Source organism: Ochlerotatus camptorhynchus, unplaced genomic scaffold, assembly GCF_037179485.1.
Source record: "Ochlerotatus camptorhynchus isolate MF236.1 unplaced genomic scaffold, CSIRO-AGI_Acam_v1.1 ptg000284l, whole genome shotgun sequence".
NCBI lineage: Eukaryota > Metazoa > Arthropoda > Insecta > Diptera > Culicidae > Ochlerotatus > Ochlerotatus camptorhynchus.
Window position 1 is genome coordinate 3,542,130 of NW_027040773.1, and position 487,069 is coordinate 4,029,198.

At 39.2% G+C, this 487,069-nt stretch overlaps 15 protein-coding genes and 1 long non-coding RNA gene across 24 annotated transcripts; 8 read left to right on the top strand and 8 right to left on the bottom strand.

The window, feature by feature from the left end:
• Window positions 1-21,909: 21,909 nt before the first annotated feature.
• LOC135706548 (ATP-dependent RNA helicase vasa) lies at window positions 21,910-28,809 on the bottom strand. Of its 2 annotated transcripts, none has more exons than XM_065228189.1 (5): window positions 28,662-28,809; window positions 24,252-24,284; window positions 24,059-24,158; window positions 23,242-23,993; window positions 21,910-23,176 (listed from the first exon to the last, which is right to left on the bottom strand). In XM_065228189.1, the coding sequence occupies exons 2-5, from the start codon at window positions 24,267-24,269 to the stop codon at window positions 22,169-22,171; spliced, it is 1,878 nt and encodes a 625-aa protein (XP_065084261.1). In that variant the 5' UTR covers window positions 24,270-24,284; window positions 28,662-28,809; the 3' UTR covers window positions 21,910-22,168. The 2 variants fall into 2 exon arrangements, with proteins under 2 accessions (XP_065084261.1, XP_065084262.1); XM_065228190.1 differs by lacking the exon at window positions 28,662-28,809 and adding an exon at window positions 24,656-24,814.
• A 9,772-nt stretch (window positions 28,810-38,581) lies between these two features.
• LOC135706651 (probable ribosome production factor 1) lies at window positions 38,582-39,852 on the top strand. Its single transcript, XM_065228297.1, has one exon. It carries the CDS (start codon window positions 38,690-38,692, stop codon window positions 39,788-39,790), a length of 1,101 nt encoding a protein of 366 aa, XP_065084369.1. The 5' UTR covers window positions 38,582-38,689; the 3' UTR covers window positions 39,791-39,852.
• A 2,881-nt stretch (window positions 39,853-42,733) lies between these two features.
• On the bottom strand, window positions 42,734-44,190 carry Pex19 (peroxin 19). The gene is made up of 3 exons (XM_065228220.1): window positions 43,970-44,190; window positions 43,767-43,881; window positions 42,734-43,711 (listed from the first exon to the last, which is right to left on the bottom strand). Exons 1-3 carry the CDS (start codon window positions 44,043-44,045, stop codon window positions 43,027-43,029), a joined length of 876 nt encoding a protein of 291 aa, XP_065084292.1. The 5' UTR covers window positions 44,046-44,190; the 3' UTR covers window positions 42,734-43,026.
• Window positions 44,191-47,330: 3,140 nt separating this feature from the next.
• Sec24CD (Secretory 24CD) lies at window positions 47,331-63,268 on the top strand. Of its 2 annotated transcripts, XR_010518178.1 has the most exons (11): window positions 47,331-47,534; window positions 47,762-47,881; window positions 48,063-48,842; window positions 59,508-60,395; window positions 60,463-60,751; window positions 60,814-60,974; window positions 61,037-61,205; window positions 61,270-61,866; window positions 61,933-62,126; window positions 62,208-62,770; window positions 62,842-63,268. XR_010518178.1 is itself a non-coding variant. In XM_065228174.1 (10 exons), exons 2-10 carry the CDS (start codon window positions 47,780-47,782, stop codon window positions 62,349-62,351), a joined length of 3,324 nt encoding a protein of 1,107 aa, XP_065084246.1. In that variant the 5' UTR covers window positions 47,331-47,534; window positions 47,762-47,779; the 3' UTR covers window positions 62,352-63,268. The 2 variants fall into 2 exon arrangements, 1 of the variants encoding a protein (XP_065084246.1); XM_065228174.1 differs by having other exon boundaries at window positions 62,208-63,268.
• A 5,441-nt stretch (window positions 63,269-68,709) lies between these two features.
• Pgk (phosphoglycerate kinase) lies at window positions 68,710-70,408 on the top strand. The gene is made up of 3 exons (XM_065228138.1): window positions 68,710-68,825; window positions 68,924-69,272; window positions 69,475-70,408. Exons 1-3 carry the CDS (start codon window positions 68,764-68,766, stop codon window positions 70,309-70,311), a joined length of 1,248 nt encoding a protein of 415 aa, XP_065084210.1. The 5' UTR covers window positions 68,710-68,763; the 3' UTR covers window positions 70,312-70,408.
• A 7,542-nt stretch (window positions 70,409-77,950) lies between these two features.
• On the bottom strand, window positions 77,951-95,152 carry LOC135706525 (RNA-binding protein 5-A-like). The gene is made up of 12 exons (XM_065228139.1): window positions 94,958-95,152; window positions 94,644-94,734; window positions 94,340-94,489; window positions 94,036-94,101; window positions 93,811-93,973; window positions 93,679-93,748; window positions 93,201-93,274; window positions 80,773-80,880; window positions 79,649-80,263; window positions 79,393-79,582; window positions 78,283-79,325; window positions 77,951-78,224 (listed from the first exon to the last, which is right to left on the bottom strand). The coding sequence occupies exons 1-12, from the start codon at window positions 94,962-94,964 to the stop codon at window positions 78,093-78,095; spliced, it is 2,709 nt and encodes a 902-aa protein (XP_065084211.1). The 5' UTR covers window positions 94,965-95,152; the 3' UTR covers window positions 77,951-78,092.
• Window positions 95,153-101,081: 5,929 nt separating this feature from the next.
• Window positions 101,082-115,298, top strand: sau (Golgi phosphoprotein 3 homolog sauron). The gene is made up of 4 exons (XM_065228222.1): window positions 101,082-101,565; window positions 113,311-113,557; window positions 113,623-113,798; window positions 113,866-115,298. The coding sequence occupies exons 1-4, from the start codon at window positions 101,365-101,367 to the stop codon at window positions 114,112-114,114; spliced, it is 873 nt and encodes a 290-aa protein (XP_065084294.1). The 5' UTR covers window positions 101,082-101,364; the 3' UTR covers window positions 114,115-115,298.
• Window positions 115,299-121,436: 6,138 nt separating this feature from the next.
• On the bottom strand, window positions 121,437-131,827 carry LOC135706589 (uncharacterized). The gene is made up of 3 exons (XM_065228242.1): window positions 131,738-131,827; window positions 131,131-131,663; window positions 121,437-121,501 (listed from the first exon to the last, which is right to left on the bottom strand). The coding sequence occupies exon 2, from the start codon at window positions 131,648-131,650 to the stop codon at window positions 131,132-131,134; it is 519 nt and encodes a 172-aa protein (XP_065084314.1). The 5' UTR covers window positions 131,651-131,663; window positions 131,738-131,827; the 3' UTR covers window positions 121,437-121,501; window position 131,131.
• Window positions 131,828-143,782: 11,955 nt separating this feature from the next.
• Window positions 143,783-155,760, top strand: Cand1 (Cullin-associated and neddylation-dissociated 1). The gene is made up of 9 exons (XM_065228140.1): window positions 143,783-144,067; window positions 151,209-151,378; window positions 151,441-151,944; window positions 152,000-152,162; window positions 152,224-152,482; window positions 152,542-153,937; window positions 153,996-154,885; window positions 154,948-155,094; window positions 155,152-155,760. The coding sequence occupies exons 1-9, from the start codon at window positions 144,032-144,034 to the stop codon at window positions 155,289-155,291; spliced, it is 3,705 nt and encodes a 1,234-aa protein (XP_065084212.1). The 5' UTR covers window positions 143,783-144,031; the 3' UTR covers window positions 155,292-155,760.
• A 1,682-nt stretch (window positions 155,761-157,442) lies between these two features.
• Window positions 157,443-161,810, top strand: LOC135706624 (uncharacterized). The gene has a single exon (XM_065228270.1). It carries the CDS (start codon window positions 157,443-157,445, stop codon window positions 161,808-161,810), a length of 4,368 nt encoding a protein of 1,455 aa, XP_065084342.1.
• An 8,666-nt stretch (window positions 161,811-170,476) lies between these two features.
• On the bottom strand, window positions 170,477-267,342 carry LOC135706530 (uncharacterized). 6 transcript variants are annotated; one of them, XM_065228149.1, is made up of 13 exons: window positions 266,732-267,342; window positions 197,600-197,843; window positions 191,978-192,425; window positions 190,994-191,913; window positions 190,787-190,940; window positions 190,351-190,723; window positions 189,368-189,624; window positions 189,142-189,270; window positions 184,011-184,070; window positions 183,805-183,936; window positions 179,387-183,238; window positions 178,029-178,170; window positions 170,477-171,231 (listed from the first exon to the last, which is right to left on the bottom strand). In XM_065228149.1, exons 1-11 carry the CDS (start codon window positions 266,746-266,748, stop codon window positions 179,607-179,609), a joined length of 6,366 nt encoding a protein of 2,121 aa, XP_065084221.1. In that variant the 5' UTR covers window positions 266,749-267,342; the 3' UTR covers window positions 170,477-171,231; window positions 178,029-178,170; window positions 179,387-179,606. The 6 variants fall into 6 exon arrangements, with proteins under 6 accessions (XP_065084221.1, XP_065084219.1, XP_065084217.1 ...); XM_065228147.1 differs by lacking the exon at window positions 266,732-267,342 and adding an exon at window positions 240,349-241,056 and having other exon boundaries at window positions 190,787-190,937; XM_065228145.1 differs by lacking the exon at window positions 266,732-267,342 and adding an exon at window positions 240,349-241,055.
• Window positions 267,343-289,068: 21,726 nt separating this feature from the next.
• On the top strand, window positions 289,069-337,178 carry Frmd5 (FERM domain containing). 2 transcript variants are annotated; one of them, XM_065228194.1, is made up of 8 exons: window positions 289,069-289,401; window positions 290,112-290,216; window positions 290,396-290,438; window positions 299,582-299,755; window positions 333,291-333,670; window positions 333,734-333,822; window positions 336,149-336,375; window positions 336,444-337,178. In XM_065228194.1, exons 1-8 carry the CDS (start codon window positions 289,312-289,314, stop codon window positions 337,010-337,012), a joined length of 1,677 nt encoding a protein of 558 aa, XP_065084266.1. In that variant the 5' UTR covers window positions 289,069-289,311; the 3' UTR covers window positions 337,013-337,178. The 2 variants fall into 2 exon arrangements, with proteins under 2 accessions (XP_065084266.1, XP_065084267.1); XM_065228195.1 differs by having other exon boundaries at window positions 336,149-336,366.
• Window positions 299,657-300,519, bottom strand: LOC135706599 (uncharacterized). The gene is made up of 5 exons (XR_010518179.1): window positions 300,461-300,519; window positions 300,243-300,398; window positions 300,021-300,179; window positions 299,781-299,952; window positions 299,657-299,688 (listed from the first exon to the last, which is right to left on the bottom strand). It is a non-coding gene; the product is annotated as an uncharacterized LOC135706599 (long non-coding RNA).
• A 21,000-nt stretch (window positions 337,179-358,178) lies between the features above and the next one.
• On the bottom strand, window positions 358,179-399,366 carry Apoltp (Apolipoprotein lipid transfer particle). The gene is made up of 26 exons (XM_065228144.1): window positions 399,218-399,366; window positions 397,995-398,173; window positions 390,194-390,238; window positions 389,528-390,138; window positions 389,422-389,466; window positions 388,957-389,360; window positions 388,761-388,895; window positions 386,331-388,704; window positions 385,947-386,278; window positions 374,921-375,131; window positions 374,503-374,858; window positions 372,450-374,439; window positions 372,229-372,387; window positions 371,785-372,168; window positions 371,142-371,722; window positions 370,254-371,081; window positions 370,069-370,180; window positions 369,513-370,016; window positions 369,119-369,454; window positions 368,886-369,054; window positions 361,147-361,862; window positions 360,949-361,090; window positions 360,069-360,886; window positions 359,929-360,012; window positions 359,286-359,863; window positions 358,179-359,229 (listed from the first exon to the last, which is right to left on the bottom strand). Exons 2-26 carry the CDS (start codon window positions 398,071-398,073, stop codon window positions 358,254-358,256), a joined length of 12,969 nt encoding a protein of 4,322 aa, XP_065084216.1. The 5' UTR covers window positions 398,074-398,173; window positions 399,218-399,366; the 3' UTR covers window positions 358,179-358,253.
• A 19,959-nt stretch (window positions 399,367-419,325) lies between these two features.
• Window positions 419,326-460,758, bottom strand: GlcAT-S (Glucuronyltransferase S). Its single transcript, XM_065228214.1, has 5 exons — window positions 459,842-460,758; window positions 431,344-431,643; window positions 431,001-431,263; window positions 430,582-430,936; window positions 419,326-421,341 (listed from the first exon to the last, which is right to left on the bottom strand). The coding sequence occupies exons 1-5, from the start codon at window positions 459,969-459,971 to the stop codon at window positions 421,280-421,282; spliced, it is 1,110 nt and encodes a 369-aa protein (XP_065084286.1). The 5' UTR covers window positions 459,972-460,758; the 3' UTR covers window positions 419,326-421,279.
• A 6,720-nt stretch (window positions 460,759-467,478) lies between these two features.
• LOC135706550 (ubiquitin carboxyl-terminal hydrolase 3-like) lies at window positions 467,479-485,758 on the top strand. Its single transcript, XM_065228193.1, has 7 exons — window positions 467,479-468,117; window positions 475,029-475,170; window positions 475,306-475,852; window positions 475,921-476,418; window positions 476,488-476,630; window positions 484,197-484,343; window positions 484,418-485,758. The coding sequence occupies exons 1-7, from the start codon at window positions 467,961-467,963 to the stop codon at window positions 484,617-484,619; spliced, it is 1,836 nt and encodes a 611-aa protein (XP_065084265.1). The 5' UTR covers window positions 467,479-467,960; the 3' UTR covers window positions 484,620-485,758.
• Window positions 485,759-487,069: the final 1,311 nt, after the last annotated feature.

Consider the following 487,069-nt stretch of genomic DNA (forward strand, 5'->3'; position numbering starts at 1 on the left):
TGTTTTTGAACAGCGATTAATAATATTGGAACACAAACAACGATTTTTTTTAAGTCCTTTAATTTGACTATTTTTGTTATGATCTGGACTAGAAGAAACTATTTTGATCAATAAGATTATATCGATATTTAATCGATAAGACGTCTTTAGGCTCTACAAATTGGCCATGAGCCCAGAGAATTTTCTTCAACTTATGTGAATTTCGTAAACCTGACCGTCCTATCACCAACACCTCTATGCTATCCAGTGCTGAGATTTGTCATTGTAATTGACAGACTTTCGCGCGATATTGACAAAATTGTTCGTCACATAGTCACTGACAGACTTGATCCTCAAAAAAACCTTCGTCAACATCTCATTCATTTTTTCGTCAATGACAAAGATTCACCTGGTAATAAAAAGTGTAATTTAGTATATTCTGTGTCACATTATTGTTATCCAAGTAGCTCAGGACGTAGATACTTGTTCACTAAAATGGATCCATGTAATTGTTTTGCTCAAGTCATTTAATTTCGTAACATATTTAGCTAATAAACAAATCTGCACATGTTCGTCACTGACACCATTGTCATTGACAATTGACATGGTTTGCCTTGACTATGACTGTTAGCTCAAATGAGTGACCAAAGCAGAATTGTCAATATCACCGTGTACTGTCGAGATTTTGCAACACTGATGCTATCACATCGAACATAATCAAGGACGGACAAGAACAAAGTCGCGCCAACGAAAAGTAAATTCGGATTGTAAAGGAGCTGAAAAGTAAAGCAGTATACTATGTGAAAGCAGACAAGGGTAACGCGGTCGTTATTATGGACAAGGACGATTACGACAATCAAACAACAACGAAGATTAACAACGGACCATATAGACAGCTTCGAGTAGACCCCTTACAGAACATAATGAAACGTATGGAGAAAGCATTGAAGGAGTGCAAATCAATATTAGGAGATGGAGCAGGTCGTTTACGGGAATCCAATCCCATTCTACCCAGGATCTAAGGTCTCCCCAAAGTCCACAAACCGGGGAATGAAATGCGAGAGATCGTGTCTGCAGTTGCTCCCCCACCCACAAACTAGCGAAGTGGCTAGTCACAGAGTTCCAGAGTATGCCGAATCAGTTCCAGAGTAAAGCAGGAGTTCACCCAGCAACTACAATCTTCAGGAGACATCAACGAGGACGAGATTTCGACGTCACAGCTCTTTTTCCCAGCGAACCGGTCAAGGAAGCGATCAACCATTTGGAGGACTGACTATTAACACAACGAGAGGATGCAGCATGGAGAAACAAGATTCGGATGTACCTTAAGCTAATCCGCCTTTGTATGGAAGAGTACTACTTTTCTTTTTTTTTCATGGCCAACTTGGAGACAATTCTGAACGAGAAAGGACTATTACCAAACCATTGGTGGAGATTTGTTGACGATATCTTCAGCGTAATTAAAAGGGAAGCCCTTCCACAAATTTTAGATTAGATCAACAGATTTCACAAGGATATAAATTCACTCACGAGTTAGAAAAAGACGGGAAACTCGCATTTCTCGATATTCTAGTCATCAGGAAATCGTCATCATCATATTCGCTTGAATACGAAATTTACAGGAAACCAACAAGCACCAAAATAACATCTCTGATCACGCCTTCCTTCGGATGGGAAGTAAAGCCGTTGGTCCCCGGTTCATGAGTTGATGGGTCGATAGGTAGGGTCCAGGTGTGGGAGCTGCCTTCCTGGCACGTCGGTAGCATTGGTGCTCAGCACGGAAAACAAGATCGACGGAAAAAAACAAACCAAAGGAAAAAAAAAAAAAAAAAAAACAAGCACCAAAAGAGCTATCTCCTATACTTCCAACCATTCGTTCCAGCAGAAAATGGCCGCCTCCACCACATGATTCATCGGATGCAGACTCTTCCACTCAACGATACAGGAAAGGTTAAGGAATTACAGTACAATCTTCGAAACAGCGAGACTCAACGGATACAAGGAGACCACAATCCAAGCAATCATTGATGAAAAAACGAGAATTCTACAAAGGAGATTATTTACCACCCTCACCGCAGCACCTGAACCCTTGAAACGAGTGTCCGTTCATTTTTAACAAGATATTACTTGTAAGCTAAGACCACAGTTAAAACAATTCGGATTAGATTTTGTTTTCACCAGTAGACATAACCAGTTGAAATCATTATTAGGATCCAGTAAAGAGCCAGTTAATATTTTAGGTAAAGCAGGTGTATATAAAATAATTTTTAATCATTGTAACAAAGTATACGGAGGACAAACCAAGAGAACTTTAGCAACTAGATTTAAAGAACATATAGCGGAGGTTAATGAGGCCAAAAAGCAAGAGGAAAAAAGCCTAACATATGATTTTAAATCAAAGGTTGCACAGGTTCACAGAGGACCACCAACTATCGACGGAGGTCATCACGATTTTACTAACCGTATCTACACCATGGAAACTTGATGTTACAGAGACCCTCGAGATCAACAAACAACGGAATTCAACTTCATTCAACAGGGATCAAGGAAACGGACACACATGGCTTTTCAAGTTACTAACTAGGACACATCAACGAGTAAGCAGCGCCGTACCTGCTCATACAGGAAATTAAATTTAAGCTTACCTAGCTTCTTAGTGAAAATGTACCTGGGTTAGTTTATATTCGGTAAAATGCGATGTTTTTCTTCAGTCGAGTATTAGTACAAGACACTGAAGAAGTCTGCACATTGTAGACGAAATAAGGTAGTGGAATTAAATGGAAATTACTAATCCTTCTCTCTCTCTCTCTCTCTCTCCCTCTCTCTTTATACTGTTCCATTAAGACGAAATTACGTACAAATTCAAGAAATTTCATTCGTAGAACTTCGTGGAAAATCAACGAGAAACGTAGAAGTTCAGCAAACATTGTAGAACTTTTGCGAATTTGGTAGCATTTTGAGGAACTGCGTAAAACTTCATATAATGTTAGGATTTTTTAGAGTTCAGAGAATTTTGTAGAAGATCTAAAAATATTTCAATAATTTTCTAAGAACTTCAGGGATCCTCGCTTCAGTTTAAGGAATTTCGTTGCAATTTGCCAGAGATCTTACTTCAAAAAAGCTCCATGAGCTTCTTGGAGGTTTTGGAAACTTCCTTAAATTTAAAGGAACTTTCCAGATGTTCAAGAATATTTGTAGGTCATAGGTGTCTTTCCAGAAGTGCAAAGATTCGGAGGTTCAGAGATCTTCGTAGAATTACGAACGATGGAAAAAATATGGAATGTGGAATAAATTCAGGGAACTTCATAGAATTTGGGGTAAAACTTAATGGAGTTTTGTAGATGTTCAGGAAACGTAGCATAAATTACAGTATCTTCTTCCAGACATCATTCCTAGACAACAGGAAATATTCAAAAAATCTCCATATAGACAAAGCTATTAGTGAAGACTTCATACTTTGACTATATGTTTTGTATTACTTCTACGTGAAGTCAACGATTTACATAGTTGAAGATGCTAATTTCAAATAACAAACTAAAGTGGTAATTTTTTATACGATAGATGAGGAGATGAAAGTATAGAATTCATAGTTCCGTTAGATTACGGCAGTGTGAAAATTGCATATAAAGAGTAGAAACCGAGCAAGGACAACTTTAGGAAGGTATTAATCGGTTTGATCATCTCTCTTTACCAAACTCCCCCGTTGGAGAGGGATGGTGAGGGGTATTCCATATTCTGATTTATTTCGCGGAAAACGGAATAAGGAAATATTATGCAAACCACTCCTTGATTCATTGTTGCCTAGATTTGTTTTGAAATTCATTTTGAACTTTTGCGCACAAATCAAAACAAAATTGCACAACGAAGAGCTCTATGATGGCATGAACATTTTTAATGAATGCCAGTAAGAGCGATTTATTTTTCATTGTTGCCGAAAACACTTTTTGCGCCTCCGCTTATCTATGGAAACTATGGTATTTATATGGTATACCAGCGACTTGGTTGTGGAATGCATGTAACACTAGAGGTTTTCTAACAAGTGGTAATGACCTCAATTGTACCTCGCATAACTGGAACTCACATATTAACATAACTGAAAGTGGAACCTAACTGGGCCAGGTTCTCTAGTGAAACAGTGGAATTTATTTTGAAGATTCATTAAAGGTTCTACTACAGGACATTCGCATACTGGTAGTTATAGTTGAAGAGTTCATAACTTAACGTCCAGGATGTCCAATGGCTAAAAACCGATTTCAGTAACAAGGATTCTTCATTCACTGGGTTTCATTACCTGTGACTATTTGGCCAGCAAAAATTTCAATTTCAGTTCCGGTTATGTTAGGTGCTATTGAGTCCATTACTGCCGGTGGAAGCATAACTGTCCCATGTGACATTTCGACTTTTTTGGGATTATGATGCTCAACGGGATAAATCAATACATATTTTTGAAATATTATATTCAAACATGCTGCTTATTCTAGAAAAATAAAAAAATAAATGTGAAGTCGTTTTGTCCCATTGCAAAAATGGCCGCATATCTGTCCCACTGCTCCAATTTTTAATACGTATAAGAAATTATTCAAAAATTATAGTCTGTTTTCCAAATAATACATCGTATACATATTACAAGCTCCAAACGATTGCCCATGGTAAAATTAATCTTTTAATTAATTGGATGATACCTCGATAACGTCGTAAGCACATTAACACTTTTTTAAAGAAAATTTGAGCAATCATTCTCAGTTCTGTTACTATTTAAAAACAAATAATTTAAAAATGTACTAATCAACTTGCAACACCTTACGCTATTTGTACCTTTTCGTTACACATATGATTATTTGGTATTGAAAAACTATGGAGTAAAATGATGATATTTATTTTAAAAATAAATGAAATGCATACAACGGTTAACCTTAAATAACTATCATTCCGATGCATGTAAGCAACATGCATCGGAATGATAGTTATTTAAGACTAACCGTTGTATGCATCAGGAGATTCTCAACAAATCTCACACTAGCGAATCAAGCTTCGAAAAATCTTCATTCATTTCTCACATCTACTTGGATCGTGCATAATCTCTTTGCAGGCAATCTTCAGAATCGTCATTAATCTTCTTTCTATCTACTCAGCGTGTGCGCCTAACCACAGCAAAACACATATTTTTCTGCATCGTAGATAGAGTCGCCCCCCTCGTAAAAATTTCTTTTATTTTCGTCGTTAAAAATGATGTTTTGTCTTCTCCAATAACAGGTACGACAACTGCCAACAGAGAGGCTTTCCTATCTACTTCAATTCCACAAGGAGACCTTTGCCAGAGTACGTTAGCTTCAGTAGAGAACGTATTCTTTTCGATCAGCTGGAGTGGTTTCTTGGAAAACAGTTTGTAGTATTTAAGGTCCTCACTGTTGATGTTGCTTGCGTAACTTCCTTTTTGAAAAACCAATTTTCTCATGATGTCCACGATGGCTTGAATAAGTTCAACGTGTACTGTGAGACATTAAACTTGGCTTGGAACGACACGTTCGAGACGCATTTTTTGCCCCTAAGAATGTCATTGGCCATATACCACTCGGGCCTAATACATGCAGACACTGGAAATGATCGTGCGTATGCGCCAACAGGAGCAAATGTCTCGTTAAAGACTAATAGCTATCACTATCACTGGAACCACCGTACTGCTTTAAATATTCTATGGCAGACGTTTCCGGCCCACATTTAAATCAGTGTCAACATTTCAAAGGGGCGTAATTGCTTTTGTAAAAAAAATTGCTTTAGCCGTCGATATCTCTCAAATAAATGCTCACCCCTCCAAATTAACAATGCTAGCTGGTAGATGAAACATTCCTTAGCCTGTGTTTCTGTGAAGTCATTAATCTTAATGAGTGAGCTTTTTTCCGCGAGAAATCGACGGCTAAATCCATTGTATACAAACGCAATTACGCCCTTTGAAATGTGGGCACTGAAATCAACAATTCTGGATCAACAATAGAAAAGGGCCCATCAGCATTTGTAAACAAACCGTTCCAAAGCCCTTTACTCACAAAGCGAAGGCCACCCACGCAAACCAACACCTTCATCGGATAGGGGAAACTTCTACCTACACGATGATGGTGTTGGTTTGTGTGGGAGGCATTCGATTTGTGAGGAATGGGCTTTGGAACGGTTTGTTTACAAATGCTGATGGGCCCTTTTCTATTGTTGATCCAGAATTTAAAGAAAAAACTCCAACCGTCACCCACGAAGTGTCAAACACAAGGGGGGGAGGTGGCTGCCAAATGCGAACAATCGTCGCCTACCTCGCATAACTGGTTCCAAACGTAAACAAGCCATAAGAAACCTACAGCGTTTGTTTACGTTTGGAATCAGTTTCATACAAGAATGATCAGTAGGCAGATTTGACAGCACGTCCCCCCCAGGTCGAACATAATAACAGCACAAACGAAGTGACAGACGGAGCGGCTCGAAAACTTTGGTGACTAACCTGCTATTTCAATTTTTCAGTGTACCACATGGCAACACCACTACTACTAGATTGTACCACATGGCAACACTACTACTGGATTGTACTAGCATTTTCACCAAATGTATTAGAATGTTTGGGTTCTATCTCTTTCACTCTACTCAAAACTGAAATGCATAAAAAAATGACAAAATGATACGCACTCTTTGCACACTGTCAAAGAATCATTGTACACAAAATCAACTTTGTTCAAATCAAAACAAAAAAACTAACCCATCTGGTGGATGATGGCACAAGCTTCCAAGAAAATTCTATTACAGTGAACCACATTATTTTAATGGATTTCTTCGCCAGTTAGTCGTCTGTCACTTCGTTTGTGATAACAGTGCTGAGAAGTTGTTCACAGTGGGACAGATATGCGTACATTTTTCAACTCGTCAGAGAAATTCGTGCACGGCATAAGTGTCACAGAAGATTTTTTAATGGAAAAAAATATTTTTTGGCAAAATTTTGACAAACTTTCTATGGAATAGTTATATTACGTCAGTTTTTCGAAGTAGAACCAAATTTTTCCGTGAAATTTTACGATAGCAGCAAAACGTCTGTTCAAACTTTAACCAACAATCAATACGAAACTAACGATTTTAAATTGGCTCACCACTTTAGTAGCCTATTGGTCCCAAGCAAACGATTAACGTACCCTATTCTAGTTGAAATTCTATTACTACACTATGTTTGTTTTGATTCGCTATGAAAGTTTGACAGATAACATCAGGGGTGTGTGGATTCATGCAGAACATGCAGGGGTGAGTGAAATAGCTTGGGACTGCTTGGGACCGTTGTTCTGGTACTGAGTGAGCCAAAAATAATAATGATTTTAATAATTTTCTTCGGGACCCAGTGGTCTTAGAGTTACCTCTATGCTTTAACTGCAGTTTTCTCATTTTTGTGTTTTGTAACATGGGACAGTTATGCTTCCACCGGCAGATTACCACTTGATAGAAAATAGAGATGAACTAGCCTAAGGCTAAAAATCTCTTTAATAAAGAATTAAAAAAAAAAAAAAACTTGATTGAAAACCTCTAGTACTCTATGCATTCCACAACCAAGTCGCTGGTATAAAATGTTGTTAAACATTAAATTTATACAATTCTGTAAATGTAATATGATTTATTAATTGCGCATTTCGCTCCAAAGTAGACTTGCTCCTACGCTAAAAAAATACCACATAATTTATTTTGCTCATGGTAGAAAAAATAAAATTAATAATTATCAAAGTTCTATTGCGAGTAGTATATTCTATATACTACTTGTAAAAGGTAGCACTTTCTTACATTGAAATGGAAAGTATTAATATTTATTGGACAGAGCAAAAAAAAACTCCGAGTCTACTTTGGTGCAAAATGCGTAACATTATCGATTGTTGCATAAAATTGTATCAAGTCTTGACGATTTTCGGTTCCAGCAGCTGATTTTAATGATCTTTATTGGCGGTAATCTCCCAATACAACTTTTTTATTTTGTTCCTTTAATATGATGAGTTTTTGTTGGAAAAAGGGAAAGTGAAGTCATATAATATATAACTAAAATTTGCATCAGCTTAATCACAGAGAAATTACTTGGAGAGTTGAGAGGAAATTGGATTATAATTCCAATGGAATCTAATTATTCATATTACTCAAAAATTTTAAACTAGTTTGAAGGTAGTTGAAAAATTATTTCTAAAAGAATCCATAAGAATTTTGAAGAATTATCAAAAAGTCGATTTTTATGGAGAACATTTCTAAGGAATACCGGACAGAATTATAAGATTATTTAGGGGCAACCTGAAATAAAAAAAATCTGGAAGCATTTTGAAATGATCCTAAGGACATCCTTGAGAAAACATTCAACAGATAATAGAAAGCAGATATTCTGAGATAACTTTCTACTAAATTAATAGTTAAATGTTCATTTCATTTTCATATTATGATGTACAAGGGGGTCAGGGGCCATGTCACCGATGTGAATATTCACACCATCCATAATACACCAGGGAAGGGGAGAGGAGTGAGCAACACAGCATCTTTACCCATGGGGGTTAAAAAAGTTCTGCGAAAAGGAAGAGGGTTGGGTAGGTTTAAAATGCAGAATTAGATGCCGTCACGATTGAATGCGCATGTTTAAAAAAAACGTTGATCCAGGTACCTATCGTATAAATTTGCATATCATCTAGTTATGGTTATTGTCAATAATACTTACATTTCGATAAAGATGATGCTACATATTTTACCTTATATGTGATACTTATAATCACAGAATCCAACTTTGAATCGTAGACCAGGTCCATTAACAATACACTCGTTCCGAGAAGGGGGTCATGTACCACTCATGATGTATAGTCATCTTCTTCTTCTTCAGGTTCGCTCACCACCCGGAATGAAGGCTCGGTGCGGTTAGTAATATCAAACAGTGTTACATGCAAACGAAAAAGAGATACAACCAGGATTAGTTTTTTCAAGTAATAGTTTCATTTGAATACCCAACTAACCATATCTCAGTGACATTGTCTCACTCTGAACCTACATTTAAAGTTATTTTGCGATTATATGGTTACTTTGGTACTCACATGAAATGTTGTGCAAGTACCACAAGTTCAACAACGCCCAACTATGGACAGCTCAATGTTAATAGGGTTAACTACCCCATTTTCGGCCTATTAAGCACAACCCGCCCTTAGTCCTTCTTAATCTAGCGCAGTTTAGCACCAAACGGAATATTATTATCACTGATGGCTTCCAAATTTATTTACCTTTCCGTACGTACCGTAAGATTTGATAAAGAGAAATCAATCGTTGAGATATTGTCGAAAATCTAACACTGCTTCTTGACGCCAAACTCGGCCTACGGATTCTGAACTCGGCCTAACGCATTTAATCGCCACTTATGATGATAATGATGATAAAACTTGATTCGGTCGGAGCGCTTCTTTTGTTTTTGGGAATAATAGGTGCAAACCTTTATACCACGCTTTCTCATTGACTTCGTTCGGTAGCTTATTAGCTAAAGTATCGTACCAAACGCATAATTGACTTGTTAACTCTGAAATCATGGATTTATTTGATGTTTTCTGCTTGATAGGCCCAAAATGGGCGATTAGGCCGAAGTAGTTCTCTACCCTACCATTTACTCTTTGAATCAGCGTACACCAACATGATAATCTACTCAGAAACACCTAAGAATGTATAGAGATAAAGCTCAAAATACAGTTTTGACTGATGGTACTTTATAAACATCAACCTGTCCAATATTGGACCCTGCCAACACGGTAATGTGAGCCGTCAGAATGGTTAATCGGTTGCGAAGTGAAGTGCTTCTCAAACTGAAGCGATACATTTCTCAATTTTTCAACATTATCCTAACTTAAACTTAATATTATCGCCCATATGCCCGTCCATGCCCGAAACCCATCCACCACACAAAATCAAATAAAAATGTTTTTGTATGGCAAACACGTCCAGACATAAACGAGAATATGGGTGTATATCTTCACTGTAACAACTGCGGGTAATCAGCGGCGCCGGTGGTGTAGTGGTAAGCGTGATTACCTCTCACCCCAGCAGGCCTGGTCCCAGTCGGCGCCGCCGGGATGTTCTGAGGCATAACATCTCTGATCACGCCTTCCTTCGGAAGGGAAGTAAAGCCGTTGGTCCCCGGTTCATTAGTTGATGGGTCGATAGGTAGGGTCCAGGTGTGGGAGCTGCCTTCCTGGCGTCGGTAGCATTGGTGCTCAGCACGGAAAACTAGATCGACGGAATACAAACCAAAGCAAAAAAAAAAAGAACTACGGGTAATCATCGAAAATACTTACATTTTACTCAGGCACTTTTGAGCAAACTGCAATCACTCTCTCATACTCGAAATGTGCCACGACCAAATTGGCACAACTACGCCCTATACGCTCTCTGACCAAAGCGCAGGGACTAAATTAATAGTTAAATGTTAGTACACAATCTAGATCCAGGATTAGTTAGTTATTGGTTGGTTATCTTTATTAATGAGATATCCAGGATTAAAACAAATTTCCCAGTTCTCTCAGTTTTCCCTATTCAGTGGCCTCCTTCTCTCACTTCTGCTTGTGTGAGTCGGTTTGTATAAAACAAATTCGTATTTTCTAATCAACTATAAAAAAGTTGTTAACAAATAATCCGCGGAGTATTACAAAAATTACGTTTAATTTCGCAGAAAATATCATTTTGTGCTTTCCGCGGAATAGTTTTGCTAAAAAAAAATCCGTTTCGTTTCGTATCGACCTTAAAAAATATGATACCGCATACCCGTAGTTGCAATCACCACTATTCTGGGTATTCTGTATATTAGCGCTAAACGCAATCATCACATTTCATTGGACAGTTCGTATACGCCACGATCAGTCAAGTTGCTTTTTACACCGTTGCTTTTTCGCGAGATTGCGAGTTATTAACAGATTGTTTATTCCTTCAGTGAGTGCGAATAGTTTGATAAATTGACAGGAAGTCGTGTCACAGTGGGGGTTTACCCCGATAAAACCATACCGGCGAGTAAAATTGAAATAAATAGTGAACCATTATTATCGGACAAGCGTATAGAGTCGCAAAAGTGGCGACAGCCATTGCTGTCAATTGACCCATATCAGGTGATGTAGAGATCTTGCATGCAAGTTCTTATATAATCACAAGAAGATTGTGTCGTGACATGCCCGCAGACCATTACTTCATCTTCTCGGATAGTCTCAGTTCCATTGAGGCTATTCGGTCGATGAAACCAAGTAGGCACTCATCTTATTTCCTTTCAAAGGTAAGGGAGCAGATGAGTGTACTGGTCGAAAGATCATATATGATTACCTTTGTATGGGTCCCCTCACATTGCTCAATCCCAGGCAATGAGAAGGCGGACTCTCTCGCAAAGGTGGGCGCGCAGGAAGGCGAATTGTATGACAGGCAAATTTCACACGATGAATTTTACCATTTAGTGCGTCAGAGTACCTTTTCGAGTTGGCAAACCGATTGGGACACTGGAAATCTTGGACAGTGGTTACATTCAATTATTCCTAATGTTTCTTCGAGAGCGTGGTTTAAAGGCTTGGGCTTAAGTCGTGACTTCATTCGCGTGATGAGTAGACTTATGTCCAACCACTACTCGCTAGATGCTCATCTCAATAGAATAAACCTCGTGGACAGCAACATCTGTCGGTGTGGAAACGGTTACGATGACATCGAACACGCAGTTTGGCAATGTACGGATAATGACGCCGCCAGAGAGCGACTTTTGAATACCCTCGAGGCCCAAGGAAGACAACCCTATGTTCCTATCAGAGACGTGTTGGCAACCCGTGATCTCTGCTATATGCAGTCCGTTTATGTCTTTCTTCAAATGTCTAGTATAAGAATTTAATTCCTTTTGTCTTTTGTCTCTCTTTATTAGTTTTTGTTTGTCTTGTCCCCCGTCTCGATGAGTCTCATCGTCGCCCACTGGTCACCCACCATAGCCGGTCGAACTCCGGACGAAGCTAGAACAGCACTACCGTTCATACTGGCGACAACGCTCTGATGAGACAACGAAACCCTACCCCAAGCTCCTCCCCTGATCCTATCCTTCGAAAATGTACCCTTCTAACCTCGAGTAAGCCGCGAGTAATCGGCCCAACTCCTACTAGACATAGAATTAAGTGAATCTTGTTACACACAGTGAACAATGAATTATCGGCTCCGTAAAGCTAACGCGATTGAGCCTTCCAAATAAACGAACTAGATAAAAAAAAAAAGATTGTGTCGTGATTTGAAGTGACGGTTGATTACATTTAATTAATTGGTTGCGAGTTATATTCTCTGTGTGGCGCGAGTGGAAGACAAAAAATTTTCGAGCAAGTGTTTCTCTCGATTTTAGCTTAATTTTCTCTAGAGTTTCATCGAAAAAGCGGTTCTGACAAACAACTTCCGTCACCGATTCCCCCCAGCCATGTCGCTGGCGTGGGACTTTCCCAGGGGGCCCAGACTCCGGAGAAGGGGCAAGTAACACAATCTATGGATCATATACGGGTGCGACACTGCCGGCCTACATGGACCCACAAGGTTTGCACGGTGAAATTGTGGTATTAAGGATGAAATCCGATACCGAATCCGGAAAACTACCGGAGCATCCTTTCTTGATTCGCTCGTCTATCGAGAAGTGGATAAAAGGAAAAATTGATGGTGCTTTCCCTGAATCTAGAGGTAAAACATACGCACTCAAAGTCCGTTCGCAGAACCAAATGAAACGCCTCCTCGCCATGGATCAGCTCTCCGATGGAACCAAGATCAGGATCACCAAGCATGCCAGTCTCAATACCACCCGTTGCGTAATCAATTGCCCAAGCATAGCAAAGGTAACCGATACCGACATTCTGTCGTATCTCAAGGATCAGAAAGTCACACAAATTCGCCGGATTACTAGGAAAGCAAGAACCGGGACCGAAAGAGAGAATACAGCTACTGTTATTCTGACAATCGATGGAACCCGCATTCCAGAACACGTTGACGTTGGGTATCTAAGGTGCAGAACCCGGCCCTATTACCAACAATCAATACGAAACTAACGATTTTAAATTGGCTCACCACTTTAGTAGCCTATTGGTCCCAAGCAAACGATTAACGTACCCTATTCTAGTTGAAATTCTATTACTACACTATGTTTGTTTTGATTCGCTATGAAAGTTTGACAGATAACATCAGGGGTGTGTGGATTCATGCAGAACATGCAGGGGTGAGTGAAATAGCTTGGGACTGCTTGGGACCGTTGTTCTGGTACTGAGTGAGCCAAAAATAATAATGATTTTCTTCGGGACCCAGTGGTCTTAGAGTTACCTCTATGCTATTACCCAGGACCGATGCTCTGTTTCCAATGCTTCGCTTTCGGGCACACAAGCAAACGATGTCAGCAAGCAGATAAGACATGTGGCCAATGCGCAAAAAACACATTACTGTTCAGGGAGAAAGCTGTTCTGCCATCTCTTTCTGTCCCAGGTGTAACACGAATGATCATTCCATAGCTAGTCGGAACTGCCCGGTGTATAAGACGGAAGACGCAATACAACGTATCCGTGTTGACAAGGGAATCCCATACCCAGCGGCCAAAAGGATTTTCGAGGTGGCCACCGGAGAGAAATCCTTTGCTGGAGTCACCAACAAGAGTAAAGATTCCGATTTCGCTGACCTCTCAGCTAAATTTGACCTTCTCCTCAGCCAAATGGAGGAAAAGGATCGCAAGATTGCAGAATTGGAGGCAAAGAACCAAAGTTCTTCAACCACTAGCAAAACGGATATTGATGAACTCCGACAGATGATCGTGAACTTGCAAACCGAAGTACGACGTAAAGACGAACGTATTCAAGCCCTAGAATCAGCCCTGAAACCGGAAAGTCGGTTGAACATCATACAGAAACACGGGACCATCGAAGACTTAGTAGCCAGAGTCAAGTCTCTCGAGACCACCGTATCCCAAAAAGATAAGGAGGTTGCCAATCTTCGCCTTGTTAATCAGCAGTATAAAAAGCTCATCACAAATACCAGCTCAAAACTCCCGACACCATCTGTCCCAAAAGAGAACACCAAACAGGAGCAACAACAACAAAAATCCCAACATACACCACACGAAAAACCCTCTGGATCGAAGAAGAAGCAAAATAAACAGACAAGCGACGAAGTAGACTCAAAACGGTCAAAAACACTGGCATACATCTCTGATACTGAAATTGAACTCGACCCTTCGCCATCTGTAGAAAAGGTTGTCGACAACGAGCTTATCTCCTCGGAAGACGAGGTGATGTCCACCGAGGACAACTCAACTCCAATGGAAGACTAGACCTCCACAACCCAGTCCGTCTTACCTGATCAACCGGAAAAGAATTCCCATAACAATCAACATGCACTTTACATCTACACCACCCTCTACTGAGGCTAGAAACAATCAGGAAACAAAGCGGACTGCATCTATCTCAATCACCACAAACATTACAACGACATTGAAAACACCGGATAAGGCCTCGGGTAGTCGGGGCCCTGTCAGTGCGGACGCTATGGACCAACCGGAACTGGCAGACACCCCCCGACACTCGTTGGCAAACTCCGACGAGCACCGGAATTTCATCATCTCGGCCGTGTCACGAAGCAGTCGAGGCCCCCTCGATGCGGAAGTCATTATCCCACCGGAATCGACGGACAACCCGAGGGGGACGACTCTATCTACGATGCAAAAAAGATTGTGTTTTGCTGTGGCTAGCTGCGCGCACGCTAAGTAGATAGAAAGAAGATTAATGACGATTCTGAAGATTTCCTGCAAAAAATTGATGAGCGATGCAAGTAGATGCGACAAATGAAAGAAGATTGTTCGAAGATTGATTCGCTAGTGTGAGATTTGTTCATCATCTAAACATGAGATTTAGATGTGTCGCCCCCCTCGGGACAACCCTCGTCACCCTGTGACCGCCGGAAGAGGGACGGAAAAAGGAGGACACTCCTATCCCCCTTGGGACAGCGTGGGACCAAAGGCAACCGTAATGAATAAGGACGACGAGGGATTCAAGAAGGACAAGCTGCACAACGTCAAAAATTGTGGAAATAATGGGTCGAGTGATAACATCACATTCCCCCAACGAAGCATAAACGATGATCCCAAGGAAGATGAGAATAGCATGGAAGGAGAAAGGACCAGTGGGTCGCGTGATAACTTCACTCTCCCCCACGTGGAATCCGAAAAGGCTCAAGTCGGCAGGCTGAGTGACATAAATACACCCCGAACATTTGAAACACCGCTGCATGAATTAAGTAACATGAGAGATATTCCCAAACAAGCACTATCAAATGCCCGCGAGTACGATAAATGGCGAACCCGGATTGGAGGGAGTCCCCTTCCGATCGCTGGTTCCTCATCTAGTCCGTCCTTCGTATCGATGGCTCAGACGACTTTGCCAGCAGCGGGGCCAGTTCTGGCTGCTTCTGTTGGTGGAGCTCTGCTGGGGTCCACCATTCTCCCCTCAACACTGATAAACATCCACACATCTGAACCCAATCGATTCCATGCCAAGTCAGTCATTGGACCCGGACAAACGTCGCGGGTCACTACTGGTGAAGAACAACCTATGACCGTCGGTCCGTTATCCAGATATCCATTCCTTTCGGTGACCCAGACAACTCTACCGGAAGCGGAAACAATCCTGACAACGTCTACCGTTGATGAATTGCTGGAGTCCATCTCTAGCTCTCCAACCTCGACATGCTCCAATGCTGCCAGCTCCAAACGGCTCCACACCAGACAAGCGCAACTGCCCTCACTGTCCACTAGTCCTATCGGCCCTGGTAGACCCCGCAGCACTACTTTAGCGATCCAATGGAACATGAACGGATTTTTTAACAATCTTGGGGACTTAGAAGTTCTGGTTCATAATATCTCACCCAGGATTCTGGCTCTCCAGGAGACCCACAGAGTCAACATAATGCAGCTAGACCGCACACTTGCAGGCAAATACCGGTGGATCAACAATTGCAGTCAAAGCAATATTTATCACTCGGTTGCCCTCGGAATTGCTGATGGCATTCCGTTCATCCCTATCGACCTTAATACCGACCTCCCAATCGTAGGAGCCAAATTGGAATCCCCATTCCCGGTCTCAGTCATCAACCTATACCTACCAAACGGGAAAATCCCGGACCTTCTACACAAACTTCAACGAGTTTTGGCCCCAATTGATGGCCCTCTTATACTCCTCGGCGATATCAATGGGCACCACCCATCTTGGGGGAGCTCTAAAGCAAACCTCCGTGGTGCTACCATAGCGGAACTTATCGAGTCCCTCGACTTAGTGACCCTCAACGACGGATCGAACACCTTCGTCCGTGGCCAGTGCGAAACAGCGATCGACATCTCTGCAGCCAGCTCAGCCATTACCGGGCGCCTCCTCTGGAAAACTCTGGATGATCCAGCAGGGAGTGACCACTATCCTATCATCATCTTGTTAGGGGGAGAACCTCCAGAGACCTCAAGGCGTCCCAGGTGGCTCTACGATCAAGCTAACTGGGAACTCTTCAACGATACCGTGACTCAGGCACACATCGACCATCCAGTGGCAAGCATTGAAGAACTCATGGAGATCATTTCTGAGGCCGCAAAAGTTTCCATTCCAAAGACCAGTTCAAACCCCGGCCGGAAACCCTTACACTGGTGGTGTCCAGAAGCAAAGTCTGCCATTAAAGCGAGAAGAAAAGCTCTTCGTGCAGCCAAACGCCTACCCATGAATCACCCAGACAAGGAACGAGCTACCGAGCTCTACCGCTCCAAGCGAAATGAATGCCGGCAAATCATCAGGGATGCTAAGAAAAGTAGTTGGGAAGAATTTTTGGAGGGGATCAACCCCAACCAAGCGGTGTCAGAGCTGTGGAGTCGAGTCAACGCCCTCAAAGGAAAGAGAAAGGCCAGAGGGATGGCCCTTCGTCTCCCAATTGGGCTCACACGAGACCCACAAACCATCGCCAACGAATTAGCAGAATACTTCGCTTCACTTTCGGCCATTAATCGTTACGACACGGCGTTCATACAAAAAAACCATGCGTCCACACAGAGTATTCGTGACATTGCCATCCCGGAGGACCCAATGCCAACAAATATAAACGCTCCCTTTCGGTTCGAAGAACTTAATCTAGCATTATCCCGTAGCAAAAGTAAATCTGCTGGTCCAGACGACATCGGATATCCCATGCTGCAACACCTCCCACCCAACACCAAAATCGAACTGCTAAATATAATAAACAAAATTTGGTCGGACAACACCCTGCCTAAAGAATGGACTCACAGCCTAGTAGTCCCCATACCAAAGCAGGGACAAGCTGCTTCAACACCGGAAAATTTCCGTCCGATTTCACTGACGTGCTGTACCAGCAAAGTCATGGAACGGATGGTCAATCGCCGACCATCTCGATCACCGACAGCATGCGTTCAGACCCGGCCACGGGACCGGAACGTACTTTACCGGCCTGGGAGACGTACTTCAGGAAGCGATGGAGGAGGAACTCCACATCGACATAGCGGCCTTGGATCTAGCCAACGCATATAACCGCGCATGGACCCCTCAGGTCATAAAACAATTGGTTGACTGGGGTCTAAGTGGCCATATCCTTCACTTCGTTAAAAACTTCCTTTGTTGTAGAACTTTTCAGGTTCTGATTGGAAACCACCGCTCCTCACCCCGAGCGGAAGAGACTGGAGTCCCACAGGGCTCCGTCATTGCGGTCACCATCTTCTTGGTTGCAATGAATGGTGTCTTTAGTGACCTGCCAAAAGGAATATTCATCTTTGTATATGCAGACGACATCGTTCTGCTAGCTATCGGACGCACCCTCAAAGCATTGCGAAGAAAATTGCAAGCTGCTGTATCAGCCATCTCAAGATGGACCTCCAAGGCCGGCTTCGTACTGTCCCCAAAAAAGAGCATGGTTTCCCATCTATGCCGCTCCCGCCATCGGCCGATACCAACGAACATCTTAGCGAACAACATTCCGATACCCAACAAAAAGACCATTCAGGTTCTCGGAGTGCGCCTGGACCGAGAGCTGAGGTTCAACGCACACTTTACTGACACTAAAGCCAATTGCCGTACGCGACTAAACCTCCTGCGAACACTCTCAAAACCACACCACAGCAGCAACAGAGAGATCCTACTAAAGGTAGCCAAGGCCACCGTAAACAGTAGACTATTTTATGGGATTGAACTAACCTGCCTCTCCAAAGACTCTCTAACCACGCATCTAGCCCCAACCTACAACAAGGCCATCCGGATCGTCGCAGGTCTTCTGCCCTCTACACCCGCTGAATCGGCATGCGTTGAACTTGGTGTACTGCCGTTCCAATATCAAATCGCCGAAACGCTGAGCTGCAGAACATCCAGTTACCTAGAAAAGACCACTGGGAACCACGAGGTCTTTCTCCTCAGAGAGGGGAATAGAGCCCTAGGAAGCCTGGTCCATCAGGAACTCCCATCCGTGTCCAGGTTACACTGGATCGGAGCCAGAGGATGGACAGAACCAACCCTACATGTTGACCTTTCGATTGCCAAGCACTTTAAGACAGGGAACAACTCTCACGCTATGCACAGCCACCTAGCGGAGTTACTCTGAACTAAGTATGCCAAGTTTCAACACCGCTTCACGGACGGCTCCAAGGCTGCGGGAAAAGTAGGATACGGAGTAGCAGATACGTTCAACAGTTTATTCTTTCGACTTCCCGATCAATGCTCCGTCTTCTCGGCGGAGGCCGCGGCCATCTATTTAGCCATCACTACGCCCTCCGATAAACCCATTTGCGTTCTAACAGATTCTGCCAGCGTTTTATGTGCCTTGAATTCAGCAACATCAAAACATCCCTGGATCCAAGGCATACAAAAGACCGCACCACCGAACACCTCATTTGTCTGGGTACCTGGCCATTGTGGTATAGGCGGTAACTGCGAAGCAGACCATCTCGCCGCCACTGGGCGCACCGGCCGGATGACTACCACATCTGTTCCCAGTTCAGATATAAAAACATGGGTGAAAACGACCCTTCGAGACGCCTGGTACCAAGAGTGGGTTACAAAAAGGGGACCTTTCTTAAGAAAAATAAAGGACGACATATTCAAATGGAAGGACACTACGAGTCGACGGGAACAACAGATCCTATCTCGGCTCCGATCTGGACACACCCGAGTAACCCATAATATGGGCAGCGCTACATCTTTTCAGAAGTATTGCGACACCTGCAACACTATAATGACTGTCGAACACCTGATCGTTAACTGTCCCTGCTTCCAGAACATCCGGGTCCACAACGGAATCCCGGACAACATACGCAATGCCCTGTCTAACGACCCATCCACGGAAGCTGCTCTAATAACCTTTCTTAAAGATGCTGGATTGTTCGATAAAATTTAATCACCGACCCCCTATACAAAATAACAACGCACCGAACACGGACCCGATTGACTCTAGACTGGATACCACACAACGATTATCTGATTACCCTTCACAACGACCATCCCTTTTATGAACCGCCAATCACGCTGAACAACCACAAAACACAAACGTTAACAAACTCTGTAAAAACCACTATGTACCAAGGGAACACCCTAAGCACATCTATACCCAGGAGAACCCCCTCAGGGTTCACCGAAAAAATCTAAACCACGTTACTCGGGGAGTCCACTTCAGGGTCTCTCGGAGATGAACCAGCCTACGGCTGAAAATCTCCTAAATAAAGAAAGAAAAAAAAAAAAAAAAAATCATCACATTATAATAACCAATAGCTAGAACAAAGATGAAGAGTCAAAGGCTAATCAATTGAAATGTTAAATCAAATGTTGAAACTTAAAAAACAGTAAATTAACGTAAAATTTACTACTACTACTACCACTATTCTCTTTTTTTTGTATGGGAAATCCGTTTCGAACGACGATAGTCACACTCTAAAAAACCATCTACATAGTTTAGGAAGAACCCCTCTTAAGGTGCCATCCCCTGAGGGGTGTCTAAAACATTACAAAAACTCACCCCTACAAAGTAGATACTGTGGTCGAAACGGATTTCCGTTAGCGTTAGCGTTAGCGTTGTTATGATATACTTCGTAGATTGGATACTAGCGACACTCACGTCTCTTCTGAAATTCTCAGTTAGACTACTTTCAGGAATAATGCTGAGGAGTAAACATTGGTTCCAATCTAAACAAGAGTAACAGAAGCATGACTGTCGCTATTCCCGGCCACGCCCATCTTTACCATAACTAGGGATAGGGAAGGAAATGTTGATGTAGTACTTACTTAACGAGAGGCCACCGACTTAGCGACACCCTCATAAGTGCTACGGAGTTGGAGGGTTGGGTAGGGTATTCGGTTAGGATTCACCTCAAGTTGGTGATGCAACCAAAAGTATGTATTGTTTATTCGTTGTTTATTTAATCTATCGATAGCCGGCTATCGAAAGAACATATTCATTTTGTTTAGTGATCATAAATTTTAAGAGTCATGACGGAGAGCTTGGGATTAAACCCATGATTTTCTGCTCAGTAAGCAAAAACGATTCCTCCAGGGTCATCGAGCATCTCAGAACCATAACGCTTTGCGACAATACAGGACTACGTTTTCGCTTGATATGCAAATAGTTTCCGAGGTTAATGTTCAATATCAAATACAAATGGTGGACGATTTATTGTGCTGTGGAAGAGCTTGGGGTTAAATCCATGATTTTCTGCTCAGTAAGCAAAATCGATCCCTCGAGGGTCATCGAGCATCTTATAATCCACAGCGCTTCGCGTCAAAGTACGAATATATGGATGAACTATCTATTATTGAATAACTAATATTTACGATAATTAAATGAAATAAATAAAATATAAACTACAAACAAAACGTGACTGCTAAAATCTCAAAAAGATATTCTTATTGTTATTGTTATTGCTCAGACTGTGGTCGAAACGGATTTCCGATACAAAAACTTTCCTTTTGTATGGGGAACCCGTTTTGTACGGAATGGTATGACGATATCCACTATAATAACGCACTAACGTACCTCCACTTCGTTTACCCTAGTTTATGGACAGGCGTAGGGTAAACGCTCCTATAGTTGCGGTACGTCAGAAGCCTTAGGCTCCGTTAGTTGTGTATGGAAACTCCATACTGAACTATAGGAACCTAATAGGCCTATTCTGCGCGGCGTGTGAGGTGAGGTGACAGTGAAGTGATGGTGAAGTGACAATTGTCACCTCGGGTGAGGTGACTCTCCATTTGATTTGCACGGAGAGTCGCCTCACCCGAGATGACAATTGTCACTTCACAAGTGACAGCGTGTCAGCTCACCTCACACGCCGCGCAGAATAGGCCAATAAAGCTGGGTTTAGACAGGGCAAGTCTATTGATCAAGACAGTTGAATTCAACTGACATGAACGTGTAAACCATGCCATTCAACTGACTTGATCAACTCACTTGAATTGAAAAAAGTTCAACCAGGCTCAACTTTTCAAGCCAATTAAATTCAACTGACTTGCCTAGTCTAAACCCAGCTTAACGCTTCTAACGTACTAAAACTATACGAGCGTTTACTCTACAAGAACTCAGTTGAAGGCACGCGTTAAGCTCCAGTAGAAATATAATAGCGAAGGGAAATATTGGAGGTAGGTCCGTTACACCAAGGAAGAGCAGAAACGAAATCAGCAAGCAACAGCGGGATTGGAATTCAACATTAAATCGTAGCGAGGCAACCACTATGGCAAAGGAGTGTGTTATCGACACTTGGTTCCAGGTCAAATCGAAAGCAAACAATCACCCAGGATAGAGACCGTCTAAAGATGCTAAGAAAATTTTAGAGGTGTTGACATGCTATACGTGTTTTTTTTATATTCAACTGCCATCAGAGTAGATTCGGACAAATAGAACGAAAGGGACTGAACTACAGGATACAGGTTTTTATTTTGCTGTCAGATGCTTCCGAAAATTGTTCAGGACAATTTTCTTATATTTCAACAGTTCTCGATTATGAAGATGGTCATTACGTCCTTCACAAGAACGTACTTAAAAAACAGAAATTGTAATTACTCAAGCTTACTCAAGTTGCCTATCCATCTGCACTTAAGTTAGGTGAAAATCGTTTATAAAAAAAATGAATAAAAAAAATCCAGTCTATTTCTTATTCAACCATATACCATAGTTGTCTGACTTAACCCCACTCTTCTTCCGGTTCCATCTGCGCGGGTTGAGCGTCAGCACGGGAACCGCCAGCATCACGGGAACGGATATCCAGTCCACCGAACTGGTTGCCACCGCCGAAGGAACCTCCTCCTGTAGACATTCCTTCCAGGAATTCAGGCACATTCTGTCCGGCTTGGGTTAAAATCTTAACGAGATCCGCTGCAATGCCAGCATCAGCTTCCATGTCGTAGAAGCTTGTGGCCCTGCCCTTATTGCCAACACGGCCAGTTCTTCCGATGCGATGAACGTAATCATCAATACTCTTGGGCAGATCGTAGTTGATCACGTGGGATACGTTCTTGATGTCCAGTCCTCGAGCGGCTACCGAAGTAGCAATTAGTATGTACATTTTCCCGGATTTGAAATCACGCAAGGCTTCTTCACGTTCCCGCTGCAAGCGATCACCGTGAATCGACGTGGTGGGAAACTTCGTTTCCGACAGCAACGACGCCAGGTAGTCAGCATTACGTTTTGTTTCAACGAAAACCAGCGTGCCCTTGGGTTCGGAACTCTCCAGCAATTCTTCGAGCTTCTTACGTTTCTGGAACCTGGTCACCTGATGAACAGTCTGCTCCACGTCAGTGCTAGCGCCGCCTACGATTCCAACCGCTACGAAAACGTAGTTGTTAAGGAATTGCCCCGCGAGCTCCTGAATTTCACCAGGGAACGTAGCGGAGAACATCAACGTCTGCCTTGACTCCTTCGGACGCATCGTTTCGTGGTTCATCATTTTCTCGACCGACGGCATGAAACCCATGTCGAGCATACGATCCGCTTCGTCCAGTACAACAAACTTGATCCGCTCAAACGTCACCACTTGTTTGTCGACGAAATCCAACAATCGACCGGGCGTGGCAACCAGGATGTGGCAACCGTTGTTGATGTTGTCCATCTGGTGTCGGGTAGCAGTGCCACCGTAAGCAACACAAACCTTCAAAACGGTTCCCAAGGCGAATTTGCGAGCTTCATTGAAAATCTGTGGGTGAAAAAGGAGAAAGCTTGGTAAGTAAGCGAATGGAACTTGATAAGAACTTAATTTACCTGCAATGCCAACTCGCGGGTTGGTGCAATGATTACCACGAACGGATTTCCGGGAACCATGTCGTCATTATCGTTCAGCAGTGTGTTGATCATTGGCAACAGAAATGCGGCCGTTTTTCCAGAGCCAGTCTGGGCACAGGCCATCAAATCCCTCTTGTCCATAATAGTCGGAATGGCGTACTTCTGGATAGGAGTCGGTTTCGTGTAGTTCGATTTCCGCACATTGTTCAGCAGATAATCACGCAGTCCCGACTCACTGAACGATTTGATCGGGTTCGGCGGATTTTCTCCTGTTACATTGACCTTGATGTCATCGAACTTGTCAAAGTTGATTCCGGAACTGATTCCGGATCCGAACATTTCGGTTTCATCTTCGGTGGGGGCCGGAGGAATGTACAATTCTCTTGGCTTTTCCGTCTTAACCTGATCGTCTCCTGCCTCATTGTTGTTGTCATCATTATCATCTCTGTTGCGGGATCTGAATCCGCCACCTCCACGGCCTCCGAAGCCATTTTCTTCATTGTTGTCACCTCCACCGAAATCGCTACGACCTCCGCCTCTTCCTCCACGACCGCCGCGGCCTCCGCGACCGCGTCCACGGAACCCTCCTCTATCGCCGCCCCCAAAACCGTTTTCATAGCCGTTCGAATCGTCCGCGAAACCATCACCATTTTCATCTCCGTTTTCGCGGCTACCTCCATAACCACCACCGCGACCTCCACGGCCTCCACGACCGCCACGCCCTCCTCTGCCTGGGTAGAGTAAGAAGTCCTTAGTTAGCATATGCTATACAAAACGTGGTTTTACATGAATATACCTCTGAAGCCACCTCCGCCACGACGGTTATCAGAATAACCAGAGTCCTGGTTGTCCTCTGCGCCCCGGTAATTCGACTGACTGAACGAAGTGCCGGTGTCCTGTAGAGCAAAATTTTAAAAGAAGAACCATTTCTATCTTGCATGCAAAGTAGGTAGGAATTTTAATAATAAAGTAGAAACCACAATACTTACGTCGTCCCACTCGCTCATGATGGTACAGACTTACTGAAAAGAAGAAACATATAATATTTAGCTGTCGCAACTATCGCAGCGCAGGCAAAGAAAATAGTATATCACTAAGAAGCTATCCAACGGTTAAGAAATAATAATAATAATAACTACAAACGAAAAGAAAGCAAAAGATATTAATTACTTGGAAACGGTTGAAAAAAGAAAAGAAACAAGAAAGAAGCTGCAGAGATCTCCTTATGCCACCACACAGTGCATTAATTGTTTGCGGATGAGTGACAACAAGCTCGAAGGCACGCGCCCCCGCACACGGACGGATGAGCAACTTATTTAGTTTTAGCCGAGTTTTCACATTTTCCGCCTTTATATCTCCTATATCAACGCGCATGCAACCCATGTGCACTTACCAAATCAGTACGCGCGAAGTTTTCAAGTTTAAATGACTCGATCTTATAACTTGTGAACCATCATCGTGTGCTTTCCGGGAATCTGATAGCTGATCTTGCACAAAACACTGCAATGCGGGGTATGCTACTGGCGGGAACAAATAATGTGCTGACGTTTGTAGTAGTAAATAGAACGAAAGCAAGCGAACAATACACAGATTTCGATAATCAAATCTTTTGTTTATAATATTAAACTATGTATTGGGCCACGGGGAGCGGAACGAAAAATAGACCACTTTATTTTAAGGCAAATCCAGAATTCTCGCGTAGCATTTGAAAAGGGCCTATCCTCGTTGATCTTCATCGACTTCCTCTTTGGTTTACTACCACGGCAACATAGACGAATTTCTCGCTAAGCTCGCAGTTCGACAGAAGATGATGTTAGCTTGCGCTTGAAACAACACACTGGATGGGAAATTCATTTGCAGTCGGATTATTCGCGAAAGAGAAAATCGACGAAGAGAATCGATCAATAATGATAGGCCCTTTTCTCGTGTTGCACCCGAATGGGAAACTTAACCACATAAGCATATACCAGTTTCCAAATGCCGGTTGTTTACTGAAGCGGGTTGACGTTTGCAGAGCTATACTAAATTTCAGTAAGAACTGCTACTGCTTATACCGTTTATACCTTGCTAGCATTGCTATCACATGTTGGATTGCAGTTTAATCACCGACAATGCGACATGAAACTTTAACTTATACTAACTTAACTTTTGCTCGAAAATCTATCACGTCCGATTCAAATCTAGACTAACATTTGAAAAGGGCGGAATACCAAAATCTCCATATCAAGTAAATCGCTTCCGAATTTTTATGACCTAAAAATTAATACCATTTCATGACTTTCCATTTTCTGGATGATTTATTAGCTTGACATATAGTCAATAAGGTCTGTTCATAAACTACGTAGGCAGTTTTTTTTTTTGGGATTTTGGACCCCCCCTCCCCCCGCGTAGACAATTGTCCATACAAAAAAATTAAAATTTGTACGGGCCGTGGATAATTCTCAATCCCTTTACCTGTTGTATTTAACGTTGAGGACACTAGATGAGAACCTATTTTATCAAACTATGTGGTAAACATAGCGTAAAATCTATTTGCATAGCAGTGGTTATCCAAAAAGAAAGTCGATGAAGGAATCGATCAAAGCAGATAGGATCTTTTGAAATGTTCATCGAGATATCGGATCGGATGCAAATGATATCAAATGAATCGGGCGTTACTAGAAACTATAGACACTGTAGATTCCATAGATAAGTGGAGGCAAAGTAGAATGTAGCCAAACGAACTGTCAATTAGGTAGCCAAACGAGCATGACGTCATCAAGGTGTGTTTTGCGGGGGAAGTACGGGAAGTATTGCAATATTATGAGCACAAAACACTTTCCACACTCCATATTCTGATTTATTTCGCGGAAAACGGAATAAGGCTCTATGATGGCATGAACATTATTCATGAATGCCAGTAAAAGCATTTATTTTTCATGTTTGCCGAAAACACTTTTTGCGCCTCCGCTTATCTATGGAATCTATAGTATCTATCTATACTAGGAACTATCAGTACGTTTGAATGCCGGTTTGAATATTAAAACAAGATAATTCGTAGTTTTCGTGCACAACCAGATGTATCATACAATGAAACATTGGAAATACGCTATGTAAAAGGAACCGTTTTTGATAATTTTAAATGATGTTTTCTTCTACCTGTGTTTATTAAGTAGTTTGTGAAATGTTAGCTCTATACAGTGGAGGCCTTTAAATTAGCACAATAGGCGGATTTTCATACAAACTAGCCAACTTTGGCATGTTTCAACTATGTTTTGTTATGATCAATTGAGCTGAAATTTTGACACAACTACAAATATACTGAATTTTGCGTGTACGTAATATCAATTTATTAGAAGCGTTTGCCGGAAATTGACGGGTTGGTTGAAAGCACATTAGCATTAGCACATTTATAATTCGAAATTTCCGAAGTGTTGTAGTTTTAAAATTTTCAACCATATTGCCAATAAACGATGGCGTGCTTACGAAAGTTATTTACGATATGGACATAAATTTCCTTATGGTCCGTAAATTGGTTAGAATGGTTCATAAATGGTCCGACTAATAGATTTCGGAAATTTCGAATTTTTTTCTTTGTTAAGGAGATTTTTAGTCGTAGGCTAGTTCAAATTTCGAATTATAAATATGCTAACTAGTTGGCCGTTTTCAACCAGCCCGTCAATTTCTGGCAAGCGTTTCAAATAAATTGATAACGCAACGTATCCATGGTTGGTGACTCTTTTAAATAATTTGGCTGTACGGCGGTTCTGGTGTAGCTTTACATAAAAAAATCTCTATAGTATGCCCATAGAGGTAACTCTAAGACCAGAAGGTCCCGAAGAAACGAGCTCAACTTTTTGGCTCAGCTCTGGTATTATCTTCGGTCCCAAGCTAATCAATTCGCCCCTCGAAACATAGGAAAATCCACTAACCGCTCATTTTATCTGTCAAACTTTCATAGCGAATCAAAACAAACATTGTGTAGTAGTAGAATTTCGACTAGAATGGGGTACGTTAATCGTTTACTTGGGACCAATAGGCTAGTCAAGTAGTGAGCCAATTTGAAATCGTTAGTTTCGTATTGATTGTTGGTACACACTAAGATTATTTTACAGATTTCTGTAAAATTTTACCGAAATCTCAACAGCTGAACGTTTGGTAAACAATTTTACAGTTTTCCTATAATTATTTACAGATATCTGTGAAAAATTTACAGATATTTGTGAAAAATTACAGGAAATCTGTGAAACTGTTTACCGAGCGTTCAGCTGTTGAGATTTCTGTAAAATTTTACAGATTTCTGGTTTCTGGTTATGCCTTTGAAATTTACCTCAAATACTGCTAACATTATTTCTCGAAAATCTTCATAGTTTTCATTAAATTATTTTCAGAATTCTCATCGGATTCTCCTTCTTTTCTTGGAATTTCACTTTCAAGTACCTTGGAGTTCTCCATAGAATTCACTTTCAGTTCTCCTAACAAATCCCTTCAAAATTTTACATAAAAATTACTTTACATTTTTAGTAAGAACTCTCTTTGGAATGCTCCACAGCCCGGCAGAACTAATTTGAAGCGAATCCCTAAATTTAACTTTTCTAAAAATTCATCCTCTGAATTCCTATCAAATGAATACATTAAAGTCCATAAGCTTTGAAAATTTTGAAATTATTTATGATAGGTTGTGTCGGCGATTTCAATTGTTGGTCTAAGTATAAAAAACAGGCCAGTGATGAAAGTATAAAAATAAACCAGCTGAGTTTTCGATTGCAGGAAAACAAATACTTAAGCGAAACATATATTGCTGCTTGCATCAAAAATTGGACTGCTCCAAAAATGAAAAAGTGTGATAAAAGTGCACATGTAGGTCAAATTGTCTGGAGGTCTTCAGCGCACATAAGAAAGAAGTGCGCCTAAGACACTAAAACGATTACACGTAAACGTGCACTTTTAAAACACTTTTTCCCTTGGCTTGCAAAATAAAATCGAATAAGATCGTCTCCAAAGTACCCCTGCTGATGCTACCATGGGAAGAAGAGGGTAAAGAGAAACTTAGTTGATTGGCAACACTGGTTACAACAAAGCAAGGGCGTAGCGCCGTACAATGTATCCCGAACTAACGGATCATTCAGTACCGTTATTGGTATTACCTCTTCCAATGCAAGGGATTTTAAAATAATGATTATTACACGACAAATCTTAAATGAAACATAGAATCATTCTATTCTTCATATATAATTTCTCTATTTGTTCTTCATTAACAAGCTAAAGCATTCTACGACACAAGATACACATTTCTACTTTTGATCAAAATTTCAAGATGGCTACACAAATCGACCAAGTTTTCCCAGAATTGAAACAAGGTATTCTTTCCCGAACCATTTCAAACTTAAAGCAGAATATGAATCTAAAACTGTACTCACCGTGAATAACACTCGGAAACTTTAACTTAACGAATACGCTTAACAATCGCGTAAACTCCGAATTATTCAATACACGAGGGAATCAGGCACACACCAGCTGAAACTTTGTTCTTGGCGAAAAGGAAACGCAGGAAAACACTTGCTCACAAGGAGATGAACTAACTGGGAATGAACGAGACTTCTTGTTGTTGGTTTGAAAAGATCGAACGAGCGAGGAAAAAACCGGCAGTGATGCCGCATATACAGATATATAAAAAAGGCACATATTTTAAAATTATTTTCATTTTACTGAACAGTTCTGGTTATTAGGGTAAGTGTGCCAGTTGTTGGCATTAGTGGTCCTTTAATTGGGCCTTTTCTTAATTTTTATTATTTTCCAAATTTATTTCAATACAGGGATTTTCTCATCATTATATATACGAAAACAAAAACCATAAATACGATACGAAGCATTTTCCGCATGAAAGCTTGTATGAAAAAGACGATTCGTCTTGGTAGCCTAGTTTTTTCTTCAATTCTAAAGAAAATTTACAATTAATAATATGTTTTCTATGTCATCCCTAATAAATGGGTCGCATACATTCATGATATTATAGGTGATACGACCGTATCACATAAAGTAGGGATGATATCCCGAATGGTTGTTTAGGCGCTTCTTTAGGTTATTGTTTATGCGGGATCATCGCAAAAAGTTGGGCTTAAAAAAACATACTTTTCGTCCAAATTTGATTCAGGATGAGATAGAACACATGTTTTATCATGTAAATTTTCTCAACAATCTTAGGTTAAAAAAACCACATTATGAAACCAAGTCGAAACGACTGTTTTCATACAAGCGTTCATAAGCAAACCCTAATAAAAATGCTATGGTTAATTTGCTTAACGACGTGTTCGGGGTATCATCCAAACCATTTGTGGAATTGTTCAATGATTTGGGTTATCGTTCTTTCACAGACAAACATACATAACACATTGAATATTTCTCACTGTAAAACATCGTCGTTAAAACATTACCGCCATCTGTTGAGTACACTGTGGTGGGTAGTACGCTGAACAGATGGCGGTAGTGTGGAAACGTCAAACGCAAGGGAATTGACTATGCGCGCCACAGGTGGCGGTACTACCAACTAAGATACTTTTAAATTGACCGATAAATGCTTGTTCGATGAACATCTTGCGAGTGTTATGTCTGTTTGTCTGTGGTTCTTTTGTGGTAATTTTTTATTAGGGAATCACTTCGTTTCGACCTGTGGTTAAAATTCACCAAATGGAATGCAGCCTAAATGTACATTATATTACAAATAGAATCAAAATTGATCTTAAAATAAAAATTTATAAAAAAAATATTAAGGAAAAAAATGTGGCAGCACTGTCAACGAATCCTTAATCTGATGAAAATCATCGGACTTTCAAGACGAATCGCTTTTGTTCGTGTTCGTGTCTGGCGTTGGCGGCTGGGCTCAATGTATATAAACAGGAAGGTCCAGAGAATTTGTCGCCTCTATCGTTCTCCCGCTGTTTAAATAGTTAATGGAGTGTGACGTCAAAATCCATTATCCATTTTAACAGCGAAGGAACAAAAGAGACGACAAATTATTTGGGCCTCACCTATTACAATTCATGGGCTGGGCTGTGGCCCGCACACAAACAAAAAGGAAGAACAAAAAAGTGCTGCCTGATCGATGCAATCGCTCTTCACTTGGTCTTTAACTTTTGCACCCAACACGGTAACCAGCGTAAACACATTTATGTGTAAACCTACACCGAAAATAGTTTTCATGTAGCTTCCATTAGAAACGCAAATGATTTTCATCCATAAACAAAATTAATATAATTCATCTGAATTTCACATAACAATTATGGGATTACGTTAATTTTATATGATTTTTCATATGAATTTCATCGGCCTCATAATATTCATGTGATTTTGTGGTGCACGAAACGAAAATCAATTATTTTATTCATGTGTTTCACTTATACATTTTTGCCAAAGCATCAGCCTTATATATTCCATAAGACAAACCACATAGGTCCTACAAGAATGCATAAAAGGTATGTGTGACCACTTATACATTTCATTTGACACATGAGCTTCATTAACTTTTTGCAAGACGTCTGCTTATTAGTTGACTTATACATTTTATGAATAATCAGCAATAGAAATTTGCCAAAAGGTATAAGGAGATTTCTATCCGTGTGGGATTTTTAGCTATGTGATCACATGAAAGCTATGTGAAATTCACATGGTTTTTATCCATTAGATATGTGATAAATTTTTTGAGTGTACACGGTTTGAAAAAAGTACCCAAAATTAGGTTCTTTTCACGCAGAAAAATTTATCGTTGAAACAAAAATATTTGAGGTAAATTTAAACGTAAACTCAGTTTGTTCTGGCCACAAAAATAAACAAGGTTCATTTCAAACGTATTCCATGTTTGAAGTCATGTGATATTAATGTTTAAAATAAAAATAATGTTACGTTTATTTTAAAAATATTCGTGTTGAAAATAAACGTGAATATTTTTGTTTGGTTTGACAACTATGCAAACATGCTTCTTATGTTTGAAAGAAACATACACGGAGAACAAATTATAGCAGACGCAATTATTTTTCCGGTCAAAATAACTATATTGTTCAATTGTTTTAGAGATAACCCGAAACTATAGTTGATTTGACTATATATAGAGGACAACAACTATAGTCCATAGTTGGCTCCTCGGTTGGCTCAACTATATTTTTCAGTAGATGAACAAACGTCAATCTTCAAAATACAACTATGCTTTAGTTGATTCAAGAAAACTATTGTTAGAAAAGCAAAATTTTACAATGTTTACTAAACGAACTGCTCTTCATTATCGACATATTAAGGAAGTTTGTTCTGCTTCTTTACCCGCATAAACGCGAACCATAAATTGACCTTACCTAAAATGGTTAAAAATTGTTTATAATCCCTGCTAAACTTTAACTGAAATGGTTATGGAACTTTACATGAACGTTTAATGATAAAGTTTCAACCTTATGTATTATGGTTTTTTGGAACTGGACCTTACAAATAATGGGTTGTTAAGAACCATTACCATTCCAAATTCTTGTTTTCTCCATACATTTTCAGAAAGAGAACTATATAAGAACGTTTTTACTTATGGTTTGAGAACATTAATGGTAATGGTTATGGTAGTCAGTAAGGTCCATTAATGGTTTTGTATTATCGCTCAACTTTACGTGGAATATATCGTGAATTGGTAATCAGTAAATTACAGGCAACCAATTCGCGATATATTCCACATAAAGTTGATCGATGTTACAAAACCATTCGTGGACCTTACTGACTACCATAACCATTACCATTAATGTTCTCAAACCATAAGTTAAAAGGTTCTAATATAGTTCTCTTTCCGAAAATGTATGGAGAAAACAAGAATTTGGAACGGTAATGGTTCTTAACAACCCATTATTTGTAAGGTCCAGTTCCAAAAAACCATAATACATAAGGTTGAAACTTTATCATTAAACGTTCATGTAAAGTTCCATAACCATTTCAGTTAAAGTTTAGCAGGGATTATAAACAATTTTTAACCATTTTAGGTAAGGTCAATTTATGGTTCGCGTTTATGCGGGTATCGATCTCAAAAACACAACTGCAAAATCATAAAAAAGTGAACAAGAACATTCAACTTAGATTTGAACCGTGTTCATCTGCGTGAGAACCAGCTATCTTATCGCCTGCTCTACGCATCACAAGTTAAAAGTATGTGGATTTATGATGATCATTTGAAACCAAATTATATGAATAAATTACATTTGACGGTTGTTATAATTGATCAAAGTTATAGTTGAATTGAGTATAAGATGAACAGTTGAATCTACTAGGTAGATATGATTGAGTTGACGGTCAAATTAATGTTGGAATAACTATAGGTTTCTTTCAAACAACAATATTTTTCCATGTGAAAGTAACTATTAGGATTGTTATCTTAACTTAACGAATTTGTTCTCCGTGTACTTAATTTTAAATTATATTAGCATTTGAATGTAGGATAAAGCAAAAAATGGATTGCAAAGAGATGAAAAAAAAACGATCTGCAGACAAGGCATCTAAACTCCTGCTCTTTTTCGGGTGCGATTAAGGTTGGGCTGTGGTTTTTGGGGCCCTGGTCAGGGATGCGGGACCCGCCGGGGTGAGTGTCCGGAAGTTCCAGTTCAGTAAAACCAGTGAAACTTTGTGATATTAGCGTCGTTTTGTCGTTTCTAACGCTGGTCCACATACCGGCCTATTTCTACGTTCGATGTTCCATTTATAATTTTCGTTTTTCTTCCGACGTCAGTTGTGGAGGAGGATGATACAAGGATCGGCATCAGAAACGACAGAGTGACGTCGATACTGTGAGGTTCCTCCGGTTTTATCGAGCTGGAACTTTGTTAAGACACTTACCTAGGTGGGTTTCCGGATCCATGACTTCGGTTTTGTTGCGGGCCGTTTTCAGCGAGGTTTTCAGTTGATCGGCAAAGCTGCGGCAATATTTTATCCGAATGTAAACAAGAAGGAAAAATGCAGGTCACGCTAAAAATCGTTTACCCAAATTCTATATTGTTGAAATAAACATGCTTATGACTTTAATTCAAACATATATATTTTTGTTGCAAACATGGTTTTAATTTATTTTGAATTATTCATATGTTTATAGAATGAACATTTATATTTTTGATTTAAATGAAAAAATTCGGTTCCGTGTTCACTTATCTCGGCATCGGCACTATAGAGCTTTTTGACGTTCAATCGGCGCACACTACTGCACCATTTAAATCGAGCGAGTGCGAGCAAGAGGTAAACAGATTAGTGGGAAAACAAACCGTCCATTCATCCATGTGTGCTAGATAGAGAAAGACGACTAAAAGTCAAAACGGTCTATAGTGCAGGAAACCAAAAGTAGGTAAAGCGGGTCAAAGTAATTTTCATTTACCTGTGTGCAGTTCGTATGGAATTTTCCACTAGCTTTTTAAACAATTAAAGTAAGTTAGTTGTACCCAACAGTAGGTAAATATGATTATACCCAACGTTGGGTGGTTTTGCTCCTTCTTTTTTGACAACATTAGAAGGAGAAAATGAGACAAACTAGTCAAAAGTAGGTAAAAGTGAACTGGCCGTTGGGTACTTTATTCTTGCCGTGCAGAGTCCGTGTATGCCACGCCAAGAGAAAAACAGTTGAACTCGCATCATGGTTTTAAAAAGATTCCCTTTCTACCAACTTGGCAACAGAGGACTTCTACATCAACTTCAAATGACTTCTAGCGAGCAAAAAAAATAGCGGCTGTTGTAAATCATTATATCAGTGATTTTGTCTAATCATCTTAACAAAAAATAGTAGAAATTCTCATTACTGATCGTTACCAAACGTATCCCATGACAATTTAATGCTCACTGCGTGTTTATGATCATTTCTTCGATTATATTTTATATTTTATTGCAATACCTTTCGTGGACCTTTCATAGCATCGTAATGTTTGTTTACTTTGCACGATAGGTATACAAGGGGGGAAGGTGGCTGTCAAATACGAACAATCGTCGCCTACCTTGCATAACTGGTTCCAAACGTAAACAAGCCTACAGCGTTTGTTTACGTTTTGAACCAGTTTCATACAAGAATGATCAGTAGGCTGATTTGACAGCACGCCCCCCCCCCCCAGTAGGTATACCCAAGGTGAATACGTATAGGTGTTCTCATGTGTCAAATTCATGATTCAGCCATGTTGGATTTTTGTATGGGACAGCGACTGAGTTTATTTACAATTTGCTCTAAAACCGCATGTGAAATTCCACATGATTTTCATGTGACCACACATAAACAGAATCCACCGAGAAGCACACATGAAATTTATGAGTCGAATGAATAGTATGTGTGGTTACACATATGGCTTTTATGTGTACACATATTAGTATGTGTCCGGCACATATATATCATTAAATGATTATTGATCACATTGTTGCAAAAATTCATGTGTGGGACACATAAAAACAATCTTTGAAATTTTATCAGTGTACGCAGTCAAACCAACAATCAATACGAAACTAACGATTTTAAATTGGCTCACTACTTGACTAGCCTATTGGTCCCAAGCAAATCGATTAACGTATCCTATTCTACTATAAATTCCAGTACTACACTATGTTTGTTTTGATTCGCTATGAAAGTTTGACAGATAAAATGAGGGGTGATTTGATTTTCCTATGTTTCGAGGGGTGAATCGATTAGCTTGGGACCGAAGATAGTACCAGAGCTGAGCCAAAAAGTTGAGCACGTTTCTTCTGGACCTACTAGTCTTAGAGTTACCTCTATGGTCAAACCATAGAGGTAACTCTAAGACTAGAAGGTCCCGAAATAACGTGCTCAACTTTTTGGCTCAGCTCTGGTACTCTCTTCGGTCCCAAACTAATCGATTTACCCCTCGAAACATAGAAAAATCCACTAGCCCCTCATTTTATCTGTCAAACTTTCATAGCAAATCAAAACAAACATTGTGTAGTACTAGAATTTCGACTAGAATGGGGTACGTTAATCGTTTGCTTGGGACCAATAGGCTAGTCAAGTAGTGAGCCAATTTAAAATCGTTAGTTTCGTATTGATTGCTGGTCAAACCACGTACCACTGAACAATTCGTTTGAGGTTAACTCCGACGGTGCAAAACCTTATAGCAACAATCAATACGAAACTAACGATTTTAAATCGTAAAATGACAAAATGATACACTCTTTGCACACTGTCAATGATCATATTGCACACAAAATCAACTATGTTCAAATCAAAACAAAAATACTAGCCCATCTGGTGGCTGATGGCACAAGCTTCTAAGAAAATTCTATTGATTTGAATTGATTTCTTCGCCAGTTAGTCGTCTGTCACTTCGTTTGTGGTAATATTGTTAGCAAAATCGATGTACATCGTACAATGTGATATTACACAACCGATGGATTTACTTGGATGCAGCAGTTTCGATGTAATATTCAACTCCTTTTTTTTGCTGTGTAGCGGAGAGCACACGGAAAAAAAAGTTGTTGAATATTACATCCAAACAGCTGCACAGAAGTCATTCCGCTGGTGGTGTAATATTACGTTGTACCGATTACCGATTTTGCGAACTAAATTACATCCATTGATGTAATATTGTATCTGATTTTTGCTATTACATCATTATTTCATACATCTGCTTGAATTACGTTGATCGATATCACATTTTTTTTTGCTGTGCATGCAAACGGGAAACAACGTTCAGAAGCAGCAGCAGCGATCACGATTCGGATTTAATGAAAATGAGCAGTGTTGGCAAAATCAGAAATCAATTGATATTTTTCCGCTCTTATGCGCTCGCAATATCACGCGTGATATTGGAACAAAATATCATGCTTGATATTGATTTTACAAGCTCCTTTGATATTGCGAGACTATTCACAATGTGCAAACATCAAGCTGAGAGTTGACTCGACACAAAAATGATTCCATTGCACATCGTTTTCTTAGAAAGAGAAAGCATAGTTCGCTATCTCTTTTTAATCTACACCGATGGCAGACGCGAAGAGACTGCTGCAAGCCGTTATGGAAGTTTCGGTTGCATTCGGGTGTAAAGCAAAAATCATTAAACTCAATCTCACCACAGTTTGGTGAGATTCGAGGTGAGATTTGCAGTTGGTGAGTTTTGTTAGCTTGATATTCCGAGCTGCGATATCACAGCTTGCAAAATCAACCACAGTTGTTTGCTTGTTGATTTTTGTCTACGAAAATCATGCGTGATCTTGGGCGTTGGTGAGATTTGATTTTTTGATATTTTCCCAACACTGAAAATGAGGAACAAATTCGGGAAAGAAAGAAGTTGCGTGCACGGGAGAAGATCGCTTTGTCACCACTTCGATCGCCACCCAGGAAAATCCTATAATAATATGCATTTTTTTATCTTTTTTTTGTACCAAAATTGGTATTCCATGTTACTCGGCTCCGCTGAGTTATTTTTTTTTAACATTTGAGCCTGCCAAATAAACGAAATGAAAAAAAAATAAATTGCAAGTAACACTGACAGATTCTCTTCGTCATTGTTCTTTCTCTTTGCATCCCCACGGCCATGTAAGGACATTCCCAGGTATTTTCAGCACACAGATTGATAAAAGAAGCTTTTATCTACACGGATAGAAATCTCCTTATACTTTTTGGCAAATTTCCATTGCTGATTATTTATAAATTGTTTAAGTCAACTAATAAGCAGACGCCATGCAAAAAGTTAATAAAGATCATGTGTCAAATGAAATGTATAAGCGGTCACACATACCTTTTATGCATTCTAATATGACCTATGTGGTTTGTCTTATGGAATGTATAAGGCTGATGCTTTGGCAAAAATGTATAAGTGAAACACATGAATTAAATAATTGATTTTCGTTTCGTGTAGCATCTAATACGACAAACACATCAAGAAACGGTTCTATGCTCAAGTTATTAATGAAAGAGAAAGTCGACGAAGAAAATCGATCAATGTCATTCAGGACCTAATTCAATGTCCAGCTTGAAATACTATAAATGTTTACAACTTAAAATTAAGTCTTTTGTGCTCATCTTGACACCTAAGTGAAACCAGTCAAAATTGAGTTCTTTGCGAAAAATCCAAATTTGAGTATTTTGCAAAGACTTCGTTTTGAGTAGAATTTAACTGTTTCAGGAAGAGTGAATGTTGGATAAAAACTACACAAAACCGGGTTTTCATTATAGAAATTTAGTTGAAAAGGGGATTTATCAGTTGTTTTCTATATTTGTGATGAGTACTAAAAATCAATGTTACACACTTAATCTAGCTCGGTAAAATCTCCAACAGCCGATTACTTCGGCATTTACTTTTGCTGATATCTCTGCAAAATATCTGTTTGTTAGCTGATATCTCAGCAAAATTTTATTTGTTAGCTGAGTCTCGGCAATTGTTTGACTGAATCTCAGCTAAATAAATTGCAGAATTACTCAGCTGTTGGAATCTCGGCGAAAACTTTTAAGTGTGTATGTTCGGCCTTATTTATCTCAATTACAATAAAATCTATCCACATATTGTCCCTGAATAAGCAATAAATCACATCCTACTAAATCCATCGTATTGAGTTGGTTGACCGGGTAAAATTCCAAACTTCTCCATTTTCGTTGGATGCACTGTCGGCTCCCGATTCCGGTTGGTACACTCGAGGAAACGTAGCAGACCCATAAATTCAGCCTGATTGATCAGTATTTGTGGAAAAAATAAAAAAAAAGAAGCAAAAATTAATCGTCCTGAAAACAGGATCGAAAAAAAAAATATCATTACCTTCATTTATCCGCTGCCTTTGGATCCTGGTTATATTCCTAAAGGCCCAAGCGCAATGACGGCGGAAGCGGAACGGCAACGGCAGTGGAAAAGCCCGATCTGAGTAAGCCTCTGCTTGTCGGATTGAAAACTAGTTAGATCCAAATCGACTTCGGTTAGGCATCTTGATGTCATTAGTGACAACTGTCAAACTTTCCGTTTCCGTTCCGCTTGCGCCCACATTGCGTTTGGGCCTTAACAGTGGAGTCATCGGTGGCTGGTGGTGGCAACTTTGCCCACAAGATACGTTTTGGCCCGCACCTAAAAAGGAATTATGTTAATTCGAGGATAATCACGGCCACTAAGTAACTTTTTTGGTTATACTGCAAGATTAAGTTAAAAGTGCTCATCAATGAGAACAGATATGTATCCAAAACAGTAGTGTTAGAGAAATACTAATTTTTAAGTACTTTCAATCTCGATTTTGAGTTGTTTCGTTTGTCCGTGTAACCATAATTCGCCTGATGCCATCAAAAGCGAAAACCGTGCGGCGAAAACCCCGCGAATTTACACACTGACAGATCGTGTTTCGCATCGCACGCACGGATCGGATCGCTGTTCTAAACAAATCAACGTGGTTCGGTTCGCAGTAGCTTCTACATTTTTGTTAAAGGTTTTTCAATATAGGTAGTTAAGTTCGTGCAAACATCGCCAATTAAAATATGGCTAGTGAAAGCAGTAGTGACTCCGATGTAGAGAAATCTTCGCCAAAACAGGAACAACCGAAAAAACGCAAACGTCTGCAAGACTATTTGGATGAGAAAGCAGCTCGTGAGACGGCTGAACGCGCTGAACAGGAACTGAGAAAGCGAAGGAAACAAGGACTGGATGACGATGAAGAGGCTGAGGAGGTCAGCTATCCGGTAATCAATCCGTTGAATTTTATTAAAAACAAGGAAATCAAGCATAAGCAATTTAGAAGGCAACAAGGGACCAAGAAAAAGCAAGAAAAGGCCTCCAGGAAGGCAAGAAAGTTAGAAGGTGGTCCCAAGACAGCTGGACATACGATCGAAAGCTTGCGGGAAAAAGATCAAACTTCATTGGCCAATGCTACCGAAGATGATACTGAAGAGATCGCGAACGATTTGGAGAATGATGAATTCAACGAATATTACAAAAAAACCTACGAACCAAAAGTGCTGATTACATACAACGCAACACCTCATTCGCGAACCCGAAAGTTTGGAGCAGAACTGGAGAGGATACTTCCTAACTCGATGGTCCATTCGAGAAATAAGGCAGCACTGAAAAATGTATGCAAGAGTGCTATTCGTGAGGAGTTTACGGACTTGGTCGTTATCAATGAAAACAACAAGCAACCGGAAGGATTGTTGGTAATCCATTTGCCGGACGGGCCTACAGCTCACTTCAAAGTGAGTAACTTCAAATCGCTGAAAGACATGAAGAAGAAACCATCGAACATTACCAGTCACCGTCCGGAAGTAATATTGACCAACTTTTCCACTCGTCTGGGACTGACGATTGGCAGGATGCTGGGTGCACTGTTCCATTACGAGCCGGAATTCATAGGACGGCGGGTTGCAACGTTCCACAACCAGCGAGACTACATCTTTTTCCGCCATCATATGTACGAGTTCGACAAGAACGGAAAACGGGTCAAGCTGCGTGAGTTGGGACCGCGCTTCACGCTGAAGCTCCGTTCACTGCAGCAGGGATTATTCGACAGCAAATGTGGTGATTACGAGTGGATGATCACCAACAAGCGACACCAGATGGAAAGCAGAAGACGTTTCTTTCTGTGAGCAGCGGCAGTTCGTTATCCTTTTCTTTATTTGCTGATAAATATATTGTAAGTATGATAATCGTTGTCATGTTTGTTTTTAGAATATCACATTTCACTTTCTATGCGCTCTATATTATATATAGGTAAAATTCATGGGAAAGCAACCATAAATTTCCAGCATTTTGAAAGTAATTCTCTACTGATAGATTTTTCCTATTTATAGGTATAAGGTGTGCATAAACACTCAAAGTTACTAGAGTTATGGACATGACATTCTTTCAAAGACTCGCTCGCATAATTGTCGCATGACCTTGTCCTTGAACACTACTAATAAGGTGTCGTTCTAGAGTTCACTAGTATATGATGGTCCCTATATCAGCAGTTCTCAAACTTGTGTCGATTGTGACCCACTTTGAGAAATTTCATAAGCTTGCGACTCTCCAATATTGAAAATGTGCGGCCAAAATTACATTAAAATTTCACAAATAGCTCCATAACGCCATAAAAAATCCTAAAAACTGCATGATTGCATGAAACTCAATAACATAACTCAATAAATGCATTGATATGGCTTTAGAACCTCAAATTAGCAACAACAAAATGTCAAACATAAATAACTAAAACACCAAATCAGGTTAGGTCGTTAAGATGTTTCTGAGGCGAAAAAAAATCTCTGATCACGTGAAGGGAAGTGAAGCTGTTGATCCCGGCCCATGTATTGATGGGTGCGATAGCTACCCAGGTGTGTAAGCCACCTCCCTGACATTTGATTGCAGTCAAATGAGTATTAATTAAAATATTAAAGAGTAGAGTATGAAGGATGAAATCTTAAAAACTGTTTAAAGTTGAAAAGTTTTAAAAGAACAAAATCTTGAATCTAGGATTGAAGATCATCAATGAGCAATCAGCAATTGACAGCAGGAATAGGACTGACCCGCAAATGGTAGATGGACTCAAGATCTGTCCAAAAATAGGTCATGCGAATTGCACAGTTAGTGGGCAAAAGCAGCGCGGGGAGGAGGAAGGTAGAAAAACTCGATTGTGCTTGGTGTTATATTTGAATACATTGGAAACGAAACTCAAAGCAAGATACAGTGAACTCTCTACAACTCGATATTCAAGGGACCATCGAGTTATATAATATTTTGTTTTTTTTTCCTTTGGTTTGTTTTTTCCGTCGATCTTGTTTTCCGTGCTGAACACCAATGCTACCGACGTGCCAGGAAGGCAGCTCCCACAGCTGGACCCTACCTATCGACCCATCAACTCATGAACCGGGGACCAACGGCTTTACTTCCCATCCGAAGGAAGGCGTGATCAGAGATGTTATGCCTCAGAACATCCCGGCGGCGCCGACTGGGATTGAACCCAGGCCTGCTGGGGTGAGAGGTAATCACGCTTACCACTACACCACCGGCGCCGTTATGAGTTATATAATAATAATCCCATACAAAATAGCTATCACAGTAGCCATGAAATTAATGTTTACTATGGTTCTATAAATCGATATCGAGTTAGTGGACACCGAGTTGTGGAGCGTTGAGAGAGTAGTTCTTATTAGTGGGATTTTTTTTTTTTTATATCTTTATTAAGGAGACTTTCAGCCGTTGGCTGGCTCGTCTCCGACAATATTAGTGGGATTCGTAGTTTTGTGTATTTGTAGACAATGCTGGTAGAGGAAACATTCCGTTACCTGTTGTCATTAATTTTCATGAGTGAGCCTCGGAGTGAGCTTTTATTCGCGAGAAATCAATTACTAAAGCATGTTAAAATGGCCCTTGACCAAAAAAAATGGACCCAGAGATGATGGCTAGTACCCTCTCGGCCTGGGAGAACTTTCACCTAACGCAATTCTTATCTGGTACGATTACTTCAGGAAGTACCTACATTATTTTGAACACTGGCCGGAGTGTGGTAACTTGGAGGAAACACCGGAACACGTGGTCTTTGAGATTTCCCCCTTTGAATCCTAACTTTTTCTGCTGTTGCTGTGGCGAGTAGCTACCTGTAATGTAATGATTTTATACAGCCATTTATATGTTGGGGTCATATATGACTTCAACGGGATTCAAAGGTTTAAGTCAGTTCGAAGCGAGATGGTTGCCCTTAACGAAGTAATCATCCACAAGGAGAATGTTCTCTTGGGCCTCCCTTAGCTCAGTCGGTAAAGGCGAAGCTACAAAGCAAGACCATGCTGGAGGTGACTGGGTTCGATTCCCGGTCCGGTCTAGGAATTTTTCGGGTTGGAAAATTTTTCGACTCCCTGGGCATAGAATATGATCGTACTTGCCACACAATTATACTAATGCAAAAATGGTAGCAGGCATCGAAAGCTTTCAATTAATAACTGTGGAAGTGCATCTAGAACACTAAGTTTAGAGCACGCAATAAGCTAATATGCCATAAGCAATAAGCTTGAAATGCGAAGAGGAAGGAAGAAGGAGAATGTTCTACAAGAAATGAGTGGATACGAGGGCACTTGGGATGTCAACAGAACTGTAACGCAAATATTGTCAGAGCTGTAGTAACTGTCGTTACACGCATTCATGTTTTAGGCAATCCTTATGGACCGCAGGATATTTATGCGTATAACGGCAGTATAATGAAGGTGGATGTGGCGTTGACGGCGACTCTGTAGCTCTTTACTCCTATGAAAAAATCCAAAAGCAAACGTCAGACTGTGCGTGAAACATGGCGGACTTCGTACTATCCTTTCACTCCATCGAATATTCCCATAAAGTGTCAATCTGTGCTAAAAGAGACAATTTTTCGACGGTGCCGTTAACGCCAATTGGCGATTGGCGAATCCCGCTTTCTATTTTATATGTTTGCAAACCTAATTACAGAAAAGAAAACCTTGCAGAAGGCAGCCTTTAAAATGTGTAAGCACGTCACGTAATTTGTAGGCTTAATCTGAGCGTTATTAAAGACAAGTTACCTTTTTACTGTTTATTATTTTCCATAAAAGTATAAATATTCTCATCTGCAAAACAATCACTTTTGGTAATCGCAGGACCATTCCGATAATAGTGGTGATAAAACAAGAAAATAGCTAGGTCAATTTTGGGAAGCAACAGACAAAAAATAGCACACTTAACTCTGTAGGATACCCCGTACCGTTCATACCCTACCAGGGATGACAGGAAATTTGATCGCTATTTGCGTAACATAATGCGTAATGCGGTTCAGAAATCTAACACGAATCGCTAAATGAAACTAAAACCCACCGGTAATTTGAAAATTCGAGCGAAACAATTAGCTTGTAGCGCACTGGTTAGGATCGCTAAAAGCAGTTGGATCAATGGTGGGCAAATTCATATTTCCAGGTGCTATATCACCGACGAGGTCGGCTGGCGGTTGTCCTAGATCCTGCATACTCTGCATCATATCCAGCACAGTTTGGAACCGTACCCGCTTCTCATCGGCCGAATCTTCTGGTTTTTCCTTCTCCAATTCACGACACACATCTTCCATCAATTTGAGTTGCTTTTCGTAACGTTCTTTGTCTTCTTTTGGAATCTTTTCACCATTCTCCTGCAACCAGCCGGGATATTTCTCGGTTAGATCCTTCAAGCTCGGCAGTAGTACCTCGGCTGATAGCAAACTCTGCATCATCGTTTGCATGAATGGCAAAAATGCATTGTTTTCGCCACCTTCATTCAGATCGATGTTGCCGAACATTCCGGCGATATCCTCTGGACTGAATGGGGTCTGCAGGTTCTCACTGCCTTCGCTCAATCCACGCAAGGCATCGGTAATACTTTGACTGACCGTCGGATCTACCGTTTCCGTTGATGGATTAGTTGCTTCCCCTCGAACGGCCATAGCCGCTGCTTCTGCGATTCGCTGGAACCCTAAGGTGATCTGTTCTGCATCCACTTCTCCACTACCGCCTCCGAACAAAGCTGCCATCTTTTCCTCGAACATTTTAGCCTGGGAACTGTTCAATATCATTAGTTCCTACTTCAGTTCATATCTAAAAAAAATAGACCTACGTAATAAATTCTTCATTCCACAGTTGCTCCGTAGGCGGGTCATCATGCTGCGCATCTGTATTGCCGGATGCTTTTCCGTCTCCTTCTTTGTGTTTGCTGAAATCTTCCAGTGCACCTACGCAGCAAATAAGCAGCAATTTGATGTATCATTAGTTATGTGATATTAGGATAAAAAGAACCATTATATAATAATTTGTACTTACTGTCTAGCAGGTCGTCAAGTTCTTTGTCGCCGGAACTGCTTCCAGCCGCATCTGGCTTTTTGTTGCTCTCTGACATCTTTTCCTGTTTGAACTTTGAACCGATTGAACTGTTAGTCGAGCTTTACCTAATAGTGCCTTTTCGGTATTAGACTTGTCACTCTCAAGTGCTGTGTGTGCGGTGCCTCTTGCGTTGCAAGAGAAGAGAAATAAATTGTAAGTGAAATTATCGCACACACGTCGTTAGTAACCACCACTAGCAGAAGCAGAAGAAACTAACCGAGCGATAGATTTTATTTAGTAAAATTGACAGATCAGGTGACATTTTGACGTAAACATATTGAACGAGTATGGGTTTGGAACAAGTGACAAAGCATTATGCCCAAACAGAAGTTTTCGTCAAAAATAGACAGTACCCCCCGCTAATCCGACAACACCATTCTTTCAACCGCTGGAAACTAACGATTTTAAATTGGTTCCCTACTTGACTACACAGCAAAAAAATGTAACATCGATCAATGTAATTCAAGCTGATGTATGAAATAATGATGTAATAGCAAGAAGCAGATACGATATTACATCAATGGATGTAATTTTGTTCGCAAACTCGATGTACATCGCACAACGTTATATTACACAACCGATGGATTGACCTGGTTGCAGCAGTTTGGATGTAATATTCAACAACTTTTTTTTCTGTGTAGCCTATTGGCGTTGACGGCACCGCCGTAAAATCGTCCCTTCTAGCAAATATTGACAGTTTCTTATGGGAATTTTCAGTGGAGTGAAAGGATAGTATCAACAATCAATACGAAACTAACGATTTTAAATTGGCTCACCACTTTAGTAGCCTATTGGTCCCAAGCAAACGATTAACGTACCCTATTCTAGTTGAAATTCTATTACTACACTATGTTTGTTTTGATTCGCTATGAAAGTTTGACAGATAACATCAGGGGTGTGTGGATTCATGCAGAACATGCAGGGGTGAGTGAAATAGCTTGGGACTGCTTGGGACCGTTGTTCTGGTACTGAGTGAGCCAAAAATAATAATGATTTTCTTCGGGCCCCAGTGGTCTTAGAGTTACCTCTATGATAGTATGAAGTCCGCGCACAGTCTGACGTTTGCTTATGGATTTTACCTGAGTACTGCGAACTCAGCCGATTTTATTTTTCAAGTGAGCTATAAAACATCTTGAACATCTTCCGAAGTTTCAAATTGTTTGGCTGAAACAGCTCACGATTTTGTATATACATGCTGTCAAATGAACTTTTGGCTTTTCCTCCTCTGCTCCAGAAATAACGTATACATGGTGATGGGAGTGCACCTGGCCCACAAAGCTCAAATGACTCTTATAAAGTTTGATTACATTCTTGTTTCAGCCCAGTTTTGGCATTATTAATATCAAATAAAAACACGTTTTCGAGCTTCACGCTCGATGATTTACATTATCCGCCTACTAAGGTTGATGTTTCGACAGTTTCATAATTATAATTCTTAATTTTTTTTTCAGTAGGTGGCCAACACCTTTTTACTTGTGGTTCAAACAGTAATACCCTTCGTGACTTCTCGCGTATCATTTGAAAAGGGCCTATGTCCAAAATGTAAACAATCCAGAAAATGAATTGTAAATTTTTCCGCCAGTATTTAATTCCTATATAAATAAATTGAAGTATTTTAGGCATTTATATTGTTCACAATAACAATAGTAACTATATCTCAGTACACAACATCCAAAACATGTGAAACGTTTTCAAAAATACATGAAAATGATAAAAATTTAATATCACAGTAATAAGCCTTTTTGTGAATCTTTAAATGGTTAAGCCCTTTTTGTTAAGCCGTTGTGCTTGTCATCATAAATTGTAGGCCCTTTGCTAAGCCTTTTCTTAACGTCAAATAAATCATCGGCCCTGCCTCAAGCAGTAGGGCCTAGCTTTGATTTGAAATTTTTCAATCATTGGCCCTTCTACGTCGCTAGGCTTATGAATGGAACCTCATCGAACGAAAAAAAATATATGTTAGACCCAAGGTTAGGCCGTTTTAGCATGAATGATTGGAAAAATTTCGTGGATCGGCCATTTTTAAAATCAAGTTATTTTTAATGATTTTTATCGATAATGCGGAACATTCCTATACGACTGGTAGCTAATTACCAGTGCTACAGAATGGTATCAAAAATCGGTTTGTTTACATTTTGATCATAGGCCCTATTCAAACGTTACGCGAGACTTCTGAGCTCTTTTGAATGTTTGGCTCCCGTTTGACAGTTTGACTCAGCTCCCAGATGACAAGCATTTTGAGTTAGTTCGCAGTACTCAGGATTTTACCATTGGAGTAAAGAGCTAAAGAGTCGCCGTCAACGCCAATGGATCATTGAAGATGCTGAGGTTTTGACAGCACCGTACTGTGGCTACCACAGTATTTTACATTGGTTCGTCCGTATACAGTAGCGCCAAATGAAAGCTGTGGTGGGTTCAAAACTCAGCCATCTAAAATGATCCATTGGTCCGAAACACATCTATAACCGAGTCTATAACAGAGATGCCAGATTTACAGACATGTCTGTGAATTTACAGACTTTTATTTTTCACAGACATTTTTTTCGTTACAGACATTTACACACTTTTTAGTTTTCTCACAGATATTTACATACTTTTATAATCAAGGGGAACTTGTAAAATTTATTTGGTTACACTGTTTTACATCTTTAATCAAATTACACGTGCAATGCATTTTGAAACACGCATTAGAAACTCGCGCGTTTTCAAATCCACCACACGAACGAGCTTTCACAGGCTTTCACTGTTATAGAGATTGTTAAAGTGTGATTGTGTCAGTGATTTGTTTTCATCAGGAAAATTTTACGCTATGAAGTTTTTTTTCCGATGAAAACATTTTGCGTTTACGTGACGTAGTGTGCGTACGATAAACGTCAGCAATCTCAAAAACTTATAGAGCTTTTTGACGATTAATCGGCACACACCACTGCATAATCAAAATCGAACGAGTGCGAGCACAAGAGAAACAGATTAGTGGGAAAACAATGAATCAATTCATCCCCGTGTGCTAGATGGAGGAAGACGATTAATCGTCTACACTAGAGAGTGTCTATATTCTAGACCCTCTCTAGTCTATACCCACCATGGATTTTCCTACGTTTCGAGGGGTGCTTCAATTAGCTATAGGGAACGAAGGATGGTACTTCCTGAGCTAAAAGATTGAATCATTTCGGCGGAAAATATTGATTCTACCCTATTAAACTTTCGATAAATGTTTCGTCAAGTTACGTGGCATCGTCAGAAGGCAACTGACAGCTGTGACAACCAAAATATTACCGCTTTCATCTCCCCTCGCCCACAAACGGATTCAGTCGTGCTTGCAAAAGATCGAGGAGGGCCATCAAATTTGACACTGTTCTGTTTTCTTGTGCATGTCTGACGTGGAAATTGCAGAAAAATTGCCGTGAATTAAGTGCTTTTCTGCGTTAACTGCTTCCGAATTATGCTGTAAAAATTACTACGCTGTTCAGAGAGGATTAAGTGACATCGTTTAGCATAGCAGAAGGTAAGTTTCGCATCTAGCCAGGCATTTAAAAGACGATGAAAAGAATTTCTCTTTTCGTCCGTCCCAATCGTCGTCGTCTGGCGATCAATCTACGTCTGCAGCACAGTGATTGAGGGGTCCGAGAGGTTCCAAGTCATCGATGCGAACGAAGGCACGAAAATATAACGCGGAAAATAATTATATAGCTAAACATTTTTGTGTGTTTTTGTTTGATTACGCTGTTGCAGTTGTAATAGTTGCTGATAATGAATCCACAGATGACTTCGTACGGTCAGCCGCCCCAAGGGTGGCAACAACCGGGAATGGGTCAGATGCCTCCACCACCCGTCAATGGAGCTCCGCAAAGTGTAAGTATCTTGCTGACTCGTTTGATGGAAAAGGTTTTGCATACTTGTTGTAGTGTTGGCATATCAACTTTGGATGATGAGCATTTAGTTATGTGTCACAAGATATTCAAAATATGCAAACTTACATTATTTCAGTGACATACATGTAAACGAATATTGTATTTACAAATTCTACTTTTAGCTACCCAATCAATTTCAAAACATGTCAGTTGGCGGTCCTCCAAAACCCAATATGAACGGGCCACCGTTCCCTAATCAACAAATGGTTGGACGTCCCCCATCGGGTGCAGTACCCATGCCGGGAGCATTCCCACCAGGACCTCAGTCTCAACCGCCATTGCAAAATGGTCCTCCGTCTGCGGGAGTAAATAGACCACCGATGCAAAATTTTGGCCTACCCAATGGACATCAACAGCCATCGCCCAGTCAACCAGGAATGCCTCCTATGCCCCCGATGACATCTGGTCCGCTAGGAGCCATGCCTCCTCAGCTTCCACCTACTGCAGCAGGTCCTCCAAGACCGGGACAACCGATGCCTCCCATGGGGCAGCAAACATCATCGATACCGGGATTACCGCCTGCAGCATATCCTGTACAGCAACCTCAGCACTATCATCAACAACAACAACCACCCCAGTCGCTCCAACAACCACTCCAGCAAACACCAGCATCTCAATATCCACCACAACCTGGACATCCGCAGCAATTTCCCGGCCAACCCGGATATCCTCCGACGGCAGGTGGAATGCCACCAATGCAGCCAACCAGTGGTGGTGTAGTGGGTGTACCTCCTAACCAGTATCCTCCAGGTCCAGGAATGCCTCCAACAATGAATACGGGAATGCCTCCAATGCCGAACGCAGCAGCCCCCAACGTACAGGGCTATCCCCCTCAGCCGGGACAAATGGGGCAAATGCCGGGGGGACCGCATATGCCGCCACCGCATCCGCGTGGATACAATGTGAGTATAAAAGTGGCTGTAACTTGATTAATTTAATGGGCCATTAGTATGCCAATTCCCGTTCACTGTTTCCAAAAAGCTGCGATTTTTCAGATCTTAATTACGGAGTACGTATGTTTGATACGCGAAAATTGAAATGGGGGTAGCCCAAGGTAAAAATCTAGGAGCAATCAATTGCAATCCTGATATTAAACTCGGATTAGATGGTTTACCAGTAACGGTGGTAGATCACCTTTTCGTGGTGCGTTGCTGGGTATAAGATCTGCCATATCGAACTCTGGCCCTAAGCACTTCTTATTGACGGTAAGGTTCGAGCAGGGTTCTGTTGCATGGTCAAATATCAGTATCATCGCTTGTGTTTGTCGCTAAGAAGATCTATTTTGATTTGTGGGAAGGCGCGTATTTGGAGAGGTTACAGAATTTTTTAAATTATACAGCACATAATTAAATGAGGAGTCATAGGTAAGACCTATTTTGATTGACGAGAGGGCGTTTCTTTGGAAAGGTCACTGAACACTTCGATTAATGCGAAACAACACAACAGAATGAGCCTTTTGTGAGAAGAGCAAGTATTTATGATTTAACTGTACGAAAACGAATACCTCATTACCTTTCCATAGTACAAAAAGCACTAAATAAAGGAGACGGACGTATCACAAAATATCAATGTATTGGTTGCAGTTTGTCGTGTCCAGTTGTGATTAATGATTAGGCTCAGCCGTTTTACAAAAACTCTACAGAGTCAAATAACAAAGCTTATTCCACAATTTATCAGTATCTTCCAGAAGACGATATGCCCGTCCTGAGTCCGTAATATGTACTTCATATTGAGCCACTCGTTTTTCGGTTTCTTAAGAATCGATCGTTCCTTTTAATGGTTTCTGTCCCGTATGTCTACACTGTGTCTTCCGCTTCCAGCGACGTGGTGTCATCCAGAGTCAATGTTATAATTGGCAGATCAAAGTTGGCACTCGTGAAGAATAGAAGAACTATGAAATTTATAATGGTTTCACAATTTTCCATGGGGAGGTATACGAGTGCAATCTTAAAAAGCTTTTATTTTGCAAATGGAGCATTTTATTTAAATCAGTAAAAGCAGACCCCCTTCACTCTTTGGAATTTAAAGAGACGGATAACAGCGCCAAACGGTTTGCGACGAGACAACGTTGAACTGCAGCGTTGGAAGAAAATACACAAACTAACATCTATGCCTGTACAAACCCACACCACTGAGTGAACGGTACAACGCAATTCAAAACACGAAGCGGTGTCATCACTCATCGTCATCATTCACTTTCACAAATACCTTCCTATGTTATAAAAGAGGAAAGTTATCATTATTCCAACGTTATTTTTTAATAGAATGCGTGCTGTGTTCGAAAGGAAGACGGTATATTTTATTACTTTTTTAGCAATGATTTCGATACTGTTGCAGACGACCTCAGCAGTATGAAAGCTTTGGTCGAACCGGCCAACGCACAATGATCATCTCAACAATACCCTAGATTTCATCGTACAATCTTTATTCTCTTGCCATTTTCTTTCCTTAACTCCTGAACCCTTACTTGACGCATCCGCGTCTCCTAAATCTCACTAAGTTCTTCTTTCCTCTATCTTTCCACCCTTTTCTCTCATTTACTCACGATCTTCTCGTACATTTGTCTTGCTGCTTAGCCTCTGCACCCGAGCCTTCGTTCGGTCCGCATATCGTGGATGCTTTCACCGATGCGGACGCCTTACCCTGGCCTGGCGATAGACTGATCCACGCCGTCTGTGATCCACCGGTTAATTTGAGGCTGTAAAAACAAAAGCCCATAAGCGGTGCTTCATTACACTCGCTGTGGCACTGATGAATGCAGCGCGTAACTTACTCCTGTGTCGAAGGCTCTTGCTTGGCTCTTATGGCTCTCTCAATTCGCGGCGTGTGGGAGTTGATGCGCCTTATTTGGCCTCCGTCTCATCCGGATCGTGCTCGTTCTCGTTCGTCCGACTAATGGATTTGATGTTTTGTGGGTTCCATACATAACAATACGTTGCATATCCAGAGGGTGTTGGAATAATTCTTAAGAGAGAGGGCTTGTTTTTTCCATGATTACATATATGCTTATAAAGATTATTTTGAGCAACAGCTTCGCAAATCATCAAATACTATTAGAGATTTGTATCTTCCTGATACCGGTGACGGTATTGGACACTATTTCACTTGAAAGCAAAACATATTATAAGACCATCATGATGTGAGCGTGAATGTGTGATTGTTTTCTGTTGCGTAATGATTGAATAACGGAGCAATCACAAAAAAAAATAGAATCTAGTTATCACAATATAATGATGATGACATCTAAAATGATATTGTCGTCTTTCCTCAGCTGATCATCAACGGCCGCGCTGGCATTGTGGCATCTGTCATGCTGACACCTCTTAGGCTCTGAACCATTTGGTGGATTATTTTAGGCTCTGAACCATTTGGTAGATTATTTTAACTTTTGGTTAAAATTTGACAGATGGAAAGTTATCGATTAACCCTGCTATCCGAGCATGGTTATTTCTGACAGACAAGAAGTTAAATTTTGACAACCGTGGCTGAGTTCTTCTCGGAAACCGGTCGATGCACAGCACAGGGATTTTCGAACATCAAGAATAACTTTCGAAATGTCACTTTTAACCACGAGTTAAATTTAACTCGGCAAATGGTTCACAGCCTTACACTCTGAACCCTCGTCTGAACCATTTGGCGATTTTTTTAACTTTTGGTTAAAATTTGACAGATGGAAAGTTATCGATTAACCCTCCTATCCGGGCATAGTTATTTCTGACAGACAAAAAGTTTAATTTTTGACAACCGTGGCTCGAAAACCGGTCTATCGACAGCACGGGGATTTTCGAACATAGAAAATAATTTTCGAAATGTCACTTTTAACCACGGGTTAAATTTAACTCGGCAAATGGTTCACAGCCTTAATTAATTAGTCCTGGTGGTGAAGTTGGCGGGGGACTCCCAACATTTTCAATGTACACTCACCAAATGGCTCTGCGATCACACAAAGGTGATATATCCATTGCCTTATTTGAGGACTTGATCAGTGGGATATCTTGTTAATTAGATATCTTTGGTAATCTCCCTTAGTGAAATGTGCAAATCTCGATGAGCATTTCAAATGGCCCTATCTGCTTTGATTGATTCTTTTCGTCGACTTTCTCTTGTGATAATAACTGCTATGCAAACAGATTTCGCGCTAATTTTACCACATAGTTTAATTAAGGAGGTTCTTATCTAGCGACCATTATCCACGGTCCATACAAATTTTAAAAATTTTGTATGGACAATTGTCTACGCAGGGGGAGGGGGTCAAGAATACCAAAAAACTGTCTACGTAGTTTATAAACAGCCCCTAAGATGATTTCGGTGGTCCTAAAATGATGAATGGGCTGCACGTAAGGAGACGACACTTTGTCTTAAGTAACATTAGGGGGTCACCAAACGACGTATAATAACTATTGACTCAAAAACCAGTATTTTTTAGCATGAAAGCTAGCGATCTGCTTTGTATGATTAAAAGCCTGCTTAATATGTTAAACATTGCTATCACTATGAGATTATATCAAGAGCAAATTTTCATTATGTCGAAAGTAACATTAGCACCGATCCGAGAAAAATGAAGTTTTGTTTTGATGACCGAAAAGTTATTCCTATTTCCAATTAAACACTACCTATTGTTGGGCTGGGTTGTTACCATTTTTTGTAAGGTCCACTTCCAAAAAACCATTAAACCAAGGTTAAAACTTTATCACCCAATCGTTCATGTAAAGTTCCATAACCATTTCAGATAAAGTTTACCAGGGATTATAAACAATTCTTAACCATGTTTGGTAAGGTCAAGTAATTGTTCGTATTTATGTGGGTATGCTGTCCAATTTCGGATGATTTCCTTATGGTTGAATTCGTCATCAACTGATGAGCATCCATATGACTGTCCTCCAAATAAAAGGATGATATTTATTTGGAAATTGGCTGTAAAACAAACAGGGCTCAGAGGACAACAATTTAAGGATAGGATGACTTGCAAATGTTAAAGATTAGATTATTAATTCGATCGTTTACATTTCCATATTGAATAGCCATGAACAGTCAAACATCATGGATACAAAAAGGAAGTGTTGGTAGAGGAAACTTCCTCCACCATGAAATAGACAATTTACGGTTTCCATGATTTATCCGGATTTACCAATGTTCGTACTAGAGTTGGTGTATAATGAGTCACGCCAAGAGAAAAACAGTTTAACTCGCATCACGGTTTTCGAAAGATTCCCTTTCTTTTCACTTGGCAACAGAGGACTTCTACATCAACTTTAAATTACTTCTAGCCATAGAGATTGCTGACGTTTATCGTTCGCACACTACGTCACGTATACGTATACGCAAAATGTTTTCATCGGGAAAAAAAACTTCATAGCGGAAAATTTTCCCGATGAAAACAAATCACTGACACAATCATACTTTAGCAATCTCTATAAATAAAAATAGCGGCTGTAGTAGGGGAAATGACGGCTTCGGCATGACAGACTATTTTCGGCAACCCAAATTGAAACACTATTTTCACTGGATTTTCTTACGAAAACACTTCGCTGAATGCATGCAAACGATTCTTTATGCTTTCAGCTTCAATTTGACTATACTTTTACCACTGAGAAAAAGCAATCTAGCAGGGTTTTCTTGAAATGAAACACACGCACTATAAATTGTAGCTGATTTCGAGTTGCCGATAATAGAACAGCAGATTTACATGCAGTTCAAATGGAACGGTTACCGAAGAAAAACTGGTTGCCGACAATACTCGCTCTCACTAGAGAAGATTGGAGCTTTGTAAAAGCGTTTCAAAACAGATTTTGACAATTCTTTCGACTGAAATTGTTTGAGCAGCTGGCAGCAAAAGATTGTAAACAAACCAATACTGCATATGTGTGCGTTCCATAGAGAAAAAGGCTATAGAAATAAGGTCGCTGCTTAGGTTGCCGAGAATACGTAAATTCCCCTAAATCATTATATCAGTTATTTTGTCAAATTATCTTTTTTTTTATTTTTTTTTTTAAATTAACAAAAAATAGTAGAAATTCTCATTACTGGTCATTACTAAACGTATTCCATGACAAGTTAATGCTCACTGCGTATTTATGATCATTTCGATTATATTTTACATTTTATTGCAATACCTTTCGTACACCTTTCATAGCATCGTAATGTTTGTTTACTTTGCTCAATAGGTAGCCAGTTTGACAGTTCAATAGGTAGACTTGGCTTCACTCTTGGCGTGACTCATTATACACCGATTCTAGTTCGTACCACCTCTGAAAGCGATGACTATTGCTTCTATAGTCGCTATATTCATAGTCTGGCGGATAGAATCTTGGGAACCAATTAAGCTAATTTCAAATAACAGACTAAAGTGGTAATTTTGATACGATAGAATGAGGAGATGAAAGTATAGAATTGATAGTTCTGTTTAGAGTACACTGAACCAAAACATCCGCAATACTTCGAATGATTATTGCATTGCTCGAGCCCTTTAACAATATGCATTCGAATTTCGGATGATTTTCTTATGGTTGAATTCGTCGTCAGATGATGAACATCCATATGACTGTCATCCAAATACAGGATGATTTTCGTTTGAAAATTAGCTATAAAACATACGGCACTCAGAGGACAAACATTTAAGAATGGTGTGACCGAGGGTGTGACATGCAAGTGCTTTTAATAAGATTTATAATTTGATTATGTACAATTCCATACTGAATAGCCATAATAAGCCAAATCCATCATAGATACAAAAAAAAATTGGTGGTGGAGAAAACCTCCTCTACCACGAATTAGCCAAACATTGGTTTTCATCCTTTACCTTTGTTCGTAAAAGCTCTGATAGCGATGCATATGCTTCCATCTCGTTTGTCAGCTCAGATCAGCAAATGACGTTCGATAGAATTATTTACATCATCGTTTTGAATGATTTGCGTTATGGGGCTGAACCAATACCATATGCATTTCCATTTGGTATGACAGTCATTCTACAGAGAGCATTACGCATTTCAACTGAAGGCCCTATCCCTTCTCATAACAAGTTTCATCCAGTATTCGAGAGGAAAATCATTTGATTTCAAAGCAACCGTCATCCGGTTGCAGCTATCATTCGAAAAAGCGATTTCGGTCTTTTGTTTTGAATGGTCTGAGGTTTCATTCGATCAGAGGATGATGTTTGTGTACAGTGTACGGCAGTGTGGAAATTGCATATAGAGAGTAGATAGCGAGCTAGGACAATTTTAGGAAGGTACAAATGGGTTAATTAAGCTGTCAAATAGCGGAACCAATCGAGCAAATCACAACCAACAACAGAAAAGAGCACATCAGCTATTGCGATCAAAACTTCGGAAACCCTTTTCTCGTAACTCAAGGCTCGCCTACGCAAACCAACACCATCTTTGGGTTGATGAAAGTTTCCCCTATCCTATGATGCCGGTAATTTGCGTTCGATTGGCGAGGAAAGATTAATCAACGTTTTGTTTATAAAAGTTGTTAGTGCCTTTTCAATTGCTGGTCTACAATATATTGAATTGGTTCCGCTTTTTGATAGATCGAAATTCTATGCGCCAGACTATATAATATGCTTCCACCTCGTTTGTTTGCTCAGAGAAGCAAATGACGTTCGATAGAATTATTTACACCATCGTTTTGAATGATTTGCGTTAAGGGGACCAATACCAAATGCATTTCAATTTAAGATGACTATCATTCTGCAGAGAGCATTACGCATTCTAACTGAAGGTCCTGTCATTTTTCATAACAATGTTCATCTTGTATTCGAGAGGAAAATCATCTGATTTCAAAACAACCGTCATCCGGTTGCAGCTATCATTCGAAAAGACGATTTCGATGTTTCCATTTGAATGGTATGAGGTTTCATTCGAACAGAGGACGGCGGTTTTGTACAGTGGCACAAGATGTCTTGTTGTACTGCTGTCTACTCGGATCACCGCGTTGTGCGGTTGATAGTAGTGCTCGGAACCATTTTTTTCCAATTGATTGTCCGGAACTGGTTTCATGTGGCCATGCTTCAAATACTCGCGCATGAAACTGATATATTCCTTCTGGAATTCCGGGTTTGAAGCAAGTCGCTTTTCCGTAGCAAAGAGCCTCTTCATCGCAGCTTATAGGGACTCTCCGAGAGCGAAACGTCAAAAGGCAATTTTACGACGAAGCGTCCAGAACTATTGCATTGGTTTGTCGAATTGAAATGCTCAATGACCTTCTCAGAGGGCATGAATTGAGATGGCATCTCTATATGCAGACTCACAATGACATGATTCCCTTGCATGGTCTCTGCTTCGTCGTATCGTCCCGCTAAGATAGATCCGAAAACGTTTGGCCACTCTTGTCCTTGACCTGGCCTCCCTCCAAGAGAGCAATCCAGACATCCGATCCCAGAATCACATCAATTTGTCCAGGTTTGTTGAAGGTAGGATCTGCCATTTCGCTAACGTTTTTCCAAAAGCTTCAGGTTTTCGATGTTGAATCTTTGCCAAGGACGTAGGGACGCTATGGAGATCACAATGAATCGAGATGCAAAAAGCGAGTCGCAGCTGCAGTTTGCTGTCCGATACCAGTCATCACTACCCAAGTAACCAACAAGCCCGATAAGGGCCCTTTTTGCAATATAAAGTTGATATAAAGCTTGAAAGCCCTATATTAACCTTATCCGGCTATTAGCGGGCTACGCGGTTACTTGGGTAGCTTCCAATTACGCCTGACGAGCCTAGGTTCCGTACGATATCCTCCGTGACCATTGATGTCTGTCCACCAGAACCAATAGGCACCCACGAGCAAACGTACCATCTTCCTTTCGCATATGCACTACAGTTGTAGGAAATACCGGAATCGATGGTTGCTTCTCAACTGCTGCCATGAATGATTAAATCGCCTGTTCCTCACCGTCGGTTGGTGGATCCTTGGTTGGGTTGCTTGCTGTCGTCTTCACCTTGCTCGCATTTCGGCACAGCAACGTATGGTGCCGCTGATTACAGTCCGGTATATGGCACACTGATTTTGAGGGACACGATTTCGCTGGATGTGAAGCCCGTTGAAACACAGCTTCACCTGTTGCATCAAATCTACTTTCCTGCAGATCCATCTTCTTGAATTCTTCACAAACGAGCGTAGCATGTTCTCTGCAACACTTCTCGCTTTTGGTTGATTGTAGTTGTCACTAATGTCCTCACTCACTTCCACTTTCGCTTGTTCTTTTTTGTTTACTTCCACTTTTTTTCGAGAAAGCTGAGCAGGTTTCCAACATCTCACACCGCTTCTTCACGAACGTCATCAGCTCCTCAATCGTTGGATTTTTGTTGTCGACAGCTTTCTTCGACCAGGCATCGTGGCCAAAATGTCAAATGAAATTTTAGTGATTTATCATATAGAACTCATTTGATCACATGAATGTTATGTGAAATTCATAGATATCATTAGTGTTGTTAATAGAAAAATAGTATATGCATTCCCAATGGAAACTACATGAAAACTTTTTTTCCGCGTAGTAATACTCAGAGGGATGAGATATGGACGGAGAGAATATCTTGAGTAAAATGAACTTTCAAAATGTGAGCTAATCGAACATTCCCATTACATTTTTTCCGACGATTTTTTATTCTTACAACATTAAATTTGAGAGTATTGCAATCGAACATAAATTCAACCACCTTTCTGTTTCGATGCTTCTCAAATTCAACTAGTTTTTTGAATCAAAAACAATATTCTAACTCAATTGATTAATTGATGTTAGTTGGTTAATTAATGGCACCAAGAAATGGGCACTGAGGCAAATGGACGTAAGCAGTGATGGAAAAGTTCGCGAAAACTCACTATGACTCGCGAACTTTTCCATTGGTGAACTTCGTAAAATATCGCGAACTTTTCCAACACTGGACGTAAGAATTCCATAAGATCCACTTTTGAATTTCAGTCACAATAAATCAGTATGAATTTCACTAATTTGCCTAATAAAAAATATTGTTTATAAAAAAAAAATAATAAAGTAGAGCAGACTGGAACCGAACCATGGACGTTGAGATTACGAGTCCTGTGTGTTGACCACTCGTCTTTCAACGCTTGGGGGAATTAAAGCGTTATAGGCGTATAAGAGCTACTTCATGTTAGACGAAAATCATTCATAATTCACCGTTATAACATTCATATGAGTCGTTCAGTAGTCGAGCCTGATGAAATTCTTAAGTTTGCAAAATATTGCGATGCACTCAATTATTATTTTACACGTAAATCGAATCAAAAGTAAAAGTAATGTGAAATGCTAGCTTCTAGCAAGGGTTGCAAGATAACTTAGGTACAAACCCGCATAAACGCGAACCATAACTTAACCTTACCGAAAATGGTTAAAAATTGTTTATAATCCCTGCTAAACTTTAACTGAAATGGTTATGGAACTTTACATGAACGTTTGTGTGATAAAGTTCTAACCTTATGTGTTATGGTTTTTTTGAAGTGAACCTTGCAAATAATGGGTTGTTAAGAACCATTACCATTACAAATTCTTGTTTTCTCCATACATTTTCAGAAAGAAAACTATTAGAATCTTTTTACTAATGGTTTGAGAATTTTAATGGTAATTGTTATGGTAGTCAGTAAGGTCCATGGATGGTTTTGTATTGTCGTTCAACATTGGTAATCATTAATTTACAGGCAACTTATCCGCGATATATTCCACATAAAATTGATCGATGTTACAAAACCATCCATTGACCTTACTGACTACCATCAATATTACCGTTAAAGTTCTCAAATCATAAATAAAAAGGTTTATATGATAATTCCTTTTCCGAAAATGTATAGACAACACAAGAATTTGTAATGGTAACGGTTCTTAACAACCCATTATTTATACGGTTCACTTCCAAAAAACCATCATACATAAGGTTAAAACTTTATCACACAAACGTTCATGTAAAGTTCCATAACCATTTGTGGTAAGGTCAAGCAATGGTTCGCATTTATGCGAGAATCCCTGCTGCCGAATTGTATTTTGTTTTCTGTGTTCAATTGTTTTACCGAATCTCAGCTAAATAAATTGCAGAACTACTCGGCTGTTGGAATCTCGGCGAAAAAATTTAAGTGTGTATAATTATTTCGATTGTTTGAAAACATTTCATCGGGTTCAGAGGATGAGTATTTTATTATGTTCAATATTCATAATAAAAGAGAAAAACATTGAATCGGATGGAAGGATTTCTGGATTATTTTATTATTTTAAAGTGATTCTTAGGATTCTTTTTTACTGGACTAGGAATTTTAAATCACACTTCAGTTGCAATCCGATTATCCATCAACGGGTGTATAACTGTTCATCTTTCGTAGTACTTGCTTACATATTAAGCACTTGTTTTTTTTTATTATAGTTACTTAAACGCTCTTGGGTCATTCGTGACTTGTCCGGGGATGAGATTTGAACTCGTGACTTTGGCGTGAGAGGTATGGATGCTAACCACTACGCCAGGGTCGCCCCCAACATTAAGCACTTATTTTAAAGCTATCGTAAGCCCAATATACCATTCCATTGAAGATATTTCAATCGATTATTTGAAACTCTATTGCTTCTGATTTCGCAGCAACCACCGGCAGCACCACAAGGATATAACCAGATGCCGGGCCAACAGTATCAGCAGGGTCCAGCGGGTGCCCCACAGTACCCGCCGGGAGGGATGGCTCCTCCGCCACAGCAGAAACGTCTCGATCCGGACAGCATGCCCAATCCTATTCAGGTTATGAGCGAGAACCAACGCTCCAATGGTGGTGTGTTTGCGACCAACCAAGCCGGTCTGGTACCACCATTAGTGACCACCAAGTACACTACACAAGATCAGGGCAACTCCGGGCCACGCTTCATTCGGTCATCGATGTACAACGTCCCGGCCAACACGGACATGATGAAGCAAAGCGCTGTTCCATTTTCGCTAATAGTATCACCCTTTGCGCGACCCGCTGAGAAAGAACTTGCTCCACCGATCGTAAACTTCGGTGAACTTGGTCCTATACGGTGCATTCGCTGCAAGGCTTACATGTGTCCATTCATGCAGTTCATCGATGGTGGACGTCGTTTCCAATGTCTGCTCTGTAAGGCGACCACTGACGTTCCGGCGGAGTATTTCCAGCATCTGGACCACACTGGCCAACGCATGGACAAATACGAACGCCCGGAATTGGTTCTGGGAACATATGAATTTGTTGCTACCAAGGATTACTGTAGGAACAATACTCCACCCAAACCACCGGCAATGGTGTTTGTAATCGATGTTTCTTATAATAACGTTAAGTCCGGGCTGGTACATCTACTTTGCTCCGAAATGAAAAACATCATTCGCAACTTACCCATCGATGAGGGTCAGCAGAAGACCGCTATGAAGGTCGGTTTCATCACTTACAACAACTCGGTTCACTTCTACAACGTCAAAGACAGTCTGGCTCAACCACAAATGATGGTGGTCGGAGATGTCCAGGTTGGTATCCTGCTTAACTATTTTCGACGGTCGATTGTCCCACATTGCTGATGTTTGTTTCATACAGGAAATGTTCATGCCACTCCTGGATGGTTTTCTGGTCGATCCGGAAGAATCCAGTGCTGTCATCGATTCCCTGATGGAACAGATTCCCAAGATGTTCGGAGAGACACGTGAAACCGAGACCATTCTCCTGCCGGCACTTCAAGCTGGTCTCGAAGCGCTGAAGGCTTCCGAATGCGCTGGTAAATTGTACGTGTTCCATTCATCGCTCCCGACGGCCGAAGCTCCTGGTAAGCTGAAGTCACGCGACGATCGCAAGCTGCTTGGAACGGACAAGGAGAAGACGGTTTTGAGTAAGTTCATTCTTTTAATTATTGTGCCTAGGTATGGCCTATAGCCTTTATTTTTTCTACAGCTCCACAGTCAACGGTTTACAACATGCTTGGTCAGGAATGCGTTGGTGCTGGTGTGTCGGTAGACCTGTTCGTTTTCAACAACTCATATATCGACCTGGCGACGATTGGCCAGGTTGCCCGTTTAACGGGAGGAGAGGTCTACAAGTACACCTACTTCCAGGTATTTGTAATATGGTCGTGACCTCCGTGGATTGGGAATTAAACTCGATTTTTATTTTGCAGGCCGATATAGATGGATACCGTTTGGTTAATGATTTGATTAAAAATATTTCGAGGCCGATTGCATTCGACACCGTCATGCGCGTTCGTACATCTACTGGTATTAGGCCAACTGACTTTTTCGGACACTTCTTCATGTCCAACACCACGGATATGGAAATCGCCAGTATTGGTATGTGACTGTCTACTTTCTGTCGTAGGTATTGATGCTAATCGGTGATGCTTTTCATTAACAGACTGCGACAAGGCGGTAGCAATTGAGATCAAACATGATGATAAGCTAACGGATGAGAATGTATTCATCCAGGTGGCGCTGCTCTACACATCTTGCTCCGGGCAACGCCGTTTACGTATTCTGAATCTTAGCCTCAAAACGTGCACCCAATTGGCGGATTTGTTCCGCAGCTGCGACCTGGATACAACCATCCTGTTCTTCGCCAAACAAGGTCTCTTCAAGCTACTTGAGAACAATCCGAAAGCGATCAAAGATTCGCTAATCAATCGAGCAGCGCAAATACTGGCATGTTACCGCAAGAATTGTGCTTCTCCTACTTCTGCCGGGCAGTTGATCCTACCGGAATGCATGAAATTACTGCCATTGTACACCTCGTGTCTGCTGAAGAACGATGCCTTCTCAGGGGGTTCAGATCTGACCTTGGATGACCGGTCTTATGCGATCTACTTTGTAATGAGCATGGATTTGCCGACTTCAGTGCAATTCTTCTATCCGCGATTAATACCGATTCACGATGTTCAGCTTGAAGACACTGACGTCCCAGCCGCCATCCGATGCACGGCGGATAAAATGATGGAAGATGGTGCTTACATTTTGGGTATGTTCAACGACAAATCCTTCCTGGTAAAAATAGTTTTCAAACATGCCTATTATTCACTTGCAGAAAACGGTATTCATATGTTCTTGTGGCTGGGCTTGGGTCTTACACCGGAGTTTACACAATCGGTCTTCGGAGCACAGTGCACACAGCAGATCGATACAGACCGTACGGGTTTACCAGTATTCGACAATCCACTTTCAAAACGTGTTCGGGGAATTGTCGACAGTATACAGAACGAGCAGCATCGGTGCATGAGGGTAAGTGGAAGAATACGGCGTATCCTAACCTATCTGATTTGTACGAAGAAAATTGATTATTTTGTTTCATCCGATTCGTAGCTCACTTTGGTACGGCAGCGTGACAAGTTGGAAAACGTACTACGTCACTTCCTGGTCGAGGATCGCGGTATTAGTGACGGTTCCGCCAGCTACGTGGATTTCCTCTGTCACATGCACAAAGAGATTCGAACACTACTGAGCTAGCTGGATTGCAATGGAAACAGTTTGAGTAGTCGCTTTAGATTTACCTACAACAACAACAACAACAACAGTAACCATACTACAACGGCATCGATCAACAACAACAACAACATTATAAATAATTGTGCGCACCGTCAACGCCAAGTGCAGCAGGGTAGTGAGATTAACGGAAACCTTCAACCCATGCCCTGTGGTCAGTATCCGCGACGTCCGCCGAGTGACGATGGCGACGATGATGAGAACGATACCATCGAAGAGGAAGATGAAGAAGAGGAAGGAGAGGACAGCAATTCGGCTCCGGCGGGACATCATCAACATCAACAATACTACCAGCACCAGTACACATCGGCCTCGCCCGGCAGAAGCATCTCTCAGAATCGTACCAGAGCATTGCGATACCGTAAAGCATTCATGGGAAAGTGGTAATAGTTTTAGATGGTTTTCTTATACATTTATTATTTTTTAACATATTACGATTATTTTTTCACTCTAGACCTACCTATATATTGAATGATGACATGTGCGACAAACGATAAAAAAAAACCATAAGAAACCTGTAAAACTAGCCGGGTGTGTTTTGCTTAGATGTTTACATTGAACGTGAAGTGAATCAATTAACTTAACATTTACACATACCTACCTACTTGTTGACTATTACAGGTAATGTCTATGATCAAGAAGAAGTACTAATACTATAAATAATTGCAACCGACTATTGAATGTGAACAGAGAAATTGTGAATTTCACGTGTACTAGTGTAATGGGTTTAGGAACTAATTGATTGGCATAAGAAGAACGCGAAGCATGAGAAGAGTTACTTTATTAATATATTTGAGTAAAGTGAGTAAACAATATACCCTCAATCGGATTACACACACAAAATAGCAAAAATATACGGAAATATTATTATCATTGCAAAACTTAGCGCGATCCATTTGAAAGAAAGCCTTATTGCGAGTTTCTTATGAATACTCTTCACGTCAATGCTATGTACGTGAAAACATAGGGTAAATGTTGGCTTCGGCACCCATTGACTGTTTTCGGCAACCAAAATTTAAACGTTAATTTCACTATGTTTTCCCATCAACGCACTTCCCTGAATGTGTCCAAACGATTGTTTAGCCTTCCAGCTTCAATCTGATTATATTTGAACGATCGAGCAATCCAGTAATGCTACATTTTTCTTCAAATAAAGCATACGCACTACAAAATGGGGTTGATTTCGAGTTGCCGATAATAGAACAGCTGGTTAACACGCAGTTCTAATGGGAAGGTTGCCGAAGAAAAAGAGGCTGCCGACAATAGTCACACTCACCTGAGAAGTTTGGAGCGTTGTAAAAACGCTTTCAAAACGTTTTGAAAAATTCTGTCGATTGGAATGGATAGAGAAGCAAGCAGCAGATGAATGTAAACAAACAGACACATCATATATGTGCGTGACGCTGAGAAAATGCTAGTAGAAGTGCAGACGCTGCTTAGATTGACGAGAATACGTAAATTCCCCTACGTAGATTTTTTTCCATCGCACTTTTTTCACGTATACGAATATATTAATTTTCAACTAGCAATAATTGCGCCTCGGATTACGATATCGCCTCTGCGCAAAGCTACGTATACGAATATATGGAAGAACTTGGTTCATTGCACTCCAAGAAATTGATTTTTTAAAGAGGCTATGCCAAAAAGAAGCGTTTTGCATAAAATTCTCAAACTTCTTAAAGATTCAATCAATTACGCTCAAAATTCTACCGATACATATCGACTACTAGCAGCCAAGATTACAGAATATTTTACGTGTATCTATATATACATAAATTAATTTCTATCTGACCCTTATAGACTCGGAAACTACTGAACCGATCGGCGTGAAAATTTGTATGCATGGGTTTTTGGGGCAGGGAAAGGTTTTTATGATGGTTCGAGACCGCTCCCCCTCTTTAAAGGGAGGCTCCCATACAAATGAAACGAAAATTTCTGCAACCAAATTTGGCATGTGGAGGTCACCAGAGGTAGCCCCTTAGATAAGAGGGGGGGGGGGCTACGTACAATATAGCATGCTTTTATTTAATTGGTGCATAAACTCAACCTAATATTGAATCCCGAGCAAGGCCGGGCACACTCAGCTAGTACATTATAAACTAAAGAATCTTCACTGTCATGTGCTATAGGTTATATAGTTAAAAAGTTACAGCTGTTTTTGTGTACACAATAAGAAGTAGCATTAGTTTCATTTTCAAGCACAGAAGGGGGTCATAGGGACAGGTATCCAGTGAAACATCACAGTCCATGCTGCACAAGGGTAAAGATTTGGCACCACAGAATAATAATCACAGGGATCAAGTGAATCCTGCTTAAGAGGTCGGATAGGTAGGAATAGTGTTTCATGTAGGGGATAGTCGGAGTAACAGTATAGTAATAGTAAAAGTTGGAAAGTAAACGTTCAGAAGAGCTTGTTTTGCAATACCGTAAATCTTGTTTATGATTTCATTTACTTGTGTTATTGATTTGAATTTTTTTCTTGATTTTGTTTTCCGTGCTGGGCACCAATGCTACCGACGCCAGGGAGGCAGCTCCCACACCTGGATCCTACCTATCGACCCATTAGCTCATAAACCGGGGACCAATGGCTTTACTTCTCTTCCGAAGAAAGGCGTGATCAGAGATGTTATGCCTCAGAACATCCCAGCGGCGCCGACTGGGATTGAACCGAGGCCTACTGAGGTGTGAGATTTTGGTTTGAAATGAGTTATTTAATTATATATGAATTCATTATTAAGAGTTCTGCTCTGCTTTGGATCAAATTTGAGAATTATTTGATGCTTTTCATTACATTAGCGTTGTTACGGTATACTTCGTAGATTAGATTTAGTGTTTCTGCGTTAAAGTATATAGTTTATTGAGAGGTAAGGAATTCCAATGCGATAATGATTTAAACATTTCAACTTTTAGTTATTACGACGCTTTATGCTCTCGAAACCCGACGATGACAGTTTATTCTGTTGTGGGAGAGCTTGGGATTAATCCCATGATTTTCTGCTCAGTAAGCAAAAACGAACCCTTCAGGGTGGGTTATCGATCATCTCAAAACCACTACACTCCATGACAAACTATGATTAAGTTTTCGCTTGGTATGTAATGAACAACAGAGATACGTGATAATTCATATAGTTTCTGCGGTTGATGGTTAATAAGCTAATGCCAGTGAGAAGCTACAATATCCCCCTACCAGATACAGACAATTGCATAGCAATCCGAACCCCCATAAACACCTTGCCGAAGGTGGGAGAGCTTAATCTCATGCTGTAGACCTGCATGGAAGACCAAGACATTGGCCCGAAACCCGAAATAATGGTTTCACATATTATTTTGACTCATTTTTTAGCTACGTCATAGTACGTTTATATTTATAAATGCACTGACATCAGGTGACGATACTAGTTAGATTTAAATAATGTACATTCTATATTTAATCGATACATTTTAGGGAAAACGACTAGAAAGCAGGGTTGCTTCCACTCACTAGCTATAGAGACATGTTTTTTGGAGTTTTGAAATTATTGGATGGTGTCAGGTGGTCGTGATGGAAGTACTGACCCTAAACGAAATATACTTTAGATAGAAAACTAATCTCGGAATGAAGCATTTTATCACAGAAAAGTGTTACTTGAGATTGAGATGGACAAAGACAAGATAAATTTTGCGGATCGAAGTAGAAAGGTAGGATAATAAGAAGAAGATAGAGAGAAATATTACTTTTAGGCTGATCTCGTGGGAAGAATAGGATGCGAGGGGTCCGCATAGGATGGCAACTACTGTGTTACCTGACTACTTATAACGAATATACGTTGTATACGAGTATTTGCATAGCATTTGTAATGTAAAATTAGACAAACTATACGTTGTATTCGGGGTACTCGTATACAACGTATATTCATTATAAGTCGGGTAACACAGTAGGCCTTAAATATGTACACACTAATAGCGAATTCGTTTATTATTCAGTTCCAACCTGGATCGGGTATCAGAATTGGGTCTGCTTGTTTTCTGACAAACGTCAGTTTACTCGTTTGTTTTTAAACCCTAGCTCAGGTTGAGGTTCGCACTGCCGGCGCCGGTGGTGTAGTGGTAAGCGTGACTGCTTTCTAACACCCCAATGGGTCTGGGTTCAATCCCAGCCGAGGTCGGTGGGGTTTTTCTGAGGCATAAAAATCTCTGGTCACGTCTTCCTTCGGAAAGGAAGTAAAGCCGTTGGTCCCGGCCCATGTGTGTTGAATGGGTGCGATATCCTACGCAGGTGTGGAAGCTGCCTTCCTGCACATTCGATTGCCGTCAATGGATGGCAATCGATGTCCGTCGGTGATTGGCACTAGATTGCGGAACAGAGACCGACGTTAAATAAAGGAAAGAAGAAGAAGAAGAAGAGGTTCGCACTGACAAAAAGTTCGGTTTCGCACTGGGTTGGAACTGGTTCCAACCCCGATAATAAACGAATTCGCCTATAAGTTTTTTTTTATTACCGAGCTCAGCTGTGCAAATCTCGGCAAAAAAAATGTTACTGGGATTTCAGCAAACATTTCATTTGTTTGCTGAGATTCAGCTAAGCATTATCTCAGACTCAGCAATCAAATGTCACTTTTACTGAGATCACATAAATCACATTTCCAATGGATAATACCCCGTTCACATTACAGCGTATATCACGTGATATCCCTAATAAAAATTGTATGGTTAATTTGCTTAACGACGTGTTCTGGGTATCATCCAAACCATTTGTGGAATAGTTCAATGATTTGGGTTATCGTTCGTTTATGGTTATTTTTTATTAGGGATACGCTGTCTTGCAATGAGCACTCATACATCTAGTTTTCACTGGAAATCCTATGTATGAGTGTTCATTGCAAGACAGCCTATATTACGTGATATAGGCTGTAATGTGAACGGGGTATAAGACTTTCACATAACTTTCATGTGATTTCATAATTAGGAATCGTACCAGCAAATAACACGAGCCATATGTGTCCAATGGAGTTTATGTGATTTATCACATAGAATTCATGTGATCATATGAATATTATGTGAATTTCAGATAAAAATCAATAATCATGTGTATTCCCAATAGAAACTATATGAATACTTTTTTCAGTGCAGAGAATTTAAAACATTTCACTTCACATTTCGGTTTGTCTAGCAACACTCCACAGCTTTTTTCTCAACTGCCGGAGTGATCCGAGATTTGAGCGTAATTGCTTTTGTAAACAATGTAAACAATCGCTAATTTCTAGCGGATAAATGCTCAATCTCTAAAACTAATGACACAATCAGATGATTCCTCTATGATTTGGTATAGTTTGTCTACAAGATTCAGATTTTATTCGCGAGAAATCGTAGATTGACGTGTTTGTTTACAAAAGCAATTACGCCCAAATCTCGAATCAGTTTGGAACTATCTCCGCACAGCTCCCACAGCTCAGAAACTAAAGCCCTACGGTAAAAGTATGGATGACTGCAACCAGAAAACTGAAAAAAAAAAATTCAGGCATAACATTTGATAACGGCACAAAAGCCGCGAACCAAAGTACGCCCATGCAAACCAACAACATCATCGGATAGGGACAACTATCACCTTTCCGAAAGTGGTATTGGTTTGCGTGGGCGTACTTTGGTTCGCGTGTAAAGGGCCTTAGAAAGTTTGTTTACAAATGCTTTTGTGCCGTTATCAAATGTTATGCCTGAATTGTTCCAATCGAGTAAAGAAGTGCATTTTGACCAGGGGCCTGGCTAGCGGCCATGTTTTTGATGCTATCATCTACTCTTGTCTTTCTGCTTATAACACGATTTTTCGTCCCTTTCCACCATGCATACGTCAGGCGGGCCGTATTTAAATAAGGCCCGAGATGTTGCCTACTGTCAAACGTATAGGATTGATATAGGGTTGCCAGCCCCCTGATTTTGACAGTGTTCGAATGGAACAATTTTTGGCAGACGTCCATACTTCTAGATAGAGCTGGAATTAGGGCGTAACAGCCTTTGTAAACAATGACTTCTATCGATGATTTCTAGAAACTGAAGACACGCCCACGCAAACCAACATAACCGTCGAGAAGGGGAAGTCTTCTTCTACCCGATGGTGTTGTTGATTTGCATTGGCAAGCCTTAACTATCTAGAATCATCAAAAGAAATCATTGTTTACAAAAGCTGTTACGCCCTAATTCCAGCTCTATCTAGACTTTTACTGTATAGGGCTTTAACAGAAACCGCTTGTCTTTTTGCCCTTGATGTGACATTCAATTATTTTTTTTCCTGCTGCCGAAAATCATTTTCAAAGAAGCACTCGTCGGTGTATAATCTACTGATCTTCACTCCGCAAAAAACTCTATTATTCTCAGGCCGTTTGTTCAGGTTTCCAAATTCAGGATGGCTCTTAACAAACTCAGCATTGAAAATGTTGATCTGAAGGGAAAACGCGTTTTTATGCGGTAAGTATATCTATTACATGATGGCGATTAGGTTGATTGCGCTAGCCATAGTAGTATCAATCGTAGACAATTGCTTATCACTTTCATTTTCTTTCTAGTGTGGATTTCAATGTCCCAATCAAGGAGGGCAAAATTACCAGCAACCAGCGTATCGTAGCTGCCCTGGACAGTATTAAATATGCACTGGAAAAGGGTGCCAAATCTGTTGTCCTTGCTTCGCACTTGGGTCGTCCGGATGGCAACAAAAATGCCAAGTACACCCTTGCCCCGGTGGCCGATGAGATGAAGAAGCTGCTGGGTCGAGATGTGACCTTCCTCAATGACTGCGTTGGTGCTGAAGTTGAAGCTGCATGCAAGGATCCGGCTGTAGGATCGGTGATCCTGCTGGAAAACGTCCGATTCTACGTCGAGGAGGAAGGCAAGGGCGTCGACGCTTCCGGTAATAAGGTATGTGTGACGATGCGACTGTGATTGGTCGAAGCACTTTCGCTTTTTCGATCGTTCTATAAATATAGGACTTATTGTTTGGGTTTCATTGTTATCGTGCCAAGTAATTAATTGCATAATATTACGTCATTATTCACTAATGATCGATATAACACTTGTCATGAGAATATTAGAATAAGATTTTTCTTTTCTTGTTTTGTAGGTCAAGGCTGACAAGGACAAGGTTAAGACCTTCCGTGAAAGTCTTGCCAAGCTGGGTGATGTGTACGTGAATGATGCTTTCGGAACGGCTCATCGTGCACACAGCTCCATGATGGGTGAAGGATATGCCCAACGTGCTGCCGGTTTATTGTTGAACAAGGAACTGCGTTACTTCTCACAGGCTCTGGATAACCCACCACAACCATTCCTTGCCATTTTGGGTGGCGCCAAGGTTGCCGATAAAATCCAACTGATTGAAAATCTGTTGGACAAGGTCAATGAAATGATCATTGGTGGTGGTATGGCATTTACCTTCTTGAAGGTCCTGAACAATATGGAAATTGGAGGATCATTGTTCGACGAGGAAGGATCAAAGATCGTACAAAAGTTGGTTGACAAGGCAAAGAAGAATAATGTTCAGCTGCATTTGCCAGTGGACTTTGTTACTGGCGATAAATTTGCCGAAGATGCTACCGTTGGCGCTGCTACTGTTGAAAGTGGAATTCCCGCTGGACACATGGGTCTGGATGTTGGACCAAAGTCGCGTGAAGCGTTTGCTGCACCGATTGCACGTTCTAAGATCATCGTCTGGAACGGTCCTCCTGGCGTTTTCGAGTTCCCCAACTTTGCTAATGGAACGAAAGCTCTGATGGATGGTGTAGTTTCAGCAACGAAGGGTGGAACCGTATCTATTATTGGAGGTGGCGATACTGCCTCGTGCTGCGCCAAGTGGGGTACGGAATCTCAGGTTTCGCACGTTTCGACAGGTGGCGGTGCCTCCTTGGAGCTGCTGGAGGGCAAGGTCCTGCCAGGTGTCGATGCTTTGAGCAGCGCATAAATGGTCTACGGAGAAATGCTCAGCACGGAATTGAAAGGTCATGACCGTTAGCTGTTATCTCGTGCTGACCTATTCTAATCATTACAAGTTTATGTTTTAGTAAAGGAAAAAGAAAGTCAAAACTCGTCGTCATAAAATAATCAATGTGCACCTAACGCTAAGATGTACGTTTAAACTGCATAGTATGCTGTTATCAGGAGAGAAAATAAAAATCATGTGTTACGTATTAGAGAACAAAACCAAAACATAAGCATTTTATTTAGAGCAATGATCGCGTTCAGAATCATAAGGGCCTAACTGCGATGATCGATTCTCTTAATCGATTTTCTCTATTGTTAATAACTCGGTAGCGAGAAAATCGATGAAGGTTGAATCGATCATCGCAGTTAGGCCCTTATGATTCTGAACGCTAGAATTTTTTTTTAACAACCAGGAAAATCCACGTTTGTTGAAGATGGTTTACACTTTAAAAACCTTCAAATTTACTTTTTCGTCCATTTTGATTTAAAAGTTAAGCGCATTATAAAAAGCCATCTATTTTCATGTGATAAAATAAAGCACTTTGTTCTTGGAAAATCACTTGCGTCAGGTATGCGGTTCTATCATTGTAGGAGATAGAAGCAGCTATCCGAAGCATTGAATCCAACAAGGCTCCAGGCCAGGGTTCGTCGCATGTTATCAGAGATGCGCAAAGCTGACCCCAGGCTATCCGCACAAATGTTGCATAAATTCAGTGTGAAACCGAACTTTTTGTCAGTGCGAACCTGAACCTGAGGTAGGTTTTAAAACAAACGATCAAACTGACGTTTGTCAGAAAACAAGCAGAGCCGATCTTGATACCCGATCCAGGTTGGAACTGAATAATAAACAAATTCGCTATTAAGGACTGTAGAGATCGAAGCGAAGCGAAAATCTCATACAAAATACTAAATTTTTCACCAGCGTGAAAAACGCAATTGGCAAATTTTTCACTTCGCTTTGAACTGTAAACAGATACGATCCAGCGAAATCTAATGTTGTGGATCGCATCTTTTTCGCTTACGTTTATTTTTTTTTTCGCGCATGCAGCGCTCGCGAAAAGAGCAGCAGCTAAGCGAAAAGTTGACGTTTCGGAAGAGCGTATCTGTCAGATTTTCACTTCACCGGAGGTGTAAACTGATCGATTTCGTTTCACTGTTTCACATGAACTGTAAACTGCGAAGGTTGGAGGCGAACCAGCCCAAGGCTGAAAGCCTCCTTAATAAAGTTAAATAATAATAATAATAATAAACTGCGAAAAAAGGAAACTGGAAAATGTTTTAGAAAATGAGTTTAGCAGCGTACCGTTACGGTTGCTCTTATGGTGGTAAGCTCCAACTCGGATTAACTTTTAATACCGTCCCTGTTTGGATGATCTGCAAAATATTTGCTTAAAGTCGCGTTGATTCACTCTGATGTCGACATCAAAGCAGCCGGACATTCTTGATCGGGATTTAATCCGAGGATAATATCAGTTGGAGCTTACCACCATTAGTGAAAGTTGCAAATCTAGAGCAACATGTGAAAAGGGCCTATGTTCCAAATGTGGCTTTAAACTAAGAAAACCAACAGCAGCATCTGGTACCCGCATAAACGCGAACCATAAATTGACCTTACCTAAAATGGTTAAAAATTGTTTATAATCCCTGCTAAACTTTAACTGAAATGGTTATGGAACTTTACATGAACGTTTAATGATAAAGTTTCAACCTTATGTATTATGGTTTTTTGGAACTGGACCTTACATATAATGGGTTGTTAAGAACCATTACCGTTCCAAATTCTTGTTTCCTCCATACATTTTCGGAAAGAGAACTATATTAGAACCTTTTAACTTATGGTTTGAGAACTTTAATGGCAATGGTTATGGTAGTCAGTAAGGTGCACGAATGGTTTTGTAACATCGATCAACTTTATGTGGAATATATCGCGAATTGGTTGCCTGTAATTTACTGATTACCAATTCACGATATATTCCACGTAAAGTTGAGCGATAATACAAAACCATTAATGGACCTTACTAACTACCATAACCATTACCATTAATGTTCTCAAATCATAATTAAAAACGTTCTTATATAGTTCTCTTTCTGAAAATGTATGGAGAAAACAAGAATTTGGAATGGTAATGGTTCTTAACAACCCATTATTTGTAAGGTCCAGTTCCAAAAAACCATAATACATAAGGTTGAAACTTTATCATTAAACGTTCATGTAAAGTTCCATAACCATTTCAGTTAAAGTTTAGCAGGGATTATAAACAATTTTTAACCATTTTAGGTAAGGTCAATTTATGGTTCGCGTTTATGCGGGTAGAGTAAGTTTGTTCTATCAAATAGTATAGTTAGTTTGCGTGGACGTGTTGTGATTCATGAGCAATCGACGTTTAAAGTCATTGTTTACATTCGGCACATAGGACATTCACATATTGCTCTAGAAATAATGGGGATCTGACTGTGTGCGACATAATGTTAATGTGTTTAGCTCTCAAAGTTCTGTGCAAATTTATCTTGAACCGGGTACATAATAAGATCAACGAGACTTTTCGACGGCAGCAGACAGAATTCCGTGTCGGAAGATCTTATGTGGACCATATTGTGACGAGCAGGGTAATGAATTCCTAGAGTCCCTATATTTGGTGTTTATTGACTACGAAAAAGCTTTCAACCGACTCAATCTCAAGAATACGTGGGACGTAAGGGAATCCCGGATAAAATCGTCAACCTCATCAAAGCACTATACGAGGTTGTCACGTGCAGAGTCCTGCATAATATAGCCTTGTTCGACTCAATCCGGGTCGTCACTGGTGCCAGGCAAGGATGTGTCTGGTGGTCTCACAACTAGATCTAGAATCTACTAGATCTACTAGGTCACAACTAGAATGCCGAGCTCCATCGTCGATGGACATACTTATTACGATGCCAAAGGTCGAAGAGACAAAAGGCTGGTAATGCCAGCGCCGTAGGTCACACACTTAAACAGAGACCCTGAGTTCGGTTAAAAAAAAATACCGTCTTAGATCGGTAATGCTAAAAATTACAGATGTTTCGGTATTTTCCCGGTTTATTGCTGAAAACTGTAAATGAAATGACCGAATTTCGGTAATTTTATTTTAATTTACCGAAAACGTTAAACATTTCTACCGGCAGGTCTGTAAATCAGCTTCATCACTGACTTCGGTGAAATATTTTACTGAAGTTTCGGTAAACAAAGTGTTCCATTACTGAGTTCGGTAACGGTCTAGGTAAACGTCAAATCCACCATATTGTTATTTTCGATCGACATTAAAAGCGTTCGTGCTTGTGAAAAATAGAAAAAGGTGACATTATGGAGGCTGTTATGCAACACCAAGATGAGCGAATCGTAGATATTTTCCGTAAATAATTAATTTTCGTTATCTTAATAAATACCGATTACAGATGGCCGATGTTTGCTTGTTTTTTTCTGTCGGTCCAAGTTCCATCCCCGTTGGCGACGATCTGAAAACAGCATTTGGAATCTTCTTCCTTGGTTTCAGTGTAGCACCGAATCTTTCCGACAAAAACTTAGCTTTTCAGATCGTCGCCAACGGTTTTGTTCATTGGTGGTGCAATATGCAACACTAACTGATTGATCACGGCTGCAGCCAAATTTTTGCATGGGTGGCAGTGACCGCCACCTTGAAACAATATTAAAGCAAATTACAGTTGAGTCGGTGACCTTTTAAAAAAATTACTGATCTCTCGGTAATTTTCGATTTGCATATCGTCCTCAAAATTACAGTTCTCCGGTAAAGTCGATTACAAAACAAGCAATGCACATCGGTAAACGTTACCGATCGTTCGGTAAATTTGACAGCTAATTTTGCTGATCCAGTTTACAGATTTTTCGGTAATGTTCTCGATTACCGAAAACATTACCGACCGTTCAGCTGTTGAGAATTCGGTAAATGAATTACCGAAGTCGGTGATTTTTTCTAAGTGTGTATGTATCTATATATTGCAGTTATGCTAATTCTGAAATTAAAAAAAATCATTCCGCTGTCATTGATTATCAACATTTTAATTATTGGAATCCGATAACTAGAAAACGGAATCCCTCCTACAGCTGCCCTGGATGATCTAAAATGCTTTACCATGAATTGAATATAAAAAGCTAATATCATATAATTTGAAAACTAATGCCATGATGCAATAAATCATAAACGAATGAAATACAAATTAATATTATATATGTAACATAATTTCATATAAGAGGAAGGAATAAGAATTAATAGTAAAGTAAATAAGCATGTAGTTAAATGTAATATAACATGAAGTCTGTAATAACATTTACACCCAGTACAGTATTATTTAACAATATATAATGGGATGAAAGAACATAAATTGTAATTAAAAAAAATGTAGCATAATATAATGAGATGAAATAATAATAATAATAATAATATGCAGGCTGATCGAACATAAAATACCATTAAATAAAAGATGACATTGTAGCAACGATTGAAAAAGAAGAATGAAATAATCAAAAACATTCTCTATTTACCCACATTTCAATATGGGATCAAGATCGGCACTTACTTCTGAAGTCTTGTAATCAATCCCATCTAAAGCCACTAGGGGTCCAATGTGCTACTACCATAGACGTAACTCTAAGACCACTGGGTCCCGAAGAAAATCATTATTATTTTTGGCTCACTCAGTACCAGAACAACGGTCCCAAGCAGTCCCAAGCTATTTCACTCACCCCTGCATGTTCTGCATGAATCCACACACCCCTGATGTTATCTGTCAAACTTTCATAGCGAATCAAAACAAACATAGTGTAGTAATAGAATTTCAACTAGAATAGGGTACGTTAATCGTTTGCTTGGGACCAATAGGCTACTAAAGTGGTGAGCCAATTTAAAATCGTTAGTTTCGTATTGATTGTTGGTAGTAGTGTTGCCATGTGGTACAATCCAGTAGTAGTGGTGTTGCCATGTGGTACACTGAAAAATTGCAATAGCAGGTTAGTCAGTTAGTCACCAAAGTTTTCGAGCCGCTCCGTCTGTCACTTCGTTTGTGCAACTATTGGATTGAACTAGCATTTTCACCAAATGTACTAGAATATTTTGGTTCTATCTCTTTCACCAAATATTATAAATTAACAATATGGTTCACTTCCAGAATTCCCATATATTTCTGAAAAGACGCATAAGTAATACCATAGAGGTAACTCTAAGACCACTGGGTCCCGAAGAAAATCATTATTATTTTTGGCTCACTCAGTACCAGAACAACGGTCCCAAGCAGTCCCAAGCTATTTCACTCACCCCTGCATGTTCTGCATGAATCCACACACCCCTGATGTTATCTGTCAAACTTTCATAGCGAATCAAAACAAACATAGTGTAGTAATAGAATTTCAACTAGAATAGGGTACGTTAATCGTTTGCTTGGGACCAATAGGCTACTAAAGTGGTGAGCCAATTTAAAATCGTTAGTTTCGTATTGATTGTTGGTACAATGTCCTGACGTCAGCCCGAAAAAAAAATTACAGTGAAATTTTCAGTGGAAACAATGCTCTAACATTAATATTTATTGTCGACAATAAAAATTATTGTTATAATGTTGTACCCTTCCGAAAACGGCAAAACTGCTACCTAGCTGTACAATGAATGTACATAATAAAATGTTGTTACAATGATTTTTATCGTATTTTTCATTTATTTTATTGTTAACATGATTCGATCATGAACAATAATGAACAATTCTATTACAATAAAAATTGTTGTTACATTAAATATTGGTGTGTTTTCATTGTGGGTTACTTCACGAAAAATAAAAATAAATCTGATTGAAGCATGCAGACTATGAGAGGGTCAGCAACACTGCCAATGTAATCAAGATCAAGGTGACTACATATAGGTGTTCTAATGTGTCAAATTCATGATTCAGCCATGTTGGATTTTTGTATGGGACAGCAACCGAGTTTGTTTACAATTTGCACTAAAACCGCACTTTTCCCCCCCCGCGACCTCCTCGCCTATATAGTGACAAAGCTGTATCACCATTTATATACCCACCATGATCAAGATAGGCGCTGCTCGTATGGCTCTTGCTTTGACAGTTCGTTTGGCTCAAAACCAGCCAGTCCGCGTTAAAGCCCTACAGTAAAAGTATGGACGTCTGTCAAAAGTTGTTCCAATCGAACCGTCAAAATGCACCGCTTTGCTCGATTGGAACAGCTTTTTTCAGTTTTGTGGTGACAGTCGTCCATACTTTTACTGTAGGGCTTTAGTCCGCGTCCGCTCATCTCTTATCCAAAATCCCGCTTAATGCAGACCTTTTCCGTGCAGTCAATAATAATAAAAAATTCCACCACTTGAAGATATCAGGAGGGAACTCTCAGGTGGAAGCATATTTCATGAGCGATTCTCTCCAGTCGAATTCATTACTTTATCAACGACGCTCAACCACCAAGGAGACGTGACCTAGGGATATCGAGTGCAGGGGAGTTGGCCTCCATTTCTCACAAGTTCCGGATCGAATCTCAATCCATAACCAGTAAAAAAAGGACTCACCCGTAACAGACATATACCCCCTTCCCGGGGCGATGTTTTATTTTTTCGATTTATTTTTAAAGTCGATAAAGTAGATCTGTCAAGCCAACACATACACTCTAAAGTACACTGTTATTTTTTTAAATCAATAAATTCGTCAACCAACAGTAAAATAACAATATTATATAATGTTATTGAAAAAAAAATATATGGGGAAATCACGAAAATTTCATTGTTAAGATACTTAACAACCCCCCTTTTTTATTGTAAATTTTTCATTTACCATGAAATTTGCTGTTTTGTACAACATAAATCATGGTAAATTTATTGTAGCCGTAACAATATAAATCATTGTTAAGACAATAATTTTCGTCTTATTGTTACATTGTTTTTAATTGTATTTTTGTTGTTATTTTTTTTTCGGGAGGGTAGGCGTGTAACATGCATGAGAAAGCTAATACTGTTTGCCACACCTTTTATTTGACTAACCGTATGAATTGAATACACGCTTAAAAAATAAGGCCACAAATGTTTTTAGTCACCTTTCTCACCGGGAGAGGGTATTACTTATGCGTCTTTTCAGAAATATATGGGAATTCTGGAAGTGAACCATATTGTTAATTTATAATATTTGATGAAAGCTTGTCACGCAAATAGAAGGAGCACCGTTGGGCACTTTCTGAAATATTTCAATAGTATAATTCCCTTGCAAAACCCAAATAAATCTATCTGCGTACAAATAAATTAAATAAGAGTGATTTGCGAAAAACCCGCCAGTATCGCACCCAACGTCAGTGCCTATACGTAAGCGTACTACAACGCGGTTTTCAAATAAAGGAGTAACAAGTGTGATACTATCACTTCAGGCTAGAATTTTGGTTCTCTTATGCAATGGTTCATCAGAGAGGGGAAGCTCAGTAATCCTCATCGCATGCTCATGACGCCATGAGCCAACGATGCCGGACCTAAACCAACCGTCTCCAACGCTCCACTATAAAGCATAAGATTAGGCCCGCCCACCAACGTCCAGGTTAAAAACTAGCCAAGGGGAGGGAGTTTAAACTTAGGGATATTTCGGATAAATACAAACGAGATACCTATGATTGATTGCACTATCGATCTAGTGTTAATAACTTTAAATTTTTACAACCTTTTATTCCTCAAAGAAGAATAAAATGCTACCATGTTGCATGATATAAGTCTAAATCTAGCCAATCTAGGGAGGAAAAAAGTGCTAAATTTAATCTTTTACGTCCACCTGTTCGTACCGCGACTTCATCATTTTCTTGATATACGTTTTGTAGTCATCTCCCGTGGCTCCGTAATTTGCTGCCTTGATGCCCAGCCCAACATTTGCCACCCGTGATTCAGTCTAGACCAAAAATTACACGTTTTGATAAGGAATTGTGATAAAACCAAATTTAACTTACCTCAATTATGTTTGTTCGGCCTTGGTTGCTTCTGCCCAAACCTTGCCCTTCGGACCAACCCATCTTTTGAAGTAGCTTGTTTCCTACGTTGTTCTGACTAATAGGAACGGCGGCCAGATTTGGAGCTGAGTAAGATGCTTGTGTCTGTTTCTCAATCTCACGCTGAAACCGTTCCTTGCTCTTGTTAACCGGTGGAGGATCGACTTCACCATACTTCAAACGACGCTCTTTCGCACGATCTCGATAGGCACCACCTTTGTTAGCCAAACCGCTCTGATTGGCAAATCCTATCTTCAGCTTTTGCAAGTTTTCCTTGTGTAACGAAGACATTTTCAAGTGCTTGTTCAGTATCTCCTGGGATTGGAATGCACGCTTGCATAGTAAGCAGGTCAGCTTTTCAAAGTCAACGTACTCCCGCTCTCCGATGGCATCATCGCATTCGTTATCTGAATCGGAGTTATACGATGAAACCAAATTGCTGCTTCCCTTGGTAACCGCTGCCTTAGCTTGTCCCATGAGGAAATTGGAAACCGCTTGGGTGCTTTGCTTCTTCTCTAGCAATGAGAAACCCACATCTGCGTAACCGCCCGAAGATTCTCCGGATCGAGAGGAGATCTGGCCGAGCGAGGAATATAGCGTTGCCTCTTCGACCCTCGCCGGCGGCTGTATCACGTTGTAGTCTTTCTTTTGATTGAGTTGCTTTGCCCACCTTTCCATATCTTTGACGATCTTTTTCGCCACCTTCACTTTGTCATGTGGCTGCTGGTCTTTCGATTTGGTTTTCTCAGTCTTCTCACCATTTGTGTTTGCAGAAGCAGCTTCTGCTGCTGGTGCTTCCGTGGAAGTTTCTGTCGTAGCTGCAGCCGTCGACGTCGAAGTAGGTGCTACAATGTACGTGCTTGTCTCATTATCCCAGTAGAGGTAGGAGCAGGTTTCATTGTTGTAATAGTATTGTGAATTGGAATCGTAATATAAACCGGTTGAAGGATCGTAGTAAAACCCGGAAGTCTCATCGTACTGATACTGCGAAACATCCGGTGTAGCTGGAGATGGAACATCATATTAATATTGTAGGAGCCAAGTCATTGTAGGTGCGGCTTTGATACTTACGGTAGGTCTTTCCGTCGGTGCCGTTGGGAATTTGCAACGGTTGGGGAGCCACCGTCGCTGCAGGAGCCGCCGTTGATTCTGATTTGTTTTTGGATCCTTGTTTACGAGCTAATGCCGATTGAGCTACAGCTGCGCCAGAGTTGGCCGTTTCTCCCATCTGAGCTTCTGTTGGAAAGTTGTTCACTTGGCCCTGTGAAAGAGGAACATGTTTTAAGTTATTTATATTAACTTTTCACTCATGTAATTATGTTCTTACTTGGTTGATTTGCGTTACATAATAATTTGTATAGAACTGTAAATAATGTTCATGCTCGGTCGGATTCGATGCATAAACCGATGCGCTATACTCCGCCAGTCTGGGAACATCCGCCATTGTGTACTGATACGAGTTTGGATAATTTCCGCCGGACGTGTTACCTCCAGCCGCTGAATCTTGGTAGTTGTTTCCGTTATTTGAAGGTTTAGCTCCGCTTTTAACCAGGTTTCGATTTTCTGTATCCATGCAGTACGAAATAAGCACTTCTCTGCTATCAATTTTCAGTATAGGTTCAATTGACTTCAGTGCATTGTGCGTGTTCATCGAATCGAGCAAGTTATCAAAATGCAGATAGCAAATTCCTCGCGAAGTTTGCGTTAGAGGGTCCCGACAAATCATTATTTTCGATATTTTAGAAACTAAATCCGGGATCTTCTCCTGCATCGCACAGAGCACACTTTCCTCGTTGGTCAACACGTCCAGATTACGGAGCATGATTTTCTTGGTGAGGATGTTACTGATCTCATCGCTTCCTTCACCACCCTTTTCGCTCTCTTCACGAGAAGCGAAACATTTGAAACAGTTCTCACGGCGTTTGAAGTTAAACACTCCACACTGCAGAAATATACCATATTATTAGAATACACCAATCTTTTCACGCAGAGAAATGGACTTTGAACACCGACGAACCGACGTGATAGCTCATACAAGCTACATTCAAATTCTTGAACAAGACGCCATATTTAAAATACGTTAAACACTACCGCAATCTACTCATCCGATCGCGTCATATCATGAGCAAGGACAAGAACACACGTAGAATTTATATTGCCTTGGTTTGCGTCTCACCTCGTTTGAAAGATCTGATCTGATCGCCCTTGACAGATCGAATCGCCCGTTTGACAAATCTAATTGTGGACAAACGAAATTCTCCTGTGGTATGTCGGTTCGTCGGTGCTTTGAATTCGACAAAAATATTGTTCATCCACCGCTGACAATATTTGGTTGATGAATCAACAATATTTAACAACAAGGTTGCTCAATAATAAAATATTGTTAGCCATCTGTGAGTCAACAATATTATTGTAGATTTTTTCTGCGTGGTGCTTTTACTGTGATCTTACCTTAGCACAGTACCAATCGGTCTGCGGTTTGTCCTTGGCACGCATTTCAGCCGGCAGTGAATAGGTGTACTGCATGATGGCTCGGTGATCGTTGAAAACCAACATCCCCTGAAACGGCACGTAAGAGAAAACAGAAAGACCAAGCGTTAGAATTCCGCACAACTAGTGAGCCTAGCGCTAACTCTTGGGTTCAAGCCGTTGGCTTTGGCTGCCATTTCACGCGAAGTGCTGCTTGGTCGAATCGAATATGCTGATTGCGGTCAAATGCGTGGGTAGAAATTACCGTCGAATGTCACACAGTAGAAGACCCGGTGGGCATTACGTTTTCTATCTCCTGATGTAGTCTCTCGAACTGATAAAATGTTAGTTGACAATGAATATCTTCTACAGACGGGCATTGCTGTTTCACATACCGACCATCTTACGGATGCCTGAATCATTCGATTGTCAGAATGTCGGCGAAATACGCGTTATACCCCGTACAGACTATGGCTTATTTAATGTAATATAGGCTTGCTTTGCAATAAACAGTCATACATCTAGTTTTCACTGGAAATCCTATGTATGAGTGCTCATTGCAAGACAGCCTATATTACATGATATAAGCCATAGTCTGTCCGGGGTATTAGGATAAGCAGCTAACGTAGACAAGAAAGGTTCAACTGACAACTTTATGGAAGTTGGAGCTAGAAAATTTCCGATGCACGGAAACTTAGAATATAATAGGGGAAATGCATCAGTATTGCAGGGCTGGTAGCAATCACTGCTGTTAAAAATACTGATGGTCACTAAACATTTTGATGAAATAAGTGACCAAATAGTGATTTACAGGTGTAAAAATAGTGACTAAAAAGTGACCTAAAAGTAAATTTTAATGAAAACTCTTAGGAATTTCTGAGGAGCTTCAGAGGAAAATTCCAAGGGCATTCTGAGCATAATTTCATAAAGTTTGTGGGAGAAAACTAATCCGGAGCATAAGTCATTGGATTTTTTTTTTGAAAATACTAAAGGAGGATTACAATTAAATCTGAGAATAACTCCAGGAAATCTTCACAGGAATTCGGAAAATGAATTCAGGAGAGTTTGCCAAACAAATTATGAGAAGAAATAGAAGTCATTTGTGAGGAGAAATGCCAATTAATTCTTAGGAGATTTTCAATGTGAGTAGAATTCCAAGGGAAGGAGTGAGAATGAAAAGGAAATCTGAAATGAACTCAATGAATATTAGGAGAATCTTTCGAAAGGGTTTCTTATTGTGGAGAATTCCAAGGAAAACTAAACGAAAATTAAATTCGCAGGATAGCTTCACCAAAATTTTGAGGAATATTTCAATGGCAATCTCCGTAGAATATGGAATGGACTATTTTGAGGTTTTCAAAACTACTTGAAAGTTCCCAATTTTTTTCCTGAAGATAATGAAACTGCCTTGAAGTTCTTTTGTAGTTTGAGAAACTAGCCTGAGACTCACAATACTTCTCATCAAATTCTTAAACTTCTCTGAACTTTTTAGGACTTCCTAAAGTTTTTCAATGATCGTGGATGTCCTCTAAACTATTAACAATTTGCTGAAGTTCTCTAAACTGTTTTAAAATTTATGTGACTTCTCTAATGTTAACGGAAGTGCTCTGAGGTTCTTTGTTCTTTTCTGAAATTCTCAAAACTTCTCTAAAGTTTTAGCAGTTCTCATGAATCTTGTTGTATTGTGCTGAATTTAATTGAACTGCCCTAAAAATGTTTAAGCTTCAGTGAGCTTCTGAACGTAAGTGAAGACCTCAATTAACTTTTTAACGTCTCTGAAGTTATCTGAAAATCTGGGAACTGCTTTAACTTCCTACTAATTTTCTGAAACTGGCCTCCCCAATGTTCATAAAAAATCCTGAAGTTCGCGGATCTCTCCTTAAGATCCAAAGATTTCTATAAAGTTCTCGAAATGTTTGTGAAGACCACAGTCTCTCTGTGAAGTTTTCGAAGTTTTTCTAAATTTCTGGAACTTTTGTGCTACTGAAATTTTCATGGAATTAGAACGAAATAATTAATATAGTTCTAAGATTTTCATTGAAGTTCTCAAGATTTTTTTGAAGTTCACTTCCCTTAAATACACTTATTTAAAACTTTTTCAATAGTCTAGACTTTACTGGTGGTATTTAAACTGCCTAAACGATTATTGAATTTCCTTAAAGTTCTCTAGACTGCCCTGAATTTTCAGTATTTTTTTAAGGACCCGCAACTTTACTGAAATTCAATTATTTGCCTTGAAGTTTCGACAATTTCCTTTAAGTATTATAAACATTATAAACGGTCCCTAATTTTCCCTGAACTTATCAGTGGTTACCTGAAGTTCTCTTAATTTGTTTGATAATCCAGCAATTTGTTTGATATATATTCATAATTCCCTGAGTTTCTCGCAACTTCTTTAAGGTTTTTACAATTTCCTTGAAATTGTTTGAACTGCCTTTTGATCCTATAATCTGTCTTGATGTTCTCGAAGCTTCCCTAAAACTTTCAATTCTATTGAAGATCTCGGTTCTGCTGCTCGGAAATAAATGGAATTCCCGTAAAAACCTTTAAATTTCCCTGAAATTCTCTGAACTTCGGTGAAGTTTCTGAAATATTTCTGAAGCTTTCATGAATTCTCTGAACGACTCTGTACTTCCCTGAAATTCTCGGAACATCTTAAAGGTTCTCGATTTTTTTTCAGTATATCATGGAACTGTCCTGAATTTTTCTAAATTTACGAATATAGATATTCAAACTGCTCCAAAAGTCTGGACTAAAACTACGAAAACTGCTCTTAAGGTCTGAAATTCCCCAAAAAAAATCTCTAGATCTAGCTTTTCTGAGGTACTTAGAACTTCTTAAAAAATTGCACAATACCCCTCATGTTTTCTATATTTCTCAAGTTCGCTTGACACCTGTGAAGTTCTCTGAAATTCTAGGAACTTCATAAAAGTTCCCGAAAATTTTCGGATGCTAAAAGAACCGCTTTGAGGTTCTTAAAGCTTCCAGTAAGTTCCCCATATTTTCAGCGTATTAACTTCCCTTATGTTCCCGCAGTTTGTTTATGGAGCTTCACTGAAATTCTCATCATTTATTTTCATTACTCATTAATTCGCCAAAGTTCTGTGACACCCTGTAGATAGAGAAAGACGATTAAACGCCCAAGGCAAAGAATGATCAATCTGGAAATAAATTCACGCTAAAAAAGTTGAAAATAGTGACTGATTACAAGAAATAGTGACTTTAGTGACTTGGCCTTAAAAAAAGAGATTTTTTAGTGACTGGCTTGAAAAAGTGACTAAGTCACTAAAAAGTGACTCACTACCAACCCTGGTGTTGGCAATAGGTTCCTCAGAAAATCGATTAAATTACAATATTCGTGCATTTTGTGGTCGAAATGTTTATGTACACCGATGAATATGATTTGTACCAACAAACTGAACGCATCTGAACATATCAAAGTTGTAAGCAACGTGAAATATCGTCAAAAGGGGACCAAAATAGGAACTAGTGCGTTTCCCCTACTGTTTTTTTTCGATTCTTGATTTACATGTAAGAACACTAGTAAAAGCAATCGAAAAGTCGATTTTCACGGTTTTTATACCCATCAGCAAACCATCGAAAAATGACAACAATTTAACGGTTTTATAACACTAACCCGAATGTAACACTTTCTCAAATTCAATTAGCCCGAACACGTATAATAAATATGTCTTTCAATAATGAGAAGTTCTTTATCCGAGACTTCGGAAAACTTCTAAAAATCAGAATTCGAATGTTAATCATGTTACCATGCTTCTGCGTTCATTTCCCTGCAGATACAGGGTGGCGACTCAATAATGAGCTAAACCAAATTCCGTGATATTCCAGTAATGTTTGAAAAAATCCAGGTACAGTGCCTACCCGGTTTTGGCAATACGACCTCATCAGCTATAACTTTCGTCAGATATGTAATGTACTACACTCAAAATAATCTACACGTTGAAGCTACGTGTAAAATCACGTAAGCTCTCACTTTTTCCTCTCCTCTCAGTTTTACGTGGCTCACGTGGAATATACACACTTAGATTTTTTGTCGAGATTGGCACCACCGAGCAAGCTCGGCACTTATTTTTACTGAGATCTCAGCAAAATTTATGTTTGTTAGCCGAGATCTCGGCAAAATTCCGGTTTGTTAACTGAATATCGGTAAATTTTTCACTGAGATCCAGCAAAATAGATTGCCGAGCTGCTCGATGGTGCCCATCTCGGCAAAAAAAAATCTAAGTATGTATGTGATGTTCATTGAATTTCACAGAATGTTCCTTTTTAACACACCTACATAATCAATGAAATGTACGTGATTTTCACATAACACTGAGTCCATTTCCGCGTCTAAAAAAGAGTGGTAGGTAGGTACACTCAGAGCGTTGCAAATCATGGCGGTATCACGATATCCTTTGTTCGGTATTTTTGAAAGATAGTGGCAAGATGTAAGTATAAAATTATGGATTTTTTTTCTCAACAAAAACAAACTGACTGTTTCATCGTGCTCAACAGAATGATATCAAGCTGTCCAGCAGTTTTTTTCCTCTAAGGAAAAAAGCACCTCGGCCCATCCCAATGATCGTCCAGATTGTTTGTGCTGCGTATCGAATATTAAAAAAAAAACTGATGTTGGGAGGTTCATTAATTATGTCACGCAAATTTGGACCATTTTAAACCCCCCTCCCCCCTTTGTCACATTTTTTGTATGACTCTTCACAGTTTCCAATACCCCCTCCCCCTAAAAGTGTGACATAATTAATGGACGATCCCTGTGGTGTATTTAGAATATATGAATATATTAAAGGAATATTATTATATTTTACTACTATGAATACAGTAAAAATTTTATCAACATATTAAGGTAATATTTGTATAAACAGTGTCAAAATATTGCTACACACAAAGCACAAAAATTGTTGCTATAAAAATAATGTATAATCAAATTAAAAGTTTCCCAAAATTCGTAGTTTCAATTATGAAAGTTTTCAAAATTAAACTTATATTTTTGATTTAGAAATGTTTCTTTCACTTTCGACTTGTAATTTTAAAAGTGACTTTTTTAAATAAAAGTTGTAAAACTGTCAAAATACCTTTTCATTGCGTAGTTTTTGACAGTACTGGACCTCCGTTTCCCGCTAAATTTGACATGGGAAATAAAAAACAAAACAAAAACAGCTATGAGAACTTGCAGAAGTAGCAGCAGTGTAATCTATTTTCCGACATATTTCATCCGCCGACACGCTAGTTTCCCTTCTTTACGATACGAATAAAAATATGGGGGCACCCGCGGTGACACTATCGAGTGGAAGGATACTCCAGTTGCCTGATTTGGAGGTAAGTTGATGAAATTTTTGAGGACTTTCGATCTTGCTTCCGATTTGACTAATTGATGTGTTTTGACCTTCAGTAGCCTCGTCAGACTTGCCGGAAAGTAAGGCTGCTCCCACCAACCATCACCATTAAGCAGAAACTTTTCTTCAAGCTCGTCCCCACATCCTCGCGTACACCGAGCCCATCAGAAAGAAATTATCCCGATATCAACTGTACCATTTGTGTAAAATGCTTCCAATGGAAGGTTCCATAACGCAGTGGCCTTTCAGTGATGATTGAAAATTTTAATAAACTAAAATAAATTAAATTAAATATGTATGTGGTTCATTTTTCTAGAGCAACTAAATAAAAAATAAATCATAGGGGAAATATCTCTAACGTTGGCCTATGCATCTAAGATTGGGCCCATCGCTAGAAATCTGCTATTTATCAATTGTATCTAAATTAACGCGTTATTGGGACGTTACTAATGGATATTTTTGGTTGCTATTGAAAATTTAGTCAATTGCTGAATTTATGTATGGGCCCAAATTAGGGACACTTGGGCCGACATTACCTGCATTTCCCCTATTTGAGATAAAAAGTACATCATTGTGATAAAAATGCCCATCTTTTAAATTAAAACCTTTAATAAGTATATTTAAAAATCATAGGCTATTAGATTGACAGCTCTACAATTCAATTTGAAAGTTTCAACTTTTAAAATTAAAAAATGAGCTACTTTAGAATTGACAGTTGGCTAACCTTTGCTTTGAATGCAAAAGACTTTCTACCAAAAAGAACCAACGCAAACTTTTAATTCTATCAATGTTTTTTTTTTATTATATTAACGATAATTTTGTGTGTACTAGAATCCTCCAATGATGTTACCGACCAAATCACGTAACTTCTATGTGATAATCCTGTGACGGTTAAGCTTCATGAAATGAGTACGATGGAAAAAATCTACGTATGTTTTCACGCAGCTTTGACGTGAAAATTATTCTGAGTGCATTTACTCTAAAAAAATCTCGTCCGATTGCGAAATGTTACGTGACGTTAGTAACTTTGACCTGCATTACACGACATGTTCAGTAAAGTTTTTGCTAAAATCGACTATTTATTCACGTAAACAGATTTAGTGTATTTGAGAATTCGATATTTTCGCGAAACGAGATTTACTTGATTTTCAGGTTTCCACATTGCGTTTGAAATTTGTACGGAAATTAGTATGAAAAAACCTACTTTTTTGCATCTTTATTACTTACTAGGGACCACAATTTTGCACAATCTACGCATCTAAATACGTTAAAGTATAGCCCAGGAAGTGCCTAACAACTTTGCTCAAGGATGTATTGTTCTAGAATGCTTTACTGACTGAGCTAAGGAGGCCCCAACTATTCAACTGCATGCTTAATAATACTTGTACAATTTTTAATAATAACTGCTGTTCAGGCTTTGTTCACACAAATCTGGAGAATTTATTCAACCACAACATGGTGTTGGTTAAGGTATGTCGAGAAGCTTTTATTCGACTTCCATGAGTTGTAACAGAGCTTATTCGATCATTTTTTTTATTATTCAGCGTTTATTGGACATTTTTGCTTCCTTAAACAGCGATGATGTATACGTTTGATTATCATGTGAAGTAAAGTTATATTGAACACTATTATACATTTATCAAACGATTATTCAACTGCAGGAAAATTAACCCGAAAATAAAAATAAAAAAACGGTAGAGACCGACGAACCATGTACCCTTCCGATCATCAGCCGCTTGCCTTCCCATCTGAGCTATCCTAGAATACATCTTATGGGCAGCTCAATATCTAATAAAAACTTGCTTGAAACTGAATACCTATCAGCACTCCCGATCCTCCTCGTCCCGATCGTCCCAAGGTCCAGTGGCAATCATTAATTCATTCGTCGTTGTTTTACATGAGACCAATTCTACCTCTTCACCTCTCCAATTTCCAAGGAAAGGATGCTGGGTTATTTATCAAACTAAATCAATGAATTTGTTGTCGTGAGTGATATGATCGATGATTACGATTTAGAACACAAATAAAAAAGGGTTGAGCTTGGGATTGAACTCTCGACCTTCTACTTGGGAAGCGGAAACGGTAACCACTACTCTACTGATTTCGTCTTGTTGTTAGATTGAACCAGTGTTGTGGAATATTGAATCTAATACGTCGTTTATAAAGCATGCAATTAAGACATGGACGCATAGTGGTATAAGAGCTATTTTGCTGACTGTATTCACCTTTATACAGCAATATTGTAAAGCAATGCAATGACATCTATTAATGGAGCTAGAAAACATTTATAAGACGTCTAAAAAAGCATTTTATTAAATAAATTGAAAACAGTCGAATTCTGAATCAGGAAGACAGTCAACGTTTATAAAGCTTTTAATAAGTAAATTAATCATATCAGAGCAAGCCGCGGAATAAAGACGCATATATCGATCTCAATGAGCTTTTTTTTTTTAGCACATAGTTCGACATCCTGTTTTATTCAGCATTGTACCATTGTACACTGTTATACAGCAATTATTCAATATGTATGCTTATTTGTGACTTTGAATTGTTTGTTGGGATGTGCTACATTTAATAGGCGTAGTTAGATATGGGGAGGGGCTTACTGTATCCTTTCCGCCCCTCACTTATATCAATGAAAGTAAACATAAAGACTAAAATAACTTCGGAGTTTCCCATCTCTCGATTTGTTTTGATGGGATATTCAAAAACGCTCAATCTCATAAGAGCAATTTTGAAAGCGAGTACCCTCATACCCTTCCCTACTCTTTTGATGCAATATACAATGTCAGATATATTCACACAAATGTCATTGGATTGTAATGATTATATTTCATTTTAATACATTCTACGATTTCTCAAGGTACTCTTTTTGATGCTGTTCTATTCCCTGTATTGCTGTTGAACTAGGTCTCGGGTGAATTTCTTGATAAGTCAGAAATTAGTTTCACACCTCATTCAGCGCATTGAAATAATCTGTATCATTACTCCACTCGTTTGCCGGTTTTTGCATGAAGCCGGTCGCAATTTCGAAAAGGAATCAGCAATGATAGAAATGACGTTTGACTTGGGAGCCCAACCGAAACGCAGCTCAACAAGCGAAATCCGAGTGTACCTGTGTCTGAGACGAAACTGGTGAAGACAGTTTCCGTTTTCTACTGTTTTTGGTTTTTGACGTACGACTACTTCTGTGTTTTCTATATACGGGTGGCCCGAATGGCAGTTAATAAAAGCTTTATATAGAAATAATATAGCAGTTGGACTAATAATTCAAACAACATCTCCTCATAAACAAATGAACGGACAAGTGGATAATATATATTTACACTACAACAATTTTCGTTTCAAAACTACTTATAGAGTAAACCAACTCCCCCCTCCCCGCTTTCTAACTACGCTTATGAGATTGAGCGAATGTTTTTGAGACTTTACTTCTATTGATATGAGTGAGGGGGGGGGGTATATTATTACCCCTCCCCCTCTTCAACTACACATATGCGATAGAGCAATTGTTTTTGAATAATTCATCTGAACATATCAGATCGGTTGATTCAGTATCGGTTGAAGTCCTTTCAGACAAACTCCACGCTTGTGGCCTTTCCCCATTAATTAATAACTTTTTGTACAATTTGCTGTCAGAGAAACATATGAGCTTTTCTCATGGAAACTCTACAGCTTCTCGATTTAGTTACATGGGTCTCCCCCAGGGCTCATGTTTAAGCCCCCTTTTGTAGAGAAATTGACAATTGTCTAAGTGACAACTGCACGTTGAGACAACTTGCAGATGATGGCGTAGTGTCTATGACAGGGCCCAAAGGGGTCAACCTGCAAGGACCCTTACAGGATACCTTAGACAATTTGTCTACTTGGGCTATCCAGCTAGGTATCGAATTCTCCACGGAGAAAACTGAGTTGGTCGTTTTTTCTAGGAAGCATAGCCCAGCACAACCGAAGCTTCAACTTTTGGGTAAGCCGATCACTCATTCTATGTCTTTCAAATATCTTGGGGTCTGGTTCGATTCAAAATGCACCTGGAGATCCCACATTGAGTATCTGAAGCGGAAATGCCAACAAAGGATTAATTTTATCCGAACAATTACCGGAACGTGGTGGGGAGCTCATCCGCAAGATCTTCTAACGTTGTACCGGACAACGATTTTATCGGTTTTAGAGTACGGTAGTTTCTGCTTCCAGTCGGCGGCTAAAACTCACATCATCAAACTGGAACGTATCCAGTATCGTTGTCTTCGTATCGCGTTAGGATGCATGCACTCGACTCATACGATGAGTCTCGAAGTGTTGGCGGGCATGTTGCCACTATCGGATCGGTTTTCGGAATTGTCCCTCAGGCTCCTCACCCGTTGTGAAGTTATGAACCCACTGGTAATCGAAAACTTTGAGAAGCTTCTTGAGCTAAACCCTCAAACTCGTTTTATGTCATTGTACTACGTGTACATAACTCAGGATGTCAGTCCTTCACAGCATAATCCCCATCGTGTATGCTTCTCCGACTTCGGCAATTCAGTTAGTTTTGATTTATCTATGACGCGGGAGATTCGTGGAATCCCAGAACATCATCGTTCCATGATTGTTCCGTCAATTTACACTGCAAAGTTTGGCCAAGTTGATTCCGCAAGATCGTTCTTCACAGATGGATCACTAATAGAGGCGTCCGCTGGTTTTGGTATTTTTAACGAATTTCATAGCGCCTCTCGAATGCTTCAAGCTCCTTGTTCCGTATATGTTGCTGAACTGGCGGCAATACACTATACGCTAGAAACGATCGCCTCACTTGCACCAGATCACTATTTTATTTTTACGGATAGTCTCAGTTCTGTCGAGGCTATTCGATCCATGAGGCCGGTAAAGCGCTCCTCGTATTTTCTCATGAAAATACGAGAGCTTCTGAGTGCTTTATCTTTAAGATCTTTTGTCATCACCTTTGCATGGGTCCCATCTCATTGCTCGATTCCGGGCAATGAGAAGGCGGACTCACTTGCTAAGGTGGGCGCTATGCAAGGCGATATTTACGATCGACAAATCGCCTACAATGATTTTTTCTTCATTTATCGTCAACAGTCGCTCGCCAGCTGGCAAAATAAATGGAGTGAAGGAAGTTTGGGACGATGGCTATTCTCGATCATCCCTAAGGTGTCGAAGAGTCCTTGGTTCAAGGGGTTGGATGTGGGTCGAGACTTCATTCGTCTGATGTCTCGCCTCATGTCCAATCACTATTCGTTAAACGCTCACTTGTTTCGTGTTGGGCTGGGAGACAGCAATCTCTGTGAATGTGGACAAGGTTACCAAGACGCCGATCACATCCTTTGGTCTTGTGCTGAGCATCGTGGAGTCAGATCTGAGCTGTGCGATTCCCTTCGGGCTCGAGGTAGACAACCTAATGTTCCAGTTCGGGATATTTTGGCTAGACGTGATCTGGAGTTTATGAAACTCATATATGTTTACTTTAAGAATACTAACCTTAGATTGTAAGTTTGATTAACCTTGTGTTTAGTTTGTGTATTGTGCGTGTAGTTTTTTTAATGTTTGTTTTCAAGATGAATAGAAATAAGTTCATGTTTTAGGATTAATTAAATATTTGTATAATAAATCATATTTCAAACCTCCTTCTCCCTTTCCCCATCCAAAAAATTGTAAATCTCCACTAACCTCGAGACGACCGCGAGTAATCGGTTCAATTCCTTTAACTCTAGATGTAAGACATTAATCATGTATAATGCAAATGATAACTCGGCTCTGTAAAGTTTATTCGATTGAGCCTGTACAAATAAATTAATATAAAAAAAAAATATATCAGATCGGCAAGATAACAAACTTCGAAAATATTTCAGTTTGGAATCTGACTCCCATTGGTACCATTGGTACACCGGCAGTGTTGGCAGAAAAAGGGATTTTTGGTGTTTAATTCAAACCATAAATATTTTAATAGTTATATCTTTTTTTAGATACATTATAGCTTCGTACTTCCTTTGGCAAAGTTGTAAGGCACTTTCTGGAATATATTTGTACATACTTGGTGGCATGGTTCATGCAAAATTGTGGTCTCTAGGGATAAAAATGCAAAAAAGTTGGTTTTCCCATACAAATTTTAAACGCAACGGAAAGCCGAGTTACAACCAATCGCCCCCAAATTTTGCACAGTTATTTGGGACTCCAAATGGAACCAAAAAAAAAAGGGGTTGTTCTCGATTGGTGAGGTAAAGTTTGCATTTTTCTATATAACGATGATCCACTGTAATATGGAGTCACCGTGCGTGGTGGAAGAACTCCTAAAAAATTGAAAAATTGCCAGCAACTTGCTATAATTTTTCTATTTTTACAATTTTAGAAGGTGGCATCGGTATTTTGGGTCTACTGACAATTGTTAATGTTTTGCCAGAAATAAAATACTCATAAGCATTTCTACCTGATAAAAATCAAGCAGTCAATAATTTGCAATTTTATGAGGTGATATAAGTATCAATTAAAATAAAACAAATGGAATTTATATCTGCCCGATAAAATTGCATAATATTGACAGCTTCTATAAATTTATACGTTCCATAATTCTCATTCAAAATTTACGTACAAATTAGCATTTTAAACAGAAGTGAATATCACGTAAAAGTTACCAGTTTTCCAGTAGTTTGCACCCCAATTTCATATAAACGTGGAAATCAGGTCCTATCTACTTGACTAATCACGATGGATGAACACATAAATCGTACGTGAACATTTTTCAGTGTTCGATAGTTGGAACGTTTTTGAACTTGTCATATTGCATGTTTTTGCTCACTGATGAGACCATCAGGAGACATCAATTCCGTCCCAAACAATGAGGAAATCAAGCAAAGATAGGACAGCCGATTATGGGCAGTTAGTTAGAAAAATATTTTACTTGCATGTTATAAAAATCCCAACGACGCTCTTAGTTATTCAATACCGGAGAGACTACACCAACCAGATAGAATTTACCTCACCGCAAAGCGGGTCACTCTGTTCCATCTAAAACGCAAAACACTGTCCCTGAACATCTTCTGTTGAGCGGGTCGATACCTGTTTGTAGCAAATCCAGCGAGTTGCTTCCTCTTCAGTGCGGAACTCGACAAATGCGAAACCTCTAGATGCACCTAAATCGCGATCGGTCGGGTGGAGAGAAGAAAGAGCAAAACACAAACGATATCAATGTTACGCCTTTCAGTGATACTCGGGCACTGGGATTCATTGCGGTCATTAGCTACAGATATTTTGACACGATATAGCTGTCGCACCTTAGTATCGGACCATCGACTTCGTACACAAAGGAAAACACGCGGGTTTGCTTGGTATATTTTGCATTGCGTGCGGATTTCTGCCATTTTTCTGCCGGCCAAATACGCGATTACTCCTTTTTTTCGTTTACTTGGTGTACCATTTTCTACAGTGTCGCTCTTAGAAAATGTTAAACCATTTCCGTTGTCACATGTCCTCTACTTACCATGGGTAATAATAGATCTAAACAAAATAATAGAACAGTATGGTGCTTTATTATTACCTGTTTTCTTTCTCCGGATCAACCGAACGTGGAGCGCTTGAAGCCCGCATTGTATAAGATCACTGTTAATCTGTTTGGATAAAAATAAGCTAAAAATTCTGTCAAAAAATCAATCAAATTTCCGGTACTTACATCCGCTTCGGTTATATGTGCGGCCAATCCCCGAACGATGATTTTGTTATTGGGTTTTTGATGGTAAAAGAATTCCTGGTTGTTGTCGCTATCATAGTTATCATCGAATTCATTTGAATTTTGCACAGGAGAATAGTTCCGTTTGTTTGGTTTATCGCGATCCCTATTCGTTATTTGAATGTTACGGTCAAGAACTACATTTTCGGAAAGCCATTTGAACCCTACCTGCGATCTCTATCTCTTGATCTGCGCTCGCGATCACGACTTCGGTGACGGTACCGGTCTCGGTCACTGCAAAACGAAAACAAAACATGTTAAAACAATCATATAAAGCAAAACTATTCAAATTAACGTATCTGGTTTTGTAAACAATCGACGATTTGTCTTAACTCACCCACGCAAACAAACACCATCATCAGGTAGGGGAATCTTTCTGCCACAAATCGTTGATTGAAGTGATTGTTTACAAAATAAGATACGTCGATTTGAATAGTTATGCTTGATACAAACAAATGTCATGAAAACGTACCGGTTGTCGTACGAATTATCGCCATAATCCTGATCTATCAAATCCCTGTACAGATCTCTTTCAGGGCTCCGCCGGTTATTATTGCTGATGTATCGCTCTCTGCTGTACGATCGCGATCGGCTACGGCTGTAGCGTCGGTAGTGGCGTTCCCTAAAAATCAAAATACATCCGGTTAGCATTTGAATTCGTAAATTATCCTGCTGCTTTGGAGATCGTCCAAACAAAGAACTCCTCTTTGTTTCTCATGATGGGCATTACGCGTGCAGTTTCTTCAAGTTACACTTGTGCACAGCCGGATAATTACTTTGAACGTCCACGGTTGCCTCGGTCCCGGTCGTCCCGGCGGTTGCGATTCCTATAGTAGCCAGAATTGTCACTGTCTGGACTCGGTGAGACTATAAACAATCACATTGCAAATCAGCATTAAGTTTCATTCCAAACAAAAGGCGACATATTCTTTGAAAATTCAACTATGAGCATATTTTTGACGCTCCTCCATCAAATCCCGTCCCATCCCATCAAAATTACAAACAAAATAGAACCAGTGCGATTTCCCAACGAAGGAAAACCTTCCCCAAATTAAAACCGAAAAAATCGCAACAAAGATGGCAGACTTACACTCCATGCTAGCGGATTGAGTCGTAAACTTATTTCCGCAGTATTTTCTTCAATCGATGTATTTCCCTCAATACACTACTTCTGCTAGTTGGTAGAACACTTTTTGTTAAGTTTGTTCACTTTTTAAAACCTGCTTCTGTTTTGCATCTATTGGATAAGATCAAATTTTTGCACTAATGTTCTTCTTCTCACAATCAGAATTAGTGAAAAAATAAATGGAGTCTCTTCTTCGTTACTCCGCGTTTTCCGAATGATCGTGGCGCGGCCGTCGGTTTTTGGGTTTTTTGACGTCAGATTGTCACCCCGGTGCTAAAACGATGCAAGCAATCAAACACCAAACTGGATACACTCAAAAACTAATATTTATAAGAATGATTAAAATTTATACATTTCAGTGCCAACATTTCAAAGGGGCGTAATTGCTTTTGTAAACAATGGCTTTAGCTGTCGATTTCTCGCACCTTAAAGCTCACTCCTTCAAAATAACAATGCTAGATGGTAGAGGAAACATTCCTCTACCTATTGGTGTCATTATTTTTCATGAGTGAGCTTTTATTCGCGAGAAATTGACGGCTAAAGACATTGTTTACAAATGCAATTACGCCCCTTTGAAATGTTGGCACTGATTTTATGATTAATCATAATTATAGATACTATAGATTCCATAGATAAGCGGAGGCACAAAAAGTTGTTTTGGCAACCATGAAAAATAAATGATATTACTGGCATCCGTGAAAGCAGTTCATGCCATCATAGAGCTCTTCGTTGTGCAGTTTTGTTTTGTTTCGTGCGTACAAGTTCAAAATGAAGTGCAAAGCAAATCTTTGCAATAATGTATCGAGGAATGGTTTGCTTTATCTTTCCTTCTTCCGTTGTCCGCGAAATAAATCGGAATGTGAAGTGTGGAAAGCGTTTTGTGCTCATAATATTACAATACTTCTCCCTCAAACAACACCATGATGATGTCATGCTCGTTTGGCTACACTAACTGACAGTTCGTTTTGCTACATTATACTTTTCCTCCGCTTATCTATGGAATCTATAGTATCTATAATCATAATTAATCATAATACCACCGACGAACCGACATGAAACTTAAACTTAACTCTTGATCGAGAATCCATAACGGCCGATTCAAATGTGCAGGGATCTATCTGTCAAAACCAAAGAAATGTTTTATCTAGATAAAAATAATTTTACCGAATTAGGTTAGACACGAACCAACTTATAAATTTTGTACGCGTGTTCGTGGCTAGGATAAATATTTTCCGCGAACACGGCAGCAATTACATCTTGTAATACATTGATTCAAATATTTTTTTTTTTTCAAAATTATGCTAACTCTGCATACTGGCGAAAAAAGCGCACCGCTCATAAGCGCGCTGCAACCCCGCCCATAAGGATTCTACACAGGTGTGTAACTTAGATAGTATTTTATGGCAGCGGCTTCAAGAGCGAATCTTGGATAAAGAGCCGCCGTGTGTTAAATGAATGGGCGCAGTCGTACGGCCATAAACAAAGAACAGATGGTATAATCCCATTTTGAGAATTTATCCTGCCACACACAATATATACCACTGACAGCAAAGCAGTGGAAAATAATTCAAAGTGATGTAGGAAGAAAACTACGCTGAGGAGATTCTATCGGTTCCATCGGACGGATGTGTCCATCAATCCCCTGGACGGATGTGTCCATCAATCCCACTGTGGATTTCTTCCGATGGCTAGAATGTTGCGTGCTTCAGGATCATCGAAGAGGTTCGTGTCAGGTTGTTCGCGAAGACTTGATGAGAGGTCGTCTACTGATCTCGACGATAGACCATACATTGTACTGCATCTGAACTAACTGATTCTTCTGTATCTTATTCTAATCTTACAGACCCTTCCGTTGAAAGGTATTTATTTTTATCTAACCCGAGATCTAACCCTACCTAAAAAGAACCAAGGCCACTTTATATTTCTTCTAAATCTTTACAGGCAAATTTACAAATTTGTACACTAATAAAAATTCAATGATTATTTTTATGTGCCCCACACATTAACTTTTGCAATGTGATAAACAGATAATATATATGTGTCGGACACATAGTTTTAATGTGTACACATACAATTCATGTGTAACCACACATGCTATTCATTTGACTCATAAATTTCATGTGTGAATGGATTCTGTTTATGTCGGTTTATGTGTGGACAGAAGAAAATCTTGTGGAATTTTACATGGAAATTCGCCAATAAAAATGCGTCAAATTTTATCAGTGTATATTTTAAAAATCCACTTCAAACCGAGCTTCAAACGTAATGTTTTTTTTTGCTTCTTAACACTTCCGGAAAACGGAACGTTCAACAAGGGCAAATAGCTTAGCGGCGCCGGTGGTGTAGTGGTAAGTGTGAATACATCTCACCCCAGCAGGCCTGGGTTCAATCCCAGTCGGCGCTGCCGGGATGTTCTGAGGCATAACATCTCTGATCACGCCTTCCTTCGGAAGGGAAGTAAAGCCATTGGTCCCCGGTTCATGAGCTTTTGGAGATGAACTAGCCAAAAGGCTAAAAATCTCCTTAATAAAGGAAAAAAATTAAAGGGTTGTGTCCTAGACACGACCGCAGTATGACGTAGAACCACACAAAATTGATGTTTTTCATGCATTTTTGACTATTATACTTTATCTTAAAATTTTCAAGTATTTCAATGTTTCGGTTATGGTGTGTGTGTGTGTGTGTGTGTACTTCAATGTTTCGGTTATGGTTCACTCAAAACAATTTAAACATTTTTCTTGACAAATATATTAATGTGAAATTTCACATGATTTTCATTTGACCACACATAAACAGAATCCACTCAGAAGTACACATGAAATTTATACGCAAATGAATAGTATGTGTGGTCACGCATGGTTTTTATATGTACATATATTAAATATGTGGCCGACACATAGATATTGATTTGTTGATCACGTTGCAACAATTCATGTGTGGAACACATACAAACTCCAGAACAAGATCCTTAGGATAAACAGTCCAGGACCCGAAATTCTGAGGTTCACCGCCTGGCTGGTCTTCAGCCTCTCGAAGAGCGACGAACGGTCTCCTTGGAAAGGTTCAGAGACACCCGTCTGAGATCAGATCTTCAGATCATAGGTGATCTGGCACGTTAGTTAAGTTAGACTTGTAGTTAGGTAGGTTATCAAATTTTTCAATTAAAACAAAACACACCCCCAAGGGGTTTTCTGTTAACTAGATGAAATACGCAACTACTAAATTAGAATACACAATGAACACAGATGAAGAGCCAGATATATCCTATACACAGCAAAAAAAGTTGTTGAATATTACATCGAAACTGCTGCAACCAGGTCGATCCATCGGTTGTGTAATATCACATTGCATGATGTACATCGATTTTGCGAACAAAATTACATCCATTGATGTAATATTGTATCTGCTTTTTGCTATTACATCATTATTTCATACATCAGCTTGAATTGCGTTGATCGATATTACATTTTTTTTTGCTGTGTAGGCAAATCAATTGAAATGTAAAATCAATGTATACACTATAATCAACAGAAATAAACGAAATTTTACTACTACTACTTTTACAGTCAGTGGTGTGTAATTCATCAGCATCAAATCATCGAATATGTCTTTCAAGCAATTTTTTTCTCAAATTTGAAAGTTATGATGCGGGAAGAAATTAAGGGAAAAACTCCTGTTTTTACTATTAATAATTGTGGTTTGTTTAAAATTTATTTCGCGGAAAAAAGTGATAGTCAAAGTCCATGTCTTTTTCGGATTATTGTTGAGGGAGGGGGAGGTTGTTGTGAAGGGGGACAGGGGGTTTACAAACATTTATTTTCCTCATTGTGTCGCATTCCTCATTGCGGTCACGCCGTGATCCACCTTTAGCCACTGACTTGGTCCTGCTTGCTGCAACCAAACCTGATAGGATTTCCCACCGTTTTTTATGAATGGGGCGGAGCAAAAAGTTTCTTTTGTGCAGAATATGTAAAAAAGGATGGACTTTGGATGTCAATATAATTGCATATATAGAGGTACCAGATATGTTTAACAGTCAGTTATTGGTAATCCATCGAGTGTATGTCCCTGTTAAGCAAATGTTTTTTTGAAAATGTTGGCTCTGCATGTAAAAAATAAATTGTTTATACATAATTGTGGTTTGCTTAAAATTTATTTCCCGTAAAACACGATCGTCCAAGTCCATGTCTTTTTCGGGTTATTGTTAAGGGGGGAGGGGGAGAGATTGTTAAGGGGGAGGGGGTTTTACATGCACGTTTTTTCAAGTCTCATTCCTCATTGTGGTGGACACTCCGTGACTTAGTCCTAGGACCTAGTGTCTTAGCTGACTTAGTCCTAGGACCTAGTGTCACGCCGTCCGAAGCGGTAATGAGCAGAGGCAGGAGAGCAGCGCTGATTTATATCTTTTCATGTTCAAGCAGAATGATGTGCAACCAAGTGGTATTCGTTTATGATGACTGGGTTTGGGAAAAAGGCTTATTTCATGAAAACAGTGATAAAATTATCATTTGTACATTTTCAATAGTTTAATTACAGAAAAATTGGAAAAATGTATATTTCAGCAGGTTCGTATTGTAATATCCTATCGATTGCCGTATTTGGATTTTAATTTCATCTATAAATGACAAAGTTACAAGCGTTCAAAACCTAACACTCCTTCACCACACATATTTTTTGATTTGCACCCCAGTATAGTCGACAAAGACGTAGTTCTACGTCAAAACAACCCCAGATCATGAGTTGATGGGTCGATAGGTGTAGGGTCCAGGTGTGGGAGCTGCCTCCCTGGTGTTGATAGCATTGGTGCTCAGCACGGAAAACAAGATCGACGTTAAAAAATCAAGGAAAAAAAGGGCAAATAGCTTATAACCATAATCAATCACCGGATACTCGATAACGACATCATCAATCGACAGATACCGGATTGTGTGCAGCAGTTTCTACTGATCAGGATACAAGCGCTGATCATGTTTTTAAAACGTGTTATTCCCGTACGATTTTGATAACTCTGTACCACCTGCTTGTAACTAAATATTCTGAATAACAGGTGTTCGACCTTCTTTAATCAGATCTAAAATCGCGCTTCATCACAGCTCTGCAATAGATTTGACATCGCATTATGCATCATCATCGCGTTCGCTGTCAACAAACATTTTGTAGGGAGTTCCGATGTTCTTTTGCTTGAGAAAAATTTATTAAATTCTTTTGTTTGTTTTTATTTGTAAACTATCGTTTCGTCCAAGTTTTCTTCCAAGGGGCGATCAACTTCATAAATCAGCTGAATTGTAAATACACACATCGGAAAATACACAAAAAATACGTAAATGCGTACACGCTGAAACTAAAATACCCTAATAAAAATACTAGAAAATACTTTGTACACGAAAAATACATTCAATAATGAATTTAATACACCTTAATACAAAAATACACAAAACTTAACAATACATAAATACGAAAAAAAAAACCTTTGCTTGGGACCAATAGGCTATTCAAGTAGTGAGCCAATTTAAAATCGTTAGTTTCGTATTGATTGTTGCTATTGTTTGTGGCAGGATAAATTCTCAAAATGGGATTATACCATTCTGTTCTTTGTTTATGGCCGTACGACTGCGCCCATTCATTTAACACACGGCGGCTCTTTATCCAAGATTCGCTCCTGAAGCCGCTGCCATAAAATACTATCTAAGTTACACACCTGTGTAGAATCCTTATGGGCGGGGTTGCAGCGCGCTTATGAGCGGCGCGCTTCGGACGTCACTAAATGAGAATTAAACATAAGCGCGACAATAGGTCGTATGAATAAAAGCGTTAACTTTACTTTTCCCGTAAGAAAAGCACGGGAAAGTAAAGTAAACTCTTTTTATTCATACGACCCAATATTACTGGTTACTTGGGTGCAACGGCGGGGTTTCGGTGCCTTTTGTTTCCAAAAGAAACAAACAAGCTTCCATAATGTAGATTGGGACCTTTTGTAATGTTCGTTTAGTTCTAAGGTGACCGTAAAATTTTCATGAGGTCTTTTGTGTGTTGACGGCAGTCAAACGTCACGGTGGTTTTACTTTTCTTCTTCTTGGCATTTCAAAGGCACTTCGATTCTTGTCGTCGTCCGCCATGTTTTTTCTTTGATTCGTGTTTCGTGTCAAGTAGTCGGGTGTTTTCTCCGCAGAAATCTAATCGCCTTGGCCAGGAACAGTGTCCTATTCGGGAGGAACGGCTTTCGGAGCACCACAGGAAGTCTGCGGAGTGTCAGGAAGTGCGAAAAAATTCGGTGCAAATCGGAGAGCAAACGTAAAGCCAATTTTGGGAATCCCAGTAGAATAAACAACACGGTTGCTGCGGTCAGTGTAGTGAAGAAAAGAAAGGTGATTATGATGAATCGGAGTGAGGGCCTTGTCCGACGTGTAAAAGCTCGCGACACAGAATCAAACAGTGGCGGTGGGTCGGCCTCCAGCAATTATGATGAAGAGAACAAAAATGAAAAAGAGGACGAGATGGACGATTGCGATTCGAAGGAAACGCGGCTCACCCTAATGGAGGAAGTACTGCTGCTTGGGCTTAAAGATAAGGAGGTACGTTTTATGGCGAACCACTAGCTATGAGGCATTTTGATTGTGTGTTTATCTTTGGATACTGAAGTGCCGTAGATGAGCGACGGCTGGTAATTGCTAGTGGGAAGAGGATCATTTATTGGTGCCTTCCAATGAAACCTATATCTACTGAAGGAAGGTGGCGGGGGTGAAGTGCATTTTTTTTATACTTGGATGCTCCAAGTTGCTCCATCGCATCTGAAATGTGAAAGGGTGAGAATTTAGTGGCAGAATACAACGAAGGATGACACGTCTCACTGTATGACATAATTTAACCAGCGCTCACTCTCGGAAGCTAGAGTATGTAGTTTTTTTTTTAATGATTTCAGACTCATGTTGGTTCAAACTACTGTAGTAGTTAGAGCCTTTGTAAGGTGTAATTCAGATTATAAGTTTACTGGTTTCTGAAATCTAATGTATCAATGTCTTTCTTGACATGAAAAAAGGTGTGTGAAACAAAAGATTGTTTGACTAATGAAATGGATTTTTGTGTTAGAAACTTATTAGGTACAGGTCTACACTGCCGTTATACCTGTCCCATGTTCTATGCAATCCTATGGACCGTGGATCATTTATGCTTATAATGGTAGTACATAGAACAGGGCTTTTTGCTATATTTTTTTTATTATGATTGATCGAAGGGCAAGATTTATCATCTTCCTGTTGATGTTTATAGTAGGGGTATGTGGGTCGAACGACCAGTTTAACATTTTACAATTTTGCAGAAGCTTCTTGGGTTTTTTTCTTAAATGCTACGCTTAAGGTGGAATTATAGAAATCCAACCTACGCAATGTATTTTTTAATGGCTATGATTTTTTTTTCAAATAACTTCTGAATCATGTTTTTCACAGTTGGTTTCATACAACATTTGTTATTAATGTTTTTTTTTGTAGCACTCCTAATTCCCTGGAGTTTATTTTAAGTCCTGAGAAAATGTTTACGTTTGGGACTTGAAAAGTTATACAAGTCCAAGGCATTGCTTTCTTTTCATCAAATTTTAGGACATTATTTTGGAAGACATTTTTAAATGCAGTTTCTCGAAAGAAATTTAGACTTTGCATTTTCGGTGGAGGTCTAATGAAAAAAACAGAAGCAAGCTAGAGTAAACAAAAGTCAACAATAGTGCTGAAGATTACTGACGAAATAATAACTTACCTAACATACATTAGTTGGTATAGCGGCGCCACAATCAGTGATTTTACTACTCGTGAACGATCACGAATCATAAAATCGCTGATTGCAACGCTCTGAAAGCGAAATTGATGTATGTCTCAAACACATACTTTACAACCTTTCAGTGTAACTTACAAGTACAACATATTACTATAACATCTAATGATTTCATAATTCCTAAAAACATTTTTTTATAGCAAGTAACCCCTTAAGAATTAGATTCCCTTAGAATTATTATCCATATTTCCTTGCGTGTGTTGATTTATTTTGCTGCTCTCCTCAGAATTTCTCTTTGAGTACAATCGATCAACATTTATGAAATGTTTAGCCGTAAGGCTGTCCACGAGACAGTTGCGATCAACTGACTTTTTTGTTTACCAAGAACTTTTGACAGATCACAGTAGAACTGGCAGTTTATTCTCATATGAATTTCTGCTTTGTTTATTTTTACATTCAGCACCATTAACACCAGATCACTCACACACTCTAGATTTCTAGCTATCAGTTCCACTGAGAAACGTCTCTTGGATCACTTTATTAGGAAGCTTCAGGGTTGTAGTCATATCATCATTAACAGTTATAATACCTGCAAAATGCGTGGCGATGATGTGAACAAACTTGCTTTTCGACAACGGGACAAGTTCGGTATTATGACAGTTAACTTTGCATTACCATTAATTCACTTTGAATACTCTTCCGAATTACTTTTGAATGCTCCTTGAAATTCATTCCGATTTGCTTTACAGTTCCCTGGAATTCTACTCATAATCCCTACATTAGTCTCTTCAGAAACCACCTGTAGTTCTTCTTACAATTTTCTTTAAATACTTCTAAAAATTGCCTGATACATCTAGTCCCTAGAATTCCTCTACATTTCTCCTCAACTAATTCGGCATTCTCATATTACATATCTAGCCACTGCTTTGCAGTGTCAGAATCCTCAAATTTAGTACTAGTCCAAGAGCCATAATATATTTTTTCAATTTGAACTCTTTAAAATAGGTTATATTTGAATATACAAATCTCGCAAAGTTCAAGAATGAAAAATACTGGCCTTACTGGCCTGGTTTGGAAAAAAAAATCCACGGCCCATACAAATTTAAAATGTTTTGTATGGACAATTGTTGTCTTAATGAATAAACTATTCGTCTTAAATAAGGTTCAGTCTTCTTACTCTATTCACAAATTGAGGTGTGGACATACCAAAAGCAAACGCGGACTCGACGGATACAAACATACGAACCATTGCACAAATAGGCTGATTGTAGCCGTAGGGAGTACGATGAAAGCTCGGTTGCATCAGGGATTGCTGACGTAACATCCTACCTGGAGCACGGAAATCAAGCAGTGAGAGAAGATGAGAGCAATTGACGTCACCGTTGAGTAATTTAGTTATAAACGTAACCTGTTGTAGCTTACGTCTTCGATCAAGCATTTCAAGGTCAAGCAGACGGCATCTATCGGGATATGCTGGAAGGTTCAAAGAATCACGCCATGGTAGGTTTCTGAGCGCAAGTCGTATGAATCTTTTTTGCACACGCTCGATTCTTAGATTCCATGATACGTCGTTTGGAGCCCATACAACTGAAGCAGTTTTCTAGGATCGGCCTTACGAGTGAACAATACAATGCTTTCAGACAGTGTGAGTCCGTGAAATCCTTGGCAATCTTAGAGATGAAGCCAAGTTGATGATTAGCCTTGGAAATAATCGATGCATAATGGGAATGAAAGGAAAGCTTCGAGTCCAGTACGACACCAAGATCCGTCACTTGATCCACTATGCTAAGAACAGTATCATCGATGTGGTATTCATAAATTAACGGGTCTTTGGACCGATAGAAGTTCATCATATGACATTTCGCGACGCTGATGACAAGCTTGTTCGAGCGGCACCAATGAACGAACATGTTGAGCAACATTTTCAGATCATCAGCATATACGAGCTTGCACTTGTGGCCAAGGGTAGATGCAGCGTCATTGAAGAATAACACAAATAATAACGGTTCCAAATTACTTCCTTGCGGGACACCGGACGTGCTAGCAAATGGCGATGAAACATAAGATCCGTGTTTAACGTACAGCGTTCTGCCAGTCAAGTACGACGACAACCACGACACCAATCGATTTGAGGCTCCCAATCGCGATAGCTTGCAGAGCAACACTTTATGATCAATTTTGTCAAAAGCCGCCTTTAGGTCCGTATAGATTACGTCAACCTGCGCTTTATCTTCGATAGCCGAAAAACAGGTAGTAGTTAGATTCAGCAAGTTAGTAGCAACAGACCTACCGGGAATAAATCCATGTTGATCTGACGAAATGTGGTTTTTTGTAGCGCGTAGAATTTGATCACTGACGATAATCTCGAGAAGCTTCGATGCGGCAGAAGGGCTGGTTATCCCACGGTAATTTTTAACATCTCGTCGGTCACCACTTTTGTGCACAGGAAACATGTACGATAGTTTCCATCTCATGGGAAATTCCCCTAGATCAAACGAACGGTTGAAAATGAAGGCTAGCGGCTCAGCTACTGCGCATTCGCAGCGACGGAAAACAGCAGGAGGGATACCATCCGGGCCAGGAGCAAATGAATTCTTCAACTTTTTTGAAGCACCGATAATCATTGCAGATGAAATTTCGAACGTGTCTAAATCAACTGCATCCAGCGCGACATTTGACGCAGCCAGTTCGGCCTCGACGTCGGACGATGACACTGGTTCGAAGATGGATGCGAAATGCATCGCGAAGAAATTGAATGCTTCTTCTTCATTATTGAACTCTTTGCCTCATGTCCGGTGGAATGTAGATATTGCACATCAGGAATCGACGACCACGAATATTGGCAGAAACACACACTTGCTCCAGTCTCCTGCCATTGTTCGTATCAATGCGCGAGCTGCCATGTCGTTCGGCAACGGCTATGAGCGCACCACCAAAGCAGCGCTTGTCGCTATTCAAAGGGGAACGATCACAACGGAAACCGTTGAATGAATTTCCAAAAACCTGCAGGGAATTGATTTTGTCTAATCCTGTCTCCGTTAGCATAATGACATCGTAGGTACTGTCGAGAGATGCCAAAAAAATGCCGTCCAGTTTAGTCCTCAAACCTCTCACGTTTTGATAATAAATCCAGGCATCGATGGTACTGGAACTTCTAGGGAACGAGAGTTCTTCAGAGCGAAAATTGCTGTTACTGCAAGGATACCATGATAGGCAACTTGGAAGACCCCATCGCCAGCACTAGACTCAGGGCCGGGACGACTTGGGTGGCAGGAACGAGAAAGCTGCGAGATATTTTCCATGACGGCTACGGGCTCGACTGAGTAAGGCGGGTCAGGGGCTTCCGTACTGCTATGTGTAGGGCGTCCCGGGAATCACAAAAAACTGTCTACGTAGTTAACGAACAGCCTCTTAGAGGTGGATCACAGCGTGGTCACCTTGACAACCAGCGATGGGGTCGAAGGAGATGGTTCAATTAGTACGAAACGCGGAAATTGACGATCACTTTTTTTCCGATAAATAACAATTAACAGACTACAATCATAGAGGTAACTCTAAGACTAGTAGGTCCCAAAGAAACGTGTTCTACTTTTTGGCTCAGCTCTGGTACTATCTTTGGTCCCAAGCTAATCGAAAATCTACGAACCCCTCCTTTTATCTGTCCAACTTTCATAGCGAATCAAAACATAATGTATTCCTAGAATTTCTACTAGAATGGGGTACTTTAATCGATTTGCTTGGGACCAATAGGCTTGTCAAGTAGTGAGCCAATTTAAAATCGTTAGATTCCACCGGTTGCTACAATTAAGGAAAAATAATTCCATTCATGTTTTACCCGCTAGAGAGCCAAAACATTCAAATTTGAGAAAAAATTTACTCACGAGGCATGACTGTATTTTGATGATATTCTGTTTGTGATTTATCAACAAGCAACAACTGATTGTAAAACATATTTGGTACCTCTAGATATGCAATTAGATTAACATCCTAGTTAACATCCGAAGTTCATCTTTTTTAAATATTCTGCACTAAAGATACTTACTGCCATTCATAAAAAACGGCGGGAAATACTGTCAGGGGTTGAGTATAGAAAGTTTTTTTTTGCAGAATGTCTAAAAAAGGACGGATGTTAATCGAATTGCATATAGGGTAAATTTTGGCTTCGGCACCTATTGGCTGTTTTCGGCAACCAAAATTTAAACGTTAATTTCACTATGTTTTCCATCTACACACTTCCCTGAATGTATCCAAACGATTATTTAGTCTTTCAGCTTCAATCTGATTATATTTGTACGACCAAGCAATCCTGTAACGCCAGATTTTTCTTCAAATGAAGCATACGCACTAAAAAATGGGGTTGATTTCGAGTTACCGATAATAGAACAGCTGTTTAACACGCAGTTCTAATGGGAAGGTTGCCGAAGAAAAAGAGGCTGCCGACAACAGTCACACTCACCTGAGAAGTTTGGAGCGTTATAAAAACGCTTTCAAACCGTTTTGAAAAATTCTGTCGATTGGAATGGATAGAGAAGCAAGCAGCAGATGAATGTAAACAAACAGACACGTCATATATGTGCGTGACACTGAGAAAATGCTAATAGAAGTGCGGACGCTGCTTAGATTGACGAGAATACGTAAATTCCCCTATAGAGGTGAATTGTCTGTCACTTTGTTGCTTGTGGCAATGCAACCTATATGTGTGATACCAAATGGTGTAAAGGCTCTTCTATATTCGGACGACATCACGCGGTAGTAAAATGGGCTAAAAGCATTGGAGCATTGGATTTTGTATATCGTCGAACAAATCAAACATATCGTCCTTTTTCTCTCCTGCGCACAGCTCTGTCAACGGCGACAAATTCTAGGGTGGTATGCATCTAATCACTTGCATCCCGCAAACTTTATGCCAAACGACTTTCGGCCAAATGACCTACAACCGCGTAACTTCGTCCGGTCGACTCTGGATTGAAGGCAAAAGTTCTCGAAAACGATCCATGGAACTCCCTACCCTTGGCTAGTTTTTAACCTGGACGTTGGTGGGTGGGCCTAATCTTATGCTTCATAGTGGAGCGTTGGAGACGGTTGGTTTAGGTCCGGCATCGTTGGCTCATGGCGTCATGAGCATGCGATGAGGATTACTGAGCTTCCCCTTTCTGATGAACCATTGCATAAAGAGAACCAAAGTTCTAGTCTGAAGTGATAGTATCACACTTGTTACTCCTTTATTTGAAAACCGCGTTGTAGTACGCTTACGTATAGGCACTGACGTTGGGTGCGATACTGGCGGGTTTTGCCGCAAATCACTCTTGTTTTATTTATTTTTACGCAGATAGATTTATTTGGGTTTGCAAGGGAATTATACTATTGAAATATTTCAGAAAGTGCCCAACGGTGCTCCTTCTATTTGCGTGACAAGCTTTCATTGATGTTTTCATTGAAGTTTTACTCAGGGAACAATGTTAAAACCATTTTTGTACATGGTATTGTAACTAATCTTATACGTGCTTCATTTTGATTTGGGATAAATGTTTGAACTATGGCTCGGGATTATCACTGTGGCGTGCTTCTATTGTGACATACCCATACGGGACGACATAGTGGAAACGTGTGAGCGTAGTTGGAGCATATACCCTATATAATTTAAAAATTAGTTAGGATGCGGGGGGTCCGCTTAGGTAGGCAACTAGCCTTTTCATATATTGTCTGTTTATTTTGATGATTGCTTTAAAATATCAATTTGGTATGTATGTGAAAGGATGAATCAGTGGGAGATGGATTTTCGGTTTCTTTACATTTTACAACACATTCTAGTACTATGTGTCATTTCCTCAAACCCCCCCAATAACCGACCTCTTCGATCCCTTCCTTTTCCCATGGCGTTCAAGTGGTCCGCATAGACTATTCAGCCATTACCCTTCCTTTATCCTCGGCTTTGGATTGACTTGCGCTCCCATTGCCCCACCAAACGCTGCAAAATGAAAATGAAAATGAAAATCAAGAACCTTAAAATTCGAAACAACTGTGCATGTTTAAAAGAATGAAAATTTTGTCTATGTTTTTCATTTAAAATTTTATGGATTATGCCAAACAACTTGTGGTGATTAGAACCGATTAATAAACGATCGAATACGTTTATTACGGAAAATATTAAACATTTTTATTCTTGGCTAATTACACGTGGTTGTACGAATGACAAAAGAAGTTTTAAGAATGATCTCTCTTTTCTTTCTCCTCCTTCACACCGTCCTTTTTCTCTCCTGCGCACAGCTCTGTCAACGGCGACAAATTCCAGGCTGTTATGCATATCATCACTTGCATCCCGCAAACTTTATGCCAAACGACTTTCGGCCAAATGACCTACATTCGTAACTTCGTCCGGTCGACTCTGGATTGAAGGCAAAAGTTCTCGAAAACGATCCATAGAGATTTTCACGTCCGGTTGTATTGGTGCGATATGTAAGAGCGTGTTAGTGAATATCCGAGGAAAATACATAACAAATCGATGTCAAACTCATTTTGACAGATCTACTGTCATACATTTTTTAGGTTAGCCAGAGGAAAATAATAAACAACTTTACACGGCGTTGCCCCGCTAGTGTGCGTCCGTTAAACGTCACTAATCTCTATGGAACTTTGTGGAACAAGTTTGGATTGCCATTAAGCTCGCTGACCGCACTTTGTTTTTGTGTGTAGTTTACTTTCCTCCGGATCGAACTCGCGACTCTACGCTAATTGAATCCCACAATCAGTCTATTCGAGCTATAATGGAGATCACTACAGCTGCTGACGAGATGATAATCATTGGTGACTTCAATCTACTGGCAATTTCTTGGCGATCATTTTACGGTGGACTCCTGTATCCGGACCACGACCGTTCTACATTTCACACTGGAGCTGTAAGCCTTTTGGATCAGTATCGCCACTCTGAAGCAAATCAACCACGTGGTTAATGAGAACAATCGTAGCTTAGACCTTTGCTTCGTCACCGCTCAGGATACTGCTCCGCATTTGTCTATGGCTGTTTCTCCGTTGATAAAGACTGTTCCACACAATCCTCCTTTAGCTATTGCACTTGAAGGCAACCAAATTCCTGAGGTCATTCCATCCCCCCTAGAGGTCTACTACGATTTCAGAAATGCTGACCACGACAGTATCGGGGAACTTCTTTCGAATTTGGACTGGCACAGGATACTCGTCCCTGCCGATGTCAATGCAGCTGCCCAAACGCTCTCGCATATTTTGGCTTACGTCATTGAGCGTCACGTTCCGAAAAAAAGTTCCTAAACATGGTTATCATAGTCCTTGGCAAACAAGTGAACTCCGTATGTTAAAGTCTTCCAAAAGAGCCGCGCTAAGAAAATACACCAAGTACCACACCCTACAACTCAAGGACCATTATGCGAGGATCAATCATGCGTTTCAACGAACCAGTCGCCAATGTTATCGGCGTTATCAATGAGATGTTCAACGGAAGCTTCGATCACACCCGAAAACTTTTTGGAATTATGTTAATGAGCAACGAAATGAGTCTGGCCTTCCATCGACTATGGTACTGAACGGCGAAGAAGCTTCATCCCCTCAGGACATTTGCCGTCTGTTCTCAACCAAGTTAGCGAGTGTATTCTCGGATGAGAACCTACCTGACGAGCACGTTTCTCTAGCAGCCAGTAATGTTCCAATGTCTGGTAAATTTTTGGCAGCTATCAACATCTACCTCACTATGATAACTAGGGCGGTTTCGCAACTGAAGTCTTCATTTAAGCCTGGACCTGACGGAGTTCCTTCCGTCTTTTTCAAGCAACACATCGATAGCCTGGTGGCTCCTCGCTGCCTTCTGTTCGAAATGTCCCTCTCCAGTGGGGTATTTCCTTCCTGCTGGAAATCAGCTGAGATGTTTCCAGTGCATAAGAAGGTATGCAAAAGAAACATCGACAACTATCGCGGCATCACATCGTTGTGTGCCATATCAAAACTATTCGAGTTGGTCGTTATAGAACCATTAGTCTCTCACTTCAAGCAGCACTTGAGCGAAGACCGACCAGCATGGTTTCATGGCAGGGCGGTCGACTACTTCCAACCTTCTGTGTCTCACCTCGTACATTACGGAGAGTATGACAGACCATATGCAAACAGGTGTCATCTACACTGACCTATCAGCCGCCTATAGCGATCGCCAAACTTGATAGGCTCAGTATAAACGGCAGTCTCCTACGATGGTTCGCATCCTATCTATCTGATCGTCAGTTGTCAACTCACATACAGCCAGCATATCTCGTCCTTGTCGTGATCGACAAGGCATCCAGAACGCTCGGCTTCATTTTCAGGATAGCTAAATATTTCACGGACATCTACTGTTTGAAGTCGCTTTACTGCTCCCTCGTCCGGTCGGTGTTAGAATACTGCTGCCCTGCATGGAATCCCAATTACTAAAACAGTGTACAAAGAGAGTCTATTGAACGACGATTCATCTGGTTTGCCCTTCGACGTTTGTCTTGGAGGGATCCTCATCGTCTTCCAAGCTACGAAAGTCGGTGCCAGTTAATTCACCTGGATCCTTTGTGGAGTCGAAGAAATACGACAAAGGCCCTGTTTGTGGCAGACATTCTACAGGGCAGAACCCATTGTCCTTCTATTCTACAACCAATCGACGTTAACGTTCAACCACGAGCACTCCGTAACAACGCAATGCTGAGGCTACCTTTTCGTCGTACAAACTATAGTTCGTATGGTGCTATCAATGGGCTACAAAGGGTTTTCAATCGTGTTGCTTCCTTATTTGATTTTCACTTGGCACGCGAGACGCTGCGTCAGATATTCCGTGATATATTTTTAAGAATTAGGAATTAAAATGGACTTCACGGCCTTTGCAGCTTGTTACTTCTTAACTATATTGTATTTCCTAGTATTTCTTACTCCATCATTAGAACTAAACCCAGTCTGTTGATGTAGAACCAAATAAACAAACTACAGTACTTGTTCGCTAACTGGGCGATCTTTAACTGGGCTGTAGCCCAGTTAAAACGCAGTTATACGTCAAAAATAGACGTCACATTTAGTTGTAATAATTGCATTAAGGCATTCGAGGCATTCGAATGGAATATTAAGTGATAACGTAATTAAATTTGAAATCACTTTCATTTCACACTGAAGCGTTATGAGCAAAAGCATTGAAGCTTTCTAAACTAGTGAGATTGAATGCTGTGAAAATAACGATAACAAACTTTACACTGTATCAATTCAATGCACAAGAGTGTTTTTAACGTTGATCAAACAATCCATTGAAGCTCCCCTCAGTGTTTTTTGACATGTGGAATTCGCTAACTGGGCTACGCTTTTAGCCCAGTTAGCGAACAAGTACTGTACTAATGAATAACGGCCAATAGGGTCTCGCAAGTTTTTGAGATGTTTGAGCCATCTGGAAACAAGGCAGACAGTTGCACGTCATAGGGGAAACCAAAACTAAGGGGAAGGGAGGAGACTATTGGCTTTTTGATCGATATGGCCTACACAGAGCAGTAGTTCCATGAATTACCGGAAATTCGTTCTCCGTACTAGATTGGGTACGCCCTCCTACAGGAATTGATTCATAGCGAATTTGTTTATTATCCAGGTTGGAACCAGTTCCAACCCGTGCGGACCCGATCTTATTGTCAGTGCGTACTTCAAACCGAGTCAGGTTAAAAAAACAAACGCTAACACTGACGTTTGAAAGGCAATAAGCAAACCTAATCTTGATACCCGATCCAGGTTGGAACTGAATCAAAAACAAATTCACCATCAGACACCTGATAGTTCCAGTGAAGGATGATTAAGTCACCTTGAAATGCGTCTTCAGATTCAAGACTTCAAGAAGGTTGTTGTTGATGTGCTTGAGCTTCCATGTACTGTATATATTGTTTCACCATCTTGACTATAGGCGTTCCAGGCTTGATCCCGCTTCGTTGCTTACTCGGACGATCTTTGGAAGAGTTCCTGTTAACGAACGGTAATAATATCAAATTCAGATTTCCTTGGGAATATCCAACAGATTAAATTGCACCATCTGAACTTTCTTTGCCGTCTCAACGATCGACATGCTTCCCGTGGTGCGGGGTTCTGATTCCATTCCGATACTCTTATCCAAACTCAATGGCACTTGTGCAGGTTGTACCATTCCGGCAGCAGAGTTGACGGTACGGTCAGGTAAAGGTGTAACAGATCTAGTAGCGTAATCATTGGCGGCAATTATTGGTTTTCCATCAGCATCGTTCAAGAAGATTTCCGACGACTACTTTTCGACACCGGTCTTTTCGGTGACAGTAATGACGTCATTTATGTAGTTCTGCAATTTTCTTTCGTTGTCCTGACGGCTTTGTTGACTACGGTGATAACCCTAATTTATTTCCTGTTCACCTTGACTGCAGATGCAGTGTGCAGACATTGTTTTCACTTTCAAGCCAAAAATATGAATTCACAATCAATTCGCAAGCTTTAACTTAACTTTAATGTAAAATTAGGAAGCTTCTCCTTAACTATAACTAATATCTAAATATCTACTGTTTTTGTTGTTGTTGCAGGGCTACACATCCTTCTGGAATGACTGCATATCGAGTGGGTTACGCGGATGCATCCTGATAGAACTCGGCCTGCGAGGTCGCGTCGAACTGGAAAGGGCGGGCATGCGACGGAAGGGGCTGTGCACTAGGAAAATCATCCTCAAGTCGGACACACCCACCGGTGACGTTCTGCTGGATGAGGCATTGAAGCACATAAAAGAAACCGATCCACCGGAAACCATACAAAATTGGATCGAATATCTGAGTGGTGAGGGCGTCTAAATTGTTTGCCTTTTGTGTAAATGTGTATTTTGAAATCTATTCCTTCCGAAGGTGAAACCTGGAACCCTCTGAAGCTGCGGTACCAATTGAAGAATGTACGCGAAAGGCTTGCCAAGAATTTAGTGGAGAAGGGTGTGCTCACGACGGAAAAACAGAACTTCCTCTTATTCGACATGACGACGCATCCGCTGAATGATAACGTTATCAAGTGTCGGCTAGTGAAAAAAGTAAGTCACGCTTCCTAACCAATAATGAATGTCCTAAGAACCTGATGCGTTATACTTCAATTTGCAGATTCAAGACGCCGTGTTAACGAAGTGGGTCAACGATCCGCAGCGTATCGACAAGCGAATGCTAGCACTCATCCTACTGGCGCACGCTAGCGACGTACTGGAGAATGCCTTTGCCCCGCTAAACGACGATGACTACGAGCTTGCAATGCGACGCGTGCGGGAACTGCTGGACCTGGACTTTGAAACAGAGGCAGCCAAAGCGAATGCCAACGAGGTCATCTGGGCGGTGTTTGCCGCATTCACTAAATAAGCAAGACTTGTGCACCGTAATCGTGGTAGTGTTCTAGCGGAATCATACCTTTCTAGCCTAGCATAGGATGACGATTTGAGAGGGACGATAGTTTCGGTTAGCATCGAAGTCCAAACACAAAGAAACTCCCCCTTTTGGCGCTGAGCTTGCTTTTCTAGATTCCGTTTATATTCCTGTTCCCTTCTACATCCTACGATACTTTTTACAGCAGATTAATGCTATAATAGTAAGACATTCACGAAGGAAACAAAAGAATAGTAATAGTAATAATACACTAATGGAGTATATTTTTTATTTTATTTTACCTATTTATAGCTGATAAATCCAATAATCAAAAAAATCACAATTCAGTAAGAAAGAAGCCCTTTTATAATGATAGCAGATTGGATGATTGAAAGCAGCGTTTAAAAAAAAATACTAGGAATATAACCAAAAGTTACTAAAGCAGGTCTAGAAAGTGACGAAGCATCGTATGTTGACACGACACTAGCCCCAGAATCGAAGAACAGTAGGAGCAGATTGTAACATATTGTGATTTTACGTTTTGTTTACGGTCCATCGCCTCCCATTCACTGTCGTTATTAGCTGTTATGTTATTCCCCTGCCACTGGGAATCGTTCTTGAATGTTTTGCGTTTGTGGCATTGACAATTTTTTTCCGACACAAAAATAAACTGCTAGTATCTCACGCACCTGTATCACCGCTGCAGCAGAATGTTTGTGAAAAGCAAGGCAAGTTTTCGTTGTTTTTGGGTTCTGCACGTAGGTTTATTTTTCTCTTCCAGCGGCGATAAGCACGCGCGTGTGAAATTGGAAAAATGCAATTGATGAAGCATTTTACATCTATTTCTAATATTAACGTATGATATTTGCATCAAAGGGATTTTTTTTTCCTATCGGACCGTACCAAAATGTGACGGAATAAAAGCAGACAGAATCGAAAGGATCGAGCAGGAACACTGGAATGTTGATTGTAATGCGGAGAATGATGTCGCTACGGATAGAGATGATACATAACAATTAAGATTACAAGCAAGTAAGATTATTAGGCGAAGCATATAGGGTCACATCGGCGTTTAAAGCATGTGGGCGAATGCTGATGGAAGAGCATGGATTGTATATAGATTTAAATAAAATTATTGTTATAATGTACTACGATATGTAAAATAAACAATTCAAAACCAATTTAAACATTTGGATTTTTTTTTGTTGTTGGATGAACCTCGTATAGGATAGGCGAATCAATGATATCTTTAATACCACCAGTAAATAGTTTAATGAGTTCTAGTGGAAGTCCATACAGGATTAATTGGGGGGCTACTAAAAACGATCCATGGGACTCCGTAGAACGGATTTGGACGGCCGTTGAGTGATGTGATGTGAATAGAACCCACCATCAGTGCAAGGATTACCTATGACTGCAGATACTTCACTGGTTGTAAAGTTCTGCCTGATGGTTTGTTGCAGCAGGGTGAATCAACTTCATTGAAGACCTTTGGAAGACAAACGACAAGATGTACGTCTATCAACACGTGACAAGGGACTGGCAAATCCACGAACCCTCGTCCAGTCTACAAATCCTTTGAAACCCTTAGGCTGCAACCCCCCCCCCCCCCCAAACCCAGCATATAATAATGTTTGATAAATTAAATGTATTCAAAAAGGGATATTTAGAGAGAACAATCTTCAACTGGAACGTACTCACCAAATCAATATATCCGCGAGCGCATTCTCGGTGCTTAATTTTCTCTAGTCATTTTTAAACAATTCCTCCTCCAGCGAATCCAACCACACAATAAATAAATATCACTTTTCTTCTTCATGTCACTCTGTGCACAAAAGCAATGCACACCGCAAAAACCTAATAATAGATCAGCGCGGTCGAGTCACACCGTCAACAAAGGGAGCAAGAGCATTCCAGGCACCAAAGCAACAGGGGGGAAACATCAGCACAAATCATTCTAAATCGAGTTATCGCGTCCGGGACACAAAACTATTCAAATGCGAGCACCGAAAAACTACACGGCAGCACAAAGATAGCCCGAGCTCTAAAAAAAAGCACGCAGCGGAGCAAAAACACACAACTGTTCTCGGACGCTTCTCAAAGCGGACTGGATTTGGATGGCCGTTAAGTAAAGGGTGATACGGTCAAAATTTGGTCAAGGGAAAACGCGTGTAAATCGGTGAAATCGTTTATTTAAAAAATCAAATTAAATTTCTTTTTCAAGTTCAATTAGTATAAAATTCAGGAAAAATATTCAGTTAGGCTTCCGCTTTTCCAAATCCGAATTGCCAGGCCTTACGCTTGACCCCTGCCATCAGATTTTGTACAGCCACCTTGTCCACCTTCTTCGCCGCAGAAAGCCAGTTTGCCTTGAACTGCTGCTCGCCCTTAGCAGTTTTTTTGGTCTTCTTTAGGTTCCGCTTGACAATAGCCCAGTATTTCTCAATTGGGCGGAGCTCTGGCGTGTTGAGAGGGTTCTTGTCCTTGGGAACCACCTGCACGTTGTTGGCGGCGTACCACTCCATGACCTTTTTACCGTAATGGCAAGATGCCAAATCCGGCCAAAACAGTACGGAACAACCGTGTTTCTTCAGGAAAGGCAGCAGACGTTTATTCAAACACTCTTTCACGTAAATTTCTTGGTTGACAGTCCCGGAAGCTATGAAAATGCTGCTTTTCAAGCCACAGGTACAGATGGCTTGCCAAACCAGATATTTCTTTGCGAACTTTGACAGTTTCATGTGCTTGAAAACATCTGCATCCTTTCCCCTTCCTTTTGCCGTATAAGCTCCCGGAAGCTGCTTGTAGTCGGCTTTGACGTAGGTTTCGTCGTCCATTACCACGCAGTCAAACTTCGTCAGCATCGTCGTGTACAGCCTCCGGGATCGCGCTTTGGCCGTCGTATTTTGTTTATCATCGCGATTTGGAGTCACTACCTTCTTGTAAGTCGATAGTCCGGCTCGTTTTTTGGCTCGATGCACGGTTGTAGACGATACACCCAGCTTATTTGCGGCATCTTGGAGAGAGAGGTTAGGGTTTCGCTTGAAACTACCGGCAACTCTCTTTGTCGTCTCAGCGGCTTCCGGTTTTCGATTTCCCCCCGATCCAGACTTCCTGGCTGTCGACAAACGTTTCCCAAACACTTTAATTACATTTGTAACGGTTGATTTGGCAACTTTTAGCGATTTTGCCAACTTTGCGTGCGAGTAGCTCGGATTTTCGCGATGCGCGAGCAAAATTTTGATACGCTGCTCTTCTTGCTTGGACAGCATTTTGACAACTGAAGAGTGAATTCCAAAATCAAAATAGGAGCAACATTCTACACACACACACCTTCAAAATGAGGGGTGTTCAGGTTTTTTAAATGCAAAATTGAAAGAAATACGTCAAGTTGATATTGACCAAATTTTGACCGTATCACCCTTTATTCACATATTCCCCCTATTCTGCGAGTCACGTGACTCTCTCTCACCGGTGAGGTGGCAATAGTCACCTCGTGTGAGGTGACTCTCCATTTGATTTGCATGGAGAGTCACCTCACACGAGGTGACAATTGTCACCTCACCGGTGAGAGAGAGTCACGTGACTCGCAGAATAAGGGGGATTGTAATCAATCTAAATCTATTTTTAATGTCCCTGACCTGGTCGGTTTTCGAGACCAATTGGCGATCGGTCTATTTTTGCCGAGAATTTATTGTAGTCCCCCTTAACTTGGATTTTTTCAAAAAAATTGATTTTTTTGCATAAAATGAAAGCTACAAGTGTGTAGAATATGTGGCCAAAAGGATTTTACGATCCGAAACATATTTAGCGAGTTATGGCGCTTTGAGTGAACCTTTGTCATGCGCGCTGAGGGACGCTACAAAAACTTTAAACGCGTTTTTCTCGAAAATATATTTTTTATAACAACTTAGAGCATAGGGCTTGAACAAATGATCCGATTTACAATCGGAAAATTGCGCTTTGAAGGATACTATTTTTTGTATGGCTTATACCTAAAATAAAAAAAAATGTTAGTTACTATTTTTTAAGCAAGGTCAAAGTGAGAAAAAAAGGGGTAAAAAAGCACTAAATTTTCAAATGTCCATAATTTGGTCAATTTTTGTCGGATTTCGTTCTAGTTAGGTATAAGCCATAGGGAATATAGGGAATATAAAAAATACCACAATAAAAAAAATTTCATTTCAGTTCACCACCAGAGGGTGTGCACTCGAAGTTCTGCAGCAAAACCTGACTGACACTCCTCCACGCGAGCCGCCATTTTGTTTTTTTACCTTCAAAAAATTTCCAAGTATTCAGGAATAGTGGACAAATATAATTATCGAAACCGGAAATTCGTATGTCTTTTCATTCTCCTGAAAAAAAATTCCAAAGTTCAACTGTTTTTCAGCCAAATCCAAGTAAACCTCCCCTTAATAGACTGCTATCTCGCTTGGGCTCTCAATACCAGCGTTGCGCGGAATATATATTAAGGACTTTATTTGCTCTGAACAATTTTAACATTACCCTGAGGTTGATCAGACTTATAATTTAATTCTTGACATAATACAACACACAACACCCAGTTGACCAGTAGGCAATTTTATTTTAAAGCAAAATTCACCTGGCTGAAGTGGGAATCAAAGCCTCACATCGTGGTACTCACCAATAGTTTAGCTAAAATACGGGTAACTCTACTATACGCATGACTATTACGAATAATTTTATGCCAAAGAAAAAATTGATTAAATAACTAAAATTTAAGTCTAAAAGCGTCATATTTGAAGTCTCCTGGTTTTGAAATTATTCTAAATTCTGGAATTTAGGTTTCTACTGGGTCCCATATCAATCTGAATTTAGTTGGAACTCTTCACTGGATATCTTCGTCCTTTTTTTCAGAGTTCCATTTGAATCATCCTAGAATTCCATCATATTTCTTTTCTGGATTCTCCTAAAATAATCTTGATAATATTCAAACTGTTTCAGTAACATTCTAAGAGATCTTAGAATTATCCCTGGTATCTCTTAAAAATCACTCTCCGATTCCACAATTCCCTCAAGCTATTAATAATAATTACCAAAAATTGGCATAATTTAGTCTCCCAGAAATTTCGAGAGATTTTCTTTTCTCATAATTCCAATTAAATTTCTTAACATTTGATAAAATGAGTCTCCATAGAAACATTGGGTGGAATTCCATTGAAATTATTCATAAAAAATTTTTAAAATCAATTGAACATTTTTTGATAAAAACGAGAAAAGTAGCTATTCGCTATCAAAGGGACCTCCTTCGAATGGGTGATATCAGTTGCTTAGTCATTTGGATGAATCATTCTCATTTGAGAATCGCTTGATATCATTCAATTGAGTGTAACCTACACATAAACGGAGCTCTGGTCGACATTCCGGCGAACAAGCTAAGCCAACCCGACACCAACCTGACTTCTACTAAACCCCAACCCAATGTTGACTCGACATAAACCCAAAATTAACCCGACAACACGACATTGGGTCAACATCGAACTTAAATTTGCCTTACATTAATTCGACATCGAGTCGACTTGTCTGTTCGGGACCATTATGCTGGGTTTCTTCCATACTCCACTGTCGTATATCAAATGATAGTGAGTGACTCAATTGACAGTGGCGATGAGCTTGGAATGAGAAAGGGGATCTTCAAATTATGGTCATGTGAAAATTCAGAATTGATTGAATGGTTGTATTGGTTCATCTTCAATCGAATGATATGAAAATTAACAGCACTGGTTCGGACCTGAGGGTTCGGCTTCGGTGGTCTTCCAGGCGTTAATGGGCTTACTGTAACATACAAGATAAATACAAAATATTATTATAAGATCTAATGATTTCATAATTTCGAGAAACATTATTTTATAGGAAGTGAGTATAGACCAACCTGGTCTATACAAGGTGTAAAGATCTAGCCCTGACGTATGTGTTGGTAGAGGGAAAAATGTAAACTTTGTGGGAGACGATGGTGACGACGTCATAACACTCGAAAGCTATTTTGCAAAATAAGAAGGAAAACAAATCCTAGCTATTTTTGCATGATGATTTTGCTTGCTTGTATTCTTTTGTAAAGTCGCTGGAAAATATCAGCTGGCGATTTGGTTTTTTTTAGATAACTCCTTACTTGAAAACAGGCAAAAACTCACAAACAGGCTGCTTTTTCATGGTGTGATAATTCAGTAATCAATACATTATCTTAACATTTAGTAGCAGACCATTCATAAATTTTGGTAGCATACATACATTATAAAATCCATGTTAAATTTCCTATGCAAGCGCCGATCGAATCAAACGTTATGACGTCACTACAAGGGTGATTGAGTGAACGAAGGAAACGAATCGTGCGAAGCGGAATGAAAGCCGAATAAAAAACGAAGTGCACCAATACATTCAGGCCTACAATTCCACACCTTGTATAGACCAGGTTGAGTATAGACAACCCTGCCTATAGTCCATTCTATGCGCACGAGTATTGATGGTCCACAAGGATAACAATAACAAACCAACATTTTTGGCTGAAGCGAAAGTGAAGATGACAAACTTCGAACTTGAAAATAGTATTACGCAAGTATGCGTGTTATAAACGTCAGAAAGGTCAATAAGCAAGCAACAGTATAAAAAATCATCAGTTATGAATTATTCTTCTTCTAGCTCCCTGGATGTGCGCAACGGTACCAGACCCCCCGTCAACAGCAAACGCTGACGATACCCTGTAGAACTAACGGTTAAATGATAACGTCACCGGACAACGTCAAGTGAGAAGTCGTTAGCTTGAGTTGTCAGTTATCACTTTCTTTATCATTGTTAAGTTACTACCAAGATCAACACAGAACATACAACACCTTAAAAATTAGTAATTGTTAAAAGTTGGACTATACATTTGTTAATTATAAATATAATTGTAAGTACACTTTGCTTTAAAATAAACACATAATATTAATTGAAACATATCATTTACAAGAACTCAACGAATAAGCATAAACTATTGTTACGACAGACGAATAATTGTTTACGAAGTGGATTAAAATTGTAAGTAACCTAAAATGTGCTAAAAACATGCGTTGAAACTAAAAACTAATAAATTTACAGCTACAAGCTAACTCTAAACAAACAAACATACGAGTTTGCCTTTAAGAGGTCCGAACGACTTCATCGTCTCCGTAACACTGGATATTTACCTTTCTAACACAACCAGACAATTCCTGTGCTTCATTTGAATAATGACGCTTCCTTTCATTTTTATTTGGACATTACGAAAACAAAATCAATGGATTTTTATTTATAATGTTTATTCAGTCAAGTGTTATATATGGTTTATAGGGCACAAAATTAGTCTTTTCTGCATGAGTGGACTCAGAGTGATGTTTGTAGGAAGGAACTGAAAATAGAAAAACAAATCTTAAGCTTCACTTTAGGGTTACAATAAGAAATGCGAAAGATACAAATTTCAAATCTAATCAACATAGTAACCATTACCATTCAAAATAGTTGTTTTCGCCATACATTTTCGGAAAGAGGACTATATTAGAACCACAGACAAACAGACATAACACATTGAATATTTCTCACTGTAAAACATCGTCGCTAAAACATTACCGCCATCTGTTGAATACACTGTGGTGGGCACTACGCTGAACAGATGGCGGTAGTGTGTAAACTTCAAACGCAAGAGAATTGCCATAGGTGGCGGTACTACCAACCACGATACTTTTAAATTGTCCGTTAAATGCTTGTTCGATGAACAACTTGCAAGTGTTATGTCTGTTTGTCTGTGTTAGAACCTATTTACTTATGGTTTGAGAATTTTAATGGTAATGGTTATGGTAGTCAGTAAGGTTCATAGATGGTTTTGTAGATTCTATAACATTCCCCAGAAAACCATTCCCTAGAATTCCATTCCCCAGAATGCATCATTCCCCAGAATGCATCATTCCCCAGAAAAGATGATGAAATCAGTAATTTATCACTTTTTTTGGTTATTTGATATTATATTTCACTTTTATATTACAGAATAGCTTTATATAGGGGAAATGACGGCTTCGGCATGCCAGACTATTTTCGGCAACCCAAAATGAAACACTATTTTCACTAGATTTTCTTACGAAAACGCTTCGCTGAATGCATGCAAACGATTCTTTATGCTTTCAGCTTCAATTTGACTATATTTTTACCACTGAGAAAAAGCAATCTAGCAAGCTTTTCTTGAAATGAAACGCACGCACTACAAATTGTAGCTGATTTCGAGTTGCCGATAATAGAACAGCAGATTTACATGCAGTTCAAATGGAACGGTTGCCGAAGAAAAACTGGTTGCCGACAATACTCGCTCTCACTAGAGAAGATTGGAGCTTTGTAAAAGCGTTTCAAAACAGTTTTTGACAATTCTTTCGACTGAAATTGTTAGAGCAGCTGGCAGCAAGAGATTGTAAACAAACCAATACCACAAACGAAGTGACAGACGGAGCGGCTCGAAAACTTTGGTGACTAACCTGCTATTTCAGTTTTTCAGTGTACCTCATGGCAACACCACTACTACTGGATTGTACCACATGGCAACACTGCTACTGGATTGTACTAGCATTTTCACCAAATGTATTAGAATGTTTTGTTTCTATCTCTTTCACTCTACTCAAAACTGAAATGCATAAAAAAATGACAAAATGATACCAACAATCAATACGAAACTAACGATTTTAAATTGGCTCACCACTTTAGTAGCCTATTGGTCCCAAGCAAACGATTAACGTACCCTATTCTAGTTGAAATTCTATTACTACACTATGTTTGTTTTGATTCGCTATGAAAGTTTGACAGATAACATCAGGGGTGTGTGGATTCATGCAGAACATGCAGGGGTGAGTGAAAAAGCGTGGGACTGCTTGGGACCGTTGTTCTGGTACTGAGTGAGCCAAAAATAATAATGATTTTCTTCGGGACCCAGTTGTCTTAGAGTTACCTCTATTACACGGTAATCACAACAAACTCTCTTATGACTATAAAGTACGCTCTTTCTTTGGAAAATGGGACTACCCAATAAAGGAGTATACTGTTTTTACTCTCTTTTGCGTAAATTGAATGTACGTCAGAATCTGCATACTTTTTACACCACATAGTAAACTTAAAAATGCGTAGTTTTGACACCCCGAACAAAGTATAAATGCGTAATTTATACTCCCACATGCATAGATAAATGCATAGTTTTTACATTGAAAAAAAAATATACCTACGATAAAACAAATTTTGTATTTCAAGTTCGTTTCAAATATTGAATGAAAATGCATAAGAATTTGAACAGTAATATTTATTTATTTATTTATTTAATTAAATGGAATAAATCCTTTCTAGATTTTATTCGCATCAATCGTCAAAACACTTACACCAATCCATCGAATCAGCGGTGCTGCCAACTCCTCCTCGACTCCCAATGGCATCACATTTGGCGGTTTTTTAACGCCTTTTCTGGACAGTTGTCCCATGATTCGGAGGCATCCGCAGACATGATCTACATTTAGATGAAAATTAAATTTAACACGTAATGAATACTCGATGTCCTTTTTTATTCGATTATAAATTTGTATTTGGTTAACAATAAAAGTAAATGCTTTAATTACCTGCCAGTGTCGTGAATACGTCCTGTTCCAAAGTGGACAATTCCTCCCTTTTTCCGCTGACCCACCGCAGAAATAATCCGGGACCGGGAACTGAATTCAAACGCTGCTTTTCCAATGAAAGCTGTTTTGAAAATGGCGGCACGTCGCGGCATAAATTTTCTTTTCTCAGCGGGGACTACTTTTTACACATTTTTGTTCGTCGTTGACATACTCGGAAATGCATAAAAAGTACTCTTCATTTATAACTAAAATCTAAACATTTTTTGACGTATAAACCGTATTCTCGAAAATGTGTAAAACATAGTCATAAAAGGAGTATTCTAGAATTACCGTGTATGATGATACTCTCTTTGCACACTGTCAAAGAATCATTATACACAAAATCAACTTTGTTCAAATCAAAACAAAAAAAACTAACCCATCTGGTGGATGATGGCACAAGCTTCCAAGAAAATTCTATTACAGTGAACCACATTATTTTAATGGATTTCTTCGCCAGTTAGTCGTCTGTCACTTCGTTTGTGCCAATACTGCATATGTGTGCGTTCCTTAGATAAAAAGGCTATAGAAAGAAGGTCGCTGCTTAGGTTGCCGAGAATACGTGAATTCCCCTACATATTTTATTTATTACTTTTATGGAACTATGTATTTATCAATTCCAAACCATTTTATAGCTCTTTAGAAAATGACAACCTTCAAGTTTTCGAGCACTTCGTTCATCATTTAAAAAGTCAAAGGGTCTTATGCAATCCAATTCAACCAGTCGGAAACTGTTAAACCTTATCGAAGAATTATTGTTCGACCTGAGTTGAAGAATTTCCCGTGATGGATTAAAAAATCAGTGCATGAAACGTTGAACTACCGATAACAAATTTATAACATTATTCCACACGTTATTATCCCGAATGGGCATTACCCCGAATCCCTTGCGAAAAACTATTGATTATATGAAGAGCTTTGAGTGGGTTGGTTTATTTCCTTTAAATTCCGTTATAATTGCTTATCTTTTGACAGATACGCGTATTTCGTCTACTACTTGCAGTGTTGCAGACTTCATCAGTGCCAAGTACTCAACACCACTTAGTACTTGGCACTGATGAGGTTTGCAAGTAGTAGAAGAAATACGCGTATCTGTCAAAAGATAAGCAACGGAATTTAAAGGAAATAAACCAACCCACTCAAAGCTCTTCATAAAGGGATTCCGTTAAGAGTTTCGACAAATTTAAAGGATTTATTGATTATATATTTTCCTTATAAATTAAAAGAAGGGAATATTCCCTTCTTTATCGTATATCCAAAGAATTAATTATTTCCTTTTGTTATATTTTCAAAGAAGGGAATATTCCCTTCTTTATCATATATATTTAACGAATTAATTATGTTCTCTTGTATATATTAAAAGAAGGGAATATTCCCTTCTTAATCGTTTATCTAAAGAATTAATTATTTCATTTTGTTATATTTTCAAAGAAGGGAATATTCCCTTCTTTATCATATATTTAACGAATTAATTATGTTCTCTTTCGTATATTAAAAGAAGGGAATATTCCCTTCTTTATCGTATATCCAAAGAATTAATTATTTCCTTTTCTTATATTTTCGAATAAAGGAAAACCCCTTGATCCATTAAGAAGTTTTTCTATTCTTTTTATGTGTGTCTCATCTTCTATCCCTCACCCAGCCGGGGGCGTTGGACAAGTAGAACTGCGAATAACTTGATCAAATCTCATGCTCCGTAATGGTGCCCTTTATGTTGTGAAAACTAGTACTTCAAAAAGGATAACTTTTGAGGCAAGACAGGGTGTCCTCAACAAGTTAAGGGAACAGGATGCACTAGATGTCCACAACAGGTACAGCAAAACATCACATAGACGCCCTTATTCGCACTAACTACTCAGGGGATAGAAGGTCAAGAAGAGCCACCGCCGCCAACTAAAGCTTGAACCGGGTACCTGGGACTCCCACGATATACCCGCGGCAATGGTCAGCAGACGATGCCCTGTGCGTATTTATTATGTAATATGTTTTATTTGAATACACAAAATGTTTGAAGCCATGCGTCATCTAAACCATAATTTGCATCACCACAAATACACTTGTCAACAATCTTCAACTGGAACGTACTCACCAAATCACTTCACCCGGGAGCGTATTCCCGATGCTTCCACGCATATTTTTCTCTAGTCATCTCTAAACAATTCCTTCTCCAGCGACTCCAACCACACAACAACCTATCACTTTTCTTCGCTTTTTTTTCAAGTCACTCCGTGCACAAAAGCAATGAACATTGCAAAACCCTAACAATAGATCAGCGCCGTTGTCATCACCGCGTAAATAAACTGAAATTTAAAGTTTTCACTCGCGATGCCACAAATTTCTGGTCCGGGAGAAAAAATCGAACCACGCAGATAGCGCAAAATCTTCTGATGCTTGCCTTCAGTCCTCAAAAAAAAAACTCTGATCATTCAATAATGTGTGCATTTGCGACATCGACGCTCACACACATTACCACACATTATCCCTATGCGATAAAGGCACTGCGCAACCAAACGAAAAAAAAAACATGGCGGATCGTAAATCGAACTGAAGAAAAGTACACGAATTATGATCGGAAAGCACTGATTTTCTCAAAAACTTCAGCGTCCTATGCATTCCTAGGTGGAAAACTATCACTTATCGCCTATTTAACTATTTAATTCCGACATTAACACTCAAAATGAGATCAACAACATCGGATTCACGTAAAACAACAACCGACCGCGAAACCACAAACGAAGTGACAGCCCGCATAAACGCGAACCATAAATTGACCTTACCTAAAATGGTTAAAAATTGTTTATAATCCCTGCTAAACTTTAACTGAAATGGTTATGGAACTTTACATGAACGTTTAATGATAAAGTTTCAACCTTATGTATTATCGTTTTTTGGAACTGGACCTTACAAATAATGGGTTGTTAAGAACCATTACCATTCCAAATTCTTGTTTTCTCCATACGTTTTCAGAAAGAGAACTTTATAAGAACGTTTTTGCTTATGATTTGAGAACATTAATGGTAATGGTTATGGTAGTCAGTAAGGTCCATTAATGGTTTTGTATTATCGCTCAACTTTACGTGGAATATATCGTGAATTGGTAATCAGTAAATTACAGGCAACCAATTCGCGATATATTCCACATAAAGTTGATCGATGTTTCAAAACCATTCGTGGACCTTACTGACTATCATAACCATTACCATTAAAGTTCTCAAACCATAAGTTAAAAGGTTCTAATATAGTTCTCTTTCCGAAAATGTATGGAGAAAACAAGAATTTGGAACGGTAATGGTTCTTAACAACCCGTTATTTGTAAGGTCCAGTTCCAAAAAACCATAATACATAAGGTTGAAACTTTATCATTAAACGTTCATGTAAAGTTCCATAACCATTTCAGTTAAAGTTTAGCAGGGATTATAAACAATTTTTAACCATTTTAGGTAAGGTCAATTTATGGTTCGCGTTTATGCGGGAGACGGAGCGGCTCGAAAACTTTGGTGACTAACCTGCTATTGTAATTTTTCAGTGTACCACATGGCAACACCACCACTACTGGATTGAACCACATGGCAACACTACTACTGGATTGAACTAGCATTTTCACCGAATGTACTAGAATGTTTTGGTTCTATCTCTTTCACTCAGCTAGGTGGCATCCCTATCTTGTTTGCCTTGCCTTGAAAAGAGCTAACATCGCTGCGGGCCCGCGAATTCTCGCGTCACTTTTCAAATAGACCAATGTAACATATCCACCATTTTGAGAAAATCGAAGTTAAAGTTCGACAGATTATTATTTTTACTGTTTAAAAACTATACATTTTGCAATACTATTTTTAATGTAGTCAGTGTCTTATAACTTTGAAAAATCAAAAGAAACGGTAAAATCACAATTTTACTTTGAATTTCATGCTACAACATAGAAAAAACCACATAGGACGTTTTGACAAGTCGAGTTGTACATCGGACATGTTACATTGGACGATTTTTCTCAATGACATAATCAATGAGTGTTACATTGGACGTTTTGTCTACATGATACTAGATTCTCTTTCACAGATTTCAGAGTATAGTACCTAACTTTAGATTGGCCCCGCCTTTGGAAAATGAGCACCAATCATGTAAGGCAGTCCGAATGACCGAAGTAACAGTCATATACCCATCATTTCAAACTGTACATTGGACAATTTTTGATCAATGATTATCTTAAATAAATGAAAGTAAATTTGGATGGATGTTTTTGTATCACATACAATGATAGAAGAGCAATAGTTTGTATCGCTTAGCTCGATTTGTTTACATTTGTTACATTGGTCTATTTGAAAAGTGACGCGAGAATTGTGGGCCCCACTGACAGCTCATAATTTGTAAACAAATAGAAGATTCAATCCAGAATTTCAAAAAAGGCGTGACTGATATTATGGATATTCTTAATATTTTTGCTTACATTTTGCGAAAAATAAACTTAGGACTCATAAAATATTATTTTCTGATTTTCTACCACGAAGTCAACCATTTATATGGCATAAAAGGGAAAATAATTTCATTTGATAAAAATAAGACAATTCAGTCACGCCATTTTTGCAGTTCACACTGGAATTGTGACGTTTCAGATGTTGGTTTCAATAACATGGCGGCATGCCACCCAGCTGCTTTCACGCTAACTTGAAAGTACCCATTAATGAAAGTAGCCCATTTTGAAGAAAAGTGGCTTAACTCATTAAATGAGTAAATTTTTTACCCATTAATGAGTATCTGTTACCCATTAATGAGTAATTGTTAATCATTAATGGGTAACAGATACTCATTAATGGGTAAAATTGTTTAATCATTAATGAGTTAAGCCACTTTTCTTCAAAATGGGTCTTTTTTTACTCATTAATGAGTACTTTCAAGTTAGCGTGTTCACTCTACTCAAAACTGAAATGCATAAAAAATACAAATGCACAAAATAGAGATTACTAAAGTATGATTGTGTAAGTGATTTGTATTCATCGGGAAAATTTTCCGCTATGAAGTTTTTTTTTCCCGATGAAAACATTTTGCGTATACGTATACGTGACGCACACTACGTACGACAAACGTCAGCAATCTCTATGATACGCACTCTTTGCACACTGTTAAAGAATCATTGTACACAAAATCAACTTTGTTCAAATCAAAACAAAAAAACTAACCCATCTGGTGGATGATGGCACAAGCTTCCAAGAAAATTCTATTACAGTGAACCACATTATTTTAATGGGTTTCTTCGCCAGTTAGTCGTCTGTAACTTCGTTTGTGGCGAAACCGTCACCCATTCCTGCCAAGTTTTTCTGTTCTTTTTATGTGCGCGAAAGAAGATTCCATGATGAAAAACAACCCAAAATTAAGTACTTTTCCCTCAATTCCGGGGTTCAGCCCAATAACCCAAATTTGAGTAAATCGCATATAGTAGTTTCCATTTAAGAGGCAACTAACCATCACTCGATTTTCTTTTGCTTCTTCTTCTTCTTGTAATCCTAAATCATCACTTTCTAAAAGTATTGGTAAAATTCGTTGGTAGCGTGCGTCGCCGTGCCAAAACAGTCAATGAATCGTATATATCAACTGGTATGGTGAGCAAAATCTGCCGTCTCTTTTATTCTTTTACTTATCAATACAACAGCAAATGTGACGTCACACATGCACGTGTATAAGAATGTCGTAGACAAAACATTCACACTGCCAGACTACGGTGTATGACATTTCGTTTACACCCCTGAGCGGGAAAGCAAATAACATGCTACATGCAATGCTGCCATCTCCCCTGTTTGTGTTTAATTCAATCTTTGTTTACCTTTGTAATTGGAACGTTTAAGTTCCAAAAAAGGACCTTTTATTTTTATTCATTCAGTTTTTGATATTTATTCGCCATTAAAAACATCCACTCATCTAAGTTATTGGGTTAAACTTCGTATTGGCATGTTTAAAAAAAATTATATTCAATGCTAGAGGTAATACATCTGGCAACGCTTGATCTAATGATTCTTCTACGTTCGCTAGCAAAGAAGTGGAAACGAAGTGATTTTCTTAGTGTTTTGTTTTGTTCACCAAGAGATTTGACTTCCAGTTTTAATAAATTTAGTGTATACGATTACGTGAAATTGTGGAATGCTATGAAGAACACAAGTAAGTAAATGCAGTGATAGTGTTTTACCCAGAAAATATACGATGTAAAATCATGAAATACTTGCTTTAAATTTTCGGATGGCTTGTGTGTGAATGTATGTGTATATTAATGATGATGATTGAAGAAGATTTCAAAAACAAGAAGAATCCCAATTGATTGACTGTGTCTTGAACCTTAACACCAGCAAAAAAAATTACCTACTCTTAAGTATATTCTACCCAAAATTAAGTTTAATTCACGCAAATTTGAGAATATGCAATTTACTCAAAAGTAGCTTATTGGGCTGAACTATATCGTTGGGTCGAATCTCTTGTTCCTTTTTTGACAACAATAACGAGTGCAAGTGAGAGGCTGAAGTCAATATTAAGTAAGAAGAACTCAAATTTTGGGTAGTATTTTTTCTCCGTGTAGGTTCTGCAGCGTGACGTCACAAATGAACTCAGTGTTAAACGGCTGAACCTTTTTGACAGTTCAGTGGTACTGTTTACAAGGACTTAGTCGTTTTTTCGAAAAAATATATTTTAAAATTTCCGAATTTTAACTTGAAAATTGTTGAGGAAATGCGTGGTGAAAGGATGTTGCTCGTGGACATTGCAAAAGTGTGGTTTACAGCTCACTGCAATCTGAAAAATGATCCAGAAAATCTACCCAAGAAAAAATCGACTAAGTCCACGTAAACAGTACCACTAAACTGTCATCAGATTGAGGTTAACCCCGACGGTGCAAAACCTAATTAGGTTTTGCACCGTCGGGGTTAACCTCAATCTGATGACAGTTTAGTGGTACTGTTTACGTGGACTTAGCCGATTTTTTCTTGGGTGGATTTTCTCGATAATTTTTCAGACTGCAGTGAGATGTAAACCACATTTCTGCAATGTTCACGAGCAAAATCCTTGCAACGCGCTGTTCCTCGACAATTTTCAAGTTAAAATTCGGAAATCTTAGAATTTTTTTTTTCGAAAAAACGACTAAGTGCTTGTAAACAGTACCACTGAACTGTCAAAAAGGTTCAGCCGTTTAACACTGAGTTCATTCGTGACGTCACGCTGCAGTACCTAATAAACAAAGCAGAAATTCATATGAGAATAAACTGCCAGTTAGGTTCTGCAGCGTGACGTCACGAATGAACTCAGTGTTACTCGACAGTTAACCAAAAAACTGAAGATAATAACCCACCTTTTGACTACCTACTGTAAGACTAAAACTTACCTCAGCACATCTTCTTCATGAGGCTCATCAGAATCTTCTCTCGATTCGCACGTTTCTTCCGACTGACCTCCATTACATCCTGGAGCTTTTCCTTGATCTGTCCCCTTCTGACAAGCACCTTGGCCTTTAGGTGCTGGTGCTTTTCCACCGTTTTGGCACATTCCCCCACATTCTCATCAATTTTTTGCAGACGCTCCATAAACTGATCAGCCTTATAGTGGCACTTGGCAGCGAATTGATACTTATCGTCACCGATTGCTTCCTGTAGGTTTCCCAGGCTTGAATCCATCACGGCCATACTGGTTGTGAGAAAGTCCTTCCGATTGCCACCAACCCTACTTGGGACCAAACTTGGATCGTTCGTTCCATCATCACCTTCCACGAACGTCGTGTACCGCGTCGAACGAGTCACCTCTATCATTTTCCGGATGCGCCGTTTGTTATCCTCCGAAGTGCAAGAAAGTTCGTCTGAACCGGAAGAGTGCTGAACATTGAACGTGCGATGGTTTACCTCGGCCATTGCGGATAGGGATCTGTAATAATAGGTTACAGAATCCATAATTTGAATAAGAACTGTACTTTGATGATTGTAATTATTAAATTTTACATTTTTTTCAAATCAGATTTCAATCAGATGGCACGAAATGATAATCAGAAAAAAAAATCTATGTCACCATAGAAACCAGCTCAGAAAGTGAGTCACTGTTACTCAGTTGTCAGCAGTGTTGCCAAGAGTGTTTCAAAGGTTTCAAATGCTAACCAAAAAAAACTGGAATAAAACCTACACTGTACCAAACCATCGTCCTCTGTTCGAATGAAACCTCAGACAATTGGGTTCTTTAATTTTGAAAAATGTATAGTTTTTTATACATCATCTGAAAAAGCTTCGTTTTTGGAGCACAGCGATATTTTTTTCGAATCCACACACTTTCATCTCGATTTTTAAATCAAGATTTAAAGCAAAATAATAACTTCACTGTTTGACACTAAACTAACAAACTGACAGCTCGCTCCCATACAAAGTGACACCGAGGGGCGCTAATAAGGTGATTTTTGCAAACGTAATCGTACTTATTTAAAATAGTTCCAGTGTACCAAAATTGATGAAATTTTGGGTTTGGGTTCCATTTTTAATGCAGATTACGTATATGCATTTACCTCAATACCCTTAAAGAACCCAATTCAAATCGAAACATAAAAATCGCCTTTTTGAATGATAGCTGCAACCAGATGAGCGAACGGCGTACTTCGGTTCGCATCGAGGTTCGCGTGTAAAGGGCCTTACAACTTTTGTTTACAATAGTTTACAACCCAGTAATAGTAAAATAATTGCTGACTGTCAGTAATTTATTTGTTTACCTTAATTTTTTCTGAGTTTTTCAGTATTTTTATTTCAGCATTTTGATGAATAAGTCAGTAAATTCACCAAAAATGTTTATTTACAGGTAATTAAAGATTTGTTTTGGTTCCATACGATGGGTAGGATTAAATTGATATTTTTTTTACTATTTTTATTTAGAGACGAGGTTAACACAGGGTTAACATGTTTATCGCATCCTGGTGGTTCGGCCGGATGGTGGTTTTCTTGGTGTGCAGATTGCGTGTCTATGTTTGGAGCTATAACAGGCAATGTTAGTGAATGTTTTTGCTTCAAAATCAGTGAAATATCCGAGGAAATATCTGGAAGTTGATTCAGGAGTGCATAAACTGTCCAACTTCGTGGCAGTTTCAGCACTCCTGCATTGGCTTCCAGATGTTTCATTTATTTTCACCTTGATTTTCACAAAGGTTTTCTCGAGGGCTTTCTGGGAGGGGTGATCAACTTCATAAATCAGCTTAATTGTAAATACACACATCGGAAAATACACAAAAAATACGTAAATGCGTACACACTGAAACTAATATACCCTAATAAAAATACACAAAAATACATCGAAAATACTTTGTACACGAAAAATACATTTCATAATGAATTTAATACACCTTAAGGCCTGTATAGAGATCGAAGCGAAACGAAAATCTCATACAAAATACTACATTTTTCACCTGCGTGAAAAACGCAATTGGTAAATATTTCGCTTCGCTTTGAACTGTAAAGGCCTGTATAGAGATCGAAGCGAAGCGAAAATCTCATACAAAATACTGCATTTTTCACCTGCGTGAAAAACGCAATTGGCAAATATTTCGCTTCGCTTTGAACTGTAAACAGATACGATCCAGCGAAATCTAATGTTGTGGATCGCATCTTTTTCGCTTACGTTTATTTTTTTTTCGCGCATGCAGCGCTCGCGAAAAGAACAGCAGCTAAGCGAAAAGTTGACGTTTCGAGAGAGCGTATTTGTCAGATTTTCACTTCACCGGAGGTGTAAACTGATCGATTTCGTTTCGCATGAACTGTAAACTGCGAAAAAAGGAAACTGGAAAATGTTCCACAAACATTTTTTCACAACCTTTTTCGCTAGCGAAATTTCATGATTTTTCGCGTGCTTCAAATTTCGTTTCGCTTCGATCTGTATACTAGGCTTAAACAGATACGATCCAGCGAAATCTAATTTTGTGGATCGCATCTTTTTCGCTTACGTTTATTTTTTTTTCGCGCATGCAGCGCTCGCGAAAAAAACAGCAGCTAAGCGAAAAGTTGACGTTTCGGGAGAGTGTATCTGTCAGATTTTCACTTCACCGGAGGTGTAAACTGATCGATTTCGTTTCACATGAACTGTAAACTGTGAAAAAAGGAAACTGGAAAATGTTCCACAAACATTTTTTCACAACCTTTTTCGCTAGCGAAATTTCATGATTTTTCGCGTGCTTCAAATTTCGTTTCGCTTCGATCTGTATACTAGGCTTTAATACAAAAATACACAAAACTTAAAAATACATAAATACGAAAAAAAAAAATAAAAAAAATACACATTTTCAAGTCGGGTAGATGCCCCTCGGTTTTCTGTTATCACACAGAGATTTCCGAGATAAAGTACGCGAGGTGAAACAGAGGAGGATGACACAAGCAAGTTGACTTACTGGTGAGATTAGCAATTTTGGAATTTCGTTTGATGGACTGTTCAGTAAAACCAACAATCAATACGAAACTAACGATTTTAAATTGGTTCACTACTTGACTAGCCTACACTGATAAAATTTCAAAGATTGTTTTTATGTGTCCCACACATTAATTTTTGCAATGTGATCAACAAATGATATTTATGTGTCGGGCACATACTTAATATGTGTACACATAAAAGCCATGTGTAACCACACATACTATTCATTTGGCTCATAAATTTCATGTGTGCTTCTGGGTGGATTCTGTTTATGTGTGGTCACATGAAAATCATGTGGAATTTCACATGGAAATTCGTCAATAAAAATGTGTGGAATTTTATTAGTGTATTGGTCCCAAGCAAACGATTAACGTACCCCATTCTAGTATAAATTCCAATAGGCTAGTCAAGTAGTGAGCCAATTAAAAATCGTTAGTTTCGTATTGTTGTTGCTATTACTACCGTATTCAGTAGTTTGTCGCGAAAGCTACTCAGCATAAGTACACAGCAAAAAAAGTCGTTGAATATTACATCGAAACTGCTGCAACCAGGTCAATCCATCGGTTGTGTAATTTCACATTGTACGATGTACATCGATTTTGCGAACAAAATTACATCCATTGATGTAATATTGTATCTGCTATTTGCTATTACATCATTATTTCATACATCAGCTTTTTTTTAACTAGTTCGTTTATTTACTAGGCTCAGTCGTGTGTGACACTTTGCGGAGCCAAAATCAGTAATGTTTGATTTACATTTTAAATAGCAGTATTACTAGGTTAGTATTGGGTACCAATTACTCGTGGCGGGCTCGAGGTAAATGGATAACAATTTCAATTGGAAGGATCTAGGTAGGAGACTGGTTTCTGAAGCCTCCTTCAGATACTACTCTCGGACGGTTGACCAAATCCTGACTGGGCAGGGGCAAGTAGCACAGGAACAGGAGGATAATAAGACTGGGACACAATGGCGGGAAATTGTTTGGAAAGGAGGGGATAGCCACATCAAACTCTAACATCAGACAAACAAAGGAATTCGTAGATCGCTTGCATGTAGGGAAGATCACGTGTTCCCAATACATCTCTTACTTCACGGAAGGGTTGTCTACCTCGGGCCACTAGGGTATCCAATAGTCGTGCTCTGGAGGCGTCATTACCCGGGCAATACCAAACTGCGTGATCGATGTCATCATAACCGGTTCTGCACCTACATATATTGCTGTCAACGAGGTTTATTCTATAGAGATGTGCGTCTAGCGAGTAGTGGTTGGACATAAGTCTTGACATCACTCGAATGAATCCCCGACTTACATCCAGACCTTTGAACCACGCTCTCGAAGAAACATTTGGAATAATGGAATGTAACCACCGTCCAAGAGAATTACTTGTCCAATCGTTTTGCCAACTTAAAAGAGAACTCTGACGTACTAGTGGGAAAAATTCAACATGTGAAATTCTTCTATCATAAATCTCGCCTTGTTGTGCGCCCACCTTTGCGAGAGAGTCTGCCCTCTCATTGCCTGGGATTGAGCAACGTGAGGGGACCCATACAAAGGTAATCATATATGATCTTTCGACCAGCAAACTCATCTGCTCCCTTACCTTTGAAAGGAAATAAGATGAGTGCCTACCTTGTTTCATCGACCGAATAGCCTCAATCGAACTGAGACTATCCGAGAAGATGAAGTAATGGTCTATGGGCATATCGGAAATCATCCCCAATGCGAAGTTAATTGCTGCTAGCTCAGCAACATAAACGGAACAAGATTCCTGAAGTTTCCGAAAGGCGGTTGAGTATTCATTGAAGACGCCGAAGCCAGTGGATCCATCAATGCATGATCCATCAGTGAAAAATCTTCTATTGCAATTGACTTGTTGGTACTTTTCAGCAAAAATGTGGGGAATTGAGATAGGTCGAAGTTGATCTGGAACTCTTTGAATAGCCTGTTTCATGGAGAGATCGTAGTCAATGGGGGAACTGTAGTTAGTAAAGCATACACGAGAGGGGTTATAGCAAGGAAGGCTAATATCCGATGACATATAATTAAGATAGATTCGCACGAATCTAGACTGGATGCTCAATTCGAGCATTTCTTCGAAGTTTTCAATCACAAGGTTGTTACTGACACTACATTTAATCAATATTCTTAATGAGAGCTCCCAGAAACGGTTCTGCAGGGGTTTTACGCCCGCTAGGACCTCTAGGCTCATATTGTGTGTTGAATGCATACAGCCAAGGGCAATACGTAAACAATGATATTGAATACGTTCCAATTTGATTAGGTGGCTTTTTCTTGCCGAGTGGAAGCAAAAAGAGCCATACTCAAGAACTGAAAGAATAGTCGTTTTATATAGTTTAATGAGGTCTTCCGGATGAGCACCCCACCATGTCCCGGAAATTGATCGTAGATAGTTAATCCTTTGTTGACACTTTTGTTTCAAATACGTAATGTGGGTACCCCAAGTGCATTTTGAATCAAACCAGACTCCAAGGTATTTGAAGGTTAAAGATTGGGTAATGTCTCTGCCCAAAATATTTAGACGCAGTTGGGCTGGAAACCGCTTCCTTGTAAACACTACCAATTCAGTTTTTTGCGGTGAAAACTCGATCCCTAAATTTCTTGCCCAGAGAGACAGATTATTTAGGGAATTTTGCAATGGTCTTTGCAAGATTTCTGCACGTGGACCTCTCATGGAAACCACGGCATCATCTGCAAGCTGTCTAAGCGTGCATTGATTATCTAAGCAGTTATCAATATCTTTGACATAGGAATTATAAAGTAAGGGACTTAAGCATGAACCTTGGGGTAAGCCCATGTAGCTAATTCTAGAAGTTGTCATTTGACCTAGATTGAAGGTCATTTGTTTTTCTGACAGCAAATTATACAAAAAAATATTCAAAATACCGGGTAATCCACTACTGTGCAAATTGTCTGACAGTATGTCTATGGAAACCGAATCAAATGCGCCCTTAATATCCAAAAAGACTGAAGCCAATTGCTCCTTGTGCGCAACCCAACAAACAATTGAGAGCTCTTATAAAACACCTGAGTTGATCAAACGTTGAATAATAGCTTCCAGAGTTGAATAAGAATGTAGTTGTATTGCCATTTGATTAAAAGTTTTAAAAGCTGTTGGAGCACTCTTAAATGATTGTTTACGTTCGGTTTAACTATATGCTTTATAAGACCTACGATAACTTTTATAGCACCTTAGTTAAACTGATTCACAAGAGCTATACAGAACGTGGAATAAACGCATCAAAACAAACAATTGGGAGCTCTTATAAAACACCTGAGTTGATCAAACGTTAGCTTCCAGAGTTGAACAAGAATGTAGTTGTATTGCCATTTAGTTAAAAGCTTCAAAAGCTGCTTGGAGCACTCTTAAATGATTGTTTACGTTCGACCAACCACCAACCACAATTTTGTTGCTAAAAATAGCACCAGTGATAGGCACGTTTATATGACCATAAGGCAATGATTATTCGACTGCAAGAGAAGTCACTCAAGATGAGCTTCATATACTTCTCTCATATGACCAAATATGTATTCAAGAATAGAGCAGATGGAAACAGAAGCGGCTGGCAATCCGGGGATCATGAGTTCGAATCTTGCTTCGAGAAACCCTCGGTGGAGTAGAGGTAAATTATATATAGGTGTTATTAATAAATGCAAACATTAATTTAAGACATATATCATATAATCAACGATAACATTTCTAGATAAATTCGCTTAATTAATGATTAGAGAGATTAATTAAAAGAATATCAATCAAAGATTAAACAGATTGTACAGTTATTATTCAGCATGCAGTTGAATAAAATCACAATGGAAGCGTTTCCCTAATAAAAATTGTATGGTTAATTTGCTTAACGACGTGTTCTGGGTATCATCCAAACCATTTGTGGAATAGTTCAATGATTTGGGTTATCGTTCGTTTATGGTTATTTTTTATTAGGGTTCTTCAACAAGAAATTGATTTTGGGTAAACGTTTTACTGAAAACGTTAGACAACACCTTTGTGTTACAGTTGTATAGGTTCTCCAAACCAGTGTAAACAAAAGTTTTATAAAAGTTGTGGTGAACACATTGTGCAATTATTATTCAACATGCAGCTGAACAAAATCAAAACGAAAGCGTTTCTTCAACTGGAAATTGTTACTTGGGAAAGGCCAGTTGAATATCAGATGAAAGCATCGCTAGACAATCGTTTGTTCCTTTACTCTTCCGGAAACCAAATTGCGTATTTGAAAGTAGATTGTTTGATTCAACCCAATGGTCAAGTCTTAATAGGATCATTTTTTCTAATAATTTCCTCAGGCATGATAACATAGATATCGGACGGTAAGAATTGTGATCAGACGCTGGTTTCCCAGGCTTTTGAATAGCTATTACTTTAACCTGTCTCCATGCTGGTGGAACTATATTGAATTCCATAAATGAATTATATAGGTTAAGTAATCGTCTTTTAGCGATATCGGGGAGGTTTTTTAGAAGGTCAAATTTGATCATATCGCTTCCCGGAGCAGAGTTATTTGATGAAAGAAGTGCCATTGAAAATTCCAGCATTGTGAATGGTTCATCCAGAGAACCGTTACTTCGGGCTGTATCCCGTAAAGTTGGTTGTGCTGGAACAGAATCTGGACAAACCTTTTTAGCGAAGTTGAATATCCATTGGGAGGAGTATTCTTCACTCTCATTGGAAGATGAGCGGTTTCGCATATAGCGAGCCTTTTTCCAAAGCGTTGTCATCGAGGTTTCTCTAGAAAGTCCCTCGATAAAAGTACGCCAGTAATTTCGTTTCTTTGCTTTTAGTAAGTTTTTTAGCTTTTTTTCAAGCTTTAGATACTTTTCAAAAAGCTCAGATCTTTCATGTCTACGATAATCTTTAAAGGCATCGGATTTCTCAAGATACAACTTTGTGCATTTGTCATCCCATCCAGAGGTGGCGGGTCTTCTTTTTGATGGACAGAATCAGGTGTCAGTGGTACGGGAGGGTCACCGGGAATTCGGAAGCACAGTGGAAATAACTTTACACACGCGGAATACTTTGTAAAAAGGTATTTAATCGGGAGAAAGAATACAACACGTTCTATGCGCGATGAGCGATCAGTTTACACTGAAAGTAAAATGCTAACAACATTACCTTGATGTCACCGGCTCTTGGTTCCCAGGGGTGGGCGATGTGGAGTAGGTTTAGGAAAGGGCGTAACCATTGGATCTCCACACTTTTGAGGGATGCACTTGGAACACGTCGTTTCTGAGCTTCTAATGCGCTTTTGTAGATTAGCTCGGTAAAGAAACGATACTCTTCCAGTAGTGGTAGAGGATCGGTAGAATTAATACCAAGAGTTACCGCCGATACAAATTTTTGCCAATCAATGTTCCTCGTGAGGTCAAAAGGAACTTGAATTGACTGATCTGTTTTTAGACGACCACTTTTGATTGAAATAATAATTGGCAAGTGATCACTACCATGGGGATCATTGATAACCTTCCACAGACAATCTAATGATAGTGAGTTAGAGCACAAAGAAATGTCAAGACGGCTCTCTCGAGCAGGAGGGTTTGCTATACGTGTTGCTTCACCAGTGTTCAAGATAGTCAAGTTGAAATCGTCGCACAAATCATAGAAAATACCCGCTCTATTGTCATCGTATGATTCGCCCCAACCAGTACCGTGTGAGTTCATATCGCCCAGTATTAGAACTGGAGATGGAAGGATATTAACTGAACTCCAAAGCTGACGGCGGTTAATGGAAGTCCTTGGAGGGACATATACAGAAGCTATGCAAAGATCTTTGTTCTTCACATTTATTTGGCAAGCGACAATTTCAATGCCTGAAATTATTGGGATTGAGATTTTATAGAAGGGGTAGCACTTTTTGATCCCCAAAAGTACGCCACCATATGAATCATCTCGGTCCAGGCGGATAATGTTAAAATCGTGGAAGTTTAGTTCATCTTCAGAAGAAAGCCAAGTTTCACAGAGTGCAAATATATCACAATCAGAATTGTGAATCAAATACTTGAACGAGTCTAATTTAGGTATTAAACTACGACAGTTCCATTGTAATAAAGTGATCATATCTTGATCCTCACTCGACGAATTATCCATCGAAAGATATAAATTCACCAATGAGGGGCCATGATACAGTCAATTGCTTGAAGTAGTTTCCGACTATAGGAACAAGCAGGTCAATAAGCCCTCGAAGTGGCGATTCGTCGGGAAAGCCGAGGGCATTCAAAATATTATCCACAATGTCCTTAAATTTAATCTTTCCTCGCTTGGACGGGAGAGTTTTCTTTGAATTGCGAGTAGACGTGGTGTTTATTTTTGGTAACCTCTTACGATTACCTTTATTAGGTAGCGGCGGGGTGGAAAAGCTGCAGCAAGGATCAGATGGAGCAGCAATTACCGATTTGTTCGGGTTTTTCAATGAATCCCCGCTACCTTCAGATTTTTGCATGCTTTTGAGAGTGGTTTAATTTTTTTTTCCGGCGCACTCCCGGGGAGCTAGTCGGCTTCCTTTTACCGGGGGCGTGTACCTCCGGAGACTCACTCTCATCTGCTATGTCAGAGTCCAGTTCATCGGAAGACAAAATCTCAAAAGTGTTTTCATTTTGAGCGGCTGATGCCAACGAAGCAGAGGATCCATTTTGCAACTTAACCATTTCTGCAAACGTCAGCTTGGAGCGTTCTTTTATTAAACGCTTCACATTGTTGGTACGCTTCTTGTACGCGGGGCAGTCCTGCAAAGCATGAAGAGGTTCTTTGCCACAGTAAGCACATTTAGTTGCTTCCTGTTGGCAAGCACCCTCCATGTGGTCTTGGCTACATTTGCCACAACGGGGCTTGTTGTCACAAAAAGCAGCTGTGTGTCCCAGCTTTTTGCAGTTGGTACAATTATATACCCTTGGTACAAAAAGTCGCACCGGGAAAAAACATTTTCAATTTCTAAGAACTTTGGGAGAACCGATCCAGCGAAAGACACCGGTAGTGAGCCTGAAGGGGAATAAGTCTTTTGACCATCTACCGTGGTCGCTGAATACAATATCCTGCAACCCAGAACGTCCACGGTAGATGTAGCAGCATTTTGAAGGCGCCCCATACCTTCCATGACGTCATCACACGTCAGGCTCACTGCAGAGACCACGCCGTCTTTCTCCACATCTCGAGATGGGATGTAGACGTAATACTCTTTGTTATAAACCTCGTCGTCAGCAATATCATTTGCGATATTATATGTAGGCGCAGTTATACCAACAATCAATACGAAACTAACGATTTTAAATTGGCTCACCACTTTAGTAGCCTATTGGTCCCAAGCAAACGATTAACGTACCCTATTCTAGTTGAAATTCTATTACTACACTATGTTTGTTTTGATTCGCTATGAAAGTTTGACAGATAACATCAGGGGTGTGTGGATTCATGCAGAACATGCAGGGGTGAGTGAAATAGCTTGGGACCGTTGTTCTGGTACTGAGTGAGCCAAAAGTAATAATGATTTTCTTCGGGACCCAGTGGTCTTAGAGTTACCTCTATGGTTATACGCAGTTTGTTCCGATTGACCTGATGAAATTCGGTCCCCGGGAAACGAGGCGTCAATATTCTTTTAATCCCTAAGAAGTTAAGGGCTTTCTCTTTCTGCCGAAAATAGACAACCCAAGGCGAGGCAGAGGACGCCTGATAATGGCGCTTTCTAAGTTTATCATTGGGAGGCTTACTGCCCCCCTTTGAACCATCCATTAGAAATTAAAAATTGTCGTCAAAAAGTAATTATTATTTTACTTTTTTTTATTAACGAACCACCCTATGTGGAACGATTCTACTGGGGGAGAGACAGACGATCCACAAGCAAACAGTCAGAGGAATGGGAATACAAAAACAGATACGTGCTACTATTTGCCCTTACCGTTTCTACTGCTATACTGTTGCTGCTCTGCCACAATAGATGCCGGTCGTACACACCGTCCGTGCGGCGGCTCACTGCAGTCACATGTTTTCTGCTGGTTATTGTTTCCAGTCGTACACACCGTCCGTGTGGTTGTCGTTTGCCGATGTGTATTACGCGGCTCTTGCTGCTGACTATGGCTCCGATAAAATCAATTTGATATCTTCGAGCGGGTTTAAGATGGACAGTCCGATCGTAGGCTTCGCCAGGATCGGCTGCTTCCTTATGTAATGCGCGAGTCACCTGAGGCACAAAAACTGCTTTCAGAAAAAAAAAACTTTTCGCGGTGAAAACACTTTTAAAGCTATGCCATGTGACGAGACAACAGGCCTTGATGTTGCTCATTCGCAAGCAGAACGAGGAATGATATACATCAGCTTGAATTACGTTGATTGATATTACATTTTTTTTTGCTGTGTAGTTGAAAATAGCTGAATATTTTGCTTGGGTAGTCAAGTATTTCGAAAACTGTAAAAAATTACCGAACCGCGAAGTCGTGCTTAAGTGTGTATGTATCATTTGTTTATCACATTGCAAAAATTCATGTGTGGGACACATACAAATTAACATTGAATTTTTATTAGTGTAAATTTCCATAATCATTTCAGTTAAAGTTTAGCACAGGTTATAAACAATTTTTAACCATTTTCGGTAAGGTCAAGTTGTGGTTCGCGTTTATGCGGGAAGTGCATGAAAAATAAAGGGGGTTGAATTTTTATTTGATTACAGCGAGGATTACATCAGTACTATCAAATATGATCTAGTAAGAATAAGAAACACTCGGAAAAAAAATCTGGTGGAAATATTCGATAGGCTTAGATTTTGACAGTTCATTTGGATCTAAACATTCTCTCCGCTCAGCTCTTTCACAGAGAACAGACGTTGAGGCTCAAACAAAATGACTTTTAAATTCCTATTCGACCCAAGTGCCACCAACGCCGACTTCCCCACTTAAAAACCCTCTTTGACAACATGATGGCGCTGGCGTTGCACAACTTACACTAGACACTAATAGCCGGTAGTGCCGAGTGGTAATTTTCATTAAAAAAATTATCGATACTAGCGCCAAAATGGGTTGTTTAGGGGTATTGAGGTAAATACATACACACTTAGAAATTTTTGCAGAAATCTGTAAAATTTTACCGAAATAATCTCAACAACTGAACGTTCGGTAAACAGTTTCACAGATTTCCTGTACTTTTTCAAAAATATTTGTGATTTTTTCACAGAAAAATTTAAATCTTGATTTAAAAATCGAGATGAATGTCTACGGGATCGATAAAAAATATCGTTGTGCTCAGTAAACGAAGCTCTATCAGATGATGTGTAAAAATCAATATATATTTTCGAAGTTATGCAACCCAGTTGGTCAGGAGATGCTAGCGCCACGTAATGGCAACGTTCCCACTTATCTGGTGGAAGTTGGACGTCTGTTCTCTGTGCGTCTTCCTCTAAGGATTTCTATTACGAATGAGTAAGAAAGTAACTCATTCTCTGAGATAGATTTGTTTTCAGTGTTCGGCTTTTTTCTCGATCGATAAAGAAGATTATTGCACTCATCATCCACGTCGTTTTTGCACCGGACCTTGAGTTATTTTGACAGTTTGCCAACCCTAACTCCTTCAAAACTTCTCGCCCCGTTTGCTGGTGTGTGTTTGGTGCTGCAGACTGACTGACCGGTGCGCGACACTTCGCAGCAAGCAAAATTTTTATCATCTCATCGCGTTTTCGTCGATCGCATCAATCAAGTGCAGTAGTGAAAATTGTGCAAAAATCAGGCTAACTTTGAGAAAAACCGTTCCAAAATAAGTGTAAAAGTTAGCGGTTGTACTGGTGCCCGTGTAAGAGGTTTTATTTTCGTTGGAAACTATCGGAAAAGAGGATTACAGGCCGTCAGAATGGCGTCCTACCAAATCGCAAATTTGCTCGAAAAGGTACGTCAGACAGAATCCGAAAAGTAGTAATCTCTTTCTCTTTGATGGTGGTTCTCCGGATCAGGACGGAAAATAACAGGAATGGGTGGGCATACAGAATAATGCATTTTGGGACGTTTCTTTGTGGGAGCAATGGATCAACAAAATGGAAAATTGTTGTTGCCTTGTGGTTTTCTGCGTTGTTTTCGAAATATGATGGGGCCTGAACTGCTGTGAAAATGGCTGTTTTTGTTTTCAGCTGACTAGTCTGGATGATGGTTACCTTGTTGATTATTTTTGTAATTTGTTGTTTTATTGGTTTCGGTAGCCTGTTGGTATAAACTGTGTATCAGGTAAAGGATGACCAGGGAGAATACAATAAGATCCTGAAGAAGATTAAGATAATGATCTAGAAAAATGTTTATTTTAATTCAATTTTATCAAATCCCTTAAAATTTACTGGTCAGCGGTTTTCCTAAGTGCACAATTTCCCTACAGTGGTATCAGTGCATTTAGATTTATATAACTAAAGTTTGCTTTTAAAATAATTATCTAGAATTCTAAAGGATCTTGTGTCACTTAAGTATGCCCTTTTATGGTCTATATGGACATAAACTCAAATAATGTATGTTTCTACCTTGCCTTTGTAGGTTTCCGGTGACCAACAACTAAATAAAAAATTAAAACAAATTACTTTGTGCTAGTCTTTAAACTCCCTTCCATCGTGGTTACCAGTACCTTTACCTGCCCTAATTCCCCGCAGCACCTAATACCGTGGGTTTGGCAATAAATTAGAATATTTTGCGATGTATATAGGGGAAATGGTTCTAATGTTGGCCTATGGATCTAAGATTGGGCCCATCGCTAAAAATCTGCTATTTATCAAATTTATCTACATAAACGCGTCATTGGGACGGTACTAATCAGCCCAGTGGCAGGCGCGTAGGCAACATGTTATACAGTGACAGCGGGCCCAGCACAGCAAATTAAGTGATTTGAGCCCGGGACATGCTGCCTACTGTCAAACGCTGCTGTTGGTATAGGCCTTGTCACTGGCCTGGTACTAATGGACATTTTTGGTCGCTTTTGAAAATTTAGTCGATTGCTGAATTTATGTATGAGCCCAAATTAGGAGCATTTAGGCCGACTTTACATCCATTTCCCCTATGCATTGATTTTTTTCTCCATTCTCCATTCTCCATTCTCCATTCTCCATTTGATTTGCACGGAGAGTCACCTCACACGAGGTGACAATTGTCACCTCACCGGTGACAGAGAGTCACGTGACTCGCAGAATAAGGGGGAATAATTATTGCAAACGTTAGCATATCGAGTTATCTTTCCAAATAAATCACACATTTTACAACTGGTTAATTGATAGATTAGCGGATTTAGGGCCAATTTTTTCACCTCCGCTTACAGCTAACCAGGGTTATCCATATAGTTTAGGCTTGTTCAAAGCTTAAGCGAAGTTTAAGAGTTCGGGCCTTAGTAGCCGTACTTTTTTACTTTTTAGTTCCTAATACCGTAGTTTGATTGCAACAGCAAAACGGCTTAATAAAACGTACATTCTGAATAACGTTAAAAACAGAGGTTCTATACATGAGGGGTGCATCATGTTTGTTTAATATAGGAGTGATTCTAAGTGCGCGGTATTAGACACAATGATACGTTTAATAATAACTATTTATAGTATTTTTAAGATTGTAAAAAAATAATAGGTAATTCTAGAGGAACATTTCTTATGGTCCTATCAGCATTTATCGATTCTCTTTATCTACTTTCTCTTTTGTTAATAATCCAAAATATTTTTTTTATAGAGATACAATGCAACTTATGCAATAAAACCAATTGTTATCACGATAAAAATTAATGGTCAACATAAATAAAAATACGATCAAATGTATTGTTTTGTACCATAGCATTTAATTTATGGTATACAGTCAAATTTCGGTCGTTGGGTTTATAGTCGCTATATTCATAGTCTGGCGAATAGAATTTCGATTTATCAAAAAGCGGAACAAATTCAATATATTGTAGACCAATAATTGAAAAGGTACTATGAACTTTTATAAACAAAACGTTGATTATTCTTTCCTCGCTAATCGAACGTAAATTACCAGCGTCGTCGGATAGGGGAAACTTTCCTCAACCCAAAGATGGTGTTAGTTTGCGTAGGCGAGCCTTGAGTCACGAGAAAAGGGTTTTCGAAGTTTTGTTGGCAATAGCTGATGTGCACTTTTCTGTTATTGGTCATGATTTGCTCGATTGGTTCCGCTATTTGACAGCTCAATTGGTTCCCGAGATTCTATCCGCCAGACTATGAATATAGCGACTATAGTTGGGTTATGTTTAGGTGGGCTCCCGTTAGTTGGGCTGTAGCCCACCTAAATCGAAGTCAAACGTCATTTTTGACTGTACACGGCGAATGAGAACGACCCAAATTTGAGTTTACTTCACTCATAATCGCCAAAACTGCAGGAACTCAGCGATGAGTAAATTTGCCTCATGTTTTTCCAGGTTTTTCCAGGGAAAAATTCCTGAATTTGAGAAAAGTAAAGATTGGATTCACTCAGTCTATTGGTACTACTCCGAGACTGAATAAAATTTTCGTCAATTTCCTCATTTTCCGGCAGATTTTTTAGGTTTTCCACAGGAAACCATGAGACAAATTTAACTCATCGCTGCGTTCCTGCACTTTTGGCGATTATGAGTGAACTAAACTCAAATTTGGGTCGTTCTCATTCGCCGTGTGCTATTTATTTTTTGAGGGACTCATGTATGAACAATTTGGATAGTTGCTAAAGGATTGTGATGATAATAAACAATCGGTGTATCCCTCAACCAATTTTCAGCTTGACGCTCAGCCCAACTAACGAAAGTATTTCACTAAGTGAGCTACAGGTTTAGCCCAACGAGCGAAAGTTGACTGTATAAGGATTTTTCAATAAATGTGAATGATTAGGTATCTTTACATTAATATTTTTCTTACGAACAATTTTATTATTGATACCATTTACTTTATTGTTATTGTATTGTAACATTTTGGTAATCTTTAGTTTTAGGATGAACTGCTGTTGTTGTTGGCTGGTATACGATAAATTTACCGTAAAATATGTTTTTTAAATCACTTACAATTTTGTAGAACATTAAAAAATTGGAAAATTCAAACAAAAAAGTAATGGTAAAAACGAGGGGGGCGACACATCTGAATCTCAAGTTTAGATGCTCAACAAATCTCACACTAGCGAATCTATCTTCGAAAAATCTTCTTTCATTTGCTGCATCTACTTGCATCGCTCATCATCTTTTTGCAGGAAATCTTCAGAATCGTCATCAATCTTCTTTCTATCTACTCAGCGTGCGCGCAGCTAGCCACAGCAAAACACAATCTTTTTTGCATGGTAGATAGAGTCGTCCCCCTCGGGTAAAAACGGATTTTAAGGGGGTACTACCGTTTGTAACTTTTGAAATATTGCACGTAGGAGTGAAAAATTTCGCTGAGGTATACTGCCGATACTCGCATAATTTGTTCCATCTTTGCTTGATTTCCTATTCATATGGGACAGTTATGCTTTTATGGGCAGTATAGCAGCGTATAAACAGGTATACATCGATAAAAAAGACTACACACTACACAGCGACTCACACCACTTGCCTTCGGTTACACAGCATGTCATTGAGGCATTTTTCCATAGAACATGTACGCTCAGTCATTCAAAACAAAGATTGTGTACCATCACGGAAGAATAACGTGCTTAAACGCTATTTCAAATCTACCCAAATTTGGGTAGAATCCACCCAGATCGGTCAAAACTGAACCACCTAAAAATGGGTGAACTGTGTTGGGAGTGACAAGTTGACAAATGAACAACATCGACATTAATCCAATCGACGTTGTTCATTTGTCAACTTGTCACTCCCAACACAGCTTACCCATTTTTTGGGTAGGTTCAGTTTTGACCGATCTGGTTGGATTCTACCCAAGTTTGAGTAGTCTTGAAATAGCATGACTGACTGAGTGTTCGGCTGTCAGTGACTCGACTACTCTCACGAGGCAGTGAATGATGAGGCAGATGGCAGTTCATATTCATATGAAAATGACTCATTGAGCCTGACTGTTTTGCGCACTGGTGTTTACATTCCATGTTTAGTGTTCAAGATGGCGACGAATGAAAAACACGTGCGCGAGAGGATTTTGTACGGACGTAATGCAACTCCTGACTTGTCAATACGGGAACCTGCAAAAAAAATTGGATTTACCTAAATCCACTGTTCACAATGTGTTCAAATCATTCTGATCCTGTCATGGACCAAAAGGTGAAAAGGATATTGAAAAAAAAGCCGAATCTCTCTGTTCAAACGTTGGCTCGTAAAACAGGAATGTCACCTGGTTTTGTCCAAAAATCAAAACAGCGTTTGGGGCTGAAGTCGTATAAAGAAAAAAACAGTTCCAAATCGCAACGACAAACATAATTTGACAGCAAAATCACTGGCTCGACGTTTGTACTGCAAATATTTGAAGAAGTTTTCATGTTATGGAAGATGAAACTTATATCCTGGAGGATTTCAAGCAGCTTCCAGGGCTGGCTTTCTATTCTGCTATGGTCAAAAGTGCTACAGCTGAGTATTTCAGGACGAAGAAGACATCGAAATTTCCCATAAAATATATTTTTTGGCAAGCAATTTGCACGTGTGGCTGAAGGAATAAATTTTTCAGCACTACAGGCACAATCAACAAGGAGATTTACCAGAAAGAGTGTCTGCAGAAGCGATTGCTACCCTTCATCAAAAGCCACAAAGAAAACTCTTTGTTCTGGCCCGATTTGGCATCATGCCATTATGCTAAAATTTTGATGGAGTGATATGAAGCAAATCAAGTGAATATTGTACCAAAAACCGCAAATCCGCCAAATTGTCCAGAGTTACGTACAATCGAGAGATATTGAGAGAAAGAAACAAGGAATCAAAGATATCAAACTTATTTATTTATTTATTTGTTTCGTCAACCAACGTCAACAATTAGAACAAATTTGGCCACCACGGTATCCGAGGAGTCTGTACAAACCCTAATGGATGGAGTTACGCGCACAGCTCGATAATTTTATGCAAATACCGAATAACAATGTTTTGACTTTGTGAATTTTTAAATCATATCCCATGAATCTGAAATAAACAACTACAATTGACATATAATGCGAAATTTGTGTTTTACTTAAGTTTTGATGTGTCCGGATTATTGTGGATCCAGACCTTACAGGCATTGATAGCTCCAAATCAATAACTGTGGAAGTGCATCTCAACATCAATTTTTTGCTATGCAAACACCTGTTGAGATGCCAGGGTAATCGATATTGGCGCTTCACATCGTTGCTCTCGTACTGAAATGACGTCACCATGCCTTCCGAGGAATTATGCGATTTTTTGGTCCTCGACTGCTCCATCCTCCAGCGTGATCTTTAGTGGATATTTTTCCTGTCGACTGAAATCTCGTGCTGGTGTTGTGTTCCCTCGCAAATCCGTTGCGCCAATGCTACACGCAAAAACAAATAGCATGAACATCAGCTAGGAGAGAACTAGAAAATCACCGGAAAATCAACAGGAAAGCCCATGAATTTCGATGTCAAATCGGCAAAAATATACTTCATCTTCTCTTCAGCAAAAAATTAAATCTAGACCTTGAAATTGAAGACACTTGTTCTGAGATAGTCAGGATAAATCATGATGAAAATTGCAAAGGAATTTTGAGAAAATTTCAGAATAAATTTAATGGATAGTACCAAGGTAGTTCAGAGTAAATTTCCAACGGAGTTTTGAAGAGAACTCTACACGCTATTTCAAAACTACCCAAATTTGGGTAGAATCCACCCAGATCTGTCAAAACTGAACCTACCCAAAAATGGGTAAACTGTGTTGGGAGTGACAAGTTGACAAATGAACAACATTGATATGAATCCGATCGACGTTGTTCATTTGTCAAGTTGTCACTCCCAACACAGTTTACCCATTTTTGGGTAGGTTCAGTTTTGACATCTGGGTGGATTCTACCCAAATTTGGGTAGTTTTGAAATAGCGTGTAAGAGAGTTTTGTCTAGAACTCAAAGTAAATTGTGTGAATTCAGAGTGGAATCAGCAAGAAGTTCTGTGGAAAATTCAATGATGGTTGTGAAGAGGATTCCAGGATCTGCGAAAAATATCAAGGGAATCAAATTTTGAGCATACAATTGCAAAGGAGTTTTGAGAAGAGTTTTAACCGAATTTCAAAGGCAGCACGAGAAGAATTTATAGATAATTCTATTGGGGTTTCCAAGTGGATTTTCTGAAGAATTTATAGAAGAATTCCAAGAGTAAAATTTCAAGACAATTACAATTCTGAATTACTTGAACTTTAATGAATTCTTGGAACAATATTTAAACATTTGAAGAGAATCTTAGGATGAACTCCATGAATGCAGAGAATTGCAGAGAATTTCCGACCTGTTATAAAGTAATTAAGGGTCTCCCAGAGATAATCTTCAAATTATTTTAGAGAAATCTTGAAATAACTGTGATAGGGAATGTTTCCAAAGGTAATTCTTGAAAAAATTCTAATCAATTTCTGTTAAGAGTTCTGAGCGAATGTTCAAGGTAGTTAAAACACATTTTTAAGGTCAAACGCAGAAACAAATTATAAGTTCTGGAAAAATTCTGCTGTCTTTGTAATGATTAATTTAATCTAATGATCCCTTCGACTAAATCGCATTTGGTATTTTGGCTTAATTTAAATGTAAATTGCACAACCAGGCAAATTTCCAAAATTCCGGAAAAAACGGAAAAAAGCCAGTAAATTTCTAATCTGACTGCAAGTTTTTTTCAGAATGAATATTTTCGTATAAAACCTTCATGAGATGATTTCCTAGCAGCAGCGCATTTGGGGAAACAAACTTTATTCGAAAACTTAGCTAACATAAAAACAAAATTAAAAATCTTCCAAATCAAATATATCAAAAAGAGGCGTTCTAGTCAAATTGCCAAACTTCATACAAATTCTGTCAATCAAGCTAAACATTATACCGTTAAGCCTTAGATACTTGACCAATCAGCAGCCAAGATTTCAGATAATTTCATATTAATCCGAAAATGTTACGGCTCTTTGAACTTTTTTGTTCAATTAAATTTGCAGATGACGTCCAACGATAAGGACTTCCGTTTTATGGCTACGAATGATCTGATGACGGAACTCCAGAAGGACAGCATCAAGCTAGACGACGAATCAGAAAAGAAAGTTGTCCGCATGGTACTCCGTTTGCTGGAGGACAAGAACGGCGAAGTACAGAATCTTGCCGTCAAATGGTAAATGCTTTTATGATTCATTGAACACGTTGTATTTATTTAATGTTGGGGCATTACTGCAGTCTTGGACCGTTGGTGAACAAAGTCAAGGAAAATCAAGTGGAAACCATTGTCGATTCGCTGTGCGCCAACATGGTTTCGAACAACGAACAACTGCGAGACATTTCGAGTATTGGTCTGAAGACGGTCATTTCGGAGTTGCCACAGTCGTCGAACTCGTTGGTCCCGAACGTGTGCCAACGCATCACTGGCAAGTTGAGCAACGCCATTGAGAAAGAGGACGTATCGGTTCAGCTAGAGGCGCTGGATATTCTGTCGGATTTGCTGTCGCGATTCGGTGACCTGTTGGTGCCTTTCCACGACTTGATCCTGAAGGCACTGGTACCACAACTGGCATCCGCTCGACAGGCCGTGCGTAAACGTACCATCGTTGCTTTATCACACCTGTTGACTACTTGCAATAATAATGCATACAATAAGGTCATCGAACACCTTTTGGATGGACTGGAGAAGCCTCAGGATCAGAGTATGATCCGAACTTACATTCAGTGTTTGGCTGCTATCTGGTATGAAAAAAGAACACTATTTTTTAGAGGTAGGAAGTCAATTTTTTCATTTCAGCCGTCAAGCTGGACACCGTTTGTGCAATCATATCGAGCGGGTGATGTTCTTGCTCAATCAGTATAGCCACCGGGATGACGACGAGCTTCGCGAATTCTGCTTGCAAGCTTGTGAGGCGTTCGTTCAACGTTGTCCGGAAGCTATTATGCCACATATTCCTTCGGTATGTGTTCGGTTCTTGCAGATTGCGTTGACTGTTGTTAAATGTCGTTTCTTAATTTTAGATTGTTGATCTGTGTCTGAAATACATAACATACGATCCGAATTACAACTATGAGGCTGATGATGGAGATGGTGGCGTTGCGATGGATATGGAAGACGACGAGGACATCGACAGCGAAGAATACAGCGACGATGACGATATGAGCTGGAAAGTGCGCCGATCAGCGGCCAAGTGCTTGGAGTCCGTTATTTCTACCAGGCATGAACTGTTGGAAGATTTTTATAAGACTTTGTCGCCTGCGTTGATCGCTCGATTCAAAGGTAAGTGATGATGCTGTTTTCTGAATTTCGTAAGATTCTAATACCACTGCTATTTACAGAACGTGAAGAAAACGTCAAATCGGATATCTTCCACGCGTACATTGCCCTACTTAAATCTACCCGCCCGATTGGGGATGATATGGCCCATGACCCGGACTCGATGGAACAAGTCCCGAGCTCCATCAGTATGCTTCAGGATCAGGTACCGATGATTGTGAAAGCCGTACAACCGTTGATGCGGGAGAAATCCGTCAAAACTCGACAGGACTGTTTTCTGTTGCTTCGTGAACTGTTGAATGCATTGCCGGGAGCATTGTCGAATCACATTGATCACCTGATGAGTGGTATCCATTATTCCCTGAATGACAAAAACTCTACGTCGAATATGAAAATTGACGCACTCGGATTCGTGTACTGTATGCTGGGAGGGCATAATCCACAAGTGTTCCATCCGCACATCAAGACGTTGGTGCCGCTTGTCGAAGCTGCTGTTTTCGATCCATTCTACAAAATTGCCACCGAAGCTTTACTTGTTCTGCAGCAGCTGGTGAAGGTTATTCGTCCACTGAACATTCAAACTAACTTTGATTTCACCCCTTATGTTCATCCACTGTATTCGAGCACATTGCAGAAGCTTCGTTCGCCTGAAGTAGATCAGGAAGTGAAAGAACGAGCTATCGCCTGTATGGGTCAGATCATTGCCAACATGGGCGATGTGCTGCAACAGGAGCTGAACACCTGTTTGCCGTTGTTTATGGAAAGATTACGCAACGAAGTAACCCGACTGAGCTCCGTTAAAGCTTTGACGATGATCGCTGCTTCCCCTTTGCGTGTAAATCTCAGTCCGATTATTGCAGAGGTTGTTCCGGTTCTCGGATCGTTCCTTCGCAAGAACCAACGAGCACTCAAGCTCAATTCACTTACCTTGCTGGACACGTTAGTCACTCACTATCACCAGCTGATCGACGATATGCTGCTGCGAAATGCAGTTTCCGAAGTTCCACCATTGCTCTCCGAATCGGATCTTCATGTCGCGCAGCTTTCGCTTGTCCTGTTGACTTCCGTGGCACGCCATCAACCTCAAGCTCTGATTGGAGTGCACGAGCAAATCCTACCGGAAGTGATGACCTTAGTCCGTTCCCCATTGCTGCAAGGCACAGCTCTCAACTGTACCTTGAACCTTTTCCAAGCTCTGGTACATGCCAATCTACCAGGGCTTAGCTACCGCCATTTGTTAAACATGCTCATGTATCCATTGAATAATCAACAGCAAGGGCAGCAACTGCACAAGCAAGCATATCATTCGCTGGCCAAGTGCATTGCAGCACTAACTCTGCAGGTGCCGAACGAAGCAGTGGCTGTCGCTAGAGAATTTCTGCGGGAGATCCAAAACAGACGCAGCGATGCTCATTTGGTGTTCTACCTACTCACAATCGGCGAGATTGGAAGGCACTTGTAAGTATTTGACGGCTTCAGAATTAAGAATTATCAATTCAAATTATTATCATTCCAGCAACCTAAACGCTATTGACTCACTGGCTCAAATCGTTCTCAACTGCTTCTCGGCATCGTCCGAAGATGTGAAGGGAGCAGCGTCGCATGCGCTTGGGGCAATCGCCGTTGGTAATCTTACTCATTATCTGCCGTTCATTTTGAATGAAATTGAAGCACAACCGAAGAGACAGTACCTGTTGTTGCACTCCCTGAAGGAAGTTATCTCGTCGCTTTCAACAACCAAACATGGCCTGGAACAGTTGCTTCCATCAGTACCGTCCATCTGGGCCGAACTGTTCAAGCACTGTGAATGTTCCGAGGAAGGATCTCGCAACGTAGTTGCCGAGTGTTTGGGAAAATTGGTGCTAGTAAATCCAGAAGAATTGCTACCACAGCTGCAGTTGGCACTACGTAGCGAAAGCCATCTGATGCGTACGGCTGTTGTTTCGGCAATCAAGTTTACCATATCCGATCAGCCGCAATCGATTGATCCGCTACTGAGGCAGTGCATTGGGCAGTTCCTTTTTGCACTGCAAGATCCGGAACCAGCTGTCCGTCGAGTCGCGCTTGTTGCATTTAACTCGGCAGTGCATAATAAGCCCAGTCTTGTGCGAGAACTACTACCCGAATTGCTGCCACAACTTTACTCTGAGACAAAGGTTAAGAAAGATCTGATCCGAGAGGTTGAGATGGGTCCATTCAAGCACACAGTTGATGATGGCTTAGACATCCGGAAAGCTGCATTCGAATGCATGTACACTTTGCTGGAGCAGGGGCTAGATCGGGTAGATATCATGCAGTTCCTTGAACATGTACAGGCTGGACTGAAGGATCATTATGATATCAAAATGTTGACCTACTTGATGACCGCTCGGTTGGCTGTCCTTTGTCCCTCTGCAGTTCTGCAAAGTAAGTACACGTCTAATACGGCTTTCTACGTCAGTTACTGTTCAGTGATCCTTTTCTTCCAGAACTCGATCAATTCGTTGATCCCCTGCGCGCCACCTGCACATTGAAAGTGAAAGCCAACTCAGTAAAACAGGAATACGAGAAGCAAGATGAACTGAAACGATCTGCATTGCGAGCTGTTGCAGCTCTCCTTCAAATTCCGAAAGCAGGTACGGTCATCATCTTGATATGTCCGAGCGAAATCCAACTGCAAAATTTCCTTTCAGATAAAAACCAGCATCTGGCCGAATTTCTGTCACTGATTCGCAGCTCCTCGGAATTGCAACCGTTGTTTGAGTCTGTGCAGAAAGATTCGTCCGTGTTGACCAACAACAACGCTGACAGCCTTTCGATGGATCAAAGCTAGGTGGAACGATGCGGCAGTGCCATTCTTTCTAGCTATTGGTTCAAAAAACGTAAGGTATGGTAAGTTACACGACGCTGCTCATATTTTGTTTCTCTCTCTCTTCGATGTACAAGAGCTTTTATTTTCACTTATGCCTTCCCATCGGGGCATCAATGCAAGAAAAATCATAAACTATGGAACGAAGAGTGTGGTCAAAAGTCGCCAGGAAAAAACGATACAGTGTGCGTTTAAACGAACAATTGATGCATTTAGTTTTTTTATTCTCACAAATGAAAGGATAGCGGTAGGTTCTCCATCTGGTTAATTATTCGATGCGTTCGTACCTAAGGAATACAAACATGAAACGGCAATTAACTTTCCGATGGGATTATTCTTATACATATTTTATCTTCGTTTTCTGAAATCTTTGAAAATCACATAACTGAATCAAATCGGATGTAGTTACAAATAAACCCACTGATACAATTTATTTGATTATTGTTTGTTTTTACATCTAAAACAATTCGAAAGGACGTATTCCTGGGTTGGACATTTTTTTCAAGCAATAATACTTTGGATAATTCATTATTACATACGAATAAATCAGAATGCATGATTATGTTCAAGACACAATGCATTGTGCTGACTTAAACATAGTTTGTTCCGTCCGTTCCCAGAAGGACTGAAGTGAGGTAGCGCCCAATCCTATTTCTACGGCAACACTACGAACAGCGACGCTGAATACTATGGTAGAGATTCGTACGAGGGAGAACAGCACAAACCAATCAGTATTAATACAACCTTCAAAGTGTGTACACTAGAGCAAAGAGCAATAAATGTATTTAAGTTAGTGTAGCAAAAGTGTTCTTTCCATCGAACCGATCATCCGAAATACAGTCCACCACCAAAGATCCGTCCATCCAAGGGAATCGTCAAGGGCACTTCCAGTGTCATCCCAAGATCGTTTTCCACGGCGATTCCCTCCCGCATGTGTTATGGTTCATTGCATCGGAACATAATTTGGTCCTTCGAACCGGATCGGAATGCAGCCAAGGTTTAGCTGCCCACGAAGAGGATCGGTACCCAGTCCACGAGAGGTTTCCTGCCAGGAGAAAAGCCTAATCATCCCGAGCGAACACATCGTTGCTACACGAAACGAAACGAAAACGAGTTTCTTGCTGCTGGTGCTGTGTACACACATTCGTATGCGTCGCGTAGTGAGCGGTCCGCAATCGTCCGCCGTCGCAAAAGACAAAAAGTGAACGCCATTTTGCTAATTCCGAACGAGTCGAAAACAAGTGTGTGCGTGTACAAGGTCATGTACAGTTGCGTCGTGTGTGCAACGTTGCCGAACTCATACCGAAACATTTAGTCCCGTCACGTGTGCTACGTTGCCAGATCCGTATCGAAACGATCAGTGCGTCGCGTGTGTAAGAAAAAGGCAACTAAAAAACTGAAGTGGAAAAGTGACCTTGAAGACAAACCAAAAAATGCCGGTAGAACATTCACCGTTGAAACAAGTGCAGCAAGAGGAGCAAGTACAACAATTGGATCAAGCGGAACAATCAGAAGACTTTCCAATTGTGCAACATATGGAGTTGCCGGGTCCGCCTACCGGGCACCTTTCAAGATCCAATTCATCAGGTTCATTTCACGGATTCAATTGGGAGGAGGCTATGGATTCTGAAACGATGCGGAGATTGAAGGGTCTGTTCCGGCAGAGAGGACAAATCGAGCAGAAGCTAGTGCGAATCCAGTTAACCTTGAGGGACTAGAAAAGTATGAGGTTGGCCCAGCTGCAGTGCACCAAGGAAAAACTCGTAGCCATCTACACCGAGTTTAGCCACTTCCATAGCGAGATCATGGCCTTGATTCCTGACGAAGCATCGGATGAGCAGGATGACATTTACTGCTCCTTCGAGAATCGTCACAGTGAGTTGTCAAATCGCGCTCAGGAATTGATCAACTTCGCTACACCACGGCAACCTGCAACTTTTTCTGTTCCCGCACCACAAGTCATCATCCAGCAACAACCACTGAAAGCGCCAATCCCTACGTTTGACGATTTCATTCATCAAGACCAGCTGTCAAGTCCTAGAGCAGTGTGAGTCATCGCGAGTGCTACCGCAACCAACTATCTCCAAACCCAAAGCCATATCGACTACAAGCAAGATGCCGTTGCTGAAGAGCAACACAGCCACCACGAGTTCCAGCACATCCCAAGGTCATTGCCAATTCTGTGGCAGTGGACATTTCAACTTCCAGTGCACGGAGTTCAAACAGCTAACAGCAACTCAAAGGGCAGAGAAAGTTCGAACGACAGGTTTGTGCTTTAACTGCCTCCGCAAGGGACACCAGTCCAAACAGTGTACGTCCAGCAAAACGTGTCGAAAATGCAACAGAAGGCATCATACTCTTCTACACGATGACAACGAAAGGGACAGCAGCCAGGATGTCAAAGCGAACGTCGCTTCGCCAAAGAATCGTGAAATCAACAAACCACCAGCTAGTGTTCAACCTCCTGCTTCGGTGGTGGATGAACCCGTGTCCACTGCATGCTCAAGCAATCACGTCCAAACATCGAAGACCGTTTTGCTGCTTACTGCAGTCGTCCAAGCCATCGATAAGCATAACCAACCGCATCCATGTCGAGTCCTGCTCGACAGTGGGTCACAAGTCAATTTCGTTACCGAGGATATGGCAAACCGCCTCGGTTCTCCTAAGATGAAAGCCAACGTCCCGATTACTGGAATCAACGCCTTGAGAAGCCTAGCTCGTGACAAAGTGTTCGTAAAATTCCGATCGAGCTACGGAGACTTTCAAGCCAACATCGAGTGTCTGGTTACACCCAAGGTAACTGGAACTATTCCAAACAGCAGAATCGATTTCAGCACCTGGAAATTCCCTGACGGCATCCAACTCGCCGATCCACGTTTCTTCTGCCCCGAGAAGGTCGACATGCTGATCGGGGGAGAGCTTTTCTTCGACATTTTGAAGCCCGATCACCTGAGCCTAGGTGCAAATCTACCGCAACTTCGGGACACTCATCTTGGATGGGTGGTAGCCGGAGTGATAAACGAGCCGTACGTTTCGAACGCGGCTATCCAACACGCCAACTCTGCTTCGATCGATTACATCGAGGAATTGATGCACCAATTCTGGAAGATGGAGGAAGTACCAGACGCTTCTCCATTTTCACCCGAACAGCTGTCCTGTGAAGCCCATTTCTTATCGACGTACGAGCGTGATTTGACCGGTAGGTTTGTTGTGAAGCTGCCATTCAAGGATAACGTGGACCAGTTGGATAACTGCCGCTTTCTGGCGCTCAAGCGATTCTTCATGCTCGAAAAACGTTTGGAACGCAATCCCGAACTCAAGCAACAATACGTCGGTTTTATCAAGGAGTACGAGGATCTCGGCCACTGCCGGGAAATCAAGGAAGCTGATGACCCACCGGATCTGAGTAGGTACTACCTGCCCCATCATGCGGTGCTGCGTCCTTCGAGCTCAACCACCAAGTGTCGAGTGGTATTCGACGCTAGCGCCAAGTCCGAACCATCCAAGCTGTCGCTCAACGAGGTGCTCCAAGTCGGCCCAGTAGTGCAGAATGGAATATTCTCAATTACGCTGCGATTCCGTAAGGACCCATATGCTTTTTCAGCCGATGTAGCCAAGATGTACCGTCAAGTGCTCACGGCGCTACTGGACAGGCGGTTCCTGCGATGCTTCTGGCGATCCGATCCATCGCATCCGTTGAGGGTACTTGAATTGAATACCGTTACGTACGGTACAGCTTGTGCACCATACCAAGCAACGAGGTGTTTGGTGCAGCTTGCCCAGGAAGAAGGTTCTGAGTTTCCCATCGGTGCTCGGATCCTGATAGAAGACTTCTACGTCGACGATGCTCTATCTGGAGCCAACACCCTCGAAGATGCCATCGAATGCCAACGTCAGCTGAAAGCCCTGCTTGCCAGAGGTGGATTTCATATCCACAAATGGTGCTCCAACTCGGATGAGTTTCTCGAGCACATACCACCTGCAGATCGAGAAAGGAAAGTTCCGTTACACGAGTATGGACCCAACGAAGTAATCAAGGTATTCGGATTGCTCTGGGATCCGAACATCGACATTTTCATGATTGCCAATCCACCAAGCGTTTCGCAACCTGCCGATAAACCAGCCACAAAACGCATCATTTACTCCGAGGTGGCAAAGTTGTTTGATCCACTCGGATTGTTCGCTCCAGTGATCGTCACCGCGAAGTTATTGGTTCAGCAGCTTTGGAGGACATCAGCAGGATGGGACGATCCAATCAACGAGGACACTCATGAACAATGGTCCACTCTTCAAGCATCACTACCGGAGCTTGGTCGTATTCACATTCCAAGGTGTGTCACGTTCCCGGATACTATCGCTCACGAATTGCATGGTTTCGCTGATGCATCGAATGTGGCGTACGGTGCGTGCGTCTATTTGAGGAGTATTTTTGCCAATGGATCCGCAAGCTTACGTCTTCTGTGCAGCAAGTCAAAGGTCGCTCCATTGCACGATCTTTCCATTCCACGAAAGGAACTTTGTGCTGCGCTTCTGTTGACGCAATTGGTCGGTCAAGTGATTCCAGCGCTTCAGATGTCTTTCCGAGAAGTTGTTCTTTGGTCGGACAGTACAATCGTTCTAGCATGGCTCAAAAAACCCTTGGATCAGCTTCAAACTTTTGTGAGGAATCGGATTGCTGTAATACAAACGGAAACCAGTGAGTGTCGATGGAATTATGTTCGTTCGGCTAGCAATCCCGCCGATATCGTCTCTCGAGGCCAGCTGCCGGAAGCTTTGAGACAGAACAGTCTCTGGTGGAATGGTCCGAAGTTCCTGTCCGCATCCGAATACGACGGTGAAGACACCGAAGAGATTCCCGACAACAACCTTCCCGAACTGAAGGTCCAAGTTGCAACTCCTGCGGTAAGTTGTGAGCCTTTTCTGTTCTTCTTCAAACACAGCTCTTTTCGAAAAATTCAACGCATCATGGGCTACGTGTTGAGGTTCGTCAGCAACTGCCGAAGGCCACGGTCACCCGATCGTGTGAAGCAAGCCCATCTCACTGTCGTAGAGCTACGTCAAGCATCGGAAGCAATCGTCAAGGTGATTCAACAAGTACACCTTGGTGATGAAATTCAACGACTGGTCTCCAATCAACCATGCAAACGTCTGGGCAACCTGCGCCCGGTGTATGAAAACGGCTTGCTGCGAGTCGGAGGGCGATTGGATCGCTCGAAACTGCCGTTTGCAGCGAAGCATCAACTCATTCTTCCCGACAAGGATCCTGTAACGAGAAAGTTGATTAGTGCATTGCATTTAGAGCATCTTCACATCGGTCAAGCCAGTTTGATCAACATCATTCGGCAGAGGTACTGGCTTCTGAACGCAAAGTCTACTGTGCGACAAGTAACACGGTCATGTGTGAAATGTTTTCGCACGAATCCTGATGAAACCAAACAGCTAATGGGAAATCTACCGACATCGAGAATCGTACCATCGCCTCCGTTCGCAGTGACTGGTGTGGATTATGCCGGTCCGTTTCTGGTGAAACAAGGTTCACATCGTCCGAAGCTCGTGAAAGCGTATGTAGCAGTCTACGTATGCATGACGACGAAGGCTGTGCATTTGGAGGTCGTATCCGATCTGTCGTCGGATGCCTTCCTAGCGTCGTTGAAGAGATTCATCAGTCGAAGAGGAATGGTCCAACAAATTCATTCGGACAATGCAACTAATTTCCACGGAGCAAACCACGAACTACACGAGTTGTATCGGCAATTCCAAGATCAACGAACTGCGAAGAAGATCCAACAGTTCTGCCAAGCACGTGAGATACAGTGGCATTTCATCCCGCCGGACGCACCAGAGTTCGGTGGTCTCTGGGAAGCGGCGGTTAAGGCGACGAAAACCCACCTGAAGAGAGTCGTACGCAACGTGAAGCTGACATTCGAAGAAATGGCGACCATCCTGACGGAGATAGAGGCCATCCTAAACTCGCGTCCGTTGTACAGCGTGTCCAGCGATCCTGCAGATCCACAGGTAATTACGCCAGCTCACTATCTTATAGGTCGTCCGCTGATCGCTCCAGCCGAGCCGTCCCTGGAAGATATCAACGTTAACCGACTCGATCGATGGCAACATCTTCAACTGATGCGTGAGCATTTTTGGCGAGCGTGGTCCAGGGATTACCTCAATTCTCTCCAACCACGCAAGAAGAATCTACGAACGACACCAAACCTTCGACCTGGAATGGTGGTCGTACTCCACGACAAGACTCAACCCCCGCTCAGTTGGAAGCTGGGTCGAATCACATCAGTGTATCCAGGTGATGATGGTTTAGTACGGGCCATCGATGTGTTCACCAACGGATCAACGTACCGTCGTCCTATCAACAAGGTTTCCGTACTTCCAATCGAGGACAATGTTTGCCCCTCATCGGTACCTGAAGCTGTTGATACGATGTCTCAACCGGGGGGAGAATGTTCCGTCCGTTCCCAGAAGGACTGAAGTGAGGTAGCGCCCAATCCTATTTCTACGGCAACACTACGAACAGCGACGCTGAATACTATGGTAGAGATTCGTACGAGGGAGAACAGCACAAACCAATCAGTATTAATACAACCTTCAAAGTGTGTACACTAGAGCAAAGAGCAATAAATGTAGTTAAGTTAGTGTAGCAAAAGTGTTCTTTCCATCGAACCGATCATCCGAAATACAGTCCACCACCAATGATCCGTCCATCCAAGGGAATCGTCAAGGGCACTTCCAGTGTCATCCCAAGATCGTTTTCCACGGCGATTCCCTCCCGCATGTGTTATGGTTCATTGCATCGGAACATAGTTATACATTCTGATTAATCGCATTCATGAAACATACATAATAGGTAGCACTAACTCGAACTAAAGAGCCTGAATTTATAAAGAGACGACTTGTCAAAATTTGAATAATCGATTATCTGTCAAAGTCATAGGAAAAGTTATTCCAAACGAGCAGAAGACTTGTCAAATGGATAAGATGTCGTCTCTTTATAAATTCAGGCTCTTTAACTCGAACTTGTCCGGTTTCTTTTTTCTATCAAAAGTAACTGTCAAACTGTGGGGTTCGCTTTGAAAATCGTTCGAGAACGGTTGTGTTTTTGCTCCGCTGCGGGCTTTTATTATTATTTTTTTTAGTTCGGGCTGTCTTTGTGCTGGCGTGGAGTATTTTAGTGCTCGTATTTGATTGTGTGTCCCGGGCGCGATAATTTGATTTGGAAAGTTTTGTGCTGATGTTTACCCTCCCTTTGTTGCCGGTGTGACTCGACCACGCTGATCTATTGTTAGGTTTTTGCGATGTGCATTGCTATTGTGCACAGAGTGATTCGAAAAAAAAGTGATCTAGTTATTGTGTCGCTGGAGGAGGGATTTTTTTAAATGAGTTGAGAAAAAAGCATCGGGATTGTGCTCCCGATATATTGATTTGGTTCCAGTTGAAGATTGTTCTTATACATTTCTCGATTGCATTTTCGAGGGGTCGTGTCTGCTATTGTGGGCAGAGCGTTTGATGGTCGGTTTGGTGTGACTGGTGGCAAGCTTGGCACTTGGAATGTTTCGTCTAACGGACGTACACCAATTAGTTGATGAGCCAAACTGGCAAAGAGGCAATTTCCATCGCCGGGAATTTTCTGGATCCACAGGTTGAAATCTGGTGAAAATGATTGTAGATATAATTGTAGGTAACTTTTATCACAAACCATGGTGCAAGTTAGGAAATACGTGAATAGTAACAATAATAAGCGTTTTCTGAGTTTTGTTATTGATGTTCACGAGTCAGAATTGCAATTTCCGACGTTAAAATTCTCACTGCAGATATAGAACATGGAAGTTAGAGTCGGTGTATAATGAGTCACGCCAAGAGAAAAACAGTTGAACTCGCATCACGGTTTTCGAAAGATTCCCTTTCTTTTAACTTGGAAACAGAGGACTTCTGCATCAACTTCAAATGACTTCTAGCGAGGAAAAAAATTAACGGCTGTAGTAAATCATAATATCAGTGGTTTTGTCGAATTATCTTAAGGAAAAATAGTAGAAATTGTCATTACTGATCATTACAAAACGTATCGCATGACAAATGTAATGCTCACTGCGTGTATATGATAATTTCTTCGGTTATATTTAATATTTAATTGCAATACCTTTCGTGGACCTTTCATAGCATCGTAATGCTTGTTTACTTTGCACGATAGGTAGCCTGTTTGACAGTTCAATAGGTAGACTTGGCTTCACTCTTGGCGTGACTCATTATACACCGACTCTAACAAAACCCTGCTGCTTGACGGTAACTAGAGGTAACCCAAGCTAATCGATGCACCCCTCGAAACATATGAAAATCCACGAACCCCTCATTTTATCTGTCAAACTTTCATAGCGAATCAAAACAAACATAGTGTAGTACTGGAATTTATACTAGAATGGGGAACGTTAATCGATTTGCTAGGGACCAATAGGCTAGTCAAGTAGTGAGCCAATTTCAAACCGATAGTTTAGCACTTCACAAATTAGTTATTGAAAACGATCATGATGGTTGTGGTTGAAGCCTGACTGTAGTCACGGCTATAGTCGCTATATTCATAGTCTGGCGGATAGAATCGCGGGAACTAATTGAGCTGTCAAATAGTGGAACCAATCGAGCAAATCACGACCAAGAACAGAAAAGAACACATCAGCTATTGCGAACAAAACTTCGGGAACCCTTTTCTCGTGACTCAAGGCTCGCAAACTAACACCGTCTTTGGATTGGAGAAAGTTTCCCCTATCCGATGATGACGGTAATTTGCGTTAGATTGGTGAGGAAAGAATAATCAACGTTTTGTTCAATTGTTGGTCTAAAATATATTGAATTGGGTTCTTTAATTTTGAAAAATATATCGGTTTTTATTATATATCATCTGAAAGAGCTTCGTTTTCTGAGCAAAGCGATATTTTTTCCGAACCCACACACTTTCATTTCGATTTTTAAATCAAGATTTAAATCAAAATAATAATTTCACTGTTTGACACTAAACTGACAAACTGACAGCTCGCTCCCATACACAGTGGCACCGAGGGGCGCTAATAAGGTGATTTTTGCAAATGTAATCGGTATTATTTAAAATAGTTCTAGTGTACCAAAATTGATGAAACGTTGGGTTTGACTTCCATTTTTAATGCAGATTACGAATATGCATTTACCTCAATACCCTTAAAGAACCCGCTTTTTGATAGATTGAAATTCTATCCGCCAGACTATGAATATAGCGACTACAGTTACCGCTCAACTTCCGAGCCAAGCAGACGCTTTTACGCTGCAGCTAATTCTGGAAGTCGATCCCAAGCTTAAATTCTTTTCGTTTCGCTGCGTTATCTCATCGCCGAGCCGTTGTGTGTTTCTGCGTACTACGACTCTGCGATGGTGCGCCGCGAGAACACATTCCGCATAGATTATGCGGCTTTGCCAAAAAAACCGGACTATGCGAAGGTGCCAAATTTCGTTGGAACTGTTCTGGGCTTAAAGCCAGGTGAAGTGATACGAATTCAGTGTAGCCGAAGTCTCGGATGTGCTTTCGTGAAGGTCGTCGACCTGGCGTTGGCACAAAAAGTGTGCGAAGAACACGACGGAAAACACGAAGTGATAGTGGAGGGAGGGAAGAAGATCCCCCTGCGAATAACGATGGAGGACGGAGCAGTGGAGGTGAAGATATTCGATCTGTCTGAGGACGTGTCGGACGATGCGATCACAAAATTCCTATCCGCTTACGGTGACGTCATCTCAGTGCGTGAACAGATGTGCGGTAGCGATCAACAATATCAATTTCCGAATATCTCCACTGGTGTTCGGATTGCGAAAATGATTGTAAAGCACAACATCGAGTCGTGGGTCTTCGTAGATGGTGAATCGACGTTCCTATCTTATTTTGGCCAACGTCAAACCTGCCGACACTGTCGGGAATTCATCCACATCGGCGCGTCCTGCGTACATAATAAAAAGCTGCTTGTTCAAAAATCGTATGCCGATGCCACGAAACAGCCAGCAGCAATGTCAACAAAAACAATTGCGAAGCCGCCAGCCTCAAAACCAGCGTTGCCGAGTCAATCTACGTCGGGACTGAGATACCCGCCACCGAAGAAGCAGAAGCAACAAAACCGATCGACACACAATCGGAACTACATTTTCCACCGCTTACTACCCCGATCATACCCATATCGGGTTCGAAGCAACCATCGGATAGCAGGTCGTTGTCTAATATTTCTGGTCTGGACTACGGTAGCCTGGGCTGCACGACGACCCAGTGAAAAAGGTTCTCGAAAGCGCCCCAACAGGAACAAGAAGAAGAAGCGCGCAGTGGGCAAGGTGGATCGACCAAGTAGAAGGCGACCTGCGGACCCTTCGCAGACTACGAGGCTGGCGAAGTGTGGCCATGGATCGAGTAGAGTGGAGAGGACTTCTTCGGAGAGAAGAGGACAACAAGGCCTAGGCCGAAATTACAAGCAAGGAAGCCATAAAAATGATCCAAGAACGAAAAAACCGTGGAACTGTGATATTAGAATGAATTTGGGGTCTTAACATAAACATGGACCCGAATGACCATGGGACAGTCCTCCGGAAGATCCGTAAAAGTGGTCCATCCTTGATACTGTTTTTAGAGCTCCGTAGTTTTGTCGAAAACACTTCGAACTGTGATATATGAAAGATTTTAGGGTCGAGACATCAACATGAACCTGGATGGCCATTGGACCGTCCTCCAGAAGATCCGGATCATCCTTAAAAGTGGATCATCCATGAAACTGCAAAAAAAAACCGTGGTTTTTTTTCGAAAACTCTAGGAACTGCGATTTAAGATAGAATTTAGGGTCGTGACATAAACATGAATCCGGATGGCCATGGGGCTGTCCTCCGAAAGATTCGCAACATCCGTAAATTTGTCATACTATGAAACTGATTCTAGAGCTCTGCAGTTATTTTTTAAACAATGTGAAATAAGAAACCACTGGATCACTTTTACGGATTTTCCGTATCATCCGGAGGACGGTCCTATGGCCATCCAGATCCATGTTTTTGTCACGACCACAAATTCTATCTTATATCACAATTCCTAATGTTTTTTGGAAAAAAAAACTGCGGAACTCTAGGATCAGTTTCATTGATTGACCACTTTTACGGATGTTCCGGATCTTCCTGAGGACGGTCCTATGGACATTCAGGTTCATGTTTACATCACAACCCCAAATTATTTCTTTCATCACAGTTCGTAATGTGTGGATTTACTACTTTTACGGTTGTTCCGGATCTTCCGATGGTCATCTGGGTCCATGACCCAAATTCATTCTTATATCACAGATCCTAATGTTAAAAAAAATACGGAGCTCTACGACCAGTTTCATGGATTGTCCACTTTTAAGGATGTTCCGGATCTTCCAGAGGACGGTCCCATGGCCATCCATGTACATGTTTGTGTCACGACCCAAAATATTTTTTATATCACAGTTCCTAATGTTTTCAAAAAAACCGCAGAGCTCTAGGATCAGGTTCATGGATTGACCACTTTACGGATGTTCCGGATTTTTCGAGGACCGTTCCGTTGTCTCCAGGATCCATATATAGAAACCATGACTGTATTTTGGCTAATTGTGAACGTTTGTGCCCATTAATCTAAATTACAGATCTTGCGCCACTTGCAAAACCCTACAAACACACCTTTCAAAAAAACGTGTAACAACTCTTTTCGCTTTTTAAAAAAAGTAGACGACTCTATTTGCAATATTTTTACAATGAAAATAATCTGCAGACCCTAGGAATTCTAAAGATACCACAATTTTTGAAATTCATTAAGAAATGGCTATGTTATGCCATTGCAAACTTGCCGTTACACGTTTTTCGGAGGCTTCGTAGTCGGCGTAAAGTTTTTTACCCACCGTATTCGGAGTGTTAAATGAGGCTCTGACAAATGAGCTACCCCCTGAGTTCGCCAACGGAGTAATTGTGTTAATGCGAAAGAGAGGAACGGCAAACACCGCTCGAGGATACCGCCCGATCAGCCTTCTGAATGCGGACTTTAAAATTCTCAGTAGGATTCTGAAAGCACGTCTCGAGCTCGTGATGAGGACTCACCGCGTGCTGAGTGGTGCACAAAAATTGTTCCAACGATGGACATTCAATTTTCGAAGCCACTCTTTCTCTGAAAGATCGAATTGCTCAGCTGATAGCGAGGAAGCAAAAAGGGAAGCTGATTAGCTACGATCTCGATCATGCTTTCGATCGGGTATCCCTTTCTTTCCTTCACGAAACAATGCGGCAGCTGGGAATAAACACAACCTTCGTCAGTTTACTTGCACGAATTGCCGATCAATCCTTTTCTCGTTTGCTAGTTAATGGACATCTTTCGCAGCGTTTCCCCATCGAACGGTCGGTCCGACAGGGAGACCCGTTGTCGATGTTACTTTTTGTCATTTATCTTCATCCGTTCCTGCAACAGCTAGAGCGACAACTCGGTACTGACCTAGTGGCGGCGTATGCAGATGATGTATCTGTGATAGTCACCAATATAAATGTGATTGAACGCATCAATGGACTCTGACGATTTTGAACGAGCCGCCGGTGCAAAACTAAACAGACTGAAAACGGTTGCAATCGACGTCTGGCTCATTGATGGAGATCCACCGTGGAGATGCCGTGGTTACAAACTGCAGAAAAGGTAAAGATCCTGGGCGTGTTTTTTACCAATTCAATTCGCGCAATGATTAAAATTAATTGGGATGTGCTTGTATCCAAATTCGCACAGCAGTTGTGGTTGCACTCGCTGAGGAATCTCAATCTTCAACAAAAAGTGACACTATTGAACACCTTCATAACGGCAAAGATCTGGTATGTGGCATCCATCGTCCTGCCGTATTGTGTCCACACGGCGAAAATAACGGCAACTATGGGCTCATTTTTGTGGCGCGGACTACCAGCGCGGGTTCCAATGGAACAAATGGCGCGTGACAGAGCATCTGGCGGAATGAAGCTGCAGCTACCGGCATTGAAGTGCAGAGCGCTGCTAGTGAATCGTCACATACAGGCTCGGGATTCCCTCTCGTTCTAACAATCCCTTCTCAACCAAGGAATTTCTCCCCCCGCAGACCTTCCCTGTCTCAAGTTAATTTCCCAGCAAATTCCCCTTCTTCCACCATTTGTTCGATAGCACCCCTCTAGTGAACAAATACATCGCTTGGAGCGGACGGAAACACCACGGGTCGAAAGGAAAAAACCTGGCACGAACTGGAAGCGTATATGGTTAAACATCGCAACGAAACAGCTGTCATCGAGCCATCTTCGAGCTTATACTTGCTCATAAATGAGAAGACGGAGCACCGAAAATTAATGAGAACCATGCAACGTGCGGACGGTGAGAATTGTTTGCATTGCAATGCTGTTGTTGAAATGCTGCAACACAAATTCAGTGTTTGCCCTCGAGTAGCACACGCATGGGCATTTGTACAACAGAAGATGACGATGATATTTGGAGGCTGGCAACGACTGTCTTTCGAAGAACTGCTGCGCCCAGCACTTTTAAACATAGGACCAACAAAACGAAGTCAAATATTGAAGATGCTTATATTATACATGTTAATAAAGTTAACGTTAGAATCGATGTTAGTGCACTTGAATTCTACTTAATATGTGAAAGCTAAATTATTTTGTAAATAATCTTTTAAGAACATTGAAATAAACGATACAATTTAACAAAAAAAAAAAAGACTATTGTCACGGCGGGTCGTGTTTGATTGTGTGAGGTGGTTTTGATGCGGTAGTTTGACGCATAATCGGGGCGGTCCGGTGAAATATGAAGGGTAAAACAGTCGTTTTAAAACGCAATAGTAATAGAGTTCGGTCGAGATAGCTTAAAAGATGCGCAATATTTTTACGCAGGTTAAATCGTCGCGTCAGTCGTAGTTAACTTAGTGAAGTAAGGGGCACGGTAGTCCAAAAAAGTAAAAGTTTTATGGATTTTCGTCTTACTTAAGGAACAAATCGAAACAACTAACGTCGCGTAAATTCTATGAAGGCATAAGCACTTTTTCGTAGCTTTTTTGTCTCCAGGTTTAAAAGATCATCGGTCATCGAGGCTTATTCTTGTGTAAAGGGTACCACCAACAATCAAGGCGAAACTAACGATTTTAAATTGGCTCACTACTTGACTAGCCTATTGGTCCCAAGCAAACGATTAACGTACCATATTCTAGTCGAAATTTTACTACTACACAATGTTTGTTTCGATTCGCTATGAAAGTTTGACAGATAAAATCAGTGCTAACATCGAAGTACACCCACGCGACACAACAGCAACATCGGGTAGGGGAAATTTTCCCCTTCCTGACGATGCTGTTGGTTTGCGTGGGCGTTCTTCGGGTAGCGAGTAAAGGGCCCACAAACCATTTGTTTACAAATGGCTTTTGCGCCGTTTTCAAATGTTAGCACTGAAATGAGGGGTTAGTAGATTTTCCTATGTTTCTAGGGGTGAAACGATTAGCTTGGGACCGAAGAGAGTACCAGAGCTGAGCCAAAAAGTTGAGCACGTTTCATCGGGACCTTCTAGTCTTAGAGTTACCTCTATGGTACCAGATCTGAGCCAAAAAGTTGAGCACGTTATTTTTAGACCTTCTAGTCTTAGAGTTATCTCTATGCTTATACTGCCGCTCATGGCAAGTTCGTCAAATGGCACAACTCAGCAAGCTGAGAAAAACGCATTTTAAGTTTGCTTCGAACTGTTGCTTCTCATGCAATGGGACAACCCATTTGACTGTTTTTCCAAACTTTATAGATTCATTTACCGCTTTATTTGTTTATGTGAATACATTGTAATAACAACAAATCGATCATTGGTGTGTTGCAATAAAAGGAGCTCGTTTGCGTTCAATCATTCTCATGCTCATAACGACCACTGTAACATCGTATAAGGGAGTATTTATGTAGGAATATGTACGCGATGGGGAAACAAATTGAATTGTTCGACGTTGTCGCAACCATCCTGAACAGTCTTGAATTTTACGCTACGTTCGTCGATTGCACAGTGTGACAAAATTCCTGAAGTTAATTGCAAATGAAGAGAGAAAAAGAAGCTGCACCTAAAAAGCGAATAAAGGGGAAATTTCGGACAACCTATTCTGGGCATCAGCTGAATTCGATAACATTTTATTTTCAGCTCAATTATGTTACAAATCAGTTCAGGCTATTGCTTCGCTTGTTAATGTATTGCGCAATGTTACTCTATTGTTTATTACAGTGAATCTGTTCGTCAAAAATTAAGTACTGCCTTGTATATTTGAGTTTTACTTTTTCGGTATTCCAGTATTTTTATTCAACGTAAATAAATAGTATATTTGATAAAACAAACAAAAATAAGCACAATATTCTTTTTTTTTCTTCTTACATTTAAATACAATGACACATTTCGCTTTATCATTTGATACTTTCTGTTGCACCGTTTTTTAGACTACATGAAGATGCATTTTAACAAAAGTCAAGCAAAATATTATCAAGATTTCAGAAACAAGGCCAGAACCAACTTCACAACTGTTCAATTTATGTATAAAATTTGAGATCTCACACTCACACAAAATTTATTTTATTAAAAAATTGATTCAAACTATACAGTAGAATGAAGACAAAATTGTTAAGGTAGAAACTCAAAACTCGAATAGGAAGATCTTTTTTTTTTACATTTTTTTCGTTTTGTTTTAACAATAAGCTTACCGAAAGTTTAATGCTAATTTTCTTTCCATAAAGCTAGTAAAATGCTACAACAATTCCTATGATGGTGTGTGCTTATGGTGAGGGATCCTTAGGCCATCGGTGCCGGTTTTTGCATTGGCAAATGGTTCATTCCTTGTTTTTTTTCTCTCTCTCTCTCAGAAGTCAGTTTCGCCAGGACCTGTGAATGATAGGGAATTGGTTAGTTTAATCTGCATTTGTAACGCATCACATTTCGAAGTTAAACACGAGAGTGAACAACATAACGCAAAATACACACACACATCACTCGGTTGGTTACTTCAGACTAGGCAAAATCCGATGGATTTGAGCAGCGAACTGCGCGGTTTTAATTCTGAAAGCAATATTATTCAAAATATGTTTTTGTTGTTGTTGTTGTTATTGTAGGTTTTTTGTAACGATTTTAGTGAGTAAATATTGTGTCTGATATAAACATTTACCGTGGCATTACATACGATGACGAAACTTCGCCTCGTATAAGACATTCATTCTTTTGATAGAATTTAACGACCTTGAATTGTGGACGTTGAAAAAGGCTGACCGGAGAGCTATTTTAATATGCTAGCGTTAAGTACTGCGAGCAATACTCAGCGGGTAGCTAGAAAATTGCATCTGACCGCGTCGCTTAAACTATGAGTTGCAACGTAACAGTTTGGATATTGAGTTCCCGGAAATAACAAATGAAATAAAATACAATCACAACAAAATCTATTGCGAACAATTGGTCTTATAGTATATGTATCATACAAGTAAATTCAAAATATAATTATTACAATAGATCTACTATTCTACTAATATAAATTATCAACATTAGAAAACCAATACAATTAATGGTAAATGGCTCAAGTTTGTTCGGAAAAAAAATGATTTTTTGTACGATTAATATACATAACAACCCCCTTGATTGTTCTATTGTAGATTTCCCTATTCACCGTAGATTCTATTGTGGAAACAACAAATTCTAAGGTTATTTTTATCATTGTGGACAATACGATTTAAATTCTATTGTATGGTTACAATATATTTCATTGTACCTCTATAGTTCCTTTTTTACGGGTAGGTTAAAGAACACTGCAGACTATGATGGGCTGGGCATGTAGAAAGGTTGCCGGAAGAGCGAAAAGGGAAGGTAATATTCCGCAGAGAATTCGGACGAACATGGTGACTGGAAGTGATTGGCTTAGGATCGAATCCAGTTGCAAGGAATTCTCCATTCGGCATACATTCAGTCAAAAGTCGGAGTCAAAAGTTATCGTGTTGATGTTGACATCAAAGCAGCCGGACATTCCTTATCGGCATTTAATACGAGTATAATACCGGTTGGAGCTTACCCCCATAAAAGGATTGTTTTAATGATCTTTAACTAATAACATTGTTGTCCCAAAAGGCCTGGGTTCAATCCCAGCGGCCCAGGATTTTCTGAGTTGATGAGTCGATATGAGTCGATCTATGAGTTGATGAGTCGATATGTAGGGTCCAGGTGTGGGAGCTGCCTGCCTGGCGTCGGTAGCATTGGTGCAGGGAAAACAAGATCGACGGAAAACAAACAAGGAAGAAAAGCCTATTTTCTAATGATGTTTCCGGTAACATCAATAGATTCATCAGATTAATTAATGCACTAAATGGAATTTATATTTTTGATCAATAAGTAGTGACAATCGATTCTCTCCCTGGGGCGTAATATGTTCCTCCAATTTTCGATGAAGTTCCCGGAAATGGGAAGGAAACACTATCTCTGAATCACCTTGCACGGCAGATCTAACTAACTCGTAGAATTTTACTCAAAATTTGATTTTTATCAAAAGTTGGTTACTCAAAACTGAGTAAAAATATTACTCATTTAAAGTTGAGCTATGCTTAGTTACATAGTCAGTTAGGACGTGTTGAATTCCTTTTGGTGATCCTACATTCCATTGCCCTGGTAGTTGATCAACTCATCGTTACACAACTTTTCTTTGATTTGTTGATGCCAGGACAGTTCAGCCAGATTTAAGAAAACTTACCAATCCTCCAGGAAACTCGCCTTAGAGTGGTCGTCGCTGGCGATTTAATAGACTAATCTACCCCATATGTAGCAACATTGTTATCAGTAGGTGTGCAGTCTTTTCAAGCTCGTTTGAAATCCTTCTAAGAAAGAATCATACAACCAATTAACAATTATTTACCGTAGTTTGTCTGAATGATCGGTTGCATAAGTGCTGAAATCTGTTCGTTCCCATCGAAAGATATCACTTGAACAAAAGTAATTTTGAAATTATCATTAAATTAATTGACAATCACGTAAATCGTCGTCAAAATCTCAATCAGTTGTTCATCAATGGTATAGATTCATATTGTTGAAAAAAGTAATATCGCAATAATTACATAAACACTTTTTTTTTTGATTTTCGAAAGTCGTCCCCTCTCATTTTAAGACATAGTAATATTAAACAAAAAACCCTCCCCCCTTTTAAGATCTTTCATGGATTTTTTGAATGTTCTGTAAATGGCTTGATCAATAAGATGTTTCCGCTCCCTTCCATATAAGAAAATGTAAGAAAATTTCCAACACCCCGTTCGCTCCTAAATGCTTACGTAACTATTGAAAGGACTCTTAGTCAAATATAGTAATCCATTAGTATTCCATTAGAAACAATGCTACTAACAAATCATTCCAACAAACAATTGGATTTTTTAGCTGAAGAAGTTATTGTTCAGCATTCAAGGTTTGTTGGGATGCTCGTGAGCGTCACTGACAATTATCATGGCATCCCTTGATGATCATATTCATCTCGTGATAGTGACAAACACTGTTTTGTACATTTTCTGTCACATCGATCGATAAATGATTAAATTTTGTCTTCCCTTCTTTAGGACCATTCGTAAATTACATAACGCCAAAAATATAATTTTTTGCAAGGGGGGCGTCACATCTAAATCTCAATTATAGATGCTCGAAAAATCTCACACTAGCAAACCAATCTACTTAAAATCTACTTTCATTTCTCGCATCTACTTGCATCGCGCATCATCTTTTTGCTGGAGTTCTTCAGAATCGTCATAAATCTTCTTTCTATCTACTCAGCGTGCGCGCAGCTTAGCACACTAAAACAAAATCGTTTCCGCATCGTAGATAGATTCGTCCCCTCGATTTTTTGCGCCCACCCACCCCTTCGTGACATTTTTGAAACAAGCTTAATATAACCTCCAACTCCTTTTCGTAAGGCGTAATATTTGTAATATGATTAAATTATAGCATCTTAGTCCCAATTCTTAAACAATAATAGTTAATTAATGAATAAATAAATGTAGTATTTTAATACCAGAGTTTTCAAAACATGCAGTTGCGATGTGTTAACGGTAGCAGTATCGAGCGAACCCCTCCACCCCCTATTTTGACAGTTCCTGTTCTTGCAATGCATTGACATATACTGACTATAGGGTGCCAATAAAATGTATACACACAAAGGACAAAAAATGTTGCAATAAAAATAATGCACGGTCAAATTAAAAGTTTCCCAAATTTCGTAGTTTCAACTATGAAAATTTTCAAAATAAAACATATTTTTTTGGTTTAAAAGTGTTTCTTTCACTTTTGGCCTGTAATTTTAAAAGTGTATTTTTAAGAATAAAAGTCGTAAAACTGTCAAAAATCTTTTCATTGCGAAGTTTTTGACAGTACAGCCGTTTCCCGCCAAATTGGACATGCGAAAAAAAAAAACAAAACGAAAGCAGCTGTGAGAACTAGCATGAGCAGCAGCAGTTTCTTCAAGTTTTCCACATTTTCATCCGCCGGTGCGCTTGTTTCTCTTCTGACGCTATCGAGTGGAATGATCGGAAGGATATTCCAGTTCCGGGATTTGGAGGTTGGTTGATAAAATTTTCGAAGACTTTCGATTTTGCTTCCGATTTTATTATTATGTGTTTTGAGCAGCCTCGTCAGTCTTGCCGGAAAGGAACCCGCATAAACGCGAACCATCACATGACCTTACCGATAATGGTTATAAATTGTTTATAATCCCTGCTAAACTTCAACTGAAATGGTTATGGAACTTTACATGAACGTTTGTGTGATAAAGTTTTAACCTTATGTATTATGGTTTTTTGGAAGCGGACCTTACAAATAATGGGTTGTTAAGAACCGTTACCATTCCAAATTCTTGTTTTCTTCATACATTATCGGAAAGAGAACTATATTAGAACGTTTTTACTTATGGTTTGAGAACATTAATGGTTATGGTTATGGTAGTCAGTAAGGTCCATTAATGGTTTTGTATTATCGCTCAACTTTACGTGAAATATATCGTGAATTGGTAATCAGTAATTTACAGGCAACCAATTCGCGATATATTCCACATAAAGTTGATCGATGTTACAAAACCATTCATGGACCTTACTGGTTACCATAACCATTACCATTAATGTTCTCAAACCATAAGTTAAAAGGTTTTAGTATAGTTTTGTTTCCGAAAATGTATGGAGAAAACAAGAATTTTGAATGGTAATGGTTCTTAACAACCCATTATTTGTAAGGTCCACTTCCAAAAAACTATAATACTTAAGATTAAAACTTTATCATCAAACGTTCATGTAAAGTTCCATAACGATTTCAGTTGAAGTTTAGCAGGGATTATAAACAATTTATAACCATTTTAGGTAAGGTCAATTTATGGTTCGCGCTTATGCGGGAAGGCTACTCCCACCATCACCATCAGCTGTATCATTTGTGTAAAATGCTTCCCATAGAAGATTCCACAATGCCGTGCCCTTTCAGTTATCATCAAAAATATAAATAAACGAAAATATACCAAATTAAATATTAAATATTTATTTTTTTTATATATTTTTTTAATATATAAAAATAAATATAATTAAATATTAAATAATAATATTTTGTGTGTGTAGGAATAAAGAAACCATCGAAACGGCCCATATGCAAAATGTTCATTGCCTCGAAAAAGACCCTGTGCAAAATTTGAGTTCAATCGGACATGATTTAGGGGTGCAAAGCGGTTTAAAGTTTGAACTTATTAAATCTGAAAAAATATCCCAAGGTAGGAAGTTGTACATGAAATTTAGGAAATGGAAAACTTTTTTTATATGCCAAATGTCTTTAAAATGCATGAAACATCGAGATCTAGCGTTAAGGGGAAGTTCACCGCTCCGGAAAAAATAGTTGCGTTTTGATTTTTCTAAAATATTGGAAAAAAAAAGTATCAAAAATCTAAACAAATTACATTTTTTTTTTCTAATTTTTCAAAGAAAATTCACGTGCAAAAACATTTTTTATAAGTCATTATGGGGTAAAGTTGGACTTAAAAAACCAAAAAAAAATCGACTTTTCGGTTTTGCTGAGGGTCCAATTTTTTCATGAGATAGAAAAAAAATATTTTTGCTTGTAATTTTTACAAAAATTTAAGAAACTGATTTTCTTGGATTTTTGATATTTTTTCTCAATATTTTTAGGAAAATAAAAAAAAAACCGAAAATATTTTTTTTTATTTTCGGGCCGGTAAACTTCTTCTTAATATGATATTTTTTGTAGAAAGAAATTTCCCGAAAATTTTAATTCCAAACGAATTAAAATGCATGAAACGTCAAGATTAGTTAACAGTTAACTCGACTTTTTTCCCCATGATCAACTTTCTGGGATTTGCGGAAATCGTTTTTTTGATGATGCCAAATTACTTAAAAATGCATGAAACGTCGAGATCTAGCGTTCTCTGTAAAAATAACTCTTTTGCCTAAAATTTACTTTCCGAGACGTAGAGATTTTCGTGAAATTCCGAAAAAAGTCCCAGAAAGTTAAATTTTGCAAAATTAAAAAAAAAACAATCGAATCAAGACAAAAATTTAATTTTTTTAGGAAGTTGATTTTTGTTAAATTATTTTGGCATGAACAAAAATCGATTTCCGAAATTTCAGGTACCGTAGACCCCCGTTAATCAGAATGACACTTCGTGCATATTAACGGGCTTAATTTTTAACTTGATCATCTATCAACCCTATAAGCTTCAGAAAAGCGTGTTTCTGGTAATCTTATTTGCTGTTTTGTTTTGATTCTGCGTTCCGTTTCCCATCGTTCCATTTCGCTTCACTCCATTCCATGTGCTAAATGACGTTTGAGCAATTTTTAGTTTGCACAACGTGCAGATTAGCGGGGTTCAAACTAAAAAGCGTTCAGATTAAACACGATCAGATTACCTGGGGTCCACGGTATCCCTCCTACCTTGGGATATTTTTCAGAAGCAAAAAGTTCAAACTTTGACCCCTAAATCAAGTATGGTTGAGCCCAAATTTTTCATTGGGGGTTTTTTCGAGCCAATGAACATTTTGTACATGGTCTGTTTGAATAATATCTTTGGCACCCACCCCCTTTGGCGTTCTTTAACTTATGAATAGGCCCTTTCCGTAAGATGCTAACACAAAAACATCATTTGTTTCAATACCATCTGTTTTGTGAAGTAGCAGGCTGGGTTTAAGTTGTAGATCTTCAATTGACTACCTTGTCGGAGTTTGAATTTTATTGTAATCCTATTAATATCACCGACGAACCGACATGCCACAGGAAGGAGCATTTCGTTTATCCACAATTCGGATTGTCAAACGAGCGATTCGAAGTTTCAAACGGGCCTTCAGATCTTTCAAACGAGGTGAGACGCAAACCGAGGCAATATAAATTATACGTCGGTTCGTGTTCTGACTCATGGTATGACGCCTTTCGGATGAGTAGATGTCGGTAGTGTTTAACGTATTTTAAATATGGCGTCTTGGGCACGAATTCGAAAGTAGCTTGTATGAGCTGTCACGTCGGTTCGTCGATGTTAATATTCAAATAATGGCAAATTTATCAACACTAATAAGAAACAAGCAAATAAATATTATTAAACGTTACAAAACTAGCATTTAGCCAATTTACTGATTAATTCTTTCTCTTTTGTTTTCTGCGCTTAACACTAGATTTCACAGTTTACTCACTATAAGATGTGTGTGACGTAAGTGTGTCTGTAGTAATAAAATATGATTGTGATTATAGTCTGTTCTATTCAACTATTGTACAGCTCAGCACAAGAACAAGGCAAATGTAGCTAATCTTTCCTTTCATTGGTATTGTTTTTTTCTGAAACAGAAAGAACAATGAGAACGGTTGATGCATTCCTTGGTTGTTGTTTTATTTGACATGTTCTCGGTCATCAGGGTTTGATTTGTGCTGGTCGACATCAGAATGTAAACGATGATCGAATGTTAGTTCGGTTAGGCAGGAATACGATCTTTTTACACTCACGTTTTGTGTCTACGTGTAAGTGCGTGTGAGTGTGTGGATTTTTAGTGTGAAAATTAGAGGAAAACTTCACCTTTAACTTGTTTTAGTATTTTTAGATTGAGAATAAGAAATACTGTCAGCATGAGGCTTTTCTGGATATTCTCGATTATATTCGATTGAAATAACATAAAACTGAATCTTGGATTTACTCAAAGTTTTGTTTGAAAATTGACCGAAAAAGTGATTCAAATTTAGCTAATGATTAAATCAATTTAACATATGTCTCTCTTGTGTTGAATATGCAAGGTAGAAAGAAATTCAATTACAAGAAGTGAATGAACGCTGCGCCTTACTTTATCGGGAAAAGTTTCTTGTTTCAAGTGCAAACTTTTGTTGAAAGTATGTTCTTCTTCTTTTTTTGCAGAACTTTACGCCAAAGGTGGAGTTTACTCTTTTCGTGTTTTTTTTTAACGGATTTCTATTGCATTTTGTTGTTTTATTTTTATTATTAATTTTGGTTATCAATTTTAAGCACTACTGAGTGTTGTTGTGTTTAATAACATACATTTACAGCTAGTGTAGTCAACGGTTTGTTCAATGCTATTCAAAAAAAAAATCACAAAATACAAAATAAAGCTTTAAAAACTAGTCTCGTGGTGCTTTTCAAACAGAAGAACAAGTCATACAACAAAGATGAATTTAGTTGTAGGTTTTTGGGTTTGAAACAATCTAAATTTACCTTTGTTGCAGAGAAAGTAGTATTTAATGTAATATTTTTTTTTCTACCGTTAATCAATTTAATTTTACATGATGGCTGTAAAAGTGCTTATTTTATCTATTAACGTGCTCGAAAAAGAAGAAGATACATTCATTTTCCAATTTGTATGCTACTCTTAGCGCAGAACTAATCTGTCCGAGTATATCAATAAAAGTTCGTTGAAACGTTGGTTGTTCCATGACTTCTCTCCAAAATATTACTTTAAATACTACCTGATGGATGTCGATTAAAACATAGATGTGAGATGAGATTACAGCCAATCAATAAAACAAAACAAAGTAATTTTGAAGATACCTGTTTCTCTGAAATCTTGATGATATGCTTTTGTTATGAATGCTTTCTGCTACCATTTGGTCTGAACTTTTCTCATAAATATACAGTTCGCTAAACGCTCAATACAATGCTTCAACGCAATTTTACTAACAACACGAGAACATTCGTTGCGGTGATGAGTTCCAAGTCACCGAACTTATATGACTTATATGTCGATCTCTTAACTAGTGCTTCTACCAGTTCATAAATTACTGAATTTGGATTGCTTGAATGAACTCCTCGAACTGGACGGGTTTTCCTCTATAAGCCCGGAAAAATTGGGAAAGGGAGACTGATTGGATGCTCGTGATAAAGGACGTGATCGGGGGTAAGCACTGGATTCGGAGGCATCGGATTCTCGCACTTCGGCGAGTCGGGATATACTTTTGTTACTCAGCACTCGGGGGCATCGCGCTGACCAACTGCTTGACCTCCGGGCTACTGGACTTGCAGCATCGTGCAGGCTACGGAAGGCTTTCGATGACAAAGCCTCTGGATGGCTGCAATCTAAAGGCGAGCTCTTACCATTCGTTTCATTCCACGTGTCGTAGTAATCGGCATAGGAGTTTTGATATTCCGATTTAAATTCCTGTGGAGTTAAGGCCGGTGTAGAATCTACGGTTAGAATGTTATCCTCGGTAGAGCTCAGAGTGCCATTAGATTCCAAGTCCTCTTGTAAAATTTTCATCGCTGCCGCATGGAGCTTGTCTAGTGGCAAGTTGCGGAACAGTCTGCCCTTTTTCTTCATTAGCAAACTTTGTACTAGTTCTTCGGCGAGTTTTTCATTCGTAACTCCTGATACAGGAGATGCCGATGAGGTCGAAGAAGACATACTTTCAATACCCGACGATGATTGATGTCTTATTGGCAGTGACAGACGATCTCTACGATTGTTGGCAGTGTTTGATGTGCTGGAGCTATCGTCAAAAGACGATCCCTTATATTTGCTTAGACTTGAGTGGCATGAATGAGCGATTTGCTCTTCGTTGGCAGCTTGTTCTTCAACATAATCAATCGATGCCATTCTTTCGGCTTCCTCTTCGTCGCTATCGCCGTTATTACTTTCGTCCTGCAAAAGCTTGAACAATCTGGAATGTGTTGCTGCTCGTTGGTAACGGGTCATTTTGCGCATCTCCGGGAAACATTCTGAATCGGTGTCCACTTCTGAAATTTGTTTACTGATATCAGACGTCACACCGGAGTCATCTTCCGCCTCGGATTCATCGCAAGACATTTTATGTATTGAAGTATTTCTCAACTGATTATTTGAGTCGCTTGACTTCTGTCGCATCGGTACTTCTAGCAGAGGACTAGACGATTGATTCTCGAATATTGATATTCTATCGCGAACGGAGAGCTTCTTGTCGTCCTCCTTGGCAATCGTTTTGATCGCATCCAAGATTCCATTGCATTTGTGGTCGGTTTTCTCCGCCACAGGAGCTTTTTTCAACACAATTTCTGGTGTTTTCTGTTCTCCAATCGCTGCGGGTGTGCTCACCTTATCCTCCTTCTTTTCGTCCTCTTCTGCATCCGATTCCTCCTTTGAGGTGTTGGTAGTTTCATACTCTTCACTATCGTCCTCACTTTCCTCTTCTGAGCTCTCTGTTTCAGTCTCTTCTTCCGATTCATGTGATGGAACTCCCTTCTCAGCTTCGCATTCGTCTGCTGTCGTTTTGTCTGTGGCTTTGCGTTCTGTATCCGCCATTTGGCCTATTTTATCCCAGGTACTCGTATTATTATTCTCATCCATAAGTCCACTATCTTTTCCGGTATCGTTGTCAGGATTTCTTCGCTTGCTATTGTATAAACTGTGAAACATTCTTTCGTTTTCGCTTTGCCAAAAGTGTATCGAATCATTTGTGTTTTCGTTCTTCTGTCGATCCAAGAAGGTTTCTACTACGGGATCTTTCCTCCATAGGTCGATCGCTTCGGTAGGACCATTCTCACTACTCCAAAAGTCAGTATCTCCTTCGTCATTATTTTCTTCATCGTGTTCATGGTTCCATTCGCCGTCCCGATCGACGCTAACCTCTCGGCTGCTCCATAGGTTCCTTGAAATGCTGGGTCGACTCACATCGTCATCTTCGCCGATCTGGCTCCAAAAGTCTATTTCTTCATCATCATCTTCTTCTTTCTGCGGCTCTTCGTTTTGTTTTCCAGTATCATCGATTTTCTTGATGTTTTCCGTTTGCTCAAAGTTTGTCTCTGATTTCACCTTCAATGGTAATGAAACCGAAACCGACACGTTTGAATCTTCCTCATAGTCTACAGTGAATCTGGGTGTTGGTTCTTCAATTTTCTTAGACATAGAGCTATTTTCTTTGGAGCAGTCATTCGATTTACTGCTCATGGAAGGTATAGTAATTGTGACAGTTACATCCGTGTGTACTGCGTCGTCCGCAGTTCCAATTTCATCTTCCGATTCCGTCTCGGTTTCCTCAGCTTCGCTATCATCTTCTTCACTTTCCGCTACTACTACTACTACTTCAGTATGCTTTGCCATTGATTCCACAACTGTTCCACCTGTTTTAGGCGTAGATTTGTCTGCTCCATTATCTTTTGAGTCTTCATTCTGTTCTTCGTCTCCGTCGATCTCCTCTTCTTCCTCTTCGTCTTCGGTAGATTCGTCGTCCGATTCCGATCCGCTGTCAGACTCGTGCTGTTTGGCATCAACAGTCACTGCTGAAGTAACCTTAACCGATACTTCAGACTGATCATTCGAGCTACATTCGTCTTCGTCCAAGCGATCAATGTCATCGTCCGTATGATTACCACAATCGGGTTTCTTTTCATCCCCTTCTTGAGCTTGATCGTCATAGTCGTCCAAGTCGTTGGCCAATGTAGAAGAACAATCGCTCAATGTGGAACTATTGCTACAAATGCTAGCCCTTCGGCTGGGATTGGCTGAACCAGAATAATTGCTTTCTTCTTCGAAGATAACACTCAGTTGATGGGGCAAATGTTCCGGTGGATTGTTATCGTAACCTACTGTAGCTTCATCTTCGCTTTCTTCGCTACTTTCCTCATCTTCGTGTTCCATGTGTTCTTCACAATTACCGGCACCATTTTGTGTTGGCTCTGTTTGTGCGGTTTCAGAAGTCAGTGCCTTCTTTGTGTGGCCTTCCTCTTCCGAGTCTGAACATTCAGACTGAGAGGAAGGTGCCGAAGAGGTACTTTCCTCAAAGGTACGGTACCTTTCATTCAATGGACTGCTGGGTGAACAGCGTACCATGGGTTCCGGATCGGTGGGGAAAATCTTCTCCGGAGAAGAATTAAAGTTGGCAAGGCGTTCCGATAGACGTTGCAAACTGCTTTGGGAGCGGGTTAATGGAATTGCTTGATTGTTGAAGTCACTCATAATAGACTCAACATCCGAGTCGGACTCGTGCGTGGGGGTGACGATGAGTTGTGGAGGCGGCGTTGTGATGACGTAGGTGTGCGATGGTGATTCAGGAACGGCATTCTCGCAGTATGCGACCTGCGGTTGACCTATCTGATAGTACGGTGGGGGTGTGCAAGGTGAGCATGGTTCTTGTGGATAGTAGAAATGATGTGGTGACATGTAGCCGGCATAATACGCAGCCCGATCGTAATGACCGTGTGGCGGTGGTGGTGGTGGTTGTGGTGGAGGATAGTAGTAACCGGGTGCATGATGAGGTGGAGGAGGAGGAGGCGACGGATGAGGATAGTACTGAGGATTGTTAGGATCGTAATAGTGCCAATTGGGATTGCAACAATAGTAGGGCTGAGGCGGGTAAGGATAGGATGAATATCGAATCTCGCCGTTGCATGGTAAATTTTGATTACCTTCAATGTCAGAGGAATTTGTATCGGCTGTTGAAAGAAACGATAAATGAGAAAGAAAAAAAAATCATCGTGATTATGGAACTATGCACCAATTGATTGAGATGAGTGAACGAATAATGAAATGTATTAGGAACAAAACTGTAGATGGTGATTGGAGACTGACTTCAAAACAGCAATAAATCTCTATAACATTCTTGGGAATCTTTCAACACAAGCCTAATGCTAAATTGATCAATCATTACCTGTTGAGATTCTTCCTAACCATAGCATTCTAAATTTATTTATTTTATGCCTGTTCGAGTAAAACTGATTAAAGAAAAAAAAATCAACCGAATTCTCAAATCTTAATTTACAAAAAAATACATTTCGTTTTTGATAGGGTAAAGTTTGCTAGTATCGTTAAGTGTGTGTAAAGATGATTCATAACTAAGTGCACATCAGTTGCTGATGTAAGTTTGGAATGTATTTTTGGGGTTGACTAAAGGATGGAATTTATGAAACAAGTTATCCTATGTAAACGAACAAGTTGTGAGATTTTATTCTCGATTGCTGGAATAAAATGTGGGAAAACCATGTACTCTGTCCGCACTTACCAGGAGCGTCCGATTGGGTCATGGCCTGTAGCATCTTGAATGATCGGCTCGGAATAGCACTTCCGGTGTATTTCTTCGGTTCTTCCACCCTCTGCTCGCTGGGGGGAACATATTGCTGTGCCGTGTCATCCTCTGTAGAGAAGAACGCTTCGGTCAAATATTTTTCCATAATACCTCCATAGTATGAAACATGTTTAGAAATTTACCTGACTCACTGACGTTGCCGCGATTTTGCACAAACATTTGGTTGGTGCGGTTCGATGAGCCTAAAAAGAAAAATTGGAGCGCCTTCAATAGAGCATTTCTTCGTGGGATTTTGATTTTGATGGGTACTGTTAAATAACTCTGTAATAAGCGTAGCAATATGTACATCTAAGCCAATGTGAGCCAAAATCATTGGTATTTCGCATTGTGCAACTGCACAACATACATAATTGTGCAAATAATCGACTTTAAATAAGAAACTGAATAGTGCGGGCAAACAACGAAAACTTCAATCAGGAATACATACATACAGATAAATACATAAACAAATGCTTAAATATAACAAAATAAAATTATAAATGGATTATCGGTACCTGTACGATACAGACTTAGCCAACACAATCGAATATTAAATGGAAGATACTAAGCTATAGAATTACAACATCCATGCATCTAAACTAGCTTACACTAACAATTTGTGGTGTTCCCAGATTCATGTGAATCGAATTACCGTGTCAATAACTGACCCAATTGACTAAATCCAATTTAATATGTTCTATTGAGATTTAAAAAAATATCTTATAAATTGTTCCATATCCTCGACAAACCACAAATAACAACGAATTCCTTTGTTTGTCTGATGTTAGAGTTTTATGTGACCATCCCCTCCTATCCAAACAGTTTCCAACCATTGTGTCTCAGGCTTATTATCCTCCAGTTTCTGTGCTACTTGCCCCTGCCCAGCCAGGATTTGGTCAACCGTCCGAGAGTAGTATATGAAGGAGGCTTCAGAAACCAGTTTCCTACCTAGCTCCTTCCAATCGAAATTGTTACCCATTAACCTAGAGCCCGCCACGAGTAATTGGAACCCAATACTAACCTAGAACTACTGCTGTTTAAAATGTAAATTCAAACATTACTGATTTTTGGCTCCGCAAAGTGTCACACACGACTGAGCCTAGTAAATAAACGAACTAGTTAAAATATAAACAATAAAATCTATAGCTCAAATATTGAACATTTGAGAAAATACTTATGCATGCAAATTATACAAAGAAATCCTGAATCTCTCTACCTATGGTGAGATTTAACCCTTCTTACACACTTAAATTCCTCAGATAGCCTAGTCAGTAATGGCACGGTATTACAATCATTTTATTGAAACAAATACAGCAAAATTATTCTGTTGCTGTCTTCGGCAGCTTTTCATAAAACTTTACGTTCTACAACTTTGCTCAACAGCAAACCTCTATCCTGTGAAATAAAAAAAAGTTTGTATCCGTGCGCCATCTTTGCGGTCAAAACTTGAATTATTTTCATCCACCTAATTGTAGTTCTAATTAAGCCATGAAACTTCACTCAAGGCGTCAACTCAATTGAATGCAATTCCAGAGCGTTGTTATTTTTGTCCTGCTAGATTTAATTCCAGCGGCGCCCGTGGTGTAGTGGTAAGCGTGATTGCCTCTCACCCTAGCAGGCCTGGGTTCAATCCCAGTCGACGCCGCCGGGATGTTCTGAGGCATAACATCTCTGATCACGCCTTTCTTCGGATGGGAAGTAAAGCCGTTGGTCCCCGGTTCATGAGTTGATGGGTCGATAGGTAGGGTCCAGGTGTGGGAGCTGCCTTCCTGGCGTCGGTAGCATTGGTGCTCAGCGCGGAAAACAAGATCGACGGAAAACAAATCCAAGGAAAAAAAAAAGATTTAATTTCTGGCCTACTGTGCACTGTACTAGCATATCGGTTTAAAGTACATCGATGAACGTACCTCATTCTAGTCGAAATTCTAGTACTACCAGAGCTGAGTCAAAAAGTTGAGCACGTCTCTTCGGGACCTTCTGGTCTTAGAGTTACCTCTATGCTGGTACCCTCTTCGGTCCCAAGCTAATCGATGCACCTCTAGAAACATATGAAAATCCACGAACATAGGAAAATCCACGAACCCCACCAAGATATGTATAGCATATTCAGGAAGTTCACTTGCACATTAGCGTCGCGTAGTGAGAACTTTCTGAACTTATTTCCACCAACTGAAAATAAATTGACCTACTAAACAACTTTGCCGATGACAGTAACCTTCCATATGATCAAGATCCCAAGATATAGCATTTTCATGAAATTCACTTGCACGCTAGTGCCGCGTAGTGAGAAAAATCTGAATTTCTTTCCAACAACCAAAAGGCCCTGACCCACTGAACAACTTTGCCGAAGACAGTAACCGTAACGATCACGAGATATTCTGAGAAGGAACGGAAACCCACATGTGTTGTACAAAGCTCGGCGCAAAGTACATCGCGCGAGTGCTCGTGTTAAAAAAGTTGTTGCGAGTACTGAAAGGTTAACATTTTTGCGGTCTTAAAATTCGTGAACAAAAGCTAATTTTCCCAGACCTGATAATTTATGGAATTTTGCAATAAAAAAAAACTTGAATCTTGAAGTTTCCTTTCAATTTTTCTTCTTTCCTTTATAAAACGTCGGTCTCTGTTCCGCAATCTAGTGCCAATCACCGGCGGTCATCGATTGCCATCTACTGACGGCAATCGAATGAATAGCGAGGCGGCTTCCATACCTGGGTAGATATCGCACCCATCAACGCATGGGCCGAGACCAACGGCTTTACTTTCCTACGGAAGGAAGACGTGACCAGAGTTCACTTGTAGCGATAAGCGTCCCTGATTAAAGTTAAATACTATGGCTTTGCTCCTCTACTTTACTGGAAAATTAGTACATTGCAGATTCATTATCTTGTGTTTACCCTTCTTACAAAAAAGGGTATACATACCGATTGGAAAACCGGCTTTCGGTCCGAAGCCCTGAGGGCTAAGTCTCTTATACGAATCGGCTCAGCTCGCCGAGATCGGAAAATGTTAGTGTGCGTTTCTCGGCAGCAACTGAAACAAATTGGACGTAACAACCGCCAAATGAAATGTTTAGTGGTCTCATAGAACACTTTTGAATATTTTTGGAATCGGTCAACTGGTTCGAGAAATATTACCGGAAAATGTTCCGGTTTGTTTAGGCCATGCAGTGATGCAAAATATCATGAAACTCATGTGACACTCGTCTTCGCATCAACCGATTATCGCTGACAGAACGTTTTGTCACGCAGTGAGAGGTAGAGCCATGGCAAACAACAATCACCAGTAATGTTCGCTGCTCAGAAACAAAACGAAAACAGTGAAGACTTTACGATCATGAGAAAAAGCGAAACGACAGAAGAAAATGAAAACAATGCCTACGCATTCCAAGTTCGTATCGGCAGGCGCGACTGTGTGAGTTACAAACAAAACAGGCAACATTAAAAGGAAGCTGTTGGGCTCACTCACCAACAAACTCACATAAACAAGCAAAGCGGCAACTGCTTCAAAACGAGCACAGATGAGTGTCGTGATTGTCGGGAATGACAAGATCGGTGATGGATCACAACCGAAGACGACATTCACCAGTTGCTTTTTACTTCTTTCGTCAACTTGATGGATGGTCATGGAGAGAGCTTCGACGAGCACATTGATAGGAATATACAAAGGGTTACTACCATCAGCTGTTTGACGATCGTCATCGAGCCAAAAATAATAATGATTTTCTTCGGGACCCAGTGGTCTTAGAGTTACCTCTATGGTAAAAGCATAGAGGTAACTCTAAGACCACTGGGTCCCGAAGAAAATCATTATTATTTTTGGCTCACTCAGTACCAGAACAACGGTCCCAAGCAGTCCCAAGCTATTTCACTCACCCCTGCATGTTCTGCATGAATCCACACACCCCTGATGTTATCTGTCAAACTTTCATAGCGAATCAAAACAAACATAGTGTAGTAATAGAATTTCAACTAGAATAGGGTACGTTAATCGTTTGCTTGGGACCAATAGGCTACTAAAGTGGTGAGCCAATTTAAAATCGTTAGTTTCGTATTGATTGTTGGTAAAAGTTTTAAGGAACATTGATTGTTTTTCGTCATTTTGTGTGCTAATTTGAAAGTTTAAATATGTGAAATTATTCAAAATAAATACATGTTTATTGTTATAACCATTATTCGGACCAAAACCCCAATTTAGTAACTCCTGTAACTCCACTATTACTGGGACACCTATCCTATACAGTTTAGGAAGCAATTATCTACGTAATCAATACTGTCTACGTGGTTTATGAAAAGTTCATGAATTTCTAGGTAATTGGAGGTGCTATCCAATTGCAATGTGTTGTTTATTTTATTTCGACTAAGGGTTATGATTTGCTAATGTCGCTTTCGTTTATTCCAAGTTCGAACTTGGTTTCGCCCTAGATCCGCCCTAAGAGCTGTCAAAACGATTTTTTATTCGTTGGGGCCGAATCCAGATCCGTCCTGGGTCTGACGCAAACTCGACGAATTTTTTTAGATCCAACCTGGGTTCACCAATACACACAAATCAAATGTTTACATTGTGCGCTAATGATATCAAAAGGTTTGGGGGGAAGTGTATACATTTAAGTAAACTGCGGAAACATTTCTAGATAGAGCTGGAATTAGGGCCTAACAGTTTTTGTAAACAATGACTTCTATTGAGGCTCGCCCACGCAAACCAACATCCTCATCAGGTAGGGAAAGACTTCCCCTATCCGATGGTTATGTTAGTCTGCGCGGGCGTGCCTTGAGTTCCTAGAAATCATCGATAGAAGTCATTGTTTACAAAAGCTGTTACGCCCTAATTCCAGCTCTATCTAGATTTGTCAGTCATAGATTATGATTTTCCCGATTTTAACTCTAACTTTGAGCTGATAGTTCGAACGAATGCACTAACACCATCATACTGATCGTTCGTTTATTGAGAGCCAGGGTCGACCCTGACCCAGGTTTAAAACCAAAAACGGTATAAGTGTGATTTATTTAACAGAACGAATCAAGCGCACTAGATAAGAATATCACCAAAGAGAATTGCCAAAATCGGTCACACCATTTGATGCAACACTACAAAGAATGGGATCGCTGCCCGAACCATGCAGAAGCGCTCGAAAGGACTTCGTTAGGCCGATCTTCATGTATAGCAAAAAACGTATATACAACGAAGCTTGTGTAAGGAAAGCAAAAAGTATAACAAAAGCAATAACCACTGTACAAACACCCAGCGCAACCAGAGGGTAGATAAGTGTATTCGTACCGGCACTGTTCGAGTTCGCGGCCTGACCGCCATCGGTCATGTTCTGCAAATACCTGAAAGCCTTCGAAGGTATTGCTGCACCACGATAGCGGGGATCTTCTTCGTTATGGAGGTATACTTCTCCATCGACTACAGGCGATACAGTAACGTGTAAAAACAATGGTGAATGAACAGGTTATCTACACAACACGCGGTCAGAACTACGGGGGAACTGTGTGCTAGTTACCTTGATTCTTGACTCGATTCATAAGTGCCTTGTCATCTTGGGTCAACTGCATCCTGCGTAGTTGACTTTCCGCTCCTTCGACGTTGCCGGATTGTTGTTGCTGTTGTTCGACTGCCGGCTTTGGAGTCGACGGTTTCGATCTAGATTCCGCATCTTCCAAAGTGTCGGTGATTTGCTGTAGCACTCTGAACGAACGGGACTGGTTAGGCGCATTGCTTCCATTCCAGGCCTGTGCATTGTTACTGCTTCGCGGGTCACTGCAAAAGAAATACGAAGAAAGGTTGATCGTTTGAAAGCTGGCTTGCAAAACGGTCGTGGTGAATTTCATAGGTTATCGACTGTTGAAACCGAATGACATGCTTTTGTCGATCAACGTTAATTTGCACAAGATGCAAGAGATTAATGATTGGTCATGTGCGTGATTGACACATGTCATATGAACAGACGCAGGCAAGACTAGCCCATGTCTCCGAAGTTCGATGAACAAAATGCAGTGGTTAGCATGAAGAATGAAAGGCGTACGTTGGAGAGCGTGGGCGAGTGGCGTTACAATATATAGAAAGAATAGATAATTTCGGTCGCGCAGTTGCACGAATGGTGATTATTGAAAACTCGAAAATCGGTCAAAAAAATGCGACGAGCAGAATGTAAACAGCTAGAAAAATGAACGCGGAAACAAAACAACGAACAAGAAACGAAAAGTACAGCGAAAACAACAAGAATCGTTTGCATGTTTCTCGTTGGTTGTCGGTATACCTGAGTCTATTTTTAAGAAAACGAAGCTTTGCTTCTAGTGGGATGTCGTGTATGATATATCTATGATCACCGCTGTATACCGGTAATTGGGCAATATTTGCAAATAAGAAGAGAAGAAAAAGAAAGTGCAGAATTAGAAGATCCTGGTTAATTGTTGGTGCTGGTTGGGATAGAAGCAATTAGCTGCGGAACTGAGCGCATGGTGTTAGGACAATCGATGGACGTACCTTTGAATGATCGCTGGCGTATGTGATAAGGGTCCACGGACGGTCGTGGCCATAGTCCCGTTGTCATTGTTTTCGACCTTGATCGGTATGATTCGCACCCCACCGGATTGCTGCGTCGAAGTCTGTTGTTGCATGCGCTGTTGGTGCATCATTTGTTGCTGTTGTTGTTGTTGTTGTTGCTGCTGTTGTTGTTGTTGTAGCAGTTGCTGTTGTTGTTGTTGTTGCAATGCAGCTGGTGGTGGTTGTGGATAGTGTTGATGATGCTGTTGGTACATAGGGTGCTGCGGGGACGTCGGAGGGTAGGTTATGTTGTTGTAACCCTGGTTCACAAAGTGGTTCGGATTGCTAAACATCGCGGTCGGTGTTGTGAAACCTGAAAAAGAGATTTAGAAGTGTGTTTGGTCGAAAGTGGAGCGATGTAAGATAAAAGCATTACCACTATGTGGACCTGGATAGCCGACTGTAAGCGGCGATTGAACGTTGTTGTATTGTGGTCCTGGACTGTAGTACGGGGGTGGTGCAAAACTTGGTGCTGAAGCCGGCGTTTTGATCGGAGATTGCTCGATTTGTATGGGTATAATACGTTCCTGCTGAGGTTGAAGGGTTATTACAAGAAATGTGACATTTTATGCGTTCTACTGACCTTCTGGGACGTCGCCGGCTGTGGAGAGTATACCTGATTCTGCACGTATACCGGTGTCTGTTGATAGCTCCGAGCTGTCGGCATTGTGAGCGGTGGTGCTTGCTGTACGATGGGTGGTGGCGTGACCTTCGCCACCGGGTTTTGTAACTGTATGTAGTGTGTTTGTGAAATTGCTGGTAGATTGGGAGAGGACAATTCGATTGTCTGTGGTCTGCTTGCTGATGGGGTGGATTGTGGGATTTGTTGCTGTGGTATTGGAGCAGGCTTCGGTGGGCTTGGTGGAGCTGTAGCGATAGGTTCCGGAGGTTTAGTAGCTGTTTCGTTACTGTTAGACTTGGACACCGATTGTTTGGGTCCTAAGTAAGCAGGGTCATCTTTATGAACCCATTCGGGCTGTTCTTTAGCACTGTTTTGTCGTGATGACATCCATGGTGGGCTTGTTTGATGGAGTAGACTCTGCTTGCTATTAGCAAATGCTTCATGAGGTGGTGGTATGTAAAGGGAACCTAATGCTTGTGGGGCTGGCTTTTGTGGTGTAGGGGGTTTTACCGTTGAGGCGTTTGTGTTGGTAGGAGTGTTGCTTGAGCTGACAGGGGTTTCGTTGGTAGCGGACGATGATGGAGTAGATGATGATGGTGACGATTGTCGTAACTTGGGAGACTGTTCCTTGTCTTGCTGTGGTGTCACTGAGGAGTTGATGGACAGATTTGATGATGGTTGTGACACTTTAGTCGGTGTAATTGGTGGTGGGAGATTGGGTGGAACTGGACTATGACTATAGACTGGAGGTGTCTTGATAGATGACACCCGTGAACCGTTTTCGAGCGGTTTAGTTAGATTGGATGGGCTTGGTGAACGATTTTTAGGTGATTCGTTCCTAACGGTAAGTTGATCTGTGCGATTCTGAGTATTCTTAGCGACTGGAAGTATGCAAAATGAGGATTAGTGACACTGTACACATAGATGTGGATGCGCTTGTTTTACCTTCTTCGTCTGCTTCTTTGGCGTAGTAGACGGGCATCTGATGGACAGGATTATCCATATCATTGCGCTTCTCGTTTCGATACTCCTCGATCCAGAAGTCATTCTTCGGTTGAGGTCGTGGAGCTTTGCGAAGATTTGACATCGGGTTCGGTGGGATTTTGATCTCTGGCCTACATCCCATTGGGGGAGGCTCGAAGCTTTGTGGCTTCGGAGGCATTTTCTCAACCGAAGGCGCCGGTGGTGGCGGTGGTGGAGGAGGAGTAGGTGCACTGTTACCGTTGGTTTGTATTTGTGTTGGCTTCTTGGCTGCACTTGGCGGAGGTGGAGGGGGAGGAGCTGGTGGACCTGTGGGGAACACCTGGAAGGGCATACCCATGGCGGCAGCTCCTAACGTTGCTGCAGGTGACACTGCAGATGGACTGTTACTACTACTGCTAGTGTTATTATTCTATACATAAGAACAGCATGTTATCAAAATATATAATTAATTTGTATTAGAATATGTGACCCAAAAACGGTCTGTCTCGAGTTTAGCGAGTCAAAGTATGGACTATAATAATCAAGGAATAATGTTGTTGAAGAAGATGAGTTCTGTTATTATAATTGTTTGTAAATTACAATTAGTCAACACTGGGATGCTGAGGTGTGATACCGGTGGTTAGCTCAGTGGGTTCTTATGCGCCCATACACGCTGCGGTCTGGTTGTGCGGTCGTTGTGGTTTTGCCATACGGTGTAGCGTTTGCGCAGCCGAATGCCGTATGCAGTATGCAGTATGCCTTTGACGCATTAGAAATCACGATTAATTCAACTGCCGAGGTCCTGTCATAATCTTTAGTATTAATGGCTAATCAGCATTCGTAGGGAAAAGTGAGAATTGTAAGGGAATTTGAAAGAAAACTAGTGTAGGACACAACTGTCCGCCTGTCTGATTGCTAATCGAGCCAATGTTATATGGAAAGTATTATTTGTATGGCCAATTCAGTGCAGGTTGACATATATAAAATATTCTAACCATGTGACAATACTGGGCTTTGTCCACCGAGGAAGAATTTGGAACAAGGAAAAAATGAGTTAGTAAGTCTTCATCTATGTGATTCCTAATCTTCAATTCGTTGTTCCCTAGTTTGAAGTGGTTAAGACTAGGGTTTTGATGCATGGTCATTATTGGTGGCATTGCTTATTTTTGTTACTAAAGAATCAAATTTTGACTGACAAAGGGGTGCGCCTTTGGAGAGTGCTCTCGCTCTTTGAAGGGTATAAATAAATCGATTCCTCGCGATGAAGACAAGAATGACAACTGTATCAAAACCGAATACTGATGGAGTGATGGAGTAATACGACATGCATCAATCTAAGAACCTTTTCCTAGTCCTGACTACATCAAACTATGGGGACAGGATTTTTCATTAATCCATGGAACACATCTTAGTCCTTGTTACATTTTATGCCTTGTTGATAGTGAAATGACTCGGCTTTGTCCACCGAGGATGATCTTGAAAAAAGGGAAAAATGAGTAAGTCAGTCTTCATCTATGTGATTCCTAATCTTCTATTCGTTGTTCCCTAGGTTTGAAGTGGTTAAGACTAGGGTTCTGATGCATGGTCATTATCGATTTCATTCCTTAATTTTGTTGCTGAGAAATCCAATTTTGACTGACAAAGGGGCGTGCCTTTGGAGGGTGTTTCGACACTCCGAAGGGTATAAATAGCGGAACCTTTCAATTAGAGTCGGATCCTTGTGATAAATGCAAGAATGACAACTGTGAAAAAATCGAATACTTCATCATTTCTCAATAGTGATGGAGTAATACGACATGCACTAAACTAAGGACACGGGATATACTATAATATAATAGATCAAATTACTGGTCGCAGGGGTGTTAGGCCCTGAACAGAGTAAAAAAAAAGGACACGGGATGTGCTACAATAGATCAAATTATAGGTCATAGTGGTTTTATGTCCCGAACAGAAAAAGAAACGCTAGAATTGGCGTAATTTTACGCGATATTTCATGTAAATTTAAGTGCAATATCGCATATATCCGCAATATTGTATACAACCTTGTAAACAATTTCGATTTTTTTTCAGTTCTTTATTAAGGAGATTTTTAGCCTATGGCTAGTTCATCTCCGTGACACAATTTCGATGTTTATGTAAACTATAGCTGAAAATTAAACGAGAAGAGATTTGACATGACAGTTAAAATTCAGAACTTTTTTCTGTGTGGTCCTCTTAGAAGTTCTCAGAGAAGTTCAGAGAAGTTTATTGAACTCCTGAGAACTTGCAAACTTAAAAAAATTAAAACCTGAATTTCAAAGAATGTCAGTGAATTTCAGAGATATTCAGTGAAATTCAGAGAAACATAGGGAACATTATTGTAGTTTGGGAAATATCAAAAAGATTCAGTGATCACTTCCGAGATTTTTAGAAGAATTTGAGAGATGTTTGTGATCGTCAGGAAGACTCCTTCGATACGTTTAAGGAAACCTCAAGAAAGCTAAGGGTAAGTTAGTAAAGCTCAAATGAGTCACAGTTTAAGTTTCTTCAGAAGATTTGTGAGATCTTAAAAATGTTTAAGGAATTTTGATCCCTTGGAAACTTTTATTAAAATTGGGAAACCTAAGAAATAGTCGTAGAAATTTCAGGAAATTTAGGGAACCCCAGAAGAGTTCAGGCTACTTAACAGTTGTTCAGAGAATGTAAAGAAAATTCAAGAAAAGTTTGGAAAACCTCGAGGAATTTCACGAAATTCTGAAGAAGTCAAAGAAAGACTCATCTTCAAATTTTACAGTTTGGATTTGTTATCAAGCAGAGAACATGAAGTCTTGAATAATCGGGTAAAGTAGTGTTAAGTGTTAATGCCACATTTAATCAATATTTTTTAGTAATTAACCTGGGGATTTCAACCTATGTACATAACATGGATTTACACAACTGTTTGACGGTCATTATTGGCCTACGGATGTCTTGTGTGGTGGCAGGAAAGAGAGGTAAAGGTCCGTTTAGACTATCTGATTTCTTGGTCTGATTTTGACCGCCGCCATAATGAAAAATCTACTCGAATTTACTTTCGACACACTTTGTCGAACCCCCCTGTTTGCTGGTGTTCACACTGCTTGCACATGTCGAAAGAACTGTCAATATAGAATTCAAAACAAAACTGTATCAGGAATCAAAAGTAAATACTTCCATCATGAATTACCGAAAAATTGCTCTAGTTTCGGCAGACGTATTTGCTTTTATTATTTTAAATAAAATGAGAAGGAGAAGGTGAACTTTGCGGAGTAGGAAATGGTTACTCAGGAGGAACACCGGCAGGGATCTGGCTCATCTTGTCCTTCAAGAGCTGCGATATGAAGATGAAAATGGATTTCAAAACTTCGCCAGGATGTCGATACCAACTTTAGACAAGCTAGTGGGAAAAGTTCTCACTACATCTACGTGATTCCTTCTGAAAATTTCTGTTAACAATTCAATTCTGCATAATTCTTTGAAGACATTCGGACGTCCCTGTAATTTTGTTTCTGTTCTCCAGTAAAATTTCTTTAAAGATCAACAATCTTTCCTGACGATCTGCAAATTTCTCGGTAGTTCTACAGATTTCTTTGAAGTTCTGTGTGTTCTTAAGAAGTTCTGCAAATTTTCCTGAAAATGTACAAAGTTCCTGAATCCCTGAAGATTTAAGATCCTTGAAGATCAACAATTATCTCTGATGTTCACAAAATTTCTAATAATTTACGAACTTCTCGAAAGTTCTGTAATTTTCTCTGTAGATTTTCATGATTCAATGAATATCTGCAAATATCTCTGAACATCTACACAATTTACTTAAGAATTAAAAGTGAATCTAGAAATGTTTGAGCTTTCCGGAAGTTTTAGGAAGTTTTCTGAAGTTTTACTAATTTTTCTGAAGCTGTGCAAATATCTCTAAAGATCAACGGATTTACTTGAAGTTCTGTAAATGTCTCTCAAAATCCAAGAACCGCAGTAAAATTCTGAAAATTTATTTAAACATCTGCTAATTTTTGAGTAGATTTACGATCTACCCTCTGAACTGTTCTGAAGTTCCAAAAATTTATTTCAAATTCTGTAAAGTTTCCTGAAGTACTGTATTTCTGCTCTAAAGATCTACGAACTGCCCTCAAGTTCAATAAATTTCACAGTAGATCGCCGAACCTCTCTGAAGCTCTAAGAAAATTATATGTAGGCTCTCAGACCTGCTGTCTGGCATGCTTATTCTTATACAATACATGCTTCGTATTATATAAACACTGTTTTGTTGACCATGCCATGATCCAAGCCATTGCGGCATCTTTCGGTCAATCACACTGGAAAATAAAAATCAGTCAAACCATACACATGACATTATTGAATAGTGAAATCGTTTTACCTTCACTAATAAAAAATACCATACCCTAACGATAACCCAAATGATTGAACTATTCCACAAATGGTTTGGATGATACCCTGGTCACGTCGTTAAGCAAAATAACCATACACATTTTATGAGGGTTGCTGCTAGATGCCATCAAAACACAAATCAAGGGTTCTTTAATTGAACCGTTAAAGAACGCTTGATTTGTGTTTTGATCCGTGAAATTTTAGAAAAAAAAAATCCATATTTTCACCTTAATTGCGGCTATTTTGCTGGATGAGTCGAATCAAAATTAAACACAAGTCTATTACGTTCGACAAATCAAACGTCAAATCTAATCATCCTGTCGAAAAAGTGTGAACGCATCTGACAAAATTATCGAGCAGTCCGCTCGAATCAGACCAACAAATCAGATAGTCTAAACGTACCTTAAGAAGGGTTCAGATGAAATTAACCACTTCATTCGAGCAGTTAAAATGACGTTTACTACCACTCGAACTTTGAAATAAAACATTATTTTGAGATTTTTTCTTCTAGAACTTCGAGAAAAGTAGCCAACATTTCTGGATCAACAATAGAAAAGGGCCCATCAGCATTTGTAAACAAACCGTTCCAAAGCCCTTTACTCACAAAGCGAAGGCCACCCACGCAAACCAACACTATCATCGGATAGGCGAAACTTCTACCTACACGATGATGGTGCTGGTTTGTGTGGGTAGCCTCCGATTTGTGAGGAATGGGCTTCCGAACGGTTTGTTTACAAATGCTGATGTGCCCTTTTCTATTGTTGATCCAGATTTGTGCGTTTCATAAAAAATTGAAACCAACTACCAGTTTTGTGAAATCGCTGGTAGAAAGTCACGCCAAAACTGCTTGACAAAGTAGTCAATTGAACCATCTTCAACGGATGCGTTCCCTACAACTCCAACTGCCTCACTTGATGCACTATTTTGATGTAGGTATATAAAATTTATAAATTATTTTGTGTGTAATCTCAACACATCAACACGTTCGACAGCATTATTCCTTTGCCTCATAGTCTATCATCCTAGCGTTGATCCCGTACAATCTGAGACAGGACGTTATGTTAGCGTCATCTTAGCAACGGTAACTGCTCTAGTTTTTAGCATAGTTAGCAAGTGGCGAATCGCATGTGATTCCACCGTTTGCCTAACTACCTGCTAGTACACAACTTGTGCAGTTGCCTTTTGCACTATCAACAAAATGGAATCGCTCAAATTACCAACCTGTGCTAGTGGGGAGACCTTCGGTTGATTACTCACACCCTCCGACTGCGCGTTCCGTGATATCCGTTTGGCCATACGTGGAGACTTGATCTGCGATAGGTCAATACCACCGGGAGTGTATGTGAACGGTTGCTTATCACGACGCATCATGGCGTTTTGAACGCAGGCCGGTGGTTCAGCCGGCAGCTGTGCCTGTATTCGCCGTGCCGAGCTGCCAATTGTGGATTGTGGTGGACCGCCATAGCTGTAGAGGAGAAGAAGGAGAGTCAATATTAATACGGGGTGTAAACATCACTTCGGTTTATTTTTAGCGCTTGCGAAAATAAATCAAAAACTAACGGTGCCGACTAGTGCGGGGAGACAGTGCGGCTCGACAGCTGCACATCTTTGGTGTCGTTCGCAATCGATCATTAGATAGGATATTTTTTTTGAAGGTACAACCGACATTTTCAATGACCCACATCGGAAATGAGTGAACCGGTCAAAATATTATTCCGCAACTTTTGGCTCAATGGAGGTTTAAAAAAAATCAGTTTAAAATCCTGGTTCTTGGAACCTATTTCAAAAATAACAGACAGACTGAACTTGTATTTTTATTCTACGGAAATGCGTATTCGTCTGAAAATACATATTGAAAATGATCGCAGTAGACTATATATCCAGCTTCGGGTGGTACATATAGAGTTGTTGCGGTGCCAATCTCTTAATAAAATTCTAAAAATATCGATGATGCAAGCCGGATCATACCCACCAATGGCAAAACCATCAGGCTGAAGAAAAATTGACTTGATTTTTTTTTTTCACTTCTACCACACACCGAAAGAGACAATTCGCATCTCGTAATTTAAACTCGATCGCACGGGATGGCGGGGAGCACTCTAAGCTTCACACGAGAGTTTCCTTCGTCTTTTCCTGCTTGATTTTTAATACTACTGGTGGGTGTTTTGATTCCTTCCTCTAATCGCAACGTCAAAACCGCCATGGCATGGTGTCAATGTCCTATCGTGTGTAAAGAAATTTCTGTTTGAGTTTGGGTAAACTTTCGACTGTAATACATCCTTGCCTCATATAATTCGAATGCGTTCTTTCGAATCGGTCATCCTCGTGACAGCTGCGCGCGCGTGACTTGCTAATTCATTTCACTTGAAACCATCCTGTAACCTTGGTACCAACCAGTGCCCCCATACAGGCCTCAGGCGTCCATAATCCCACCCACGTATGTGCGTTTAACACCTTGTAATAATGTAGGTTAAGTATCTTAAATTGCTCAAACCATCACTGAAACTTGATAGGCTATTGCCCAGCACTAACATTTTGCCTTCATTCTTAAAAAAAAAAATGTCGAAGATTTCGAGCGCAGTCCGCAAAACTGTTCCCGCTCAGCACAAATAAATTAGCGAAACAACACACCGAGTGGTAACTCGATCGTTGTTTGCTCTTGCTAGCATTGCAACGAAGATCGATGCATCACCACCGGTTGTTTCTGGTTGCATCCTATAGCAAGAGCCGTTTGAAGCGCATTTGTCGAATACTGAACCGTTGTTGCAGAATGACTTTTACAACATCGGTGTGTCTTAGGGTATTTTTATATAAACATAATAAACAAAATTATCGCATGCTATTGTGTTGACAGATTCTCTTCCGACAGTGACCATGGATTTAAAGGACGGCTTAACGCGAAGCTTACCGCCGCGAAAATAAAACAAACAATTTGGCACGGTTTGATTTTTCTAAAAAATATTGGAAAAAACACCCAAAATAAAAAAAAAATCAGATTTTTTTCTGTGCTTCTTATAAAAAATTACGTGTAAAAAACAAGGTCATAAGGTCTGGTTTTGTGGTTCTTTTATATCTACCATTTTACCATCACTATGGAGAAAAAAATGTTCTTGTACGTAAATTTTCTGTGATTCTATGAAAAAACTGATTTTCTTGGATTTTTTATATAATTTTCCAATATTTTTAGAAACATTAAAATGTACATTTTCACCGCTGGTGGTAAGCTTCGCGTTAAAATGGTTTATAGTATCAGAAAAAAAAACAACAACAAGGATATACGTTTGCATCCCTCATCCATTAACATACTCGCGAAAGTAAAAATAGTAACAACCCTCCACGGGTGCATTCAATCACTGAGTGGTGTTCGTTTTTTGACTTTTATTTACACTGCCTATATTCGCACATCAGTCCCATATGCGTTTTCGTCAATTTTAAAATAACAATTGGCATCTACTTTGACACATTCTGTGATAAAATCGAAGACTTTGATGAAAATTGTATAAAGTTAGTTTGTCCCATGATGAAAAGTAATCGCATATGTGTTCCATTCAGTAATTTATTCCTTTGCAGTTCCGCTTCGCTGCAACAAACGTTAATAGTGAAACATCGATTTTTAAAATACTTGCAGCTGTCACGAGGATGACCGATTCGAAACAACGCATAGCTTAAACTGTGATTGCCACTTTTGCAAATAAGACAAACATGCGAGTAGGGTAACCAACTTGAATTGGACCCCTACATATTTTGGACCCTTTTCATATATTTTCCTCGCTTACTGTCTAGTTTCTTCAAATTCATCTGGGTTGATGTTGTAATTACATTCTTTCAATTACTTGCTATGTCTCAAGATCATTAGTTCACCTCAAATTGCTTACAATTGCTCAATTTATGCAGTTTTAGAAAATGTTATCGAAAAAGTTTCATGTTTCGACGTTTGTCAAGAGGAATCGGCGTTAGTGTACTTGTTTTAAATTTGGTCTAAAATATACAATTCAATGATTTTTTTTTATCAAATCAGTTTATCTGACTTTGGAAGATGTATTTCACGTGTTTATAAAGATTTCACCTTAAAATTTTACTTAAAAAATATTAAATAAAAAGTGTCCAAAAAAGATCGTAAAAAAATGTAACCAACTTATTTTGGACACTTATCAAATGAGAATCATCAAAAGAGCGACAAAAAAAAATTCCGGTTGGTCGATCGTGCTATTATCTCAGATTTCTGATTAAATTGGTAAGTAAATCAATCAAAATTATATGAATTCATTGTTTTTAAATATATTTCTTGTTTATCAGGCGATTCAAAATGGGAAAAACGGCAAAACACGTAGAGTGGTCCACTCTGAGTTTTCCTAGTTTTCCTAGTTCCTAGTTTTCCACAAAAGTTTTCCTATCTCCCAAACGCATTTAACTAAGGGGCTGTTCATAAACTACGTAGACGCTTTAGGGGGGTGGGAGCGCTTGGCAGATGTCTACGGTCCATACAATTTTTTAAATTTTGTGTTTGAGACTGTCTTCTACGGAAGGGGGGGGGGGGGTTGAAATCTCTCAAAAACCGTCTACGTAGTTTATGAACAGCCCATACAAAAAATAATATGGACTGCAAGCATAGAGTCAGGTCTCCGTATTAAGATTTACTTCTGAATGATTTTTTTTTTATGGTATGATCAGTTGTTTCCTTATGTTATATTATATTTCCTCCGTTACTCGCGCCAACTTTTGTAACATGAGTACTCACGCGTTGTACTTTGTACAACAGTGTGAGTTTTCCATTTCCATTTTGCAGCCAAGCTACCAATCGATCTGAAATCAACGAGTATTCCTCAAAAAACTTGCTCTTAACTAAACAAGCTAAATATTTATTACAGTTAACCCCCAAAATATGCGGATAATAGAGAAAATGTAAATGGAAACCGCGTAAATGGTGTCCATACTACGAGGGTTCTGACTTAATTGGTTACAACATGGAATATCTCGAGATCCTGACCAGATAGAAAGTTACTGTCTTTGCCAAAGTAGTTCTAGAGATCATAACCTTTTTGCTGGTGGACAGTAGTTCAAAAATTTACTCACTACATAGCGCTAGTATACATGTGAAGTTCTCGCATGTGATATATCTCGAAATCCTGACCAGATAGAAAGTTACTGTCTTCTAAAAAGTTGTTCAGGAGTTCAAAGACTATAGTTCAGAATTTTTTCACTATATGGTGCTAGTATATACGTGAAATTCTCATATAAAATATCTCGAAATCCTGATCATATAAAAAGTTACTGTCTTCGGCAAAGTTGTTCAGGAAGTCAAGGCCTTTTTGCTGGTGGACTTAAGTTCAGAGTTTTCTCACTTTGCAACGCTAGTATACATGAGGAATTCTCGCATATAAAATATCTCTAGATCCTGACCAGACAGAAAGTTACTGTCTTCGGCAAAGTTGTTCAGGATGTTAGTATCTTTTCGTTGGTGTACAGTAATTCAGAATTTTCCCTTTACGTGGCACTAGTATGCGGGTCATTCAGAGATATTTTATATGCAAGGATTTCACGTGTCTTTCAACGTCACCTAGTGAGAAAATAATGTATTTTCCACCAACGATAGGGTTTGATCTCCTGGACAACTTTTCCGATTACAGTACATTTTTAGCAGGTCTTGAGATATATCATATGCGAGAATTGCACGTATATACTAGTACCATGAAGTGAAATATTCTGAACTACTGTCCACTAGCCAAAAGGCCTTGATCCCCTGAACAACTTTGCTCAAGACACTAACATTCTATCTTGTCATGTCTCTAGATATTTTATATGAAAGAATTTAACATGTATACTAGAACTACATAGTGAGAAAATTCTGAACTATTCTACACCAAGCAATAGGCTTTGACCTCCTGAACAACTTTTTCAAAGACAGTAACTTTCTATTTGGTCAGGATCTCGAGATATATCATATGCGAGAAGTGTATATGTATACAAACGCCACGTGGTGAGAAAATTCTGAACTACTGTCTACCAGTCGAAAAGTCTTGACCCCCTGAACAAGTTTGCCCAATACAGTAACTTTCTAGCTGGTCAATAATTCGAGCTATTGTATATGCGAGAATTACACGTATATACTAGCGCCTCGTAGTGTGAAATTTCTGAACTACTCCACCAACGAAAAGAGCTTGACTTCCTGAACAACTTTGCTGAAGGCATTTACTTTCTATCTGTTCAGGATCTCGAGATATTCCATGTTGTAACCATTTAAGTCAATCCCACGTAGTATGGACACCGTTTACGCGGTTTCCATTTACATTTTCTCTATTATCCGCATTTTGGGGGTTAATTGTAATCAAAGTTTAGCTTTTTTAGTTCAAAACAAGTTTTTTGAGGAATACAAGTTGGTTTTAGATCGATTGGCAGCAACAAAATGGCAATGGAAAACTCAAAGTACAACAGCGCGAGTAACGGGGGGTTAACTTTTATGCATACCGTAAAACGGGGTGTAATTGATCAGCGGGGCAAAATTGATCGCTGAAACTTCTCGTGATATTTTTTTCATGTGTAACATGTTTTTCGTTACTAAGCGTACGAATGTATCTTTGTATACATTGTAAAAATATTATGCATAAGTACAATATTGGGTATACTCAGCGATCAAATTCACCCCGTTTTACGGCACCTTCTTTGAAAATTTTCCCACCTAGACGGACCTAACAAATGCAAGATAGGAAGAAGTGACCGTCGTAATTAATTTGAGGCTCATAGGTTGAAAGAACTTCAGCATGTCCAAAATATATTCGTTCCCATTCAGTGTGTCCAAAATATATTATGGACACTGTCCAAAATCAAGTGGAAGGGTCCAAAATATGTGAATATCATGATGTGAAAAGAATTATTTTTCGAGTATATATCAATAAATAAAACATCTAGTGACATTTTACATCCAAGATGAGTAGCTTTCGAAAGCAACCGCATGTAAATTGCATAATAATAATAAACAAATAATATTATTTTGACATAAACGTGATCTCACTTTCTCTAGGGGTCCAAAATCAGTTGGTTACCCTATAGGCTGTTCAGCAGCTGGGAAGTGGTTTTTCATTGGAATGACTGCAGACTGTGTCATCTAAAGGAATTATTTTTTTGTATTTAAACAGAGCTTTGATCGCTGCATCTCGAGATAAGCATCTGCGATATGCATTCCATTGCGATAGTTTATGAAGGCGTGAAATAAATACAATTTAATGCTCACTACTACCATGGTGCAAATAGTAAAACTATTAGAAATTAGCCTATCAGTGTGAGAGTGTGCACACTTCGCGTATCCAATATGTAAATATGTATAAGCCTTATTGGGTGCTGGTAATTTTTACAGTTTCCTTGATACTTAAAAGGTTACGTCCCTTAGAGAAGATGCACAATTGGCTTAGCATTTAAGGGTGACCAGCCATGTAGAACAATTCGCTACAAGAGAGAAAGCGGTAACCACTCTAACCTCGAGTAAGCCGCGAGTATTCGGCCCAACTCCTACTAGACATAGAATTAAGTGAATTTTGTTACAAACAAAGAACAATGAACTATCGGCTCCGTAAAGCTAACGCGATTGAGCCTACCAAATAAACGAACTAGTTAAAAAAAGAGAGAGAGAGCGATCAAAGTTGGAGCAGTCGACTTTCCCTCTACATGCTCTGTGTATTATTCGCTGGGCCGAATATTCAGCCGAATACTTGAAAAGCTTAGTGGAAGTGAAAAATCTTTTTAAATACTAGTTGGTTATGGTACATTGTAGCTTGTTGAAAGTGCTAAGAAAAAGAGGACACACTTGATCCTCTGTTTTGAAATTCGATACATCTCAGCGAAAAAATCGAAACTTGATGTGGTTCCTCACAGAATCGCAGGGAAATATATTTTGTAAGTTTAGTTTTTATTAGTTGCTTAAAAACTAAATAACTAAATAAGTTTTATTAAAAACTAAACAACCGCTGTGCATATAATTTTTATTTAACTTCTATTTAGCTAGAAAAACATAACATTGTATACATTTTTTGAAACTCGTCCTCCATGAATAGGAACATTGTTCCAGTAGTTCTGGTACTTGCTAACAGAATAATTGTCACCGATTTCACAAATATGCAATTGTCAATGGGTAAAATGGGTATATGTTCAAGTATTTTTGTTTTAAAGTGTGTACAAATATCAGCTTGCATTGATAGCAGGATATTATAAATCTCTTCGAAAGAATGAAACATTTGTTGTTTGCATCATTATAGAGGTAAAAGACGCATCGCCAGGACTCCAAAAGTGCTGGAACTAAAACGTGCGTGTCAGCTGTCGTTCATTTTCGTGCCAAATGTGGCTGGTAATTAAAGGTAAAGGGCAGAGCGATTTGAATTAAAGTAAAGGTCACATACAGTATGCCAAAACATTTTATCGACCCCCTACCAATTTACAATTTTATTGTTTTTCTGGTGAAAATCAGTTTAATTTTATGAGCGTTTCTCCATGATTTATCAATTTATGTTTATTTATCACATTGCCATTGAAAGTACGGCGTTTATATCTTTTCTTGAGATTTCATGCGATAAATTACGAAAAAATTACACAAAAAAAATTTATCCACTCCCTACCAATTTACAATTTTTTTGTTTTTCTGGTGAAAATCAGTTTAATTTTATGAGTGTTCCTCCATGATTTATCAATTTATGTTTATTTATCACATTGCCATTGAAAATACGGCGTTTATATCTTTTATTGAGATTTCATGCGATAAATTATGAAAAAATTACACAAAAAAGTTTATCCACCCCCAAACGGATACTACGATTTAAGTGTGTTTACAGAGTTTTAGTGTGTATTCTGCTACTTTCTCGAATGTAAACATTGTGTCTAGCTGTCATTTAGTGCTCTTGAAGTTTTCGTGCTCAAAATTTCATATTCGTGTTCAAAATTGGATGTTATTTGTTGCAAAATGCCCAAAAAAGCACAAATTTCGATCAGTAACCGAAATTTGATTATTGAACATTGCCGATATTGTCCAGCTTCACAAAGAAACGGTCGCTAGAATTGTGCAGATGTACAAAAAGCGTGGTTCTATCTCAACAGCTAAGCAAAGAGCTATCGTGAAGAAGCTGGAGCTGGACTGGAGACTATCAGCTCTGAAAATTGCGAAACAAATTGAAAGCGAGTTTCCAATCAACTGACATCACAATCCGTACGAAATCGTCTTCATAAGAAAGGTCTTAAGGGCAGAGTAGTTCTTAAGAAGCCACGGTTGCCCGCAAAAAATATCAAAAAAAGATTGAATTGGGCCCAGGACCACATTTCATGAACCAGTGATCCTTATTTGAAAATGCTTGACCAGATAACTTTCTTTTAAGCTCGTTCCATAAATGTTCAATGGGGTTGATGTCAGGAGATTGGCTAGGTCATTAAATAACTGACATTTTGTTTGAACGAAACCATTCATTTACATACTTATAGCGAATTCGTTTATTATTCAGTTCCAACCTGGATCGGGTATCAAGATTGGGTCTGCTTGTTTTCTGACAAACGTCAGTTTGCTCGTTTGTTTTTAAAACCTAGCTCAGGTTGAGGTTCACACTGACAAAAAGTTCGGTTTCGCACTGGGTTGGAACTGGTGTTAACCACGATAATAAACGAATTCGCTATTAGAAGTGTGTTCGTTGTCTTACTGAAAATGCCATATAAGAGGCATGTTATTTTCTGTATAAGGGAGCATAAGGTATTAAATGTCCTCCGTGATTTCTTTGTATTCAAATCTGGTCATGATGGAATTAATATAGAAAATGGGACCTATTCCATACCAAGAAAAACAGCCCCAGATTAGGATATGCGATCTCCTCAAAACCTGACGTGGAAGAGACCATCGTTGACATGGAGACTGCAATCACTCACACACTTCCTATTCAATTACACGAGACTGCCAGGAATATTATTTCAGAGACAATACAAAACGGAAAGGGACATTCACTTAGTAAAACCGATAAAGAGGAAATTCGAATTCTCAAAGAACTAAAAACAAAGCCGGTATTCTATACAAAAGCGGACAAAGGTAATGCAGTAGTGATTTTGGACAAAGAGGACTATGACAATCGGATGACGGAAAAAATTACTAATTGCCCATACAGACAGTTGAGGATTGACCCCCTCCCATCTATAGTTAAACATGTGGATAAAACGATGAAAGAGTGCAAGGCGTTTATTGGCAACAGTACGAATCAATTGAAAGTTTCAAACCCTATTCTACCTAGGATCAAAGGTTTACCAAAGATTCACAAACCAGGAAACGAAATGAGGAAGATTATCTCGGCTGAAGGATCCCCCACTCATAAGCTTGCCAAATGGCTAGTAAAGGAATTTCAAAATATGCCTAAACCCTTTTCCACTCGCTCAGTTAACAGCACACAGGAATTCGCAAGTCAGCTTCAGGCATCAGGAGAGATTCGGGAAGATGAAGTCATGGTTTCATTTGATGTCACAGCACTTTTTCCGAGTGTACCAGTAAAGGAAGCAATCAGCCTTTTAGAGGACTGGCTTCTGAAGCAACGTGAGGATTCTACTTGGAAAAACAAAGTTCGGTCATATCTCAAGCTTACTCGTCTTTGTATGGAGGAAAATTATTTCATTTTCAGAGGAAATTTCTATAAACAAACTAAAGGCGCTCCTATGGGCAATCAGCTTTCTCCATTTTTATGTGAATTGTTCATGGCTAACCTAGAAAATACTCTGGAGGATAGGAATTTGTTGCCCAAATGTTGGTATAGGTACGTGGATGACATCTAGCATTGTCAAAAGGGAAGATTTATCAAAAACTTTGGAGGCCATAAGCAACGTTCACAAGGACATCAAATTTACTCACGAAGAAGAGAGAGACGGCAAACTCCCCTTCTTAGATCTTCTCATCATCAGAGAAACGTCTTCGTTCAATTTCGAAATCTATAGGAAACCAACAAACACAAAGAGAGTAATACCAAGCACTTCAAACCATTCCCATCAACAAAAAATGGCCGCTTTTCACCACATGGTTCACAGGATGCAAACTCTTCCTCTTAGCGATACAGGCAAATCAAAGGAAATAGCTCACATTTTTGAAATCGCTAGACTTAATGGGTATCAAGAAAAAACAATTCAAGCAGTAATCGATAAAAGAACAAGGGATCATTTTAGGCGTATTTCGACAACTCTTACACCAGTAACTGAGGGTTTAAAACGGGTAGCGGTGAATTTCGACAAAAACATTACCAATCCATTGATTTCAAAGTTTAGAAGTTTTGGCCTAGATTTAGTATTCAGCAGTAGGATAAATCAGCTGAAGTCACTGTTAGGATCAACTAAAGATTCAATAAATGTCTTAGGGAAAGCCGGAGTCTACAAAATCTCTTGTCCAGATTGCAATAAAATCTACATTGGTCAGACGAAAAGGATTTTGGAAACAAGGTTTAAGGAACACATCGCAGAGGTAAAAAAGGCTAACAAAGAGATTGATAGGGTAGAGAACTACTTCGGCCTAATCGCCCATTTTGGGCCTATCGAGCAAAAAACTTCAAATAAAATTATGATTTCAGAGTTAACAAGTCAATTATGCGTTTGGTACGATACTTTCGTTCTAAAGCTACGGAACGAAGTCAATGAGAACGCGTGATATGAAGGTTTGCACCCATTATTCCCAAAAACAAAAGAAGCGCTCCGACCGAATCAATGTTTATCTTCAACCGATAGGCCGAAGTGAATTCATTGGCGTTTCAAAGCGTTAGGCCGAGTTTAGAATCCGTAGGCCGAGTTTGGCGTCAAGAAGCAGTGTTAAGTTTTTGACAATATCTCAACGATTGGTTTCTCTTTATCAAATTTTACGGTGCATACGGAAAGGTAAATAAACTTGGAAGCCATCAGTAATAATAACATTCCGGTTGATCCTAAACTGCGCTAGATTAAGAAAGACTAAGTGCGGGTTGTGCTTAACAGGCCGGAAATGGGGTAGTTAACCCTAAAGGACTTAATTATGAATTTAAATCCAAGGTTGCAGAACATATCGTTAAAAAGGGGCACAATTTGACTAAGGAAAACATTAATATCCTGCGGACTGTATCTTCACCTTAGAAACTAGACGTAGCCGAAAGTCTAGAAATATTTAAACATAATCCATCAACATTGCTTAATAGAGATCAAGGAAACGGATACTCGAGACTCTTTAGCATGCTACCTAAAACAATACATCATAGCATGCCTCTACCTGTTGGAGACTGAATTTAGGTACCTGTTTAGGTAAATTTTGACATGGCAGTGGATACCTGCTGATTTTTAGTACCTATTGATTAGTATATAACTCGTAGATAAAAAATGGATTCTTCAGTGGTGTTGAGTACTTGGCACTGATGAAGTTTGCAAGTAGTAGACGAAATACGCGTATCTGTCAAAAGATAAGCAATTATAACGGAATTTAAAGGAAATAAACCAACCCACTAAAAGGTTTTAATATTCGTTTTATTGGTATTAAATAAACGATTTAAAAAACAAAAGATTAGCATAAAACAAAACGATTAGATGGTCGGAGTGTAAAAGCAGGTAAGTACGGAAGTACTTAATTCAGATATCCCAAAACTCATCCGAGAGGAATCCCAAGAAAGCTAATTGAGCCATGCGTTTTTCATTGAGCCGATATCGATTCTGTGTGGTTTCACCAGTTTTGACGGAACACTTGTTACCATTCTTGATAAATAGTCTCGAGCAATGGGGTTTACACTACGGATTTTCTCCCATCATCGAAAAAGATCAACAGAACGTAGGAAAACAGGCTGATGCAAGAAATTTTGTAATTCTGCCGATATGCTCCCATGGCGATCCAGTTCTGATATACCTGAAGTATGTCATAAGAAGTGAATGTTATGTAGACAGTTTCTTATGGGAATTTTTGGTGGAGTGAAAGGATAGTACAAAGTCCGCCATGTTTCACGCACAGTCTGACGTTTGCTTATGGATTTTCTCAAAAAGATTTTCTCATACCGCAGAGTCGCCGTCAACGCCAATAACTTTCTTTGCCATTTCGTCATGAATATACCACAGGCCTCCTGTTGGTTTTGGTGGGGGGACAGATGTGTGCAATCATCGTATACTCTTTCGGTACTATAGATCTGCTCAGACACAATTTAAACTGCCCGAGCGTGAGCTGAAGACTCCAGGTACAGGTAAATATTAAATTGCAAATGCAAATGCACTGACATTTTTTGTTGTTGGATCGAAACAAAACTCGAATGAAAAGGATCGATTCAGTTGATTTTTGTCGGGTTTGAGATCGATCTTTTGAGTTTCGATCCAAGATCGCGCTAATACTGATATCAAAAAATCATGCAAGCGTTCAATCGTTATGACCATTAATAAAAGTGACAGTTATTCCGAATCACACTGTAATAGTGGAACGCTTTGGTTTTTTTTATGGGTTCTACTACTATAGGAACACTAACTAAGGGAGTCATAATCTTAAAAAAATTAATAGTTTTCCGTTATTTTTGGGCTAATTTTAAGCAAATCTGCTTTATATAAGGGAAGCTATCGATGAAAAATAACCTTACCCGGATTTTCCCTGTTAATTCCGCCACAACTCCCATACCACAACTATAGGTACGCCATAATTTGTTGGGGAGGGGAGTAAAACCACTGAGTCCATTATTTGAATTCCATAATTACTGGAGCACCGAATCTATACATTCCTTAACGTACGTTTTTCTAAAGTTCTAATTAGGGGAGACTTAATCCCTTTTTTATAATATTCATTATAATATTAATTTTTAAACACATCTCGTGATCGAATGAGTTAACATTATGGAGGATCAGGTTATATTTTTTCACATTCATATATCAGATTTAAGTGTGTGTAATCCTTGGGGGTTAAGTCTCCCCTAACTGAATTTTCAATACCAAATCAAACTGAACAAAAAATCAAAATAACCAGCTCCAGGCTTTGAGCTGTAAAATTTGATACATTTTGGTTGAATATACAAAGAGTTATTAAGAATTTTCATGCTGTCCGTAATCTACGTAAAATAAATCATAACATTCAACTTTCAAGTTCTTATAACGACTTAAAAATGAGGCTGCTTAGAATTCTATAGACCACCTTCAATCAAGCTGCTTAAGCCACAAATAGCCTTTTATCAAAACTTTTGGTTACTTGGGGAGTTGTAACAGGTTGTATTGGCTATCAAAAGCAGCAGCAAACGCGCCGAGAAACGTTAAGTATAGCGAGTTATTGACAAAAGAGAAAATCGACGAAAAGAATCGATCACCGCGTTTACGCCCTTATGCATGCTCACTGTCGAAATGCATTACAACACACCATTTACTAGAATGTATTATTGGGACCTGCAATGGAATATAGTGGTTTGAAACGATACATAGTTAAATCAACTATAATTTTGATATAACTTTGGCGTAGAACATCCATACCTCTCACGCCAAAGCCACGAGTTCAAATATCATCTCCGGACAAGTCACGAGTTCAAATATCATCTCCGGACAAGTCACGACTGACCCAGGAGTGTTTTTTTCCAATAGTTTATTTGTTAGGCTCAAATGTCCAAAAGGACCCCACGGAGCCGAGAACCATTAAATAATGTAATAATGACATTCAAATATTAAGAGGGACATAGCTTATGAATTCTTCTTACTCTTCCTTGACCCAAAAGTGTTAAAGTGACTATAATAAAATAAAGGAAAAGGAAAAACAGTTCAAATGATTAAGAAACTCTATTGAATTCACAACAAAATATTAAACTTGTTACATCAATCGGTTAATAATTTTACAAATTATTGGATTTTGCAATATTTTACAATGTCCAACATTATTGAAACATCATTAACGGGAAGCTTACCGCACAAAACATATTTTTTCTGGAACGTTTTGATTTTTCTAAACATATAAATAATCCATCAGTGCTTTCATACGATTTTCCATTTTACATGTGAACATATGTTTTGTATCTCATTACGAAAAAATGTTGGACCGAAAGGTCGATTTTTGAGGTTTTTGAGTCCATATTTTTGCCATGATGACTTAGAAAGAAAATTTCGAATGACATAACAGCCTACTCTTCCTACTAACAGATCAGTGCCAAAAAATGCTACTTTTCGGCATTCTGAACCGAAAAATTCTACTCATCTACACTTTTTTGAGTTTGCAAAAGATGTTGCATGCAACTCGTGGCAAACATCGATTTTTTCAGCATTCGTATGACCCGTGCTAAAAAAAATGTTTTGCCACTTTTTGCATAAATAACATATTTACACGAACATTTTCCTTAGGATTGGAGAAGAAAATGATTTATTTAGATTTTTGATATCTTTTTCCAATATGTTTAGAAAAATCAACCGGTCTACAACATTTTGAGAAATAAAACAGTTATTCAATTTTTTAACATTTTGGTTGAAACTAAATATGTATGACGAGGTGGCAGGATGGAGGAAAGTTTGATTTGATCTTGAAACAATCAACAAGATGAAATCTTTTTTTACCAATTCATTTATTTAGAAGTAGCGGCGCCGGTGGTGTAGTGGTAAGCGTGATTACCTCTCACCCCAGCAGGCCTGGGTTCAATCCCAGTTGGCACCGCCGGGTTGTTTCTTCGGAAGGGAAGTAGAGCCGTTGGTCCCCGGTAGGTAGGGTCCAGGTGTGGGAGCTGCCACCCTGGCGTCGGTAGCATTGGTGCTCAGCACGGAAAACAAGATCGACGGAAAACAAATTATGGAGAAAAAAATACTTAGAAGTCTCAATAGCGTGAGCTTTACGGAGCTGTTGTAATTTTGTTAATTTTTTTAAACTACGTCTAGTAGGGGTGCAATATTCTGAGATTGATTTGTTTTGTTTAATGCTCACGCCAGCAGAGATGATCCTCACTCAATTGATTTTTTATTGTTCCCAAGGGCTCTCAATATGACGCATGATATTGGAAAAAATATCAAGCATGATATTAATTTTAAAGGGTCCTTTGTCTCGCAATACTATTCACAACATGTAAAATTGTAGCTACGAGTTGTCTTAACACAACAATTATTCCGTTGCGCATCGTTTTCTTAGAAAGAGACAGCATAGATTGCTATCCCTCTGTACTCTTCACAGAAGACAGACGCGATGTTACATATTTAGTCACACTTTGCTAAGTGTGCGCAGAGAATGAAAACAAAATGAAAACTACATTTGATATTTTGATCACGAATGCTTACGTGATAACATACGTGTTGTCGAGTGTTAACAGTACTCATTACAAAATTGAGATCTAAATGGTATATGAAGGATATTAAAATGATAACAAATCATGTTTTCTTGATAACAAATCCATGTATGCGTTTTGATAATAGTAATTTAGTTAATAATAAACAAAATAAGTAATCAACATGCTATTATAACTATGATAGGAAAAAAAATAGTTATTATTTTGATATCATGATATCAAATTTAGTAATCTGAATGTTTTGAAATCTATTGGTTGATATCAAGATTCATAATCAAAAAATGTTATCAATAAGTTTTCATCTATTCAAAAGAAAACAAACCAGGTTTTCAGCAATATCAAAATGAAATCAAAACATGAATTCTATCGCGTAAAAAAAAAGAAAATAATGTAAAAAAATGATATCAACATGTTAAAAAAAACATAATTTTATGTAATTTTTATCATATTTTGATGTTAGAGTTTGCTGGCGTATGAATTGAATCCAGGCTGCTTCGGTTTTGTCTTAACTATGGCATTTTTCATTCCATAGTCTTATGGACTACACAAGCTTTAAGCTTGAAATACAAGTCTGATCAGATAAATATTATGCATCTAGTTTCTGAGCTGAGTTAATATTCATAGTATAATCGCAGTAGCGTAAAGGTGTCTATCGGCGAAACTGTGCGTGAGCATGTTTTTCGAATGTAGGCTGCTTCCCCCCGACGAGGGGACGAATTTAGCATCCCGCAACAACGTCAGTGCGTACAAGAAAAATGAGTGACCTGCATGTGTCAGCTTCAAATCATCATTCAATGTCAACTTCAGCAGAGTTGCAACGCTGAATTCACATTTGCGCAACGGGTAAGATTGTAATAAGAATATAAAACCAAATATTGGCGGTATTTATTATTTTTGGTATGTTGAATTTTGAAATGAACCAACCACAGAATCTCACGCCAACAAGGGACGTGCTACCAATAAGCAATCTTCCCACAAACGATATTTCAAACCCTAATGAACCAAAGTGTATTTTTTTTAAATTATTTTTACTGTTTTTTTAAACGGAAAATACATTTTAACCAAAGTGCCATCGATATATGTGATGACAAAAATTGAAAACATTCACTTTTTAGATATTGTTGATTTCTTTTAAAGCTATGTTTATTTTTAAGCCAAGATAAACAGTGATTGTACACCGAAGCCGAATGGAATTTTCAATGATCAATAGAAAACCATAATTAAAATCTGATATTTTCGTAGCTGAAAAAACAAAATCAACGGAAAATTCACCAAACTGCATGCATATGCCGTCATTTATGTATCTCGATCCGCTCGAAGGATTCTTACGTGCGCGAACCAAATATTCCACCATACAAAAGCTATAACATTTTTTTTGAGTCAATGAGTCATGCTAAAGGTATGGAACCTGTTTACAATTAATACTCCCTTTCATTCCAACCACTCTGGGAGCTGCACAGCACACTTTTTTTTTCGACCAATAAATTATTGGTTGTTGTGTAGAGCGTAGATAAACGTTCTCCATGCAGTGCATGACCGATCATCGTGGTCTAGACTGCTGGACCGTTAAATGCTTTCAATACGAGCAACCGCTCTTGATTGACAGATGTGCTGCGAAAATTTGAAGTCTAATGGACACGACAGTGAAAGTAAAGGCATTATGATGATGATGATGATGATGGGAAGAAGTATCGAACTGGATAGTGGGATAATATGATTAGCAATGAAGGGTGATGCATACATTATGTCACGCTGTAAGGGGGTAGGAGACGGGGGGATTGAGATTTCGTGACAAGCAATGCAATAGGTATATAATTTTTCCTCAATTTAGCGTGACATAATTAATGCATGGCCCCTGAGGAGATGTTGTAAATCGTTAAGATTACGTAACCCATTTAAATGCGGATCTAGTTCGGACGAAATTTTAAGAGTGCTGATGCGTCAGCGCTTTCCTTGTGGAAGGGGTCATTGAGTTCATGCATGAATCACGTTGCACTTTTATGAAATCGCGAAATGCTGATCAGTTTGCTGCTTAAGATTAGCTTGACGAAACCAAATTGTTCATCCTACAGCTATGAACATTTGTTTGTTTCATTGAATTCTTCATGATCTTGTACCGATATTCTAGTGAAACAATTTCACTTCTGAATCAGACGATGTTCTATTTAACATCCCACTTGTTTTCGATCGCGGGTAGTTCTGGGCTTGATAGTAGTAGTAGACAGTAGTAGTAGCAATAATAGTGAGAGAGAGATTCAACATCCGATCTGACTGACCAAGTGACCGAACCACCGACACATTTAAATCAGTTGCGAACCAGAGTCAGTCAGTGGCCGCCCGTCCGGTTCGGGGTAGCTTACCAAGTGCGGGTTGAGCGCCAAGATGCACCATCTTTTAAATTTAGCACTGCTTAGTCATGGGAAAAGTATTTATAGTGCAAACGGACAGGGTACTTTATGGGCAGCCGGTGCGGGGGCAGGATCACTGTGTGGATGCTGATGTTCTGTGTATTAAATGGTGTGGAAATTTAATCGTAGCGGATAGTGCGGATAAGTTAATTGAGATTGAACTTGAACCTTCCGCATATGGTAGAGGCGTATGAATCAACCTGAATCTGTGCTCGCTCTTACAGTTGAATCCGTAAACTTAAACAGCTGATATCACACAATATAGGCTATTTTGAAATCAAATGTTATACATATGATTTGCATTGAAAAATTGTCGTTTAAGTGCTCATTGCAAAGCAGCTTATTTCATGTAACAATTTTGGTTTTATGAGGGTTCTGTAGACCATGATTAGACTTCTGGTATGCTTTAAATCCTCGATAAAACTTGCAACGTTGTTTGTCTGAACGTGGTATTAGTTTTTATTAAAATACAAGTATAAATGAAAATTTACATGTGGTACATTGATGTATTTTCTGGTCTTAGTTGAAATATACAGCAATTAAACATTAATTTTACATGAAATTATTTAAAAATACATTAATTTGCATTAAAATTTACATGCTTGTGTGTTTTTACGTGGAAGTGAAAAGTTCAATTGAAATTGGTTTAATTTTCAATGAACAACCATATCATTTTCCATTAACGTGTAAATTTCAGCTTTAATTAATTGAATTTCAGATCGTTAAACGTGCAATTTAACATTGAAAAACGGGCTTCAGTTAGTAGTAGAAAATTACAAAAAAATAATATCGGCACTGCTTAGGTAGGGACGAATGGCCTACATTTGGTTAAACCCCGGAAGAGTGAAAAACAGAGGTGTACTGAAAGGATTTGATATTGCTCTGTGGAGATTGTATGATACATTAAATTTGATTAATATGATTCCTCGAAGAGTCCAAAAATGACCATCATAAAAGCTGATATGCCCTATTACTTCAAGTTGTATACAGCACAAAAATCTCAGATACAATTACGACATCGCCCATAAAATTTTAACTCCCTGTTTGCTGCACTGCATCAATCGTGCAGTTCCAGTTTCATTGATGTATTTTTTGTGGGAGCTTAGTCAGTATAGGCACAGTATTACCGGAGGTAGCATTAAATTTAATGCATGGGTTTTCATATAAAGCTCTCATTTACCCGCCGGAAAAACGCCCGCTACAGATCCGTTCGAGGTGATAGTATACCGTTCGAAAAATTCATGTAAATGTGTGTGAGATATAGCGCACATAAAATTAACGCTAGATTTGGCATAAATTTACGAGATATTTCGTGTAAATTTTAGCGCAATATTGCATAAATTAGCAATATTGTACGCAAGCTTGTAAACGATTTCGCTGTTTATGCCAAGTATAGCTCAATATTAAACGAAGGGAGATTTTACGCGATATTTAGAATTCAGATTTTTTTTCTGTGATAAGATCTGTTAGAAATAACAACAGTGATTCACCTCAAGTAAAATGAACATTTTCGTCAATGTTATCAAAATTGTAGTATCGTCAAATTTACTTAAATATTTTTTAACTAAAGTTTGAATTTGCTATCGCTATTTAAACCCCTAAAATTAGATAGGTATCTGGGAAACCAATATTAGGTATTGTTAAAAATGGCGTTTCTTTGCGATAAGCTCTATTAGGTTTTAGATTAAAAGCTGCCTTGGAGGCCATTTTAAAATTGAAGCTGTAGGAAATGTCTATAATAGTGACCATCAGCGTCTGTTTTTATAATTTACCATCACACTAGCGCTTCAACCCAGTGTAGATGAAATATTCATCACCGCTTGAGTTTCAAAAGCTAGCTCATAAGCAAAAAAAAACGTATTTATTAGGCAGCAAAATTATTATTTGTAATATTATTGATCCTAGTGCCTTAAACTTCGATATTTTCATCAATTCGGCATAATGTAATAATCTTCCATCGATCAGAGTGTGAAAAACAACAGTTCCATAACGTTATATTTGTGTAAAATGATCATTTTGCATTTGAACCTCAAAATCATCCTCACCAAGAACCCATGGTCGAGTGCACTGATGAATTTGAGTTCATGCACTGACGAAAATTTAAAAATAACTAAAAGATATAATATCCGACTATGTTCGTTTGAAAAATATTCCTCTTCAAACAATCTAAAAAAAACATTTAACACATTTTTTATTTTTTTTTTCTAAGTCCATGTAAACAAATCACTGCCAGATGTAAAAAAAAGTGAGGTTAACTCGACGGTGCAGCTCCCTATTATGAATATTGATATGACAAAAACACCGCCGATAATGAACATGCATCCACAAATGAACAAATACAAATGATAACTTCAAAACTCAGCGGTTACCTTGATCAAGGGAATGTTGTTATCTCAAAATTCAAATTCATGCAGTTTTTTTTTCTGGTTTAATATCTTTCAAGGTTGCCTCAATTTTCAGATAATTTGAGTGTAGAAGAAATGATTTTTATCAGAACTGGTGATTATAAGCCTGTTATTCCGGTTTAACATGATCCAATATACTTGAAAATTTGGTTCACACTTAGTTTTTTTTCTACCGAGCTCGGCTGTGCAAATCTCGGCAAAAAAAATTTCACTGAGATCCCAACAAAAGTGACATTTGATTGCTGAGTATCGGATAATGCTTAGCTGAATCTCAGCAAACAAATGAAATGTTTACTGAGATCTCAGTGAACCTTTTTTTGCCGAGATTTTCACAGCCGAGCTCGGTAGAAAAAACTAAGTGTGTTCAAAGTGGAAAATATTCACTAAAATCCATGAACTCACGAATCCAGTAGCATTTTCCAATCCAATAGATCAGTGCACGGAACTTAACCGAAAGTTCTCCACATCAATTCCTCGTCTACGAATTTTGACAGCTATAGGGGAGGACGGTACATAATGCACCCCCGGGGTAGAATGCACTTTTTCGTTTTATTTTGAGTTTTTCTTGGAATTGTTAATACAATTTCAAGATTTATCATGCAGCATTTCGAGTTCAGATGCTATGCTAGAAGTGCTGCTTGATAAGACAACTAAACAGTTACAAAAAAGCCACGAAAAACGCAAATGAAAGTCGGCAGGTGCGTTCCGCCCAGGGGGTGCGCTATACACCATTGTCCCCTACCTCTTTTACTCTCACCAAGAAGGAACAACAAACGGAAGGAGAAATTTGAGGTTGGCTTTAACTTGTGTGTGTCCTTATCCATGACGAAAAATGATACAGCATCTTTCCGTTTTTGGCAACTCCCTCTTGTAAAAGCGTAAAATATCTGGAAAGTTTATAGAAGAGCAGCAAATTTTATAGGGGTGCAGCTAACTGTACAAATGTTCAGCGAACTTTGTAGAAGCGCAACGAACGCTGTATAACTTCAATGAACTTGGTAGAAGTGCAGACAATTTTGCAGAATTTCAGTAAATTTTGTAAAAATTCAGTGGACTTTGTATAATATTAGCAAGCGCTAAAGAAATTTAGCGAATTTGTATAAATTCGGGGAGTTTTGATGAAGTTCAGGGATTTTTCTTTAACTTCATTGAACTTCGTAGATGCTCAGGGGACATTGATGAACATCAGAAAAAGTAATAGAAATTCGAGGAACTTCGTACAGCATCAGAGAACTTCGTCGACAGTTATGGAGCTTTGTAAAATTTAGGAAAAACGTCGTAGAAGTAGCAAGTTTGAATCAGTTTGGGGAGCTTTGTTGAATTTCAGGAACCTTCTTGTGCGGAACGGGGTACCCAGCATCCATTTGAATCACATGGTGTAGAAAAAAGCAACCTGAAAAATACTCACGCCCATACCGGTAATCGTCAGGGTACTTCGTTAAAGTTTAATGGACTTGGAATAGTTCAGAAAATTCTGTAGAAGCTCAGAAAACGTTGTTATCGTAGCAATTCAGAGAACTTAGTATAACGTCAGAAGTGCAAGAAAGTTTGTAAAAGTTCAGAGAATTTCGTAGAAGCTCAGGTAATATCGCAAAAGTTCAGTAAATTTCTAAGAACATCAATGATCTTAGTGCTCATATTAGTGAGCTTCGTAGTATTAGTTTAGGGTGCTTCGTAGCAGTTTATCAGAAAAATTATAACATGTAAACTTATTGAAGCTCAATGAACTTCCTGGAAGTTTTGGGAATATCGTTTCGCCTAGATGTTCAGGAACATTCATAGACAATGTTCAGGGTCCCGAAAATTTCGAAAAGTTCATGGATGCTAGGATGTTACGAGATCTTGGTTGAATTAAAAGAGCTTGAAAAAAATTGAGCTTGGAAGAAGTTCAGGGAAGTTTAAAGAAGCTTACGGAACTTCCAACAAGTTCAGAGAACTTGATAGGGTATCATTGAACTTTGAATAAGGGACCATGCACTTATTGCGTAGGATTTAACCAATAATTTTCTAATGTTTTCTTACAAGAGAGGCAGGGAATCTCAGAAATACCTTACGAAGTCATGAAGAACAGAACATATTAATGTATGATGTTAGATCTTCCTATGGGGGTCATTCCAGCTCAAGTGGCGACACCAGCTGTGGTCGATGTCACCGATTTGAGCCAAACTTGGCCAAAACGCCTATTTTGGCATTCTGAATAAACGCTTGAAGTACCTAGATCCCTCTAGGCTACAACCCTGGATTTTCAAGATTTAAACAAATTTAATCTTTCAGAAAAGATTACTCTACAACCAAATAAGCTATTCGTGATCTTATAACGTCAATTTGAATGTTTTTTAATGTAGATTCTTAAAGATGTACCCACATTTTATAACTATAGTAAACATGAAGAGCTTTGAGTGTGTGGGTTTATTTCCTTTAAATTCCGTTATAATTGCTTATCTTTCGACAGATACGCGTATTTCGTCAACTACTTGCAGACTTCATCTTTTATCTACGAGTTATATACTAAGCAATAGGTACTAAAAATCAGCAGGTATCCACTGACATTGTGACATGGAGACCTAACCAGGTACTTAAATTTAGTCTCCAACACGTAGATGCATTTTACAATGTGTGGTTTTAGGTAGCATGCTAAAGAGTCTCGAGCATCCGTTTCCTTGATCTCTATTAAGCAATGTTGATGGATTATGTTTAAATATTTTGATTTACGGTTTAGCGACTTTGCAGTCAGTTTAATTGTTTATAAGATAGTTTGAAAATACTGAGAGATTAGCACATATCATCGGTAAGAGACGTGTGTGTTAGAAAATTTTGCGAAAAACAACCTAAGGGTACCGGTGGGATTCGAACCCACAATTCCCATTCAGTACACGGGTGCATTTCCAATTATACAACGGTGGACCTATATGGTCTATGGATGTATTTGGCTAATGACATTTGAGTTTCGAATCCGTTTCCCACCCTAGTCTTTTTACGCAAGCGTTCTACACAACAATCGTCTATTATCGACGATATGTGCTTGACAGCTCAAATGTTATATTCATAATAAACTGGACATATTTCAGCATGCAAGATGCACAACAAAAATGAGCTGTGTTTGTTCACATCGACTGATACTGAGTGGTTGCGGTACAATACGTCGATAATAGACGATTGTGTAGAACGCTTGCGCAAAAAGACTAATGTGGGAAACGGATTTGAAACTCAAATGTCATTAGCCAAATACATCCATAGACCATATATGTCCACCGTTGTATAAATGGCAATGCACCCGTGTACTGAATGGGAATTGTGGGTTCGAATCCCACCGGTGCCCTTAGATTTTTTCGCAAAATTTTCTCACATACACGTCTCTTGCCGATGATATGTGCTAATCTCTCAGTATGTGCAAACTATCTTATAAACTATGTTTAAATATTTCTAAACTTTCTGCTACGTCTAGTTTCCAAGGCGAAGATACACTCCGCAGGATATTAATGTTATCCTTTGTCAATTTGTGTCCCTTTGTAAAGATATGTTCTGCAACCTTGGATTTAAATTCATAATGAAGTCCTTTATCCATCTCTTTGTTTGCATTTTTTACCTCTGCGATGTGTTCATTAAACCTTGTTTCCAAAGTCCTTTTCGTCTGACCAAAGTAGATTTTATTGCAATCTGGACAAGATATTTTGTAGACTCCGGCTTTCCCTAAGACATTTATTGAATCGTTTGTTGATCCTAACAGTGACTTCAGCTGATTTGTCCTGCTGCTGATTTATTATGCTATATTTTTTTAGGGAACCACCTTTTTAACCCTTCGTCTGTGCCAAAAAAAACTTACGTTGTCTGTACCTTGGGGTCAATTTGACCCCAAATTCAAATTGTCATATCCCAGCGAAGGTTCAAAGGATTTTTGAAATTTCTAATATTTTGTAAAGTAAATGTACTTTCAGTTTACATTATCAAAGTTTATTTTAGGAGGGGTTATTGTAAAAATATACTCATGGTGTGGCATATTTTGGTGATAAAAATGTTTATATCACGGGATCCCAAGCAAATCGGATGTTGCTTCCTTCTGCAAAGATATTCAAGAATACAAGGACTTCAAAACTATGGTTAATGTATGACAGAATTGACTCACTAGATGACGCTAAATTGCAAATGATCAAGTTGCGCCATCTTATAAACACATTATAAATATAACGTTATGTATATCTCCTGCTCATATGGATGGTTCCCGTCTTCAGTAAATTTGTTCAGATGGACAAGACCTATCCTAAAGAAAATAGTTAAGTTAGGAATTCACTCAGCAGGCAGCGCTAGTGTGACAATCATTTTGAATTGTTTGCCCTAACTTAACATCTTGACTAGATAGAAGATTCCCGGCTTCGGTAAAGTTGTTCAGATGGACAACACCTATTTTATGATAAAGAGTTCAGCTCAGAATTCTCTCACCAGTTGGCGCTAGGCTAGTGTGACATTAATTTTTCAATGTTTATGCTAACTTAACATATGGACTATGGACTATCTTGGGTAAAGTTGTTCAGATGGACAAGACTTATCCTAAGGTTAAGGATTTAGTTCAGAATTAACTCACCAGGTTGCACTACCCGAGCAAAGGATTATACCAAATTGAAAATAGTTTCTGATACCTGGTTATCAAGATTTCATAACTAAACATATTATCATTGTGGTTGAATAAACAGCCAACATAACACAAATTATAACAAATTAATGCAAGGAGCATATCACAAAATAACTGATTTAGTTATAATTGAAAACATTTTGATAACAATCGTGTGGTCCATGCAATTTGTTTCAAAAAATTTCAAATTATTTTATCGATTTGGTAGTAAAGCCTTACTCTGATATCAGAAATATGATTGACAGTATTTTTTGTTTCTTCCCATGCGGATAATATTTGAAGTTTTGAACTAACCTTGCATCATTTCATTATATTTCATGATAATAACTGATAACATGTTGATGTTGATAACTAAATCAGCTATAACTGAAAAAAAATGATATCTGACTGAAATAACAAGACTTGTTTTTAAGATGATATCAGGTTGTTATTATACTTTGCTCGGCTAGCGTGACAATAATTTTTCTTTGTTTGTCATTACTTAACATATGCACTAACATATGGAAGATTTCTGTCTTAGGTAAAGTTGTTCAAATGGACAAGACCTATCCTAAGGTAAAACAATTAGTTCAGAATTCACTCACCAGGAAACGCTAGTGTGATATTCATTTTGAATTGTTTGACCTAACTAAACATCTTGCCTAGATAGAAGGTTTCCGTTTTCAGCAAAGTTGTTCAGATGAACAAGACCTATATTATGATAATGATAATGTAGGTCTGAACTAACTCACCAGATGACGCTAGTGTGACATTAATTTTCAATGTTTTTGGAAAAAAATCAAGTTTGTTGTACAGTGCAGTAGGTAAAAAGGGTAAACCGAGGTATTGCCGAGGACGTCAATCATCCTACTGAGTAAAGCAAGTTAATCAAACTTAGACTTTGAGTAGTTCTGCTGAAAATTGTTGAAACATGTTTCTCACTCTTGGAGTTGACTCCTTTTTAAAACATTGACATATTCCGGAGAACTTTGAGATTAGGGCGTAATTGTTTTTGTAAACAAACACGTCATTTGACGATTTCTCGCGAATTAGAGCTCAATCTAAAAAAAACTAACAGCACAACCTGGTAGAGGAATGGCTCCTCTATTATTTTGTATAGTTTGTTTGCGAGATTGTTCTTTTGTTCGTGAGAAATCGGCGATTGACATATTTGTTTACAAAAGCAATTACGAACAAATCTCAAAGTTCTCCGGAAACAGTCAACATAATTTATGTCAACATAATTAACAGTCTGAATACCAAGGATGCAAACTGCGTGTCGATGCTGTTACACAGTACGCCTGGCTTAAAATTTTTTCAATTAACTACAATGGAGTCAAAATGACCGAAGAAGTAGAGTGGTACAGATCACCAATACAAATAACTTTTTCATGAATTCCAGAATTCTGCCTTTTAAATATTCAATAGAACTTGAAACTACATAAATCAGTGAAGAAAATATCCACGCTCTAGAGATCTGGATTGTACATCGACGTACAGAGTATGTTCACTACGGTGGGTCTGCTCTTTCAAACTGTATTGAGGTTCCTAGCAATTTTGCCAAATTTGGTCTGGATTTACGGGAGAAATTAAAAGTTTCTAGGGGTAAATGTATGGGAAACGGAAAGAAACTATTAATTTGCTTGTCAAAAATTTACACATTGCTCAACATTGCCCAAACCTCATTCTAAGTTTGAACAAAAAAAGCGACTTTTCTGCAAAACGTTATTAACTTTTACTTTAGGCCAAGTGCTCCAAGGCTTCAATACACATCGAAAGAGCATAGGGGAGCATGAAGTTGTGATCCACCATACAAACTTTACCCGCCCTAATGGTCACTGCTCACATTGGGTCTTCCAACCACGGCTAGCCACTCCTGTTGTAAACTACACCATGTAAGGAGGCGGGTTCGATTCTCGGTCTTGTCGATGAACTATCCGAGTTGGATTTTTTTTTACTCTCCTGGACGTATTGTATCATTGTGCTTGGCTTTATAATAATAATATAATAATCCACAGGAATGTTTTAATCCACACGGCGAATGAGAACGACAAAAATTTGAGTTTAGTTCGCCAAAAGTGCTGGAACTCAGCGATGAGAAAATTAGCCTCATGGTCTCCTGTGGAAAACCTCAAAAATCTACCGGAAAATTGACGACAATTTACCTCAGTGTATGATTAGTATCAATACACTGAGTGAATCCAATCTTTACTTTTCTCATGTTCGCGAAGTTTTTCCTGGACGAACCTGGAATAAACATAAGGCAAATTTATTCATCGCTGAGCTCCTGCACTTTATGTGATTTATGAGTTAACTAAATTCAAATTTGGGTTGTTCTCATTCGCCGTGCACTAGGTGGAAGTAGAAAATTCACCAAAAGAGGACTGATTACAAATCCGATGCAGTCTGAAACCTGCTTAATTCCACTCCACCTCACCCCACGAAGGCTCTCAACCCTATGGAGGGAGCAGTCGCATCAATTTTGCACCAACAGCAGTTTACTTCCGTTGAACTTTCCAAGGGCATTGGTTATCCACGGTGAACGGCAGCGAATTCACGCACGATCTCACCACATACTATCACTTCTGTACCGCAGATCGCTTCTGATTGACTGACTGACTGACTGACTGGTTGGTAGGAGTGTGCGTGGATGAAAAATTATATTTATTACAACAGATGCTGCTGATTGCCGGGTCCTACGGTTAAGATTCCTACAATGCGGTTAGTTGGTAGAGCGAAGAATAAAGCTAGTCGATTTGGCGCACTCTTCACCATTTTATATTGTGGGTGAATGGGACCGACATTGCGAGGCGCGGTAACCTTCACTTGATATGCTTAACAGAAGCATCAATCCATGTGGAACTTACCCGCGCTGATGGAATCTTAACTGTTCTTGTTATTTTTGTGTTTATTCGCTATGCAACGAAAAAATAAAATTGATACTCGGTCCTCGATCAATAGCTGTAAAAAAATAAAATGTCAATTTTATTTCACGTCACTTGAATTCACCACAATCAACCGGTAGAAATTGAGCTGACCAGTCAGTAGCAATCATTATGCAATTTTCACAACGCTTTCGTAAAATTTGTGGAGCACCTCGGCCGAAGTAAACATTTTGCGCTTCTACTCTGAAGTAGTCATAATAATATGGGATGGCTTTCTTTATTTTTATTTCCTCCTACACAAAATTTGTTATTTTTTCGTCGACAATGTCCTTCACCAACCTCGTGCTTGTTGTGGAAAAGGCGCTGTAATTTTTGTTTTGCTTACACCAATTTAGCTACACGTGCGTTACCGCTAATGTGTGGCACATGTTTCAACAGTGTCGAAATTGCAGCTTGGATTTGTTTGGTAAGAAAAATGTATTGCATCAACTCATGCTGTAGCTTTGCAGTTTGTTTGTAAATGTCTGAATTAAAATTTACATTGTTTGAAACATTGCTCTTGACCTGAAGTGTCTGGAACTAATTGAAGATTTTCAGGTGTTGTACACCTTAAATCCGTTGGTTCACACCATTCTGGCAGATGAAAGTTCCGGAAACTTTTGTCAAATGTCAATCAAAACAGTGGCCTATTCTGAATTGAAATAACACAAAACATGCCAGCCGCCCCAAACAACAGAACTATTAGCATTCAAATACCTACATTCCGCACACAACGAGTTGCCAATAGGGTTTCATAATAAAAAGTAATCACAACCATCACAAAAGCTGCCATCAGATCTCTGTCTTTGCCCGTAGAATCACACAGTGCATGTCGTCGTCGTCGTCGAGTTGCCGTTATTGACCGTTCCATAAAAGGTGCTCATCACATCATCAACTAAGCGCCACATGTCGCCACTTGCGGAAATTGTCTGTTTTACGATCTATACGAGCTGTGTTCTATTCTATTTCAAGTGACGTCGTTTTACCGCGAGATGATAGGCAAGTTGCGGCTGCTACGAAAACAAACCTGGCAATTCCTCGTGGAAGGAAAGAAGGTCGCTCTCATCTTTGTTTTGTTTGCTGCTCTGTATCAGATAGGGTAGAGAACTACTTTAGGATAAGCGCCCATTTCCGTTATACCGAGCCGAAATATAAAATACTATCAATAATTTCTACGTGAACGAATCACGAATACGATAGTTTAGTTCAAAATCTACATAATAAAATTTATAAGAACGCATAATATTAATATTTACATCCATTCTTCTCAGAAACAAAAGAAGTGCTCTTAGCGAATACATTTTTAATGCAGAAGTGATTCCAAAGACGTTTCAATCTGTTTGGACGGAACTGAAACTCGTATGATGGAACTGGAATCAAGATTGTCAGATTTTTAACAAAATCTCAATAATTTGTAATTCTTTATCAAATTCAAATTATATTATGGAAAGGAAGATAAATTTAGAAGTCATCTCTGATAGAAAGATTCCATTTTATGTTCAAACCCGTTCGAAAAAGAGCGGTAAAGTGTGAGTTGTGCATAGTCTGACGGAAATTAGATTTTAACCCTATATGGGGTGCTACCGACAATGTTGCACCTTCCCGAGCGGGTGAAGTGAAGTGGCAGCAGAAAGTGAAGTTATCGCGTTTTGTGGTTTCAAGAAATTCGCTTCAATTCTCGTTGGTTGCACCTTGCACTGGTACGATCAACAAGTAGGGACCGCGGTTTGCCTGTGCATGTGCATCTTCTCTTCGTGGGTACGTCGCTTTCGTTTGCCTTTCATTCGACTTGTCCGAAGGAACGCGTCTTTTGAAGATATAAGACGTGAGATAATTTTATGACCGGCATTAAAGGCTTACGCCAAACAGCGTTGAGCCTCCATACGCGTCGGTGCGTATAGGATTTGAGTGGCTTTGATGTGAAGGATAAGGCGAAAAGTGTTTTTGCACTCTCTCTCTCTGTCATAAAAGCGAAAGACTTACAATGTTGGTTGTTGTCTAGCACAAGCTGGTTAAACCGACTATTTTTATTCTTTGGAAAGTTGAAGTCAAACATCTTAGGGAGCAATGGATTGTTTGTATTTATTTACTATGAAGAGCATGTGATTTCCTGAACACATCTTTAAACAACATTTTTTAGACTTTGAATACCGTCGACACTTGCAATGGATGGGCATAGACTACTCGATATCATAGTGGGCAGATCAGGAATCTAGCTGGACAAATTTATTTACTCCTCGCGGTGACGTATTAGCGAATTGATATCTTTGACATAAAACTATTCCAGCCAAGCAATGGCTACTTTGTGGATGAAAATTTTCAGTTCAGTGAATTTATTTTGAAGCAGTTCTGTTTTGTAATTTTCGAACGAAACTTTCAAGAGAATATTTTTAGTTTTCGATAAATTTGTCAGTGTTCACTCGGCTGTCGACAGAAGCAGGCCACTATCGATGTGTGTCACACGATCGTCTGTTTACTTGGCAGCAATCGTTGTGTGGTGCTTCTCATTGTTCTTCATCAGCAGTTCTTTCGGTCGATGCGTCGTCGACTTTGGAAAGCAACCATTTCGTGATGAATGTGTGAGTGCTGACCACATTTTGCGTCCATTGCTGCAATGTAAGCACTCTGCCACACCGTTGGCGATACTGCCATACAATGAAACCACTGGAAGCGGCTCCCGTTCTGATGGAGGAGGCTTATTGGATAGCGGAAGATAAAGTGTTTGTTGTGTTGCACCTTTTGAATATAGTTATAAGATGTATTGTATAGTGAACAAGAATCCTCGGCTCTGTAAAGTTAATTCGATTGAGCTTTATCAAATAAATTAGTAAACAACAATAGTGACATTTTTGTTCACTTCATCCTACATAGATAAATATATTTTGTAAATTTCAATTACAAACTGGAGAACGTTTTCAAATATATCACGTTTAACAACCTATTGTTGAATGAATATATGCCGAAACTTACACGAGCATGTAAACTTATGACTTTGTTAGTTGAAGAAAAGATAAATTTTAATTGAATTTAAACACTGCCATGTAAAAATATAGATGAATGTAAAATTCAAAGCAAATGAATAGATTTTTAAATGTTTTCATGTAAAATTAAAATAGTATCGCTGTATGCTTCAACAAAGGCTAGGAAATACATCAATAATGGCCCACATGTAAATTTACAGATTTTGCTGTGTAGCCTTTCATCACCATGTTCTACGGGTAAGTTTGCAATCTGTTCACAACAACAAAAGTGTTGTCAATTTCAATATTTTACATCTAAACTTTTTGCGAATGTAAATTCATGTAAATCATGTAAATTAACAGGAGAAAACGTGTAATTCTACATAATTTAACATGGAAGTTTACATGCTGCACAATTTAAATGTATCCACAAGTTACTTACCAAAAGCTGTAAAATTACATGCACAATTTCATTACATGCTCCATTTTTTATGCTTTTCGTGCCTTGTTCGGGGCTGAGATATGAACTCGTGGCTTTAACGTTTGTAACAGATTATTTCGCATGTAATTTTCATATTTTTTTCTATTTATTTATTATAAATTTTATCAGCTACAACTTTGCTGAAGACCATATGTTAATTGAACGTCAGGATACACACATAGAAATAACTAATTTTACAGGTGACTGAATCCACATTTTTCATGAAGGATGAGACGTAAACAAACATGTCATTTAAAATAAGTGCACCGAGACTGAAAGTTTGCTACTGGACGATAAGTCATTTGATTGAGCTGAATTTTGCGCATGTTGACTAAATTTTATGTCAAAATTGACGCTCGTATATGTCAGTCAAGGAGCGCATAAATTTACAAGAAAAATGTTCTAAGTGTGTAATTGTTATTAAGCAATGTGGAGCAACATTTATATTTTGGATCACCCTTGTATATACTCATTCGAAGCTTTTTGACCCTCTACGAAGTATTATATACGGCTCTGAACTTTGCAGATCCTCTCAACCCTTCTGTGTGCAACGAGGTACCCGCGTACTCATTTTGTTGTTTAAATTGAAATAAAATCATGTAGGTGATGTTTATCGTTATAAAGCTTTCTGACATCTAAAAATGATAAGATAAACAATCTGGTGAAATTTCAAAAGATTTGGGAAAAGGAGGGGCTAATCAGGGGTCAAATACTATTTGAACCCATTAAAAGGGCGACGAAGTACCCGGGTACCCATACTTTTTACGAAACTTAAACATTGATATACAACTAAAAAATGTTCTAAAAAATCGATGGTTGCGATAAGGTTTGGATTATGGTGTAAATAAACTTCTAGATGGAACAGATGGAAAAGTGGACAATTTCTGATTTCACCATAAACTAGTCATGCGACATATCAAAATTTTCAGAATTTTTCAAGCATGTCATTCGATTTCATGCCAATTCAACAAATTGACCAAATCACTCTGGAACAGGCACCGGGGCGGAAGTGGCCAATCTATGATTTCTACAAAAGCTGACCATACGGCATATCAAAATTTTTCAAAAATCTGTAGAAAATTTATTAGACACCCTACCAATCAAGCAGAGTGACAATGACCACCCTATGTTCCTGGAATAGCTGCCCGAAGCTCCGGCATCGGTGTCCAATCTCTGAGACTTCAACAAAACTAGTTATGGGGCATATCAACATTTTCAGAAATTTGTAGTTAATTGATTACACACCTTAACAATTTATCAGTGAGACAATGGCCACCCAATGTCCCTGGAATAGGTTTTGGATGCTCTGGAGGAAGTGGTCAATCTCTGATTTTAACAAAAAACTAGTCATTAGTGACCATGCCAATTGCTTAGAGTGACAATGGCCCTCTAATGGCTCTGGAACAGGTTCCGGAATATCAAATTAATCATAATTTTATGGGCATGTCATGAGAGGTCATGCCAATTGAGCAGAGTTACAATGGCCACCTTATATTCCTGGAAGTTCCGGAGGAGCTGGCCAATCTCTGACTTTGGTGGAAATTGTCGCTCTGCTAAAATGATGGGGTGCCTGATGAATTGTTTACAAATTTCTGAAAATTTTGAAATACCATGACTAGCTTTTGTAGAAATCAGATATTGGCCTCTTTCTGCTTGGCTGCCGAAACCTATATCAGAGACAAAGGGTGACCATTATCACTCTGTTAAATTGGTATGGCCTCTACTGACATGTCCATGAACTTCTGAAAATTTGGATATACCGCATGACCAGTTTTTGCAAAAATCGAAGATTGGCTACATCCTCCGGGACTTCCGGAACCTGTTACAGGGACATTGAGTGGCCATTGTCACTCTACTCAATTGGAATGGTCACTAAAGACATATTCGTACAATTCTGAAAATTTTGATCAACCGCATGTTTAGTTTTTGTTTAATTCAGGCTTGATGGAGCCTCGCTCGTGAGTTTGTTATGAGCCGAGCATAGCATTTTTCTGAAGAGTAGAATGCCTTCTGCCAAATCATTCCACTGAGCTTTAGAGCTTGTGAGCGAAGGGGGATAAAATGAGAGTGAGGTTTGCTGCCATTCATGTTCATGTTTTCTATACACGCCCTACTCTCACTCTGGGTGAACTCTGAGCTTCTTGCGTTGAACAAAAAAGTCATCCGGAGTCTCGAAAAGCGCACCTCACGTCAAATCTTCCTCTCGCTGAAGTTCACTCTCCCTCTCTCTCGAAGAGTTTTTGTTTATTTCTTCCATATTCCTGCCGCCACTCACTCGAGGTGAGAGCTGGCTAAACTCGCAGGACAAGAGTATTTTAAAACCTCCAGTGAGTTTGAGGAGTTTCAGCAAGCCTGGTTTAATTTTGGTGGAATAGATTCCGGAGGCACCGGAGGAAGTGATCAACTCCGGAGCCTCCGGAATCTGTTCCACCGATATTGGGTGGCCACTGTCACTATTTTCATTTGGCAGGGTGTCAAATGAATTGTCTGAACCTTTTTATATGCCGCATGATTAGCTTTAGTCGAATTTAATGATTGGGACTTTGAAAGCTTGAACATAGAAATTCTTTTAGAAAACAATGAATCAACAGAATAACATTCGAATTCTCAGATTACGACATTTTTTGGAGATTACATGTGAAAATTTTCATATTTTGATGCTTTGATGCTTACATTCTTGAACTTTGCGAGATATGAAGTATTTTAAAGATCTCAGATTTTATAAGGATTTTATAGGATTTTGACACATTGCATTGAATTATTATCATAACACCAATTAAATTGACGAGAATCGTAGAGGAATTCTTGGGATTATTTTAAACGAATTCTGTGAAGAATTCCAATATATTTTGACTAGAAATCTCAGGTAAATTTGAGAAGTATTTCTAAAAAATTGTAAGGAGAATTAAAGGTCGTTTTGAAGAGACAGCTAATTTTTTTCCCAATGTTTGACTTTCTTATGGTTTCCTGAGTTAAAGACCTAAACATAGTTTTGCACTAGTACGTCACGTTTTTAAGGTATCGCTCTCTTTTTGAGGCTGTTCCACCCTACAGGCGTGTATGAGATCAGCGAGCTTGCAACACGGAGGTGCTCGGCGTTCTGAAAGATACAGCCTAAGTATTAGAAATATCACCAAAATGAGGGTAGGTATATTTCAATATTCTGTTTTCGATAGCAGCTCATTGTTGCGGTGCCTGCTCATTGTTTGAAGTTCGTTCGTTTTTGCCGTTGTCCCGTTGGAAGTAAACAACAAGTGGAGATGTCGATGGAAATAAAGCTGACGATTAGATTCAGGTTCACACATACCAATGCGAAACTGGCGAAAGTATCAATAGAGGACATTGCGAATTTTGTGAAATCGCTGGACGCGGATCCCACTTAGATGATCGCTACATAGTGTATAACGGAGGAAAAATCTACGTTTTTCAACTTCTAATCTGAAAATTCGATGCTTCATTGTTTGCTACACAACCGTGAAAAATTGAAGAGCCACATGTGAAAAGGGCATACAAGCTTTTTGTAAACAAACCTTTGTAGGCCCTTTTCTCGCCAACCGAGGGTCACCCACGCAAACCAACAACATCATCGGGAAAAAGAAAGCTTCCCCTTACCGGTGATGTTGATGGTTTGCGTTGGTGATACATGGGTGGCGATAAAAGGGCATAAGAAGGTTTGTTTACAAAAAGCTTGTATGCCCTTTTCACATGTTGTTTATTATGCCGATAGGAAGTCAGTCGAGGCACGCATGTCGCCTGCGAGGGGCACTGTTCAATATATGAGAGTGTACGACCTCTCTCCAGAAGCCCTGGATACCGGTCTAGCATTGGTACTAGGGAAATACGGTGACGTAAAGCGTGTAGTTTGCGAGAAATTTCCAGCTGCCTTGGGCCTCAATATGCACACAGGTGTGCGGGGTTATATGGTTTTGTAAGGAGATTCCCAACTCACTGGATTAAAATGGATAAAAATGATAAGATAAACAATCTAGTGAAATTTCAAAAGATTTGGGAAAAGGAGGGGCTAATCAGGGGTCAAATACTTTTTAACCCATTAAAAGGGCGACGGAACGGCTTTTCCAACAAATTAATAGTGACGGTACTTCCATTGCGCACGGGAGCTAGCCGTACGGTTTGCTGACTAGTACTGTGCAGGTAGATATTTATATTCATCAAGGAAGATAAAAGTGTCAGGAAGCTTCTCCCAACGGTATGGCGTCCAGTTTTTAGGCGGAACAGATAGGTGTCAAAGTCAGCCCCTGACTCAGAAATTCCCAATGAGGTCAACACGGAAGCGGGCAGTACTTGAATCTCGTCCGCAACCAAACATCTCATCAAAGCAACAGTATTCTCATTGATTTCCGCTCCAGTCAGCTGATGGCCAACGGAAGTTATCAGAGAATCATTTTCGGAAAGCATCGTCGTACACTCCACCTCAAAGTCGCGATCAGCTAAATGTATGGTTTCAGTTCGGTTGTTTGATGTTGGGTTCGATAGTGTATAATTATATGGACGTATGCAAACAATGCTGTCGTAATGCGTTCTCGTACCGTCTGCCCCGCGATAAAATATTTCGAAGCTCCGAAGATCCGTATCTCCGCCAGCTTCTGGGCTGAATTTTATACAGGCGTTATCCTGATAAACTTTTATACTCACCGCGAAATAGTTCGACAAGGAAGAAATACACTCAGCGCCGCCCCAATATCCAGGAGTCTTCAACATTCGTAAATACTCCTCGATTTTTTCCGCAAGTGGCAAAGGATCACGAATCAATTCGTCAGCGTAGGTAGCTAGATGATCATAATAGCTCTCTCTCCGATTTCTCATCTCACGAACGGCGATTTCCCTTAACTGTTTGCTGTATGGCTTGAATAGCATGTTTTTTGGTGTAATGCCGTAGATCTGGTGAACCAGCGATCCGAACAAGCAATCTCCATCTTTGGGAATGCTCAAAACCCAATAACGATTTTGCTGCAGATCAAGTATTTGCTCCATGATTTCTAAAAGTTAGTCAATAATGTTGTATTTAGGCATAGGATAATAATATTTCAAAACTTACGTGATTTGAGAACGTAGGAATAAAATGTAACGGAGCAAAAGTTTCTCGAGGGATTGGAACGATAATGCAGATTGAGCTTGGTCAATGGCGAAGTGATAGTGCGTACAGTTTGGTTGAATGAATATCCACGCAAAGTGTTGGTTGTGTGAAAAGATCATGAAATGGGGAGAAAGACGTGTGGGTGTAGGTGTTCATTGAAGATATAAGTGATAATGATTGTATGAGAAAGACACAAGTGTGTATAGGTGTGTTGGAAGTGAATTGAACGTAGGGTGGATGTGCCGGCCTTTGTTATGTTTATGGTGTGGTATGTGTTCTGGATGCGACCTCGAGAATTCCATGGATCTTGGGTGAAGCGCAACGTGATGGGGGAGTATGACCGTTCAAACCAAGATGACATCATATTATAAACAGCTTTCGGGGACGCCGTTTTATTTGCATAGCTTTGTTGCGTATGCAACCACTCGACGAACACTTGAAGAAATATTATTATTTAAAAAATATTTTCAGCTCTTCAATGATGAAACATCTTTTGAATTCGTTGATGACGGCACATCTTTGGATTTATAACGTAATGATAAGTTTTTTTCCAGCCTTCACTCAAGTTAGATCCGGTTTTTTTTTTTTAAATAACATAAGTTTATTTTCAGCTCGTTGAATATTTGAATAGGGGAAATGACGGCTTCGGCATGCCAGACTATTATCGGCAACCCAAATTGAAACACTGTTTTCACTGGATTTTCTTGCGAAAACACTTCGCTGAGTGCATGCAAACGATTCTTTATGCTTTCAGCTTCAATTTGACTATGTTTTTGCCACTGAGAGGGAGCAGTCTAGCGGGATTTTCTTGAGGTGAAACGCACGCACTACAGGTTGTGGCTGATTTCGAGTTGCCGATAATAGAGCGGCAGATTTGCATGCGGTTCGGGTGGAGCGGTTGCCGAGGAGGGACTGGTTGCCGACAGTACTCGCTCTCACTAGAGAGGTTTGGAGCTTTGTAAAGGCGTTTCGGAACAGTTTTTGACAGTTCTTTCGACTGAGGTTGTTGGAGCGGCTGGCAGCAAAAGATTGTAAACAAACCAATACTGTATATGTGTGCGTTCCTTACAGAAAAAGGCTATAGGAAGAAGGTCGCTGCTTAGGTTGCCGAGAATACGTAAATTCCCCTATGTGACATCATTAGATTTACATAATAATAAAACATTTTTTTCAGTTTTCATTCATGCGGGATGTATGGATTTTAATTATCTATGCTTGCTTTCAGCTCTTCGATGATGAAACACCTCTAGGATTATATTATAATAATCCATTTATATTATTGAACTTTGCATTTATTTTATATTATAAATATTCACTTTTTCAGCTTAGAGATGAACTAGCCTACAGAAGTTAAAGTAAAGTTAATGTAAAGTTAAACTAAAATTAAACTAAAATTAAAGTTAAGTTGAAGTTAAGTTAAAGTTAAGTTAAAGTTAAGTTAAAGTTAAGTTAAAGTTAAGTTAAAGTTAAGTTAAAGTTAAGTTAAAGTTAAGTTAAAGTTAAGTTAAAGTTAAGTTAAAGTTAAGTTAAAGTTAAGTTAAAGTTAAGTTAAAGTTAAGTTAAAGTTAAGTTAAAGTTAAGTTAAAGTTAAGTTAAAGTTAAGTTAAAGTTAAGTTAAAGTTAAGTTAAAGTTAAGTTAAAGTTAAGTTAAAGTTAAGTTAAAGTTAAGTTAAAGTTAAGTTAAAGTTAAGTTAAAGTTAAGTTAAAGTTAAGTTAAAGTTAAGTTAAAGTTAAGTTAAAGTTAAGTTAAAGTTAAGTTAAAGTTAAGTTAAAGTTAAGTTAAAGTTAAGTTAAAGTTAAGTTAAAGTTAAGTTAAAGTTAAGTTAAAGTTAAGTTAAAGTTAAGTTAAAGATAAGTTAAAGTTAAGTTAAAGTTAAGTTAAAGTTAAGTTAAAGTTAAGTTAAAGTTAAGTTAAAGTTAAGTTAAAGTTAAGTTAAAGTTAAGTTAAAGTTAAGTTAAAGTTAAGTTAAAGTTAAGTTAAAGTTAAGTTAAAGTTAAGTTAAAGTTAAGTTAAAGTTAAGTTAAAGTTAAGTTAAAGTTAAGTTAAAGTTAAGTTAAAGTTAAGTTAAAGTTAAGTTAAAGTTAAGTTAAAGTTAAGTTAAAGTTAAGTTAAAGTTAAGTTAAAGTTAAGTTAAAGTTAAGTTAAAGTTAAGTTAAAGTTAAGTTAAAGTTAAGTTAAAGTTAAGTTAAAGATAAGTTAAAGTTAAGTTAAAGATAAGTTAAAGTTAAGTTAAAGTTAAGTTAAAGTTAAGTTAAAGTTAAGTTAAAGTTAAGTTAAAGTTAAGTAAAAGTTAAGTAAACAGTTAAGTAAACAGTTAAGTTAAAGTCAAGTTAAAGTTAAGTTAAAGTTAAGTTAAAGTTAAGTTAAAGTTAAGTTAAAGTTGAGTTAAAGTTGAGTTAAAGTTAAGTTAAAGTTAAGTTAAAGTTAAGTTAAATCATTTTATATTCTGATTATACTCACGAGTGCGTGTGTGTGCGTGTGTGTGTTTTTGTGTTTGTGTACCTATCATAAATCACTACAATCAGCATTAGTTTACCAAAAACGATCCCTGCTGCTGCAAACCTTTCCCCACATCCAACATCCCAGTGATTTCTCGTGGAAGCGCAGAGGATTTCTCGGTTTCCTTCACAGCGAGTATCACGTCAACACATTCCTTCCCATTCCTTATTGGACCTGCATTCGGACACGGCCGGCGCTGGTATTGCTAAACATTAGATCTTCAGTTTTTACACATTGAGGATGAATGTTAGTCCCAAACATCATCTGTTGGTTCTCTGTGTAATTGCAGCTGATCTGGCAATAACAGAGTAGCAACCGTGGGCGGTCAATAATGCTAATGCTAATGCTAATGCATTAAAAGGGCGACGGAACGGCGTCGGTGGTGTAGTGGTAAGCGTGATTACCTCTCATCCCAGCAGGCCTGGGTGACGTAAAGCGTGTAGTTTGCGAGAAATTTCCAGCTGCCTTGGGCCTCAATATGCACACAGGTGTGCGGGGTTATATGGTTTTGTAAGGAGATTCCCAACTCACTGGATTTCCACAATAGATACGGGAACATATTCTATAAAAGGAACAAAAATGTATGTTTCCTTTGTAAGGCGGAGGGGCATCGCGTGATTTCCTGCCCTAAACGGAAAGATTGGAAGCAGCGAGGAGAAAAACGAATGGAAAAAGTAGAAGGGTCTGTGCCTAGGGGCACGAACGGAAGCTTGACGTAAGACCGCTAGTGGACGGAATAAATGTGAAGGTGTGAAGGAGTGGACTATCCACCACCTTCCTACTGCTGCTATGACTGTTCACCATGCCGTCCGAAGCGAAAATGAGCTAATGCCATACAGCAGCGCTCTTTTATATCTTTTCAGGTTAAAGCAGAATGATGTGCAACCAAGTGGTATAAAAGCTACAAAGACTCCTCCCATTATGAGTAGTTTGCTATCAAGTAGCGACACTGACTCTTTTCCTTTTGCGTACACGGCGAATGAGAACGACCCAAATTTGAGTTTAGTTCACTCATAATCGCCAAAAGTGCAGGAACTCAGCGATGAGTAAATTTGTCTCATGGTTTCCTGTGGAAAACCTAAAAAATCTGCCAGAAAATGAGGAAATTGACAAATATTTATTCAGTCTCGGTGTAGTACCAATGGACTGAGTGAATCCGGTCTTTACTTTTTTCAAATTCGGGAATTTTTCCCTGGAAAATCCTGGAAAAACCTGGGAAAAAATGAGGCAAATTTACTCATCGCTGAGTTCCTGCACTTTATTTCTTATTTCTGAAATAACTAAACTCAAATTTGGGTCGTTCTCATTCGCTTGAAAGATATCTCCGCCGGTGGTTAGCGTGATTACCTCTCACCCCAGCAGGCCTGGGTCCAATTTCAGTCGGCGCCACCGGCATTGTTCTAAGGCATAACATCTCTGATCACGCCTTCCTTCAGGAAGTACAGCCGTTGGTCCCCGGTTGAGTTGATGGGTCGATTGGTAGGGTCCAGGTGTGGGAGCTGCCTCTCTGGCATCGGTAGCATTGGAGCTCAGTACGGAAAACAAATCTCGCGTCACTTTTCAATAGGTCCTATCTACATTGATCGATTGTCTTCATCGACACTCTCTTTCGTAAATAACTCGGCTTCACAAATTATTCCTGCCGTCTTCGTCGAATTAGATGCTAGATTGTTGCTTCTTCCATCGAAAATATCCAGCCGTGGCGATTGAAAGTTGATCAAGGTTGATCAAAATAATTTGTACCCCTGCTTCCAGTTTGATTACATAAGCATTTTGTGTGATCGTTGGTTCTGAATATGGACAAACAGGCAGATGAATTCTATTCCTACTCTTTACTGTAATAAGCTTGGTGGCCCTAAAAAGAGCCGTTTTGTTGCCAAAGTTGGTGATGATTTAACCTCCGAAACCAAACAGAGTGCGTCTCTGTCACTTCAAAACGTAGATGACATCCATGGCCGCTTACGCTTGGCGTGTTTAGTGTAGGTGACAGCATCACGGATCTCATTTTTCAGGAACACCTTCAGGACACCTCGTAAATCAGACCGGAGATACGTCAGACACCGCCACGGCGAGCCAGACGACGGATGGTAGTTATCTCGAAGAATTTGCGTTTGGTTCTGAATATGACGATGAGTGTGCAAAATATTACGCAATTCCATCCTCCCTATTCGCACGCGCCCGAGGATTGGAGGCGAATGCCACTTCGAATTGTTTCGTCTACTTACTACTCTCTGACGACTGTGCTGGGGAAGCAGCATATGCATGTAGGTAATTGGTGGATTTGTTAGTTGATTCGACGTTTTTAGACAATGCTGGACATTTAACAGTTTTTCAATAGTTTCTTGTTGAAAATCAACATTCGGAAGCATTGTTATCGATGCGTAGCCATATTTCTGATCGATTGGTGATAAAATTATTGAAATTGGACCAGGGGCATCTGAGTTATTAACGTTCAAAATCTTTCTTAATTTGTTACATGTTCCATTTTCGGTTTTCACAAAGTGTACCCCCATATAGAAATCAAAGACGTAGTCCTACGTCAAAAGAAAACAAACAACGGAATGAGGAAGAGACATACACTGATGTAAAAAAATCCACTTGCTTATTAAAAGTTGAGAAAGGAGGAATTTAATAAAAATCGCTATTTTTAGGGGCCACCCTGAGTACTTAACAACCAGTATAAGTCGTGAACCATCAGAGATAGTTAAGTATTAGTACAAGACACTGAAGATAGATTTAAATTGAAATTACATCAGAGATAGTAAAAAGCTTTCTTCAGAAAAGTTGCTTCAAATAAATTGTTTTTTTTTTTTAAACTTTGACAAACATTGTGTCGGTATATCTTACATAAGTGAAAAAATGCTATTTAGAACTCACTAATCTTAAGGGTCAACCTAATCTCTTGCACATTAAAAGAATGGCTGAAGTAAAAAGAAATACTTTCATGAAGATACTCTTTTTTCTCCCCAAAAATAGGGTTCTGAACCACTGTGAATTTCAAATATTTGTATTTTACGGAGAATTTACGGAGATGTAGTGATTATCATGAATGCTGTCAAAAACTGTTGGAGCACATTTTTACTAAGGGGTTGATCAAACTTATAGAGGTTTTCCTAGTATCATAATAAAATTTTTCAAAAGATTTCAAATAGATTGGGTTCTCGTAAACGCAGAGGCCCGATTAAGGCAAGGCTTGCGCTTCTATAGCTTCTGAGCAGCCCGAAACTGCTGGAACCGATGAACTTCGAGGTTTTGGGTGTTCCAGTAGATTGGAAAGTTTTTGCACTGTAGAATATTCCTGATTGCATATGGAATGGTTTCTGGAGTTACAGGGTGTCGAAAAAAATAATTCTGATTTATCCGAATGTCACAAATTCCTGGAGTTCTGGATATTCCGAGAATTTCTGGAAATCATAGTTAAGGAGAAATGAGAGTGACTGAAGCACCGAGAGTCTCAGGATGCCGTGAAAAATTTTTTCCTAAATTTCACAGTTTCCAAGAGATCCTGATTGTGAAAACTGAAGATTCCGGAGAAATAAGAGTGGCTGAAGTCCCGAGAGCTCCAGGACTTCGAAAATAGTTGGTATTTCTCAGAGTGTCACAGATTTCTTGATAGCTAGAGTTACGAGAATATCTGGGAATTGCACCACCTAGGATAGCGTCTCAGGAATTTCAAAAGTATTTTAGACTAGTTTTTAAATTGAAAAGGGTAGTTAAAATTTTACTCAAATTGCGTTTAAAGTTTGGTAATTTGTAATGAATTAAATTTTAAATGTTGTTGAAATTTTATTAAAAATGGATTTAATTTATTTCTAATTAAGATTCTGATTCTGATGAATTCAATGTGTTTTATTAATATGTATGTACAATTATTGTAATGTTTTAGTTTTAGTATGTTACAAATTAAATATATTTTCTAAATTTTGATAGAATTTGTTCGGCAATGTTTGCAAGGATTACTTAATATTTATAATTCAGTCTAAAAAATTAAGAAATTTGTTAGGTAACAACAAACGCCCCTATGAGAGCGTAAGGGGCTAAATAAAGTCCATGAGTATCGATAATAGAGCTGACGACGTAGAACACCCTACATGGACTCATTTTTCACAGCCAATCGAATTGACCGAATTTGGATTCCATATAATAAAGTTGCATCAGTCAGTAAACAGATACGGAATTAGCATCACAACAGACCGCGGAATAGTCTACTGCAAACACAAATTTAGCTTTTAAATGATGAGTGAACGAAAACCCACACCGTGTGCTTTATGACTCACTGCGCGATCGCAAGTTTTCCCACAATTATCGATGAACCACGCGCTTGGTGGCCGCGCTGAGTGCCCAGCCAAGCCATGACCGAACTCCATTACTCACTTGTCTACGAAGTCGAATCCTTTGTCTTCTTTCACCATGTACGCCGGATACGATTGCAGTATCTCATTCGCTTTCCCATTATAGGAGCCCAGCAGCTCGCGGTACTTGGAATAGACCAGGCTTTTGAGCTGTGGATTCGCTGATGCACTTCTACCCGACTGCGGACCCGGTATGGTTTGCGTAGCCATTTGTTTAATTGTTTTCAATTTTCTCGCGACGGTTGTTATTTTTAAACGAGGACTTTAGTAATAACTGTATCTTATGTCACGCTGTACGGTTACCAGCTCCGATCACATATGCATCATTTTTGCACTAAATAAACAATGTCACCAACCGTAGTTTATGGTAATATGACATCAGCTCACTCCTCCTCCGCTAAAACTAACTTCTCACTGAAGCTTTAAACATATGAATCAAATCACTTAACAACGAAAACAACACACTCGGTCTCTGCACTAATGTATCAATACATTTCAAGACCAAAAACCACGTCACAGAAGGGGAAGCCGAATCCAGGCATTCCTTAAACGATAAGTACGTTTGCGTTCAAGAATCCGCAGAGAAAAAAAAACGACCCCGGAGAACGACACCTCGAAAAGGAAGTCCACAAATTCCGCAGTAATTACAGCCAACCGTTCGACTAGACGTTACTTTCCGAACTGAAAATCTTACGCCGTTGGCTTCAAGTCACAAGCCAAGCGATATGAGAAATGTACTAAATGCAGACTTGAAAAGGCAGCAGCAGCAGGGCATGCTGCTGGAGAAGAGATCGAGAGTGAATCAAGTTTCAAAGGCACCATCAGGCCGAGAGCCTTAAGTTGTTCCTACATACACGGAGGGAAGTTTTCCGCTGTGGCTGGTGTTGCCCAAGGGAAGACTACGAGCCATGTGATGCCATCCGTGCAAGTTGTGTTTACTTACGTGCGGAATATCTTTCCTTCCGATTTGCCATTTCCAGCATGGGTGAAGAAACCTTCTCGCGTGAATATCAAACCGATCGGAAGAAGTGGCGGGTTTAAGAGAGAAACGGAAAAAAGATGCAATTTATGGCGTTTAATTACAGAATGTTCCTCGTTTAGTTGATATGGTTGGCGCTTTTCGAGTGCAGTTGGAGGAATTTTAAATTGTGCAGTTACAAGCTGTGTGTGATCTTGATGTACGTATACAGTTCTGGTTCAATTTTCTCCAACTCTAGCTGTTTGGTTGACTGCGACTTTTTTTTTATCTCGCATATTGTTTTGATAGGGATTCAGATTTTAATTCATTAGTTTCTACATGGAGTGATTTATGATTTCAATGTTCATAATTTAATCCACAGGAAATCCTTAATTAAATTAATTAAGGCAATTGTTAAGTTATAATACAAGTGCCATGCTGAACAATTTAATTATATGTTAGAATTTAGAGAAATAAAATGCAGCAGACTGGTTCAATTGCATAGACAATCAAGATTATTCATATTTAATAGTGTCACTATGACGATGAAGATTTGTTGAGCCATTGTACCCTACAGGTGAACTTTTAACTGTCTTCCCCTAGCTCTTGAGAATTCTAGAATTGCTATAGATTGTAGATCCCCCTCATCTGAACCGTCTATGTAAAGCTCATGGTGGCCACTGAACCGGGCAAACCGGGAACTAACCGGGAATCGAAAACAACCTGGAAATAACCGGTAATTTGATTGGATCCTTAAAATATCTCTTCTTTGTTGTACCTTAATCGAATTATGTGATCAATTATTCTGACTCCGGTACCTCGAATATTTCCCTCAGAATCTTGACTATTTCTTCAAACCCAGATTTGTTTACTTATCCATACACACTTAATTTTTCTGCCGAGATTCCATCGGGCGAGTAGTTCTGCGATTTATTTTGCTGAAACTCAGAGAGAGCAGTGGAGAAAGCACAAGTCTGATAATTGCAACGCTCGTGGTTCGAATCCGCCTTGCAACCCTTTTACTGTTTTTTTTAGACATGATTCATTTCACTCACTAACACACCCCGCATTTCTCTTTCTCCATTTCCTTGCATTGGACCGCAGCTCGGTATATCTCATCCTCCGTTCATGCGGTCTCCACATCCTGCGATGATGAATTCCTCATTGTTGTAAGTAAATCTTACATCCCCTGGTTGGGTGTAACAATCGAGATTTTTTTTAAATTTGCACTGGGAAAACCAGGAAAAACCAGGAATTCCACAATCAACCTGATCAAAACATATCCTGAAACTTTTCCTAAAATTTGAGCTCATTTAGTTGCGATCTCTTATTGCACTGGCACTTTATATAGAAATTTCTATGGGATAAGTGAACTTTGTGTTCACCTCTTCCTAGCCTTGCGCCATAATGATTTAGGGCTAAATTTGGTATCGGTAAATATGGGAAATTTTCTCCGCAGCAACTCATTAGTCAAATAGGAATTTGATGTATTTTTGACATGCTCCACAAACTGATCAGCAGACCACATTGGTGTATTTGGCTCGATTAATTATTATCAAAATGTTTTCAGTTTCTAGGTCAATTAACAACTCATTTTCTTGACGTTCGCCCCCACATGCCTAATTTGGTTCAATTGGCTTGATTAGTTCTCGAGTTATGCAGAAATTTCTGTTTCATTTGTATGGGAGCCCCCCCCCCCCCTTACAGAAGGGAGGGGTCTCGAACCATCATAAGAACCTTCCACGGCCCCAAAAACCCCTGTATACAAATTTTCACGCCAATCGGTTCTGTAGTTTCTATAAGGGTCAGACAGACAGACAGACAGACAGAAATTCATTTTTATGTATATAGATAGATAGATAGATAGATAGATAGATAGATAGATTATAATACTATCATTAGTAAAGCAAACAAAATGCTAGGCTTCATCAAAAGGTTCAGTCATAATTTCGAAGACCCATAAACTATTAAGCTATTATATACCACATATGTAAGGCCAATTAATAATTTAATGCATAATAAATAATTTTTATGCTTTATTGATTGTGATAAGACTCGGCTTTGTCCACCGAGGATGATCTTGAAACAAGGAAAAAATGTGTTGGTAAGTCTTCATCTATGTGATTCCTAATCTTCTATTCGTTGTTCCATAGTTTGAAGTGGTTAAGACTAGGGTTTTGATACATGGTCCTTATCGGTGTCATTGCTTATTTTTATTGCTAAGGAATCCAATTTTGACTGACAAAGGGGCGTGCCTTTGGAGGGTGTTCCAACACTCCGAAGGTTATAAATAGCGGGACCTTTCATTAAGAATCGATTCCTTGCGATGAAGGCAAGAATGACAACTGTGAAAAAATCGAATAATCATCATTTCTCAATAGCGATGGAGTAATACACTAAACTAAGGATACGGGATATACTGCAATAGATCAAATTACTGGTCGCAGTGGGTTTATGTCCCGAACAGAGGAAAAAAAAAAGATATCAACGAATCAATGTATGCTGAAAACGGTAAGCAGAATTATTTTGCTCGATATTTAATCGGGTGAGTCATTGTTCTCCACACAACGAAATTGGCAAATCAAACATAGCATTATTCATGTGCCCACGTCGGTTGAAACCTATGGGATGGGATGATTCATTCAGCTTTGGGTTACAGTTGTTGCAGATTTTTATTGTATTGATATAGCTAAAGAGTGACTTCTTAAATCAGCCGAAAATCGCAACATTTACTGAAGCAGCCGTTAATCTTTATTGATTTAACTGAAACATTTCAGCTATTGATTTAACTGAGTCTAGCAGGGCAGGTCGAATGCCGATCATTTTAAAATCATGGACGTCAAATAGCTGTCTAAATACTAACAATGGGTCTCTTATAATTGAAAATTACGAAGATAGGGAAAATGACTCTAGTGTTGGCCTACACACTATGATTTTTTTACAGGAATCAGTATTTTTTTACTGGGTTTTTGAATTGCTGAAAAAGTCGGTAAAAATTCAAATGACCGTTATCCGTAAGGAATCAATGATATCGACCAATTTTATTTTCTATCATTAAATGGGGTTAACAGAACTAAGTATGTACAAGTTCGGAACAAATTTACTGATTAATAAAGTTTCCAAAGATTTTTAAACTTTTACCGAACAGTTCCGTAATTCAAAAACTCAGTAAAACCGTACTGACTCGATTAGTGTGTATGGATCTAAGATTGGGCCCATCGCTAAAAATCTGCTATCCTGTTATCCATGGTTATCCATGGAATACGATCTACCCTGAGTGCTTTACCTAATTTCTCTTACACTATCACCTTGGCTTGGGTCCCTTCGCATTGCTCTATACCGGGTAACGAGAAAGCTGACTCGCTGGCTAAGGTGGGCGCTATGGAAGGCGACATCTTCGAACGACCAACTGGCAACAAAAGTGGAATGATGGTGATTTGGGAAGATGGCTACACTCTATTCTCCCACAGGTGTCGAACAAACCATGGTTTAAAGGGTTGGATAAGGACCGAGACTTTATCCGAGTCATGTCTAGGCTCATGTCCAATCACTTTTCATTAGACTCACATCTTTATCGGATTGGGCTGTCAGGCAGCAATCTATGCACCTGTGGTAACGGTTACCACGACATCGAGCATGTTGTTTGGTCTTGTACTTTATACTACACGAAACGAAAATCAATTATTTTATTCATGAGTTCCACTTATACATTTTTGCCAAAACATCAGCCTTATACATTCCATAAGACAAACCACATAGGTCCTATAAGAATGCATAAAAGGTATTTGTGACCGCTTATACATTTCATTTGACACATGATCCTTATTAACTTTTTGCAAGGCGTCTGCTTAGTTGACTTATACATTTTATGAATAATCAGCAATAGAAATTTTCCAAAAGGTATAAGGAGCTATCTATCCGTGTATGTTGCCAGATATGAGTTGTGTGAATCCCTTATCCCACCCGTCAGAGAAGTTCTGGCTAGCCGCGATCTCGAATATATGTTGATTTACAATTTTCAAAAACGGGCCGATTTGAGAATTTAGGAGCCTTTAGTAGTTTTTTTTATTGATGTGTCAGTCCTCTCATCGTTCTCCCAACATAGCCCCTTTTTATTTTTCGTTTCAGTTGTCTCATCAATTGTCCATTCACCTTTCGAGATTCAGAACACTTGTCCTCACTGCAGTGCTTCTCCCACGTACATTCACCAATGCAACGGCGACGGAGGTTAAATCGACAATTCACCCCCATGTACCTTATCCCAAGTCCACGTCCAACCTGTTTAAACATGGTTATCCTTAACCTTGAGTAAGCCGAGTCATAAGACATATTGTGAATATACATTGAATACCGGCTCCACAAAGTTAACACAATTGAGCCTTGACAAATAAATGATATTAAATTTTTTTTAGATCGGATAACATGTTCACAGATTCAGCCAATCGAATCCTTCATATTATAGGTAGGTTAACTGCAATCAACTGGTTCACGAAATTTCAGACTAGTTCAAAATCAAACTAATCAAGCGTTGTCATAAAAATAACGAAACGGTCACATACACAACATAGAGCAAATTTCGACTGAAAGATAATTTCCTGAGGCAACGCTGCGGACGAACCGTACCCCACAACAACGAGTGGAAAGTTGACAAATACTAGCTGTGCTCATCATCGGGGACCTATGGATGTAAATCTGTTACGTAATTTCATCTCGCCGCTCGAATAAAAATAAGCAAGTGGGCAGAAGCTGGGTGCTAGTCAAAAATTTACGACTCTAGAACAGACCAATGTTAACCGAATGTTTTTACGCGTTTATCACGAAGTTCACTAGCTATAAAATTGCTGTAATTCTCGTAATAGCAAAACACCACCGAGATATTAATTTTAGATCCATTGACTAGGATTGAAAACGCTTCTGGTAAGGAATAAATAAGATGACCACTGAAAAGCAAAATTTTCTGCATCAAGCAGGTTTATCTACTGCTACAGCTACAGCTAAAACAATACAATAATTCATAGTCAAGCACTATCTTCTGCCTACACTGTAGAAATATACGAACGATATCACAAGATCTCTATCTAAACAAGTTGCCACCGTAACAGCAAAACTTCAACGCAGCTCGAGAAACGGCATCGTGAAAATTGCGAAATTCACCATTCACGTGTCAGAGGCATCTTTCGAAGCAGGAAGAAGATTTAGCCAGAGGTTTCACACCGCCTGGTGTGTATCTGATGCCGAACCGCTCGGCGCTGCTTAGGAAAGTGTCAAGTTTCCTCATGGACCTATTGGAAAAATCCTGTTTTTGGCCACTCCGTCTACCATTACCGACAACGTGTTTTCGAGACCCGGTTGAATCGATTATGTGCGAGATTTCATTGCATCTTAGGTGGTACCTAGGTATTGCAATGCTTGATGGGTGCGAATAGGAAAACTAGTTTTGCATTTGTTGTAGGACTATGCGCGTACACACCACACCGGGTTCGACATGACGTGATTGAAAAATAATCAAGGAAGCAATACGGCTGCAAATTACTATGCGTTTCCAACTCACTAATGAATTTGATAAATCTGTGCCCCGGGTTCGGTCGCAGAAGTGTGCTATTGCGTGATGTTGGTTCCGTCAGTCGTTTTCCCTTTTTTAGGCAATAATGCCAAGAGGAGGTAATAAACGGCTCATATACGACGGAAACTAGGGAAATCCATCTCGTGATTGCGCACGGTGTGACTTACGTGGATTGTAACATATGGCGTAAAGTGTAGTTCATTTATAAATTAAATAAGCAGGTTCTCTTATTACAGCAATTCAGTGGATGGATTTAAAGCCTTTGACATCTACGTGGTTATAATAACAATAACAGTTGGTTAGGTTTTTCGTCAAGCCAATCTAACGAGTTCGTAAAATAAATAATATAAAAGAAGAGAAACCATCTGGAAAACCAAACATGGTTCGCAATCAAGCTTGCAAATCCAGAGTGATTTGAGATTTGGACTTAATTGCTTTTGTAAACAAACACGTCAATCGCCGATTTCTCGTGAATAAAAGCTCAATCTTGTAAGCAAGCTATGCCAAAATGATAGATGAATAATTCCTCTACTTCATAGTTTAGGCATAAATTAGGCTTTCATTCGTGAGAAATCGGCGATTGACGTGTTTGTTTACATATGCAATTACGCCCAAATCTCAAATCACTCCGGAAATGTGTTGAGTTTCCCTAGAAATATCATTTATTTTAGGTATTGAAAAAGTTCAAAGAAACAATGACGGCTCGATAACCTAAAAAGCAAAAAATATAGAAGGTAAAACATTGCAAGTAATTTTGGGTAAATGTTGTTTTTTTTTTTTCATTTGAACAACCAAAATGACCTTCTTCAATATTTCTATATTTTGAATTATAAAGCTTATGTAAAATGTAATATTCTGTTAAATTTTGAAGTTGGACACTCACAAATAAACAAAACCCGTCAAACAACAACTTTTGGTAAAATTTTTGAGGTTTTTGTTTAAAAACAATTTTGTGACATTTTGCACACAAAGCATTTGTTTGGACTTTCAAATTCGTTTTCTATGCATATATTTATGCATTTTGTATTAAACATAAAGAAAAAAACGGAAGCTAATGCTCTATGGTCTTTGTTAATTTTTAAGTGCCCAGCTTGAAATTTTCACAGAGGCTAGCATTTTTTTTACCTTCTTCATGGAAAATATCCAAAAGTATTGATGAGAGTATTTTTATTTTATTTAAGTTTTTAACACCCTTTTTTCTATTTTTATCTCAAAATTACTTGACATGTTTTCCGCGCATATTTTATCTGAAAATAAATTATTTTTTTCCCACAACTTTGCAGACGTCATTTCGATTGAAAGTGACGTTTTCGAGTTATGATTTGTTTAAAAATATCAAATACGCCGTTTGAAGTTTTTTTTTAGGTAATTCAAAATCGCCGAATTTTAGCTCAAATGTGAAGGATTGACCACATCAAACAACTGGACATAGTTTCATGCAAATCGGAGAAGGTCGAGTCTGATTTTTTTTATTTGGCCTGGAAATGCTAGCTGAATGCAATTGAAGACTAAGTTTGTGAATGTTATGAAAATTTTCTTCATTGAAATAAAAAGCTCAAAATCTGGAGGCGCGCACCTTATGCACTAAATAGTCTAACGACACATGTTGGATCAAGGCGATAAATAAGTATACTAGAACCACAGACAAACAGACATAACACTGGCAACTTGTTCATCGAACACGCATTTAACGGTCATATTAAAATGTTTTTAGTTGGTAGTACCGCCACCTGTGGCGCGCATAGTCAATAACCCTTGCGTTTGACGTTTGCACACTACCGCCATCTGTTCAGCGTACTACCCATCGAAGTATACTCAACAGATGGCGGTAGTGTTTTAATGACGATGTTTTATATTGAAACATATTCAATGTGCTATGTCTGTTTGTCTGTGCTAGAACGATTTCAAATTAAATGAGTTTTGGACGCTTGCTACGGGATTTATAATTCAACTGGTATGAATATCATACATCTTATTTTCAAAGTGTATATATTCCCATTAATATACATGAACGAGTTTGTATAACAAATTTTACGAAATGTCTTGGAAAATTGGACAACAGGTATTTTTTGTGAATTTGAATCTTTTTGTTTAGTCTGATTGTCATTGAAAGTATCCTAGGATTTCTCCAGAATTCTTTTCAAAATTTCTTCGACCAATCCTGAAATTGTCCTGAAATTGTCTCCACAACATTCTAGGATTTCTCTGCAGCACACGCTAAAAATTAACGTTAATTTTACAATTCTCTTCAATTTTTTTTTCAAATCTCTAAAATCAATTTCCAATGCTATTTTTTCCAACGTCTTGAATAATTTAACCCAATTTTCTTCAAAGAATTCCCTTGGAGTTCTTTTTTGAATAAGATGCACAACATGCTTGTGTTGCAGAAGACTGAACGTTGTTGGACTGCTTTGGCATGATTTTTTTTTTTACTTTATTAGAGAGATTTTTAGCCGTTGGCTAGTTTATCTCTAAGCTTTGGCATGATACCCAAACATTGTATAATGATGATTGAACTAAGATCCTGGATGGATCCAGGAATTTTTTTTATGATAATTAATAAGAAAATCAACATTATTGCAAACTAAATTCTATGAGTTTCCTTTTGCAGGGATTTTTTTTAAATATGGGGCAAAGAGAATCCCATTTTTCTCTAGGGAAATGGTTTACAGACTGTGCTTAGCCGAGCATTTTAATAATTCTTCGTGGTGTTGCTCTTACACTTGATATATGGTAAAGCAAAATTAAAATTACATCCAACAGCCAATTCAATATTCCATATCACACCATTGATATTTTAGTAGAAGCCATTGAATCGTAAAAACTGTTCTTTTTCTGGAGCTGGTGTTCACTGAATTTATGTTATTTTTTTCAAATCCTAGATTGTATAAAAATCTTAAGCTACATTATGTCATTACTTTGGATCTTCATACAAATTTTAAGTCTCTTAGTCTGCAAAATTCGGGGCCTAGGAATTTTTTCGAAATTTCAAAAACATCATCAAATTCCCAAATTTTGAAAATAGGTTTTCTAGGTATTGCAAATATTCGTAAGTGTAATAGGTTTATTTTTTTTCGTGATCTAGATCATTAAATCCGATTTCCAAAATCTTGAAAAAAGTTCGAACACTGAGATTTTAGAATTTCTGCTTATTTTAATCTTTATTTATATTTTGTTTTTTTCTATGTGGGCTCAAAATTTCCCAATATTATACAATTTGTTTATCATTTTTATTTTTAATGTTTGGAATCTCAACACTGTAATCCCCCATTCGTGAGCAGCAGGGATGAATCGCTTTTTTTATTTTTCAGTTAACCCCTCTTAAAAAAGATAGTTTAGTGCTATTAAACTCCCTATCAAAATTCAAAATTTCCACACCGCAGAGCCACACTCTGTGTTTTCAATGAGAGCGCTCTCGAGTGCACCTTCAGTGAAAACACAGAGTGTGTCTCTATGGTGCGGATTGCATTTTAATAGGGAGGTTAATTGCACTAAACTATCTTTTTTAAGAGGGGTCAACTGAAAATCCAACTGGATTTTACGTAAGCATTCTATAATAAAAAAATAATGAAAAACCCCCAAAAGAGCTATCCATCACTGGTGAGCAGGCCTGAAAAATCATTCATTTTAATTTCGTGCATTCATTTACATTTATTTGCCTATAACTTTATTCATCAACAGAATTCCGTAATTTGCTATCACTGTAAAACAATAACTAGTTCTTCCTGCTAAAGTTCGTCATGCATATGTGATACAGATTTGAGTTATTGATAAAAGTATTAGCTAATATTAAAACTTACAAAAGCTTCGGTTGCTGAACAAAGTTAGAGGCAAATTTATGTAAATTAATGCACGAAATTAATGTAAATGATTTTCCATGCCTGGTCGTGAGATCTTCTGGATTCTACAATCATGATATTTTTGTTAGCGCTGACATCAATAATGAAGTTTTCTCGGAATCTTCAATATTTTCCTGCGTAGAAAATTTAAGTTCCATAATAAGGAATATTTCCAAATTCTAGAATAAAAAAAAACCTAACTTATATATTGAAATATTCCTTAGTTATGTTTTTATAAGCCTGAGAACTTAAAAACACCGAAATCCGAAATCTGATATGAAACTTTGCAAATTATATGCGCTCCACAATTTTTGAATGTTTGAAGTCTGGAACATAGAAAAAAATAAAAGCCCAGAATTCAAACCTAGGGCCATTATTTCAAAAATCCTAGTTCAGTCTGAATCCTCAATAATTATCAAAATGCCACTACATGTTGAAAATTCTATTAATTTCGGGATCTTAAAATAGATTAGTAAACTAAGGATCATATCATTATTTTTCTTTGCCCAAAGCCAATGTTCCAAAATATTGAAAACTTGTTTAGGTTTGACTTTTCATGTCCAGAACTCAAATATCAAATATTGCAACATTCTGACCCTTTTATAGAAGTCTGCAGTGATTCACCAATAATTTGTGACACAATCTACGTTGGTTTTGCATGTTCTTTTGACAGTTTGTGTACTGTAACTGAAAAAAAGAATAAAGTGTTCCCTAAATATTATTGCAGATTTGAAAAGGGTAGCTACAATAAAATGATGAAATGCTCTTTAACCGTGGAAAATGCTCTTTTGCTGCGTAGCTACTCAGATTTACTGTCCTGCCCGTGTATATTTAGTCGAGGAGTGGAGTGACGAAACAGCGTCTAGAATGAGCATCCATAAAGCTTCTTTAACAATTTTCTTAGAAGCTTCACCTGAAAGCTTCTTTTAGAATTTTCTCAAGTAGCTTCTTAAGAAACATCTTTTAGAATCTTCTTTATAAGTTTCTTTTTAAAACATTTTCTTTAGAATCTTCTTTTAGAAGCTTTTTCTAGACGCTTTCCCGTCACTCCGCTCCTCGGTAGAAGAACATTTTTTTCAAGGTTGAGGAAGCATTTTCATTGTTTAAATATTGCAAAATCTACTTTCTCATTTAGAAAGTGCGTTAAATTTCCCATAACAATTGATCAAAAGTTTCCGATTCAGCGCATAACGTTTTGATCAGTAGTTGTTGAGTAGCGTAGTTGAGAAGTGCAAAACTGATCATTGATTGAGAATGTTTTAAAATCCCTATTCTCGGGCACTTTAAAAAAAAAAACTTTGCGGATGATTCTTAGGAGATGATTAAGAAAATTCAAAAGAAATCCTGAACAGTTCCACGGGAAATAATACGGAAAATCAGGAACAGAAAATACTTCAAGCTCTGTAGTTTTTTGAGCTTCTCTAAATTTCACCTAGTTATGATTATTGTAAATAATCCATATCCTATATAATCATTTGCTACGCCCGAACTCTCTACAATTCTCACAACAAGTAGTCACTTAAATTCATCTCTATGATTCTGTATAAAACACCCTATGGAAACCTGCTAGCCCCTAAGAGTTAACACGGTATTCGATTCCGAATGGCTCTGAAATCTCACTCATCTTGTGAATCCCCTGAAATTTTCCTATAAGCTTCGAATATATGCCAAAAACATCCATGAAATTCTGTTCAAGATTTTCTTGAAATACTCTTCGGAACTGTTCTCAAAATTCTCAAAATTGAGTAGTGTAGTTCAGAAGCGCAAAACGTTGTAACGTCGTGCAACATAGTTGCTCACTAAATCATTTTGAGCTACTCAAATTGTAAACTTTTGGTCCATTTTTATAGATAACTAGCTGAGTGTGCTCGGGATTCAATATTAGCTTGAGTTTATGCGTCGGTTCAAAAAAGCATGCTATATTTTTCTGTTTCATTTGCATACAAATTTTCACGCCGACCGGTTCTGTAGTTTCCGAGTCTATAAGGGTCAGACAGACAGACAGAAATTAATTTTTATGTAGGTATATAGATTTAGAAAGATGCAATAATATTTGATGGAATCTTTTCATTTGTTTCTAATACAGTACAAAAACTGTCAATAAATCAGGCAAAAACGTGGATACATCCTGGTAGAATGTGTCCTTTGTAACTCTCCTAAGAAATGTCTAGGAATTTACTTTGAACTAACCTTAGAATTCCCTTATTCCTTAGAATTATCTTCTGAAATTCCTTGAATCTCTCCAAATAATTATTTCCTCTCCAGGCTCCGTAGCTTAATGGATACCGTTTCCGCTTACTAAGTAGGAGGTCGGGAGTTTAATCCCAGGCCCGTCTTTTTCCTGGCATTTGTCACTTTGCCTTATTATGCCCCACTAGATTAAAAAAAACAGGCTACTGCTTTACTGATCGCATCGCTTACCAATTTGAATCCTGATCTACAGGGTGCGTGACGAATTTTTGCAGTAAATGGCATATTTGAGAAAAAATACACCAGTTAGTTATTCTAGCAATGAATTTTGTGCGATTTATTTTCTTTCGCAACATATGGAAGTTGTAAGTAAATTTATTCAAAAAAATTGCCTTCCCTTTCGACGACTGTAGTTAGACGCTTCCGGAAACTGCAGTATGCACGTTTTAAAATGTTTCGATCCATAGATGTCATCACTGCCTTAATTTTAGCTTTTAGCGACTTAAGTGTGGTGTGAGGGGTTCTATTGGTATCCCGTTGGACGAAGCCCTATACAAAATAATCCAACGGATTGATATCGGGACTGCTTGGGGGCCAAATTTCTTCCTCCCAAATATACGAAATATTTTCCGTAAGCCATTTCTGTGCTTTATTAGCAGTATGAGCAGGTGCTCCGTCTTATCACTTTCCCAAGCCTTTTTTAATATTACACACTGTTCTTTCAGACACATTTACCGGCCGAATTATTTCTTTCATGCATACTCCGGCGCGCAACAAAGCGACAACTGCTGACAGATTGCTCTCTTGTTTCGACATCTTAACGTTTACTCTACATTGTTTGTTTAAATCTTACACTTAACAGTATAAGCTATCCAGTGCTGCCAAATATATTTAAATCATGATGCACAAGCATGAGAAATTACTATTTGAAATTTACTGCAAAAATTCGTCACGCACCCTGTACAGTGAAACCCTGAATCAACCCGACCCACTACACAGCAAAAAAAAAATATTTTAATATTACATCCAAGAGGATGTACTTCAATCATGTCGAAAATCTCATGTAATTTTTATGGCCACACAAATAAAAAAATGCAGCGAAAGTAGCGTAATGTCAGTTCATGCACTGTATTAATGATAATTTTGTCCTTTTTGTCATGTAATATTACACCATATTTTTGACACGATTGAAGTGCATCCACTTTGATGTGATATCAATATTACACTCAGGTCTTTTTTTACACGGGGATACGTAAAAAAACCTACGAGATTTTAATTTTTCACATGCTTAAAGGTTTTTAAAAAATCAGATTTTGATGCCGTTTGTAATTATAGCATGCTATGGTCCATATAGACATATTTTAAAAATTTCTGTATTTACACCAAAAATTGTGATTTTTTGTCTAAGTATGCCATTCGATTACCTATAGCTTGAAACGGATAATGTGATTGGAATCAAGTCGATTTGTTGTATCGTTGTCGAGAAATCGTTAAAAACGTACCGTATAAATCGCGAAAAACCGTGTAAAAATAACCGTGTGAAAAAAACCGCGTAAAAAAAACAGTGTAAAAAAAGACTTCAGTGTATTTTTTTGCTGTGTAGGACAACTTTCCTTCCCGTGGCAAATGTGGAGATGCAAAAGTAAACTCGGGCTCTAGCAACAACGATTGTCGAACTAATCATCCTTTCTCTCCCTAAAGACCGTGAGAACGTGACTGGCGTTGGTACTGATCTATGGATGTGATGGAAATCTAATCAAATGCTCCATCTGTGTGGTTCTCTTTACAATTTCACTAGTTCTGATCAGTAACGGAGTAGCAGCAACAAAGAAAAAAGTCTGAATTCTACTGGTGATGTATACATCCATGTATGCAAACATTTATTCATGTAAACTTCCTTTTCGCGTAAACTAGCAATTTGTAAGAAATATTGCTTACAAAGATGGACGATTGCAAATATTCAATGAAATGTCTCATTAATTTACACCATCTATAATGTAAACTTGTATGATATATGACGCTCCATTTATGTGCATCATAGTGACATAAATTTACACATTTTTTTCGAGCTGTGTACGACGTGCACAAAAAAAAATGTTTCAAGCATTTCAGAACAGGTTTGTAATAGCAGTTCTTAGCATAGACTGCAGTGTACAAGTAAGTTTTTCCAGAATGCATATTTTTGTATAAAACCTTTACTAGACGCAATGCATTTTGGGAAACAAACTTAACATAAAAGTTACATAACTATTTAAAAAAAAACTTCCAGCAACCACATTACAGAATCTGTTCTTGTCACGATACATTCATGCAAATTTGTAATAGAATCTTACATTACCTAATCACGAAAGAATTAGACAAATTCATTGCCAAATAAAAAAGTTATAGTCTTTCAAAGTATCCTGATAAGATTATTAATTTTTCCTTAAAGTTCGCCTGGAATTCTAATCACAATCAAAAATATTATATCATTTATTCAGAACATTAAACTGTCCTTCAGTATCCATACAAACCTAAGTATTTTTAGAATGGATAATACGAAATTATTCTTTCTGGGAAAAGTTGTTTGTACAGTCCATTGTAGAGAGGATGTAGGAAATCCATTCTTACATTTGATGATTAATAAATACAAATATTTGAATGATTTTCCAAGTCGGAACAGAAGAAGTTTATGGCCAGCCCTTCAGAATATTTTAAAATCCTGAGATTTAGATAACATTAGAGATATTGAAATGGAAATAATTTTCTGAATTAAGAGATTTATCATATCTGTTTGGTCTTGGCCAAGTTTTCCAAATTCTAAAATTACCAACATATTTGAAAGCTCGTTTAGTTAATATGCTACTGATTTTTTGAATCTGAATACCGCGGTTGATAATCATGCAACTGAATCTCTTGCTAAAAAATAATGCCAGCGTTGAAATAAACTTTTTCGTTTTGGTTCAGCTGCTTGTTTCAAGTTTTAATATCTTTTGAATTTATTTGTTATTGTCTCATCTCTCGCTAGATTTGAATGTGGTGTGAAAAAACTATAAATATTCATTTGTTCCGGTCTTATGCATTATAGACCTTAGTGTAAATAATGCATTTCGATGTCAGCTTATTGTAACTGTGAATAAGAGTTCCCCATCGCAAGCAAAGCGAATATTCCCTTACCTATTTGTGTTGATAGTTTGCATGCGTGAATTTTTATTCGCCCGAAATCGGTGGTGAATGATATTGTTTACAAAAGCAGTTTCATCCTTTTGAAATGTCTCCGAGAATTTTCCATCTTATTATACATTTAATTGAACATCGACGGAAGTATTATCGAGATGTGAGAGACTAATTTTGAATTGCTGCATTTTGAAAACGTACTAGAAATATTATTTGTTTGAAAATAAGCACCGATCTAAATTTTCAACAAATTTAATTTGAAATATTTTATTGTGACTTTTCCCGTTATTCGCTGGTGAAAATAAAATCCATACTTTTTCTCGGGTTTCTAGATGTTGTTGGTTAGCTCAGTCGGTGCAGGCGCAGCTATCAATGAAGACCATGCTGCATGCTGATCCAAGGTCTGGTTTAGGAATTTTTCGGGTTAAACAATTTGTCGACTTCCGTGGAAATAGAGTATGATTGCACTTGTCACACAAAAACACTAATGCAAAAACGGTACAGGCTAAGAGAGCGCTCAATTATGAACTGAGGAAAAAATATCAATCAGTACCAAGTTGAGAGCCGGCGTAATGTCCCAGTGGGGACGCAATAAAGTCAAGGAAGAAAAATAAAAACAAACGGGGGGGTGTTTGACAGATAGCGTAAATGAAGACAGTATCTGATTCCAGCAACCAAAATTTAAACGTAAAGATCGCTGGATATAACTATACAACAAACATCACTGAATGCATTATATTAATCGATTCCTTATTCTTTTAGCATCAATGTGATTCAACACACATTTTTGCAGATTTTTCTTGAAATTAATCATATTCAATTTTGACAGATATTCAAAATTATCTAGAACTTTTCATCTTATAATTGTATCTGTGACTTCATTCAGTTAAGTGACTAAATAAATTGCATTTTTAATTAACTGTCCCAACATTCAGGTTATCGCACATATATGGTATTTATTCAATTGGATACCCTTTAGGGAAGCATCTGCTATATCGATTTACATTGTTACATTACCATTTAAATCGCAAACCGCAATTCAGCTGTTCACCGGGCGAGACCGTGAAACGTAACAATTACAATTTATTAATCAAAACAATCCGCAGCGCCCACGCACCCAATTGACCCAGCTAGACGTAAAAGAGACCGACCACACATTTTCATTCGAATATTCAAAATTCCGCCAAACAAGCGGTGTAATATTTTTCCTCCCACGCACTCGTGCAACCGTGCGATATCGGTTCGACGCAGGCGCATCTCTCTGGCATGTGCAAAGTATTCCTTACCTACAAATATCATCGATGTAGGACTGACGTGCACAGCTCGACACGAAACCTAACTGCAAAAGCTCAGAGTGGCCAACGTGGGTTGACGATGCATACCTACTTATTGTTGTATCGCGCAAAGTGGCTTAACTGACACATTTGATCTTTATACGAGAAATAAATTGCGAAATCGCAAAAAGCAAACGAACAAATAAATTTGAGATATTAAAACAGGAAAAAGTTCTACGCTACATTTGTGTGCACTCACAAATCTCGTCGCCGGTTGCAAGCGATTAACGTCCGAAAAAGAACAAAAAATCAGAAAAGAAACCAAATATTCGGCAAAGTGATATTTTTAAGCGTGCGCGTATGGCAGCTGGTTTGAGAGCAGCACGAACAGAAACTAAAGCCAAACCATACGCAGCTATAGCTAGGTCCTACGTCTACACGAAAATTGTTCGTAATTCCTTTGGAACCGGTACTCATTGACAGCTTCATTGACAACCGTGTCATCAATGTCGAATTTCGCCAAGCGCCAAACAAAATGCCATCCATGTCGTCTTGTTGTTTTTTTCGGGATGCCTTTTCGTCACTTACGCAACGTCACGCAAATTATTTTACAAGGTAGCAATTTTCCAACAAATAAAATAAAAATCTACCGCTAAATGCATGAACAATGGACAGAATAGTGAGGGTCATGTTTGTTTATCTGTGGCATAAGCGTCATTAAGGTGGCCATTATACATTTTACGATGATAATAGAATCGAATACACTAGCTTCTCTATACGTTTCGAACTACTTTCCCTTTAATATTCAGTATTTCAATAACTTGAATAATATTTCTTCGACGTTCATTATCCAGGTATCACTCTGAATCTTTCAGGACAATAAAAAATTAATGTGCCTAATATAATATATGCCTAAATTACGACATAAATAATGTTTGATCAGGTTTTCATAAGAACGAATAACCGTTTATATTGCCCAGAAGACGTATTATTAAAAAAAAAAAAAATAGATATTTACCGCTGGGCTCAATAAGTGTTTTTTTTAGATCGAAGTGTGCCTTGCTTCTACGGTCGTGAAAAGTTTCCGGTTGTCAAATTGTTCGTCTATTTTGATAACATTTTTCTACACGGATAGAAATTTCCTTATACCTTTTGGCAAATTTCTATTGTTGATTATAAATAAAATGTATAAGTCAACTAATAAGTCGATGCCTTGCAAAAAGTTAATGAGCTCATGTGTCAAATGAAATGTATAAGCAGTCAAACATACCTTTTATGCATTCTTATAGGACCTATGTGGTTTGTCTTATGTAATGTATAAGGTTGATGTTTTGGCAAAAATGTATAAGTGAAAATCATGAATAAACTAATTGATTTTCGTTTCGTGTAGAGAAGTTTGCGAGTGCAGAATTTTATGGCCGAGCTAAGGATAATTCCAGGTGCATTTTCTACGGAATTCTGGTCGTTGGAGCTGTGGCTCGGGTTCCGTCGGAAGTGAAGTATTTTCATCTGTGTGAGCGGAACAGTTTTTCAACAGGTTTATGTTGGTGCTTTAGATGGTCAGATGATGTTCTGTATATCTTTGAAGTAGGAGCGGAATCGCGTTCATTCTGTTACTCGTGTTTTGGAGTATCAATGCCAGCATGCAATCGATATGATGTGACATTCAAAATGGTTGAATGTCAGCAAAAATAGCCATAACAAACAATTATACAAATTTTGATGCAAATCGGATTCAGCGTTTAGTGGGGAAATGACACATTCTATCTATTTATTCATCAATCCCACTTACTTTAGAAGCGAACCAGAGCAGGTGTCACATTGCGAATCTCGAAACGAAAGACTTTTTGTACGAACGCGTGTATGAAAAAGTTTTTCGTTTCGAGATGCGCAATGTGGCCCCAGTTCCACGCCAAATGACGAATCGGAAAAAGTCAACCTTCTCCGATTTGTATGAAGCTTTGCATAACTGTTTGTTATGGGCAATGATTAACATTTTGGCTAAAATTTGGCCAATTTGAAATTCGTAAAATTTTCAAATTGATGTTCTTTAAATTTTTCAAAAAATATTAGCACGGAAACGGCACTTTTGCTGGAATTGATGGACAAGGAATGTGCTTCGTTGATTGCAGAATCGACTGAAAATTAACAGCTTAGTGGAGTGAATCAATTATTTACTTCGTAAGCAGCTTTAAGGGGAAATTCACCGCTCTGAAAATAATAATAACGTTTTGATTTTTCTAAAAATTTTGGAAAAAGATATCAACCACTAAAAGAAACACATTTTGCCTAATTTTCTAAAGAAAATTCATATATATTTTAAGTCATCATGGCACAAAGTTGGACTCAAAAAAACATTAAACATCGACCTTTTGGTTTTGCTGAAAGTTCATTTTTTATCATGAGATAGAAAAAACATTATTACATGTAAATTTTCTTAAGAATCTTAGAAAAAACTGATTTTCTTGGACTTTTGATAATTTTTCAGAATTATTATAAAAAATAAAAACGTCCAAATAAAAATCGGGCGGTAAACTTTCCTCTAAACACAATTGTAATATGGAGATCAGTACTATATTTTAGGGGATACGGCTAATCCAATCTCTGGAATCTGAACCAAAGACGATTCACTCGTTGATTTTATATCTATGCTTATCGTTCAGTCTTCAATCTATCATTTTCGAGAATGCTCTCGATGAGAACGTTTTTCATATTCTTTTAGTTTCTCGTCTGTTTTGTTCTACTGCTGTCATCTACGAGTTTATAAGCATTCATTTGCTTGGTAGAATTTTGCTGCCTGTGCCACTGAATGAATTTGCCCATAATTGCATTCAATTTTATTCACTCCAAACCGATTAAAATGCTTCTTCTGCCAAAACACAAAGTTTGCAATGGTTTGCACAACTTTCATAGAAACGGGTAAAATAATAATTTATAGTAAGAGTGGAATTTATAATAACTTCTGATTCTATTTAAAACATTTTGGACACCTCATTATGTCGAAAATTTATATGAATTTTAAAACTTCAAAATTGGTTTTCAGGGACAACAGTAGTCTGGTTTGAGCCTTGCGCGCGTATTACGGATATAGATTACTGAATTTAACATTTGATAAAAAAAAAATGCAATTTTGAAGTTTATTTGGAAGATACCTTGAGTTAGTAGTAAGTTTTCTGGCAAATGTTGGGGGTTCGTGAGCATTCCTGACATTGCTGAAAATTATGATACCATCAGATTGCGGGGTTGCTAGTGTAATAGGATGCTTTGTTGATTGTTCATTAACTCTTGATTGCTTGTAATACTTATGAATATTTTAGGTGGACAAAAATGCGAACTACACACTTAGAAATAACTACTTTTACATGAGACGTAATCCATATTGAACGTAAATCATGGAACGTAAACCATCATTTTATGTAAAATTAAGTGTTCTCAAACCGAAACATACGCAAGCCAACAAACAGAACGTTTGGTTGAATTGATTTTCTCGTTTCTTTCAACTGATTCTTATGTCAAAAAGGCCGCTTACATGTGTCGGTCTCAGGGAGCCAAAATTTACATGACATTTTCGTAGTGTGTAAGAGGTGGACGCCTGAGCTTTTCCACATTTATATCACTGTGAAGCAACTGTAAACTCTAGAGGAAATTTATATCTGTAACTGTAACCAGTTTGATTTTGTTTGCTTACCTGGTGAAAATGTCATATTTTATTATCTTGAAGATAAATCGTCCAGCTCAAACCTTTGTAGGGGTAAGAGGTGGGGACCATCATCATCAGCATCATCAACAATATTTTGGGGAGCATTTAATAAGTTATACAAAAATCTGTATGAATACATTTATACAGAATTATCATAATTAAATGGGGCTCAGTAGGTTGCAGGGATGTTTCAAAAAGTTTATTAGATCGTTGGGCTCAGGATTTTATTAATAATTTATCTGATTTCAAAATGTTGGGTTACAATTTCTGATTGTTTTATTTTTGGTCAGGGAAAACAGTTTAAATTTCTAATAAGTCACTAAGTCACTCAGCACATTGTGCCGAAATTAGATTCGACACAGCTTGGGTACATCCATCGGCACACCTTCAACACAATCTCGTAGGCATTGGATTACTGTAAATAAAATGGGAGCACTACTGGACAACTGTCATTGAAGTTGTTCACATCATTACGTGCTGTTTGACTGTATATTCAGGAATAATCTCTAATTTAATGTACCAGCAGTTCACTTATAAAAATATCTAAGTACGAAATGTAGGTTCTAGAGTGGGCTCAAGAGAAAGAGGCAGTTAATCAGACCCCATTAGTATCCCTAATTCAAATAATGCTGCGAATCACACAAATCAAACAAAAGAAGTCCATTCATCATCCTCTATAGTTAGTCTCCAACAATGCTTCCCATCGGTTCCAACTCTTTCCGGCCGCTGATAGGCAGATGCTTTTCACATCACGAAAGACTAGGTTTCTGGTCTGCCTTTGGGGCATTATAGAAGACTAAAACACATCATCCTATGAACATAAAACATCAACACCAGCCACTTTCCGCGTCATCCTCAATCCGATTTATCCTTGCGATTTCAAACCAAAACATTCAAGGTGTCAGAAATACCGGGTTGCCGGGATGGGTATTTTACAAACAATCGCAGCTTGTTCTGTGACCGGCACAATCAGCACACCTGCGGCACACTGACAAAAAAGATGACCCAAGATTGGTGTGTGGAGTGACCTACTCCTTGGGAAATTTAATCATCAAGGCAATTAAATATTCTTTTAGAAAATTTCCTATTGTTGGCTTAAAAGATGGCTTATGAAACCCGAAAATTTTCCAATTATTCACCAGGAAAACCGGGAAAAAACTTGGAATTTTAAAATAAAATTCAATTGTCATCCTGATATTAAATATAAATATACAATGTATATACAATGTGTTTACGTCACTTTTTAACTTTCAAGCTCTATTTTGCTAGGAAATTATTACATTGCAATAAAATTGCATACATTTTTAGAAAACTTGTCCTCCATTAATAGGAACACTGTTCCAGTAGTTGTGATAGTTGATAACTTTGGTTCCTATATTAGTGGAATGCATTGGTTTCTTATGAATTCCACTTTTATAGGAACACTACCGCAACTATAGGCGCGAAGGAGTAAAAATATTAAGGATATTAATTATTTTCCGTCCGATTTTCGGCTAATTTAAGATTGGAATATGCAAATATGCTTTATTTTAGGCGAGCTACCGCTGAAAAATAATCTTATCCGGGGTTTTCTAACTATTCCAATCATAACCCCTATACAGCAAATACAAGCACACAGCTATTACTGGAACACCTATCCAATTGTGTGGCAAGCAAAATGATACTCTATGCCCAAGGGTGTCGAAAAAATTTGCTATTCGAGAGATTTCCGCGATCCAGGGAATCGAAGCCGGGTAATGGCCATACTGTTTATGCGATTATTGCGGTATTCTAAGATGATTGGGGGTTTGTGGCATTTTAATGCTATATTATTATTTTCATAGTGATTTTGGTCTGAAATAGCCTTAAATGTGTTGATCTTGATGAGACATAAGACAAGATTGATAAGACATCATCGTGGATTTTTTTTATGGCTTTTACAGGCCATTTTACAGCTATTTTAACCTGCTTAAGACTTTTGTGTTGAGATTTTCGGGCTATTATTAACATTTCAGTTTTTAAGTACGTTTTGTAGAGTTGAGAGGAAATGGTATACTAGTATTAACATGAAGCTTTAGTGCGATATTGTTTTAGCTAGAGAAAGTTCGGAAGAGGATAGACTGATAGTTCCGTTAATCTATTCTTTTCAGAACATTCTCAAGCTAATACATTATCGCACTAAAGCTTCACGTTGATATTAGTATAGCATTTCCTCCCAACTCTGAACATCGTAAACTTCCCGTATGAAGCAACAAAACACTTTGATTCAACATTTTTGTGCAGATTTTAAGAGTTTAACGAGAAATTTACTGTATTGCCTTTTCCAAAAAATTCAAACGCGGGGTTTTTGCAATCTGAAATAAAGCGTCGAAATAAAAACTGGATTTTAATTTTTTGAAAATGCAACAAAGTCAGTTGAGCCTTAAGGCCATTTAACTTAAGAGTCGTTAAGGCCATTTTGCTGTTTTTAAATAGTTATAAAGTTTTATAAAGTTTTAGGCAGTTTGAGGCCATTTTTCTTGTTTAAAAAGGTGATTCAATTATATGAGTTGTGAAACCGGGATTTTTTTTAAATATTGTCCAGGTCATTCTTGACATTGCCTCAAATTGTTTTAACTTCCAAACGCATGCTGCAGATAATGAATAAAAATCATGAAATCGTGTAACTTATTACTTATTATTATTAGTAACGTCTGCGTAACGGTGCGTCGTGTAACTTGAACATCGACAATAAAAAAAGTTGATTCTTTTAAAGTCGGATTCCGGTTTTATCACGGTTCGTTTTTCTAACCCTCCGTCAGTGTTGGGAAAATATCAAAAAAATTAAATCTCACCAACGCCCAAGATCACGTTTGATTTTCGTAGACAAAAATCAACAAGCAAACAACTGCGGTTGATTTTGCAAGCTTTGATATCGCAGCTCGGAATATCAAGCTAACAAAACTCACCAGCTGCAAATCTCAACAAACTGTGGTGAGATTGAGTTTTATGATTTTTGCTTTACACTCGAACGCTCGAACGCAACCGAAACTTCCATAACGGCTGGCAGCAGTCAATTCGTGTCTGCCATCGGTGAAGAGTATACCGGTGCCGGTGGTGTAGTGGTAAGCGTGACTGCATTCTCACCCCAATGGGTCTTGGTTCAATCCCAGCCGAGGTCGGTGGGATTTTTCAAAGGCATAACAATCTATGATCACGTCTTCCTTCGGAAGGGAAGTAAAGCCGTTGGTCCCGGCCCATATGTGTTTGAATGGGTGCGATATCCTACATCCTACGCAGGTGTGGAAGCTGCCTTGCTTGGCGCATTCGATTGCCGTCAATGGATTGCAATCGATGTCCGTCGGTGATTGGCACTAGATTGTGGAACAGAGACCGACGTTAAATAAAGGAAAACAAAAAAAAATAAATCGGTGAAGAGTAAAAAGAGATAGCAAACTATACTTTCTCTTTCTAAGAAAATGATGTGTAACGGAATCATTTTCGTGTCGAGTCAATTCTCAGCTTGATTTTTCAACGTTTTGAAGACTATTCTATGCAATATCAAAGGAGCTTTCAAAATCAATATCAAGCATAATAGGTATATTGTTCCAATATCACGCGTTATATTGAGAGCGTATGAGAGCGGAAAAATATCAATTGATTGATGATTTTGCCAACACTGCCCTCCGTTTATATAAATCTCGGTTTTATCATGAAAAATGTTTTCCATGTATCACGTTTTTCAGAATTGAATGAATAAGTTGAAAACCTGATCCAGATATGTAACTAAAAAAAATATATCTTCAATATACTGCAAAAAATCGTTAGCAAATGATTACGATGGTTAATTGTTAGTATGCACAATAAACTACTTTGAAATTTCTGGTTCTACATAGAAATCGTGTATCTGAACTCAAAGGAATGTCTGATCCGGTTCTTGCTCTTCTGTAAGATTCCGTACAGGAAATAGTAAAAGTATTATTTTCTTAAGACAACTTACAGAAAACTGCGACAAATTTCAGCAAAAGCAAAATAGCAATTACGGGAACAAACATAATCATTTTGTTTCTAGTCCCATGAGGAATAATCTTGGAGCAGCTCATGAAAGTGTATTAGTGCTTCGTTTATTGATTATGTACATCAATGATATGCGAAACATTTTACCTTTTTTGCGATGATACCGGTATAATGGATAGCTAAAAACATGGCTCATGTGATTTAGTCTATTCTACCGTGTGACAACATTGTGACATACACGCTGATATCAAAATTGTTCAGGAAATGCTTTTTTTTCTGTGGAGGCATTTGAAAATAAATGCAACCCTATTTGAAATCTTCATGCAAGATATTGTTAGAAAAATCAAATTAATTTTTTTTTTGCTGCAAAGTATTCTCAGGTTACCTGAGAGTATGCAATAAATAATTTTATTTGGAAAGAAACAAGGCCAAAATTAATTGCAAGAAGCGTGTGTGTGTGAATCAAGCAAAAATTTTTTGACCGTGATAAAATCGAAACTTCACTGTATAACATACGAAAAGTAGTTTACATTTACGCCATTCATAAAGTAATTTTAGTAGACATTAGCATTAGCATCGAACAAGTTGCACAATATCGTAGGTGGTACGAATCCGAAACTATTAAGAGCAAGACGGATATCTATTACTGGACAGATAGTAAATCTCCCCTCTCCAACAGTTAATTATTGCCCTGACTACGTCCTTGCAACTGGTAGGGATAGGAAAGGTATGTTAGTCCAACATTTACTTAAGAGAGATGCGGTTAGAGATGAACCAGCATAAGGCTGAAAGTCTCGTTAATAAAGGAAAAAAAAAAAAATAAGAGAGATGCAGAAAACTCTACGACCCTTCATAAATGTAATTTTAGTTGACATAATGACATAATGTTTTAAATAGCTAATGATGAATTTTACACTCAAACCGGTAAATATTATGGTCAGGTACCATGGCTTAAGTTTAGTTACATATAATACAACTGATTTAAAATGCATTTTTCAGCATGTTGAGAGGTTCACCTTAAAACGTTCTCAGTTTTTAAAAAAACCTCAACAAGAATAGTCCTCCCCATGTGAAGAGTGATAGAGTCCTCGAAACGAAAACCGAAAATAGGAGCTAGTTTGGGTCAATCTTAAATATTCGGACTGTGTATCACTTCCGGAGTATGTTTCTATGGTACGCATATGGTCGCTCTTCACTAAACAGCCAACATTTCATCAACCACTGGCGATCTATCAATGGCAGTTACAAGCATTTGGCAGCCATCGAACGAATGAAAGTAAAGGTACAATCAACCTTGGCATTATGCGATAACTATTTTAAGCACCAGTGAGTAGTCGGAAAAGCACTTGCCTTGTGTCCCGCATCTCAATGGCCTGGCCATAGCGTTGTTGATTTAGTGACATTAAAGTGTTCCCCATTTTCGACCAACAAGGAAGAATGCTTAGCGATCGCGCTTAGTCATTGATGGTCGTTATGTGACCGACTACATTGTATGCTCTCGGGTCATTCGTACCGGCCATAAAATGTGGTATCGAGAATTTCATCTCACGAAATGCGAAGAAGATTGTGTTTTATAAACAATTATATTATTAAATCTAAACAAATGTCTGTGTGTGTGTGACCCTGATGTCACTTTCTAAACTAGGAACGACGTTTAAATAAAATCCCAATAATTAGAATAGTAACCCGTAAAAGTCTCCAAATGTCGACTCAACAAAAGCTTGACAGTAATTAATACAATCATTGTTACCTTGAAGATTTGTCCATTTTTCGGCGTGATTTAAAATCCTACGTCCACCACTTCCTGAATATCTGCTTTTACAGCTGCTCAACTTCTAAATCTGCCAATACATACACAGGATTGCGATATTCCGTTCGTTCAAGCACCATCCAATGTAACCGAACTTTGAGTTGGTCTACGATTTTTCATAGATCTTTCTTCACATCGAAAACATTCACAACTTTCATAAATCAGTCGTATTCATGGGAAGAAAAATATCACTGTGCCCTTTTATCACGCACCTTACATTCACACAATTCGAAGGCGTAATTTTCACTTTTCCCGGCTGTGGCAAATGCTTTTCTGCTTATTCTGCTCGAAATTGGTTTCGCACGTTATTTTGGTCACTTTTCTTTCCTTTTTTTCACACTTTGCCTCTGCTCGCTAAGAGCAGTACATCCAAAAAAGGATGAAAACCGAACTAGGAAAAATGAAACCGACAACACTCTAGGTTCTATAGTCACAGGCTCAAAGTTACGCGTTCCATCGTCCAACTCACACTGAGTAGTCGGGAGGAAAATTTTCACGCGAGAAAATCCGTTCCAACGATTTCCCTCGGCAGGGACGCCCACCCTGCTTGCTGACCGCTGTCGTATACAATCCGCCGACAGTTGTCCGTGCATACATTGACGACCGCAAGTCTACACACATAGAGTGGCCGAAGAAGTCGCGATCGTCGCTGGTTGTCATCGTAGTCGTAGTCACTGCAAGTTGACCTGAGTGGTCGTGAGTTGAGTAAGATCTAGGTGGGTATCTGAGAATCTTTCCGGTATTATAGGGTGCGGGTCAGCGGCGTAGGCAGTGTGTTGATGTTTTGTAAGTTCTACCGATTGGGTTCGATGTTGGTTTGAACGAGCATTTATCATTTAAGGATTATCCATGTTATTGTTAATCTAGGGGGTATACTGAACTTTTGGGTTTTGGATATGAAAATAGCAACAATATGGCTTAGCATGCGGAAAATGGGGTTTTGGTTCGGATCTCTCATCCTGATATAATATTTGTTCTGACAGACACATATTTCCTGATCTAGACATGTTTAGTTCAAAATACTCGTCCATGAAGCAGTGGTACGCATCCTTGGTTGCAGGATCACGTTCTACCCGCCGCTTGATGCTTTTCAGACGACGATCTGCGATTTCTGGAGAACTTCCCAGGACAACCTCGGGATTGTCGGTTCAAGGAAGGTTGGCAATGTACCTTCCAGATGGACCATCGACGGTGGGCAATCGAAGATGGTTTCGATTTCCCAGAACTTCAGGAGTGCGGATTCAATAGAATCTTCCTTCATGGAAAGATTGCAGATCCGAGGAATGCATTTTTACTGATTGGATGCAGTCGCAACGATAGCCCATCCGAATGGCGTTTCAATCAATCTAGAAGATCGTTTTCTAATGAAATATTCCGACCAGTGTGTAGTTTCCAGAAGGTATATCCTACCTAAGACAAGGAATCGTGGATCTGCAAATATAAGTGAAAATTCCATGATCAACTTATTGTCGGTAGCTCTGCCAACGGTTTTTTGAGGATGGGAAGCTTCGTGGAGAATTCTCGGTTTCTGACTGCTAGTTATTGCTGCCGGCCGTAGCCGACGGAGTTTAACACTTGACAGGAATTAAATTATGTAAGAAGGCTCAAACCTCACCAAAGGTGAATAAATTCAGGCTTTTTTTTTATGGATTTGAATCACACTTTCACATCAGCTCAGGAGATTCAACCACTGTGCCTAGCTACGTCTTTGGTACCCGTACCATATTCACCCAAGAACTAAGAGAATTTCGCACACCACATCCACGGTGTGTGCAGGTTTACTCGCATGGTATCTCAGTCAGTGCTCGGAACAGTTGGCATTGATCCTATTTTAAAACCTAAACACACCGAAAACACGTCCGCCGGCCGTACAGAGGAGACGACGATCGTCCAAGGAATTATTTTTGGGAAAATTCAAATCTCCGACTGCCCAAACATCACAAGCAGCACATGTGGGAAAGAGCGCCACGAAAATGAAAGCGAAATCGGCTGGCGGGCGACGATGGACCATTGGGTTGGTACCCGCGCCTTGGACATAGCGAGTGCGTCTGTGTAGTCGCACCAGAAGCTTGACGGCGATGTGCGGTAGCTAAACGGAGCGAGGTCATGCGCAAAGGCGTCGTCGTCGGAGTAATTCTCTTCCTGTTTGCTGAACCGAACAAGGTGGATACGATTCTCGGACGGATGGGAGACGATTTTCTGACGAACACGAGAAAAACCATGGGTGACGATGGTACCGGGAAAACAGGCGCGCGCGTGCCCGAGAGTGATCGCATTACGTTGCGATCGATGATCTTGCGCATATACCCTGACCACGAATCGGTACACAGTGGGTCGAATAAGATTAAACAACAAGAGTCTTAAACGTTACTAGTGTACTTACTGCAGGTACCTACGCATTGTCAATCCTCTGTTGTGCGAAAATGGGAGGGTTCGAGGGTAAAAGTGTTTTCTATCACTTTCTATCGACGCCTTCAGTTATGAGCCATGAGATGGAGTTGCATGATCTTTATCGAAAGTTAGAAGCACGGTTTAAAAATCTAGCATTTTTCTCATCTTAAAATTAAGCAGGTGGTAGCACCCAAGCAACACATGAAACATCTTTAAAAAATATATACGTTTTTTAATGTTGCAATAAAGTCTCTAAACAAGTGAACCACACAAACCATACCATCAGAGTATATTTTATGTAACATGAGGTAGGTACTCTAAATTGCATTCACGTTGCCAAATAATAGATTTTGGCACTTGCACAAACATTGTAACATGAGCTGAACGATGGTGGAGTCTACTTGTTGCTAAAATATTCCATTTATGTCAAGTCTTATTGTTGCCAGGAACTATTTACTGCATTGTACAGTGGTCCAAGAATGCAATCGAGCGGAACACAATTAATAATTCCAAAGCAATTCATTTTAGTGATTTTGTGTCCTTGGCAATGTTCTTTTTTTAATTTTTAATTTGTAATAGAAGGTGCCATCTTGTGTAACAAAAAACAAATGTGCTAAACTTGTACTAAACTACTATTCAAAATGTAACTTTTAAATAGTTTTCAACTAATAAACAATTTTTGTCCGCTAGTGTCTTGCACAAAGTTGTTTATTAGTCAAACATATAAAACTCTTACGAAGACGTCAAAATCGAAGCAATTTTGGATTCGAAGATATTGGTATTTTAGTTTAAAAGGTAAACATCTCAGTTATTTACATTAAAAATGTGTTTCATCATGAAAAAAAATAGTTTTTGATATTTTTTAAATCGTTATTTAACAAATCTAGGATACTATCCTATTTCCATGCTTTGTTTTAAAGATATTGAACCAAACCCATTAAATTTGACGTGTCTTTCAAAAATAATATCTACATATCCAATCGCACAAAATCGCACCCTAGATTGCCTTCCATTCATTTTGATTAAAAAAATGTTTTAAGAAATTATGGAATAATAAGATATTATGAACATATTTTGATTATGTAAACAACAAGAAAAGATTGTTAAGTTTATGTTTGACACATAATACCTGCCAATTTTGCTACATGAGAGTCGCCATAAGCGATTTTGTAATTTATCTCATCCACTCTTCGCTCTTCACTCTTCGCGAAGAGGCGATCAGAAAAACGCTCATTATGACTCTGCCAAAGCTAAATTTGCAGGTTTGATGTGTGAAACACAAACTTTACAATCTTTTCTTATTACTAACACATTCAAAATATCATCATAATATCTTATTATTCCATAATTTCATAAAATATTTTTTTTAGTCAAAATGAATGGAAGGCACCCTACCTAGAATATTCAGGGCTAATAACATTTTATATTGGATGTATGTAGAAGAAATTGTAGGCTGGAGCCACAGAACAGATAGCTGTGCTGGAGCTCCTTGGAATTTTTGATGCGTGAACATTTTAGTGAAGTACAAGTTCTTTTAGAACTTATGAAAATTGTGTATACAGTCAACTCTCCCTTACCCGATCTCTCTCTGAATCTTTGGATATCCAGACTATTGACGCTTCCCATACAAATTTATAAAAAAAATCTCAGAAATGAGATGTTCTCCCTTACTTGATGATCCCTTCACACAAAAAAAAATGTTACGATATTCGTGAACAAAAAATCACGATCAGCTGAACTACTAGTTCTTTCTAATTCATGACTTAGTTCCCATAAACGTGATTGAGTAAATCGAATGTTCATGATCTTAGTCTCAAATCCTTGAACATAGTTCAGCGTGACTAGCGATTTCGTAATGCTAAGCAAAATACAAAATAAAATCATGATTTCGTGATTTCGTTCCTGCAATCGTGAACTTGGAGCACATTCAAAGCTGCAGCTGACATTTTCAGATTGTTGTCAAACTTATCCCTACTGAGTGCTCGGATTCGTCGAGAATGGAGTGTTGATTATTTGTGTATGCAGCTGAGTCAATTCGTCAGAATGGTGGTGCAGTTCATCAAGCTGGCCGTAATTCTCGAAGGAAAGGGTGAACCAGTGAACGCGCTGTTCCAAAGCGACTAAGCGACGCGAAAGCGGCACTAGAAGTGGAGAAAACTTTGAAGATTGCCCCAGAGGCGGTGGATATGTTTTTTGCTAGTTTGGACCCTAGAAATAACATGGGAGGATCAGTGAGGATTTGATAAGTGCATGTTGCTTGTTATCAGTGTTGAAATAACATGGGAGCATCAGTGAGGATTTGATAAGTGCATGTTGCTTGTTATCAGTGTTGGGAAAATATCAAAAAAAAAAAAAAAAATTAAATCTCACCAACGCCCAAGATCATGTTTGATTTTCGTAGGCAAAAATCAACAAGCAAACAACTGCGGTTGATTTGCAAGCTGTGATATCGCAGCTCGGAATATCAAGCTAACAAAACTCACCAGCTGCAAATCTCAACAAACTGTCGTGAGATCGAGTTTCATGATTTTTGCATTACACCCGAACCAAATATATTATATTAACAATATGATTCACTCTTTCGCTTAGCTGGCGAACCGAATTTTTAGCAATGAAAGCACCTCTGTGGCCAAAAAGGCTACCAATGTATTTGTTTATCGTCACGAGGGGTAAACCAAATGAAAATTTGTTTAATATTTCAAATGAATGTATTTCAGCATTTTATTTTATTTGATGACAACAGTCAGTGACATGTCAGACAAATTTTAAAGTAATATACACAATGTAATTAATGAAAATTTAATTAATTTGACTAATGTAATTAATGAAAATTTAATTAATTTGTTAATATGATATATTAGTCCGAACGCAACCGAAACTTCCATAACAGCTGGCAGCAGTCAATTCGTGTCTACCATCGGTTAAGAGTAAAAAGAGATAGCAAACTATACTTTCTCTTTCTAAGAAAATGATGTGCTACGGAATCATTTTTGTGTCGAGTCCAGGGCGTCACAATATCAGTTTCAATCGACCAAATCGATGCGACGAAGAGACTGCTGGCTTTCTTTTTCTGTTAAAGTCGAACAGCTTCGCAGCATTCTAGAACCTCAGTCGGCGTGCACAAACAAATCTTCAATCGCTTGTCTCTCTTTCTCCCGTCGCTCCATTGGTCTTCCTTTCAAGCTTCGGGGAAACGGATGAGCGAAAGAGCGCTCGACTTTGATAGTTTTTTCTTTCATGAAACACATCAACATTTTCTTTCATGAAACACATCTTAACAATGATTTTAACTGGTTATGTCTACTAGTAAAAACTAAATCTAATCTGGATTTTTTTTACTGGGTCTTGTCGTGACCGGACCAAGGTTTCCAGCCTTGGCCACGGCTGCATGAGTTAGCGATGCGGCCTCCCACGGGTGCGGCTGCTTCTGCTGAATGACTTCAACGAGCTTAGGTACTTCATATTTATACCTGCTAACCTATCAAAATTCTCTAACCAATGAGATTCCATTTACATACGGACTATCACACTTCACGCTCACTCGATTCTACTCATTATTTATTCAACACTAACTCTATCTACTACATTCTTCCCCTCTTCTACTCTCCTTAATTGAGGAAGGGGGGCATTATATTCACCCATTCGGGGGAATTTCATCTACCCTCTCAGTGGACTTTCATCTACCCTCTCAGAGAAATTTCATCCATCAGGTCATAATTATCTTCAAACTTGCCACATTGACATTTATTTCAAATTTATCATTATCTGATATCATTATTCATCAAAATGACTACCTATTTCAATATGATTCTATTCAAGTTTGCGATGAGCTAAAGTAACCATCCATTAGGTCATGGTAAATTTCTCAGTTTACATTTCCATCCATCATGTCGTATCAATTCTTATTTACCATCTATCAGGTCATGGTAATTCTTATTTATCATCAATCAGGTCATGGTAATACTTATTTACCATCCACTATACTATCTATTTTGCCTTGAAGTTTTCTCGCTTCGTAAAATAATATATATTTTGCCTCAAAGACCTTACACTCCGGAAATTTTCAAGAATTCTTATTATTTTTTAGCATAGTTTACCATCCTCCATGTCATGGTAAATTTCTTCAGTTTACATTTCCATCCATCATGTCGTATCAATTCTTATTTACCATCTATCAGGTGATGATAATTCTTATTTACCATCCATCAGGTCATGGTAATTCTTATTTACCACCAGACCGAGGTTTCCAGCCTCGGCTACGGCTACACGAATTAGCAATGCAGCCTCCCACGGGTGTGGCTGCTTCTATTGCTGCTGCTGTTTCTGCTGCTGCAGGTGGTCCGTCACCTCCAAAATTCGTTACAAGCAGGCATGGAAAATCATTTGCATTCATTTCGTGCATTCATTTACATTCATTTGCCTCTAACTTTCTTTTGTCAACAGCATTCCGCAAAACAATGTATAGAGCTTTTGTAGGTTTAGTTATTAGCTACTACTTTTGCAAAGAAGTCAAATCCGTATTTCTTATGCATGACGAAGCAGAATGAACAGAAGCCACTACTGTTTTTCAGTGAATGTATTTTACATTCACTGAAAAACAGTAACAAGTTCTGCCCGCTCTAGTTCGTGATGCATAAGAGATACAGATTTGAGTTTTGAGCAAAACTTGTAGTTTATAACAAAACCTACAAAAGCTCCATACATCATTTTGCGGAATGCTGTTGAACAAAAAAGTTAGAGGCAAATGAATGTAAATGAATGCACAAAATGAATGCAAATGATTTTCCATGCCTGGTTACAAGAAATGACTTCAACGAGCTTGAATATGAAGTACTATTTATACCTGCTAACCTATCAAAATTCTCTACCCAATGAGATTCCGTTTACATACGGACTATCACGATTCACGCTCAGACTAAATGGCACTGCACTTTAAAATACCGGTCTTTTGCACACGGACGCGTGTTTGTTTCTGCTCAATCTTCCACTGGAAGATGGCCTCTCCAATCTTTGTCAATCATTATCATCGTTTTTTCCCTTCAGTAACGTTCTTGTTCTTTGCAGCGGCACAAACCCTCTCGCTCTTGTGTGTGTGTCTACTGTTTTAGGTTTAGTCCTTTCTCCTTCAATTTCAATTTCAACTTCTGTTCAATTCTGACACTGCCATATTCTAGCGGAACTATCGATTGATAGTTCCGCTAGAGTACGGCAGTGTGAAAATTGAACAGTAGATGAAATTGAGCGAAGGACCATTACAAACGCACACTCCTTTACCTAGCTCATACATTGATGCATGAGGGAATATCCACGCAAAAGAGTGCGCGTTGATTTGCTGCGGCTGTGGAATAGTTCTACCGACGTTTATCCCTACCTAAAGCCCCACGTTGCCGAAAGCATTTCCAGGCGATGGTGAGTTATAATGCAATTTTAGCGTTCAGAATCATAAGGGCCTAACTGCGATGATCGATTCCCTTAATCAATTTGCCCTTCGCATTACCATAGTTCAGTGAACCAATTTTCCAAGGAGATCTTCAATAGTGATATTGTTCATATTGATGGATTACAATACTTGTATACTAGACTGATGCAAAATTTGAAATTTTCGCTCCACAGTGCTTAAACGGTTCCAAATCGGGTCCTGGTTAGCCTCCCAAAATTTGAACTACTTTAGTAAGAAACTGACTGGGCACAAACCATTTCAAGTTTATATGGGAATTACTATGGGAAAACTTATGTTTTTGTTCATATCTATCTATCAATTCACCACATCACTATGCTTTTAAAAATCATAGCTGTGATTGTAGCAAATTTCCTCAGCTACAACTTTGGTGGAAATCACTTTTCAATCAAAAGTAAGGAACAAAAGTTATTAATGATTCAAGTCACTGATGTCTTATGATTATGCTCATTCAACTGTTCAGTAGGCAACATTGGTGTTTCTGGTGCGAAGAATAGAGCACAAATATCATGGCTACTATGTCACACTGCAGAATACAGTGTTGCCCACAAAACAGCTGCTTGATCATGCTATAAGATTATCAATCTCTTAAACAATTAATAACAATTTAATTTGACATTTGACTGAAAAACAATATTCCGCAAAGTTGTAGCTTAGAAAATTTTCCGTACGAATAGTTATTGGAATTTTCGAAAAAGCAATATGGAAAATGAGTAGAAGATAACGAACAAAAAAATTGGTTTTCCCATAGTAATTTCCACATAAACTTCGAATAGTTTGTGCCAAGTCAGTTTCTTTCCAAATGAGTTTAAATTTTGGGAGGCAAATCAGGACCTGATTTGAAACCGTGTGAGCACTGTGGAGCGAAAATTTCAAATTTTGCATCAGTCTATTGTATACGTTTGTTCATTACGGGAGAGTAAACACTTGGTTCGATTTAACAGCTCGAAGTTTTTTTTTTCGATTTTGGGGTCCATCTCCACATCACCCAGCTTAAGGCCGAATGGAATATTGTAAATTTAATTACATATTATGAGTTGGTATTTGTATTTTGAGTGAGAAAAAAGAATCTTATCCGAAATTTCATAGAGCGCGTTTATTTATTTTCGAAGTACAAAAGCATACTTAATCGTATATCTGAGAGCGGCTGATTTGTTTTTGTTATTAAAATATATTTTCAACAGTGCACAGTTCGAAAAAGTAGTGTAAATTTCTGTTCAGTATGATGCACATAAATGGAGCGTCACATATCATATAAGTTTACATTATATGTCATGTAAAGTTCTGAGACATTTCATGCACTGTAGCAAATATTGTATACAAAAGCCCATTGTTGTAAACAACATTGTTTGCAAGTTGCTCGGATGCGTGAAATGAAATACAAGTTTACGTGAATGAATGTTTACATCACTACTAAAATTCAGAATTTTTATCTGTGTATTATACCTGCTCTCAACATAGTGTTCTAGATACACTTCCACAGTTATTAATTGAGAGCTCCGAGTTCCATTTTTGCATTAGTATAATTGTATGGCAAGTACAATCATACTCTATGCTCAGGGAAGTCGAAACATTTTCCAACCCGAATAATTCCTAGACCGGACCAGAAATCGAATCCAGCCACCTCCAGCATGGTCTTGCTTTGTAGCTTCGCCTGTACCGACTGAGCTAAGGGACGAAATTGCGACCTTTGTAAAATCGATGGACGCGGATCCCATTGAGATGATCGTTATATACCGTATAGCGGAAGAAAAATCTATGTTCATCAAGTTCAAATAAGAGGAATCGATGCTTATTACACAACCATGAACAATACATGTTCCATTATATCGATGGAAAATCAGTTGAGCTACGCATGTCGCCTGCAGGGGGCACCGTTCAGTGCCTACCACCAGAGGTCTCAGATAGCGATCTAGCATTGCTGCTAGGGAAATACGGTGATATAAAGTTTGTAGTTCGGGAGAAATTTCCAGCTGCCTTGGGCCTTGATATGCTGACAGGTGTAGGGGGAATTTACATGGACGTAAAAAAGGTGATTCCCAACTAACTGTATTTCCTCAATCCGAAGGGGAACATATTCTACCAAAGGGAACAAAACTTGTGTTTCCTTTGTAAGATGGAGGAACATCGGAACAACTGCTGCCCAAGTGGAAAATACGCGTGCCAGCTGCGATTCATTTTCGTGACAAATGTGGGTTGGAATAAAGGTAAAGGGAGAGAGATTTTAATTTAAATATGCTAAGTTGAAGGTTATACATAATATACATGTAGTACCGTATGCGTGATAATGTTTGCACCATCGTACAAATAAGGTTCCCGTTTCACCTGTGCATACAATACCTTAGCATGCACGTAACCCATAGCTCATACCGTAGTAGGCGGTGTTTTAAAGAAAGTGATTTACTTAGTTTGACAGTTGCACCATGACGAAGTGGCAGCGTATTCGTGATTTGTCCCACGCGCAAATGTCGCAAAAAGACATTTCAATCGCCGTGGGAGTGTCCCGGTGGATCGTCAAAAGGGTTTTAGACCGAGAAAAGAAAGGACAACTATCAGCTTGGGTTCCGAGGGTTATCGCTGACAGGAAGATTCGGGTGAATCCAGTACGTTCAATAAGGAAAATGGCAAAGGAACACGGGATCAGTGACTTTACGGCACGGAAGATCGTAAAGGAAGATTGCGCGGCGAAATCGAGGGCACGCAAAAAAACTCACATGATAACCAACCGCATCCGGGAGCTACGAGTCGAACGATGCAAGAAAATTTTGAACTTCCTTAACCGAAAAAAAAAACCGTTAATCCTGTTCACCGATGAGAGCATGTTTACCGTCGATCCCGTATCAAATTCCAGAACCGACTGGTATATTAGTTCTCTTTTAGTAAAAGACGTGGCCGACGAGCACAATAACGTGTATCTGACCAAGCATCCTGCTAGCGTTATGGTGTTTGGATTGGTGGCTTCCGGTGGTAAAAAAATCGACCCGGTGTTCATTCCAGAAGGTGACAAGATCAACACGGAGGTCGGGATTTAAAGTAAGTATGTTCTTCCGTAGATCAAAGAACAGTACAGTCCGAAGCCAAATGTTGTATTTCAACAAGATAGGGCTCCGTGCCACACCTTGAACCGCACTCAGAAGTGGTTGCAGGAACATGTTCCGTTTTGGGCGAAGGAAATGTGGCCGCCATCCAGCCCCGATCTTAATCCGCTGGATTACTCAATATGGCGCATCATGAAGGTCAAGGCCTGTTCTAAACGTCACCCGAGTACAGCAAGCCTCAGACAAACATTGACCCGTACCTGGAGAGAAATGGATCTAGACTACATTATTCCCAACAAACAATTGCCTATTGAAGAAACGACTTCTTGACGATTTTATTCCACTTCATGCTTAATAATAATTGTACTATTTTTAATAATAACTTCTGTTCAGGCTTTGTTCACACAAATCTGGAGAATTTATTCAACCACAACATCGAAATATTTGGTGTTGAATAAGGTATGTCGAGAAGCTTTTATTCGACTAAAAAGAGTTGTAACAGAGCTTATTTGATCAAATTTTTGATTATTCAGCGTTTATTAGACATCATTTACTTCCTTAAACAGCGATGGTATAAAGGTGTATATAGACGCTTGATTCTCATGTGAAATAATGTTTAATAAGACACTATTATACATTTAATATTAAACGATTATTCAACTACGGAATAATTAATCCGAAAATAAGAACGACACAGAAGAGCAGGGTTGTGTTCTCTCGTCAGTGATTGTTGTGTCATTTATTTCGGTCGAAGCACGCGCACCCACCATACAAGATCTAGAAAATCTATTACATACATACATACACACACATGTCGTTATATGGGATTCGAACCATGACCTTCCGATCACCAGCCGCTTGCCTTGCCATCTGAGCTATCCTAGATTACATCATATGGGCAGCTAAATAAGCAATAAAAGCTTGCATCTGAAAACCTATCAGCACTTCCAGCCGTAACTCTAGCTAATTCAAGGAGATGTGAGAATGATTAATTCATTCATAGTTGTTTAACATTAGACCAACGTTATCTCTCCATCTCTCTAATTTCGATGCAAAGGATGCTATTATTTTAGATAGATCTATGAATTGGTTGTCCTGAGTGATACGATTTATGATTACGATTTAAATTAATTAGGCGTAGAAAATAAATAAAAAAAGGGTTGAGGCTGGGATTGAACTCGCGACCTTCTACTTGGAAAGCGGAAACGGTAACCACTATGCTAATAATTTCGTTTTGTTGTTAGCCTGGAGCAGTGTTGTGGAATAATGAATGAATACGCCGTTTGTAAAGCATTTACAAAGCATGCAATTAAAACATGGACGCATAGTGGTATAAGAGCTATTATGCTGACTGTTTTCACCTTTATTCAGCAATATTGTTAAGCAATGCAATGGAATCTAGTAATGGAGCTAGAAAACAATTATTGGACGTTTAATAAAGCATGTAATTAAATCAATTGAAACAGTCGGATTAAAGCGTCATTGTATGTGCAAATTACACTTATTCAGTATGGTATTAGATCAAACTTCTGGTGTTGAATCAGGAAGACAGTCATCGTTTGTAAAGATTTTAATAAGTATATTAATCAAATCAGAGCAATGAGCGGAATAAAGGCGCATCATCGATCTCAATGAGGTTTTCTGAGCACATAATTTGACAACTTGTTTTATTCAGCATTGTACACTGTTATAAAGCATTTATTCAATCTATATGCTTATTTGTTACTCTGAATTGTTTTTGGGCAGTGTTGTGGAATAATGAATCCAATACGTCGTTTATAAAGCATTTACAAAGCATTCAACTAAAACATGGACGCATAGTGGTATAAGAGCTATTTTGCTGACTGTATTCACCTTTAGACAGCAATATTGTAAAGCAACGCAATGAAATCTAATAATGGAGCTAGAAAACATTTATAAGACGTCTAATAAAGCATTTTATTAAAGCAATTGAAAACAGTCAAATTAAAGCGACAATGTATGTGCAAATTACACTTATTCAGTTTGTTATTAGATCAAACTTCTGGTTCTGAATCAAGAAGACAGTCAACGTTTATAAAGCTTTTAATAAGTAAATTAATCATATCAGAGCAAACGGCGGAATAAAGGCGCTTCTATCGATCTCAATGAACTTTTTTCAGCACATAATTCGACATCCTGTTTTATTCAGCATTGTACACTGTTATACAGCATTTATTCAATGTGTATGCTTATTTGTGACTGTGAATTGTTTGTTGGGTTAGAAACTGCCGTGCATTCCGGAAGCGTGTCGAGGCCGTCATTGAAGCAAGTGGAAACTCGATCGATGATTAACATAGTTTAAGACTCTGAGAAAACATCCCCGTTTGAATAAATAAAAAAAAACTCGAAATCGAAATTTTTAAGAATTTTTTAAATTTTGACATTGCTCAATGGTGCAAACATTATCACGCATACGGTATATCTTAAATATACTGGTATAAAAAAAATCATGCATGCGTTCAATCGTTGACATTTTTTTAAAGTGACAGTTACTCCGAATCACCCTATAAGTTGTGTGAAATTTTATTGTGACGTTTTTGAAACTAAGATATGATGCAAGCAGGCTGCATCTCTTGCGCTTTTTTCGTTGCAACCAGTGTTGGAAAAGTTCGCGATATTTCACGAAGTTCACCAAGGGAAAAGTTCGCGAGTCATAGTGAATTTTCGATAACTTTTCCATCTCTGGTTGCAACTAAGTATAAGTTTACGTAGGGGAAATGGCTCTAATGTTGGCCTATGGATCTAAGATTGGGCCCATCGCTAAAAACCTACTATTTATAAATTGTATCTAGATAAACGCGTCATTGGGACGGTATTAATGGATATTTTTGGTCGCTATTGAAAATTTAGTCGATTGCTGAATTTATGTATGGGCCCAAATTAGGGGCATTTAGGCCAACATTACATCCATTTCCCCTATTTGCAAAATAATTCAAGCCACATTTTGTTCCAAAGGAGCTAATGTTGCTTTATTGCTACGAGATGTGTTGCTTGGGCATCGAAGTGATCATTTTTCCTAAAGACAAAATACAACCAGATCTTGGTGCAGTTGAACCCACCGCGTAAGACATTGCCCAAATCCTTCATCACTTGCGTTCACCGTTAACGATTATTTACTCGAGAACGCGTAATGTAAATCCGGATAATGGATTGATTTTTCAACAACACATCACTTAAGCTATGACACAAATTCAAAAGTATGTCATTACTTGCGTCGCCCAGCCCCAGGCCGGGTGGGTTCGATCGGTTACAGGTCAGCTGGTCAAAAACTGACCTTCAAAGATTGAAAATTTTCCCGGTAGTAGTACCAAATACACGAGAAATGAAAAACGCCCTCTGAAACTTTTCCTGCTGCGAGAAGGAACACGAGAAGTGCTGATACGGGCCGTGTGTGAGTGGGAGTTTGGCACAGCCGCATGAAAAGTGTGATTTATTTGTGTTTCTTTCGTGTTGCTTCCTTTATTTTGGTGTTATTTTTCTTCATTTGTGCGCCAATTTGCAAAACTTTAAGGCACGGGATTTGTCGGGACCGGTGTTTTACAGCTTGCGTGTTTCAATATTGTTAGCAAAGAACAGCGCAACGTGTTTTTCGTTCTCCAACACCACTCAATAGCAAATCGACGGTTCGTCCTCGGATTGGTGTGATCGTTAGTATGGGTCAACGGCCTGTTCGCAATAATTTTCTCGAACTGTTGTTAGAATTGGTCGAGTGGGGACGATTAGCGGTAATTGAAATTTACAGGTTTTCGCGATAGAGATTGGCGGTAGAATTTGGCATATGTATGTCACTGGTGCAATGCTAACGCTTTTACCGACCGGCGGCTTTGAAGAAGGCTTGCAATCGTAAATTTATCTGTCCTGTTGACACTTGGAATTTCATGACTTGGACTCATTTTTTGAAATAAAAATATTTCATTCAAAACAGTTGGTGTGGATTGCTATCCAATTATTGTTTGAATTGGGATAAAATCGGTTCCAATGTGGTAGAAAACTTATGCCACGAACTAATTCGTCTAACATGATCGTAATTGTCTTTTTTCTAAATAAAATCGGCATCAGTCAGAAAAAAAAACATAATAAAACGCTCATGATTACTATTTTATTTGACGATGTGTGTGTACATCACGCTAGGTAAAATCATTATTTAGTGTTAGAACTGACGCTCTTTTCAATTGCGTCATTGACATGTTTCCATGTGTTGTTTGACATCATTTGGATTTATAATTAAAAATTGGGCGAGAACGGTGGGCTGGGCACGTCATAAGAATGTCAGACGATGACCAAATGAAAATGGTTATCGAAAGCGACCCAACTGGATCAAGAAGAAGAGGCGTGCATCGGGCAATTAGGCGACCTGCGGACCCTTCGCTGACTACGAGGCTGGCGACGTGTAGCCATGGATCAAATAGAGTGGAGACGACTTCTTCGAACAGCATGGGGACATAAAGGCTAAAGCTTCAATACGCGTACCTGTCAAAAGATAAGCAATTATAAAAAAGCATTTAAAAGGAAATAAATCAACACACTCAAAAAGCTCTTCACACAATATATATTTAATTTTCGATGCATTGCTCATCCCTGTGCATGCAATATATTGTTTTCTACATAGTTTATGTATAAATAAAGTATTAATGATCGCAATTACCTCACGATAGGGATTATTAAAAAATACGTAATCATTTTTTGGTTGTGACAATTCATGGCATTAACTTCACTTATGTGCAGCCTATGGGAAAATTATGAATCCAGTTCTTCTCTAACTTTATGTTGAATATAATTATTGAACAGCCCCTTATCTCAGAGTGGTTGCACTGAACATTTTTAGAATTTAGAATATTGACGTCTTCGGAAGAATTGTCAAAAAAGTTGAAACAAACAACCTTGCCGTTTTTTTTTGCTCCGATGCTTCTGTCATTCTGTCAAATTGTAGTCCTCGCGCCATATTTACGGCGCTATCTGGAACCTAACTAATTCTGTCAAAAGATAGTTTTTGTCCACCTGATCAACTTTTGCCGAAGATATCAGGATGCATAGGTGGAGCGCTACGATTTTGTCCAACAAAAGTACCATTCTGCCCCAGTGTGCGCAGGTGTAGTAGTCGAAGTGGAAGCAATTAAGGTGCTCGATGATGAAGTATTGACAATCGATGAGATAACCCTCGGGAGAGAACAGGAAAGGAGAACAAGTGAGTGGAAGCCAGGAATAGCGGCGACCGTTTTTCGATTGCCGGAAAGACGCGACGTACTTACCAAAAGAGATGTTGTTGTTGTAGGACAAAAGGTCAACGGACATAAAGTCGAAGGAATAAAGGTTGAAGAACAAAAGGTTAGATGGACAAAAAGTCGGATGGAAAAAAGGCTGAAAGGAACAAAAGGTTGAATGGACAAAAGGTCGAAATGAAAAAAAGGTCAAAATGTAAAAAAGGTCGCAATGAACTACCCGAGTAGCACATTTGTCGCAAATCGGTTGAGGAAACTTCTATGTGAATTATTTCAGTTGCAATCAAGTTGCTGGAACTCTTTTAGACTGAAGTGTGCTACTTGGGTAAAGGCCAAATGGAAAAAGGTCAACGTGGATAAACTGGTCAAATTGTTAAGTGATAACCCAGACAACCAGAAATCGTATAGCAATGTACAGACAGTATCGTAAATTGTTACAGTTTAAGTCAAAATCGCATATAAGAATGGCATACTTCGCATTATGTTTAAGTTAAATCGTATAGAATGCATATTTCCGACTTATATGCGATGACTCATTTTTCCGTCGTACTGAATCACAAATTAAATCAGATTACATCGTAAGACTTTTCAAAATGAATTTGTTATTACAGATTAAATCGTATATGATGTTAAATCAACTCGTTTAAAATTAAATTAAAGTATGCACGTATATGGCCTCCACTTTTGTACGTATAAGCCATTTATTTGCATTCTATACGAATTGTTTGTTTGTATATATGTTTGTATATCACGAAAACAACTTTGAATATACGTGCATTCTGGTTGTCTGGGAAGATGGGTGGCTAACTTTCAAATATGTTTCCATCTTTTATCATGTGCACTTCTCTGGAGAATTAGGATAATAAATAGTTGCGAAAATATAAGAGACAAATAACTGCTTTTCTCTAGAATTTATTTCTTATTTAAATCTTGAGCAGTTGTTTGGGAGTATTTGCATAGTATTTTTTAGTTTTTTTTTTAAACTCTGAGCGAACATTTTATAAACAATATTTTTTTTCAATTTTGATGTTTGTTGAATTTTATCCACTTCGACTGTTTAACCATTTTGATCTTTTGTCCATTCGATTTTTTTTCCATCGATCTTTTGTCCATTCGTTTTGTTTCTCTAGTTCGATTCGACCTTTTGTACATCTGACATGTTGTCCCTTTGACCTTTTGTCCATTCGACCTTTTGTCCGACCGATACTAAAGGCTAAGAATACGTGCTTAAAGGGAAGAGTTTTTACGAAATTCGTGATAAAAATCCACTGCCCACCGGTGGGAATCGAATCCACACCTCAGAATACGCAAGACGGGTGTTCTACCACTATGCTGTGGCAGTCTTCCTTCACTCTATCAATCTAATTCCAAAGTGGCAATGTAATAGATACAATACGACTCTCCTTGTACGCGTGTTTTATTCACCACGTTCGTAGCCATTCGCACTTAACAACATGTTCTCTTTGTTACTTAGGGTATCGAAATACGTTTGTTTTAACGACTGATTGCCATAATTACTCAAATTGATAGTGTATTGCTATTCGGCCTGTGTATAGTGGCGCTTAGTGTTGTCCTGGGAGGGAGAAGCAGATAGCACACACGGAATTCTTGTCATGAAAATTTGTGCCATTGAAATCAAATCAAAACAGGCGTAGCAAAATAGTGTGTTTTGTTTTGAGCGTGTAGTGATTGTTTGAGATTGTTCAGCGTGCAGTGAGAAACTGTACTTTTCTGTTTGGTATTTTATTATGCCACTAGATATTTTGACAAAACCTTGATTAATGGTATCTTTCAATATTAATTTGAGTGTATTTTGAATGAATTAAAAAGAAACGGTGTCCCATTGATTAAAATAGCTGGAAATGACAGTTTATCATAAACTACTATATGCACCTTGTGTATTCTTGTTCAACTGTAAGAAAAGCATCATCTTCGAGAGTGTGGTTTACAAGCCTTTAAGTCGTGGTTTACAAGACTTAAGTCGTGACTTCATTCGCGTGAAGAGCAGACTTATATCCAACCACTACTCGCTAGATGCGCATCTCCATAGAATAAACCTCGTGGACAGCAACATCTGTCGGTGTGGAAACGGTTACGATGACATCGAACAGGCAGTTTGTACGGATAATGACGCCGCCAAAAAGCGACTTTTGAATACCCTTAAGGCCCAAGGAAGATAACCCTTTATCCCTATCAGAGACGTGTTGGGTACCCGCGATCTCTGCTATATGCAGTCGATTTATGTGTTTCTGCATTTGTCTAGTATAAGAATTTAATTCCTTTGCCTTTTGTCTCTCTTTATTAGTTTTTGTTTGTCTTGTCCTCCCGTCTCGATGAGTCTCATCGTCGCCCACTGGTCAACATAGTCGGTCGAACTCCAGATGAAGCTAGCACCGCACTACCGTTAATACTGGCGACAACGCTCTGATGAGACAACGAAACCTCACCCCAAAGCTCCTCTCCTGATCCTATCCTTCGAAAATGTACCCCTCTAACCTTGGGTAAGCCGTGAGTATTCGGCCCAACTCCTACTAGACATAGAAGTGAATTTTGTTACAAATAATGAACAATGAATTATCGGCTCCGTAAAGTTTATGCGATTGAGTCTTCCAAATAAACGAACTAAAAAAAAGAAAAAAATCATCAAACTGCGTGGCTTCCAATGACAGCTTGATTGTGGCTCCTTTTGACATTCATATTTTTCGAATCTGCTTCTCCCTCACAGGTGTTGTCCCACACACTCATAGATAGGGGAATACAGTCCTAAATGCACATCGGGGTAAAACGTATGAAATACCACGTCGGGCGTTTTGCCCCGGGGTGATTTTTTTCTGTTCTACGCTTCATGACGGAATTCCGCTATGTATCTATATGTAAATATATAAAACGAAGCTAATTGTGCTTCAGCTTATCAATATAAGTAGTGTAATTTAAATGATTTTATGGAAAATCCTAATATTATTGATGAAATGGTTTTTTAGGGACTGCTGGCATAAATTCTGGACTTTTAATATATGTTTGATGCGGATATTTATTTGGCCATACTCCAGTTCCTACTGTTTCCAAAAGTTCGCCTAAATGTTGAGTCTGTATATTATATTTAATATTTTCCAATTGAGTAGCACTTTTGACGATACTTACCTCATCCCATGCCTCTTCTATTTTTTAAAACGGCACCAAACCTGGTACATCTCTATCAACTTTTTAAATTCTAAGATTAATTACTGTTTCACCGTTTACGACGATACGACGAATATTTTCATTTTGAGTGAACAAACCTTAGCAACGGGTAAATCAATTAGAAAAACTTCAGCGCTCAACAGTGTTGCCGTTTTATATAATACTATTCGTGTCATACGTATCAACGTGTGCCTTAACGTGCCGAACAGTGTGTGATACCATAGAGGTAACACTAAGACTAGAAGGTCTCGAAAAAACGTGCTCAACTTTTTGGCTCAGCTCTGGTACTATCTTCGGTCCCAATCTAATCGATTAACCCCTCGAAACATAGGAAAATCCACTAACCCCTCATTTTATCTGTCAAACTTTCATTGCTAATCAAAAAAAAATGTGTTGTGCTAGAATTTTGACTAGAATGGGGTACGTTAATCGATTTGCTTCGGACCAATAGGCTAGTCAAGTAGTGAGCCAATTTAAAATCGTTAGTTTTGTATTGATTGTTGGTAATACTGTGTTTCGGCCAAGGGGTAGGTCACTCCACACACCAATCTTGGGTCATTTTTTTGTCAGTATGCCGCAAGTGTGCCTTAGGTGTGTCGCAGGTATGTCGATTGTGCCGGGCATAGTGCAAGCTGCGATTGTTTGTTAAATACCCATCCCGGCAACCCGATATTTCTGACACCTTGAATGTTTTGGTTTGAAATCGCAAGGATAAATCGGATTGAGGATGACGTGGGAAGTAGTGGGTGTGCGAAATTTTGGTGTTTTGTGTTCATAGGATAATAAAAGTCATGTGTTTTAGGGTGTTATAATGCCCTCAAAGGTAGACCAGAAACCTAGCATTTAGTGATGTGAATGCAACGGTCTATCAGTGGCCGGAAAGAGTTGGAACCAGAGTGAAACATTGTTGGAGATCGACAATACTATAGGGGATGATTAATAGACTTCTGTAGTTTGTTTTGTGTGATATGCAGCATTATTTGAATTAATGGTACTAATGGGGTCGCTTGAGCCCTCTCTAGAACCTACATTTCGTATTTAGATCTATAAGTGAACTGCTGGTCTGAGTTCTTCTGGTATATTCAATAAGAGGATGTTCCTGAATATACAGTCAAACAGGACTTAATGTTGCGAACAACTACAATGACAGTTGTCCAGCAGTGCTCCTATTTTATTTATAACAATCCAATGCTTATGAGATTGTGCTGAAGGTGTACCAACGGATGTGCCCAAGTTGTGCCGAATCTAATTTCGGCACAATGTGCTGAGTGACTTACCCCTTGGTTTCGACACAGTGTGCAGAGTTGATTCCTCCTTGAGGCGTTCCTGAGTTACACGGATTTTTTTAATTATGTTTGGGTATTCAAAAGCTTATATACTCCATTTAAAAAAAATTAGCGTAGTTTTAACATTAAGGGTAAGTTCACCGCTTCGAAAAAAATAATTACGTTTTGATTTTTCTAAAAATATTGAAAAAAAGTATCAAAAATCTAAAAAAATCACATTTTTTCTAATTTTTAAAAAAAAATTCACGTGCAAAAACATGTTTTATAAGTCATTATGGCATAAAGTTGGACTCAAAAAACCACAAAACATCAACTTTTCGGTTTTTCTGAGAGTCCAATTTTTTTTCATGATGGGATAGAAAATTTTTTTTTGCATGTAATTTTTGACAAAAATTTAAGGAAGAAACTGATTTTCTTAGATTTTTGATAATTTTTCCCAAAATTAAAAAAAAAAATAAAAACGTACCGAAAATATTTTTTTATTTTTGGGCCGGTGAGCTTCCCCTTAAATGTTATGTTATGCATGGCATTTCAGATGCTGTATAAAAAATAACATTATCTATCCAACTACTTGAGATATTATCATTTGAAGACCGCATAGTTTTGGGTTAACATTACCCATAACTTTTGAATGTTAAGTTATATCCAAACACTTTGTTAAGCACACTATGCACTCTAATTTTCCTTCCATCTCTTCTCAGGACCACTTTATCGAAATATTTGAAACAAAAAAATCAGAATGACTGATTGTAATTATTTAAATTAAATTTAATTAAAAGCAGTACACGATTTTAGCATGGTCAAATAAAGAGCTAGATAAATGGTGTTTTCAGCAAAGTTTCTTAATTTGTTTTTTATTCAACAAACTTGCTGATAAATTAACAACTTGTAACTTTTTAAAAAAAGTCGGATTCCTGATTAAAATTGAAATGAGGACCACCCAAATCATATATTTTATAAAAAGGTGGCCCATTTATTTATAAACAACTTTTACTGCTACTGCTGGTTCTACCATCTAAATTACCGCTTCAAACCACAGTGAATTGTGCAATTTCATCGTAAATTACCTAATGTTTTTAATGTTGGGGTATCAACACTTTGCTGACTTCCTTTTTTTTTTTAAACGATAAACTTCTTCAACTATAGTTAAAATGACGTTCGTTTATCGATATAGCTATTTTTTATAAATGTATATCAATGTTTATGACATAAATTGATGAGCTAGCCCCGAATTACGGAATTTGTATTAAGTTGACACCTAAGACATTTACATTCTTATTTCACCGTAAAGCAATTCAAAACTGTAGCTTATAGCGTAGAATATTTTTCTGAGGGCATGTGTAGATTTCAGTTGGAAAGAATTAATCATGGATTTAAAGAAGTAGTTTTACAACAGATCTGATGATAATAACTGGTTCATTCGCAAATACCCTACCTTACATATTATATATAACTCATTTTCATTTCAATTTACAACCCCATTAATGTCCACAGCACACAAGAATCAGCGCCCTCGCATACTGTACGAATCATCCACATTTATAGCATCAAAGTGTCCTACACATCCTTTGCCATAATATTGTCCTGTCATTCTATAGATCCTGTTGCACTCACACGCAGACGGGGCTTCTCTGCTACAGGGTTGGAAGTGTTAGAAGCATCCAGGACGACAGAAAATGTCAGTGTCGTAAAAGTTTTGCAAGAAAAGTGAAAATTTTTGGTGCATTTTTAATACTCTCCGCACGTTCAGTTTCCTTGGCATTTTCCCAATATATTTGAAGTTTCGGTGAAACTGGAAAATCTGTGAAACGGTGAGCTATCCAAGCCATAGCTGGAAACTTCAATTCTGGCTGAGATTACAGTGCCGAAAACTTGGTTTTCGGAAGAAGTCATCATAGGTGGAATAGAAAAGGAGCAGTCACAAACTATGTTCAAAAGTCGTAGCGAAGGAAATGTTGTTTATAAGTGCACGGTGCGACTTCTGGAGGATTTGGATGTTTTGGAATGTGAATTTCAGGTAATGGACGGAGGGGAACTTGATTGAAAGTATTTTCGCAAAAGTAATCTGTCTCGGCTGAAGGATGTTGGAACTCAGCGTGTCAAGTAGGTTCTGATGGTTACTCGTTTCTGTGGTGTACCTACTATGCATTGGGACGGGATGTCCCTTGAGTGGAACGTTACATGTATAGTGAAGAGTGGCTGTCGCTTTTGCTTTCGAGGGCTATTAATTGCTTTTGATGCCTGATTTATCAATGTTTCCAATCACTGCAATATAACTCGACGCCTGTTTTTCAAACCTCGTCCTTCTCGCCTTGTCGTGGGCTCGATTGTCGTTGCTAAGGTTCACCCATACAGCTCTGCGCTAGCACATGGCAGTAGGGAGCATTCCATGTCACTCCCGCACCCAGTCAATGGTATCCCGCGATTTACGTAAGACATTCAAAATAAACGTTGGGTGCTGGCTAAAAATAGCTCCACTGTGTACGTATTTTTAAATTAATTAACCATTAGTTATATTAATATGGTATAGGATCATATGTGCCATTGGAGTCAAATTGAATGCAGTGTGTCTCTGCTTCTGTTTCCGCTGCTTCATTGTTATTTGGCACCGAACTTGCAAATCGAAATCTGAGCCAAGGTTTTAATTTTGTTATCTGTTAATAATGTTCTGATATGTGCTGGACCTTCGGGTGAATTCATATGTCGCGTATTTATCTCTAATTTTAGCCACATCACAAGGGCAGCTTTCTGCTGGACTATATCTGCGAGACGTTGGAGATCACCGAGAAGGACTATTTTGGGCTTCGATTTGTGGACTCTGCCAAACAGAGGGTAAGTACGCAGCAGAAGGTACTGGGTGTCATTATTATGTAGTTGGCATATATTAGCATATGCATCGAGTGACGAAATGCAGTGCGGGTTTAACGTTAGCTGTCTCGTCTTTTCTTGTGCCTGCCTTGCCTTCCTCCCGAATGGCGATATGATGTACCATCATCGTGCGGCTATTGCAGCACTGGCTGGATCTGGCGAAAACGATTATCAAGCAAGTAAAAGGTACATATTATTCTGGACGATGACGACGATCTAAAATAGACCATGCAGTAACGTTTATGTTGTTTTGCAATCATTGCGTGTTTTGGCGCGATTTATATCTGCTCGTATATGGTTTGCTAGGTGCATGATAGTGGATATGAATATGAATTTTATTTTTAAAGTATCACGCACCATCAACAGTATTTTATAGTTTGAATTCGTGATTTTATAGTTGCAAGGTTTTAAAATTTGCTGCATCAATGTATCTCATTTCATTTATTATTTCATAAATAAGGTCCCTTTCTGTATTTAAGACATCAACCGTCATTTTTATGGACTGCTATAATGTGCTCCCTTAGCTCAGTCGATAAAGGCGCAGCTACAAAGCAAGATCATGCTGGAGGTGGCTGGGTTCGATTCCCGGTTCGGTCTAGGAATTTTTCGGGTTGGAAAATTTTTCGACTTCCCTGGGCATAGAAGTATCACAGACAAACAGACGTAACTCTTTGAAAAAGTTTTTCTTGAAAACATAGCATCTCAAAACATAGGACCTCAGTAACGACATCTCTCGGGCTTCTCGCGGAAAACAAGCTTGTTCGCTAACTCGCAAACAATATTGCATAAAACTTCTATAGAATGTATAGAAACGTCAAAGTGATCCGATTCCAGCGCTGCGACGAGTAGTTCGCGGAACTGATAATATTCAAATCAACCGTTAAATGCGTGAACGAAGATACACAATGAAGAGTTACGTCTGTTTGTCTGTGGAAGTATGATTGGACTTGCCACATAATCATATCAATGCAAAAATGGTACAGGCATCGAAAGCTCTCAATTAATAACTGTGGAAGTGCATCTAGAACACTAAGTTGAGAGCACGCAATAAGCTAATATGCGATATGCAATAAGCTTGAAATGCGAAGAAGAAGAAGAAGATAATGTGAATCGCTTCTTACGATCTTATTCATGTTGTAATAGACATTCACTCTATTTTTCTATGACCTTATTGAATATACACTCTTATTGGAAAGTTTGAATTTATTTGAAATATTGTATTGCATAGAAACTTATAAACTAAGCAATTCTCTGTTTGAGTGATTTTTCAGCATGAATTTTATATTAATTAATTTGACTTATTTGGATTTCAACAGTGTTGTCCAAACCCACACACTTAGAAAAAAATCACGTAAATTTAGGTGCTCTGTGACCGGCATATATGAGTGACAATTTTGACATAACATTTAATCGTAACAGACGCGAAATTCAGCTCAATCAAACGTACTTTTCGTCGAATAATGAACTTTTCAGTCTCGCAGCACTTAAAATCACATTACATGCTTGTTTACGTCTCATCCTTTATGTGAAAGATGGATTCCGTCATCTGTAAAATTAGTTATTTCTAAGTGTGCAGGTTACATTGATCTTTGGAGCTTTGAGACTAAATTCAGTGCCCAAAAAGTATTACATGGGACCGGGAATCAAACTCGTTACCTCCTTTAATTGAAACTGTATTCCTCTAATCTTGCACTAGGGATCCTGGCCCACAACATTTCTCTGCATTTGACTTGGAAGTCATTTTGTTCAGGATAGACTTTACCAGAACCTAAATTCAGTGCCGTTTCTTTAACCTCAATCTACCTGTGCACCAACTCTCAAAACATAAACATTTATCAAAATATTGCTTGCAATGGATGGATATCGAGTAAACTAGCAGATTATGTGTATTTTTCAACCGACCGGAGTATGAATATGGCATTAAATCTGGTTTTGAAAGTTGCTGCACACACAGATAAAAATTCTGAATTTTAATTGTGATGTAAACATTCATTCACGTAGACTTGTATTTAATTTCACGCAACCAAGCAACTTGCAAACAATGTTGTTTACAAAGATGGGCTTTTTTATACAATATTTGCCACATTGCATGAAATGTGTCAGAACTTTACATGATATATAATGTAAACGTATATGATATGTGACGCTCCATTTATGTGCATCATATTAAACAGAAATTTACACTACTTTTTCGAACTGTGCAGGTAAAAAGTGAGGCTACGGGACGCCACTGCCTAAACTCAGTCAGATTTAAGTCATAAGAACATACAGGACCAAAGCAACATACCGGACACAGATCACATGACATGGTCATAACTTTCTGACATGTTTATTAAAATTCATTTAAATTCAATTAAAAGTCAGACATGTTTATTAAAAAAACGCGGAGCTCTATGATCAGGATCGTGGATTTACTACTTTTACGGGTGTTCCGGATCTTCCGAAGGACGGCCCCATGGCCATCTGGGTCCATGACCCAAATTCATTCTTATATCACAGATCCTAATGTTAAAAAAAAAACACGGAGCTCTAGGATCAGTTTCATGGATTGTCCACTTTTACGGATGTTGCGGATCTTCCGGAGGACGGTCCCATGGCCATCCAGGTACATGTTTATGTCACGACCCCAAATATTTGTTTATATCACAGTGTTCGCGCAAGCGACATTTACCGCCTTTACCCTGAACTGTGGAATAGTTAATACTCTTACCAACAGATGTCATCTTTCAATTATGTATGTTACTGTCATTTTGTCCAGATTGCAATATAATTGATATCATGTCATCTATACAATAAACACACACACAGTATTGTCTGCCTCCGCCATGGCAGGACGGCCCAAATCATCATCGTATTTTAATCTTTATAACACAACGTAGAAAATCGGGTCCTACCGTGCGCGATCATATGGTGCCGTGACCAGGATAGCGCGAACCGTGCTGAAAGTGATGTGATAGTCGAATTGAAACGATCCCAATGTATCACACATTTCTTGCGATCAACTCCAGTGCTACGAAAAATTCCACTACGCTCCCGGCTACGATGGTGTGGCTGTTCAAGTAGCCATCTAGCAGAGCATTCCGCTCCGGTCTAGCTCATCTTTTGATACTGCTGCAAACGACTCAGTATTTGGCTAGGAGAGGATGCTCATTCTCAACGGACAAGCGTGGACGTCGAATCGAATATTCATTAGACTGTGGGTTTACAACATCGTGCCTTTTCTACTCCGATCAACAATATGGAAACCGTGTCATCATTGTTCGTTCTACTCAGCTTTGGGATACATGCAATGCCGACAGTCTACAGCAGTTTCAGCAACAGTAGTTTAAGCAACAGAAAATTAAAACCGTTGGTTTTGGCGGGCCGGTATGTTCGCGCAAGTGACATTTACCGCCTTTACCCTGAACTGTGGAATAGTTAATACTCTTACCAACAGATGTCATATTTCAATTATGTATGTTACTGTCATTTTGTCCAGATTGCAATTTAATTGATATCATGTCCTCTATACAATAAACACACACAGTATTGTCTGCCTCCGCCATGGCAGGACGGCCCAAATCATCATCGTATTTTAATCTTTATAACACAACGTAGAAAATCGGGTCCTACCGTGCGCGGTCACATAGTTCCTAATGTTTTCAAAAAAACCGCAGAGCTCTAGGATCAGGATCATTGATTGACCATTTTTACGAATGTTCCGGATTTTTCGAGGACCGTTCCGTTGTCTCCAGGATCCATGTATAGGAACCATGACTATATTTTGGCTAATTGTGAACATTTGTGCCCATAAATCTAAATTACAGATCTTGCGCCACTTGCAAAACCCTACAAACACACCTTTCAAAAAAAGTGTAACAACTCTTTTCGCTTTTTAAAAAAGTAGGCGACTCTATTTTCAAGTTTTTTGCAAACAAAATCATCTAGAAACCCTAGGAATTTTAAGGGTACCACAATTTTAGAAATTCATTGAGAAAGCTAAGTTGTGCCATTGCAAATTTGCTGTTACACGTTTTTCGGAGGCTTCGTAGTCGGCGTAAAGTTTTTTACCCACCGTATTCGGAGTGATATTTAGCAACACCAGTACTGGCCGTGTCCGAATGGGAATGGGAATGGGAAGAAATGTGTTGATGTGATACTCGCTGTGAAGGAATCCGAAACGTCCTCTGCGCTTCTACGAGAAATCACTGGGATGTACTGGGATGCTGATAATGACGTACTTTAAACACTAATGGATATGAAGTATAAATAGATAAAAAGGAAAGATCTTACTGAAGGAATCAACAACAAGCTGCCTCGTAGTGTTCATATACTGTCCTCAAATAATCCGTCTCCTTGACGTAAAAGTACCACCCGTAGACGGTCCACAGGGACCAACATGAACTGGTCCAGAATCTTTTAGAATTTATTTGAATTACCCCTACTTCACTTCTGATAAAGTTTCAACATCCGTTGATTGATCATTCTTGAAATTCGATCTGGAAGGACACACCTAACTTATCCATTAAATCATAAAATTTCAGTTAAAATTAGTTTTTTTTTATTACGTCAGTTTACAAAACCACCTCAGACCGAAACTCTCGTTGCGTCACTGTTGTTTGTTTGATAGGAACGGTGGAATTTCTTTTTATTTGAATTATTCCTTAAAACGGGAACAAATCTCTTGAAGAGCAATATTTGAATTTCGATGAGATTTGATGGGATTTTAGTTTACTTTAGATTGTGGCTTCTTTCCCTGGTGTCCTGGATGCTTGTGTAGTCATTGATTTTTGTTGGTTTTTGATACGAGCAAGATAACTTTTTGCTCATTTCAAATTCTGGTAACTTTCTGAGGTGCTTCCGAGACATTCCCGGTTATGATGAACTATGGCCAAGTCAGGCAAAGGAGCATTTCGTCGTAACATGTTCAGTTAAGACAATGTTGTTCTGGGCACTTGGGCATATATCTTCCATTAAACTAGATTATGTATTATCTTGTGTTTTGAGGTGTCACATGACCAATGTAATCCTATGCATATAATATTGCTACCTTTGAGCTTGATATTAAAATGTTATCATTAATATCTTTTTAAATGTTTAGGACTTAGTTCAAGCAAACGTATCTGTAGGATTCCATGTTATCTGTTGGTATCAGTGGGACCCTATCCCTGTCAACCACATATAGAAGCACCTTAGCTCACATGATTTTGACATTTTTGGACAATCTGACACTTTTGGACATACTGACAGCGGTAAATCTGACGGAGGTACGACAGAACAAAACAGCTTACTCTTTCACACTGGCATCGCAGTGCTGAATGCTAGAAAGAGTAGTCTGTTGCAGTCATCCTCACCCACTATATTCATCACATTGATGTGAGCTCCGGCGAAATTCGTGATTGTTGCCCCCGTGGTTGGTACAGAAATGATGAAGTTTTGCGCCCACTAGTGTGGGCTTTTCCCTCCAAATAATTAAATAAATAAAAAGATACCATGCCGGGGTAGGCCTACGAGGTCTTGGGCACTCAATTTGGTCACCGTTGATCTTGTTTTAGTACTCTCGTGTTTGGCGCGATGCATCGTGATGCAGGCAGTGTTCGGAAAATCATTCTCAAATTCACGCTTGAGATTATCATGCATATTCACGCACTCACACTCACAATCCCGAAAAGTCATTCCAGCTTTAAACCAGGCTTGCTGAAACTCCTCAAACTCACCGGAGGGCTCGCCGGAGGGTTTAAAACACTCTTGTCCTGCGAGTTTAGCCAGCCCTCACCTCGAGTGAGTGGCGGCAGGAATATGGAAGAAGAAAACAAAAACTCCTCGAGAGAAAGGGAGAGTGACCTTCAGCGAGAGGATGATTTGGCGTGAGAGAGGCGCTTTTCGAGACTCAGGATGACTTTTTTGTTCGACGCAAGAAGATCAAAGTTCACCCAGAGCGAGAGTAAGAGCGTGTGATAGAAAACATGAACATGAATGGCAGAAAACCTCACTCTAATGTTATCTCCCTTCGCTCACAAGCTCTGAAGCTCAGTGAAATGATTTGGCAGCAGGCATTCTACTCCTCAGAAAAATGCTACGCTCGGCTCATTTTAAACTTGCGAGCGAGGCTCCATCAAACCTGCTTTAAACTCATAAAAACCACTCAATCGTCAACTCATACACAGCAAAAAAATAATTTTGATATCACATCAAAGTGGATGCACTACAATCATGTCGAAAATTTCATGTAATTTTTATGACCACATAAATAAACAAATACAGTAAAAGCAGCGTAATGTCAGTTCATGCATTGTATTAATGATAATTTTGTCCTTTTTAGCAAGTAATATTACACCATATTTTCGACATGATTGTAGTGCATCCACTTTGACGTGATATCAAAATTATTTTTTTGCTGTGTAGCATGCCATTAGACTGATGCAAAATTTGAAATTTTCGCTCCACAGTGCTCAAACGATTCCAAATTGGGCCCTGATTAGCCTCCCAATACTTGAACTCATTTAGTGAGAAACTTCATCTTCTTTCCTTTATTTAACGTCGGTCTCTGTTCCGCAATCTAGTGCCAATCACCGACGGACATCGATTGCCATCCATTGACGGCAATCGAATGTGCAGGAAGGCAGCTTCCACACCTGCGTAGGATATCGCACCCATTCAACACACATGGGCCGGGACCAACGGCTTTACTTCCCTTCCGAAGGAAGACGTGACCAGAGATTTTTATGCCTCAGAAAAATCCCACCGACCTCGGCTGGGATTGAACCCAGACCCATCGGGGTGTTAGAAAGCAGTCACGCTTACCACTACACCACCGGCGCCGGCCAATTAGTGAGAAATTAACATGGCACAAACCATTTGAAATTTATATGGAAATTACTATGGGAAAACAAAACTTTTTGTTCATTGTCTTCTAGCCTTTTTACATATTGTACTGTTAAGGTTCTACAAAGGGTAAGTAATTTTGTGTTCTTCTTCTTTTTTAAATATCATAAAATCATCATCAGTAGTTTACACATACATTCATATATTATGAATACTAAAATTTAAAACATGTATTTCGTGATCATAGATCGAAAATTTCCTGGGTAAAACACATTCACTGTATTTACTTACTTGTGTTCTTCGAAGTATATCACATTTAACCGCAATCGAATACACGAAACTCAAAACAACTGCTTCATAAAACTCTTGGTGAACAAAATTCATCACAAAGAAAACCATTTCTACTTTACTGCTTTGCTAGCAATCGTGAAAGTATCATTGAAACAGCGGTGCCAGATGTATTACCTCTAGCAATGAATTTAAGTTTATTAAAACAATTAATTACGAAGTCTGCCTTATTAACATAGATGAGTGGATGTATTTAATGGTGGATAAATATCAAAAACTGATTAAATAAAATATAAATGACCATTTTAAACATTTTACCGGTCCAATTAAAAAAGTCACAGAAGATTGAATTCAACACTAACAGGGTTGATGGCAGCAGTGCACGTAGCCTGTTATACACTTTCCCGCTCTGGGGTGTAGACAAACTTGCATACAGCGCAGTCTGGCAGTGTTTATGTTTTGTCTGCTACATTCTTATCCACTAGATAGTGTGACATCACATTTGCTGTTGTATTGAAATGAAGGAAGAAAAGAGATGGTTAAGTTTTCCTCACCAGACCAGTTGATATTTATGAAAAATGGGCAGTTTTGGCGTGGGGACATGCACTTCCAATGAATTTTACCAATACATTTAGAAAATGATGATCGAAGAATATTTCAAAAAGAAGAAGTAAACAAAATAATGACCCTTTGTAGAACCTTAATAAATTCTATTGATATTCTCATGGGGATTTTTATCAGCTACTACTTTGCAGTTTTTCAACCAAACGTCAAATGAAATAGTTATTGATTGTTTAAGAGATTGATAATCTCATGGCAAGATAAAGCAACTGTATTGTGGGCAACACTGTAAAGTGTAACACTGCAGTGTGACATAGTAGCCATGATTTTTGTCCTCTATACTACGCACCATAAACACCAATGTTGCCTGCTGAACAGTTGATTGAGCATAATCATAAGACATCAGTGACTTGAATCATTAATAATTTTTGTTCCTTACATTTGATCGAAAAGTGGTCTTCAACAAAGTTGGAGCTGAGAAAATTTTCAAAAAGCTCAGCTATCATTTTCTAAAGTAGAGTGAACTGGTGAATTCTGAGAGATATATGAACGGAAATTATGGTTTCGCCATAGTAATTCCCATACAAACTTCAAATGGTTTGTGCAAAATCAGTTTATCACTAAATGAGTTCAAATTTTGGGAGGCTAATCAGGGCCAAATTTGGAACCGTTCGAGCACGGTGGAGCGAAAATTTCAAATTTTGCATCAGTCTAATGCCTATGCCTGTTGTGTTAGTTTTCCAACCCCTGATGCACGAACAATGGTAATAACAATTAATAGCGACGACATATAAAGACATGAATGTTTGAACCTAAAGACTCATCTGTTATTTTTGTGACGTTGAATTTTGGATGGCAAAACTCATAGGTGCATAAATTCATGCATGAAATTTGAGCTTTAGAGTTTTTCCGAACACTGAATGCAGGTCACATCTAGTTTTAAGGCTGGTACTCAGCGGATCAAGTTTCGGTCATAACTCTGGAACTAGTTGACCGATTAAAAAAATATTCAATAGCGTTCTAGGGGACCACGATTCGTTTCGTTTGGCGGTTCTTGTGTACATTTTGGTCCAGTAATTGCCGAGAAATACGCCGCTCAAATTTTGTAACGCTTGAGCTGAGTCGAATGGGTCTCGGATCGAAAGTCGGTTTTCCAAACGATATAGGGTTAATGTCTCTAATGTCGGCCTAAGTATACCTTATATGGGGCCCATACATAAATTTCGAAGGAAAGCAGCAATTAAAAATATCTATTTTTGTCCAGATGACGCATTTAAAAAAAATATATGGGCAGGAGATTTTTATGGATGAGCAGAATCTTTAGATCCATAGCCCAACATTAGACCCATTTCTCTATAAATAAAAGAAAAACACCAAACATAAAATGTTCAACGCATCGTTATAAAAACAATCTGAGTGGACCAAGTACTTCCCCAAATCAAGTATCCCCACCCTCCCCAATATAGACATATCTGACAAACATAAAATTCAGTGCATTTGCATTAGGTCTCATTATACTGTCTTCTATTGAATGAATGACCTTTGTTAAAATGCTTTTTAGGATACCATTTTGTTTCTGTTTTAGTTACAGCTTTTTATTCTGTGTGCTTTGCATTACTGTATGATTTTTTGCTAAATATTTTTGGACTAAGTTTTCACTGTATAATTTTCCACAGATGTCGAACCTTTGGTGCTGTCGTTTCGTGTTAAATTTTACCCTGCTGATCCCTGTCGGCTGACAGGCTACGGCAAAGTGATGCTATTTCAACAGCTGAAACGAGATCTACGACACGGGAGATTGTACTGCTCAATTGGGGAAGCTGCTGCGTTAGGGGCACTGATTGTACAAGGTAAGTGGTTTGTGTAATGTTTTACCTATATTGCATTACATATCATTCTCTGTAATGGTAACTTCTGTCCTGATGCAAATTTCCGTCTTGTTGGTGCCATCGATGATTCTCATTTCCGTTTGCCAGTGCGCATTTCCGATTGGAAATCCTTCAAAGACTCTCATATCGAGGATGCCATTTTTGGCGGTGTATTTTCCCTGAAAAAAACCAAATTATAGATCATTCCGAATGAATGGAACCCAAGTGGATTAGAGAGTTTCATTACAATCTGCATCGGGCAAGTAACGGGTGGTGAGAAGAAACCCATGTAAGCTTTCACGATATGGTTATCATTGAATATTGGGCACACGTCGTCAAAAGTAATCGTATCAAAGGGCACGCAGTTGGTTTTATCCAACTCACAGCGGTTTACCGACAGTCGGAACTGAAATTTATAGTGTGTAAAATGGATTACATTGTGTAACATTTGTTTTCATTCAACAGTTACCTGCACGGGAGATTTTATATCTCTGATTTCTTGCACTACAGCAGAAATACTTATAGCTTGCTTCTTACCAACGATGTGTACGTCACTAAACTTTGCTGCACTATTTGAAACATCGTCGCACAAGGCATACTTGTCAACTTGATAGAACTTTGCTGCCTTTTTTATTTGGTAAATGTTGGAAAATAACTATGCATTTTAAATAAATCTGATGTACCTACCTCTGCAGCAAATGCTGTGCAGTATATCAAAACAATAGTATTCGCAAAGCTTAGTCGCACCATCGTGTTACAACGTTATGTATACATTATGAAGAGCTCGGAGCATTTTATAGTGGAAGCGGTCGGGACTTCGCACTTCGTTGGTTTCGTAAAGTGTAATTTAACGTAATGTCCAAAACAATTAAATAAAGTTTGGGATATATGTTAAATGATGCCGGTCACAATTAAACTATTTAGAATAATCATTTGGTGCGCCTTCTAATTGAAACTCATCCATGGCAGCCGATACTGATTAATATTAATTATTTATTTGTCCTCTCTTCAACACATTAGAACAGAATGTGCAATAATGTCGCATAGTATAATTAGAGTATTTAGATCAAGATAAATCCGTCATGTAGTCCCACATTGTACGAAGTATATACAGAGGGTAGGAGGAAATTTTACTTCTTTAATTCAATAGCGTGCAATATGTCCAAAATAGCATCCAGCCACGGTTCAATCACTCATGTATGCAAAGGGTGCAAAGGGTCAATGTGAAAGGCTTCCATCTTGCGCGGGTGCTTGCTTTTGCTTTAACCTGGGAACACCAGATCAAATCCTGTCGTGTAGCTTGATTAAACTTGCTGTGTATGCCTCTGCTGCGATGTCTTACCGGGGTCCAATCCAACAGCAGATTTAGTTCCCGCCTCTTCGTATTGGGTGGCTGACCTCTCCTCCACTTACGTTCTAAAATTTCTGTTGATATCGACTATGGAGATCATCATTCTAGATCGAGTTGTGAGGCCAACCGGTCACAAATTATATACCGCAGGAAACGGTACATGAAGGCCTGCAGCTTCTGAATGTTCTCGCACCATGTCTCGCTCGCGTATAACAGTACGTTTGAATTGAAATTTTGGATGCGATGAATGATCTAGTTGAATCTCCAAATACTTCTTAAACTCGTAAATGCAGCCCTGGCTTTCTTGATTCGATACAAAGTTTTTTTTATTTGGTTCTACATCAACAGACTGGGCTTAGTCCTAATGATGGATTAAGCAATACTAGAAAATACAATATAGTCAAGAAGTAACAAGCTGCAAAGGCCGTGAAGTCCAACTTAATTCCTAATTCTTAAAAATATATCACGGAATCGCTGACGCAGCGTCTCGCGTGCCAAATGAAAATCAAATAAGGAAGCAACACGATTGAAAACCCTTTGTAGCCCATTGATAGCATCATACGAACTATTTTTTTTTTTTTTTTTTTTTTTTTTTTTTAACTCTTTATTTGTTCCAAATTCAAAATAAATTACATTTCATTTTAACCTAGGTGCTCCAGTTACTGCAGTAACGTACCAGCCTTAATTGTTATGATATATATCTAAGTGTTTTTACATTGTTCATGTCTTGGCAATTCAGTATTTTAAACAGGTTTTTTAACCTGCATGTCAGTATAACAATTGATATCTTAAAACTAAAAACTAAAACTAAATCTTATCTAAGTATAAAGGGAATTAATCGTTGCAATTGAGGATTGCAACGATTTTTGCCTGAAATTATTCATTATTTTGTTGGACATTTGTGCTAAAGTCTCAACATTCGAAATTCTATGTACTTCGGTTGTACTGTACCAGGGAGGCAACTTCAAAATCATTTTCAGAATTTTGTTCTGAATCCTTTGAAGTGCTTTTTTCCTGGTAGTGCAGCAACTAGACCATATTGGTACAGCGTAAAGCATGGCCGGTCTAAAAACTTGTTTAAATATTAGAAGTTTATTCGTCAGGCAAAGTTTGGATTTCCTGTTTATAAGAGGATACAAACATTTAATATATTTGTTACATTTGGCTTGAATGCCCTCAATGTGATCTTTAAAAGTTAATTTTTGGTCAAGTATTAATCCAAGATATTTCACTTGGTTTGACCAGGAAATTGGAACTCCGTTCATAGTGACTATGTGACTACTACTAGGTTTCAAAAACGAAGCTCTAGGCTTATGTGGAAATATTATAAGTTGAGTTTTGGAAGCGTTGGGAGAAATCTTCCATTTTTGTAAATAAGAAGAGAAAATATCTAAACTTTTCTGAAGTCTGCTGCAAATAACACGAAGACTTCTTCCTTTAGCGGAAATGCCTGTGTCATCAGCGAACAAAGATTTGTGGCAACCCTGAGGCAAATCAGGGAGGTCCGAAGTGAAAATGTTATACAATATAGGCCCAAGAATGCTACCCTGAGGAACTCCTGCCCTAACAGGTAGTCGATTAGATTTGGAATTTTGATAATTTACTTGAAGAGTTCTGTCAGTTAAATAATTTTGAACTAATTTCATAATATAAAGTGGAAAATTAAACTTTTTCAATTTAGCAATCAAACCTTCATGCCAAACACTGTCGAATGCTTTTTCTATGTCTAGAAGAGCAACTCCAGTTGAGTGGCCTTCAGATTTGTTTGAACGAATTAAATTGTTAACTCTTAAGAGTTGATGAGTAGTTGAATGCCCATGGCGAAATCCAAACTGCTCATCTGCAAAAATTGAGTTCGCATTGATGTGAAGCATCATTCTATTCAAAATTATCTTTTCAAAAAGTTTACTTATTGAAGAAAGCAAACTTATTGGACGGTAGCTAGAAGCTTCAGCTGGATTTTTATCCGGCTTCAAAATTGGAACAACTTTTGCATTTTTCCATTTATCAGGAAAGTATGCCAAATGGAAACATCTGTTAAATAATTTTACCAAGAAAGACAAGGTACTCTCTGGGAGTTTTTTGATGAGGATATAGAAAATTCCATCATCACCTGGAGCTTTCATATTTGGAAAATTTTTAGTTATAGACCTTACTTCGTCCAAATCAGTCCCCCAGGAATCATCAAAAATATTTTCCCGAGAGAAAATATTCAGAAAATCCCGAGCAACCTGATTCTCAATAGGACTAGTAAGACCCAAACTGAAATTATGGGAACTCTCGAATTGCTTAGCAAGTTTCTGAGCTTTTTCCAAATTTGTGATCAAAATTTTACCACCTTCTTTAAGCGCTGGAATAGGCTTTTGAGGTTTTTTCAAAATTTTTGTGAGTTTCCAAAAGGGTTTGGAACTCGGGTCTAATTTAGAAATATTATTTTCAAAAGTTTTGTTCCTCAGGGCAGAGAATCGCTTTTTAATTTGTTTTTGCAAATCCCGCCAGATAACTTTCATGGCAGGATCGCGTGTTCTTTGATATTGTCTCCTACGGACATTTTTTAAGACGGATCAAGAGCTGAAGATCATCGTCTATTATAATTGAATCGAATTTAACCTCGCATTTTGGTACTGAGGCAGCTCTTGCTTCAACTATAGAAGTAGTCAGAGATTCAAGAGCATAATTAATTTCATCTTTGGTTTGCAAAGGAATGTTTGGATCGAAGTTATATTCCATAAATGTTCGATACTGCTCCCAATCAGCTCTATGGTAATTGAAAGTAGAGCTGTTGGGATTACAAATTATTTCTTGGGATATTTCAAAAGTTACTGGAAGGTGATCAGAACCGAAGTCAGCATGGGTAACCAATTGGCTACAAAGTTGACATGAATCAGTTAAGACCAAATCAATAGTGGAGGGATTTCTTGCAGAAGAAAAGCATGTTGGGCTGTTTGGATATTGAATAGTGTAATAACCTGCAGAACAATCATCAAACAGAATATTACCATTGGAATTGCTTTGAGCATTATTCCATGAGCGGTGTTTTGCATTAAAATCACCAATAATGAAGAATTTAGACCTATGACGGGTAAGTTTCTGGAGGTCACCCTTGAGAAAATTCTTTTGCTGGCCTACGCATTGGAATGGCAAATAGGCAGCTATAAACGTAAGTTGTCCAAATTTTGTTTCAACAGAAACCCCCAAAGTTTCAAAAACTTTGGTTTCAAATGAAGAAAGAATTTTATGTTTGATTTGTCTATGAATAATGATGGCAACGCCACCACAGGGTCCATCAAGACGATCATTTCTATAAATCAAGTAGTTTGCGTCCTTCTTAACCTTATGGGCAGGTTTAAGGAACGTTTCAGTTATAACGGCAATATGCACGTTATGAACTCTTAAAAAGTTAAATAGCTCGTCTTCATTATCTTTAAGAGATCGAGCATTCCAATTTACAATATTTAATGCTTTAAAATCCATTACTGAATTTTAAAGTCATGACAATATTATTTGCAAATTTTACTCCAGTTTGAATAGCATCAAACATGGAGTTAGATTTAAGCATATCAGAAATCATGTCAATTAATGAATTCTGTAAAAATTCCATTTTGGGGGCAGTAATGCTTCCTAAGTCAAAATTTTCAAAATTTCCATTAGAACGTTGGTTAGTATTTTGATTTCTACCCGCTGCAATAGCAGCATAGGTAGCTCCATTAACTCGCTGAACATTGTTAGCAGCGAGGGGAGTAGGTACAGATGAAACATTTGAAGCAGGGGAGATATTTGTACCTACGGGTACGAATGTAGAATTTGTTCCTCGCTGACCGTTGTTAACAGCAGAGGAATTTGTACCTGGTCGGAAACGTGGAGCGTTTCCTACCTGACGGTTAGAACGAGATTGTAGGATCGCTTTGCGAGTCTTACATTCCCAAAAATTGGATTTGTGGTTTTCACCACAATTTGAACATTTAAATTTCTTAGGATCTTCCTTCACAGGACAGTCGTCCTTTGCGTGAGAGGAATCACCACAATTCATGCATTTAGCTGGCATGTAGCAATTTTTAGTTCCGTGACCCCATCCCTGGCACTTACGGCACTGGGTGAGGTTTTGGAAATTTCCTCCAGTCTTCCTGAAGTGTTCCCACTTCACTCGGACATGGAGCATAAGGCTAGCTTTTTCTAAGGCCTTAAGGTTGTTTAGTTCACTAGACTTGAAGTGAACTAAATAAAAATCATTAGAAATCCCGTTGCGCGAATCGCCAGGACGGGATTTCATTTTCATTTTGATTACTTGGAGTGGCACAACTCCAAGTAATTTTGCCAGTTCATCTTTGATCTGATCCAGGGATTCACCACTGGGCAGTCCTTTCATGACAACCTTGAACACACGTTCAGTTTTGGTGTCGTAAGTAAAAAATTTGTGCTTCTTCTCAGTAAGATACTTGAGAAGACATTTAAATCCATCCAAGGTTTCAGCCAATACACGGCATTCACCCCGACGTCCAATTTGTAGTGAAAACTTAACTTTCACGAAATTCAAAAGTTCCATGCGAAGAGCATGGAAATCGGTAGTGGTTATCACAATAGGGGGAATCTTTTCCTTCTTGGCATTAAGCCGGGAAAGTTTACTAGAATTTTTCTTGGATGATGGATCATTCTCATCATCCGTGAGCAAATCAAATTGATTACTCAAATTAATTTCATCAGAAGGGGGGTCAAGAGTTTGCCCCTTTCTTTTGCGTTTAGGCGCCATGGCGGCAGTAAATTTTTATCCAAATCGACTTCCAAGCAGATTACTATAAGAATCTGAAGGATCGAAGAGGAATTTTCCAAATCGATATCCAAGAAGGATTACCTCGGGTAGGGTCCAAACAAGGATCGAAGAGGAATAAGAGTTGAACAAGGTAGAAAATTTTTACAGGTTGAGCACTGAAAAGTGCTGTTAAAATTTGTTGTAGCTTTAGGTAGTAGTAACACTTCCTTCAGCAAAAAGCAAATAGATCCGCACGGCAAGAGAGCACGATGCGGACTTCATACGAACTATAGTTTGTACGACGAAACGGTATCCTCAGCATTGCGTTGCTACGGTAACGTCGCATTGTTGTAGAATAGAAGAACAATCGATTCTGCCCTGTAGAATGTCTGCCACAAACAGGGCCCTTGTCGTATCTCTTCGACTCCACAAAGGATCCAGGTGAATTAACTGGCACCGACTTTCGTAGCTTGGAAAGCGATGAGGCAATCGTCGAAGGGCAAACCAGATGAATCGTCGTTGAATAGACTCTACTCTTTGTACACTGTTTTGGTAATTGGGATTCCATACAGGGCAGCAGTATTCTAACATCGACCGGACGAGGGAGCAGTAAAGCGACTTCAAACAGTAGATGTCCGTGAAACTTTTAGCTATCCTGAAAATTGAAGCCGAGCGTTCTGGATGTGATTCACACGATGTACGTCAACGCTTTCCAGGATATAACTGAATGTAATTGGATGTTTCTTCCGTGAGAACGTGATTACTAAACATTTTGTTGGATTTACAACCATGCGGTTCAGTTGGCACCAATTAGCAAAAGCGTTGAGTTGGAGTTGGAGAAGGTGGCAGTCAGCGATGGCTCTGATTCTTAGATAGATTTTCATGTCGTATGCGAACGACAGTCGTGGACCGTCGAGGACGAAATTGACGTCGTTGAAATACACATAAAATATCAACGGGCCGAGGTGGCTACCTTGCGGAATACCCGAAGTGGCAGGGAACGAAGGAGATCGGCAGTCGTCGATTGCAACTTCCAACTGACGATCAGATAGATAGGATGCGAACCATCGTAGGAGACTGCCTTTTATACCGAGCCTATCCAGTTTGGCGATCGCTATAGGATGGTTCAACTTGTCGAAGGCAGCTGATAGGTCAGTGTAGATGACATCTGTTTGCATATGGTCTGTCATACTCTCCGTAGTGCTCAAGTGCTGGTTGAAGTGAGAGACTAATGGTTCCATAACGACCAACTCGAACAGTTTAGATATGGCACACTACGATGTAATGCCGCGATAGTTGTCGATGTTTCTTTTCCATCCCTTCTTATGCACTGGAAACATCTCAGCTGATTTCCAGCAGGAAGGAAACACCCCACTGGAGAGGAACATTTTGAACAGAAGGCAGAGAGGATCCACCAAGCTATCGATGTGTTGCTTGAGAAAGACGGAAGGAACTCCGTCAAGTCCAGGCTTAAATGAAGACTTCAGTTGCGAAGCCGCCCTAGTTATCATAGCGAGGTCGATGTTGATAGCTGCCAAAGATTGACCATACATTGGAACATTACTGGCTGCTAGAGAAACGTGCTCGTCAGGTAGGTTCTCATCCGAGAATACACTCGAAAACTTGGTTGAGAACAGACGGCAAATGTCCTAAGGGGATGAAGCTTCTTCGCCGTTCAGTACCATAGTCGATGGAAGGCCAGACTCCTTTCGTTGCTCATTCACATAATTCCAAAAAGTTTTCGGGTGAGATCGAAGCTTCCGTTGAACATTCGTGCACCTATCTTGCTTTTGGTCCCACCGTCTGATGTTATCTGGCTGATATTGAAAACTTTCAACTTTTTCCACTGCTCGCCTAGTTACCGTAAAGTTCGAAGGGTTGACCGTGTTGACATCCAACGATTTGTTCTTGCTGACGTCGATGGTGATACCCACCGCAGAGTCTGTTCCACTTAGGATACGGAAAATCTATTTATTCTATAGCAGCGCCTTTAGTGGTCGGATTTGGAATGTTTTGACAGCGATTTGTTTTAAAAGTACACGTGTTTCAGTGGTGATACGTGCAGTACTAAACAAGTTGTACTAGATGAAAGACTCCCCGGATATGGATTTCGAGTTCTAAGAGATCTAAAGAGCGCATGACAATTCAGTTGACAGAGTATTGCTGCAGATTCTATGCGTTGAGAAAAATTGTCATTTATAAGGAAAAGCATTGCAAATTCACGCCGTTCCTATAGTGTTTGTAGATTGATGATCATGTTTGGCATATACAGTTTTGGTCACGAACTGCTCATTTGCTATTAACTTTGCACACAGTTGACGAAACATAGTTATTTTTGAAGCGGTCGATAGAATAGAGTTTAAGCTTGTTATAGATACGTAAAAAAAGTAGATTTTAATTCTAGTAATAAACTTTATTTGTTTTGCGTTGTTGCACAAGTAGACGCGACGCGATGCGACTCACGCAAGAAATAATAATAAATAATAAGATTCTTTTGAATTGGTCGCGTCTACTCTGGCCACGGCCGTAGACCGAGTTCGTGAAGCGATGGCTCAGCTGTTCCAAATTATTGACAAACAAAAGTTCCACGAGAAGTTGAACAGCTTGTAAAAATGTCACGTGGCACAAGCCAATATGTGCAGAGACTTGGACGAAAATCTTCTGACGAACGAGTGCGCACTCAAAAAGTTCCACACGTCATCATCATGTGTCTCACACTTAATTTTGAACTTATTGCGAAACACATTCATTTTATGTGTGAACCTTATGCTTTGCACCAGTGTTGGGAAAATATAAAAAATCAAATTTCACCAATGCCCAAAATCACGCTTCATTTTCGTATACAAATTATCAACAAGCATACAACTGCGGTTGATTTTGTAAGCTGTGACATCGCAGCTCGGAATATCAAGCTAACAAAACTCAACAGCTGCAAATTTCAACAAACTGTGGTGAGATTGAGTTTCATGCTTTTTGCTTTACATCCGAACGCAACGGAAACTTCCATAACGGCTGGCAGTAGTTACTTCGTGTCTGCCATCGGTGAACAGTAAAATATACATATAGCAAACTATACTTTCTATTTCTAAGAAAACGATGTGCAACGGAATCATTTTTGTGTCTAGTCAACTCTCCGCTTGATGTTTGCACGTTGTGAATAGTCTCTCAATATCAAAGGAGCTTGTAAAATCAATATCAAGCATGATATTTTGTTCGAATATCGCGCGTGATATTGGAGGCGTATGAGAGTGGACAAATATAATTTGATTGATGATTGTGCCAACACTGCTTTGAACCATGCCTCAATACTATTGGTTTGAATTATGGCACACTTGGAGTCTAAGCGCGTCACATGGTGATATCAATAGCTTTGCACATCATAACTCAATGTTCTCCAATATTCTACTTTATCGACTTCTACTTTACCGACTTCAAAATTGAATCTTCAAATATACAAACAAAGCTGCCAGAGGGCAGTGCATACACATGTCTTTTTTAATGGGTCTTATTTGGGAATTGATCCTGTACTATTGGGGTGTGCTGCTGCCATTATTGCACAGTGGTGCCAAGGGTATCAAAACACGCGCTTTTTTATTTACGCTGAAATGGTTGATTAAAGGTACTAGATGTCTTCTTAAAAGTTTCTCGGGTTACAACACTCCTTCTTATGGTAAAAGAAAATTAAAGATTAATCCACCTAAAAGTGAGATGCAAAATTTTTTTTTTTAATATGATGAGATACAAAATAATTGTGTTCAGCAAAGCTGTAGAAAACATTACTGTGAACAACTTTGTTGAAGATTATATCTTTCTATCTCTTATAACTGCTGAGATATAAAGGTTTTATGTGGAGACATCGTTAAAATCAGTTTTGTATCTGTAACTTTTTCTAAAATATTTCTACATGTCTGGCATGTTCTACAAAGATGTTAGAAATATTAAATTACATATCTTTTCAGAAGACTGCAAATTGCTATCATTAATATTTGGAAAGTTATTTACATTTTTTGGTTGAAAATTACCCAACTTCCAATACCAATAACTTCTAAACGGGCAAAAATGAGCAGGCCATTCTTTGAGCAATTGAAAGTACAAGAAAATGCAATAAAATGGTGAAGAAACCAGACCGCCCCCACGTGACCCATCAACCGAAATATTTGCATTGAAACTTGTCACTTTTCAGAATTTGAAATGGAGATTTTGTGAAACCACGGGACTGCTATCGAGTGAAAAGAGGCATACAAATGAATAACCAAGCAACCTGGGTTATTTATAGTGACTAATAAAATGACTCGGGATCAAAACGTCAAACGAAATTAACTGCGAGTGGTTTGAAAGCTACGGAATAGAAACGGGGCGAAAGTGATTTCTTCGTTTCAATACCCATTGGGCAACTGTCTGAAGAGGTCCAGGAAAGCAGAAACAAAGATACCAAGCAATACAGAACCCACCACACAAGAAAGTTTTCCAGAGAAACCACGAATATAGATCTTCTACACCGTCTTCTGGAATCCTCCGATCCGTTAATTTCCAACATGAAGGAACTACCGAAAAACAAAAGTGACGTGTGCTCCGGGGATGCTCAGCAACTTTTGGCCATCACAGATGACAACGACGAGAACAGTGATGCAAGCACTCTTTGAGATTCGTACAATTTGAATCGGAACGTAATAAACATTAAACATGAATGGTTTTGGTATTGTTTATTGACAAATCGAAAATATTTAAAGTACATAAGCGATTCAGTCAAGGGTCGTTTGGGGTGGTCTGGTTTTGATCCCGAGTCATTTTTTTAGTCATTAGAAATAACCCAGGTTGCTTGGTTATTCATTTGTATGCCTCTTTTCACACCTACTCGATAGTAGTCCCGTGGTTTCACAAAATCTCCATTTCAAATTCTGAAAATTGACAAGTTTCAATGCAAGTATTTCGGTTAAGGGTCACGTGGGGGCGGTCTGGTTTCTTCACCATTTTATTGCATTTTCTTGTACTTTCAATTGCTCAAAGAATGGCCTGCTCATTTTTGCCCGTTTAGAAGTTATTGGTATTGGAAGTTGGGTAATTTTCAACCAAAAAATGTAAATAACTTTTCAAATATTAATGATAGCAATTTGCATTCTTCTGAAAAGATATGTAATTTATTATTTCTGACATCTTTGTACAATATGCCAGACATGTAGAAATATTTTAGAAAAAGTTACAGATACAAAACTGATTTTAACGATGTCTCCACATAAAACCTTTATATCTCAGCAGTTATAAGAGATAGAAAGTTATAATCTTCAGCAAAGTTGTTCACAGTAATGTTTTCTACAGCTTTGCCCGACACAATTATTTTGTATCTCAACATATTAAAAAAATAAATTTTGCATCTCATTTTTAGGTGGATTAATCTTTAATTTTCTTTTACCATAAGAAGGAGTGTTGTTACCCGAGAAACTTTTAAGAAGACATCTAGTACCTTTAATCAACCATTTCAGCGTAAATAAAAAAGCGCGTATTTTGATACCCTTGGCACCACTGTCCGTTGTCTTCGTTCGATCTCACTGGGCCACGGTTGTTATCATATATGAGGCTGGTTGAAAAGGATGAAGTCACAACTCATGTTTTCGATTTTTACCTTGTAGAACAAGCAATTCACATCGCATTGAAATGCTAAACACTTCAAATCCGTCTGTTTTGAACAGTAGTGTGATTCAATGTGCAATACACTTGAATTGCTAGAGAAAGATTATCAACATTTCAAAGTTTGAAACGTGTAGAACACATTGACCCATGGTGAAATACACTTAAAATAAATGTGATTGTGCATATGAAAAATCAAGTGTTTAAACACTTCGATCAGACGTGTGAACGTTTTGAGTGTAGTGTTGAGTGTGATTGTTTTGTCAGTGCCATATTTTTTCCCGTACACTTCCGTTTCTCCAAACATTGAATTTTATGCTTGCTGAATGACTCATGCTCAAAACCGTCAAGGAAGAAGTCTAGCACTTCCCACCAGTCTTGCTACAATGGAAACCACACTGAACCAAAACATCATCCTGGCATCGAATGATTATTGCCTCACTCAAGCCCTATAACTATTATCAGATGATTTTGAGAGGATCGTCATTCGATTTCTCATCTGTTAGATTACGAACAAATCAAATGAAAATCATCTATATAATGAATGATTTTAGATCGATTTGTGAAAACCAAAGTAGACCCAAATCATAGAATAATTGTATTATTTTCAACTAATTATTAAATTGAAATTATATGATCGATTTTCGGATGAGAATCAGGATGTTGTGCAAGTCATATTTTACAATTTATTTACGATTATATTATTTACAAGTTGTAATTTAAACTGAGCTGGGTCCTTCAGAGACGATGATGCTGGCGAGGTAGAGCCAACTGAAGGGCAAAGATGTTGTTATACGGCAGATTGATGTTGGCTTCGTAGACCTCCCAGGACTTGTCAACGATGTCATTACAGGAGCGATTGCTCTGGTTCTTGGGAAACATTTCCGTAGGTTGCTATGGGGCCTGGAAAATAAGGCCTGGAAAATAATGGAAACACATCAATAGTCTCATCGTGCATGTGCATCTGGAAGAAAACTTATCTTCTGGACTCGTTAGTAAAATTGGTCGACCACGACGTTCTGGATGATCCAGTAGCGCTGACCGTTCCGAATGCTGACATTCTTGAACATTAAATGCATGTGGGCTAACAAAATGATACGTATACTTACATCTGAGCATTTCAATTCTCTTAAAAGGGGTTACGCCTACCTGTAAACTTTCAAAAAATCGATTTTTTTTTATTGTTCTAATAGAAAGTATATAAAGTCAAGAATATTTCCTCAAAAGATCAAGTTGATCCGATGAAAATTGTGAAAGTTATGCGACGTACAAAAATATTCACTTATAGTGGACTAAACCCAACTTGAAACTTTAAACGCGATTATCTCGGAATCATATTTTCAAAACCGGTGCCAAAAATTTCTCGAAATGTATACATTCGATTCGTCCGATTCGTTTTGATATCTATTCAGTACTATTTTGTGCAGTCTACGATCGTTCGGATTTCGTCTATCATTTAATTTCGATTTTTTACAGCCGATCAAAGACAAATTTTAAGGATCAAAAATCGGCACTTCAACTTTGCAAGGCCGCCATTTTGTCAAAAAGATTTAAAAAAAACCGAACGATCAAGGACTAGTTTAACACATGCTTAACGATTTGGCATGGTTTTTTTTTTATTTCAGATGATTACATCACAAATCGCAGTTGGCACCGCAAAAAGCGTTTTTTAGAACATCGTCCACGGGGAGCAGCCGTGTGGGGCACCAGAACCTCGTTTTTAAAGCATCGACTGATAAATGTACCATTTAATGTGTGTTCAATAAACGGCAGAAAACCGATTTTCAATATGTTGCGTCGTTTTCGAGAAAAAAATCCAAACTTTCGCTTTTTTTCGGTCTTGCAGGTAGGCGTAACCCCTTAAGACATTTGAAAATATATAGTGTTGCCATTTTTATTCGTTTATAAAAGATTTTATAGTTGAAATCAAATGATTTTAGTTATGGGACTATTTCAAATGATATTTCATTCGTTTCCATACTGAATGTTTTCCATTATATCTAACATATTTATTGCTATCGAAATACATAAACAAACATGACATTATTCATTCACCAATCAAAAGAGCATCACATGTTTCCGAATAGAAAATCATCCAACTGATTTTGTCATACGGTTTTCAGAAATATTGAAATTGGATTCAACTGAATGATGTTTCATTCTATAAATGGAGGGTGATTTGGTTCAGTTGTAAACAGAATCAAAAAATGTAATACTGGAATCCACCAGTGAATACCATCAACAATTTTCACATAACTTCTACGTGATAATCAAGCAATGTTTGGGCTTAATAAAATGAGTGCACCTGCTTGACAATCACGTAGCTCTTACGTGAAAAATATGATGGATGAAATCTACCTATGTTTCACGTAGCATTGACGTGAAAATTATTTTGAGTGTAAGGCATTCAGTTCTAATTTTTAGCTTATTTCTACCATTCCTACCATCCAAAAACTTTCACTCAAAAGTCATGCCATGTGCCCTGCATCTTCAGGATTTTTACTACATCATTGATCAACCTTATCAACCTTCGGCAATATCATTATTGTACCTTTATAAAATTATGAGATAAATTTAATTCAATATCCACGTTGCAATGGAAGAATTCCCCATTCAAAAAATAACTACGGTTAAAAACTGTAACATCCCTATGATCAATAAAGTAACAACTTATGCCAAAACTGGCAGCAAAAGGTTTAAAATCAAATATTATGATTTTTGTGATGCAGAATTAACAGATTTAGCATCGTTTTAGTACTGAGAATGCGTTAAACTTCAATATAAAGGTATCAGTTGCGTCACAACATGAAAATTTATATTTTAATAAATTGTGAAAACAACAACTCCTTACTAACTAGTGCCAAAACTGGCTCACCTACCCTAGTTAAAAATAAATAAATAAAAAAACATTTGCGCGACCTCTAAATCTGCATCAATATTTACCATTTTTTGCACAGGCTTTTATTTATTAATTATTACAAATACTTTTTTTTTCAAAATGGAGCTCCCTAGTCCACACCCCATTCATTGGGCGACTACGGTGGGCTTGACACGTCGTAGGAATGTTGGACGACAACCCGGTGAAAATGGTTCTCGAAAACGATCAGATTTAATCCAGACCTGCTCCAACCTTTATAAATGCAATTAGACAAGAAGTTCTTGATTTGACTTTGTTTAGTCCAATAATCTCGGACAAAATTCAAAATTAGCATGTATTAGACGAAATATCTTTGTCTGATCACAAGCAAATACAATTTGAATATGAGGCTGGTCAACAGCTCACACAAACTTTTAGTGATCCTAGGGAAACAGACTGGGAGTTATATAATTCAGAGCTAGTGGCAGAAAGAGACACGATAGTAATAAGCTCACACACTTATGAAGAATTTGAGAATAGTTCTAAACAACTTTCAAGATTGATCCAACATGCCTTTTATGATAGTTGCATCGAAAAGGAAAACTCTACATTGAAAATACTCCAGCAACTGCTAGGTTGCAGAAAATACTCGCTAGAGATCATTCCTATGGGCTGGGCACTTAAAAAAAAGGTGCTTTTACTACTTCTACAAATGAAACGTTAGAGTTGATGATGAGAACGCATTTTCCATGTTCTAATGGTGTCCACGATGAAATTGCCACACTATGAAATTGCTCTAACTTTTTAACCGTTGGGTAGAATTTAATGAAAATTTGGGTGGATTTAGTTCATAGTGCATTATTTACATCCTGCAAGTTTTAAAGTCCTGTGATCAAAACTCGTGGAAATGGAGTCGAAAGAACAGCTCGTGCGTGATAAAATCTTGCGCATTCATCACGAGAACAAGGATCTCTCGCATCGTTCCATCGCTAAAACGTTGGGAATCGCGAATTCCACGGTGTCGCGAGTGATTAAGCGGTTCGAGGAACGGTTGACCACCGATCGGAAGCCCAGAAGTGAAGGAAAAAGTATTCCGTAAAACACAAAAAATCACAACCGCGTAGTTGGGGCCTTCAACCGAAATCCGAACGCCTCCGTTAGGGATGTGGCTAAGAAGCTGCACCTAAGCCGAAGTTTTGTCCAGAAGGCCAAAACTAAGGCTGGGCTTCGAACGTTCAAGGTACAAAAGGCCCCTAATCGCGACGAGAAGCAGAACAAGTCCGCCACAACCCGTGCCAGGAAGTTGTACCTCAACATGCTGACGAAAGTTGAATGCTGCATCATGGACGACGAAACATATGTGAAGGCCGACTTCAAACAGATCCCCGGCAACCTGTTTTTCACGGCCAAGGATAAGTTCAGCGTTCCGGAGCATGTCCGCACTCAGAAGATGTCCAAATTTGCGAAGAAATTCCTGGTTTGGCAAGCCATCTGCACGTGCGGGAAGCGGAGTGCACCTTTCGTGACCCAGGACACGATGAACGGACAGGTGTACATAAAAGAGTGCGTCCAGAAGCGGCTGCTTCTTCTCCTGAAGGCCCACAACGTCCCAACAATCTTCTGGCCGGATTTGGCCTCATGCCACTACTCCAAGGACGTGCTGAAGTGGTATGCGGACAATAAGGTCAATTTCGTGCCGAAAGTGTTCAACTCTCCCAACACTCCGGAGCTCCGCCTCATCGAGAAGTACTGGGCGATTATGAAGCAGCACCTTCTTAAACGACCTAAGGTAGTGAAGACAGTCGAAGAACTGAAGAAAGTATGGGTTTACATGCATAAAACGGTTGATTCACAGGTTGTGCAGAATCTTATGGCCGGGGTTAAGGCCAAGGTGCGGGCATTTGCGTATGGACTGTAAATAAAATACGAGTAAAATGGTAAAATGAAGTTTAATAGTTATTTCTCAATCCCTGAAAATTTGATGGCAATCGGATGAAAACTCGAATTTTGCGAATAAATTTTGTGTGTGGCAATTTCATCGTGGACACCCTTTTATTAGCAATTCAAACGAAGACCAAAACACAACGACAGCAATTGGTATCGATGAAACCAGGACGAATATTCATGAAATATTGAATGAAACGACTGAGTTAGACAGAACAAGAGCTGATGCACTTTGGCCAACAAAATCTTTACTGAAAGAAAAGTTGAATGGGCGATTGACTCCTTTGAACCTTTCAAGTCACTAGGTAGGGATGGAATTTTTCCTGTACTACTACAGAAGGGAAAAGCGGTTTTAACGCCTATTCTAACAAAGTTATTTCAAGCAAGCTTAATATTAAGCTATAAACTGGCAGTGTGGCAACAAGTGCGGGTTATTTTTATCCCCAAGGCTAATAAAAAGGATAAAACTTCACCAAGATCCTTCAGGCCAATAAGCTTAGTCTGTTTTGCTAAAAATAATGGACAAAAAACAATAGATGAACACATAATGTCATCATATCTAGTTACAAATCCTCAGTTTACATACCAGGAAGGTAAGTCATCAGTAACAGCACTCCATACACGGATATGGATATGGAAAATAAATATCCATATGGATATGCAAAGGAACATTCGGTAAACAGGTGTAAACCGAAAATGATTCATTGGATTTACTCGACAATTGTGAAACCCAGGGTTACTTATTATTGGTCTGGTGGCCAAAAACAAAAGAGAGTGTTGCTCAGAGAAAGTTAGAAAAACTCCAAAGGTTAGCAACTCTCTCAATAACTGCTGCTCTAAATGCTATAAAATCGGCGACATGTACATCAAAACTTGTCTGGAAGTGTGTTCAATCACTTCAAAAATAGTCTTGTCATAATCAAGTCAACTTATATTGGGTTCGTGGTCATTGCGGAATTGAGGGAAATGAAAGAGCTGATGCACTAGCAAGACTCTTCTCATAAGTTCATCGGGCCAGAGCCCTTTTGTGGCTTATCGACGGCATCCCTTAGAATGGAGCTAAAAGCGTGGGAACCTTCAAAAGAGGAGGAAAACTGGAAGAACACTTCCATTGCTAGGCAGTCAAAGTGATTCATTAATCCACACATTTCTGTGACCCACAAAGTCCTGGAACTTTCTAAAAAAGATCTTAGTATATATACAGGTCTTATAACAGGTCATTGTCGGAGCCGTTATCACTTGAAAATGATTGGAAAACTTCAAGATGATGTATGTCGCTTCTGTGGCATAGAAAAGGAAGACTCGGAACATTTCCTTTGCCACTGCCCGGAAATTTTCAATAAAAGGCGTAAGTTCTTCGACAAGGGACTGATAGAACCCTTTGACATTTGGAGAACAACTCCCAGTACGGCAGTGCACTTTATTCGAAGTGTAATGCCTTGCTGGGATAATGCTATTAGTCAAACAATGGCGATCACTCTTAATAATAGTGATACGGCATCTTGATATAGCTAAAAAAGTGGGGAATATATCACAATAGATCAGAAAAATGGCCACAGTGATGAAAACACCCGACAAGGATTAAAAAAGCCCCCCAGACTAGGTTGAATGCGTTCTGCGACACGCTGAACACTGTGAAATGGATACGACTTCTACCTACATAACAGGACAACCAGGCCTTAGCTTGAATGGTAAGCCAGGCCTCAGCTTGAAAGCGAAGAATTAAGGGATTCTTTGAGAGCCAATACAAATGAGAGGATCTTGCAGTCCAAAGGAATCACTGCCATGTCAATGCCATGGAACAGCTTAACGAATACTAGACAACTGTTTCGTAAAAGTCGGGAAGGTGTGATATACGTGCAAAAAAAGTCATAAATATTAGCTTTTTTTATGGCAGTTTTTTACTGACCCCTAAGGGGATCTCATCTTCCAGCTATTCAAAAGTTTGATTTCACGTTCTTTTTTGTGATTTATACTAGACCTTCTCATATGGGATCATTCATAGGCTTAATGATGATAGATCATAAATTGACCGTTTTCCTGCTTCTGAATTTAACTACCCGGGACCAAGATTCTAAGCAATAAACAGTGCGCTGTTTCTTGACTTGCACAATAGTTGTTCTACTATGCCAGCGATATCCCTCACTCGGTAGCGCGACGAACAAGCTTATGTTCCTTCTTCTGTTCGTAAATCGATAGGATCCCTGATAGGATTGATAAGCACAGTCATCACACAGTTAATCATAATTTAAACTTAAATGTTTTACCGTTTTAATCGGACATTCAATTTTATTATCCAAACTCGAAACAAACTGCTGCATGAAACTTGGTTCATCAAACATAGATGAGCATAGGTCTTCCTGTACTATTTCGTCGAAATATTCACATGACGAGCGATCCATTTCACATCGTTTCAACAATATTTTATGCTGTTAAAGGTAAAATATATATGTTTCTTTAATCATACATGCACAACAGTATTTTCGATATGTATACCTTCAGAGGTCCATCAAGATCCTCGGTTACTTCAACAGTACTGTTAGTCTCAAAAAAATCTCCGACTGTTCGAAATTCATACTCGTTGGAATACATTGGATAGTTTGCACCATCACGACATGCAGCGATGTAATCGAGGTAGAACATCTTGGATAGCTGTGAAAAGATCCACCGTAAAGTTTAATTTAGAAGAATGTTAATTAGGGTGGGTCAAGTTTGAATAGCGGATCACAACGTTCTGCTTGCAATCTGTATTGAGGTCCGCAACATTTCAACGAATTTGGTTGTAACCTGGGTTTGCGGGAGAACTATTAAGTTTGAATGGATAAATAGGAATTGGAAATGGAACGAAACTTTTACTTGCCAAAAATTAAAAAATACCTGGAACTTATATTGAAAATACTGCACAAAACAAATTTGTAGAAATCGCATATTTCAGATCTCTAATTGATTCGACTTCTGTTTACATTAGGCCTAGGAATCCTTGCATACCTTCAAGCTTACATACACGCCTGTAGGTATGCACGAAGCACTTGGGCTAAAGCAATAGGTTAGTAACATTTTTCCAAGATTTCGAATCAATTTGCAATCTTCTACAAAGTTCTTTTGTATAGTTTTCCCAGGTTTTAAAAATATTTATTTCTTTTCTCATACAAAATTTAAAGTTCTCCCGCAAATCCAGATCAGAACCAAATTCGCTCAAATGTGGCACAGTTCTTGGGGATCTCAATACAGATCGAAAGAGCAGTGGGGACCCATCCTAGTGTTTATACTGTACATACCTGGATTGCTTTGCTAAGGATGGTAAAGTAAACCAAAGTTAACGAAACTAGACAAATCTTTTTGGCGTAGGTGACCATTCTGAAACTAGTGGAACATTAACTCAACAAGCAGGAAGTTATCTGCAGAGTAGCACTAGAATTTCATCATTATGAGAGTTTATGAGCCGTGTGATGTTGAAATTAAATAAGCAAATGGTTCTGTTTTATTTTATGTTCATCAGATGCGTTTGGACTGAACGGTTGGAGTGTACATTACAAAATATCTTGTGTATCTGTATATAAATCTCCAAAGTCCTTGATGTAAAGTAATATCATATATTATATTATATTTTTTTGTTAATTACTTTATTTGCACAGGCGAATAAACAGATCAAGTTATCATTTTCTTTATACATTATTGATGTCTTAAATCTAAAATTAAAGGTTACTCGCGGTCTTCTCGAGATTAGTGGATGACAATTGTTTGGATCGGGAGAGGGAAAAGGAGGTTTTCAATATGATTTATGATTAAATCAATTCACTATTTCTAAAATATGAACTTAATTCTATCGACGTTATATCAACACTGTAATTATACAATTATTACAGAAACAAATATACAAAATAAAAACAAACACACACACAAAATACAAACTAAACACAAGGTTAATCAAACTTCCAATCTAAGGTTAATATTCATAAAGAAAACTTATATGAATTGCATAAACTACAGATCGCGTCTAGCCAAAATATCTCAAACTGGGACATTAGGTTGTCTACCTCGAGCCCGAAGGGAATCGTACAACTCGGATCTGACTCCACGGTGCTCAGCACATGACCAAATAATGTGATCTGCGTCCTGGTAACCTTGTCCACATTCACAGAGATTACTGTCCCCCAGCCCAACACGGAACAAGTGAGCGCTTAGTGAATAGTGATTGGACATGAGGCGAGACATCACACGAATGAAGTCTCGACCCACCTCCAACCCTTTAAACCAAGGATACTTCGACACCTTAGGGATGATCGAATATAGCCATCGTCCCAAACTCCCTTCACTCCATTTATTTTGCCAGCTTGCGAGTGGCTGTTGACGATAAATGAAGAAAAATTTGTCGTAGGCGATTTGTCGATCGTAAATATCGCCTTTCATAGCGCCCACCTTAGCAAGTGAGTCCGCCACCTCATTGCCCGCAATCGAGCAATGAGATGGGACCCATGCAAAGGTGATGACAAAAGATCTTAAAGATAAAGCACTTAAAAGCTCTCGTATTTTCATGAGAAAACACGAGGAGGACTTTACCGGCCTCATGGAGCGAATAGCCTCGACAGAATGCAGCGTGAAAGTGAGGCGATAGTTTCTAGCGTATAATGTATTGCCGCCAGTTCAGCAACATATACGGAACAAGGAGCTTGAAGCATTCGAGAGGCGCTATGAAATTCGTTATAAATACCAAAACCAGCGGACGCCTCTATTAGTGATCCATCTGTGAAGAACGATTTTGCGGAATCAACTTGGCCAAACTTTGCAGCGAAAATTGACGGAGCAACGATGATGCTCTGGGATTCCGCGAATCTCTTGCGTCATGGATAAATCAAAATGAATAGAATTGCCGAAGCCGGAGAAGCAAACACGATAGGAATTATGCTGGGAAGGGCTGACATCCTGTGTTATGTACACGTAGTACAATGACATAAAACGAGTTTGAGGGTTTAGCTCAAGAAGCTCCTCAAAGTTTGCAATCACCAGTGGGTTCATAATTTCACAACGGGTGAGGAGCCTGAGGGATAATTCCGAAAACCGATCAGAGAGTGGCAACATGCCCGCCAACACTTCAAGACTCGTCGTATGAGTCGAGTGCATGCATCCTAACGCGATACGAAGACAACGATACTGGATCCGTTCCAGTTTGATGATGTGCGTTTTAGCCGCCGACTGGAAGCAGAAACTACCGTACTCTAAAACCGATAAAATAGTTGTCCGGTTCAACGTTAGAAGATCTAGCGGATGGGCTCTCCACCACCTTCTGGTAATTGTACGGAGAAAATTGATCCTTTGTTGGCATTTACGCTTCAGATACTCAATGTGGGATCTCCAGGTGCATTTTGAATCGACAAACAGACCCCAAGATATTTGAAGGACATAGAATAAGTGATCGGTTTACCCAAAAGTTGAAGCTTTGGTTGTTCTGGGCTATGCTTCCTAGAAAAAACGACCAACTCAGTTTTCTCCGTGGAGAATTCGATACCTAGCTGAATAACCCAAGTCGACAAATTGTCTAAGGTATCCTGTAAGGGTCCTTGCAGGTCGACCCCTTTGGGTCCTGTCATAGACACTACGCCGTCATCTGCAAGTTGTCTCAACGTGCAGTTGTCACTTAGACAATTGTCAATTTCTCTGACGTATAAATTATACAAAAAGGGGCTTAAACATGAGCCCTGGGGGGACCTATGTAGCTAAATCGTGAAGCTGTAAAGCTCATATTTTTCTCTGACAGAAAATTGTATAAACAGTTATTAATTAATGGAGAAAGGCCACAAGCGTGGAGTTTGTCTGAAATGACTTCAACCGATACTGAATCAAAAGCCCTAATATCCAAGAAGACACAAGCCATTTGCTCTTTTTTAGCAAAAGCCAACTGAATTTCAGTGGAAAGCAACGTCCCCCCCCCCCTTCCCTTCGTTCCCTTGAACCTACGGAAAAAAAATTGAGTATCTGAGAGTTGATGGTTTAACTCAACCCATTTGTCTAGGCGAAAAAGGATCGTTTTCTCCAACAATTTTCGAATGCACGATAACATCACAATGGGACGATACGAGTTGTGATCTGACACGGGTTTTCCAGGCCTTTTAATGGCTATAACTCTCACCCACCTCCAATCATCCGGAACAATATTAAGCTCCAGGAACTGACAAAACAAGTTCAACATGCACCTCTTAGCGACGTCTGGGAGGTTCTTCAACAAATTGAACTTGATTCTATCAGCTCCCGGAGCCGAATTGCCACACGAAAGGAGCGCGAGTGAGAGCTCCAGCATTGAAAAATGCTGACTGATCTCGTATCCCGAATTCGTCTCCCGAATTCGTCCTTTCGGAATCATCTGTGCCGGCACAGAATCAGGACATACTTTTCGCGCGAACTTGAGAATCCAACTATCCGAGTACTCCTCGCTCTCGTTGTTTGAAGACCAGTTACGCATCCTTCGCGCCGCATTCCAAAGCGTATTCATCAACGTTTCGCGCGATAATCCGTTCACGAATTGCCGCCAGTATTCGCGTTTCTTGGCTTTGATGGGGCTCTTGAGTTCGCGTTCAAGAGTCGAGTACGCTTCGAAATGTACGGGTGTTCCACGTTTCCGGAAAAGCTTAAACGCGTCGGTCTTTTTACGATAAACCTCAGTGCATTGCTGGTCCCACCAAGGAGAAGGAGGTTTCCTACGGAAAGACGTTCCAGGAACTGGCCGAGTTTGAGCTTGAACCTCGCTGTCCAAGATCAGATTGGAGAGGAAGTTATATTCCTCCAACGGTGAAGCCCTTCCACTGATGTTTAGGGCATCTTCTATCACATTCTTGAACTTTGTCCAATCGATATTACGGGTAAGATCGTACGCGACGTTAACGGGTTCCTACGGATTGAACCCACTGGCAACTGTAACTTTGATCGGCAAGTGATCACTACCGTGTGGATCTTGGATCACATTCCACGTGCAATCCAACGATAATGAGTTTGAGCAAAGTGTGAGGTCTAATCTACGTTCATTCGAGGATAGGCCAGCCAAACGTGTTACTTCTCCATTGTTAAGAATTGACATATTGAAGTTGCCACAGAGGTCATATATCAAAGTAGAACGGTTGTCATCATACAGTTCCCCCCAGCCTGTACCGTGGGAATTCAAATCTTCCATAATTAACCGTGGACCAGGAAGTACCGAACAGATATCTGAAAGTTGTTTTCGATTAACAACGGCTCTAGGAGGAATATAAACAGAAGCAATACAAAGGCTCTTACCTTTAAAAATAGCCTGATATGCGACAACTTCAATACCTGGAAATTGTGGAATATTCAATCTATAGAAGGAATCCCCTCCTCCACGCGAATCCACACGATCCAGTCGAATAATGTTAAAATAATAAAAAGGAAGCTCGATATCTGAAGAGAGCCAAGTATATTATGTTATATTATACTATACTTTACTTTACTCTTCAAAAACTTTGAATCCAAGTTCTAGAAAATGCTAATAAGTGAGATAAAAAAAAAACAATGATCTTGGAAATATAGAGATCTAGAATTGCTTGGAGGTAGGTAGTAGTAATTTTTTTAGTAATAACTCATAGGGTGTGGCACTACTTCATCACTTCGTTTTGGCACCCCCGCCCTTAAAACGGTAATTCGATATCCCCGTATAATTTATTTTACATAAGTCTTAATTTAGCTCGTGAGCAAAACATTTGCTGTACACACGTTGGATGTAGCTGATTGTCTTCATTGTTGTTGTGGCATATGAACGGAAATGGGTCCCATACCGTATAACGAAGTAGTGCTCTACCCTAGTTGAATGTGTATCATTTATTGTATTTTTAAACGTGCATATATTTGGAGCATAAAATAACAAAATATGTCAAGCTACAGTGTATCGCAAAATTGAGCGTACACCCAGGTGGAACATTTTTTGGAAAATTCTGAATAGATAGATTTTAATCTTGGCTGGTGGTTAAACAGATGTTTATTAATTTATCGTTTTTGTTTTGGACTTTATTGGAATAGTATGTATGAAGTTAGATTTATTTTAGTAAAACGCACGATTTTCAATTTTTTATCTAGTGGACGAATTTTAGTAAAATTAGTGGAATATGAATGATCTTTTACGTTTAGTTTAGTTCATTATGTTTCAAAATATTTAAAAAAAGTTTAGTTCAATATACTCCAAGATATTACGGTTTTCTCAATAGCTCTTACTTTTAATTACGGCAACCAAATAAGCCCAACCCTGTTCCAATAATTGATAAATTTATGATGATTCAGCTGCCAGAAATTCAGAAACGTATCTCTTTAAATTGGGCTTTAAAGCTGTTTTTTCTAAAATTTAACGACATCTGTACGCTCAATTTTGAGATACACTGTATGTATAATATCTTCGAGTCACGCCAACCCGTCGAATACGTGATCATGTCCAAGCTTTATGATGGTAGATGATGTATTGACATTTCTCCTACTTTTTAATTTAACAACCCTGGACCAAGACTCTAGGCAATAAATCGTCCGTTGTTGCTTCACTTGAACAATAGTCGTTCTAGTATGCCACCGATATCCCTCACTCGGTAGCGTAATGATCATGCTAATGTTCCATCTCCAGTTCGTGAGTCGGTAAGATCCCTAAAAAAATAATTGTTGAGCTTATTCAATCATAATATCAAATAAAAAGTTTTACCGTTTTTATAGGGCATTCTATTTCATTATCCCCTCCTAAAAGCAATTTCTGTATGAAACATGGATCACCGAAAATTGGACATAGATCTTCTTGTACTATTTCGGAGAAAAACTCACATGATGAAAGATCCCTTTGGCATCGCTGCATTACTACTATATGCTGTTGAATGATACACTTGTATTGCTCTTCGATCTATAATGTACTGCACATATTTTCGAGCGGACTTACCTTAAGAGGTCCATTAAAATCCTCGGTAACTTCAACAGTACTGTTAGTCTGAATAACATCTCCGATAATCCGAAATTTGAAACCGGAGGAAGACATAGGATAGTTTGCACCATCACGACAGGTATCGATGTAATCTAGATAGTAAACCTTCGATAGCTGTGAATGGGTAACACGTAAAGTTAAGTTTATCGACAGGTCCTTACACTTTACATACCTGGATTGCTTTGCCAAGGATTGTATAATAAATCAAAACTAATGATACTGGACAAATCATGTTGACGTGGGTGACTATTCTGTTACTAACTAGTAGAAGTCTGATTTGACATGCAGTAAATTATATTTATGCAGTATGGTATCATCATTATGTGTGTTAATGGACCTTGTTCTGCTGAAATTGAGTGATCAACTGATATCCCACCCCGATGTAAATGATAATGCGTTTTTTCGAGGTAATGCAAGGAGTTGGGATTAATCTAAGAATAGTGCAGAAAGGATAATGTGGCCAACGGCTGTCAGCAAGTTTACGGACCAAAATCTTTGGCGTTTTTCTTGCTGCTTCTGAGTCGCATTTTAATGTCGTCGTATTTACTGAAACGTGACAAAATCTAGACTATAATTTGAAAAGGGCATAATTCCAAAATGACCATATCGAGAAAATCGCTTCCGAGTTTTGATGACCTAAAAATTAATCCTTTTTCACAACTTTCCACTTTCTGGATGATTTTATAAGCTTGACATATAGTAAATAGGGGAAATGACGGCTTCGGCATGCCAGACTATTTTCGGCAACCCAAATTGAAACACTATATTCACTGGATTTTCTTACGAAAACACTTCGCTGAATGCATGCAAACGATTCTTTATGCTTTCAGCTTCAATTTGACTATAATTTTACCACTGAGAAAAAGCAATCTAGCAAGGTTTTCTTGAAATGAAACACACGCACTACAAATTGTAGCTGATTTCGTGTTGCCGATAATAGAACAGCAGATTTACATGCAGTTCAAATGGAACGGTTGCCAAAGAAAAACTGGTTTCCGACAATACTCGCTCTCACTAGAGAAGATTGGAGCTTTGTAAAAGTGTTTCAAAACAGTTTTTGACAATTCTTTCGACTGAAATTGTTAGAGCAGCTGGCAGCAAAAGATTGTAAACAAACCAATACTGCATATGTGTGCGTTCCTTAGAGAAAAAAGGCTATAGAAAGAAGGTCGCTGCTTAGGTTGCCGAGAATACGTAAATTCCCCTAGTGTAATCTCAAAAAAAGTTTTCTTTGTCGTGAAATTGAGAAGAAAACATCATACGCCCTAATAATTTCTAACATGTTTTTACCCCAGATCTTTTACCCTTTGAACTACCAACACTGGTGATACGCCGTGGAAGTACACCCTTCGAGATTTTTTGTTTGTTGATCCGCCTTGGTTCTTCGTTTGCAAATTTGTGAGAGTGGAATTACGCCCGGAGATTTTTTTGGTCTTCTTTTTGTTCGTTGTTTACACGTGAAATATCAATCTGATGTATTTCAAATGAATCGGGCGAGACCAGATACTACAGAATCAGTATGTTTGACACATTAAAACAATGTAATTCGTAGTTCTGGTGCAAGGCGTAACAACCAGATGCATCATAGTGTTGAAAGTTGGAAATACGGCATGTAAGAAGAAACGTTTTTGATGATTTGAGCTGTAATTTTCTTCTACTTTTTCGTGTTTATCGAGTAGTTTGTGAACTGTTCTTTCTATGTGTGGCAAAATATGGTTTGTTTACATTTTGGCTCTTCCGCCCCTTTCAAATGTTAGTCTAGAAATGAGCTAATATTTACACTCGCAACTGTTAGGTAATTCCTACCGCATCTTCAAAACCGATCGCAACCATTGCTGTATCATCTCCTATTCCTGCCGTTGCATCGCTTGAACAGCTTTGGATGAAGCTGAAATTACCTAGGATAAGCGACCTAATGAGCATGAGCATGACTGCACTGTGTAGCGGGTGTTTTGTTTTGAAAAAAGGTGACGAATTTCTGATAGGCCACCCTCCAGCTCGATTCAAAACCCCAAAATATGAGCCTGTGCAAAAAATGCTAAAGATTGATGAAGGTTTGATTCGTAGTTGCTACTGCGCGATTGATTTGATGCAGTGAATTTTGCACAAAGAACCTAATGAATGGGTCTAGGGATTGACAATCCATTCTCAGTGTACAAATTGTGGTGAATAAGTATTTTCAAGTTCAACAGCGGTACCGGCCACGTCCTTGCAGTTATCGGGGAAGGGAAGGATTGTTATTAGTATGACAGACGTTGCTACCGGAGACCGAGAGCTCCACAATTATCTTGACAAGGAAATTTATGTCAGTGGAAAAGTAGCAGGTCAGGATTCACCATAGTAGGCGATATTTATTTTATATATGTATATCTTATTTCGTTTCTTACTTTTGGCCATTCCTTTTGAAATCGTATTTTTCACTAAAAGTGTGCTAAGTATGCACAAACGGTCACCACTAGGCCTCCGAGCTCATTATTATAAATACATAAACAAAACAATTCTGGACCTACAATCGAAATAGGCAGAACAACCAAACGTAAAAAATGGATTTAAACGCAGCTATCTAACACCAGCATCTGAAAGAGCAAACTACCTTTATCGAATGGCATTGTTAGTTTGCGGGATATGTTGACCAGCTTGAATGGTCAAAAGGAAGAAACGAAATAAGATATATATATACGCCTTGGAAACTAGACGTATCAGAAAGTTCAGAAATATATAAAAATAACACTAGTTTACAAAACAACATAAAAAGTGTGAACTTTAGTGGTTGACCAACGTTTCTAATGCAAAATCCTACGCTGAATTCAATTCCGTGGTCAGAAAAAATTAAAGTAGAGCCATTTTTGAGATATACAAAAATTTTGATTTTTTGAATTTTGGACAAAAGTACGATTACTAAAATGTCAATATCTTTGGAACTAGTGCACCAATTTTAATTTTTTTTATGAAAGTGAAGCTATATAAATTTGTTATCGTTCACTAGAATATTATGTCTTTATTAAAAATTTAATTTTGAAGTCATTTAAAAATTTACAGCATTTTTTTTTTATTTTTCCTGCGAATTTTCCATAAAAATCTTGTTTTAATCAACATTTTTAATGGAATAAAAAGATTCAAAAAATCATTCCATAATTTATTCTTAAAGTCCATTAAAAACTGAAGAAAATGAGCCTTTAATGGATGAAATCGGTTGGAAACTGTCGAAGTTATGAATTTTTTTGTAAAATCATGGAAATTGAATGTTCCAAGATTGGCCGTTGTCCCGCTCCTAGGTTCATGCACCACTTCCAGTAGGCCTTTCTGCGGACGTGTACGCATACGGTGCATTTCACTAACACTACCAGCTGTCACGCAAAATTAAATGGGATATTTTCAACAATATAATTTACGCTAGTGTTTGTGAGACCGCTCGGCGAGAACCTAACGCAACCAACTCAATTTGACAGCTTTCTTTCTTTAACATTGCTTAACGATGTATACGACAAAACGTGAATTCAAGGGTAAAAATGATCCTCAAAAGTTTTGTTACGCGTGTGGCAACTATATATTCACAAAATCGGTCAATTTCACTGCTTCGTTGCAAACTGCATACAGGCTTTATTTTAAAATTGATCCTGGAGACTTTGACGAACCGTGGATTCCAAAAGTATTATGTAGTTCGTGCAAAACGTGCTTGGCTAGGTGGATGTTAGGCGCAAGGTAAATTGATTTTTTGAATAACTTTCATATAAACAATTTATGTACAGCATGGTAGTGCTTTGTTCTTTCTTGATCGACATTATCGTACTTCATCTATTTTTGATAAGTGTTAATGTCTTACTTACTAACTCACTTATTTGTTATCTGTCAGTCGCTATTTGTCCTTTGACATGCCCACCATATGGCGTCGACCGTTTTGTCATACAACGGATTGTTATTTCTGCTTGACAAAAGTTAAGCAACAAGGACGTCACAAAACAGTTGAGTATCCACAAGTGGCTTCTATGACAAAACCTGTTCCACATTCAAGTTCGGTCCCGTATCCTGTTTATCCAAAGCGGAAACGAGCGCCCTCTGTTGAATCGACCGTTACAAAAAGTGAGGAGGAATTCAAGGAGGAATGCGAGGAAGACTTCGAGTTGGAATTGGAAAGAAACCCAAAACTGTTTACACAGTCCGAATTTAATGATTTGGTGCGAGATCTCGACTTATCGAAGGAGAAATCCGAATTGCTGGCATCACGCTTGAAAGAACACAACATGCTGAGCAAGGAGGTCAAAATTTCTTGTCACAGGAATCGTCACAAGAAATTTGACAAATATTATTCTACAAAGGACAAGGCATGTTTTTGCCATGACGTAAACGGCTTGTTTGAAGAGTTTGGTGAGCCATATGATCCAGCTGAATGGCGTTTATTCATCGATAGCAGCAAGTTGAGCTTGAAAGCCGTTTTACTGCATCAAGGGAACGAGAAACCTTCTATTCCATTAGCTCATGCCGTTAATATGAAGGAAACGTATGAATCAATGGCTCTATTGCTCAATTTGATAAACTACAATCAACACAATTGGAAAATTTGTTCCGATCTTAAAGTGGTTGCCATGTTGACTGGATTGCAACAGGGATACACAAAATATATGTGTTTTTTGTGTAAATGGGACAGTCGAGCTCGTAAGGAACACTACGTCCGAAAAGATTGGCCAAAACGGGATAATTTCACAATTGGTAAAGACAACGTTAAAAATGATCCTCTTGTGGTAAAAGAACGCATAATACTTCCACCACTACATATAAAACTTGGGCTATTCAAAAATTTCGTCAAAGCGTTGCAAAAAGAAGGGTCGGCATTCCAGTACTTGAAATCAAGGCGAACCAGCCCAAGGCTGAAAGCCTCCCTAATAAAGATAATTACTTGAAATCAGTATTTCCAAATTTATCTGACGCAAAGATAAAGGAAGGTGTATTTGTTGGCCCACAGATCAAAAAACTGCTCAATGATTCCGCATTCAATACAGTTTTGACACCAGATGAGGAAGAAGCGTGGAAATCGTTCCAGCGTGTTGTCACAACCTTTTTAGGAAATTTCAGAAGCCCAGATTATGAGGAAGCCGTCGATGAATTGCTCAAAAATTATGAGAAAATAGGTATAAATCAAAAATATTGTGTTTGTTACATATAATTAATTCCAAATCCTTTTATTTCACTGAACACAGGTGTGAATATGTCTTTGAAGATACATTTCCTACATTCTCACATGGATTTTTTCCCGGAAAATCTTGGTGACGAGAGTGATGAGCACGGCGAACGTTTTCACCAACAAATGAAGATGATGGAACGTCGTTACCAAGAGTTTTGGGATGAAGCAATGATGGGTGACTATTGTTGGTTTCTGATTCGAGAAACAAGTTCAAAACATCGAAGACAAAGTCATTCGATTCTCAATCATTTTTAATAAAACCTAAATAAATTTCTTTTGTATCAACTCGGTTTTAAATCCTGATATGCCTTAATCAAATTGATATGTAGAGAAAAGAATCTCCCATGAAAACTTTACATGCGATTTGGATGCTTACAACGACACCTAGAAAAGGAACTCTAAAGCTGTTGTATTTCAGCAACATTTTTAAGTGTTTTACAAAAATGCTCATAACTTCGACAATTTCCAACCGATTTCATCCATTAAAGGCTCATTTTCTCCGGTTTTGAATGGACTTTAAGAATAAATTATGTAATGATTTTTTGAATCTTTTTATTCCATTAAAAATGTTGATTAAAACAAGATTTTTATGGAAAATTCGCTGGAAAAATAAAAAAAAATGCTGTAAATTTTTAAATGACTTCAAAATTAAATTTTTAATTAAGACATAATATTCTAGTGACCGATAGCAAATTTATTTAGCTTCATTTTCATAAAAAAAAGATTTAAAATTGGTGCACTAGTTCCAAAGATATTGACATTTTAGTAATCGTACTTTTGTCCAAAATTCAAAAAATCATTTTTTTTGTATATCTCAATAATGGCTCTACTTTAATTTTTTCTGACCACGGCATTGAAATCAGCGTAGGATTTTCATTGGAAATGATCATCACCTTACCGAGTTCAAAAATGCTGTAAACTAGTGTAATCCACCAATATGGATCAAAGAAACGGATAACTCTTTACCATGCTACCTAAGGTACCTGGTTAGGTAAATTGTAACATGATAGTGGATACCTGCTGATGTTTAGTACCTATTGATTAGTATATACTGCCCATAAAAGCATTACTGTCCCATATAAATAGGAAATCAAGCAAAGATGGGACAATTATGCGAGTATCGGCAGTATAACTCGTAGATAAAACATGGATTCTTCAGTGGTGTTGAGTACTTGGCACTGATGAAGCTTTCCATGCTCAGTAATGGCGGCCTGTTTATATGACTAGATGTATCCTTCACAGTGCTTTTTGACACTAACTGGGGGCGTATGTTGTTCCATTTTCTTCTGTTCCTGGGAGAGGGAAAGGGAGGGGTCAAAATCTGAACCTCGAGATAGTGTCAAAAAGCACAGTGAAGGATACATTTATTCATACAAACAGGCTGCCATTACCGAGCATGGAAAATTGGATAGCTCACTACCTTAAATCTTTGATCCTCATGCTCTCCAGTAAATGTCTGACCAGCTCGTGCGAATCATGCTACCTGGCACCGGCAAACTAAGGCCATGCAAAGGGCTCCGTCAAACTGTCCCATGCTGACTGCATGATCGTTGATCGGTCACAATTCCGTTTCGGATTCAGCCATCAGGCATTTGGATTTATCCTCTTTCGTAGGTAGGCAGTGTCAGGTACTCTGTTTTGTAGTCTGTGTGAGGGAAATCACAAATCGAGTGTCATCAAAATACATGGCATGTTGAGAGATTGAGCTCGTGAGAGCGGAATTTCTCTCTCAAATTTGAATTTTTTGGCTCTCTGCGGACTGTAAAAACGTATGGGGAAAAATATGTTTTATTTAATTGTTTGCATGGCAGATTCATGACTGAGCTCCTGCAGGGTTCATGTTTTTCATTTATTCAGAAGTATAGCTTACACAGGCTCAAAATATCAATGTTTTGTTTTGAGTAATTTTAACCCTTCGTATACCTGAGCATTCCCAGGCTTCATGATGATGGATGATATATTTAAATTTTTCCTACTTTTGAATTTAACAATCCTAGACCATGCATCTAGACAAAAAACCATTCGCTGCTTCTTCACTTGCTCAATGGTTTTTCTACTATGCCAGCGATATCCCTCACTCGGTAGCGTGATAATCAAGCTAATGTTCCATCTTCTGTTCGTGAATCGATAAGTCCCCTGTGTGAAATTGCTGGTTAGCACAATTACGCATGACATTACAACCTAAATATATTTAAAAAATACCGTTTTGATTGGTCATTCCATTCTACCATCCAGTCCCGAAAAAAAGTTCTTTATGAAACCTGGATCAACTAACAAGGGACATAGATCATCCTGTACTATTTCGTCGAAATTTTCACATGACGAGAGATCCATTTCGCATCGCTTCAATGATATTATATGCTGTAACATAAAAAAATCCCATGATCCCTTTCAATTCACATATTTTCGATAGGATATACCTTTAGGGGTCCATCAAGATCCTCGGTAATTTCAACAGTACTGTTAGCCTCTATAATATCTCCCAAAATCCGAAAGTCAAATCCGTTCAAATACATAGGATAGTCCGTATCATCACGACATCTATCGATGTAATCTAGGTAGTACACCTTCGATAACTGTGGAAGAGTTGGACATAACATTTAATTCAATCAGGTCCTTACACTTTACATACCTGGATTGTATTGCTGGAGATGATATAGTTAAACCAAACCAATAAAACCGGCCAACTCATGCTGACTTGGGTGACCATTCTGTAGCCGGTAGAAGATTGATTTAATATGCAGGAAATTGGATTTGAGGCAGCGTGGCACCAGCATATCATCATTATGTGTGTTAATGAGCCGTGTTCTGCAGAAATTAAATCCCTAAATGATTATGTTCTAATTTCTCTTCATTAGATGAGTTCGGCGATTTCGACGCTGAAACGCACACGGGAGAGTACGTGTCATCACTGAAAATAGCACTTCGGCAGTCCGAGCAGTTGGAGAAGAAAGCGATGGAGTTGCACAGGAAACGTGAGCCAGGCCTGGAAACGGTGGCGGTCTTCGACGAGTTTGTAGGAATCGCACGGAGTCTGGAAACCTATGGGATCGATCCGCATCCGGTGAAGGATCACCGGGGTACGCAACTGTATTTAGGGATTAACTTTTCCGGTATCAGTACGTTTGCCGCGGGACGAAGGGCGCAGCATTTCCGGTGGCCGGAAGTGCACAAGATTAATTTTGAAGGCAAAATGTTTATCATCCATCTTGCGTATACGGACGATCGGCGCGAAGTGGTAAGTGTTATGCGATGCGAAGTTGATTAGGATGGTATTATGATTTTTTTTGCTCTTTTATAGAAAAAGCATACGGTTGGCTTTAAATGTCCGTCTGGATCTGCTTGTCGATACGTTTGGCGATGTGCCATAGAACAAATGTTATTCTTTACGTAAGTATTGGAGACTCCAGAATACCTGGTAGATTGAATTCCATAATTGGTCCTATGATTTCTACTTTATTTTTACTAAGCATTCTAATGTGTTGGTTGTACTAAGCTGTAGTACAAATGCTGTAGAAAATGCTTGGATAATCAAACATTGCGGATTTTGTTTTTTTTTTGGTTTATTTATTTGAGACCGTATCACAACCTAGGGGCGTCTCACCTTTAAGGCCCAAGCGCAATGACAGCGGAAGCGGAACGGCAGCGGCAGCGGAAAAGTCCGATCTGAGTAAGCCTACCTGTTGGATTGAAAACTAGTTAGAATCAAATCGACTTCGGTTAGGCATCTTGATGTCATTTGTGATAACTGTCAAACTTTCCGTTTCCGTTCCGCTTCCGCCCACATTACGCTTGGGCCTTTAGAATGGCCATTGAATATGCTTTTAACTTAAAACAAATGCATGGTCAATGAGAATAGCTCAGAGGGAGAGCAACTTCTACTAAGAGATATGTTGAAATTTCTAAAAACTGCAGGATCTCAGCGTTAAAAAAATCATACAACTGAGTAGAAGTGACTCCGTCGAAATTCCGTGGCAGCATCGGAAATCTCCATAGAAATCTTGCGGAAGTTTGTCCACCGAAAACACGAAAAAATGCCGTACACAGAAAAAAGTTCTGAATTTTAACTGCGATATTGTGCTGAAGTTTACATTAAATGTAGTGCAAAATTGCGTTAAATCCAGCGTTAATAACGTGTGCGGTATATATCTCAGAAATTTACATGGATTTTTCATACGGTGTAGAAATGTCCTGGAACTTCCGTTGGCAGCACCGAAATCGTGCAGAACCTCCTCTGCTGAGAACGGGAGAAAACTTCATCGAAATTCCTTGAAACCTCCGCTGGAAACATCAGAAATCGCCACCGAAACCGTGGCCAGTGAAGAGTTTGGATGCTGCAAATGGAAGTTCTAGTACGCTCTCTTGTTTCCGGCGAAGGAGGTAGGAAATTAGATGCTGTCAACGGAAGTTCCGGAGAGTTTCGACAGAGTTTTCTCGCTTTATCAGCGGATGTGCCACACGATTTCGGTGATGATTACCGATGCAGCTGATGGAAGTTCCAGGGAATATCGACGGCGTTTTCTCGCGTTCTCGGCGGAGAAGGTTCTGCATGATTCGTCAAATCTAGATGATGCATACGAAGGTTCTTGAACTTTTTTCCTCGTCCTGATAAAGGGATCATCAGCCAGGATTACGTTTGACTAAATAAATTACATTGGGGCTACATTCCCCCCTATTCTGCGAGTCACGTGACTCGCAGAATAAGGGAGATAGAGTATACAGTATAATAGAATGAGAAAATGCGAAATTTCGATGGTGTTTTCTCGTGTTTTTGGCGGGGAGCGAAGAGCTCATGATTTCGGTGGAGATTTCCGATGCTGTTCTCGGTCTGCTGGAAAATTTTTCTCGGAGCTTTTGGAATATTTTTCTCGAGTCAGTAGTGTGAATTTGAGCAAACAGAGGCGAACATGTATGGCTTAAAATGCATTTATTTTTTTTGTTATCATAAACATATAACAACAACTGATCACGATTCAAAATTAAGCGAAAATCAGCTAATAAGTGATCCAAAATTGATTGGTCGTAGCTTTGAACACACAAGAAATTAGAGAATGATTTGAAATAATCCATCTAAAGAAAATTAATCGAAAATCTACACACTTTGAAATAACTAATTTACACAAGACGGATTTCATCTTAGAAGGAGATGAACCAGCCCAGGACTGAAAGTCTCCTTATTAAGGATACAAAAAAAAAATATCTTAGACATAAAAGATGAGATGTAAACAAACATTTCCTGTAAAATTAAGTGCTCCAAAACTGAAAAGTTCATTACTCGACGAAAAGTACGTTTGATTGAGCTGAATATCGCGTCTGTTATGATTCAATTTTATGTCAAAATTGACACTTGTCAGTCTCAGAGCACCTAAATTTACATTAATGTAAATAGCTATATAAAATATGCTCAATGATGTGAAGCATCATGAAGCTACAAAAAATGAGCATTGAAAGTTATTGTAAACCCCATGCTTGTGATAGGGTCTCGGGGGGCTGAAGCCGCTCTCTACCATACATTGCAGAACATTAGGTTCATTATTATTAAAACTAGAGTCAAGTAATTTTAGTCATTTTGTCCTTCATCTCCACTACAAAATTATAAGAATTAGATTCCACTCATATAGATAATATCTAATGATAACCAATCACCAATGATATTATAATGATAAAGACGACAATGTTCTGAAGTCATTCTCTTCATGCTTTTTCCTACCTTCAGTCTTCCAACAAGCCAACATGCATCGGTGATGTCCGGTGGTGGATTCTTCTCCTGGGGTACCAAATTCAAATATTCGGGTCGAACCGAGCGCGAAATCCTATCCGAGTCCCTCAACGCCCTCCGCCAACAGAAACTCAACAACACCAGCCCGAGCAAGAGGAAAGCACAAAGCGTTCCTGCGACTCCTTCAAGCCCTCAAGGTGATTTAGCGGAAATCCGTAAGTCCCGTAAGTAGCGCCTGGTTTGGCCAAACGAGCACTGATAGGTTCTCCTTTTTCCTTCAATTTCCCCCCAGGATACAGCAGCCTTCCACGATCGACTATGTCTGAACCGTTGGGCGGTTGTCACGACCACATGGCTTCGTCTGTCTACTGCACCGATAACCCACTGCCAACGTTGGAAACCGTATCGGAGGAAGCGCGCAAAACGAACGGTGATAGTAACGATCACCTTTCGGATTACTACTTCCGGGACTCGTTCGATCATTCCTCGTCCGAATCCGGGTTTACCAGCAATGTGATTGAAAATAGACTCGGTTCTCATCTGCACCACCGCCAAACATATACTTCCGATAATATTTCTTCACTGGCGATGCACAGCATGGCGAACAATTCCGCTCTCATTCAGCAGCAAAATGCTAGCAATAGTGCGAAAAATGCGAAAAAGTTTTCCCTCATCCAAGCCTTTGTGCCATCGTTTTTCTTTGTGGTCGCTGTGCTGGCCGTATCGGCCGTATATATCCTGGAGTCTGATTCGGAGGTATTCAGCTCGATGAAGAATTTGCCGGAGATGATTTGTTTGCGTTACCAGTATTACCAGCCGCTCAAGGAGTTCTTGGCGAAAAAGTTCGGTGCCATATTCTGATTCGTTTTGGTAAAGCCAAGCGCGGAAGGTGGAGCGGACAGGCACGGCGACGACGGATATTATCCGAGGGCAAGTAGCTACGCCGAGGGTCGGGAAATGGGTGGAAATGATAGTCATATGACCCTAACGTTGACGTTACCAATTACGAGGCAAATGTAGAAATCGTTTAAAACAAGACGAACGTTTGATTATTCACATCGAATTAATATCCTTTTGTGTATATATATATATCAGTATTGTTGAGTATGCGTATTCGCGATTGTTTCCAGTATTTTACTATGCTTTTAATTAATGGAACGGAAATGAGTTTTTCGAACCAGTGTTCATTGATGTCAGTATTTGTTATCATTTAGCTGTTTTTAGCTGTTTACACCAAAGAGCTTAGATATCCCAGCACCTTGGATTACTTCAGAGCTGCATGCAGAATGGTTCACTTAAATGTTTCAGAATTAGAAAGATATATTTTATTTCCTATGTTGCTCGTAAATGAAGACATGACTAATATGCCAGTAACAACATTCTGAATTAATAGGGGTTTGAATGTATGCAGCGATAGATAAATTAAATCACGAACATATTGTATATAAAGCAATAATGAACGATATTAAGTGCTGTTGGAAGTTGGTTTAAAATGTGGATATTAGACAATTCTTCATTTATATGGCATATTTGCCATTTCGATTTTTCAATCCGCAGCCCTAATAATTCAGTATTTCCGCAATATTTTCCACATTGTCATGGATAGAGATCTTACCTACCAAGTGATGCTGTTTTAGGCGATTTGACCTGGGTGGCAAAATAGCCGTTTCCTCGTTTATGGCCAGTATGGCAGTGATGAAACCAACATCGCGTTTATATATTACTGGTCTTCGAATTCTTCACACAGGCAGTTCTTACTATTCACTTATTCTATTTTTAAATATTGTATTACACACATTAATTAATGACTTTGCGGCGCACAGTGGGGCAGCGGAGCCATTCGTGTGGCCAAAACCTCTAGCGCCGTTGGTTTGCTTTCTACAGTAATACAATGTTCTACAAAGTTGCTCAATACTAAAAGCGCCATCTTTTGAAAGTTTCATATTAGTTCATTTTTACGCCACATAGGTGGCGCTCGAGTCTATCTTTTGAACGGAGCATCCTAGCCGAATGGTTTTTTCGGCAAAGTTGTATAATTTGAAGTGTTGAGAAATGTTGTCCAAGACATCGAAACTCTATGACTCATATAAAGTGAGTTATCGGGCAATTTGGAAAACTAACCTCAAAATTGCGTTTTTTCCTTTTTTTCACCTATATACGTCAAATGTATAAGTTTTATACTCTGATAGTTATCAAAATGGTTCGACTCATCCAATAAATACCCATTACTTTATATATCATGCCTTGTTATAAAGTTATTAACATAAATGTCTCAAAAAAGTTATGTATAAAAATGTCAATTACTCAAAATATAGCAAAAAGTAGCAGCCAGTTTTTTTTACAGTGATTAGTGTAGACCTTGCTGGATAAAATAACGACCACAGTTCAACAGGCAACTGCAGGCATTTTCATATAACATTATTTGAATATTGCATATGGTAAATTATTTAAAATTTGTTGAAATTTTGCTTTGTGTGTAAAACATGATAAGATGTTATTGATGAATGCAATAGATGCATTATTAGATTACTAGGAGACTTAAAACTGCTGGTTTAAAATGTCCATCCACCAACGTCCTCCATAGTGTCCTTTCGACTTGTTTTGCAACTGTATCGTTCCCGAAATTTTCTGAAATCTTTATTTCTGGCTTCCTGTGCCTCCTTGCTTAACATACCAATTGGAAGCAATGCAATTTGGATTGCTTGCAATCCGTGGATTAAAACCTTATGGACAGAGGCTGACATTGGATACCATTTATAAAGACTAACATAAAGACGAGCAGTTTCTTCAGCAAAATTTCGAAATGCTGTTATTTTGATCGAAAATCCGGAAGACAACGTACGAAGAATTGTATCGCATCGGTCAATTAATTTTTTATTAATACTAGTTATTGCACTTGTTTGGATTGCGTTAGTGAAGAATCTGCGTGCTTTTGTGCTTGTGTTTCTAATTGTTTGTAATCTACTCAGATCAATAACATCTTATCATGTTTTACACACAAAGCAAAATTTCCACAAATTAGAAAGAATTTACCATACACACTTAGAAATAACTAATTTTACACGAGACGGAATCAATCTTTGACATAAAGTATGAAAAGTAAACACAAATTTCATGTAAAAATAAGGTCTCCGATAATGAAAAGTTCGATACTCGACGAAAACTACGTTTGATTGACTTGAATTTCGCGTCTGTTATGACTCAAATTTATGTCAAACTTGACGCTCGTATATGTCAGTCTCCGAGCATCTAAAATTACATCAATTTTTCTAAGTGTGTATGCAATATTCAAATGATGTTATATGAAAATGCCTGCAGTTGCCCGTTGAACTGTGGTCGTTACTTTACCCAACAAGGTCTACACTAATCACTGTAAAAAAATTGGCTGCTACTTTTTGCTATATTTTGAGTAATTGACATTTTTATGCATCCCTTTTTTGAGACATTTATGTAATTAACTATATAATAAAGCATGGTATATAAAATAATGAGTATTTATTGGATGAGTCAAACCATTTAGTTAATTATCAGAGTATAAAACTTATACATTGACGTATATAGGTGAAAAAAAGGAAAAAATGCAATTTTAGAGGTTAGTTTTCCTAATTGCCCAATATCTCGCTAAATGTGAGTCATAGAGTTTTGATGTCTTGGACAACATTTCTCAACACTTCAAATTACACAACTTTGCCCAAAAAACCATTCGGCTAGGATGCTCCGTTCAAAAGATGACTCGAGCGCCACCTATGTGGCGTAAAAATGAACTAATATGAAACTTTCAAAAGATGGCGCTTTTAGTATTGAGCAACTTTGTAGAACATTGTATCGCTGTAGAAAGCAAACCAACGGCGCTAGAGGTTTTGGCCACGCGAATGGCTTCGCTGCCCCACTGTGCGGCGGCAACATACATCGAATGGATTGTTTTGTTCGATGAGGGTTGCGATGCAAAGGTTGCCGAAAGAAATCAGTGTGCCGGGTTGGTCTTGGAGGGGCGTTGGTTTGAAGTTTGCTCTGCAGAACCGGATAGACTACGTTATTGTTCAAGATGTCAACAACAAAAAGACGATGCAGTAATACCATAGAGCTAACTCTAAGACTAGAAGGTCCCGAAGAAACGTGCTCAACTTTTCGACTCAGCTCTGGTACGCTCTTTGGTCCCAAGCTAATCGATGCACTCCTCGAAACATAGGAAAATCCCCGAACCCCTCATTTTATCTGTAAACTTTCATAGCGAATCAAAACAAATATTGTGTAGTACTAGAATTTTGACGAGAATGGGGTACGTTAATCGATTTGCTTGGGTAAATAGGCTAGTCAAGTAGTGAGCCAATTTAAAATCGTTAGTTTCCACCGGTTGGTAATATTCTCTTATTTGCCAAAGAGGACATGTATACTAGAGCGCATCGTTCATAAGGTGGTAGACGTACAGGTCCATTCGCAGCATATATTGAATTCCTTCGATCCGGTTACTCTGAATAGAATGGTAGGTTGCCCACTAGACTGATATGAAATTTGAACTTTTCGCCCCACAGTACTTAGGCGGTTTCAAAACGGATCCAGATTAGCCTCCCAAAATTTGAACTCATTTAGCCAGAAACTGACTTAGCACATACCATTTGTTGTTTATATGGAAGTTACTACGGGATAGCCAATTTTTTGTTCATATCTATCTAACAAATCACCACAGCGTGCTTGTAGGTAATTTTCTCAGCTACAACTTTGCTCAATAAAACACTTTTCGATAAAATGTCAGGAACATCACCTACTACTGATTCAAGACGCGGGTGTCGCGGGATTTACGTGAAATATCACGTAACCGATCTGTATTAAGAAAATCTCAAATGTTACGTGACGTTAGTAACTTTGACCTGCATTGCACGTCATATCCACTAAAAATTTTGGTGAAATCGACCGTATATTCACACAAATTTAGTGTATTTGTGTGTTTGGGACTTCGATATTTCCACGAAACGAGATTTATGTGATTTTCAGTTACGCAGAAAAAGTCAATTCTCTATGAAGTTCTCCGTTTTTTGTTTGTGAAGCTCTTCGAAACATCTTTTAACACATTCAAAGAAATTTGAAACAGAGTTCCATTGGTGTTTCAAAATCGCTCAGAAATAAAACAGAATAGTCGCACAGTTGCAAATCTGGTGCAAAATAGTGCTCGAATAATGAAATTGCAACTCAGCATTGCGAGAGGTGCGTTTCTGTTCTAGTTTCAAATTGAAGCAGTCCTTATAAAATACAACAGCATTGCAAACGGCCTTATAAGGACTGTTTCAATTGACCACTTTGTCAAGCAGTTTTGGTGTGACTTTCTACCAGCGATTTCACAAAACTGGACCAACTAATTTCTATTTTTTTATGAAACGCACACATTTTGGCTACTTTTCTTGTGGTTCTAGTAGAAAAATTCTCAAAATAATGTTTCATTTCAAAGTTCGAGTGGTAGTAAACGTCATTTGAAGTGGTTAATTTGAAACTAGAACAGAAACGCACCTCTCGCAATGCTGAGTTTCAGTTTCATTATTCGAGCACTATTTTGCACCAGATTTGCAACTGCTCGACTATTCTGTTTTATTTCTGAGCGAGTTTGAAACACGAATGGAACTCTGTTTCATATTTCTTTTCTTTGGATGTGTTTAAAGATGTTTCGAAGAGCTTCACAAACAAAACACGGAGAACTTCATAGAGAACAGTAAAGTTTATGGAACTTGATGATAACAAACATCTTTTAGAACTGTGGGTTGCGCTGATTGTGTTGCAGTTTTATTTTTGACAGTTTCAAATTATAGAATTGTCGAGTAGTTTAAAACAATTTTGAAACTCAGCATTGCGAACGGCCTAAGATTATCAATCTTTTAAACATTTAACCACTTCATTCGAGCAGTTGAAATGACGTTTACTACTACTCGAACTTTGAAATAAAACATTATTTTGAGACTTTTTCTTCTAGAACCACGAGAAAAGTAGCCAAAATTTGTGCGTTTCATAAACAAATAGAAAATAGTTGGTCCAGTTTTGTGAAATCTCTGGTAGAAGGTCACGCCAAAACTGCTTGACAAAGTGGTCAATTAATATCTATTCAATTTGACGTTTGACTGAAAAAAAGGTTTTCGGCAAGTTAATAGCGGAGAAAATTTCCCAAAAGAATAGTATCAGTTTTTAATAGTGTAATATTATAATAGGCTAGAGAGACAATGAACAAAAAGTTTGGTTTTTTTCATAGTAATTGCTATATGTATAACATTCAAATGGTTTGTGCCAAGTCAGTTTCCCACCAAATGAATTCAAATTTTGGGAGGCTAATCAAGACCCAGTTTTGAAACCGTTTGAACACTGTGGAGTTAAAATTTTAAAATTTTGCATCAGACTATTGCCCACACAAGCACACAATATCCAATGATACTGCGTACAAGTGAACAGCAGAGTGTTTATTTTAATGCAATATACGTCTTCAAACTGCTGCGTGTTTCGTTTGGAGAAGCCAAGCACCGTATAGGCCTTAGCGGCAGATACGCGTTGAGTGAAATTTAGCTTAACTGCTGAAATTTTGAAATTGTCATTATACTTATGTATTCCGTCACTATTGGACCTAATTTATCTCCCGATAAAAGGATAAGACGTGCCGAAGCCGACATTTCCCCTAGACGATTTTCTAATTTATTTATCTCTCCATACGTATCCGTAAGATTTGATAAGAGTCACAAATTGTTGAGATATGGTTAAAAATCTAACACTGCTGCTTGATTCCAAACTTGGCCTAGGAATTCTAATTTCGGCCTAACGGATTGAAACACCATTGAACAGTGGTCCAGAAGGGGGACTTTTTGGAAATAATAAATAAAAAGTGCATGAAGATAAAGTTTAATCAATTTGGGGTTTTCAGAGAAGATTTTAGTTGAAGGTGGCCGCTGTTAGACGCGTTTGTTTTCGGTTGCTGGAGTTGTCGGTTCTGATTTCGGCGTTGGTCGCGACCGGTGATGGACTGGCGCTGCGTATTCCAGACTGTGTACTCGTGAACTGAAGCCATTGTGTTGCGAGTGATTGTCTTTTTTTCTGCTGAGATCCCTCTAGTCGGAGCAGTTAGAGTGTTTAGAGAGCTGTTTTTAACACCGGTTGAAGAAGTAGCGGCAGCATATCTATGGGAGCTTTTCTTTATTTTTCTCTTATCTTTCATTCCATTATTATATGAAATATTATATGCCGGGAACGGGACGGTCCACCACGGCACTAAATTGAAGCGAAATGGATGTGGAGAGTAGAAATGCCAACTTCCTGTCTTTAACATTTCATGGATAGAGGGTGGGCTCTTATCCCCATGCATTGGGACATCCTCGTGTTGGATGGCCTGATTGTTGACCGGTTGTATGACCTTGTTGTTGCAAGGAGATTCTAATTTTTCCCCTTCACGTGGGTGAAGTTGCACAAGGATTCACCCAATATGTTTTTGGCCCGTCATACAATGGCAGGTTGAGTACAATTAGAGGTTATTAAACTTGATCAAGTCGAACAGCGAGGATAGTCCACGGTCAAACGACAGTTGTCTTGCAACAGTGATTGCTAGTTCCATATCATCATCATATCATTCAGAGAAGTTTTTAGACACTTAAAAATTCTTTCTTTTTCGACTGATGATGTTCGATATTAAAACGATCTACAAAATTGTAGAATATAGGCATAGGCAAAATCGCCTTTACGCATCTAAAGGGGACATTACGGGACAATAAAGAATCTCCTTCCAAAAAGACGAGCCCCCAAACAGGAAGATGTACCAATGAGTGGGGAGAAGAGCCCGCCCTTTATCCACGAAATGTTATCAAAAGGGAGTTGGCATTTCCACTCTCCCCGTCCAAATTACTTCAATCGGGTGCCCTGTTGGACCCTCCCTTCCCTTTTGTATATGTATTTAATTTTTTATGTTATATAAATGTTATATATAATAAATCATCACTTATGCGAGTCGATTTGTTATGATCATTGTCAATAATACTTACATTTCGATGAAGATGATGCTACCTATTTTACCTTTTATGTGATACTTATCATCACAGAATCCAACTTTGAATCGTAGACCAGGTTCAATAACAATACACTCGTTCCGATAAGGGACTCATGGTACCACTCATGGTATAGTCTTCTTCTTCTTCTTCTTCTTCTTCATGTTCGCTCACCATCCGGAATGCACGCTCGGTGCGATTAGTAATAGCAAATAGTGTAACACACTTAGTTTTTCTACCGAGCTTGGCTGTGCAAATCTCGGCAAAAATAAGTTTCACGGAGATCTCAGCAAAAGTGACATTTAATTGCTAAGTGTCGGATAAAGCTGAATGAAATGTTTGCTGAGATTTCAATAAAACTTTTTTTGCAGAGATTTGCACAGCCGAGGTCTGTAGGAAAAACTAAGTGTGTATACATGCAAACGAAAAAGAGATGCAACCAGGATCAGTTTTTCAAAGTAATAGTTTCATCTGAATACCCAACTAATCATATCGGATCTCAGTGACATTTACTCACTCTGAACCTACATTTAAAGTTATGTTGTGATTATATGGTTACTTTGGTACTCACATGTTGTGCAAGTACCACAAGTTCAACAACGCCAACTATGGACAGCTCAATGCTTATCCCATTTACTCTTTGAATCAGCGAATACCAACATGATTATCTGCTAGGAAACTCCAAAGAATATATAGAGATAAAGCTCAAAATACAGTTTTAACTAATAGTACTTTATAAACATCAAGCTGTCCCATATTGGACCCTGCCAACCCACAGCCATCAGAATGATTCATCGGTTGCTAAGTGAAGTACTTCTTAGCGATACATTTCTCAATGTTTCAACTTTGATCTAACGTAAACTTAAAATTATAACCCATATGCCCGTACACACCCGAAACCCATCCTCACACAAAATCAAATAAAAATGTTTATGCATGGTAAACACGTCCGGATATTAACGAGAATATGGGTATACATCTTCACTATCGCAACTACGGGTAATCATCGAAAGTACTTGCATTTTACTCAGGCACTTTTGAGCAAACTGCAATCACCCTCTCATACTCGAAATGTGTCACGACCAACCTGGCACAACGATGCCTTATACGCTCTCTGATCAAAGCACAGGGCGCAGTAATTTACCCTTTTTGCACCAAAATATTCATCAAAATGTGTAAAATCTCATCATGATAATAGCAACCGGTGGAAACTAACGATTTTTATTTGGCTCACAGTGGACTAGCCTATCGGTCCCAAGTACATCGTAAACGTACCCCATTCTAGTCGACAGTCTAGTACCACACTATGTTTGTTTTGATTCGCTATGAAAGTTTGACAGATAAAATGAGGGGTTCGTGAGTAGCAGAGCTGGTCCAAAAAATTGAGCACGTTTCTTCGGTACCTGTATGGTAATAGTTTTTTGAAAATATTTGCCCCATTTTGAGATTTTACTTCTGTAAAACATCATGTTTTGAAGAAATTAACATGTATATTTTGTGGATTACTAGATAGTGTATTGCTGTCTTGTAGAAAGTTGTGTGTTTCTGTAAAATAAAAAACTTTCCGCAACATAGTATGCCTTGGAAAATTCAAACAATAAAGTTAATGCCGAAAAATCGATGCTTAAAGTTAATGCAGGAAAATGCCATGCTATTAAGCGAATTTGTATCTTGAGCAAAGTTTGTGGAAATGTTGAGTTTTGTAGAGTTGTGACCATACTAAAGTATTGAAAATCGTCAGTCAAATAAGTTAGAATTTTCCGGTGGAATCTCAATGAGTATAATTTATGGACGACCCCTTCATCAGGTGCGCCTTTTCTCAACTAAAATCTTTTCTGAAGTCACACAATTGATTAAACTTCATCTGCATGCACTTTTTATTTAATTTTTTGAAATTAGATCTACTGGACCACTGCATTGGATTCACTTTGGTATGTGGATGAAGATAAACATGGAATGGAAAGTTTCGGTAGAAGTGCTTCTTTTGTTTTTGAGAGAAAAGTGTGTAAATAATCATGCTTTGCACTTTTAAAAACTTTGCGTTGCAGCTTAAATAATCATACCAAACATATAATTGACTCGTTAACGCCAAAATCAAAGATATATGTTATGCTTGATAGGCCCTACGTCGGTTACTTTTTAACAAACATTGAAATAATACATTTTAAATTAATTGTCGAGGAGGTCAGTACCAAGCCACTATCATTGGTGTTAAGGTCAACATAATAATTGTTACCAGAATTCCACACATTGTTGAAACATTTGGTCAGTTTTGAGATTTCATTCAATATAGTTAGAATTTCCCAAAAAGTTGTATAACTCGTTTGATTTAACATTTCTAGGTGCGTTTGCTGTAGCGTTTGATAACCAATACAACCTGTTACAACACTGTATTGAACAAACTTCTGAAAATTGCTTCCCTTAGCTGTAGCAATTTAGAAAGAAAATCGATAAAGGGAATCGATTATCGCAGTTAGGTCCTTAGGCATGCTCACTGTCGAGTTGACTGTAATATTAAATGGGTGTGTGTGTGTGTATTTACAATCTAACTCCCACTGACCGGCAGTGGCATTATAGATAGATTCCTCCTGACCAATTCCACGCCAAATCGGTCAGTCACCAAACTTGACTATCTTCGATCTGAATGATACTTGGCACATATTTTCAGTATCATAGACCAAGTATTTTCCGCAGGAGAGGAGACCCTTTTGACTCAAGGGTAATTTTTGAAAAGGGCCTATGTGTTTTTGCACACATACTTTAAAAAAAATGTAGTTCGAAAACAGTTGGTTGTAGAAAAAAATTTACTAAGAAGGAGTTGTAGGAAACTAATAAGGCTTTATAAAAAAAAATATACACGGAATTTTTTTTTCGTTTTTTTACAAAAAAAAAAATTAAAAATAAACCTCAAAATTCAAATAACAAAAAAAAACGTATTTTTGATTTTTTTTTATATTTTTTTAATAAAAACTTGAATAGAAAGCAGAAGTTTTGAAAACAACTCCAGGATGGACAAACTTTTAATAAAAAAGTTTTTCTAAGAGCAACTTTTAAGGCATTTTTGAAACTTTCATTATTTACGGCAAAATGTTCAGTTTGATGTCAGTATATGAATATAAAAATCATTTCAAACGATAGTGCTCATATCGATAAACTTCCTAAATGTAACCGTTTTCAAGATATTTCAAATTTACTTTCATCATAATCATTTTTTTGTAGAAAATATGCCCTTTTCGTAAGTTATACGTGATTGTCCATCAAATATGATAAGTTTTGCAAGATATGCATGTACTTACCTTCAACTTACCCTTGCACCAATAGACTATTGGAAGATTGGTTTTAAACTTATAAGATAAATAAGATAAATAAATGAAATACCCATGCGTTTTTATTTGCATCTTACATTTATTACTTTCGATCGTCTTTAATAATAATAATTTGTACATAAACCTTTTCGTTGAATATATTTTTATTTGATGAACTTTTGATTGGTATGTTTTTATATGTTATGAATTTTTTATTCTACCTGATTCTGAATAATAAATGTAAAAAGGAAGAATAGCAGCTTGTTGATTATTCCAGTAACTACTTTGGGCAGCATCTTGAAGAACAAATGAATAATTTTCGGAAAAATCACAAATTATGATAACTTCTCCATTTTTAAGAGTATTTTTTGTATTTCTCAAGAAACTAGACTGCTGAGTTTTAATATAATCATGGGATACCAGTTTTTCCAACTTTTCGCAAAAATAAGGAACAAATCCATCTACTGGTTTTACAAGTTTCTCTAAACTACATCGATCAGTTGAAACCCATTGTTCAAAACATATTTCAGACATACCCTGTTCCTCGAATTTTTCTGAAAAACTTCTTTCAAAATCTGAGAGACCTGGGCAACGTTCGCATTCGCGGAGGTAACAATGATGAGCTGCATCATATTTCTTCAAAATAATGGTTGAAATCTTTTTCGAATGAATATTTTCTAAGACAATGAAGCATTAAATTAATATTTCCATGGATGGTACAAACACACATATTGTGAGAACCTGAACTACCAAGTAATTTGCAATGCTTTGGTTTAAGTGCTGCAAATGAACTAAATCCAATGCTATTTTTACTAACTTCTTGAAATTTAATAAAAGCTTCTAGCAATGTACAAACTAAAAGTCGCATTTGAATATGAATCTTCTTACCTTCCTTCTTCACTGAAACGTAATCGTTTAGACCTGGCGTGGCTCTGCTTATCTGGTCGCTTTCGAAGAACTGCAATACCTCGTTTTTAATTTCGGGATCCAAACCGTGTCCTAACCTTTCGTTGGGGGTGGCCAATACTCCTTTCCCGTTTGCCAAGCATCGAGCTTGCAATACAATGTATTTATTTGTTTCAAACTCGTCCATTACCGTTTGCGATGACCAAGATTTCGGCAAAATCGTCAGAATCCTTATTTGATCGTCTCTCGATGAACCTGGATCAGCAAATATCTCCTTCAGTTGTCCGATCATCTCATTGTGTTCCGCAGCTTTCAATTTTAGTTGCTCCAGGTTATCTTCTTCCGCTTGAAAACCGCAGATGCGTTTCTTAATGCCATTGGTAATGTCCATATACTTTCTCCGGGGATAGTTAACATTCTGGAATTTTTTTGTCGATATTGGCGATACATTGATACCAGCTATGCCAGCTCAATATTATGCATCCTGGAAAATTGTTGCTCTCCACTATCTTGAGATGATGCTGTTGTTATTGACGTAGTTGATGGCATTTCTTCGAGGCTATGTTGAGATGTAGATGGCTGCGGTCCATGACTGACGGTTGCACTTCTAGTTCCAGATTTTCAGCACATGGTTCGATTCTATTCAAATTCAAGCGACACGTATCACAGATTGATAGAGATGTATCCAAATTAAATTTCCACTCTAGGAACTTATGTTTTTCAATCAAATTTTCGGATAATTTACGAAGCATTGACGAACACCGTTTATAAGGAAACGGCTTGCAACACTTGATCTTCTTGAATTCCATATTCAAATTATACTTGTTCACTCAAAAAGATATTTTTAGTGATGTCTGTTTTCAAAAGGATGGTCATGCTTAAATACAAACGTAGGTACCATTTGGATATTAAGGTATAAATATTGTTTTGGTATTGAAGCTACTCTAACAGAGAAGCTCTTTTTTTCATGAAAAATACCATGAAAGACATTATAATGTCCCTAAAATAATGAGATGGATAGGTGCATCAATATTAACAACTTGAATAGGATGAAACTACGCCTGATAATGAAAATAAGTGCAACTTAACTTGTGTTGGTTTCTATATTTAAAATAATAGTGTTTTCATTTCCCCTGTAAATTCTAAACGGGTTGTCTGATTGTTCAATCGTCAAAAGACAAATTGAAGGTAAATATATGTGTATCTTGCTAAACTTATCAAGGCTGATGGAGAATCACGATTAACTTATGAAAATGGCATATTTTCTACAAAAAAAATGATTTTTATGAAAGTAAATTTGAAATATCTCGAAAACGGTTATATTCAGGAAGTTTATTGATATGAGCACTATCGTTTGAAATGATTTTTATATTTATATACTGACATCAAACTGAACATTTTGCCGTAAATAATGAAAGTTTCAAAAATGCCTTAAAAGTTGCTCTTAGAAAAACTTTTTTATTAAAAGTTTGTCCATCCTGGAGTTGTTTTCAAAACTTTTGCTTTCTATTCAAGTTTTTATTAAAAAAATATAAAAAAAAAACCAAAAATACTTTTTTTTTGTTATTTGTATTTTGAGGTTTGTTTTTATTTTTTTTTGTAAAAATACGAAAAAAAAATTCCGTGTATATTTTTTTTATAAAGCCTTATTAGTTTCCTACAACTCCTTCTTAGTAAATTTTTTTCTACAACCAACTGTTTTCGAACTACATTTTTTTTTAAAGTATGTGTGCAAAAACACATAGGCCCTTTTCAAAAATTACCCTTGAGTCAAAAGGGTCTCCTCTCCTGCGGAAAATACTTGGTATATCATACTGAAAATATGTGCCAAGTATCATCCAGATCGAAGATGGTCGAGCACGATTTCAGGTTTTTTCAGCTCATTCTGGATGGAATCCCTCTCCTGCAACAATTTTTTAATTAGGGGAAATGGCTCTAATGTTGGGCCCATCGCCAAAAATCTGCTATTTGTCAATTTTATCTAGATGAACGCGTCATTGGAACAGCACTAATGGATATTTTTGGTCGCTATTGAAAATTTAGTCCATTGCTGAATTTATGTATGGGCCCAAATTAGATGCATTTAGGCCGACATTACATCCATTTCCCCTACATAATTGCAAGAAGCTTAAATCCGGGAGTTAGAAGGTGACAGCTCTATCGCAACTCCAAAAGCCCATTTCAAAAACGCAAGCATTCCGAAGCTATTTTCGTATACGATAAGCCCCGCTCCAATACATTTCAATGTGGGAATCATTAATAATGTACTGGAACATTCAATCAAGCTGATTGACGCGTATTTAATGAGTTGGAAATGTTGTTTGTACCGATACATTATCGATACTGATAATGTACTGAAACTTTCTATCAAACAGTTATTAAAAATTTAAATTAACGCGAATTTAATGATTTTAAAAATTATTTATGATAGAATTACAATAAGAATTCAGGAACGAGCTCACCAAATTAGTATCCAGAAAAGCACGGCACGCCTTAACCAATATTGACTGTAATATTAAATGGGTATAGTAAAATTATGCATAACTGGGTCATTGAATTTAATCCTCTTAAGAATTAGATGCCAAGATTACATTTATCTTAAACTTATTGTTTTGCAGATCATGGGTAATGTACCCGTTCTTATCGTACCCTTTGATAAGTAGTTAAGTAGTTTTTTTAAAGATAGAATTAAACAAACTTTTTGTTGTTCACATCTCTGATGTTACAAATTAATAAATGATTGAAGAAAACGGATGGTCAAAACAAGTCCAAATCTTTTTATTCTGTTTAACAGTAAAATATGTGATGCAATTTCAATTTGTAACTTGAGATACATCAGAAGTTAATGTTCAATTATTGTAAACCAAGACAAACTAAGAATTCTGAAAAAAAACCTGCACAAACTATGAAAAGTCTGATCTAGACAAGATGAGTTTGTTATTCCAATGCGTAGGTATCAGGGTAAGTGTGGTAGTTATGCAATTAGAGCTCAAGTTTTTGGCCCTTGGGTCTAAATCATATTAGAAATATATGTTATGGTCTTATTTCCGTTGATATATGACAAAACATATATTCTAACTTTGTATCGAAATAAGTTTTTTAAAGAATGAAAAAATGTCCACTAGGAACTGACTCATTTACTCTACAGAAATCAAATTCAAAGAAAAACACCTTTTAGTGCTGTTCAATCCGTGCCATCTTTTCCAGTATGATGAACTTCCAGTAATTTACAGCTGAGTATTAATCTATGTTAATCCCATATTATTCTAATCGATGAAGCTCATTTCCGTTCTTTTGTGTAACATCCTACCATCAATCAAGCATACATTTTCAAATACTTTAACCAAGTTCATTCCAATTATCAAATCTCCATTTAGAAAAGACATGAAAACATTACTTTAAATGAGATTTATGAGCAGGTAGTCCCATTTTAAGGGAGATCGCAGTAAGCAAGTCATCTTTATTGAAAGAAAAAAAAAATCCAACGGCTAAGTCTGGTAAAGCGCCAAAATTGATAAGAAATACCAAACTACTAAAATTATGCATGCCCATCTGGCATGGCAGTGTAAGATTTTTTATTATACCAGTGTAAAAGCAAACCTGTGCGGAATCAAGTTGAACAATTAACCATGTTTTTCTAGTAACAGGCAGACGTTTATGATTCGCTTGTGTATTCTAGAGAAGAAATGAAGTAACAAACAAAACAACAAATAGATATGCACAAATGTACAATTGCACTTGAACCCACTAGACTAAGATTGCGACTAACAAGTATTGAAAGGAAATTAAAATAAATAAAAAGAAACAGAAACAGCAAGCTAACAAGAAAACTAACTGAACCTGTCGCTGAACCAAAAACCGTTTCATTTTAGATAGGTAGCTTGTCCTGAAGCGCCAGGCGGTTAGTTTATATAGCGTAGAGCTTCGTTTAGTTCGAAGAGAAATAAACAATGTACATTGTGCAATTTTAACATTTGGGTAGCCGAATAGTGATAAAAACGTTCAGTTTAGTTGAGATCATTGAGTAATATCTGGTAGCCGGAGGTGTGAACAGAAAGCATTTAATTAGGACACGCTTAAGTACTGAGAAAGTTTTCTATTTTTTGTGGAAGGCTTGTACGAAACGAATTACTCCAGCCAATATCAATAGCAACCAATTTAGAAGATTTCATAATCATAGCGCGACAGATTATTTCAATACGAGATATGTGTAACTTGAATGGAGAAAAGAATAAAAAATACAATAAAGTTGCTTGCCTTATTTGTTGCTGTACCTTATGTGAGAGAAGCAAAGTAAAAAGAAAACCAAGTCATTAGGAGAGCTACACGTGTTAGCTAGCAAAGAATTATATCGAACAGCTGCTGATGTAGAGTTGCGGTGAAACGTCCAATTCCTATAAGATGAAGAAGAAGAAAAAATGTTTAAAATTTTGAACCTACTAGAAAGCATTTGAGATTTCCTCCTTACGAAACTCGACCACCCATGTATAGCTGATTAGCGACAATCAAATGTAATTACAGAAATGTTTATCTATCCAGGAGCGTCCGTTCCCCTCAAACTGGACATTCAATGCGACTATTTGACAAATACCAAACACGAGCCACCGGATCTCTCAAAGTAGTACATATCACGTGCGTAGATCATCTTGAATGCCATCAAGTATTATTTGCTGCCTTATAAAAAGAATGACGCAATGCAACTCGATGCCATCAGTTTGTAATCAGTTCCTATTCAGCAGCATGTTAACATATATACATAGAAAGAACTTGAAAAGATGAAACCATTTTTAATTATAAAATGCAAATAGAGCGGCCACTGAATGTTCCAGCTTGAGGGGGCGACTTCGTGCGGATGTCACCTGTTTCGGGTTTAATTTGCGTTTATGTCCTGGATTCCTAGAGAGCGCTGCCCTGAGAATCGTTTCGATAAGATTAAAAGATGCGGTCGCATTTGTAAATAAACTCATAATTTCTCCCTTTTGTAGGCAAATTCAGATGGAAAGAGAGGGAATGAGAAGAGCAGAAAGAAAACAAACGCAATTAAAGAAACTACTATGATAGAAGAGAATGTATGATATGGAGGCATTTCTAACTAGGAACGCTAATTTAAAATTAAAGAAAACAGAGTATGACAAATACCAGTGATCAAACGATAAATTACGACAAAGCGAAAATAGATATGTATCTGAAATTAAGATAGGAGTGAGATAACATCCGAAAACGTTGAGAATTCTTTGAATGTAATATTGAAGAGGAATGATTTAATTGTTTAAAGTGGTAAGACATTGTAGGATACATTCTGATGGAAATCTCCACTTAGAAATAAATATCTTCTTTCCTAAGATATGGTTGTTTTAATGTTTATCTTTAGGCTGTTTAGATACCCGTCAATCAAAGTCGAGAGCAAAAAAATCTTCTTGTGACATCAAATAGAATACTTATCCTGCTGTCAGTGAAAGCAAACTGTAAATTTAGTTAGATGTACATTTTTCATGCTGATAACAAAACGAGTATTCAATTTGATGTTCTACAAAGGCAATACAAACAAAACTGTAACAACATATTTGACATAGCGGCGCCGGTGGTGTAGTGGTAAGCGTGATTACCTCTCACCCCAGCAAGCCTGGGTTCAATCCCAGTCGGCGCCGCCGGGTTGTTCTGAGGCATAACATTTCTGATCACGCCTTCCTTCGAAAGGGAAGTAAACCCGTTGGTCCCCGGTTCATGAGTTGATGGGTCGATAGGTAGGGTCCAGGTGAGGGAGAGCTGCCTCCCTGGCGTCGGTAGCATTAGTGCTTACACGCTATTTTAAAACTACCCAAATTTGGGTAGAATCCACCCAGATCGGTCAAAACTGAACCTACCCAAAAATGGGTAAACTGTGTTGGGAGTTACAAGTTGGAAGGAGTACTTCACTTTCCTCACTTCCAAACCGATTACCTTCGTTGTCAGTATTCGTGCGTAGGTCATCATTGTAATCCAAACGTTGTTGTGAGACGGGGTTATCAAAAGCGCGTGTATTGGCTGGCGAACTTTCAATTGTTGTGGGTAAAAAACGAGGTGGTATTATGGTAGGGTAGGTGGTATATTGTTCTATCGCTTCATAATCGACCGCAGAGGGGGATTCTGCATCAACGGGTTGGGGTAAGACGTCCCGGACGGGTCCTCCGGCCTGCTGCGCTCTCTCCAGTGAGAGTGAAGGGGGTACTACACTTTCCCTCCCTTCAAGTCGATCGTTGTTGCTGTCCGGTTCGCTTGTCAGGTATGAATTGCTGGTCGGTGTTAAACGTACCGAGGAGTTATCCTTATCGAAGATGCTGGTTAGAGGGCGTTTCTTCGATCTCATACACCTCATCGATTTCTATGGAGTCCTGATCGGCTGTACCTTCTTCTTCTGCGGGTTTCTTCAACGGTGGGCTTTGACGTCCAGGCGAGCTGTTGTTACTTCTGTTGTGCCTTTTCTTCTTCTTGCTGTCACGGGGGTCCGTTGACGCTGGCGATTTGGTCCTGAGCTGCATTGATGTTCCGGCTACCTGGGACTCGGCAGGCTTCCTTCCGGCGGATTGGCTTCGTTGAATCGGGGCAGGCGGTGGCGGCGTTGATGTGTTCTGCTGCGATTGCGACTGTTGAGTTTGACGTGTGGTCATCATCCTGATGTGAGCCAACAGCTTATCGATCTTCTCGTCCTTTTTCTTCATCGCGTCAAGCAGCTTCTCCTGCATCCTACTTTCGAGTTCCTCCAGCTTCTTGCGGTCGGCAGTCTTCTGGGCTGCAGCTGCGGCGTAATTCTCTAATCCTGATTCAATTCGCTTGCCGCCTTCGGGGTACGTCAGGTTCTTATCCACCTTCATCCGGATAACATCCACCTCCTTCTTGTAGACCGGACATTGTCGATTATTCGGACGATGGGGTCCACCGCAGTTGATGCAGTGAGCAGCAGCTTCACATTCTACACCCTCCGAGAGCTCATGCTCGGCAGAGCAATTCAGGCATCGTTTCGGGCCAGGACAACGTGCACGAGGATGACCATAGCGAACGCAACCGTAAGAAAGAAGAGGATTCGGATAATATGGACGGGTAGAGACTCGAAGTACACCAATTTTGACTTGCGACGGGTAGTTGCACCTGTTGAATGTTAGGATCAAGGCGGACGTATTCACCGGCTTACCGTTCTCCCTTCGAGTAATCCGTTGGACTTGGATGACCCCTTGGCTGATGAGACCACGCAGGATATCCTTCTCCTCCATACGGATCGCCTCGAAACAGGATACGACACAACGGCTCACGTTCAGATTCGGATGCAACTGAACAACCACCTCCGTTTCATCCATTAGGGTAGTCAACTTCAGCAACTTGTCAACTTGGGCCGGGTTTCTGACCTTAAGCGTGTACCGGGTTCCTTGCGCTTCAGTCGAAGCTCCTTCAATAGGTCCATTAGCAGCACTCTCAACCGACTTCCCCACAATGAAGGGATCCGGCAGAGGGGTATTCTCGTCCTTACTTGTCAACTGCAGGTACGTCAACGCTCCAAATTCACTCGACGATGTGGCTCCTACACCTGGCCATTGGTGTCTTGACCCTCCCGGGTCGCCGCTACTAGCGGCCGTCATAGTCACTCTACCCTACCCTACCACTTTCTCGCTAGTTAGGCACCGCAAACGTTGGAAATGTTCGAAAAAGTAACAACGGTCACCCGTTGTTTACCCCAGAGGCGGTAAAATAGAAAAAGAAAACAAAGAACTTTCCTACCTTACGCTCCTTCAACGTGCATGAACAACCTCACTTCGCCCTTCAACAAAAAACTTTTCACCGAAAACTGAAAAAAAAAAATCAGTTTGTTCGGTCTTTCACACCTCCTGCTACTCGGGTCACCACACTACTATCTTCGACCGGCCAGCAGAAAGTGCTTCAATGGGCCCACCACACAGCAGCCAGTAGGTAGGTAAAATACACCGATAGCACTGCAAAAACGCGTAGCACAACACAGTAAAGGCGACCGGCACGGCAAGAATCTTTTCACTGACCACTGAACACAGCAGCAGTACAATAGCACGGGTACACTATAGGGTCGCCACGCGGTATAACACCGTATGATGGCAGGCTGTTCTTTACCGTTGCCACGGAGTAGAGACACTTTATTCGCACTTTATTCCCGCTATTTTCCACCGATCAAGGTCGGGTTTTCACGTAGATTATAAGTTTTCACTAGCCACAAAGCGACGGATGGCTTTTAAGAGAGAAAACACCGCGAAAAACCACCAAATAACGTCAATATCCCGAGCGCGTAAACTATTGCTACTGCAGGCAACAATGATGGCGAAATTGACGTTTTTTCAATATCACCTTTTCAATAATATTGTCAGTATGTCAATTTATTGTCAATATATTGCCAATATATTGTCAATATATTGTCAATATATTGTCAATATATTGTCAATATATTGATATGTGTAATGGGCGCTTTAAACACAAGGTGGCATAGTGAGTTACCCATTGGCTTGTGCTCATTTCACTTCGTTTTCATCGTGAAGTGACACCCGTAATAAGGGCCATAATATTTGAAAAAATATGGCTGTTTTGGTGATATTTAAGCGTTTTGTTAGCTATAAGCTTCCTTATAAGCGAGGCATGTATGAAAACGTAAGAAAATCTCAGAAAAACCTTACGAAATCGTGAATAATAACATGATGGTAGATCTTACAAAGCGTAAGCTGGGACGGCAGAGGTGGCAAATGTACATTTTTTGCAAAACCATCGTCCATGGTGGAACAAAACAGCCAGCACACGGCTGTCGTATATCTACGTTACAAGCAAACAGCGGAGATAGAGAATATGACTAAATGTGGCAGCCAATTTTTTTTTCTTGAAACAGTCTATTGTAAATAGATTTTAGCTGCAAATTTGCGTGTGACAGTAAATTATCAGCTCCCTTATAATTTTAACATCCATGCGTATGAGTGGTTAGTATTCATTCTTATTCTTTTTAATTCCATGCAATAAATATCAAATAAATGCAATAATGGGCCAGAAATCAGCAACATTCTAAATGACATAAGCGGCGCTTGTCTGCTTCTTTGTGCGAAAATGTTCTGTCGCTGGCAGAAAACAGTTGAGAAATGTCACATTTTTTTCCGTTTGCCAGTTTGGTTTTGTGGGCCTTCGCTATGGTCATTGCGAAAAGTTTCAAATGTTAAGGAAAAAAATGTTAAAAACCAGCACTTGTGCCACCACTGGCTTACACTAAGATTACTTCACAGATTTTTGTAAAATTTTACCGAAATTTCAACAGCTGAACGTTCGGTAATTTTTCACTGTTTTCCTATAATTTTTCACTGATACTCTGTGAAAAATTCAAGGAAAACTGTGAAAAATCACCGAACTGTTAACCGAACGTTCAGCTGTTGAGATATTGTAAAATTTTACAGAAATCTGTGAAATAATCTTAGTGTGCTGGGTTAGAAAAATCCTTAGTGAAATCTTACGTACTAAGTGCATGGTCCCTAGGTTGAATTATTGTAGCTTTACCCTAGAATCAAATAAAACTCAAATATTTCGAACGCTTACAAAATTTATCATTCATTTAAATTAAATCCGCAATATTTAAACCTGTCAGTTCCTAACTCACGGACTCCAAGAAAATGACGACCACTACAGTAATTACAGGTAGATTTCTTAAATAATTCAATCATCGGACAGTGGAGTTGCATTGAAATACGAAATTGGCCTTCTTCTTATTTCAAAGAAAACGAAGTTTGACTCATTTTGTAAAAAATAGTTTATTAATTGTTACATTTTGCTGAAAAATAAAAAAATTGTCATGATTGATTACAGCATTCTTAATTACTCAACATTAAAACAATTATGTTTTACCATACTATTCCACCCTCCTTACAACAGTTCATCATCCTCTTCCCAATCCCAGTCGTGGTCCGGTTGCAGGACCGACAATAATTCATCTTCGCTCATCCGTTCGTGATCTAAGCTGAACGCCGATGGATAAGTACACGGCAAGCAGAGCATATACGAAACACCCGTATTGTGGCCGGTACACTCGCACGTCTGGCACGAAGTCGGTACGGCCGTGCTGGCAACACGCTTCGTAAACACCGTTATGAACTTCTTCGTCGGATTGCGTGTGAGTGGACGCAACTTGCGACCACTGAATACAGATCCGCCCGTTTCCAGCGCCAAAGCACCACAATTGCCCAGCGTAGCCTTTGGCAGTCGAATCTGTTTGCGAAGATCGGTGTCTCCGATGAGGTCCTTGAGGTCCTTCTTGGTGTACGCTTTGGTGTTATCCATTCCAAAGAACATTCTCGCGACGCGAGACTTGTCGAATTCGATATCTTGATCAGCGAGGATGTGGAGTTTGATACCGTTTTCGAGCAAGAGCTGAAGTACGGAGGAGTAGTCAAGTTTCATACTGGAGCTGGAACACTTGGAACATGGCATAAGGATAAATGTTTTTGATGCTCCGGGCCTGAAAACCAGTTTTGAGGCCACGATAATTGCATCGAAGATGTCGTCGTTTGTTCCGCTGGCCATAGTGATATGATTGAAGAATGGTTCAATGTATTCGTGCGTTACAAACACGTTGTCATTAACGATCACACTCCTAGCTTTATCGAAGGGTGACATTCCTCCGAAGGCAACCACCGAGTAGCGATTATCGGTGATGTTGAGTTCTTGCAGTTCTTTGTGAAGAGTTTGTACCAACGTTACGACGCTCTTTGATGTGGTTATGTTTTGGTTGCAGGGTTTAGCCTCAACGATGAATACAACATCAGTTGTCTGTGGAATATCGTTGTCCTTCATGGGAACAAATGCTCCCTCTGGTACGTAGGACCCGTTGATCAGTTTGCAACTGTAAAGGATAGAAATAAGTACTTGGAAACATGATTGTGTCTAAATTGTAATTACTTGATACATGAATCTGGAACTCGAAGAGGCATATCTTCCAAGCTACAAGCCTCCATGTATGCAAGAGCAGAAGTGCAAGCACCGTTGTCAGATGGATCATCCGACTTGGTATCTAGATGGTATCCCAGATCGAGACACATTTCATAGAATGGCGTAGCGTCAACAATCGGGAAACACAAGGCAAAGTAGGAATGTTTCTGTCGGAAGAATGAATCGCAAAGCTGACTGAGTTCGTTTGACACCGAAAAGAAATTGCTTGTATGGTTCGTGGCTTGCACGTCAGCTTCGCATTCCGGTAGCGTCCAGCTGTTGATGAATTGCTCCTTAGAAACGGCAAACTTGCGATCGGATGTAAGGTAATCGTCAAACACTTCGTTGTTCATCGTTCCCAGGATTCCGGCCGTTTTTCCAAAGTACCAGCCGCTCAGATCAAACGAACACATGTGGTACTGTAAACTACAGGTAAGCTTGAATCCTTTGAAGGACTGAATTATTAGTAGATCAGCTTCTCGGTACACTACGGTTTCGGCAATCTGTGCCGGTAGAGCGGTTGTGACGTTACGATCTATTTTGACTGACTATAATGAACAAAAAAATAAGGTTAAGTTTTTGAGTGTACTAATTCTGATTGCATAGAACTTACAGCATCCATGATATCGATTTCCAGAACGTGCCCTTCGGTGATCAAGGTTATTTTCCTTGAAGCCTTGCCAGTTTCACGTAACATCTGTAAAAGGAACTATGAATATTTTTTTGAACATTTGGCGCATCACAAATATTTACCGAAGGTTCCAACAGCAATGTGAAAGTTTTGTCGTAAAAGTCGTGGGCCAAAACATATGAGCATTGGTTTGTTTCGCCATTCTTGAGCAGATCTCGCAAATCCATCGAAATGAACCGCTTATCGAAAGACATGTAATGTCTCGATCCTACCAGTAGCGAATTGGCTTTGAAAGGAGGTAGCCACATCTTGGTATCCATGTAAGGTTTCAACTCGCTGTACACTGTCCAAATTGTGGTATTACTACCGGCAAAGAAATCCTGAATGTCGGTCATGAATTTGTACTCTGGAATTTCATCAAACTTTGGAGTTTCGTTGAAGGCATGCCACGACATAGGTAGCTTCTGCTCCAATTCCAAAATCCCATGATCAGGATCGAAGATGAACTTTGTCTTAGCTTCTCGGTAACGATTCTCTGCCTGCAGTGCAGTCTGTGCGTATCGTCTCAACTTGTTCCTAACAATGCTCCACAGCTGATGCAGTCGTTTCTCCAATTGGAACTCCTCCGCAAGCCATTCGGCCTTGGCACGAACCTCGTTGACTCGCTGCAAGATGAACTGGACGTACTCTAGTTTCTGTAGCTGTTTGATTTCTTCCCACAGCTCCGTCAGGACCTGATTGAGCTCACGACCGAACGGTAGCAGACGGAAGAATTTTTCCTTTACAAAGCGGATCACGATTGAACCATATTTCTTCGTGTTGGTGATGATGTCGTTTTGGACGAAGTCCTTATACAGTGTGTCCAAATCTTGTGTAAAGTTGGTCACTTTGGTGAAGTAAGGTGATTCTGCTATCTCTTGAGTTTTGTTGTACAGGAACGCTGTAGAAGACATTGTGAGCAAGGTTTCTAAAAGTGTAAGCTATCGCACAAGTTATACTTACAGAATACCTCGTGGCCTACATGCCAGGTCATGGATTCTGCGTAGTGAGCTAATTTGATCACCGAAGGTTCGATATTCTGAAGCATGCGTTGCCAGTACGAAGTGATTACGTCAGTTAGCTTTCTCCACATCTCTTGAACGTGCTGTGAATTGATGATAATTAGTTGATCATTCAGTCACACATTTATAAGTTACTTACTTTTATAAACTGCAAGTGTAGATCTTTGATGAACTTATCGTATCGTTGAACAGAAGATTCCAACACTTCGGAGAAGTACTTCATCGAGTCTCCTTGCAGAATTCTACCGATCACGTCAATTATCTTCTGGTAGGAAACCTTAATTGTTTCCAGCAACCATTGAATGGACTTTTTCAAAGCTTGCCCTGATTCACCGAGAACCTGCCAGAATTCGGTCAGAATCTTTGGCAACGAAGTAATTTTATTCTTGATGGCTAACTCATCCAGCACGGTTACGGTAAAGTTGATCACCGATCGGATATAGAAGTCATCCGCCACATACGAAGCATTCAGGAACTGACGTAAATCTTCCAGATCATCCTGAATGACATTCAATCCGGAGACGTCCTCCAAGAAACCTTCCATGTAGGGATGTGCCGCATCCCACATACCATTAACCGAGTCCTTCGATTCACTGTAGATTTGCTTGACCCAGAATTCCAGCGATTCGGTGAAGGATGTGTGCAGTGCGGTGAAATAATTTCGGACCAGATTGCGCAGGTCAGAACGAATCTCTGGACGCCACAGTAGTTTACTGGTGACCAATCGGGAATGGTTCATCTTCAAATAGTAGGCTACGTCGACTTCACGTGCCGTATCGTAGTCTCGCCAAAAATCAAAGTAGGCACTCCTGGAGTCCGGGATGATACCGTACATGTAGACGTTCTCCGAGGCATCTGGAATGATATGGTCGTGTCATTGGTAGTTTAAACGTTGAGCTGTATTTGTATATTTTCTCTGTACCGTAGCTGTACTGGTAAATGCGATTCTAGTGTATGTGGAAAGACTAAAGGCAAATACGAAGCACTCATAGTACGAAAACTCGATGTCGTCTGCTCTCACATGCCATCAGAATAGAGCTAGCATGTAGACCGGTACGTTTTCAGGTGTATGGAAGAAGCAAGGGGTAAGGCAGCTTTACTCTGAGTTGCATTTTTGCAGCGAGTAACTCGTGAGTAACTCAATGTATCTCAAAATTAAATAGACGTGCATCGATTTTTTGCCTCTTTACCTCTTGGCTTACTCCGTTTACCCCCTTCACATATTAGGCGTCAGTCTTGCTTGTAGACAAAATAAAATTGTTCAGATCGGCTATTGAAACGATGTGAATTCCAGAATTTGTTTAGAAAACGGCTCCACCGAGGAGAACGAGACATCGTTGCGGGCAATCACCGAAGAACAAAACATGCTCCAAACATAATAAATAATAGTTAAAAGAAAAACAAATAAAACAATTTTTATCCTTCTGGATGAAATATCTTCTTTAAATGGTTATGTTAATCTTCAACAAACACTTCCGTTGACGGCTGCAGAAGAATCCAGGTGGTGTATCGCAGAAAGCGGACCACATCACGATCATTCAGAAAGCACAGTAGTAGCACCAGAAGTGGGAGGATGTCCGCTCGCAGCAAAACGGCGCCATGGAAATCCAGTGCTTAGTTCGTAGTTTCATCTAGCGGCAGGTTGTTAAGCGATGAGAATGGGATCACTTCAACGAGTATCAGAGGACGTGCAGGGTACGCAGTCGGATCGAGTTCTTCTACCAAATCGAGCCGGATGTTTCCTTTTTGTTGTTGTTTTGCTTGACAGCAACTTTTCGGCTTCGCAACTCCATATGTTGCTGTGATACGAAAAGTGAGAAAGCAAATGACAGTGATCTTGCTCACTGAGCAACGTGAGTTACTCCAGGTGCCTCAAAAGCAACTCTGAAATTGCTCATGATTAGGAGCTGTCTTACCCCTTGGGAAGAAGTGAAAAATCATTATCGAAAAAGAAACGATTTATCGGCTACTCATGCTCTCAGAAAAATAGAAATCGCTGTTGTTTTTCTCACGAAAACTACTATGATCGCATAGTATTCTCTTGCCACTGATATTCTCTTCTATTTTTTCTAGCGGTCGAAAAATTATGATTCTCTTCCAAAATAGGTGAAAATTACGTATGCTAATAATTAACTTGTTCCGATGGCACCAAAATATGTAGTCCCACCAATTTGATGAAATCGGAGAGGGTCGCTGCATCTTTTCGATCACTTGAGATGAAATTACTCAAACCTAAAACATCAAATGGATCAGTTAATGTCAACAATACCTTAATACCACCTAAATCACCTTAATGCATGATACATAGTGGTCTACCATTCATTTCAGCACGGAATCTAAGTCCGACAGCTCAATGAATAATAATAATAGACAGAAAAGATGAAAGTAAATTTGCGAAACATCTTCAGAAAAGACGTGGACGAGTACCGTAAAAGCGAACGGAGTTGATCATTGACTTCTTTTCATTAACTTCTGGAGAGGGTTAATAAATCAGTAAGTTAGTTTTTGGAAACAAATCAATTGGTAAACATTCAATAGTGCTTGCTAGTGCTTCATGAAAAGATTCTTCTTACTGCAATTTGAAGTTCTTGTACCACCAGAGTCTTCTTTTGAATTTCATATGATTTCATCAATCATCTTCTGGACCTCGTCTGAAAAAAAGCATCATTTAAAAATTCTTTATACATTCAGCGTCCAATTCTTCTGAAAATCGTATGACCTTTTCTTTGAAATTTGTTTTGCGCTAGCTGAGTGTGCCCGGCCTTGCTCGAGATTCAATATCAGCTTGAGTTTATGCGCCGATTAAAAAAAAACATGCTTTGTTTTTCTGTTCCATTTGTATGGGAGCCCCCTGTCACAGAGAGGAGAGGGGTCTCGAACCATCATAAGAACCTTTCTCGGCCCCAAAAACCCCTGCATACAAATTTTACACCATCGGTTCAGTAGTTTCCGAGCCTTTCAGACAGAGAGACAATTTTTTTTATATAAGGGGAAATGGATGTACACACTTAGAAATTATCGCCGACTTCGGTAATTTTTACCGAAATCTGAACAGCTGAACTGTTCGGTAAAATTTATGCAATTCAATTCAGTTGCTTTTCAGCTACTTTGAAACTAAATCGCCACTAAAATGACAAGACTTGATCATTTAAACAAGGTTGAACATGTTTTGAAATTATTTTCAAATTCAATAGCCTTTAAAATGAAGGTCAAAGTTTTACCGAACGTTCAGCTGTTCTGATTTCGGTAAAATTTACCGAACACGGAAACAAAATCTTAGTGTGTAATGTAGGCCTAAATGCCCCTAATTTGGGCCCATACATAAATTCAGCAATCGACTAATTTTTCAATAGCAACCAAAAACACCCATTTGTAAGGTTCCAATGACGCTAAAATTGATATCTAGATAAAATTTATAAATAGCAGATGTTTAGCGATGGGCCAAACCTTAGATCCATAGGCCAACATCAGAGCCATTTCCCCTAGATTTTCTAAGGGTTTCCTCACAAGATGTATAAAAATCTCGCAGACGATCTATGATGTTTAACAGAATTTCTCAGAAATTTCCAGAGGTCTGAGCTGAACTTTGTATAGTACTGTGAACTTCACTCAGAACTTTTCAAACCCTCTCTTGAAAATTTTCTGATATTCCCTAGAAAGTCCTTCCAAAGATCCCTGACTGAAAATTGCGTTCAATTTTTCATATTACTTTCCTCTGGAAGTTTTCCTACATTTCACCCAAAGTATCAGTGTAGCCCAAAATTTCAAATCTGATCACAGGCTATTGATGGGGTCTGTGAAGAAAATGTTCTACCCAAAGCAAATCAATCGCAAAGCAGGTCGTGTGAAAGAAACTCGCCAGAGCATCAAACAGAGATGGGACGTACAACTCCTGCGAAACCCAGATTTACGGAAAAAGTTTGCGGAGGAAATAATATTGAGGATGAACAACAACAGCTTCGAGTTGGACACAGATCAACGGTGGAACAAATTTAAGAAGGTGATATCAGAAGCAGCTAACGACGTACTTCCAAAGGGAAAAAAGGAACCTCAATCATCAAACACCAAACGCGCTTATCGAGCACTACAAAGGAAGCTGCACAGACAGCGGAAATTTTCGGATGTGGATAGATGCCATCGAGAAGTAGTAGGGGCCAGGAGTGAACTAGAAAGTGTAAAACGGGAACACGTTTGGAAAAGTTGGAGGCAATTCTTCGAGGAGATTGATTAAGGTTGAACCTTTTCAACGTTTGAGATGCACGTATACATTTCTCAAACAACATAAAGAGTATGAAATGCGGAAATCTACTACGAATACTGTCAATCAATTTAAATGGCTAAAGTCAGTGTATGAGTCTGTTGTTACAGATCATAACATACCCCTTCTTCCTGAAGCTGGTGAGCACATCCCTGCACCATCAAAGATGGACATTGAAGCAATCATCCAAGGCTTCAGAAGTGGTACTTGTCCAGGACCAGACGGTTTAAATGTGGAATTGTTGAAAAATGTACCCAAGGAGTATATGAACGAACTTCATACAGTGATTGAAAATATTTGGATCAAAAACAGGGCTCCTGAAGATATTTCGGAAACTATTCAGATACCGATTCCAAAGAAGCCGTATCCTAAGGAGACAAGTGATTTCCGTAAAATAACTCTTTGTAACGTGGTTTACAAAATTGTAGCCAGCTACCTACTCATGAAATTGAATGAAACCACCGAAGAAATCCCATCATACCAAGCTGCAATCGGTCCGTGGAGGACCACATTTTCTCATCTAAAAGGATCATGGAGGAATGGTAGAACAAAGGAGATGAACTTTTTGTATTCTCTTTGGATATCCGGCAAGCTTTCGATTCGGTGGATCAAAATTCATTAGTTGATGCATTAAAGTTCATGAAGGTCCCAAACTTTTTAATCAATAGAATTATTAAATTGGGGCTGCATGAGAAAAAGTCTTTGAGGTGCTAAGGTAGTAAAGTAAGGGTGTCCCCTTTCCGCCAGACTCTTTACCATAACACTACATCATGTACTGAGTCGCTTGAAAGAACATTTTCCTTACATCTGGGTCAGAATGAAGGAATGTCACCACCAGTAATTTTCGCTTACGCAGACGCAGTGTCTGTTTTTATCATTTACCATCACATGCAAGGAGTATCGCTTCAACCCAGTGTCGATGAATTGCGTTTGTTTTGAACATCTTCGTAGTAACGAAACGAGAGAAATGAACAAATGAGATTATTATACATCAACGAATACGCGTTTGTTGATATTCACCAGTGCTCGATTTTCAAACCCAAAATTGTCAAAATCAGAAGTGATCCTCAGAAGCAAAATAATCAACGACATTTTGGGCAAAATGATTATTTTGAATATTGTCGACCACACTGCCTAAATCATCGATATTATCATCAGTTCAGCTTGAGGCAATAATTTGCCGTCGACTTATGTCTGAAAACCACGTTCTTCAGCTCTATATTTGTTTAAAATGAAAATAATCATTTAGCATTTGATCCTCAATATCATCCCGACCAAGATGAAGACGAATATCAATATTTACAACAACAGAGGCGATAATGAGAATCCAGCCACGAATGAAGAAAAACAAATGTTATTTTTTAGAGATGAACTAGCCTAAGGCTAAAAATCTCTTAAATAAAGAATTAAAAAAAAAAAAAAAAATGTTATTTTAGATACTTAGAGGTTGCCTAGATCAAGGGAATTTGTTTAAATCAAAATTCAAATTCATGCAGGTAGTTGGTCTATCTGTTAAGGTTTTCTTCATTTTCAGCTAAATTGAGTGTAGAAGAAAGGATTTTTATCAGCACTGCGCAGACGACATTCTGATCGTATGCAGCAGTATGGATCAACTGGATGAAATCGTACGGGTTCTGAAAGAGCTCTTAGCAGAATCAGGATTAATTGTGCATTCCGGAAAATCAGAGCTCATTGTAAGGGACCCAAAGTCAACCAAGGTAGCAGTTGAAGATATGTTCAGAATTGCTGAAATGGAGATAAAAGCTCAGCCAATCATGAAGTACCTGGGAATATATCTCACCGCTACGCTAAACAGACCGGAAAATGTAAAGAAAATGTGCTTGAAAGGAACGAGGGCAAGTAAAATGATTCTTCCGTTCTTGCTAAAGAACAAACCTCCTTGGTATATAGTTCGGAGAATTTATGCAACGGTAATTGTTCCCACCATTGTTTTTGGACTAAATGCCATGGCTCTGACTTGTAACCCTTCGAAGGTATGAGCGTAAAATTGTGCGAGAATGGTATAAAGCTTGTGGAGGCAATGAGGAGCAGGCAACGAGGAAGCTGCTGATGGGTCGTACTATTGGGAAAAAAGTTAAAATTTACCGAATTCTCTATTGGGGTCATAAAGCGCGAAGGGACGAAAATCATTTGCTACAAGCAGCATTTAACCTTCGATTACTAAGTCCAAAAAGATTCTGCAGGCCATGTGATACATGGTTCGTTTCATTGGACAAAGAATTACAGTCATTCGGTAAGACAAAAGCCAACTTCGAAGGAATACTACATGACAGAGATACGTTGAAGAAAGAGGCTGCAAAGTTATACTTATTAAATGAAGCATCAGATAGCGATATGTCGAGAAACTCACTAGGTACAGATGAATCATCAAACGAAAGCGATGATGGTTGGATGAACATTATCAATGGTTGAGGCAATAAATCCGATGGAAACATTAATGAAAATCATTAATTTATATTGAGACGGCTGAGGTGTTAAAGTAAGGCTCATTTCCGTATTTCCTTTTCCCAAGTCCTTTTCCCAAGTCCTTTTCCTCTCCTTCCCTTCGCTTCTTCTCTTTTCAGAAAGCGAGTAATGGCGCTATAACCATATGCCATATAGGGCTAGGACAAGAGTTAGTGCTCAGGTCCTAACCGCAATACAACGGAACGTAAATCATCTTGCCCCTTAAATGCTGCACAGTAGGCCTGGCCGTTTTGATATATTTTGCGCATTTATTATGTGCAACATATACCAAATAGAAAAAAAAAGTGATGGAGGTATATCTATCATTTTCCAGGATGCTTTAATGAACTGGCTGTGTTGGTGTTAGATTAGATTAGATTTCACCAAATGGATCAGTGTGGATGTGTGCATTAGAGTGATGCAAATTTTGAAATTTTCGCTCCACAATACTTAAACGATTCCAAATCGGATCCTGACTAACCTCTCAAAATTTGAACCCATTTGGTGAGAAACTGAGATGGCACAAACCATTTGAAGTTTGTATGGGAATTACTATGGTAAAACCAAGATTTTTGTTCATGTCTATCTAACAATTCACCATATCGGTCTGCTTCAAAAACTTTCAACTTTCACATTTTGATTAAATGCAAGGATCGAAAGTTATCAATGGTTCAATGCGCTGATGTCTTATGATCATGCTCAATCAACTGCTCAGCAGGCAACATTGGTGTTTCTGGGGCGTTGAATAGGACACAAAAATCATGGCTACTATGTCACACTGCAAAATACAGTGTTGCCTACAGAGCAGCTGCTTGATCATGTCATAAGTTTACCAATCTCTTAAATAATTAATAACTTTTTCCTGTCTCGTTTTACATAGAAACGATCTTAAGCAAAGTTATAGCTGAGAAAATTTTCTATAAGAATGGCTATAGAACTGTTTCGCAGCTTAATATGGAAAAAGACTAGAAGGCAATGAACAAAAAGTTGAGATTTCCCATAGTAATTTACAAGTAAACTTCAAATGGCTTGTGCGAAGTCTGTTTCTAACCAAATGAGTTGTAACTTTGGGAGGCTAATAAGGACCCGATTTAAAACCATTTAAGCACTGTGGAGCGAAAAAGTCAAATTTTGCGTCAGTCTAGTGTGCATACCTTGTGTCATGTTGATCTTCATTTGAACCAGTTTGTCGTCAATATCTATGAAGAAAAACCCTGCTGCGTCCTGATCCGGGCCATCCAGTAGACTTCCGTTGACCATATAGATTGGATAGCCACCCGATGCTTTGCCCCACAAACGGTAGTTGCTTTGGGATGTCATTTTCTGGAAAGGAGTTATTATCGGTTGAAAATACTTCATATTTTATAAATGCCACAAAACAACCAACCTCAAGAATGACTTCTTTCTGCTTGACATCCATCTTTCCGATGACGTATCCTTCCATTCTCGAGAGGTACCCCCGTTTGTAGTGGGAGTTGGTATTGAGTTCGTACAAACCTAGTCGTAGACCCACGGAACCAATCGAGTCAAGATCCAAATCGGATGCATCATGTAAACCGAACATGTGGTAGGTGTAGTTTCTATAGCCGACGGTAGGCGTAAGATCCTTGGCATTCATACCAACCGATATTTGATGGCCTTCGGACTGGGTGTAGCGGATATCCAGGTTCGTCTTTAGCAGATCTGTATCGTCCGAATAGTAAACTCCTTTCAACGTGATGTCCTGTAATGAGAGTCAAATGTCAGGCATGTTGCTGTATTAGCATTGACAGTTACGATACCTGTTCAAAAGTTGGATGTCCCAGAAGAACCAGCAAACTCTGCTGCGTTGCATCACCGGATGATTCGTCAGCCCATCGAACAGCAGCTTTCACTGTTCGCAACGAATTATCATCGTTATCACTCGTCTTGTTCGGAGTGTATTGCAATGAGACATCCGAGTCGAAGGCGTTTTCCGTCACCGAGTACCAACCATCGGCTGAGAGATTCCTACGTGGATAGGAGATCTCCAGCCTGAATTTCTGTGAATCGTTGTCCACTTTCGACAGGTTGGTTAAGTGGAAGTCGTACGCAATCCACCGGGTTGGCGATAGTTGTAATTTGGATTTCTGTTTAGTGGTTTCACCTTCAGCATCAAAATCGGCTGTTAGCACTACGGTACGATTCGGATGAATAGCTGTGATGACGTATTCCCTTCCTGTGTCTCTGGTGGAGATTTGAAGCTCACCGGTTATATTGAATTTCTTCTGGTTGCGCAGTTCGAAGACTTCGGCACGTTTGGTGTCCTGAAAAAGGGTTTCAATTATTCTGATCCTAATAATTGCTAGAATTAAATACCGTTTCTTTGAAGTTGTTCTTAAGAAGCTTGGTAGTGTGTACGTAGTGAACACCTAATGGTTTGAAATCATTCTCCAATGTCACATCGACAGTCTCCTTATCGAATCCTACCCTGTAAATGGATTGCACGTGATCAAAGAAAAAAAATTCGGGGGCATTATCCCTTTAGCACAATAAAGGCTCACCTGGACTCCTGTTTGGACGTGTACTGTCCGCTCAATACCTTCCTATCGTTGTAGTCAATTTCTGCGTGTCCATTTGTGATCGCCGGCCTTTCAGCTAAACCATACTTAATCTCAGCGTAGTGTCTAGTCTGCAGTGGTATCTCTACCTTTATGGTTCCTTGTTGATCTCGATCCAAGTTATTCACTTTATAGGTAGATTTGGCGTCAAATATGGCACTTGATTCTGGCCAGGTGGCTTTAAGGTACCTTATCGATTCAAGTGGACTCTCTATAAACTCCAGTTGACCGTGAAGCCAGGTTATATTCAAGAATGGAGTCGTACAGTTTAAATCACCCTTCATGTTGGAGAGGTTGGCAAATGCTACATTGGCTTCAGCTACTTTCTGCGAGGCAGGGATCGAAATGTTTCCGTTCACAAGGTAGAGGTCATCTTCAAAGTTGTACACGGCAAATGCTCGGAAGGCATCCTCCAGATACCACGGACCTCGCAGCTTGGCGGAAATTTCTCGCTTCTCACCCATTCGAAACACATCTAAGTTGGACTGGATGCGCTGGGATTGTACATTTGGACCCCATTCGAAGCGAAGAAGGGTACGCAAATCGGTCACAAAGCTGTACTCCGAATGCCACGCGTATCGCTTATGTGATTCCTCTGCATCGTAAGATGCCTCGAAGTTATGTCTGCGGACTGGTTCCAGGAAAGGAATGTTACCATTCATGCTAGCAGCTAAGGTATGGACGTCTCCAACGGGTTTCGGTAGTCGAACTTTCAGAACACCGGAGACATCCGAAAGGGATATGAAGGTCACGGAAGCATTGGAGCTGAAACTGAATGAAAAAAAAATGTTTTAAATTTGTGGTTACACTTCTTTACGCAGTAATACTAACACCCAGATGTCGTTCAAGTTCAAATCCCCGCCAAACGTCATATTCTGATTCCGTTCTAGATCAGGACTCAGGTAGCGCACACCAATTTGGAAGAAACGTCCGTCAGCGTTCACTTTTTGCACGCGATTATGCAATGCAAACTGCATATTTTTCAGCAACTGCCAATTCCACAAGCAACTGGCATCCCCAGAAACGGACGGTATACTGTAGTTAGCCGTAACCGCACCGGAAATCGGCTGAACATCAAACAACATGTAGATGTCAGCTTGTTCTAATCTGTCGCTCTTCCAAGGTGACTTCAGGTGGAATGAGCCTAATGCTTTATCATCGTCGGTAGGAGCTATTCCTACTTTGAAATCGATACCGGCTAGATCTGGTTCAGATGACTGAATGTCCAATCCAAAGTTCCAGTCACTCAACGATAGCAGTTTCATGCTACCATCGATACTGGCATGCTTGGCTCCTCGATTGATCTTGGCCTTGAAACTAGTTACCGCATCATCCACTGTGTACTCATAGCTGATGGAGCCTTCTTCTTTATCTTCATTTGTATCTTCAACAGGTTTTATTATCATTTTAACCTATAATTTTAAAGATTGAAGGTAGATTTTACACATCTTTTGTTCTGATCACATGTACTTACATTCTTCGGGATATCATCAACGATAGTGGCGTCTCCTTCAACGATGAACATTTCGTCGTTCCGGTACAGTTGGCCAGCAACTGAATACTCATCGTCGTGTATCTTCAGTAAGCGACCATAGATCGATAGATTGCGATATTCCTGTATGGGAATGCTCAGCTCAACGGCTACCATTTCTCGGTTTCGAGACGCCTTGGCTCTAATGTAATCGTACACACCCTCGCTATCGTTGAAGCGCACTTCAAGTTGAGCTTTCGGGTATGGTTCACGAGTGATCGACACCTCGGTATCAATCATCTGCACCGGTAGGAAGTTGGATTGGTACTTGCCCTTGCCTACAATGAAGTGTGGCTCGGCCATGGTCCAAACACCGTCTAGCCGGAACTGTTAGGAAGACATATTCGTTTTAAATGATTTATACCACCTGAAACATCGAAATCTTACGTTGTTGTACAGATCCCCGTCATGCACTACAAAGCCCATATCCATGGAATTACTGGATCCACCGAGATCTTGTTTGTAGAAAATCCGACATGCATAGTACGGTACCAGTGGAGATCGCACCCAAATGGTCAACGCAGAATCTATGAACTGATCTTCACTCTGTGGAATAAATGCCATTCAGTTACGGAACCTTTCCAAATCTAACTTCAAATAACTCATACCTCAAACGACACAGCTATGGACGCATCGGTTTTGGTTGTCTTGGCTGTTATGTTCGCTTTGTAGCCATGTTCTTCGATGTCGAGGACTCCGTGGAGACGAACCTTCTTCAGATTTTGCATCGGCGTCATCAGGTTGACAATGGCATGATGGGTCTTGACTTCCGATTCGTCTTCCGATACGTTGTAGTAAATATGAAAACCAGTGTTCACCCATTCCGTATCGTTCAACACAAGTACATTGAATCCCACTACAAACTTGTTGGTAGGATAAGGTACCTGCAGTTCGAAACCAGATTGAATTTCTTTCATGAATGCGAATGGAGTTTTCACTTTCATCGAATTTTTCATGTTCATCAGATCCTCCAACCAGAAACTATCGCGAATATCTACATCTCCTTGCGGCAGTTTTACTTTTCCTGTTACGTAATACTTGGACCTGTATTCTTCAAGATCCAGAGTACCGGTTATGGTTGGCCAGATGATCGTGTCTATTGCTACATTTCCAATCAAGTTCAATAGCTCCTCCTCCTCATCATCTTCTTCTTCATCATCCTCCTCTTCGCCTCCATTGACCGGAACTACAGAATCATCTAGAAACACATCTAGGATTTCGGATGCTTTTTGAACTCCAAGTTGCCGTAATAGTTGAGGTTTCGGTTCTGTAATAGCCCGGATTCCCAATTTGTATGTCTTGAACCTTCCACTGAACTCCATATCGATGTATTCACTTTTTTCTCTGTTCATCACCAGCTTCAGAATCAGTCCGTTTTCTTCAAATTTGGGCAAAGGAGTAAACACCTTATACGAATATTCAAAGTCCTTCAGGTCATTCTTTCTCCAAACACCCACGAATCCGATGATCAAACTATTCAAACCAGCTCGAAAATCAACGTTATCCGGTTTCAGCTTTCCTCTCAGGATAACTCTCTCCAAATCCTTCAACGGCGTTGCCAGGTAGAACTTGATGTCAAAGTCATACGCCGATACTACGGCAAAGAGAACTTCAATGCCGAGGGCACTCTTTGGAGTTATAACCTCTGCTACGGCATGACGCTCTTTCTCGCTTATTCCGAACCGTCCGTTGATGTTCCGGAACTTTTCATTGGATGACGTTACGTTAACTGTCAACATGTTATCTACCAGATTACGCACGTGGCCCTTCAACACCAATTCGTACTTATCGTCATCCAGCTGAAGATCAGCAGCTCCCCGAAGGTCTTTGCTTTCAGTTAGAGAGAATTTTGTCGCTAATGCGCCTTTCTTGTAACCTTCGAAGGGACTCACCAATACAAGCGAACCTGTGACATTGCGGTAGAGCTCGTCCTGATCGTACTGCCAGTTGGACCATACAGAAAACACCTGCGAAGGTTCATCGGTTACGGTGTGGTTGATAGTCACTAACGTATCTACTCGCTTGAAATCGTACTTATGCTTGAGATGAACCTTCACCGTCGGCACGTGTTGAATTGAACTGTGCAGTTTGGTTTTCAATTCGCAGTTGAAATCTGTGTCATTTGACAAATACAAGCCCATCACTTCCAAGCCAAGAGTTTGATCTTCAGCCCAGTTAGCGGAAAGATTCGTTTTGAGCAGATTATCTTTGAAATAGAAACCACCGTTCAGAGCATTGTAGCGCCAACCCTCAAACGGTGTAATCAGTTTGAATAACAACCACATATTCCTAAGGATTTCCTCGTCGGAACCTGCATCAAGTTTTAGTTCGATCGCTTCCGTAGTGTTCCACGATATCCGTGCATTGGCCAGGTAGTTTGGATCGATTGCCTTTAGGTCGAATACACCGTTGATCGTTCGGTTTGGATAGGATATAAGGAATCTGCCGTTGTATAGTCGATATTCGGGAGTGTTGAGCTCTCCAGATATGGCTAATTTTTGCGTAGGATCACGATTGGCATCCCATTTAACTTCTACTCCGAGTTCTCGTTTCAATCCTGTAGAGTATCCCTTCAATATCAAAGTGATGTCACGAAGTCTACATCAGAAAAATGTTGTTTTATTTATATGAGTTACTAATGATGAAACAACATGCACTTACTTATCGATATGAAGTTCCAGTAACAATTCCTTGATCGGAGCCGATTTCATCAAAGCCGAAAACGAGTACAAACTGTCTCGCCACTGGAACCCGGCATACGTGTTGGTACCGTTCTCCGGATCTATGATGTGTTTAACGGTTAATCCGTAAGGCTGCTTACCGTATTCCGCGTGTAAGTCCAACTTGAACTCGATCTCATCGCGAACGTACTTAGCGTCTGCGGTAATGTCTCCAAACGATGGGCTCTGAGCTTGCAACTTGGCATGATGATAGCTTTTGATAAAGGAACTGCGATCCTGGTACCAACCGTTGACGACGATCGAGTGTCCGGAGAACCACATTCCGTTGAAGTCAAACTGAAATTAGTCATGGTAATTATAGCTACTATATTCTGGCAAAATGCCTTGCTGTTACTCACGTAGTACTCTTTGCGAGCCTTCTCCTTGACCTTCAAATTGATCGTACATGAGTCGAATCCGGGTACGGTTATGTTGGCAGCCGTGTCAATCACGAACAGTATTCCCCGGGGCATGTAAACCGAAAATACACCGGTAATATCTTTGTCCGTGGCATATCGCAACAGCAGCAGTATGTTATGCTCCGTACCTTTCTTATTGTTGTTTTCATGCCTGGAAAAAGGATTTTATAGCGAATGTGAATATGATTGTGTGTGTACCTTACAATAAGCTGCTCGGGCAGTTAAGTAATCACTATGGAGCATCCAAACGACTTCGATTTGGCTGATGATGTTGCTCTATAGCATATATATACAACCATTCCATAGCAAAACGGTATAGTAGTTCTCAGAATTTCGTAAAAATTTGTAGTTTTGTTCCTTGTCGCAAAATATTAAACCCGTATTTTTTTATTTTGTCATTAGGGTGACCATTTCCATATTAGGGGTAGATAAAATATGTTTTAAATGGCTTTTTTCAATACATCAAATGAAAGGTAATTTAAAATACTTTTTTGGAAAAAATATAGTGATATCATCGACAAACCGACATGAATGATCATACAAATTACAAAGAAATTTCTGATCAAAGCACAAAACTGACATCTGCCGCCGTGTTCGCGGAGAATATTCATCCTAGCCACGAACACGCGTACAAAATTTATGAGTTGGTTCGTGTCTAATCTATTTCGGACAAATTATTTTTATCATTTCTATGGTTTTAACAGCTGGGATCGCTGCACATTTGAATCGGCCGTTATGGATTCTCGATCAAGAGTTAAGTTTAAGTTTCATGTCGGTTTGTCGGTGGTGATATTTAAAAATTGAGGTCAAATAAAAATCGGACATCACTGGATGAATGTGAAACGTCATTTCAAATATAAGGGCCGTTCAAAAATAATAAGACAATTTGAAAGGGACCGGGCCTAACCACTAATTCTGTCCCCACGGTAACTGAAATAAACAAGAGTGCTGACCGGTTGACCTAGCCGTAGCGTGCAAAATCGATTTGTTTATTATTTTCAACCACGAAATCAGCTGTCAAAGTGTTCGACGTGACAGCGGTTTGTTTTTTTAATTTTCAACCAGAAAAACGCATGTATTAGTGAAACTGCTCACTGCCGTTGATCTAAGTTCGGTTAAAAGATGATTCTTTGCACATCGTTGACTTCTAAGATAACTCTATTGAGTATTATCTACACGAAATTATGCATAGCAAGAGTTAAAGATGTCGATAACTGTAAATTCGATGAAAATTATCTGTCATTTGAAATGAATTTCATTTAGAATTCAGAACCTCAAACCGGGGTGCGATTTATAGAAATTATGGCGAGCGTAAAGAGCCGGATAACTTAAAAAGAAGCATTTCGGAGACTTGGTGTCTTCAGAAAAGTGTCTTATAATAATGAGAACAAACTATTGCTAGAAACAGGAAATTCGAAAATCATCCACGTACACGCAGAAAAAATATTTTAAACGTAATAATATTTGACGTAAAATCAATAAGAATTTCATTTTGTTTTGGCTGCAAAAAGAAATCATTATTGTTTCAACAATCCAGTATTTTTGTTCCTCAAAACCCATGGAATGTTACATCAAAAAGAAAATCTTTTCGAATTTACAAGAGCTTTCATGGTTTTGACGTAAGCTGTCAAATTTGGCAGCTGGGTCAACAACAAAAATATGTTTGTTTTTAAAAGAGATTTCTTGTTGATTCAATCATATTTATTTTATGAAGTCTGACAATTCACGCAGTAGAAATAAAAATATGTTTATTGATTCAAAAATCCGGAGTGATTTGAACGTAATTGCTTTTGAAAACAAACATGTCAATTACTGATTTCTCTTGAAAAAAAAAGCTCAATCTCACAAACAAACTATACCAAAGATAGAGGAATCATTCCTCTACCTCATAGTGTTATTACTTTTCGAGATTGAGCTTTTATTCGCGCGAAATCGGTGATTGACGTGTTTGTTTACAAATGCAATTACGCCCAAATCTCAAATCATTCCGGAAATAATACGGCCAATTTTTTTTATGTTTTGTTTTATTTTTCACTAATCATCCTTCGGAAGGGAAGTAAAGCCGTTGGTCCCCGGTTAATTAGTTGATGGGTCGATATGTAGGGTCCAGGTGTGGAAGCCTTCCTGGCGTCGGGAGCATTGGTACTCAGCACGGAAAACAAGATCAAGGAAAAAACAGAAAATTGATTATATTTAGCAATTGTAGCTCGAACTGCAGCATACTTACTTACCTCAAGTCTCAAGATTTTCACTTATTTCCCGAATTTCACAAGTTTTGTTATTCTTTACATTTTTGTGAGGTTGAAAACGAGGGAAGGGTTGGTAGTTATTGTTGCATTCATGGCCCGGAGAATGGACACAGCAAATAAATGCTAAATTAAATTTACTATTGTTGGCTTAATAATAGAATATTCTTTAAATTTGTCGAACCTCTTAACGGAATCCCTTTATGAAGAGCTTTGAGTGGGGTCTGTTACCGCGAGGCAATTAATTTAAAACCAAAACCATAAGATAACCACATAGTTGCATCCCGTTTGCATAGCCCTAGCTGACGTTGATACCAAGGCCAAGAATATGAAATGAAAAGTAGGGCAAAAGGAGCGAGAGCTCGTTTTACATAATCTAACTGCAGTATTTACTTAGGAACGTTTCTGCGTTCAAGTAGGATAAACACGCCCACGCATGGCATGCTTGCGCATCTAGGTTACGTTTAGCTTTCCCTCTCTGTTTATCCTTAACGAAGGATATAATTATAATGTTTAAACGTTACAAATGTCTCATTCTTATGTGTAGAGCCATATCAGATCTGAGTTACAAAAAGAAATAAACTTACAAGATAACCCGAGAAATCCCAGATCTGAGAGGGCATAGTATATAAGATCCAAATAACACAAATTTACCCTTTCAAGGGCGATCGAAATCCTAGCTAATAGAATAGGCAAAATTAGGTCAAAAGTCCGGTATTGAAAGGGATATGTAAAACCCTGGACGAACCAAGTAAAAGTTTTACATAATTATAAGTTGCTAATGCAACACGTAGCTGTAAGATCACTTTGTACAATTTTGTTGAATAAAATTAAGTTTCATAGGTTACTCCAGATTCTTCTCTTTTTTGAATCCGAAAGAACTTTCGGCCTAGAAGTGAAAACTTCTCTCCTTAACCGGGGAAAAAAGTAGCTCCTAGAATCGAGAAACAGTGTCTGACCTGAAAGCGAAAGACTCTCCTTAACCGGAGAAGAAAGTAGCTTTTGGCGGCGACAGGGTCTATTAAGCAATGTTGATGGATTATGTTTAAATATTTCTAAACTTTCAGCTACGTCTAGTTTCCAAGGCGAAGAGATGGATAAAGGACTTCATTATGAATTTAAATCCAAGGTTGCAGAACATATCGTTACAAAGGGGCACAATTTGACTAAGGATAACATTAATATCCTGCGGACTGTATCTTCGCCTTGGAAACTAGACGTAGCTGAAAGTTTAGAAATAGGGTAAATGTTAGCTTCGGCACCCATTGACTGTTTTCGGCAACCAAAATTTAAACGTTAATTTCACTATGTTTTCCCATCAACGTACTTCCCTGAATGTGTCCAAACGATTGTTTAGCCTTTCAGCTTCAATCTGATTATATTTGAACGATCGAGCAATCCAGTAATGCTACATTTTTCTTCAAATAAAGCATACGCACTACAAAATGGGGTTGATTTCGAGTTGCCGATAATAGAACAGCTGGTTAACACGCAGTTCTAACAACAATCAATACGAAACTAACGATTTTAAATTGGCTCACCACTTTAGTAGCCTTTTGGTCCCAAGCAAACGATTAACGTACCCTATTCTAGTTGAAATTCTATTACTACACTATGTTTGTTTTGATTCGCTATGAAAGTTTGACAGATAACATCAGGGGTGTGTGGATTCCGTGGATTCATGCAGAACATGCAGGGGTGAGTGAAATAGCTTGGGACTGCTTGGGACCGTTGTTCTGGTACTGAGTGAGCCAAAAATAATAATGATTTTCTTCGGGACCCAGTGGTCTTAGAGTTACCTCTATGGTTCTAATGGGAAGGTTGCCGAAGAAAAAGAGGCTGCCGACAATAGTCACACTCACCTGAGAAGTTTGGAGCGTTGTAAAAACGCTTTCAAAACGTTTTGAAAAATTCTGTCGATTGGAATGGATAGAAAAGCAAGCAGCAGATGAATGTAAACAAACAGACACATCATATATGTGCGTGACACTGAGAAAATGCTAGTAGAAGTGCAGACGCTGCTTAGATTGACGAGAATACGTAAATTCCCCTATTTAAACATAATCCATCAACATTGCTTAGTAGGGATCAAGGAAATGGATAAACGAAACTCTTTAGCTCTTGGTTACTTGGGGCGGCGCCGGTGGTTTAGTGGAAAGCGTGATTACCTCTAACCCCAGCAGGCCTGGGTTCAATCCCAGTCAGCGCCGCCGAGATGTTGTGAGGCATAACCATAGCATAGACCAGAAGGTCCCGAAGAAACGAGCTCAACTTTTTGGCTCAGCTCTGGTACTATCTTCGGTCCCAAGCTAATTGATGCACCCCTTGAAACATATGAAAATCCACGAACCCTCCATTTTATCTGTCAAACTTTCATAGCGAATTGAAACAAACATACACAGAGAAAAAAATTACCCTTAATTTAAGTTCTTTTTACTTAATTTTGGGTAATTTTGAGTTTTGCATCCCACTCTCACTTTTTGTTGTTGTCAAAAACGGAACGAGAGATTCGACTTTCTCATGACTATCGTTCAATAAGCTACTAGTGAGTATATGAGATATTTTCAAATTTGAGTAAATTGAACTTAATTTTGGGTAGAAAATACTCACGAGTAAGTAATTATTTTTGCCGTAGTCAAATGCAAACTACTATAAGCGGTTTACTGAAAATTAGCTTATTGAACAGAACATGGGAGATGAGTGAAAAGAACTTAATTTTGGGTAATTTTTCGGTTCCGTGTAGTGTAGTACTGGAATTTATACTAGAATGAGGTACGTTAATCGATTTGCTTGGGACCAGAGGTGGCAACAGTACATTTTTTGAAAAACCATCGTCCAGAGCGAAGCAAAACAGCCAGCACACGGGCGGCCGTTTATAACTACATTCCAAGCGAACAGCGGAGAAAGAGAATAAATAAAATCTCGCAGCCTGATTTTTCCAAACAGTTTATTGTAATGAAATTTTAGCTGCAGGCTTGCGTGTGACAGTAAATTACCAACCCCCTTATTTACGCATTATTTTAACATCAATGCTTATGAGTGGTCAGTGTTCATTCTTATCTTTTAATTCCATGCAATAAACATCAAATAAATGCTGTAATTAGCCAGAAATCAGCAAAATTCTACACGACATAAATTTATGTCGCGCGCGCCACCGGTCTTGTCTGCTTCTTTGTGCGAAAATGTTCTGTCGCTGGCAGAAAACAGTTTAGAAATGTCATGACATTTTTGCCGTTTGCCAGTTTGTTTTTGTGTGTCGTCAAAATGGTTATCGCAAAAAGTATCAAATGTTAAGGAAAAAATGTTAAACTCCAGGACTCGTGCCACCACTGCTTGGGACCAATAGGCTAGTCAGGTAGTGAGCCAATTTAAAATCGTTAGATTCGAATTGATTGTTGACATAACATCTCTGATCACGCCTTCCTTTGGAAGGGAAGTAAAGCCGTTGGTCCCCGGTTCACTAGTGGATGGTTCGATAGGTAGGGTCCAGGTGTGGGAGCTGCCTCGCTGGCGTCGGCAGCATTGGTGCTCAGCACGGAAAACAAGATCGACGGAAAACAAATCAAGGAAAAAAGAAAGAAAGAAGAGGAGACAATAGGGGGCCTTTTATGAACCAATTTTCTGTCAAACGCGAACCAGCGGCTGGTGGTCTCATAACTGAGGCTTGAATGCCAAGCTTAACAGAAACTCAGAAAAGTATGCGGAAGGGATAGGAAATAAATCTGTAAGCAAACGCTGGATTGGACATCATGACCCATGGCAACCAGTTTAACGACAATAGCCGTCAAGCATTGAAATCTTTCACATTGGCTCTATCCACCACTGAAGGAGCTCAGCATACGTAAGTATTAAGTGAACGAGTGATAAGGAAGACAACACCAGAACCAAAGTTCATGTCTTGTACGATCGAGGACTGGCCTGGTTAGCATCAATGCCTCTCACGATAAAGGTCACGACTTCAAATCTCATTCCGTACAAGTCACGAATAAACTGAAATATGTTAACTAGCTTGCCAGGAGCCTGGGGAAGGGGCCTCATAGCCTAGTCAGTAAAGGCACGGTATTACCAATCCGGAGGTGGCGGGTTCGATTCCCGGTTCGGTCGAGGGAATCTTTCGGGTTGGAAATTTTCTCGACTTCCCTGAGCATAGAGTATCATTGTGCTTGCCACGCAATATACAAATTCATGCATTGGTATCAGGCATCGAAAACTCTCAATTAATAACTGTGGAAGTGCATTTTAGAACACTAAGTTGAGAGCACACAATAAGCTAATATGCGATAAGCAATGAGCTTGATATGCGAAAAAGAAGGAGCCAGGGTTACCGCGTTACACCAATAGAAAAAGGAATCCCAACAATGGAGCATTCATTAAGTAAGTCACACGAAAATGAAAATCATGAAAAATACTAAGTTTTTGCTTGCTGAATTCGCACCATGATGAAGAAAATCGACACATCGGTACTACAGCTGATAGCGTCCTATCAAAGAGGCTCAGGCGTTACACTGAATCCGCAACGGTCTTCCGGAAATCGGCCAAGTCCCCAGCTGTTGATCCGAGGTATGGGAGGAAGAAAACTGTGGCCAAATCGAAAAAATGCAAACACAGAAGCAAATGTCCGCTAAGCTACACGATTCCAGAGAAACTGGCCAGTTCTCAGTTCTGGCAGAGTTCATATTGTATGGTTCAAGAATCTAACCATAGCACATCGCAAGATACCCCAATCTAATGAGCAGTTTTGACCACTTTTTGTATTTTTAATAAGCAAATTAATGGCTTCATTCCGTTTTCTATACATTGTCCCATACAAACTTTAAACTTCTCCCGTAAATCCAAATCTCATCCAAATCAGTTCAAATTTGGCACTGTTGTTGAGGACCTCAATACAGATCAGAATAGCAGTGGATAGCAGGGGTTGTCAAATTTACCCATCCTAGAGGCTGTGCACTTTTGTGGGAGGAGGGGTGTTGATGAATGTCTATGATTCATATAAAATTCCCTGAAATTGTATGGACGTCTGTCTACGTGGAGGAGGGGTTCTAAAACCTCTTAAAATCGATCTAGGTAGTTTCCCAAGTAACAATTTTGGTTTTATGAGGGTTCTGTAGACCATGAATTGGACTTGTAGAACACTTTAAAACCTTGATAAAACTTGCAATGTTACTTGGGTTGTGAACAGCCAACTAGTGAAAATACATTAGGAACGATGCATAAATTACGTATTGTTCTAGAGTGAACGAGAGGGTGAGGGGGTCTGCAGAATTTGTGTCTGGCCATGTATTAAATATAGCTAAATACGCTATGAGGGGGGTTTACAATTGATCAAAAAAAAAAGAGTTACGTCATGTTTGGATGTTCCCTTAGGAAAATCGCATTTTATTATAAAAATCCAGTATGGCTGCCAAATCCAATATGGTTGCTTAATATTTTGGTTATGCCAAATGAAAGTCTAACTTACACTCTAATCCAATCAGTACGGTTTTACGGGGTTTTTGAATTGCGGAACTGTTCGGTAAAAGTTTAAAAATTAGTGAAAATTAATAAATGTGATAATTTGTTCCGAACTTGAACATGCTTAGTTCTGTTAACTCCATTTTAATCATAGAAAATAAAATTTGTCGATTTCATTGATTTCTTTATGGGGTCTTCTGCTCGGTCTTCTGTGCGGATTTACTCGTGTACTCGCCAACTAGCTTACTTGATACTTGATACTTGATGGGCTACGAATCGCCAGGTTGATTCAACGCCGAACGAAGTACTCTTCTCCATTGGACTCGGTCCTGAGCCAATCGCTTCCAGTCGCCATGAACGTTTAGCGACCTGATGTCCTCCTCAACTGCAAATAGCCAACGTGTCCGAGGTCTACCCCGGAGTCGACGACCTCTACCGGGTTCTCTGCTGAATATAATATTTGCTTGTCGTTCTTCCGGCATCCGCACTACATGCCCAGCCCACCGTAGTCTGCCGTGTTTTATAAGCTTCACTATATCCGTACCGTTATACACTTGGTACAACTCGTGATTCATGCGACGCCGCCAGATGCCATTCTCCTGTTTACCGCCGAGTATTGTTCGCAGCACCTTACGCTCGAAGACACCAAATGCTCTCCGGTCAGACTCTTTTAACGTCCACGATTCGTGGCCGTAGAGGGCTACCGGAAGTATCAGCGTCTTATACAGAGCGAATTTCGTTTTCGTTTGCAGGCTACGGGACTTCAGCTGGCTACGTAATCCGTAAAAGGCCCTGTTTGCAGCTGCAATACGTCTCTTCACCTCGCGGGTAACATCATTATCGCATGTCACTAGTGTTCCAAGATACACAAATTCTTCCACTACCTCAAATTGTTCACCATCTAACAACACTACACTACCAACACCACTATTGCTCCCACGCTGTCTACCGGCTACCATGTACTTCGTTTTGGTAGAACTTATCGTGAGCCCAATCCTCGCCGTCTCCCTCTTAAAAGGCACAAACGCCTCTTCCACTGCTCTATGGTCAATTCCGATGATATCGATGTCGTCCGCAAAGGCAAGGAGCATGTACGATCGTGTGATGATGGTACCGTTCCTCTGCACACCAGCTCTCCTAATCGCTCCTTCAAGAGCAATATTGAACAGTAAGTTTGAAAGTGCATCACCCTGCTTCAATCCATCTAAGGTCACGAACGAGGTCGAAATCTCATCTGCAACCCTTACACTTGATTTCGATCCATCTAGCGTTGCGCGAATCAGTCTAATTAGTTTCGCCGGAAAACCATGTTCTAGCATAATCTGTCAAAGCTCATTTCTCTTCACTGAATCGTATGCTGCTTTGAAATCAAAACTCGCCAACTAGCACGAATTTCATAAGCTCCTGAAATTACATTATGCTAGTGAGCTTTTTTGCTAGCAGCTAGTTCATTAACGCTAGTGAAATAGCATAAGTGTAAACACCCCATTACCGATAACAATCATTTTAATTTTTACCGACTTTTTCAGCAATTCAAAAACCCAGTAAAAATACTGACTCCTTTAAAATAATCTATGTGTGTAGCCCTTTTCAGTGATATGCAGTTATTAGGGTTTTTCTTAAGAATTTTCAAAGATACACTTCCACTTTTCAGTATTTTGCTACCACCAATGTTAGATCACAATCTAGTACTTCTGGTAGCAGATCGCACGTATTGCACGTTGCCCCCGGCAAGCGACATTCGTACCTCCACTGCCTTTTCACTAGCATATTAGGAAGTTAGTCAGTTATCAATGTAAGCGCAATGCATACTTGCTTCAGGTTTAAACTTTATGAAGATCGCCTTCTCCTCAGCAATTTGATATGTGACGTATATGTCACCATGATTCGCGTCCTATGATTTAGCGAAGTTTGCAATCTCGCCCATGTTTGGCCTTGAACTCCCATCTGGATAGGCAAAATACAAAGTCTGCTTTATTTCGACCATTATTGGAACTAACCGAGCACTGACCGAGCTGCAGGCAATTAACCAAGTGCATGAAAACAATACCGGGACCGAGTAAACAACCGTCGATAGCGTGAGAAACAAGTGTTGCACAGCTGAAAGCAAACTGAATAGCTGATCATTTGATTTATCAAAACATTTGTGTTATTTTTTATATTTGTATGAACAAATTAAATTGTCTAAATTGATTGATGATTGATTAAATTGCTCCATAGAAATTTGAACTGTATCTTATTGAAAAAAATCTCAGCATTTTAAAGATTAAATCTAATATGGCGACAGATTCAAAATGCCCTCTAATTGTTTTGAATATGCCTTATGAAAGCCCTAACATTCTTCTTTACAACGGTATGTATGTATGAATATAAAAGATATAATGATTTGAATGAATCAAGATTCTGCAAAAATTTAGCACTTTTGAAAACTGCTTGAGCTCCTATTTATCGAGGGTTCCATCAATTTGACCTTAACTGACTGTTTTATTTTTATAGTTTCATAACTAAAACTACTGAACGAGTACAAAAAAAATGTTTGAGAACCTCCTGCAAACAGTGAACTGGTTTCAGTGAGAATTGCTCTATGGCATCGAGTTAATACCTATTATCGTCAGGAGGTAAACGAAGTCCTGAAACGTTGATATTTTGAAGGTGAAGGTGCATCTTGTTCACCATATCCCGGGAAGAAGCGGGCGTTGATTTGTTCGAAATCCTATTGAAACAGAGCTTCGTAGAGAATACCACACGACACGGAGTCTACCGAGCAGTTTTTCTTGCTGATAGAGGTTACAGCACATTGCACCTCGCTCAAGAGAGCTAGACTATCTCACTCCCATCATCTCGAACAACCAAACATCGACAAAGCCGCATCGAATATGTGGCTGACCAGAACTATAAACGTCCAGGTGGATAGGCGGAAGATGCGGAGATACACTGCTGAGTAACCGTTGCAACATCAATCTGGACCAAACTGGTTCATCAAGAATGACAACGCTCTCCTGTCCACCTGAGACTTGATCCTAATAGTAGCAGTTCATACCTTAGCTCGGAGTTTAAATACGTAACCATAAAATGAGACCAATTTTTCAGGTAGAAATTTGTTTATACGCTTGGCCACTCACTTGTCACACAATATATGGAAAGCTTAGATAGATCTTATAAATGAACAACTGTGGAAGTGCGTGTGCAAGAACAATAAGTTGGCGAGTGGCTACTACTGATTAAGTCGTGTGTCTCCGACATAGATATGCATTATATTAAATACTCACTTTATCATCGCCTTCCAATCGGTTTGCGAACGAGGCCTGGTCAACTCTACCGAAGCCGTAGTTCTTCCAACATCGGCCACATGAAAACGGGCAAATATCATTCGAAGCGTCGTCGTATAGTTGGGATCCTTCAAATCCGCTGCGTTGTTGTACTCCACTTTGCACTCGATGTGACCCATAGCCGAGAGGAACTTCATCGCTGCGGCAAAGTCGAAGTGCGGATAGGCCGTGGATCGTAAGTCAAATGAGCCATGGTACTCGGTACGACCTCGGTTACTTCTGTTGGAGAATACTCCTCCCAGGGTCACCCGTTCTGGACTGCTGTTGACAAACTAAATGTTCCATAGTGAGTTATTTCCCCATTAACTGATCTAGTCTACCTACCCTGTAATCCATTGATAGTTTACTAGTAATCGACGCCTGCGTTTGTTGAACATAGCCAATGACCTTCGCTTGCACTCGTTTTGTTTCGAATTGCAAAGTGTAGTCCCACTGTTTGATGCCTTTCTTGTCGGTCATTTTAATTTGACCAGCCATCCCTGCTATCCGTTCGTTGTTCACCGACAGGAATAACGAAGGACTGTAGATCATTCCATACTTGATTTCGGTTTTGTTGTAACCCATCTCTAGGGCCAGATATTTCCGGTCGTTGACAGTCAAAGACATATCCAAACGCCTCTGAGCGTTACTGTTCTTGTAAATACCCACAGCCGAATGGGCGGTATCTCCATTCCGGAAGCCCATCGATACACTGTATCCTTCCGTATCGGCAGTGATGTTTGCTATGAAGATGCGAGGAATTTGGGAATGGGGGGTCTCGAACATGATCGATCCCGTTGAGACATTTTCATGGCTGTCCCAATTATATTGGAACAGGAATACCTTTGCCGTTGGATCTGCTTTCAGGAGGCTGATGTCTAGGTTAACCGGACCGCTCAAAATTAAACTGGGAACATTGCTATCGTTACTGACGTCCGGTAAACTGTAGTCGGCACACAGCTTCAAACCAATTGCTCGATCAACGACTGGCCAAGTGCAGGTAGAGTTGGTATAGCGGCGATTGATTCCCTTCTGCTGTATTTCGCCACTGTAGTCAAAAACAAGCATTTCCGATCTGACACTGAAGATTTCGTTGCGATCCTGCGGAAGGCTGAATTGCAGCGATGCCAGGCGGTTTCCACGCACTTTGACCTTAGTTTCCAACGATGAACTAGAGTACAGATTGCTTTTCACTTTGATGCCCGTAGCCGTGTGTACGAAGTCTGTTTTCATAGTTGCAGTGATGTCAACGGAAACACTAGGTTTGATCTTTCCTTCCATATCGATGTGCCTCGTTGATCCCCAAACGTTATTAGCTTTGAAAGACCCGGACATGCGTAGATCTACCGACGATGCCCCGATTATACTCAGTGCTAAAGGAAAACCTGTGCTCAAAGGGACATCGTAGGAAGTGTCCAAAAACACTCCTGATTTGGTGTAGGATACCTCTTTTCCTGACAAAATCGTTTTCATAAAATTAAGTGGATTGATTTTTTCTGCTGCCATCATCGTTTCTGCGAAGCCATCAATTGTGAAATATTTGAGATCGTTTCCAAAAATTTTGACTCCTATCGAAGCATGAGGATCTTTGAAGTCAGATTTCATTTTATAATCCATGCTGTCGATCTTGTCATGTATGTCTTGTTCAATTACAGCAGGGGTTCGAGCTTGACGCTTAGGTCGTAGATTTTGTTCATCTTCTTCGAACAGATAACTATCCTCATCATCAGAATCTCTCTTGAGTCGTAGTTGACTGATTGGGTCATACGCTGATTGTTCTTCTTCCACTGAATCCGAGGTCAAGAGCGAGGTTATTGCAGACGTATACTCCTTTACTTTTTTGGCATTTAAAGGGCCTGCTGGACCGAAAACTGACTCTACTAAATACTCGAATCCTTCAGCGCGAGCATTCAACTCCAGAAAATTGACAGACTCTCCAAACAAATCCGCAGTTAAGTTCAGCGATGCTGATCTCGGCAAGTATGAGTCCGCACTGAAGATCAAATTTGCATCCGTTGTCGTTCCGAAATTGTATTCATCGAAAAACATTGTATGTTCATAGTTTCGTGAAAACTTTCGGATATCCATGCGGAATTTCTTTCCCAGTTCGTTATCAGCCAGGAGACCTTGGGCTTCAACTCGAACTGGCGAGGCACTGCTTGCCAGATTGCTCAGGTGCGACCAAACATAGGATCCGACCTGGTTAACCTCTTCGGTTTTCAAAACATGTTTAATCAATTTGACGGAAAGGTAGTCAGGGCAGCGCATGGCTTGTTGATATGCAGCAATTCGAACCTCTACGTCCCCTTCAAAGTTGGAATACAGCTTCAGGAAGTAATCTCTCGTTCTGATACAATCGTGACGTCGAAATGCGTAAACCGCTTGAAGACGGATCTCCATGGGAAGGATTCCATTTTCGATTGTTTCACGAAGTTCGTGGTAGAATTCCGCACTGATGACTCCAACGTTTCCCAAACCTTTCAGTAGCACTATAACGTTCTGTCGTTGCTTTCTTGTCATTGTCGTTTGGAGTATCTCAAGCAGGTCATTCTCCAAAAATTGAACGATTGCTTTAATACCATCACTATTCCCGCAATCGGAGTTAATCGTGCAGAATGTATGTCCGACAGAAGTAGCAGCAAGAATGTAATTTTTTTCACCTATAGCCTTTCCATGCTCCATGAGCTCCAGCATTGCTTCCAGAACTTCTTCATTTGGCCTGAAATAATGAAATGGCTGTCAAGGCTGCAAACCAACTATCGCATTTTCTATTACCTTGTTAGATAAGCGAACGATTCCATCCACTGCTTGGCGAGATCGGAAGGGATTTGATCCTTTACGATTTGATCCTTCATCAAAGTAACGGAAGCTGGACTTCCAATGTATGGAAGGCTTTCCAACACGTGATTCCTATTAAAAAGTATGTTTCGTTTAATTTGTCCAGTAGTATAGCTTCTTCTGAATAACTTACTTTCCATTCTCACAGATACTCTTGGATCGATACAACAGTTGCGAAAGAGCTGTAAACGAGAGAACCCTTGCCGTTGACAAGAACTCCAGAAATACATCGGGGAAGTTCCGTTGAATGTCTGGAAAACCTTGCCGACAGAGTTCTTTAAGCAATTCACGAGATGCTTTTATCTCGTCATGACTGTCCCGTGACGATGGTGTATGATCATAGATGAGACTGGAACGCTTCTGAATCTCATACTCATCGTCCGAGCTGTGCTCCTGTGGAGTGTAGGATTCCTCATCAGCTAAGGTTAGCTTACTGTAGGACTCTGTCACAGCACCAGCTTGTCCATTTGAAAACGGTACTAATTGGTGACGCTCGTAGCAGATGATTTCCTTGTAGACAAAATTGTCTACCGAAATCTGTAAAATCAAAAGTTTCAAATTACTTGGAAAATGTTTAGAGTACTTCTAGACCACTTACGTTGCAAAAGCTCGTCGAGTTCAGGATTGGCCACGCCACGTAGTTCTGAAAAGTCATGAATTCATTTAGTTCCTCAACAAGTCAGTATCACTTTGTACATCCTTACCGGTCTAAACTCGTACGGCACTGTCTGAATCAGAGAATTAGTCTTGTACCGCCTTTTGCAAGATGCAATGTCTTTCGTCTTCCTAATCGACAAACTCGTTCCCTTCGTTCCGCTCATTGTGTACGTTACATCGCAATCGCCAGATACGTCCGTTTCCGTTGTATGATAATCGATATCGAACCGTGGCATACTGTTTTGGAATGACGATAGAATACCACGCTTGAGGTTCAACGTCCAAACCGGCTCATCCTCCTCGTGACAGATCTCACTTACTACGCCGTCATGGAAAGCGAACTTCAGCTCAAACCGGCTAAGATCATCAGAAATGGCATCACTCTTGGGATGCAATTCAACCTCCGGTGCGGGCTCAACGTAATCGGCACCATATTCAAAGTCCTGTTCTTCCACCACGGGCTGCGGTCGATCGCGGACTTCGATTGAATACAGTTTCAGCAAACCCTGACATGGCTTGTAGAAATCAATTTCCACGGCTGCTGACAGATGTAGTTCTGAGGAGTTTTCCCCACTTCCGGAGAACTCGGTCTTGACGTACATAGCGTAGTCATACTTGTATAGTCGGTGCAGTTGGTAGTGGAATTTCGTGTTTGACTCTGAAAGCAAAACGTCGGTGATATTTATGAAATTTGCTGAGAGGTGACCTGTTACCTTGACACTGTGGGCGCCCACATATCCGTGGATCTTTCAAAGGATCTGTAACAAAAAAGAAATGAACATTATAGCTTTCTTTAACTTTATCATGTAGTTTGCTAAACAAGAATTTGTTATCATCTGAAGGAGTTACAATGTTATATTAATAATGGATCTAAATGCAAATTTTTTTCAATTAAGATACACCTTGGCAAGTTGAAATGCAGGGTAAGTTGAAACGGAAGCCATAACTATATGGGAAAGTGTGTTATCACTGTGATTATTTTTAATAGTATAATATAAACTTAAGCGCATCCTATGAACACTACCTTCATCGGTGAATATTTATATTCCCATCAGAGGTTGGTAAAGTCCACTACCGGTTATTTTATACGCATCTACATGTTTTAGGAGAAAATAGATGACAATTTTCATCGCAAAACTGATGTAATATCACCGACGAACCGGCGTTACAGCTCATAGAAGAATCTTGCTCAAGACGCCATATTTAAAATACGTTAAACACTACCGCTATCTACTCATCCAATTGCGACATATTATGAACAAGGACACGAACACACGTAAAATGTATATTGACTTGGTTTGCGTCTCACCTCGTTTGACAGATCTGATTGCCCGTTGGATAGATCAAATCGCTCATTTGACAAATCGAATTTAATTGAACTTGCAAACACGAAACAAATGGTGCGTAAACGCGAGGGGGGCGACACATCTATATCTCAAGTTTAGATGCTCAACAAATCTCACACTAGCGAATCAATCTTCGAACAATCTTCTTTCATTTGTCACATCTACTTGCATCGCTCATCAAGTTTTTGCAGGAAATCTTCAGAAATGTCAACAATCTTCTTTCTATCTACTCAGCGTGCGCGCAGATAGCTACAGCAAAACACAATCTTTTTTGCATCGTAGATAGAGTCGTCCCCCTCGCGTAAACGTGCCAATGAGCCAACAGCGGGCCCTTCAAAGAAAGTGCTAATCAAGCCCAGCGCGTCGCAGGATGACGCCGGAAAACGAGTACTGCAAGCCAACCAGTATGTAGTACTCCCGGAAGAAAATGGCGATGGTTACGCCGCTCCCATTGCAAGAAAAGAGCGAATTCCTCCGCTTTTCACGCCGGTGAAGGATGTTGCCAAGCTAGGTGCCGAACTGGCAAAACACAAGTTGCTGCCTCGCTTCAGGCTTTGCAGCATCGGTACCAAAATCATGTGCTCCAGCCTGGAGGAGTGCAAACAAATAGCATGTTTCCTGAAGAACAACAACGTGGACTTCTTCACGCATGATCTGTCATCGAGCAAGCCACTGAAGGTCGTTCGAGGCGACTGCGGTGAAATCCGAGCTGGAGCGGTTCGGGCTCAAGCCTGAGGCAGTGTACCCGATGAACCGGCGTCCCAACCAAAACACCAGCTTCCGTGATCAGTTGTTCCTGGTGCATTTCACGAAGGGATCCACCAGTCTTGCGGCTCTGAGATCCAAAATCCGGGACCTGTTTCAGGCCATCATCAGTTGGGAGCATTACAAACCCCAACATCGTGATGTAACGCAGTGTATGAACTGCCTCTCATATGGCCATGGCACCAAAAACTGCCACATGAAGACAAACTGCGGCAAGTGTGCTGGAACTCACTCAACTGCGTCCTGTGAGCAAGCCGATGACATCGAGCCAACGTGTGTCAACTGCGGTGGAAACCAGCAAGCCTCCAATCGCGGATGTCCCAAGTGAGTGGAGTTCATTAATACCCGTCGGAAGAGCATAATCAACAACCAGCTCGGGCGCCTCCGTAATCATCGTTCGCTTCCTGTACTCACCCCGTCGACATGTTCCGAACCTAGCCCCACTTCCGCTCAACAACGAAAAAGCCAATCCTGCGAGTATCCAAATGGTTCCCAACTGTCGGACAGTTCAGCATCGTCTCGCTGCTGCTGCGGCCCAGCTAATTCCAGGTTCATCCACCGCCCCTGGTTTATCATACGCTGGTGCTGTCTCAGGTGAATCTGTCGACGATTCTCCGTTCACCTTGGAGGAACTTGTGACGCTCGTGTCACTCGTCACCAAGTATGGACCGTGAAGCTATAAAAATTGCAAATTGGAACGCTTGCTCACTGACGAACAAGCATAGAGAGCTACTCGATTTCCTCAACACCAAGGAGGTCGACATTGCTATCATCATCGAGACGCATTTGAAGCCCGAACTGAACGTATTCCTTCCCGACTTCCGGCTCTTCAGACTTGATCGCACCTGCTCTGGAGGTGGAGGAGTGGCCATCGCTGTAAGACGGAACATCAGTTGCCGGCTGCTACCAAACTTCCAGCTGAAAACAATTGAAGCCATCGGAGTGGAGGTGAGCGGCCTACTGCCCCAAGTAAACCAACATCAGGGACGGGTCGTCAGTGGCCCTCCGGAAAGACATCATCAAACTCACCAGGAGGAGCGGGAACTTTATGATCGCTGGCGATCTGAACGCAAAACACCAAGCTTGGGGCAACGGTCGGATCAATAGAAACGGCATCATCCTCAATGAAGACCTGCAAGAGGGCCACTATACCATCTTGGCCCCGTACTCTCCCACCCGGTTGAGTCGGTCTGGGGTCCATGCGACCATCGACATCTTCGTAAGCAACATGGGACTCAACATCTCGCAACCTGTGGCATTCCAGGAGCTGAGCTCGGACCACTACCCGGTGGTGGCCGAAGTTGGATCCTCGGTTAACCTATTCGAAGCTTCCCGGCGCAACTACCATCGAGTCAAATGGGCGCAATATCAACACTGCGTCGACACAACCATCGACTACAATGTCCAACCGGTGACGTCCGAAGATATTGACCGGTGTCTACAAACCATCGAGGAGGGGATTTCGTGCCAGTATCCAGACAGCTGAGTAACACTCTGAACCTTGGCAGCCCTACCAAAGATCTCATTAGACTCCGTAACACCATTCGTAGGCAGTACCAGCGTACTGGCCTGCCTAACTTGAATACCAATTGTAATCGATTAACAAAGATCATTCAGGCCAGGATGGTGGATCGCAGAAATAACGATTTTGCTAGTAAGATCCGCTCTCTCCCAGCGATCGTCAGCCCTCATGATTCTGAGGTTGCTGAAAATGCAACCATTCTTCTTCAGATTCCTAACAAGAAAACTAAACCCATTTGCTGTTTTTGCGCATAGGCCAGTTGAATTTCAGTTGAAAGCAACGCAAGACAGTCGCTCGTTCCTTTGCCTCTCCGAAATCCAAATTGCGTATCTGAAAGTGAACCATTCGACTCGACCCATTTGTCTAGACGAAAAAGAATCAGTTTCTCCAACAATTTCCGTATACAGGACAGCATCGCGATGGGACGGAACAATATTGTGCTCCAGAAATTGATTGAATAAGTTCAACAAGCGTCTCTTCGCGACGTCTGGGAGATTTTTAAGCAAGTTGAACTTGATTCTATCGATTCCTGGAGCTGAGTTGTTACAAGAGAAGAGAGCAATTCCAAGTGAGAATTCCACCATCGAAAACGGGGAATCTATTTCGTTACTACCCGATGGACGATCACGAACGTTGGTTTGAACAGACACCGAATCCTGGCGAACTTTCCGCGTGAAGCTGAATATCCAACTGTCTGAGTACTTCTTGTCTTCGTTAATCGGCGATGATGCGTTTCGCATTCTCCTGCCGACATTCCAGAGCGTTCTCATGGTTGTCGTCGTAGAGTTTCCCCCAGCCTGTACCGTGAGAGTTAAAATCTCCCAAGATTAACCGTGGCTCCGGCATAACCATGCAGATATCCGAGAAACTTTGACGAGAAATCGCAGTTCTCGGTGGAAGATATACTGAGGCAATACTGAGGCATTTACCTCGAATGTTAACCTGACATGCAACAACTTCAATGCCTGTCACCGAAGGCAGATCGATTATGTAAGAGGAATGGAGCTTGTTGATCCCGAGAAGCACCCCTCCATACGAATCTGCGCGGTCAAGGCGAATAATTTTGAAATCGTGGAAAGCAAGATCGTTGTCTGAAGAGAGTCATGTTTTACACAAAAGCCCATATTTGCAAACAACATTGTTTACAAGTTGCTCGGTAGCATGAAATGAAATACAAGTCTACGTGAATGTTTACATCACAATTAAAATTCAGAATTTTTATCTGTGTAGTTATTGTGAACAAATCTGAAAACAAATAATCATGCATTGATAATATCATCCGAAAACAGGTATAATGAAATAAATTGTTTTTCTTAACCTCAAAATATAATCGCATGACCCAAGATTACATGATGCTTGAATTTTACATGACATGTAAATTTATGCTATGAAAGAATACGACGTGTTATTTTGAAAACTGATTTAAAAATACGTTATATACGATGGGGTCTTTTTGGTACATGCAGTGAAACGTGAAATCACACGTTTCGTTCTAACTGTGTACGCCCTTGCAAGCGGCCTTCCGGCAGTTAACCGGAACACTCGCCATGGCGGGCGAAAACATGCGTGTAGGCATGTTTTTGAGTTCTTTCTTCGTTTTATTTATCAATTCCTCCTCAGTTTTCGCGACAAAATTGTTGGAGTAGATCTTACGCTTCAGGTTGGCCCAGAAATTCTCGATGGGACGCAGCTGAGGAACGTTGGGCGGGTTCGCCGGCTTGGGTACCACATCGATATTCAGCCGCTCCATCTCCTCCAACGATCGCTTCGAGTAGTGGGCCGACGCAACTTCCGGCAGGCATTTCGTACTATAAATTTCTCCGTTCACGGCCAGTTTGGAGCGAAAGAAGAGCGGCTTTAACATCCCCTTCTCGCTGATTGTCAGCCACAACAGCACCTTCTTGGGGAACTTGGTGTGTGAAATGAACTTCACCTCGGAGCTCACTTCTTTCGTGGGAGAAAAGTAAAATACGAAGTGCCCTGCCAGTCGTTGCCATCCAGGGTGAGATAGGTCTCGTCGTCCATCACCACCGCCACGTCGCGATTTGCCGGGAAAACGAGTTGACCATCTTATTCAGCCGCAGCCGCTGCGTCATTGCCTGCAGCTCCGAAACCAGTGGACGTGACTTCCGCTTCCTGACATGTATGTTCATGTTCGCCAGGTACTTATTCACTGTTTGGCCGGTTGCACCGACCTCCCGGCCAAGCGCACGCAGCGATGTAGCCACTTTTCCCTCGGTCTTCCTCTTCAACATCCTTTGGAGCTTCTTGTCGCTCAGGGTCGTCGGCCGTCCGGAACCGGGCTTTCTTGCTCTGATTGTTGTCTAATAGTGCCAAGATGTTGTAGATGCCGGAACGGGCGTATCCGGCCGTCCACAAAGTGCCACACGATATCCGATTTCGACGCGATGGGGTGCCGTTCTTTGAACGTGCACACTTCTGAACGGAGTTGCTTCACTGTTTTTGCCATCACGGTTAGAGAGAGTTCGACTGATAGAGCTGTCAAATTTTGTCTGCTGACTCATGGGTTACTTTGATTGATGCTGCATGGGTAGTTTTGTCAGTGCGGTTGAACCCAAGAAAAATCGACAATTTTTGTCCATTTTTTAAATGCAAACGGCATTTTTTCTAAATGCAAATGTAAAGCACACCATCAAATTATTATCCTGCACCGGAACCTGGACTCGTATTCGAGACGACCACATTGGCAAACCTTGTCACTACCAAGTTCGCTACGCCAACATTGTGGACTGACGAAAAAATAATCTACATGACTCTACTCTACGATAAGATCGTTGAGTAGAGTCTTTATAATAGTGCACATGAATCACTTTTCTCGACTAGTTGGCCTTGTAAAGAAGTCTAAAAATAAATCTAGTAGACTGCAAAAATGCTTCCAAAGTAGCGCTATTACAGTTTATTAGCAGAGTACAGATTATTAAGTTGTCGAAAAAGCACTTTTGATGTTTATGTTACTCAGCAATAGTGGTTGGTTTTACAGAAGCCATCAAATGAGTAATATATTCACTTTTTAGATTTGTTTTGCAGCTACAAGTTGAAAGTTAAGTAATATTTGCATAGAATTGACAGTAGAGTTTATTGGCTGCTGTTATTCAGTACGACTGACAAATTTAATAATGGTTGTGAAAGCGTTGAGTAAACACTTTTAAAAACTATTCTGCTAGCTTTTGCTTGTAGCTGTATATGCAGTTTTTCTTTCAGCTACTTTACAGTACAATGCTTGAAAAGATGGCTTATAAGCTGAAAATGTTAGTTGGGAAACAAACTATACCCATAACTCAGTGTCTATTAGAAAGAACTAAATACGTGAAAGAGGGATATGATATGATAAAATTCTGCAAGTAACCAGCTCTCAATTTATCATTAAAGGGCTGTTCAAGACCACGGACATGGAATAAAATCCAAGAACCTACATTTCAAATAAATTAAGGGTCTCGCAAAAGTTTCAAAGCTTATGAACTGTAATGAATACATTTGATTGAGGATTTCCAAGGCTCTAGTTCCAAAAATTAATTATTTATTTGGGCTAACACACTTGTTCCAGAGCCTTACGTGCTAACGGTATCAAACTAAACAAGGGGGTCCCAACTTTTTTTTTTGTGTACGTTAATCATAATGGAAATCATCATGGTCATAATGGAAATCATCACTCGTTAAAACCGGAGTGGTGCGGACTCGATCACTTTCAATTGTCAAGTAATTTTTCTTGAAAAATATTAATTTTCATGCCTTTGTTTACATCATTTCTATGCAGCTCACACCACCAGCTTTTTTTACCAGAGCTAAAATTAAAACTTGTTCGTGACTTGCGCATTGTTTATTTATATTTGCTTGATTGTAACGTGCGGAACCAGTCTTAATATGTAGTACGAGACTGTTCTATAACAAATTAAAATAGTCGAATATTATAGAATCGCGTCCCCTCAGAGCCGTTTATTTGGATGTATTAGACTTATGTGTTAAGGATGTTTACTAGCATTAATATTTGTTTCAAAACTATAATTGTACTCTTTTATTTGCAAGAATAGAATCTATTTGCCCCTGAAATACACGTGTATCCTTGTTTCTTAATCTAGATTAAGAATAATATTTTGATCATTGATTGCAATGCTTTATCTTTCGGGCGAAATCGTTTCAGAGGCGTAAGCGTTCTTGCTGGTTCCGATCGTTGGATTCATTTTGACAAGTGCTGTTGGTTTTTTTTTGACAACCATTTCAAGTGAGTCCGCACCACTCATGTTAAAACAAACACACTTCAATACTCAACAACAGAGAACATGTGGTTCGATGAGAGTGAGAGTAGTTACGAACGTGGTGAATCAATCTCGCGTACCTACTAGGGGGTCAACCGGTGGAAACTAACGACTTTAAATTGGCTCACTACTTGACTAGCCTATTGGTCCCAAGCAAATCGATGTTTGTTTTGATTTGCTATGAAAGTTTGACAGATAAAATGAGGGGCTCGTGGATTTTCCTATGTTTCGAGGGGTGCATCGATTAGCTTGGGACCGAAGAGAGTACCAGAGCTGAGCCAAAAAGTTGAGCACGTTTCTTCGGGACCTTCAAGTCTTAGAGTTACCTCTATGGTCGAACCGTCTCTATCACATTACCGCTTCGGAAAACTGGTGAGGGTAGCATCAAGTCTACGGTGGTAGTGGTAGAACGCCCGTCTAGCAGTACTCGGTTCCCACCGGTAGGCAGTGAATTTTGTTCACCATTTTCGTAAATACTCATTCATACAATCACATGTTCCAGCCGTAAGTATCATTTCCCAATCAAGAAAAAGTGACATCAGTCGATAAACTTGTAGTACTTGTAGATTTCATATTTGAGTAACCTTAAAACTGAATGAAAACTTACTTCGTTTCTCCGCGTTGATGCTGCCGCTGAAGTACACTGTTAATACTAAATACACAAACAAATATTTCCGCTTTCCCATGTTGTATTCAGTAATCGTCACTTTTACTACTATCTGTCACAGCTGATTTGTACGTCACGTAGAGTACATGCTCATTTTATTCTCTCACTGATGGCTCCTCCTGGAATGTAAATTCCGAACTCATGATAATGCTTCAACTTTCACGCAAACTCCTGCCTGACACTGTTACTATATTTCACGAGTAAAAATAAATATAAGCTTCTTCGAGCTGATTACAACCAACCAAATTGGTCATCGGGCATAAACCGACTTCCCTTATCACTGGCACACTTTCTGGGTCAGGCACCTAGAATCCAATGATCTCAAACGTTCTTCTTCGGTTACGTTCCTTAGCGTTTCCCATCCCGAAAGCACGTTTCATTGATAATCCTTACTGGCCGCATCGCATGTGCCTTCACTTATCGCCATTATTTTAAACTTGAACTTTGCTTCGTCTTCCTTGGTTTCACAACATTCGATTTTGGCGTGGTCACTCCATTCTTTATCAATTTTCGTATATCATTGTATTTATCGAAAAAATTGTGATTTATTGAAAAGTGAAAAAAAAATCCACAGGCTAGTTTTGGTCTGTTATTTCGCTTTGGTCACACAAATACACCCCAGGGCACATGATTTAATTTAAGCACATCTTAGTTGTGGAAAAAATCAAAAAGAATTCCGATAGATCATCCGATCTTTTCTGAACAACTTGTCAAGTAAAAAAAAATATGGCAAAACGCTAAAATAAAACATAATTTCTCTAGATGAGTTAATTAACTACACACTAAATATTTCTTGGTGTATTTACTCAGCAAGGTACAAAACCAATGAATTAAATTTTAAAGATCACTTGTTTGCACTTATTTTCATCAAATATTCATTTGTTCGTTTTTCATTGAAATGATTCTTCAAAGCTTATTCAAATCTCACCAAAAACTACTAATTCGTTACAGTGCCAATCGTTTACATGTAAAAAATCTATCACAATGCAATCAAAACTTCACTTTTATGAGAAAATATCAACGAAACTCCTAAAAAGCCAGTAAATCCTGTATTACGTAATCACATTTCGACACACCACGTTGCAAATCCATTTGAATGATTCGATTTTTCATAGAAAAATCAACGAATTTAAACTCGAATGCTGGTACCGTCGCTGTCGTACCTTAAAAACAATCCATTCAAACACCGTACGATAATCGGTAACTGCTTCTCTCAGCTTTGGATATAATAATTGAGTACCACTTAGGCCACTTGAGCTGAGACTGAAGTGGGAAAGAACACAACCGAATTGAACCGAATATAAGAACAAACTGGCGAAATTGTGGAACCTTTCACTTCATCCCGGAGATAATGATGTGCTCGTTATCAGTAGACCAATGTCAAAGGTCTTGTGTACACACTGCGTTCCAAGTACTACTGACTGGGTTGACTGACTGACTAACTGAGAGTCACAGCATCGTACACATAGCCGAAGGAAGCCAACAGGCGAGAGTGTGCAGGATGAGTTCGTTGATTAATCTGTTTGTGGTAGACGTGATTGCACATGTTGTTGCGCTAGATGACAGGCAGCAGTTTGTAATTTTGATTTTTGATCTAGTGAACAATTCATTAGTTCATGGAGACCTGGGATGCAACTAAATTCATAATTCCACCGGTGGTTATTACGAAATCCCTATAAGATGATATAAGTAATAAGTCAAATCACCTTGATAAGCGACCACATAAAAGATGCTACTCACTCGACTCGCAGGTTAACGTCCATTGAATTATACTTTCCTCGTCCACCAAAGGGCATCGAAAGGCTATAAAATCTCTTGTAAAACTAGACCCAGCTCGACTAGTTGAAGAAAACTCGCTTATATTTCATACAGATAGCTGCTTAATAGCTATTTGTCTAGCTTAAGGGGTCTTCCATATACCACATGGACAACTTAGAGGGGGACGGAAAAGTCCAGGCTTGTCCACGGGGAGGGGAGTATAATCAATGTCCACGTGGACACGTTCAATTTATGGAATAACATTGTAAATACAAACTAATATTCGGATTCCACCATAATCTATCACGCGACATATCAAATAATATAAAAATACAATAACCACAGACAAACAGACATAACTCTTTGAAAAACTTGTTCTTGAAAACATAGTATCTCAAAACATATAACCTCAGTAACGACATCTATCTGGCTTCTCGCGGAAAACAAGCTTGTTCGTTAACTCGTAAACAATATTGCATAAAATTTCTATAGAATATATAGAAACGTCAAAGTGATCCGATGCCAGCGCTGCGGCGAGTAGTTCGCGGAACTGATAATATTCAAATCAACCGTTAAATGCATGAACGAAGATACACAATGAAGAGTTACGTCTGTTTGTCTGTGCAATAACAATATCATTGACAGCGATTGTATCTAGCTCCTGGGACCACATGAATCACTTCCGGTAAGAGTTCAGCTGTCCTTAGGGTGGTAGAGAATCTGTATTGAGGTAAAAACTTCATAATTGGCAATCATACATATACCTTATGCGTTATAATGTTTGCACCATCGTACAGATAAGGTTCCCGTTTCACCTGTGCATACAATGCCTTGGTTTTCTTTGCAAGCACGTAACCTATAGACTTCTCTGACGTTTCTGAATTGCACATGTATTAGTGCAGAGGTTTGGGTAAATTCAAAGGTTTTCTTGCACTAATACTTATAATTTACCCCGAGTTCCGGCCACAAGTGCATTTTACAAACGTCAGAGAAGTCTATAGCTCATACCGTAGTAGGCTGTGTATAAAAGAAAATGCTTAACTTAGTGTGACAGTTGCACCATGACGAAGTGACAGCGTATTCGTGATTTGTCCCACGCGCAAATGTCACAAAAAGACATTTCAATCGCCGTGGGAGTGTCCCGGTGGACCGTCAAAAGGGTTTTAGACCGAGAAAAGAAAGGACAACTATCCGCCAAGGAGGCCACAGGTCGTCCGAGGTCAGCTCGGGTTCCGAGGATTATCGCTGCTATCAAAAGGAAGATTCGGGTGAATCCAGTGCGCTCAATAAGGAAAATGGCAAAGGAACACGGGATCAGTGACTTTACGGCACGGAAGATCGTAAAGGAAGATTGCGGGACAAAGTCGAGGGCACGGAAAAAAAACTCACATGATTAACAACCGCATCCGGGAGCTACGAGTCGAACGATGCAAGAAAATCTTAAACTTCCTTAAGCGAAAAAATCTGGTAATCCTGTTCACCGACGAGAGCATGTTTTCCGTCGATCCCGTATCTAATTCCAGAACCGAACAGTATATTAGTTCTCTTCCGGTAAAAGACGTGGCCGACGAGCACAAGAACGTGTATCTGACCAAGCATCCTGCTAGCGTTATGGTGTTTGGATTGGTGGATTCCGATGGTAAAAAAATGGACCCGGTGTTTATTCCAGAAGGCGACAAGGTCAACACGGAGGTCTACATCGGGATTTTAAGTAAGTATGTTCTTCCGTGGATCAAAGAACAGTACGGTCCGAAGCCAAATTTTGTATTTCAACAAGATGGGGCTCCGTGCCACACCTCGAACCGCACGCAGATTACTCAATATGGCGCGTCATGAAGGCCAAGGCCGGTTCTAAACGCCACCCGAGTACAGCAAGCCTCAGACAAAAATTGACCCGTACCTGGAGAGAAATGGATCCAGACTACATTATTAGAACCTGCCGTGCATTCCGGAAGCGTGTGGAGGCCGTAATTGCATCAAGTGGAAACTCGATCGATGATTAACATAGTTTAAGATTCTGAGAAACATCCCCCCCTTGAAGAAAAAAAAAAAATTGGAAAACAAAATTTTTGAGATTTTTTTTAAATTTTGACATTGCTCAATGGTGCAAACATTATCACGCATACAGTATGAAGGGGTCCATATTTGCGCATCTTATAATAAATTCTCATGTTGAGACACTTATAATGGTCATAACAGTCCGGATATGATTCAGGTACCTTCAGGGAAGTAAATACGGTCGTGTTTAAGTTTTAGTTATTTGTATCTATCGGTTTCGTTTTCGACAATTGGATCCAACATATTTTTGAATATGTCCAGCAATGCTAGATGGTAGACCTGAGGAACTTTAAGAAAGATTCCGGAGAACTTTATAAACAGTTGGAGATGCTTAACGTCAAATATCAGACTTAAAGTGGTCATTTTATACGATGGATGAGGAGATGAAAGAATAGAGTTGATAGCTCGGTTAGAGTACGGCAGTGTGAAAATTGTATATAGAGAGTAAATAGAAAGCGAGCGAAGATCAATTTTGAGGAAGGCACGAATCGGGTTGATCATCTCCTTTACCAAACTCCCCTGTTGGGGGAGGGGTGGGTGGTGAGGGGTATTTCCATGGCCATTGGTGGCGTTAAGCATCTCTAACTATGTAAATCGTTAATTTCAGACATGGTGCAATACAAAATTGATTGATTAATGTTTATAAACAAGTTCAGGTGACATCATGGTGCATTCAGTGGATTTGCTAGATAATCAACAAGATCTCAATGTCAGGCCTCAAGGTTTTTTTTTCCAAAACTATCTTGAAACAATACACCAATGTTCAAACTGCCAACATAGGCTAGGCCTCCCTTAGCTCAGTCGGTAAAGGCGCAGCTACAAAGCAAGACCATGCTGGAGTTGGCTGGGTTCGATTTCCGGTCCGGTCTAGGAATTTTTCGGGTTGGAAAATTTCTCGACTTCCCTGGGCATAGAGTATGATTGTACCTGCCACACAATTATACTGATGCAAAAATGGTACAGGCATCGAAAGCTCTCAATTCATAACTGTGGAAGTGCATCTAGAACACTAAGTTGAGAGCACGCAATAAGCTAATATGCGATATGCAATAAGTTTGAAATGCAAAGAAGAAGAAGGCTAGTCCTTCTGTAGTATTGTCGAAAAATAGAAGCAAAATTTACTCACATGGGTCAAGTTTTGAAAACTAAGCTGTCACGCAGCTCCCTGATGCTTCTAGTTTTCGGATCAATAATAGAAATCTCGAAATATCCTATACTTCCACGGAACTCCAAGAAAGTTGTTGCAAATTTCCTTAAGAGAATGCAATTGTTCTAAAGTTATCTGATCGTCTTCGAAGTACTCGGAACTCCACAGAATACCTTGAAACTATCTAAGAATATCTAAACTTCTTGAAAGACCTCTGAAATTTCTTGAAGATATCGGTGCTTGCTAAAAGTGCTCGCATTTTTTAATCAATGCTACTCATAATGATGAATTGTAACTGAAAAATTTCTTGTTCAGACTACAGTGTTATAACATGATAATTATCAACAAGTAAAACATCATCAAAATAGCCTTGGCATGTTGCCACTATCCGTCCGTTTTTCAGAGTTATCTCTGAGGCTCCTCACCCGTTGCGAAGTAATAAACCCACTGGTGATCGAAAACTTCGAGAAGCTTCTCGAGCTAAATCCTCAAACATGTTTTATGACTTTGTACTACCTATATTTAACACAGGATGTCAGCCCTTCAAGAAATATTTCCAATCGTGTAGTCTTCTCCGATTTCGGCAATTCAGTGAATTTTGATTTATCTATGACGCAGGAAATCCGCGGAATTCCAGAACATCATCGTCCTATGATTGCTCCGTCATTATACTCTGCAAAGTTTGGCCATGTTGATTCTGCAAGAACGTTTTTCACAGATGGATCTCTAATAGAGGAGTCCGCTGGTTTTGGTGTATTTAATGAATTTCATAGCGCCTCTCGAAAACTTGAAGCTCCTTGTTCTGTGTATGTGGCTGAACTGGCAGCAATTCACTACACTTTGGAAACTATTGCTTCACTTCTTCCACTTTATGTTTACGGATAGTCTCAGTTCTGTCGAGGCTATCCGTTCCATTAGGCCGGTAAAGCACTTCTCGTATTTTCTCTTGAAAATACGAGAACTGCTTAGTGCTTTATCCGTGCGCTCTTTCATCATCACCTTCGCGTGGGTCCCTTCGCATTGCTCAATTTTGGGTAATTAGAAGGCGGATTCACTTGCGAAGGTGGGCGCTATGGAAGGCGACATTTATGATCGACAAATCGCCTATAGTGAATTTTTCTCTATTCATCGTCAACAATCGCTCGTTAGCTGGCAACATCAATGGAGTGAAGGGAGCTTGGGACGATGACTACATTCAATTATCCCTAAAGCGAACCCCACACGTATCAATATATTGACGCGAAGAGGAATTATTGACAATAATATTGATGATGTGAATACAGAAATATTGTCAATACCGATGTATTGACGTCAATATTGAATGTATTGACAATACGATTATTGTCAATAAAAGCAATCGTGTAGGGTCCACTTAAGGTGTCGAAGTTTGCATGGTTCAAAGGGTTGGACTTGGGTCGAGACTTCATACGCGTGATGTCTCGTCTCATGTTCAATCACTATTGTCTAAACGCTCACTTGTTCCGTGTGGGGTTGGGAGACAGCAATCTCTGTGAATGTGGACAGTGTTACCAGGACGCTGATCACATCCTTTGGTCTTGTGCGGAGTATCGTGGAGTCAGATCACATTTTTATGATTCCCTTCGGGCTCGAGGTAGACAACCTAATGTTCCAGTTCGGGATATTTTGGCTAGACGCGATCTGGAGTTTATGAAACTCATATATGTTTACTTTAAGGATATTAACCTTAGATTGTAAGTTTGATTAACCTGTGTTTAGTTTGTATTTTGTACGTGTGGAGAATTTTTTTTCAATGTTTGTTTTCAAGATGAATAGAAATAATTTCATGCTTTAGGAATAATTAAATAATTGTATCGTAAACCACATTTCAAACCTCCTTCTTCCCTTTTTCCATTCAAAAAATTGTAAATCTCCACTAACCTCGAGACAACCGCGAGTACTCGGTTCAATTGCTTTAACTTTAAATTTAATACAGTAATAATGTATAACGCAAAGGATAACTCGGCTCTGTAAAGTTTATTCGATTGAGCCTGTACAAATAAAGTAATTATAAAAAAAAAATCAAAATAGCCTTGTTATAATTACACTACAAGTGGAATGACCAATTTGCAGATGTTTGGGTGTAATATTCATCAACTCTGTATTCGTCTCTGCGAATAAGAAGAAGAAGTATTAATTCTATTAGTAAGTGGTATGTGTCTTCAGTGGGATCCCTTGACGCTCTTATCATTTTGAAGAGCTGATATCTACTAAATTGATCCGAAAAACTGGCATCACTGACAAGTTCGGAATAAGGTGGCCTGCTTAACGCTTCAGTGGCGCCACCAAGACAAATGCGAGCACATTCCCTACTAAAATCTTATTTGCGAAGCATGTGATTGTGAGTGATATGTCTGTTTGTCTGCGGTATAAATATGAAACTACAACGTGTACAATCGGAACCTACGTAACTTAGAAAAATCTATACAACAGAAACGTATTTCGACCAAAGGCTTGGTAGCCATAATAATAAAGTAATTAAATTGGGTTGTTAGCGGAGTGCTTCAATAAAACAGCAAAAAAAGGTTGTTTGTGATCTTGACATTTTTACCTAGGGGATGAGTACTTAGGGGGTTAGATTTTGATAAGTTCTTTAGTGGGAATGACACTGATGAAGACTGCACATTGTAGTCGAAATACGTATCGGTCATGGATATCAAAACAATTAAGTGGAATTAAATGGCAGATAACCTTTTTTGCTGTTTTATGTATGCATTCCGCAAACAACCCAATTTCATTACTTCAATAAAATTTGGGATTATTTGGGATCATCTGAACAACTTTTCCAAAGACAGCAACATTCATAGTAGCAGAACAGTCTAGTTAAAGCAAGCAATCAGAAGTCAAATGGTACATTACTGCCGACATATATGAGAATTCTGATTAAGTTTACTAAAGACAGCAACCTCCTTCCTAATTGAAACACCGAAAACGAAACTAACTCAGTCACTTTTACTGATTCATATGGAGAAATTTCTAAAAACGTAGGTCACTCAGCGCATGAGAACTAAGAGGACAATCATGTGATAAGTCTTGTCCATCTGAATAATTTCAATGAATACCTGCTTTCTGGTCGTGCTGTTAAGTTAAAACATAGAATGAGATTGCAAACTACACTGAAAACGAATCTTACTTAGACACTTTTAATCATTCGTATGGAGATATTTCTAAAAGCGTGGGTTACTCAATCTCAGAGTTAGTTTCGTTTTCAATGTACAACCCAACGAACACCTCTTTACAGCAGTTACTCTTACTTAAGCATTTAGATTAGTATTCTAAGCCCCACCTTTTCGGAGATGATCTCCTTAATAAAGTATTAAAAAAAATCTAAGTCCCACATTTTTTCTGTATTTTGCTAATGTAATAAAAATAACATTTTTCGTGTTTTGCGGGACCCAAGATGGAAGTAATATCAACAATCAATACGAAACTAACGATTTTAAATTGGCTCACTACTTGACTAGCCTATTGGTCCCAAGTAAATCGATTAACGTACCCCATTCTAGTCGAAATTCTAGTACTTCACTATGTTTGTTTTGATTCGCTATGAAAGTTTGACAGACAAAATGAGGGGTTAGTGGATTTTCCTATGTTTCGAGGGGTGAATCGAGCTGAGCCAAAAAGTTGAGCACGTTTCTTCGGGACCTAGTAGTCTTAGAGTTACCTCTATGGTAATATTGTAGTCTCACTGAAAATCGGTCTATTCCGCCGATTTATCCCAGGAAAATAAATCTTTCTGTAAAAATTTTTGGTCCTGAGAAGGACCGATTTTCGACCTCCACTACGTTGTCCGATGCGAAAATGCGGTACGGCATCGTTCTTAACTTAATGCTCATCCCACACCTGTCCGATATCACCCGGTCGGGTCTCCACAAATGACGGATAAATATGAGAGCGAGATAAATATGGAAAACCACCAATAGGGACGGATAGCTTAATGCAAAAACAGCTCGTTCCACCCCGTCACAGGTTGTCAAGGTGATCACGCCGTTCGCTGCGATGAAATGTTTCTGCACGACGGCGAAGTGCTTGCCACGCCATCCGAAGCGGAAATGAGCAGAGGCACGACAGCAGCGCTTTCATGTTCAAGCAGAACGATGTGCTACTCAATTATGACGGCTGGGTTTAAGGGAATCGTTTATTTAATGAAAACAGTGATAAAACTATCATAAGACATATTTGAAAAAAAAAAAAATTCTTGGAAAATTGGAAAAATATTTATTTTACCAGATTTGTAGAGTTATTTCCTATCGATTGGCGTATTTGCATTTTGATTTCATATATAAATGACAAAGTTACAAGCGTTCAAAACCTAACACTATTTCGTCTCACTTTTTTTTTGCGCTCCAGTATATTCCACAAAGACGTAGCTCTACGTCAAAATGGGTTTTTGGAAATCATCCCGTAAAGTTCTGGAAAAACCTGAAAAAATCAGAGAACTTTATTTAACCAAATGAGTAGACACCCTGTAGATAGAGAAAGACGATTAAACGTAAAACAGCTTTATATAAAAACGTGAATGAAAGGCAGCACTCAATAGTATATTGAAAAAACTCAACTGTTGGGTAGTTTTGTTTTTCCATCTTCTTCTTCTTCTTCTTCTTCTTTCCGTTATTTAACGTCGGTCTCTGTTCCGCAATCTAGTGCCAATCACCGACGGACATCGATTGCCATCCATTGACGGCAATAGAATGTGCAGGAAGGCAGCTTCCACACCTGCGTAGGATATCGCACCCATTCATTCAATACACATGGGCCGGGACCAACGGCTTTACTTCCCTTCCGAAGGAAGACGTGACCAGAGATTTTTATGCCTCAGAAAAATCCCACCGACCTCGGCTGGGATTGAACCCAGACACATTGGGCTGAAAAAGCAGTCACGCTTACCACTACACCACCGGCGCCGGTTTGTAATGGCGCGCGCGTGTCTGTATTTTTTTTTTGCAAGGAGGAAACCTTCAAAAGGCCATCATGCCACCGCTTGACGACCGGGCTGCGGTGACACGGTGTGTGGGATTCTTACCGCACTAAAACTTCTTAGGACGCCTTGCCTTTTTCCCCCGGAACCACTTGTCGTATTACTTCGGAGGGAGCTGTGCATTTCGCACCTCACTTTACCTCAGCTAACTGGCGCTTCCACTTTGCTGATCGTCACTCCAATTTGTGAGCCATTTAGCTCCCAGCGTCGCGTTCTACTCGGTTGACCCCGATCGTGGATTCAGCCTACTCTGACGGAGAGTTCTCCCGGCTTCGGCTTTCACTTCGCACTTGTGTGAGCAAATTACTACTTTCTAGCTGGTCTTCTCACCATTTTCGCTGCAGCGCTGACATGATCTGCGTTACTGCTCTGCTGACGGCGTTAAAGGTGCCCTCCTCTTCGACGACATTCTCCGCGCTAAGGGCGAGCATCTCCTCTCGCACAGCATCAAATCTAGGACATTCGCAGACCACGTCCTCTGGTGATTCTTCTACATTTCCACATTCCGAACCGATGCAGGTACTTCCTGAAGCAGCCATGACCAGACAAGAACTGCGTCAAGTGGAAAGAATTGGTATTAGCCTGTGTGTCCATCTACCGTTCTCTGCTGCATCCCACTCCTGCTGCCACTTAGCCATCGATACCGTTCTCACCATTTTTCGTACTCCTCTGGATTCTCTTGTCATATAGCACTCGTAGTCATCCACAAAGGTGATGCCGATTGGGATCATACCGACAATAACGCATACTGCATCCGTCGAAATGGTTCTGTACGCACTCACGACTCGCATGGCCATGAGCCGGAACGTACTGCTCAATTTCTTTTGGTTCTGCTTCGCTTTCAGCGCTTCAATCCAGGCTGGACCTCCGTACCTTAGTATCGATGAGGACACACTGGCCAGAAGGCGATTCTTGTTGCTGCTTGGACCAGAACTGTTCGGCATGATTCTGGCTATTGCGTTGATGACCTTCGCCGCCTTCTCGCAAGCATAAAGGGTGATACGGTCAAAATTTGGTCAAGGGAAAACGCGTGTAAATCGGTGAAATCGTTTATTTAAAAAATCAAATTAAATATCTTTTTCAAGTTCAATTAGTATAAAATTCAGGAAAAATATTCAGTTAGGCTTCCGCTTTTCCAAATCCGAATTGCCGGGCCTTACGCTTGACCCCTGCCATCAGATTTTGTACAGCCACCTTGTCCACCTTCTTCGCCGCAGAAAGCCAGTTTGCCTTGAACTGCTGCTCGCCCTTAGCAGTTTTTTTGGTCTTCTTTAGGTTCCGCTTGACAATAGCCCAGTATTTCTCAATTGGGCGGAGCTCTGGCGTGTTGGGAGGGTTCTTGTCCTTGGGAACCACCTGCACGTTGTTGGCGGCGTACCACTCCATGGCCTTTTTACCGTAATGGCAAGATGCCAAATCCGGCCAAAACAGTACGGAACAACCGTGTTTCTTCAGGAAAGGCAGCAGACGTTTATTCAAACACTCTTTCACGCAAATTTCTTGGTTGACAGTCCCGGAAGCTATGAAAATGCTGCTTTTCAAGCCACAGGTACAGATGGCTTGCCAAACCAGATATTTCTTTGCGAACTTTGACAGTTTCATGTGCTTGAAAACATCTGCTACCTTTCCCCTTCCTTTTGCCGTATAAAACTCCTGTCCCGGAAGCTGCTTGTAGTCGGCTTTGACGTAGGTTTCGTCGTCCATTACCACGCAGTTAAACTTCGTCAGCATCGTCGTGTACAGCCTCCGGGATCGCGCTTTGGCCGTCGTATTTTGTTTATCATCGCGATTTGGAGTCACTACCTTCTTGTAAGTCGATAGTCCGGCTCGTTTTTTAACTCGATGCACGGTTGTAGACGATACACCCAGCTTATTTGCGGCATCTCGGAGAGAGAGGTTAGGGTTTCGCTTGAAACTACCGGCAACTCTCTTTGTCGTCTCAGCGGCTTCCGGTTTTCGATTTCCCCCCGATCCAGACTTCCTGGCTGTCGACAAACGTTCCCCAAACACTTTAATTACATTTGTAACGGTTGATTTGGCAACTTTTAGCGATTTTGCCAACTTTGCGTGCGAGTAGCTCGGATTTTCGCGATGCGCGAGCAAAATTTTGATACGCTGCTCTTCTTGCTTGGACGGCATTTTGACAACTGAAGAGTGAATTCCAAAATCAAAATAGGAGCAACATTCTACACACACACACCTTCAAAATGAGGGGTGTTCAGGTTTTTTAAATGCAAAATTGAAAGAAATACGTCAAGTTGATATTGACCAAATTTTGACCGTATCACCCTTTATTCGATGTGGCTGTTAAAGTTTAGTCGGTCGTCGATCATCACTCCCAGATACTTCAGCACGTGCTTCGAAACTATGGTGTGCTCTTCAACAGTGATTTCTGCCCGCTGCACTGCTTTGCAGTTACTGACCAACATCACTTCTGTTTTGTGGTGGGCTATCTGCAGCTTCGCTCCTTGCATCCAGTTACCAATCGTATCTATCGCCTCGGCCGCCAACATTTCCACTTCTTCCAGCGTCTCACCGGTTACCGTCAAGACGACATCGTCCGCAAAGCCAACGATCTCAACTCCTTTGGGCAGCTTGAGCGTCAGCACGCCATTGTACATTCCGTTCCACAGCGTGGGACCTAGAATGGAGCCTTGTGGAACTCCCGCCGTGATTCTAAGCGATTTCTGCCCCGTGTCTGTCTCGTAGACCAGAACCCGGTTGTGGAAGTAACTACTTAGAATCCTGCAGAGGTAGACTGGAACCCTTATTCTATGGAGCGCCTTGGCGATGGCCTTCCAGCTGGCGTTATTGAATGCATTCTTCACATCAATCGTAATCATGGCGCAGTATCGATTTCCTCTCTGCTTCTGTTTGGAAGCTTTCTCGGCTCTGTTAACCACTGTCCAAATTGCATCCACCGTCGATCTCCCTTTCCGGAGTCCGAACTGCCTCTCCGACAACCCGTGTTCACTCTCCGTGAATTTCGCCAGCCTGTTCAGGATGATCCTCTCCAAGAGCTTTCCGACAGTATCCAGCAAGCATATTGACCTATACGATGCAGGATCCCCCGGCGGCTTTCCGGGTTTTGGCAACAGCACAAGCTTTTGTACCTTCCACCTATCAGGGAACTGGATCGCCGCCGTTGGGAATTCCATCCGGGCCGGGAGTTTTCTTCGCCTTCAACCCTGTCGCTTCTGCTAGAAGTTCCTCGTTGGAGACTTGTTCAACGTTGTCTCCATCTTCCTCGCCATATGGTTTAGGTGGCCAGGTCGTTGGGTCATGTTGTGGGAAAAGTCCCTCCACGATGACTTTCAGCTTGTTGGGAAACATTTCAACCGGCATCGTTGGACCTCTGATCTTCGCCATCGCGAGTCGGTATGCGTTGCCCCAGGGGTTGGCATCAGCATCGCGGCACAGCTCCTTGAAACTGTTTGACTTGCTCAGCTTTAGGTATCTTTGCGCGCGCGTGTGTGCCGGGTGATGGCGAACTTTTGCGTGTTGCAGTGTTCAGTGCGGGTATTGCGGTTGTTTTTTTGGCGATTCGATGCCGGAGGGTAGTGAACATATGTATTATATGGCTTGGTACGTGATACATCTTTACTACGATGGAAGTGATTCGTATATTTTTTCTTTCTTTTCCGGCTTTGGTTCAAATAGCTAAATCTATTGATCTAGACTGAATACTTTCAGCCCATCGATAGTGGAATAGCATAGGATCGACATAGAGTTGTTGTTTGAACCATAGTAAACAACATGGATTTGTTAAAGGTCGATCTACAGCCACTAATTTGATACATTTTGTAACATATGCTTTAAATGTAATGGATAAGGGAAATTACGTAGAAACATTATATACTGATTTTAGTAAAGCATTCGATAGAGTGGATATACCACTGTTGATTTTCAAGTTGTCCAAGTTAGGTTTTAATACCAGGCTACTGCAATGGATCGAGTCATACTTGTCAAGGAGAACGTAAAGAGTAAGATTTGAAGGAAAATTGTCGTCTGTCGTTCATGCAACATCTGGTGTGCCACAAGGTTCGCATCTTGGTCCACTACTATTCATCTTATTTGTCAATGATATAGAATACATTTTGAAGCTGCTTCATGTTTCAATATATGCAGACGACATGAAACTTTTCATGGAAATATCTAAAGCATCTGATATGCAGCTATTTCAGCAAGAAGTTGACATTTTTTACACTTGGTGTAAGAAGAATTTGTTAGAGATTAACGTTAGTAAATGTAATTCTATATCGTTTACAAGAAAGCATGCCATAGTAAATGACACAATTTCCCTTGGTGAGAAAACAGTTGAAAGGTGTAATCAAGTAAGGGACTTAGGCATTATTCTCGACTCTAAGTTGTCATTTGTTGATCACTACAATAACATTATATATAAAGCAAGTAACATGCTAGGGTTTATCAAAAGATTTAGTCTGCACTTCAATGATCCTTACACTATTAAAACATTGTATGTGGCCTATGTGAGACCTCTTCTTGAATACTGTAGCGAAGTGTGGGCTCCGTATCAGGATACATATATAAACCGCATTGAGTCTGTTCAAAAACAGTTTTTGTTGTTTGCCCTTCGAAAATTAGGTTGGACGAGATTACCACTTCCATCTTATGAATCGCGATGTTTGTTAATAAGTTTAGATGGACTGAAAAAACGAAGAGACTTTGCCATGGTAACATTTATAAACGATGTTATTGCTCAAAGAGTTAATGTTCCGGAAATTTTAGAAAATATAAATTTTTATGCTCCCACTCACTCTCTGAGGATTAAGAATTTGTTTTACATTAACAATCAAAGAACAAACTATGCTAAAAATGGACCTTTGAATAGAATTATGACCTGCTATAACGCATATTCCCAATCAATTGATGTAACAATGAATAAAATAATACTAAAAAAAGCATTCTTTTCAAGGTTAGCCAGGCAATAATATTTAAGACATAGTTAATAAGCATTCATTGTAATTGGTCTACGATTGATTGACGACATAAATAAATTTTGTTTATGAATTTAATTTATCTGTTTAATAATTATTCACAAACATTCTTCCAGGTTAATTCAAGAATAGTTTGATGATGATAAATATTCCTAATATTCACATTACAGTTATGACCCGCCCGAATAGAAATATACCATAAGCTGAAAGATCACTATTATTAATTATCCATTCCTGTTATAATTACCATAAGATAAACAATCCGTGAATAATGGGATAGTATGGCCAAAAAATATTTCAACCATATATAACAATAAACGGAGCATTCTAGATATGGTAATGATTCCCTGAATATGAAATATATAGTATTATGTAGTTTTTCTCAAGATTTATGTACCATATGATATGATAAATTTATTTTTTCGTTTATATATGACGGCTAGCTCCAACTCGGGTTAATACTGGCTCTGATTGAAGAATCGGTCAAATGTTTGCTGAAGATTGTATTATTTAAAATCGACGTCGATAACAAAACAGCTCGACATTTCTGATCGGGTTTTAATCCGAGGATAATACTGGTGCACAATTGAATGACAATAATAATTGTATTGGCATTATTAAAGTCAAATACATACATGCCAGCAGAAAAGATAACGTATATAATTCATGTATTATCGGTACAGTTGAAAACCGGAAAAGCCCACACACGACAATCCATTTTACTCTGGTTCTGTACGTTAAACATGGTATCGGATATAGTGCGTTGTATTCACACAATGATGCAGTATAATGTGCACTATGTCCGACGTTATGTTTAACGTACAGAATGAGAATAAAATCGAATGTCGCATGTGGGGTTTTCTGGTGTCTAACTTGACCGACAATATTCCGCATAATACATATGTTATCTTTTTTTTTCTAGTGTGTGTACACTTTTCTAAAATATTATCACTATACATCTGCATTTCAGCCGTAACATTTTAAAACGGCACAAAAACTTTTGTAAACAAAAGTTGTAAGGCCCTTTACATGCGAACCGAACTACGCTCACGCAAACCAATACAACTATAGGAAAGGGAAAAAAATTCACCACCCGATGATGTTGTTGGTTTACGTGTGCGTACTTGGGTTCACGTGTAAGAGGCCTTACAACTTTTGTTTACAAAAGCTTTTGTGCCGTTATCAAATGTTACGCCTGATTTTATAATCCTCCCTTTGATTGCCTTGAATTCTGTTACAACTACTACCTTACATGAGTATCATCCCACTGTACATGGAGTATAACGGTTATGGTTGAAGTGCATGTCACATACACTATTACACAATTTTGTGTACATATGTTTCAGTGTGTTAGTAACACATCAAAGAAATTTGGCATCACGGCTGACGACACGGTCTTATTTTTTCGACGCGTGAAGTGAAAAGTCGCGTTTCCATCGTCGTCAGCGTTCAGAAAAAAAAATTTAAAGATGAACCAAAAACCTCATCCGAAGCGAGGAACACAACTCAGAGCCAAGCAGCCGCAGCGAGGTAAGCAATAATTTAATATTTTTAATCAATATAGTCTGTTTCATCGTAAAACAAAACGATGAAACCGTCGCCATTGGAATTCCTTTGGCCACAATTTTTGCGCGTTTTGCCTGCAGAAACAGACTGACAATGTTTTTTTCATTTATAGAAAACCCACCTTCGAAACGCCCAAAACGGAGGCAGCATTTGGAGGTTAATACTGCCACCGAACTGAATCGACAGGACATGAAGGATAAGGTTAGTGATTCACCTTTTTATTTTTTTATAAGGTTTGAAAATTATAATTAGGGCTAATGCATATAATTTTAGATAGATCTGGAATTAGGGCGTAACAGCTCTCGATTATTTCTCGAAAGTCATGGTTCTTGCTGGAAAATCGACATCACCAACGAGTATGGGAAGAGTTCCCCTATCCGATGGATATGTTGGTTTGTATGGCCGTGTCTTAAGTTCCTATAAATCAACGAGAGAAGTCATTGTTTAGAAAGGTTGATACGCCTTAATTATAGCTCTATCTAGAATTATAGTCGTGGGTCCGATTGGAATATAAAACAAAATTATTTATTCACTTCAACTAATTCAAGTTGAACATTGCATTAGGTCCAAAGTAACATTGACAGATTATATTTGTCGACTTTCTCTTTGCATCCCCACGGCCATGTAAATACTTTCCAAGCTATGTTCAGCAAACAGATCGATAAAACTTTCGATTTTACTCTTTTTCTGTACGTTATAAATAGTGTCGGAAGTATTGCACTGTATAGCGCATCATTGTACGATTACAGCGCACTATTCCCGACATTGTGTATAAGTACATATAAATGGAGAATAAAATCAACTGTCACTAGTATATTTTTCCGGTTTTCAACTGTACCGATATTTATTAAGTAACCCATACGTGCCAAACCTTTTCCGCCTAAAGAATCAATCTTGGCTCTAATTTCGTCATTATTAAAGGGTGTCCACGATGAAATTGCCACACACAAAATTGATTCGCAAAATTCGAGTTTTCATCCGATTGCCATCAAATTTTCAGGGATTGAGAAATAACTATTAAACTTCATTTTACCATTTTACTCGTATTTTATTTACAGTCCATACGCAAATGCCCGCACCTTGGCCTTAACCCCGGCCATAAGATTATGCACAACCTGTGAATCAACCGTTTTTTGCATGTAAACTCATACTTTCTTCAGTTCCTCGACTGTCTTCACTACCTTAGGTCGTTTAAGAAGGTGCTGCTTCATAATCGCCCAGTACTTCTCGATGGGGCGGAGCTCCGGAGTGTTGGGAGGGTTGAACATTTTCGGCACGAAATTGACCTTATTGTCCGCATACCACTTCAGCACGTCCTTGGAGTAGTGGCATGAGGCCAAATCCGGCCAGAAGATTGTTGGGACGTTGTGGGCCTTCAGGAGAGGAAGCAGCCGCTTCTGGAGGCACTCTTTTATGTAAACCTGTCCGTTCATCGTGTCCTGGGTCACGAAAGGTGCACTCCGCTTCCCGCACGTGCAGATGGCTTGCCAAACCAGGAATTTCTTCGCAAATTTGGACATATTCTGAGTACGGACATGCTCCGGAACGCTGAACTTATCCTTGGCCGTGAAAAACAGGTTGCCGGGGATCTGTTTGAAGTCGGCCTTCACATATGTTTCGTCGTCCATGATGCAGCATTCAACTTTCGTCAGCATGTTGAGGTACAACTTCCTGGCACGGGTTTTGGCGGACTTGTTCTGCTTCTCGTCGCGATTAGGGGCCTTTTGTACCTTGAACGTTCGAAGCCTAGCCTTAGTTTTGGCCTTCTGGACAAAACTTCGGCTTAGGTGCAGCTTCTTAGCCACATCCCTAACGGAGGCGTTCGGATTTCGGTTGAAGGCCCCAACTACGCGGTTGTGATTTTTGGTGTTGTACGGAATACTTTTTCCTTCACTTCTGGGCTTCCGATCGGTGGTCAACCGTTCCTCGAACCGCTTAATCACTCGCGACACCGTGGAATTCGCGATTCCCAACGTTTTAGCGATGGAACGATGCGAGAGATCCTTGTTCTCGTGATGAATGCGCAAGATTTTATCACGCACGAGCTGTTCTTTCGATTCCATTTCCGCGAGTTTTGATCACAGGACTTTAAAACTTGCAGGATGTAAATAATGCACTATGAACTAAATCCACCCAAATTTTCATTAAATTCTACCCAACGGTTAAAAAGTTAGAGCAATTTCATAGTGTGGCAATTTCATCGTGGACGCCTTTATCTACTTGCAGGGGTTATGGTTTGTTTACCATGGGGTGCATTTTACCCCAATGTTGTGGTGCGTTTTGGCCATTGTTGTCGTGCGTCTTGTCCCAATGTTGTGGTGCATATTGCATCATGAATCAGGCGTTTTGCCCCGCTATCATTTTGGAAGCAATTTAGAAAATACCTTGAAAGTCATGGAAAATCATCCTTTTGTAGTTCTAAATCACTCGATCTTTGTAGAAAACATGGTAATGAACCAAACGCCATTACTTTCTTCTTGATTTTAGCTTCCATTCGCCAGCCATTGACGATTTTGCTTAAAGGGTGCGTTTTGCACCATCCTACCCTAAGTGTGCCTGCGATTTGCATTGAGGGTCGGAGATTGTAAGTAATCTGAAGAATGCATCGCTGGATACGCCCAAGACTGGACGGGCAGTAGCTGGTGGCCGTGAACGGTTCCTGGGGAAAGCACTAGATGCGACCCTCCTCCCAGATGACCATGGCAATACAGGAAGTATTGGTATTGGAAGGTAATTGCTATTAGATATTTTGCAAACAGTGACAGATAGCGGACATGAAGAACCAGTGGAGGTGCCGGGCAAAGGTGTTTATCCTAGACAAATGGTAAGTTACAAATTCGCTGTTGTCGTTGTCGTAGTCGTAGGCAGTACCGTTAGTATATTTAAAATTAACCACCAACCGCTGAAAATATGAATTATGGCGTATTTCTGTTGTTCATTACATGCCAAGGTGGAGGCGAACCAGCCTAAGGCTGAAAGCCTCCTAAATAAAGCTAAATAATAATAATAATACATGCCAAGTAAAATTCGAGAACGTAATTTCATTTGAATAGCTTGTTCAACCAGGTCTTAAACAATCGTCACGTCGGTCATAGCTTGTTATGATTACCTGAACCATGCGTAAAGAGAAAATCGAAACATTTAAGACCCACGCACATTAGATCCGTTTGCGTTGCGTTGACGTAAATTTGACAGCTAGACACTAGATTTAGCTGTCACTTTGCCGCAACGCGTCCGATCCGGATCTAATGTGCGTGGGCCTTTAACGTCGCGTGAAAATGGATCTTAATGAAGGCCTCTTTCATAGCTTTTAGTTTAAGGATTTCAAAGATCGTCGGTTGCAGTGGCTTGCTTACTGAGCAGAAAAACGCGGTCCCAGATCCTTTCATATTAAAAATGTATGGTTAGATCGCTTGTTTATCGTGTATTTCGCAAAACTTTTCGTTGTCGTCGGTGCCGGGTCTGAATAGTCATAAAAACTTGAGTAACGCTATAATGTGATATGAGGGGCTCGGTGGCCTTAGAGCAACCGGTTTTACTTACTGAGCAGAACATCATGAGTCTAATCTCAAGCCCATCCACATTCAAGATTCGTCAATCGTTTTATTTGTTAACATTACTACATGGTAATAACAGCAACTCGATGATAAAAAAGGAGCTCGTCTGCCTAGTGGCAAACGTTTTTGCTTACTGAGCAGAAGACCGTGGGTTCAATCCCAAGCTCCTTCGCGTTATATGATTGTTAGGACATCAATTCAGCTTATCGTTTACCAAAACGAACCCTGCTGCAAACCCAACCCTATCACCCAATATCCCAGTGATTCCTCGTGGAAGTGCAGAGGTGTTCTCGGCTTCCATCAAAGCGAGTGTCACGTCAACACATTCCTACCCCTTCCTTTCTTGACCTGTGTTCGGGCGCGGCCGGCGCTGGTATTGCCTAGTTTGAGATCACCAGTTTTTACACATTGAGGATGATTGCTAGTCCCAAGCATCGTCTATTGGTTCTCTGTGTAATTACAGCTGGTCTGGCAATAACAGAGTAGCAACCGTGGGTGGTCAATCATGCTCATGCTCATGCTCAAAAAGTGTCCAAGTCACTAAAAGGTGACTCGCTACCAGGCCTACTATTAAGACCGGTATTTTTTTTTTATTGTCTGGAGAACTTCAAAAGTGATATTCCAGGAACTTTAAGTAAAATATCAGTGTACTTTCATAACATTCCAGTAGTGGTCTAAAGTGGGTTCCTAAGTATTACTTGTTGACGGTACTCTATCTTGCATCAAAAGTTCTCCATTATAAAGTACTGATCTTAACCAAATTTATTTGAAAACGAAAGTTAAGCATGGCACGCATTATTGTTGTGATAACTTGACAAAAAAGAAAGTCCACGTGGACATCAGGGTAGGGTGAGGAGTCGGGCCTATGTTCACGCTTGTCCACGGAGGGGAGTCAAAAATCATGCTTTTTCTGTCCCGGGGTATATGGATGGCTCCTAAACACGTGCGAAAGTAACATTATTGTGGACCACCCCCTTTTCCCTCGTAACATATTTTGCTATACCTATTACATGGCACGTCACAACTTCTGAAATCTCCCATCCACCCTCCGTGATTTATGCATGTTCGTCAACGCCACGGTTTTTCATTTGCTAATCAAATTGTCCCCACAAAATGATTCATATAAAAAAGATTCTTACAAGTCATAAACATATCATTTAAAAGAAAGCAGTTAAGGCGGTAAATTTTCGAAGAAATTCTCTCATAATAAAACACACGATTATCTTTCAAGCTGGTTGAAAATGGTTTATTTTCCTTCTTCTGTTCATCTTCGGCAAAAGGTACAAGGCAAATCGAAATATACCAGAGAAAACAGATCTTAGCTTCGTTTACAAATTATGCACGAACGTAGAAAGAATTGCTAATATCAAGATTGAATGAAACACCGATTTGATACAATTTGGATTAAGAGATATAGCTGTTTTGTTGTGTAGTAGTTTCGGTTTTGCGACACCAGTAACGCAGTAGAACTTATGTTAAATGAAGTTTCAATGTTTCCTTGATGAGAGTTAACTCTTTTCCTCATTATAAGTTTATCTTATTACAAACTGGGTAGGATGGTAGCTTGTCGATACATTTCAAACCACGGAAGACTAACTAGTTTTCTGTGAATTTGTGTTTTTTAACGATGAGTTAATAAGAAGCAGGGGATACCTAAGCATTGAATTGAGTTCTTTTATAGATAATTTCATGTAACTTTAGAGCTCAGTCTGGTGTCGCCGAGTTGGGTTGCTGTATTATGTTACATATTCTACGAGCAAAGTAGATTCCTACAGATATGCATTTCATTTGAAATGTATTGTCTTGCAAAACGTTTGTGAGATTGTTGCTGCTTGTTATCATTAATAGAATGTACCATTTTCCATTAAATGTTAGTGAAATTGTATGTATTCTATCATTCATGTTGTCGGTCTTGCTTTAAACAATCACTCCCAGTCAAAAGAAAACCATATTTACAAGATTTTATTAACCTCTTTGACTATGTTACTGTGTTGCACTTTGATAAAAAAAAATGCTTCAATGATGCAACAATCACAACCAAAAACAAACCATATCAAACGAACGATCATTGATGAAAACGAGGCATTGATTTTATCAATTTTATTAAATCACTAAAATTTGACCTGTCGGAAGTTTTACCGAAAAAAAAACTAAACTAATATCACAGCAAACTTAATGCAAAATAGAACTACGCGTCTGGAAGTGTTTCTATCACCAGATTTATGTAAATGTGAGTGTGTGGTATGCATAATTTGATTTTATACTATTTGCATAGTTAGTCCCTGTTCTTGTCTTTCGTGTTTCTTTTGTTTTCGGTATTCTACCTTGCTAGCTTAGAAAACTAAACTTCAAACGAATAAGCAAGGGCAGGCATGAAAAATCATTTGCATTCATTTGCTTCTAACATTATTCATCAACAGAATTCATTAAAATTATGTATGTATGTATAAATGTGAAGGTTTTGATATTAGCTACTACTTTTGTAAATCACTCAAATCGTTATCTCTTATGCATGATGAACCAGTGAACAGAACCCACCATATTTTTTCAGTGAATGTAAATTAAAAAAAAAAAAAAAAACAATAGCAAATTCGGCCCGCTCGAATTCGTCATGCATAAGAGATTGTTGTAAACTGTTCACAAAAGTTTTAGCTTATCTTTAAAACCTACAAAAATTTCATACATCATTTTATGGAAAAAGCAAATGAATGTAGATGATTTTGCATGCCTGAGCAAGAGCATTTATTATACGTTTAAGTCCGATCATTACCGATAAATCTGTGAATTCATATCCCATCTTAAAACGAAGCATTGACTTCCTACTTATTTACGTAACACGATTGTATCTATCATTTTTTTCTCGATCCGTGATCGGGTAGTGTGTGATAATCTCAAAAAGTGCATCATATTTCAAGGTTTTTCATTCCCAGCATTTGCCCAGCTTTAGTTCGTCCTTGAAGTTTAAATGTTCAAAAATCAACATTCTAATGATAATGTACAGTTATGTGCGTGTTGGATGAACTGATGCGTCTGTGATATCCTAGATTCCATTTTGAATAAACCACTTTTCAGTATATTTGTCTGGCACACTTCATGTTTCATCACTGAAACTGCTAAGCAAAATGAAGTTCTGATTCGTTACCGTTTGTTTAAAAAGAATTTGCTTTGCTAGGAGTAATGTAAAATTAGCTGAACCACGAGCCTAGTGTCTTGGATTTCCCGTCCTTTGTTACCTGGGCTGCTGTACCTGAAATGAGGAATGTAAATTGAAATGTTTATATTCTTTAAAAAACTGTTTATTATAGGAATACATAAGGAAAAGTGGGACCTTTGCCATCGGCCATGATATTAATACAAGTATTTGGACCTAGTAAATGTTGCAAATAATTGTATTTTGCTAAAGCTGCATTTGTTTTTAGAAATTGGGGCATTTTTACTGTAGATCTCAGAATGCCGAAAAAATAAATTTAAGTCCCAAAATCAACAATATTTTTAGATCCATAATTTTGAAATAGGGGAAATGGCTCTAATGTTGACCTATGGATCTAAGATTGAGCCCATCGCTGAAAATCTGCTATTTATCAATTTTATCTAGATAAACGCGTCATTGGGACGGTACTAATGGATATTTTTGGTCGCTATTGAAAATTTAGTCGATTGCTGAATTTATGTATGGGCCCAAATTAGGGGAATTTAGGCCAACATTACATCCATTTCCTCTATCTATATACAAAACAATGCTGGGACCATCAGGGCACCCGATTGAAGTGATTTGGATGGGCATAGTGAAAATGACAACTCCTTGTTGCTAACCTTTCGTGGATAAAGGGCGGGCTCTTCTCCCCATTCATTGAGGCATGTTCTTGTTGAATGGCTCATTTTCTGACCAATTAGCTGATCAAGTTGTTTGAAGGAGATTCTTAACTGTTTCAAGGAAACGAATAGGCGAATTGCCTATCAATCCATCCATTCGTTTTGGGCCCTTCATACAGAAACATGGTGAGAACAATCAGAGGTTATTAAGCATGATCAAGTTCAACAGTGAGGAGAGCCCAAAGCTATCAGACTTGTTTCCGTGCTACAATGAGTGGTAGACCACTATCACCATTATCATCACTAGGCCAAATGATATCTTGCTGAATGGGTCATACGACAAAATTGTAAGGAATGAGAGATTGAACTAAAAAAATGCGTAACAAAAAATGAACTTGATACAAATAAGATTCTAACCGGCGCCGGTGGTGTAGTGGTAAGCGTCACTACTTTCTAACACCCCGATGGGTCTGGGTTCAATCCCAGCCGAGGTCGGTGGGATTTTTCTGAGGCATAGAAATCTCTGGTCACGTCTTCCTTCGGAAGGGAAGTAAAGCCGTTGGTTCCGGCCCATGTGTGTTGAATGAATGGGTGCGATATCCTACGCAGGTTTGGAAGCTGCCTTCTTGCACATTCGATTGCCGTCAATCGATGTCCGTCGGTGATTGGCACTAGATTGCGGAACAGAGACCGACGTTAAATAAAGGAAAGAAGACAAATAAGATTCTAAATCTTATGATAATACTTCAACACAATTGAAGCAAAATAAGGGGGGTTATGATAACTTGAATGAACTGCTGTCGCAAGTTGATTGGTCTGAAGTATACTAAAGCCATGACGTCGATAGCACTGTCAGCTCCTTCAACCGTATTCTGCACAATTGCATCATTCCAACTTTACCGCTAAAAAGGCCCCTAAGGAATCCTGCTTGGCCCAATGCGCATCTTCGCATATTGTAATCGTTACAATCGTTTTTTGTACAAAATGTACGTTAGACGGAGACAAGATAATCTTCGGCGAAACCCGAAACTGTTTTGGAGCTTTGAAAATTCAAAACGTAAGGAGAGTGGCTTGCCGACTTCGATGCACTTAGGAGATGTTCATGCTCTTTCTGCAGAAGCAAAGTGCGAGCTTTTCTCTAAAAAAAAATTGTCAGCGTGTTTGAGATTCGTATGTCAACTGTGGAGGAGATAGTTGTAGCTGTTGATCTAGTATCAAGAGACGCGGTGGATCTTTATGTATTCAACATCAACACAGCGACGGTTGAATCAGCTCTACAGAAACTCCAAGCAGTTTTATCAACCAGACCCGGCTGGCATTCCTTCGTGTGTATTCAAAAAGTGTAGTGCACTTTTGGTTGCTCCTCTCCAAGCAATGTTCAACCAATCATTGCAGCAACAATGGTTTCCTTCTGCTTGGAAGACCTCCCGTATGGAAGCATGCACAAGAAAGGCGATAAGTCAGATATTTCTAACTACCGTGGGATAACTTCCTTGTCAGATGGATCTAAGTGCCTCGAAATCATGAGCATGAGCATAAGCATGATTGACCGCCCACGGTTGCTACTCTGTTATTGCCAGATCAGCTGTAATTACATAGAGAACCAATAGACGATGCTTGGGACTAGCAATCATCCTCAATATGTAAAAACTGGTGATCTCAAATTAGGCAATACCAGCGCCAGCCGCGCCTGAACGCAGGTCAAGAAAGGAATGGGTAGGAATGTGTTGACGTGACACTCGCTTTGATGGAAGCCGAGAAATACTCTGCACTTCCACGAGGAGTCACTGGGATGTTGGGTAAGAGGGTAGGGTTTGCAGCAAGGTTCGTTTTGGTAAACGATAAGCTGAATTGATGTTTAAACGATAGGGAGGGGTTACTGTATAAATAAATAAAACAAGAATGATTTCAGTCAAATAACCAAAGCTGCACCAAAAGCAACCGGCCAAATTCATATTATATTATAATAAAATAAAAAGTAAATAACAATGATAAGCTATTTGATGCACCTTCTGGTCCTTTAGGATCTACAGGACAACTTTTTTCTAGAAATGAAAATTATAGTTATATAATGATAGTTATATAGTGATATAATGAGATTTAAAAAATGTGAAATAAAACTAATTTACTAGTCATGCAATATATAAAATAATGTTAAATAAACAAGTATTACAAAATACAAATAAGCTCGATTTCAGTTAACCTCAATACATTCAACTGATTTCAACTTCTGATATTTTATTGGAATTGAAACAAACACTTTATTATGCACCATGGAATTTCTTAACGCAATATGGAATGCTTTTTTTAAGATATTGGTAAGCTTTCATAATGCATCAATAGTCAGACAAATCGAGGTTATTTGGACAGTTAACAGTTTTTATGCAATTGTAATCATGCATTCCAATGTTTTTTGTATTTTCCTGAACGAAGGCTGAAAATAGTGAATCATTATAATATTAATCTAAAAATGTCGAAGAGCTGAAAATAAACTTAAAGATTTAAATCAATGCGTCCAGCCTAAACGGAGGGCTCGCGAACACAATAAGCTTCCTCATCACTCATATTCAGAATTTGATTAAATAAGAATTTACAAATATACAAATAAATACATCAATAAGTTATGTAACTTTCTATCCTGGAAAGGAAAAATTAAATGGTTAATTTCACTGTCATATAAACGTTAAACATACATTAGAGAAAATCAAATGATGTTAAGTTGCTTCTTCCAGTTATGTTTTGACCCTGTTATAAATTCAAAGTGTTTTTTATGTTACTTCATACGCGAAGTTAACGATTTTCAGAGTTGGTTGGAAATGCTAACATGAAGCTTTAGTGTGATGATTTATTAGCTAGAGAATGATCTTTTCGAAGAGGGTAGGTGGATAGTTCCGTTAGAGTACGGCAGTATGAAAATTGAATAGAAGTTGAAAATGAGCGAAGGGCCATTAAAGCGACAGTTCTATCTTGTAAACTGTCGCTTTAATGGCCCTTCGCTCATTTTCAACTTCTATTCAATTTTCATACTGCCGTACTCTAACGGAACTATCCACCTACCCTCTTCTAAAAGATCATTCTCTAGCTAATAAATCATCACACTAAAGCTTCATGTTAGCATTTCCAACCAACCCTGTTATAAATATTTATCAATGAATCCTGATGAATGTGGGCGTCTTAGTGGAATACCTGTATAATGAGAGAGAGAAGGATTAGTATTTTCCATTTAATTCCACTACTTTATTTGCTTATCCTTGACAGATACGCGTATTTCGTCTACAATGTGCAGACTTCTTCAGTGTCTTGTACTAATACTCGACTATCATTTATTTATCAATGAATATTTAATAATAATAACATAGGACCTAGAATGTATTCAAGCTCAAACTATATCAAGATGGAAATAAAATCATAGTGAATTATTCGTATACACCTAACCGTAAAAAGCCGAGGAACATGCATCATGCAACCGTGGTCATCACTCTGACAAATGAAACGATGAACGATGAACATACATAAATCTCGAATACTCCCCCGAAGGGACGCATCCACTCCCGCAAACAATGCATCCGGCGCAACCAGCATCCCGCCCACGCATGCCAATACCACCATCAGATAGGAGAAATTTTCCCCTACCTGATGGCGGCGCCAAAACGCGTGGGCGAGCCACCAACCACACCAAACCGACAATCAAACGCACTGCCCACAAAAGCAGACCCGTCCCCTCGAAAATGCAATCAAGAAATGTGTAAGAACAATCTTCAACTGGAACATACTCACCAAATCAATACATCCGGGAGTGCATTCCTGATGCTTATCTTTCTCTAGTCATCTCTAAACAACCACAACTAAACATCTTTCCACTCTGTACACAAAGTAATGCATTTTGCAAAAACCTAATAATAGATCCACGCGGTCAAGTACCAGCTCCACCGTTACATTTCTTGGGTCGATTCTAAGCTACAATAAACTATCAAACATGACCAAACACAATCACGATAGTGAAATCGAAACTTAAACGCACGAAATCTTTCCAATTCAGACACAATAGTTAGCTCCAAAAGCTCTTTCTACACATCAACCAACACTACTAATAGCCTCACAATAATTATATTTAATTTTCCTCCCGCCGATTCTAGCCGCACAAACCGCCAGAAACACAAAATTCAAATAGCGATCTAAGTGCCTCGAAATCATCATCAATCAAGTACTGTTCAGCTCTTGCAGGAACTACATCAGTGCCTCTCAACACGGATTCTACCCCAAACGATCCGTGGACCTCGCCGTGGACAGCAATCTGTGTGAACTTACGTCTTTTTGCATCGGCACAATGTACGATGGGGCTCAGGTTGATGCTGTATACACCGACATAAAGGCTGCTTTTGACACCATGAACCACGATATTCTTCTTACCAAGCTACTTCGACTAGGCGTTTCCAGCAGAGTATGTAATTGGCTTCGTTCGTACTTAAGCAACAAGCAACTCTTTGTTAAAATTTGATCAACAGTGTCTGCTCCGTGTACTTCGTGCTCTGATGTGCCACAAGGTAGCATCATTGGTCCGTTGTTATTCGTATTATTTTTCAATGACGTGACGATCCTTTTAGCAAATGGGGGACTCGTATCGGCGACGCAAAAAGCCTATTTTATACAACTACACGATCGATGGGCAGGAACTAGAGCGCGTTGATTAAGTGAAGGATCTTGGAGTGTTGCTGAATCACCAATTCACGTTCAAGATGCATTATTCAGCTGTTGTTGACAAAGCCAACCGTCAACTACGAACCTGCTGTGCCTAACGTCTTACAACACATACAGTTTGATTGCTCGGACCCAAACGGACGTTATCTACACAGATCTTACGGCAGCCTTCGATTAGCTGAACCACGAAATTGCGATCGGTAAGCTTGATAGGCTAGGGATCGGTGGAAATCTTTTGAGATGATATCGTTCATACCTCACGGAGAGCCAATTGACAGTAACTTTGGGTACTTGTCGCTCAGCAAGCTTCTGTGCAAAGTCCGGTATACCTCAGGGTAGCCATCTGGGACCATTGTTATTTCTCCTTTACTTCGACGACGTTCACCATGTTATCACAGGGCCACGATTATCGTTTGCAGACGATCTTAAAGTTTTTCTGCGCATCCGCTCACTCGCCGACTGCCGTTCTCTCCAAAATCAGATTGACATCTTTGCTGACTGGTGTAGTCTAAACCGACTGGTGGTCAACCCAGCTAAGTGTACAGTTATTACTTTCTCACGCAAGAAACAACCGATTATTTTCAACTACAAACTACTAGGCACGACTATCGAACGGGTACATTGCGTGAAAGACTTAGGCGTTTTTCTAGACTCAAAGCTGACATACTCACACCATATATCGTTTGTCGTCGACAAAGCGTCCAGAACGCTTGGCTTTGTCTTCAAGATTACTAAGAACTTCACAGACTTCACTTACTGCTTGAAATCGCTCTATTGCTCTCTCGTACGATCTACGTTGGAATACTGCTCTGCAGTCTGGAGCCCGAACTACAATAATGGGGCCGAGCGAATTGAATCTGTGCAACGACGTTTTCTTCGCTTCGTGCTCCGTAAGCTACCTTGGAGCCTATTTTCGTTTATAACTGTAGTAACTGTAGTATATGTAGTCTGTATAATCTGTACTTTTTTTTTACAACGCATCATTGGGACTGTTTCTAGTCTGTTGTTTGTTATTGTTATTTCTCAGTTCACACCCTGGCTGGCTGCTGCCTACCGATCTGCACTTAAGCCAGGCATGAACCTACGGAAATATAGTCGTGGCCTATGCTAGACCGTATAGCATAACGACTTTCTTTTCACTAGCAGGCATTTTGGTCCCACTAGCGTCCGATTAGGGGATAGTAAGAGATTAAAAGAATAAAGAAGAGAGATAGAGGATTTTGTTGTTTTACTGAAAAGAAAAGAAAAAAAAAACACGCCAGCTTGTTGTGCAACATCAGGTTTGTTCGCTTTCATTCCGTTCCAAGGGGCAACGTGCATCGTCGTCGTACTCAAATATCTGGGAACCTCCAGAGGTGCACAGGGCCAAAATAAAAGACTTCCATTCTGGGCAGCTGCTTGACCTGGGCCCAGGTCAAATTCCTATCGGCTTGCTTAATTTCCTTGTTGACGCTTCGCCGCCTTAGTATTTGCCTTTGCTGCGATGTTCTGGCGGATTTAATTCATAATCAAACGCTTGCCTGCAGACTGTTTCTATTGCTATCGGCTTCTGATGACATTTACATCTGAGATCCATTTGTGAGGCCACCAGCCACAAGTTATATACCGCAGGCAGCGGTTGATGAGACCTGTAGCTTTTGAGTGATCTCCACTGGTGCTGCACAGATTCCACGTTTTAATCGAAGTTTCGAATTTTGATACGTTGACCAATCTGATTTGATCTCCGCTTTTGTGTAAATGTAATATTATCACCGACCTTATTACCATCACCTTAGTGTGTGACATCAGGTGTACTACAAATAATCGCATAACAGTCCCATCTTTGCTTAATTTCCTATCCATATGGGATTGATATGCGATTATGGGCAGTGTACGCTCCTCTGTGTTTTCGTTACCAATGCAGTTAATTTGACACGTTTGTTGCATTTCTGTATGTCTCAATATTATTCTTGCTGAACCACCGTCAAACCCACTATCCAGAGACAGCGAACCACTTTAACACCTGAAATTATACAAAAACAAATTAAACATGAGCACCAAACCACCCCCCCCCCCCCCACCCTTTCCCTGATTGCAACAGCTCCAAGCCATGCAACAGGATCATTTCTTGCCCCATGACAACTTGATCCAGTTGCTTTCAGGTTCATTGTTTTGGCGCCAGCCGGGAGAGACTTGGTCCTGTACCAAATGCTTTCCTTGTCTCCATTCCGCTCAGCTACTCGCAATTGATTGTGATATAGCGGGCGGAATATTACAATGTGAGACAAATTCAATGCAGACGTCTTCCAAATTTGGCCGATCGTCAGGTAATCAGTGGGTTACCACCTGGCACCTCTTAGCAAGCACTATGCTACGAAGCGGACCGGAAGTTTCAATGAACAACATCCCCCACTATTTCTAGTCTATTTCTAGTCTGTTGATGCAAACATAACGAATAAACAAATAAACAACTAGGATTTAATTTAAAAATCGTGAAAGACTTCAATGATCCATTTTGCTTGCTCTTTATTGCTCTCTAGTTAGATCAATACTAGAATTTGCATCGGTCGCCGTATGAAGCTGTGTGGATCTCCAGGATCGAATCATTGGCGTGACCCAGTAAACTTACCGCCTTATGAGCATCATTGTGCTTTGCTGAGTATCGACCCGCTGGCAAATCGTCGTAAGATGGATCAAGCTGTATTTGGAGCTAAGATACTTCGCGCAGAGTTTGATAGTTCAGCCTTACTGGATCGTATGAGGATTTATGCCCCAGAACGAGTGTTGCGGTCACTAATCCAACCAACTCCGGGGAATACTTTATATGGCTCCAATAACCCCGTTAACTCTATAAGCAGACGGTTTCAAGAAAGGTATCATGTTTTTGATTTTAATATGCCTACAAACACTTTTAAACAACGTTTACGATCTCTGCATATTTTAATTGAACTAGGTTTAAGAATGTTTCATTAAGACCACGATGTCAGATAACTACTATGTTCAAATAGTAAAATAACTATCGAGGAAGATAAAGTTGGTTGAGTTGGAGGCGAACCAGCCCCAGGCTGAAAGCCTCCCTAATAAAGATAAATTAATTAATTAATTAAAGTTGGTTGTATGCTTTTTGTATATTCCTGAGAAGGTTCTCTGATTAAATAAATACTATTCCTAAAAATTTGGAAGATATGGGAGTTTGAAATTCCCTGAGAATTCATTTTTTCCCCCATGCAATATAAAATTTCCTAAAGACTCTAGGTTTTCAAGTTTTTTTTTAGGTAATAAACACCCTATGACACCCACCACAAGGTCATCAACGTGCAACTATGGACAGCTCAATTTTTATCCTATTTATTCTATAAATAAGTGAGCACGAATATGATTATCTGCTAGAAAACGCCAACGAGACTACATAGATAAGCTCAAAAATACAGTTTCAACTGATAATATTTAATAGACATCAGTCTGTCCAACACTATAAGCTCCGCACAACTCGCGGCGCCTGCACGGTTCATCGATTGCAAAGTGTAGTATTTCTTGTTATAAATATCAAATATGTCGTATGTTATAATTTTATCCTTAGGTAAACTTAGTAATTATCACCCATATTCTCGTTCACGCCACCCACCCCACACAAAAATAATAATTTTCTTAACTGAAAAACACATCCTGAACAAAAACGAGAATATGGTTGTATATCTTCACTATCGCAACTTCGGGTAATCCTCGAAGGTATTTGTGTTCCATTCTGGCACATTTGAATTACCTGAAATTACTCTCTCCTACTCGAATTGTGCTTCGACCCTGTTTGGGGCAAAACAAAAGCTGTCCTTAAAGCCATGGCTTTCCAAATTGTCTTAAGAACAACTCATACTGAACAAAAGCAGCCAGCCGCATAATGCTTTACGATCAAGGTTACCAGTCGTCTGCAATCAACTGGTTATCACCTCCCGCCGCACACCTTATCGATAACGTTATACAATGAAGCTATCAAACTTACCCGCCGTCTGACTGATATGATTCACGCCCATCGTTTCGAGCTTCCTGAGGAGAACCCCCAGGTTGAATTTGTTACTCTCCAGTACGCCACTGCTAATCCGTATCTTTGGTGGTTTATTGTTTTTGGTTTGAGTATGCCAAACCAATATTTCCGTGCAGTTGTTGGCTTTCGGTTCGATATCCTGCATCTTCAGTCCAATGCTCTTGAGAAATTCATCCTCCTCGTAGCCGGCCTTGAACGGCATCGTCACATTCGGACTGAGACCCATGTATTCCAGATTGACTGCGAATCCGGCCATATCCACGGGCCATTTCCGTTTCGCCGGCCAAGAGTCGAAAAAACCGTCAACTTTACCCTTAAAACGATGGAAGGAATTCATTAGTACCCATGTACTCGCATATCGCTGTGTAAATACATACATGCTTCACCACCGGTGTGCTGACGGCATAATCGCCAATGAGGCCCACCGGAAACATGGATACTTTTTTAGTGCTGCGAATTTCGCTGAACAACTTCAGGTCAAAAGTGTTATCATCGTCGCCGAAATATAGTACACCTGCCTTTTTATTATTGTTACGTATCCAAGCAAGTGCGGCTCGCCGATTAGCAACACCCCGGGGGACAAGCTTCTTGGTGCGATAAAACTCCGGCATAGGACTAGCAATGTGGGTGTAGGGAATGCCTATATGAATCATATAGAAAATACAACCGGCATGAGTCATGGAATTATGTACCAACAAACAAAATCAAACAACCATTTACCGAATTTTTTAAGCAGGTTGTTGAGGAAGTTACTACACACAGGCGTATCGTCTGCTACTATCCAATGCAGATAAGGAATGTGCATCAACGTTTGACCGAGGCGTGTAATTTCTGCTACCTGTTCCCTTCGAGGATAGGTTGGCGTCACGAAGTAGATGATCGGCTCAGGATCTGCATGGACGATGCTGTTATCACTGGCGATGGAGCTGTACAGCAGTTTGCGGGTGTCCTGAAAGCTTTCGAAACACACCACCATGCTGTCATTCTCCGGAACTGTCGAGTATTCTTTGTTAGTGTCATCTGGGAAATAAGAAAAAAAAAATAGAGGGAGAGATAGAGAAAGATAATTAATACTCGGTCGTCTCAGGGATGTGATGTTAAGTAGGGAGTTTTTAGGGGCTGTTCATAAAGTACGTAGACCGTTTTTGGGATGTTTTAGACACCCCCCTCTCCCCGCGTTGAAAATCGTGCATACACATTTTTGGAAATTTGTATGTAACATAGACCCCCCCCCTCCACCTGTCTACATGGTTTATGAACAGTCCCTATTACTGATATTGATCGATAGCATCTACACCGTGCAGTTCAAAGAGTAGATTGAAAAACATAGAACTGATCATTATAAGTTAGTATAACCTTTGCACGGTTACATAGCAACTTGCAAACACATGACAAACAGTCGGATTTCGGTACAGCGAGCTTGTTGCGAATCAATCATCATAATATTCCCTTATCTTTTATTGAGTGTTTTTTTTTTAATGGTGCCACTTGAAAAGGGTTATTTTGATACTTAACAGGACTTGGGAGCCACTGATTTCGAATTTTTAAATGGGGCTTATCTGTAATATTGACTGATTGAATTTGCTGGATAATAATAAGGCATAACACGCTTGGCAGAATGCTATTAAACTGAATGGATCAGTAAGTCGAAAATAGTTGGCATCTGTATTGTTCCTGTTCAAAAAAGAATGAACAGGCACAAACACAAGACGAACTCATGCTGAGGCATACACTACAAACAATTATTCACGTAAATAGCCCCTGATATATTCAGCTTCTATCATTACTCCATAAATATCAATAGAAATTCAGATGAAAGTTACGTGATTATTATATCCGACGATGTTAGGTGTGTTTCCCGTAAATGGTAAGTGATTTGCAAGTATGAAAAAATCAGTGCGATTCAATATGGCCGTGATGCAGCGTTGGTGTCAGTTTGTTGTGTAAGGGTACAAAGACGTAGTCAGGATTCTAATTAGGGGGGGGGGGGGTGGGCAAAACATATTTTTTTTATGGAGAATTAGGTTAGACGCCGATTAGCTGAACACCATTATACTGAACGCTATTATACCGTAAGGATTACTAGGTCGATCGTCGTTTAACCGAAACTGAATTCTCAGTCATACTCCGGCATATGTCATCGGTGCCAGGATGATAGAACCTTTCAAAACTCTAGCGATTGTCTTCAAGTTTCAAGTTTTTTCTAGTCGTATTTCATTTTCATTTTGCAGCGTTTGGTGGGGCAATGGGAGCGCAAGTCAATCCAAAGCCGAGGATAAAGGACGGGTAATGGCTGAATAGTCTATGCGGACCACTTGAACGCCATGGGAAAAGGAAGGGATTGAAGAGACCGGTTATTGGGGGGTTTTGAGGAAATGACACATAGTGATGCTAAATGTAAAGAAACCGAAAATCCATCTCCCACTGATTCATCCTTTCACATATATACCAAATTGATATTTTATTTTTTTTTATTGGGTATCAAGCTGGAGCTGCGTGACAGCTTAGTTTTCAAGACTTGACCCATTTGAATAAATTTTGCTTCTATCTTTGACAATACAGCAGAAGCACTAGCCTATGTTGGCCGCTTGAACACTGGATTCCGTATGCATTGTTTCAAGATAGTTATAGAAAAAATGCTGTGACGTGTGCGCGTAGATACATCCGCGTAGTAAACCCATTGAATAAGTAAATCCGTTTCGAACGAAATATCTAAATTATGTAAGTTACGAAAACCGCGCGAATTCCGAAAGCCGTGCGAGACAACCGAAGCGAGAAAAAAGGCTTATTATCATTTAAAGAGTGCCACCAAAATAAATGTGATAGCCTATGTTGGCAAGTTGATTAATTTTGGTTTCCTCCCTAGATATTCTACTTACTTACTGCTGAGCTTTGTATCAAATTAGTTAATTTAAAAAACGTATAAATTATTTCAAGATTTCGCGACCGCACCGAACAAATTCTATGAGCTCAAAAGCGTTTGACAAACTTTACCGAATTGCGTATCACTTCTGCGTAAGCTCCGTAGACGTAGGCGCGTTGAATCCGACAGTCGGCAAAGGTTTAACCTGTACCAACACCGCTTAAGGAACGACCTCAAGTCAGTGAAACCGTTTATAGCTAAACATCTAAATTACGTAAGATACGAAAATCGCGCAAATTGTGAACGCCACGCGAAACAACCGTAGAGAAAAAAAAACAACTTATTATCACTTAAAGAGTGCCACCAAAATAAATGTGATAGCCTATGTTGGCAAGTTGATTAATTTTGGTTTCCTCCCTAAATATTCTACTTATTTTACTGTTGAGCTTTGTTTCAATTTAGTTATTTTACCGCACGTATCAATCATTTCAAGATTTCGCGACCGTAACGAACAAATTCTATACTACAGAAGCTCAAAAAAACTTTTGGTGAGCTCTACCGCATTTGCGAATCACTTCTGCGTAAGCTCCGTAGACGTAGGCGCGTTGATTCCGACAGCCGCGAAAAGTTAAACATGCATCAATACCACATAAGGAAAGATCGATTTTACGTATGGTTTAGTTCATAGATTAGCATTAACTGCTGTTTACAAATGTAAGTACTTGAACACTAAGAAATAAGTTAACTCAAATGCTTTAACCGCATATATAAGAGATTTCGCGTATTGAGAGAATTATATAGTAATCGAGTACAACAAACTCAGGGGAATACAATACCTCCAAAAGTTTAAAAGCTATTAATTGTCACATACCTTTACTTTTACTTATTTCCTAAACTATTCCTCTCCTTGTTAATCTGCTTAATAGTATTGGTCTGCCTGCGTTTTCTTGTTAATGTTCAAACCTAAATAAGAAGATTTATTCTACAACTTTAAAGGTTAGTTGCCTCCTAAGCGGACCCCCCGCATCCTAATTCTTTTGTTAATCTACTTAATGTCATTAGACTTTCTGAAGTTTCTTATTTAAGTTCATTTGATGATTATGATATCTCATCCCAAGTAGCATTTCTTGTTTTATTGCACTCTATTAGTGGTTATTGAGATCAATTTCATAAAACCGCCAATAAAATTAATAGCTCCAGCACAACCTTTTGATAACCGCTATAAGATCGTCATACAGCTTAGTGGACCACTCTTGATAAGGTTTATAAAGCATGTTTGAGAATCACAATAAAGCTGTCTTAAAACCTTTTGTCAGGAAGCCTCATACTCTACAAAAGGTTCTCATAGCCTCTATAAGAGTAATATTGTATCCAAGCAGTTTTATTACGCTTTGGTGAAAATCAGTTATAAAGCCAATTTAATTTTTATTGGCTTCAAAGCAACCGCCATAAATTAGCTTGTTGTTGTTCTGTTCTGCTGAAACTTTTTTTTCCAAATGGAAATCTTTAGCGGTAAAAATATGTTTGAGTGTTGGTGTCAAGATCACCATGCCATCAATTTTGTTTCATGGCGACATTAGTGAAAATTTTAAAGAAAATATATGACTTTTTAGAAGTTCCAAAACATATGCGCTTGAAATGTTATCGTGTATATTGAGATAATATGAGCGTTAAATAAATGCGCCTCCAAAATAATTCAAGTTAACAAAAAAGATTGTTTTAGAAATCAAATGAATTTGATGGAATTACCTTAATTTTACAGAAAATTGATCTCAATACATAAATTCATACCAATGCACACTGGAAATCATTTCGGATCTCTTATTTAGCCATTATTTTATTGAAATTTCTTGGATTTTATTCCAAGGCTAATGGCATTTTCATAATGACAATATGGCGACAGAGGACAGCAGGCAAGAAAAACACCAAGCGCAATTTCTTAAAATGTCTAATGCTTACATTGCACACTGGGTCAGGAATGCAACCTGGTGGTGTGGAGCAAAATAAATAACTCCGAAACGAAGCATTTCCGATGTTGATGTTGATGCAACGATGCTAGATAAAAGCTTCTTTTATCGATTTATGTGCTGAAAATACCTGGGAATGTCTTTACATGACCGTGGGGATGCAAAGAGAAAGTTGACGAAGCGAATCTGTCAATATTACTTAGAACCTAATGCAATGTTCAGCTTGAATTCATTTTTTTATTTGAGGGCAAATGTATATTCCTATTCTACGGGTGCAACCGATGAATTTTACAAACATTTAGAAAAGTTTTGAATGGTACATTAACCTTTATGAAAAGTTATGCGTGATTTCAACCTTTTTGCCCTAGGACTGTCACCATTTCGACCAAGATTCGACCGTGTCACCCCATGTATATGCGAGCGAGACGTATACACGAAATGTTTTCATGCTCATGCTAACAATTTTGTTGATTTTCTTTGCGCTCCGCTTGGAAGTACCGGAAAGTTTTGATTCTTTTCTATGTTGTAAAAATAAACCACCTATTTACATTTCTGACAAGTCGCAACTGAATGCTTATAATTGTTTTAAAATAACTGTTTCATGGCCAACTAGTTTTATTGCGCTTATTTATAAAGCAACGAAAGGATTAATTTTTTGGTTTTATAAGGGCAATTTATATTACTTTTTTGTATACTTCAAAGCAATCATAAAACCTTTCATAAGTGAAAATAGCATAAGCATCAGTTGGTTTTTTAATTAGCTTTATAGGGGTTTTGAAGATAGTTATAAGAATGTTTCATGACTTGCATTGTATATGACCGTCATAAAGCTGTAGGTAATGGTTGCAGCTGCAATAAAACCTTTATAAATTTTGAATATAGCCAAGCAGCTCTAGATTTGTTACTTGGGATTAGTCTAATTTAATAAATTATTAAAAGCTCTAATTCACCTAATCAATCATAACCCATGCTTTATAAAGTACCTGCACTTGTGCTTGTAATCTAAAATTAAACGTGTTTCAAGTACTTTTGATTTAAGCCTATACCTATTTATTATATCTTAGTTCGACCCAGGTAACACCTTCATGTGACTAAAATGCTTCATTTTGAAGTTAGTTTCCTAGCTGATATTTACATTATATAGGGTATATGTTCCAATTACGCTCTCACGTTTCCACTATGTCGCACCACAAAAATACATATGGGTATGTCACAATAGAAGCACACCACAGTGGAAATCCCGAGTCATAGTTCAAACACTTATCCCAAATCAAAATGAAGCACATATAAGATTATTTACAATACCATGTCCAAAATGGTGTTTAACATTGTTCCCTGAGTAATACCTCAATGAAAACAACAATGAAAGCTTGTCACGCAAATAGACGGAGCACCGATGGGCACTTTCTGAAATACTTCAATAGTATAATTCCCTTGCAAACCCAAATAAATCTATCGTAAAAAATAAATAAAATAAGAGTGATTTGCGGCAAAACCCGCCAGTATCACACCCAACGTCAGTGCCTATACGTAAGCGTACTACGACGCGGCTCTCAATAAAAGGAGTAACAAGTGTGATACTATCACTGCTAGACTAGATCTTCGGTTCTCTCATGCAGTGGTTTATCAGAGAGGGGAAGCTTAGTAATCCCCATTGCCTGCCCATGACGCCATTCTATCGCGGCATGAGCCAGCAACGCCGACCATAAACCTACCGTCTCCAACACTCCACTAGCATGAAATTAAGCCCGCCCACCAACAGCAAGGTGCAAAAACTAGCCAAGGGGAGGGTGTTTCAAGTTTTTTCTAGTCGTATTAAAATTAAATCTTTTTAATTTGCCTAGAAACCCCTAACAACAATTTTATCAAGAATTTTCTTAGTAAAAAGTTTTAAGTTATCTCATTCAAATTATTGATAAAGATGATAGGCATCATGCTCAATAACATTAGGAAGAAAACCAGAAAATAATAATTAACCAGGGTGGAAAAGCGATAAATTGCTTTAACGAATTGTTTAAGAAATCTAAAGCTTGCAAGAAATTCATGAGAATTCATGAGATCCAAAGAATTGGTTTTTTTAAGGTTACGAACTCATGTTTTGCTAAATATCTGAATTTTATTTTCACCAGACAGTGACATAGTTTTAAAATTTGGAGTCAAATATAATTTTAATTTTTTCCTGCTTCGGTAAATGTTGAGCATTTCGAACATATTTTTTTTAAACCAAGACTTATAAAAGGATCATAACCTTGCAATAATAGTCCTTTTAATGTTGTCCAAGTAATCAGCTCTAAACGATTAGCATTTAGAAAATTTTACAATATTTTGTGACTCTGACAATTAAGCAAAGCAAAATGATAAAACATCTTTCGTATCGCTGTATAAAGATGTTGCGCGTTTTTTTTTTCTTGCATGAAAAGGATTTTAATATTCTACAATTTGGTGAACGTTCAATAATTAAAGATTTCTTACTTTATCGAAGGCATTCCCAATTCCTCATCTCATCTCATCTATTTATCTTTAACGACTTACAAAATTATGTTTGAAAACTTAGGCTTGGTAGAGATCTACCATTTTTTCGATAACAGTTTTTTTAATAATCATCATTAACTTGAACATTTATTAGGAACATTTTATTTTAGATTTTTCCTAAAGTATGGGTTAGGATTAGATAAAAAATGGAATAAAGGTCACAAAAGTTGCAAAAATCGATAATTATATGTTGTTTTCCACCCAATTGCGATGATTTAAAAAAAATATTCACAACTGAATGATGGCACCACCACTGGAATACCCCTCACCATCTCTCTGCAACGGGGGAGTTTGGTAAAGAGAGATGATCAAACCGATTTGTACCTTCCTAAAGTTGTCCTTGCTCGCTTTCTAGTCTCATATGCAATTTTCACACTGCCCTACTCTAACGGAACTATCAATTTTATACTTTCATCTCCTCATCTATCGTATAAAAATTACCACTTCAGTCTGTTATTTGAAATTACCATCTTCAACTATGTAAATTGTTGACTTCACGCAGAAGTAATACTAAACATATAGTCAAAGTATATTCACAAGTAAAATTTCTGACAAACTAGAAACAATTTGGATTTTAATTGGAATTCCCTTAAAATTTTCACCATCTTCTGATTTTTTTTCTGAAACTCACTCTACAGTATTGTTGATATTCTCATGAAACATCGCATTTCAGTTCATTATATGTATAAAATACTCTTGTTATATTCATTACAGTTCTTTTGGACATTTCTTCAGACTTACTTTTTGTAGTAGATATAGTTGTTTAAATAATACCATATTCATTATATCCACTTCATTTACTCAATATTATTAATACCATACTCACTATGTATATCTACTACACCTATAAACATTTTCAGAAACCTTTTAAAATTCACCGCCGACCTGCTATTGACGTTTGCTAATAATTTTCTTGAAACTTGTCTCTCGAGCTAAAAATTTCTTTAGAATTCTAGCCAATATCATAGGCGTAACCAGAGAGGGGCAGGGGAGGGCAACTGCCCCCCTAAACTCAACAACACAAAGGCTTTCGGTGAAATATCGTTTGGTGAAATGGCATTCGGCCTAATTTTCCATAGTATTTTTTCCGCCCCTATCTAGCTCGAAATATGGCTACGCCCTTGGCCAACATAGTAAATCCTAAAAGTGCCAGTCTGTTGAAAATGTTTCAATATGTCAGATTCTTAGGAAAGTTTTAGACTCATTAGAGTTTCATCGAAGAGAAAAAAATCATAGTTACAAATTGGATTTTAAGAACAAAATATTTTAAAATTTTAAAGTCTGAACAATAATTCTCAGTCCTTCAACAAAAACCAAGAATCATGAGGATTTTCCGATGATGACGATTTTGAAGATTTCTTGCAAAAAGATGATGCGCGATGCAAGTAGATGGGAGAAATGAAAGAAGATTTTTCGAAGATTGATTCGCTAGTGTGAGATTTGTGGAGCATTTAGAATTGAGATTTAGATGTGTCGCCCCCTCGGGATTTTCGTAGTCTGTAATTATCAAGAAAAAAATATTGTTGTTAATGAATCTAACTTTAATCTGATTCGGAAACTCAAACAAATGTGAAAGATAAACATTAAAAAAAAAAATTGGCAAAAGATAGTTAAACCACAGACAAACAGACAAAACACATTAAATATTTCTCACTGTAAAACATCGCTGCTAAAACATTACCGTCATCTGTTGAGTACACTGTGGTAAGTAGTACGCTGAACAGATGGCGGTAGTGTGTAAACGTCAAGCTCAAGGAAAATGACTATGCGCGCCACAGGTGGCGGTACTACCAACTACGATGCTTTTAAATTGACCGTTGTTCGATAAACAACTTGCGAGTGTTATGTCTGTTTGTCTGTGGTTAAACTAAAAATTTAAACTTTTTTCTAGATAGGGGAAATGCAGGTAATGTTCGGCCTAAGTGTCCCTAATTTGGGCCCATACATAAATTAAGCAATCGACTAAATTTTCAATAGCAACCAAAAATATCCATTAGTAACGTCCCAATAACGCGTTCATCGAGATAAAATTGATAAATAACAGATTTTTAGCGATGGGCCCAATATTAAATACATAGGCCAACAATTAGAGACATTTCCCCTACATTAAATTTAAAAAAAATATTTTGCGGCTGAGTTAGGGAGGAGGGCAGTTTCACCCTGGCTACGCCTATGTAAGGTTGTTTTTATTGAAATCAAATCGATTTTTAAAACCGATTTGCAAATACAAAAATTAAAATAATTATCTGCAGAACAACTGCAACGGATTTGGCTGGTTTCCTGTACCTATGTATATAATGGTACTCAGAATTTCGTAAAAATTGGTTATAATTGATTCGCCTAAAACTTCTATTCATTCGATCTGGTCACGATCGTTCCTGGTAAGTTTATTGGCCATATGCAAAACAACCAAAACTGACCCATTACCACCGGGTTAGTAGCTAAATAATACAGGACTGTATTTCTGCTCTTTCAATGAGCGAACATTTATCCACCAGGAAGTACACAGAGATAATGAAGATAATGATCATTGCCCTATCATAGCGGCCCAACAATTGCAGTTATTCGCACTAATGATAAAACCCCATATATTTTGTGGTATATCTCTTTTGTGAATGCAAATGAGATAACATTAGCTTTCCGATTGTATTTAGGAAAGTTTTTTGGGATTTGTGTGTCTATTTTAATACAGCCGTTAGTTGGAGCTTGGAACGACTATACTGGTGTTGAATCTATTTGATACAAAGGGACGAAGTGACTTTTGTCATTAGACTTCTCTGACGTTTGTGAATTGCACAAGTATTAGTGCAGAACTTGGAGTAAATTCAAAGGTTTTCTTGCATTCATACTTATAATTTACCCAAAATACTGCACTAATACTTGTGCATTTCACAAACGTCAGGGATACCTATAGTGAAGTGAGAAAAGTCACGTCGTGGTGACGTGACACTTCATTTTAATTGCACAGAGAGCCATGTCAGCACGACGTGCCTTTTCTCACTTCACTAGTGACAAATGTCACTTTGACTCTTGGAATAACAATGACTAGTTCATATTTGCAATACCCTCAACCAGTGCTGTAAATTGTCAAAGTCAATTGAACGTTTTTGATGAAAATGAGAAAAGCAGCTATCCGCTATCAAAGTGGACCTCCTTCGAATGAGTGATATCAGTTGCTTAGTCATTCAACGAAGGCATGGATCATTCTAAAATGAGAAACGCTTGATATCATTCAATTGAGTGTAACCTACACATAAACGGAGCTCTGGTCGACATTCCGACGAAAAAGGTAAGCCAATCCGACACCATCCTGACTTCTACCAAACCGCAAACCGATGTTGACCGACATAAACCCAAAATTGACCAGACAACAACACGACATTGTGTCGACATCGACATTAAATGTGCCTTACATTTATCCGACATCGAGTTTCTTCCATACTCCACTGTCGTACATCAAATGATAGTCAGTGACTCAATTGACAGTGACGATGAGCTTCGAATGAGAAAGGAGCTTTTCAAATTATGGTCATGTGAGAATTCGTTTTCACAGAATTGATCGAATGGTTGTTAGACTGATGCAAAATTTGACTTTTTCGCTCCACAGTGCTCGGGTCCTGATTAGCCTCCACAATCAATCATTCTTATAGAAAATTTTCTCAGCTACAACTTTGCTGAAGATCGTTTCTATGTAAAACGAGACAGGAAAAAGTTATTAATTATTTGAGAGATTGGTAAACTTATGACATGATCAAGCAGCTGCTCTGTAGGCAACACTGTATTTTGCAGTGTGACATAGTAGCCATGATTTTTGTGTCCTATTCAACGCCCCAGAAACACCAATGTTGCCTGCTGAGCAGTTGATTGAGCATGATCATAAGACATCAGCGCACTTTCGATCCTTGCATTTAATCAAAAAGTGGTATTCAGCAAAGTTGTAGCTGGAAAAATTTCCTACAAGTACAGTTGAAAGCTTTTGAAGCAGGCCGATGTGGTGAATTATTAGATAGACATGAACAAAAATCTTGGTTTTACCATAGTAATTCCCATACAAACTTCAAATGGTTTGTGCCATCTCAGTTTCTCACCAAATGGGTTCAAATTTTGAGAGGTTAGTCAAGATCCGATTTGGAATTTGTAAGTTTTGTGGAGCGGAAATTTCAAATTTTGCATCACTCTAATGGTTGTATTGGTTCATCTTGAATCGAATGGTATGAAAATCAACAGCACTGCCCTCAACCATGTTTTATGCGATTTTCATATTTTGGGTTTTACCCCCAAGTAGGATGAGTAGGGGAAAGTGGGGCAAAATGGACATATGGGGCAAGACGGCTGCCCTGGTGTATATCAATATAATATTCCTAGTATAGGGGATGATTAATAACAATGCAAATAACTAACAATCCCACAGAACAGCTTAGGAACACACGAAAATACCATTAAAAAAACACCGCAGTTAATGCACCGACAAACCGACATGAATGATCATACAAATTATAAAGAAATTTCTGCTCAAAGCACAAAACATCTGCGGAAAATATTTATCCTAGCCACGAACACGCGTACAAAATTAATGAGTTGGTTCGTGTCTAATCTATTTCGGACAAATTATTTTTATCTAGATAAAACATTTCTATGGTTTTGACAGATGGGGTCGCTGCACATTTGAATGGGCCGTTATGGATTCTCGATCAAAAGTTAAGTTTAAGTTTCATGTCGGTTTGTCGGTGGTTAATGTCTACACAGTTAATTGTTAATTAATGTCTACGCAGTTAATGAACAGACCCTCAGGAACACAAGAAGCGCCATCTTGCCTCATATGATCATCTTACTTCGTCGGTGATCTTACCCAACAATCCCCTAAAGAATTGTGTGTAGTGAACAAACTTAATTTGAGGATAAACCGAAACATTGACATCATATCGTATCAGTGCCAGTGGGAAGCATTTTATTGCTGCATGATATTGTAAACAAACTTCCAGCAATTCCCTCATCAAACGAACAAACAGTGGTCACAGTACCGTTGCATACAGTTCATTTAACCCTCAAACCCCCAACGTTTGATACGGAAAAATGCCAAAACTATCATAGCTTCGTCATTTCTGAACAGATTTTTTATCTATCCATTAAAAAAAACGCAAACTCTTCAAGTTTTGATGATCCTTTTATTCTGAAAATATTTTGAATTGAAATGCGGTAGTTTTTTTTCCGTTGGGGATTTGAGAGTTAATCACCGATTCAACCGATTAAGCGTTGTCGTTTTTTCATCTTTCCACTGACCGGACAATAGTCCGCTTGATGATAATGAGGCCAGCAAGTTTATCTAAATCTAAACTAGCAGCATATGCGAAGCATGCAAATTAATGTCGTCACGTCACATACATTTCTAAATTCATTTTGCCTTCCTATTCGCGAAAAACTAGGGAGTCAAATGAAGCAATACACAACGGCTTTGAAACGACGATTACGGTGGCACACGACAATCACATTCAACGACGATAGTTAGCTTACTTCATATTGGGTTGATTCCAAGCAGGTGAGTAAGAATCAACTTTGCTATCAATGCGTGGTATCAGGTATCGTCATAGCGTGTTTTGATTATGAGTAATTGCCCCAATGTCGATTGTCCACGCTGGTTGAAATAATGATTGGCCATTATCTTGTGAATGCCTGAAAAATTAACCCTAAGCTGTGCAATTTCACTGGAAGTCCTGATAAATTAAGAATCAGCAGCTACGAATTGCATGGTAGTAAAAACCGTTTAACTGTGTGATGAAAATATCCAGAAATTGATTTGCATCACAAGCTGTCGGTAGACATCCAATTCAAGAGTGAATTTTTAAATAACCAACTCTGCTTTTGTAAACAAAGATCAAACCGCAATTTGTCGAAACTCTTAAGGCTTAAATATCAATTCTCGCCTAACTTTTAAAAAAGGTCCTATCTAACATTTCACTCTTTTCGAGAAAAACGAGGTTGAAGATTGACAAAATCTTTTTTGATACTATTTTAAACCAAATCAACTTTTGACATTTTTAAGACCTTTAATAGTAAAATGCGATAGTAAAATTGAAATTGAAATTATAATCTACCCGTTTCATACATTTTTTTTATGAAAACGTGAAAAATGTTACATAGGACATTTTGCTCTTGTCAGGTGTACATTGGACATGTTATATAGGACGTTTTGTTATAATCACAGTTACATAGGTCATTTATGTTTTCAACATTATTTGTTTGTTTTTAAGCATTATGAGTGCATAATTTAAGTTATACGAGCTAAACGAACAATATGAGTATTGGACAATGCATCAACTTTTTTTTAACGGTATATCGCAACACTGTCCACAGATTGTTTTGGTCGATCGTTGGTGGTAGCGTGAGCTGCTTTTTATTTGATAACAGTGTTTTTTTAGGGGCTGTTCACTAACTACGTAGACAGCTTTTCGGTATACTTAACCCCCCTCCCCATGCGTAGACAATTGTCCATATACAAATTTTAAAATTTGTATGGGCCGTGGATAATTGTCAACCCAACCCCCACGTGGAAATAGTAGAAAAATGCTTGACATGAAAATTCCGATGTGCACAATCATATTGTTTTGGTTTGTTTGAACATTTTAGACGTTTTACTCGTATAAACACAAAGGACCGAAGTACAGATCTGCACTGTTTTGGTTTTTCTGATACTTCAGACGTTTGTCTTGATGAACATAGTCAAACGTCTTATGTAACAGTGAAACATCGTTAATGCAAATTTTGATTTCAGACGTTTTGTTAATTTAGAATTTTCTCAATTCAATGACATTAATCTGAATGTCTGTGTGTGCATAATGTTCTTAGATACAAATGTTACAATGTGCATTTATAAACTCGATTTGTTTACATTTGTTACTTAGGACCTTTTGAAAAGTTAGGCGAGAATTATTCAATCGTTTACATGTATTTGTTTTCCACTTAGAGGGTATAGAGATTTTCATCCGATTCATTCCGGTTGTATTTATGCGATATGTTAGAGCGTGTTAGTGAAAATCCGAGGAAAATACATAACAAATCGCTGCCAAACTCATTTTGACAGATCTAATTCCATACATTTTTAAGGTTAGTCAGAGGAAAACAACTTTACACAGCGATGCACCCGCTAATGTGCGTTCGTTAAACGTTACTAATCTATATTGCTGTTATCGAGAATATCATAAGAAGATAAGTTTCTCAGTGGAACTGACAGCTTGAAATCTAGAGAGTGTGAGTGATCTGGTGTTAATGGTGCTGAATGTTAACATAAATAAAGCAGAAATTCATATGATAATAAACTGCCAGTTCTTCTGTGATCTGTCAAACGTTCTTGGTAAAAAAAACGTCAGCTGATCGCAAGTGTCTCGTGGCCAGCCTTATACATCATAAATATTTTTCAAATTTTGATGAGTGCGTAGTAGGGGAATTTACGTATTCTCGGCAACCTAAGCAGTGACCTTCTTTCTATAGCCTTTTTCTCTATGGAACGCACACATATGCAGTATTGGTTTGTTTACAATCTTTTGCTGCCAGCTGCTCTAACAATTTCAGTCGAAAGAATTGTTAAAAACTGTTTTGAAACGCTTTTACAAAGCTCCAATCTTCTCTAGTGAGAGCGAGTATTGTCGGCAACCAGTTTTTCTTCGGCAACCGTTCCATTTGAACTGCATGTAAATCTGCTGTTCTATTATCGGCAACTCGAAATCAGCTACAATTTGTAGTGCGTGTGTTTCATTTCAAGAAAACCCTGCTAGATTGCTTTTTCTCAGTGGAAAAAATATAGTCAAATTGAAGCTGAAAGCATAAAGAATCGTTTGCATGCATTCAGCGAAGTGTTTTCGTAAGAAAATCCAGTGAAAATAGTGTTTCAATTTGGGTTGCCGAAAATAGTCTGTCATGCCGAAGCCGTCATTTCCCCTATTTAAATCATGCAGCTTAATAGAAAAGGCTATTTCAATATTTAAATCCTACTTTCTTATCAAATCTTCAATCAATATGAATAAAACAATTCAAGACCAACAATTGAAATGGCCTTAACTCCATTTTGTAAACAAACCTTGTAAGGCCATTTTCTCACGACCCGAAATCCGCAAAGGCAAACCAACATAATGAACAGGTAGGGGACATTCTCCTCTACCCGATTGTGGTTTAGGTTTGCGAATGACGGTTTCGGTTCGCGAGATAATGGCCTTACAAGGTTTGTTTACAAAATGGAGTTAAGGCCATTTCAATTGTTGGTCTTGAATTTAAATCTACTGTCGCCTGCTTTTCTTACGGAAAAAGTAAAGTAAAGGGTGTCCCACATCAAATTGCATCACGGAAAAAAACGCTGTTGAAAATTACCCATTGGGTATTTTCTCTTGAAAATTTGAGTAGAACTAGTTTAGAGTGTATTGTTTACACTGTATTTTTATCGCTGTCCATTTTTCGAAAGTTGAAAAGCACGTCGCGAATTGATTTTGCGCAAGCACCTGGAAAATCCTCAACTCTCTTATCGGGACATCGGAAAACAACTCGGAATCGTGCAGTCAACGGTGAGTCGTGTGATTAAACGTTACTACGAAACTCTGAGCATCGAACACACTTAATCCAGCTCGGTAAAATCTCCAACAACCGATTACCTCGGCATTTACTTTTGCTGATATATCTGCAAAACATCTGTTTGTTAGCTGATATCTCAGCATAATGATATTTGTTAGCTGAGTCTCGGCAATTGTTTTACTGAATCTCAGCAACATAAATTGCAGAACTACTTGGCTGTTGGAATCTCGGCGAAATTTTTTAAGTGTGTACGTACAAAGTGCAGAAGGCTCCAAATCGTGACGAACGGCAAAATACGGTGAGAAAGTCACGGGCCCGAAAACTGTACACCCAGATGCTGACGAAGCCTCATTGTCTCATCATGGATGAAGGCGGACTTCCGGCAGCTTTCGGGACTACTGTTCTTCAACGCCCAGCACAAGTTTGATGTTCCGGAAGAAGTAAGGAAACAGAAACTTTCAAAGTTTGCCAAGAAATACATGATTTGGCAAGCGATCTGCTCATGTGGCAAACGGAGTGCGCCGTTCGTGACTACCGGGACTGTAAACGGGGTGATCTACCTCAAGGGGTGTCTACAGAAGCGTCTGCTTCCTCTGTTGAAGTAACACGAGGGCCCTACGATCTTCTGGCCGGATCTAGCGTCGTGCCACTATTCAAATGTTGTCCTGGAGTGGTACGAAGCCAACGGGGTCACTTTCGTACCCAAGGACATGAACCCCCACAACGCACCGGAACTAAGGCTCATTGAAAAATACGGAGGTATTATGAAGCAAGAACTACGGAAGCATCCCAAGGAGGTCAAATCTGAGGAAGACATGAAGAAAAAGTGGGTTTCCGTACAGAAGAATCCGCAGCCAGATGTTGTACAGAATCTAGTGAGTGAAGTTAAGCGTAAGGTACGAGCGTACGGTTGTATTCTAGTTGAATGAAATAAATATTCCAAAAGCTTACTAATAGGTTATTATATTGTCTGAAAGTTTGAAAAGGATCGGTCAACTAGGTAATTTTCTACAGCGTTTTTTCCATGATGCAATTTGATGTGGGACAGTCTTTACGTTATCACAATGACTTCCATGGACGCCGCAAACTTCACGAATCACTATTCCTGATGGCACAAAACGGAGATAAATAAACCATCCGGAACTGGTGGTTCCACCCCCCCACCCCCCGCCGTCCGTTGGCAATCTCCATAGGCCATTGCCGCACAACCACGTATCCTACGAAAAGATCCACCCGGTTGACAAGCAACAATCCCATCCCTCGGGATGTCCGCTCGGACTCGCGAAGATACGACCAGTGGAGGGCTAGTCTGGGTGACTCTTCCGTACCATCAGCAGGTCCTTCACTGGCCCCGTCCCATTACCCAGCGACTCCGGTATCTCTACCGACAGCGGGGTCACCACCAACTGCTTTTGCCGGTGGAGCTCTACTGGAGTCCGCTTATCCCATTGCATGCGAGTTTCCAGTCCCTGTGCAACACGATCGTCGACTCCCCAGAGCAAATCGCCACCGGCCAACATTTCGATAAGAGATGATTACTCCTCGGATTATTCATCACCTATCACGCGACACTCAACTTTCGGAAGCCCCAGAGGGTCTACTTTGGCAATCCAATGGAACATTAATGGCTTCTATAATAACCTTTCGGACCTAGAAATTTTTGTGCGAGACAGCAAGCCCACCATCCTGGCAATCCAGGAGATCCACCGGGCTAATGTCGGTAAGATGAACCGTGCTCTTTGAGGTCAATATCAATGGATCCTTAGGAGGAACGAAAATATTTTCCATTCTGCGGCAATTGGGGTGCTAGCCTCGATACCTTTCACATCAATTCAGTTAAACACAGATCTTCCAATCGTGGCGATCCATTCCCGATGTTCGTTGTCTCGGTGTATCTCCCGTGTGGAAAAATACGAGGGGCACGCAATAACCTTTAACTCCTACGCAAGCCTTTTTTAAGTACAATAATTACAGTTAACTACATGATTAATTACTTTAATTACGAGCGTCGGAAATTTTTTGATTTAATTACTTTTAAGTACAAATTTCAGCTTTAATCACAAGTCGCCTAAATTAAGTACATTAACTCCATTAATGTACAACGAGAAATGTACTTAAATTTCCCCCAGCGTACCGTTAGACCCTTTCGTTATTGGCCCGTGAAACAAAAATTTCACAGGCCCTTTTGCTACGTTAAGGATAATTTCAGTTGGTGATTGGTGCCAATTCACATACAACGATCGGTTCGTGATTGGAAATGTAGTCGGATTTCAATACTGCCGAGGTGTTGGCAGGGCAATTAAATGCGACAATGAAAGGAATGTTTGTTTGTGCTACCTGGTTCAACCTAAGAAATAACGAATTTAATTTGGAGGATGCGAACGAAAACAGAATTACAATAGAAAATTATGTTAACCTTTGCGTGCCTAACGTCTAAATTTGCATAGATTTTAAAATTCAATTAGCTATAAAAACATAATTTCTCAATATTTGTCTTTACAACAAATTGGATTTTGTCTTGAATCTATTGAAGTTTCTGAATACATCTGAAAATATTTTGATCAATTCATGGTTCCGGAGTTATTTCGGTTCCCGTTGGGGTCGCTTTTGGTCGGCATTCGGCTTTATTGTTCTGTAATAAGTATACACACGATGAACATCATGTTTTTTTTCTCTCAAACGATGTACTTGGACCAGTGGCAGCTATTTCGATGGTTCACAATCACATTGGGCATCCCGAAAATGTTCCGGTGCCCCGGGGAAGTGACCAATTCTCAACAAGAACCAAAACCCATCATGCAACATATCAAACTTCATGATTTTACAAATCTTGGCCAGTAATGGCCTTATTGAGAGTTCATGGTCACACTAGCCCTCCCAGACATGTACCGGTGCCCCCGGGGAAGTGGCCAATTCTCAACAAGAACCAAAACCCATCATGCGGCATATCAAACAACATGATTTTACAAATCTTGGCCAGTAATGGCCTTATTGAAAGTCCATGGTCACACTAGCCCTTCCGGGAATGTTCCGGTGCCCCCGGGAAAGTGGCCAATTCTCAACAAGAACGAAACCCATCGTGCGACATATCAAAATTCATGATTTTCCAAATTCTGGCTGGTAATGGCCTTAATGAGACTCGACGGTCACACTAGCCCTCTCGGGCATGTTCCTGTGTCCCCGGGCAAGTGACCGATTCTCCACAAGAACCAAAACACGTCATGCGACATATCAAACTTTATGATTCTGCTGAAATCGGCTAGTAATGGTCTTTTTAAGAGCCCACGATCCCATTGGCCCTCCCTGGCATGTTCCGGTGTTTCCGGGTATATTTTCAATTATAGACAAGAACCAAAATCCTTCGTGCGACATATCAAACTTCATGATTCTGCACGGCTAATAATGGTCTTAGACAGTCCACAGTCCCGTTTAATTGTCCACCTCCCCCCCGGTTAAATATCCAACTCCAATAAGAACCGGAACCCCTCGTGTGACATATCAAACTTCATTATTTTACGAAACTCCGTCAGTAATGACCATATTAAGAGTTCAAATTTGCTATCCCAGACAGCTGAACGGACACTGGAGCTGGTGAATACTTTGGACATTCACACGCTGAGCTACTTCCGGGAAAAAATCGCAGCTGGTATGCAATTGTCTTCCCAGCACGGATAACTTGAGTGTGTCAAGTTGATCGGTAACGATCATTTCGTGTCCTGTGCACATTGGACTCATCGTTTCCTATCGGTTTGGAGTTCTGCCCATAGTATTGTTTAGTTGACCCATGGAAAGACGAACAATGGGGAGGCGAATTTCATAAATGCTATCGCGTCAATTCTGAATACGGATGTGATCATATGATGGCGATAATACAAATAAAAGCACACAATAATTATATGCAACCAAAACCTGATTATAATTTTTTTGTTAATGAACTCTGCCTTAAATCTGTTAATTATTATTAGTATAATAATATTAAGTTTGAAAGAAATATTGAAATAATGGAAGAATTCACGCGTAACATCAGAAAATTAATGCAAATGCATATACATCTTCCATTGAATCTGTTAATTCAGGCACAAGCTAATATCATCATCTGTCGAACTGTGCTGCGAGCATGGCTTAAAATTCGAACATTTTTTGATCGGGAGGAAATTTGCTCGAGGAATTGCTTGAATTTAAGGAAATGTAAAATTTGAAGACTTGTCGTCACAACTAAGAGATTCTCATTTCATTTGTATGGCAATCACGGCCCTCATTATGAGTATCACTTCCTTTTCACTGTATATTGTCGCTAGAGTTGTAAACCGATATAACCCACTCGTGACAATCGATTTTATTCTAGTTCTGCATTAATGCGCATTATTCAACGAATACAGTGCACTAGATACGACATTATGTTGAACGTACAAAACGAAAGTGAAATCGATTGTCGCGAGTGGATTATTTCAGTTTCCAACTCTAGCATGGTGCTCCAAGAAATTTAGTATAAGTATTCGCAGAATTGGTCATGTTTGTAGTCTAGTAAAACATTAATATGCGTATTTCAGGGTGTAAGAAGAGTTTTTGAATAAATAAATTCATTCGAGTATGTGTTAAGTGTTTTCTTAATTTTTTTTAAATACTTCAAGAATAAGGATTTTGGTACGTTTTTAATTACATTTGTGTAACTTTAATTACATTAATTACAGAAAATTAATTTTTAATTACATTAATTACGCAATCATTACAAATTACGTATTTTAATTACAGTAATTATACTGGCACTGCTTTGATTACGCGAAATTAAATTTAATTACATGAAATACTTAATTTTCATTTTTAATTACTTAATTACATAGTTAAACACCTTGTACTTTAAATCCAACGCAGTCAAAAAGGCTATTGCGTGCCTCTCGGAAAAATACCCGATCTTAGAAACCAACTCTCAAATATACTCCAGAGCGTCGAGGGTCCCATCCTGGTACAAGGGGGCATGAACGGCCACCATCCCGCTTGGAGCAGCCCAATTGCAAATACCAGAGGCTCCACTCTGATGGAAGTGGCCAGAAAACTGGATCTTGTCGTTCTAAATTATACAGCCACCACATATACCAGTGGTCAGAGAGCAACATCTATAGATGTGTCCCTTGCTAGCGCCAACATAATCAGCAGACTCCTCTGGAGCACCGAGGAAGATCCCATGGGTAGTGATCATCATCCGGTGGTAATTCGACTTGACGACCAGCCACAAGACATTTCACGTAGACCACGTTGGAGGTATGAGTTGGCTGACTGGTCACTTTTCCTGGAGACTATTAGAGTTTCTTTTACCAACTCGACAGCGGACAATATCTAGGATTTCATCAGCTCTGTCTACCAAGTGGCAACCACATCAATCCCGCGGACAAGTCCTAACTCGGGAACCAGGTCGTTACCATGCTGGTCTCCTGTGACAAAAGCTGCTGTTAAGGCCAGAAGGAAGCCTTCAAGGGCAGCTAATCAACTGCCCGCGGACCACCCCTTGAAGGAAGCGGTTCAAACTGCATACAGAGCTAAACGGAACGAGTGTAGACAGACCATCCGTACCGCCAAAAGCTTGAGCTGGGAGAATTTCCTCGACGGTATTAATGCCGGACAGACAACCTATGGGGTAAAGTCAATGCGTAGAGCGGTAAGCGAAAGTACCGTGGCATGGGTATTCGAATAGACGGTTTAATAACCAGAGACCCCGACAACATTTCACATGCTCGGCTCTGCACGGCTCTTGAAGGATATGATGACCATTTCCGTCGCACAAAAAATGCGACAACGCATTCGCTGGATAATTTCTACATCCCGGAGGACGATCTACCACTGGAAATTAACCAACCTTTCGGGACAAGAGAGAGGCTCACGGAAAATCAGCTGGCCCGGATGAAGTGGGATACCCTCTGTTAAAAATTCTGCCACTGGAAAGCAAACGTACCGTTCTCAGCCTCCTGAACAGCGAGTGGCTAGGAAATACTATTCCGGAAGAATGGAGGCACAATCTAGTTGCCCCAATTCCTAAGCAGGGAGCTGCGAGACGCGAGCCAAAGGAATTCAGACCAATCTCTTTGACATGCTGTGTCAGCAAGGTGTTGGAGCGGATGGTCAATTGTAGACTCGTGCTTGACTTGGAGAGTAACGGCTACATTGACCATCGCCAGCACGCCTTCCGTCCCGGACATGGCACTGGGACCTATTTCGCCACACTTAATCAGGTACTTCGGGACGCGAGGGATGCCGACCAGCACGTGGAGCTAACCACTTTAGACATCGCCAAGGCATACAATCGGACATGGACGCCTGACATCCTTGTCCAACTTGCGGAATAGGGTCTGTCCAGCCACATTATCCATTTTCTGAAGAATATTCTCCAACATCGTACTTTTCAAGTATGTATTGGCAACCATAGATCCAGAGGTTTCCCGGAGGAGACTGGCGTCCCACAAGGCTCTGTGATCGCAGTCACGCTTTCGACATCGTCTTGGTAGTAGTTGGCAGCACCGTGAAGGCAATCCGCAGAAAATTAAAAGCAGCCACGAACGCTGTCTTACGGTGGACTAATGTACTTATACTCACATCTGTCCGATGAACCACCATGTACTCCGCTCTCTAATCAGCATTGATGAAAGAATCATGCCCTTCAAGAGGTCTATCCGTATCCTCGGCCTACGACTCGATAGGCATCTAAACTTTGTTGACAACTTTAATGAGGTGAAAAAGAGCTGCCAAACGAGGATTGATTTACTCCGAACACTGGCCAAAAGACACTTAATGAACAACCGTGCTATTCGTATACGTGTAGCAAAAGCGGTAGTTGATTCCAGACTGACATACGGTTTAGAATTGACTTGCATGGCTGATGATAGGTTGATTTCCAAACTGGCTCCAGTGTATTATCAGGCCATTAGGGTCACATCAGGTCTCCTCCCATCCACCCCCAGGTTGGCAGCCTGCGTGAAGAGTGGAAGGCTACCTTTTGAAAAGTACATAGTTGCATCTGACTGAAAAGACTATAGGGACAAGTGACGAAGTGTCCTCATGGAGGCGAACGATCTCCAGAATAAAACCGCCAACCTGGAGCTCCCCCTGTAGCCAGGATCCACTGGTGTGGAGCCAGAGGTTGAAACTGTCCATAGATCCGGCGATAAATAACAGCTTCCGGGTGGGAACCAACTCCCCTGCGCTAGTGAGAACAGTAGCCGAATTACATCGAACCAAATACAACAATCATGAAGTACGGTAGAGTTGGTATTAGAATTTCCGATCCGGAGCTGTGCACCTTTTACCGACTACCCTGGAGCGTTTTCACTGTTGAAGCAGCCGCCATTCTCGTAGCTGCTACCCTACCCTCCAACAAACCAATCGTCATATTCTCCGATTCTGCTCGTGTTTTAGTAGCTCTTCAGTCTGAAACAGCTAAACACCCCTGGATCCAGGGTATCCAGCAGTTCGCTTCTAAGGAATCAACCTTTGTCTGGGTCCCCGGACACTGTAGGATCAGATGTAATGAGGAAGCCGACCACCTGGCGGCATCCGGAAGACAGTCCAACTTTTACACCAGAAAGGTCAAGACCCCCCGCATAAGCGCGAACCATAAATTGACCTTACCTAAAATGGTTATAAATTGTTTATAATCCCTGCTAAACTTCAACTGAAATGGTTATGGAACTTTACATGAACGTTTAATGATAAAGTTTTAACCTTAAGTATTATAGTTTTTTGGAAGTGGACCTTACAAATAATGGGTTGTTAAGAACCATTACCATTCAAAATTCTTGTTTTCTCCATACATTTTCGGAAAGAGAACTATATTAGAACGTTTTTACTTATGGTTTGAGAACATTAATGGTTATGGTTATGGTAGTCAGTAAGGTCCATTAATGGTTTTGTATTATCGCTCAACTTTACGTGAAATATATCGTGAATTGGTAATCAGTAATTTACAGGCAACCAATTCGCGATATATTCCACATAAAGTTGATCGATGTTACAAAACCATTCATGGACCTTACTGGTTACCATAACCATTACCATTAATGTTCTCAAACCATAAGTTAAAAGGTTTTAGTATAGTTTTCTTTCCGAAAATGTATGGAGAAAACAAGAATTTGGAATGGTAATGGTTCTTAACAACCCATTATTTGTAAGGTCCGCTTCCAAAAAACCATAATACATAAGGTTAAAACTTTATCACACAAACGTTCATGTAAAGTTCCATAACCATTTCAGTTGAAGTTTAGCAGGGATTATAAACAATTTATAACCATTATCGGTAAGGTCATGTGATGGTTCGCGTTTATGCGGGCCAGGACATAAAGCGGTAGATCACAATCACAACGAATGATTGCGATCTCGAGACATATTTATCCGGAAGGGATAAAAGGGGATACCAGGAAATGGGAGGATCCACCTGAACACCGACTTCAAGTCATTCTATCCCGGTTGAGAACCGGCCATACCAAAGTCTCCCACAACATGGGAGGCGGAGGCGGATTCAGACGACAGTGCGATACGTGCAATGTTCCACTTACAGCGGAGCATTTCTTATGCGAATGCCCCCAGTACCAAGGGCCCCGTTCCCTTTACGGAATCTCAGGCAGCATCCGGGATAACCTGAGGGATGACCCATCCAGCATCGCTGCACTTTTCTGCTTCCTTTAGGAGGCAGGTCTGGTTAACCAAATTTGATCTATGAACACCCAAGTAACGACAACGGACAATGATCCGGACCAATATATGGACTCAAAACTATACCTCGGCAACAAATACTGACTCGGACACGGATGAACGAAGATATCGAACAAAGCAAAGCACGTACAAGGACACGGAAATGGTCGAATGACGGCACTAAAATTAAACACAGCGATTACAAAGGAATAGGAAACGGAACTTGACCACTTGACCACGATTATTCAAAAGGACAGTAACATCGGTAGCATTAAAGGAAAATTCCCAACTCTGAAATATTAAAACTCTGTTATTATGAGGACTCTCTTCTGGAGCTCCCGCCCATCCCCTAGCTCCATATCATCGGTGTTCTCTTCTGGAACTTCACATCCCCTTTCTATAAGCTCTGTAATTAGGGGGACTCCCGTCTGAAAATGGAGCTTTGAAATTTGTGTAAAGTCTGAAACTAGAACTTTTCTTCAAAATTTGTGATTAATAACATGCTTCGTGATGCAAGATTTGGAGAAACAATAATTAAAATGTGAAAATTTGAATTTTTTTTCAAGATTACAGATTTGAAAAAAAAAACATCATTCTTATGATTCGTCATAATTGTCACGCTCTGAGACTTGGAAGCATTTTAAGGGTTATAACAAATTACATAAAGGGTGTCCACGATGAAATTGCCACACTATGAAATTGCTCTAACTTTTTAACCGTTTGGTAGAATTTAATGAAAATTTGGGTGGATTTAGTTCATAGTGCATTATTTACATCCTGCAAGTTTTAAAGTCCTGTGATCAAAACTCGCGGCAATGGAGTCGAAAGAACAGCTCGTGCGTGATAAAATCTTGCGCATTCATCACGAGAACAAGGATCTCTCGCATCGTTCCATCGCTAAAACGTTGGGAATCGCGAATTCCACGGTGTCGCGAGTGATTAAGCGGTTCGAGGAACGGTTGACCACCGATCGGAAGCCCAGAAGTGAAGGAAAAAGTATTCCGTACAACACCAAAAATCACAACCGCGTAGTTGGGGCCTTCAACCGAAATCCGAACGCCTCCGTTAGGGATGTGGCTAAGAAGCTGCACCTAAGCCGAAGTTTTGTCCAGAAGGCCAAAACTAAGGCTGGGCTTCGAACGTTCAAGGTACAAAAGGCCCCTAATCACGACGAGAAGCAGAACAAGTCCGCCAAAACCCGTGCCAGGAAGTTGTACCTCAACATGCTGACGAAAGTTGAATGCTGCATCATGGACGACGAAACATATGTGAAGGCCGACTTCAAACAGATCCCCGGCAACCTGTTTTTCACGGCCAAGGATAAGTTCAGCGTTCCGGAGCATGTCCGCACTCAGAAGATGTCCAAATTTGCGAAGAAATTCCTGGTTTGGCAAGCCATCTGCACGTGCGGGAAGCGGAGTGCACCTTTCGTGACCCAGGACACGATGAACGGACAGGTGTACATAAAAAAGTGCCTCCAGAAGCGGCTGCTCCCTCTCCTGAAGGCCCACAACGTCCCAACAATCTTCTGGCCGGATTTGGCCTCATGCCACTACTCCAAGGACGTGCTGAAGTGGTATGCGGACAATAAGGTCAATTTCGTGCCGAAAATGTTCAACCCTCCCAACACTCCGGAGCTCCGCCCCATCGAGAAGTACTGGGCGATTATGAAGCAGCACCTTCTTAAACGACCTAAGGTAGTGAAGACAATCGAGGAACTGAAGAAAGTATGGGTTTACATGCAAAAAACGGTTGATTCACAGGTTGTGCAGAATCTTATGGCCGGGGTTAAGGCCAAGGTGCGGGCATTTGCGTATGGACTGTAAATAAAATACGAGTAAAATGTTAAAATGAAGTTTAATAGTTATTTCTCAATCCCTGAAAATTTGATGGCAATCGGATGAAAACTCGAATTTTGCGAATCAATTTTGTGTGTGGCAATTTCATCGTGGACACCCTTTAACAATCTGTAGAATTTAGCGGACAAACCCTGGAATTTTTAGTAAAATTTAAAATAATTCACAGTGTTGATTACAAACAAGTATTGAGAAGGATTCCCACACAGTTTTCGAAGGAGAAGAGCAGATTTCCAGAATTATTCTGACATGAAATGCTTAGAAATTGTTAGATGAATTTGGAAGGATTTCTTTGGAGAAGAATGCAAGTTCTAAACTGTTAGGTAATTTTAGTAGATTTAAAAAGGAGTTGTGAAAAACAAAACTTTGCAGAAAATTCCTACGTGATTCTGATGAGATTTGTATGGGGATCGTGAGGAAAATGACAGATGAATTTTAAGAATTCCAAGAGAATTAAGATCAGAATTCAACAAGAAACAGAGTTCTTAGAAATTTCTGGCAATAATTTCAATCCTAGTGCGAAAGATTTATCACATAACTCAAACAAAATTGATTGCAAAAAATTTACTGGTAATTAGAAAGAAATTCTTTAAAATACTCCAAGGGGTTTCTAAATAAATTTTCGAAAGATTTCTGGTGTTTTGAATAGAGTTAAAAGAAATGTTGGAAAAGATTTTCAAAGGAATAAAAGTCTCCGGATAGGCTCAAGGGAATTATATGAAGGATTCCAATTAAATTCTTAGAAGGGGTTGGAAGGAAATTTCTAAAAAATTCAACGCTAATTATTACGCGAAGTATTTTCTGGTTTATTTCAGAACAATTTCAAGATAATTCAGAGCAAAATTCCAAGTTAATTCTGGAATTCATATCATGAGAATTTTGAACAACGAAAAATTAAAACCCCGGAAAAGAATAATTCAGTTTCGGTTTTTACAAATATTTGTTTCTAAAACTCCAGCATCTTCAATATTTTCTTTAGAGGACCATGCACTTTACAACTGAAATTGAAACGACAAAAATCAATTTGCAATATTGCTGAGTGATTAAATTCTAAAAACAATAAGACGGTAAACTGAAGAAAATTATGCAGCAAATAGAGTAAGACATTCATTTGCTAAAGGATCACTCTGTTTTAATAGTTTATTCTGAAATTCTGATGTAAAAATTTGTTCCTATTTTTCCCGGTTCTTTTGCAGAATTCCCGGGTTTTTTCCGGTTACTTTTCAAATTCCGGGATTCCCTATGACCTCCACATGCCAAATTTGGTTCCATTTGCGTGATTAGATCTCGAGTTATGCAGAAATTTGTTTCATTTGTATAAGAGCCCTCCTTACCGAGGAAGGAAGGGTCTCGTACCATCATAATAATCTTTCCCTGCTCCAAAAACCCATACATACAAATTTTCACGCCGATCGGTTCAGTAGTTTCCGAGTCTATAAGGATCAGACAGACAGCCACACAGACAGCCAGAAATGACAGAAATTCATTTTTATATATAGGGGAAATGTATGTAATGTCGGCCTAAATGCTCCTAATTTGGGCCATACATAAATTAAGCAAACGATTAAATTTTCAATAGCGACCAAAAACATCCATTAGTACCGTCCCAATGACGCGTTCATCTAGATAAAATTGATATATAGCAGATTTTTATGGATGGGCCCAATCTTATATCCATAGGCCAACAATTGAGCCATTTCCCCTATATAGATAAAGTGGAGACATCTCCACTGATTGAACTAAGGCACCTAAGTCTAGCAGTATACTGCATAATTTTTTTCAGAATACTGCATAGATATATACATGATCACATTTTATCCATTTTGTGCTCATAAAATATGTTTCCTTCTTCTTCTTCTTCTTCTTCTTCGCATTTCAAGCTTATTGCTTATCGCATAGTAACTTATTTCGTGCACTTCTAGATGCTCTTCCATATTCATTAATTGATAGTTATAGATACCTTTACCACAGACAAACAGACATAACACATTGAATATTTCTCACTGTAAAACATCGTCGCTAAAACATTACCGCCATCTGTTGAGTAGACTGTGGTGGGTAGTACGCTGAACAGATGGCGGTAGTGTGTAAACGTCAAACGCAAGGGAATTGACTATGCGCGCCACAGTTGGCGGTACTACCAACTACGATACTTTTAAATTGACCGTTAAATACTTGTTCGATGAACAATTTGCGAGTGTTATGTCTGTTTGTCTGTGCCTTTACCATTTCTGCGTTAGCATAATTGTGTGGCAAGTACAATCATACTCTATGCCCAGGGAAGTCGAGTAATTTTCCAACCCAAAAAATGCCTAGAACGGACCGAGAATCGACCCCAACCACATTCAGCATGGTCTTACTTTGTAGCTGCGCCTTTAACGACTATGCTACGGGAGGCCAAAAAAAGGTTTCTAGAAGAGCTTTAAGTGATTAAGGATTAACCAACATTTATATTTATGAACATTTTATTTATCAACTGCTAATCAATTACCTCATTGTTATTACGGTTAAAGAATGATAATAAATGTCTTAAAATGCATGATAAATGCTTATGCTTAACCATTAATCGTTGATTAATTTCCAGTATTCTACAGTGAATACATTTCTATGAACAAAATTCCCATTATTCACCCAACATATTGTCAATTTTGTTGAATCTTACGCTTAGAATTATGTCCCTTTCTCCAGCCTAGCTTAATGAACTAGATCGGAGTAAGCGCATGATTACATGTGCAAATTTGTTTTACTTTTTATCGCGAGGTACTCACCTGCGGCAGCGCTAGAGGTGCTAAATATGGATACCACAGCAAACACCAAAAATGCTCCCACTATTAAGAAGGCGAAGTTCTTCGCCTTTGTCATATTTCGGACAGACGTGTACGCCATCCTCACCAGCATTCCTTGCACCGAGGTCTGTTTTTAATTATAATCGTATTTCTTCTCCAAATTAAACCCTCCCACACCGTACAGCTATGACAAAGGTCAACCACTATCTATTTTTCTTAAATACAATATCGGTTTGACTAATTGCATGCCCGTTTCTGCATTTTTCTGGATCAATTTAGGCTTGGCTATGCGGTTGACGGTACCTTATTAAATATCCATCACCGAAACTCTCTGTGATAAATCAATTTGGCATTTCTTCCAAATTTGGCATCTTCTCAATACTGTAAAGTGTATTTTGGTCGACGTTTTCGTACACCTGCCTGCCCGCCGCACTTCCTGTATAATCGTACTTTGGAGGAACGCAGATTCTGATGTCCACTTGAGTCGCTGCTGGCTGCGCGCCTCAAATCGCTGATTTTTAAGGTCAACGACGGGAAATTCTATCAACACAAAACTAGGCTTATTGTTGTATAACTAACACGAAGCGCACGCACGGGCACGGCATTGTTGGCTCGAAATGGATAGCGAAACAACCAGCCAGCAGCAGCAACTTTTCCCTTTCAATACGAAGCAGCGAAAAATTAAACACAATTTTTTCTTTCTCCTTGCCTGTATCGCGGTTACAAAATATCCACCACCGCGAATGAAAAAAAAAAAACGCGGCCGACGGACGGACAGGTCTCTTTTCACCTTTCGCTATAAAGTTGTTTGTGAATGAAATAAATGAAAGATAGCACTAACAATGACCGCAGCACGGCAGCAGCAAACGAAACGTACGAACGCCAACCACTGGACTGGACAGAACTGGACGGCGACCGACCGACGCGAAGAGCTCACTGACGGATGAATCGAGTGACAGTTCTCTATCTCTCTCTCTTTCTGTGTGCCTGTTGTTTTGACACGGCTCCATACCATAAAACCAGCATAAATCGATGGCCGACTGACGGTGACAGCATAGAAACGGTAAATAAAACAGCATAAATTGTTGCAACATTTTTTGTTGAGCCAAACGTGTAGCAGTGCACATGCGTGACATCTTTATACACGCTTACTTTAGGTACTACTTTTTCTCAAAAACTTTACTTACCGTGGTCAGCATCGACGTCACAGTCCCGCAAAGAGAAAATCACAATGGGGTTGTTTAGGGGTATTGAGGTAAATACATATTCGTTATCGGCATTAAAAATGGAACCGAAATCCAAAACTTCATCAATATTGGTACACTGGAACTATTTTAAATAAGTACGATTACATTAGCAAAAATCCTAGGGGCACGCAATAACGTTTAACTCCAACGCAGGCAACGTTAACTACACAATGTAGAACATTAACTACTTTTGAACTCCAATAATTACAGTCGAAATTTCGTAATTAACGTACATTAATTACATTTTCAATACTTTTAATTACATTAATTACGGATAGATAATTCTCGAGATAATTATATAATTGCCGTTAGTACTACTTGAAAACGCATTAATTACACGGCAACACTATCTACTCATATGTACTAGCTTAAAGTAGTTGATGCTATTGGAGTACCGCCTGTTATCTCTTTTTCTCAAACGAAAATTGAAAGGGAGAGCTAGAGTCAGTGTATAATGAGTCACGCCAAGAGTGAAGCCAAGTCTACCTATTGAACTGTCAAACCGACTACCTATCGTGCAAAGTAAACAAACATTACGATGCTATGAAAGGTCCACGAAAGGTATTGCAATAAAATATAAAATAAAATTGAAGAAATGATCATAAACACGCAGTGAGCATTAAATTGTCATGGGATACGTTTGCTAATGATCAGTAATGAGAATTTCTACTATTGTTTGATAAGATAATTTGACAAAATCACTGATATAATGATTCACTACAACTGCAATTTTTTGTTCTACACGGTTAGAAAAAAGTACCCAAAATTAAGTTCTTTTCACTCATATCGGCACTATAGTGCAGGAACCCAAAAGTAGGTAAAGCGGGTCAAAGTAATTTTCATTTACTTGTGGAATTTTCCACTGTCTTTTTAACCAAAAGTAAGTTAGTTGTACCCAACAGTAGGTAAATATGATTATACTCAACGTTGGGTTCCCACACTTTACTACCTCTGTTGGGTGGTTTTGCTCCTCCGTTTTTGACAACATTAGAAGGAGAAAAGGAGACAAACTAGTCAAAAGTACACACAAAGAAAAGTCGTTTATAAAATTAAAAAAACCATTGGTAGATTTAAAAGTTTGCATTGGTTCTTTTTGGTAGAAAGCGGTTAGCTTTCAAAATAAAAGTCAACAAACCGTCAATTCAAAAGTTGTCCGCTCGATACTTTTAAAAGTTCAAATTTTCAAAATGAATTGTAGAACTGTCAAATGAAAAATATATTAGTGTTGAAATTAATGGTGGATTATTTTTGACTTGAAAATGTGGCATAGTTAAAATTAAATGGGCATTTTGAATTTAAACTAAAATATTTTCAAAAAATATTAGGTCGTATGAATAAAAGCATTTACTTTACTTTTCCCGTAAGAAAAGCACGGGAAAGTAAAGTAAACTCTTTTTATCCATTTTAGTGGATAAATATTCAATCTTCTTTATTATTATTTTTCAATAGGATAAGATCCAATTTTTTTTACATTGTTATTGTTATCTTTGTTGATGTATACGTTATTGCGTCTTGGAGCTATTCTCGCTTTGAGTAAACCTGCTACAGTAACAGGTACATGGTGATGTCACAGATGCAGGGTTAAGGACAGAAGACAACCTCCAGCATTGTCAGCAGCGTCATTGTTTACCGGCGGAGATTTTACGGCAGCGGATAGCGGAAGGAAGGTGTCAATTTAGACCGTTTTCGGTGAGGGTTTCTGTGGAATATTAATTAAATATTGTTATATACCTTTAACATCTACTGTTGTAGTAGTCGTTGAACACTCACTTTCATTCCTAGCCATCTTGTCCGCTCGCAGATGACTATTGTTTTGGTTTATCTGAAATTAATAAAAATCTCTAATTAAACTCTACTATTGTTCTTAAATTTGATCGCTTACCTGATGCGATTATTATTTTCCATGGAGGATAATTATTGTCCTTCCCAATTTTTCCTCGCTCTTCGTGACACATCTGACGTCAAGCCAAATTAAGCGGCAAAACGAGCTCCAGTGCTGCCAAAAACTTTGCCTAGAAAATGTATTTTTGACAGTTGAATAACTTTCATTTAAAAAAAAATGCACTTTTAAAATTACAAGTCGAACCTGAAAGAAACACTTTCAAACTAAAAAAATAACTTTTATTTTGAATATTTTCGTTGTAAAATTACGAAATTTATGAAACTTTTAATTTGAAATGGGATTATTTTTATTAAAACAATTTTTGTTTTTTGTGTGTAGGTAATAGTGAACTTTCCGTTGGGTACTTTTTTCTTACCGTGTAGCTAGAAGTCATTTGAAGTTGATGTAGAAGTCTTCTGTTGCCAAGTGAAAAGAAAGGGAATCCTTCGAAAACCGTGATGCGAGTTCAACTGTTTTTCTCTTGGCGTGACTCATTATACACCGACTCTAGGGAGACCCGCATAAACGCGAACCATCACATGACCTTACCGATAATGGTTATAAATTGTTTATAATCCCTGCTAAACTTCAACTGAAATGGTTATGGAACTTTACATGAACGTTTGTGTGATAAAGTTTTAACCTTATGTATTATGGTTTTTTGGAAGCGGACCTTACAAATAATGGGTTGTTAAGAACCATTACCATTCCAAATTCTTGTTTTCTCCATACATTATCGGAAAGAGAACTATATTAGAACGTTTTTACTTATGGTTTGAGAACATTAATGGTTATGGTTATGGTAGTCAGTAAGATCCATTAATGGTTTTGTATTATCGCTCAACTTTTCGTGAAATATATCGTGAATTGGTAATCAGTAATTTACAGGCAACCAATTTGCGATATATTCCACATAAAGTTGATCGATGTTACAAAACCATTCATGGACCTTACTGGTTACCATAACCATTACCATTAATGTTCTCAAACCATAAGTTAAAAGGTTTTAGTATAGTTTTGTTTCCGAAAATGTATGGAGAAAACAAGAATTTTGAATGGTAATGGTTCTTAACAACCCATTATTTGCAAGGTCCACTTCCAAAAAACTATAATACTTAAGGTTAAAACTTTATCATTAAACGTTCATGTAAAGTTCCATAACCATTTCAGTTGAAGTTTAGCAGGGATTATAAACAATTTATAACCATTTTAGGTAAGGTCAATTTATGGTTCGCGCTTATGCGGGGAGCCTGTTGTCAAACAGCATGTCATTATGCGTTTTCGTTTTTATCTGCACTTCTTTTGGGGGTGAACACTTAAGGTTAATATTTGCTTACAAGTAAACGATGTTGAACTATCAATGACTCACGCTTGTCGTCAGCAATTGTTGGTACAGATTTCATAAGTCCGTGCTTCTAACCAAAGTAACACACGGTTACCGCAAAATACCCAATAATGACTAAAACAGTAAACATGTTCGAGGGAAACTGAGACTACCCATTAAATGAGTAAAATTTTACCCATTAAATGAGTAAAATTTTACCCATTTAAGAGTAATTACTACTACAAAAATATGTAGTAAGTATTAATTTGTGAGTATCAAATACTCATAAATGGGTAACTTTTTTACTCATTTAATGGGTAGTCCCAGTCTCCCTCGAAAATGCTTACTTTGTAGTCATTATTGGGTATTTTTCGGTTACCGTTTAGTCATAGGTGCCGAGAAGACATCGTTGTTGGACGCCAAACAGGACCCGGCTATACTCGGTAGATTTTGCAAGCTAACAGCTAGTCCGCAGAACTCGTGATGGTAGTTCGTCGGTGATGGTATCACATCTTCATTTCGTCGTTGCCGGTAAATTCGAACGTCCGGAACCTAAACAAGGCCGAAATTGTCTTGCGTACATGAGTTTTCCATAATGTCAAACATCCTTCGGTAGCATTGAAATAGGTAGATCAAAAATATTTTTTTAGTAGGTCCAGCTGAGGCCTGTAAATGAATGAAGTAGGATGCTTGATTGTTTCTTTTTCAAAAAGTCTGTTTTCTTTTGGACGAGGGACGGACTTGGGGTAGAGGTTGACATCCATGCCTCTCACAATAAAGGTAACGAGTTCAAATTTCATCCCCGGACAAGTCCAAATAATCTTAAAAATTGAAAAAAAAATCTTTTTGTTGATTAAAAAATCGATTTACTTCATTACTTTGCTCATTTGCTGTAGCCTGAGTGGTGAATGTGCAATATTGATAATAATATTGAATATTGGTTTATTCCAAAAGAGTGTTTTACAGATTGGAAGTATAACATAGCCAATATCTAACTCAATGGGCACGGTTGATAGCAAATCGACAGTGAGCATGCATAAGGGCCTATACGCGATGGTCGATTCTCTTCGTCGATTTTCTCTTTTGTTAATAACTCGCTAGATTTAACGTTTCTCGGTGCGTTTGCTGTTGCTTTTGATAGCCAATACAACCTGTTACTACTCTGCATTGAACAAATTCTAGAAAATTGTTTCGCTTAGCTGTAGCAATGCAAAGAGAAAATCGATGAAGGGATTCGATCATCGCGTATTCGCCCTTATGCATGCTCACTGTCGAAATTAAGTTAGTCAAGTAAAGTAAAGTAATTGAGAATAATCATATTGAAAATTTCAAGATCAACAATTGAAATGGCCTTAACTCCATTTTGTAAACAAACCTTGTAAGGCCATTTTCTCACGAACCGAAACCTTCATTAGCAAACCTAAACCACAATCGGGTAGAGTAGAATTTGGTTTGCCTTTGCAGACTTCGGTTCGCGAGAAAATCGCCTTACAAGGTTTGTTTGCAAAATGGAGTTAAGGCCATTTCAATTGTTGGTCTTGACTTCTGAAATAACAAGCATAGACTGTTTCCCGGTTTCTGTACGATCATGCGTAAGAACACCGTGAAAACGAAAGAGTCGACTACATTCCTTCTGTCGAACCTATAGCAACGCACACGGTTCCCGCGCTGACTGTTCCTTACTTTCTCACTCTAATCAAAATTTCCTTCGATGAGTGAGAAAACAGAACCCCGAAAATGCGAGCAGGAACGCGAGTTGCCAGATCATTGCACACAAAACCAACTTGAATTAATTCAAAACAAAAATACTAACGAACCTGGCGGTGAGCGGCGGAAGGTGGACTAAAATTCTATTACAGAGAACCACATTATTTTAATTAATTTCTTCGGAGAAAGTCGTCTGTCACTTCGTTTGTGAATATTACGTTGTACGATGTACATCGATTTTGCGAACAAAATTACATCTATTGATGTAATATTGTATCTGCTTTTTGCTATTACATCATTATTTCATACATCAGCTTGAATTACGTTGATCGATATTACATTTTTTTTTGCTGTGTAGGTACTGCAGCGTGTCATCACAAATGAACTCAGTGTTTATCGGCTGAATCTTTTTGACAGTTCAGTGGTACTTTTTACAAGCACTTAGTCGTTTTTCGAATTTTTTTTTTAAATTACCGAATTTCAACTTGTCGAGGAACAGCGCAGTGAAAGGATGTTGCTCGTGGACAATGCAGAAGTGTGGTTTACATCTCACTGCAGTCTGAAAAATTATCGAGAAAATCTACCCAAGTAAAAATTAACTAAGTCCACGTTAACAGTACCACCACAGACAAACAGACGTAACTCTTTGAAAAAGTTTTTCTTGAAAACATAGTATCTCAAAACATAGGACCTCAGTAGTGACATTTTTCAGGCTTCTCGCGGAAAACAAGCTCGCTCGCTAACTCACAAACAATATTGCATAGAAGTTCTATAGAATGTATAGAAACGTCAAAGTGATCCGATGCCGGCGCTGCTGCGAGTAGTTCGCGGAACTGATAATATTCAAATCAACCGTTAAATGCGTGAACGAAGATACACAATGAAGAGTTACGTCTGTTTGTCTGTGGTACCACTGAACTGTCATCAGATTGAGGTTAACCCCGACGGTGCAAAACCTAATTGGTTAAAGTTCATGAATGTTCATGTATCCGTCAGATTTGATTTTGCCACGGCGAATGAGAACGACCGAAATTTGAGTTAAGTTCACTCATAATCGCCAAAAGTGCAGGAACTCAGCAATGAGTAAAATTTGTCTCATGGTTTCCTGTGGAAAATCTAAAAAATCTGCCGGAAAATGAGGAAATTGACGAAAATTTTATTCAGTCTCGGAGTAGTACCAATAGACTGAGTGAATCCAATCTTTACTTTTCTCAATTCCGCGAATTTTTCCCTGGAAAATCCTCGACAAACCTGGGAATACATGAGGCAAATTCACTCATCGCTCTTCGCACTTTTGGCGATTATGAGCGAACTAAACTCAAATTTGGGTTGTTCTCATTCGCCGTGACAAAATCAAATCTGACGGATACATGTTGCGCGTTGCATTGAATGTAAAATTACGTGCAACATTAGCGTCGTGATGGCATCGTGCGACACTTTTTAGTGCTTTTGTGCGGTCTTCCTTCAGGTCTTGGCTGTTGGTCCGTCCTTGCGGTTGTGTGAGTGCTCATGTAGAACGCGCAGTTAGTCCTCTAGCGATATCGCGTTTTTTCCTTTCGTTTTCCTTTGTACCTCGCTGTTTCGTGATTTTTTCTACTTAATATGGAGACTGGACTGCAAAAGCTATAAGCAGGCAGCCAGCCAAGTTAAGCCACGACCAGCCAACATAAGAATCAACCTGGAAGCAACGGAGTATAACCTGGAAATCGAAAGAACCAAAGTCCAAACAGTCCGTCGTTTTGGAGGACTTATACTATAATCCAAGCTTTGGACGGAAGAATCCAAAAAATCGTAGTGGAAAGTTTCGAGGGTTGTGTAAAGGTGTAGAGGAATAGTCCGAAAGTTACTCGAGAAGAACAGCAGCAGCAGGAGGTGGCGGAAGATTTTTTGCTGCTCAAATTGGATCTAACGCTGAAATAGCTGTCAGTGACGAAAAGAAAGATGGATTGTCCTCATATAGGTGATAATGTAGTTCTCCGGAAGGATGCAGTGAGAACCTTGAAGCTATCCGTATGTGGCGGATCTACCACATTCGCTGTGCCAGTGCCCGGAACGGGAACACCTCCAGTAGCGATTTCGAAATTGTGGAAATGTGCAGGTAATTAATATCACATGAATTGATGGCACATACATTTCTATGGAATTTGCAGAAATCTGAACCCTAGGAAAAAATGTCTGCTCAGCAATTTGCTATGTCAATTGGCTTAAAATGGACTAGACAGTTCCAAAAGAAGAGGGCAATGGCTCGTAACCTTGGAATGATTTCTTACAACTCTATCTGCATCAGTAGGAACATTTCCATTGCAGTAGCTACGCGTATTCCCCATCTTGAATCCAGGTTTTGCGCTTGGATAAACAAAAAATCGATATTACATCATAAGGCAAAATTTATTACTACTCTCGGTTCCCTTTTTCCTCTTCCATGCCACTCATTGCGAGCAGCTAGCTTTTTTTCGGGGTCTGACCCGTCGCGTGAGACCGTCAAAACGTCGTCATCGTTGCTGCGTCTCCGCCCCTCTCTATGCTATTGGTGTTGTTGATGATGGTGCTGACGATGATGACACAAAGCTATATCTCTGGTGGACTCCTAGAAGCATTGTGAACATTTTTGTAGAGTAGGTCTACGCACCCACACAGACACGCACAGATCTACCTACGTACGTATGTACACCCTGTCGAGGTGGGATGAACATCAGCTAGGAAGGGGGAGGCGAAAATGTATATTTTATATAAAAATGTATTCTCCGTCGAACCGGAGAGCGCAGAGGCAGTCAGTCCACATCTTGATCGTAGCGCGTGTGAGAGTAAAATGATAATGAAAATGGAAACAAATAAGGCGAGAGTGGAAGCGCTCGTCTATGTACCGCAAGCTTTCTACTTGCTCAATGCGTCCATACCGATGGAAGAGAATCTAAAGCAGGGCCACCAGTTTGTCTCACAAAATTGTTCTCAACGTTTCAGTTGAATAGGCAGCTACAAGCATATGAATCAGTAGGGTCTATACCGTTTTCTGGAAAATAGTCTCACTTAATTTCCCAGAAAATTATTTGGCAGAGTGACCTAATTTCCGGCAAAAACATTTTCCTGACTGACCTATTGAAAAAAAATAAAGTATTTTTATAAGTTTGGTCATGCATACGGGGTTAAGGTCTATCGGGTAGCTTTTGAGGTTTCTTCCCCCTTAGAAGCATACAAAAAATAACAAATATAGTTTTCGGATAATAAATGCTGAATCCTGATGAATGTGGGCGTCTTAGTGGAATACCTGTATAATGAGAGAGAGAAGCCTCTCTTTTGTTACATATTCGATTAACGGAAAACATATTATGCGTAGTTTCCGATAGATGTCACCGCAAACAACAGCAGTTTAATCATGGTTGATTAAATTTAAAGTAATCTTGTTTGAATGAATTTTAATCTTTTTTGATTTAATTTTAATGATTTTTGATTGAATTTTTATCTCTTTTGACTGAATTTGAATCATATTTGATTATATATTAATATTCTAAAAGAATAAAATTTATTACTGCAAAGATAAATTTTTATCACTAGTGATTATTTCGAGTTTAATCATGCATGACTACTGTCAAAGATATCTAATTTACAAGATATCCCAATAATCAATTCCTCGAACAAGGCAATGGAGACACCACCCTTATGTGATCGCAGTGCCATCTGGTGAGTGCACATTAAAACTGTTGGAAGGCTCCCGCCAGTTAAACCACCAGGGCTCAATAAATAGGTGCCCTATAGCAGGTTCCAGTATGACAGATGCCAGCTGGGACGTTGATGATCAGCCGAGGAAAGAGGACGATATCATCCTCGATGTCATCTTCATTATAATGCGATAGGTCTTTTTAATGCACCACCAATGTAGAGTGCGCCAGGCGAGTTCGAGAGGAAACGTCAACTAAACCGTTTGTATACATCAGAATAAGGATTTTCACAACGCAAATTACAGCATTTTTCATTGAAAATATTGTAAATTTCCACCTGTAATTGTTTAATTATACGATTTTCCACATATCTGAACTAATTTACACCTAAATTATTCACACACAAGAAATCCGGATGATCATAACCACTAAGGCACTATTATAATTTTCCATTTTTCTCAACAAAAATATTTCTGAACACTAGCAGCATCCTTGCAAAAATGATACAGAATTAAATTTTTCAACTGTAGATCAAGTGTTGGAGCATCTCAGATGAATCAATTTATCAGGAAAAAGTGAAAAAGTGTTCCGCTTTCTATGTCTCACGGCAAAAAATTCTGCTCACAACACTCTTTTTGAAAAACTTTGCCAAAGACATTTTTCTTTATTTCGTCAGGAACTAGTGATGTATCACATGCGAGAACTTAACATGTATACGAGCACTACCTAGTGAGAAGATTTTGAACTACTGTTAATCAGTAAAAAAGCTATGATCTCCTGAACAGCTTTGGCTAAGACAGTAACTTTCTATCTGGTCAGGATCTCGAGATATTTTATGAGAATTTCACGTTTATACTAGCGCCGTGTAGTGAAAAAATTCTGAACTACTGTCCACCAGCCAAAACTACTTGACACCCTGAACAAGTTTGCCGAAGACAGTAACTTCTATCTGCTCAGGATCTCGAGCTATTGTATATGCGAAAATTGCATGTATATATTAGCGCCACGTAGTGAGAATTGTCTGAACTACTCCACTAACGAAAAGATTATGATCTCTAGAACAACTTTGCCGAAGACAGTAATTTTCTATCTGGTCAGGATCTCGAGATTTTAATGTGCCTCATGATAGGTTATTATCCAAGTCCGATTCTGGTCACTTTCCCGGGGCACCTGGAACTTTTCCGGAAGTGGCCAATATGGTCCAAGGTACTTAATTTTTTTCCACCATTGATCTGGTTATCGAATTTTGATATAATCTGATGTGTCGCATGATAGGTTATTATCAAATATATTATATTAACAATATGATCCACTCTTTCGCTTAGCTGGCGAATTTTTAGCAATGAAAGCACCTCTGTGGCCAAAAAGGCTACCAATGTATTTGTTTATCTTCACGAGGGGTAAACCAAATGAAAATTAGAAAAATATTTTAGATGTATGTATTTTAGCATATAAAACCATTTGATGCCAACAGTGACACGTAAGACAAATGTTCATGTAATATGCAAAATGTAATTAATTAAAAGAATTTTACTTTTACTTTTGTAATAAGCACTATATTTGCTCCCCTCGTTTGTAATTGGATGGATGCTGCTGACCCTTTTCAACGCTAGATGGTGGGTGAAGCAATATGTTTCGGGTCGCCATTGCAATCTGTGGAAAAGGCATGGTTAATATGATATATTTGTTATTATTCAAGTCTGGTTCTGGCCACTTTTCTGGAGGCACCCGGAACTTGCCCGAAAGTGGCCAATATGGTCCAAGCTACTTAATTGTTGCCACCATTGATCTTGCTATCAAATTTTGATTTAATTTGATGTGTCGCTTAATGGGTTTTGTTCCTTTCAAGTCAAATTTAGCCTCATGGCCCATAAACGCCGGAACTTGTTCCGGCCATATCTACAAAACCAGTGGTCCTTCAATAGCGTTCAATGGGACCACTAAAAACATTAAATGAGACCACATAAGACCAAAAAAAAAATTTTTTTTTATGGCTCGATTATCCGGAGTTTTTTTTTCTCAAGACTCCGGATAATCGAGTCCGCCCTGTATTCACACACAGCAAATCCGGAAGATCATAACCACTAAGGCACTTTTCTAATTTTTCATTTTTCTCAACAAAAATATTCCTGAACACCAGCAGGATCTTTTCCAAAACGTTACAGAATTAAATTTTTCAACTGTAGATTAAGTTTTGCAGCATCTCAGATGAATCAATTTATGAGGAAAAGTAAAAAAGTGTTCCGCTTCCTATGTCTCAAGGCAAAAATTTATGCTCACAACACTTTTTTTGACGTTCTCCTATTCATCACCAGAGGTTGAATCGATCGTTTAGTTTCTATTAAAAAGGCCTATTATTTTTTCTATATTATATGTCTATTGAGTAGTCCTTAGGTTTTCTACTAACGTAGCATTAACCAGATTTAAATAAAATGCTCCATTTGCAAAATAAAAGCATTTTAAGATTGCACTCGTACACCGTGTATAATTTTGAAACCATCATCACTCTCATAGTTCTTCTATTCTCCACGATTGCCAACTTTGATTTGCCAATGCTTTAGGGTGAAAATTTCCACCCTCATCACATCCCGCTAGAGGTTGAAACAATCGCTTAGTTTCTATTGGATTCGCCTATAGAAACTAAGCGATCAATTCAACTTTGATTTGCCAATAGGAAGAGGGAAATATTTTCACCATTCCTGATTAATTTATCCACCGCAGGTGCTTGAAATCATCATTCACGTGAACATTTTGTTGGCTTTTTTAATACGCCACCAATTAGAGGGCGCCAGGCGAGTTCGAGAGGAAACATCAACCAAACCGTTTGTTTACATCAAGATGAGGAATTTTCACAACGCAAATTAAAGCATTTATCATTCAACATCTTACCAATTTCCATCGATAATTGTCTTACTTTACGATTTTACACCGATCTGAACTGATTTGCACTTCAACTATTCACACACTAGAAATCCGGAAGATCATAACCCTAAGGCACTGTTGTAATTTTACATTTTTCTCAACAAAAATATTCCGGAACACCAGTAGGAACCTTGCAAAAACGATACAAGATTACATTTTTCGACTGTAGATCAAGTTTTGAATCAAAGTTGGCACTCATGGAGAATAGACGAACCACAGACAAACAGACATAACACATTGCATATTTCTCACTGTAAAACATCGTCGCTAAAACATTATCACCATCTGTTGAGTACACTGTGGTGGGTAGTACGCTGAACACATGGCGGTAGTGTGTAAACGTCAAACGCAAGGGAATTGACTATGCGCGCCACAGGTGTTTGTCTGTGGAAGAACTATGAAAGTGATGATGGTTTCAAAATTTTCCACGGGGAGGTATACGAATGCAATCTTAAAATGCTTTTATTTTGCAAATGGAGCATTTTATTTAAATGTGGTTTCTGCTACAGTGGTAGAAAAGCTGAAATCTATGTATACACTTCAAAATCTGAAAATTAATTATTCTTTCTATATTATATTTCTATTAAGTAGTCCTTAAGTTTTCTAGTAGTGTAGCATTAACCATATTTAAATAAAATGCTCCATTTGAAAATAGAATCATTTTAACATCGAGAGCTGCCTCCCTGGCGTCGGTAGCATTGGTGCTCAGCACGGAAAAGAAATCAAGGAAAAAAAAAATTAAAACGTTTCATCGATCTGTGCGTCTTATTACACCCGATAGAAATCTATGTTACTATTCAAAAATCCGTGGAAATGACTGATTTTTTTTACATTCTCGTTATCTTTTTTTCCAATATGTTGAGACAAATCAAAACGCATCCAAAAAATATTTTTTTCAAGTCAGTAAGCTTTCCGTTAACTACATATTTAGGAATAGTTTTTGCTGACCTCCTGCTGAAATCGAAAAAGGTGTTTTAATATGAAAAAGAATAGTTGGCACTTGAGCCACCGTTCATACTGGCAACATTGAAACGAAGTTTGCACTCACTCCGCAAAGAGGGCTCAATGTAGTTGTGCTGTGCATCAGTTGTTTCTCTAAATTATATAAATGAGATTGTGGCGAGGTAGGCCAGGTTGTAGCTTGCAAGTAGCAACATTCTAGATAGAGCTGGAATTAGGGCGTAACAGCTTTTGTAAACAATGACTTCTCTCGATGATTTCTCGGAAGCCATGGCTCTTCCTGGCAAATCAACATCACCATCGAGTAGAGGAAGACTTCTCCTACCCGATGGATATATTGGTTTGTGTAGGCATGCCTTGAATTCCGAGAAATCAATGAGAGAAGTAATTGTTTACAAAGGCTGTTACGCCCTAATTCCAGCTCTATCTAGCATTTATCATGTTACTACGACGATCTTCTGATGTTTTTTTTTTAATAAAAAAAACATCTATTTTGTTAGTTTTCTATTTAGCATATTCACAGCTTTGGCTTCTATGGCTGTGCGTAGTGTGAACATAGATATGTGTTTCCAATAAAATTAGATCCAAAAACAAGAACATTGGAGTTTATTTTATTTAAATAATAGCTTTATTGGTTGGAACACTACTTGTCCGTCACAATCACTTCCCCTTCCGCAAAGTTCATTAGATGCGCGCGTATTATGTTCTTTATCCGTGGCATGCTTGGAAGAGCCTCTCCACCACTGTCTACGGTATAGACTCTTCCATTTAAATCACATTGAATGGTGGGAATTGCTTTTGTTTCATTTTATGTCTTCCCTTCCCTTCCCTCGTGATTTCGCGAATGCTTGTTTTAATACACTGGTTAGTTTTTATTCATCATATGATTTCTCAATGAGTGGTAGTGTGAGACTACGAGAGCGAGAGCGAACCTAAGCTCTCACCCATATCCAGGGGTGCCAGCTTTTGTTTAAAAAAATCTGGCTAAATCCGGAAAAAAAAGTCTGGCAAAAGTTTGGCACAGAAAGTATTTAACATAGGGAATTGGCCGATTTATCAACGTATCAATATATTGACGCGAAAGGATATTATTGATAATAATATTGATGGTGTGAACACAGAAATATTGTCAATACCGATGTATTGACGTCAAGAATGTATTGACAATACGATTATTGTGAATAAAAGCAATCGTGTAGGGTCCACTTAACTATATTCAGGAGGGAGAACAGAGAGTATTTCCCTCTCTCTCTCTCTCTCTTCAGCGACGCCAAGCTTTTATAAAGTGTGATATCAATTTTATCGGCAGTGCTGACAGACTCTTCGATTGCAAATAAATATATGTTTGTATTCTTTATTAAAAAGGCTTTCAGCTTAGGACTGGTTTGCCTCTGAAACAGCAAATAAATAGCCAATCTAGTTGATTGGTGTTGGCTTATACTAGTATTCATACGTTATTTCCGTTTTGTAGAATGTTCCGGCAAAGACAACTGGATGTGTTTGCAATGTGGATCGGTTCGCTGTGGACGATACGAGAATGGGCACGCCTTGAAACATTCATCGAAACAGAACCACAACATTTGTATCAACACGGTTAACCTGTCGGTTTACTGGTAGGTATGACATGTAGGTTGAATTGAGACGTCAAATAATGGAAATAATGAAATTTGAACGATCTGGTAGATTTACGTGAAAGGATCCAACAATGTTTGCCTTAATATTATCTATCCCCTATCTTCATTCCACAGCTACAAATGTGACGAATTCGTAGTAAATGATACGGCTGACAACGTGCTAGAGGAAATCCGTCAGGAGCTGAAGGACGGCGACGGGGACACCGTGTCGGAAACTTCATCCACAATGGAAGAGATCAGTTCGTCCAAATCAACCCAGGAAACCGCCAGCAGTACGTCGTCGTCCAGTGATTCCGGCTGGGAAGAGCCTTCGACAGCTTCATCCGTGTCGTCCACCACCTCCGCGTCCTCGTCCAGTGCCCGAAAGTTGCGGCCCCGCAAGCGAACGATCTCAAGCGACAGCAACAACGAAAACGGAACGGCAGGTGGTGGTCAGGGTGCCAAGCGGAAGTCGTTGCGACGAGTCGTGGGTTTGCGGAATCTGGGGAACACATGCTTCATGAATTCAGTATTACAATCGCTGAGTAACATCCAGGAGTTTAGCTGCTACTTCAACACAATGCCCTCACTCGAGACTGGTAAACACAAGCAGAAAGCGTACCATTCCCGCAGCATGAAGGAGAACCTAGATGACGTGTTTGTAGTGGAAGAGTTGCGCAAGGTCGGTAGGATTGTGGCGCAGATTGAGATGATTTTTTGAAAACGGCTCTATATCGTTCGTTTTTTTAGGTTCTGTTAAATCTAAGCCAAGGAGGCGATGGGTCAAAGGGTGCCATCTCGCCAGAGTGTTTATTTTTGGTAATCTGGAAGGTGGTACCGCAGTTCCGGGGCCATCGTCAGCACGATGCCCATGAGTTTCTGCGCTACATGCTGGATCGACTGCATACCGAACTACAGCAAGTATCGTTTCCGGTGGAAATTTCCAGTCCATTGGCGCAGAGAGCAGGCGAAACCAAAACTAACCCATACAACGTACCGGCACTCAGTCACTTGCAGTCGAAGGGACGTAACTCGATCGTGACAAATGTCTTTGGCGGTGTACTACAGAGCGAAGTACGTTGCCTGATCTGTGGCATGGAAAGCAAAAAGCACGACCCGTTCCTGGATCTATCGCTGGACATTCCGGAGAAGTTTTACAACAAGGATCCACCGGAAGGTGGCGAAAAGGATAAGGATGGAAACGCACCGGTTTGCAACATTTCCGACTGTCTGGCTAGTTTTACAGAAGTATGATCAATTAGTGGTTGGTGGGTGTCTATGATAGAACACGGTCTTATTGTTTTTTTTTTGTTACAGGTTGAAGAACTCACTGAAACAGAACTGTATTACTGCAGCTCGTGCAAGTGCAAACAAAAGTCCACCAAAAGATTTTGGATCCGGAGATTGCCGAACGTTCTATGCCTGCACATAAAGCGATTCAGATGGAACAACTTCTACAGGTACAGTATAAACAGTAAACACATTTTGTAATTCTTCACTTCACCCATGCCGAAAAAGTCGTGTAATTGTACATAGAATTGACGAACAAGTGTTGTGACCCAGGCTGCGCTACAAATTCTTCGTAAGTGTGTTCATCTCATCTGGGAAGCTTTCGTATTGTGCCTGCCTCCACAGAATAACTTCCACAATCTGAAACTCCTCTTGTTGAAGTGGTTTCTTGTCAGTCGAATATTCCGTCGTTGACGATTCGTAGATTGGCAGGTCACGATTTGCAACCCGGCCTTTTTCCCTGGCGATTGGAGTCGAAAAGCAGTACGGCTGCCGTCATACGCACACATTTTGTCCAACTGGAAACATTTTCCGCTTCGACCACCACGGTTTCTTCGATCGATTCGGAAGACGGCCATTGATCGCTCGATTAGTACAGCACTGAAGGGCCATGAATCCATTCCGAATCGTTTTGCAATGGAGGACCGCGACCACACTTGGTGAGTCAGCCGCCAGAGATGCTGTATGATAACCTTGCCATGAATCGTGAACGGTGACAATAGTCCGAGGAGATCGAAAACACCCATCACGCAACTTAGGACGATCCGCTCACTTTCGTACAAATACTCTAACACTTCGAATACGATGCCTCCGAAAAACGTGTAACGGCAAGTTTGCAATGGCACAACTTAGCCATTTCTTAATGAATTTCAAAAAATGTAGTACCTTCAGAATTCCTGTACACTGCAAATAAAATTCACGTAATATTCACCTGAAAAGGTATGTAGATATTTTCCATCTTACTTTTCATGTGAATATTACGTGTTTTGGGAATGAAATCCTGTTCAAATGATGCATATAAAAATCAAGTGATTTTCACGTAAATTTTATCGGATCTACAGATAATATTCAAATTGGCGACACTTAAAAATTACGTGAATTTCCAAGTAAGTTTCACAGGGTTTTACAGTTATGTTTAAGTGAAATTGTGGTAAATTTCGATTTATTTTTTTCATGAAGTCTATGAAGCTAATTATTTTGGTAACAGATTTATTTTTAAAGTGTTTTATTAAAATAAAATTTGTCTTTAATTGATGCACCACCATTTCATGATTTCACTGGATTTACTGCCTATTTTTTCCTAATCCTGGGGTGGAACTGCTTCTAGAAAGACTTACATTTTTTACTTTAGGAATGGATTTCAAATTCTGGGAGCTGGGTATTTTCATTAAGATCGTTGATTTCTGTATAAGAGAATAGAAAGCGAAAATTGATCATTGTTCTATTTTTTTCTTTAAATGTAAATATTTGATGCATACCATTAATTTTAGCCAGGAACTGATGTTCTGGAAGCTTTCAAAAATCCCCCGTTTACTGGAATAATCTTGTAGCTCGTAATTTGAAATTATGAGTAGCCCAAATAATCTGATCCTGCATTCGCTTTTTCATTTCTGGATTAATAAAACTTAAGATTATTTTCTGGATTCCAATGAATGTAAAAAACTGGGCTTGTCTGGCAATCAAAATCTTCCAACAATGGGGAATGAAAGTTGATGATCTATTGTAGTATATCCCGTGTCCTTAGTTTAGTGCATGTCGTATTACTCCATCACTATTGAGAAATGATGAAGTATTCGGTTTTGATACAGTTGTCATTCTTGCCTTCATCGCAAGGAATCGATTCTAACTGAAAGGTTCCGCTATTTATACCCTTCGGAGTTGGAACACCCTCCAAAGGCGCGCCCCTTTGTCAGTCAAAATTGGATTCCTTAACAACAAAAACAAGCTATAACACCGATAATGACCATGCATCAGAACCCTAGTCTTAACCACTTCAAACTAGGGAACAACGATTAGAAGATTAGGAATCACATAGATGAAGACTAACTAACTCATTTTTCCCTTGTTTCAAGATCATCCTCGGTCCAGGCAACCCGAGGACTTATCACTATCAACAAGGCATAACAAGTAACAAGGACTAAGATGTGTTCCTTCGATTACTGAAAAATCCTGTTCCCCTAGTTTGAAGAAGTTAGGACTAGGAATCGGTGGTAGATCTTACATCCCGTAACGTACCACGAAAAGGTGATCTACCCACGTTACGGGGCAACTTAAGAGGTTACGCACAGAACATTTTTACACTATGAGATCACGGAAAATTTACGTGAATTTCACATAACCTTCACCAGCATGACACATGGACTCGACCAGTAAATCCAGTAAATTTCATTAACATGTTGTTGAATTTTACGTGTAGCATGTAAATTTTATTAGATTCTTGTTTTTAAGAAGTCACCTGAATTTTCAGGTAAAAATTACGTTTGTTATGGGTTCAGTGTAGTACAGTAGATGATTTTGATTGTAAAAAGCTTGAAAATAGAGTCGTCTACTTTTTTAAAAAGCGAAAAGAGTTGTTACACGTTTTTTTTTTTAAAGGTGTGTTTGTAGGGTTTTGCAAGTGGTGCAAAATTTGTAATTTAGATTAATGGGCACAAATGTTCACAATTAGCCAGAATACAGTCTTGGTGTGGATCCTGGAGACAACGGGACGGTCCTCGAAAAATCCGGAACATCTGTAAAAGTGGTCAATCTATGAACCTGATGCGGTTTTTTTGAAAACATTAGGAATTGTGATATAAAACATATTTGGGGTCGTGACATATACATGGACCTGGAAGGCCATCGGACCGTCCAGCGGGAGATCCGGAACATCCGTAGAAGTGGTAAATCGACGATCCTGATCCTAGAGCTCCGCTTTTTTTTAAACATTAGGAACTGTGATGATAGAAATAATTTGGGGTTGTGACATAAACATGAATCTGGATGTCCATGGAACCGTCCTACGGAAGATCCGGAACATCCGTAAAAGTGGTCAATCCATGAAACTGATCCTAGAGCTCCGCAGTTTTTTTTTTTTAAACACTAAGAACTGAGATGATAGAATGAATTTGGGGTCGTGACATAAACATGAACCTGGATGTCCATAGGACCGTTCTCCGGAAGATCCGGAACATCCGTGAAAGTTGAAAATTCACGAAACTGATCCTAGAGCTCCGTGGTTTTCTTGAAAACGTTAGAAACTGTGATATTAGAATGAATTTGCCGTCCTCCGGAAGATCCGAAAAATTCGTAAAAGTGGTCAATGTATGGAACTGATCCTAGAGCTCCACGGTTTTTTTTTTCGAAAACACTTGGAACTGTCATATATAAATTAATTTGCGGTCGTGACATAAACATGTACCGAGAAGGCCATGGGACCTATAGTCGCTATATAGCGGAACCAATAGAGCAAATCATGACTCACAACAGAAAAGAGCACATCCGAGAGCACATCAGCAATTGCGAACAAAACCTCGGAAACCCTTTTCTCGTGACTCAAGGCTCGCCTACGTAATCTAATACCATTTTTGGGTTGGGGAAAGTTTCCCCTATCCGATGATGTTGGTAATTTGCGTTCGATTTGCGAGGAAAGAATAATCAACGTTTTGTTTATAAAAGTTGATAGTACCTTTTCAATTGTTGGTCTAAAATATATTGAATTGGTTCCGCTTTCTAATAGATCGCAATTCTATCCGCCAGACTATGAATATAGCGACTATAATGGGACCGTCCTCCGCAAGATCTAGAACATCTTTAAAAATGGTCAATCCTCAAAACTGATCCTAGAATTCTACGGTTTTTTCGAAAGCATGTGGAACTCCGATATAAGAAAGAATTTGGGGTCATAACATAAATATGGACCCAAATTCCATGCGGCCATCCTCTGGTAAGTCCCGAACATCCTTAAAAGAGGTCAATCAATGGAACCGATCCTAGAGCTCCGCAGTTTTTTTTTCAAAAAACATTAGGAACCGTGATATAAGAATGACATAAACATGTACCGTCCGGAAGATCAACAACATCCGTAAAATGGTCACTCCATAAAATTGAGAGGCGGAAGCAGTACTATGACGAGCACCTCAACGGTGATGCAGCAGAAAACGACAACAGACCTTGGAGCACGCGCAGAAGACGACAGGCTACCGGCCCCTGATCTTCAAGAAGTTGAGGAGGAGATCGGTCGGCTGAAGAACAACAAAGTAACTGGTGTAGATCAACAACCAAGTGAGCTATTGACACTCCGAATACGATGCCTCCGAAAAACGTGTAACGGCAAGTTTGCAAAGGCATATCTCAACTATTTCTTGATGAATTTAAAAAATTGAGGTATCTTTAGAATTCCTAAGGTCTGTAGATTATTTGATTGTAAAAACATTCGAAAAGAGTCGTTACACGTTTTTAAAGTGTGTTCATGGCTTTTGCAAATGGTTTAAGACACAATCGAAGTGACAGACGGAGCGGCTCGAAAACTTTGGTGACGCACCTACTATTGCAATTTTTCAGTGTACCACATGGCAACACCACTACTACTGGATTGTACCACATGGCAACACCACAACTACTGGATCGAACTAGCATTTTCACCAAATGTACTAGAATGTTTTGGTTCTATCTCTTTCACTCTACTCAAAACTGAAATGTATAAAAAAAATTACAAAATGATACACTCTTTGCACACTGTCAAAGAATCATTGTACACAAAATCAACTTTGAGCAAAATTAAAACAAAAATACTATCCCATCTGGTGGATGATGGCACAAGCTTCTAAGAAAATTCTATAACAGCGAACCACATTATTTTAATTGATTTCTTCGCCAGTTAGTCGTCTGTCACTTCGTTTGTGGTTTAAGATCTATAATCTACATTAATGGGCACAAATGTTCATAATAAGCTAGACTACCTTCATGGTTCCTATACATGGATCGTGGAGAACGGTCCTCCGGCAGATCCGGAACCGTAAAAGTGGTCAATCCACGAAACTGAGCTTGGAGCTCCGCGTTTTTGTTTTAAACACTAGGAACTGTGATATAAGACAGAATTTGTGTTCGTGACAAAAACATGGAACTGGATGGTCATAGCATAGAGGTAACTCTAAGACCACTGGGTCCCGAAGAAAATCATTATTATTTTTGGCTCACTCAGTACCAGAACAACGGTCCCAAGCAGTCCCAAGCTATTTCACTCACCCCTGCATGTTCTGCATGAATCCACACACCCCTGATGTTATCTGTCAAACTTTCATAGCGAATCAAAACAAACATAGTGTAGTAATAGAATTTCAACTAGAATAGGGTACGTTAATCGTTTGCTTGGGACCAATAGGCTACTAAAGTGGTGAGCCAATTTAAAATCGTTAGTTTCGTATTGATTGTTGGTCATAGGCCCGTCCTCCGGAAGATACGGAAAATCCGTAAAAGTGGTCCAGTGGTTTCTTATATCACAGTGTTTTAAAAGAATTGCAGAGCTCTAGGATCAGTTTCAAAGTATGTTAAATTTACGGATGTTCCGGATCTTTTAGAGGACAATCCCATGGTCGTCCGGATCCATGTTTATGTCACGACCCTAAATTCTATCTTAAATCGCAGTTCCAAGAGTTTTCGAAACAGAAACAGGCAGGTCGCCTTCTACTTGGTCGATCCACCTTGCCCGCTACGCGCCTCTTCTTCTTGTTCCTGTCGGGGCGCTTTCGAGAACCATTTTCACTGGGTCGTCGTGCGGCATTCTTAGCTTTCTTGTATTCGCCTAGCCCACCGTAGTCGCCAAATTTTAGCAATGTGGACGATGGATGGTTCTCCCAACAACTGGTGCAATTCGTGGTTCAATCGCCTCCTCCACGTTCCATCATCCATCTGCACTTCACCGTAGATGGTACGCAACACCTTCCGTTCAAAAACACCAAGGGCCGTTTGTCCTCCACGAGCATAGTCACGGTTTCGTGGCTGTAGGGGACCACCGGTCTAATTAGCGTCTTTTAGATAATCAACTTCGTGGCGAATTTGTTTCGACCGGAGCGTCCTCCGGAGTCCAAAGTAGGCCAATTCCCTGCCATAATGCGTCTTTGAATTTCTCTGCTGGTATCAATTTCGGCGGTCACCAGTGAGCCCAAATATACGAACTCATCGACCACCTCGATTTCGTCACCGTCAATCTGAACTCTGGGTGGGAGGCTAACATTGTCTTCCCTAGAACCTCTTCCTTTCATGTATTTTGTCTTCTATGCATTGATGGCAAGTTCAAATGAACGTTTCCGCCATCGTCTCAAAGTTCCATGCCATGATGTCGATGTCATCGGCGAAGCCAAAAAGCTGGGTGGACTTCCTGAAGATCGTGCCACTAGTGTCTATCTTAGCTCTTCTGATTACACCTTCTAATGCGATGTTGAATAGCAGACACGAAAGTCCATCACCTTGCCTTAACCCCCTTCGAGATTCAAAGGGACTCGAGAGTGTCCCCGATACTCGAACAACGCATATCACTCGATCCATCGTCGCCTTGACCAATCGCGTCAGTTTATCCGGAAATCCGTACTCGTGCATAATTTGCCATAGCTGATCTCGATCGATTGTGTCGTATTCGGATTTGAAATCGATGAACAAATGATCATGAACGTTGTATTCGCGGAATTTCTGTAGAACCTGCCGAATCGCGTAAAAACTCTCTTGCAAATGGTGACAGGCGGCGGCATAGAATTTAGGAGAGTAACTTGTAGGTGGCGCCTCAGCAGTGTGATCGCGCGGTAGTTGCAGCAATTCAACTTGTCGCCCTTTTTGTAGATTGGGCATACGACACCTTTCATCCACTCCTCCGGAAATATCTCCTCCTCCCAAATCTTGACAATTACCCAATGCAGCGCTCTAGCCAGTGCTTCACCACCGTATTTTAATAGCTCACTTGGTAGTTGGTCTACACCAGTTGCTTAGTTGTTCTTCAGCCGACCTATCTCCTCCTCAACTTCTTGAATATCAGGGCCCGGTAGCCTGTCGTCTTCTGCGCGTGCTCCAAGGTATGTTGCCGTGCCACCTTCGTTTGCTGCTGCATCACTGTTGAGGTGCTCGTCATAGTACACTTACCCTTACAGATATTTAAAATTACCCACAACTCTGAACTTTTTCAGAAGTTTCAGAACATCTTAAAAGTTTCTGTAGTTTTCCTGAAGCTAATGGAACCGCATTAAAACTCTGTTAACTGAATACAAGTATAGCTTCAGTTCCCCTAGAATTAAAGTAGCCCCTTCTAGAATTGTAACTACAATTACTTATTTTCCTTACACATCCAAATTGTTCGCTATTTGCCTAATTGACAAATTCGAAAACATTAATTTGGATTTTTCCTTAGTTACGCCAATGAGTATTTCCCGATTCCCAGGACTTTCCGGGATTAGCCATCAGCTTTTTCTCGAATTCTGGTTAGTCAAAAACGATGAGGAAATGGAAATGTTAGTCGAAAGAGTATCAAACATAAGTTGAATAATTTTTAAGATATGTAAATGATTAGGCGATAATCATTTTGATTATTTAAAAAAATCGGTATTCATCGGTATAAAATCTCTAAAATCAGTATTCTGAGAAACTTTATCTGTATATCGGTATTAAGTTCGAAAATCGCTATATCTGGCAACGCTGCTTAGGGTGGACATCTTTCCCCGTCTACCGCTGCAACAAAAATTGGTAAATTGCAATATTTTTTTTCCTTTCAGAACCAAAATCGATCTGAGGATATCGTTTCCGATAAACGCCCTGGACATGTCACAGTTCGTGCTAAACAATGGCCCGGAAACGAGACGTTCGAATTCAAGCTGTAACGTGTACGATCTGGCGGCTGTAATCGTGCATCATGGCAATGGGTAAGCTTACACCTAGGTTCCTATCGCTATAGCTCTGTTGCTAAATTATATCCACTTTCCCCGCCGCTCTTCAGATCTAGCTGCGGTCACTACACCTCCTTTGCGATCAACAACGGTGTGTGGATGCATTTCAACGACCACTCGGTGAAGGAAGTCAGCAGCAGCGCGGTGGCCGAGTGCAAACCGTACATTCTGTTCTACATCAAACGGGATCCGACCAACACCAGCCGACTGGCGACGACGGCATCCGGTGGACCTGCGGCGACCGCGTCTTGAGATTAAGTTATTCTTCTTTTAAGACTGATTAATATAGAGCGCATAGCAAAAGGAAAACAAAACAATAGAAGCAGACTGGATGCAAACAAAACCAACAACAACAACAACAACAGTCACAGAGAATGCTCTTCTTCAAGTTGCAGAATTCTGGTTCTTATTCGAATTGTGGAGATTAATGTTCTGGAAAAGTGCAAAATTCGCCAAACAAAACCGAGGGATGTAATAACGTACACATTACTAGCAAAAATATTAGCAAACCAAATGCAAATTGTCAAAGCAGATGTTCAAATCTAGTAGCAAATTACCTACATGGGGTGTGTTAACCTCCGAGTCGTTCCTTGGTTGTGATCCACTTCAAGTTCGGTTTTTTTTTATGAAATCCCTTCGAATCGTAGCTCCCACACCCACGCGGAATGATTAAATTGTGATAGATTGAAGCATTTTAGCATCCTATAATCTACTTCTAACACTTGTAGAATTGTGTAAAACATGGCTCTCCAATTGGAAGAGAGAGCGAAAGTGTACCGTTTCCTTTTCATGTTCTCATTGTGGAAAAAAAATGTGATTTCGAGATAGGAAACTTTTCGTCAGATTCCAGAGTTTTTTCTTTATATTAGGTTATTTTTGCATCAATTAAGAGATTCTCAAAGAGGCCGCTGCGTTTTTTGTGATTTTTTTTTTTATTTCTTAGGTTTAGATTAATTGTACTATTTTTTTCTTAAGGTAGCGCTCCCATCCCCAGTCCAATTAGCAACACTATAATTGCTGGCTCAATGCAATGTTATTTTCATGCTGTGAAAATTTTAAGAAAAAAAGTGTCCCAAAAATGTCTTTATTTTGAAATAAAAATCGTGAAAATATCCCAATCTAGTGTAGACTTTATTTTAGCCATTCAGCTGCGTTTGGTTTCCGGTGGTCAGCAGCAATGCAGCGAGGATGATTAATGACCCATATTCCCCGTGGCCGTGATTATGTTCGCTCCAAATTACTAAACATAGCGTTTTGGGATTTATTCTTTTCTCTGAAAAACAAAACCCAAACAATAATAACACACAGTGCGTTCGTCTTTGGAAATAATGCTAATAGGTAAATGCAAAATATCATAACACATACACTTACAAAAGAAACAAAAGTAAAAACAGCAACAGTTGAAACAAATGAACCTACTATGAAGGTTGAGCAACAGAGTACGAAAATTTAATTATATTAATAAAATTAATATATTAAGAAGTGAAATTTCTCTAGCTATCCATATGAAAAATGAAAATAAAGTATAAAAATAATTAAGGCTTGTGTTTTTTTTTTACCAAAGCTGGAAAGGAGCAAATGCCGCAGAGGCCCATTCTGCCCCACGAGTGAGATGATGTAACAATAGTCACCTCCTGTGAGGTGACTTCCCAATTGATTTGCACGGAGAAGGGAGTACTACAAAAGGCCGAATCGCAAAAGGCCGAAATACACAAAAGGCTGAATCACAAAAGGCCAAATCACAAAAGGCCGAATCACAAAAGGCCGAAAAAACTCGGAAAAGCGACAAAGTGGACCGGTGCGAGCGCGCGCGCTCGGTCGCTTTTCCGAGTTTTTTCGGCCTTTTGTTAATTTGTTTTTAATAAATTAAATTTCATTTTTAAAAGTGAAGTTACAATAATTATTATTCTGCATCTTCGATTTAAAATATAATGGAAGCTACTTAATAGCCATTCGATTTCCGTAATGAAATTTAAAAAAAAAAACTTAAAATTTGGGTAGTTTTATGTTTATGTTTGTTTGAGTGTGTAACGACGATTTAATGACAAGATGGATTCGTTTTTTTGTGAATGCGGACCATTCAACGAGGTGGCTCAGTTGTAAGAGCAGAAAGGCTTCAGATGCTGCATGAGAGAGAAAGTGATAGTTAGCTTTATTTTTTCGGATGTTTGAGTATTCAATGAGGTGGCTTCGTTGAAATTCAATATGGGAGGTATTCTCAAATCGAAAATCGTCATTAGCAGCGATATGGCTCTTGGTAAGTTTTGCTGAACGTTCTAGTTACTTACATTCAACTGCTTGCACAACTTGCCACCCAATAAGAATGTTGCGTATGCGTAAATAAACCGTTCACCTCTGTCGCATCTCTTATTTTCTTACCAGCAGCTTACCACTTACTGGTTTTTCACAAAAAGTCAGCAAGTGAGAACACCTCTATATCTATTTTCATCTTGGCTTCATTTTTTGTGAATGCGAACCATTTAACGAGCCGAGTCAGTTGTGCGAGCAGAAAAGCTACAGAATCTGAATGATAGAAAAAGCGAGAGGGCATGATTGCTTCCGCTCGGTGCTTTTCTTATTTTTTTTTTACTTTGGCAGCGAGGATTTTGAATCGAAAACATCACGTTTCTTTGATTTGATCGAAATTTGGGTTGGTGTTAGAAAGAAAATGAGTGCGATTGAAGAAGAGTTCAATGGGTTTT

Excerpts from the sequence above, each read along its gene's own strand:
- Pgk (XM_065228138.1), top strand. The coding sequence starts at position 68,764 with ATGGCTCTTAACAAACTCAGCATTGAAAATGTTGATCTGAAGGGAAAA. Across the intron at positions 68,826-68,923 it reads GGAAAACGCGTTTTTATGCG|TGTGGATTTCAATGTCCCAA; the intron begins GTAAGTATATCT and ends TTTTCTTTCTAG. Across the intron at positions 69,273-69,474 it reads TCGACGCTTCCGGTAATAAG|GTCAAGGCTGACAAGGACAA; the intron begins GTATGTGTGACG and ends CTTGTTTTGTAG.
- GlcAT-S (XM_065228214.1), bottom strand. The coding sequence starts at position 459,971 with ATGCTGGTGAGGATGGCGTACACGTCTGTCCGAAATATGACAAAGGCG. Across the intron at positions 430,937-431,000 it reads GCACACCGGTGGTGAAGCAT|GGTAAAGTTGACGGTTTTTT; the intron begins GTATGTATTTAC and ends CATCGTTTTAAG. Across the intron at positions 421,342-430,581 it reads TCATATCAGTCAGACGGCGG|GTACAGCAGCCCAGGTAACA; the intron begins GTAAGTTTGATA and ends TCCTCATTTCAG.
- Frmd5 (XM_065228194.1), top strand. The coding sequence starts at position 289,312 with ATGTTCAAAAGTCGTAGCGAAGGAAATGTTGTTTATAAGTGCACGGTG. Across the intron at positions 289,402-290,111 it reads TTTTGGAATGTGAATTTCAG|CCACATCACAAGGGCAGCTT; the intron begins GTAATGGACGGA and ends CTCTAATTTTAG. Across the intron at positions 333,671-333,733 it reads CGGACGATCGGCGCGAAGTG|AAAAAGCATACGGTTGGCTT; the intron begins GTAAGTGTTATG and ends GCTCTTTTATAG.
- LOC135706550 (XM_065228193.1), top strand. The coding sequence starts at position 467,961 with ATGGATTGTCCTCATATAGGTGATAATGTAGTTCTCCGGAAGGATGCA. Across the intron at positions 468,118-475,028 it reads GAAATTGTGGAAATGTGCAG|AATGTTCCGGCAAAGACAAC; the intron begins GTAATTAATATC and ends TCCGTTTTGTAG. Across the intron at positions 476,419-476,487 it reads GTCTGGCTAGTTTTACAGAA|GTTGAAGAACTCACTGAAAC; the intron begins GTATGATCAATT and ends TTTTTGTTACAG.
- LOC135706651 (XM_065228297.1), top strand. The coding sequence starts at position 38,690 with ATGGCTAGTGAAAGCAGTAGTGACTCCGATGTAGAGAAATCTTCGCCA.
- sau (XM_065228222.1), top strand. The coding sequence starts at position 101,365 with ATGATGAATCGGAGTGAGGGCCTTGTCCGACGTGTAAAAGCTCGCGAC. Across the intron at positions 101,566-113,310 it reads TTGGGCTTAAAGATAAGGAG|GGCTACACATCCTTCTGGAA; the intron begins GTACGTTTTATG and ends TTGTTGTTGCAG. Across the intron at positions 113,799-113,865 it reads AGTGTCGGCTAGTGAAAAAA|ATTCAAGACGCCGTGTTAAC; the intron begins GTAAGTCACGCT and ends TTCAATTTGCAG.
- LOC135706548 (XM_065228189.1), bottom strand. Across the intron at positions 23,994-24,058 it reads TGGCGGAGGTGGCTTCAGAG|GCAGAGGAGGGCGTGGCGGT; the intron begins GTATATTCATGT and ends TACTCTACCCAG. Across the intron at positions 23,177-23,241 it reads CCCGCGAGTTGGCATTGCAG|ATTTTCAATGAAGCTCGCAA; the intron begins GTAAATTAAGTT and ends TTTCACCCACAG.
- Cand1 (XM_065228140.1), top strand. The coding sequence starts at position 144,032 with ATGGCGTCCTACCAAATCGCAAATTTGCTCGAAAAG. Across the intron at positions 152,163-152,223 it reads TTATGCCACATATTCCTTCG|ATTGTTGATCTGTGTCTGAA; the intron begins GTATGTGTTCGG and ends TCTTAATTTTAG. Across the intron at positions 152,483-152,541 it reads GTTGATCGCTCGATTCAAAG|AACGTGAAGAAAACGTCAAA; the intron begins GTAAGTGATGAT and ends TGCTATTTACAG.
- Apoltp (XM_065228144.1), bottom strand. The coding sequence starts at position 398,073 with ATGGGAAAGCGGAAATATTTGTTTGTGTATTTAGTATTAACAGTGTAC. Across the intron at positions 370,181-370,253 it reads ACGTCCAAACAGGAGTCCAG|GGTAGGATTCGATAAGGAGA; the intron begins GTGAGCCTTTAT and ends ATCCATTTACAG. Across the intron at positions 360,887-360,948 it reads TGTAGGCCACGAGGTATTCT|CGTTCCTGTACAACAAAACT; the intron begins GTAAGTATAACT and ends TGTCTTCTACAG.
- Pex19 (XM_065228220.1), bottom strand. The coding sequence starts at position 44,045 with ATGTCAGAGAGCAACAAAAAGCCAGATGCGGCTGGAAGCAGTTCCGGC. Across the intron at positions 43,882-43,969 it reads ACTTGACGACCTGCTAGACA|GTGCACTGGAAGATTTCAGC; the intron begins GTAAGTACAAAT and ends TTTGCTGCGTAG. Across the intron at positions 43,712-43,766 it reads TGGAATGAAGAATTTATTAC|TTCCCAGGCTAAAATGTTCG; the intron begins GTAGGTCTATTT and ends GATATTGAACAG.
- LOC135706589 (XM_065228242.1), bottom strand. The coding sequence starts at position 131,650 with ATGGCCGAGGTAAACCATCGCACGTTCAATGTTCAGCACTCTTCCGGT.
- LOC135706525 (XM_065228139.1), bottom strand. Across the intron at positions 94,490-94,643 it reads GGCAACCGTGGACGTTCAAA|GGAACGCCACTACCGACGCT; the intron begins GTAATTATCCGG and ends TTTGATTTTTAG. Across the intron at positions 93,275-93,678 it reads GATCCGGAGAAAGAAAACAG|GTGCATCTAGAGGTTTCGCA; the intron begins GTAATAATAAAG and ends ATCGCGATTTAG.
- LOC135706624 (XM_065228270.1), top strand. The coding sequence starts at position 157,443 with ATGCCGTTGCTGAAGAGCAACACAGCCACCACGAGTTCCAGCACATCC.
- LOC135706530 (XM_065228146.1), bottom strand. The coding sequence starts at position 240,536 with ATGGCTACGCAAACCATACCGGGTCCGCAGTCGGGTAGAAGTGCATCA. Across the intron at positions 197,844-240,348 it reads GGATTCGACTTCGTAGACAA|CTATGGCGGTCCACCACAAT; the intron begins GTGAGTAATGGA and ends TCTCCTCTACAG. Across the intron at positions 189,271-189,367 it reads GAATCGAGTCAAGAATCAAG|TCGATGGAGAAGTATACCTC; the intron begins GTAACTAGCACA and ends TATCGCCTGTAG.
- Sec24CD (XM_065228174.1), top strand. The coding sequence starts at position 47,780 with ATGAATCCACAGATGACTTCGTACGGTCAGCCGCCCCAAGGGTGGCAA. Across the intron at positions 47,882-48,062 it reads TCAATGGAGCTCCGCAAAGT|CTACCCAATCAATTTCAAAA; the intron begins GTAAGTATCTTG and ends TTCTACTTTTAG. Across the intron at positions 61,206-61,269 it reads TATGGAAATCGCCAGTATTG|ACTGCGACAAGGCGGTAGCA; the intron begins GTATGTGACTGT and ends TTTCATTAACAG.